We start from the raw sequence: 428162 nt of genomic DNA on the forward strand, positions 1-428162 counted from the left end.
GCTCATTGCTCTATTAAAGGTGGCAATATGAAAAAGTTATTCTAGTAAGAAGCCTGCTATCCGAAGAACAGCAGCTAAAAAATTAAGAGGTCCAAAATTTAGCAAGAATAGAATGATCACATTAACAAAAGACAGAAAACTAGAAACAGTTCACATTGGCTCGCTAGCCTCTTAAAATATTGTCTGCGGAATATATGTCCTCAACATCGGGCACGTTTTCCTGTTGCGCATGGTTCTTGACAATTCAAGAATTTCAAAAGGGAGAAAAAAATATAAAGAATGAGAGACATTTAAAAATTAAATTCTGGAGTTTTACGTGCCAAAACCTCGATACGATTATGATGCACGTCGTGGTGGGGGGTACCAGATTAATTTAGACCACTGGCGATCTGCAGGGCTTCAATAATGTTTTGCCATACCATACCATACCATGCCATACCATACCATACCTGGGGTTCTTTGACATGCACCCATTGCGCGGTACGCAGGTGTTAGTGCATTTCGCCCTCCATCCAAATGCGGCCGCCGCGGCTGGGATTTGATCCTGCGCCCTTGGGCTTAGCAGCGCAATGTCATAGCCACTAGTCCAACACGGTGTGTAGGGAGAGAGATTGAGAGTGCGGGGGGGAGGGGGCGACAGAGGTATAGCTTGCACGCTTTCACGTTGTGACAACAGCACGCAAAAAAAAAAAAAGTCAGCGTACGAATCAACGTACTTGTCAACGTATTTTATTGAAAGAATGTGCGCTCGAAAAGCGAAAACAATATTTCGGTGACAGTGAGCGGCAAGCAGCATCTGTGTTCTCAGGACCAGTCGCGAAGGTTAATGAATGGTTAGAATCTTCACTATTAACGACATTTTCAGGATCTATTAGATTCATTTCTGGGAATGTAAGGCTCAGATAAGACAGGCGTGCTTTTTCACACTGGCACAGCCCATCTATAAAGTACTATAAGAATCCCGATGCAAGAATAATCTCATACGGCGGGCACGTCTACCACAGCCCGAGTCCATACGAATAATAACGCAGAGAAAACAAGGAATATCGCATCTATTAGGCATCATAAACACGTGGAGAATATACTTCGCGCAAAACGGGAAATCGTTATTGTTGACAGTCTTTAGCTATGGGCGCTAGCCCCCGGTGTAGAAAATACCTATAATATCTAGAACCTCCCAATGTGAAAGGTTCTTGAAGCCTAAAAATATACTTATTCAGCGTATGACGATGTCCGGTTCTCAAAGTCTAACGCAGAGAAAAGTTCTATACTCTCTGTTCATTAGAATAAGTACAATATACTTAGAATAAGTACATTACACTAACAAAAATGTCATTAAGAATTTCCGACCACTGAAGCAATGCAGAAGCGGACTTTCGAAATAGTGAAAGTAGAATTTTGCACACTGCCGTCGACTCCCGTTGATTCAATATTTGCGGGATCGCAAGTTTTAGTCGAGTTATCCGCAAAGCGTAATTAACAAACGGTCGCAAAATGAATGAATTCGAATCTTTTTTATTGCTTGAAATAGTCTGTATGTGTTTTTGCTTCTTGGAGCGCGACCCAACCAACATGCGGTGAAGAGCGCAGACTGTCATGTTGCAGACAGCATCCTCCTCGGTGGATCACCCATAAACGTTAACAATGTCGTCGGCCGTGATAAAATCACCAAAACGGACAAAAATAGCAGCGCAGTCTGCTGAATTACTTGTTTTGATGGTTTTAGTAACCACTACGGCGCATGTAGGGACGCCGGTAGGGGTTGAACTAATGGTAACGGCACGTTATCGCATTCGAAATAAGCAAGTTTTCTTTCCATAGCAAGTATGGTTTCTCGCCCGGACTTTTCAGTATATTTGTTCGTAGCAAGAATTAGAATTCGGTGGCCAACCTCCCATTCGCGGCATGGATGAGTCCAGGGTAGGCTTGCAAAACAGCGAAGATGTATTGAGGAGGAGATTGTGGTTTGGATAGCGACTCCAGGCTGGTGTGCTTTTGCTTTATTTCCACTTCTACGGCGACGTCCGCTACTGGATGTGGGCCAAAATAAATGTGTGATGAAGTGCCCTTGCAGAATTTCACATATCCGCTGTTGTCTTCCTCGCTTTTTCAATGATGTTGTTGATGAAATGTAGAGCTAAAAGCTCCTTTACATATTCTCCGTGGTCGCTGCGGCGATCCCCTAGCGCAATCTTTATGGCACCTCAAGCGATACCTGTGCTGTGTGGGGTTCTTACTCGTGCTCTTGGGACAAAGGAACCAACACAGTAGTGCAAACAATCACAAGGGCATTTATTACACCTTTCATTGACTAATGCCTGCTATCCGAGTTGCTATCCACAAAACATGCCGATGGGGGCGCGACAAATCGCGGGAGTCCGACTCACCGCGACCGGATAATGAACGAATATGTTCGCCCCATGCTGGGCACCAACGCCTGGTCGTTCACGCAATCACGCGAACGGTGGCGCGTTCGAACGACCGTGTTCGTCCATTATGGGGTAGACCTCGGGAGACGGTTTCGCAGAAACATGGATCTGCGCACGCGCAGAACGTCTGCGCCGCTTGCCGAACCCGAGCCAAAGAGGAAGAGCCTTCTTCTCTTTGCGCCCAAGTAACGCCGCCAATAGGGGACGTTAGCCGAGCAACACTCGCGCCATCTATCGTACTACCCTGCAAGCATACCGACTGCCGCGGTAAAGCCACGCGGCCAAGCCAGATTACAGGAAACGGGAGCTATGCGAGAAAACAACATATCAGGGGACGCGTGAAAGTCGCGCATCCCCACAGTTGTTACGACAGCAAGAAAAGGAATTCCGAGAAAATGAAGGGGAGGCAATTCGGAACAAGATTCAAAAAGACATGCGACATTGAAAAGCGGAAGCAAACTGAGTCTAGTGGGGCAGAGGTTGAATTCGCAAACATCTACGAACGTTTGCATCATCGGTCGCCTCGTTCTCTTACTAATGACTTCATTTATGCTGGTGCTGTGCACGATAGGTTATTTGCTCTCGTCGTCAAATACCTGTCACCAGGTGCTTGTGAAGTACTCGTGAACCGCTGTTACAATCTTGTCACAGAGTCTCCACACCTTAGCTTAGGCTAACCGTCTTCACTGGCGCAAGAAGTGGGGAGAACTTCGTAACAATTTACACTCGTGCTACGGTGCACTGGTATTGTTAACTGCATTATGATGATTGTCAATACCAGTTTGCTTGTGACGGCACTTGAAGCATTTTCTGTATACATCATTTTGATTGTATGTTTCCGCGCAAAAAGTAACGCGGTGGCTATGAGAGATGCCGCAGTGGAGGGCTCCGGATTGATTTTGACCAGCTGCACATCTTTGCCGTGAATCTTATACCCCGACCTCGTGTTCAGCACCATAACGGCTCAGGGAGTGAGCAAAACTGACGGAATATTCTTCAATTATCTAATGGCAGAAAAACATCTTCTTAGAAAGGTATCATTCACATATATTTATCGTGTGGAAAGGATAACTGCTGAACTAACTTAGACTAATCGACACTACGCCTATCACAGAAAGGTACTGCTCCTTAAGGATGGGTGACTGCATGAAAAGGACGAAAATATCAAGTCAATGATGTCCGGGAAAATAAAGGGTGAAACAACGCCGTGGTTCTGAAGGGTACGTTCACGTTGTAACGAGGACCTGAAATCACATCACCGCCTTTGTCTTCTGAGGTGCTTCGCCACAATATAATAAGTTGTGCAAAGAAGCCTGTGTTAAAGGCAGGAAAGAAGTTGGCGTTAAAGATTGTTTTGTGCATTTTACCTGAAAGACAGCGAAATACAATGTTTACCAGGACAGATCACAGAAACACAGATCACAACGAACACAGAATTCAATCGATGATTGTCTGGGTACGTAAGTCAACCATGCTGAAAGATAACTATGATGGAACACTGTGCTGCGAAGCAATACTTTCGACACGGAATAACACGGACATTACAGACACATGCGTGCGCACACATGAAGTGCACTATGCGCTTCATGTTTGTGTCTGCACATCACCTCTACACATACTCAATTCATATATGTGACTCATAAACAGCTACAGAAACCACATATGTCGTACAAATACAGTCGCTTAACTACTGTTACGTCTCAAAACGGCAACGGACATTCCTTAGGTGCTTCCCACAAGGCAGCTCCTTCGTCAGCTCCTTCGTCAGCTCCCTATCAGACGGTGATGGGGCCCGACATAGACTGTGACGCACAAACAAAGGAGCTCACTTCGGGTCGACAACAGCCGCCGCCCTCCGTGGAAGCGGCAACTACCGCTGGCCCCGACAAGCTGACCATCATGGAGAGCCCACTAATTGATGCAAAGGACCAACGTTGTCGACTCCCGTTGAAACTGCATCGACTTCGATTTCCTAAATTGCCACGGGGTTGCCTCGCATGCGAGGCGATCGCTCAATTTTGGAGGCGGAGTCCGGCGGAACAGTGCGATGTAATGGGAGGGGTTTTGCGAACAATTCGACGATTATGATTGGCCGAGACACAATCATCAGATTCCCTAGTCTAGTCACCTAGTGAACACGACTGCTTTAAGAGCGGATACCTCTGGTGCAGTGAGTGTGCCCTGATGTGTCCTGACGTGCTCAGGACACATCATGTGTATGCTCAGACATGTAGTTAGCTCAAACATTTAAGGGGCTCCTGGGTGAGTGGGCTCCTATAGCCAGTGTAAATATGTGAAATAAGCCCTCTTCTTTCGCTCCTCCTCGTACTCCCATCCCTGTGCCTGGAGGATTTCTGACCTAAACGCTACCCCGAGCCGCAACAATGCAGAGGCGTGTTTCTCCTTAAGTTTGTTTCTTTGAGGTCTGTTTATTTTGAATACTTATTTTGTTTTTCGAGCATATTGATTTACGGACTGTTTGTGTTCCTTCGTAAGCGGCAGTGAAATCCACGACAGAGTACGGTGGTGCGGGGCTTCTCGACGCTGGCATCGTCGTCAGCGCCCAGCTCAGTACTACGCAACTCCTCTTACCACATTCTGCTAACCGCATCCTTATAGCGTACTTGATCTCGGAATGAACAACTACGGAGATCAGCCTTCCGTTATTTCCGGCGTCAACGCGGGAGGCATACCTTCGCCTTCTTCTGTGGACGTGCCCCGACTTACAAACGGCCCATCATCTGCACCACGTAGCTGTTCATTCGAAGAGGCCACCATTGTTGCTGCACTGAATCCATGTACCACATTACCACTTTGCTTGGGCTTTCTGCGAACAGGGCTTCGAAGTAACGCCTTACGAATTATTGACGCCGTAAGGCAAACTATCGTTTGCGATATTCCAGTTGAATGCAATGTAGGGATTGTGTCCTCTCTAACGACGACCACCTGCTGCTCATTGGGACTTAAACGCCCGGGCCTGTCGCGGTGAAAATCTCGGCATGTAATAACAACCGTGGTTAAAGCCTCTTGCAACGAAGATGCGAATCTAAAACAAACATATTAAAAGCACGTGTACTTAGGCCTCGCATACTATTGCTATTACTGCAGCACATTTTTTCCTCTGAACCTTTTCTTGACGCTTGACCAAGCGCGCGCAGCAGCACCGTCAATATTAAAGACGCGAGAAAATCGACTTTATTACGCCACAGTCTTTCGCGGCCGCTTTCCATTTTCCATTTCCACCGCGGATAGCGATGGAAATGGAAAATGCGCTGTGGTATATAGCGGATTCCCTCGACCCCCTTGCCCAGCCGTACTGCGAAACGCTGGCGCGCCTCGCTCACTCTATTGCGCGTTCTTTTCGGACGAAACGGCACACCGTGAGGACAGCAAAAGACTTCTGTTTGTAGGATGCCGTACGATAGAACTTAAAACAAACTGGGACTGACAGCTAGAGAGAGGGAAGCCGATCAGGCGGAGCAAGGGCATGCAAGATTCGCGATCTCATTTTCCCGCGGCAACACTGGTACATTTATCATGTTTCTGCGTTTCTAATTTTACTACTTTGCCGCATGCTCGCGCAAGGAACAGCGGTCGAGTCAGCACAATCTTCGACGTTGACACCTCCTCTCCCTCCGTTCTTATCCGAGAGCGCGCTGCACCGTGGCTCCTTGACGCGGAGGTGTAGTGGGCTGCCGGTGGTGGCGGTCTTTGTAGCGCGCGTGGTTGGAAGAAAGAAATAAAACACACGAAAGAGGAGGTGATTTCTCGGAGGGGCGAGGCAGTGGCCGGATACATTATGCATGCGAAAATGTGCTCTGTTCCTGCATATGAGTGCGCGCGCGGTAAGGAATCGAATGAGAGAGAGAGAGAGCGCGCGCGATGAAGAGAATGGAAGGAAGAGAGCGAAGAAAGAAAGCGTGACTTTGCAAAACTGGCCCCGAGCACGGTTGTCGTCGCTTGCCGCCTTTTGTGTTTCTGTGGGGCTTGGCCAGGCCGTGTGTCTTTCGTATGCTGTGGATGTTTTATGCATACACTTTCCGCCTATGAAAATCCATTTCTCCGACGTAGGAAGTTGCTCGTAGCGCTGTAATGGTCGCAGAAATAGAAGCTTTCGTTTATTGCACGTGTGTGTACGTGTGTGTGTGTGTGTGCTTAGCTTCGGAAAAAAAGAATAAGGAGAAAAGCAATGCGTCGAAACAAAGAATTCGCTGAGTTCTTAGGTGTTCACGTGTTACTCTCGTTCTTCTTTTTGCTAGGTGGCTCGCGCTGTGTACACAAATAAAAAACATCAAATGGAGCTTTAACTTTCGATTTTTCACGTTCCCGTTAAACTCACTGGCGCAAGTTTGGACAGAAGCCTTTGGAGATTCAGCACAGCGACCTTAAATATGAAATGTGCCCCTGCTCTTGGGAGGGGTGTGCCCGGTTTAATGAAATAGCCTCCTCTGTGAGCGAATAAAAGATGTATACGAAGGCATTCGGAGAGAGCTGATTTTGTACAATAATGCTCAGTTTCAGCAGGAATCAGAGTGAATAGGCAGAAAAGAAAAGCCATTCCGAAATCCTTTCGGGGCTTGAGTATACGAAAGATTAAGCAGCGCGTAGTGGAAGGCCAGCCAAAAAGGAGGTGTTGAGTTGAAACTCTGGCACTGTCGTTCGTAATGGCCGAGCTTACCTAAAGTACCTCTCAACAGATTTCTTAGCAGAATAACTCTCGTAAGCTCAGCTTGAGTTTCAGAGGTCATTTGAAGGGCAAGTAAAAGCGATCCTCTTATATCGATCCTCTCGATTTTCGTAGCCGTAGACAGTAGTGAGTTTTGAAGGCTGTTCAGACGTGTTGACGGATACGTCGAAGGCAACATTGCAGTGCCTGCACATCGTTTCCTATAGATTGTTCCTTGTGTATTACTCGCAAGAGAGAGAAGAGAGAAAAGGATGCATAGAAAGGCAGGGAGGTTAAGCAGAGGCAGTTCCGGTTGGCTACCCTGCACGGGGGAAGGCTGAAGGGGGATAAAAAGAGAAAGTGAGCGGAAGGGGGAGACAGACAGAAATAGAGACGAGCACGAACAAACCGCATACACTGCAGAGCGGTAGGGGGCGGCGTTCTTAAAGTCTTTTTGTACTATTGAAAGCAGCCAAGGAGCAAGGCCAACATAATAAGAAATCTTCGTTCAAAATTAACATTTCAGAAGCGCTATGATGACTCGTTAGTACATGATACTGAAGAATCTTTTGCTGTTTGTGTACAGACGCCAGACATGAATTTTACTTGAACTAACTTCTGATGACTACGCAAGAACGCCGGCATGTATTTTTACATGCTCTTATGTCCGTTGTGTACACGCGCAAGCACGCTCGTTGCCACTTTGAAACATCGCAAACACAGGCATATCACTGATTACTTCAATGCACTTGACAGGCATCTAAGAAAAACGAGCTTTAGTCTTGCCTGTCCTGTTAAACAAAGTATAATTGTCGTCGTCTTTTCTGTTCTCCGGAGAAAATGAATTTCAATCTGAAAAAGAAAGCTGCTCTACCATCTTTTAGATTATGTGTACCATTATGACAACGGAACGAATACTGTATTGTCTATTTAGCTGAAATCAGTCCGTCTATGAATCTTTCACGTCAAGCAATAACATCCCACGAATCACATAACATTACCACGTTGTCAAAAGCAAGCGTTCCATATACACATGCCTTTTGTACATGCGCATAGCACTTTTCTCACTACATTCTTGCCCCTCAACACTGCCTTCGTCTTCTGATGTTTCGAAGCGCTAACAAAAAAAAAAGCGTTATTACAATGCCCGTGCCATACTTAAGAGCCGGGCTGTCAAAGACGATAAGGGAGGTTCTCTTCACAAAGTCGCCTGCGCGCAGAATGCGTCGCGGCGTTCGTTTGTCCGCGAGGTTCACTAAAAGCACAACTTAAACAAAAGGAGGACGGGCCGCAAGGTGCATGAGAGGGGAAGGCAGATACCAGATTCTACCTTTCTCTTTTGCTTTGAGGGAAGTTTAACTTGAACGCCAGGTACCCTTGAGCCTAACTTCGCTCCGTCTCAGCCGACGCCTGTTTTTCTCGGGGCTGTCTAAACACGGCTGCAATATCCTTCGACGAGGCCTTAATATAATTCGGCGCATTAACGGTGTCGAACTACCGCAAGGCCGATGCCGACGACTGTAGACGACTCCTCCCCACGATAGCGCCTTCTGTTGAATGCCTGATATGGCTTGGCAGCAATATAAGCGAGAATGCGCTCTCCTATACGTTCGCCCTGTCAGGATGCTTTGGGCATCCGTGCCATCAGAGAAGCAGCGAAGTGCTTCGTTATCTGGCTTCCTAAACCGATTTCAGGAGCAGTTAACGTTTTTAGTTGTCTTTTTGCGTCTGTGGTGTATGACGAGCATTAAGAGTACGGTATTCCGTTTAAAGGAAAATAAGAAACTCGCATTTTTATGTTTTGCTAGCTGCATTCCACTGTGGCAAGCTATTTCCCCTTACCGTTCCCCCAGTGCAGGGTAGCAAACCTGCCTTTCCCATTCCGTTTATCTCTCTCTCTCTATCTCTCTCTCTCTCCCTTGCCGCTATTATCGTAGTCTTCCAATGAACGCTTCCTTTGAATTTGGCTTGCAGCTTTTAGGCTTAATGAGCCTAACTTTCTTTTTTTCTCATGAAATATGGTAATAAATTAAAAAAGAAGAAGAAAGCTACGGGAATAACGCTAGAGATATGAGCTTTTATTTTGTTATCCCTATTAGCAGTAGCGTTATAAAGAACACTGCTACCCATAGGAAACTTGCCGCGGTATACAACGAAGAGGTTATCATTAAGTTGAAGTTTGCGGTGATTGTTTCACTCAACTGTTACAGCAAAACAGAAAACGTCTAATCAATTGCTACATTCTTTTTGCTACACATAGCCACTCTACTAATGATCATTTTCTCGCTCTTTATGTCATATGCGTTCTGTCGTTTTATGCCCATGATAGCTTAGCATCACTGTCGGAGTGACATTGGAATGCCATTTACGTTGGCGTGAAGAGTTTAACAATGTATGCGCGAAACTGGCATCTGGATGTTTAATTCTATTGCATGCTCGAAATTGCTTTGATGTCGAGGTATCGCGCACTCTGAATTTTGCATTCATACACAATGTTGTTTCCCTACTGCGTCAACTCCTGCGGTTGGACGCACAAGGCATATCTCGATCCCGTAATAACATAGCAAAAACGAGCACTAAGAGTAATTACAAATTCTGACCACGACAATGCCAGTAAGACCCTCCTTGATAACTAACGGTACTGACATTTGGCTCCTTGCGCCAGTTGCGTCTCCTTGCCAGTTCCGTTTTTCTCCTTGCGCCAGTTGAAAACAGCTTGGTCGTAGCCTTTATTTTACATTACAACCATCCATTTCATGCGTCAATATTTGAGTCCTCAGATCACTCAGATCACCAGAAGTGTTACATCTCGAAACGTTAACTTACCTCCTAGCAAATAATGTGTTTGGAGGGCGCCTAATACAGTTTCTCGCAGCCAAGCTTTGGAATGAACTATCGCTTCATATGAAATAGGCTTCTCATTTTCAGTCTGCGATAAGGAGATATTTTGTGGATAATGTTTCAACAGATTGACTTTTATAATAAAATATTTATACTCGCGAGAGAGAGAGAGAGAGAGAGAGCGAGAGAGATAAAGAGAGTTTATTTACAGAAAGACAGAGAGTTTACACTCGCAGTGTTACAAAGAAGGTGTATCAGTGTTTGTCGGAAACATTAAAGTGTTAAGATAACCCGTTTGTATAGATGCATATTTTGCGTAGTTAATTATTTTACAGGCGTCTTTTTCTTCTCTTTCATATGCTGCTAAAGCACTTGTTAAATCTATGATATCATATATGTAATTGCGTTTCTTTATTGCGCCGATTCGCCTCGTAAACTATTTTTTCTCACTTGTACTAACACAACTTTCATGTACCTGATCCCCCACTAGCCACTGGCTATGCGTATAGTCTTACTGTGCATTTTTTTATCATGTAAAAAAAAATGATAAATTGAAATTGAGTTGAATTGAAACCATTACGGCGGCTTTTAGGTGTCTTAAGCGACTTCAAAGCATTAATTTTTCCGTTCTTCGACCTAATCCACCGAATAAAGTGCATTGACTTTGACTGATTCCATTAAGTCAAGTTGCCAGTGATACGTGTATAACCTCGCGTATCACTTAAAGTAGCGTTTTGACATTCAGTTTGTTTTGACACTTTATTAATGACGAACCAATACACAAATGGTCGATTTTCTGCGATTCGAAGCCGGCACCGCAGTGTTTGCTGTCAGCCTTACGGCGCGGTCCGCATGAACAGTTGGTATTCGAACTCACAGATGTCATACACGACCTGACAGAGAAAGGACATGACATAATTTTTGTGGCTACTAAGTCACTGTGGTGCCATCGGCAATGAATGTGACGATCAAGCTGCTCGTTCTGCCCATGTATACTACAACCGCCTATCAATCCCGCTGCCTTGGGCAGTTGCTGCATGGATGATCCGCCTACTTGCACGCCAGTGCACTGCATCAGAGTGGAATGAACCACATTTTATGCACGCCCATTAGTTCATCCTGGATCCAACTTTAAGCCTTCGACTTCCACCAGGACTTCTCCGAAGAGGCGTGATCCTTTTCTGTAGGCTGTGGTAGGGCGTGGCATTCACCAATGCCTAGTCGTTTCGCATAGGGATGGCCGACACCGCAGCATGTGGCGATTGCGGCGACGCGGAAACGATTCTTCATGTTCTTTGCCAGTGCCCGCAGTACAGTGTGCAAAGACAATCGCTTTCCGTTGTGCTGAACCATTTGGACGACCGGCCTGTGCCGGAAGAAAGCAAATTTACAACGTCGACGCGACTTAACATCGCATCAGGAGGCCGTGCGAGCGCTACTGCGCTTCTTGAGATCGACCGGTCTGTGTGAACGCCTGTGATTGGAACGGCTTTCCTGTTGCCTGTTCCTGTTCCTGTATTTTTTTCTCTCTCTCTTTCCCCTCTTTCCAACCCGTATATCCTCACCCCAGTGCAGGGTCGCAAATCGGAAACTCGCCTCCGGTTAACCTCCTTGCCTTTCCTCTCTCTCTCTTTCTCTCTTGACATTCTAGCTTTGACAAGCCCGCCGGATCAAATTCTGGCCGAGGTAAAATAAATAGGTTTGACTTTATTTGACGTTAAGCAAAACATGACACGTGCAAAATATGTGACCAAAACTTGGTCGAAGCCTCCTTAACAGCTGGAAATTCCGTTCAGCTTGGAGCAGCTTCCATCAACACACCACCCTAGCCAGTGTCACGTATACCTACAGCCTATACTCGCATTTTATGCCTGTATAGTGCGGCGTAAATTCACACATCCGTGAAGGATCTGCTTAGCGTGCTCTTTCAGCCTTCCGCCATACCCCGCCACTCCCTCTTTTCCCTTCCTCTCTGTTTTCACGCATGAATTCAGTGCGCGCGCACAGCAGCGATCCGTTCCCAGGGAAAATTAGGGAAACCCGTCGCGCGGTGCAATTTTTGAGCGGCCGAGAGCTTTTAGCGAGGAATTGCTGGTAGCGGAAGTACAGCAGGTAATTCAGTTGGGACCGCAAACTACCACGCATTTGCGAGCCATTAGGGGAACAGTTGGACGCATATGCATCGTCTCCCCAGCCACACACACCTCGCCCGGCTAATGATGCCGCCGCAGCTCAAAGCGCGCGCGCACTTGGCTTCGGCTTCCGTGGCAAATCGCTTGGCCGCACCGTCGGGTTGTGCGCGGCGCCGTGCTGCAGTCGACGAATGCGTGAATGAAGGCACCGAGTTCCGCCATGGACGCGGCCGTTCCCTCGGTCGGGAGTTATGGCTCGTGAGCTTCGCCAGTGGGCAAGCAAGCGCTCAACCCATGCAGCGGCGGCTTTCCCGCCGCACGGTGTTTTGTCACCGACGAGGGTTTTTCCCCCGCGGTTACGATCGCGCGGCGCCGTGTACTTGTAATCGGTTCGATGCGGAGTAAATCGACTTTGTGCAGGTAGGCGTAGTGTGAGCAACGTGGTCTGCTCGTCTGTCTGGAACCAATGTAGTACGAACTTGGTGGGGCCGATGAAAGTTGAGGCGTGCTACCGCCTTGCGGTGTCTTTGACATTTCAGAGCGTTGATACGATCGCAACCTGGTGAAGGTGGGCTTCACTGCAGAATTCAGGAGACGATGACGAAGGCGGGCTTCAAGAGGACGAAATACAAGAAAAGCAAAATATGTTCACACATTATTTACAGGGTAAGGGTCTCCGAGGTTCTAGAATCATTCTGTCTTAACAGTTCGACCATCCCGGTTTTAAATATGGCGAGTGAGTGAGTGAGTGAGTGAGTGAGTGAGTGAGTGAGTGAGTGAGTGAGTGAGTGAGTGAGTGAGTGAGTGAGTGAGTGAGTGAGTGAGTGAGTCACCATAAAAAACACACCCTGTAACTAGATAAGTAATGTCAGATATATTAACGCCAACAGTCACCTAAACCGAGTAGAACATGTAGAAACTGATGCGTTTTTCAGTCTAGTAAAGCGCTAATGCACCACATCTGTGCGACTTCGAGATAAACGGAAATTTAGAGAAGTAAATAAACATACGAAATACATTATGTCACCTGTTGCATCTGGAAACTGAGAGAACCGTACGCAATACACACACTGTTTTTCTCCCACAATATAATTAAAAAAAAAAACTCATTACGCTACCACAATTAAAACCCGTTGATATGTACTTTGTGTGTTCTTTAGTTTAAGTGAATGGTGCCTTCTTATTAAACTTACTAGTACTGCTGTTATTATTATTATTATTATTATTATTATTATTATTATTATTATTATTATTATTATTATTATTATTATTATTATTATTATTATTATTATTATTATTATTATTATTATAAGAACCATTTCCTGGCGACTCTTACACAGCGGAATGTAGAAGATTGTTCGAGTGCGTGATTCCGTCATGTTTTCCAACTATTCATCATAGATCGGCGATGCAGGGCCATGGAAATCATGTAGTTTGCCGACACTGTTAATTAACATGCAGTTCACTGTGAAAGCAGGATTTGTTGCGTTGCTGTCCACACACTTTCACCTGAGAGCGTGCCGAAATGTAACTGCAGTAATATCTTTTACTGCCATTAATAACAGTTTGAACACCAGTAATGATAAAAAGGCATGGACACGTTGAAGACGTTCAATGAATAAGGGCACATGACATCTAACTAATGACTGAAAAGAAAGAAATGAAGAAAGAAAGATAGAAGGAAAGAGAAAAAGAAAGAAAGAAGGAAACAAAGAAAGTAAAGAAAGAAACAAAAACGCATATATGCGTTTTAATTATTCCATTTTTGGGGATTTGTTCAACGGCACGCAATATTCTTTTTATAGCTATACCACGAGCTTCAAACTTGAGTCTATCCGCGTCGCATGGTATTGACGTGACAGCGTTCTTTCCTTTCACCTTAGTCTTCTTCCTTTCATAACTTCGTCACATTTCACCCGGAGAGTCGGAAACACGTGCGGGCGAGGAAATTTCGTTCCGTCTCTGTTCTTCCTTCCCGTTAACGCGCGTCGCGACAGCTGCATTAGGAAGTCATGGGAAATCGAACACGTATGCGCTGTGCCGAGTTCGCGATAGGCGGGAAACAAGGTCGCGAAAGAAAAAAAAGAATTGTGTTATTCGTACGCGATAAGGAACATTCGATCTGCATTCGCGAAACATGCAAACACGAGTTTCGTGCGGAGCACAGGAATAGGGTAAAACGTTGAACCACACGTGAAGCAGCCTAAAGAAGTCTGCACATTCAGATCGGCGACCCATAATAAGATACATGGAGCCGAGTAGGACGGAACCGATGGGAGAGGAAAGGGCAGGGAAGAGGACGAGAAAAAAAAAAGATACGCAGGTCTTTCGAAAGAAATGCCAATTTCGTTCAGCGACTGCCTGCAGGTTTGCGAGAAGTCAATTCTATATTGCGGGCGCAGCTCAGGCGCTAATTCGTTCAACGGGCGCCTGAGGGAGAATCGATTTCCTGCCGTATCCCAGCAAGGAAAATACATACTTTATTTCGTGCTTGCGTCCGCAGGTAAACTGCCATCCAGCGTGTCGCGTGTCACTATAAGCGGAATTCATCAACTCGTGTTAAATTTGCTTTGAGCCAGCGAGTTCTCCCCTGCGTCGGTCTTGGGGACAAGATATGAACTTTCTTTATTTTCTTACTATTTTTTTTCCTATAACCAGAACTTCAGAGGCGTGAACAACGCACCTCGGAGGAAACTTAAGCGGTTATCGACCTCTGTGCAGATGTATTTCGTGATGCCTCTGAAAACATGCGTTGACCTGTAAGGCTAAAACAATAAAAATAAAAAAGAGGTTGCAAAAAGAAAGAAAAAAGGAAAAACAAAACAAAAAGAAAACAAGGAAGGCATCGGAAATGCAAATATTGCGACAAAGTTTAAAAGCGTCCAACAGACGTTAACCCTTGCTGAAAATGTAAGAATTTACTAATATTTAAAAACACACATCGCATCGTCAGCGCTAACAAAGTGGAGGTCATTAAACCAGCAGGCTTGTGGAACCATCGAAGCTGAAACTACGAGAGAACCAAACCTATCAAGGCTTCAGACAGGGCCGCTTTTGTATCGCTTCTGGGACTTAGAAATACCGAAGTTACGTTTGGCTGTCGATCACCTGAAAGATAAAGCACCCGACCCATTTCTGTCTGTCACAAATCCTTTCATGGCAGCCCTCTTGTTGAAACCTCTATTGAAGCTGCCCACGGGGCGTAAAAAAATTAAGAGAAAAAGAATACTGATGTATAGGAATAAAACAATTCTTACAGTAAACGTAACGGACCATAAAGATGTGCGGCTCGGAGCAAAAGACACAGCCGCAGGGCTGCTTTTTTCGAAAGAGTGAAATCGCATTTCTAAAAGATTGAGTGGTCGTCCCGTCGCATCCACGGTACAAAAGAAGCGGCCAGTCAGTCTCGGGTCGCGGAGCTCCTTTCAGAGGTCGCCTGTGTGCTGACCCCCTCCTCGGTGTCTCTGGCCTCCCTTGCTTTTCATTGCGTTTGCAGCCCTGGTCCGCGCGTCTCTCCTTCTTTAGAGGTATACGACAGAGAGCACCTATACGCGTATATATAATCTTTATTATTGCCTCCTTTGCCGCATGTCTAAAGAGAAGAATGCTTGCTGTGTTGCAGTCGAGCCGTCAGTCCGGTGCTCTCCGACATATATGTATCCACCCTCAATAAATCCGTGCAGCGTAGTGTAAGGTAGTGGAAACATCTCGACTACGCATGCTGCAAGGGTGCTTGCTGATCAGACGTGTTAGTACAGCTCGCTCGGCGTAATTCTGGGCTTTGCGCAATCGCGGGCCTATAGCGTAACTGTGGGCATATTTAGACTAAGGATATGGGCAGCGCATGCGTAGAGCGTTAAACTCCACTTCGAGTCTCGCGCTGGATGTGCTTGCAGCCAAAGCCGCAAAACAGCTAGTGTCGTTTGCATGTTTGGGAAATGTGCTTTACTGCCGTACCGTTTTTTCATGTGACGTCATGTTATCGTCCTTTAATCATTGACCATTTTTGTTTTGTTTGCGGAGAAGCCCGCAATGCAACAGTTGTCAATAGTTTGAATTTACCACAAATCAATCAATCAATCAATCAATCAATCAATCAATCAATCAATCAATCAATCAATCAATCAATCAATGGTCAAACGAACGATTTTGTAAAGTGACATGCACTGACTCTTTCTTTTGTCAAACATGTTGGCAACAGCACCGTCAACTGTCGCGACTGGACAGCACACAAGAGCCGTTAGCCAATCTCACTCAGTTATTACTGTGCGAGTATCAGTTTTAGGAGATTCAGGCAGCCCATACGCCGATGCTTGTTCTAGCTTTCACAACAATGCACGGTTTTAGTGACTCGCAGCGTTCAGACTCGACTGCCGCAATCTATCCAGTGTCCGCGCGGCCTTGGTTGAAAATCACCGAGACTCGTCGACGACGTCAACGAACTCGAGAGCAAGAAAAAAACGCGCCGCCGCACTTTCGGTTCGCGAAGATCCTCCAGCAAAGCCGGCATTGTTCCTGGTTAGGCTTGCCTGAAGCTAACGACGCTAGAGAGAACAGAACGCGAGAAGTGATGAGAGGTTGGTCGGGAAGCGTACACTAAAATTGAAACGTCAGCGCCAACCGACGTTGAATGGTATGAAAGGAAGAGTATCGTTAGTACTGCAAGAATGGACTGAGTAAACAGGAAGGCGAACAAGCAGTGAACAAAGAGTTAGCATTGATGCGTAGAGGGAGCAGGAAAAAAGAAATGTTTACAGCGAAGCGGCAGAACCGTATAGAGAGAGAGTTAGCTTGCCAAAGGAGGACGAGAAAGACGAGAGTAAATATAGCCTGTCATGAGAAGAGTTGATTAAATTGAAAAGACGATCCTCGAACAGACATGAAACTGTCGGCAAGTTTCTCTCGGGGGCGTCTATTAGCGTTTTCGCTCAATGGCAACAACACAATGGACACTTGCTTTCGCGTTTCGAAAAAGCGCTCCGCTGACGATGGGCGCCTCCGGCATGTAAGCGCGTAGATTTGCGGCTCTTAAACGCGTATCACGTGCGATTTGACAGCTCTGGTTGATTTGAAAGCTTATCACCGGTGGGTATCGGGTCACCATACGCAATGCCGTTTTATTCTATTTTCGCCTTTGGCAATACCGTGGCTACGACATCGAATGAGAGAGGAAATATACATTACCTATTGAATGCAGCTTCCCATTTGCCGAAAATGCCTCGGCCTCTAAATTATACACACACAACACGGAGACGTAGAACGAATAAGGTGAACTACCTTGTGCGGCTGTGTGAATGAGTGAGTGAATCGCCCACGAGGTGCATGTATACCAAAAAAATTATACCCTTCCACGGAGCAGCTTCTATTCAACCGCGCCAATGAACATCCCGAAGCGCCAAGAATCTGCAGGGCGTACCGCGGAAGGCAGTACTGCTGCAAACACCGACACGGACGCATTACCGAAAACGTGAGATCAAAGCCAAAGAAAGCTCGGAGTGACCGCAGAACTATCCCCGGAGGCCACTCCGTTCTTCTTTGCCTGACATTGGAGCGAGACGCCGAGACACACAGAGCGAGAAAGCGCGGATAAGTGCTTCGATCGCGGTGGCACACCAAAAGTTTCTCTGTGTTGCTCTTGCCAGCTCTCAGGTGTACCACCCATCGGCGGGCAACCTTCGCGGTGTTCTTTCACCTCCTTATCTCTTCGGGATTCGGGATCGACGGCGGGAGCAACGGCTCGTTTGTGCCCATTCGCTTTCCGCTTCAGAAAAAAGACCAGGCCCGGGGCTTAGCCTGCTCGCTGGCGAACCGGGCCTGCGACTCGCGTCGGGAGCACCCTATCAATCCCCATATTACCCCTTCGGTGATAAGGGAGCTCTTTAAGGCTCCGCTCCTTCTTCTCCTTTCTGCCCAGGTCTGACCGCTCGCTTGGCCGCCGGGCCTGCAGGCTTCTCGCGCTAACTCGCGCCATGTTCTGTGAAAGGAAAGTAAACTCTTTCCTTTCTTCTCCTTCGCGTCTTTCCCCTCCCCCCCCCCCCCCCCCCCCCCACACACACACACTTTTTTTTCCGGTAGCGGACCATTTCTTTTCCTCCTGACGCTGAGCTATGTTGTTGGCGCAATGTCTGTATCCTGTAATCCTTCTTTTGTTCCCTTCCTTGTAGTTATTTTCAAACCTTTCTTACAGTCTATCCTGCGAACTCCGTTCGGTGGCCCGTTCGTTTCACTAACGGATTATCGGTTTCGGCTTGAGATACCGCTTTCCGCGCACCACTTTCTCGCATCTGCAGCGGCGTTCTCAGTTTTAAGACAAATGCGAGTGCCATTCTTCAACTCGAACTGCAACTAGAGTAACCAGAGAAAATGGAGTGTTCCCGTTGTATGAATGTCTTAAAGAGGTGACAAAATTTAAGAAGCGACAATGACAGGAAACGCTACCACTTGCAGTAAAGCTATGGAATACCTATTTCAAGTATTTTGTGTGACTTTCAAACAGAGACAGATGTTCTTAATAGAAACTGGAAATGTTTATCTTGGCGCAAGCCTGGCATGCTGCTTCGAGCGAAAGGTAAAACAGCCCGCCTATAGGAAGAACACGCAGACAAGGGAAACCAAGTCTTCCACAATCAGAAACTTACGAGATCTTATTAGGTCATGGTTACCTTAAAGTGGTTGGAAGTATCTTCATACACGCAGTGAGCAAATAGCACTTGCCATCGGGTATAACATATCTCTGAAAGCAAAGTCTAGGATTGCGTTGAAGGGCAGTTAACCACCATCGGAGCAAGGCGCGGGGAACTTATCACATCGACATGTGGTGTGAATAGTTTGCAGCAAATATGATAATGACGATTGTCATTAGCATTAGCTTCTAAGACCCAAAGCTGCACCTATGGTGTAGTGTGGATTTTTTTTAACCCTTTCTTCTCTGTCCTCTTTCTAATCCCTATCGCCCAACCTCCGTGTAGGGTAGCAAACCGGATACTAATATCTCGTTAACCTCCCTGCCCTCCCTCCCTCTCCCCCCCTCTCTCTCTCTCCTAGCCTGCATTTGGGAGATGAGAACTTATTTTAACCGCATGGAGTTATTTGTCACGTGAATGGCACATGATCTAGGTGCTAGAGAACTCCTGCGAGTTCCCCCCGCCGTAGTAATGCCGCAGCTGGCGTCGGGAGTTGAACCCACGACTGCCGTCCGACTGCCGTCCCGTTTAATACCTTGATTCACTATATTTGCTTTCATTCACGGGTTCTCACGAACTAGGCGCTTTAGTTAAACGTCGACACGTTTCTGACGATAAGAAAAATATCTTCATGATTGTTTTCGCAATTCGTTCACCGAATACGAAGTGGTACCTACGGGGCTCCACATTTGTAGTATCCTGCACGGCACTCTTGCCAGCACACTTTTGCTGCGACGCGCCGGCAAGATTCGTATTTAGGGTGCTTTAAAAGCGCTTAAGCAACACAGCGTTGCGGTTCCTCTCAAAGTCTCGCAACACTGTACCAAACACGCAGTAATTTGTCGTTTTAACGCTACTGCTACTACAGCCGACATTGCCGGAGTCAGAAAATATAGCCTAATATTTCACCAGCTTCCTTCGCTTGGCTTCGTTATCCTCCCCTTGTTTTTTCTTCCAGCAACGTCACTTGCATGCTACACTTGCAAGCCAGCATTTCCATTCGGCTTAGCGCGCGGCCATAACGAACGCTCGTTGAAGCCCCGGCTCTACCGCAATTGCGAGTCTCGCCATAAATCTCTTAGCACACTCGCTCGCAGTGCCACAGAGGTCGCCTGCTTATGCCAAGCCATTTGATAAATGGCGGCTTCCGGAAGGGCAAATTATTGTGGCCAAATTTCGTTCCTCTACGGCACCGCATGTACGGATGCCACCATCTGAACATATAGCAATTCAATAGGAGTTATACGAGTGGTGGAGTATGACCTCGTTATAAATTCCGTTCCTTCTCCCCCGTACCGTCGGACGTAACTTTCCCGCCGGCTCACTTGCCATATTATTTCATGCCTGACGGGCTCATTTGACTTACTTTAGCACTAGTCCGCGCTGGTATAATGGCCGGTGTGATGCCCTTTTCTGTTCATAACGTAAAAGCATCGCAGAGCGCGGAAGTGCGAGAAAAATAAATAAATGTGTAGTTAGAAGAAATAAATACATGCCGGAAATTTGTTTTATTTCCGCACTTCTATGCCTTGTGCGGCTTTTGCATCAAAGTCTTCGATAAACTCGCCCCAAATCACTATCCTAATTCCTTTTCTGTTCTACTTTTGTCACCTTCTGGCTGCAACTACCTTGGCTTTCTTGCCAGAGTGGCCAAGTACAGTCGCGATTACGACAGCACTTTCCATGTTATTCTAAACAAACATTGAATGAATGAATGTGTGCGAATTCGCTCCGCTTTCCATCTTCAACTGATGTGGTACCCTATGCTTGACTGCACAAGAAAATGACATGAAGAAAATTTTGCGGTGACTGTCTATAAAAGCTTTGCTTTCGCCCCGCTTTCCATCATGAAGTGATGTCGTTCCTTATGCTTGATTGCTCAAGAAAGTGACATGAAAAAAATTTTGCGGCGACTGTCTATGAAAGCATTCTATATTCAGCGCATCTTGTAAAGGACACCAAAGAGGAGCTTAAGTTAAGCTGTATTATCAAATTGCGTCAGTGCAACAGCAAACGGACTCTTAGCGTGGCCAGAGAGTCGGCAAACGAAGAAAGGCGCAAAAAAAAAGAAGAAAAAACACAGGGCGAAAGCACGAGTTTAGATTTTCCGCACGTGTTCGTCGGGAAGTCGTAGCTATTAAAAGCCTGTAGTCGAACCTTGCATAATTGATAATTGTTAAATTGTAAAGAATGTCTACATGGCATTAAAGATTAAAAACGTCTGTGCCGCAACCCTTCAAATACGAGGATATTATATATATATATATATATATATATATAAGTTCGTGGTGGTGACTTACCAGCAGATGGTCTGGCACAAATAAAGAGAATAGAACTTTGACCTTAACTTTCAATAATACCCACAAGCTTTTCCAGTAAAATGAATGAAAGTAAGTAAGGGCTTTGAAATAAATAAGTCGCCAAGTGTAAACTAATCTAGCGTTGCTTCTTTTTGTCTGTTTCAAAGAGGATTGGCGATGCATGTACTCCATGGAATGGAAGACTCAAGGTGCAGCATATTCAGCGTGCTTTAAATCGTGCGAATTCATACAGAGGAACAGGCTTGATGATGTAGGTTTAGGTTCTAAATGAATAAATAGGCCGCTGTCACATGCGCACTTTAGTGTAATAGTGGTAGCACACCCTTGCCTTTTCTTTCTTTCTTTTCTCTCTCTATCAGTCCCCTTTCTTTGGCTTGAGCACAAGCGCGCCCTACTTATTCTATAATGTGGAGCTCACACACAGCCAACATATGAAATTGTCAAACTTCACCACGATGTCAAACGAAAAGGCCACGAAATCATTTTCCAGTGGCTACTCGGCCATTGCGGGAGCAGTGGATATGATCAAGCAGACAAAGCTGCCTGAGAGGCACATCAAGAACACAGCGTACCCTCCCTCTTTCCAGGACAGACGCTGCAAGACAGCTTCGTCACCTGGCCCGCAAGCTCGCTTTAACATAGTGGAACACTACAAATATAGGACGCACCAGGTTGCATGAACTGAACCCTTCGCTCCAACTCTGACCTCCACCCGGGCTGCTCCGACGTGAGGAATCGCTTCTATACCGGCTGTGGTTGGGAGTGGCTTTCACGAAGGCGTACCCTACTTTGACTGGAATGGCCGACAGTGCTGCCATTGATTTCAGTCGGAAAGACAAACATTATCTATCGCATTGCGAGGACTGGACGATCTTGCCGTTGTCCGTGCAGGTTCTACTTGAAGGCCGTCCCCATCGCTCGTCGGCCCACAAAGCTGCAAAGGCACTTTTGTCTTTCCTGAGAGCGACTGGCATACCTGAACGCATTTGACTTGCCCGGGCCCTCCGCGTGCGTGCGCGAGCTCACCGCGACTTTTCTCCCCCTTCCCTACCTCTCTCTATCTCATCTTTCTATTTTCTATTTCCCGTCCCCCAGAGTAGAGCCGCCAACCAGACGCATTTCTGGTTAACATCCCTGCCTTCTCTCTTTATTTCCTCCTCCTCCTCCTCCTCCTCCTCCTCCTCCTCCTCCTCCTCCTCCTCCTGAGGCTCAACAAAAATACATTTCCGAGGACAACGCGAAGTGCAAAACGAAAGTTGGAGTTTTGAAATTTGAGAGGAAAGCGTTTTGAGAGGAAAGGTGAAGTAGAATGCGTGCTGCTTGTCAAATCCCTGCAGCATTGGCTCGGCCAGTCTTTGTGCAGGATTCAAAAACAGAACTCTATTAAGCGGATTTACGGTCTCATAAAAACACGCGGGAGCTATGAAAGATGCCGTGATGTAGGGATTAGGACTGGTTAACATCACCCGGATTTCATTAACGCCGCGCCGCGCCCAGAGCTTTCTACACAAGCATTTTTCGCTTGTGCATTTTTGCTTGCTCAGCGGTAAGCGGCGGCCGTGGTCAGAAACGAACCCGAAACCTTGTGCATATTCACCTTAATATCGGGACTATACTGGAGTAACGGGTTCCATCTTGGAAGGCCGCGTATTGATAGCGGCTGTTCTGCCTTAGAATCGTTCAAATGTCCGTGTGAAAACGCACGAAAAAAGACGCGTCTACCCACGTTGTCTACACCTACACTGTCGACCCTCAGGCACTCCACTCTGGTGAGAAGACGCGCCCAGAATCATAACACCGTGGCAAGAAACTACCCCCTCAAACCTAAGCAACTTCCCTTGCCCTCAACCATTTCTATCTCTATAGATGGCGCTAGTCTGCGTTTTGTATTTATCTTTATGTGAATCAAAATATTCTGTACGCCTTCCAGCTATGTGACAGTCCCTCATTAAGGCTGCATTCTTTTTGTCGCCACATTTCAGCACGCCGTCGTGAGTTTGATGAATTGGACCTACGGTACGGTGCTGTCAGGTGCCTCGACGTGAGAATTTAACTATAGTGTTTTTCTCTTTTTAAACACAAGCGCTCTAATTAGGGTTAATTTTCACTGAACACTTCGTAAGAAGAAGTACTGGTTGATAGTTTCAGAAAACGTTATTAATTATCGATGGCGGCCTTCCGGCGGCAAATAGTTCTTACGAAGGACAAGCCTTTTGTATTAGGCACCAAGTTTCCTATTTATTTAGGCTTTATTCATCGCAAGAAAACGCGCTTCGTATACTCGTCTAGTAACCCAAGGTTCTTCTCCCCACTGCGTCCCCGTTCTAAAACTACAAAGAAGAAAGAAAAAAAAAAGGGGGGGGGGGATATTGTGTGCGTCGTTTGCGAAGAGGTGACGCACAAGCCTTGCAGTATAAGCCAAAAAGTAAGAAGCTAGCATTCTCACTCGGACTTCACGCGGCAGCAACGAAGTTCACCTAAGTGCACGCTGTGCAAGAACAGAACTTGCTCGAGAAAGGTTGGGAACCTCCACGTCCGGTTGCTGGGGCAACCTAGAAAGCAGGTTGACATTTTAATCAGCTGCGCGTCACCTTGTGTTCAGAATAAAAAGAAAGAAACAAGCTGGTGAACCATGCGTTCAATAAACGACGTCAATGTCTAGCTTAAACGGCTTTAGAGACAGTATAGCCATCACGGCTTATTTGCATTTCCCCTGCCTAAGTGAGCGGCATTTCGCGGAACTGCCCTTTGAGGTGTTGATCCTGTTTTTCTTTTCTCTTTTTTGTTCTTGTTTGTTCTTCCAGCTCTAAGAAAGGGCTCGCAGGCGCAGTATTTATGCAAGCGCCACCGTAAGGGAAATGAGCACAATGTTTCGTGGTCGAAGCAAGAACGAAGATTGTTGCTGCATAGCTTAGGTTAGCTTTCTTTTTTTCATCGGCTTTCTTCTGTTCGTTCTCGGCAATTTAGTAACGGCGCTCTTGTTCAAAAATGAACAGTAATGGATGACCGGACCTTAATTTAGGCCCGGAGCTATTCCTTTCTTTTTCTTTTTCTTTTGTTGTCACCGACAGGCTGCAGCCGCTGCAGGAACTATAAGCGGAGACGAATTTCTCAGCCCTATACGAAAAACCCGTTCATTTTAGGCCTGGATTTACAGCTTTTGATAAACGACCCGAATGCATGCTCCGAAACCGCTTATGCGATGATTACGGGCTGCAAGCGGGAGCTGTAACGCGCGGCTCTTCGACACAGGTGAAAAGTGTAGAGCGGGCAGAGAGCACAGAGAGAAGAGAGAGAGAGAGTCCTGCATGCGCGAATCACGCGCGTGTGCCCGCACTCGCGATCTCTCTACTTAGCCGTCATTTGACGCGGAAGAGGGGGGAGGGAGGGATGACTGGGGGGGGGGGGGGGCTTTAGCGAAATTGCGACGATATCCGTGGCGAAAATTTTGATCGCGGCTACCAGAATGTAAAAGCGAACGGAGAGCGCGGTGCCGTAAAGCGATGTAGTCTAGCACGAACAAAAAAAAAAAAGAAGTTGTACGTATACGCAGAGCTCCGATGAGGAGGGCATGTGTGGGTGAGAAAACTTTCTTTAGCAGGCCTAAATGCTTTTCGTTAATAGCGCGAAAGATTTACCGGACACGATGTAAGAGTTATATGACAATCCTCTTGAAAAAAACATAGTAAGAAAGAACCGAGCACACTGTGCCTTCTTGGTTAATACAAGCTTGAGCTCTGCTTGCTCCCGTTAATACTCGGTAGTTCCAGGTATAATAAAATGTAAGGTATTAAAGTTAGTCAAGAATACTCCGTGCACAACTGCACAGGAATTGGGAAAAAAAATTATAGGCGCATTTATTGAACCTATACATGTAGTTCCAGGTCAGTCAAGGATTTGTTCTTAACTGCTTTCTTGAGACTGTGACCAGAAACAATGAACTTGACGATAGAAAAAAATAGAGATTGTTGTACGCATTCGACTAGCTGTAACTTCCCCTTTTATTGCATGCACTTTCTTGGAAAGGAAATTCGGCGAAAACTCCTCAGCTCATTAACGCCACACGCAGCACGCAACACTAAACTAATCCTGTCTCCATCAATTTTTCTAACGCGTGCATGCATTGCCATGACATTTGCACCGGATGACGGCAGTCACAGTCTACAACGCACACGGCACGCATATTCAGAGCCTTTTCCTATGCCTTCTCTGTAGAGACAAGCGACAGGGGCCTGTGGGCACTGCCACCGAGAAATCTAGACTTTACCGTCACCGCCTGTCGCTCCCACACATTCTGTTCTCATGCAACCTATTGACCCTGCAGTCGTCATTCGTCCATCAAACGTCGTGATGATACGTGGTCTACTTCTACATTTTAGCGACCGATTAATATTTGGAGAAGGAGCCGCAGTCTTGGCCTCACAGTTCGCAATTTGAAAGTATGAGCACTGTGACTAGTGAATGATGTGCTTGCCAATGGGAAGAAAGAAAAGTAACACGATAACTACATCTAGCATAACAAAAGCAAATATGTGGCGCTTATTTTTATTTTGTGATATCATGAAGGGACTGCAAAGTAGTTAGTGAAGAGAGCCGCGGGGAACCCCTATGTGCTCGCTCTTTGAGCGTTGGAGATGAAAGAACAGAGTTAAGCGTTAAGGATGCGGGTTGCCGGTGCTGAGAAACATTTAGGTTGCACCCAGGTGACGAGGACGGCATGAATGAAGAACCATTTCAAATAAAATTTTATAATCCATTCATTCATGCTTACACCTTTGCGCCTACCTTCTCTTTCTTTCATAAGCTACAAACCTGGAAAGTACAGGGATACCAAAGAATGTCAGAAACTTGCCTGTTTGTGGCGGAGTCGGTATTTGCTAAAGGGCATGCTTATTGCTAAAAATGATGAATACAATGGCAACTCAAAGGCGTGTCATCGTTCTTGATTATTTGCTTTTGTGTTGTTTTTGCAATGCCTTTGAAAGGACCAAAAAGGCGTGTCGTCCTCCTTGTTTAAAGGGAAGCTGAAATCTTTTCCAGAAAATATGAGTTAGGAGCAGTACGTCATGGTTTTCAACCCTCTGAATTTGAATATCGCATCGAAATTGAGCGAAAGAAAGCGAAAACAGATTTTATTTCGACGAAAAGTGCAGCAGCAGACTCGGGGCAGCTCGCGCGCCTCGTTTCCGCCTGTGATTGGTCGGGCGCCTCGTGACGTCAACAATGGTGTTCGTCCGGACCGACTGCTGCCGCTACACATGAAGCACCGTGCAAGGAAGTTTGGTGCTGTTTTGCTGAGATGGTCATGGAAAATTTCGATAGCTTGCGTTTCTCTGAGGAGTTCGGCGTTAAGTCCAAACCCCACGAGAGCGATTTTGGGCGCGATGGCGACGGGCGATGGCTTCGAGCGACAAAACAGGCCGTCGCTTGAATAGATCGCTCGGTGTTGTCGCTCGATCGCTCGTTTCTAGAAATCTAGAACTCGTCTCTCGTCGCCCGGAAGGACTATGAGCAACTAGCCAATAGTGAGAAGCCGGAACTGATGTACATAACTCAAATACGACTGTATGTAGCACGGAACGAGCAAACTATTGAATTTTACACGTGCAAGAATAAGAGCCTAGTGCAAGACCTTCAGAAATATTTTATGCTCCTTTTTACAGTAAAATACATCAAGTTAACTTGATAAAGCATGCGTCACGCTAGTTTCGGCGCGTATATTGCTGCCCACATACCGGGAAGTCGTCGCTCAAAGCCGTTGCTCGCGTGGAGTTCGGCTTGTTGGCGACGAGTGAACGCGACAGCCATCGCCTCGCTTGTTGCTGTCGCTGTCGCGTGCAAGATCACCTGTATGGGGTTTGTACTTTACTCCCTACTTGTACGAGCCTATTGCGAAAAAGCCGGCCTCTCCAAGAAGCAAAAAATTCTGGTGCAAGCAGTGCTTTCCACGCGAACGAAGGCGAAGTGTTAGCATCTCGTTGTGTTGGAAATGTTCTTTGGCGAGTATGTTTTTTGCTAAACTGCACTCAGCGATCCAGTGAGTACGTCTCCTGGCAAACAACTTTAGTGTTATGTTCGTGCATGCCTGATCGTAGAACGTACGCGGTGATGCGATCTTCGACATTTGTGCGCTGCCCCAAAGCTGCCGGCAATCTACATAGACGGTTTAAACGCGGGAAAAGTTTACCGGCACGTGTAGTATAGAACCTTCATCAGCGCGCCATCCGCACAATGCTCGTAACCGGCGAATTCCGTCGGCTACGTGATATGGTCGGTTTCTCTATGTGCGCGAGAGGAGGGGGAGCGCAGCATCCTGGCGTGAGCCGGCTTTCCAACTCATGCATACTGCGTTAAGGTAGCTGCATGTAGGCTGTTTCACAACACGCGTGCGAATAGAAAATGCGCGGTGCTTGGCGATGAAAACTGCGTCAAGGGTGGGAGATAAACATGCACCTTCCGTTCAGCGTGCTCACACGAATGAGAACCCAAAGCACGCATTATTGATAGACTCTGGTAGTAATCGTCGTCACGGAAGTGGTTAGAGCACATCACTGTTGTTCTTGAGCGCTTGAAGTTCTTTCGCTTCACAGCAGCCTCTCACTTAGCTGAAAGCTTCTTGTCTTGCGGGAACTAATGGAACGTCGGAACGTCGTCGCGGCCGCTGGTGTTCGTGCAACGGTAGGCTGCACAGAACGCCGGCAAGATTGGCCTACAAGTTCAATTGATGCTGCGCACGTCAACTACCACTCTACATACACACAAAGGAATGTAGGGTCGAGCGAAGCAGATTAGGACGGCACGCACGCAGACATAAGCACGGTCACGCACGGTCGCGGAGACTGCGAAGGAACGGAACACCAGTGCTGACGTCACTACGCCGCGGTTTCCGGTCTCCGCTCGCATCGTCAGCGTCAGCAACAGCGCGTGGCGCTCGACGGGGGGCGGAGCTACAGCGCAATTTTAACCGACGATTACGTCGCTCCTAAGTGAAAAATCCACCCCAAAATTTTACCTGCATCGTTTATAAGGTTCCCCCATCCGTATATGAGCGTCTTATGGAATTCGACAGACTCTTCAGCTTCCCTTTAAGGCTTTAGGTTTTCAGCCATCCTCGGGCAAATCGGAGGTAGGAAGCATGTGACGCTTCCAGTTTTCGCCGCACTTGAGTAAAGAAAAATGATAAGCTATATAGTACGTCACAAAAGCAACCAGCCTGTGATATGAGCTAAACGTATTATTCCCTGCTCCGCTTGAAATGGGCAGATGAAGTTGCTACACATTTTATCGGAGCGTTGTTTCTATCCTGTCCATACGCGTTTTTCTCTTTCTCTTTCGTTCATTTTCTTTTTCTACTATCGCATTACGATTGAAAATTTGCTATCCTGGTACTCGTAAGATGAAACGTAAGTCGAGCTTTATTATTTTTCATTAACTCGACTCCGTCACAGGACATATATTAAAAGAGTTTCAAAATGGTCGCCGTAAATCATGTCGGCGTTTTCTGCTAACGCAACTGTCGCAATATTGTGCACTACGCGAATTTATCGTTCTCTTGATATTTTGTTAGTCTATTTTTAAATGCGCAAGTTTTATTATATCCAGGCATCTGGAAGAGACGAAAGGATCTCAAACTAAAAGAACAACAACACTAACAAAATAAGAAGAAGAAGGAAATAAGTTTTTTTCCGACTCACTACACGCACTGCAAGTCGCTAGCAATCTTGCCGCGGCAGCATAATATGCGCATCGTGCCACCGTGGAACGAAAATTCTCAAGTCTTTCGTTGGTTAGGTTCATTGTCTTCTGGTGTTATTTATAAGAAGTAACTGTCCGGTTTTGTGGACACGATATTGCAACGACATGTCTTGCTCAGCCGTTCGGCTCCGGCGTGCTGCTGTGTTGGTGTTTCTTCTACAATAGCGGCACGACTCGGAGATATACGCTGCGTCGGCTCCCCCGCGACGCTGGTCGGTCATGGGGAAAAAACGCTTGTTGCGCGCGCACCGTGGCGTTTAAACGCTGTTCGAGCGTCGGTAAGACCTCTTGATTCCTGGCTGTCATGGACAAAGGTGACTCTTACTTTTTCTTTCTTTCTCCTTCCTTGCTGAGTGGAGAGGGATTTAGGTGCTACACTTGCGAAGGGTGAGATATAGTCATATATTGTTACGCTAAAGCGACAGCAAGGGCGGAAGAGGACGAGGGCGAAGTGCGCTTGTCTTTGGAGCGGCTCGTTGTCGGCGCGGCAACTCCTCTCCCCCTTTCATCAATTCATATTTAAATAAACGCACCCCATAGTGACAGTTTTAGTGGAGGTGCTGGGCAAAACCCCCCAAAAGAACGTCGACGAACCGCCCGCACAGGCGCAATCCGTGGAGCTTCGCCGAAGTCACCGAATTGCCGGTCTGCCACCAGAGATGGCTTCGGATGGCGACAATCCACCACCTCCTTTCAGCGTTAAAAGAGAGAGAGAGAGAGAGAAATAACGTAGGGAATGTAACTTAAAGAGTGCTTGGTTGGCTATCCTACAAAAGAGAAGTGGATGGAAGGGATAGAAAGAAGGGAGAGAGACAGATGATGTTTCTTAAACACATACGGACAAAAGGAAAGCATCGCATATTTTGTCCTGGCAAAACAGAGAGAAAAAAAAGAAAGGAAAAGAAAAACGAGGCTTGTTTTTATGCTGAAGAAGCACATTTCTGACTATCATTTATTTTTTAACCCCCAAAGCCCGCTGCGGTGGCTCAGTCACTATGGCGTGCTGCTGCCGAGCGCGAGCTCGAGGGTTGGATTCACGACTTCGGTGGCGCATTTCGACGGGAGTGAAACGCAGTATCACACGTGTACGTAGATTTAGGTGCATATTAGAGAATTCCAGGTGGTCACAATTAAGAGGAAGCTTTAGCTCGGGCCCAACTCCGACGCGGCCTATTCAAATACATGTAAAAACGAAAAACGTTTTTCTGAGATTACCCCTGGACCGATTTTAATGAAATTTGTTGCATTTGAGAGAGAAAGTTAAATTCTAGTGACTGTTGGAAGCGGAATTTTGATTTAGGGCTTGAATTTTGTTAAAAAGATTTTCAGAAATTCAGAAGTTTGAAAAAAATAGAAGCACGGAGTTTACAAACTAATAACTCTGCATCAAAAACAGATATCGCGATTCTGTAAACGTCACCCATTAGACCGTTCAAAGCGGACAAATCTGATATGTCATTTTACATCTTACGTGAATTTGTTACGTTATTTACGAGGGTTTTGCAAAAGTTGTAATAACACATTGACACATTTTTTGAGGTTCATGTGTAACATATCAATTTTGTCCGCTTTAGATGTGCTATCAGATACAATTCACAGAATTGCTATATCATTTTTTCTTGCTGGGTTACGGAGTTGTAAACTTGATAGTTTCGTTTTCTGAAAATTTGCGATTTTTGCCAATTTTTTATAAAGAAATGACAACCTAAATCGAAAATTCGAAACCAACAGTCATTAGATTTTAAGTTTTTCTTTTAAATGCAGCAAACCCCATCAAATTTGGTGCAGTGGTTGCCGAGAAAAACGAATTCTCCTTTTACATGTATTTAGATAGGAGCACCCGAGCTAAAGCTTCCTCTTAATCCGAAGGCCTTATAGGACAACTCACATTGCCCCAGTGGTGCTTCTGGACGTTAAACCTCGCGAATCAATCAAAGCATATATATTCCAAGAAATCTGCGACTCCCACGGCATAGGTCGTCTCCGCCCTGTTGAATGCTCCACTTTATACGGTGTATCTTGGAGACATATATACGTCTGCCAGGCCAATATGAGTATATAGCGGACCCAGCAAAGCCTAAGTCAACCTCTACGAGGGACGCCCCATCCACGTTTCACGAATTTGAACTAGCGCTTATTAGCAACCTACGGAAACGTTGTGCTGCGGGCCCGGATTTGATCAGCAATTAGATGCTGACAAATCTGCCCCAGGAGAGAAGACGCGCCCTTGTGGATATAGTCAATCACGTCTGGAGCACGATAGAGATTCCTGAAGTGTGTTTCGGGAAAGGATCCTGTGAACTTGGCCTCACATCGACCAATATCACTAGCATCGTGTGTGTCCAAGTTCATGGAAAGACGAGTATTTACACGGTTATAACTTGGCACATGGAGAAAAAGAAACTCTCACCATGTATGACTGGATTTCGACAGTGGTTGAACTCTTACGACACTGTCTTAGACTTGCTGAGCCACATCGAGCCCCACCGAGCCGATGGTCTTCCGACAATCCCTGTCATCATTGACGATGCCAAAACAGGTGATTGTGCGCTTCAGAAGACAGGCATCATCAACGGACTCCAAGCCATGGACATTTCAAGAACCATTCTTCGGTTCAGATATGAATTTCTCAGAAATCTCTGTGTCCGGGTTAAGCTAGAAAATGCAATTTCCCTCGGTCTTACCCCAAGGAAGTGTCCTATCTCTTTACCTTGCTAACGTTGCCATGACCAGACTTACTGAGACACTAAACAGAGGTAGGACGTCAGTTAAGATGTAAATTTACGATGACGACATTTGCATTTGGACCTCGGCGTACCAGCACAACCGTTCGGCACGGATAGCCCAGGGCGCAATCTCTATCATCGGACGTCTTTTATGGGCGCTCGAGAACTCTTTATCAGATAAAAAGTCAGCCTTCATACTTCTTTCAGGAGTCAGACGGAGGTCAACGCGCTTGGCCCTCATTATTAGAGGCCACCCAATTCGCCGTGCAACTAGTGTTTGGATTCTAGGCGTCACTAATGACGACAAACTATTCTGGCTACGTGCGGTTGAAGGTGCTGTGGCTGCATAAGTTCAACGGCTCAACGAACTTCGTCGCGTTGGTGTATGTTGGGGTAACCAACCGATGTCCATGCTGAAACTCAAAGCTGCGTCGGTAACAAGCCGTATTCTCTACCAGCTGCCGTTGATGTACCATTAAAGAGCCAATTCAAGTGCTTCGAGGCAGCACATAGAAAGAGACACCGTTTGGCGATAGGTGCGCCCCAGGCGACTTTAAACAACATGGTCACAAACGAAGCTGAGTCTTTCCCGCTCCGCCTGTTGGCATCCCAAGTCTTGTTGACGCAACTGTTAAGGCTTGATGAGTCATCCACAGACAAGGCTTTCAGGGCCACTTTCACGTGGCGCTGAACACCTTTCGACTGTTATGTTTTGAATGTCCTAAACGGAATCGTCTGAACGCGCCATGGAACACATTCTCGGGTTAACCTCCCTGTCTTTCTCTCTCTCTTTCTCACCTGCAGCGTCAGAGTACCCCAACTACCGCGAAACACGCCAGAACGACCAAAACAAACTTGTTTGTGCTGGACCACTTGAACACAGCGTACGGAAGCCACTTGTAAGCCTACGCAGACAGGTTGGGGCGCGCACATTCACAGAGCGGCGCAGCCGCATTCTGTATACCTACTCTTGGCGTGTCATGGTCAGGTCGGCCGGACCGCGTGGTTTCATCAACAACTGTAGCTAGTACTGCAGTCACCACCGCTAAGGGTCTTCACCATATTCTCCACGATACCCAGTGCAACTCATTCGCTATACTCGAAGTGAAGTGAAATACTTCACTAAATGCAGTGTGCCCCTTCGTTACACATGAAGCCCCGTACATACTTTAACAAACTAACCGAAATCCACTGAAAACATTGTAATCGCTTAATATAAGTGGGACAATTCCTTCGCTATATTCGGGTATCTTCAAACACTTCGCTATATCCGAGCATAGTACTTCTGTATTCTTCGCTACATCCGACGCATGTCCCTGTATGGTGCAAAGGCACTACTGCACCGACTCCGCTTTGTACAACGCGTGCGCCTTCTGGATACCAACTACGTCGCCACACGTTTCCGCCGTTGCTGTCGCACAAGAACCGTTGTGGAACTCCCCTGTACACGCAGCTTCGCGTTAACATACAGGTGGCTGTGTTCCAGGGCCTCCGTAAACGACTAAAATGTCAACGTCCTCCTGCAGCAGCTTGAACTACTGCACCGCAGAAGAAGTGGCGCCAGCTCTCAGCGTTCTGTGTTCTTCCCACGTGGTTCCTCCCAAGAACGGGCGATCCGATGACACCGGTGCCTATAATGACACTACGGCGTGCCTCATAATCAGGTCGCAGTTTGTGCTCGAAAAACCCTATAATTAAATTTAAATTGAATGAACACACACTCGCACACGCACACACAAATCATTACTACGCATAAAGCATTCAGCCGCATGTGGACCGTCATACACATCTACGCTTGTCATGGACAGTTCCCGTTTAACAAAGTCTCGCTTTTTTCTTCGATTTAATTCCAGTTATTAATTTATCATAAAGGAATTACGCAGGTTGCGTAAGGTTGCATTGTTAGCGCGTTCTAGCACATTATTTACAAACTAAAGAACTGTTCGCTGTAATTATCTTCTTTAAGAACCCGCATCTCAAAGTGCGTTTTGCACGATAAGATTTAGGTAGAGTCCCGCCATTGACTGTTTTTGCTGAAGCTCTTCTGTGCCGTAGCTAACCGAACGACACGTAATAAGTTACTGGTTTCCATAAACCATAGAGGAAGAAAAAAAAAAGTTAAGAGTGGACACTCCCATACACCCAGCGGCCCAATCGACCCTAGCACACCTGGCGGTTGGTGAGAGCAACTGGCCTGCACTTCCTGTTTCGGTTTCGCTGGCGCGAAATTTCGATTACCGCGCGTAACCGACGTTAGGCTGTAGTGGAAACTTGTCATTTCAGACCACTTTTCGTCACCCAAACGGCAACGCTCTTTGTCGTTTTGGTTTAGCGATTCCCTATTTTTGTCGAGTTCAATATTTGGTGTGAATTGAGGTCGTGACGCAATTTTTATTTCGATTAAGTTATAACAGATGGAGATAGAGGTAATCATAATTAACTACAGCTTTATCAATCGCGCTTCTCTTCTGTGTTTTAGTACAAGCGGTCATATGTATCAAAAAGACAGAGTTTCAGCAATGTTTTTATTCCAAGGCGAGATAGGCTTCTTCAGGGTTCTGCCGTTGTTAAAGCACCACGACACACAGCAGTAGCTGCCGTAGCTTGGACCGCCGGACGGCATGGCATCAGCACGGTCTGAAAATGTCAATAAGTGCACGCTTCGTTAATTACCAAAAGCATATGTACACGTCACAACTGAACCAGGAAACCGCTTTGACTGAATAGCGAACCGATGCACAATATAAAACCAACGACACATTCTGATCTCTGACCCATAAAACTCGGACTTACAAGGATAAATGTTAGGACCCCGTACAGAGGTGTTCAAAAGTTCCCAGGCCGCCATCCTATGTAATCCCATGGCATCGCGGCCTGTTAACTTTTGGACACCCATGCACGTACTCAGTATAAGGAGTACATTGGTAGGCAAAATAGCAGTTCACATAAGCGTGGTAAAGATGAATTCGAAACGTCCAAATACGAGGCCTTTGTTCAAATGCGCGCCACGCCACGCCTACGCGACAATACATTGTGCAATGCATTCTACCACGAAAATATGGTAAGGAACTGAAAGTTACTAGAATGCGCAGTACTTCCCAACACGGTCGCCGCAATAAGTACACGCAGTAGTCGTTGGGCACTTTCCCCCACCGTTACTTTTCTGTATCAACAAACCGCACGGACGTATACACCACCGTTTGTCCGTGCGCCGGTGATACACACCTCACTGCAGTACTAAAAGCAATAAGCTACACTCGCTGTTTATGTCACATGCCATTGTTTGCAAGCGATATTATTAAAATATTCAGAAGCCCTTTCTCTATAGAGGAAACGAGCAAGCAAAGCTTGGCTACAGCGTGCCTAATGTCCTGATTTTCGTTATTTAGGTAGCGCCCATCCCCGGAACGCCGTTTTCGGTCTGAATCGGCGTGGCGTCTTTTATTTTCTTTCCAGCGTTCTTCAGCCTCTAAAACGGGCCCACGAAAGGACCGTCAACAGTCACGCGATCATGCAAACGCAAACGCGGGTTAGGAATTCAATTTTCTCGAAACCGGAATTTTCCTGAAATGTGCAATTCCTGATATTGGCCTTAAGCGTTGTCCAGCAGATCGTTTTTAGTCCACCAACACGAACAATTTCAATGGAGCGGCGATACCGTGGTTATCGCAAACAGCGCTGGGCAAGAACAGTTTACCCTAGCAAACCGAGACACAGCGTCTCGATGGCGTCTGACAAGCTGCGAGTCGCAGTGCAGTGCACAGCCGTGAACCGGTCCAAGTTAATGGCAGCTTCGCGTTGTTTGATGATTTTCACGGAACGCAACCAACAAAGATTATTTCGTTCTCGGCTGGGGTAGCAAGAAAGCACATGGTACAGCCCTCTCGCTACGCGTTTCTTGAGGGGGCATGCTTGTCGCATTGTTCGCGTCTAGCCGCCTCATATCGAGCCGCAAACTGGTTCTTTAGCGAACCTCGTCTCCCTCACAAGTCAGTTACTCCAAGCTCCGCTTGAAAACGTCACTCACCTGTCTCACACACGAAAACACCGCCGCAGCCGACGTTCACGAAACCTTCCCGCTGGCACGCCGCTGGTACACGATTCGTTGATTTCTTCTCGATGGACGAATGGCGATTGGTGTTGATGGCAGTACGAATGAAGAACAAAAAGCACGGAAGGTGTCTTCGATAAATTCTGTTCTTATGTATAAGAGGAGGAGGAGGAATAAAGTTTTATTGTACAACCAGCACTTTATGATGGCCGGGCCTAAGCCTCCCATGAAGGGACTGTCGAGGGCGGAGCTCCGCAGAGCCTCATGCAACCTCGACGAGAGTCGTAGTGTTAGTCTGTGAGTACTGTGCTGGGCACTACCACAGCATATGCGGAAGCGTAGCCGGGTGAATGCCACAGCACCGGCAGTTGGGGGTGGTGTAGACGTCTGGAAATATAAGGTGGAGGCGGGCGGGTGAAGGGTACGTGTTTGTTTGTAGCAGACGCAGGGTGGTAGCCTGCGCCCAGCTGAACTTGGGGTGAGGCGGGGGATTTACGTATAAGAAACACGCCAAATTTGGGCGTATAATTATTATATTGTAACACGATCGAGCAGAATTCATTACAACATTTTCTTTTTTTGCACCTGCGTCCTCTGGGGTTTGGTGAGAGCACTAGTTCGTTCTTAGCCTTGACGTAGTTCCTGAGGCTAGATTTCTCGGATTGTTCGCTCCTTTCTCTATGCATAAACTTCCTTTTTGAAACGCGTGCATGTATTATTGTGCCACTGAGCGAAATTTTTAGAGTTCCGAGCTTGTTTCTACAAGGTTCTCAACCCATCGGTCTCGGATGAAGCGAAACTTGCCACGATCAAGCGGCCGTGTCTTTTGTCTCTATATCCCACCGGTTTTGGCATGGAAACTGCTGGGTTGGTCGGTATCTCTGAGAATATTAGGGGTGTACACATGGTAATTTTATTGCGACAGCAATTTAACCCAAGGAGCGTTCGCGCCGTTGGCGTCGACGCCATAGTTTAACGGTGCATCGACGCCGCATAAGCGGCCCGCTCGCGGAAGGCCCCAGAGCACGGCCGCGCTGGAACGCTATGCGCAACAGTGTCCAGTGACACGAGAGATGCGCAGTGCGTTTGGCTGCAAGAAAAAAAAAAAAAAAAGAACGACGACCTGAAGGCATCTTCACGCTGTACTCAATAATCTCTCCATTGCAGGGCAGCGATCTGCCTTCTCCTTTTGGCATGGGTGTCATGCGCATGAACGCTAGCAATCCTGCTGAGCATTCGTGGGTATATATATATATATATATATATATATATATATATATATATATATATATATATATATATATATATATATATATATATATATATATATATACCACTCCGTGGTGCGTATACGGTGGCCTGAGCGAAATGCTTATGCTTGGCCTATCCCCCTTAGTGGGTGCGAGCCATGACGGACGACAATAATAATAATAATAATAATAATAATAATAATAATAATAATAATAATAATAATCACCATCATGATTTATTCATTCATTCCTTCATTCATTCATTCATTTACTGCGCGTTATCAAAGAAATCAAAGGTTGTCAAAATTAATCCGTTTTCTTCCATGTCGGGTTTTGCCACGAAAGACCGCCACAATTAGATTTTTTTTTTCTTTTCCTGTTTATTTTAGGCGCACGAGCACCTCAAAAGCACTAGTGTTTGTATTTCGCCATAACTTGTGAGCGGCATAGTGAAAAGGGCATAAAGATTCACTACAATAAAGTTTTGACTTTTGTCGTGGATAAAGATAAACATTGCATGAAATGACACGTTGCACGGGATGAAAAAGAAATAAGAATAAGAAAAACACAGTTGTACGCATCGCCGTTAGTTGCGCAGCATTCACTAACTGCTTCACTAAATCACTGCTTCCCACAAATTCCAACATCTGCGTGTGATATGCATAACCTTTCCTCCTTTTTTTTTGAAATTTAAATTGTGGGCTTTAACGCCCCAAAGTTGCCTCTGTAGGCTACATGAGGGAGGCCGTAACGAAGGGCTTCGGGTTAATTTTGACTGCATGAGGTCCCTTAACGCGCACCCAAAGCACGGCAGAAGAGGGTTTTCGCATTCAGCCTCCATCGGAGTAAGGTCGGGAGTCGAACCCGCGGTTTCGCGCTCAGCAGCGCCGCGCCATAGCCACTATACACAAATTATGTAACCAAATACACAAATTATACAATCTATTCTTTACCTTAGCATAAATAGAAGCCCCAGTTCTTCCTCAGTGAAGAAGGACTTGTGCTAGCTCCGCCTCTTCTGTGTGATGAATGACTGCCCCAGGTAGTCGATTATGCTGCCAGTAGTTGGCGGGTCGACGGGAACGCTGTCGCGTTCCACTCTTGAAGGCGAAGCTCAAGCGTCCTCCAATTTTTTTTTTTGTGCAAGCTTTGCTGTTCTTTTTCTTCATTGGCTTTTTTTCTTCATTATTCTTGTTGGGGTAGTGTATTTGGGACTTGGGGCCATACCTTATCATTTTTCTAGATATATACAAAAAAAAAAGCTTTCGCCACCACAGTTTTCCAATGAATCTCATTATTCGCTATAGTACGTGACAAGAACAGAGACGTGTACGCTATAGGCGTCGGTTAGCGGATGCATGCTGGGTTAAATCGCACAGCACACTCAAAACGCAGCGACGAAAGCCCCGCGTGTAGCGTGCTCTTCTTCAATTCCCGAGAAGTGCTACTGAGATTAGCGCCTCTTAGTTGCTGCGCGTTCAATCTTCGCGCAGGCGCGAAGCGTGTACACCGAAAAGAAGCAGACGCAACCGATTAACGACGCGCGTTGCGCTCTGCATTTCTCGATAATTATCCGCTTGGGCGTCGAGTGTAGCAACGCCTCTGCTATAAAAGGCGTCCGCTCTGGGCGGCCGCCCTCCTTTTACGATCTTCCACTGAGCTCAAGGTTTCCGCCATGGCTCAGACCGCAGAAACCCAATTACTTCCTCCGCAGCGAAGGAGCAGCCCACGTGTTACGATCTCGAAGCAACCGAGCAAGACGCCCTATAGCTCCGAAAACTTTGGCGAACTATATTGCCGTGCCTTTCATTGTATAGTGTTAAAATTAAAATAAGTCCTCCTGTACGTATTTATGGTATACGCGTGCATCTTCCCGTTCGTTGAAGAATCGTTATAAAAAAATATCAGCTCTCAAGGTTGTGCGCGTGTGTGCGTGCGTGTGGGTACGGATATGCACACGCTGCAGGAACCGGCGAGCGGTATCTTTGCGTTTACTTAAGTTCGCTCCAATCTCAAACTTTCCAATCTCCTCGCTCGTGAGAAATTAATCGCCTCATTAGATTGCAACGGGGGAGCCCGAGCCAGCGCGCGGCTGCTCCTTATTATTTATTGGTAACGTTACACTTCGCGTCGTCTGCAAAGGTGCGGTGAGGGCCCTCCGAGACGCCGCTTTCGAGGGACGGGGCCCTCTTTCGTAACGTTGTCAGCGCGTGCGCGTAACTCGAGCGCTCGTGTAATCTCGTTGGGCGCAAACCTAAGGACTTACGGTATAGTCTTTCTCCTCGCTATAACGTAATTGTGTGTCGGAGTGCCGCGGCTAGGTGACAACAGAATGAACGTCGTGTAGCTGCGGAATAGCGACGCTGCGCTGAGCAAAAGAAAGGAACGGGACAGCGCTTGCGCTGTCCGGTTCTTTCCTTATGGTGTCTCGCTTTTCTGGGCTGTTGTTATCTCGTTAAGAACGCCACGCCAACTCGCAAAACATGTTGTTCATCTCTAAAAACGCTTTTCCAGCATATAATAGGAAGGTACCCTTGTCAAGCAAGCCTTGGCGAGTGCGTCTCGTCTTTTCAACGAAGTTGGTGCGGTATAGCCTTTTGCCGCTGCCGCTGCCGCCACCGCAGCCATGAGGAAGTGCTTGTCCAGAAAAAGGGAATGTGCATCGGTTCTTATTTAGCGCCCGTGCTCAGTGACCTCCTTTTGGAAAGTCTGGACAGGCGCCTTGAAGCTGAACTATCCAGGTCCAACCTGCATTCTGGTTTCCGGTATGTAGATGATTCTTTAATTGTGTTCAAGAAGACAGATGGTGACCTTGCTTCCCAGGTGAAGACCACCTTCGCCGTTTTTGCTAGCGTGCTCCCCGATTTTACCCTCACCAGTGAGTTCCCGAAGGATCTAGAGCTGATGTTTCTATAGACACTAACCTAACGTGTCTCGACGACCACGTTTGTTCGTAGTACGCACAACGCTCAGCAAAGGGTCTACTCCCCTTCATCTCCGCCTCACTCGAAACTCGTTAAACGAGCAATACGGACCGCCGCACTGAAAACCTCCATTCAAGGTTGTGCATCTACAAGATCGACTCAAGCTTCAAAACTCAAGTAGGAAGACTGACCGACGCGGGATTTCCTTTCCCGCTAATACGAGACCTAGCGGTGGCAATACTGAAATCCCTCTGAAAAAGTTCGGAACACGGTCGGATTGCCCGTGACTGGTCAGGAACGAGCGTAATTCCCTGCGATCACATCGTGTATCACGGCATCGAGAAAGTCGGTGAGTAAGTAGGAATTCTTGTCGTTTCTTTTTCAGCCCCAAACAAAGTAGGCCGGCTCTGCAGACGTGTTAACCATGAAGGACCCAAAAGGAGTGTATGCAATATCGGGCACACGAAACCGCCCGTAAAATGTAGCGTTAGAGTCATGTACGAGATTCCATTGTCCTGCAAGAAAACGCACATAGGGCCAACCTGACGGTGCCTGAATGTTCCCCTCGGAGAACACAAAAACAGGGTTTGTGTCCCGGACCAGGGCGAATTTTCACCCGCCGTGGTTGCTCAGTGGCTATGGTGTTGGGCTGCTGAGCACGAGGTCGCGGGATCGAATACCGGCCACGTTGGCCGCATTTCGATGGGGGCGAAATGCGAAGACACCCGTGTACTTAGATTTAGGTGCACGTTAAAGAACCCCAGGTGGTAAAAATTTCCCGAGTCCTCCACTACGGCGTGCCTCATAATCAGAAAGTGGTTTTGGCACGTAAAACCCCGTAATAAAAAAAAAAAAACACAAGAACAACCTTCGCCAGAAGCAAGGGAGCAATTTGGCGCTACATTGGGGCAAATGTGGCTGCAAACCAAACTTCCTTGCGTGTAGGGTTATCGGCAGATACCAACAGATTTACACGTGTTTGACAGCCGAAGCACACGCTATTCGCAAAGGAGGCAATGTATGCGCGAGCAGGGCTTCGATAGCGCTAAGCAAAAAAAAAAAAAAAAAAAAGACGAATGGCATTCCCATATCTCATCTTTGTTCGCTGTCTATTACCGTCATCGTGCCGTTGTCTTCGTTTTAGTTCCGCCAGCACCAACAGCGAGTGGACCTTAAAGGTTTTTTTTTTTGTACACGAAAAGGCAGCGCACGAAACGTCCGCTTTATGCAGGTTGTAATGGTAACCGCACCAGCTAGCGTATTATGCGCGGGGAAACGCTTTTGCGGTTCAAGATAGTTTGTATGCTCAGCTTTAGATAACCACGGCGAAAGTAGTGACGACTGTGAGACCCCAAATTGTATCTGGGCGATATCGACGTGCAAGCAGCTGGCACCGATATTTTCGCAAAGGCTGCATGATGTCAGCGACGTCAGATGCAGTAACTTCGTTTGGTAGCGCAGTTTCGTTTTGTGTCACAAGCCATGACCAAATCATAATGAGAAAAATGAGATTGTCACTAAACGAATGAATTGATCGTAAAATTACCGTCTTCATAGAAATCCAAATTCCCTCGTCCGCGTTATGCACGTTGTAATGGTAACCGCACCAGCTAGCGTATTATGCGCGGGGAAACGCTTTTGCGGTTCAAGATAGTTTGTATGCTCAGCTTTACATAACCACGGCGAAAGTAGTAAGGACTGTGAGACCACAAATTGTATCTTGGCGATATCGAAGTGCAAGCAGCTGGCACCGATATTTTCGCAAAGGCTGCATGATGTCAGCGACGTCAGATCCGGTAACTTCGTTTGGTAGCGCAGTTTCGTTTTGTGTCACAAGCGATGACCTAATCATAATTAGAAAAATGAGGTTGTCACTAAACGAATGAATTGATCGTAAAATTACCGTCTTCGTAGAAATCCAAATTCTCCTGTCTTCCCACTAAATTGGCTTTGGATGTTTAGGTAGTTGTTAGCTTACTTCATAAACAAGAAACTTATTCGTTTTTGAGGCGAAGCTTTCTTTGCCTACACTATATACCCTCCAGGTTTTAGCGTGGCCTCTATATGCGGTCTGTGGCTGGTTAATTTGGTATCTCGGCGGATAGTTTTGTGGATGTACTCTATATGAATATAAGAAGGTTATATGTGCGCCGAATGCAAGTGTATTGCGCAATTGTCTATGCGCCGAATGCAAGCGCACGCATGCAGACGCACACCTTGCAGAATGAGAGCCTAATTTCCAACGAATCTCTTTGTTGTGAGCAGTTGCGTTCAGAATCTCAGTTGCCTGTAAATAAACCTAGCACTTGAAAATGTTGCCCGCATATGACTCATCTAGTTTGAAACACCACGTACATGTAAGTTTTCGGTCACTTTCTTAAGGAAGGCTAAACATTGTTTTTGGGTGCAAGAAGAGACTCGCGAAGGGAAAAGCACACAGACACAAATCCCTTTGTATTCGAAGCTTCGTAGTGTGCGAAGGAAGGAGGTGGAGGAGGGGGGGCAGCCGTCTTCATTGACCTCAGTTACTAAAGAACCAAAGCGTCATGCAGCTAGAGCGGGTACGGTCCTTATCGCCCGTATGCTGTATTTGGTAGGTTTGTTACTCGGTGAAACGGCACAACGCAAACGGGGATCAGTCAGAAACCGGGTAGTATAGGAAGGTCTGTGAATATTAAAGAAATGGAGGAAAATAGGCTGAAACGAAATTATTAGCTGGAAACGGTGAAATTGGGAGTTGCAGACATGCAGCGTACTCTCACTTGATGCTCTGCCTCGTCTCCTGCCAGTTACACCTCACATTTACGTGGGACGGCTAATTTCTACAAGTTTACTATACTGCTCCCTACTGATGACACACTCCTGTATTTCCTACTTATCGTCGTTTGTGTTCAGATTTCTACTTATATTGCCTGCCCTACCGTTTCTTAAACCAGCCTCGTTTGCTCTTTGTTCCTTTGTCAATTGGCTATTTCCTTTTTCCCGACACAGTTGTAGATATTTTCTTATCACGTGCTCAAACCACGCCAGCATCTTGCGTCCTTGCTAGAATAACCACATCTCTAAACATTGAGCGAATGAAGGTTTCCAGAAATATTTGATTTTAAATAAATATTATTGTTTAAACGTAGGATATAAGTAAAACCTTGTGTGAGATATAAGTGGGATATAAAGTAGTATACCGCTGTACAGTTTTAAGCATTTCAGCTCTGTTATGCTTCTTCCTCCTGCGGTGATCGGTGGCCTTTGAACCTTAGGGTAAAACCAGCCCTCCCGTTCTGAAAAGCAGGCGAGTTGCAGTGTGGCCTATCGCAGTAGCCCTGTTATTTCGCTCTAACGTAACCTATCACCTTACCACACGTACAAAAAAAAAACGCAGAATTTTCATCGAGGGTCTGTCTATACTCTATACTGACCAGATGACCGATTCCATCGCACACACGTCAGGTCGTTTGTTTGCTTCCACAGCGCAGCCCCCGCCACTTACAGAGCAGCGAATGTCGGGTATGTACAGTACCACGCAGGGGTCTCGGCGAGAGTGCCAGGTCGGGTGATTGTTTTCCGTCGTCTTTATTAACCGCGTCGCTGGGCACGCGTCGCGCTGTCAGCGAAAGGGTTCCTCGAGTGCACCGGACCCGAGACGTGCGCGACCCTGGCGAGCGACTGCGCTAGCTGCTCACTTGTTGTGCTACGAAGCCCTTTCCTTGCCTCTGCACAGCAGCGGCGAATTGCTTCGCTGGCACCGTCCGCCTAACGAAAACACTCGCTACGAATATAGGGGGAAAAAAGGGGCTGTCGAGACAAAAGGGCGGCGGCATATGAGCAGACTGCAGCGGAGCGCGAGAGCGCACGGGGTCTCTCGCTGTTGGTCCCCGCATCTGGGCGATATCGTGCGCCCGCTCGACGCCCTCTCGCTCTAATGACGTGCCGACGCACGTTTCAGTCCCACGGGACTAATTAAGAGGCCTGCACGTGGCCTCTCTCGAGCACGCCAGCTCGCGCTTTTGCAGCACGCGCCTTTCTTTTGAGCGCCATTCTGGTATCTCACTTGTTATCGACGCACGCGATGCAGCAGGCATTAGAGGCATCCGGCTGCGACAACACTTTGAGAGCTTTCGTGCTGCCATGTATTGTCACGACACGTTCTTCTTCGTTGTTTTCTTTCCTATGTTGATCAATCGTCAACAACTCGAGACCGTATCTAGAGCGTTTGAACCAGTTGAGCGGCCGCGCTGTAGATTGTTTTGCCGGCACAAATACTCTCACACTCTGCGAATGTCTTGTTGACATACCAAAGCTCGGTCTCTTTCGGTTGAAAGTTTAGCAGGCTGTTTAACAGAATGCACTAGCGTAACAAAGGGCGCTTTGTCCCCGCTGAAAGTACCTTTCTGAGCTTGAATCGGAACAGTGGCTTGCCGCTGGTGATGTTGCTGCCGATGAACCAGGCACAAGTAACAAAGAAAGCCACGTTTTCAATTTCGTTTTGCCTGATTAACGAGGCGCATTTTCCCGACAAATAACGCGAAATGAAGGAACAGAACGACAATAAAGGAGGCATTAACTTTTTGCGTTCCTCTTCCAAATGCTGTCACATTCGACGAAGAACTCCGACCAATATACGGCTCAGGGCGGTGGCACTGTATGTGGGTTTCTCGCGTAATTGACATTTCCTTTGTCTTTCCCTCTTCATATCCCTCCGCCTCCTTCTGCTTCGATAGCGAGGGCGTGGTCCCGTCAGATACGCGGCGGTTGTGGCAGTGCGAATTGCTTGCGCATTCTTTCCTTTATTTAGTTCGAGCGGCGCTCTTCTTTTGTTTCATGCCTTCATCTCTCTTCTTAGCTCTTTGAAGGCTAATGACTCGGTCTCCTAGCAACCGGACTACCATTTTCACTGTTAAGCAAACACTCGAGGAAAATCAGCCTCGTTATATAGACGCTCTCGTCGGAGCACGTTTGTTCGGGAAAGAGCGAAAGGAGATAGAGGCTAAAGGCACGGGGATGAGGAAGGTACCGCATTTGCTCGAATAGAGGCCAGCCTCAATTTTAAGCGAACGGGCAAAGAAACGAAAACTGAGAAATAATCGAGAACAGGTTGAAAAGTCAATTTTTATTTAGGAATTATAACCTACCGATCAGGAATACTATTAATATTTGTAGGCAACCGCGAGAAAATTGTGGTTGGTGCTGGTATAGGGTCGGTAGCCGAGATTAACAAAGAATAAGTTACAGAGTGAGCAAGCGGTCTGTCTAAAACGATGCTGGAAACTGCTGGACGCTTGAAGGGTGTGCCTAGTGTATTTAATGGCACATTTACGGATAAACACGAATAACGAACGGCTAACTAAACGCGCTTTTCTTACCTGTAAGACTGGTCGCAAGTTCGCAGTTATAGATGCTTCTTCAAGCGACGTTCGATATCATTTGTCGCCATCATCTTTGTCGACATCACGTGATTCATTATCACTTTCTTTTTTTCTGCAGGTTGCTGTTCACGTCTCAGTGCAACACGTTTAAAATGCAAAGCGTCAGGAAAGTGCAATTTGCCACCTGACTTCACCAAGAACGTCTAAAAGCAGAGAGGGGAAAGGCAGGGAGGTTAACCAAGTTCCTCTTGGCTTGCTGCCCTACACTGGGGGAGTGGGAAACGGGAAGAGAAGAAAAGAGAAAAAGGATAAGAAGTAATGCTTATACACATGCAACAGCGTTCACTGTGCATTCAAAGGCGGTCGCACAGCCTCTTGAATATCTGCTGCTCGCTCTAATTAAACCAGCCGGTTGGTGTAGTACCTCATTAGCTTGTGTTAACTGGATTAGCCGTGTCGAGTGGGTGCAACAGACTCCTAGAACGTAGCTCATTGTTCGTAATGTCGACGGCGATGAGAAACGTTCTCGAGCGAAGTACAACGCCTGAAATACATCCTCACAGCTATATGTTTAATTGCCTTTCCTAGCTTATACAGGTTAGTTAACTCCCTGTAGTTTACTGTTTGGTATTTTGTTCAAAAACGTTGGTCTAGGTGCGAGTAAATGCGGTAGACAATGGCTTCATGGTGAAGAGGACGAAAAGAAGCGCTGCCTTTGGTGGAGTCACTGCCCTTGGCGGCTTCTTTGTGTCCCGTGCGGAATCGATTACGGGCCGCCCCATTACGCTCGCGCTCTTCGCGCAGCTGAAAAGAGCGCGACGCGGATTCTCACTTCACATATATACGCGAAGTGCGCAGAATGAAAGATTGATTGCCTGTGTGGGTAGCTAAAATTGGCCGCTGCGTTGTTACGCTGCGCGCCGTCGTTTGCTTCCAAAGCTGTCAGGCCCTGCGGGCTTCTTTACACTGCGGTAACGTTAGAGAGCGCTATTGTGCTCGGCGAGTATTCGGTTGCCCGAAGTACAGCCACACTCTGTGTGGATGTGGGACACACTGCCGACAGGGCCGAATTCCGGCTGCGTTCACCTTGCGAGGATTCAGGCTCTACTTGCGAGAAACTGCTGTGAAAAGAAAGAAAATGTTAAATTCTTGTTCTCTCTCTCTCTTCTTTTCTGTTGCCTTCTTTTCTGAGTAATCTAAGTCATTGACATTGCGTGGAAGTGATGCTTTGGCTGAATTTTGTAAATAGCAATGCATATTAAGAGCATGGAACATCTATTTGAAATAACCTTTTATTTCTGATGAATAACGTTGCAGCAATGCGTGGCAGTCTACTGGTGAGCGAAAAAATATGCCAATAAAAATGCACCGATTTGCCCGTTTCTCCTTGCTTAGCTTTCGGTGTCGGGTAGAAAATCACGGCCGAATGCGACGAAAGAGTTAAAAAAGAAATTGCCGACGGTTACGAGACTTCCTAATGCGAAATTTGAGCGCTGCTCTATACGTGTTTTCATTTCGAGATATATTGGCTGGCGCGGACAATCTGTCCCGTGCGGCACGTTGCAAACGGAGCGAAGTGTGGTGCGACGGCCTAGCTAACCGTGAGTTGACGAGAGGCAGCGCGGGGGTGACGCGCGGGCGCGATTCACAGCAGCCGCCGCAGACAGACCTCCGCTCATGAAGCGCTTTGTTTCCATACATGATATCGGCGGACGCGCCCGCCGTATGCCATCGGTGAACAGGCGACGGCGCGCTACTGTGGCGCCATCTTGTAGCGGTCGTCACCGGAGAGCCCGTCTTGTGCAGCACTACGCTTTTCTTCTCCCGCTTTCGCCGTACCTTCCTCCTCCGCCTTCCTTCTCGCTTTCTCTCCGCTATTGCCCTCTGTCACCCTCCCCCCCCCGCTTCGCTTCACGTTCGCTCTTTCATTTTTCGCTCTGTTCGTTAGCTAGGTTACGCTCAGGGATGCCGAAGTTCGCCGAGGGACGCTGACGTTCAACGCAGGAACGGGCGCCTGAGAGCTGCACTCTAAAATTGTTGCTCTTTAAACAAACGAGAAATGAAGATTTGCTTCTTAAGCTTACGTCTAGTCGCAAGAAGTGCACTTGTTTAGGCTCCACGCAATATATGCATCTCGCAACGTGATTTAATGTTCCACTGTTTCGAACCAAAAGGAAATCCTCCGTGTGTAGAATGCATTAGCAGAGAAAAAAAAAAAATGGTCGAAATAAGCACAGTTCCACCGATTCACGCTGTAAGTAGCAAATACATGACCGTTGCCAGTGCAAGAACGCTAAATGTGGCGCTACATGGTAAGAAAAAAAAAACAACAACTAAGAGACACATTCTCCCTCCAACGATGCGCTGCCTCCTATGACTACACGAGGTCATTCAACGTCTTTGCCGAAGGATATACCCCGCTGTCGCGTGCGTATCACTGGCGTCGCATTTACGGTTCGTCACACAAATGCGTCCATGCCACAGAGGTACATACGCGTCGTTTACAGCTCTCTTCTGTATACGCTTACGCAGCTCATCGCTCACACAGCTAGAAAAAGAAAATATAGGGCGACGTCCGAAGACAAGCATACTGCGTCCGCGTCTGCATGAGGGTGGAAACGATAGCAATCGCGGCAGGCACCGAATGACACATGAGCCAGCTAGTACTATGCAACACGTCCGACGCGCTATAGGCATGTGTATAGAGCAGAACCGTTGGCTACAGCTGAGCGATGGCAACTTGCAATGCACATGGAAGGGTCAGTTAATTCTCCGTTCTCACTGAGGTACGCAAACACTGATCACGCAGTTGGACGCAGTGCGCAGTGTTTTTCCATCTAAGCGTTTATGATAATTTTCACCCGATACTTGGAGTAGGACGCCAGGCCGTCAACCAGGCAAACATACCAATCTTTTCAACAAAGACAGCACCTCTCCCACTTCCTCCACTCAAGCGCTGGGTAGCCGACGTCAATCCGAAAGCCAAAACTGTAACACAGGCATCGTTTTGCTCTTCGCATGCTCGTAAGCCCGTCGTTTCGAAACACGCGACGGTGGAAAAGCCCACTCGCCAAGGTCTTGAGGTTCGCAAGATGTAAAAATTCATTAGTCGAATGTAATCAAGTCTTTATTAACCTTGAGAGTCCTTGAGAATGGCGACATTTTAATTGGTTAAGGATCAAACTTCAAGCGGTGCCAACGAGGGTAAATTATCCAGGGGTCATCATTTATTGTTTCTGGAAATGTGCCTCTATGTAAGCCGATTCATACGACGCACAGGGAGGCATCGACTAACCGCTACAAAGCGGTTGCTTAAAAACAGGGGTACGCGATTTGGAAGGAAGCTTATTTTGTTGCTGGAGAAATGAAATCTTTGTGTGTTCACCTTATTTATTCCTTATCCGTTTTGATGCTGTATGAAATAGTTGAATACTTGCTGTAAGGCGGGTCAAGTCGACCACGTCTGCAATCTAGTCCGCAGATTTTTGTATAGCTTGCTTGCCCATTCTGAGTAGCGTGCTTGCTCGAACGGTGCTCACGCAAGAACCGCAACAAAATTTTCAAAGCAAAGCCTCGTGTATAACAAATCGAAGGTGTCAAAAGCCGTTAAAGCGAGGGAGACACCGTGCTGTTTATTCCGTGCTTTTTTAATCGAAGGAGCACTTTAATATATTTTGGTTTCTAGCGTAATAAAAGTATAGTAAATGGTAATGCATCACTGGTAATGTTTTACGGAATTCAAAGGCCAAATCCTCCAGATACAAGCACATGGGGCTCTGTCAATTGAACTTCTGCGGTTGCTATAACTTCACTGGTAAGCATATCATACAAGCATGCCCCCCCCCCCCCCCCCCCACACACACACACTACCCATGGCTGCCATGCCATGTTCATTCGCTTGCCTTTCTCAATCCGGTATGCTTCTATCATACACGGACCACGCTGCCTCTCGCTACAAGCGTGACCCACTCCCTGGCAGTCGGGCGTTATGCCGATAACGTAGTATTTTTCGTACAATAAAAGACTATAGCTCTTTCCGCTTCGCTGCACAGAACTCGGCAAGACGCAAGCGCGCTGTGGGAGACCAACGGGAGGGGGTGGCCGTCGCCGCAGCTCGGTCTATTCGCGACACATGGCGGATGTCTCGCTCTTCTCCGCATCGCGCATCCCCGCGGCGGCTTCACTCGGACGTAGCAGAGTGAGAGCGGAAAAGCGACGACGGCTTTCACTACGCGGCCACCGATAAAGCGGCAAAGAAGCATTGACAAGGAACAATCAAAACGAATAAAATGAGGGAGGTGCAAAAAATGGAAAAGACACAGACACGAAAGCACAGGGCGAGACGCGTTTCTAGGCGGCGGGTGGCTTGTGATATATAGCTTGTCACCGCAGCCGCGAAGACATCCTCTTTAGGACTGCGGTAGCGAGAGAGTCGCACGCTGTGCGTGTTGTGGAGGAGGAGGAAGGGCGGGGGGAGGGGATTGATCCGTTTTGCGGCCGTGTACAGTGCCTGGCCGACGGCGGCGCATCGTGACACGGGCATCCAGCGCTCTTTCGCCGCGTCTGTATGCACCTCTGAGGCGAAGCGAGCAGCCATTGATTCCGACGGATGGCAGCGACCGCTGCTGTAGCGACGCGTGTAATACGCTGGCGCACGTATATCTCGGCTGGAAGGTTTCTTGAACTCAGTCCGCGAGTTACGCGTCCAAGGCTGAGCGAACGTATATACGGGGCGTCCAGACAGGGGCCAAGGCTGGGCCTCGGATGAGCAATGGGGATTCCGCCGCCGACGTGTAATCCCTCGCCGGCGGGTCTCGGTGCGCGCGCTCCGCGGAGCGCACGTAAGCGGCCTGTCAGTTGCGCGCTCCGGCCGCCTTTTCCCGTGTGCGCGCCACTCCGGTGCCCCCGTATACTTCCATTTCCTCCTCTCCACCTCCATACGTTTCATCCAGCCGGGATCGCGAACCGTGAGACGTTGTACGGTGGGATATAGATTGCGCCCTGTCTCCGCAGAGCCTTATCCGCTTCGGTGTGTGTGGCGCCCACGAGACGACCCTGGCCAGATTTAATCGCGGAAATGAGCAGGTGTGGACGTCTGTGTCACGTTTTGTTTCTTTCCTCTCCCTCTCTCTTTTTCTCTCCGGGCAATGGGCTCTGCGGGAATTGGCTCCAAAGTACCTCTAGTTTTCTTGAGGCATTAAATAGCAGCGAAGAAACGTTTCCCATTTCTTGCAATAAGCGAAATAGTGTTTGATTTATTATTTCAGACTTATAGTACGGCGCAAGAGCCGCGGTCGTCGAAAAACAAAATGAACAATCACCAGACGACTGAAAACGGGAATGTAAAAGACCATTTTTCAGGACTAGTCGATGCATAAAAAACTGAGGCCTGTTCGATGTGGGAACAGGAAGCATTTATTTGCGCACCGACATTTTTGAAGCTGTCGCTTGAAGCGCTTGGCAACCGCAATGCCGCGACGAAACAAAAGCCGTTAAATTGCTTCGGCCTAGGGACACGTGAATTCCTCGTTTGCTTTCGAAGAGGGTAAAACTGGATACAGCCATGAGCTAGAATCGGAAGAGGAAGTAAAAATTAAGTAAAAAATAAAATATACTCGTATTAAGACAGTGCAAAGAAAGTGAGGACGACCGAACCTGGCCCCCAATAACATTTCTTAAACTTATCCCTAGTATAGCCCGTTTACTCTATTTAAATGTCCCAATCACTATATTGCTGCATCGCCGGCGCAGAGACCTCAACCCACATTTTGAAAATTTGTTATGGCTCAACAGCACCTTCCCCTTTCCCCTTCCCACTTTCAATAAAGTTTACCACCACCAACAACAAAGCTGCCTTCCATCGACGGTTGGTCCGTCGGTCTGTCGCCATCAACTCTTCGGATACTGTTATCATCTTCCTTTTTGTCTCTCCCTCTTTGCCTTCTTTCCAACCTTTATATCCCTTACCTCAGTGCAGGTTAGCAAAGCGGAAACTCGTCTCTGGTTAACCTCCCTGCCTTTCCTCTCTCTTTTCCTCTCGGCCCTACTAGTCACAATCGAGTTCAAGGTGTGCCATATGACGAAGTCTACAGCAACAAAACTTGCCATATGCACCCGCCGCGGTGGCTTAGCAGCTATGGTGTTGCACTCCTAGGCACGAGGTTGCGGGATCGAATCCTGGCCACGGCGGCCGCATTGCGATAGGAGCGAAATACAAAAAGCACCCGTGTTTCGCGCATTGAAGGCACATTAAAGATGCCCTGGTGGTCAAAATTAATTTATTGTCGTCCACTACGGCGTACCTCATAATCAAATCGTGGTTTTGGAACGTAAAACTCCAGAATTAATTAATTAATTCATTCATTCATTCATTCATTCATTCATTCATTCATTCAGAATTTGTCATATTCTACGTTTTGTAATTAATTATATTGACACATGTACATTGCTCATGTTTTTCTGTTCACCGCTTTTTCCCGTCTTACCGCTGTTACGATGCAAGACGTGCGTTTTGTACCGAACCCTTGTTGAATGATGTCGCCAATTCCATCACGAAATGATATTTGTTTAATCAAATTGCATGCGTGAAGCGAATAGTGGTGTGCATTCCGGAACTTAGGCGAGCACCAGCAATTACACTCGGACGTACGATGAGTCCTGTATAGATATTCGAAGCGCTTGACCCGTGAAAAACAGATTTTGACGATTGACGATTGTGCTCGCCGTTGCAGATGTGCTTTGAGTGTCACATGTTTTCCTGGGCATAAGTTCGCCCAACAAATAGTTAGTTTTCATTACTCACAGTTTTGCAACTCTCTGGTTCTTCACCGTCACTACAACTTGACAATACCCTACAAGCACAGCCTCAAAAATCAGTATTGTCTTGCGACTCCAAGGCAGCTAGCCTTTCCAAGTTTGCCGTCAGCTTCACGACTCAGGACTCCTTAGCAATTCGTATTTGAGATAACAGCAGTACTCCATGAAGCCTTCGCTAATGGGCATGATATCATCTTCCAATGCACGACTTCCAGGTCATTGCAGCATCGTAGGCAGCGACCTTGCTGACGATACGTACCGCCCGGTCAGCCATAAAAACATCCAGACAGCTCTGAAGCCCTTGCCCAATCAGACACGGCGCGGAATCTTGCTCAAACCGAGACTCCAACTTCGTGGAACATCCAGAGTACATCGAACTCTCGCCTCCACAAACTGGAGCTTTCGCTGAAGCTGCAAACGGTATCGCAACTTTCCCACATTGACGCAATTTTACGGTGCCGCCTCTGACTAGGGGTAGCTTTTACGAAAGCCTCCACATTTCATGTTGGAATGGCAGACACACCTATGTGTCGCTCGTGCAACTATGAAAAGCAGTCGAACACTTATTATGTTTTTGTCGTCGTTATTACGTAGAACGCGACATACTTCGGACTTTGTTAAACGGGCTAAATCTGGGACCATCTACCAAGGCAAAAAATAGATAAATAAATAAATAAAGCAACGGGGCCATTACTTCACGTTATCAAACCGACTGGCCTTCGTGACCGACTGCACTCGTGATGGGAAGCCCCACGTCTTCGCACTGCTAATGCTAACCTCTATTTTCTTCCCACTTCTTTCTTTCTTTCCATTTTTTAATTCCCTCCCCCTGTGTAGGGTAGCAAACCGGACGTCTTTGTTACCTTAGATATTTACCAAGCTTAAATAAGCGAGAAAAGACTGCAATGTTTCCGAGCGGAAATTTCGCTTCGAATGCCTCTTTCAGACATAGTAGTTTAATGGATGGGTCATTAAAACACCAGACGTAAGCATCATTCAAGAGCTTGTGCTTAGAGTGCTTAGAATTCAAGTTAAAAGCTTAGTGCACGTAGCGTATGTCAGTACTGTATTCTTTTATTCATTTAATTTTCCTCCAATTTCTTCCCTGAAATTTCGTGCGCCCTTTCCTTTATATATAGCTCACAGAATGCAGCTAGTTCGGAACGAAGAAGAAAAATAATCTTAAACGGCACAATATAATGAGGAGCGCTAACACACTCCGCAGAGAAATCAAATCAGCCGCCGCCAAATTACTGGTATTCGACTTCAAACGCTTGACGTCGAAAACGAACCTACAAATGCACTAGCCAGCTGAGTGTTATAGCTCTGCCAGCGCTTGAAACAAGAAAGAAAGAAAGAAAGAAAGAATCCGGCATCCTCGCTCCGGTGTGTTTCTTGTTCGGGCCGAGGCCCACTGAAGCCCACGCACTTATATACGTAGCTGTCCAGATTATCGTTCGAAGATTTATACTTTTTTTTTCTTTCAGAGCCACCTGATTCGGCCGAAAGTACGACTTCTTATTTATTTGCCCGAGGAAACATCCTTCGAGCAACAATCAACAGTCAGAGCTTCGTATGTGTATACTTTTGGCTCGGACTCGACCTTTGCGCTGCGTTGACCATATCTTCGCGCCAAAGTGAATTACGGTGTGACCTCGTGACCTCTGCCTCGAGGGCGCACTCAACGTGAGCCAACGACCATTTATCAAGTTACGCTATAGTTTATTGATTCCATTCTCGTTTTATTTCTGCTCCGGGATACGAATACTGTTTCCTTTGCCTGGAAACCAGGGCGCTTGCGATTGTGGCTGCTCAGCGCACTGTTTACGTAATGTGGGTCGGCGCTCTAATGCGCTATATTGTCTGAAACGCGCTTGACGATGCTACACTATTTGTCTCTGCCGCCACAGCTAGATGGCTACACTTAACCCCAACCATGACGCTTACGTGGAGCAACTGTAGGCCTGAAACTTGCAGAATAACTCCGTCTTAAGCAACCCCATCACCTCAACCACCGTCATCACAGCGACTCTGACCAACCTCTGCAAAGACCTAAATCCCGGGGGGGGGGGGGGGGACCGCATGAGTTGGGCAGTAACCCCGTTCGGCCTTAAAGCGCCTTTAATAGCTGCGACACGACACTGAAACTCCCGCGAAATGAGGTTTCATGGCGAAATACGCGTAGTGACCGTTCAACTCCGTGTACATCCACTTGGGAGAGGAGTGCTAGGCGCTTGTGTACACATATATATTCCTGGGGAGTGCGCTGCGCCGGGCTTCGTCAGTCCGCCGCAACGACGGCACTCTTCTCCAAAGCGGACGAGATCAGCGAAAAGCCAGCAGCGGCGCCACGGACACGAGCCCCGAAGCGAGCCGCTGATGCGACACGGGCGCATTATAATTGGCGCCGCAGCTCCACCCGGGGACCCGTTAACGTTATTGCGGTGGCCGCGGCCTACGCACGCCGACACCGCTGTCGTACCGCTGCGAACGCGCGGAGACGCGTGCAACAACGGCCGCAGCGCGCGCGCGCGTACAGCGAGTTGACAGCGGTCGCAGTTGAGGCGCGGCGGAGATGGAGGGACGCCTGCGCGGTGATAGAAGGGAGTTGGGCGTCCTCATGGGAAATGCGCGCCTAACGAAACCGACGCCGCGCGTTGCGGCCACGCGGCGCACGCAAAATTGCTGCCCGACTCGCCGGTCGTTGCACTGCCTTGCTGGTGGCTGCCCGTAAAGCAGGGACAGAGCGAGAGAGATACAAAAAAGAGCAACTTTCATGTGCAGGCTCCACGCTGTCTGGTCGCATCCGTCGCTGTCGTACGCAACCAATGCGACTCTGCCTTCCCCTTCCCCCCTTCCCCAAACCTTCTTTCCTTTCCTTGGCCTGGCTCCGTATTTCTGCCTCTCTCGCTCTTCGACGCGCAGTATATGAACGCTTATGAATAATTCATGGTGACGCAACTTCTGCCCGAGTTGTCGCGCGCTGGTCAAATGCGAAGCGGAGGAGAGGACAGCGCCCCGCCAAACCAGTTTCTGATTTTTCCACCACGCTGCCTCTCCGGTGCCTGCTCCCGTTTCATCTTCTTTCTGTCGCTTCGCGCGGAGGCGCGTCGCGTCCGCCCTTTCAACTCGAGTGGTGCGCAAACACAGTCGCTGACATCTGCGGTGGTGGCCGCGCGTATATACAGTATAGTATAAAACTCGAGCTGTGCACCGTACCGACCTGCGTCGTCGCTCATTCCTTTTCGCTTCCCGCTTTTACTTATCTCTCGTTATTTCATCGCAGTACCTGTTGTTTTATTTTGTCTTGGCGTGAACGACGGTTTTATCGTGTGCCCTCGTGATTGCTGGCTTGCGCTCGCTCGCATCATAGAGTGAGAAACAGAAGGAGAGCAAGAGGAGCTGGAAGAGGCAAGTATTTGGGGGAGGAGAAGGGCAGAGATGAGGTGTGTACAGAGCGCGGCAGGCAGCGTATAGTATAATGCGCCAGCGCGTCCATTCTTGCATGCACACACACACACGCACGCGCACGCGCGAGCTAAATGCCGAGGGGAAAGCAGGGGCCACTGTTTCATCTTGCAGGAAAAGGAAATGAACCGCGAGCTGCCGCTGATTACTGACCATTTACTACGTTGCCTGCCGTGCTGCCCGCCGCGCTGCCCGACCATTTTGCACGTCTCTCTTTCCCTCTGCTGTTCCCTTCTCCTCTTTTCCCACTCTGCCTGTTCTACTTGGCCCTTTCCAACGCGAATCTATGTTTTCTCCGCACAAGGGACAGCCGCTTCCCACTCGTTGCCAAGCGGTGCAGTAGTTGCTTGAAGCGAGGCCAGCGCTCTATGCTAATGCTGCTATTTTCGCTCGCTTAGCTCACTCGCTCTAACTGTCGCTCGCGCTTTTCGTCATCGGGGCCGGCAGGGTGCGCTCCCTGCACGCTGGCTTCGTCTATATATCCGTACTTTCTTTATCGGAGTTTGGAGTTTAATTAGAGTCTGTAATTAAAAGGGATCTCTGCAGATGCCGCGCGTGCTCGTACATTTTCGTCTGTTTTATCATTTTTGCATCATTTTCTGTCTCTTTTCTATCTGTGCGATCTTAATTTCATTTGGTTTGGTTTAATTGTTGCGAGTAATGCCATCCTCTCACTCCCGATCGTTTCGGCTGCTGAATATTAAGTGCAGTTTTAATTACCCTGATATGAAATTTCGCACCTGCAGTTCCGTCGTCGCCATCCACGCGACTGCGCCCAAAGCTGAGTTAATGTGATCGTGTGTTGGAGTTTCGCAAAGTCAGGTATGTATCGATGTTTTCTGCCCACCTTCGGTGGCACAGATTATTAAAACAGAACGAAGCACGAACGCTGCAAAATGCAATAGTGTAGTAATTCAAATCAAGCTCTGAAAGAATATTCGTATGCTCAGAAACAATGTTAAACGTAGAACTTAATATACTACATATATGTACAATCTAAAAGTCGCCATTTAGTTAATTTAAAACGGAGACGTCTTCCTTAATTTTTATTTTATTATTTTTTTTCTCGTATCGAAGTTCCAACATGCAACGTCAAGACTGAAATCAGAACCTCGAGCAAGTGAATGCATTGTCAGAAGCAGAAGCGTTGCTCAAAATCTGACTGCTCTGGGTCTTAATGCTAAGAAATAATTGTGCTGCACTCCACAAGACTATGGTGATCTATTCATTCATTCAAATAACTTTATTCAGTGCCTTGCGATTTGGTGGGGTGGGCCTGGACCCCGCCTAGGTTTAGGCCAAGGGTTGTTGGCCCTTCGCGGCTTCCTCGGCTCGCTGGACGGCCCAGAGTTGGTACTGCAAGTCCGAGCTGAGCAACGCAGACTCTCAGCGCGCACGGAGGCTGTCGCTGTTTGAGACTGCATCACCTTTATCCTGTATTACAGCCGTACATTACCATAGGATATGCTCCAGGGTGGCTCTAGAGTCGCAATGTCTGCATTGTCCGTCGTGTATAAATATGTGTATTAGGTGCATAATAGCTGGACTCGGATAGGATCTTGTCTGTAACATCCACCATTCGACATAATGATTCTTGCTTAATTTTGGGTGCGGCGGCGGCGGGAATGTACGCCTCTGCAATCTATGCAGTCTACTTCGCAAAAAATTGCGAAGGGTGGCACTCTAGAGGCAGCTTCACTGCATACAATATCTGCATGTGGCAAAGCCAACTCAACACTGTGCCACCTGAACAACAGATGTGTATTCGCTTGCGGAAAAGATTACCCCAGGTACTGTTCGAATAAAATGAGTTGAAGAGCTAAAGCACCACATGAAAAGGCGGACTCGTAATTAACGAATGAATACAGCATGGTTGTATTCGCATTTGCATTCGCATCGATAATATTGAATTACGCAATATACATGGTCCGTTAAGTAGTACAAACCCCATGGCAAAGAAGTGCTTTGTTGAGTGGGAAGCTAATAATGCAAAACCGTAATATAGAGCAAGGGCCCTATAACGTAAAACTATTCCAATATGTTTTTATTCCTATCTCCTGACGTCAAATTTGCGTAACCGCCGACGCAAGCATCGGTCTGTCACCCGCAGGGTTGTCTGAACAAACCAATCAAACGCTCTCCTCGTTCATAGGAGGTCACTTTTGTTTGCTTGAAAACAAATAACATTTCCTGCACTGAGCGGCTTTTGTTATCTAATTGGCAGACAAGAGACGAGGAGCCCGCTCAAGTGGAGAGGGATTCGATGGGGCCGAGCCAGCGCACTGAAAATCGATAAGCGGACGAAGATGGTGTTGCCGGTGTCTGCGATTGGCACGCTTTCCCATACTTAGCTTGTGGTGGCTGGTCGAAAATTGCGGCGGCATGCAACGGAAGCTTAAGAATGACGCTAAAACATAACCGCAGCAAAGAAGAGTTGGCAGAACGAGATCGTAAACGTGTCGAAAGTGCCCGAAAACGTTACACGGTCACGGAAAAAGCTTTATTATACGCAAATAAGCCCATGCTCTCCGGCAGGTGTGAGTAGCCAGTGCCTGAGTGATCTGCGGCAGCCACCTTTTATTCCTTTCAGAAGGGGGCAGCCTGCGGCTATTCAGAAGAAAATTCAGTTTTGTTCGGCATATTAATACATCTTTAACGCGTACACGTCACTTTGACGCGGTGAGCTTTTACGGTTTTGTGACGTCGCGTGACAGGCAGATGAAGTGGGTGCAGCCGAAAAACTTTTGACCAGTAGCCGAGGGCTAATGGCGAAACGGCGTCGAATCACAAATAGCTATTTTTCTTCCGTTCGGTCAAATCATGCATAATCAGTGTGTACGCGTCATATCAGATGGGGAGCTATCGCGGTTTTCGTGACGTCGCATGACAGACGGGCAAAGTGACCCCCACTTTGCCTGTCTCCGCAGGTCCAAAAAAGTTTTTGACCAATCGCGGTGGGCTGATTGCAGAATTGGAATAGAAAAGTTTGGAATAGCTTTATGTTATAGCATCCTAAATCTGTAGAGAAATTTCCCAATTTCGTCGAAGACTAGGTGGTGCGACGAAATCAGGAAATTTGCGGGTGCCAGCTGGAATCGGTTGGCGTAGGACAGGGGTAATTGGAGAACGCAGGAGGAGGCCTTCGTCCTGCAGTGCACATAAATAGGCTGCTGCTGATGATTATTATTGCCGGTCAATATTTTTCACCAGATTCTCGCTGTAACAGATATATTGCTCAGCGCAAGATGCGCCTACTGTACAGAAATTTTTTTACATGTTGTCGCCGATTCTGCAGCGGATGAGTCTCGTCTGATTACATTGCTATCACAACGTGAACAGAGTTGTACATTTTCGAATGTACCCGAGCACCAGAGATTGCTCTAGAATGTACAGCGATATGAGGATAAATGGCGGACGAAGTTCACCGTGCGAGTTAGATTTCGACAAACAGCGACTGTCCTCTCCGCTAGAGCTATGCATAAAAGTAACCAGGCTTTCAGCGTTGGTTCTTTTTCTCGGACCAAGTTTTCTCAATAGAAAGTTAGACTCGTGACTCACCATTTTGACAGTGCTTGAGCCTTTACCCTTACTACAAAGGGACAATATTAGAAACAATGTATCTAGACTAGTGATATGTATGCCCCCTAAGTAAACACACAGGAAGAAAGTACGAAAAACAAAGAATAGTTGCAGCAATAAACGAAAACGTAAGACTTCGTGCTCTAATTTTGTTTCAAAAACTTACATAAGGTTATCTGTGATCGAGGGGGGGGGGGGGAGGAGAAGAAACGTCTCTGTTACTTTCCTTTGCCCGACTTTCTTAGTAACAACAAAAAGTTTAACAGATGCGAGCTTTTTTTTTCTTATTCTTTTTTTAGAAGACCACCCGTGCCGTTTCATATTTTTTTTTTTTTGACACCTTTCAAATCGAAAGGTGCTAATCTTGAGACATACGCTCGGTTTCTTTTTGGCGCCCCGGATGTTTAATAAAGGAAAATCTTATTTATGGTCGCACAGCGCGGAAATATTCTTGGCGGAAATTCATCCTCACTCGAACCTCGAGGCCAGGGGCTTCGCGGTACGCGCAGATGCGGGTTTCTATGCTTCGGCAGCCGGAGAAAATACGAGAGAAGTGCTGACGACTGGGATTCTCTTTTGTTTCCGTGGCCCAGAGGAGTGTTGACTTTTAATATCAAAGTTCGCAGCAACGAGGGCTCCGCGCTTCCGAGTATTCTCTCGCTATGAATGATGGAATACGAAAACTGGAGAAGCACACGGTGGCTAGAATGAAATAAATTACGGCGCAAGATGCCCTTCTCTTGTATTTTCATTCGCGCTTGCCGCCCCTTCGACACATTCGCACAAAGAAAAAAAGTTTAACTCGGATACTTCTCTCCCATTCGCTTTCTTTCTTTCTTTCTTTCTTTCTTTCTTTCTTTCTTTCTTTCTTTCTTTCTTTCTTTTTGTCTTTCTTTCTTTCTTTCTTTCTTGCCGCGCGCTCTCGCAGAAGGATTTGGGGGCTTAAGAAAAAAAGTGTTTTATTGCTCGGTTCCCGGAAATGCATTTCGGAGAAAGGTTTAATTACCTAACCGTTCTGTGTCGGTGTGAACGACTGCATTGTTCTTGAGTTTCGAGCAACTAAGACGTCAGTGAAAGTAAGGTTGTTAGTGTCGCTTCCGCTTTTGCTTTGTTGCCCGACGTCTCAACAGACATTCGTAGCGTTTCCGTTGTTTTGGGCTTCGCGCTTGACACGGAGGCTTACGCGCATTACATTTATCCAGGTAGTAATGCATTCACTTCCGACCTCGTGCACCTTGTAGTTTGTCTAGTACATTTGATTTCTTCGTGCTATCAAGGTGGGCCGTTTTTAAATGGTTAAAAGAGGCGGCGGGTAGGTTGTCAAAGCTACCGTTTGAATGCCACAAAGTTGTTTTCCTGCCGCAAGTCGCAAAGTCGGCGGTCGATGAACAGGTTGTTCTTTAAGGCAGCTCGCGTGCATTATTTTATAAATTGAATTAAATTGACTTTATTTCCCTTTCCCACTCGCCGAGAGCCGAACATGAGCAGCTCGGCGGGCCCGTCGAGCCCTCTATATGTAGTGAGTGGGCGCCGTAGGCAATTTTTTGTATTATGAAAACAATACAAAAAATTGTCTACATATTCGCCAGAACTAAATTAATTTGAACATGAGCAACATCACTAAAGTTACTAAATATAAGGTAACAAAGTACGTAGTAAAAAAAAAAAAAGGCGCAGCCCTATGGAATACTTCAACAACGAAGGAAGGAAGGAATTAAGGGAGGAAATCAACTTTATTCGAGGTCCTGCAGGCCACGAGAGCTTTGGGCTCTCATGGAGTGGGCGTCTCCCACGACGGATGCAAAAAAAAAAAAAAATCATACGGTTATATGAAAGACCTTACGCCAAGCATACTGGTGATTGCATTGCATACTGATGGTAGCTACAATGTAACAGACCAAGATGGTGCAACCTTGTAAGCAAACTCATTCCACAGAAAGAAATAAACACGAAGCGAGGACACATGAAGAACCATACAATTTACAGTTTTCCTAGAAAGGTCCCATTGATCGACATAATTAAGTTTCATTGAACTTCTTTATCAGAAGTGGTAGTGTCTATCACCTGAACTGTGAGGTCCGCAATTAGTTCGGAATTTTGGAACAAAGGCAAATTTCCGAGTGACTGCTGCGTGCGGTTGTAATTGTAGGAGGAAACGCCGGAGTGCGTTGGTTAGTGATATTACCTCTTAATTAATTCCCTCCTGTAACTATCAATAAGCTTAAAGCGGTAAATGTCGAGTTCTTATTTTATAAAATTGTACCTAGCGAATAATTCACAAGTCTGTGCGACAATACTTTCATTAGATGCATTTCAATTTTGTGATTTCTTTTTTAAATATGTCACGTAATATTAAATTGAATTTAAGCAAGACAACGTCATAGTTAAGATGGCTGAAACAGAAAGCGCTAAAGGAAACTTTCTTTTTATTCAGTATCTCATCTCAAAGTAAAAAAAAAAATTCTGCGTTAACGCTAACCGTTATGGTCATTTTTCTTGAGGTTCACACATTTTAGAACGTCCGTCTAAAGTATGATATGTACGTAACGTTGATCTTTCGCTTGTCGTCAAGAAAAAGAAAAGAAGAAGAAGATCTTAAGTTAAACATTCCTCGAACCTTTTCTTTTCGGGCCTCCATCGCCGAGTCTGGTCAGTCGTTCACTTTGTTCCTCCTTTCTCCTCCGGTTCCGACTTCCGTCCTCCATTCATTTCCGCTTCCTGCCGAGAATTCCCCAGAGTCACATCAATTCTAAGTGCAGGGCAGCCTTCATAAATTTTAATACCATCCTTAATGGCTGCGACCCAGCTCTAGTTCGAGGTGGTCGATGCGTTGTTCCTTTTGCGCTAAGACCTCGATTACCTCCCTTTTTTTTCTTCTTCTCTCGATTTGCTCTATTTTAGGGCACCACTTGTTGGTGTCCTCATGTCATAGTCTCCGGCTCTGGCGTGGGGGATCCCGCGCCGTAAAACAATGGCGATGGCGTTGCGCTGCGGAGATCGAAGTCGTGTGTTCGATCCCGGCCGCGGCGGCCGCATTTCGATCAGGGCTAAAAGCAAAAAAGTTTGTATGCGCTTACATAGGAGCGCGTTAAAGGGTAGTCAAAATTATACCGGAGTCTGTCACTGCACGGCGTGCCTCATAATCAGATCGTGACTGTGGCGCGTAAAACAGCAGAATTTAATTTTAATTTCGCACGTGATCGCTGCGTGACAAACGGCGCTAGGTGCTTTTTGCACCGTATTATAGATTATTGTTGTGAAAATGATGCTTACTGATAACTGTTGATGTCTTTTTATTGCGTGCTATTTTCTTCCTTTATCATGTTCGAACTCAATGGAAACCCAGTGAAACGTTTCCCGCCTGTACCGTAATTCGGAACTACAGGTTTCGTTCGTCTCATCATATCTGATACGAAAGCGTGCAGTGGACCTATAGATTCGAAGGTTCGGCTCGTAGATAAGGTTCGGGTCGTGTTCGGTAAGATGCAGGGGTCGTGCGACTCGCTCGGCTGTAACACCTCCGTGCACGTCACTAAGCCGGCATGAATAAAACGGGGAAAAAAGAAAGAAAATGACAAGCATATGAACTTTATACTGGGGTGAGGGGGGGGGGGGGGGCGAGTATTTTGTAGGAGTCCACCTAGTGGACTGTACATTTCGGCCGCTGCTGATGTGCTGATTGGGTGGAGTTGTGCGAGCGAGGAGGAGACGAGCGGCCCCAGCCAATCAGCGGCGGTTGAAATGTACAGTCCATTAAGTGGTCTCTTACAGAATACCTCCCTAGCTCAGGTAAACTCAGGGCCCTTTGCGCTAATTACGCGCTAAATAGTACTAACGAAGTACGTCAAGGTAGCACGTGCGTTGTAGGAAATAAGAAAAGGGACAAACAATAAACTTAAGCCGATAAACACAACGCCGAATTCACCGGTGAGCACAACACCATAATAAAAGATTTTCTTTTCTCTCTCACCTATCGCATCCCTTCGCCCCTCCCCCAGTACAGGGTAGCCAACCGGACATAATCTCTGGTTAACCTCCCTGTCTTTCCCTTGCCTTTCTCTCTCTCTCTCTCTCTGGACAATTGATGTGCCACGTGATCCAATAAATGGTTTGCTACTGCTACTGCAACTTGAGTATGTGCTTTTTTGTTATTGTTATTTTTTCATTACATTAAGAAACTCACTTACTTCTCGACCTTCCAGTTTTCAGCTGCGAGTATAGGATTGGGTGAACACGGCACATTTACAGAGGCGCGAGCATCAACAAAGAATGCACGCAGTGGTGGCACTGTGTGAGACGTTTCAAATCTTGTCTCCGATGCCCATATCTTCATAATTATCCATCTCAACACTGCCATTGGCCGAAGGGGAGACTTTTTTTCTCTTGGAAAGTTTGTTGCGTTTTTGAGTGTGCGTTAGTTGTTTTCTTTCTGAACTCAAACAAGTGGTTATGAGGCATATCATTGGGAATAAATGAAAAGGTACATTTCTTCCTTGTGTAAAAGCTGTAGCATTGGTTTATAGAATTTACGATTTATAATCTAATCCGTCTAACTCTCTAATTAGTCCATATATAGGTTGCTTTTTGTTGATATCCTCTCTCGTGTAGTTCCCATTCCTCGAGATAGCCAATTTATGTGGGGAACATTCATTGTCGATGCAGATTACTTTGGGAAACTGATGGGGTATTCAGGTGCGGGACCCAGGACCCACGTCACGGTAGATGTGGGATTTACAGGCACTATCTTTCCGGGAAAAGATTGCGAGAGAGAGAGAACAAAAACACGCGGGAAGATTAAAGTGGGTGTGTCGTGTGGGATAAATGTTCTTTTTGTTTGGGGGGGGGGGGGGGGATTACAAAAATACATGCTTTTTTGTTTAGATACAGCTTGTCTTCTCGTTTATTTTGCGTACCTCGACGTCCCTTCATGGGAGGCTTAGGCCCGGCCATCATAAAGTGCTGGTTGTAGAATAAAAGTTTATTCCTCCTCCTCTTTTGGTGTACACCTAATCTCAGGACCAACTACAAATGTTATGTCATGTACGTTGCCAGCAGCGTAGCGCCAATGTCGGCGCGTTGACCATGGCCCTAACTTGTCCTTATAGAAAATTAGAAATATAGCCGTATAAGGGAGGAGGAGGAGGTGGGGGGGGGGGGACGGCGCACGTCACAAAGCAATCGTGCACCACTTCTTGCCTCAGTTCAATTAAAGCACAGTGCTCGAGAACTCTAAAAGATCGAAGATAATTGCTTAACAAAAAGACGTGATTTATTTCTGAGCAGTAGCTTTTCTCATAATCAAGTACACCCCCAGAGTGCGCGACATATTGTGTGGCTGGAGCAATCAAGATCCCAGACACTCACCGTAATCAGCAGAACAGCGAACGCAATCCAGAGACTTCGGGACGACACTTCACTGGATCGTATTTCAAGTGGGCTATACGATTGCCCAAGCGAACGCTCAAATGCTTCGCTCTCTAGAATTCTGGGAGTCGCAGATTGCTCCGGCATCGGTGACGCACAAAGGAACGTCTCATTGGGGCTGCGCAAACGACGAAGACGCAAGAAAGAAAAAAAATACGTGACGGCGTGTCTTGTATGTTCTAGCAATACTGACTTGCCCAAATGTCGATACTTCTGCGATGCGTAAGTGTTTCGTGACAATATTGAATCGATCGCAGGGAGGACGCTCACTCTCCTGCAGTTCGCGGAAGAGCAGTTACGAAACACTCTGTATACCGAACAGCGTCAACGGAGTGACTGGAACGGCTGCTCTGCCTGTGAGCGCACTTTTGCTGACGTGCAGAGGAATGACCTCGAATGCCACTTCGAAGCACAAGGATAAAACAGTCATTGAAAAAAAGAATATCAACGAGACAGCGTTATTTCGGGGCCCTTTGGAAAGCTCCTACTGATTGTACATATACGTCAATGGGCTGCGGCGCGCCGTGTCGCAATCGGGTCCTTTAATCAGATAATGAAGGCGCAGGATTGCGTGGGAGGCTTCGATTTTGCCGAGACTTCGCAGGAACTGCCCAGCTCTTCCAAGTTCACTCTCCCACGCTCGCTCGCCGTTTCAGCTAAAGCAGCGACGCGTCCACCGTAGCCGATCGCGTTTCTCTCGTTATCTCGGCTCAGTCGACTCCGATAATGAGGTCTCGTTCAATACAAGCGCGTATGTCAGCTACCTTTCTGGTCTCCCTCTCTTTCAAAATTTCTCTCTCTTTTCTTTTCTTTGTTCTTTGTTTGCGTCGTACGCGACATCCATCTAGGGTTCTGTGTGTTAATTTGTTTCATCGCACGGCCTAAAATTGCAATTACGAAGGCTGCGCATCATCTGTTACTGTTAGCCGGTCTAACGAACTGAAAGTGTTGGTTAGGCACATTTTATTGCAGTTTACACATATGCTTGAGAAAAGACTAGTGGAAGCGGGGCTTTTTCATTGCGGGGCTTTCTCACCTGAAAAATATATTTTTTTTAAATTGAACAAAAATAAAATGAAGAAAGGAGACTGGAGCTAGGTTCGGTGGGGGCTGGTTGCAGAATTTGACATTGGCTAATTCTTACTCATTCGAAATTATTACAAGTATCTTAAGAAAAAAAATAAGAAAACATTTATTACGAAGTTATGTGAACGTTCCCAACAAGAGACAATTATTGACTCAATTATCAAGACAGAATTAGATTTCCTGGTCATCGCGGCTACGATACTTATATTTGGAACCTTGTAAAACACTTATGCAAATAGCACTCAAGTAGGGAAAAAACATTTGCAGCAGCTTCACAAGCTGCTGCGAATTGTTCTGAATGTGACGTTCGACCGGCGGTATGTCTGGGCTGTTTCTGCGCCGTATTGTTGGATAACAAAGAGAGTGTCAGGAAGGTGGATGCATGCGCGATCAGTTTCAAAGAAACTGCATGCATTCGCAACGGAAAGATGTTATGTGTTGTCGGTTGCTTACTTAAATATATGACTTAATAGGTCAATAATTATCTGGTTAGTTTCTGAGAAATTTTTTCACGATTATCATCGTCAAGGCATTATAATAAAGGGTTAAGCTATACATGAGTAATGAAAATGCAGATCACGGTAAATAATTTTACTTCGCAGAAATTAGGCGGTGAGTACAGAGCCGCAATGAATGATCTGCATAGTATATTATAGTAAACAGCCTTTCGTACTACAGCATCTTTATTAAACGGTTGGTAATGGCATATTGTAACAAATAGGAGATTTTTGTGAGGTGCACTCTTTTGAAGAGTTCAACTCTCAGTCGTATTATTCAATAATAAATTAATACCTTTGGAAGCACTCCTTCATGCAACCTGACGACTTCGCTGCTTGAACGTGGTCGATAAGTATACGACAGCCACAACGAACTGCATCTGAATGGAAGGAGGCCATATTGTAGCCGGAAAGTGTCGAACGTTGTATGTAGCTAAGAAAGACTATAGTTGGCTTCGCCGGCGTTGTGAACATGCACTTCACGAATAAGCTCTAAATGATGTACGTTATGAACTGTGAGCTAGGGATCACTCAATAGTGTTCCACCTGGAGCAAGTTTCCAATGGTATAATCGAAATGAACCGAATAGTTTTTGATGGATGAGAGATATAGGAAAACGTCTGTAAGGTTACCAAGATTTTAGCGAAGGTCCTCATCCACGAATGAAGTACGGAGCTTAATAAAGTGACCGAAGCAATTAGAAAAAATATAGCACGACCAATCGATTCTTCAAGTGCACGGCACAGTAGCCTCGCGATTCAGTTGTTGCGAGCTGTTCACTGGCTCTGCATAAATTTAACAAAGTGAAGGAATCGATTTGTGCTTCGTTGAGTGACGAATCGTTTCTTTCTAAGCAGCATGTCCATCTTGATCCCCCACCCTAAACGACAAAGTTCTGACGACACCCAAAGCCGCGACGATTCTGCGCCATGTTCTGATTCCAACGTCTGAAGTGAGCGATAGTCTGCCTTCTCCTCCGTTACGACAGCTTCAGAGTTTCCTCCGCATTGCTTGCCGCAAGCGTGCACTACTAGCATTGTACGACAATCTCTCATGGAAGTCCTTACGACCACTATATGCTCCCCCATGATTGGAGGGATTTGGCGCAGCGGTTGGCTTCAGTAGCAGCAGCAATAGCACAAGCAGCCTTCGCTTTCAATACAACGATTGCAGTCCTGCCAGACCACGAGATACGATATATATTTCGGCACAAGTACCTTTCTCCGCGTCCAGACGGGCAAGCAATACATACACACTGAAAAAAAGCAATAAAAAACGTTGATCATTTTGAAGTAAAGGGATACAGATGTCCTCGGGGTTGCACTTTTGCGCATTTCGAAAGGAAGAAAAGGAAGCCTGCAAGACATTCCCGTTTTCTTTTTCTTTTGCCTTTCTTAGATTGACAATATTCTTTTCGTTTTTTTTTGTTTATTTCAATGTCGACGACCTGTCGCTCGCCGGTCCTCGTGGAAGCCCATCGACCATGAAATTGCGATGTTAGCCATCGACCATGCTGCAGGCCCGAACGACAGTCGCGCCTGCCTGGCGATCGCAGGAGACATTGGTCAGTGCAAATTTAGATGGATAGACAGTGCAGGACGTCGCGAACAGGTCCCTCCTTCCCTTCTCATCGGTATAGTTCGCCCTGCAGATCGCCGCCTTCTTTCGGGACCGGAGGCTACGGCGTCGGCCCGTTGCTGCTTGTGAGCGTTCCTTCTGCGATTCGCGTTGACGCGCGCTTTCGGTATATGGCCTCCTCGCGACGCCTCTGTCTCTGTATCCCCGTGACAGTCGTACCCTGTGGATGTATAGCTCTCACACGTCAGGTCGCAGAAATGTGCGACAGGAGACCCTTGCGCCGCGCATGGACATGATAAATGAGTTTCGCCGCACGCGCGACGCACTGAACGGAGGGTGAGGGTCGGAGAAGGTGGAGAAGGGTGGTTCCTAAACGTGACCGGAATGCATCATCCTGTCCTCTTCCGTGTGAAGGATTTTTAGCCTATATCATGTAGCTTAGGCGTGTCGCATGCGGACGAACATTGGATGCGAGTTATTCTCTAATCTCGCTGTCACTCAAATGGTACAAATTGAAGTCTCTCTCGACGCCGACTCGGGCGTAAGGTCCAGCACTGTCCTCACTGTCCAGCATACTCTAGAAATCTGCTGCCGCCCGTTCCAATCGCGCCATGGGATGTCACCATACCCACATGAAGCTCCGCTCATTATTCTACGCCTATCTCCCTTCTTCCCACTTCCCTCTCCTCACATACACTGAGCCGAGCTCCCGTTAGGGTTGCCGAAATATGTGTTTCTTCCTCACCTCAACCACTCCGAAGGCCATGTGCAGGCTTTGCGGTGGCGGCGCTAGATGGCGCCGAGTGTACTTAAGGAAGCGCGAAAGAGGGGTCCGGCTGCAGCACGCCTCATACATAACTCGTTTCGAAGGTAGCAATAAGTTGTGTCGCTATATTGGTTCAATGCTAAACGCACTGTATATAATCGAAAGCCATCGTGAGATGGGTTCTGTCGAATTTCTTATATGAATTCAATAAAAACGTCTTCAGCCGGCGTGTCGGCCTCATGTGAACGTAAGTCACTCGGGCTGAGCCAGCGTCGTGTCAAGCAAGCTTGACATCGATTTCCAACGCTCGGCGAGCCCGACTCAACCAGAGCCGCTCGGCAAAGTGGGGGCAAGAGGTAACACGGCAACATTGGTGACATAGGAAAACCTATATACAAGCATAGATGATTGACGAACATTGTGCATGTGACAATATTCTTATATAAGTCAGCCGAACCAGCATGAGCTGTCTCCGCCCATTAATGTTAATGATGCATCATGGGAGATGCAGTTAATGGATGTACATGTAGAGAGTTGCACTTAATGGAAGCCAGAAAGGACAAGCGTGCTTGTCGCGTTAAACGAAGAAAAAGAAACGATCCTTGCTTTCCTTTTATACGACTTCTTTTCGTGCTCGTCATTGATGATGATTGCACATTATCAACTGGCTCACTAAAGTGCACCAATAAACATAACCATACTTCATCGTATACACTGTTCGTTTATTGTAATCGCATTAAGTACTTGGTACAGCAAATAACGCAAAAGTACACCACCCGACCAGGGACTTGAGAGGTGTACCTCTCTTAAATTACCGTTCGTTGTTAAAATCATTCTAGCCCAGCATTCAAGTGTATACATGCCGTTTTCATTTTCTGGAAGACGTCGCGAGATGACGCTGTCGATGCTTCCTTGGCCAGCATCTGGAAGTACTTTTCCGGACAGGTCCCCTATGTGTTCCCGGCCGCACTGATCTCTATGCTCACATGAACGAGTGCAGAACACCCGTTCTTCTGTCACTCCCTTTCCTGTCGCCGCGGTCGCCGAAGCACACGGTGGTAATTGATAGCAGAAGCAGGAGGGGTCCGGACACTCGCTGCTGACGGCTGCTAAGAGGAGTGCCGGACGCCTGCGTTCAATTACAGGAGGGCACTCTTGCTTTCTAGCGAAAGGCCATTGTACTAAGCGAACCCAAATGTGAGCGGGTGGTTTCCGGCGTTAACGGAAACTTCGAGGCGATAGCGCCTCTCCAAGGGCACTGACCTTCTTGAGTTGTGGTGTATGCGTGCGGTAATAACGCGCAAACGTGAGGTCAGCGAGACATGGCGTTCTTTTTTCGGAACAGCATGGAAGCTACATAAGAAAACGTTAAGGTTCAGTTTGGTTGCACACGATTTCGCATCATCATGGATTCTTCCCGATTTCGATGACAAAAGGACACATTAGCTTTATTTATAAGCTCTAGCCTGTCATAACGTGGACTTAAATTTATTGCACTTTCGTCCCTTGTGTTTGTTTTTTCTACACACCGGACTAGGTAGAGTTTGTATCGCTGTACTCTTCACTGTTATTTTCATGATCATCATTAATGCGCCACCATCACCGGAGCTTTCGATGGTAGCAAGAAGGTAAAAACGAGAGAAATTACTAAATATTAATCCGATTGTGACTTTCAAATTCCTTCTGTACAGCATCAATTTCGGTCATTGCCGTAGTGGGTATTTAGCCTCCCGAGTTGGCGCGTAATTTCCACCAGCAAATAGGCTCGTTTCTCTGCAGTGAGGAAGAGGAAGGCGGTCGCTGTCCACCTTGTCTCAACCCTTAGTGAAAGGCGGCAGGCGCTGTCAAGGATCAACAGCATGAGCCTCGCCTGCGGGCACGCCTTCATAGTGATCGCCTGAAGGCGAACCACCAGTGCGGGCAGGTCATCTCCTTTGACGCTCTCGCACCGACACAGCAAGTACCTGATTTGCTGAAGGTAGTGGAACTGCCAAGAGCCTCTGCAAGCGACCGCGCTACGCCGTAGCAAGGGCAAACACTCAGCCTTCCGAACGGCTATAGTCACCGCGCCGAGCAAGGTTCCGTTGGGAACAGCCATGGCGTACTACACAAGCTACATCCGGACGCCCTCGGGCGTGCTCAAGATGTTCCAGATTCTGGTAGGCCTTGTGATCGTCATCAGCCTGATGAAGTACAACTACGATCAGCAGGAGATGGCCTACACCTTCCGCCTGGACACGGTGCTCATGGCGATGACCGCCTTCACTTTCATCCTCGTCTCGGCAGTGCTCCTCCTGTGCGCACTGCTCGACGGCCCCATGCACGGCTTCAGCGTCACCTACCGACTGCTGAACGTGTTCGCAGTGTTCTGCTACCTCCTCTCCACCACAGGCTACCTGGCTTCCGAGTTCCGCTACGGCGTCGACTGGCACTTCGGCCTCTCCACGGGACTGCTCTGCATCGGCAATACTGTCGCGTACGGAGGCAACACGTTCCTCGCCTACAAGACGCTGCTGGAGTGAGCCCTGTCCAGCTACCGGTAGCGAAAACAAAGCCTGGTCCTTGCGATCGGGTAGCGCTACCGCTACACCCTACATCAACACCTCACTGTGGAAGCCGACTAGTGCTGCAACGTGTTCATCCATCTGCGTTCCTTCTTTCCTGCCCCCTACCCCCATTTTTTTTTCTTTTGAAATGTGAAGTCTTCATTAAATGTCAATGTCGACTTCCTGCTGTTCAATAGTGCATATGCGTCGCACAAGTTTCACGAATTAGTATTTGTTGCGTGGTATATGCAGAATAATTTTTTGTCTTTGTAGAGTTGTAGCATTCGAAAGCGACATAGCGGAAGACAGATGTCTCGGTGTAGCCGTTTGATAAGTGCAGTGAAGAATGCACGAGTTAACTAATCTGTTTGCTTCGTCAGCTCCTTGTCGTTCCAGGAGATTTATATAGTATAATTTGTGTTATATGTCTGAGTTCCGGCCACGCTGTTCTTGCAGCCAAATGATTCGCATACAGTGGATCTTTAATTAGGATATTCGAGCTCCCGTTCGACGTCGCAATTTGTCCTCAAGGCAACCGATTAGCAGGGTGCACCGAGTGGTGCTTAATGAGATCGTCAGTGTCCTAACGATTCCCAATTCTGGGAGCAGTAACGACGAGTTTTTGCAGAAACCATCGGCGTGACCGTTTCTCGGAAGTTCGTATCGGTGGCGCATGACCATTTCGCAACGATAGAAAGAGCACGCGTCAAATGTGGGTTTCTGTAAATTATTCATCTTTCTTCTTTCGGTTTCTTTTTGTATCAGACCAACGATTTCTCCGAGTATTTCAAGATACTCTTAAGAACACGTACAAGCGAGGAAGCTTTATGCACTACCCGCAGATCTCTAAACGATCTGGTTTCGTGTTGACTTGCCTTCCCCCCCCCCCCCCCTTTCGTTTCCAGGAATCCAGGCTCCATTCACCCATAGCAACTGCGGCCTCAATCGGGGGCCGCTTGTGCATTTGTGAATCCATGCGTCGCCGCTGCTACACAAAATAGCTGAGACTAACAGAACGAAAGCAAAACTCGGCCGTCCGCATTGCGAGTGACTGACGCGGCTCTGCCGCAGCCACGGCCGACGGAGCACTTGAGGGAAATTTCCTCGCGTATATACGGTCTCGGCGGTGGCCACAGTAAAAAGGATTTCCTCGTACTTGGCGCGACAATCCGTCGGCTACCACCGCCACCGCTTCGGCAGAAACGCGATGTGAGTGCCTGCTCGCTTTGCCAAAGAGAAACAAAAGATGCGAAAAAATATCAATGACGCTGTAATACCCCTCCTCCTCCTCTTCCTCCTCCTCCTCCTCCTCCTCCTCCTCCTCCTCGGTTTGCCCTTTCCCCACTACTTGTGCCACTTGCTCTCAAGACGTATACTCACGCCCACAGCGCGTCCTGAAGACGACGACATCGACGCTTACTGGTCCTTCTTCTTCTACTTCTTCGGCTTTCTCTTTGTCTTCTTCCCAGCGTTTCCTTTTGCAATAGCGCGTCCATTGCCATCCATGGATTTCCCTCTCCATCCCGCTTCTTGTTTCTACATGAACGCCGTGGATAGCGAGGAGTGCGCGGTGCAATTTTCGTCCAACGCTCGCTGTCCGCTCGGACGTCGACGCGGGGCCAGGGTTCACAGAAACACCGCTCCTTCTTCAGTCGTTGTCTTCTTTTCGCTTTATTTTGTCATTGATGTTTTGTAATCTTGCGTCTTACGAGCTCGGCTGCTTCCTCAGTCTCTCAATGCAACGTTCTCTCCCTCTCTCTGTGCGGACGTTTTTGTTCCTTCCTTCCGCCTCTGCCGGTTTTGGACAATCGATGGCGCCTGAGACTCGAAACAGCGAAGCGACCGCTTTGTTCTTCTCTTCCATTTTCTTGCTTCTTTATTGTTGTTATCATTCTTTTTTCCTTTTTTCATCCGCGGACGCCGCAACAAGCGGTGAAATGAAGCTAGGATATGAAGGGGGAGAGAATGAATGCGACCGTTACTAATTCTGCCTGAAACACCGAACCTGAGGAATTTCACGAATGCTGTCAAGGTTATTGCGTTTGGCGTCAGTCAAGCTGTGAGCCACGCCCTCAAGATTAGATAGATAGATAGATAGATAGATAGATAGATAGATAGATAGATAGATAGATAGATAGATAGATAGATAGATAGATAGATAGATAGATAGATAGATAGATAGATAGATAGATAGATAGATAGATAGATAGATAGATAGATAGATAGATAGATAGATAGATAGATAGATAGATAGATAGATAGATAGATAGATAGATAGATAGATAGATAGATAGATAGATAGATAGATAGATAGATAGATAGATACTGTGAAAGTGGAAAATGTTCACCAAGAAATACCTCGCATTTCAAAGCGAAAATGCAATTGTAAACTCGAAACAACGCACATCAGTTCTTAAAACTTGTTTTGCAATTCGTTTGTTCTTAAAAAAGGTTACTCGGAAAATTTTGCTGCTCAAAAATTGACACCGATCGGAACATCTAGAAGTATTGATGCAGATGACCGCTGAATTTTTCTCGGAGCATACCGTTTTGGACAACGATTAGTGAGAAATTCACGGAGGAAATGGTACTTGGCCAGAAATGTCCTGGCCTTAACATCAATTTTTGAAAAGCTCGAATTCACAACGAGCACAACGTGACAATAGATAGTCTTAAAAAATTAGATAGTCTTAAAAAAGTCATAATCACGGTACTCACGAGATATTTAGCCCTAGACTTATTTACTTGTAAACTGAAATGCTCATTAATTACACGAAACGTTATTTTACTTTGCTGATCCAAAAAATCAGAGCACATTGTTCCGTGAATCAAAGCGATAGCTTTAGTTTACTGCAGTGACGATTATTTGGGGACACAGACAAGTATTATTAAAAAGCTGTTATATCGATAATGATAGCGATGTTAACGTTCAACACATTTGGGTTTTATTATAATTACTTATGCAACCATTATACATTAAAGAAGTACAAAAAGCTTGCACACACCTTTCCGTATACATGTATAGACGGTGTCTACATATAACTTGCGTAGACCGTATGTATGTACAACTTCTTAAAGCGAACTTTTACGCAAATGTTAACATTTAGGCGGCTCAATGTCTTCGAACTAAAGAGTAACAAAATATTCGGTTCATAAAATGTTATGTAACACAGGTATATGCCATACGATGTCATGCCCAGGGAAAAGAAAAGCTATACCACAGATGGAACTTCGCTTGGGGATTACTAGATCGATACTAGGCTTGTCGCCTTTACAGGCTTGACAGATTCGACGGAAGCCACAACTTTGTCGGACCTACAAGCTCCACGTGTCTCTTCCTTGAGAACGCTCGACTGCACGTTCTCGTGCTAAATTATTTCGTTCACGTGCCTTCTCGAGTCTTCAAGAAAGCTCAGGTTCAATTTATACAGCTTTGTCTTTCTTTCTTTCTTTCTTTCTTTCTTTCTTTCTTTCTTTCTTTCTTTCTTTCTTTCTTTCTTTCTTTCTTTCTTTCTTTCTTTCTTTCTTTCTTTTGTTTCTTTCCCTTGATGCACGTAGCTTTTATTCGACAGGAGCCCTCAGGACGACGAGTACATGGCCCCCTGAACGAAAAGCCGGTCGATATTCCGTCATCGTCAAGAGGTGAACATGCAGATTCCGCCGAAGAAAATGATGTGCGCTCTATAAAATGTATAAGAAACAGAAGGTAAACAGCGGACCTCGATTGAGCGCCCAAGCTTTTATGGCACGAGGAAGAAACAGGCGAATAAAATAAAAAGAAGCAGCCAATTCATATAGCGTATCTGCAGGTCCGCAGGAGACAACTCAAAGCGTTTATATGAACCCGAAAAACTAGAAAGAAAAAGGAATGGACATAGAGAGCGAAGAATGAAGGAAAAGCTGGCAGAGAGCTTAACCTCTTTCGTTTTCTGTCGCGTTCTCTGCGCTGCGGAAACCGGTGTTTCTCGTGTCTATAATTTCGCACCCGCCGTGAAGGCAAAGCCGCACGGCGAACGCGTTGCCCTATGTGAGGGCTGATTTATGCGTCTAATATTTGCTCGCCGTTACCCGGTGAATTCGCCGCAGAAATTTCAAGTATTCGCTGTGTGCACAACTTTCTTTCGCTTACAATTTTTTTCCCCTCAGCTTCCCATGCGAAATCTCTATTTTGTTTCTTGTTCAAGGAGCCTCAAATTATGATATATACAGTTCATTAACACGCCGACTCTGCCCCGCGCCGGCGGACTGTCAGGTTCTTCGCGCTTGCGCATGAATTTTCGCTGCGCCCCGCATTGCCTGCCCGTCGCCTTAGGTGTCGTGTCTTTTGCGATGGCTGTGACTCGTTGTGAAACCGTTGCTCTCTCTCTCTCTCTCTTCATCTTCTTCTTCTTTTTTCACGCCGCACAGTCGGTTTCAAGCAAGGCTAGGTATTAACAGTGTGCATTACTCGAACGTTCCGAAGATGCACAGTTTGCTTGAAACCAAAGAATTGAGCCTCGTGCATGTTTCACAGCGTCGTGACATTGTACTAGATATGAGAAACTCCTATAGCAGGCATGACGTGATCGAGTCTTTATCCGCTGTAAAGGATAATTCCTTGGTTCTGCTTTATTTACTGCAAGTTTACCGTCCGCGTGCCCATAGAACGACATTCCCGGTATAAATATTATTTACTTGTTTTCAAGAGAAGCCGTTGAGTCAAACCACCTTCCAAAGCACATTGTTACTATCATCTGCTCAAGATCACTTGTTGACGCTTTAATTATTCACCTGAGCTTTTGGGTATATCTCTTTTTTTACTGCAGTATCACGTGTTCTGCACTTCACATTACTTATGCTCATAATTCAAGTTGATTATACGTACCTGTTCCACTTGTCCATATTTTACCTATGCTTTCGTATAACCTCTGTACCAATCTCTTACGTAACACTCCTCGTATTAGGGGTCTTTACGTTAATGAAATCAAATGTAATTCCTCAAAGCAATCTCGTTAATCTGTACAACAGCATTACTGATTTGACAGTGCGAGACGCTGTGTCAAATATTGCTTGTGAGCCGGACGTCTAAATCAAGCTCCACCAGACAAAAGTTTACATTAAGTTAAGCGATGTCAAGGACTCCCCCACCAACGTCCCACGACCTTATTACGAACGGATATTATGTAAAGTAAGGCAAGTTGATGGATCCGCGCGGTGACAAATCGATTATGGTTATTCGGAAAGCTGTTCGTATCTAAGAACATCAGGCATGCACGAATAATAACCAGCCAACCAGCAGATAATCCAGAGCACCGGCCAGCGGCAAGAAGTTTTGCTAACGAAAATTTTTGTTAGTTTGTGCACTACGTGGGCGTTGTTGTTCAGCTCATCTCCGCTAGCGCGAGATGAAGGAACGAGCGCACCTCCGAAATCACATTAGCAGCCAGCATTTCGGCTTCTCCGCACAGCCTTGCGTCCCTGCGGGGTCAGCGCCTCTCAGGAGACGCACTCCCCGCTGTGCTTGGCGAGAAGAGCTCGCTGCGTCTAACCACCCTGTTCATTGGTCACGTGGCTTCTCCTTCCACCCGCGCTCCTCTCCGCTCGTGCGCCGCTGCCGCTCCTCTCTCGGAGAGTCAAAGAGGGAAAGCCCAGCTTCCCGGCCGGCATCTCGCCTGCCTGCGTGCCTCCTCCATTTGCGAAGCAGAGTTCGTCTGCCTCGGTCGCATCGACGGGTTGGCGGTCCCTGCCGCCGCCGTTGCCGTGACTCTGTTCACAGTGCGAGGTACGCTAACCAGAACCTCCTGATCTGCTTGCCGTTGCTAGCGTCAGACACACCGTCGTCGCCTTTTGTGAGCCGGACGGCAGCTGCTGTCCGGAGTTTGTGAGGCAACGGGAAGTGCGTGAATCCCGCTGCGTGCACTGTTTCTGTCGCTCGGTTTCGAAGGGGCTGGCCCGTCGTCGCACCTCGTCCGGTAGTTCGTGAAACGCCGTTCAGAGGAGAAGGTGTGTGCGGTCTGTCGCGGATGATTCTTCTGCCGGTGTTTTTGGCGTGACGGTGGTGTGGGGTTCGGCAGTCCTGCCGGCGTCCGAAATTGCGTTCCGTCGCGTCGCCGTCCCTTGACCGCGTCGGAGGCACTTGCGACGACGTCCGCGAAACCGTGACCGGCGAAGCGCATTGACTTTGGATTTGACACCAGAGACTACGAGCCGAAACTCAAGAGCTACAGCGTCGGAGCGAACGCAGCATCGTTTACGAACCGACCCTCAAGGCTTTCCAAGAAGGTGACAGAGACGTTGACCGTCATCACAAGGTGAGAATAAGAAACGAAATTGATGCGGTCAGCTCAACGCGCTAAACGGGCACGCGGGTAAAGTAAGAAGAGTTCGGAATAACGCGCTTATTTTGGTCACTTTCGCGCGACGTGCGTCATAGTCTAGCGCAGCGTGAAGCCAGAGAGTTGCCAAGAGCAGCCGTTTTGCCAACGTTTATTTCAAAGGCGCTAAGCGCTTGCCATGCGAAGAGCTCGTGCATGCGTTAATGTGAAACCATCAACGCGGTAAGCGTTCCTGGATGCCGTACGCAGGGTGTCATATTCTGCATAGTTTCTTCGCAACGCGACTCCAGCTGGATTCATTGCTCAGGGGGTTTTATAGCTTACATGGCTAGAACAAAAGCGTGAACTGCGTTCAATATATGCTTGAGCGCATTGTCTAGTTCTTCTTGTGATTGAAATAAGCCACAAGTGTGCTGAGATAGACGAGAGAGGTTACAGCGTGACTTCTTGAAGCTTGGCCTTTTCCTTCTGCTTGTGTTACGTGCCTCATTTTCTCATCGCATTATTCTTCCATCCGCACGTGAAGGAGCAGAGGTACTAACTAAAACCCTGATGGCGTTCGAGTTATCATGTCGGCCGTTGAGAAACCCGTATAAACCGCTCTGCTTGTCTCCTCAAAGTTCTTTCGCATCGCCTTGGAGTAATTATCAGATTGCGTGCCAGTTTAACCGCCAGAAAAATATATTTGCGGAATTAACGGTAAATAATTTACTAAGACTACTGTTGTTCTCGTTTTTCTGAATGTTGTACAGACTGCGGACGTTAGAAACACAACAAATTATAAAATGAGCTCCCAGATTACCGCACTTAAGTGAGAAGTCGTACATAACTGACGCAAAAAATACTTTCGCAGTATAGAGTACACTCGCAAATCACCGAGTGAACAAAGGATGATCACGATAAAGGTGTAGTTTGCCCAACACTGTAGAGATTTCATATATACTTTCTAAGTTATTTCGATTACATTCCCGCAAATCTTCTTCATGACAACCGCTGAGGAGTTCTGCTGCGGAAAAAAAGAAGAAAAAAACGTAAATAAAGAATATCGTCGTCCCCAGGCCTGTATACTCGAGGTCTGTCACTGCATTAGACGACAAATGCAATTCCTGTATATACTATAACGAGCACTGTCTGCAGTTCACGTCGGCAGTTATTACTGATTCGCACAATTACTAAACACAGCTATAGCATATACGATGTGTCCCAGTTAACGTTAGCCAGGCTATTCAGCGAAAAATAAAATAATTAAATGAAAAAAAAAACACGGTGCGAGATACAATTATAAGACGTATACGGTGTTGGGTCGTCAGCGTTCCGACAAATAAACACCGTAGGTCTTAAAATTGTATCTTGCACAGCTTGGCTAACGTTAGCGGGACACCCTATATGTTCTCAAGCTGTTTTTCAGCAATGCCTTTACAGTGGATGCGACTGCACAGCGTCATGTGTTGAATTTTTTTTTTCACGTAACATAACTGCAGCACAGCAAAACTAATATTTTCTGTTTCGATGTCCTTGATCTCGCACATCAATCGCTGGAGTGTTCACGCGCTCTGTGACTGCGTCGCAAAAGTAAACAATAATAATAATAATAATAATTCCTTCCCTTGGCGCATTTCTAATGCACTTCAGCATAGTCCACGAGTAATGAATGGGGACAAGTCTACGCATCGCTATTACAACCACATCCGACGTATACTTATGCGCGCAGCAGGCAAGGTAGAACATCCTTCGTCACCACAGCCTCATCGACAGCGCGACAGCGTGACTTTCACCTGACAACAGCTCAGGTGAAGGTCAATCACTCCCCTAAACGCGCAATACCGCGATGCGCCAGTCAGCACACACATGGTTAGCGTGAACAGAAATCGGTCTTCATCTGTCGCCGAGGGAGAATTCATCGCCCGCAAACTGCGGGAAAGTTCAAGGCAACGCGCCACATTTCTTATTCCTATCTGACAACTGACCTCTATAGGCAGCGAATAAACGCCACCTGAAGGTCAGCCCTCTCCTCTGCCGTGCGCTTGCTCGAGACGTCGTCATCACTCTCCGCTTCGACGTTTATAAACGCCTCGATTATCCTGCGACGCGACAAGGATCACGCCTGTATTACAGGCCAAAAGTTGCGGTAAAAAAAGACACCCAGCGGGGCCTGCCCTTGGGTCGGTGAGCGCCCCACTTCTTTCGCTTTCTCTCTCGACTGGACAGAATGTGTTTGTTTCTCCGCAACGTCTTCGCTTTGTCCACGCAGGGTCGCCACCGCGGCTGATCGATGCGATCCACGACGGTGATTACCCGGGAGTCGCGTTTCCTAATTGTTGCCGGCGCCGTGCATTCGATTCTCTGCGGCAGAGGTCCACGACGGAAGCCGGCCTTCCGAGCCCTTATCGATTCGCTTCCAGGCGCGCGCACGGTCGCGCTAGCCGAGCAGGACGTGCGCGACCCCCTCCCTTCCCGCCGCCCTTCTCTCCGCGCTGCGCCGCGAACTTGGAAGCACGGAGAAGCCGCGGCGACGAGCGTATATACCGAACGAGTCGGCGGCGGATGGGTTCGGTCACCCAGGGCCCGGGTCGATGCACTGCCGGCCACCCTACACACACGCGATCCTCCTTGAAACACAGCTGGCTCGCTACAATGGATTGGCCTGTCGTCCCCGGTGGTCATTACCTTCCATACTCGTTTCCTTCGGGGCGGCTGTATACGTTCTTACTGACATGGCAACGTGTAGCGCGAGGAGACACGACACACGGGCGACGACGGTGCAGCTTGAGAATCACGACGTGCCTTGTCGTCGTTCGCGCGTTCTTCTTTTTTTTTCTTTTTTCCTGCGCTGTGTGCGCGTACTATACCGTAACACGGAACAAGAGATTATGGTGACTTCAGAAATATCTTATTTCGGCGGCGCGTCCGTATGGTGCTGTGCCGACGCGATCGCGGCAGATTCGCGCTCTATGATAGATGTCGAATCATGCATTTAGTATTGCAGTTTGGAAAGCATTTGCGATGGTCCAGATAGTCTGGCAGGAATTATTGCTGGGTCTCGTGCTGTGTCAGGTAAATCTATATTTTCCTCGTTATTATTATTATTTTATGAAGACGGATGGTGCAGTCCCTCTGGAAATGACACGGCGTAGCTCCGGCACCAGGTTTATACGCTCCGCGAAAATGGACTCACGCAAATTATATAATTAAACTAACGCGTATTTCTTCAAAGTACTTTTGGTGATCATTACTGCACACGGTGGTCGAATAGGTATGCTTTATAGTGAACGACGCCTCATCGTATTGTACAAAAAGAGGAGACCAAATAGAAGACACGTGGTTTCATTTCTTTCCCTGTATGCATCGTCCCCGGTAGCTTCCCCCTAGTATCTGCTAATTAACAACGCTGTAGGTGAAGCTGTCGTGACGAAGGATGTTCTGCCATGCCTGCTGCGTGCATAAATATGCGATTTGTCGTCGAGACCCGTTCGTCAATATGAAAACTCAGAACGGACAGAAAAACTTCCCGAAACAGTCGGCACACGTATAGGTAGAGGCCAGTGAGCTCGCCGAGAACGAAATTTCATTCTAGGTATTAAGAGTGTTGAAAGGTTCTGTTACTGCAATGGTCAGCAATATTTACCCGAGAAGAATAGTATCGGTGAAGAACAGGAGGCTGACAGTGCTACAAGAGCGGCATTCTTCTCCCTTTCTTTTAATTTTTTTAAAGAGAGGCTCGGATATGAGCGGCCAGACCTGTAGGGGATCTCTACTGTCTGTGTTCGACCTCCTCGCCGGCTGTAGACGTGCTTGTACTACAATGTCTTTGCTTTATCTTGGATTAGCGTCCTTGCTGGTCATGAAGTATCCACTATGCTATGTCCTTCAGCGAACCGGTCATTACACACAGAGGCGTGTCATACGTACTAATTGTTGCTGAAGGTTGTAGACAGCGCGGAGAACTCGGCGCGCATCACAGATATCGCATTCGGAGCGGTAGAAAGAAAGCGCTTTACGAAACCTCTTCTCCTGGACCTTTTTCTCTATTTTCGGAACGACTGTACGAGCAATGTATAGCATAATTGACGCCTGCAGTAGCCGCGAGCTAGAATGTGTCCCATTCTCTTTTTTTTTTTTTTTTCTGTGTGGGTAGCGCGCTGTTTTTAAACATTACGGAAGACCTCCAACTCGCCCAATCTGCCGTTCTTCTCCAACCGGCACGCCTTCCTCCACAACAGGGCCACCGTTACCGCATCCGTCGGGCATGAAAATCGCGTATCCCTCACGCGCCCATTCACGGTGCCCGCTAGTGTGGGTCTTCTTCCGTCCATGCTCGGCGCACATAGCACACGCCGCGTACGCACGCACGCGCGCACTGCTCACTCGGCTTGTCCTGCTCTCCCGTGTTTTGTTTGCAGCAGCGCCTGCGGCGGCAGCGCGCCCAGGAGCACAACAGACCTTTCGCTCTCCTCCCAACGACTGACGACGTATAGACCACCGCCGATTCCTCCAGCTCGGTTTTCCTTGTTCGTTCGAACGTAGAAGCGACGGGGCAACCCGTTATCTCGCCAGCAGCCTTTTATTCGCACCGACAAGTACATAGCAGTACGCGCGCGCACGAGGGAACGAACGTCCCGCGCTGTTCGCAGCTTGTTTTATTTTATTCGCTGCTTCCTTCCCTAGTTTACCATTCACACACACACAGAAAAAGCAATACCTAAAATAGTAGAAGTAGAAACGAAAATGGAAGACGGAGAGGAGAAGGAGGAGGATGGTTACGCGCGAGCAACGGGCGAATCTAAGTGCCGTTGTTCCCTGGGGAACAACGTGGCACGGTCGGCTTTCCCAAATCAGAAGCGCCGCGGGGGTAACGCTGTGCACGCGAGTCGAGCATCGGTGGGGGGAAAAAAAAGAACGCCATCTGCGTACAGGAGCGGTCCGACCGGCCTCACTCTTCGGTCTGTTCGCGTTACCGTGATGAGAGACTGCCCTCCAATGCGACCCTGCGGCGCACGTCTTCGAATATAGGGCCATCGGCGCCGCTCTCGCCGGCGAAGTCTCATCGGTGGCGTCGGCGCAGAAGTTCGCGCATACACGCACCTTTTGTTAGAAGAGTTGCCTGTCTGTCTGCCGATCGAGGTCACGTGGTCTAGCCACGCCGCACGTCTGCGCGCATTATGTGCTGGGGCGTCGGCGAGTGCGCGTTGTTGCAGCGATTAGCCTCGATTGCTCTTGCAGGTGACAAATGGAGGCAGTATCTCGCGACTCTGTACGGGGCGCGCCGTGTGGTCATTTCTTCTGCGTCTCAGACGTCGGTGCACATGCAGATAGGCGCAAGAGACGTGGTTGCCGCCTTGCCACGATTGTGGACGCATGCCAAATGACAGGCAAATGGGATAACGGGCGAAGTGGTAAAAGACCGTGATTTGCACGGACGCCATACTATGTAGAGCACCGCTGCGTGCTCCACGGAGCTTCGGAAGATAATCGAGTGAGATAAACGTACACTTTTTCACAGTGCTAATGGTGTTGCAACACGGCACCCGTAGATGGATCGCATCAGCCAGAGCGATCTATACGTTATGAACCGTAACAGCGTTAAGAAAGAGAAAACCCAGCGCGAAATGGAGAGGACGGGCACTGTGATAGCACGAAATCAGCACTCTGCTTGCGTTGCGCATTTTGCGTTTGCGTTTTGTCTTCCTTAGTGCTCTCGCGACGATTCACAATGCCGGTAACCAACTTTCCAGCCCAGTTTTCAGCAATAGTAGCAGTATACCATCTATGCCTACTGAGTCAATCAACAACTCGGTTGCCGTAAACATATAATTATTACGATAAACGCGTACATGTTATTAGTGTCTAGCAGGCGCTCCGCCTGTCATCACAGACAGTCTATAAATATTTCGCGCTACGTTTGTGTTGCGACGGTACAGCTGTTGACGCTCTCTCCTGGCACAAGGAATTCACCGATCGGTCGCGAGCGATGACGACATGTACCGGTTTGTGCACGCATTGTATATATGTATTCGCGGTGCGCGTATCGCTTCGGCTAACTAACCAGAACTCGAGCCCCTCGCGCATCCCCTCTGTAGCCTTCTCGTTCAGTTTAGATACAGTAATACACACTGTCGATAGGCTGTAACCGAAGGGCGCCATCTTTCCCGTTCTGCCGCATCCTCCTTTTGTGGGCATTCAATTTCGTGCCCAACCGCCGCACGGGCACGCACGAAAGCGAGGTGCCGCGGCGCGCATCCCAATTAGCTTCGGCCGTCCTTCAATTGTCCCGGCGACGCGGCGCGGCCAATAATTGGTCTGCCCGCCGTGTATAGGCCATGGTTCCGCAGTGCCAAAAAGAAAGAAAGACGGTTCGGCACAACCAAAAATAAAGAACCTGCGCGCAACGAATGCGCTCGAAGCGTTCGCGCTCGCTTCCGACGCACAGCCTGATCGTGCAGTCGGTGACCCTGACATCACCGCCATCGCCGCGCGCTCGCAGAGCAGCCAATGCGTGCGGTGTGTGGGCGCCGCGTTATGGTACAAACGCTCACGCGAATGCCGCAGTGACGACGTGCCACTGCATGCGGCAATGGCGAACCGAAAAAAAAAAAAAGCGCCGGCTTCGTTTCCTTTCTCGCTGCTGTTCGTGTTTTTTCGCCGCGTCCTTTCTATTTCCTGGGCATCACTGGCGTGCTCGCTGTACGTATTATAATAACCGTGATCAAATCCCGTCCGTGGTCGCGCGCGCGCGTTTGTCCGACGGGTACCCGTTGGCAGGTGTGTTGTCTACGCAGTGCAGTAATTGCTTAGATATTGGCTCGGGACGTACGTCGTTTGATTTTCTCTTCGACCCGCCGCGTTAGCCCCGTGGCTGTGTGTGGCGTTACGCTGCTGAGCTCGAGGTCCGGGGTTCAAACCCGGCCGTGGTGGCCACATTTAGATGGGGGGCGAACTGCGAAAACGCTCGTGAGCTCAGATTTAGGTGGACGTTAAATAATCCCAGGCGGGGTCATAATTAGTCCCGAGTCCCCCACTACGGCGTGCCTCATAATCAGATCGTGATTTTCGCTCGTAAGACCACAGAATGTAATTTTTATTTATGTAGCTTTTTTAGTTTTTTTTATGCGCTTTATACGCGCATGCTGGCCCTAGCGAAAACGCACTTGATGCATTAATTAGTTCACGTGGCCTGTTCATTTTCTTTTCGTGGTATTCCCCGTATGCCGAAAGCCAACGCAACGCAGCAATAACTTTGCTAGCTTGCGATGAGAGTATAGGAAAAATAAGCCACCGAAGATTGCTGTGATATATAAATCAAGACCACGAAGAATTAATAAAGTAAAACATAAAGCTTGAGTCAGAAAAAAGAAGCATAGTAATACAGCACACTCTTGCGTAAACAAGGCCGCATAAGTGCTGAAATATTGTCAGCATGTAATATGCAGCGGTCACTAATAAAAGAAAAAAAAATGTTTGCCTGCTTACGTAACAATATGAAACTGCGAGGTATACATTTGCGTTCGAACAGTTCCTATACGAAAAACAATTACCCGTATATACGTATGACAGGCAGACTTGCACAAACACCAAACAGTAGTATAATAAACGTAAGCACGTCACCACTGGATTCTTGTTGCTTTGAGGTAATTCCATAAAGCGAGGAATTCTAGGCGCACATGCTGAAGCCTGGAATCCGCGTCCTTTGGTAATTATTTTCGGTCCTGGCCTCTATTTTGATAAGCGAATGTCATCATGCGCGTAATTATATTTTGATTTGTTCTGCCTTTCCTGAGGGCAGACATTCTCCGATTTCGCCTGACTCCCAACTATCAGCAATCCGGCTTTTTCTTTTCTTTTGCTGAACCTTTGCGCTCACTAAAGATTCAAGTATAGCCTTGGCTGACAAAAGTATTTTCGGCAGCATTTGTTTCTTTTTCTTCGTGCCGAGATGGTAACTGAACGCGTCTATCGAAGCTCATATTCCACACATTAAGAGAGAGCGCAGGCGCAGTGAAAAAGGCACTGGAAAATAAACTTACGGTCCTCCTATTCCTTCACCGAGGTACGGGTTCGTAAGTTCTCACGTGTTCCTTTTCTCTTCTTCTGCGCTAATTGACGTAGAACGTTAGTCATTCTTGGTTCTCTTTATTTTAAAATTCTTATAGCATGTATGTGTGTTTCGAACAAAAGCTAGCGTTGGACGCGATCTCGGTTTTCGAGGTAACGTTAACAGCGAGAACGCTGCAGGGCCAGCGAGATGGGGAAAAAGAAAAGTAACCCGAGTGGGAAGGAAATTAGACTTTTGCGCTGACTAATGGCACGACATTTACACTGGACATGTATGGAAGCGACAGCTCTGGCAGTGAAGCGAAGGGAAAGAGAACAAGAACAAAATTAAACGAATAAAAGAAAGAAAGTGGCGCTGCGAGGGCGCGGACTTGTCTGAAGCAAAAAAGGCGACGTTCAAGCTGAGGTGGCAGCGGCACTTGCGACGTCGGATGTTTACCGGCGCGCGGGAAGGGAGCGCAGCTTGGCAACCGGTGGATCAGCGGATGGGCCCCGCCGTCGGGCATTTGCGTGACGTCTCCGTGGCATTCCTTTCGCCGTTTAAATGTCTTTTTTTTTTTTTTTTTCAGCAGCGCTCGCGGTCCTCTTTGACTGCGCCTGTGCTGCTCTATACAAGGGTTTACCCGCTTGGCAGTCGCAAGTGCTGGTGACGGCGATACCTATAGCACGCGCGCAATCGGACGACGTTTGAGGAACGCACACATACACAGAGAAAGAAAAAGAAAGAAAGGAAGAAACGTGAAATGGTCTCGATAAGCTTGCGGCTTTTTTTTTTTTTTTTCTTGCCTGGCACTTGCGTCGACGCATACAAAATCAGCGGCCAGCCCCGCATACCAAAACAGTTCTCTTTGGCAACGCTCAGGTTACAATGACGACAGCGGGAACCTGAATGGTTTCGCAACACCGCACACGCACGCACGTTGGAGGAAGAGAAGGTGGGGGGCAGTCGTCGGGTTTCGCACGTCGCCTGAAAGTTGTGACACCCAGTTGATTGTTTGTTTTCGTTTTACCGCGGCAATAAATAGAAAGCAACTGACGCATCGCTCAACTTAATAAAAACAAATTCTAATGCGGGCATGTGCATGCAGTTCTTTTTTTCTTCTTTTTACTTACCGCAAGCTGTGCCAATAGAGTGAATTTGCGATTATATTTTGAAACTAGTTACGCAGTGAGCATGGCAATGGTGTTGAAAAATTTTGAGTAAATTCGGTGGCCTTGAATACACAGAACGTAAGCAACATGCTTGGAATTTCACCTCCTATCCAGTGGCCTAAAGTTACGTTTTATCTGTTACTTTTTCTTGATGTCCTGAAGATGTAGTAGAAGCACTCTCTGCTCAATGAGCTCTTATAATCAAGCGATGAAAGCGTTGTAGCTGCCGGAACAGTTGCAGTCCTTGTTGCACTATTCCGCTAGATTTTAAGGAAAGGTCACCTGACACTGCACAACTAGATTACCTATTCATAGCCGTCCAGTGGAGCACCCGGTCAAGTTCAGATCAGTTCAACGTGAATTGGTCCCGAATTGAACCTTTGCGGAATTTGAACCCACGTGTGACAAACCTGATCGTTGTGGAAGACTTGTTCGTATTATCCAAGCTTTTTGTGTAACCGAGTTGTTAGCCCGTACACTTTCGATACATCCGAGACTAGGTGAATGCATAAAAACAATGACGGTCGTGCTGGCTTAGTTCGTAAAAGCCGAGCGTTCGCTATTAGCGAGACCTTCGGAAATTGGCTCAAGATATCTCTCATTGCACTCGATACTTTATTCGAATGCAATCACTATAGCGCATTTGAAGGATACCCGAGTTACGGCGGCAGCAGGTAGGACGGCATGTCCTTATTTCGCACCTCAACGCTGTTCGCTCTGTTGGCTCCACTGAAAGCAAGATCGCTTTCATGCAGCGCCTGAAAAACATGACACGTCGCGCGCGCTCCGTCGAGCCTCTACGGTCGCCGGGGGTGAGTCAGCGTGCGTGGTGCGCCGCATCACTACCGCGCACGCACGCACACACACGCACGCACGCACGCATGCGAGTGTGCGCACATACAAGCACACACACGCCACACACGGCCGAAGGGCTTGCGTGGGACGGCATCGGTCACGCGAGGCGACGCCGCGCTGGCCCCCGTCCGACGCAGTTAACGTCACGGGCAACCGCGCCCGGCCGGCTGACAGCGGCGCCCTTGCCCGAAGGAGGAGCCAGCTTTTTATAGCGCCTTCAACTGCCACTTCTTTACGAACGGTGCGTGCGTTCATGTGCCAGGGGGGGGGGGGGGGGGGCAACGCCGGCGGCGCGTCGACGACGTCGCTCTTCACCGGCGAACCGCGAAGAGCCAGAAGCCCGCGCTATATAGCTGCTTGCCCGCCTGCGTCGCCGTCTCGGCTCGCGTACCCCCTGCCGAGGTCAGCCGACGCTGTAGCCACCGCATTCCGCGAGTCCCCCTGCCCGGTCTTCAGGCTGCTGCTGCGCCGGCTGCGCTTCTGCCAGCGTCTCTTGAGCCGCGCACGACGAGAGGAAGCCCGCGTAAAAGAGGCTTCCACCGTAGAGTAGCAGCAGCTGTCCAACGCTGCGACCTGGCTCGTGTGAACGCGCTCTCGGAAGGTCCCGCGGCGATGATTTCGAGAATCGCTGGTCGATGACCCACTGCTGGGGAAAGTAAGTGAACTCGTGCGCTTGCGCGGTCGTCTCTCGTGAGGGAGTCGTCGGTGGGACGGGCCATCGAGTGTAGTTTTACCGTGTGGATGCAGGGCAGCATGGTTTAAAACAATACTCGGTTTTCTTTAAGCAGCTGATTATCGTTTGAGATACAAATGGAAATGGCGCGAGGTTTTACTGGGCTGCAAAGATAGGAGCAGAAAGAAAATCCCACGAGAGAGACGTGACGCCCTGTTCTATTACAAGAAAGCGCAGCTAATTTCTAGATAACAAAGATATAGAGGAAAGACGGAGAAGTAAATCAGAAACGAACCCGCTCGAGAGGCAACGTGAAAAGGGGGATGAAAAAAGACAGAGAAAAGAAGGAAAAGAGTGGGAGAAAGCCAGTAGCACGCACAAATCGGAGGTCGAACGGATTGATGTCACAGCATAATATTTTGAGCAGTTTCCGGGGTTAGCCTGTAAAAATCGACAGCTCTCCCAGTTATATTTCTTTTTCGCCAGTGTAGTCATACGTCGTCGACCGCCGAAGAAGGAAGTTAGCGTCTATTGCCTGTGGTTTCGTGTATCACATTCTGTGCTAGCGTTTTGCATCTGTGCTTAAGTGCACACGGGAAAACGCACTAACGGAAGGTATGCCATGTATAATCCACATCAAGTGACGGAGTATCGTGCTACACCGTGCAAGCTTTTCCGGTGTTCCCATTAAATAAAGTATCTCCTGGCTGAAAAAGGCGTGCAATCGACGTGTAAGTTTGCTTGACGTTTTACAAGAAAACCAGCCACAATTTGGCAAACGATATTCGTCGAAAGGATGTAAGAACGTGGTGTCCGTACTTCGAGTAAGCTCATGCATTTAGTTCACTGATCGTTTGTAGCAGCTCATTTCGGTACAGTTGCGTTCCTCGTAATTTTAACATTACTCCGAACCCGGACGTGATTCTTCACCACGCTGAACGTGTGCTAGGTATTCATGTTCAAAGTGTAGTGATAAATAGCCAGACGTCGTTTTCCACAGAAAGCTCGGTGCAGCCATCATTTCGGCAATTCTCTGTGACGAAGGCGCCTGGGTTCAGTAAGAAAAAGGTTTCGCGGTTCGCTTTTCGCTCACTCCAATAAGCGGATTCGCGGGAGCACTTAAATACACAAGTCTTTGAATAGGTTGTTACTGCAATATGAGCCAATCAAGTGTCGTATATTATCGAACTCGCACGCATGTGTACAACTCATAACGCAGTAGAGATTAGGATTCTTTGATTATTTCTCGTGTGTTTCGTCATTTCACTTTTTCCTCCTTAATATATAACCGTTACTTTGCCAATGCGAAAGGTCAAGTAGAGTCCTTCAAGAACGACATAAGCTGCTTAATTCGTCCTGCGTTTTAAAATGTCCGAAGTGATATATATGACTTTTTTGTTTTATTCTCGCTTTATAGTTGGCCCTCCCAATCAGGTGAAGGAGTACAACGGACCCCCGGCCGGAGCGCAATACTATGCGATACCGCTCCCCCTATATAGAGAAAACCCCGCGTGGAATCCGAAATATGTGTGCTACATTCTATAGTACATACAAGCGCACGATTGGGATTGTTCCTTTGTTCTATGTAGACTTGACATGCAGTAGGCGTGACTCTTGAGGTCGAGGTGTGTCGTCAAATGTCTCTCCTGTAACTGAAGCCAGCAGCGAAAAGCAAATAAAAAAGAAATGGTCAAGACCTCGCGAAAACGAGCAGGCCTGTGCACATTGCGCTTGACTGTGCAGAAAAAAAGATACATTGCTTGAGTAGTGCATGTGTACTACGCACCGTCAGGCCACGGAATCTCTTGAGGCGTACGCTGACGTGCGCGCGCCCTTATTATCTGCCTGGATCCCCTCCCGAGCTGCGCCGTTCTCTTCGCGTCTTCAGAAGCCCACTTTATTTTCCTTACTTTATATATATCTCTCTCTCCTCTCTCATCCTTTACCTCGTCTCTATCTTTCTCTCTCTCATCCCGCTTCCATACATCCTCGAGCCGCGTCTTTCTTCGCCCGCATACACGTTCTTCGCGTGAGAGACGTCAGTCGCCGTGATTCGCCTCCTTCGTACACGTACAATGTACGCGGGGAGGCCGCCGCTCCTGACCGATTTACCCCGTCATTTCGAGACGAGAACGCCCCCTCCCCCCCCCCCCCCCCCCCCGCCTGTCCACCCTCCCGTCGCTCACAGCGTGGCGGAGGAGCGAGGCGAGCGAGCCAGCGCGAGCGAGCGGCGTTCTTTTGCGCTCGGTGGCCGAGAACGGCAGCGCGACGACCCCGCGACAACTATACGACGACGACGACGACTTCTCTCCGCGCCGCCGCTGCGGCGACGGCGGGCGCCCGGCCGCCCGAATCCAACTACAGCGCACACACAACACACGCCAGAATGGCATCCGGGCGAAGCGCGGTGGCCTCTTCCCTTTTTGCCTCGCAATGGGGCTCAATCTCTCGCCGCCCGGTTTCGGAGTGGGTTGGCCTGCTGCTCCGCCTGCCTGCTGCTCGGTGCCCGTTTCCTCTGTCGTTCCTTCTTTCGTAAGAAAAGACGCCGGCCGAAAGGAACAGATGCGGGGGAGAAACGACGAGTTCTGGCGCACAGTTCTGGGTACGCGGGAATATTAATGTATTTTAATGTATTTAATGAACGCGTCAGCTTGGAGGAACCTTAATACCCGTCGTTTTCAGGCGCCTCTTAGTGACTCACTCGGAATTGCGCTGTTTGCTGCATTCTTTGGTACAGTGTACGGTCACGAACAAAAGTCTGGAGACCCCCCGAGGCATAGGCAAAAAACTTAGTTTCAGCTTCGCAACGTGAAGTTGTTTCAATACGTGACACTGGTCGAATACACCGCACGTATAGCCGTACCACTTCATTTCTGCCGCCATTCCCAGGCTTGGAATAAAAAAAAGAAAGAAAGAAATTACGGCATCTTAGGTCTCCGAGCATTTGCTCACGACTTTAGATCACATCACAGCGAACTTGTAGCAGGTAACGAGCACGTAGAAGTCGCTGCAGCTGCTTTTAAGAAAACAAAATGCTTGTCGCTCGAAAATGAGCCACGATTAGAGGACATGGGCAAGCTGTTGTATATTGACTTTGTTCACAAGCGCCTGGTGTCTAACACTGTGTGGTACAGCCGGAGTGATGGTAGAAGGCGGGCTTGCGAAACGGCCGGACCACTACTCTGAAGCGAGGGCGTGTCGCTTGAGGATGATCCACATCTACGTACAAATCAGCATAATTATAACTAATGTAGGTTTGCTTCCGAAACGTGCACTTGGACTAGAATAGACCGCGCATAATACAAGGTTCAGTATCCATTTTGACCACGGTTACAAGCAGCACAAAATTCACCAACTCACAAGGAAAAATCAGTGCTAGCGCTAACTGATATTAACTTCAAAAAGAATCATACAGATATATGTACATACATGTGGAGAAATCGCGCATATGTTATTCAACCGAGAGATGAAGAAACGCGTTTCAGTGCACGAAGCCAAGCAACAGACATTACTCGAGTATGCACCCTTCTAGAAATATTATTTCTTTATTTCGTAAAAATAACGGGCGATATTTTTGCATCACCACGCGAAACTTCCGTGCCTTTACAATGTTGAACACTATTTGGGTTGCTTGACGTGTGCCAATATCTCAGCAGATAGGCAATTCTGTATTCCTCAACCGTTGAAATGCGGCCGCTACTACATTTGGTAATCGAGCCCTCGGCTTCATGATCAGCAGCGGAATGTTACTCATAATTGGCGCGATGGGTGCACAAAAGTATGCTACACGTAGGCGAAGAGCCTGTTATCTCCAACCCCCAAGAGAATTCGCACGACAGGGCTTTTTTTTTTTTTTTTCATCCGTTTTAGCATGGTTCTCGTGACAATCTAGCAAGGCCAGATGGCCTCAGCAATACACCAGTCAAAAATTTCCAACTTACTCTTCATTCATCCTCCCCTCTCTCCCCTGGCCTCCCTTCTCCTCCTTCCCTGAAGCTCGCAAAAGTGCGCAAGATATGGCACCCCATATGAGCCAGCACAGAGGGACGCCCCACATATGATGTTAACGCAGCATAACACACGTTAACCATGCCGTTGCATTCGAACAATCGCTCACCAGTCCTTCTGACAACGCATAATAAGGCGGGACACGAGAGCACGGTCTGTGTGTAGTGTACGCCAAGGCTTACGCGAACGAGACAAACACGCATACGCGCACAAAAGTTTCAGATAGCGCGCCTTTCAAGAATGACTGCACTCGCTTCTTTTTCAGGGGAAGACCTAGTTTTAGATGACGCGCGCACCACGCTTGTATGCCAAGACCTCCGTACGCGTCTGTATACACTCGTTTGTAAACTGGTACTTCTACGTATGCGTTTTATTACTTTTTATTTCTTTTCTTGCAAGATGCTGTTCTTTATTGTTTCGCGAGCTACAAAAAAAAAAAAAGGCATGCGAATAGAGATGGAGATAGAGGGAGCCACCGCGATGGCACACGGATAAAGAGAGTTGAGAAGAAAAGAAAATTTAAAAAGAAAATGCACTCGTGGTCCGTATAGCCTAGCTCTTCTTAATATGTAGGTGACCCGGAGAGCCGGCAGTGGGGCTTGCTACTCGCCTTTGTGGACGCATATATTTATTCCTCCGCGAACTCAATGGTAATGGCGGGTACGCTGTACGTATACGTACCTACGTCGAATGACCTGAATATGCTGCGCGCTGTGTCGCGCTGCTTCTGGAAGACGAAGAAGCGGGCCGCGACCTCGCTTGCTACTCGCCGCGCACTGCCCAGTTCGCGTAGAGTTTTTGAAAAAAAAAAAAAAAAAGAACCTGGCCTGCGTGTTGAACATGTGTAGCTGCTGCGCGCAAGGCCATCACTTCTCTGATACGCACGCAATGCACGGAAACGTAGGCACTCGTCATAGCCTTCTATGTAATTATGCGTTGTCGCTATGTAGATCGGAAAAGCAAAAAGAAAGGTATGCTACGCGTACGGTTGCTACTGTAATTACGCCTCTGCTCTAGACGTGCCGCGCTCTGGTGAAGTCAGCAGCCTTCTTGATGTGGGAAGGATACGTATTCAACCCTGATAGATAGATGCCTTTGGATACTTCATCTCCATTTCAAACTTCTCTCAAAGGAAAACTAGACATATTGATGGCAATAAATGAATACAGCGAAATAAGGAAAAAAAGGAATAAAACAAGCGCTAACAGCTCGTTATGACAAGTGCTTATGGGTGTAACTTCATCGAGTTATGATATGAAAAGAAGAAAAAAGAAACTCGGGTACTTCTTCGAATGGTAACCGCAATGGATGCTGCAACCATCCGACGTGCTTCCAACCCAAGAGATGTAAAAGTGCGCTTGTCGGGAACTAATCAAAAGAACGCGCGACAGCACAGATGGCCGGCCGCCTGCAGTTCGTAACGTCGCGTACCCGGTTATGAGTCACACCGTCTTAGTCTGCTCGTCCTTCTTCTTCCTTAGCCGTCGCGGCAGACCATCCCTAGACGTGCGTGTATCATCGCCTCGCCGCATCTCTCGCGCTACATGTTAAGCAGCCCATCTCTCTCGCAGCGTTGGCGTGCGCGCCGGGTCGTCCGGTTGGGGGGTGCCTTGTTTCACGAGGAGTCAAGAGAGTCTTGGTTGTGGGCGATACTCGAGCCCGGCGCACGGCGGAGGGACGCCTCGGCGAAGCGACCTCGACCTTGATCCCACCCTCGCCTCAGGCGCAAAAACGATGCACGGAGAGAGAGAGAGAGAGAGAGAGAGGATGGATGGAGAACGAAGAAGGGAGGGTCAGCGAACGTGGGCCGCATTGTGCGCGCCGTAAAGAGCGTGCCTTTAGCGAACGGTTCCTCCTTGGTCATCGCGGTGCGGAAGCGACAGTCTCCTCGTGTCGGGAGCAGAGAGAGGGCCTCACGTCGCACCCATCTTTATGGCGGGTGGCTCCGTAACGTGGCCACGATTTATCGTCGCGCGTTTGCGGCGTGGGCACAGCGGCGGCGACGGTGTCTCCTGCTGCTGCTGCTCCTCCTCCTCCATGTGAGAGCAGATATACGGAAGGGACGGTTCGCCTTGCCCCGAGCGCGCAAGCTCGCGCGTTTTAAGACCTCCGTGCTCCGAATACGTGCGCGTGTGTGTGCGCCTGTGCGCGCGTGTGGGCCCGCAGGTGTGCGCGTGGGAAGAGGCGATGCGCCCGCGGTTTGCGCATCCGTGTGAGGAGCGGAGTGCCCGTGTACGGGTATCGCTCTCCGTGTGTATACGTGACACGTCGCGGATCCTTCAGGCGTCTGCGCCCGCGAGAAACCTTTTGGACTGTGTGTGTTAGTGTGTGTCGCAACGGGAAATAGGTGGGACTATCGGCGCCGGAGGTGGCGCGACAGACGGGATTATCCTGGCAGTGCGGGGCCTACCAGGGACTCGAGGTCGCGTCGTCGCCGCGTGTCGAACACACACACGCACGCACACACGCACACACATAAAAAATGACAGACCAGATGCCGGTCTTCTGAGTGTTACTGAACACGCGGTAGGCAGCAACGTCGAACTATGGGTGCATACGACGAGCTCATGATGGTGCCTTTCCGTTTCATTTGCCTCAGTCAAGCGGGCGTTTATGATGTTAACATATTCTTACCTCTTTATTTAGCTTTGATTTTTCTCCTGCGTAAGGCACCCGTAAACCCGTCTGTCCCACCATACATGCCCGAGGCAGTGTAGCGTATAGTGTTTTTTCTCCACTGAATGGGCAATACAGCTGGGCGATTTCAGCATAGTGTCGGTCAGCGCCCAGCACGCCTCGTTCCACATTGCTTCAAATTTGGGTACAACCCTACTGCGGGCAGTGGGTAATGGCTATTGCTTTTTTAATCATTGTGTTCTTGAAGAGGCGTTTTGTTCGTAATACAATGTTTGCTGTTTCTTTGATTCCGGGTCGTTCACCAGTCGCCTTGGCCTTTTTTTTTATTGTACTTGTACAGTTCTATATCCTTGTCTGCGACTACTAATGCCCGCATGCCTCTTTATCAAGGGCTATTCGTTATGTTTAAAATACAAAATTACATTCTCACGTAAGTTCATTTCGCTCTTTATTCGTTTGAGGGACACCAACATATTTTGCCCCTAATGATTTTTGCACGAAATACACCGGGTGTCTGATCTCCGTGCTAACTGACGCCCGCGCGCAATTACCAGTTAGGCTAACTAGTACACCGTTCGTTACAGAGAGAGAGAGAAAAAAAAAACTCGTTAATTTTTGTGGCTCTAGCAGCATAAAACAATTACCGTCTGTGTTCACAGCTTGCTTGCTGCATATAGAAACCTACGATCGCCGCTTCGAAGGGACAAGATAGGGGCGTACTTCTCTGCGCGGAGACGCAAAGTGGTTGTTAAAGTATACACTGCCCGAGATGAGGTGCGTCTGAGACACGAAAGCATTTAGCTGCTACACCTGAGTATGCGATTTTAATATCTCGTTTTAATTTAGAGAGCACAGTTCATAGCCACGTGCATTGAAGTTCTTGTCTTGGATATTTACGATCTTCTGAAGATGGGCGCTCTGCTTTTCACGCTCATATAACTGGCCTGCTCTTTTCTTGCCAATATAGTCTTCTGACGAGTAAAACGCCAAGGGACTTTGGGCATCGTCGCGTATACGCTTGGTCCACTTATTCCTGATACCAGTTAACAGCGTTGGTATAATCCTGTTACCGCGCTGAACATGCTTGCCATGGTGCAGTAAATCTAAAAAAAAGAAAGAAAGAGAAAGAATAGAAAGGGAAAGAAGGGACGCGTTTATGCATGCCAGAGAATTAATTGGTATACGTCGCGACTTTAGCAAATAGCAGTTTCGATTGAGATGGGCCCCTCGTATACAATGTTTTCGTGCATATAGCAACTTCTGGGTCCGAGTTTCTCAACGTTCCATTTCATTTATCTATTTTTTTTTTCTTACCTTATCACACGTTGTGTCATGTGGCCGATATCAGCGATAATGGCGCCGCGGTGACGTCCGAGCTACGTCCGTACCGATGACGAAAGCTGGAATGAGTGCAGAACGAAATGGATAATTAGGAGGTACGGGCCCTGAAGCTGTCACGAACGTGCCTGACGCCGTTGCCGCCGCTGTCGATTGCTTCGTTATAAGAGGGTGCAAGGTCGCCCAGAAAGCAGTCTGCCGCTGTCTGATCTCGAGTCTTCCTGTTTCTCCGCCTGGTCGCCTGCGCACCCACATGACAATATTGAAAAGTAGGGAGAAAAAAACAACAACATGGAGGACTCAGTTATTTTAAGGTTTAAGTTATGTCAGGAAAAATGTCATTTACGCGTCCGCTGTCATTATTATACCGTTACATAATGGGTGAAACACGCTGGCGCATGTAAGCGGCGCCGGCTTTTCGTATAGAATGGATAGATACATATTTATGTACAAAAAGTGAAATAACGAGGCGGCGCTGAACAGAAGAAAGGCAACAAAAGCAGGAAAGTTAGACTCCACATTTTCATCATCAGTGTTATTTTTTTTCTTCTTTTTCCTACCTGTGATGTTCGCCGCGGCCCTAACTGGGGCTAGACTTCCACTTATTCGCGTTTAATGAAGGAGATAGAAGAAGAATACTTGAAGTCAGACGGCATAAATTCACTAAAAAGGGCTCCCAGCATAGGTCACATTTCCCTCCCTCTCTTGTAGGCGGCTAAGGGAGTCTGCGTTGGCACTGGTGGTGGGGAGGGAGAAGCGAAGCTATGCTGTTAGAAGAACTGCACGGAGGTCGATGAAATTGGCGGTGACCGAAAGCCTGCTGCGAACGTATCTCTTATACTTTCGCTTGTGCCGACGGGAAGGAAAAGGCGCGTCACGTTATAGTCGGCAGTGCGTCAGAGTGCAACGAAGCGACGAAAAAGTGAGCGGAGAAAAAAAAAAAGAAAGAAAAACGAGGCTCGAAATAGCCCCGCGTGCTGTAGCGCAGAGAGAAGCCTTTCCAGCGAGCCGTTCACCTTCTTCGAACGGGGCAAAAAAATGCTGCGCGGAAGCCGCTTGCAGCAGGCGCGGCGCACCTCGTTGTCGCCAAATTGCCTCAGCGGGTTGACAACGACAGAAGAAGGCGATCTCGATGCAGACAGAAAAAAATAAATAAAACGAAATGAAAGGGATGAACAAGCAGCGCCGCAGACACGGCCGGGGACCAGAGACCTCGAAGGTTAAAAACCTCATGAACAAGGAACATTGCGACGAGATCGTCAACTTTGTTTTCATAGTAGAGTGTGTTTTCTCACCGGTTCTCTTCGGGGGGGGGGGGGGGGGGGGGAGGCACAAGCCGTCGGCAAAGAGTTTAGTCATGTTGTTTAGTTTTCTTTCCCTTCCTACCCCACTCCACCACCTCCCGTTGCTTTGCTTCATCTTTCCGGGCGTGGTGGACATGATCAAATTTGAAATTCGATCAACGATCAGCTCGCGAGAGAAGTTCGACGCCCTCTATTTAAAAAAAAAAAGGAAGCGGGAGACTTATACCTGACGCAACGCACGTCTTCAAGGTATACTATATATAGTCGGGACCTGTAGTTTCTCCATTTATTATACAGGGAGGACGAGTTTGGGGGAACTTGCGTTCGCGCTACAGTGGGTAAAACCATTACATAAAGAAAGGCCTGACTTAGGAAAAAATGAAGTTTCTGACCCTATGTCCTGCAGGAATGAATTGGAAGCAACCTACTGGCACATTTATTTTAAGGAGGAACAGGCGCAGTGAACGTTACACTCCGCAAAATAACGCGGCCTTGTCGAGCTTGCTTTGCCGTGAAATAGAAAAGCTTAGAGAGATAAATACATGTCATTCGCGTTGGCATAAGCAGCCAGGAGATTCATACAGCGACGTCGCGGCGTGAGGCTCATGCTTACTTGTAGGGTGGAATGCAAGGAGGCCCAACTGTTCCGTGCTACGACGAGGCTGCCGGCTGCGGCGATGCTTGCATCGTACAGTGCAAGTTTTCGTGTAGTGTAAATCGCTGTCATAATGTGTACGATTGCACTAACTTTTGACAGCATTTCTAACTCAAGAAGCAGCACATGTCATGCGATCCGTATTGATGCAGTAGTGATAGAAACGCCCGTAATTGCCCGCCATATCTTTTTTATTATTATCATTATTAAAGCAAGTTTCCCTACGCGAACCCTCCCGGATTTTGCTGACCGTGGGATGCTGCTGCTGCTTCTGTCTCGTCCAACAGCTCACGCAGAGAAAATAAAGTAAGTGCATGCCCGAAGGTGAAATCGAACCCCTGTTCTCTTACACATGAAGCCGACATTCAAGCATTAGGGCACAGCCGTAAGCACGCTTGTCTTGCTTGCTAATGCCGAGTAGCTCTTTTCCGCCTTCGTCACGTCGTGCGCAGCACGCGCGTGCTCGTGTGTCCATTTGACCACGGACGCTGGTATGAAAAGGGTGGATATAATAGTCAGCCTCGCCACTGCATCCCGTGTCGTGCTAGAGCCTTATAGTGCTTGCTGGTGTTAAAAATTGCATTAGGGCGAGATACCTTAGACATCATGACTTCATGACATCATTCAGCCTTAACGGCACTGCAGTGTTTATTACCGGTCGTACTCCTTATCCCGCTTTCTTTCTGAATCGGTACCACATGAGGTAGCAGAAAGGCAACGCCCAAGACAAGCCTGCATTGCGTAGTTGACAGCTAAACACTTGTCTCAACTGCGGACTATACCCGCGGAAGCAACTAGACGTCCCCACGTGTGGGGCCCGACGGCAGTAACAATGCAGATGGCACAACAAAGCAGCGTTATGCCGACAGCATAACAATCGAAGCTAACGGTCTCCGTCATTTTGCAAGAGCGCACCAACGCTCCTCAGCACGACCTGGTAGTGTCGGCAATAGAACCGCCGCGATAGGCATCTGCTAAGAGGACGTCGCTCGGGCAGCTGCCGGCAGCTATTAGCGACCAATCCAGCGGCAGACACTCGACCGAACAGGTATCCTGTTACCGCGTCAGGCGCGACGCCGTGGATTGGCTTTCGTCGCACGCATTGTTGGCACATTGCATGTCCCCCTCTGTACGGTTGGAATGTCGAGCCTGGTTGGCAGTGGCAGCCGATCCAGCGTGCTGCTGTCGAGCACAGGCGTCAGCTACTGCGGTGCAATCTGTGGTTATGCACCTTTTGTCGGTCTCTAGCGTATATCTACGTTGACGTGCCGGCGTCTAACGTAGCGTGTAACGGATCTTGTTGGGACGAGGGAGTGTATTAAGGGCGCAGCTCGTATTATCCCGTAGGCGGCCAATTGCTATATACTTGCTGGTATTGACCACGTTCGACGCGCTTTCTTGTTCGAATAGCACGCAGCGATTGACAAGCTGAAAGCTCGTATATCGAGGGTACCGTCACCAGATAGCGCACGCCTTAACAAGGCTTGCGAAAAGGCTAAGCGTAATCGTAGGCGGTTGAGGCGCGATAAATAACTGAAATAGGGAATGACTGAGCGAGCGTGTAGTTGTTAAACTTGTCCAGCAAAGAATAATACATTTAGGGAATGGCGTGTCGCACAGTGTGATGTCCATGCGGCGGCTGACAAATGTGATACACTTTTTAAGGTAGGTTGGGTTTCTCGTGTCTTCGTGTATTTTGCTTGATTAATTACTTGTCGTTTTTTTTTCTGCTTTTATTTCGCGCGTGTTGTAGTATGTTTCTTGTGTAAAGATTTATGTAAATGCAGTTAGAAGTCGACGCTTCGTGTACCCAGTTTATTTCTTTCGCGACTGTATTATTCAGCGCTTTATTGTGAAGGCTTGTTGTACCATTCCGCCCTAAGCACGTAGCCTACGATTAGGTTAGATTTTGTAGGTGCAACAGCAGGCTATATGTTTCGTTTCTTCTTGGCGTACGTATGCCTCTGTCACCGCTGATACCGTGCGCCAGCTAGAGAGAGCAATCTGTCTATTTCTCTGTGACGACTTATTTCTTTGACAACATGCTATCGACAAACACGGCTTTCTACTGCGATGTATTAGGCGCTTATGCAAAACGCCGTTCCTGTTTATACCAAATTACGGAAGCAGCTCCGTACTCATTGACTTTGAAGTTGCTTGATTAGACTTCGTTACCCATTACGTGCGTACAATTCGTGACGAATAATTTTTTTGTTAAACGCCGTTGGCTGTAGCGTCGTGCCCGCGATAATTCTTCGCGCGTGGAATCCAAGCGCGGCTGCTCACGTGGCCACGCACGTGGCTCGCGCTCAGCCGCGTTCGTGGAGCCGAGAAGTCCAGTCAAGCCTGGTTGGTCTTGACACCCCGTGGGCCGTGTAGTGTGCGTTCTTCTCGCGCGCACTCCAGCACAAACACTCTCGCTCGCTGCTCAGGGCACGACCCGCCCGCTGCTCGCAGAGGCATGCACCGTGGATGCTCGAGGCAATACACGCGTCACGCTCGCCGTCAGCGTGCGGCGACGCCCGGCACGCGCGCACACTAGCCTGCAGGCGCCCAGCTGCACGAGTCGGTGAGCGCGCACTTCACGTCCACGATGACGGCGGACGCCGGCAGGCTCGCTGGTCCGCGGTGGCCTCCTGCGCTTCCCGCCGCGTAGAGCTCGCGCCGGTTCCGAGCGACTTGTTTGTTCACGGGAGCAGTCATCTGTGCATCGGGGGCGCGCTCTCTCGCTCGCTCGTCTGCATAGAATGGGTCGACGGATGTGGCCGAGGAGGGTTCCAGGCGCGCACGCGGCCGCCGAGAGCCGCGCTTCCTGAATTAATAACGAGCTAATGAATGGATGACTAGCTCTGCTTCGTGGCGCGCGTTCGCTCTCCGGCTCCTCGCGCGGACCCGCTTGGCCGAGAAGATAAGCGCGGCTCTCGCCCTTCGTCTTGCACCGCGTGGCCCGCCGCCTATGTGCCGGTGTCGGTCGCACCGGAGACGGCGTCGGCCGCGGCAAGGCGTACGTACGGGCTTGACGGAACGTCAAGCCCGCGCTTCCTTCTTTCTTCGGCCATATCCTCGCACTCCATCGCCTCTTGGCCATATACCCACTTGCATTTGCTAATTGGTCTATATCAATTCGGCGCACTTTTATCTCGAATGTTCGGGCCGAAAGGAGTTCTTGTTCATTTGTCGTTGACTGCATGCATGCTTACTCACAATCATTTCAAATAGCAGATGCCAGAGATTGATTTCGAATATTCATTAAATAATAAAGAAATATCGCGCTTAATGATATTTTACAGGTGTTGGGTACCTCTCAGTGAACGACCTCCTGTAGCAATAAATGTGTGCTGCATTGTGCTCATGCTGGCGAACAATGTTGCCTTGTCTACAGCGGTGCGCGGCAGAAATTGCACTGCGGTATCCCACCGCGTAATTTTTACTTGCACAGATCTGATCGGAATCAGTACTGTGCTCGGTGATCAGTACGACAGTCCTCCTTTCTGGACGATGGCACGTGACATTGCATGAAATGTCTTAGCCGCCTGTCTCTTTATATCTCTAAAGAAATCTGATGACAAGCATACACGTAGGTTATATATGGAAGACAAAATAGTGCAAAATAATACGACCACGTAATCACGAAAACAAAGCCTAATGAGAAGTGCTACTCTCAGCTTGTTTATTCATCTGTACCGAAGCCTACGGCACGAGTATACATATAAGTAGTTTATCTGATCGTCTTTGTTTGCTCTATTATATCCTCCATACATGTGAACCAACTAGCACAGCCAATACTTCGTTTTACGCACGTAGGGATTCTTGATACGCGCGCACGTTCGCGCTAGGGCGGAATCAAAAGCCATATTTCATAGCAGCTATAGCGTTCGATGCTGTTCCCGTCTGGCCGGCCTTTCCAGTAATGTCTGAGGCCGTTCATTCCTGCTTTTTAAGCCATGCGTGCCCGTTGCGCGAGACGCGAGAGGTACGCGCGCTAATATTAGCCGCGCATTATATATAGAGTCGCGGCTCGGTCGTATTGAGGTACGAAAAATGGCGCGCTTTCTTCATATGAGAGCCCGGCGATATGCGAGTGGTCGTGAGAACGCAAATAAACGACCGCGTTTACCACACCGCAAGCGCGAGTGCCGACACAGCATCAACGCTGTTGTTGCTGTTGTTGTTTTTCTTTTAATTTTGGGGGGAACTCGCTCTCGAAGGTCCGCGATTTCGCTTTGAGAGGAAAGTTCGTTTCTTTCGCGCCTATTTCGCTTACGACGCGTGCACAACGACAACCAGGGTACATTTTTGGAACACTTTTGCTTGTGCCGAATTCGATCTCGACAGCCATGCCTTTCTGTATCCCGGCTTCACGGAAGGCTATACGATATAAAAGTTACGCAAGGGGAAAAAAGAAAAAAAAACTGACAAATGTCTGCTGAAAGGTGCCGAGGAAAAAAAAGAACCACGGTGAAATTTGGCTTCGAATCGCACTAATTTTGGTTGCCGTTGCGGCTGTGAATACACTGGCAACTTTTTCTGACGTTGTAGTTGCTTCCTACATGGCGTGACATAAAAAAAAAGGAGTAAGCTGCCGGATCTTGCCGTAATGTACGTATACCTGCTGTACTCTACGTTTTCGTTCACTTGCCTGTTGGTTCGTTTTCGCGTTTGTCTTCTCCAGCGTTTTGTGTAGATATAATCTCAGTATACTGGGCATAGGACCCTCCGGTGTAAGCACGTTTGTTTCTTGATTTAAGTTTACAGAGAGCAGTGCCGGGAGAACGGAATGAAAAAAAAGAAAGAAAAAGAAAGATCAAGGGGGATAACGGGGAGAGAGAGGCTGAGTTTGTTCCATGGCCTTATAAATTGATCCACCTCGACCATCAGTCAGTAAGCAAAAAAAGAAAAGAGAAAAAATTGAACGACTTTGAATTATCGGAAATAAGAGCTGGCTTTGAAGAAGGAAAAAAAAGAAAAGAACAGGATGACCGGGGCGGGGGGCGTCACTGGTGGTTCTTGTAGAAATATGAAGTGAAAGAAACGCAAATTGACACACACAAAAAAAGAAGGGCGAAGCACGCTGGGCGAGAATCGGTTGACAAATGAACAGCTTATATGGTGCCTCCATAAGCTGCGACTGCGCGATAGAAGGATCGGGGCTGTACTTTGCAGGTTGTTTTAGCGCGTGAACTTTTGTTGTCATCTCGATTTATACTGCATCGAGTGACAGCGGTACGGTTCCTCTTAACGTTTTCTTTTTGTTTTTCGTAATGGGCGCGTACCCTGCACGCTGTGCTCGATAAGGAACGCTGCTGCTAATGCCTTCTCTCCCTCTCTCTCTCTCTCTCCATCGAGATTACTGCTCCAGCTTTGCTAAATCTCATAATGCAGGGGGACTGCATTTGACAAGCGTTAAGCCACAACGACATTTAATTTTATTTCGTTAGCTGAGATTCAGGTTTTTCGGTGAAGACAGTAAACATAAAAAAAATTAACGAAGCCCATATTTCCAGAAAAGAAATATTCTGCGTAAAGAAAAGAGACCAGAAAAGAAAAAGAAAACCGACTGTAGCAATAGCATTTCGGAAGCGTCTGTGTCTTAATAGTTGCAAAGTGAAGCCGTCAAATCACCAGCATAGTATAGGTAGCCTGCGAACAAGCGTGAATTTGTAGCTGTTAGTGAAGTCGAGAGCGGACAACCGAAGAAATTAGCATCAGCAGCAGACGTGAATTTTGTGCGCCCTTTGTAACCAACAACACTGCCACTAGACGGCACAGCAATCCGTAGCTGTCCATGTAAGGTATTCGTTTTATACCGAGAAACCCTTCCAGCTCACACTTCACCGACCAAATGATGCACAGTTACGGTGACCATAGCGCTTAAGCGACGCGGACAAGAAGGACGGTGTGCTAACTTTCAAATGAATTTATATTTTGGCGCATTATACCTAAAACTAAAGATTCAGTTGAAAGTTAGCGCACCATCCTTGTCGTTCTTTCTTGTCCGCATCGCTTAAGCGCTATGATCACAGTAACTGCATGTGTCAAACCAACCAGCCCCAAAGTCTGTACTACTGCAATCATATACGGTTCCTCAGAGCCGAAGCTGTGCTAACTTGGCCGCTTCGATATCTTAGCTAGTGAAATCTGTGTTTGACATAACTAGACGTACTATGGACGTATCCAGAAACCACTTAACTAGTGCAAATATCATATTGGGGAAAAGGTTTAATGATAACTGAAGACGCCGAAACCATATTCGGACCACAATGCCTCAGAAATCGTCTACTAGTGGAGATAGCAGATATACAAAGATACCTGCGTGTTGACATTTACGCAAGCAGATAAGTGGAACACCGTCGGTCATTGCAACAAAAGTTCTGCGTATTTTCGTTGGAACTGAACCTTACCAGATGCCGTCAACAGTACAGCCATTCGCATCTAAATCTTCCAGTATTCTTACATACTTCTAGGTCAGTGCATCTACGCTGTGGGGTAAACCTCTCTTTTAAGTATGCTACCAGTCATATTCGCTTCGCTGTATCTGCAGCTCAAATGATAGCGTGTGCTCATAAAATAAATGATGGGCTCAACGTTCCACAGTCATGAGGGATGTCACATTAAAAGGCTTCGGATAAATTTCGACCACCTGTTTTAGCATTGGGCCACCATTGGAATGCGGCCGCTCCAGTAGGGAATGGAACCGGCGATTTCGTACTCAACAGCACTCCACCGTATCCACCGAAGCAGGTAAAGCGTGGTGAAAGCGCCTTAATGACACATAACACTGCCGATGCAGTTGCGTGTAAAATTTTTAACTTGCCTCGTTTAAAACTGTGTGTTATATGCTTAAGCTCCTTCGAGAGAATGTCTATTTTTGCGCAAGTCTTCGAAATCAGGGATAGCGCCAGTGAATGCGTAATCCGAAACAAACGAACTTGCTTTTACCCATTCCACCGTAACAAAAAAAAAGGGAATCAATAAGAAAAACGGGATGGGGATTACTTGACACTCTCACTGTGTACACACACAGCCTCTTGGAAGAAAAAGACAATAATATTGAAGAAAGTAAATACAGTGTTAGGAAGACTATGGGGAGACGGCCGGAGCATAGAGCATATAACGCCGGCAGCCGATCCTGTTTGCTGGCAGCTCAGCGGAGGAGCGCGAAGCGTTCGTCCCGTGGTATCTGCTCCGTAGCTCGCGAGGGACGAACGTCTTGAGGAAACGATATATAGGCTCCGGCGCGCTATATCGAATCCGCTGTCGCGCAACCGGCTTAGTGTCCGTTCTCGCTCTTGCTGCATATCGCCCGAGCTCCCGTCAGCCTTGTTCTATACTCCCGCGTCCTCTCATGCGGAGGTGCTAGCTCGGTCTTGGCACTTGCGTGCACTAACTCTGGAAGGCACAAGCTTTGATAGATCCGATCAGTAAAGCCCGATGCAATTGGCTGGTTGTTCCTTGTGCCATGAAGATGTCGTAATCTATGAGTGTTCGGTAATTCAATAGTGCCGTGTATAACCTGAATAACGAAAAAAAAAAAGAGAGAAATGAAGAGAGTGGTGGGAGCGAATTCACAAAGCATTTTGTTCGTAAGAACTGCATACCACTAGCCAACTATCTTGACTAATATTAGGGTGTCTGTTCTGATCGGCAGGCGCCTGTTCTCATACGGGCGGCTCTCTCTTACGGGTGCCTTTGAGAACACCGGACAAAACGTATTTAAGTACCCGCGCATCTTGTGCCACAATGCCTTCTGCAGGACTACGATTTCTACAAACATCAATGTCTGAAACAAGTTGCCCCATCGTTCTAACGACTCTAGTGCGTGTCGTGCACGACGTTGACGAATGTTCCAGGCAGTATAGCGTTCGTATCGACACGCAAAGCAAGTTTCCTGTCTTCGAACTGACAGTGTCCGCGTTGAACGCGTCGCCCTTCCTGCCTACTGCACGGCATTAACGTGAAACTGCTGCTGAGCGGGCCCAGACGTATCGAAAGGCCGTTGACGCCACTGGGCCCGCACCGGCGGCAGCTCGAAATTAAAAGCCTCTCTCTCGCTGCCGAGGCCTGCATGGGATGCGATGCGCGCGCCGATATCGGAGAGCCTGCTCCGCACCGGCAGTTCCCGTTTCTGCGGTGGCGTGGGTCGGTTGCCATGGCGACACCGCGCCGCACGCTGCATTTAGGAAGGACCACCGAGCCTCCGGCACGCTGCGGGCCGGGCGCCGCGGAGACGGCGTGCATACTTATAGGCGAGAAATTCGCGCCGCCGCCGTAACCACTCATTTGCATGAAAGAAAGTGGGCACGCTTCTTTTGCGACTCGGCTCGGTCGTCGCATAATGCTGAAAGTACGCCGATGAAGGCTCCCTACGCGCCGGAAGTCGCGAGCTTCACCACTGAGCTCGCGTGTAGTACTGTAGAAGCCATTTTCTGTATTTGCTTATTTGTTCTTGCACTTTATGTTTTTTTTTATTATTCACAATATTATTTTTTATTAACAACACTGTTGTTATGGAGGGAAAGGAAATGCGCTGAAACCATCGTGTCGTACACCATGTAGAACCACAGCTTGACTTTCACCCGTTCGTATATGACTGCCCTTAGACACTAATGAGCATTGCCTTCAGTTGCCTACTCATGAGTTGGCGTACTACTTGACACCCACAAAAGGATGTTCCGCATCCTGACTGTGAGTGGCACAGACTAACACTCTCAAAGTTAATCTTGCGCACACACGCAAGTACAAAAGGCAGCGCACGGGGAGATGACCTTAATCGTAATTTAATCGGCAAAGCGCACTGCAACGCGTAAACTGTGGAAGATGTGGGTTCGGCTTCCACCAGCGGCAAATTGTCTTTTAATCCACACTCTTTTGTCTTTATCTTATTATTTCCGCAGTTCAGGCGAACATACCTCCCTCTGTTTTCTGTGGCTCCTTTGTCTGTTTCTTAATTCGTATGGTTAATTGTGACTAAAAAAAAAGAAGAAAAGCAAAATCGAGTTTCTCGGGTCTCTTTATTGTTCGCGCTCATTACCTAGCTTAAGTTCCACGCTTCGAGGCTAGCAAATGACGAACCAGCTGTCGTCTTTAAGTCTGTCCGAAAACATCACGCGCAGCGAGCGCACTAAGTTATACGGAGCGATCGTGATCTCTCTTTACAACCCTTTTTTTTCCTTCGCACGGTCGTCTGCAATATTCGTAGAGGGTACTATAAATTGGCGATTACTCGTGTGCCACACCGGAGTAGTACTCCACTAGAGCGGAAACAAGAAAGAGCGATCATGAATTTCTGAACGAATTTACATATACACGAAATATCCGTTCAAGTTGAGCGTCACGAACCTGCGGTTTACTGAAATGACCGGGTGACCCTAAAACTAAACCCTTTGGGAAACGTGCTGTGGGTTTCGTACGGGCTCGTATTACATACTATATGTACCGTAGTACTATATACTATATATATATGCACTATGTACTTGCACTATGAAATTATATACAGGGCGCCTGAATCAATGGGGAATAATGGTTTTGCATTCAAGAGGAAAAATGTTTACAGTGCGTGTCATGTATCAAAGTTCATGAAAGAGTGAAACGTGACTCAAACGACACCGTTTCTGGTGGTTATAAACACGGTTACACATCCTGAAGAGAGAGTGAAAGAAACAGAAGGAAAAGAAGAGGTGGTGGCTAACTTTGTGAGAGCACCGAGACACACTACCGCGGAAAACTTTAGCAACTAGGGCAGGCAGAGGTAGTTGCCGAAATAATAAAATGACCGCCTGGTAATGAGAACTCTGTAAAGCTCAGCACGCGTGCTTAAAATACACAGCGAGAGTGAGAGAGAAGGAATACAGGCTTTAATCATATGCTGGAGATGTTAGCTTGACTGTTCGCTTGACATATGACACTCCTCGTGCTGGGTGATGATTAGGATATATACAGTGATAAACAGTTAACAGTTAACAGCACACACACACACACACACACACACACACACACAAACACACACACACACACACACACACACACACACGCACGCACGCACGCACGCACACGCACACACACACACACACACACACACACACACACACACACACACACACATATATATATATGTATATATATTATAGATATATTTACAACGTTTCGTTAAGCCTCCTGGCCCGCAAGAACGTCAGCAACGCTTTCGTGGCGCGTAACGCGCTGGAGGTGCTCTGCCATGGGCAGAGAATGTGCCGTGGTTCCAAGCTCGAGTCCCGTTGCAGGTGTAGTGCCGCCTTCAAAGACTGTCTCTCTGACGCGTAGCAGCAGCAGTGCCACATAGAGTGTTGCAGGTCACAAGGGGCGTTGCACTCAAAGCACACTGGTGTTGGAATCGCACCGCTGGCCCGAGTTGTTGGGGTCTCGGTGCTGACGCCCGTTATTGCCAATGGGTCGCAAGCCCCAAGGGTAGCGTTGGCCTGGCGGCCTGGGGCACTGGAAGCATCCGAAGGTCCCGGCAAAGCATGAGAAGACTGGTAACAGAACAACTTGTTTATTCTAACATAGCAAAAGAGCGGCCGGTCAGTTTGACCGAAGTGGAGAGACGGGAGAGCACGTAACTCAACAGTACAAATCGGAGCCTCTCCCCTGGCGTCCGGGGGCAGCTGCTCTTATACTCTCGGCGTCGCGGTCCAAAAGGGAAGGAGGAAAGGTCACGGGATGAAGGTCACGGGACGGCGCAGCAGGGGCCCACGACGGCGCGAGCGGTTGAGCCGAGAGACCTCCAGGCCCCTCATTCGGGGAACTCCGCTCCCCGGCTGCCGCGCTTTGACAAGCGAGGGCACACACACACACACGCACACACGAAGACACGTGGCACTGAAACACGCCTGGACACGCTTGGCGGGTAGGCGTTGCGGCGTCGTTGAACGGGCCAAAATGTCCGCCGCTTTGAACAAAGCCCCGGCGTCCGTTGCATCCGCGCCGGCATTACCGCGCGTTGTAGGCGAAACGTAACAGACCGCCCCGCCGGGGGAAGGAGATCCCGATGGTCAGGGGACTGCATCCGCTGTCCGGAGGGATGTCGCTCGATGATGCCCATAACCGAAGTCGGGCGTCCTTTGGCGTTTCTTGAGCGCAGTGCACAGAGAAGGCCTCGTTCTCACGTTCAGGTGCACACAGGACACTGCAAAGTGACTTCGGGAGAGTTGACATTTTGTTCTCGTTTCCGGCAAGCGTTAGAACTACGCCGAAAGTCAACCGCTCAGTCAGCAAGCACGGCACAACCCTCACTAAGCCCTGCCAGGCTCTTTCCCCTTTTATACTGCTGCCTAGTTCCTTACAGTAGTTTAGCAGCACTCAGAACGCGTCCACAAATCGGAAAATTGCACTAGAAAGCACATCATCACTTTGAAACACTATACAAAAGCAATAAGTTAAAAATCCTGCCTCAGGAAGAAAAACATCAGTAACAAGCAATTTTGAGGCTGATTCTCACGTTAGGGGCTTCGACTTAAGCCATCGGCGTTACCGTTGAGACTCCCCTTTTTGTAACGCACCTCAAAGGAATATTGTTGCAAAGCGAGGCTCCAGCGCAGGAGGCGGCCATTTTTGGGAGAGATGGTCTGCAGCCATTGGAGAGGGCAGTGATCCGTTTCAATGATAAACCTCGAGCCGGCTAGGTAACATGACAATTTCTGAACGGCCCACACGATACACGCACACTCTTTCTCGGTGGCGCTATACGCCTGCTCACGACTGGTCAGCTTACGACTAGCATACAGGACGGGGTGTTCTACTGCTCCATTTTCCCGTTGGCACAGTACAACGCCCATGCCTCGCTCACTAGCATCACACTGAACAACGAACCCTTTTGTGTAGTCGGGCGATCGTAGCACAGGCTGGCTTGTTAGGGCGCTCTTTAGGGCGCTAAAAGCTCTTTCCTTCGTCTCATCCCAGACGACTGTTTGCGGCTCTGTCTTTCTTAGAGCATCCGTCAAGGGAGCCGCGATATCAGAGTACCTGGGAATGTACCTCTGATAATAGCCGGCGACACCTAAGAACGACCGAATATCGGTCTTCGTACGCGGTTGCGGGAAGTCTCGCACAGCGGCCACCTTTATTTCAGAGGGGCGGCGTCGACCCCGACCAATCACGTGTCCGAGGTAGACAACCTCGGCCTGTGCTAACTGGCACTTGGGAGCCTTGACTGTCAAGCCCGCATCGCGCAGGCGGGTTAGCACTGCCCGCAAGTGCGCCATATGTTCCGGCCAGGATGCGGAGAATATCGCTACGTCGTCTAGATACGGTAAAGCGAATTCTTGCTGTCCCCGCAACACTTTATCCATGAGGCTTGAAAAGCAGTATGGCGCGTTCTTCAAACCAAAACTCAAAACTTTAGGACGGAATGTCCCCATTGGTGAAATGAACGCCGCATACCTACTAGCCTCTTCTGTAAGTGGAACCTGCCAATAACCCCTGACAAGATCTAGGGTGGAAATAAACTGAGCGCTACTCACTCTCTCAAGGCGCTCCTCGATGTTAGGGATCGGATAAATTTGATCCTTAGTGATGGAATTAAGCCTGCGGTAGTCGACGCAAGGACGAGGTTCCTTGCCCGGTACCTCAACTAAAATCAAAGGGGAAGTATAATCACTCTCACCCGCTTCAATAACACCGAGCTGTAGCATTTTCTTTACCTCAGCCTCCATAATATCGCTCTGGCGGGGTGACACCCGGTACGCCTTGGATCGTACTGGCTCTGGGGAGGTAAGTTCTATGTCATGAGTAAGGACAGAAGTCCTACCAGGCCTCTCAGAGAACAGACCTTGAAACTCTTGTAAGAGCTGGTGTAGTTCGGTTTTCTGCTCAGGCGACAGCGATGCTTTACTTACTAAGTCCCTAATGACTTGATCGGTGTCTTTCCTGTTTGTCACTGAGCCTAGTCCCGGAAGCTCGACCGGAAGCTCTTCGGGCACGTTTACCATCATGCACACCACTGCTTCCCGTTGCTTATAGGGTTTGAGCAGATTACAGTGGTAAACTTGCTGTGCTTTCCGCTTTCCTGGCAGACTCACCACGTAGTTAACGTCCGACAGTTTTTGAACAATCCGTGCTGGGCCCTCCCACTGCACGTCGAGTTTGTTCTTTAGCGATGTGCGCAATATCATGACCTCATCGCCCACCTCAAAACGACGGGCCCTGGCTGTCCGATCATAATAAACCTTGGCCCTCTGCTGGGCCTCTGCCATTGCTTCACCTGACAACTCCTGTGCCCTTCTTAAGCGTTCGAGGAGCTTAAGCACGTACTCTACCACGACTGGGTCGTCGCCCCTGCCTTCCCATGATTCTCGAAGCATGCGAAGCGGAGATCGCAGCGAGCGACCGTACACCAGCTCAGCTGGCGAGAACCCCGTAGCCGCATGCGGCGCGGTTCTTAAAGCAAACATCACTCCAGGCAGACACAGCTCCCAGTCAGTTTGATGTTCAAAACACAATGCTCTCAACACGCGCTTCATGACGGAGTGGAGCTTCTCAACGGAATTCGACTGGGGGTGGTGCACTGAGCTGTGTAACAGCCTTACCCCGCACCTTTCGAGAAAGGCTGTCGTCAAAGCGCTAGTAAACACTGTACCCTGATCTGACTGGATTTCTGCAGGAAAACCAACTCGCGCAAATATGGACAGTAGTGCATTGACTATCTCAACTGAGCTGAGTTCTTTAAGCGGCATTGCTTCAGGGAACTTTGTCGCTGGGCAGATCACAGTCAAAATGTGTCGGTACCCCGTGGCTGTTACCGGCAGAGGTCCCACTGTATCAATAACGAGCCGTCTAAAAGGCTCCGTGATGATAGGTACCAACTTCAACGGCGCCCTCGATTTGTCCCCTGGCTTGCCCACCCGCTGACAGGTGTCGCATGTCTTCACAAAGTGGTCTGCATCCCGAAAACACCCTGGCCAATAGTACTCTTGCAAGAGACGGTCCTTAGTTTTCTTAACTCCTAGGTGTCCGGACCACGAACCCCCATGCGACAAGCGCAACAGATCCTGACGATAGCATTGAGGCACGATCAGCTGATCGAACTCCACTCCCCTGCGGTCTAGATACTTCCGGTACAGGACCCCACCTCTTTCCACAAAGCGAGCATTTTTCTTGGCGATACCTTCCTTGACAATGCAGCGTATGTTTTCTAGGCTGCCATCCTTCTTTTGCTCGGCTATCAAAGCCGACCGGCTGACTTTTAGCAACCTGTTAAGTCCGTCTGACGTAGGCGCGATGAGCAAATCTGGAGACAGCTCTTCTAACTTTCCCGTGTCGGGAATTTCCTCTCCAGTATCTGCTGCCTTTAACGCTACAGGCTCAATTTTATTCAGTTCGGGCGTGCTCTGAATACCAGCTTGCTGCGCCTCTGACCCTTTTTCATCGTTCAACAACGTCGGCCCCGCAACTACCGCCTTTGCAGCGAGCTCCCGAACCTTCGATCTGGTTAAGGCCTGAACGCTAGCCTCACCAAACAAAAGCCCCTTCTCGCGCAGGAGGTGATCGGACCTGTTCGAAAATAGGTACGGGTACTGGGGGGGCAGCATAGATGACACTGCGGCCTCCGTCTCAAGTGCTCCGAAAGGTCCTTCAATAAGCACTTTTGCTACCGGCAGACACACGCTATGAGCTTCCACTGCTTGCTTGATCCATGCGCACTCGCCCGTGAACATATCGGGTTCTACGTAAGAGGGGTGAACTACATCCATTGTAGCTGCGGAATCGCGAAGCACTCGGCACTCTTTCCCGTTCACGAGGAGGTCTCGCATGTAAGGCTCGAGAAGCTTCATGTTCTCGTCAGTGCTGCATATAGACAAAAACACGACTTGTGTTTTTGTTTCTGGACACTGCGCCGAAAAGTGACCCGGCTTCTGGCACGTATAACAAACGCGCGCTTGCCTCGTCTCGAACCGCTTTCTGCGTTCGGCTTCGGTTGCCGCCGTCTCCTTACGTTCGGTCGGACTGCTTTCACTCGCATCCGCACTACGTGTATCCCCCTTTGCTCTCATGGGTGTGAACTTCGGCCTCTCCAACTTGGAGCCAAATTCACCCTTTTGACCGTCCTTAGCTCCGCGAGCCCGACGCGTCACAAACTCCTCGGCTAGCTCAGCGGCTCTAGCCACCGTACTAACGTCTGGCCTATCCAAGACCCAGTACCGCACGTTCTCAGGTAACCGACTATAAAACTGTTCTAGCCCGAAACACTGCAGAACTTTCTCATGGTCACCAAACGCTTTCTCTTCTTTGAGCCACTCCTGCATGTTTGACATAAGCCTGTACGCAAACTCTGTATATGACTCACTTCTGCCTTTCTCATTTTCCCGAAACTTCCGACGGAACGCCTCCGCTGACAGCCGGTACTTTTTTAGCAGACTCGATTTCACTTTGTCGAAATCCTCTGCCTCCTCTCTCTCCAAGCGAGCGACTACGTCGGCCGCCTCGCCGGGTAGCAAAGTGAGCAAGCGCTGTGGCCACGTTTCCCGAGAGAACCCCTGCTTCTCGCACGTTCGCTCAAAGTTAACCAGGAACAAACCAATGTCCTCTCCAAGCTTAAACGGCCGCATCAGGTCAGTCATTTTGAACAATACTCGTTCTCCTGCACCGTGTGCCTGACTTCCATTACGAGCGCGTTCCATCTCTAACTCGAGACGCTTCATTTCCAAAGCGTGTTGACGGTCGCGCTCTTCTTTTTCTTTCTCTTTTTGTTCTTTTAGTTCGCGCTCCTGTTTCTCTTTTTGCTCTTTAAGTTCACGCTCCCTCTCCTCAATGGTCTCAAGGCATTCCGACAGCTCGTCATCCTCAGCTTCTAACTCAAGAATAGCCCTTAGCAGTTCTGGTTTTCTTAGTTTGTCTGAGACATCCAGACCCAACTCTCTTGCAAGCTCCAGCAATATCGGTTTGCGCAACGACTTCAAATCCATGGCTGCTCTGAATGCTGCTTTCTCTACTGCCTACTATTGTCTTGCCGCAAACTAACCCGGTAGCAACGACAACCACAATTACCAGCTCTGTTTCTAACACTAACAAAAGCCTGGCAAAACTCAGAAGAAGAAAGTCCCGCACTCACCAAACCTCGCAGCCAAGAATTCAGCGCAGTCGTTCCGCTGCAGGCAACCAGTCATCACACAGGGCTCGTTGCGCTGCTCCCGGATGGTCGTTGTGCTGCTCAGCATACAGTCAACCGCATCTCTTCGCTGCTGGCCTCCGTTGTCGCGATCCCACCGCTGGCAACCAGATGTTGGAATCGCACCGCTGGCCCGAGTTGTTGGGGTCTCGGTGCTGACGCCCGTTATTGCCAATGGGTCGCAAGCCCCAAGGGTAGCGTTGGCCTGGCGGCCTGGGGCACTGGAAGCATCCGAAGGTCCCGGCAAAGCATGAGAAGACTGGTAACAGAACAACTTGTTTATTCTAACATAGCAAAAGAGCGGCCGGTCAGTTTGACCGAAGTGGAGAGACGGGAGAGCACGTAACTCAACAGTACAAATCGGAGCCTCTCCCCTGGCGTCCGGGGGCAGCTGCTCTTATACTCTCGGCGTCGCGGTCCAAAAGGGAAGGAGGGAAGGTCACGGGATGAAGGTCACGGGACGGCGCAGCAGGGGCCCACGACGGCGCGAGCGGTTGAGCCGAGAGACCTCCAGGCCCCTCATTCGGGGAACTCCGCTCCCCGGCTGCCGCGCTTTGACAAGCGAGGGCACACACACACACACGCACACACGAAGACACGTGGCACTGAAACACGCCTGGACACGCTTGGCGGGTAGGCGTTGCGGCGTCGTTGAACGGGCCAAAATGTCCGCCGCTTTGAACAAAGCCCCGGCGTCCGTTGCATCCGCGCCGGCATTACCGCGCGTTGTAGGCGAAACGTAACACTGGGGAGTTCGTCAGTTGCATCTTGCACTTGAATGAGTTTGTGTAAGCGACGTCGAGTCTGATGCGGTATAGGCATGAATGTTCTCGCTTATTGAGACCTCGCGGCATGTAAAAGTCACCCAATGGATCTGTATTGTATAGGGGTCCGTACAGGGCGGCTTGCATCTGCCCAGACGGATCTTTGGAGACACCAAGCGTGTGCTGATACGAGTGTCGCCGCGTCTTCTCTCTCGACAAGTATCGGGACTATTTGTCTCGAAGTGTTGCGTTCAGCTTCGGCGTCATGGTCAGCCTAGACGTTGCCTTGTATTCCGCAGTGGGGTGGTAACCACTGCAGTACAATACTGGGATGCATTTCACAGGCTTTATTGCGTAGGCGTTTGATGTCCGTTACGAGCTGTTCCAGCGTGCGTGGTGACTTCAGGGACTGCAGGGCCGCTCTTGAGTAAGTGACGATGGCCCAATACTGGTCTATGATGCAATTGACAGCTGCCCCCAGTGCAGCTATTACAGTAGCTGAAGTGCGGTAACTGAGAATGGCAGAGATGGTAACACTCGCATACGGAATCCACACACCAATGGCAGATGACGCAGGCGTAACGGGGCCATCAATGTAAATACGACGGTGAGCCCTGTAGCTGGTGTTAACAATTCTCTAAACCAAAATATGTTAGCGCTGGACTGGTAGTATTGCTCTTACTCTTGAACCCAGGCATGAAAGTGACAACTCACCATTAAGCAACGGTGACTTCGTCGGCGGGTTTTGCTAATTCGCCGGGAGCAAGCTCCGCACCACGGGACCGCTGTCAGAAGCAAGCGGATGACCCGGCACTCTGGCAGCAAAGCGCACATGGACTCGAAGAAACTCCTGCTGCAATACACCGGTCTATACCGTGCTCCAGTGGTCCGTTCGGGGCGCTTGTTTTCTGCGGTGTCCTGAAAAACAGAGAAGCAGAACCAAGCTTAGCGAGATCAAATTTATGTGAATGTTTTGCACTGCGACTGGGATGCGGCAATCTTGAGCCTTTCAGTTTGTGTGGTACGTCACATTTACGTACGGTACGTCCCTATCCAACGACTGGCAAAAATGAAATTTTCAACTCCTGCATTTGAATTTAAAAGAAACAAGACAGCTTCTGTTAGCTATTCCTTCTTTCTTCCTTCCTTTCTTCCTTCCTTTCTTTCTTTCTTTCTTGGGCTGATTATCCTGATGAATCTCAAGACACGCTCGGTTTTATAGGAAAGAAGCCACCATGGCTTGTGAAGCATATGCGGTGATGCCGATAAACACTCTGCTTCAATCGTGCGTCTTTCAGTATTGAATAAGGAGAACTTCTGCATATCGTTTAAACCTCGCATTAACCGGGATACACGGATAAACGGATACACGAGGCGTGGCAGTTTTAAAATAGAATGCCCCTTTAACGCTATTGGTACCACTACCGCCTAATATAACATCAAGCTGGCGTTTGCGTGTCGACGCCAATTTTTCTCGCGCAACAGCTTCGCGTGGGTAGCGGGAGACTTATGATGTAACTGTAACGCAACACAGTATAACCAGCGAGAACGTGATTTACGACGCGAGTCGACACTCGCGCGCGCACCCGAGACGAAAATTCATTTTTCTCGCGACTTGAGCCTCAGTTTTTCAGGGGTCACTCGTTCCGCCTGTTTCTTGTTTCTCTTAGCGTATTCTTTAGGACTCTAGAACATGACCTCTTTCCGTTCGTCGCTTCTGCTGCTGCTGCTTCGTCCCGTGTCAGAGTTCGCCGCGAACTCTTTTTCAGCTTTCATACATTGGCGAAAGAAAAAAAGAATCAGACAAAGAAATAGCGGACCGCACAGCAGAGCGAGATGCGCTGGGACGAGCGAACTCATTTGAGGCTAGGTAGGACGAACAGGGGAGGAGGAGGTAGGATTCACCTTGCTCGGCCGGTCTGCATGTGGGCGTCACAGGCGGGCACAGCAGGCCGCCATCCGTCCGGCCAAAGGAAGGGTGATGTCGAGAGAGAGAGAGAGAGAGAGAGAGAGATCACGAGCAGCGCTGGGAGCCTTTGTTCCGCTACCACATGCACGAACCGAACATCCAGGCGGTCAGAGGGGAAAAATAAAACAAAACGAAAATTTGATCCACGCGAGCGCATGCAGTCTCGGAAACAGCGCAGGATGATGCCCCTTTATCTACGGTCGCGGTCTGATTTTGTTCTTGTTACACTTGGCCTGCCCTGCGCGCTTTTTTTTTTTTTTGTGTGTGTGTGTGTCTTCTTTTCACGAAATGTAGCTGGTTTAGCTCTACGGCTTTAGTTTTATTCGGTCTACAGCGTGCTGCTGTTGACTCTTGCCACTGGTCCGTTCGGGGCGCTTGTATTCTGCGGTGTCCGCCAGCCCGGCCGTTCGCTGACTCGCCCGCCCGGCGCACCGGGAACCAGTCCGGGCGGAAACATGCACTTCGCGAGAGACGCCGCGGCCTCGCCGAGCCTAGCCGGGCCTAGCCGACCGTGGAGCGCCGGGATTTGGCCGTCGCCGCCGCTGTGCGAAACAAAATGCAAGCGCGGAGCGAGACAGGAACAAAAAAGCAAAAACGAAGCAGCAACAAAAAAATAATGACGAGGCATAGGATGCCACTATAGCTAGCACTGACGCGGAGGAAATAAAACAAACAGAGGCGCAGAGCAACCGACGAGCTTCCGCCGTTCGTCGTTGCACATGACACGCGACAAGGTCCACTGCGCGCGCAGCCGTCGGCGATGTTGCGCTGCAGTGTCGCTGGCTGGATGGCGAATGCAGATCGTGAATAATGGGCGCGGGACGCAAGGACCATCGCGAGCCACGTGCTCAGCGCGCTACGTGAATCATTCCTCTTGTATTCTTCTTTTGCGTGGAGACTGCGCGTGAGAGCGCGTGCGAAGGTGTCGGCTGAGTCATCCCATGAAGACACCTGGCGCTGCTTATATAGGCTGTCTGCGACGTATGAATCAGACGGACGCGGGTACCTTACCAAGGCGCTATAGTACGGCACCCACCGCAAAAAACAAATGGAGCTTGACGTTCTGGAGAGAATCAAGGGCAGTGATTTAGTAACTGGAGGGACGAGTGTTGCGAAAGCTACAATTATGATCCATTTAGACCTCATGCGGGTCTTGAACAGATGCCTTAGCAGTGTCTTTATTATAGCGTTGTTATAGCCATGTTAACTTAACGGCTCCGAACGTACCAAGGTCCACATTGAAATCAGAAAATCTGTCGCGGTAAGGAAATGCTCCGTGAAACGCGTGCATTACCGTAGCCAGATCTGTGCAGCGATTTCGCTAATGCAACCTGAAACATTTGACATAACCGTTATTTTAAATGATTGGGAGACGTCAGCTGCGGCCAAGCCTCAAGAAAGCTTAAAGTGGTATCCGGTGCTTCTTGGAATATTGCAGCTGAGGTTCTTAAGGAAGCGAAAATTTTTTATGTTGTTGTTGCCACTTGTAAGGTTGCTTGTAGAACAAATTATAGCTTCATGCACGTACTAGAATTTGTAAGTATAAATGACGCTGACGGAGTTATTCAGTCAAAGCAAGGCTACTTATACCGTCTGCTATACGCACAGACGTTTTAAACGGGATAAACGCCGGTATGCTGCCGCTTATCTAGGAAGTCCGGATCCACAACAAGAAAGCACACGTTTTAGACCATTAGAAATACAGCCGGCATGCTCTGCTGTCATTTATAATGGCGTTGGATCATGACGCTTGAGGTCTGAGCGAAAAGAAAGAAGATACACGTAGATTCCGCCGTCTGTTTCTTTCCCATTATATCGCACATGTGTTGCTGAGAAGCACGATTACAGCGATACTTGACACTTGCGGAAAGGATTTGCTCGTGAGATTAATGGATTCGTTGTTAACGAGCGTTCTGTCATAATCATGCCCGTGCTTTCGGGAGCATCGTTTCTGACAGCGGCGGCTGGCACAAGGCGCCAACGTTGTAGAAGGGTATCCATCAAAATGTCTTTGAGCGCTTTCCGGAAGTAAATTTAAGGAAAGAAAGGATTGAGAAGGCAGGTGCTGTTTTATCCAAACTATTGTAGATTTATTATATCCTCTCACGCGAGACATATTTCGTCTATGTTTGTGTTGCTTATTGAATGTTTTCTTAATTATTCGTTTGCCATTGAGCAAATGTGATTTTGGCTATGTGGTTTGCCTTAATTGTGTTATCGACTCGAGTGAGTACAAGACACTTGTTTAAAGCACACTAATTGAAACAAGTAATGGTTTAGGTGCGGCATCTGCATTCAAAGACAAGTCCTTATTATGGTCAGTTTCTCTTCCCGTAAACCGGTATCTATATGAATGTGTACTGCCTGAATGCGCTTGGTTAACTTTGCACTCCCTGCAATATAATGGAACTGTTACGTTTCGCTTGCATCTCATCAGCATTCGCTCAAAGACACCCATATTATCAGTTGAGCGCCTCTGGTAACGCCACTTCTTCTTACCGGATGCCCCCCACCAACGATGTCCGCGATAAGCTACTTCGAAAAAAAAAAAGAATAAAGAACCAAACATAGCAACTTGGGGGAGACTAAACTCAGCGGAGCCACGTTATTTCATCCATGAGAGCCTGGTTGTACCATCTCTTCCCTCACACAAGCCTCTCCCTCCAACCCACTTCACAACGGCCTCGAGGAAAGAAAAAAATTCTTCGTACCGGCAACCCGTGAAGACATTGGCCGCATCTGGGCGTTCACATCGAACATGCTCAGTTTAGGAAATATCGTTTGTTTGTTTGCTTAGCCGGTTGTGCGCCGTGGCTAGAAGCATAGGCTGGTCGGCTCGACAAGCACATGGTAGGTCAGCGCAGCTGAGATTTTTCTTCTCAACTTTCACTTCTTTTCGATGTGATCGCGCGGTGTTGGGGCCGAGAGAGGGAGAAGAGATCGGCCGTTACACCGCCACCTTCCGACGGCGAATGCGAGGGGTCTCGCTGCATGCGTGCGTTTTACATAATGCGTTCTTCGCGGAAGAAACCGCGCCGAGCGGCGCGGCTGTCGCGTTGTTCCGCGCACCATTATTCAAGCCGCCCACCCCCTCCTCGCGTGCATATCTCATCCATTTCTCTGGCGCGTCGCCGTTGCTGTTCATTTTATTTTATTTTTCTGTTTTGTTTTGATTACCCTGTTCGCACCACGTGCCCCGAGACACGAAAGAGGTGTTCGGAAAAGGAGAAGCAAGATTGTAGAAGACGTAAAGAAGTGCTCGCGAGACATTTGATTCTCATTTCTGACTCGGGTCACTCCTGCTTCCGATTCTTCTTAAACTCATTTTGCCATTTGTTTATTTTTTTTCTCTCGCCGTTGTTTTTTGTCCCCTGTCGAGAAAAATAAGAAGGGCCTGGGGGTCAGAAAGAGCGGGGTAATGTTGGTCGGTGTCCTTCAGGCGCTTACTTCATCCGTTTTCGCCGGTCTCTGGCCAACGCATTCGTTTGCTTATCAGCGCTTAGAAGGAAATGATGGGGGGGGGGGGGGGGGGGGGGGGCACGTTTTCGAACGAGCTGCAAAGAGAGGTGTACGCGTGGCGGTTACGGGTGGGATTCCCACTTAGAGGGTGTGTCTGACGTGTGTGTGCTGCTTAAGAAGAGCCCCGTGCATAGGGTCTTCGCGTCGACGGCGTCACTGCTTGTGTTGTTCAGAATTGTAAGTGGGACCTACGTTGGTGACAGAAAAAAACAAAAGAAAAATGAAAGCGCATGGCGTCGCTTCTGTGCTTATGGGAGTACCAGCAGGTGCTGGGTCCACGAAGAAAACGCCGCTGATGTCGGAAACAGAAACGTAGAAAAGACACGATTTGCACGGCAACATTCGTCTGTTCAAGGCGCCGTTCGCTGCCTGACAATGATACAGCGGCCGGTGGATCCGTTATCGTTACGTTCTTGTCTGGTGCCTAAATTTGTAATGGACGCTGTTCTATTTGTTTCGTTTTCTTTCAAGGGACATCGTTACTTCTTTTTTCGCGAGCATGCGATGGAAGCCCGCAAGCGTGTATGATAATGCCACATGGTAATGCCGTCCTTAGCGCGCCCAGCGCAGTGGCGAAGGCGACAGCTGAGCACGCTTACGAATAGGAAAAACGACAATACAAGAACAACGTTTAGTGGTCCGGTTCAGAGTTTCTGGGTCATGGCGGCGGCAGGGTTCTTAAGCAGCAATTCTACGCAACAGGAAAGCAGGCGTCCTGCTGACTTTGCACTCATTTTGGGCCGTCGTGCGCTTCGATCGTATATCATACCAAGTTTCTCAAATGCGTTTGGTAATAAGGACTAAATTCTTTGGTATTGTTCGTATAATCATTCACGAAAGCGCAGTCATGAAGCAAGCAAAACGCCCGGACCCCGCAGCTTTCCGTTTCCGTGCGAAAGCCGTCAAATGGCCCATTGCGCGAAAAAGCCGACGTCTATCGTCTGTAGCAGCAAAATGGCACTTAAATTGGCGCTGACATTGGCTGGGAGGCCACGTCACGAGGGCGCGTCGACGGAGCACAGCGGGCGAAAGGGAACACATGCTGCCACGATAGCGCGCCAGGTATTGCGTGAGGGGAGAGGGTACCACGACGACTACACCTCACTCTCGTTCTCGGAAGCCTGTGTTATTCGCGCATTCTTTGTCCCCGCAAGCTCTCGCCTGCGTTCTAACTGCGCCTCAGTGCTGGTAAGGTGTGCGTGCGTGCGTGCGTGTGTGTGTGTGTGTGTGTGTGTGTGTGTGTGTGTGTGTGTGTGAACAGACGATGTCGCCTTGAGTGGCACAATGTGTGTCTCCGATGTTGCACTTTGTTTGCAATGTTTTTCAGCAGTGCTAATGACTCAACCTTCGTTGAGATGAAAAGACTTTCAAAAGCATTTGAGTTCCGTTGCCCAGACGATGCTGTCGTCGCTGGAAATCGCTGACGGGCCAGTTTCCTACGTGGCAACGGATCATGAGTTGAAAGAAGCATTCGTGCTCAGTAATGCAACCCATTTATTAATCGGCGGCTCCATAAAAATTATGGGGTTTCACGTGCCAAAACCACTTTCTGATTATGGGGCACGCCGTAGTGGAGGACTCCGGAAATTTTGACCACCTGGGGTTCTTTAACGTGCACCTAAATCTAAGTACACGGGTGTTTTTCGCATTTCGCCCCCATCGAAATGCGGCCGCCGTGGCCGGGATTCGATCCCGCGACCTCGTGCTCAGCAGCCCAACACCATAGCCACTGAGCAACCACGGCGGGTCGGCGGCTCCATGATGGCAGCACCACTAGCTACGGCCACGGCCCTATCACGTCATTCCATTAGGGTACCGTTAGGTCACACATCAGACCATTATGAGCGAGGCCTAGTATATGAGACCATTATGGCAACTTCGTTGTCGGTCATGACCAAATTGAAGACCTGTGATGGCACGGCCATGCCCTTTTGTGGGGAGTAAGATTTATTGTCTAATGCAAAAAAAAAAGAAAGCATGGACACATACACACAGCTGCTTTGACAGACGTACGTTAAGGGCACAGTTTCACTTTCTTAATGAGAACGAGGTTGCGCCTTCGATCGAGTCGTTCACCTAAGTCGCCGTCCATGGTAATGTCGCGTACGGTGCCACAACCGCTACATGATTGGGCGGCAGTCGTGCTGGCATCAGGCAGCACTAAGAGCCAAGAGAGAGAGAGAGAGAGGGAAAGAGAGAGAGAAAGAAATGGTAGACGTAAAGATAAGAGTCGAACAGAAAGAGTTATGTCTGATGAGCCTACGCCTGCCCACAGGTTTCCGTGCTCTTTTTATTTCTATACCCCTCCTTCTTTTTTTTTTTTCTTCGTGTTCAGGCAGTCAGAGTGGCGGGCATTATCGGGGGCGCGAATGACGGTCGAAGTCCCCGAGGGGGAAACCGGCCCAACTGGTAAGACTAGCTGAAATCTTCGACCGAGGCGCGTAGCTAACGACCCGTGATTAACGTGGTTCGTGGCCAGATTCACGGCGCACTGTTCTGCGGAAGCGACAGCGCCCGTTGCCGTGTCCACCCCTTTTTCCCCTTTCCAACCTTCTTGTTTTTATTATTATCGTTATTCTTTTCTTCCGTGCTTCTCTGGCGGCTTCCTTTCGACGAACGGATTCGCACTGCCCGTTTCCTTTTGCTATCGCCTCTCTATTATTTCCCGGCTCCCGGACATGTCGTAATAACCTTGGAGCCCCGTCATTTTGGCTTTACATTTTTCTTTTTTCTCTCTCGCATTTTTTTAGTCAAGCGGCATGTAGCTTGTATGAGTGGCCTTTTTTTCATTTAGTGTTCTTATTAGCTCTTTATTCTTTTCTTTCCTTTTCTCGGTCCTTATATTCCGGGATATCAGAGAGTCGTCGCAAGAGGTATGATCGTATGATCTGACGCGATGACAAGAAAATGAGTTATTACGGAATACAGAGAGGCGCAAAGTATACGTGTATCCCTTACAAATAGGGCAGGAAGCGTTTTCAGCATGCGACCCGCTGCGACGATGTCCACCATTAATAAGTGCACGTGATCGTGCAGTGCGCCCTCACGTGACGCTTCTTCCATTCATTTCTTATTTGTTTTCATTTCTTGTTTTTATTTCCTTCTTTTTTTAATCATTACGTGGGCTGGCGTTGGTTTTGCAGACGGTGCCAGATATATCAGCAGCAGCAGCAATGGATAGGCTTTCGGACGTCACCTTGCTCTTGGAAGTCAATGGTTGAGTGACGCTAGGAGTTTATGCGAAGGCTTGTACTGGTCGCCGGGGAATTTTATAAAGACCGATGTCGTATAAAAACAAAAGGCACTAACTCTGAGGTGATAATTGGCTTACTGTGTTAACTAGATAGCAATTTGAGAAATTACACCTTTAGTTGGCTTCACTATGAAGTTATGGCAGTGAAGCTTCAGCCTTTCAGTTCGTTCTTATTTTTTATTTTTTTGGTTCTCCTTTTGCTCCGCAAGCAAGGCGTTCTCAGCGAAGTTGGGCTAACGTCCGAAATCAGACAACAAACTTGAAGCGCGGTCTGTCCAACTCAGAGACCGGCATTCTTCTTTATGCTTCGCTATTGTCACCCCAGTGCTTCTTTCACCGCAGCTGAGTACAGTATCAGTAAAACGATAAAACTTCATGGTAACCTTCACTTACCAATAAACTACCGATTAGCCGGCCTCGAGCAGACGTTGCCAGAAATCTGCGATGTCACAGGAAGCATGGTGCGGTGACATCAAGGTAAGGTCAGCCCCTGTCTTTCGTTGGTGCTTCTTTTCGGGTGTACTAAGTCTGCACACACGGTGTCATTAGCAATTCCAAACGTGATTGATTGATTGATCGATTAATTAATTAATTAATAATTGATTTTAATGTCCCAAAGCAAGTCTGGTGCTATGAGAGACCGCTTAATGGAGGGCTCTGGATTAATTTAGACCACCTGGAGTTCTTTAACATGTACCTAACTCTACGAGCGTTTTTGTATTTCGTTCTTATGCTAATGAGGCCGCCGCGAAACCGCTACTTCGGGCTGAACTGCCGAACGCCACAGCGACAGAAGCGAATTATTCCAGACGTGGAACCTGACCTCACATTTCGAACGATTATTCCTTCTCGCGGTTCCTTTAATTTTTTTTTTCGTTTCTTTACTTTTTCTCTCCGCCTGTTCTTTCCGTCTTTCATTTCCCCTTACTCTTCCCCCAGTGCAGGGTAGTAAACCAGAATACCATGCGGTTAACCTCCCTGCCTTTCCCATCCCGTTTATCTCTCTCTCTCTCTCTCTATCTTTAAATGAGAGAACGTTTGTAGCTGATAGGAATCGTACGCACCTAATGGCATCCACATATTGCCCACGCGAGACTGCCAGGCTTTCGAGTGCCACAGTTTCGCAGCTACGCGTGATTAAATACCGCACAGCTAGACCAGACGAGAGCCGACGCGCCTCGTCCAGCGGGTTGCACTGCTTACGCGAACGCGGCTTCCGAGGCCGCGCGAAAAAGGCTCGCGTGCGAGCCAAGGTCGTCGTCGTCGCCGCCACCGCTCCGGCGAGCAGAATCTGGCGAGCTCGCTTCGGGGCGTCGGGCGGCCCTTTTGTGACGCGAGAGCGGCACGCACCCTTTCAGCGACGCGTTGCGCGAGTCGTCGCTCCACGGGGCCACGTCAGATTAGGCGACCTCGTGCTTTTTGGTGGCGCCTAGTCTTCTACCCCCCAATTCTCCTCTCCGCCATTTTTTTTATTTCTATTTATTATTATTATTATTATCATTTTTTTTTTTTTTTTGCTCAGACGTCGTCGGTAACTCAGTCAGAGGCTGCTGGCCAGTCGAGCCCATTTTGTGTCGCAACGGAAGCGACCGCGTGTGTCCGCCAAGTACGTGCACTTGTGTGGCGTACACGACAGCGTCTGGTAGAGGCCAATTTGCAACCCACGAAGCTTTCTTTTAACGGCGGGGAAAAGACGGATGAGGCAGGGTGCTCGCTGTTTTAATTAGCCTGCAGAAAGAGTGGCACGCTGACTGCCGCTCGTGCGTTTATGTAATTTTTTTTTTTTTGTGTGTGTTAATGGGCCATTCAGCTTTGGCCACAAAGAGATGACGAGATTATAGAGGAAGAAATATCGCGCGCCACATTGGAGCGCATTTTCTTAAATGGCACGTTTACTGAATCCTTTGCCGCTTGGGCGAAACATAAATACCGAAACGGTCCTGCGACCTGTCGTATTTGGTTACCGCACCAATTTAGCGTTCCGGCCAGCTACATTCAGGTCAACGTGTCAGCATTTCTATACCGATGCATCTCTCTCTCTCTCTCTCTTTCTCTGTTGCACTATGAAGCCTTTCTAAATTTGTTACGACCATTCTTTATTGTGGCTTTTAGCACAGATTCGTTACCAGAAAAGGAGGGCGGCTTCGTGCTGTTGGAATCGCACCGCTGGCCCGAGTTGTTGGGGTCTCGGTGCTGACGCCCGTTATTGCCAATGGGTCGCAAGCCCCAAGGGTAGCGTTGGCCTGGCGGCCTGGGGCACTGGAAGCATCCGAAGGTCCCGGCAAAGCATGAGAAGACTGGTAACAGAACAACTGGTTTATTCTAACATAGCAAAAGAGCGGCCGGTCAGGTCGACCGGAGTGGAGAGACGGGAGAGCACGTAACTCAACAGTACAAATCGGAGCCTCTCCCCTGGCGTCCGGGGGCAGCTGCTCTTATACTCTCGGCGTCGCGGTCCAAAAGGGAAGGAGGGAAGGTCACGGGATGAAGGTCACGGGACGGCGCAGCAGGAGCCCACGACGGCGCGAACTGTCGGGCCGAGAGACCTGCTGAACCGAGTGTAGTGACGCATCGCCAACCCACACCCGCACGACGGCGCGAACAGTTGAGCCGAGAGACGTCCAGGCTCCTCATTCGGGGAACTCCGCTCCCCGGCTGCCGCGCTTTGACAAGCGAGGGCACACACACACACACGCACACACGAAGACACGTGGCACTGAAACACGCCTGGACACGCTTGGCGGGTAGGCGTTGCGGCGGCGTCGAACAGGCCAAAATGTCCGCCGTTTTGAACAAAGCCCCGGCGTCCGTTGCATCCGCGCCGGCATTACCGCGCGTTGTAGGCGAAACGTAACAGACCGCCCCGCCGGGGGAAGGAGATCCCGAAGGTCAGGGGACTGCATCCGCTGTCCGGAGGGATGTCGCTCGATGATGCTCATAACCGAAGTTGGGCGTCCTTGGGCGTTTCTTGAGCGCAGCGCACAGAGAAGGCCTCGTTCTCACGTTCAGGTGCACACAGGACACTGCAAAGTGACTTCGGGAGAGTTGACATTTTTGTTCTCGTTTCCGGCAAGCGTTAGAACCACGCCAAAAGTCAACCGCTCAGTCAGCAAGCACGGCACAACCCTCACTAAGCCTTGCCAGGCTCTTCCCCCTTTTATACTGCTGCCTAGTTCCTTACAGTAGTTTAGCAGCACTCAGAACGCGTCCACAAATCGGAAAATTGCACTAAAAAGCACATCATCACTTTGAAACACTACACAAAAGCAATAAGTTAAAAATCCTGCCTCAGGAAGAAAAACATCAGTAACAAACAATTTTGAGGCTGATTCCCACGTTAGGGGCTTCGACTTAAGCCATCGGCGTTACCGTTGAGACTCCCCTTTTTGTAACGCACCTCAAAGGAATATTGTTGCAAAGCGAGGCTCCAGCGCAGGAGGCGGCCATTTTTGGGAGAGATGGTCTGCAGCCATTGGAGAGGGCAGTGATCCGTTTCAATGATAAACCTCGAGCCAGCTAGGTAACATGACAATTTCTGAACGGCCCACACGATACACGCACACTCTTTCTCGGTGGCGCTATACGCCTGCTCACGACTGGTCAGCTTACGACTAGCATACAGGACGGGGTGTTCTACTTCTCCATTTTCCCGTTGGCACAGTACAACGCCCATGCCTCGCTCACTAGCATCACACTGAACAACGAACCCTTTTGTGTAGTCGGGCGATCGTAGCACAGGTTGGCTTGTTAGGGCGCTCTTTAGGGCGCTAAAAGCTCTTTCCTTCGTCTCATCCCAGACGACTGTTTGCGGCTCTGTCTTTCTTAGAGCATCCGTCAAGGGAGCCGCGATATCAGAGTACCTGGGGATGTACCTCTGATAGTAGCCGGCGACACCTAAGAACGACCGAATATCGGTCTTCGTACGCGGTTGCGGGAAGTCTCGCACAGCGGCCACCTTTATTTCAGAGGGGCGGCGACGACCCCGACCAATCACGTGTCCGAGGTAGACAACCTCGGCCTGTGCTAACTGGCACTTGGGAGCCTTGACTGTCAAGCCCGCATCGCGCAGGCGGGTTAGCACTGCCCGCAAGTGCGCCATATGCTCAGGCCAGGATGCGGAGAATATCGCTACGTCGTCTAGATACGGTAAAGCGAATTCTTGCTGTCCCCGCAACACTTTATCCATGAGGCTTGAAAAGCAGTATGGCGCGTTCTTCAAACCAAAACTCAAAACTTTAGGACGGAATGTCCCCATGGGTGAAATGAACGCCGCATACCTACTAGCCTCTTCTGTAAGTGGAACCTGCCAATAACCCCTGACAAGATCTAGGGTGGAAATAAACTGAGCGCTACTCACTCTCTCAAGGCGCTCCTCGATGTTAGGGATCGGATAAATTTGATCCTTAGTGATGGAATTAAGCCTGCGGTAGTCGACGCAAGGACGAGGTTCCTTGCCCGGTACCTCAACTAAAATCAAAGGGGAGGTATAATCACTCTCACCCGCTTCAATAACACCGAGCTGTAGCATTTTCTTTACCTCAGCCTCCATAATATCGCTCTGGCGGGGTGACACCCGGTACGCCTTGGATCGTACTGGCTCTGGGGAGGTAAGTTCTATGTCATGAGTAAGGACAGAAGTCCTACCAGGCCTCTCAGAGAACAGACCTTGAAACTCTTGTAAGAGCTGGTGTAGTTCGGTTTTCTGCTCAGGCGACAGCGATGCTTTACTTATTAAGTCACTAATGACTTGATCGGTGTCTTTCCTGTTTGTCACTGAGCCTAGTCCCGGAAGCTCGACCGGAAGCTCTTCTAACTTTCCCGCATCGGGAATTTCCTCTCCAGTATCTGGTGCCTTTAACGCTACAGGCTCAATTTTATCCCGTTCGGGCGTGCCCTGAATACTAGCTTGCTGCGCCTCTGACCCTTTTTCATCGTTCAACAACGTCGGCCCCGCAACTACCGCCTTTGCAGCGAGCTCCCGAACCTTCGATCTGGTTAAGGCCTGAACGCTAGCCTCACCAAACAAAAGCCCCTTCTCGCGCAGGAGGTGATCGGACCTGTTTGAAAATAAGTATGGGTACTGGGGGGGCAGCATAGATGACACTGCGGCCTCCGTCTCAAGTGCTCCGAAAGGTCCTTCAATAAGCACTTTTGCTACCGGCAGACACACGCTATGAGCTTCCACTGCTTGCTTGATCCATGCGCACTCGCCCGTGAACATATCGGGTTCTACGTAAGAGGGGTGAACTACATCCATTGTAGCTGCGGAATCGCGAAGCACTCGGCACTCTTTCCCGTTCACGAGGAGGTCTCGCATGTAAGGCTCGAGAAGCTTCATGTTCTCGTCAGTGCTGCCTAATGAAAAAAACACGACTTTTGGTTTTGTTTCTGGGCACTGCGCCGAAAAGTGACCCGGCTTCTGGCACGTATAACACAGGCGCGCTTGCCTCGCCTCGAACCGCTTTCTGCGTTCGGCTTCGGCTGCCGCCGTCTCCTTACGTTCGGTCGGACACTGCGCCGAAAAGTGACCCGGCTTCTGGCACGTATAACAAACGCGCGCTTGCCTCATCTCGAACCGCTTTCTGCGTTCGGCTTCGGTTGCCGCCGTCTCCGTACGTTCGGTCGGACTGCTTTCACTCGCATCCGAACTACGTGTGTCCCCCTTTGCTCTCATGGGCGTGAACTTTGGCCTCTCAAACTTGGAGCCAAATTCACCCTTTTGACCGTCCTTAGCTCCGCGAGCCCGACGCGTCACAAACTCCTCGGCTAACTCAGCGGCTCTAGCCACCGTACTAACGTCTGGCCTATCCAAGACCCAGTACCGCACGTTCTCAGGTAACCGACTATAAAACTGTTCTAGCCCGAAACACTGCAGAACTTTCTCGTGGTCACCAAACGCTTTCTCTTCTTTGAGCCACTCCTGCATGTTTGACATAAGCCTGTACGCAAACTCTGTATATGACTCACTTTTGCCTTTCTCATTTTCCCGAAACTTCCGACGGAACGCCTCCGCTGACAGCCGGTACTTTTTTAGCAGACTCGATTTCACTTTGTCGAAATCCTCTGCCTCCTCTCTCTCCAAGCGAGCGACTACGTCGGCCGCCTCGCCGGGTAGCAAAGTGAGCAAGCGCTGTGGCCACGTTTCCCGAGAGAACCCCTGCTTCTCGCACGTTCGCTCAAAGTTAACCAGGAACAAACCAATGTCCTCTCCAAGCTTAAACGGCCGCATCAGGTCAGTCATTTTGAACAATACTCGTTCTCCTGCACCGTGTGCCTGACTTCCATTACGAGCGCGTTCCATCTCTACCTCGAGACGCTTCATTTCCAAAGCGTGTTCGCGCTCTTCTTTTTCTTTCTGTTCTTTTCGTTCACGCTCATCTTTCTCTTTCTGTTCTTTAAGTTCGCGCTCCTGTTTCTCTTTTTGCTCTTTAAGTTCGCGCTCCTGTCTTTTTGCCGTCTCCCTCTCCTCAATGGTCTCAAGGCATTCCGACAGCTCGTCATCCTCAGCTTCTAACTCAAGAATAGCCCTTAGCAGTTCTGGTTTTCTGAGTTTGTCTGAGACATCCAGACCCAACTCTCTCGCAAGCTCCAACAATTTCGGTTTGCGCAACGACTTCAAATCCATGGCTGCTCTGAATGCTGCTTTCTCTACTGCCTACTATTGTCTTGCCGCAAACTAACCCGGTAGCAACGACAACCACAATTACCAGCTCTGTTTCTAACACTAACAAAAGCCTGGCAAAACTCAGAAGAAGAAAGTCCCGCACTCACCAAACCTCGCAGCCAAGACTTCAGCGCAGTCGTTCCGCTGCAGGCAACCAGTCATCACACAGGGCTCGTTGCACTGCTCCCGGATGGTCGTTGAGCTGCTCAGCATACAGTCAACCGCATCTCTTCGCTGCTGGCCTCCGTTGTCGCGATCCCACCGCTGCCACCAGATGTTGGAATCGCACCGCTGGCCCGAGTTGTTGGGGTCTCGGTGCTGACGCCCGTTATTGCCAATGGGTCGCAAGCCCCAAGGGTAGCGTTGGCCTGGCGGCCTGGGGCACTGGAAGCATCCGAAGGTCCCGGCAAAGCATGAGAAGACTGGTAACAGAACAACTGGTTTATTCTAACATAGCAAAAGAGCGGCCGGTCAGGTCGACCGGAGTGGAGAGACGGGAGAGCACGTAACTCAACAGTACAAATCGGAGCCTCTCCCCTGGCGTCCGGGGGCAGCTGCTCTTATACTCTCGGCGTCGCGGTCCAAAAGGGAAGGAGGGAAGGTCACGGGATGAAGGTCACGGGACGGCGCAGCAGGAGCCCACGACGGCGCGAACTGTCGGGCCGAGAGACCTGCTGAACCGAGTGTAGTGACGCATCGCCAACCCGCACCCGCACGACGGCGCGAACAGTTGAGCCGAGAGACGTCCAGGCTCCTCATTCGGGGAACTCCGCTCCCCGGCTGCCGCGCTTTGACAAGCGAGGGCACACACACACACACGCACACACGAAGACACGTGGCACTGAAACACGCCTGGACACGCTTGGCGGGTAGGCGTTGCGGCGGCGTCGAACAGGCCAAAATGTCCGCCGTTTTGAACAAAGCCCCGGCGTCCGTTGCATCCGCGCCGGCATTACCGCGCGTTGTAGGCGAAACGTAACAGTGCCGAGAACTGTTCTTGCATCTTTGGAAGTGAAAGGATAGCCCCCCATCGTAGTTCCTCGACTTGCATGCTCAACGGTATACTTTAACAGCTTAAATACTTTTCCAACCTTTCCTCCGTTAGCATTATTTAGATAAAGGTGTCCAGAGAACTGGTTCAGCTTACTAATTACGAGTATTTTTAACGTTGGTACCCGTAAGATTTATCTTCCCTGCGATTTCTCTGCAGGTACCCGCGAGGCCCTAAAAGGATTCCGTTAACCGCTGTACCGTCTTTATGGACTACGTTGATCGCGAGGTCTGCAAAACTCCCGTAAAACTCCTGAGTGCTGCAAAATGAAGGCGTACTGACAAGTCTTTATTAGCATTTATTAATCTTTATTAGCAGGCATAACATTTGGCAGCAAAAGACATGGCACCATTGTTTTCTGCATCCGCATAAGTCGACTGATCGGTGAGCATGCGAACAACCACATTTAGCGGCTTTTGCTCCATATACGCATCTTGGGAGTCTGCTGTGAGTCGTTAATTGCTGACCTTCTCCGACGGATGTAGAGAGGGCGCTGTGTTATTGAGGAAAAAAACTGAGGATAGTGTTTGTCATATATATATATATATAGCTTGTGCCCTCAAAAGCAGGCTACACTCAAGGAAGAACAATAGAGCGGCGAACACACTCGGCGATCGTCGAAATTCTGATCTGCCGGTCAGGCGGGTCGACACGAGCCATCGAACGTTCAAGGGTAATCGGTGGTGCCCGGGTGTCTTCCAGAAAGTTCTACACCATTCGCATCGCGCATACATGCAGTCAGATTACACAAGGTTCGGTGACAACAGACAACGGTAACATTCCAGAAACTTCCGATACATGCAGGCGCGTCCCGCGCTATATATATATATATATATATATATATATTTGATCGTTGTGCTTGCTTGATTTGTCGATTCGAAAAACAATAACGAATGCCTTGCTGCTTCTTTGGGAATCCCCACAGTGAGGATCTCGCGCATATTTGCTTTCATTGTCGCTCACGATCCACGCGTGTGCTCCGTGCGTCAAATCGTCAAATAAGTCAAATCGCTTGCCCGTATTCACACGAGAAGGGGTGAGCTAAATGCAATGCATAACACCGATAATACAGCAAGCTTATATATCAACCATGTGTATGCGATGTGCCCTAGCAAACATTCACGTACTTGTGCACACGTTGTAAAGATTTGTGGGCGGGGCTTTGTAAGTAGGACTTATTTCACTTCATTCATTTTTATCCTTATCGACGTGATAAACTGTCCAAAGCATCAGCTCCCTTGTCATGCTTAAAGCAGATTGCCGTTTACGGATTGTTTTAATATCTCGGCTCGATTGTCACGTCCACTGATATTGCGCTGTTCTCTAGCATTATGAAATCAAGCAAAATAATTCATGTTCTAAATTTATTCCTATATTTAGGATGCTGAGGGCGTTGGCTAAAAAAAAATCTAGTGCACGGGCTTGACTACGACCCGCGGAAGCAGTCCACGCCAGCTAGTAACAGTGGTATCACCCAATTCATCGCGGTCGTTCGACGTTAAACGCACTAAACAAACGAGACAGCTAGTGGAGTCGAGTTGGCTCTTTGCGCCAGCCACACCGTGCTGATAAAACAGGAACTCCTATGCACGGGCCACGTGTAACAGCTTCTGACATTCTATGCGCAGCGACGCGAGCGCGTATACACTAGCGCAGGCATACAAGAAACAACAGGAAAAAAAAAAGTGATACACGCGCCAGGAAGCGCACGGATTACAGTCACATGTTTGCGGTGCTACTGTCCGAGCCACTGTACCGCGTAGCCAGCACGCACGCTAGCCTAGTTAGTATACGCTTCGCGTACGGCTGTCGGGGGCCGTTAGCGACGCGTATCGTGATTATCGCCCGCATCTGCGCGCGTCCCTGCGTTGTCCCCAAGCACGGACGCGGCGTTTACTACAACACGTGCCGCACTCTGGGAGCTCTCTCATCCGTGGCGATAGATGCTGTACGAGCCAGACGTGTACGCACAGAGCGATCGTTAAACGAACGAAATAGATGGATAATACTGTATGCACGTTCTATTCGCGGGGACTTGTGACGGTGCAAGGCGTTGCACTCGCGTGCGTTTGTCACCGGTGATGCTTCGGCGAGATACCCTGCTCGCTGCACCGAACGCACGACCGCCCGCTCGCTCTCCGTCGTGATGAACGACGTGCCTTTAATACGCGAAGAGCAGAGCGCCATCGCGCCGCCGGTGGGACACGCGCACGATATCGGAGCTCCAGTCTCTTTACGTTGGCGCTTTCCGCGTTTTTATTCCCCGGCATACATAGAAAGATATTCACGTGAGACGAACTTACTAAACACACTCCGCGTGGTGTGCTCGCATCCAAGGAAGACTATAACGCTACCCGGCACTGGTATAGTGTTATACGGCAAGAAGGCGTTTATGAAATGCATCTGCTGGACACTCGCGGCGGGCGCGGCTTGCTTCATTGTGTGTGCGTTGATATTTACGGCGTCAGACGGGGAGGTTCCGTAGCGGCAGGAATTGAGGGTTAGGGAACGGAGGTGACGGGGAGAGGGAATTCGACTCGGGAGATATTAAGTGCAGACTCGGGCGGCGGGAGAGGCCTTTGGTGTCCCCATTGACAACGGCCGGTGAGTGTCGAGCTCGAAACATTCGCGCGCGCTGCCAGCGCGAGCTCCCAGCAGGGGACGCAGGCGGGCAGAAACACTCACGTGCCGAGGGACTCGTAGTGCGGGAGCAGGTCGTAAAACGGCTCCTTCTTTTCTTTTTCGGTCTCTTCCCCCTTCGTCACGTATGAGAAAGCCAACAAGGCTGTGGAAAGAAAGAAAGAATAAGCGAGCGGTTCCCTGCCTTTGTTTGCTCTTCGCAGCAGCAGTGGCAGCGGGCATTATACGGCTGACGTTTTACGCTCTTCGCAAAAGAAGGGAAGGTCGTTATACAGTGCAGCTGTCGCTGCTGTTGCCGCCTGAAGATCGCCCTAAGCAGCGGCGGCGGCGGCTGTACGAGGTTTCAGCCGGTTTGAGGGCTACTATACGCCCTCGAAGTGTCCGAGATTACTGGCGTTATACTGTACGCGGCGAATACGCCTTTCTTCGCTCGGGCCGCCCTCTCGGCCGTCTGTTCATCGTCTTTTCATTATCTCCGGGCGTGAGAGGTGAAATGGTGCTTCCCTGTGTATGCGCTTTCACGCTAATACCGTACAGCGCTGCGGAAGCTTGTCGAACTGTCGTCGGCCAACCAGCGGTGAAGTACGCGAAACGCTGTTCGTTCTTTCTACATGCGCACCTCGTGATTGGCGGCAGCCCCGGATACATACGGGCCATTATCGATATACAAGCGTAGGAGCACGCGCGCATCATATTGTCCTCGACATATGTTTTAAATAGGTTACTTTGTCCGTCTGCAGAAATGCTGTGGACAGTTAGCTATGAAGCACTGACTAGGTATAGACAACTATACTACATGCTGTCTACATCCATAGACTGTGTGTCCAGGGTCTTTAGACTGCAGAGTGCCTATAGTAATTGCGTAAAGTTTCTATAGTCTATAGGATATTCTTAGACGCTCCTTGGGTAGCAAGTACGCATGATGGCATATCACCACGAAGTTAGTAGAGAATGCAAATATTCTCTAGATTACTTCCTCTCGAAATTCTTCGTATTCTGGTCATTCATTTCTAATGACGAATTGTGTAAAGGATGTCCGCGTGGTCTCACATGGACGAAGGACAGAAATTACCTGCTAGCAAATATTTAAGATGCCCATGTAGGTAGTCTGCAAGCTATTTTTTTTTTTTTTTTTACGGTAAGGCGAATAGTTTCGGGAGTTCGCTCGCTTTGTTGGTTTCCAGGTGCACTGCGAGAACGAAATACTAAGCCTCTACGATGTTGCACAGTTCTAATAAGGCAATGTGTTTAGTACCACCGTTGACTTCAACGCGCCGTTCGTTCCGTTTATTAAATTCCGGTGGTGCTCTCGAGATACGGGCCGTTTCTTTCTTACGGAGCTTCACGCGCCAAGCAAGACGAACGCAAAAGAGAGTGCGCCAAGTATCACGCAGAGCCGTCGTAAAATGCGCTCTAAGGAAAACCCGTGCCCATATGTGCGTGTGTGCGTGTGTGTGTATGCGGACGTATATGGAACGGTCGGTTTGTTTTGAAAGGCGGCAGCGCGTTCGGCGAGTTGCCGCGTGCCAAAAAAGAAAAAGAAAGGAAGTGTAGTTCTCTTTTTCCAAAGCCGGCGGCTCGGCAGCGAAGTGTCGTTGCATTGATTATTAGCGCGCGTAAAGGCAAAGATTCGATCTCTGTTTTTTCTGGCGCGCTGCCGCGACCTCGCGTACCAGACTAAATAGCGCGGTTTCGCGTTTGACGGAACGAAGAAGTGAAGGGGAAACGGACACTGAAGGTTGTTTCGGGGGCTGGAAATTAACGTGCCGGCTATATGTTTCACGATTTCCACGCCGCGTCGCGTAGTGCATGCTAAGTAGCACAACACTGACACTGCTTTAGTGTATACTTCTGCTTCGACGTCCGCAGAGTGTCAAAAAGTCCGCACTGCCTCGGGGATTACCGTGTTTCGAGCCTACATGGAGACGCAGTGCGAGGTGCCCGTTGTACGTGCCGTCGGATATGCGTGTTCCATTGTTAAGTGTGTCGTTGTACGCGCGTTTGGATTGACGATTCCACCTGTGCTTCCCTGCAGCTGCGGCCGGCTTAGAGCGCGTTCTAATGTTCCAGTTTCTCGAATTCTGGCGCGCGTGGCCACGAGCAATGCCGAGCCTGTGGCACCAATTATTCATCTGTGACATCACGTGCTGTGTAGTCTGCCTGCACGCTGTGACAAAGCGGCGACGCCTGTGCGCGGTCTCCGTGCCACGCGAACAGTGGCGTGTGTGACGCTGCGTCTATCCCTGCCCCAAATCTAGATCATCTTGGTACTTTCAACGCACTATAGCATTGGTATCAGCTCAAAGCAGGCGCCCATAGTGTTCTGTTTCTCTATCCATGCCACGCAATGAAGGAACACAGGTGACGCTGGGCTGGTTAAAGAGCGTACCTGCCGGTGCATCAGCCGGCGACTTTCTCCATGGCGAGAAGTTCAAGAGTGAATAGGCCGTCAACCATCGGTTGAATATGTCCCTGAACTGTTACCCACTTTCTTCACTGGCTGCAGTTGGTGATTTCTTGTAATTGGATTCCCCCCCCCCCCCCCCTCCCCCTTGATTTCACACCAACGAATATATTGTCTTGAAGCGAATACATCTTCCTCGCACTGTGTTGGTGGCTCTTGCCAGTTATTCTTGTGTTGAAAACGTGACCAGGTCAGCAGCCTGCACGCAGGAACTACTGCGTTCGGTGCGTATTCCTGCAGTCGAGTTATATGCAGCTAAATGCGGTATCTCCGCTCTTATTAACATCGATGCGAGTTTCCTCACCTGACAGGGGAAGCTCTAATTTCCGCCTACGCGCAGCTACGCAGATCGTGCGATGCCGCCGTTGACAGGAATTAACGTCGTCCTGCCCTCGACGCTTCTTCCTGAACGGCGACATTTTCAGCCGTCGTTCTAAATTTTCCATTAGTCCCAAAGTTACCACCGTTCTTGAAAACGCGCCGCTCCAACGTCGCTCAGCTTGCCACGAGCGCAAGAGCACGTGCGCGTCTATGTACGCCTGCCGCGATGTATAATGTCTACGTCGTGGGACGACATCGTTGCTCCGTGCACTCCGTCAAACTAATACTGTGCAGCCTTACGGAAGTCGAGGCTGGTTGCAGTGAATCAAGAGCCTGAATCGCAAAGGCGATCGCGCTTCTTGATTGGTACTCCTATCGATTGCTGTAAATATAGGCAGCCCCACAAAACGCGTTCCGCGGACCCAATGCGTTGGACGTAATGTCCCTCGATCTTGGTTGTTTTAGGAAGCGTGACGGTGGATCTGCGATCCATGCCGAAATGCGTTCCATGTGGCTATGTTGCAGACAGGATAACCTACAATATACAACTGTCTATTCTCAACGCAAGTGCCTATAAGTAGTCACTTATATCGAATACTGTTATTCGGTTATCTAAACGGTATTCAAGAACTCAGCTACACAGAATTCTTAAAAGTTAACGGGATTCGGTTATCTTTCTCACTTCCGTTCTTCCGTCCCTCACTGTATAGGGTGGCAAACCGTGTTTTCTCTTCTGGTTAAATAATCTCTCTCTCTCTCTCTCTCTCAGTTATATCGGAACTTCCTTAAACATCATTTCAGCGGTGGTTAAAACGCGGGCGTTTTGCGGCGCGAATTATAGGCGCTTCGACGTAGCCCCGCAAATACGTCCGAAACGCGCGTTTTATGTGGTTACCGCTTGTCTGCCGCGTTGATTGTATATAGTGATTGATCGGTGCATATGCGCTATAACGAAACACGAACCAGAAGCAACTTTGCGAATTAGGCCTCTGCACTGATGGCGCTCGCTCCCAGTTTCCCTGCACTGCACGGTTTTCGTGAGAGTACGTTACACATAGACACGTCTTGCTTTCGCGCCGTTCTTCCGCTCGCGACTCCGGAAATGAAACACCTCAGCGGGCTGCGACCGTGGCACGCAGGCATATACGCCGCTACGAGAATGGTAGAAACCTGACATTCGTGCTTCTTCGCTATTCTCCCGCACCACTATCTCTCGCTCGCTCACTCTTTCACGATTCTTTTTTTACACTTGTTTCGCTTTTGGTTTCTGCTTCTTTCCCGACGTTTCGCTTTGTCTTGCACCTACATAGGACTGCGACGAAAGGAAGCCACACATACACAGCGTCGTGCACTTGAAACGAAAGCAAAGATGGTTCACGTCGGCCGTGCTTCCACTCTATATACCGAGTCCCCGCGGCGTCCGGTCCTCACCGCTTCTTTCTCCCCCACTCTCGTATTTCTCCGGAAAACTGCGTGTGATCTCAAAAAGCGCGTTTCTCTCGCGTGGGCAAACTTCGCCTCCACGTACGTAGTACGTTCGCCAGTGATGGAGGGCCGTCTGTATATTCTATGTATTACTGCGTGCCATTTAACTTATTTATTTATTATTATAGGCCATTTCCGTCCTTCTTTTTTTTTTCTTGCATAAGCGTTGGAGTCTCGCTCGCCCCCCGGCTGCCAGAGCGAATATTTCCCGAGCTCGCACCGGTGTCCGTCGAGGTGTTTTCCTTTGCGCGCTCTCACTGCGGCCGGACCCCGCCGCCTTGGGGAACGGTTATAAATATCCGCTGGGAGAAGATTGAAGAGGTCAATTTTTTACGCGGCGACGGATTAAAAGCGTGCAACCTCTTTTCATCTTTCGGCGACATCTCTCAGTTTCAAGTTTCGTGGCTTCCTCCTGCTTTATTTATTTATTTCGCTAGGCTGTTTCTCCGCTTACTAAGCCATATCTACGACATAATGCCTGCCGAAGCAGAAAGAGCGAGCGAATCGTTATTAGTGTGGCTAAATGGCTTGTGAGCTCCCATGAGCGGCGCTTTCGGTATATTCGAGAACAGAAAGCATTACGGATGATGGAATCTTATTCTTGTTTTACTTTCCTGTTCCGTCTGTATTTAGAGAAAACCGCATTCTACTATAATAAAATGGTTCTCACATTATTGTTTAACAAGGTCTTTCGGTTACTTGTTGCATCCAACTTAGCTAGACGTCAAACTTAGCTGTTGAGCAACTGGCATTTATACTCGATGTATTAGGTGACCTAAAGGTACGTATGCTCCGACGTGTGTGAAGTCATGTGTATTGATAATTTCAAGCCATTGAAAGGAACGCATCACAGTTAAAAAAATAAATTGTTTTGACGTTTTATTTTGGACACGTACGTGGTTTAAGCTTAATAATAGCCCGACTGTAGTGTGCTGTGTACTTCAGTAGTGCAGCATTCTGTCTTAAAGATGCGAGGCGCTATCGTTCCGGGAATTATATTTCTAACGCGACACGCACGGTGCTAAGATGTATTTGCCCTGAAGGCTAATTCGATTAAACTGTTAACATTAGCGGGACCTCGAGTCACATTTGCGTCATCTATCCGGTCTCTCGCGCAGGTGTGCGACACATCGTTGTCATCTCTTAGTTTTCAGCCGTTTCAGCCGTGTTAACGCTCGTGATCTGTAGTAGACGTACCCGCTTTTATAATGGCGCGTATACAAAAGCACGCCCCCGGCGATAAGCAAACAAATCCAAAGACGAAGGAAGGAAGGAAGGAAGGAATGAAGGAAGGAAAAAGTGGAGAATGAAAGGAAGGGAGGTTAACCAGTTTAGCTCAACCGGTTTGCTACCCTACACATGTGAGCGGGATGGGGGGATGAAAGATGGGGTGGAGAGAGAGAGAGAACATAGCACTACACGCACATCGTCTGTTACAGTCCGTCACTCTTGCGTGGTACGTGACGAAAGCTCCTGTAAGCTAATGAAGCGTAAGGTGCTTTCTCTTTTTCTTCCCAGAGGACCGAGTGTCCGAGCTCAAATTGGTCTCTCGTGCCCTGTTTTTAAACCGCACGCACATTTTCGCAGCCAGAGCGGCGGTCACCCCGAGCCACCTTTGTAAGCCACCCCACTTCTCTTCGAGACCAATGCTTGAGACGTTCATCAAAGCGTGAAGGGGTGATTATAAGGCCGCGGCCGACTGCGTTTTCTCAATACGTGAGTGGCCGTATAACTACAAGCAAAGATTTTCGATTTCGCGAAGCTTCTTTTTTCTTTCTTTTCTTGTTTTAGTTAGAAGTGGTTGTCTTTGACATCTCAACTTTCTTAGACGGACAGATATAGTTCGCCTGACCTACATTCCTTAGGCCTACATACTTTGGAACTAGAGGGAACGGATATATTTTAAAGTACAAATTGGCTTTACGTGAGACACGTGACCATGCGCTGTGAACACCATGTCAACCTTTCTCGTTCTTTGTATTTGCTTTGTCTTTACAGGAAATAGCTTATGCAGTGTAGTCTTAAATTTTCAAGCAAACTCAAGAAAAATGCGGAAAGAAAGAATGAATAACGATGAAAGAATGAATAAATGTGGATTGCAGCGATAACACGGGAACTTTGGATGTCAATGTCTTCGTTGCTGCGTTCCATGACCGTCTCGACTCTGGTCAGATCGCCTTCTCACTATCTCAGCTGGCAAAGTCTCTCCCGATTTTTCTTGCATTGGGATGTTTCAGTCCCGTCTATTTCGCCGGTCAGCGAGAAATGGAAGCCTAGAGCAACGCAACAGATTCTACTACGGCTGCGTTAAACCGACATGCCTCTTAATTTATTTTTATTGTGCATTCCTCCTTTCCACCGTTCGAACATCGAACCGACGTTTCTTTAATTTGACCTCGCTGACGCTCGCGGAATGAAATGTTGCCGATTCATGGCGTCTGCACCTCGCGTGTCGGCATCTCCTGCGTCGGCTCCGCGGTTTCGTTTTACCGAAAACATGCTGCGGCGTCCGAGAACGGGGTTCCAATGAAAAACAGCTTCGGGAGGCGTATATATACGTGTAGCAGATTGTTCGCATTCCATGATCTTTGCAGCTGCCGATGCCGTTTGTTGCATACGGCACCGTGTTATTGTGCGTGCCTGCTTCCAGGCCATCTCACTGCGGGCCTCTCCGCTGTGTTTCTATGGCGCAAAGCCTGCGGAATCTCTCGGCGTTATTTGTTATTGGCCGTGCGGCCACTTTGGTGTTTGTTGGGGGGGGCTGATCGAAGGGGAAACGATCGAGGGTCGTCCGTCCGGTCTTTGTTTGTGGCCACACATGGCGAGCTGCCCCGGCCGCCTTCCTTAGCCTCGTGGTCTGGAATGCGCGCAGCGGGCTCTTGGTATGGAAGCCAGCCAGCCCGCCGTCCGCCCGCCAGAGTTCTGACCCAGGCATCTCTGGTCCTCGTGCATGCGGCTTCGAGTTCCGCATTCCTCACGAGGGAAGAAAATAACTAAAAGAAAAATGGGCTGCGGCTTCCTTTATCGCATCCAGACTTTTCTTTCTTCTCTTTTGGTGCCTTGCTAATTAGAGTCTTTTAAGCGCTGTTCCGCCACCAGCCGGCATCTCGCTCGTCAAAGAAGGGTGAACATGAGCTTGAGAGGCCAAGGAGAAAGATAGAAGCCACGTTCGGGGCCTTTGAGTTCTCCGACGAGCCCTGTCTAAGCTGCCGGGTTCTTTCGTAGTGATAGCGCTTTTCTATATTTTTTTTTTTTTGCGTGGTAGCACAGTGGGAGCGCCCTCTCACTGAGTGCTTTAGTTAATTGAAAGTGTATCGGGCTAATGCGCGTATATCTCTGTCCCTGGCGCTCGCGCTCGTGTGTTCATTGCTTGAAGGAATGTAACATGGGGCTTAGGCTTGGAATGCAGGCATGCTGGGCCTTTGTCGCAAGGGCGACCCATTCGGAAGCTGCTGTAAATTTTTTTTTTCTCAGCTGTTCACGTTGCCCTGTAGTTGAGTTCCAGACTCCATGTGCACCGGTTTCAAGAATCGGGAAACGTCTTTCGGCCAGACTCCGCCACAGCGGTGCTATAGGGCAGAAACAGCTCATCTTACGTTATTTTATCGGACGTTTCTTAACTATTTCTCAGTGAGCACGTCGAACGTGTCCTACGTCCATCCATATTGTTTTCGTATTGTCTTCGGAATCATTCGTATACTTATACTTTAAATGGGAAGTCCACTGGTTGACCTCCCTGCCTTTCCTGTCCTTGCTCTCTCTCTCTCTCACTCCACTGGAAACAATTCGGCATGTTCATTGTGTGTGCTCGCAGCACAGTGTGCGGATACAATGGCTTTCTGTCGTGCTGAACCAGTTGGAGGACCAACTTCTGTTGGAAGAACGAATTTTGCAACGTCGACGCGACTTAACATCGCAGCAGAAGGCCGTGCAAGCGCTCCTGCACTTGTTGAGATCGACCGGCCTGTGTGAACGCCTGTGATTGGAACGGCTTTCCTGTTACCTGTTCTTGTTTTCTTTTTCTCTCACTCTCTTTGCCTCCTTTCCAACCCCTATATCCCCCACCCCAGTGCAGGGTAGCAAACCGGAAACTCGCCTTTCATTAACCTCCTTACCTCCCCCCTCTGTCTCCAATGGAGTGTTTAATGTGAACCGCACTTATTGGCTACTGCTGATGTCTTTCACTATACTTATAAAAGAGGCACACAGTGGAATTCTCAGGTGCTATACGTGCAGGCGTTCACTTTGCCGCGGAATCAAACGCATCATGTTGTATTGGCAGCGTTTGTTCGTGATTCTGTGCAAAATAACAAGCGCACTGTGTGGTACTCATTAAAATAACTTGCCGAGGAGAATATCAGAGAGTCAGGGCCTCGGTTGGTATATTTGGGATTTACAGCGGAGAAAAAAAGAAATTGAGTATGCTACAGCGACTGCAACAGAGCGCCACAAATTGCATAGAAAACATCAGTCCACAGTACAAGTAGAAGAGGTGCACTGTGCTGTAGTATACCTTTGGTGTTAGCGTTTTCCGTCTAATTAATCACTGTAAACGTAGTTGAGGATCAGTGTACAGTTCGTGCTCAAACCATACTGCTCATGTCAAACGTGCATCGCTAAACGCTAAGAGCTGCTTCCACCGACAACTAAATCACATACAATTATCAACGATCGTAAAGATAAAATATCGCCTATGCCAACTAAGAAACATCTCAACAGACCATTTGTCACTTACGGTAATAGGCTTGTTCGGTACAACATAGTGTTACTTCTTATTGCGCAGCTGGAGTTCTTGTGGGGTCACTTGTATATATGTTGGTCACTTATACTCATATGCTGCTGTGAATTTGTACAGGTTCGCGCTTAACGCAAATGCTGTGCATAGCTTGGTTCTTCTTCTGGCCCTGTGTCATCTATCTACCTAATCAATTGAACCCCAATTTGTTACTTGCACAGTGAAGTACAAACTTGTAGGAGTCCCCTAACTCTAGTGCACCCGCCGCGGTGGCTCAACGGCAATGGCGTTACGCTGAGGAGCATTTGCAAAACTGCTCGTGTATAGTTAGGTTTAACTGCATGTTAAAGATGGTCACGTAAGCGTAACTATCTTTTGACGGTCATGGAACACGTTGAAGGTTGTTTAAATTTGTTTGTGCCCTCCCTCCCTTCTCCCCGCCCCTACATATCTCATAGCTTGTGCGTTGCATTGCGACGATAAACTCCGCAGTTTGGTTTTGATTTGAGATATTGCGCATAGACCAACGCAAAGCGACACCACCGTACGTATTCAGTACTGTAAGAATGGGCGCTCTTGCATGAACCAATTGCCCGGTTCGTGCGGGTTGATTTATTTTCAGTCAGAATTTTTCCCCTCACACGTATAACGTATACCTGTTCTACACTGCGTGTCTAGTCCTCATTCTTCTTGCTTTTTATACCGTGTCTGGAATAACAATCTAGAACGTCAGTGCACTGCTGAAACGCCATCGCATACTCGAGCCGTGGAGTACGCCGATTATACGGGTGTTAACGTTGAGGAGCGAACGAAGCGGCACTCGCCGGCCTTCAGCTATGCAAAAGACGCGCTCAACTACGCGAGACACGGCGCGGACTACGGCACATCGGCTGCTCGCATGCCCCGTTTTCTCATATTCCGTCATTGTTCCCGGCGTCCTTGGCGGCGGCCTTCGCAATCAGGTGTAGTCGTTGAGAAACGGAACGCGGCCTATACACGTGTAGTACGCGTGTCTCTCTTTGTGAGCAAGGCGGAATGAAAAGTGAGATTCACGGGGACAGCTAGGCAGCCGACGTGGAACGTCGGCGAGTACGAAGATGGAGAAGGAAAAAGAAAAAAAGAAGCAGCATCACGAAGGTTCACGAAGAATGATTTGCATTTTAGCCCTCGCAGTCCTGGAATGTTCTATATATGGACAGGTTTCTCGCATGACATTTAATGTAAATTAGGTTTCTGAAACACAATACGTAATGAACATTGTTAAATATGTGCACATATTAGAAATGTTGTCGATGTGGCGTCAGATAATGTCATTGTAGGGAGCAATGGTTGGTTACTAACATCAAACTTAAGTCTGAATCATGAACTGTTCTTTGTTTCTTTGGAGAGAAACCAAAAATTCCTTGGAATCTCTGTCTGACATAATGTTTGCTTCTGTGACAGTTCAGCAAATGCATACACGACGTTGGGGACACAATACGACGAGATTTGCTTTCGCTTCCACATCGTGCGTTCAGCGTTCGATTTCGCTATAGCCAGATTAGGTCGACTTAAGATATATCCAGCTTCTATTTCTCCAACCAAGTGTGCTACACACGCATGTCCATTGAAATAGCGGGCAAAGGCCAGATGTAGTCACTTTTGTAAAGGTAAAGCTCAATATTTAATTTGCTCCATGAATACCTGCTGTATTGCAACAAGCTACCCTGCAGCAACGCATGCGCTCGACGTACTGACCATTGCAAGCGAGCTGCGCTTTCCTGTGAATCGCTTATTTAAGGAAGCTCATATATTTAGATTTATGTTGACATTCTTATAGCTCTGCAATGAGCAATTTGTTTCTCTTTTTTGCACATTTCCGTACTTGCATACATGAACATTAAGGTAACAGCGGCCTTATAAGCTGCTAATGTCTCCAGCTTCTCACTGAATCCAGCATTTCTCTCTGATATGCCGATGTTTCTAACGATCTTTCCTGCCGCTCGACGCAGAAGCAGGCATACACGAAGTATTGCCGGAAACATGAGGCTTCTTGTCCTTCGTCCCTACGCATCTGCCCCACCTCACCTCTCCTCTTGCAAACCAATCTTGCTTACAGAGCGCGATATGACCCGTAACAGATGCACCTCTGCAGGCCGTACATCGCCTTTTCTATGTTCGCTGCATATATTTCTTGTTTCCCGCTACGTACGCGTAGGTCACTGCATCTTTTCTTTCTTCTTTATTATTGCTTTACCGTACGGGGTGCGTCGCTAAACTAGATGACAAATAGATCCAACTTCCTTCCGCCTTGATATCCCCCATTTTTTTCTTTGGCAGTTTTTTTTTCTTTCTAGCTCTCTCTCACGCAACAAACCCACTCCGATCGCCCCACCGCGGAAGCGAGGCAGTGATGGAGCGGGGTCGACCGGAGCAAGACGGGAGGTGCTCTTAATCGCCGTCATGCGCCCCACGGTCGTACTCACCCTCTCGCCACCCCACGTACTCGTATGGCTCTTACACTACGGCAGCGGCTGTTTGCCCGGCGGCGAACGTCGGGCGCGTGCCTTGCGGACGTGTTTGTGTTCGCGTTACCTATATATACACACACACCTCCTGACGGCCCGGAGTTTCCGGCGCGCGACGCGTACAACGCATTTGGCTATGTGGGAAATCGGGGTACGAGGAGTAAGAGTGGCGGTTTGGGGGAAGGTGTGGTGGAGGAGGAGGAGGAGGAGAAGGAGGAGGAGGAGTGCTCGTATATGCTGCTCTCGGTGTCTGCGCCCTACGGACTGTGTGTGTACTTTTCATCGTCCAAGTAGTGCCACGCCGGTTTAGATCTGGTTTTATTTGAATTGCAGTGGAGGGAGGTGTAGGCCTTTCAGCCAACGCGTTTTCTCTCCAACTGCTCGGCACGCTGCAGAAGATGGCACTGCGTGCGGGAGGAAGAAAGAAAAGATAAAAGAAGTACGAGAGCAGGATGAGGCATGTGTAGGGGACGAAGAAGAGCATATATAGAGAAAATATAGCGAGGGCCGCGTGTAAACTCACGCGCCTTCTATGAAAGTGAAAGTTGTGGCATGGCAGACGGGTCCCAGAGAACCGCAGTACACACAAAAGAGCGCGGAGGTGGTTTGCGCAAGCAACAGCGGGATAAATTTGTTTGCGGGCGCGCCTACGCGTGGATTCACAGGAAAGCTTGCAAGCATCGCTACTGTGTGCAGTGTATGCAGGGAGGCTAACTTGTGGCGGTTGCGTACGCGAGCTAATATTGGCGTGCTGTGGCCGAGTCTGCGCATTTGTGTGTGCACGTTAGAGGTGGCTGTGTACTCTATTATGAGTTTGGCATGACGAAAATATCGGCTTGCTTCAGCTACCTTGCTTTTCTTAGGACGTTTTATTGTGCTATCGAATTACTAACTTGGTCCATAGCGTCGGATTACTCAATACCGTTTTAGTCACACCTAATCTAGGAAGGTAAGATGTGCAGTAGTGAGGTAACAATGAAGGAATGTATTAAAATACCGATTAAAAGTTAATAAGTATATCCGGACTAAAGAATCGTAATAAGTTGATATCGTAGCACTTTAGCACTGCCTTTACGTTAAAAGACGCGTGGGTATACCACGCATGGGACACATATCATTTCGATGGGCATTCATGCCATATTGTCTGCATTACTTATACTGCATTTGTTATCTTGATTACACCGCCGTAGTGCTGGGAATAGCTGCAACTTTCGAGCAAACCCAACTCACGACTTATATTTCGCAAAGTTATGAGTCCTCAACCCTGCACAGGACGGGCAAGAAATAAAGCGCTGACCAATTCGCTACTTTGTTAACCGTGCAGCCGCTGAAATTTCTCAAACTCGTTCTGAACGAATGGGTGCAACGCCTGTTGTCAGCAACGTCGAGAAAGTGGTTTGAATGGACTGATGCTTTTAGCATATATAGTACAACGAGCTATATGTAAGCGCTTGCCAACGCCATATATTTAGTTAACTTTGCCTTGCGTGAGTACGATCAGTCGAATAGTTCACCTATCTTCGTATAAGTAGACCTGAGCTCAGAAGTAGGTCTTCCGTGGCAGCTTTCAAGAAAATGTAAAGCGATGGACCGTGCTCGACAGTTTTACAGCGAAGCTGCTTACGAGATCACAGCTGTTCTCGGGCGGCGGGGAAGGCCTACGTGCGGCGTCATAGTGGGATGTCAAATGTCAATGAAAAAAACTTTTGTTCGGACTTTTGTCTTAAAGCGTATTTATCTACGATTATAAAATCAAAGTTGTCTTGCGTATACGTCATTCTAATAAACAGCAACTTATCTGTGCATGTTTCGTGTTTTTTTTTTTAGCACGTAACTCGTTATTTTTCTTTCTTACGCCGCATTTTACCGACTCGTGGATGGAGGTCAGCTATGCTGCGGCTTAGAAAAATGGTGGCGTTGTTGGCTTTGTCCCGCAATGCAACTGCGTGAGAAGAGCTGTCGCTAAGGGCTGCCCTATACATCCGAAAGATGTGAAAACTTGTTTATGCAGCTTCGCTGGTCTTTGATGCATCAGTCGCTCAAGTTGGCATACGTCAGCAAGTTTTTCTGCCTTTTTTTTTTTTTTTACAGCGATGCGGTTTATGGCTAGGTTACCGTGCATTTTTCTTCTGCGTCAACACAACCATACCGAACTACGTATCCTGAACCACGCAGGCCCTCCACGTGGCGCAGAGGCGTTAGTGAACTAATTGAATTTGTCAAAGTAAAATGCGTCAGGGAATTCGTTGAGTACAATTTACACAAAACTTTCAGAGATGATAGCGTCCGATTGTAATTTGAATATACGTGAAAACATAATTGTGCTGCGGGGGAACTCAAACACAAACCCCTTTCTTCGGCTGCCGTTTGCGGTCTATCTAAATGTAGGAGCGGCGCGGCCCGCTCGGTTCCTTGAAACGCCATCAAAGAAAACAAGAGAAAAACAAAGCTCACCTTTGTGCCCAGCGCTTGCCGCCGGTGTTTCCAGGAAAACATTACGGTTATGTCAACTGCAGTAAGGTATTTTTGTCTGCTGTCGCGTTCCACTCTTAAAGTCGAAGCTTAAGCGTCCTTTCACATGTAAAAGTGTGTGCGTACCTTCCGTCACGATGACCACCGATCAATACAATAGACGTCTTCGTACCTTTGTTCAACATTCTTTGTCACCTCTGTGTCGTGTGCTAAACAGCCTGGCTGGTCATCCAGCTTCAGAGAGTGGAATCGTTCATCATTTTTTTTTTTTTTGTAGGTCTTCACTATAGATCTCTCTGTATAGCACACGCATCTGTTATGCGCGTGTATGTTCTACATGAGCCGTAAAACGTAGCGCCTGAACAGACAGATATCGCTCTACGTATCACACTCATGCGAAACAGAATGAACGAGAATGGCGATGTGTTGCGAAAGGCCGATGGTGCAACGGCGACAGCCAGCGGAGCCGCCATGCAACCGCCCCCAGTCCCGAAGCCACGGTCGATCTCCAAGTCATTCTGCCTTGTCGAGACAGGTAGCTACGCGGAGCGGGACCCTTATCGATGTTTCATCAACCTCGATCCCTCGGCGTTTAGCTTCGGCGTGGCTGCGGGCGCTTTCTGCCGGTGGAAACGAAGTTACTCCTTAATCCTGGTAAATGAGAATTTTGAGTTAGTGTGGTTGTTCCCTTTTTATTTCACATTTGGTTGCTCGCGCGCGCTGTCTTTGCTTACAATGACAATGAGCGTAGTATTTTATTCGTTGTATTCTAACTACAGTAATTACGGTAGTCCTCTTTGTTGATTCGCCGAGAGCTGTGCTATGAGGTATATTAGAAAGGAAGGTTGTATCGCGCTATTTATAGGCAGTAAGAAACAATGGACAAAATCAATCTTTCTTTTTATATAGTCACTGTGTCCTATTTTGTACAGAACGGTACTTTTCGATTAGGAAGAACCAGAGCAAACAGCAATATAACACCCCTTACTGCCCGCCGAACAAGACATCGCCCCGCTGCCTCATTAACGCCTTATAATGGTAGAACCAACGTCTTTATGTATCCCTTTTTCTCTCGCACAGTAACGGAATGGAACAGCCTACCTTATAGCAAACTTGTCAGCACTGACTCAATAGCGTCTATTACTACCCAGAATTAGTACTTGTTGTTACGAAATATTGTTTCAATTTGTATCGTTATGCAATGTTTATTGATTTACGTGTTGTAATAATTTTGAATTATGCACTCCTCCTTTTCTTTATTATATTTCCAGTGCTTCGAAATTTTGCTTATGAAACAGTGTTTCAATTTCTATTTGCCACTCTTTATGCATTATTTAGGTGCTTTACTCATCATGCATTCCTACTTTCTATTACATTTTTCCGGAGCTTTTCTACCCCTTCGTCAATCTATTGTGTTTTCCTTTTTTGTATGTACCTTTCCCCTCCTGCCTGGGCCTTCTAAGGCCTGCAGTATTCCTAAATAAAATAAAATAAATAAAGAACAGTAACGGATTATTCTAGTCTTCTCCGTTTTTCGTGCTGAATCATCTTCGGCAGCATTCAAGTTCTTCTTAATTTCTCAAGTTTATTTTTATTCTCTTCCATCCTTTCAAGTGATATGCAGCGCCTAACGAACGACTTACCGAAAGTGGGCACGGCTATACTGGAGTCGCCCATATACCTCGAGGCTGTGCACTGCCCATCAGCTATAAGCTGAACGGGGGCAGGCCGAATCGCACGGACACTCCTACTTCTTCCTTCTCTCCCGTTTCGCCGCGCATTAGACTCACTATAGCCGCGGTCCATTCGGGTAACGACCCACACTCGCACACACCCACACAATGGTCGTCTTTGCGAAGCAGCTTGTTGACTGACATGGCCTATACATTGAGGCCACGTCTTCGGTTCACCTCTCTCCATTGTGTCCGGCGCTTTTACATCGGCGCACAGAGTCATTACCGTTGTAAAGAGACGATGGCGGTCGCGGGGAGGGATCCTTATATATATATATATATATATATATATATATATATATATATATATATATATACAAAGTGTATTAAAAAAAAGAAACAATCGTCGGGTCACCGCCGGCACCGTCGTCGTTCCCTCGATTCTCGAAACGACGCTCCCGGCGGTGGCTCTCACCTGCAGCCGCGCGTGCAGCCCGCACCTTCGAGATCAAAGAGCAGTTTCGGCACCGCAGGACGTAAGGGCACCGACTTGTGCGCACTGGAAATGCGAGGCCGCTGTACCGTGCTATAAGAGGTCCTGAATGAAGTCACTGCCCAGGCCGCTGCTCCGGCCTGGAGGGAACGACCCACGTCGTTGTAAAAGAGACCGGCTGCCGGCGATCGATATGGGCGAGCTTACACGGCCCCCGGTCTCTACAGTATACCGGCCTTCTGCCTTCTTTGGCTTTCTGCGCCACTCTCGTTTCCTGAGCCAGAAGTCACTCGAGCCTTTTCCCCTCCTCTTCTACGAGAAGAAGCCTGTGTCTAACAGCCCGAAGAGCCTCCTTCTTATTTTTTTTCTCTCTCTCTATCTCTCTGTTGTCCTTGATTTCGGCTTCGGTCGTCGTTTTCGGCAAGAAGAGAGCCATTGTCGTACTGCGGCGAAGCCATAATGGACGGGCGCCCGACTCGTCGACGAGGACAGGAAGCGCATGAATTTCTCGTAAGATAGTTCTATTAGATTAAGGTAATGGGCTTCCTCGGGTGTCATAACAACTAACGGTGCTTGGTAAGTTTGACATTTTTCGTTTGAAGGCCCGCTCGCTACTGTCCCTCTCCGTGGTTGATTGTGGTGAGATTGCGCCAGAATGATTGGAACAGATGCAAGTAAGTGCGCGCCGGAACAGCACCACATTCACAAGCTGCACTCGACTAAACAAGTTAATTCTTAGCTCTACTTAGCCGCCGTATATACTACGATAGACGAAAACACTGCGCTTACGTGATGCTCCATGGTGACAGTTACAATGAGTTGTTTTAGAAGTTCGTTGCTACTGCAGTGCGTGGAAGCTGATAGATAGTGAGAGCGCCCGCGTAGGAATTCTGGTTGTCATCCCCGAAGAGCATTTAGTGCGTGCTCTTACCACTTCAGTTATGAGGTGCCGTTGCCCTGCAGTATTTGTACATTAAAGTATTTAAACATACATCAGAAATGTTAAAATATCGAGCTTATAGGCATGTCACATCACTTAGTTAAGGGATGCTCATATTATCGTGATCATGGAGTCGATGTGTAGTGTCGAGTGGAAGATCACTAAAAAAAATGGGTTCAGTCTTTGGTCTACCAGGGCACCGAAGCACGAAGAACGCTTGATTAGGCATGCATCACGTGCCCGATGTGATTTGTCCGATTTGATATACTTCAGGCGCACCGACAGAGCATAAATGGGACCTAACGAAGAGCATTCCTTCGGGTCAAGCGGCAATCATATGAAGCATATTTGCGACGCCTGTGTGGCGTCACCGCACATGTAGCGAGCTGTATGATGCCCATGCTGTAATCACGAATGAAACGCGTTTTATATAAATTTTGCTATAGGTTACAGTCATGTGGAAGGCTATTCATTAACTTCTGTCAGGCTGACGTTTGCAAAGGTCAGCCTGACAGGTTTAGATTATATATAACAGAGGCGATGATACTTTTAATCATGCAAACTGGTTTTCTTGTATTGGCTATATTTCTTCTTGCCTGAAGGTAACTTCGACGGGCGTAAAATTTCAAGGACTCTTTAAAGGTAACCGTGATGGAAGGCTTCATGTTATATATTTAACACGACGCCTTGAGTAGCCAGTTACCTAGCAAATGCTTTTGTAGACCTTCGTTCAATGTTACGTTTAAATCCTAGAAAAAACTGACCAAGACATCAAAAGCAAATCGTACGTCACAATCATTAAATGAAGTTCACCAGCATGTGAATTTATTATAAAAAAATTGCTTTTATATAGATTCCATTGACGAAAGTTTATACTGTGAACATCGGGCAGCCTGAAATCCTGAAATACAAGCAGGAATAGACGGAAAGACAGGGAAGCCTGAAATACAGGTATATACACAGGATCGAGGCGACGCCCCCCCTACCCCGCCTCGCCTCGCCTCGCCCCTAGAACATACACCGAACGCATGCTCCGTTTTTATTGCCTCCTCGTTGCGCAGACGCCGGCATCGTACAAAACGTGAAGGAGGGGTCAAGATTGCTACCTGCGACAAGCAGGTAAGGTAAAGCATTCTTGCTCCCTGCATCTTCGCCCGTTTCAACGCGCCATTAATCGGCAGGCGAAGCGCCAAGTTAACGTCAGTTCGTTGCATACCGCTGATACGTGATGAAGAATGTTCGATTAATTCTCCGCGTAGGTTTGTTAGCGGGGCAGAAATCGGGCATAAGCACGCCACAATGAGCGGTCGCGTAATCCGTACGTTTCGCAAGGCTACGAAGAAGGAGAAAAAACAAGAGGAAAACTACACACAACGAAAGCAATGTTGGCGCCGTGCCCTGCACACAGCAGCAGGGATTGGCTCGGAAGAGCGATGGCCATTCGCGTCGGCATTCGAGGCCATCGATCCGGTCGCCTGCATCGCCGGTTATGCAATAGATCGGTCCGCGAGCTCCGCAAGACGCCTACGGGAAGTGTGCGCGCTGGCGGCCGAAGGAAGGCTGCGGGGAAGGGAGCGCCGCGCAGTGGAAAGACAGCGCGCCCGCCGTACGCGTACGAAGCAAAGGAATTTGTCACCGTAATACGACGTTGTCATAGAGGCCCAAGCCTGCGCAAGCGTCCCTTTACGCGCTCTCTCTCTCTCTCTCTCTCTCTCTCTCTCTCTCTCTCTCGATGTTTGTTTTAGGTCACAGCAGATTTCATTTAGCTCAACTTTCTGTTATGTAAGAATGAACTGAAGCGCAAGACCAGCATGGCCTTGTTCGCATCGAATAATCGGAGGCTCCGGTTTGAATAAAGCGTTGCGAATCGACTTTCTTTCTTTCTTTTTTTTTTGTTCTATGAACGTATATAGTCGGCGGGGCTAGGCGCATAATTATACACGCCTTGTCTGCGCGCGCCACTTGCCCAATGCTCTCGTCGTTTCTATTTAGGATTTGTTAATTTGCGAGTTATTTTTACCAGTGCTAGTATAGATGACTAACCAACAGAGCTATCTTGATGTCGAAAACGGCACCAGGTTGTGCAATTCGGAAAGAAAAAAGGCGTGCGATACGAGCTTGCGCTGTACAGCGGAGTATAGAAAGTAGATGGCTTTTTACGTACGAAATGTGAAGCTCTGGCAGCATTTAAGGTAAACAATGTGTTCCTTGTACTGTACATCGAGATCCTCAACATTTATCTTGTATATGCAGCGGGCTTGCAAAGCGTACAAAAATTCAGAATCTAAAGCCATCAGGGAGCCAGCCGTCAGCAGAGCTTTTCGCCGTAAGTTTTTACTGTAGAACCGAGTTTTGAGAGATTCTTGTTTGGAAGGGGAAAGGGGTGTAGCAGAAGAAGATGAGCGTCCATGAAACGCCGTGACTGTCTCTAGAGTGAGGACACCTGTACAGCACTAATTGAGTGTTCCAACAGTGAGCTCCAGCTTGGTGTCAGCGAAGGGGCATCTCGAACGCCACGTTTAAACATGATTTAAGATTTGCACAGCGCAGGTTCAAATAAACTAGACAATTATACTGTAAAACTCTGGAGTAATCGCGAAATTTTACTGGGGCGATGCTATGAACGACAGAAATAAGGCAGTGAGCCACGAAGATTACGAGAAGCGCAGTATAAATGACACGTTGTTTCTTTGAGACTGAATAAAAACGTATTACTACACACCTATAATTGTACTAGGTGGTGCAGCAAGACGACAGTCTAATGTGAAATATGGCTCGAAAAAAAAAGAGGAAAGGAAGGATGTGCGAGCCTCCTGGTTACATCGCGCTTGAAGATGGAATCCGACAAGTAGCGCGTTAAAGCGCAGGACTAAGCATGTCTAATACGTGCCAGCGAGAGAGCTCGTCGCATGCGACAAGTGGCTGCATAGAAAACGATGCGGGCTTCGCGACGAAATTGTATACCCTCCCGCTAGGAGAGGATCGGCGGTTGCGAAATCAGTGGGCTCGTCGACGTACCAGCCAGTCTTGCGGTCTGGTGGAAAGGAAGGCGTCAGTTAGTCCAGTGCGACGTGTGGCAGGCACATATCTCTCGTAGTAGCGATGGAACGCCTGTGTGCAGTAAAAGGGAGGTGGGAAGTAGGGGGGTTGAAGCGAACAGGGGGCTGTAAAATGGGGGGCGTGAGGCGGGGGAGCGGAAGAGGAACGCTCGCCGCAGTTCCAGTGGCCTTTCACCCCCGACTCCGACCGGCCGACCGAGGCGGCGCGCTGCCGGCCGGCCGGTCGGGCCGAACGCAGAGCGCGTGATCGAACGGCCCTGTCGTCGTTCAGTGTGTTCCTCCAAATTGGATCAATAATGTGCCGGGGCATTCGCACGGCAACAAATCTCCCGCTCCTGCTCCAGCAGCGGCCCGGAGGTGGTGTCCTCGTCTGCTCCGCGCTGTCCGTCCATCTAGCGCGTCCCTCACCCTTCCCCCAACCTCCCTCTCTTCCTTCTCCTTTCCTTTTCTTCACTACCCCGCCGGTTCCTGCCTTTGCTATTGCTTTCCGTCATTCTCCGGTTATTTCTTTGTTCTTTCGTACTGTCCTGAATTCTATTGTGACGTATATACAAGGCTCGTCTCTTTCTCTCTCCTTTCCGTTGTTCTTTGCCGTGTTTCCCTGACGTCCCCGTGAGTGCCATTAGAGGCATAATACGTCACAAACGTCGGCGGGCAACAATGGGTCGTCGTTCGCTGTCCCGCTAATTCGATATATCTCTGCCCTTATACAGCTCTCTGAAGCGCGTGACAAGCGGATGAGAGCGGATTTGTCAGCGCTTCTATACGGCGCGATCACCGTAACTCAGAAGAGGTTTTCGCTGTAAGCTGCCATTACTGCCGCATCCCTCTCGCAGAAGGGAAAGGCGACGAGTCGATTGCGTCTCATTCAGCTTCCCGTTAGAACGCAAGCCGAATCGTGAAACAAACTTATTTTCTTTTTGTTTGTTTGTGTGTGTTTCTAGAATCTTCTATCTCGCAGCGAGCTTCTAGAGAATCGAAGATGCGTTCTGCAACAACGCCGTTTCTTCTATAAAACTCATTCGCATAAGTATATCGTAAATTACAAGTTATTCGGCAGTGAGTATTGTGCAAAGAAAATTTATGTTAAAAACGTTGTGCCGTACGCGCGTTTATAGCATCTATGTCGTGCTTTCTTGTTCTTTTTTTTTTTTTTTTTTTTGAAGCACGTTAAGGCACTCTCACATGTTGTACTATTGGCCTGTCTTTGTCAAGGAGATCATAGCGCTTCTCCAGCTATTATGAAACGGCCTCTCCCTTGACATTCAATAAGAGTGTGAAATAAACAATTGAGTAAAGAAGGGAGCTCAGGGGCCTCTTGACGCAGTTTTCTTTTCTTGTACTTACGTTCGTTGAGACAAACATTGAGAAGAAGCTGTAGCCTTGCGCTTACTCTTCTTTAGCTGCCCAATAGTTCCTAAGGCTTCCTTTGACTTAGGTTAGCTTGTTTTTTATTGCCTGTACTGCGCCTGTAGCTCGATCCTCTGGAGACAGAGTCTGGTACTCGTCACGTCAGTCTTTACACAAACTGCGCGCGGCCCTGCGGCGGAATCTCCCTGCAAATCGACTCTCATTGATCGAGACTCTCGGCAGCACATAACCTATTGTTTTCCGCCGCGCGATCTATACAATTCCAGCGTGGGGAAGTAATCTGCAACCAGCCAGCTGTGCCTATAGGTGAGAGCAGTTCGCGGAATTTCGCTCGGCTCGAGACAGAAAAAGAAAACGAAGAATAAAAAGAAAGGAAGTCACTACGGCTTTCTAGGTTCTGTATGCACGCCTGTTTCCTCTGCCTCTCACCTTCGCAGAGCCGATAAGTTGCATCGATTTTTTTCCCCTTTTCTAAGAAGCCCCAGGCGGCAGCGCGTCCCAGCGCGAGCTTTTCGAGTTCACCGTGAAATGAGTCAAGCGTAAACTCAGCAAGCAAGTCAAGAAAGAAAAAGAAAACGAAGCCGTAATCAACGGTTGGAGCGAACGTTTGATCGATGCTGTATACGACGAGGTCGATTGCGTTGAGCACACAACCATAACAGTCCGAGGAGAGTGGTAAAGAACAAGAAATGGAATCGATAAAGAGTGCGTGAGCGTCGTGGCATGTACACGAAGAAGCGAGTTCTTTTTAGAATTACGTTATACCTTGCTTTCTCTCTTTCATTTCTGCTGCGCGCGATTCGAATGAATTTTTAAGATGTTTTTTTTTCAGTCTCGTTCGCACACTTCACTCGTTTCCTTGGCCGTTTCGATCGCCGCCACGTCTCCGCCATAAGGCGTCTCGAGATCCATTCAAAATCCAATCGCACGGCGTGTGCGTCCAGGAGGAACGCGAAAGCAAGGAACGAATTGAGGAGGTCTTGTTTTGTTGGACCACGCTGTGCTTCGTGAGTTTCCAGGTTCCCGCGAGAGATTGAGACGACGTGGAAAAACAAGGCAAGCTGAGAGGTGTGCGCCCCTGGCTGGCGCATACCTCTGACTGCGTCCGCACCGGTTTTGCTTGGGCGTCCGCAAGAAAACTACGTATGGTGAACAACCGCGAGACGCCAAGTTTCCGGATGACTCTGCAAAAAAGCAATTTTTTTTATCTCGACGCCGAGAGCTATGTACTGATATGGCGCGTTCGTTCCACCACGACTGCAAAGAAAACTGAAAGAGCAAAATCTGATTCAGCAAGAGTTATGAGTCTTGCGATGAAAGGAAGTAGGTCGGCTACATGCTTGATTACAATTATATAACACATATTCGCGTATTGCTGTCACGGCGCATCTTGCCGCTGCCCATTGCGCAAAACTAAGTCAGGACTATGTTCCCAGTGTCGAAGGTGACGGCTGCTTTGAATAGTGCAGCAGGAACCGGGGGGCATCGTAAGAGTAACGTTCGAAGGCAGAAAAAAAAATTAAATTATGGGGTTTTACGTGCCAAAACCACTTTCTGGTTATGAGGCACGCCGTAGTGGAGGACTCCGGAAATTTCGACCACCTGGGGTTCCTTAACGTGCACCTAAATCTAAGTACACGGGTGTTTTCGCATTTCGCCCCCATCGAAATGCGGCCGCCGTGGCCGGGATTCGATCCCGCGACCTCGTGCTCAGCAGCCCAACACCAGTTTGAATACAGCGGAAATAGCACTGTTGTGCTGATCGTTTTTGCGAAACTCAATACACAAATTAAAGAGCGAAGTGAAGGTGTACCTATTGCTGTTTAGAGCAGAAAATGCCCAAGGCAGTGTTTTTGTATTTTCTAATAATGCCATTCTACTCTGGTAGCATGACTAGACAATAAGCGAAGTGAGGTGAGGGAAGGAGGGCAAATGTGATGTTCAGCAGACCTTATATACTCCAGCTCAACCATTGATGCGGCCTCGTACATCCTGCTGCTAAAGTAACATCCTTCATTCAAGGTCAGCAACGGGGTGCCCCCTGCGCCCCAGTTTCCTGCAGCTAAATATGTCCAAGCGGAAACTCTGCGCGGCAGTTCCGCCCGTGTTCCGCGGTCTGTTCGTGCGGCCTCTATACGGTGCCAGCCGCAAACTCCGTGTTTAACGAGAACGCCAAGGATGCTGCTGCTACGCGAACGTGTTGAGAAAAGAGCCGTTTCGTTGCTTGACTTGACTAGGCCTGACGTGGCTGCACGCAGTCGCGCGTCGGACAAGCCGGGCGAGGGCCGCAGCCGCGAGATTAATGGGCCCCAATATGTTGCAGCGGGCTCTTTCCGCTTCGTTTCTGTCTGTAATGTGTAGCGGCGGCCCACCGGTTCTCGTGGTCGGTGCAGCAGGGTGAGGGTTATCGCTGGCCCTGGCCAGCCGCTTAATCTTCCGCGTGTCTTGAGCACTCCTTTGCGGCCGCTCATGGCGCAGTTCTGTTCTTGTCCCCCAAGCCGACCGCGTCCACTTGAAACTTTCTGATCAGACGGTCTCGTTAGCTGAGCGCGTCGAAAAAATCGCTCCTTGTACTGCACCTCTGAGACGAATGGCCAACACTGAGGGAATCATAGAAGAGTGATAAGCACGAGCGATGATAATGTTGTTGCCCAATAAAGCCATGAATTGACACGTTCTTCCACTTTTATGGAAAATACTTCCTTAGTATTCGTTAGTATCCAATAGCAACTGATATTTCGCGTGAATGCCAGCAGGCAAAATTTTTCGTTAATAGATGTGATCATATTGAGCGTCCTTCAACGCACATTCACCCGATGAAAGAGAAGAAATGCTGCAGTTATGCGGACTTACGTACTAATTAGGTCTTTCGTCTTAAGAAGGGAAACTCTGTCTATACTTAGACGCACGTTTCAAAATTCAGTACTGCATATTTGAAGCAACTGATATCTATATACAGGCAACGCCTCGCCGGCGCCGTATATCTGCAACGAGCCAAATTTCTGTCCGCGCACGAACGAAGGCTTGCTCATACTTCGCTAAATAGCGTCCGTGAAGGCTGGCCTCTCCGCAATAACAAGCTTTGTGTGAAGAAACATGCTTCCGTAATCCTCATCATTTCCTATTTGGGTATGCCTAACTCCATATGTGCCGAGAGTATCTAATGCATTGTGATATAGCGTCCAGAGGGTATGTCACATCCTATATGCGTTAACTACAGCTACAGTGTCTCATAGCCCATGTGACAGGTTGAACATACGAAACACAGTGCGGTGGCTAGTCTACGTTTTCAGAAGCATGTAGACGGGCCTCAGACATAGTGAAAACAAATTAAGCGTCATCAATTATGGGCCAAAGTCAGTCGGTATCCAATATACGTAAATACAGCGAAGGCACTGAAAGGCGGCGCTGCGGTAAGGCACACGGAGCTTGGAAAGCTCAAGGGTTGCGCATCTCGGAACAAGATATCAAGATGCTTTGTTCACTAGGACTTCCCTGAAAGAGGGTTGGCGCCTCGAACCGTAGAAAGGAAGCGGTCATTTCCTCCGCTGCTTCTTGCGCCATGTAAGGTGGGGCTTGCAGCAGAACGGGGTTGTACGCGCACAATGTCAAACAACTTCATGCCGTGGACACGACCTCTCTTTGCACCTTCTCTACTGTTTTTCATCTTTCATAATCAGCTGACGCGACGACTGCAACTCATTTTTAGTCTGTCTGGCGCCCCCATGCCGATATCCCGCAGTTTCAATATTCGACGAAACATGGAATACCTTCACTACTAAGGTTCATGTAGGGACGTTCTCGCGTCTCTGCGGCTTTGCAGCGAATTGGCCTGCTAGAAGGTCACATTCCCCGGGTGCGATGCGAGCGACGCGGCGCTCCCGCTGTAAATGGCACACTTCGAAGACTCTGTGAAAACACGGACCGCGCATTGCTTGACGGCGCGGGAACGCGCTTCGGCGGCTAACGACGGCGTGCTGGGATAGAATAGCGTGAAACGTGGCTGTCTGGAAGGCTCGCTCGGGATGATTGATCTGACGCGCCGTTCGTCGTCGTTTCCTCGTCAACGAGAAACCAGAATAGGGGATCCTCATGGGCTCACCGGGTCAATGCGGAGCTCGTAATGACCCCAATCGACGAGCACGCGCGCGGGCTGTGCGTCGTCTCCAAGAAAACAAAGGAGGCATATTTCCCGCGATGAGTGAACGCAGAGACGAAGGGGGGAGGTGTAGGAGGAAGAAGAAGAATGAAGGGCCTAGCAGGCATGCCACGATGCGTCTCTTCAGTAGAGTAGGAGCAGCAGCGGCTGCAGAGGACACTCGTCTTTTGTCTCCCACGGGAAAGAGCCTCGGCAGCGAGAACGTCAGAACCGGGGAGCGTATACTATTCTCGAACTCGCGGGCGCGTAATTCGGCGCGAGTCTCGAGCAGTGATCCAGGAAAAAGGTGTGGAACGCGCGACGTAGTGGCGCGAAAACAAGAACAAGCACAAGAACAAAAAAACAAGGACAGAAAGAGAGAGAGAGAGAGAAAGCGACAGACGAAGGCGGTTTGCGAGGAGAGAACTAACTGGCCAGAACCGAGACAAACAGGCTCGACAGCTTCGAGCTCGCGGGACGGCTCGCTGATTAGCGACAAAGCGCTGAACACGCGCGCGCAGGGTTTTCTTTCGCTGCCATGCGCGCGCTTCGCGGCGCAAGAGCCGTCGCCCTCATTACGAAATTACCGCAACGCAGTTCGCGAGTACGCGCTCGCACAGAGGACGAAATCTCGTCTCCACGCGCTACGGCCACTCTCGCTTGCCTCTGAGCAGCTGCTGACCAGTATACCTACTCGTGCCATGGTGGCAGTTTTCTTTCTTTCTTTCTTTCTTTCTTTCTTTCTTTCTTTCTTTTGCCTTGTTCTTTTGCAGACACTTTCGCCCTCTTTCCGAGGCAGATCCCATAACAGCGGCGGGGATCAAAGGCCTCTTTCTCTTCACACTACCTTCCGTTGCCCCTGCCGCTACTGTGAAGTCAGCTCGGCGGACACGTTCCTTCCGAGCGCGCTGGCAGCGCTGGCTCCGCAGCTGCCGCCGACGCCTCCGTGAGCCGCTACCGCCAACGCACGGACCGGCGCGCCGTGTTTGCACACGACCTTTGTTCTGGTATCCGCTCGTTTCTTTCTCTTCCTTCGCGCTACCCGAGTCGGCTGTCCTGACCTTGTTTCTGCACTCCGCGCCGACCCCGGAAGGTGTGAGAGCGAGGGAGAGAGCGAGCGGGATGACCCTACGCGCGAAGCGGTGCGCGCTCGGCTTTTGAGAGTACGCGAGGACTCTCTACTCGTCCGCCGCTGCAGCTGCTTACACAACGTTACCGAGTTGACCTCGCGCGTCTCCGCTATGCGGCTGCCGCGGAGGCGCACGTACGCACAGGCAACTCCGAGGACGTCGCCTTTTACTTTCAGCCGGGAGCCGGGGGACACGCAGAAGCGTATCGTCGTCGCTGTTTGCTCTGCCTGTGCTCCTTTTTGTCTTCTTCTCACTTTCCAGTGACTTAGTGCCACAGTTTCTACACCCACTTAGTCTTTCTTTCTTCATTTTAACTCCCTTTACCTGTTCTTTTCTTCGTTTTCTTTTACTGTCTGAATACACGGGCTGGGTGTAACACTGTCGCGTCATGCTCCGTCGTCCGACCTCATTGTTTCAATGTGCAGCCTGTAAGCTTTCTTTTCTTTTTCTTATTCTATGTGTCCACGCTGTTATCCTTTTTCCTGTTTTACACTTTTAGTTTTCGTGAAATTGAGCGCGCCACTTCTGGCTCAATCTCCTGGGTACACATAGCCAGACCGCCCTTGTTTGACCAGACGTCGAGAAACCTAGTTAGCCGAGAGCGCGAGCTGCGCATGCGGCGGAAGCGAGGGTGCATCGACGAGCGGGTGCGTGTGGCAGCTCTGTTTGTTTATTTGTTTCGTTTAAGTGTTACTGTATCTTTATATCTTTGTACAGAAGCCTAAATTCCTGACGTCGGAAAAAAAAAATAAGGTAGGCTGTGTTCACGGCATGTTCAACCTCATCTTCTTTATGACTATAATAAAGGCCTTACTAACTTAACTGAAGAAACCCCTTCGTACATACAGGGTGTTTAATAAATGGAAAATGATACACCCACCCAAGCGTAGCTAAGTGCCACAAAGGAAACGCATACGGATTCCTGGAATGAAGATGTTCACACTTGAATAAAAATTCGTCCTGGTCCAGGACTCGATCCTGTATTCACCGCCTTTCATAGCGGCAGCCGCTGTGCCATTTGAGCTAACCAGGCGGCTAGCAGCTGTCACGCGAAGTCAAATTTATCAACCACTCAGAAGGAAAAATTTTTCTTCAAGAACGGGCCAGGACGAATTTTTCTTCTACTGCGAAGATTTTCTTTCGAGGAACACGTATGGGTTTCCTTTGTATCACTTAGCTACGTTCGAGTGGATGTCTCATTTTCCCTTTATTAATTACTTCTCTCCACCTTGCGGGTTTCCGAGGAACTATTACGTCAAATATAGGGTGTTTCAGCGAACAATTCCAAAATTCTTAAAGGTTGCCTGTGGCAGATAGCACAATTCTTGTTCATGAGGTGGTCTGTTCGAAGCGGCGGACATGCATGAAAAATTGAAATGCCTAATGGACTAATTAACAAAAGATTCTCTAATTTACTTTAATCTAATTACCTTATGACCCGTATTGCAATTTACAAATTCTAGCCGTGCTGTTCGCAAGGCTGATCCACTTGGAACCAATTCTGAGGATGGCACCAGTTTCGAGATATCAATTGCCGAACTTTGCGCATAAATGCATTGGCGTTCCAGTTACTTTATTAACAAAATGTCGTTTCAGACATTCAAACACAAAAGTAACTGAAACGCCAATGCATTTCTCCGCAAAGTACGGAAATTGATATCTCGAAACTGGTGCAATCCTGAGAATTGGTTCCAAGTGAATCAGCCTTGTGAACTCCATGGCTAGAACTTGCAAATTGCAATATGACCCGTAAGTTAATTAGTGAATTTTCGTTAATTAGACTCTTATGTGTTTAAACTTTTTTTTCAAGTAATGTCTGCCTCTTCGAGTAGACCAGCTCATGAACTACTGCCTCTTCGAGTTGAACGTGTGTGAACGCGATAAATACACTTCTTTTTTTTTTTTTGCCTTAACGTGCAAGGTAGTCATTAGGCGCTATATTTATCGCCGTCTACGCTCGCCTCCACTTTCCTACAGAGCCGTAGGCCCAACTGGTCTTCCCAGCCGATTTTCGCCAGTGCCGCCTTCAAAACGACATCACCCGGCCTAGCGGTGGCATCATAATGCGTTTCAAAACAGTGTTCATCTGCGAGGAAGGAGCGAGCGAATGCCTCGCCTCTGAAACAATCCCGCGAACTGGCGCTAGCACGCGGCACTTACGTAATTGCGCTCCGCCACGTGTACCCGGCAGCCATTTGGACTCATTTGTTTGACCCACCTCTCTCTCCCTCTCTCAGCGCCCTCTCTTGCCGTATCGCACATCTCATTTCGGGGCTTCACGTCTCTGGCGCCTTTGCGTATCTGTCTGCTCCGGTCTGGGCTGTTCGATGCTGGCCTGCAGCACACTTCGTCCTCCCTTCGCACGAGGTGGCGCGTTCGTACGAAATGGATTGAATGCGGGCACCGCGGAGATGTAACTACGCGGCGCGGCGAATATACGGCGTGTGCCCTGCGGAAACAGCTGGCCGACCTGCCGCCTACGGCCTATTTGGAAACGAGCTACAAACGAGTCCTTCCGTTCAACCCCTCGCCCAGCGCGTTAACTTCCAGTTTCCCCGCCATCTCTGCCCCGGAACTGAAGACCAGCCAGATCTCTCGCTTTCTTTCTTTTTTTCCTTTTCCTTTTTGATGAACAATTCAGCCACGCCTTGACAGTGCAGGGATGTACGCTATAACGTTGCAACGGAGAGGCAGTGTTTGCCACGGTAGTGGCGTCAAAGAAAATTTTGGCGTCGCACGTTTGCGAAAAAGGCATAAACGTTGTAAGGCTGAACATATCGCAACTGAAAACGCGCCGGTAGCGGAGTATGGATATAATTTTTTGCAGCTTTTTCTAAAGGCAAGAACAGTTAATGTGATAAGGCCTGGTTGTCTGCCTGGTTGATTCCGAGCAGCGGAAACGGTCAACTCTCTCGTAAAACCGAAGCTCCCCGGAAACCGACACTTCCACCTCAACCGAGAATGCCACCCACAGAGCGGTGGTGTCTTTCGACGCCCTCGCTACGCCGTTACGTAAGAAATACCGGCTCGCGTTCCAGGCACGGCCAGCACTTCGGATAAGCCGGCGCGTGTGCAGACCGCCGCTCCAGTATTGCATTGTTCTCACTACCATTACAACGATCTGCGCCCTCGCAATGGAATCGCACGCTCACATCGACTCCGAAGAAGGAAGAGGTGGGTGGTTGGGGGGTGGGGGGTGCGGAAGGGCGCGAGCGGGGAGTGGGGACGACGTGTCAGCTCCTGCAACGCTGGTCGTTCGCGAGATGTAACGCGCTCCCCAGTCGTCTGGAACTAAATCGAATTATAATTTCTCCGAACCGCGCCATCCGCATCGGGGTAACGCTGACTGGGCGTGCCGCGCGCCTTTTCCGCATCGCCGACGGACAGAAGGTATCATTCTCGATTTATTTTTTTCCCCATTTTAATGTAACCATTCCCTTTCGTGTCCGTTTCGCTCTCCGAAGGGATCGGTCGTAGTTTTTATTGCCCGCTTCTGCAGCGCATGGACCTGTCACGGTATAGATGAGGGCCCTTTAATCAGTGCAAGTATGCGCTGCGGTACCTTTGTCTCGCCAAATAACCGCCTCGGTAAGTCAGATAAGTCGGACGTGGTTCGTTCCCGATGGGTATACGCGCGCGTGCATTTGAAAACAGGGCAAACATATACGTTGTCTGTAGGGTGCGGCCGAGAAGCGTGGATCGCGCGCTTGACTGGCATTGGCTGTTTCAGGCTCCGCCCCTGTTCCCTCTGTATATAGAGAAGTCCAAATGACACCTCTGTGTAATTTGGACCTGTGCCTGATGCTATGGTCGTTCACCATTCACATATATCAAACAGAACGGCGCTTGCTTATATGGCGGAGAGACTTGCCACATGTTATGCGAAGGAAACCTTTGCGGCACCAAGTGTTCGCCTTTTTCTTCGCTTCAGTGCTTTGTGAGATTTCGCTCTTGCGTCGTCCCGATGTTCACTCTCAGGTGCATTGAATAGGAAAACGGACATGTGCGGGTTTTTTATACGAAAGCATTCCTTGGCTCATTGTGTGAGCTCGCCATCGTCGGAAATCCGTGGCAGAAAAACGGCCCACAAATTACGTACGTGATCTTCACCTAACCAAAAAAAAAAGGAGAAGTGGCCACAGTGAGGATTTGATTTTGTGCCTCGCCGTCCCTGATACCACTCCGTAGCCGAGCGCGCTAACCACTGCGCCACCGCTGCATTGCGCCACTGTTGCAACAGGCGACAGGGTTGAATATCTTCGAGGCTGTGCCCGTGGTTGGGCTCTGCCTGGCGGGTCATTCACCCGATGGCGCATGATAGAAGTGGCGCCACTGTCGGCGCTGTGGAGTCTTCATCGTCCGAGTTTGAATCGCTCGCGTATACACCATCAGGCGACAGATCAAAGCGGGACCAGAGGCGCCAGTTCGCTGCCGACGAAGTACGAGACCATCGCAACACAGCGAAACGTGCGATGCGAGCGGCTCCAGCGAAACAACGTTCACCACCCAAGCCCCCGACAACGCGAAAGTTAAAGCGAGCGGCTGTGCAGCGAGCACGGCGACCTGCGACGGGAATATTGGGAATCTAAGCTAGAGCCAGCAAAATTTCGCCGCAAAACTAAACTTCGCGACATGCAACACACTCGGAGACAAGTAATGCTCTCACATCTACAAATCATACGAATTGCTTAGATGCCTTCATATCTACGAACGAGTGATCTGAGCAACATCATCATCTTATGGACAAAGTAATAAAAAAATAAAGATGAATGCCTCCCAATTCCTCGTGTCCGACAGGCCCCGGTGACACGTCGTATAGTTGAGCTGTCGAGTGTGGCTGAAGCGTCGTTGGACTTCGTTACTTTGTTTCTTCTTGATAGATTTTTGTATACTCACAGCAGATGTGGCACGCAGTATAGTATACAGTGTAAATGCTGAATGAAGTACCTGTAATTGACAGATCATCGCAGCCTTGGTATAACATGTCGCTTGCTTTCGATGTCGTCGAAGGCAGTCGCTTTCAGAAGCACCGTTCTCGCGTGGTGACTGACGGTGCCTGGTTGGAACGTTAATTGGCGCGAAGGGGCCATCATTCTCGAGCAGCCAAGCACGCCCGTGCATAAATTTCGCATCAGGCTCTCCTTACGTATAGCTATATCGCCAAGGCACGCTCGGTCGTGGTTTGGTGTACGTCCGTCAGGCGGCAATCGCGCAGTGCGCGCTTTTCGCGTATGCGGAGCGAAACGCGTCTCAAATTTGTCAGTCGAAAAGAGAGTGCATCACCCGACTGCTTCCAAGAGCGAGAAGAAGATGACGATGAAGAAGGACACGAAAAAGGGGACGCGCGATCAAAGCGAATTAGGCGTGATGGATATGTCCAGCTCGCGCGGTTTGCGCCCGAAAGACGTTCGCTCGCGCGCTCACTCTGCAGAGCCGGTATTTGAGAGAAGCTGGAAAGAATAATACGGGGCGGCAGCAGAGCGATCGTTCATGATTTATTCAGGGGGTTCTTTGTCAGCGGCTGCGAGCTTCGCACTCCGACCGTACATACCGGAGTGCAGCTCGGCGCGCGGAGGAGCGAGCCGTCGCTGCAGGAGTGGTGCGAGCGCTTTTCATCTTGCGTGTAAAGCCATATATATACTATAGCGTACTAAGCGCCTGCAGCGTCCGCGGTGTGATGCGCGTCCTGTACGCTTTCTCCGTGTTTCCTGTTGCCTCCACCGCCTCCACTTACACTGCATCCGCACGCAAACACGTACCCGCTTCTTCCGCGGATCACGTCTCTGAATTTCAAGGTGCGCGTCCGCGGCACGCCGTATCAACTGCGAGAGCTTATGCACTCGCTCCCGGCGCCGACCACATCGCTTTCTTTGACGTGCGGGGACGCGCGCCCGGGCCGGCGCTGAAAGCGCCAGACGCGGGAAGTTGCAAGGCGCGTGCGGCTTGAACGCGAAGCGCTAGCTCACGACTTGAGCATAGAGGGGGGGGGGGGGGGAGAGGAACAAAAGACGAAAATGAACCTTCTGTATTTCATATGCGATACGCGCGAAGCTTCCACACCGATCGAACTCGCGAATAACCCTTGAAAATAAAAGAAGGAAAAAAAAAAAGCGGAGGAGGTGCGGGGGGGGGAGGAAGCGGGGAGAGCGCAGACTCACGGTCTGGAAAGGCGTATACACCTACATATACAGAAGATAGGCGGGTGGGAAAGTGAAAGAGAACGCGCGAGGGATAAGGAGAGAATTGATGAGCGTCGTACACCTCTGGACCGCGCCAGTGTTTCCGTTTTTCTCGGCCGGAATAAGATATCCATTTGGCAATACATCGACGGTGCCGTTGTCGGCAGCCGCGCGGCTTTTGCGTGACTCTTTGCGCTGAAAAGTGTTTTATCTCCATCGGTGTTCAATATAAAGCCAGCGTTGCCCGGCGTGCCGCGACTGGGTTCATCGGCCCGCCCGCTGGAGCGCACGCGCGTGTACGACGAACAGCCCGTTTTCCACCCGCGTGCTTCTTCTTGTCGGCGGGAGATTCGACGACGCCGTGCAAAAAAAAGGCCTCACGCCTCGCCGATATTGCAGAAAGCGCGAACGGGCAACAAAAGAGACAATATCTCCTCTCGCCAATGGCCGTCGTCGCCGCGGCGACGTCGGCCGCATCATCATAACCGATATACGTTCTGGCTCGACGCCGACCTCGCCAGCGTAAATATAGGTGCCTTTTTGTGCGTACGTTCGTCCAGATAGATAGCTCCTCGCCAATGCCGGGAAGCCCCTAGCCCCTGCGCCTCCCGCACAAACAAAAAACGCCGAGAAAAGTCGCGTCGGCAAGCGCACCGGAGTTTTGCGCGCATCCATCTTTTCATTCATCTTTCCGTTATGTTTCTTTTTTCTTTCCTTCTTCTTTCCTTGCGCGTATACGCGTATACGATTGCTTCGAGGCTGTACGATGAATTGAACTGAAGAATTTTTCGATTTTCATCTCTCTCTCTCTCTCTCTTTCTGTCTCTTTACACCTGATGACGTCGTCGTCGTATAGGGTTGTTATTCCGGAGGAAAATTTGACGCTCAATCTTCAGCAGCCTGGCTCCGGCATCCTCAGCGGCGTCCTTTATATAGCCACTGTTCTTCTTGTATGTATAGTGCGTACTGACTTGCGCCTCAATATTCTTCGCGTTCTGACTACTCTTTCATTTCTTCATTTTCTTTTTTTCTTCATCTGGCACTCTTCCTACGGCAAAAGAAATCGGCTCGTGCGTTCGGAGATGTATGTATACAGGGAGACCGCAGAACGCCGAGTACATGGTACATGTGTAGTGCAGACGCCCTTTCTCTTCAGGTATCTCCCAGCCTGTTCTTTCATCCTCCCCTTTGTTCCAGTTTTCAACCTCTACTGGGATTTCGCTCGGCTCTGTGCTTGCTGTCCTTTGCGTAATATTTCCACTTTTTTTTTCGTTTTGTTTTTGTCCTTTCATTTTAGCTCACCTCTGGGGTCGCTATGGAGAGAGAGAGAGAGAGAGAGAGAGAAAGAGAGAGAGAGAGCAAAAATCGGCTACTAGATGGCAGGCGCTCGAGCGAGAGACGCGGTTGCGAACGACTCATTTATTCCCGTGTGTGCTCCGCTGCTACGCCTCGCTTAAAATCCGCCAAAGTAGGGGGTGGAAAATAACGAGAACGAGGGGAAAACGTCGAAATGATAGCGAACCCTCCTTTTTTCGGTCCCCCGGTGGCCTTCCTTTATTTCTTAGCGTTAAAGCTTGCCGTTGTGGCTTATTTTCGTTTTTTACTCGCTTTATACGCACTGTTATGTTTCGCCTACAACGCGCGGTAATGCCGGCGCGGATGCAACGGACGCCGGGGCTTTGTTCAAAGCGGCGGACATTTTGGCCCGTCCGACGCCGCCTCAACGCCTACCCGCCAAGCGTGTCCAGGCGTGTTTCAGTGCCACGTGTCTTCGTGTGTGCGTGTGTGTGTGTGTGCCCTCGCTTGTCAAAGCGCGGCAGCGGGGAGCGGAGTTCCCCGAATGAGGAGCCTGGACGTCTCTCGGCTCAACTGTTCACGCCGTCGTGGGGGTGAAGGTTGGCGATGCGTCACTACACTCGGTTCAGCGGGTCTCTCGGCCCGACAGTTCGCGCCGTCGTGGGCTCCTGCTGCGCCGTCCCGTGACCTTCATCCCGTGACCTCCCCCCTTCCCTTTTGGACCGCGACGCCGAGGGTATAAGAGCAGCTGCCCCGGACGCCAGGACAGAGGCTCCGATTTGTACTGTTGAGTTACGTGCTCTCCCGTCTCTCCACTTCGGTCGACCTGACCGGCCGCTCCTTTGCTATGTTAGAATAAACAAGTTGTTTTGTTACCAGTCTTCTCATGCTTTGCTGGGACCTTCGGATGCTTCCAGTGCCCCAGGCCGCCAGGCCAACGCTACCCTTGGGGCTTGCGACCCATTGGCAATAACGGGCGTCAGCACCGAGACCCCAACAGCTCGGGCCAGCGGTACGATTCCAACATCTGATTGCCAGCGGTGGGATCGCGACAACGGAGGCCAGCAGCGAAGAGATGCGGTTGACTGTATGCTGAGCAGCTCAACGACCATCCGGGAGCAGTGCAACGAGCCCTGTGTGATGACTGGTTGCCTGCAGCGGAACGACTGCGCTGAATTCTTGGCTGCGAGGTTTGGTGAGTGCGGGACTTTCTTCTTCTGAGTTTTGCCAGGCTTTTGTTAGTGTTAGAAACAGAGCTGGTAATTGTGGTTGTCGTTGCTACCGGGTTAGTTTGCGGCAAGACAATAGTAGGCAGTAGAGAAAGCAGCATTCAGAGCAGCCATGGATTTGAAGTCGTTGCGCAAACCGAAATTGTTGGAGCTTGCGAGAGAGTTGGGTCTGGATGTCTCAGACAAACTCAGAAAACCAGAACTGCTAAGGGCTATTCTTGAGTTAGAAGCTGAGGATGACGAGCTGTCGGAATGCCTTGAGACCATTGAGGAGAGGGAGGAGCAAAAAGAGAAACAGGAGCGCGAACGTAAAGAACAAAAAGAGAAACAGGAGCGCGAACTTAAAGAACAGAAAGAGAAAGATGAGCGCGAACGTAAAGAACAGAAAGAGAAAGATGAGCGTGAACGAAAAGAACAGAAAGAAAAAGAAGAGCGTCAACACGCGTTGGAAATGAAGCGTCTCGAGTTAGAGATGGAACGCGCTCGTAATGGAAGTCAGGCACACGGTGCAGGAGAACGAGTATTGTTCAAAATGACTGACCTGATGCGGCCGTTTAAGCTTGGAGAGGACATTGGTTTGTTCCTGGTTAACTTTGAGCGAACGTGCGAGAAGCAGGGGTTCTCTCGGGAAACGTGGCCACAGCGCTTGCTCACTTTGCTACCCGGCGAGGCGGCCGACGTAGTCGCTCGCTTGGAGAGAGAGGAGGCAGAGGATTTCGACAAAGTGAAATCGAGTCTGCTAAAAAAGTACCGGCTGTCAGCGGAGGCGTTCCGTCGGAAGTTTCGGGAAAATGAGAAAGGCAAAAGTGAGTCATATACAGAGTTTGCGTACAGGCTTATGTCAAACATGCAGGAGTGGCTCAAAGAAGAGAAAGCGTTTGGTGACCACGAGAAAGTTCTGCAGTGTTTCGGGCTAGAACAGTTTTATAGTCGGTTACCTGAGAACGTGCGGTACTGGGTCTTGGATAGGCCAGACGTTAGTACGGTGGCTCGAGCCGCTGAGCTAGCCGAGGAGTTTGTGACGCGTCGGGCTCGCGGAGCTAAGGACGGTCAAAAGGGTGAATTTGGCTCCAAGTTTGAGAGGCCGAAGTTCACACCCATGAGAGCAAAGGGGGATACACGTAGTGCGGATGCGAGTGAAAGCAGTCCGACCGAACGTACGGAGACGGCGGCAACCGAAGCCGAACGCAGAAAGCGGTTCGAGATGAGGCAAGCGCGCGTTTGTTATACGTGCCAGAAGCCGGGTCACTTTTCGGCGCAGTGCCCAGAAACAAAACCAAAAGTCGTGTTTTTTTCATTAGGCAGCACTGACGAGAACATGAAGCTTCTCGAGCCTTACATGCGAGACCTCCTCGTGAACGGGAAAGAGTGCCGAGTGCTTCGCGATACCGCAGCTACGATGGATGTCGTTCATCCCTCTTACGTAGAACCCGATATGTTCACGGGCGAGTGCGCATGGATCAAGCAAGCAGTGGAAGCTCATAGCGTGTGTCTGCCGGTAGCAAAAGTGCTTATTGAAGGACCTTTCGGAGCACTTGAGACGGAGGCCGCAGTGTCATCTATGCTGCCCCCCCCAGTACCCGTACCTATTTTCGAACAGGTCCGATCACCTCCTGCGCGAGAAGGGGCTTTTGTTTGGTGAGGCTAGCGTTCAGGCCTTAACCAGATCGAAGGTTCGGGAGCTCGCTGCAAAGGCGGTAGTTGCGGGGCCAACGTTGTTGAACGATGAGAAAGGGTCAGAGGCGCAGCAAGCTGGTATTCAGAGCACGCCCGAACGGGATAAAATTGAGCCTGTAGCGTTAAAGGCACCAGATACTGGAGAGGAAATTCCCGATGCGGGACAGTTAGAAGAGCTTCCGGTCGAGCTTCCGGGACTAGGCTCAGTGACGAACAGGAAAGACACCGATCAAGTCATTAGTGACTTAATAAGTAAAGCATCGCTGTCGCCTGAGCAGAAAACCGAACTACACCAGCTCTTACAAGAGTTTCAAGGTCTGTTCTCTGAGAGGCCTGGTAGGACTTCTGTCCTTACTCATGACATAGAACTTACCTCCCCAGAGCCAGTACGATCCAAGGCGTACCGGGTGTCACCCCGCCAGAACGATATTATGGAGGCTGAGGTAAAGAAAATGCTACAGCTCGGTGTTATTGAAGCGGGTGAGAGTGATTATACCTCCCCTTTGATTTTAGTTGAGGTACCGGGCAAGGAACCTCGTCCTTGCGTCGACTACCGCAGGCTTAATTCCATCACTAAGGATCAAATTTATCCGATCCCTAACATCGAGGAGCGCCTTGAGAGCGTGAGTAGCGCTCAGTTTATTTCCACCCTAGATCTTGTCAGGGGTTATTGGCAGGTTCCACTTACAGAAGAGGCTAGTAGGTATGCGGCGTTCATTTCACCCATGGGGACATTCCGTCCTAAAGTTTTGAGTTTTGGTTTGAAGAACGCGCCATACTGCTTTTCGAGCCTCATGGATAAAGTGTTGCGGGGACAGCAAGAATTCGCTTTACCGTATCTAGACGACGTAGCGATATTCTCCGCATCCTGGCCGGAACATATGGCGCACTTGCGGGCAGTGCTAACCCGCCTGCGCGATGCGGGCTTGACAGTCAAGGCTCCCAAGTGCCAGTTAGCACAGGCCGAGGTTGTCTACCTCGGACACGTGATTGGTCGGGGTCGTCGCCGCCCCTCTGAAATAAAAGTGGCCGCTGTGCGAGACTTCCCGCAACCGCGCACGAAGACCGATATTCGGTCGTTCTTAGGTGTCGCCGGCTACTATCAGAGGTACATCCCCAGGTACTCTGATATCGCGGCTCCCTTGACGGATGCTCTAAGAAAGACAGAGCCGCAAACAGTCGTCTGGGAGGAGACGAAGGAAAGGGCTTTTAGCGCCCTAAAGAGCGCCCTAACAAGCCAGCCTGTGCTACGATCGCCCGACTACACAAAAGGGTTCGTTGTTCAGTGTGATGCTAGTGAGCGAGGCATGGGCGTTGTACTGTGCCAACGGGAAAATGGAGAAGTAGAACACCCCGTCCTGTATGCTAGTCGTAAGCTGACCAGTCGTGAGCAGGCGTATAGCGCCACCGAGAAAGAGTGTGCGTGTATCGTGTGGGCCGTTCAGAAATTGTCATGTTACCTAGCCGGCTCGAGGTTTATCATTGAAACGGATCACTGCCCTCTCCAATGGCTGCAGACCATCTCTCCCAAAAATGGCCGCCTCCTGCGCTGGAGCCTCGCTTTGCAACAATATTCCTTTGAGGTGCGTTACAAAAAGGGGAGTCTCAACGGTAACGCCGATGGCTTAAGTCGAAGCCCCTAACGTGAGAATCAGCCTCAAAATTGCTTGTTACTGATGTTTTTCTTCCTGAGGCAGGATTTTTTTTAACTTATTGCTTTTGTGTAGTGTTTCAAAGTGATGATGTGCTTTCTAGTGCAATTTTCCGATTTGTGGACGCGTTCTGAGTGCTGCTAAACTACTGTAAGGAACTAGGCAGCAGTAAAAAAGGGGAAAGAGCCTGGCAGGGCTTAGTGAGGGTTGTGCCGTGCTTGCTGACTGAGCGGTTGACTTTTGGCGTGGTTCTATCGCTTGCCGAAAACGAGAACAAAAATGTCAACTCTCCCGAAGTCACTTTGCAGTGTCCTGTGTGCACCTGAACGTGAGAACGAGGCCTTCTCTGTGCGCTGCGCTCAAGAAACGCCCAGGGACGCCCAACTTCGGTTATGAGCATCATCGAGCGACATCCCTCCGGACAGCGGATGCAGTCCCCTGACCATCGGGATCTCCTTCCCCCGGCGGGGCGGTCTGTTATGTTTCGCCTACAACGCGCGGTAATGCCGGCGCGGATGCAACGGACGCCGGGGCTTTGTTCAAAGCGGCGGACATTTTGGCCCGTCCGACGCCGCCTCAACGCCTACCCGCCAAGCGTGTCCAGGCGTGTTTCAGTGCCACGTGTCTTCGTGTGTGCGTGTGTGTGTGTGTGCCCTCGCTTGTCAAAGCGCGGCAGCGGGGAGCGGAGTTCCCCGAATGAGGAGCCTGGACGTCTCTCGGCTCAACTGTTCACGCCGTCGTGGGGGTGAAGGTTGGCGATGCGTCACTACACTCGGTTCAGCGGGTCTCTCGGCCCGACAGTTCGCGCCGTCGTGGGCTCCTGCTGCGCCGTCCCGTGACCTTCATCCCGTGACCTCCCCCCTTCCCTTTTGGACCGCGACGCCGAGGGTATAAGAGCAGCTGCCCCGGACGCCAGGACAGAGGCTCCGATTTGTACTGTTGAGTTACGTGCTCTCCCGTCTCTCCACTTCGGTCGACCTGACCGGCCGCTCCTTTGCTATGTTAGAATAAACAAGTTGTTTTGTTACCAGTCTTCTCATGCTTTGCTGGGACCTTCGGATGCTTCCAGTGCCCCAGGCCGCCAGGCCAACGCTACCCTTGGGGCTTGCGACCCATTGGCAATAACGGGCGTCAGCACCGAGACCCCAACAGCTCGGGCCAGCGGTACGATTCCAACAGCACAGTCCTCTCTGATATCTAACCTGCTGTGTACAGTGCATGCATCTCTCTTTTCGATTAGTGTCCCCTCCCCAGATAGCTGCTATCGATTTCCATTTGTCTCTGGCTGTTTCTACAGCCGCGAGATGGTATCTGGCCCCGCGTGAGTTTCTTCTCTCCCAACGTGGTGTACGTGTGCGCGGTGGTTGCCGCTATAGGAGACGGGGGAAACTCCGTTTACGACAAGGACGCGCGTGCCCGAGTAAAACGCCGAGGGGTGCTCTTTGAAAAGCGGCTGTGCTTGGCTGCGGCTCCGCTGTAGCGCTTATGTGGAACGCAAGCCAGCTGTGCTTCCGTATGTAGTGCGCCTGTGCTTGTGGGCGGAGAGTATGTTTGAGTTTGTGTTGCTCATCTGACGCGTGATGGTGCCGAGTTGTTTACTTCAATACCTTATAATATTATCGCGCAATTGAGGGCGTTGTTATAAGACGAGTCTTTAGGACTCTTTGACCTTGACAGAGTTAAGCTATCAAAGTAACATTGGTAAGTTGCTCTGTCAAAACTACATATCGCATCTCTTCTTTTCTCCCCCCCCCCCTTGATCTTGTCCCCGTAAAAGTAAACCGACAGTGTTATAGCGGCGAAGAAAACGATGTCCAGGTTTCTGTCGCTAAATATCGTGCCCGAACCGCAGTACAAGTGAGCTCACCATGTAATGCCTTGAATATCGTGCTTATACGCATAACCTTAGACTAAAAATATTTCCAGAAAAATACAAAGTTGACTTTCTGCATATTGCTATAACCAACCTGATTACTTTTTTTTTTTAAATCAAATAGTTAGTTTGTAGACTGCACTTCCCATTCGCCAACGCGTGCTCAACGGGGAAAGTAATTATCTACCAGTCCAGAGGTGGCTTGCACGAACATTTAATAACGAAAATAATAACGAATTTAAAAACGCGTTCTTAAATTCATTATTCTTTTCGTTATTAAATGTTCGTCCACGCCGCCCCCAATTCACTTGATGTTCTTCCTATGTTGACCTCGCCATCAAAACCTCTTTCGGTACGGCCTAAAACAACGACTCGCTTCGTTCGATTCTATTGCATCTTTACTATCCGTCACGCCCATCTTGCCGTTATTATAATAGAGACAACGTCGGCAGTGCGCTATTATATACCTATCACTGTTCATGCAGCAGCAGTCGCTTTGGATTAAAAGTGACATGTTGCTCCGCGCACGTGCTTGCATTCTCTTCAAAGACGCAGAACAACCAGAAATTGTGATTTGAAGCACACCGAAAAACAAGCTACTTTGTGAGAGACAACTTTCTTGGTCACAGTATGTCTAAGAACAAGGCCCTTGACGGCGTGTGTATGACGGCGTGTGTACAGTATTTTCTTTTTTCCAAGAAGGCGCCTCCGCAGCGCCGACGCTACAGCGTTGTATATTGTTCAAGATGAAGACGAGTTGAGTGCTTCCGGCGCCTCGAACTCTCTTATCTGTGGCGGAAGAAGACAGAGAAACTCCTTGTAACACTGTGAAACGCTTGGATTTTCTCGCCTCAGTTCCGAGTCCACAACACTCCATAGGAAACGACCTTTCCGCCTGTACGTCTCGGGAAGTATAGTCATTTCCTGGCTGTCGTTGCAATTTTCTGCTCTTATTCTTCGGAGGTCACGGCTTTCAATATCTCTCTCTGTGTGTGTGTGTGTGTGTGTGTGTGTGTGTGTGTGTGTGTGTGTGTGTGTGTGTGTGTGTGTGTGTGTGTGTGTGTGTGTGTGTGTGTGTGTGTGTGTGTGTGTGTGTGTGTGTGTGTGTGTGTGTGTGTGTGTGTGTGTGTGTGTGTGTGTGTGTGTGTGTGTGTGTGTGTGTGTGTGTGTGTGTGTGTGTGTGTGTGTGTGTGTGTGTGTGTGTGTGTGTGTGTGTGTGTGTGTGTGTGTGTGTGTGTGTGTGTGTGTGTGTGTGTGTGTGTGTGTGTGTGTGTGTGTGTGTGTGTGTGTGTGTGTGTGTGTGTGTGTGTGTGTGTGTGTGTGTGTGTGTGTGTGTGTGTGTGTGTGTGTGTGTGTGTGTGTGTGTGTGTGTGTGTGTGTGTGTGTGTGTGTGTGTGTGTGTGTGTGTGTGTGTGTGTGTGTGTGTGTGTGTGTGTGTGTGTGTGTGTGTGTGTGTGTGTGTGTGTGTGTGTGTGTGTGTGTGTGTGTGTGTGTGTGTGTGTGTGTGTGTGTGTGTGTGTGTGTGTGTGTGTGTGTGTGTGTGTGTGTGTGTGTGTGTGTGTGTGTGTGTGTGTGTGTGTGTGTGTGTGTGTGTGTGTGTGTGTGTGTGTGTGTGTGTGTGTGTGTGTGTGTGTGTGTGTGTGTGTGTGTGTGTGTGTGTGTGTGTGTGTGTGTGTGTGTGTGTGTGTGTGTGTGTGTGTGTGTGTGTGTGTGTGTGTACGAATGGAATTGCTGTTTTTCTGTTCCGCAACACATCACTGATTACTTAAATTCAATTTCCATTTTGTTCATCTTGATACATTGCACGGCAAAGAGTGAAGCAATGCAGTACAATTGTCAGGATTGATACTCTGTGCGGTTCTCATAAACATGGGACAAAATGTAACCTTTTCTTTTTCTGCTGCTAGGCTGGATGTGTAAGAAATGCGTATCGGCTGTTACTTCCGCAAAACAAAAAATTGGACGCTGCATTTCATAGTGATTCTCTTATTACAACTTTCTTCTTCATGCCCTTCGCCTTTAGATAGCACATAGCCGATTCACCGCTATCACCGCGATAAGCGATTCGGAGGAACGGATGATAAGCGATTCAAACTAAAGCAGCTGAATTAATATGCGTAGCATTTTCTCTACTTATTCAGTTTTCCTTGTTCATTTTTTTGTTATTTTTTACATGCGGCTGGGAGAAATCATTTTGCTTAGAACTTAGCACTCCTTGAGCCTATTTCGATTTTCGTCTGTCTTGCTTAAAAATTGACGCTACGTTAATATCAGCTTACTGATTATGCCTGACCCCAGTAACCACGAAGAAAAAAAATGGCAGGCCACCCTAATCTTTGAATTAGGTGTCTCTCAGTGGCACTCGCACCTCGGCGTTGGTGTTCTTTAGGTTAACTTTAGGCAAACGCAGCGCACGAACCGTACTCGGAGGCAACTGTTTTCCACTAATAAGCCGGTTAAATATCACGCCACCTTCTTATGTGTGATGCCGTTAGTGACGTCATTACTCCGCTTTCTACTTCCGAGTTTCCAGGAATATCGCCAAAGTCATGCTCCATGTGGCGGGTCTCTAAAGTCTACGATTCTGTGCTTTGGTGTGCGGTAATCAGTGATTTCTAAATAATTCTAATTATTCCAGACACTTCAGTAATTCACCTTGTAACTATAAACTTATGCTATGATATCATATATATGAAGAAACCCATGAATTTTGTACTGTACTACTCCTTCTCTATTTTTTTTTTTCTGATTTATCTTGTATTTCTTCCCCGGTAGTCTCAGGAGGGTACCGGAAGCGATGCGCAAGAAACAAGAGTGTCACTCGATGTTGGTGCCACTAAAGAAAAAGTTACGCAGCGCACACGCTGTAATGCCTTGCGATTTGCATTCCGATGTTACAACTAGTTAATTGCACCTGTAACTTACCAGCGTACAAACGGCGAAAATAAATATTGTAACCGCAGGCATTAGTGGTGATGGCAACATGCGTAGTCCCGTTTGATGTGAACCCTGCTAATGGCACTACGGAAGCTTCAAGGGGAGCCGACTATGGGCTTCGTACTTTGTTATTACATTTCCATTGTTCTATCTCGGCAGCGTTCCAAGAAATCAGGCGCTATCTAGACCTAGGCGCAGCATATAGTGCTTTTTTTCTTCTCCTTTATTTTTTAAAATCAAGAAGCTTCTTCGAATCCGAAGCTATAGTGCTTTTTTTTCTTCTCCTTTTCTTTAAAATCAAGAAGCTTCTTCGAATCCGAAGCTAACTATACTTTTTCGAGGCCTTAATCTGTGTTTACGCTTTTGCGCTGCTCTTTCGAATGTGCAGGCCGGGCTGGCAGCCAAATTTTAATTGCCGCCATGGCACAGAGCTCCTCATACATATGCAGAAGACTTCTTATCCCAGCTTCTGTTGTGCTAGTGGTACGGCTTACTAATTAGATTTTTAATTATTAACTGCAGGCGGCGTACGCCCGTGTGGTCTGCGCTCAAAAACTGGCAGAGAGCAACACCGCCTTGTGCTTGGCGGCGAATTTTTCGGTCAGTGAACTCCTTAAGCCGCACTAATCGCTGCTAATGAAGGCAGTCCTAAGGACGTGGACGCGACATGTTTGCCTGCGGTTCCAGCGCTTTCTTGCAGAGAGCTTTGTGAGAAGTTCGATGCTCTTGAAGTGTGCTTCGTGAATGATGCGCCTCGCCTGCTCTCATTACCATTGAATTGACGCTGCCAGGGGCGCACGCATGTAGAGCGTTCTGTTAGCCCCGGATGTACCACAGACCGTCTCGACCCAAGGAAATAAAGCTAAGACCTTGACGGCCAGGACCATGTTTAGCAAACACGAACTGATTCTCATTGCGCAGTAATAACGTTGCGTCTCTTTTTCTTTTTTTCTGTCCGCAGGGGTGGAAGACTCAAGGAAACGAGACATCGTTGGTGAGTGAACGAGATATTTGGGGATGCTTCGGTACCAGTAGTGGTTACGGTTTCCTTCGGCTATCGAAGTATCCTTCCTTCCATATAGCTATAGCAATGCCACAGAACTAGCTATACGTATAGCGCAACCTCCGCAGCTGTTTCAGGTAACTGTGTGGGTGTTGTTTGGATCCTTCCTCAACACGCATTAACAGTCGCAAAGCATTCACTCTTGCAAAAAAGTATTATGATGCATGCGCATCAATAAGCTGTCGTTACTATAAAACTGGATTTTATATTAGCTGTTGTTAAGCAATGGCGGCACATCGAAAGCAATCTGAAATGTGCATCCAGAGACGACTAGTTTTAAGGGATGCAACTACAATTTTAACTGATGCGATCGAGCCTACGGATCCATCGCGTAAGCAATGCGACTATACTGCGGTGAACTGCGATGACGCGTTAACTATACCGCGCACGTTCATTGTTTGAAAGTCAGTTTAGAAAAATCAAAACCTATAAAGGGTCACCGAAACAGAATGCCCGTGCTTTCGTGAACAGCTGAAGCTGCTTTCTCGCAGGACTTCGAGCTACGCATACATTTACCGTAGCAACAAATTCTTAGCGACAAATCATAGCGATCTCCCTACAATATACGGCATATCCTACATTTTGATTTGTTGTAAATATATCAGCGCTCTCAGGCGGTACATGTAAGGACCTCGTGTGGGGGCTTCTGCCATATGACTTGTACGCATATAAAGGTCCACGGCAGCGCCCGCACGCTGGCGCTAAGACAGTGCTACGTCGTCTACTTGAACCACAAATTGCAAGTCCGAACGGCCGCCTCAAACAGACTACGTAGGCGAAATTCTCAGACGTCTCCACCGCACTTTTGTCGGGCCGCTTTTGAAAATACTCCAGGCAGACATGTGCTTGAGTAAAGCGACATGTACGCACACATAAACGCAAATTTGACTCGATCACTGCTACTGCTACTAAATCAGGTCATGCTTGTGGTGTCCTCCAATATGTATCCGTACGCGACGTGTACACACGACGTATGGCGTTGTTGCTTAACCATATTGAATATGTACCGGCGTATACCGGAATGCGAGGAGACGTATCCGGTAGTATAGCATTACCGTTGACGACATCTTGTCACATTCTTATTACTATTAGCTTTGAGAACATATATTCAATTGAATGAGAGGAAAGGAAGAAAGCAGGCAAACAACTGCCACCAAAATGTTCACATCTGCATACACTACGAGAAGAGGGACACATAATCATTAAAAAAGAATAAAATTAGGAAGAGGGGTAGAAAAGAAAAAAGATGACAAGTTACAATGACGAAACAAAACAATTGCGAGTATTGGAGTACGGCAATGGGAACAGAAAAAGAAGTGATATCAAGACTGCCAGACCAGGTCCCACAATGAGAAAAACAAAAACAAAGAAATTTCGATGTCTCATCCCCCGCAATAAAAGAAGTTAATAAATAAAATGAAGAGTAATAAGTGCAACACTGTCAGCTAATTAGCTATAACGCAATCAAAACTTTCCGTGTTTTCTTTCACCAAAACACCGCAAGGTATCGCCACAAGCGCTGCTCGCGTCAGCGCCCGCCATTATGTTCCGCGTGCCGGCCTAAAATGCTAGCATACACCTCCGCTACGCCAAACCTTCTAATGCCTCCGCCGAAGGCCTGCCTCGTCCGCCACTTCAATTTGAATCCGTCGCGTTGATCCGCTTGCATTAGGACGCGGAGAGCGTTCGAGGACGGCGGTCCGAAGACCGCGGCGACGGGGACCCCGCTTGCCTAATTGCGTCCTCGAAGATCCGGCTGGCCGCTCCTTGGCGGGTCTGTTTACGCGTGGACAGCGGTTGCCCGCGGGGCCCTGTCTCGTGAATGCGCCGCACTTTGTGGCGCGCTTACATGTGTTCGGAAGAGCGAGCGGACAGGCATATTCGTGTAATGAGCGCAGAAGACGACCTGCCGCGCCTTGAGGGCGCTCGCTGTGTAATCTTGGAAAATGAGACGCTCCGCGCGGTCCGCCGTTCGGCGAGCGCTCGGCGACCTGTGTCATCTGCCGCGACGTGGCGGAAGTTTTGACGTAGCTGTTGTTTGTTTGTTTGCTTTGGATTAGCTACTCGAGGATCGATAAATTTAATCTGCAGAAATTTTTCGGCGAAATGTAAATGTGGCTGCACCTGAAGGGTGCATTCGGCTTACTTCGTCTGCCCCCCCCCCCCCCCCATCCCCCCCAACTCCCCATCTCTTCTATATACGGTGTGATCATTCTTCGGTATTACGAACATTTTTTTAAAAAAAATCGCCTGTGGCAGGCAGCATATAATTCTTGTCCTTGAGCTGGTTTATTCTAGAGAGAGAGATAGAGAGAATGATGAATGGTTATTTGAAGAGGCGGACATTACTAGCACGTAATCGAAACACATGAACTAATTGTCAACAAATCACTAATAAACTTCTTAAGTAAATTGCTTTACGGCACATATTGTAGTCTACGAATTGTAGCCGGGGAGATTGCAAGTCTTATCAAATTGAAATGAATTTTCGGGAATCAAGACAAGGTGCAAAATAATTAATTAATAAGTTAATCAGTAGTCTTGTTAACTATATGTATTTCAATTTCTCGTGCAAGTAATGTCCGCATCTGTGAATAATCCCGCTAAAGGAGTAGAATTAGGTTATCTGCAACAAAGAACCCTTTCTTTTTTTAACATTCCGTAGAACTTAGAAATGATCCCCCCTAGAGCGTTTCTGAAAGGTAATTGCAATTCATATGCTGTACCGCTACTCAATTTTGCGCTCCCTTCTCATGTCTGTCGAATCATGCAAAAAAGCGATGAAGAGAGAAAAAAAAAGGGCTTTGTGAATTCGGCCCCACTGTATGTATAACATCAGTAAGACCTTATACTTTGGCATTAAACCGCGAGGTGCGAATATTAGAAATCTCGAGTACGAATCGAAGTAATTGCTATTATATTTACGTTTCATTGGAAAATTTATTATTAGAAATCGTCTAAAACGTGTTTCTTCCGAATATGTTAGGAATCACACGAGTTATTGAAGTATATCAAAGGAGAGATAATTACGGAAATGAGGACTATTTCGAATGACTCTGCCGCAACGGATATGCAGTTGCTGCGCAGGAATGCCAGTTCTTGAGCGAATGCATGGGTCAGTTAACTTCTCGTTACTTTTCATTAATAATCATTGACCCTTACGCAGCCATAATGAGAATTTCTCGCCTATAATTTCAGGCAGCGAAACTTATTATTTGGTCATTCGTATACCGTGTTTTCGTCCCTTTTGAAACAATATGCGATGCTGTAGTGTTACACTCCTCTCCTCTAACGAACTCAACACTCTAAACATGCATCTGGTCATGTGTTCCTTACTCTTTTGTTGTCGATGTTGATGATGATGATCTCTTATTGCCATTGTAAATCAGATAACTGAAAGTAGTTGTTCCGCATTTACAAGATCCTCAGTTAATCGGCTGTCCATTTCCGAACGGCATTACGTGCATTTAAATATGCCTAAGGTAATCCATGTAAACAATGTCAGTGAGCCCTCTCTCTCTCTCTTTCTCTCTCTTATTTCTTTCTTTTTGCCAAGAACAGTTTCATTGTGTTTAAAAGTACAATATTCGATTCGAGTATTCTAAAACATTTCTATTCGGATTGATTCGGGAATTTTGCTATTCGAACACTTCTGATAAATATTTGTGCAGCGGAACGCTATAGCGATGGTCTTGCAGGCTAGTTTAATTTCTTGCTCTGTATCGAGCTTTTTTTTTTCTTTCTTACTTGGCTTTTGTTTTTTTCTCCTGGTTGCACCGCAGCGAGCGTGGAAGTCCCATGACGCGGGAACGAGGAAGGAGTTAAGCCGCAATTAGCCACCTCAGCCGAACCACGCTAAAAAATGCGCCGACGTTAAAGCAGGAGCACGGAGCGAGAGACAGCAAAAAAGGAAAAGAGAAAAAAAAAATAAATATACGGAACCCAAAACACGATACTCTATTTTGCCCTTCACGCAACTTACCTGCGCGCCGTCCAGCTCCGAGCAAATATCGCCAGTCGAGCGCGCACCGTGCTGCTGGTTAAGGTGCGCTAATCATTCAGGCAAGGAGATTACATCGAAAAAAAAAAAGAAATATATATCTGCGCAGTAAGAAGGACGGGGGAGATCCCCGCTGCGCACGCTGCACACGTTGCTCGTGCGAAACTACACAGCAGGCCTCCCGCGTGTCTTTTTCCTTAATGAGCTCGATTAATTTGCTTTCTCTGTACAGAACCGTGCGCGCACGCCCGCGCTTTCCTTCCATTGCAAGGTCTTCTACGCCGTTCCTTCGATCCGAGCGGTCTGTTTTTGCCCCCCCCCCCCCCCCCCCCCCACCGCCCCGTCCCTTATTTCCAACACCCTTAGCACCCCTTTGCACTCTTCGTCCCGACGTCTTGTCCGTGGAGTCGTTCTCGCTTGATTCTGATCGTCCGCTCTTTCTGTTCTTCTCGTTTGCTTTTCTTTCGATGCTCCTCCTCGCGGGCCCTCTTGCGCATGCGCTAATGCCTTTGTTGGCGAGTCCGCGCTTTTTCCTTCGCTTATAGCGGGGGACTGCAGTGCTCGCGTTACACGCGACAACTGGGCTGGACTCCCGCTTGTCGTTTTTAGGGCGACCGCCGGCAGCTGGCCTCGCCTCGGCGCTGTCGCAATTAGATTTTCGGCCTGTCTTTGCCAGGCTTGCCTTGGCTGTGTGAGGGTCGTTGAGTCTCCTCGCCGCGCTCGTGGGATGCTCTGCCATCCCGTCTGTCTTCTCTTTTCTTTCCTGTCCTTTCTCTTTTTTTTTTCAAGCTCTCCGTGGCCCTCATAAAGCAGTAAAGCTGTCGTGAATTAAGCCAACGAATCCGCGCCCGTCGTCTTCTGCGGGCACTCCCAAGTCGGTGCGCGCGACTTCCCGGAGAGCTGGCTTCCCTTTGTGCCGTCTTCAGGAGACGGACGTTTCCGTTCGAAATGTAATTAAATAGGACTTACGAGTGGAGAAGGAAGACGTCAGGGAGTGGGGACGGGAGGAACGGAACGAAGAAAACGTTTTAATGCGGAACAGGGCTGAGGAAACGATTTAATGGAAAGTTTGCAAATTTGCCTGAACCGTTAGCGGACCCTCGCTGATGCATAAATTGGTGGATGGTGTGTTTTGGGTGTGCTTTGTGCATATGCGAGTATTCAGTCTGTACCGCGGACACTCAACGATACACTCGCGCAGCAGCTAAGTAAAGCAAAGCGTCGGCGCTACAATTTGCCAAGTGGTTGTATTTTCTTTAGTCTTGACTGTGTCGACACAGGGTACTTCTTATTTTGCTTTCTTTGAGAAGCTTTTTAGAAAGTTTAAGGTGAATATTTGTAAGGTAACTCCTCTCAACCTAAGCGACAGAATTTTCTCAGATGATGTTTGGTTACCTCGTCGTTGTTATTGGGAAAATATACCTCTTTTCTTTTTTTTTTAGTGCCGGATTTCATCGTCAGGTTTTCCTGTGTGCATTTGAACTTCGTAAAAAATTTTCACTTTGGGTTGGTTTCCGTTGGTTGCTGTATCTTTAACGTGTTTCCACTTCATAGCATGCATACATTCTAGTGACTTCGACTGTTTAGCAGCTGCTTCTGGAAATGCGACCTTTTCAAATGACTGCCATCGGATTCACTGTGAAAACCAAGCGCTCGCTTTACTCTGTCTCTCAGTTCTTTAAAGTACGGTTCCGAGAACATCGTTGAAATATACTTCAGTCATATATCAACGCCTTTCCTGCGGTCACAGCGGAGCCAGTTAGCGCTAGTCTGCGCTCACACACGGCAAATTTTGAATGAAAACATGAAGCTCACGGAACGCTGCTAATAAAATCTGATTACGCTCAACTGCGCGGAAAAGGCCTGAGGAAAAGCACCTGTCTAAAACCAACTGTGCCTTTATTTTCAGCACAGTGCATTGACCACCCGATAGTGATAACGCTGCGCTTCCCGATCCGCGCAAACATATATTACTTCTCCTATAAAAACCTCTCGGTACGTGCTGAAGGATGGCCGCCGATTCCTTAGTGGCTAGCTCCCCCGGGTCCCGGCTTGCCGGCGTTCTTATGACAGTTGCCAGAGCGAGTGTTGCGAACCTCCCGCTTCCAAGGCCATTTCGCTTTGTTTTCTTGAGTTTGCAATCACTGCGCTAATGGCGCCTGTTTCTCTTCTTTCCGACGGGCGGTCTTGCCTCTTAAGACGGAACATTGCGTTTCTTCTTTTCACCTCACCCCCGTTTCTTTTTCTTTTATTCTTGTGCTAGCTTCATGCTTGGTCCACGTACGTTTGTTTTCTCGTTAATTAGAACAGGCAGGAGCAGGGTAGAGAGCAGACAACGACACGCACGCGCGAGAACAATAGAAGACGGTGAGGCTGACCAGAGTCCTCTGTGGTTCTCAACCACGACCGTACTCCCGAAAATGTGATACAGGCGTAACAAGGCTCGAGAAGAACGGTAAGAGGAGCTTGACGCCGCGCGCGGTCGCGGGAGAAAATGGCGTGTCCCGCACGATTTCACGGAGGAGTTGTTGGTAGCGCTTAATATTTGGCGTTGCCAAACGCTATAAATCTGCGAGCGCTCACGATGTTACGACCAGCCGACGACGCGTACGTTATTCTTTCGAGGTCGGCGTGGCCGCGCTACGCAGAAAAGCAAGGTAAGGTAAAGAAAAGCGATTGTGGAAAGATGTTCGCTTGAACGGCATGTTTCTTGAATAACAAGGAGAGTGCCATCGAGACTGTATTTAGGGATGAAATGCTGGCCACTTCGCTGACCGAGCAATGCACCCTGTGAAAGAGGAGGAGGATGAGGAGGATGAAACCTTTATTCAGGTCCTGTACAAGGTGTTGCCACCTGCCCGCCTGGTCCCATGTTGGGACCGGGAGTACAAGCCTCCTAGCCCTATCACGGGCGTACTGGACAGCCAGGACTTGAGGGATGTGATCGTGGGATTTAATCATTCCTGAAAACCGATTCCGGGAAATGCAGAGCCGAGCGACCCACACTCCCAGAGCATAATTTTCAAGCGTGCATATCTCCTTTTTGCATGCTTTGCATACAATATTCACGTCTGCAATGTCATACCATTCCTTCATTTGTGCTGCACCCGCCGTGGTTGCTCAGTGGCTATGGTGTTGGGCTGCTGAGCACGAGGTCGCTGGATCGAATCCCGGCCACGGCGGCTGCATTTCGATGGAGGCGAAATGCGAAAACACCCGTATACATAGATTTAGGTGCACGTTAAAGAAACCCACGTGGTCGAAATTTCCGCAGTCCTCCACTACGGCGTGCCTGATAATCAGAAAGTGGTTTTAGCACGTAAAACATCACAATTTAATTTTTCATTTGTGCAGGTGAATAATAGGACTGTGTTTGTAATTGCCTAAGTATAACTGCTTGTGCTCTGTTTAGCCTATAGTTAGTGAAGAAGTGCAAACTCCCTCCTTTCCATGTAGTAATCTCTTGCACGGTTAGCTGCGGTAAAGAAGTACCTAGGAAGAAATCGTCTTTCCTGTCTGCCTAAATATATTGATGTTCTTCTTTTTTTTTGCCATTAAAAATCATGGCTCGTTACCTCTCAAAGCTGCATATTCAGATCGGAAATGGTCGCGTCCAGAAATGTCTTAACCCTGTACTGCTGTGGTGAAGGAATATGCATGTGACCCTGAAACGTTGATTTATAATTCACGTGACAGTCGTTGTTTCAAGTAACCTTTTTGCCGCCACTCATAAAAACAGCAATAAAGGCGAAATTGAATTGAATTGAACTCCAACGATGTTGCGGGAGATCAGGCAAAAAGCTCATCAATCAAAATTATTGCTAATTGAGTGCTTTCCTGTAACGGTGAAATCTCGTACCTTTCTCTTTCTATCACCCCAACAAAGAGGTGTATTCATATTGCTACGTCCATCGATGGCAGTTTGTTAAATGCTCAGCAGAAACACACGGCTTCAGCCCACGGTATTTCTGAACGTGTGTGTGTTTACAGAAGAATTATAATCTCCCCATCTAAAAATCCACCAGTCTTCTTTTTTTCCTTAGCAAGGGCGCAATTGGAGATCGTTGTTCAAAACGGGCGTTCTATTTCGCCTCACGTGACTGGCCTATGCCGTGCCGACGTCATCAGCCGCGCCCGTCGGCGCGGCCTAGGCCAATCGCGTGAGGCGAAACTGAACGGCAACTGAACGAGCATTTCGAACAACGATCTCAGATTGCGCCCCAATATTTCCTAAAGCCAAGTTTCTGACGCCTGGCGACAACAGTGATGTCAAGCGACCTTTGCAACTTTCACTGGCATGACGGATATTATCGAGCCAAGTGCTTGTATTTATCTACACAACTGTACGTGTTCATCTTCTGCAGCTTCCTATCTGACTTTCTTCCATGGCTTCCCGGACTCACGTGAGGAACTTTGTGTTCAAGCTGTCTGACTGTATTTATGACTGGGACTGTATCCGTAAATGTTTGCCACGCGACGAAGAGTGGACGATGCCATCATAAAAGCACCATTCTCTTCCGTGAAATCGTGTCATGAAAAAGAAAGAAAGTTTAGGACTTGCTTTAATGGTGTTAAATATCGCCACTACGAGTTTTTAAGTGTCACAAGTTGAGCCTCGATGCCGTGGGTATGACACCCTTCTGGTCTGCCACCAGCTTCCTTAATCTCCAGTTATTGCGTTGAGTCCGCGCTCCGTGAGCAATTTCTTGCGGCCCTTCGGTGGGCATCAACGTCCCTACTATTAGGCAGGTTCATTAGCTGCGAGGTACAATGGTAACTCGCAGCAAGTTAGTTAATGCAAGTATCCCGCGAGGTCTTCATTAGCGAACGCGCATGGCTCCTCATTCCCTGCTCCGGCGTCTATTTGCCTAATGATCGCTACCGTTTAACTAAGCGATCGCCGTGCTTCCAGAGCCGATTCGTTCGCACGTTCCCTCCTCTTTCTCCCTCCTTTCACTCTCTTTTCTCTTTAGCGAAGTATATCCTACTATCGTGCATCCTCGCATCGTAATCTCTTCTGGTTATAGAACAAGGACATGCTTTCCTTCGAAAATCGAGTTCTCGTGATGTAGCTCTACAAGTTAGTTTTTAAACGAAGTACTATACCATTACGCAATTTGTAGTAGCGGACTCGAGGAATTCCATGTATAGTTAATGAAGATTTTCCGGAACGGTGTGAAAGAGAACTGCGATAGTGTCCGAAATGGTGTTCGCACTCGGAAGGCGAGAACTGTAGATTATAATTACGTATGCTACCAGTTCTTTATTTCTTTAATTAGAAAAACCTGATTGAGGTAAGCAAGCCAACTGCACTTTATTAACTCCACAGGGCCACGGAGTTCTGAATAAAATCTTCCAGAAGTTACTCCGGAAGCGTTGACTTTTCACGGATAGCTTATTCTTCATAATTTTTAAAACCAACATCCTCGGGTCACTGTCATCTAGGTTCTTATTGATCTCAGCCACGTGTAGACTGCTGTATTGTATATGCTACTATACGTGCCCTCTGCGCATTCTCTGTTGGGAATGCGGTACTCTCTCACTCAACACAGCGGTTGATTGGCTGCACGACGTTGGTCTGGTGAGCGCGATAGATACTACTTAGAGTTACAGTATAACTCTAGAGCACAGGGTTGTCGATTGCCGGTCGCAGCGATCGCATTCCCGTAGAGGCAAAGTGCAAGAACGCCGTAGGTGCGCTTGCATTTAGGTCCAAGTTAACAAACCCTATGCGTAAGTCAAAATTAGTCTACAGAGATCTCCACTGTGGAATTTCTCATAGCACGGCTGTTGCCCGGGCAGTTAAATTGTGCCGATGAACGGATCGTTCTGCCTCCCCTAACTTTGCAACTGTCCCCTCACGTTCGTTCCAACTTTCTCCAGTGTGGGCTGTGTGTGGGTGCTCAGGATTGTTTGCTCATAAGGGCCTGCTCCTGGCATATACACTGTAAAATAATTCATACCCTTAAAAGTGAAAAATGGTGTAAATTATTTTACAGCGCAATAGCTATTTTTTAAAAAGGGGATGTAAATTCTGAGAATAATACGATACACAGAGCGGAACAAAAAACATGTTTCGACCGTTCCTTTCTTCTCTCGTATTTTACCTTTTCGGCGATAATTATATCCTTTAGTTTTCTCTCATATTTTTGTTCCTCCCCTCTTACATCGCTTTTCCCTCAGTGTGACGAATGTAGCACTTCTTTACTTTCTTTTATCGTGTTCTGTACGTCTGTCTCTCTATCACACACACACAAACAAAAGAAGGGGAGGAAGGGGGAGCACAACCGTCGTCACATAATCATTTACAGCAGCCCGTAGTGTCTTCGTGTGCCCCGCAGGACAAAGGCCAACCCCCAGAGATCGCGTCACTGCTTCGAATTACGAGAGGGCCTGTAATTTTTAATTATTATTATTGTGTGATGGTAGGCTGCGCTTTAAAAAAGGTATGGGGTTTTACGTGCCAAAACCACGATCTGATTATGAGGCATGTCGTAGCGGGGGACTCGGGAAATTTGGACCACCTGGGGTTCCTTAACATGCACCTAAATCTAAGTACACGAGTGTTTTCGCATTTCGATGGGATCGAAATGCGGTCGCAGTAGCCGGGATTCGATCCCGCAACCTCGTGCTTAACAGCCCAACGCCATAGCCACTAAGTAACCATGCAAGGCGGGTGGCGCTTTAAAGCGAATGCATATTCCGTGAAAAAACTTCAGTTGGTATATTTGGCGTATGTATGTTATTTGTGTTCCTGCCCGTCGTTTGGCGCCGCTAGTTCCCCTTCGATATGTCTCCTAAGGTTGCGCCCATCGTTATTCGTGAAATGGTTAGTTTTTCTTTCGAGGACAACGGCGAGCTGCCTGTCATAATTTGGGAGGGCCTGCCATGTGCTCTGCAACCCATTCTTTTTTATTATTCTCTGTATTTTCTTCTCATGATTTACATTCCCTGTGACTAACTGACGAAGATGAATGTACTGTCGCACAAATTATGTAGTAAGTTGTGGCTGACCACCATGTTACGAACTCTTGTTCTCTTGCATATTAATTCTCATACTCACACTTGGACTTTGCCGACCAGGCTGTATCAGTAAATCTGTTGAAAATCATATCAAGCATTTGTTGTAAATAATCTTCGGTTGCTAATGTCATCCGCAATTCACAGGTTACCAAGATGTTCCCCGTTAATCCTCACACCTAATCATTCGCACGTCAACGCCTTGAATACCCTTTCTAAGCGCGCATTGAATAGTATTGGAGTGATTGTGTCTCCTCGCCGGACCCCCTCTGCCCTGATTCGGTAATTTTCCGATTTTCCAACGGAACAAATATTAGCCAATACGTTTCATGTATGCCGCTCTAAGGCGTCGAATGGAAAAAACAGAGTAAAGAATATCATTTGAAGCGTATTTTGCTCACAGGGTTTCACGTCTGCAAACAACATCACGGTTATGAGACAGGCTCACAAAGGCCAGATATACGCAGAAAATCGCTTGCTCACCTCCATTCTTCGGCTGTTCTCCTCACGTGGCTGGTTACGCTGACTTATTGAACGAAACATTAAGCTTATAACATATGTGCATATAACATGCCGTGTGCGGCTAGTCATGACGCGGAATTTGGCGCTACAACCTTGTTATTATTTTACCTATATTGCTCTCTTCATATCCTTTCCGACGGCAGGCAACCGTCACCTCAAATTTTTTGTTGTTGTTTTTATTACTCTCGCCGACAGCACTCTCTCAAATCTTTCGTAGTTACGTACCCTCGCTTTTTTTTTTTTTTTTTGCGACACATGCCAAGCTTGTCTCTTGGCAGACGGCACACTTCAAACGCGGACAGTTTCGTAATGCCATCCCTTCATCCTGTTTTTCCAAAGTACACCGCGCTAGTGTGCTCATACCATCTGGGCGACACCGCCTTGCGTTGCTGTGGCACAGGCAGTTTGCGAGGAGGTCACTGAGGCTCAAAGAAGACGACCACCAAAGGCGTCTTCCGGCTCAAAGACGTGCCCTTTGATCCTCTCAGACGTCTTCGCTGTCACTCACTGTTCCCTCTCACTGTCCCCAAAAAGTTGGCGACGTGCCGCACAGGAAGTTGTCGTGGTGCTCAGGTGGTTCCTGCGTGTACCCCTTGTTAATGCCGCTTACGTTTTCTTTTTTTCCCGAGGGCATCGGGGCTGCGCACAACATGTGTTTCCTGTTTCTGCGATGAAAAAAAAAAGGAACTTAGATGGAGAGGGAAAGATAAAAAGCTGATTAACAGTGAGGAAACAGATGTGAGCTATCGCTCTGCGCATGCCGTCAGCGTCGTCCCATCATAACTGAACGATTCCTATCCGTGTGCACCTATGCGCCACCGCTTACACGCCTGCGCCTCGTTGCTTCGACGGCTCGCCTTCAGCGAGCTTTGATTAGCCTAATGGAACACTCAGATTCTAACCAGTGCCTCGAACAGAAATGAAGCAAAACTCGGCAGAGAGAAAGCATAATGTAATCGGGTTGGAACAAAGCAAGCAAAAGATTGCGATCTCTGTTGACAAGCATATAGTAAACGTACGAGGTTAGACGAGAGAGAAGTGCTGTCGTTCCTCTTTTAGTTTCGCCATAAACTGGCTTCTTTTTTTCTTTGTCTGTTACAGCTTTGCTTGGTTTCGGAAGTCATATCAATGCCGGCTGCCGGAAAATCGTCACACACGTGCGCGTTCTCCCTGTCAACACGGTGCATCGTTGCATACAACTGTGCAGCCCCTCTCCACACGTCCCTCACTCGCTTACTCTACAACTGAGCTTCGTCAGACTCCCCTAATTATGTGCCATAGTACTGCCCCGTCGGTCTGTGGACGGCTCCCCCTGTAGTGGAAAGGCTTCCTCTGCGGGGGGTAACGCTTTTCCTCGTTAAAACGAAAACCGCGTGTTCTCTGTCTGAAGGGGTGAGAGAAAGAGAGGGGGGGGGGGTAACACGTGTTTCCGGACGTCACACGTCTCGTCGGCGGGGACTTCCACTCGCGGAAGTCGCTCTCTGAAAGAACGGCCGTTCTCTTCGCCACACAGCAGTCGCGCGCCGCGCACACAGCTGTGAAGCCGTGCAGACTGCTCGTCGCCGGCATGGGTCGCGCGCGGGGGTAGATTTTCTCACGCGTCGTACACGCGACAGAACAAAAACACGTTGCGCTTCATTCAAAACTGGCGCGGGTCGCTTCGGCAAGTAATTGCATTAGCCCCGCACCGAGTTCCATAAATCATCTACAGCCTACTTCCTCTGCTTAGACCGTCTCATTTCTTTAGTCTATTTCTTGGTTTTCTCGGCACGCTTTCTTTCTTTCTGTCTTTCTTTCTTTCTTTCTTTCTTTCTTTCTTTTTTTTTTTGTCGTACGTCATTTTTTTTTTTTTTTGCGCAATTCCTCGTGCTTTTCGGCGTGCTAAGAAGCCACTCCTCAGAAGCATGCAAGCCTGTATATCGTAGCTAGAGAAAGAGCGAGAAAAAAAGATGCTGGAGAGCTGCAGTTCCGAGCCTTGATTTATAGCTGCCCCAAGGCGAGGATTTATACGCGGGATCGCCACTTTGCGCGGCGTCGTTCTGGGCCTGTACGATTAAGCCGGTAACGCCAGCTGATGGCTCGAGCTGGTGCTGCTTATTCCGTAGTTAGCGTTTTGCTATCACTGTCTGTGTGATTCATGAAGGCGGCTTTATTAAATCGGCCCCGAGCCAGTTGCCTTCATATATATAGCGATGCGTTCACAGTCCTGAAGCTACTGGTCTTGGATGAATTTGTGAGTTACGGTCACTGGATGCTTTGGCGCAGTTTCACGCTTGCGCGCTCAGGAACAGCTTCATTTGCTACATTTTATGAAACGCGGACGGACCACTGGCTGCCTAAATCTGGTGTAATGTAGCCAAGTGGCATCGGTGTATTGCTGCAACAATCCGTCCCACTCACTCGTATATAATTCGTGTCACGAATAACTACTACTCGATAACATCAGGTTGAAAAATCGGACTGACTTTTGGTTGAAACGTTTCCATTTTCCGTAGGCTAATTAATTCATTATGTATTCCTTCCATTTTCGGGGCGTTTTTACAGAATTGACGTGGATTTCCTGTGAAATCAATCAATCAATCAATCAATCAATCAATCAATCAATCAATCAATCAATCAATCAATCAATCAATCAATCAATCTTTTCTCTGAAATAAAGGAGATAGGACTAAAAGCTCGCAAGCTTGATAGACAGGACTAAAAACTCGCAAGCTTCACAGACGTCCTGCCTCGTTTTTCAACTTGGCAGTACAGTAGACCAGCAACAAAAGATGATTTATTCATACAAACAGACATCCGAGGGACAGGAGAATAGAAAACACTGGATAAAGAACAGCGCTATTAATTGCAGTACAAAAGAAAATAGCAACGTGCTGTGGGAAAGAAAGAAACAATATAATTATAAGGTGCATGCGGTATCATCACGTAAACTTGTTCAGAAAGAAAAAGTTTAATAACGATATTTGAATCCTTAAAAGGGTCAAAGATTTCTTGGTTTAACTTGGTTTAATTAGTGAAATGTAGGTCTATTTACAAGCATATGCAAGTTGCAGCGCCACTAAATGCACAAGATGGCTACCCGAACCAGCCGCACGCTTTTATCGACCAATCGTCGTCTTTGTTCATAGCCATACTATGACTATGTCCCGTGCTCCGTAACAATATAGAAATATTGGTAGTATAGAATTCGACCTTGTCTCTTCAAGGATATATGTGAAGACGTGTCAGATCATTGGACTAAATACGTAGCGTTTTAGTACAATTGGATGCAATATTGTTGTATACTTGATCACCGCACTATCTTTATGTTCTTTTAACACACACACACTCGCATTTTCTCTGCAATCTTCGTGACTTGCGCTGAGATGTCAGAATTAACACTGTTGCGGAGAGCGACGAAGGGACAAGACTTAAGCAAGAAAACAGTACACGACGCCTGAGCGCAAACTATCAACAGGTTTATTTTTCAGCAAACGAAGCGTACATATAGCCTAGACGCATGCGCAGGGGTGCTCTTCCCGGTCTACCTATGTCGAACCACTATACCCCCTGCGAAATTTTCCTGGGATGTCAGAACACGAACTTTACTGCATTCCGCGTAAGTTTTGTCGTTGCTTCATTTATTAATCCTGGATTTATGAATGAAGCAGCATTAATAACTGAACCTAACTCAGAGCGATAGCGCGCTGTCTCCCGCATGTTGACTGGAAGCGCAAAAAGAAAAAGAAAAAGAAAAGGGCACACTGTGGTGGTCTCGGCCACGAACAAGTTGTCCAAGCTCTGTCCGCGGATTCACGACGACAGCAAACGAGGTTGCCAAACGATGTTTCAATGTCCCTTCGTGAATTGCTCGTCAGGGATTGTATATTCTTCGCTCTTGACGTGTAGCAAAGTTTACATCGGTCAGACAGAACGACCGACTTAAGGAGCATGTTCAAAAAGATAGGAAGAAGGACGACAGGTATATGTGCATTTGGTTGCTCATATCACGGAGTGTGGACGGTGTGGATGCGAGGCATGGTTTCCTGAGACCAGGATTCTAAGTAGGTCTGCATGTAAAACGATACGGTTTGCTTTGGAAGCTTCCTTTAATGACAGGCATGCCATTATCTGTCAAAACGAGGCGTCAAATGCGTCGCGCAAGGCTGAGCTTGCGTTTTTGAATGATTGTATGTAACACACGCCATAGATAGTTCTTGATCATTTCGTTGCCTTCACTCTTTCATATGAAGTGGCGTGACGCATGCACTCAAACTAGCTTATAAATCGCTGGTGCGTTTACAGACATAAAGAGTTTGTAGCAGCGTGAATTCATGCTCGTCTGTGCGCTGTGTATGTGTCCAAATTTTTTCAGTCAGGATGATAAACAAACTAGCCCAACGGCTAGTCCTTCTGAGGTGGGTTTCTTGCATATATAGCGTAGCGAACATGGTCGCGACGTGAGCCTGTGTAGGCAAGCACTACAGATGCTGACAGACATTAACTGCGCGCACGATGAAAAAAATCAGCCGAGCCTATTATAGAACTGATTCGGGCTCATGCGAGAAATGCGTACGGAAGTGATTATTTTAACTGCTGCAGGTGCAGCTCGTGACATTTCGACGACATTCAAACGGTATACGGTTGCTACTCTGCTTGCGCCAGGTTCGGTCGGTATAGCGGAATGTCTCCAAACGAGCACGAAAAGAGAGGCAAGAGACAGAGAAGGCTGATGGAAATTCCTGACAAGTTGATGCAAACTGCGATATATATATATATATATATATATATATATATATATATATATATATATATATATATATATATATATATATATATATATATATATGTATGTATGTATGTCGGAAGCAGCACCAAACAGTCAGTTGCACCTGTCGTCGCGATCGCGTGAGTCAAGCTCCTCCCCTTTGCACGTGTGTGTGTGTGGTGTGCGTTCTTCACATCTCCGCCTTTCATTCTTTCCTCGCCGACTCACTGCAGGACCTTTTCAACCAATCTTCGGCGTCGTTCAACGCGGGCATTCAGTCGTCTACGCACAATCGAAGAGTTGGAGAACGGATCGCTAACAAGACGCGGAATGAAGGTTGGATCACATCAGAACATGCTGCATGCGCAGGGGCGCGCGTATTTCTGAATTCATTGTGTTCACCTCACCTCTTCCTTTCTGCACTTTTGAATTCGAAGTTCATTTTATTCTTTCTTTCCTTCTTTCATTCGAAGTTCATTTTATTCTTTCTTTCCTTCTTTCTCTCCTTCCTTCGCCGTTTCCTGCATCAGCGCCGAAGGTTATTTTTCTCTCGTCGTATGCCCGAGCGAACCCGCGTTGCCCGTGTGTGTGGGTGGCACGGAGACAGAGCCAGCCTCTCTCCTGAAATTGAGCTCGTTTCGGCCGGGAAGCAGGCGTCCTCAACGTTCTCGTTGGAAACGCTGGGCCCTGTAGCAGCGCGCGCGGAGCGCATTCAGGGCGCTCAGCTGCGCTCTGATCGCAACAAATCAGTCGACGTTGTCGAACGAGAACTGGAACGTTCGAAAAAAAAGATCAAAAGAACAAGAAACAAGAGAGGAGAAAGAGCGGGGAAGAAAGAAACGAAGGAGAAAGACATTGCTGTGGAGAGCGGGAACGGAGAAAGAAAAGCGTAGCGGGGGCTCGTACTCGTTTTCCGAGTCCCACGCTTGAACGTCTCTGCAGAGCCGAAACCGCTTGTTCGCGTACTTCGACCGCGTACTGTATGCGCAGGATATGGCAGCCATTTTCGTCTATTATATGTACGAATGGGCGCCCGTGTACGTGTTCGTTGTATGTGTGCGGTCTTCTCGAACATGTCGCGTGTCGAGAACGCGGAACGCTCTGGTGGGGAGAAGGGGGTGACTGGGCTGGGCTGTGTGTGTAGCAGCGAAGGCTAGAACACAGAATGAGAGGAAGCCTGATATTCCCCGGAGTGTATTTGTCTCGCTATTCCGCGGGGACGTTTGCTGCGCTGGATGTGGGTCTGCTGTGGAGAAGAACAAGAGAGCGGTCGCTGCAGTGTTCGGTGACACTGAGGTTGCGTAGAGCGCGAGTTCGTTTGTTCATTCATCAATCTGCTTTTTCTTTACGATTTTTTTCTTGTTCTTCAGTCTTCAGTCTTGAGTAAGACGAATGGTGTGGAGTGAATGATGGGGTGAGGCTGCAGACGATAAGCGAATAAAAGAAAAGAATGCAGGCGAGCTCAGAATAATATTGTTTGCTTGTTTTTGTTCGCAGAATTCCGTCTTTTCCGCTAATTTCCTTCTCTCGTCTGCTTCTCTTCGTTTTTCGCTGCGTCCGCCTCGATGTCTTCCACAGTCTCAGAACGCTACTTCCGATTTCTCGAGATCACCAAGCGGGAAACTGCTTTTGACATTCGAATAAGTGTGAGCTCACAAAGGCAGCTCCTCCTTTCTTCCCTCGCCCATCTCCAACTTCCACAATCATTTCTCTCTCCTTTATGTAATGTTCTTTTTGTTTTTAGCTGCGGCTTCTCTCGGAGCCCTATTACTTCATTTTGATGCACATGATGCCGAATGGCCGCATTGAACTACGCATGCAAGCACAGACGGATCTCCATCTTAGTCTTCTTAAATTTGCCCTCACACTTGTCTCCATCGCCTCGATTGAATCGGAATTTCTTCGCTTTCTTTCTTTATCTCTCGCAAGATAAATGTGGGTTCGAGTTTCTCGGATTCGCTGTCTCTCGAACAATAAGCTATAGTCTGCTCGTGAAACGGCAGGCGACATTTTCTCTGGAGAATTCAGGCTATGCGATTGCACTTTTCAAACAATTCGCTCCGAAACATTTAATTCGTTCTCTTTTTCATCAGGCACTGATTCCGCATTTTGGAGCGCTGTTTTTATCTCCGATATTTCCTCCTGACCGTCTTCTCCCTTTTTATTTAGTTTAGATTTGAGTTAGCGAAGAGAGGAAAGGGAACAACTAAACATCGCCGGATATCATCATCTTACTGTTCATCCATTATATTTACGCTCCGAGCGTACCAGCGTCGGTCTGGCATCCCCATATATTTTTTAACTTCTAATCTTCTGCCACGATTGCGCTGAAGCCAGAGATTTAAAGGAGATTTTCGGGCCGGGCCGTCCTAATGGCACTTGCCTTTATCTCCTGAGCACACGGCTTATCCGAATAACGGCTGCATTAGTGCATTACGGGGTAAGTGCACGCTTTCGGTAGCTCGAGATTAATGGGGCGATCGACATGCGTGCTCACTCTTTATAGCGCCCGGATGGCGGACTTTCCTCCTATCCCGTGCTTTGTATGCACGATGTTTGATTTCATTTTGTTTTGCCTGGCTAACATTGTCAACGAGTGATTTGTATCCGGTCAAGCGTCTATTTAAGTGCGATTTTGATTACCCGCGCTGCTTGGAGCAAGTGTGGCAACAAGAAACAAATGCAGCACGCCGAGCAAACTATTTTAAAAGTGGAGAGTTTTGTAACGGCGATGAAAAAAATATGTGAGCGCAAAATAATCTTATGAATACCACCACCACACCAGCGATTTCCTGGTGTGGTGGCATTTTATTGCGAGAGCAATTATATGGACACTGCAGCGCGCGTTCTGCCGTCGGCGTCGGCATCGCCGTGTTGTTCCGTATAAAGCTCAAGGGCGATGAAATCGTCGCCGCGTGCCGTATATGTTGTATGTGCGAGTGAGAGCGTGCGCTGGCTTGCCGGCGATCTCGGCTCAATTTCGCGCACGCGAGGGAGGAAAGTGGGTAGGAAGCGCGCCGTCTTCCGTCGCGCGCAAGGCTTCGGGCGGAGGGGAGGAAGGGAGGAGCGTGTTCTAATCTGGCGCGGCCGCCCAGGCCGCTGTATCCTGAAAACCATCTGCGACGGGGACAGAGTCCGCCGCGCACTATTTTCGCGGCTTAGTTCGCGTTGATGCGAGATGCAGCGCGAAGGTCAATTCGCTGGCTCTTGCTGCCGCGCTTCCTCACTCCAGCGTTTTGACAGCGAGTGTCCGCGGTTATCGAGTGATGTGTGTTCATATTTGCTTGTGCGCGTGTGACACCATGCGTGTTAATTTAGTTAGTAAGCCTAGGTTTACAAGTTCATACGGCCGATAGGGCTACTAATTTGCTATCGCAATCGATGCCTCGCCTTTCGTGCGAAGCTGCGACTTTTTTTCTCAAGCACGACAAGGAGAAAAGACAATAATTGTATAATTTGACATGTTGTATCGGTTGTCTATCCTAATGCTGCTCTCTTAACGTGGCACTACATGAACTTTCGCTGTAGGCATCTCTACGTTGGCGATAAACTCAAGGGATAAGCTTAATATGTGAAGTGAGCTCCAGTAGCTTTCGGCGGCAAAAGGAGCACCGATATAGCTGAGGCCAGTGTCAATAGACTGTACATCAGTAAAATAAGCTGATAACTGGGTGGAGTAAAACCATGTGTCACTGAAACCCTTTGAAAGGAATTGAAGAAAGAAATAACGCTATAGTTTGCAACATGTAAGCGTTCACTCTGTTTGTAACATATCCTGCTTAAGCTCTGTTACTATACTGATGTAATAAAGCAAAAGTTAATATGCCGGGATGCTTCTTCGTGATAAGCTATAACTTGCTATGTCTTACGCAAAAGGAATCAATTGGGGGCGCACAGGTAACTGGCATGCTGAGCTGGATGCATGCCGTGTCATCAATTCATTGCCGTCAAGAATGCATTCAATATGGATATTGTGATTACAGGAAGCGCACATGCTTTTCATTCCGCTTGCGCACCGAAGCCGTTTGGCTTCCAACACAACCCAAGCGCATTCTGGGTTCTCGCTTATACGGGAGCCGCTTGCGCTCCTTGCTCTCAAGGTCTCTAATTATTCCCATCCTGCATTTTAACGTAAGCCCCTCGGGGCTACTCGCAGTCCTTGCAACGACCGCAAAGAAAACTGCTTCAGCGCATTCCGACGAGATCAGCCACGTTGCGTGAGAAATCGCCCGAGGGAAAGCAAACCAGCGGCACAGCGGTTATGCATCATTATGCAACTGTCGCCCTGGATTGATAACGTCGTGCTGTCGCTGTTTATTAACTAAAGCTAACTTGAGCTACAAGGGTTGGCGAAAGGTTCCGACTTGAGGGGGTCAATAGTATACCCTCTGACTGACCCATAACATGGCGCACAGAGATGATCACTCTCCTATGCACTGTCACAATGGGGCTATCAGATTTTACGTGCAGTCAAGATCTTAGAACACAAAACTGGCCGTTCAAGGCTTCACAAGGCTCAGAAAGCGTTATTGCTCATTTTAAGGCCGACGAGACTGCGTGAACGCCTTTGAGCGCGTGTGATGTTCGCCGAAAGTGTAATGTTCAGGTAGCCTTCTCTCTCATCTCTCCTCGCTTTTCGCTTGCGTGTAGGTTAGTCAACCGCATGCTTGTCGGGTTAACCTTTCTACCTTTTTCTCTTCCTATTCTCACTCTCCCTAACTTGAGTAGAGTATTTCGAAGAGCACAACAAATCATTTTTGGTTGTGACTTAAGTGTGAATAACGGTGAGGGAGCGCTCGCATCGCCGCTTTCGTGTGCACTCGTGTACGATGGTGTGAAGGCTGGGCGCAGCGTGTGCAACAACCTACGGAACAGTCACGTGCCTCTCCTCGTGAACAGGCGGTCTGCACGGAAGCGCTACTGCGCCACAATCATGTCAACACGAGCGCCTTCAAACGAAAACGACTGAAACACGGTGTGTTAAGGGTAATTAAGGAGTTAAGGGTTAATGGTAGAGCTTTTCATTACCACGTTTGACTGGAAATAACCAGACGAAATATCAACAAGAGTATTATTTGTCAGTCCAGAAATTGCAGCTCGGGCGCCCGGGTTGCAAACGCCGTCCAGTACTTACAGGTTTCCAGCAGGAAAGGAAACGCCAATCCCAAAACACACAGACACACGCATCTACACACACACACACACACACACACACACACACACACACACACACACACACACACACACACACACACACACACACACACACACACACACACACACACACACACACACACACACACACACACACCACGCGAGACAGATGATACACAGAGACAGATACACACACGCGAGACAGATGATACACACACACACACACTCACACTCACTAACACACACTCTAACACAACACATCACACACAAACAGGCACACACAAACAGCGCCCGCAGCCTAGCACACACACACACACACACACACCCCACCACACACACACACACACACACACACACACACACACACACACACACACACACACACACACACACACACACACACACACACACACACACACACACACACACACACACACACACACACACACACACACACACACACACACACACACACACACACACACACACACACACACACACACACACACACACACACACACACACACACACACACACACACACACACACACACACACACACACACACACACACACACACACACACACACACACACACACACACACACACACACACACACACACACACACACACACACACACACACACACACACACACACACACACACACACACACACACACACACACACACACACACACACACACACACACACACACACACACACACACACACACACACACACACACACACACACACACACACACACACACACACACACACACACACACACACACACACACACACACACACACACACACACACACACACACACACACACACACACACACACACACACACACACACACACACACACACACACACACACACACACACACACACACACACACACACACACACACACACACACACACACACACACACACACACACACACACACACACACACACACACACACACACACACACACACACACACACACACACACACACACACACACACACACACACACACACACACACACACACACACACACACACACACACACACACACACACACACACACACACACACACACACACACACACACACACACACACACACACACACACACACACACACACACACACACACACACACACACACACACACACACACACACACACACACACACACACACACACACACACACACACACACACACACACACACACACACACACACACACACACACACACACACAGGCGCGCGACGATGTAAGCACATGCACACGCCCGCACGCTCACTTGTCCGCATACAGAACGAAGCAAGGACCACGGAAATACTCCACCGTTTCTCGGCAACTTTCTCAACCCAAGCGCATGCATAAGAGCGCGCACTCGCGGGCACACGCGTTCATCGCACCGCATTAAAGCGAGCACGCGACGCCCTTGCGAACTTGCCCCTTCGCACGACTGTGCCGGCTGCGACGACGCCTTCATAAACAAGCGCGCGTACAGTCGACACGACTCTGCAGTAAACACAAGAGGTACTCTTCCCGGGGCAGAGAAAGCAAAAATAATGATAATAAAAAAGACGCAACGAAAGAAGCAGTCGCGCGTCTAGTAGACACACACACGCACACACATGCGGAAGTCGGTAGTGCGCTCTTGGCTTGCGTAAGGGGGGCAGGGCCGCCGTGGCACCGTTTTCTAGGAAGTTTTTCGCGCCAACAACCGTGTTCATCAAGCCGCTCATGCACGACCTGCCGCGCTGCTGCTGCTGCTGGTCGCGCACGTCTAGGCGCAACTCGCCTAGCGCAGTGCGCGCTCCACATCGCACATATACGTATACGTGCACTGCGTCTTCGTTTCTGCGCGTATCCCGGTTCACCTTTCTTTCTTTCTTTTTCTATTTCTCCTAGACGGAAGAAACAACCGTGGGATCTTCTTTTCGGTGCTCTGCCCTCTAAAGCCTGCTCTAAAGCTTCCTGCAACTGTTTCCAGGTCCCTGGGCACTGGTTGTTCTTGTTTGATCACATCGCGCCTCTGTGTGCACGTGTACTTTTATATCGCGTGCCTTCAGACGCTTCGCTCTTCGGCGGGCACATATACGTCTCTGACTGTTTATCCGACTGTTGAAGAGGGCTGCCTCGCCGTCTTATCGCAGAGGTTTATTTTTCTCATTCCTTTTGTTGAGATGAATTTCTCGTTTTTTAAACAGCTGAACGCCTCTTGAATGATATTTCTTTTTATGTTGCCTTTCCCGGCAGGAAGAAGCAATTTAGTTGTCCACGACTGGGTTTCCGGGAGAAATAAGGGCTTATGCTGGAGCCGTCTATACCTGGCACAAAAACTGGCGTTGTTATGGCGGCACACCCCCAAGAACCCGCAGAACCAAGTAGCTTTTTTTTTACTTTTCTTCTTAGACAGCCTGTATACTGAGAACCTTTCGTTCTATAAGCCTACCAATACATGGCTTCTGCGGTTATTCTGACTAAAGTGAGCGTCTCTCGCAGTCTTTTCTTTTTTTCGACACTACCGCTGTTGTGGAACAGACTCGTTCGCCTTCATGCACCTTCTTTTTTCTGCCTTTTTCTTCATGTATCCTGAGGCTCTTCTTGCACTTCCAAAGTGTTCTATACACTGAGCAGAGTCATTGTACCATCTGGCATCTTGTGTGATCTGGAGTCCGTACACTCTCTCTGTTTCACTAGTCTTCTTCTTCTTTTAATTTTTTTTTTCAATATAGTACAAATATTGTCGTTGTGCAGCTTCTGAAAAACATCGTGCGTGGCATCTTCAACTCAGCACAGTGCCTGAGCTTAGAAGACCGACGCACGAAAACCTATTTCGACGTGTTGTTTCCCTATTTTTAATTTACTTTTGTGCCGTGCACTCCCCATGCGCTTTTCCAGAAGCCAAACTAGCCGCTTTCCTTTCCTTTGTTCGTTTGTATTCTTTTTTGCAAGTTCTGTTTTGTCGGCTGGAGGTTGTTCCTTCATGGCCACACAAAGCGTCGTAGTGTAGCCTTCGTGCTTTTTTTATTATTGCATTTGGTAAGACATAAGTGCTACTTGCGCAGGATTGAAGAACGTCTTGCTAGAAATGGCACAAGACGACAAGTAAACGTAGATGACAGGACAGACAGTTGCCCTGTACCTGTACCAAGTAGGCCACCAACAAATCGTACTCAATATTAAAGAAGGGGCAGTCATCACTCATTGATAGTCTTGTGTTACAGTCGTAATATACAGGTTGTTCCTCATAACTTGAGCCGAAGTTCTAAAAATGAAAGGCACTCTGTACGCGAGTTGAACCGAATCCATAATGTTGACACTTGCCTAGGGTTACTCAGCCTGTTCTTAATTTTCCACTGACCTAATGATTAGTTATGTTTAATTAATTAACTTTTGAAGTATTGGCTGCACACCCAAAGTGTGACACACAAAGTTGTAGAGCACCTTGAGAAACCTCTCAATAAATTGTTTCCAACACGATATATCTCACGTGGTCGTTTTTTCCGCGTTCCAAAGAAAACCACCGATATATGAAAGAATGCCACGTGACGGGGCGCTTGCGCACTGTTATTATGCTTCTCTCAAGCGTGCGATGGATGAACGAGGTCGGCTGCAGCGAAAGTTGTCCGCGACAGGGAATTTTCACCATCATGCAATAAGAGCCGCATGCCCAGATACCTATACCAGACATAACGCCCTGTCGCGACCCAGTATCGCTGCAGCCGACCTCGTTCATCCATCGCACGCTTGAGAGAAGCATAATAACAGTGCGCAAGCACCCCATCACGTGGTTTTTTGTTTGCTTTTTTCATATTTCGCGGGCTTTCTTTGGAAAGCGGAAAAAAGGACCACGTGAGGTATATCGTGTTGGAAACAATTTATTGAGAGGCTTCTCAAGGTGCTGTACACCTTTTCTATCGCACTTTGGGTCTGCAGTCAATACTTAAAAAGTTGATTAATTAAACATAACTAATCCGTTAGTGAAGGGGAAAATAAAGAAATAGCCTTATTAACTCTAGGCCCGTGCCAACATTAAGCATTCGGTCGAACTCGCGTCCGGAGTGCCTTTCCTTTTTAGAACTTTGGCTCAAGTTATGCGGGACGACCTGTATATATCTGCTCGATGCAAATTTTCCCCCGTTGTTTGTCACGGATTTGTAATACCTTTCCACTTATAACCTATACGGTAGGCTTTTTAAGTATATGGTATTATAGCTAAAGATTCCTCTAGTTTTTGGGCTTTCGCGAAATAGGTTTTTCTATATGCGGCCGAATTCGCAAAGTTGTTCATTCGTAAGTATTTCTCAGCATTTGGCAGGGTCCTTCGCCAATAATATGTGCAGCAGCATGATTGTCTATAGCATTTGGCTTAAGAAGCAATTCTATCGTAAGAGTTTTTTTCTCAATACGAGCCATGTTGTTGCAATCGTCTCTTCGATTAGCTCGCGCGTATGCGCTCGGACTTTTCTAAAGCAAGGTGTAAATGCAATCACGGTGACGGGCATAATGTGGTAGTATACCGCCTGCCAACGTCACATGCCATTCTTGTGGATGTGGCGAAACTATCGAGCACATTCTGTGCGTCTGTCCATCCTTCTATTTTTGCAGCGAAGCTGTATATGGCTAGCCGATTCGTTCATCCGTCAGCTGTCCGTCGCATGTACGCCGAAAACGCCTCTGGCGCAACCTCATGCGCATGCGCGAAAACAAAAAACAAGAGAAGAGAAAGAGAGGCGCGTGATATGGGCTGCACTAGTAGTAACATCGTTGCTCTCCTTTGCAGTCGAGCGCGCGCGCAGAAGTTTCTCTCCCGCGGGTAGGCCACGCGTTATACGTGCTCCTGAGGAGCAGGCAGCTTTCGATAAGCAACGCCGCGAGCATAACCTGGAACGAGCTTGTCTACGCCGTGCCGATGGTGCAGCCCGGGCTTGTGCAGCCGCGCGCAAGCAGCAACTGCGTACCGAGAATCCGGCAGGATACCACGCCGTTGTTGAATTAACCGTCGGGATTAACCCAGTGATAAACACCGGGGCCACACGTTTCTGCTTCGCTGGTCAACCATCTGTACGGAGTGCTTGGGCCGCGATTTCTTTAACGGTATGCTCGACATATTAGTATTAGCCGTTTAGACTACAGACTGTTCACAGAGCAAAGGTCTTGGGACCTTGGCCAAAGAACTCTGGTATGCGCATGGCCACCAAAGCGCTAATGCACTTATTGAAAGTAACTTGACTATACGAGCACGTGCGGCTATTCGTGAGTGAATGTTCATGTGTGGGCGTGCGCACACGGACTGTCCTTCTTACTTCTTTCCCACGTGCAGAGTAGCCAACTGGGCACGGCCATAGTTAACCCTCTTGCTTTACCTTCTCTCTCTCACACACACACACACTTACAAACGAAACACACTGTGAATTCCGCCCCCGATGTAAATATGGGGCGCAACTCAAGCAACGACAACAAGGAGAACATTTAGGCGCCGCGTGAGGCGATATCAATAGAGGCCGCCGCCTACGTGTAGCGTGCAGGTCTATTGAAATTCCGCATTGATCGCGCTCACGCGAAGCCTGAAAAGCGGATGCACTTTCGCGAAGCCGGCTACATACGTGAGGACGTATATATACCGGCGCAAAAGTTTATATAGATTTCCTTCGCGCGTCTCCTTCTTCGCCTGCCGCGTTTGTGCTCGCTCGTCGTTATACGGTCGACGCGCTCGGCGTATTGACGTCTCCCGCTGCGACGTGCCTAGCGGGCGGCGTAGCCTACTTTTCCAGAACCTCGCTGGCCGGACGGGGCACGGCCGTGTTTTGAATGCGTCTGGGCGTTTTGCGGGAACGGATCGTGACGGAACCCTTTCCGTGGACTCGAGAGCAAAGGTCGCAGCGAAGCACGAACGAGGAAGAAAAAGTTGGGCTGCAGACACGGTCGATGGTCATTTTACGGATCGTCCTTACTTCAGTTTACACCGTTCCACTTTATTTTGGGCCCTCGTGTTCGGCGCAGCCCGCGCCGCCTGTGACCTGGATTTCTCTTTTATGGATTTTCCTCTGTGGAAGAAAAGAGCGCAGATGTGATGATGTAATGACGCGGGGTGCCTTTGCTTTCTCTGGTGCAGTGCAAGCGGAGAAGCCTGAACAACGCATGTAAGTCAAATGATTCCAGTTTTAGGTGCGTGTGGTTTATTATTATTTTTTTTTTATGGTTGTGATTTGAAAACCACAACACGCGAGCGGACGAAGATAAAGAAAGGTACGATTAACGGACACAAGCACTAGCACAGTGCTTGTGTCCGTTAATCTGACACGATTTGCCGGACTTGTTCTTTAAAATGCTTTTAAAAAGGAATAAATTTCGGGGTCTTACGCGCAAACCCCCCATCTTATTATGAGACACACAGTGGAGGACTCCGGAATAATTTGGTCACCTGGTGCTTTTTAACCTGTTTGAACGTTACGTCTGAACCGCATGTAGCCGCACGAAGTCATTTTAGGGGGCTTTCACTTGTTAGCCTTTTGAAAAGTGTGAAATCTGGCCGCGACACTTTTTGTCCAGTTAAGCATCTAGACTGAAAGAGAAAAGATGCTGTTCAAGTTCGGCCTCACTCGATCAAAAGGATGCGAAAGTGTGTAATATAAATAGATGCAGAAAATTATTCAAGTTTGGGCTAGTATTTATTGCTCAAAATCGCAATAAGCTAATGCCCACCGTTTCGCGTTTTCCGAACTCTTCCAAATACGCCGCTGAAAAGAAAGAAAGGAAAAGTCCAAGCTCCATACGCAAGCTGCTGCCCATCCGATATCTGTTCGAAATCAGTCCGAATCGAATCGTTCGCGAAAATGCGCCATAGGAAGCTGTAAAAGGGAGCAGCAGTAAACCTACTTTTCTTGTCCCGTGCGCGAGCTCTGTATTTACGGGTGCGACAAAAATATGCGCGCGCACGCCCAAACGACCATTTGATCGCAAAACGACGACACCAACGGATACATTGACGACGCCAGACGTTATTATCTAAGAAGGTTTGTACGTTCCAGTCGTGGCTTTCCTTTGAGGCTTCCACGTTGGGCCACAATCAGCGGTTTGTTTACAATGCGATGATAGACTACGACTCGCATCGTCTGCCTTCACAAAATAATAATTTATTTTAACTATGTTAAGCAACTTTCTTATTCACTCCTCTATGACGAAGGTAGCATCACCGTTCAATAACGCGTCTTTTTCCAGTAAGGTAGTCTCTATTTTCGACACACTTTTACGCATCTTCAGCAAAGGGCCAAATTCTTGGCCGATCTCCCACGTTGCTTATGTGTCACTTGTGCATATGAGACATCAACAACAACGATATTTATGAAAGTCCTCGTGCTCCCCGCATCGACACATATTCGCCACGCATGCTAGTTGTGTCACTTGTGCATATGAGACCTCATCATCATCATCATCATCAGCAGCAGCAGCAGCAGCAGCAGCAGCAGCAGCAGCAGCAGCAGCAGCAGCAGCAGCAGCAGCAGCAGCAGCAACAACAACAACAACAACAACAACGACGACAACAAGTCGACAGATATTCGCCGCGAATGCTAGTTGTTCGCCCTGCGTTTGCTAAAGTAGCGGCGGCGGATGCAGCGGCGACGGCTTTCGTTTCGGCTCGTCTCGGCTGGCGTGCCGGGGTTTCCTCGACCTTTCGACACGCAGGAAGCGGCTGCGCTCGCGCGTGCTGTATTCTGCGCCGAGTGTCGCGCGCAATCTTTCCTTCCTTCCTTCGGCCGACCCGTCTGGCATCCTACGGCCTCCTTCTTCCTCGCACCACACAAACACACAATTTCTTCAAAGCCGCGCGATTACGTCCGGCGCTGGCCATCTTCTGAGACGACGAACGCCATCGCCTCGAGGTCGCGGCGCGTGCACGAGTTTTTCTGGCGAGGGCTTTGGGGCTTGGCGGCCAGACTCCATTCTCTTCGCTTTTCTTATCTCTTCCCTGCTCGGAGGAGCGCCTCGAGGCGCGTCTTTTTCCGGCCCTCACCGAGTTTTGCGCCGGAAGCGAGACATCGCCATAGCGCACGAGCCACATGCGGCGAAGGCAAACGCGCTGTCACGCGCATACGTTATCCGCGCGCCTTCGCGACGCTGCGTGCGTCGGAAGGAGCAGCTTGCGCCCACGAGTTTTTACGAAAACGTTCGTATGGCTGTATAGCTGGCATGGGCGCATGCTATAATACGCTGTTCTCTTCTCCGCGCGCGTTCTCCGTTCATTAACTTTATCTCTTCCTTTCATTGACCTAGTTGTCCTGCCGGCTTTGAACTTGCAGCGCTGCGGAGAAAGTTTTGTACGAGGTGCGAGTGGAGAGGTGCTTGGCGTTGTGTTTGGAGCACGCCGTTGCATTAATTCTATATAGCCTACGCGAGAAAAAGATGGAAATACGAAGAAGGAAAGGCAGGGAGTTTAACAAAGGCCGAGCCCGTTTGGCTACCATGCACTTTCGATTGGTAAAGAGTGAGACAGATAAGAAAACGCAGGTAAATATAATCAAGAGAAGACTCAGCGTGAACACATACGCAGAGAAATACCTGTGACTGTTCGCCGACAGTCAGAGGCCTTCGTACAGTTCAGTCGCCTTCAAGAAGCGCAATATAGGACTTTTGTGGCCTTTTTGCATGCAAGATTGCTTCGACCAGAGTCCCAGTATCTTCTCTGAAAGCGGTCTGCCTTCCAAGTGGCCGAGACAAGCTCTCAGAGCGCGTTGTTGAACGTGGAAGGATGGGCTTTCTGTAGGCAAGAATCGTCCTATGCTTTGGTGCTGAAATTATACTGGATTTCGACGGTGCTGAAATTATGCCTTATACTGGGGTCAACGATAGACAAGGTGTTCTTTGTCCATAAGGGCGCCGTTCTCGGCGAACATTATGCGTTTTGATGCAGCTCATAACGCTTACCGAGGAATCTATAGTCATAAGTATAGAATAATAAATGTGGCGTTCTTCACACAACGCTAACATGAAAGAACAAAACTACAGCTGAAGGCTCTTGTTTTTTTCTCGTTCTTTAGCGGCGCTAACTGCACAAACCGTGTAGCAGTTCAAGAGATTACTGACAATAATTACAAACAAGCAAATCTTCACTGGGCAAGTGAATGCTGAGAAAAGGGATATAGAGTATAGCGATGGATCAATTCGTAGCCAGGATCGTCACCTGTAAACATGTAGATGTGTATACGCTGAAACTTGATTTCTTGTGTTGGAATTCGACGCGCATAAACTTGTCTGTAGAATAAATTAACTGCATCGCGTTTGTTATAGCGTGCATCTAGTATACCGATTTTTTGGTTTCATCATTGATTGAGACTTGTCTTCGAACCCTCACGTCTCGTACTTGACAAAGCGTTTGGCCGCCATTGGGGACCATCTCGCGTTTTTCGGCGGGAAGTCCTGGGGCGCAACAGTACTATCAATGTTGCAACTATATAAAGCACTGCTTTTGGGCTTCTTGCAGTACAGCTTAGCTGTACTAGGAAATACTTGCACTACAAATATCTGCAGTCTGCAGAGTGTGCAAGTCCAAGCACTCAGAACTTGTCGTGGTCTCCCAAAAACTACTTTATCGATTGCGACAGTGGCCATCACCAGAGACGCTCTTTTGACAGTCTACATTGCTACAGATGTCCTGAGAGCACACATCCGACACTTTACTCGGATTTCCTCACACCATCATACTTGCTTAGTTGCCAGCAAAGAGGCCACGTTCTACATTTACCAAGAGAGAGAGAGAGAGAGATGAAGAGGAAAGGCAGGGAGGTTAACCAGATATCATGCTACCATGATACCGGTTTGCTACCCTACACGGGGGATGGGAGATAGGGGTTAGAAAAATTACAGGGAGTAAAACGCTACAAAAACAAAAACAATAAAACACGCACACATGGAGACACACACACACAAAAGGCGTTCCAATTAAAGACGTTCGCAAAGGCCGGTAGATCGCAGAAAGCGTAATAGCGCTTGCACGGCCTTCTGTGACGTTAGGTCCAAAAGTATTGTAAGACATAAATCCCACTTTCCCTCACAACTCACGCCTGCTACACGATTATCAGTGGTGTCTGCACCGGCCGTAAGTGCAATTGACAATTCCGGGCATCAGAAAGAAAGCTGGAGCGCCGTTGCAAGCTTTGAAGCAAGCAACTTTGGAAGACATCTACAACGTGCACAGGTTCCGGTTACATGTATACACAGATGGGTCTTGGTAAAACTCAACAGCCCTGCTGCTGCAGTGATCATCCCAGGAAAACTGAATAAATCAGGTTGAAGACTTCATGTGTTACCACCTCGACGGGTGCAGAACTTGCGGCACTCCATGCTACACTTGATTTCATTAATCACGAATAACTGTAACAATGGACAGTCTTTAGTGATTCCAAGGCAGCCCTTCAGTGCATACAAAGCCCAATGCGCCACGGACCCAATGAACAACTGGTCTCAGAAATTCGACAAATATATCATCGCAGCCATGACAAGAAACACAACATAATCTTTCAGTGGCTTCCAGGTCATTGCAACATGGACGCGAATAACTACTCGGACGAAGCCACCCGATCTGCACATGGAAATGGTCAAGTTGTCTTGGTTTCGCTTTCGAGAACAGACGCTGTGGCTGGGCTGCGGTTGATGTCCCGTGAATGTACTTTGTCCCTGTGGGATGCGAACGTTTTCACCATGTGTCGTTCGCGTTCGTTGTCTCCGGATATACGGATGCATCTACCGCCTTGGTTAACACGACGTGAACAGACCATGCTGTACCATTTGTGGCTAGACATTGCATTTGCAAACTCATATGCTTTCCTTATTGGAATAGCCAACAGCAACGCATGCAACACATGCAGCAGTGATGAGACGCTCGCACACATTATCTGTGTCTGTCCGTGATATAGTGCCCAGAGGGAAGTGATGTGCAAAGTGCTGGACCGATTGGACAATAGTCCACTATCAGAACTAAAAGCTTTAGGTCAGCGCTCCCAAAGAACATCCGCGCTGAAGGCCTTACTAGCGTTACTAAGGTTCCTGCGGTCTACGGGGCTTCAGGATAGACTTTGAGAACGCCGCCCCCTAGCGCTCCATATGCACGCGGTTTGTTCGTGATCGTCTCTCTTTCTCCCTCTCCATGTCCCCCTTCCACTATCTTTTTCTTTTTATCTCCCTTAACCCTTCCTCCCGTGCAGGGCAGCCAACCAGAACTACTTCTGGTTAACCTCCCTGCCTTTCTATGTGTCATTTCTCTCTCTCTCTCTCTCTCTCTCTCTCTCGTATACCTTCTTTTACGACCGCTTACGGTATCCGAACAAGGGGCGAGGTCCCCTTTGAGAAAACGTCTGTGTTGGCCACCTTACAAAATGAAACCGCCAGTTGCATGCGCTGAATAGAAAGATGCCAATTTACAACAATACCTGACCAGTAGCATCGTGGCCCGCATTCACAAAATGCTCTTAGGATAGAATTGTTCTGGAGAGAAATTTTCAGCCAATCTTGATGCGGCACATATCATTAGCAAGGGCAGCAGTCAATAGCATAGAACACGTATACGAACGAAAACATTTGCGAATACGCCCCCAGTTTCGTTGCTCCTGTGTCTGTGTCGCTGTGTCGAGGGTCCAAGAAAGCGGCGAGTTTTTCATGGAGTCATTTCGTCTTCTTGTTCTTTTCTTTTCTTTTTAATGAAGTTTTCACGTGCGTGACACATAGTTGAAGTACCATGGGTCTCTAGTGCTTATTGGAGATTCGTAGAAACGCTGAAAAAAAAAAATGCTGAATAAATGGCATTATCGATGTCTCTTTCCTAAGAAAGAGGAAGCGAGCCTCCGTGAACGATAGACTCCTTAGATATAATTGATATGATTTACTAACATAAAACATGCTCAGTAGCTTTCACTAACGGCGTTGACAAACACGTAGGCTGCGCACATAATAAGTTACTTATTTATGTGCCAGAAAATAAATCGCAGTCCACATAAATAATTTAGTATTGGATTTATTTTTAGTTAAACTTCTATGCCATTTGTGCTAGAGTGCACGGGTCAGTCTTTACGCTAAGTACCCTGTCACAACGTATTTCCTTACGAGCAACGAAGGCACTTAACAGCGCCCATTATACGCAATGTAGCCTGCTGCGACGCATTCCATGCTTGCGGCTAGTCTCGTAGACAAGATTCACGAACGGATTGCTTGCCCACGTGTGCCCTAGATGCAAAAGAAGCATTTGTAGGGCTCGAGCATACGCCGTAGCAGAGATTTACATACATTGGAGCAATCAGCTAGTCGGTGGCTCACATGAAGCTATATAGCCAGCATATTCCGAGCTCGCTTGCGGAGGTCTCGCTTGTATACACGAGAGTGTTGCAATGCTTTAGGTGTCTGCATGCCATACTACATCTGGCGGCTCCCAGCGAAAACAGGAAAAGAAAAGAGCCGGAGGAGATTGCGCTAAAAGCGTGTGCTCCTGTTGTCATCGTCGCAATAAAAGAAACGCGAGCGTATGCGCGGTGTCATTTGCGGCTGGTGCAGCTGTCGGCTGAGCTAACGAGGTTGCGAGTGTGCGTGCGTGTTCCTGAATGTGTGAGCAAACAGGAGAGTGCAGTACCAGTTCTTGTCGTTGTTCGCACTCATGGTCCCGTCGCTTGCTCCTCACTTATGACTTACTTAATCTTTTTTCTTTATGTGCGTGTGTGCGTGCGTGCGTGTGATGCACCCCTTCTTGCATTCGTCCCTTCACTGTGATTACCAGCAAAATTGTCCGCGTATAAGTGTGCCTGCGCGTCGGCACTTAGTGACCACAACGCTGCTTCCCTCTCGATTGTCTTGTTTTGTTTCTCGCTCGCCTGTTCTCTCACGTGTTTCAACCGTTTCGCTCGCAATTCTTTTTTCTGCGCCTCTCTCGAGAACTAAGTGCAGCTCTTCATCGGCGCTGTTATTTGATGTCACAACAATAACATAACGGCACGAGTAATAGAGCTTGGCCATAAGGTATAGAGCATGCTTCTGCATGTAACTATATTCAATAATTAATTTATGAATTAATTCATTCATTCATTCGATCGTTCGTGCATTTCTTTCGTAGTACTTTCTGTTTTCGTTGATTTCTTCCTATTCCCTCTAGCTCATCTATTCTTCATTTCACTCTCTCTGTCTCTTTCGTTTTACGTCCCTCTTTTATCTCTTTCGTTATTCATGTTCCGCTATCGAGGAACGCCGCACTGCGCAGCAATTCTTCGCACGCATGCGTGGTAGACTACCCCGTTCCTCGTCGACCTTATAGTAACGCCGGCCTAAGGTGCCCTCCGCCGCTCTATCCCACGTGCTTCACGAAAACCAGTGGGCAGCAGGTTCTTTCCGGTAAAGCCACTGCGCCGCCGCCGCCGCCGCCTGCCACCAGCGTAGTCTCGGCAGCTGCTACTGCGCCTTGCATTCGGAGTCGTCATTTTGTTTCGGCTAGCTGGGTGAGCCTGAGAGAGAGAGAGAGATGGTGGAGTTCGGAGGCGAGCGTTCAGAAACGGCAACTGCACCACGAGAGAGAGTAGTCGACTGGCAGCGTTGCAGCAGCGCCGGCGACGACAGCCTGGGAGCGCGGCTCCGGATAACGAGATTTGGGCCGTAATAAGGGCGCGCCGACGGGAGCGCAGGGAAAGCGGCGCAGCGTGTGGAACCTCGCTTATTACGCCAGATAACAAAGTTTCGCTGTAGGATAAAACGAAGAAAAAGAAGAGGAATTGGGGAATGGGAAAAACAAGGAAAGCAAGGCGTCGTGTAATCGCTTCTTTTCTAATTGTGTGAGAGCGCACAGAGCGATTGTCTTGCCTTTACCTTTCTTGTTTCCCCGTTAGTATGTTTGATTTTTTTTTTCGTTTCTCTATGCATAGTTGTTCCCGTAGCTCGTTTTACCCCACCTTGCCATGCAAGTTTAAATAATTGAGCTTTCTGTTAACACTGAGTGGCGCTTGGGATTAGAGGGAAAATGACGTTTCTCCTAATCCCATGCAATTACAGAAGGTGAGCTCGTCGTGCTAGCCTGTGGGTATTATTCTGCTATCACAGACGTCGGCGGGCGAGAAAAGCAGTGTAGCTTTGCTCTCCGAGAACCTTTGTCGACTGTTTGAAGTAACTATATAGGATAAGAATGAGGGCTTACGTTTTGAACTTCAGGTGGAAATTGTGTTTCGTCAGACGTATATTAGCTGCCGTGCCCCCTTACTGAGAAATTAGAACGCTATTGTTTCTGCAACTTCTTGTCGTGAACAGCTGCAGAATGAATTTCGGAATGAGGGTTAGGGAAAAACATAATAATAAGCCTAAGCGTCAAATCGAGGGTCGTTCTTTCAGCGACATTCCGTTCGCGTTTGAGCGCGAACGGAATGTCGCTTCGCAAGCTAACGTCACTTTTTTTTTTTCAAACCGAGCAACTTTGTCGCAAAAAGGAAGCTAATTGTGTGCCGTCGTAGCGCACGTTGACGAAAACGAACACGGCTTCAGCATGAAGTTGCGCACTACATGTGGCCTCAGGTGCGCCAACTCTAAAGCGCGTGTCTCCGACACTCTAAACCTCCGCGTTCCCACTCTCTTTCCGACTTTCGTTTCTGCCGCCAGTCTATAAGTCCCTTCCGTTCAAACGACCAACTCTGCGCTGTCTGTGGCTGACGCAACGCGATCTGGCGTTTCACAAAAGCGTATAGGGCGCGCCAGCAGGACACGCTTGCGATCCAAGCTGTCGCGGGCTTCCATTTAGGAGCGCGCGCTTTATAACGCGAACCGTATACGTGAATGGGAACGACGGCCTAGTCGTATACCTAGTCGCTCCCGAGCCCATGCAGCCAAAGGCGACGCACACGCAAAGCGGGCCACTATACAGCTCCTCGTCGCGTGCGGAGCTAGCTCCCGTCCCTTTCTGAACTCTCGACAATGGCGTATATACCGTACAGTTTCTTGCATCGACGCGTTCAGTGCAGGATCGTTTATGCGTGTTTCCCTCAGTATCGCATTTACTCGCATATAGCACGACCGAAATGTGCGTCGACGTCTCCGCGCCGTTTTCCATCACTCCCTCGTTTGTCGCATGGCACGATTACAGAGCAAGACAAACTTAAGCGCAAAGAGAGAGAGAGAGAGAGAGCACAAAAAGAAACAGGCAGGAGAGAACGTGAACTTCAGCTGACATATATTGATACTTGTGTGCATACGAAATGTGCAGTGGGATTAGAAGATGAACAAAATAATTATTCTGAGGCGTAAATACTGGTCCGTTATGTGGATGCAGGCGCCAATACTTTCGCCGACTGCAAGAGACACGGGTAATTCGGTTTGCCTGAAGAAGACAGTCGTCTTCTGTTGTAGTGTCATACGTATGATGAGGAAACACCTTGTGTTGTCCTCAAGAAACTGTCTTTGTCTGTTGACATGTGAGTTCCATGTTGGCCTGCAGATGTGCTTAGTGAAGACGGCAAGACTAGTTGGCGCATTTCCAAGGCTAAGGCAATCTTTACAGCCAATAAAAGACGATAGATAACATATGAGAAGGAACTGGACGAACAGGGAGATAACTTCAACTGGCGTTTACGGATGACACTGCACCGTGCTTATACATTGAAGTATAAGTAAACACCTACTGAAGTTTGTGCTCTGTTCTGCCTGTTCCTGCTCGTCCGTTGTCCTTTTGCGCTATGATGTGTGCCCTAACCTTCGAATAGGCCACTTTAGCGTGATTAAGTGCCTTTTCTTAATCTGATTTCAATTAAAGAACTCAAGGAGGAGGGAAAGAGATAAGTATAAGGCAGGGAGGTTAAGGACTCAATGCCTTAAATAAATTTTAGGAGGAAGATTAATGCAATAAATACTGCGAAGCATGATGTATGCACCTTCGTACTTGCAAGCATGCGTATTAATACCGATTTCTCACTCATATATTAAGGGGGCTATTAGGAGGAACAATTAATCAGTTTAGATTCGTAAAGTACTATTTTAATATCTACTCATGCGTTTCAAAAATTCACGCGTTTGCTTGATGTGCAGCATATAAGTGTGCGTGTATGTGTAAACTTCCGTAAGCAGTATGTTTTCCCTCCCTTTAATAACCATCAAGAGAGGGTTAACAGTATATCTAAATAAAATAAGTAAAATAAATAAAATAATTGTCGTTCACTTGACGCGAGAACGGTAAATATTACCGGAGGAAATGCAACCCACAAACAAAATTAAACCAAACCATTCCAACCATTAAACTAAACCAACGTCAGCACAGCAACTTTGCCGTTTCGAATTTCGCACCGGAACTTTAGCCCCCCTTGCGTCAGTTTAACGTCATGAATTTCAACTATTCTTTTCGCATTTGCATCGTTTTGACACCAGCAACTTCCCTTATATAGCCTTTAGATTGTTTATAATGCAGTGCGGTCCTCCTTTAAGAAAAGCAATCAGCTAGGCCCCGAGTAGACGCTGTGGAAATCCGTGAAGTCATGGCGAGCTTGTGCGGAAAATTCAAGGTGGCGTCGGCCACCGCGCTTGTGTTTTTGTCTCATTTTCTGGCTTACCAAGCCTCCGCGCGCTGCAAGAGTGACTGTGATTTTGTTTTCTTTTGTGAAAGCGTAATGCACTAATGCAGCTTAACTTAATTGTTCTCATCAGTGTCCCCCTAAACGGACGATATTGGAAAAGGGATCGAATTTTACGCAGGTAAACGCGGTATGTGCTATCTCGCTCTACAGGACATGAGCGTGCATCGAAGGGGTGGTTCCGGTAGTTTTGTCGACACCCCGCGTGCCGGGATTGAAAGAGAGAACGGATTGGGAAGAGCGAGGTCTTTTTTGGGAGGGGGAAACGGCTTATTATCTCGCCAGCAGAGGGTTGAGCTGGGTCCCCCTTCCCCTCCCACTTCCCCTTTCCCCGTCCTCCTGCTTTTCATCGGAGTGGGGACACGGCGGAGAACGGCACCGCCGGGTCGGGTGAATGCCCAATCAGTGGTGAACTTCGGGGGAATGAAACTGAAGGAATGTAAGATATAGAAAACAGGCGCGCGAACAATAGGGCCTTCGTCTGTGCGGTAGTGCGGGCAGCTTGAATGAAGCGAGCAGAAATGACGAGCACAGAAGAGAGCACGCCGGGTACCGCGCTTGCACTCAAGTCGTTCCAAACCTCGGCATTTTACGACTTTATATATATGCTGGCATTGGTTGGCATAGTGAATCTCCTCGTTGCTGGCCTTGTAGTTTGTGTTTTTTCCTTGTCTTGGGACTCGCCTCGTGGCCTGCCATCCTAGCCGTCTCGTAGCGTGTATCGTGACTTGTCTCGGGACCTATCTCGGGGTCTGTCGCGTGGTCTGACTCGCGGTCTCTCTCGTAGCTATACCCGTAGCTTAACTCTTATGTGACGCATTGGTATAAGTATTGTGGTCAGAAAAGTGGACCGTGACGCTATCTTTGCACGTTGCTCATATGGTTCGACCAACTGAATGTATCCTGAACTTATATGGCATAGATCATAACACTTGCTAGAAAACTGCGATCAAAATTAGACATATTACAGCTTCTTAGCGTAACACGCCGTCAGTTTAGAGCATTTAGAAGCGTTCGAAATCAAGAAGCAACATGACGCCATTGCTGCTTTTGAAAAACACGAATAGGCAGGTAATATCCCCTGTTTGTGCGCTCTAGATGAGAAGAGACAAAGAAATGGGAGCATCCACAAATCTCTACACTAGTGTAGCTGTTTATTTCTGCGTCGTTCATCTCTTCTGGAGCGTATCGAAAAAGGGAGGCGTTCCAGTCTCAAAATACACCCATAAAAATTTAACAGTCTTCATGAGGGCACATGTTAATGAACAAAAATGTGATTACGAGCGATCTGAAAACAGATATTTTTTTATCATACGCGTACTCTATCTAAATAACGTAATGTAAAAGATACTGTTTCATTAGATAGTAAACGTTGTCCATATATCTTGTCGCAAATAGGCATTATTTAATTAACCCTTGCACAGCTTCTTCGTCATTCGCAAATGAAAAGGCTCCCACTAGCGCTATGTTACGCACCAAAACAAGAGAAAGATCTTCTGTAAAAAAGGCCCGCTGTAATTTCGCGCGCAGTAATCTACTGGAAAAATAGCCAGATCTGTTGCCACTGGCGTGCGTTTGCCAGTTTCAGCGCGTGTTACCGGCTCGTATAGAGATTTGCCGTGCACAGTAATACATTTGCAGCCCTCGATGTTCGAGCATTTATTTATGATTTCTGTTTTCATGCAGTGACCCTGTTCTTGGAATACTCTGCAGTATGTTAGCACCACCACCACCAACACCACCACCACTATCATCATCATTATTATCATCCTCATTACTGCCACTAACACGTCCTCATCGTCTACATTTGCTCAGTTTCCTCCTCCGCCTCTTTCGTGATGTTATCTTTCGTGAGCTGTCCTTTTCCGTGGTAATTTATAGAGCAAAACTAATGAACGTATGCTGCCCTGCGTATGTGATCCAGGCAACTAGCGTTGCGAGAGTTCCTTCTACGTTAGGCGCGTTACTCGCAGATCAAAGTATTATTGCGCAGGATTTCATTTTAACAGCGTTTATCAAGCGTAAACACATTATAGTGAATGCTTGTCGTATTGCGTATTGCCATGGCCTCTCAACGCAATCGTCTCAGTGCTCTCCCAACGTTTATCCTGCATTCACTTTGCGCCTTAGGAAAACGCTAATGGAAGTTCAGACGTCGCACGGCTTTCGAAAATCCTGGTCCCCGGCCAGAAGAATCTAGATCGAACTGTAATGGCGCTAAGCTCGCTTTTCGCCACTCCGAATGCGTCGTCTCGTTAACACAAAAACGCGCCGACTTAAGTAGCGTCGCCATTAAGATCAAATCGCGTACCAATGAGCGCACTCCTTTTTTCCTGCTTCTAGCGTTCATATTCGTTGTGCATTCAAACATATGAAGACAACTCTTTAGAGGTCGCGCCTATCGAAAGCTGCGGCCCTCGTGGCCGATCTCTCCTTCCTTTCCCTTCGCAGCGTCGCCCCGTGCTCAGCGGGCCAGCGAAAGTCTTGTGGCGTCCAGAAAGTTTGTCCTCGGTCGTCGCCGTAAAGACGGGCCGTTTGTAAAAATGTCAGACTGCTGGCCCCCTTTTCCCTACTAACGTCCAACACCCTTCCCTTTATCCCCCACGAGCACGATTTAGATCGAAGCTCCCGAGCCGTATATTTCTCCTGGGGAGAGTGAGTCCAGACGAAGTGTACTGTGTCAGAGAGCCGGCGACCGCATACAAACCTTGGGTAAGAAAGAGAAAGAGTAGTCGAATAGGGACAGCCGAGGATGAGGGGGCTGTGAGGAGGGAAGTGAGGATCTCGCTCGAATCGCGCTAAGCATTCCCCAGGAACCCATGAGAGGCAAGAGGCCGCCACGCGATCAATGCTTCTGCGTGACCGGCATCCCCGAAGTTCTGTTTTGCTCTTTCGCCCACCCACCCACTACTCCCTGCCTCGTATTTTCTCACCGTTTGGTACGAGGGCGGGAGAGCTGAAAGTAGTGCTCGTGACGTGCTGTTCATTCAGCATTGGACAGCGTCGTCGTCCTGGTCCTCTGAATAAGGCTTCGGCTGCAAATGATTGCACAGTTTGCACGCTGCCGCAGTATCTTTTGTCGCTCCACGCACTGTTTGAAGGGAGTGCAGTCTGTCACCGCTTTGTCGAGAGGTGATTGCGTTCTGCCGAGATTTACGCTCGCGGTGGTGTAGTGTGCAGCGAACTGACAAACAGGAACGTCATGCGCACTCACTCGCGGGCAACAGGTTCTACGACCTGCATCACTTATAAAAACTTATCACCCTAAAACGGCACAGAGGTAAAGCGCAAAGCTTGTTCTGCCTCAACATATATAGCAGTCCCAGAGAGATGAGACAGAGCTTCAGAGCCATTTTTAATAAGGCCATGAGGGTAGCCAAAACTGCGCCACTCATAATAGGAGGGGATTTCAACGCCCCACACCAATCTTGCGGTTACCGCTGGAGTAGTAAGAAAGGGGATGGAATCTGGCATCTCGCCACAGATTTAGGCCTTTCTCTTATTACGGACCCAGCCTTTCCTACCAGGTGTGGCAGTTCCACGTGTAGGGACACTACCCCGGACTTATCCTTCACTTATAGCTTACCCAGGGCAGACTGGATCAACTCTGGCACGGACCTAGGAAGCGACCATTATATACAACACATAATGGTAGAAACGACGGGGGGGGGGATGTAAAGCATTTCACTTACATAGACTGGGATCACTTTAGAAAAATCAGAAAAGACAGAGCAGACACAGATAGAAAGGGGCGCATCAGACTACAAGAGTGGGTGGCTCAGCTTAGGGACGACTTGAATGCAGCAACTAAGGCTATAGAGACAGAGGAAGAGGTCGAACAAATCCATAGTAGATTGGCGCATTTGATCGAAGCCAAGCAATCGATTTTACAAAGATGGAAATCACAACGCTTAAACAGGAGACTTAGGAAGCGAATTGCTCAGCTCAATAAGAATATAGAGGAACACGCACGATATTTGCAGAAACAAAAATGGGACGAGGTGTGTAAATGTGTAGACGGAAGGATAAAACGTGGAGGCAATTGGAGTCTGCTCAGGCATCTGCTCAACGAAAAAGGCACTAAATCGAATAGACGTACGGCAGTGGCGAAACTGGTACACCAGGAAAGTCAGACTGCAAGCGCAGAGAGCATAATGGAGCGACTGGCTGCTAAATACTTGCCTCTCAGGAACGAAGATCAGAATGTGAGTTATCCCGATTACTTAGGGTTAGAGTGCAAATATATGGATCAGGAATTCACCGAAAGTGAGGTACGCATGGCACTGTATGATCTGAATAGTAGGTCAGCAGCTGGCCCGGATGGCATCTCTAACAGATTGCTTAAGAATTTGGACGACGAATCAATAAAATATGTGACCACATACATTAATGAGCTATGGAAAGATGGGGTATATCCAGAAGAATGGAGGACGGCCAGTACTATCTTAATACCAAAGCCGGGCAAGCAACTCAACTTGGATAACCTGAGGCCAATTTCGTTAACATCATGTCTAGGGAAGACAATGGAGCATGTCATATTGAACAGGTTAACGAAATATGTGGAGGACAATGACATCCTACCGTACAATCTGATTGGTTTCAGATCAGGCTTGTCCACACAAGATGCCATGTTGTTAATCAAACATCAACTGCTATTGGCTAAACCAAAAAACACTCGAGCTCTCTTGGGGTTGGATGTCGAAAAAGCTTTTGACAGAATTAAGCATAGAGCAATACTTGAAGTGATTTCCGAACTGGGATTGGGGAGAAAACTCTATCAAGTGGTCAAAGCCTTTCTTGGGAATCGTTCAGCTCACCTTAGATTCGGGGATATTAAATCAAAGAAGATTGATCTCGGTGACAGAGGGACACCACAAGGGTCGGTCTTGTCACCTATGCTTTTCAACCTGGCCATGTCAAAAGTGGCAAAGGGACTAAAAGGGATAGAGGGCATTCACTTTACCATTTATGCAGACGATGTGACTATATGGACCGCTGAAGGAAGTATGGGACATGCGGAAAGCAGACTTCAGAAGAGCATTTATGAGGTAGAGTCTATTTTAGAAGACATGGGACTCAAATGCTCTGCTAATAAGTCTGAACTCCTTGTACTCAAGAACAGAAGAAGGGGTAGAAAACCGAGGGGATACGTTCCCGAGGAAGAACCCAGGTTAGTACTAACCACGAAGGCAGGCGAATCTATTAAGCAAGTAAAATCCATAAGAGTCTTAGGGTTATTCCTGGAGGCAAACGGGGCAAATGGAAGAACAATACGACACATCACTAGCAAGACTGTGGAGGTAATAAGACTTCTAAGGAGAATCAGTAACAGACACAGAGGGCTGGGAGAGGAGAGCGCCATGAGATTGGTCCACGCTTTCGCCTTGTGCCACTTCTCATATGTAGCTGGGATGCTCAGTTGGACACAGACAGAGCTAAACAAGTTGAACAGATTAATTAAAAGGCTAGTCAAAACAACAGTAGGGTTACCGATTAACACCCCGGATAACAAATTAATGAAACTGGGGCTCCACAACACAATAGACGAGATAATAGAAGCTCAGCAAATTGCCCACAGAGAGAGGCTCTCTGGAACAAGGCCAGGTAGAGCAATACTAGAAGAGGTAGGATGGTGTCCAACCGAATCCAAAATGTCAGGTGAAGGCACAGTAGAACTAAAAGATAGCATAAGAGAGATAATCAAGACGACTCCTTTCCCCAGAAATATGCACCCGGTGCACAACCTGGAAAGACGAAAGGCAAGGGCCAAAGCTCTCCTGCAAGAGATAGAACACGACAGAGAACATGCGGCATTTGTAGATGCTGCGTGGGTCAGAGGAAAGAAAGCCTTTACGGCAGTAGTAGTAGATGCAGATGGTCTCACTCGGGATGCTATTACAATCATGACTAAAGACACGACAGTCGCGGAACAAGTAGCGATAGCATTGGCTTTAAGGAATAATAAGTGGACGAAGATTTACAGTGACTCTAAGATGGCTATTAGACACTTTACCAATGGCTTTGTAACCAAAAGGGCTGCCCAGCTGATCGGTGAGTTGGACAGCCAAGAGATCGAAATCCGCTGGTTTCCTGCGCACATGGGGTCTGTCGATCCATCTCGGAAGAATTTAAACGAGATGGCTAACGCAGCTGCACGAGGACTTACTATCCGTGCACTACGCGACCAGGACCTTAATAATATACAGGAGGAGAACAGGGACCAATTACTTACATATAATGAAATCACGAGGCATTACTACATGAACAGAAGGGAATTCCCAGTGCCACACGCTAAGCTCAATAGAGCTCAAGCGGTGACTCTGAGATTGTTGCAAACAAGAACTTATCCAAGTCCAAACTTTATTAACAAGATATATCCTGAAAGAGAGATACCAATCAATTGCGAGAAGTGTAATGGCATCATTACTCTGGATCACATGCTTTGGCAGTGTCCTGTGACTTTCACAGACTGTGTCAAGGAGAGAGACTGGTGGCGGCGAGTCCTACACAGTGGAGTTCTTTCCGATCAAGTACAGGCCGTCCAGAAGGCCCATGATACGGCGGTAAGGTTAAACCTTACTGTCCCGACGTGGGAGCCGCCTGCGTCAACCTAAGGGTTGATCTTCAGGACATTAAATAAAGTTCATCATACCATACCATACCATACCCTCGCTTCTTGCAGCGTACGCAAGTGTCTTGTGGACTGACGCTTATGTAGCGGCTCCAAGAAGCTAGCCCGATCTCAACGTTACCTTTTCAACCTCCTTCTCTTTAATGTACCGTGACGTAGCGATAATTGGCAGAGCTCATATATGTCCAAGCTTGTGCGTATACATTGTCGGACGTTAGAACGCTCTGTGTTCCATAGGAATGAATACTCTTTATATTATTACGCCGCACCAACTCGCACGAGCAACCTGTCGATTAGCTTTTTTTATTCACTACGTACAAGAGCAAAGAATACGCCTTTGTTTTACTTTCTGCCTTTTTTGTTTTGTTTTGTTTTTTATTAACGAACTGACAAATGTTATATTTTACAGCATGACGTTGCGCGCCACTGTGGCTTGGTTGCCGTTTCCGAAACTCTTTCCTCCGCTCCACCGATGTCACTTCCCACACATGCCGTTTGCAGCGTTTGTTGCCGTCAGGTACAGCCGCACGCTCAGCTCCGCAATGCTTCAACGAACAGAAATACGACGTGGCCGTCAGTTTCTGCCTCATCAAAGTAAGCCCCCTTATGTCCGCTTGCGCTCTGTACTTCCCGTAGTGCATACGTCAGCCAATTCCCAACCGACTTTCTTCCCTCCCTCTTCTAGAATTATAATGATAACAATAGTAATAATAGCCATAAAGTATTCACGATGTAACGAGATAAAGCGAGACATCAACGCTGCTGTTACCAATGTCATCTCCAGACGTTCCGCTGAACACACGCACACAAGTCGCACTCGGGAAGGGAACAAGCTTTCCCCAAATTGACGCTAGGTGAACCAAGCAGAAGAAGCGTTCTTGCTTGTAGAAGAAGCACGTACAAGGCAGCAAGCAACACCAGCAACAAACCCTCGCAAGGCAAGGGAAGGGACACATTAGGCGCGTATACGGGAAGAGAAAGGGGAGTCACGCGGGAAAGCTAGCTGCTGGAGCCGCATACACTGGCTCGCCCGTGCGTCGTCCCCTCGCTTGCTTCGGGGCGAGTTGTCTAATTAATAGAAAATGAGCGAAGGGGTCCGCACGGAGGCCTCGGGGAAATCAATAGAGGGAAGAAGGGAAGGCCGCGCTGGCTTGGAAGCCGTGGCGAGGCACCAAGAGGACACGTTCCACACGGCGCTCCACGGAGAAGAGCTGGTTGCCTTCGGCGGGCGCAGCTTTTCCGGTCCGCGGCGCATCGGATGACTTCGGGAGGTGGGGGACGGGTGAACAACCCGAGGGGGGAGCCGAGGGGTTTGATGTGTGGCCAAGCAGGTGGCTGGCGCTGGAATGTGCGCGTGCGTGAACACAAGCGGCACCCTGCTCTTGTTCTTGCATGCTTGCTTGTTTTGCTTCCTATCTTACTCGCTCGTTCAGCCTGCATTTTGAAAGGTATTGCGGGCCTGCGAGCCCGTTTGACAAGCCTGCGACCTCGGATTAGCGCGCGAGCTCGCTAAATTTCATTAAATAGTAAGCGCCCGTGTGCGCGTTCTGCCGCGCACCTCCTCGTCCCCGGCACCCCACTCTCCTCTTCGGAGTCTGCGCCCTTCTAAGCGCTTTCAAGAATTGCGTGTTAATCCGCGGGAATTAGTGGCTTCCCACGACTCAGCCTTCAGGATCTCTATGAGTTAGTGCCCGTGGAGAAGCTTTGTTGAGAGGCTTTATGAAAACTGCAAATTGAAGATGCTGGCTGCAGGCCCAAAAACTGGAAATGCGAGTTTATAAGCCAGGTGCTTAATTTTTCCTCTCCAAGCTTGGAAGTATCAAAAAAGAAACTACTAGAATGCACAGGAATGCTCTTTGGCAAACAAATAGTTGCATACAGTATGTTGCGTGGTTTACCTTTACGGACGTGTAAACAAAAGAACGTTGGACGCCTCACATTGAGGGGAGATAGCGTTATCACGCGTCGGTATAAAAAACACGCTCTTCCGACGCAGCTGAGCTTATTAAGGTTCAATATTTCTGATCAAAGAAATTTTGCTATCAAAACGCGTAGACCTCGTAAAAAGTATGCGTGTGGTGCAGCGCGTAGACTTCTAAGCCTTCTCCCAACAGTTGCAGGTTCGTTTGCACATGGTTATAAACAAGGAAATTTAATTCAGTCAGCGACGGAAGGCTTCTGAAGTTTGGCGAACCGCAACAGCTGCAACGCTGAATCGATTTTCCAGGATGGCGAAAAGTGAAGCTGGAAAAATTCACGGAGGCCTGTTTATTTCTCAGAATTGGGTTAATTAGCTAGCCAATAATGTATAGACATTTCTCTGGGTGTTGTCGAGCTGTAGGTGATCAATATGGGATTCTATTGCACATTGTGGCAGGACAGTAGAGAAGTAACGCAAGCCAGGGTGGTTAGCCAAGCGCATTGAACAGTTGGTTGCCCTAAGTAGAGGAAGGGAATGAGGTAACAAAAGACAAACAAATGTGGTGAGTCGCGAGGAATATATGCAAGTATACGCCGAAGTCACGGTGTGGCCGAAATATTGAACGACCCGTAGCCACCGGTTCGTACAAGCAACAGCAGGCAACAAAAAAGCACATGGGTCTGGCAGGCCTCGTATATAGGCGCTTAAAAGCCGGAATTACAGCCTGCCTGATAAATCGGCTGCTGCTCGACGCTCGATTTCGCACCCCCACTATATACGCGCGAGCCGCCCTTTGCATCCTTTCCAAACAAATTCGGTGCGAGTTTCTTATTAGCGCCGGGGCCCCCTTGCTGTTCGCGCTCCGGTCATTAGGCACGCGCCTGGCGTCGCGATTCCACCGGCCTCGTGCGGATAACCTTGGCCAGGCATGTGCGCACAGCTGCCAGAAGCGGCCCAAATAAACGAAAGGGGTGGTACGGCGCCTGGCGAGGCTTTTCGCGGCCGCGAAGCAGAAATAGCGCCAGCACGTGGCGGTGCGACGCGCTTCGGTAAAGAGGGGGAGGGAGACGCCGGGATGCAATGCCGAAGATGCGCATCGGTTCCGCCAGGATCAAGCGAAGAGATTGTGCTCGCGCCCGTCTGTGTATGTAATGTGTGTGCGTGTGTGTACGTGCGTCAGTGTGAATACTTGTGAGTGAACTGCTGAAGCGGGGCCGAGACTCCATCTGCTTTTATTTCCTACGAATCACTTTCAGTTTTGCTTTCTTCCGCCCGTTGGAGTCGGCTACAGAAGAAAGTGGGAAGATGCGGTTCAGTGGGAAAGCCGAACCTATACACTTGATGCTCGTAGAAGTAGTCTTGAGAGAGTTCGAATTGAGGCAGAACGTGCAAACAAAATAAATACTGGAGTTTCACATGCCAAAGCCACGATCTGACTATGAGGAACGCCGTAGTGAGGGAACCCGAATTAATTTTTATCACCTCGAGTTTTTTTTTTTTTTTTTACCGTGTACCCAATGCAAAGTACAAGGGCGTTTTTGCATTTAGCCCCATCGAAATGCGGCAGCCACGGCAGGGATTTGTTCTGGCGACCTTGTGCTTAGCAGCGCAACGCCAACGTTAATAAGCGTTATCATAAACGACCTTGTGCCGTCGTTGTGCATCGTCCTTGCTCTTTTTTTTTTTACGTTAAATGAAAGTTCTAGACCTCTAAACTACAGAAAAATTTGTGACAAGTCTCAGAACGCCGTTAGTAACTTAACATAATAGCTTTTCTACAACCAGTTTCGATTTCCTTTCACAGAAGGGTACTGCGTTGTGACGTCACGACACAGTATATGGGGTTCCGTGGGAGCAGGACACTGCCAAGACATTGTTACGTTTTGACGCTCACTCAGGCTCGCTTGGTCGCCTCGTGTGCTGCTACTCGTTATGAGGGCAGTTGTATAGCAGCATAGCGGATGCGGAAAAAAAAGGGGAAAAAGGGAACTTCAATATAAGGAATATGATATCTGAGATCTAATGACGACAATGGGCAGCAATATATACTTCTCTATGAGAAGTTGAATGTTTGAAATCTTGGAACCCTGCGGTTAAAAAAATAAAGAGAAACCACTGGCATTACATGACCGAGGTGGACTGCTATGTAAAAAAAAGAGAGAGAGATACACACAACAAAACCTTTCTTTCCTTCTTTCGTTCTTTTTTCTGAGTGCGTCGACGCGTAATTAGCGAGTCTCGCCTACTGCCAGGAACGGGTGAGCCTGAATAAAACAAGCCGTTAATGGAATCCCTCCTTTGTTACCCCGAGCTGAAACCGCGGTCTACGCCGCTAGCGTCAATATCGTCCAACGCGCATGCAAAGATCTCGATCGCCGAATGCTTGGGCTCCACTCTTGTCGGCCGCTCAACGCCACCATACTCTTTTGTCCGAAAATTAAGCCTCTTAAAACGACACCCGCTTTTTAAGCACTTAATCAACGCCTGTTCGGGGCACAAAAGAACTCGGAGCAAGAAGACATGTGACGCGCCGAGCCATTCATAACGGAGGACAATGCTCTCGTGTGTATTCTGATAAACTGCCCTCCTAAAGGAGGCCCCTTTTTTTCTGTCTCCTTTTCTTTTTTTCCCGGCGTCTTTGTCTTTTTTATGCGGGTGTTACTGACCGCGTCAGACTTGTAGGCGGAGCATCAGTTCCGCGAAGTGAGCGTCAATTCGGGGATTCCGGAAATGCCGCATCACCGAAGTGGCAAGGCTTACATCCGGGCTTAATCCAGCGCCGCGGTGCGCGCGGTGGTTTCCACTTGTGGTGGGCGTCATCGGTTACCTCTGAGCACGTGGAGTGGACGGGCTCTTATTCAAGTTGTCGTCCTCCGCACATAAATAAGCAGCCTCGACCAACAAGACGAGCGAAAATTGGCGGTGACTTCCACGGCGGTTGTTCCTATACTAGTACGTTGGTTTGTGAATGTTCGTTAACTGAAATGCAGCGCGCGTATCTGCTGGACACTGTGTACTGTTGCTTTTCGTTGCAGAGGCATTTAGGTCTGCCTGCTTCTTTTCCTAAAGTACACCGGCCTGTAATGTATAGAACGGTCATGACAGGGCGTGCGTTAGGTTATCTTCACTCCCCTTTTTCTTACCCGTCTTATCTTTCTCTCTAGTCTCAAAGTTTGATAACGGAAAGCAAATAAAAGGGCTTGGATACCCGAAGCATTAAAACTGTAGCTTCTCTTTTTTGTTTTACAAGATACTTGGCTCTCGATGAGACGCTATAATCGTGGCCTATATATATGAATATAAAGATGCAAATGATTTTAACGCTGTCCTCGAGCACGTCCGCGCGTGCGGTGTGCCTTCAGAACGTAATGTGGCAACAAAAACGCACAACATTTGATTATGCAAGGTTGTGCCCTTATCCACTGCATTGCTATGCCTTATCTTCTTACCTTTTGTTTATGTTATCTAAGTTTTCCCATCTACGTAAGCGTGCGCAAATGTGGTTAGCCGCGGGTGTCGACTCCCTGAATCCCTATCATCCTCTGCGGTTCGCTCATGAGTTCCCGGTTGTGTGAAGGGAAGCCCCATTGTCTCCCGAATCCCGAAACCCCGACGGTGCCCTCCCCGCTGCCTTTTGTCTAGCGCCGTTTTGCTCGACCGCTTCTATCTAGCAGCTTTGCATTCCCCTCCCACTTCCCTTTAGCGTCGTTTATTTCTCTCACTCCCTTTTCTTACTTGGCTACTTCCCCTGGTTAATATGGCTGCGCTGTCTCTCGTCTTTCTACCCTTTTCCTTTTCTTTCCCGTGCGCCTTCTCGGAACGTGCGGGTGTCGTGGATAAATAAAACGGGGTAGGACCCGTTTTCCTGCACCACCCTCACGCTTACGTGAACGGTGAATGCACGTATAACATGGCGTGGTGCTGCGAGCTCGTGTGCGTATATATATATATATATATATATATATATATATATATATATATATCGCGGGTTGTGCTTGAGCGAACCCTCGCGAACGCGCTGCCTCGGACTCGGCGTTGTCCTCGAACCGGAAAAACAGGAAAGCCCGGGTACAGAGCTCGTGGCTCAGGGTGCAATAGCCGCCTAGTGCTACAGGGGTTCCCTATCAGTGTATGGCTGCATAGTATCTTTTTCTTTTTGTGCTGCTTGATTCAATATTTTTTTATCTTTTTATTCGCTTCAGTCAATAAATATTTTTCTTTCGTATACTTTATTTTGTCTTTACTTACCAAGAACAGAGATTGATCAGCAAGCAACGATTCGGCTAATCTTAGCGCGTTGTTTCGCCTGTTGCTCTTTTTTTTTTCATCATTTGGCCTCGGTTTCGGAACTGTCGTTTTTGTTTATCCTTTTTCTCCCTGACATCGGTGGCACTCAGAGATAAGCAAAGCAGGGCCAAAGGGTGGCAGTGGGTGCTTGGATGTGTGCAGGCGTAATAGTAGTTCTAAGGAACAGTATGCATAGATTTGAGATCGAAGCCCAAGCACGAGCGTCAGATGTTAGTGGCGTATAAATTATAATGCGGTGACGCGGAATGCAAAGACAGTGGTGGAGGCGCGGAGATAGGCCGGAATGCCCGGCAGAAGTCCTGTAACTCCCCCTTCCTCTCTGCGAAGTCAAGCTTGGTGCTCTGTAGTGGGGTGCCGCAGTGCGAGGTACTCTACATGGTTCGCGGCTGATATTTAAAATAACAACAAAACAAATACTGAAGTTTGCAGTCGCACACGATCGTGCACTTTAATAGGTTCGATTTTTTTAGTCCCCTCCGTATAGTTCTCACGGTCTCATTCCCCCCTACCCTCTCCTACTTGACGCCGTGTACGGCGTTTCGATTACGGAAAGAGCACAGAAGGGCGGGGTCATTGGCCGTACAGTACGCGCTAGGCGCGCTTCTGAATACGGATCGATTGTTGTTCTTTATCAAATAACGAGAACTTGGAAGAACAAGCCACCGAAGGATTCGCTGTTTCTATCATCGAAAATAATCTCTACTGTCTAATTAACATAGTTTTAATGATATGCGAGTCCTCCTTAGGCTTGGTGATGAAGCCTTCTACCTTATGGGTTGTGATGACTATTGCGTTCCCCGAAGTTTGTTTCGCTTCTCCCGGCTTTACCGATTACTTCACCAAGAAATATAACTGATGCAAGGAAGAAGACGCTGAATCGTGATATTCCCTCGCACACCACGCCACGCCGAATAATTTCATATTTCTGTGCAAGTTCTACCTTAAGGCGACGTTGCCGTCGCGTTGTCGGTTGGCAGACGTTATACGTTCGATAAAGAAGGTGAAGCGGGTAGGAGATTGAGCCGGGGTGGGAATCGGGGGGCGTATCTCGGCTTCATATAAAAGTAGGAGAGTTGGGAGAGTAAAATATGGTCGCAGTAAAACGCCATAAACTGATAAACTGCATCCTGTCATCGACGACACAGCGTACGCCCGGGAGATTCCCTGTACTCAATTCCTCCCCCCCCCCCCCTTGCACCTTTTCTCGGCCGTACACTAAATCGCGCGGGATGAGGTAGGTTGGAGGGAATGCAGATTGACGGTTCAGTTGCGACCTGATAAGAGGAGAGGGAAGACGAGACGGCACACCGTAATCGAAGCCGTCGGCCGCGCTGCGTTTTCGTCGGTGTAACGCGCGCGGGGTGGAGGTGAGTCAGTTTGGTCGAGAGATCGAAACGGGTGAGCTTCGTTCGCTGCTCGATGCGCACGGGTCCCTGACCACAGTGCGCGAGCCCGGCTGGTCGATACTGTACGGGAAGCGTACGTATGCTGTTACTATAGAGCGTGTGACGCGTGCAGTTGGATAGGCGAAATTGTGAGATCGTACGAATATGCGGCCTACCTCCCAGTTGGCGAAACAAAACATGTTAGAGAAGAGGCGAAACGAATGCGATAAACCACACTGGATCGGGACACCATTTGCCGCTTGGCTGGAACTTTCATTAGCTTGGCGCACCGCAAAATTGACATATCGATTGTCTCGTGACTGGACTGCGTGGAACAACTACTTTGAATTTTCTGGTTTATTTCACACACGCACGCACGCACACAAGCACACCGTCTGCGGTCATTGTTCTGCGTCACAACGCACCTGTATAAGAAGGTACCAGAGATGGCTTGGGTAGATTTGTGGCTGAGTTCGTTTCTCCAAGAACCGAAACCTATGAGCTTGTTGCATTTAATTCCCGATTGGAGGTCGTCGAAATCGTATGCTGGAACCGGCAATAATATTACGTGTCATCTCTGCTAGCTGCAGAATGGCTTAGCCGCTGAGGCTCTACAGCGCAGTTGTACGCATTGACGCAGCTGATTTCCATTTGGTGTAAAATTTGATTTGAACGCGGTGCACATAGCAAAAAGGAAATGACGGTTCCAAGAACAACTCAGTCAAGTGTAATAGTTTAAGTCAATTTTGTCGGAGAGCATTTAAGTCCATCTGCAGACAATACTGTGTGTCCACTATAATTATCTCCAAGCACTCCAAATGATTCGCCAGGGACTTTGTAGGCAGCAACTGGCTATGGTTACAGCATAAAAAGAAGTCGGCAGACTTCGCGTTTCCTCCAGCCATGCACTCAATTTACAGCAACAGCAACAGGCCCTCACAACAGACAGCGCCATCTTCTAACGTCGAGCGACTTTTCTTTTTTTCAGAAGCGCACAATGTCTTCGTCAGCTATTGTCTTCGTCAGCTGTTGAGGCTTCTGAAACGCGTAGACTGGTGCCTTCGCTCTCAGAGTGTGCGTGGCCCACAGAACTCCGCACAAACTGCCAAGTTGCGAGAGCTCAGCAATTTGCTCATTAGGCTATACCAGCTGCACATTGCTACAAGAGCAGTGATGTGACCGTCTGTGACAATGATGGGGCCCAAAGGAGGAGGAGGAGGAAAGAACTTTATTGGGTCCTGAGGAACCCCTTCCCACCCACTCTTGGTTTAGTGGTCGGCAGGGGTCGCGGGCCGCACCCACGTTGGGACGGGAAGCCCGTGAGCCTCCGCCCTTTCGTGAGCCCTCTGGACGGCCTGAAGCTGGGTCTGGTGGTCGTCGCTTCGCAGGGCGTCCATCCAGTCTTCTTCTTTGCTGAACACGGTGCCGCTTAACGCGGAGCATTGCCAAAGCATGTGCGATAGCGAGCAGTACGATTCGCCGCAATCCGGACATTGCGGCTCTACGTCCGGTGAATAAAGGCTCATTCTGCCTCTCGAGGGGAACGACCTTGTTTGCAGCATTCTGAATATAGATGACTGTGGTCTAGTAAGTTTAGCGTGGGGGAGCGGGAAGGTCCTCCTCGACAGCTGATAATGTGTTGTTAGTTCGTTGAAGGTGAGCAGCGGGTCTCGGTGCTCCCCTCCCTCCCCGCCACTTCGCTCGCCACGATCGCCGCGGTGCGTGAGTCCTCGCGCGCGTCCGTGTGCCAGCTCGTTGGCGTTGGGAAAGTCGGGGTGCACGTCGGCCCCCATGTGGGCTGGAAACCATTTGAGGATGTGATGACCCGCGGCTCCCTCACTGCCGAGGACGGCCGCTGCTTTCCGCGATATCGAGCCCGAGGCGAATGCTCTGGCCGCCGATCGCGAATCTGTGTATACGTATGGACGTTCGGGGTCCCTCATTGCCATGGCTATTGCCACCTGTTCGGCCACCTCGGACGTTACCCCCTTGACCGATGCTGCGTTGATGATCGTACCATCCCAGCGTATCGAGACGGCCGCGTACCGGTCGCTGCGCCCGTACTGGGCCGCGTCTACAAATGCCGCCAGTCCCGGACAGCTGGCGGTCGATTTCAGCAGTGCTCGGGCCCTCGCCTTTCGGCGCCCCTCGTTGAATTGCGGGTGGACGTTTCTCGGAAGCGGTTCTACCTTGAAAGTGCCCCTGACCGCCGCGCTGAGCGCGACGCTGCGTGCGTTGCACTCTGCCTCGGCATTTATACCTGCTTCTTCTAGGATGCGTCTGCCGGCCCTGGTGGTCGACAGCCGCACGACCTGTGCCTTGGTCTGTGCTTCGATGATTTCTGCTAGCGTATTGTGGACCCCTAGCCGATCGAGCCGCTCCGTGCTTGTACTGATCGGAAGACCTAGAACCCTCTTGATGCTCTTGCGCATCAGTGTGTCTATCTTGGCCGCGTCTCTCTTGGTCCATTTTAGCGCCGAGGCTACGTAATTTACGTGACTCATGAGGAAGGCGTGGTAAAGTCTGATGAGATTGCTCTCGCTGAGCCCTCCCCTGCGGTTGGTCACCCTGAGGATCAGCCGGAGCATGTTCTCCGTTTTGGACGTGAGTCTCATGACCGTTTGCGTGTTACCGCCTTTAGCCTCAATTAGCAGCCCCAAGATTCTTATAGTGTCCACTCTGGGGATCGGCTGGCCGTCACTCGTGCGTAATTTGATTGGTATTTGATCGATCGGCGTCAAATTCCTCATGCCTTGTTTCGAGGGCCTGTAGAGCAACAGTTCCGATTTGCTGGGTGACAGACGGAGTCCCGTTTCCTTCAGGTACTCTTCCGTTGTGTCCAGCGCCTCTTGAAGAGCCCGCTCGACTTCTGCGTCGGACCCTCCCGGGCACCACACCGTAATATCGTCTGCGTACAGGGCGTGATTGACGTTGGTCACTCTCGTCAGCCGGTCCGAGAGCCCTTTCAATGCTAGATTGAATAATAGCGGGGAGAGCACCGCCCCTTGTGGGGTGCCCTTCGCGCCCAGCGTGTAACAATCGGACGTGGCCTGTCCTATTTTGATCGTGGCTTTCCTGTCTCTGAGGAAGGAGCCTATGTAAGAGTGGAATTTCCGGCCGAGCCCCATCACCGAGATCGTTTCCATTAGAAATCTGTGTTTCACCGTGTCGAACGCTTTCGTTAGGTCCAGGGCCAGTATGCCCCTGGTGTCTCTGGTTATGCCGTCGATTATGTGCTTTTTGAGTTGTAACATTACGTCCTGTGTGGAGAGGCCCGGTGTGAAGCCCACCATGTTATGTGGGAAGAGGCCCTCTCTCTCTATGTACCGCGATACTCGGTTATGTATGGCATGTTCCGCCGTCTTGCCTACGCACGAGGTCAGCGATATTGGCCGCATGTTCTCCGCCGCAAGTGGTTTACCGGGTTTCGGTATTAGTATGACCGAAGCCTCTTTCCAGGCCTCTGGTACTTGTCCCGTTTCCCACGCTCTGTTTATTTCTTCGGTGAGCTTGTCGACCGACTTTCCGTCTAGGTTTCTTAACAGTTTATTCGAGACCCCATCAGGGCCCGTCGCGGAGCGTCCGTTGAGGCCTTGTAAGGCATCCCAAATTTCCGATTCCGTGAAGGGCGCGTCGAGTTCTTCGACCTCTGTGCCGGCGTATTGTGGATAGTCGCCATCGCCTGACGGGCCCAGTGGTAGATACGTCTCGGCCAGCTCCTTTAGGAACTCGCTCTCCGTTTTGCCCTGCTCCTTTTGTTTGTGTAAAATCCTATCAATTGCCAATCTCTGATTGCCTTTGGATTGCTTGTCGTCTAACAGTTTCTTTAGGAGGTTCCATTTGCGCCCGGTTCTCATTTGTCCGTCTACCGACGCGCACACCTCGTTCCACTGTTGCTTGGAAAGCTCGATCGAGTGCGCTTCGATTTCCCGGTTTAGTGCCGCTACTTTCTTTCGCAGTCTGCGATTTAGTCTTTGCGTTTTCCACCTGGCCGTGATGGAATTCTTTGCCTCTAATAGGTGTGCCAATCTCGCGTCCATCCTTTCCACGTTCAGTTCAGTTTGGACAACCCTCGTCGCGGTGCCAACGTCCTCTTTGAGCCTTCTAAAAAGGCTGTCTAGGTCCGCATATTCGCTTTTGTCTTCCTTCCTTATTTTGCGGAAGGCGTCCCAGTCGGTGACCTTAAATTCTCTCGGTGGTGCCGCCTTGACGGGGATCGTCACTGCCAGTATGCAGTGGTCGCTGCCGAGGTTCTCGTGCAGGTTGCGCCACTCGGCCCCTCGCACGTTCTTGACGAAGGTCAGGTCGGGCGTCGTGTCCCGCGCCACCGACGTGCCTAGTCGAGTTGGATAGCGGGGGTCGGTCACCAGCTCTAGCGAGCACATAGTGACTGCCTCCAATAGGCGTTCTCCCTTAGGCATTGGCCTTGCATAACCCCAGGCTCCGTGGGGCGCGTTAAAATCTCCTGCCACTATTAGCGGGGCCCCCCTGGCCATTGAGGCCGCCTTCGTTATTATCGACGTGAACGATTGTTTGCGGTCAGACGGCGGGCTGTACACGTTCACTACGAATACGCTGTTTTTCAGCCAACTGTTCGGTATGATTTCGATCGCGGTTACCTCCGCTTTCGCGTTGCCTAATTTGAAATCTCGTTCCTGGAAAGAGCATTTGTTCGCGACAAGCGTTGCCACTCCGCGCTTACCCTGTTCGAATTTCGACGAGGCGACCCGGTAGCCGGGCAAGGTCACCTCGCTACCCAAAGTTTCTTGCAAGATTATGACGTGCGGTTTGTCCGCCTGCGAGGCAACGAACTGTAGCAGCGGAGCCTTGCGCTTTTTGATGCTAGCGCAATTCCACTGCCACACGACCAGCTCTCTAGTTGGATTGTTCGCCATGATTGATACATTGGATTTGTTTAGCACCTGCAGGCGCCATGTGTGCTTCGATGCGCGTCACTCTTGCCGCGAGCGCTACTATGCTTTCCGCTAGTTGCTGGACCATTAGCTGCAAAGAGCTAATCGACTGCTTAATTCCCAATAGGATGCTGCTGGACTCGTGTTCCGCCAGGTTTCCCTCCTCCGTCAGGGGAGGGGCCCTGCGTTTGACCGAGCGAACAGACTGCTCCCCTTGCGGGGTCGGTGTACTTTGCGCCACCTGCTGCTGCTGTTCGGCTGGCTGAGAAGTGGAACCTTGTTTCCGAAACGATTCGAAATCCGCCCTCATTTTCTTGATCTCCTCTTTGAGGCGCGCGTTTTCTTCCGCTAGCTGAGCTATTCTAGGGTCTTCCTTGTTATGCTTTGGCAATGCTACCTGCGTTACCTTTGATTGTGATTTCGGTTGCGGCTTTGGCCTGGCCCGGTCCGCCCAGGTCGGCCCCTCTTGAATGCGCACTTGGGAGCGGGAGCGCCCCCTGGAGAGGGAACGGCCTCTCGATCGGCTGCGCTGTCGTAGTGTCGGCGTTGTCGAACGTCCCCGTCTGGGGGCGCTTGTCACGCTGGAATCGCGTGATCTACCTTCCACCTGTTGCGGCTGGCTTTGCAGCCGCGATTTCTTGGCATTTCTGCGTCGGCGCCTCCTGCGCCGCACGACGTAAGGGATTTGGTATCGTTGCTTGCACTTGTTGTCCGCCGTCGGGTGTTGGCCCCCGCAAAGGGCGCACTTGGGCGAGCACTGGTGGTCTTCAGCCGGGTCGTTGACTCCGCAGCCGCGGCACCTTTTCTTGTGAGGATTTGGACACACGTCGACTCTGTGGCCCAAGTCACCGCACCCGTAGCACACGTCGTTTTGCCGCTTGTATAGCGTGCAGCGTATTAGGCTTACGCCACACATGATATAGTTCGGCACTTTCATGCCGTCGAAGAGCACTACCACCGTCGAGGTGTTTTTGATCCGCTTGGCTTCCAAGGCCTTGGGATTTCTTTGGTTGACGATCATGACCTGAAGCTGGGCCTCGTTGATTTCGGGGTCCACTCCTCTGATGACCCCCTTGCACGTGTTGTCCGGCGCCGCAATGTATGCGGCCACATTGTATGCGCCTTCTCTTAGGTGAAGCTTGTGAATTCCGGCGTATGCGTTGGCGTTCTTCTCAGTCGGCGTGGACACGACGAGAATGTTCTGGGTTGCGTTCGGACAAACGATGTCTTCCTCGGTCTCGTTCGGCGGGAGCGAGGCCGCCATTGCTAGTGCTTGCGCCAGGCGAATCTGACTCACTTTTTTCACGTCGAGGCCGTCTCTCGGCCTCACTATGATGCGAATGTGGTCCCTCGGTAGCCGGGGGAGCCTCGATGCGGCGACGAGGCGCTTGATCGCGCTCTGCGGGCCAGCCGTGCGGCGGCCGCCCTTCGTCTCTGCTCGTCCCTCGTTGCCTCGGTCCGGAACGGTCGGTCCCGGTTTGGCCTTCTTGTTTCTACCCATGGCCGTCGCCCAGCCTGGGCGATTCGCTTCTTCTTGGGAGATGTCCTCTCCCTCTACGACGGTCTCCATAGCGGGCATCCTGCCGCGCACTCGTACGAGCGAGGCCTGGGCCTGCTCGCTCCTCGACCCCGGCGATGGGCCTAGTCGGGTAGGGCTAGCTGAGCCGCAGCGTGGTTTGAACTAAAACGTCTCGGAAATTGAAAAGAGTTCACTGACCGGAAGAAAAATCGGACATCGGCGTGTTCCTTAGAAGAAAGTGCGTCGAATAGTGCACATTTCGTTGCTAGGAATCACACAAATCAGTCCGAAAACGTGTACAGAAGCGGGAGCCGAAAATTCCACATCCGCACAGGTCGACCGATGGGGCCCAAAGCTTTTCTTTTTTCGCCTTACGTTGAGGATGAGGGCTGCGGATGAGGAAGTCGCCTCTCGATGACGTCACGGCAACCACGTTGTGACGGAAAGTACGGGGCCGGACAGAGCAAACCCCGCTTCGTATTTTTCGTTAAATGCTTTCCGACACGTCTGCCGCAGGGGCCATACGCACGAGGGGTAATTGTGGCGCTGTTTCGGCCTTTCTGGACACTCAGAACAGAGTAATCTCTTGCGGGTTCGGGGAAAGTAAGTGGATGTGAGAGAAGAATCGTGGAAACGTGGAACGACATAAATTACGCGCTTTTACCATTGCTTCATACTGCTCTCTAATGTAACGCGCTGGGAAAGGACAGGGTGAATTAAAGCCTACACATCCTTCCATTGCTGTTCGTCCTGACTAAGGTCACTCGTTGAGTCATGTGTCGTCAGAGAGTGTTCCCCGCGGGGTCCTTTGCATAATATTTATTTTTCTAAACCCACGAGAAGGTTACTCAGACAGGTTCGCACAGTTGAACAGTTCGTTAAAATGGGCGACAGCCAATACTGACCTTGAGCGTATGCTTACGGAAGAGGCGTAATAGGCCAAAGGCACACGCTGTCCTGTTCTGTGATAGCCTGCAGTGATAGTGACCGGCTGTGATCGTTTATATCTGCTCCCTAACTATCTCTCTCTCTACTTTCTTATCTTTCTACCTCACCTTCTTTCCAGTGTAGGATAGTAAACCATATTTTCCGTCTTTTTTAACAACCCCACCTTTCCTCTTTCTTCTCTCTCTCTCTCTCTCTTACGAGAAGAGGGCTTTATAAATTCGGCCCCCGGGTGGCTGTGTGCGTGTATGTATGTATAGTGTATGCGTATGCGAGCTTCGTCGCGTTATACGTTACGAGCCATACCTCTGAACTGCACAGACAGATCAAACCTAGCTCTTCGCCCACGTATAGAAAGCGCAACATAAAGAAGAAAAACACGGATAAAAAACTATGCATGTCACCGCACCCTAATATAGAGTGGCCGCGCCTCAGGGGTAAAAAGGATCATATCGATACGGATAACGATCTCATTACGTAATCTCAGCCGCAGGGCACATCTGAAAATCCAGACGGGTCCCGCTAAGACAGCGGGAACACAGTCTGAGCAGAAACACAGTCTTGCAGAAGCGCAAACAGAGATAAACGCTGAAAAGAACTCCAGGAGGCTGCTCGGGGATATTACCTGGATGAACGAAAAAATTTAAGGACAAACTGCTCGGAGTTAGAAAACTCACGAACTGTGCAGCAGATTGGCTGAGAAGAAATCTGAATATCGCTTTTCGGAGCGCAAACACCGAGAGATTCGCGAAGCCATGCAGGGTGCGCCGTGCCTCTTCCAAAGCTCTGTGGTCAAGGGATCCCTTGACGCGAATTGCATGCACCGCGTCGCCGCGCTCTCATCTTGGTTGCCGGTGCCGCATATGGTGGGCTCACTGAACGAAACGAATAATGGAAAGACGGAACTTGATCTGTTTGAATATTATTTTCATTATTCTGCAAACAACGCGGCAGCTGGGGTTTTCGCAGAGCATTGACTGGTAGCCCTCGCTCAGCTCGTATATAATTTCTACGACGAGAAGAAAGCGAGCTGCGCAGCGTTTGCCCGTTCACTATAGCCCTGAAAATAATGCGGCATAACATAGTGGCCATTAAAGAATCTGGACGGATCGTTAATTTCCCCGAGAAACGACAAGCGGGCTGAATGAAGTTTTTCGAAGCGCATAATTAACGCGCGTGCAAGTCGTCAAGGACAATGGACTTTTCAAAAAACTTTTCGGTTGCGGAAACCGCTGCGCCTCTTTTGAAAGCATGTGGCGAAAGCTTTACGCGACCATTGTTTGCGGTGAGGTCCGAAATCGTCGCAGCGCTGTGCAGGTATAATTTCGTTACTGGGAAGGAATAGCGCGGAATTTTGCGCAATCACAAATTAAAGAAAGCACTATAGCGCCAATTACGCAGAGGACAGAGGAAAAAAGGAGTTTGTACAGAAAAGCGATGTGCACACGCTTTGGTTGCTTTGTAATGACTGTATTTTCGCGTACTTATTACGAGTTCACTGCACTTTTTAGCGACGCCTTCAACAAACGATTCAACAGGATTCACGTTGTCCCTTTACGCATACTTAAGACATACAAACATTGAGGTAGATGAATCAGTATTTTGAAGGTGGTGACTATATATTAACGTATCTCTCTCACACACGCACACGCACACGCACACACACACACACACACACACACACACACGCACACATACACACACACACGCACACACACACACACACACACGCACACACACGCACACACACACACACGCACACACACGCACGCACGCACGCACGCACGCACGCACGCACGCACGCACACAAGACAAGATAGGGGCCGACACTTGTAAAAACTTTTGCCATCTCCGGTTTCTCTGGTCTATGGATTACTTGTTAATGAACGTTACGTCTGTGTAGCTTACCTTTTTTTTTTGCCTGAGCAGGGAGTTGTCTATCCACCAGTTTCGATTAACCCCACCTGTTTTGCTTTCCTGTGTTCTTCAGCGGGCTCCAATACCCGACTCAACTGCGCGGACCATTTGTTCTTGTCTATTTAAATGCCGTGTCTATTTAATTACCTCGAGCGTACCGGAATCTTGGAAGAACGCCAACATAATCCTAATGCCTAAGAAAGGGGACGCCAAAGACTTGAAAAATTATAGACCGATCAGCTTACTGTCCGTTACCTACAAAGTATTTACTAAGGCAATCGCAAATAGAATCAGGAACACCTTAGACTTCTGTCAACCAAAGGACCAGGCAGGAAGGCTGCTCAACAATAGACCATATTCACACTATCAATGAGGTGATAGCGAAATGTGCGGAATATAACCAACCCTTATACATAGCTTTCATTGATTACGAGCGTTTGATTCAGTCGAAACCTCAGCAGTCATGGAGGCATTACGGAATCAGGGTGTAGACGAGCCGTATGTAAAAATACTGAAAGATATCTATAGTGGCTCCACAGCCACCGTAGTCCTCCATAAAGAAAGCAACAAAATCCCAATAAAGAAAGGCGTCAGGCAGGGAGATACGATCTCTCCAATGCCATTCACAGCGTGTTTACATGAGGTATTCAGAGACATCGATTGGGAAGAATTGGGGATAAAAGTTAATGGAGAATACGTTAGTAACTTGCGATTCGCTGATGATATTACCTTGATTAGTCACTCAGGGGACCAATTGCAATGCATGCTCACTGACCTGGAGAGGCAAAGCAGAAGAGTGGGTCTAAAAATTAATCATCAGAAAACTAAAGTAATGTTTAACAGTCTCGGAAGGGAGCAGCAGTTTACGATAGGTAGCGAGGCACCGGAAATGGTAAGAGAATACATCTACTTAGGGCAGGTAGCGCCCGCGGATCCGGATCATGAGACTGAAACAATCAGAAGAATAAGAATGGGCTGGGGTGCGTTTGGCAGGCATTCTCAGATCATTAACAGCAGGTTGCCATTATCCCTCAAGAGAAAAGTGTATAACAGCTGTGTCTTACCAGTACTCACGTACGGCACAGAAACATGGAGGCTTACGAAAAGGGTTCTACTTAAACTGAGGACGACGCAACGAGCTATGGAATGAAGAATGATGGGTGTAACGTTAAGGGATAAGAAAAGAGCAGATTGGGTGAGGGCACAAACGCGAGTTAATGACATCTTAGCTGAAATCAAGAAAAAGAAATGGGCATGGGCAGGACATGTAATGAGGAGGGAAGATAACCGATGGTCATTAAGGGCTACCGACTGGATTCCAAGGGAAGGGAAGCGTAGCAGGGGGCGGCAGAAAGTTAGGTGGGCGGATGAGATTAAGAAGTTTGCAGGGACAACATGGCCGCAATTAGTACATGACCGGGGTAGTTGGAGAAGTATGGGAGAGGCCTTTGCCCTGCAGTGGGGGTAACTAAGATGATGATGATGATGATGATGATGATTTATATGCCGTATCGTTCGCTTCACGCTCAAACTTTTCTTTCGTCTTTGAAAACCCCCTAAACTGTTAATGTTAACATTTTAGGAGGCTCTCATCAATGTTCAGAACAGAATAGATCAGAAGTGGTTCAATGAGCTGTTCAGTCGACAACATGTCATACAACACATACAGCACATTGCAGGCGTGTGGCAACGAAACAGAAGGACACACACACACATCAGCTGCCATCGCTTATGCTATATGACTCTGCGAGTGCATAAAAGCCACGCTGAGGACGGGTAACACGTCCCCACGGCGCGCTGCAGCGCGACCACTGCGGCATATCGCTCAGCGTGCCTGCCTCCTGGCTATACTGGTTCTCGAAAAAAAAAAAGAGGAAAAAAAAAACAGGCACATATCCGCGTCGTCGCTGTGTCGTCCTCTTAAGACGAAGCCGCGAAGCCACGACGTCTTTCTCCTTTGGTGGGCGTCGGCCCGTCTCACGGGATGCGTTCAAGGTACCGTCGTGCTGCCGCCTGTCGTAGGAAGACAAAAGACGGCCTGCCTGCCTTTCTGCCCGTCGCTGAAGCCCTGGCTGCACACAGGCATCTCGTACTCTCTCTTGTCCCTCCGTCTCTTTCGTCCGGCGTGGTCTCGAGAGTTATTGCGACGAGCTTCTTCGTGGTGTGGGCGTTACGGCTCTCGCGCGGCCTTGATGCGTATAGCGGTGGCCCCGACCGGAGAAGCATGGCCACAGCCGCGGCGCCTGCGTGAAGTGGGTGCACCACACGTTCGTTTGCCGTTCTTTTCTTGTTTTCTGTTTCTTCTTTCTTTCTTTTTTCGTTATCCGGCAGGATGTCCGTGAGTATGGGCAGCGTTTTAGCGAAAAGTCCTGGCAAGATGCTATCAGGTGCTAGGTCTCACCGCGCCAGGAGTCCGGAGAAACTCGTGAATGCTAATTGTACAACGAGAGGAGCCGTCGAAGTTTTCTTGTTGTAACCTTTAAGAACGAATTACAGAAACATGCCTGAAATAAAAACTGCCGAAGTCAGAGGTAGGTTAGGCGGATGCATATTGCGATTCGAGAATGCTAAACAACCCCTCCTTTCCACCGTACACAAAAAAGTGAAAAGAAAAATAAAAGGAGGAGGGAGAGAGAGACACATAAAATGCTTTGCTTTAAAATTTAGAAAAATGCTGAGCCTCTGACACGTATAGAGAAAGCCAGGATGCGAAGCATAAAAGGAAAACCTCCTTCGTGGCTCGTAAATCGTCACACGGCTTTATTTTTTGTAATCGTAGCAAGCAAACGATCAGAATCGAGCAAGGAAGTCTTCATAAAAATGTTGCTTGCTTTAAACGGAGTGTCGCGACGCACTGTTGTGTACAACAAGAAATAAAACAACGTGAAAGGAATAGATTGCAGTGCCACACCGCTTCATCGCTCTTTGCCACTTTGAGCAACAATCGGCGGCAAGTTGTATTTCCACTCTTACCGCTAAGTATTATTCTTCTGCGTCGAGGAAATTCAATTCAGTCATGGTTGTTCTAAATCTATTTCGCCTAGGCTCAAACAAACGGAAGCGTCGCCACATCTTTGTGGCGTCGAGTTCTGCAACCTGTTGCACTGTGTTCAATTCAATCATGGTTGTTTGCAAATCATTTGCGAAACCGCAAATCATTCCGGGATAAACTAAATGACCATTTCTCATAAGGGCAAAAGGTTCCTGTCATATTTAATTCGGCACTCTGAACAGCTGATTATTTTTTATTTTTACTTGTTTTCCGTGTGATGCCTTTTTCAGTGTATTTTTCTCGTGTATTAATTGAGTGTTTCATATATATATATATCTATAATTTTTTTTCTCGTGTTTCAATCCCGTGAATATTACTTTGCATTGTATACGCGTGACAAGAACATTTAACTGTTACATACTCTTTTTTTTTATTATTGTTCTCTTTTGTCAATTTATTCTTTCTCTTTGACCTTGATTTTGCTCCCCCCTTATGTAATGCCTTCGGGCCTTTAAGGGAAAAAATAAATGAAATGAAATGAAATGAAAATCCAGTTTGCCTTAATGTCTTACCCCCGCATTCAGAAATGCGCCCAAATTTGAAGCCACGGCTTTCACTTGGTCAAGTTCGGTGCAGGTTACCGCCTGAGGGGAACGTGCCCAAAATGCTTATTGCGTTTCCTTCGGCGCGTTCACATCAGACTTTATCTTGTGCTGGACATGACCAAGTCAAGTCGTGGTTTCAAGGTAAGACCCAATTCTTAATACGGAGGCATGAACATGGTTCCAGCCGTGATCTCGCAATGTCGCTGCTATATCACCAGGGACTAATTGTCACGCAATACAACAAAGCAAAAAAAGACCCCCAAAATTACTCTACGTGAAGCAAAATAAATTAGGCGAAAGATAATGCAAAGTGGTGAAGTAGGACAGAGCGGCATCAGTAGAGACGGTGATTATGGTAGCTATAAATAAGAAAATAAATAGCGCTCGCTGTGCAAGCTCCAGCATTTCTCCACAGTTCGTCTCGCCATTTCAGTGCAGTGCAGCGAAACCAGCGCGCCGCACAGGCCTTTCGGGACTAGAACAGGATCCATATCTCTAAAAAGGGGATACCTTTAGCACGCCTTCCTTAATCCATTCATTGGACGGGCGTCGTGCGCGGTGGGATTAGCGGCGGACAACGGGGCGACAAGCCGCAGAATTTAGTCCCGCGTTGAGTGACGCGATCTGCAGCTTTTCCTGCACTGAACGTAATTGATCAGGTGGAATTATATAAGCTCAGGCGCGGCCGAACTTGGGCTCACGAGCCCGCGTGCAGCTTTTCGTATAGCTTCTCACGATGCGCGCATGCAGCTGTTGCGTGGGGGGCAAGGCAGGTGTTCTGCGCTGCCGCATATCGTGCGGCGCAGAGTTTCATGCAATAATTACTTGAGGGAACTCCGGCAGTAGTGTCTATAGGGAGCTGCAATGGGAGCGGTTGACCGAGCATGGCAATTATGGGAAGTACGTGGATTTGCTTTAAGTTTCGTCGTTCTGGCTTCAAGCGGCATCTAACTGTGTGAACTAGTCATTTGCAACAAAGTGACGTGTATAGTAAATAATCAGATACACATTAATAAATTTGTCCGACGGCAGGATTCGAACATGAGAGTTTCTAGTACCGAATCCGGCCGAACCACTACGCCATGGACGCGCGCTTCGACAAGCGGCATAAAATGCCCTTGTGAATTTCTAGCAGGGAAGAGCGCGTTCGGACCCTTGGCGCGTTTAGATTTTTGACCACCTGGACATGCTGAACCGCTGCAATCAGTATAGCTATCGCGTTAGTTCGCAGAGCACTGTGCACTTAGAAAAGTATATATAGATTACTCTGAAATTTAGGATAACGGAGGCAGATAAAGCGTAATTAACAAAGTCGCAAGAACGTCTGAATCATCGAGCACGAAGATCAGACAAATCCATGTACTATACCCAGCGTTCCCATTGGGTCTCAACGGTCGCAGCGCCAGAGTTGCCTCTGGTAATTATTGTAGGAAACCCTATGTGTGGTACGCAGAATGTTGCATCATATCTTACCGATCGACGGAATTTTCGTGAATTTAGCTTTCGGCCATTCTCGGCTATACTGTGGGCCGGAGTGTGTCTCGACGAAGTGAAACGGCTGTCGGAGTAGGGCCAGCAATGATAAAAGCTGATCTGGGACGGCTGAGTTTATGGCGACTTTTCAAGAAAGCTTTGTTTCCCGTGACTCCTCGAATACGCCTGTCTGGCCGCACGGCGCAGGAAGATGAAAAGAAAGAAAGAAAGAAAGAAAGAAAGAAAGAAAGAAAGAAAGAAAGAAAGAAAGAAAGAAAGAAAGAAAGAACATCGTGAACGTATGGCCGCGTGTTTTGCGAAGTCCGCAGGTACTTCAAGGCCGTAGGAGGCAATACACTCGCTGGCGCCATTTTCCACTGGCATAAAAAATTGTCTTGTGCGCATTGTTGCTCACGTCTTCTCCTTTCAATGAAGCGGCACCCACGGCTAGGTTATCCCGATGCGTGAAGTATAATCTATGCCGTATACACCAAAGTGGCATTTTTTTTTTCTTTGTGAGCAGCCTTGCCTTCGTTTTTTTTTTTTCGTTTTTCTTTCTGCAGGAGAGAATTCTTTTCACCATCACAACAATCCGTTAACGAGAAAGTGGCATTGCGCAGGCTGATTTCCGCGCAACCTTCGTTCCTTCGTGTTTCACGTTTTATGCAGGATTCGGCGGCTGCTTGGCTTATCGTTTCCGCTCATCGCGTGAATTCGCGCAAGCTCCTTTTCTTCTGTGCCAGTAGGCCATGTGTTGGACGTGTACGCCATACGTTGTTGTAGTCACTGTAATGTCGTGTGCTGGATAAATTTGGGGCATGGAACAACTGCGACAATGACCATTAGTACAGTCAATGTGGACGTTTGGTGCCACATTTATTGTGCTTAACACCAGCGAGCGGTTAAACAAGGCAACTGGTAGAATAAACTGACTATAAGAGTTCGTGCGTTTCATGAAACAAAAAAAAGCGAAAAAAAAAACAAGGAAAAGCGCGTGCTGAATCAGTCCTCTGATCCGGAGCAGTACCGCGTACTGCGTCATTTGAACATATTTCTTTTTGTAACCAAAGTTGGTGTCACGGCACTTTCGTATTGACGATGGCAGCTTTGTTAATTATGGCCATGAATTGCAGTATGTTCTCGCATTTTAACCTCTTCCAAGTAGGAAAGCTCTCTTTCATGCTGCTCCCATGCACTGTGGTATTCCATAGCGTCTACAGCCTGGTAAGCAAGTAAGATGGGCTAATTAGTTACGATTACTATGACACATGATTTTAAGGGAGCATATCTAGACGGGACAGAGCGAGGTACTCAGGACAAACGCCGAAAATCGGCGGAACCTCGGACTCGTATTCTTCACCCTGCGTAACTCTCTCGGTCCCATCTAAACTTGCAGCGTAATATCACGTTCCATAATACGTGTGTATATAGCCCGCACATTTCAGAAGCAGTTGCAATGATCGCGTCCTTCCCACTCCTTCACGAAAAGCGAATTCTGCAAGGCCTTTTCACCAGTCGGCGGGGGTGGAACACGGTCCCCGCATCGCAGCAGCTCACACTCGAAGTGCCCGGGTCTCATCGAGTCTCCGTGTCCCCAAAGGACACCAGACTCACACACAAAAAAAAGAGTCTCTCACTCCCGTCTCTCTGTCTCACATTCGTATTCCTTCATCGACTGATATCCGCCTCCTCAGCCTCCAGCGCTCAGAGTCGCTCGCGTCCGCGATAACTTGGAAGGCTGTGCCACCGGCAGCGTCAGCGCGAGAGAGTATAGTATACGTTAAGTCCCGCGCTTCAACACGCCGTGGCCGTTCTCCGAGAGCCCAAATACCCCGCGGGCGTTATACCTGCCGCCCTCATCCGAGGGGACCGACCGCTCTTCATTCCGCCTCCCATAGGAACGATGAGAAGGGGGCGGCGCGGGCAGTGCCGCTTTCAGCGCTGCACAGTGTATGGCGTAGGCGCTTGGGGTCCGTGGAAGAAAACGCTCGCGCGACTCTGTCAACTCAATAAGCTGCGACGCGCTGCGATCGAGATGGATGAGGCGTGCCCGCCCCAGCTTCCTGCTCCCCTACCCTCGATCCGTTTGCTTGAATGGAGGGAAAAATTTCTTTCACTGCTATTTTTTTTTCTCTCTCTTCGGTGAGCAGCGTTCTGATGTCGACGATGAGGGGCCTCGCAATCGAGCGACCCCGCGGATTGGAAAAAACCGTGCCCTCTTTGATGCTCTTATAGCTCGTCTGCTTTTCGTATACGTTTCGCTCCATTACTTTTATCATTTTCGATTTTATTTTCCTATATCCGTCACGATGATTTTGTGTTTTTTGTCTTTAAGCACAGGATGACGTTTACCTGCGCTGGCGTTCTTCTTTTTTTCTTTTGGAATTCTGTTTACGTGCTCGTGATTGGTGCGGCAGCGCGCTTTGAAAAGCGATCCGCGACACGAGAGAGCGTCTGCTCTGATTCGATAAGAGGCGTGCGGCTGAAGGACTCTGGTGATCGAAGAGTAGGGACCGGTATCTTTCCGTCATTTATTGGTGATACGTGTACTTTGATTGAGTCGGAGAAACTGAGGTTGTCCTGCCCCCCGAAATTTGCTCCGCTGCTCTGCCTTGCCCTCCTTTCTCTTTCACGCACCTGATATCTTTCTTTCTTCTCTCCTCCCCCCCCCCCCTTTCTTTTTTAATTCCGGAACAATTACGGAGCTCTCGAACAGCCGCCGATTCTTTTCTTGGGGTCTTTCTTCTGTTCCTTTTCTTTCTATTTATGTTTTTTTACGACATAAAGCGCACCGTATGGCGAAGATAAATTGAAGCGTAATGATCTCCTTCTGTGGCGTGGGGCGACGCCAGTTATTGCGTACGGGCCATCGGATGCGTTGCACTAAGTTTCGCTTCGGTTCGCGCTATTAAAGTCTTGCTTGTAATCAAAACTCTAATATAGCTTTTCCAGCTCATTGGGTCCACTAGTGCGGTATGCCGGACTTCGTTTCAGGATTGAGTTACCCTATTGTTGCCATCACAATGTGTACTTGCGCAGCATGTGATGATATCGTAAGGACGTAGTTCGCTGTTTAAGATGTATTTAAATATTAGTGACGCATGCGACCCACTTAAGATAAGAAATAGTCTTGTATTCATGTCCTAGAGCAATTAGTAATCTTTGCCTCAAACTATAATTTACTCTTTGTTTAATCATCCTATTCTGCTTGATGCGACAGGCATTAGGTTCATCTCATACGTGTAGTTCAATTTACGCTCCGAGACTCCTATTCGCAACACTGCTTCTGTTCGTGCGTGTGCGTGTGCGTGCGTGCGTGCGTGCGTGCGTGCGTGCGTGCTTGCTTGCTTGCTTGCTTGCTTGCTTACTTGCTTGCTTGCATGTGTGTGTGGGGGTGGCTACTTCTGCACCATATTTAAGCACGTAATTCGGCACCATGACATAGGCGTAGCAATTAAGCTTTAAGTTAAAAGGAAAGATTATGTTGAGCTCCAGTGATATATACGTCCACAAAACCAACTAGTTCCGTTTTACTTGGAGCCGCGGCTTGGTATGCTCAAGAGTGACAGTAAACAGAAGAGCATGCGGAGGCGCTGTCTCCAAGCGCTCTAAGCAGCTACATGCGACGTCACAGATATTAGGAGAGTGTGAATATGGCTAGTTAAAGTGCGCCTAACTAAAGAAATGATAGTACGCTGTTCCCCAAAACGGAGCAAAATACAACCCGGCAGCTTTCGTAAAAGTAGCGATACTCTCGGTAACTAATTCCTGAAAATAATATGTTACAGGTCCCTGACATCAGGAGCGACTTGCTAATCTCCCCCTTGTCCTCCTTAACCCCGGGAATCCTTCATTATACAAATCCCTACTATGTGTTTCTCTTGTACCAACGCAATTCGCAATATACTCAAGGTGCCCGGAAATTTACCCAATCTTCGAGTCTCCGGAGGACATCAGACTCATAAAATGGCTCCCTGTCTCTCTCGTTCTCGGTGTCACACTCATTTGCGTTCGCAAATTGTCTCGCTGTCTCTCGCGTTCACGATAACTTGAAGCATGCGCCGGCGGACTTATTCGCGGTTAACCTCCCTGCCTTTCCTTTGCTTGTCTCTCTGCACGGCGGATGATTCTCACATAAAGAGACGCGGGCCGTGGCTTCGCCGTGAACCCGCACGCTATAACTTGAAGAGGTATACCGCGTATGCCCACTGTCCCGCACAGACCACCAGCTACGCCCTATCGCGAGCAGTATACTTCGCCGGCGGATCACGACAGGGACAGAATCTAATTGAAGGCGATATAAAGGAGGAGACGAATGGCGAAGCTCACGAGAAGACGAGCTCAGAGACTGTGACCGCGGATCCGAGTTAAGAACGGAGCCCTACGGTGTCACCCTGCCACCCTGTCCGGCTGAAAGGTGCGTGAGCCGGCCCGACACGGTGTTCCTATTAAGCGCGGAGCCGTGGGCGTGCTTCGCAGAGGAACAGGCGTCCCGCGCAGTCCGCCCCGCTTGAGCCCCCCCTGCGGCTACACCCAATGAAAAGTGGCTGATGCATCTTTAATGTCCCCGCCGCCTGCGCTGAGCGTCTCGGCGTAGTATGCGTACGCACGTGGGTTTCGCGATCTCCTGACGGCGCGCCTATACGCCGACACAAAGCGTCTCGCCGTGACCGGTGAAGGGCCCCGAGAATGGCGTAAGGTTGAAAAGTAGATAGAAAAAAGAAAGAAGTCTGAATAAAGGCAAAATAGAACAATGGACTGGAAGGCGGTCTATGCTGAAGCAGCCGTCTCTTACGGCTTGCCGCCGATATTGTATGAGGTGTCGCGTTGATGCAAGTACACCCTTCTTTCTTTTATTCTTTTTGATGCATTTCTTTTTTTTTTCCTGTGGCAGTAAAACGAAGAATAGAGTCAGCCAAATGTAGAAAGATAACAACTAGAAATAAGGCGAAAGAGCTCTCAAGGAAAGAGGCACGAAGAGGATACTGATCGATTACTTCCGGTGACAGTTTCAACTTTAGAGTGACGTAACATCGGAAACGATGCTTTAGCGCGTGCCTTGCCAGTGCCCTGCCGTGTCTTGTATTTCTTTTTTCCGTGATCCCGTCTATCACACCATTTACCTTTGTTAATACAAATCATAAGCTGACCCAAGCCTCCACACTTGTACGCGTTAGACGGTTAGCGGACAGCAGCATGACTCTGCTGACATCATGAAAGAGCAAGAGAGAGAGAGTTTATTGGAAGTTGAAAATGTCAGCCCCTGCTACGTGCAGGACTTGCCATTCCTACTGGTGCCACGACATTTCTGCTCTCCATTCTATGAATGGATTAGACAACTACGTGAAGTGAAAATAACGCTCGGGGAAGCTGGCCACCACATTTCTTTGATCGCCTCCGCCTTCAGTGTCACATCCAATGGGCGCTGACTGAAGGTCATGTCGGAGAAAGCGATCTATACATCAGTAGTATAAAGTTTCTAACTGTATGAAAGGCGATGGTGAAGTGCGACTGTGAAATGGTTGTCTTTGTGCTGAAAGTGGGTGGTCAATCAGGTGTATGTCGAACCGGCTGCCTCTCGCAATTTGATCACACTGCTTAAAACACGGCCACAGTCCAGTTAAATGTCAACGACCAATACAGAGCAATTAGATGTCAAACGTGTTTAGGCACACCTATAGTAAGGGAGATCTCTCCCTCCCTCCCTCTCTCCCTCCCTCCATCCCTCCCTCTCTCTCTCTTCTTTTTTTTTACCACTGCTTTTATCAGTTACTATATCTTGAGCTGCGCTATACTGTGTGCAGAGACAACAGCGATGTCGCACGTATGACTGAAGACAACGAGAAAAAAGAAAAATAGCTGCACCCTTCCTTAATAAGCAAGAGAAACAAGGTAGCACTGATATTCAGTGAAGGTAAAGGGACGCACACACAAGTGTACAGACAGTAACTTGTACAAGTGCGGGAATTGTATTGCGTGATAGAGTACGCGAGCGCCCGGTGAGCAGCAGCTCTTGGAATTTGCACGTGCAGTCACGATCTGCTTCTCGTGCGATGACCTAAGTGCTTTTAAGCTTCCACCCTTCATTGATCCGAGGTCTAGTGAGCGCATAAAAACAACGAAGCATCCTACTATCCTCTCGGCTGCCTTACACTTACCTCTGCAGGGAAGCCACGATTTTAAAGCGTTGCAAGAAGGCACTGGGGGTCTCTGCGTTAGAATGTGGTTTAACTTAACGAATATGGTGCAGAAAATGCAAGAAAGCCTGTCTTTAGGAAGCAGAGTCCAAAATATGAAGAAGAAAAAAGAAAGGGATGAGGGGATGGGGAGACAATGAAGCGGTCCGCTGGCTCTTATAAAAGCTAGCTTCATTAACGGCAGCTCTCTTCATACATTATTTATTGCGAAGTTCGTGCGAGGCGTTGACGTAAAGAACAAACCGACGTGGAGGCTGATAAAATTCTTTGTTGACGCGGACTGTCCTAAGCAGATTACGTAATCGCACGCGCGTGTAGTGCGCTGACTGGCATGTCAGCACAAATTGCGAGTAGCTCGGCGGCGGCGGCTGAGCACTCTATATGACGCAAACGCTAAAGGATTTTGAAGGGACGGTGTGCTGTGCCCGTGCTATACTACATGAGCGCAGCTCGGCTAATGGGCTCAGAGCCGTGATGCTCTCTCGTGAGGTTATTACTTCTCTGGCGAACGCTCATAACGCGGACAAGCTAGGGAACAGTTTTTCCTCTTGTTTCGTCTGTCCGATCTCGTATACGTTTTGAAAGCTATAACTTCCATAGCGAGGCTCTCTTATTAGCCCTGACGGAGGCACGAATAAAGAACACGTCCAGGTAAAACACATATTGGAATATAAAGCAGCTCTACGGATGAACGCGTTCGCAAAATTTTGGGGTAGTAGACGCTTATAGCGGAGTTATTTTGAACTTGCTTGGCTCGCATTTGTGTGTTTGGTGGCGCTTTTTAACGTATTTTCTATGCGCTGGTGGTATCATGGGACAAAAATAAGCGAATTTGCTAACGCGAAGTATAATTTGACTCGTCCCACGCACTTTGTGGGGGTTGATAGCTAGGTGTGTTCTTCTGTCGTGTCGTTTCGTGCCTTCTCAATAAAAAAAAATGAATTCCAGTGTCCAATGGTGGTGTCGAACCTGGTGAGATGTGGGATTTGAAGCACGGATTCAATTGCGCACCGTAAGCAGGGCGTACGTGGCGGTCGTTGTTAGGTAAGAATATTGGCGCACTGCGCTGAGGTTGCGCACGTGAATTAAGCTAGACGAGGGAGAAATATAAAAATTAGAAAAGACGGAAATGATGTCTTGATGCGAGTCAGTGATTTATTACCGCTTGCAGCGGTGAAGTTATTTCGCCACGTGTCGAATGGTTGCGCTGGGAGTGTTGACCTTGTATAGACAGAATTGTAAAATGAATTCACGTTGCCGTTAGCAATAATCATTTTTCTTTTTTTCTGTGTTTGTGTTCTTGCAGTGTCCGCAACACAGTTTCCATCAGCGCCTTCGCGTCGGCGTGCCTTGCTGGACAAGATTCTTGTGACGTGAAATTCAAGGTGAGCAGGGAAGCTTGTACCAGAATACAAACGTCCGCAAATAGCACGCACTAAACAACACGCACGCAACATTGCTTCCGTAAGCGCACAAGGGCGCATATCATGAAACATACTGGTGAACATAGTAACATCGAAGGTTCTGATAATTCAAATTATGCATGTCTACTTTGGACTTCCACCTTCCGGGGCTCCTATATTATCAGCGGAACACTTTTAGCTTGCGCCGCAATATGTATTTCTTAAAACTACTTTCGTCCCTAAATTTAAGCGAAAAGCAGTGGATAACCCTACGATATTTGCACGGAAAGTTCTGACTTGACCTGAAATGTATATTTTCCTTATTTTTTTTTTAAAGCCCTATTATGCGCAAACATAACTCCGCATGAAGGAAACTTAATTAGAACATATTGTTCACCTTTATTTCTTGCTATCGAGAGTACTTTTGTACAAAACGAATGAATAACTGAACCTTTTATTTGAACGGATGGTTCGTTAGCCTAACGTAGAAGTGCAAAATAACAATAAAATACATTTCACTTAATACCTAGTTAATGTAGTAATAATTGATTTGTAATTGATGTGACGTATGATCCACAATTGTAAACGCACTCCTGCGTGTCAGAAACGCCACTATGGGCTATGTGTTAAGTGCTCAAATCAATATTTTGAGCTATAAGACAGCGTCTAACATACATAATACGTTGGGCATTACAGGGCTAATACAATCAACAAGCGATAAGGAGCAGCTGTCGAAACTATACAGAGATGGAAGCTCCCATATTTACTTTCTATAAATATATGGTAAACGCGCGCTTCTAAAGTGTGACACCGACATACTATGCGCAAAATGGTTCTCTGACAGCGTCGTATGTGCCTCGCATCTGTTGTTGAGCGATTGATTTATAATAGCATGTGCTCACACGTAATTTTTTCCTACTTGCTTAGCTTATAAGCTGTCGCTAGGTCGCAGAGAAGAGTCAAATATAAAAAGAAGGAATATTTGTGCTTATAGAGTAGTAGCTGTGGTGCTGTCCGTAAGAACAAGCATGTTAAGTAGTTATGCCTTACAACAGCCTTGCAGCATCGCATAGTAGGTAGGTGCGCTGTTGAAACCGACCTATTTTGTGCAGATTAGAATCTCAGCAAGCTTGATGAACGGGTTAGTTTTGTTTTATGTATAATATACTTCGAAGCGAGCTTAAAATAAATATTTAAGAGTGAAATAGCAAAAAAATATATGCGAGACGTCAAAGATTTTACTAGTTTACCAGATTAAAGTTGCAAAAGCTATGTGTTCGGCACATTCGGCAAAGTAGATAGCAGACGCAGACGCTGGATCGATTTAGGGAAAACACGTGGTGCAATAACAATTTTCAACAAAATTTGCTTAAAGCGTCTTTTTTTTTTCGGTTGTTCACTAAATGTTTGTGGCAAACAGCGAAGAAAACGAATTCCGCGTATTCCGAAACCTTGCGTGCCTCCATAGTCCGTTCTTCGCTATGACTTTAATAAATGCCGTTGGAGCTAAGGAAATAAACGAGAGAGAGAGAGCGAGAGAGGGAGAAGCTTTAATGATATGTTAGTGCACAGCGATCAACTACGCTCATACGCTACTACGCTCATACGCTGATGACTGTGAGTGCATCATAAGCAAAAATATTCCTGAGCCTTCCCATAAGGCGTGCCCTTTGAGTAAAGAGAACTTCTATAGTACATTTTTGTTAAGCAGAATTTGACCACATACCAGTAGCTTCTATTTTTTTTACACGTATATGCATTCCTTTCCTAAAAAGCGGAAAAGGCCAGTGCTTTCCTAAAGCATGCATTTCTCGAAGAGCTTCTTAACAGACTCGCCATAAGCATTCAGTGACTCGCAGCGAAAGCTGCGCATCCCTATAGGCCGAAAACAGTGACGCAGTGTTGAAATACAGAAAGGAAAGAGTGAAAAAGAAGAGGAAAGCCGGGGAGTCGGGAAGAGCATCGAACACAGGCGAGGCGACACGTTCTCCAAGTGTCGAAGTGGTGGCATCGCTCCGCAGAAGAATCGTGACCACCACAGAGCGTGGTCCGGCGGCACCTGCTCGCTTTAGCTTGTGCGACCGTGCCGGGACTCTCGGGAGTTATTTATTGAACGCTCGAGAAGGGAGGACTCGTCCAAAGGAGTCGTCGTCGTCGCTCGGAACGACGGCTGTTGCCGCAGGGTGATGCTTGCTGTATTCGCTGTCGCTTCCTGTCTTTTTTTTTTTTTCTCTCTTTGGTTGCTTTTGTCTCTCCGCATTGCTCGGGCCGTGTTGAGAAGAAACCCGCTGCCACCGGCGGTGTTGCTCGATACGCTTTCGTCGTGTTGTTTTTCCACGTCTCAAAAGAGGGGGCCGAAGTAGCCGCCCAAGCCTGCTGTGCGATCGGCGGTGTTCTTCACATTTGGTGGCCTTTTCCTATAGCAGGCATCTGCCTCCTTTGTGCTCGCTATGCGACAAAGCCCGCAGGTACAATATAAAAACGGGACGCTATACGCTCTCTGTTTGTGCTTTTCCAGCGCACGCACTGCATGGCTAGAAGCATCACCGTTGGAAGCGGGGCTTCTTACAGACTTCCTTTACGACTTCGCTATCTTGGCCCCTGTTTTGGTAAAGAGTAGCTGGGAGATTCTCCCCCTCTATGTTTCTCTTTTCGTGCCCTCTCTAGCGCCATTTAAGCCTTTATTCCGTTGCCCGTTCCTTTACATAAGAAGCTCCCTTTTAGCACTGCAGAGATAACCTTTCTTTAACGGCTGCGCTCCCCACTTTTTTTTATTATTGTTATTTTCTTTTCGTCCGCTACCACGAATTGTACACGCTGGACACGGACCCTATACCGGCCAGCAGCGCTGCATTATCGGTTCTCTCGTGCCACACGCACGAAGAGCTCGAACTCGTTCGTCGCGCGCCGAATGCGAAGGGGGCGAGCGAAAGCGCCTCGCAGTACCGCGAAAGCCTGAGCGTGAGGTAAGCTACAATCGGAACTCCTGATTCGCCCGGGTCATTGCGAGTAGGAACGCCGTGCGAGCGGTTAGCGCCCGTTGGCTATAGGTAGTCATGATCGCCTTATGTGCGGTTGGTTAATCTTGAACCACTGCGACGCGTTCGGGAAGCTGCGTGGAGTTCGGTTCGTGGTCAGCTGAGACGGTCCCACACCTTTCACGACACTGCACGATTCTACCGGGGTGGAGCTCGCAAGGCCAGAGAGGATCGCGTTGCACGGGACACGAAAAAGCTCCTTTAACGCTCGCATTCGTTGCCAGGGATTTTTTTTTTTTCGGCTCCCGTCGTGCGCTGGCTGAACGCGCCGAGATTCGTTGCGTCGGCCGCTGCCCCTTTTCTGTGTGCCGTTCGTTCGCGTGCTGTTTGTTGGTCGCCAGTCTGTTGCTGCGCGCCAAACGAAGGTGTGCATTACACCTCGCCGGCAAACACACACGCAGAAGCGCGCAAAGAACACACGCGCATAGGTAGATACGCTCAGAGGCACACAGCGCACGAGCACGTAAACGTACGCAACGAACGGGCTGTAGCGTGCGTGCCATTGAAAACAACGTAGCCGCGGCTGTGCAGCCTCTCTCGGTTCCGAAGCCCCGTCTGCCCTCGTCTGTGTATGCAGAACAGATTTCGGGTTATTGCTCAGACGGCCCTGGCCCTTCCTCGATGATCTTTTGTATTCGTGTATTTCTTCTTGCTCTGGCGCGCTTCGCGCGAGTTCCGAGCTCTTGTCACGTTGCCTTCGGAAGCTGCGTTGCGTCTGAAACAGTGAGAGCGATGGAGCGTTCAGCTACCGTCTAGTTCTTCCATTGTTTCTTTTATTATTATTCTGGTATTTGCCTCTCTCTTACGCTGGCTTATGGCGAATTCCCGGGCCTCTTCGGGTTGTTTCCTTGTTTCTTACGGTTTTTCTCCGCTTTCCGGTCGCGCTCATGTTGCCTCTCGGAATTGGCGTCAACTTGACCGGCGATAGGGTTTGGCGCAGACGGCACCGGCTTTTTTTTTTTTTTTCGTTGGTGTCAATGTTTGTGAAATTGCAGAAACGAGAAAGTGATTGAGACGTGTTGCAATATCCCTGGCGCTGAAAGAAAGTCCGAAACAGTTTTCTGCTGATGCGAACAACACGATATGACTTTCACTTTGGCAATAACGGACGGGAAGAAAAATTACATGCGCGTACAGAAAGATTCGGGGCACGCACACAAAATTGGTGCATTGCACTTGCTCCGGAAATGCTTTTCTTTTTCTTGGTTCTCTACATCTCTCTTGGTCCAAAAAATAAAATCCTGCAAGTGTACCTCGCTGTCGTAATGCGTGCCCCTTACGCAAGACCGCTCAAATTTTCGACAGGGCGTGTGGGAACTCAAAACCAGCTATGCTTCACAAACTTAAGAGGGAAAGGAGCAACTATCGGCAAGAAAGGCGTAAATCTAATTATAGAGTTGGAGCCATATAGCAGCCGCGGAGTCTCTCTATCTCCCTCTCTCTCTCTCCTTCACTCTCTCTCTCTCCTTCTCTCTCTCTCTCTCTCTCTCTCTCTTCGCTTGCTTCTTGACCAGCAGATTGGTGACCAGGGGGCTTGCTTTGCTTGTTCCGTTTGCTTGAACGGAATCGCCTTAGAAGAGCCGGAAGCGATTCAGATGCATTCCAGATGTGTGCAAACGTCTCGCTTGATGGGAGACGCGAGCAGATGCAAGCGGGGTGAAGCGCAACGTAGCAGCATCTTGCCTGTACTGATTCCACATATTGATTCGAACCGCCTGCGCCTTTGTGTGCGTGCGTTCGTGCGCGCTTACGTTCGTGCACGCCGGCACGGATTGCTGGGCTTGTCACTCGGCGCACAAGGCTCGAAGGCTGAGCTTACTGTGTCCATCCACCCCGTTTCACCCGTCGCTTCCGCAGACGTGGAAGATAAAAGAGCTACATTAAGAGGGAATTCTCGTTCCCGGGTCATGCTAGCTTCTCGCGTGCGTACAATCCAAAGGCTCAAGCATTAACCACTTCCTTCTATAACCTTCACTATCATGATTACTCTGCGTATCAGCCTTCCATCGTTCTTCGCAGCTCAGTAAACCTGCGGGGGTGACCTCCCGAAAATGTTTTTTTATATGTGTTCAAGGAGATATTGGTCTCTCTTATGCAGCGCCGGCTGCTTCTCTTGATACATAGATGCGCCCGAAAATGTTTTAAACAAGCGAGAGAGAGAGAAATAAATGAGGCTTTAAGGGCAGGGAGGTCAACCGGAGGATAAATATCCAGTTTGCTACCCAGCACTGGGAAGGACCCAGTAAGGGAAGACAGGGGGAAAAAAGGGAAAAGAAAGAAAGACACGCACGGAAAAAGAGAGGGAGATAAAAAAAAGACAAGGAATATTCTCGTCGTCCTGTATTCTGAACTACGAAGAGGGAGTGTAAAAAAAAAGTAAATGCGTGGTGTGTAATGTATGAAAGTGTCTGCCTTGTAAACACACGCGACAGGCGCGACAGCACACCGTAAAAATGTTATCCTACTCTCACGCACACATTCGTACGTGAGTACATACATACATACATACATACATACATACATACATACATACATACATACATACATACATACATACATACATACATACATACATACATACATACATACATACATACATACATACATACATACATACATACATACATACATACATACATACATACATACATACATACATACATACATACATACATACATACATACATACATACATACATACATACATACATACATACATACATACATACATACATACATACATACATACATACATACATACATACATACATACATACATACATACATACATACATACATACATACATACATACATACATACATACATACATACATACATACATACATACATACATACATACATACATACATACATACATACATACATACATACATACATACATACATACATACATACATACATACATACATACATACATACATACATACATACATACATACATACATACATACATACATACATACATACATACATACATACATACATACATACATACATACATACATACATACATACATACATACATACATACATACATACATACATACATACATACATACATACATACATACATACATACATACATACATACATACATACATACATACATACATACATACATACATACATACATACATACATACATACATACATACATACATACATACATACATACATACATACATACATACATACATACATACATACATACATACATACATACATACATACATACATACATACATACATAGTCCCCAATTCTATGCCTTCGTCTGTCTTCTCGAGCAACGAACCAGCTTGTAATATAACTGGGAAACTTTCTCAGGGGTGGGAAAAGGCAGGAGTAACAAATGGTAAAGAAGAGCACATCAGCACTAAGCTACACTCGCACGGTGCCCAGAGATAGACGATTTTGTTGCGCAGCGAACTTCTCAAGGCATCATTAACCTGTTCGTCTGGGCGCGTAATAGAACGTCCTTCGCTTGAGCCTGTCTGCAGCCACCTGCTTCGGATTGTCTGCTTGCTTTATTCTTTCGGTTGCTGGGCGAGACGCGCAGACTCCTGTGCGCCCTCTCTCCTGCGTGGAGAACCGTGGCTACGCAGCCCAAAGAAAGAAGGCGTGTGGCGAGTGGAGGCACAAATCCTCGTAGAGAGGAAAGTGCTAAAGAAAAGCAGCGTCGACAGAAGACAAAAGGTATCTTGATCAGGGAGGTCTCGGCCGCCATTAGCCAGCGAAGCCGACCGGCACGAAAGGATTCGTGCCGAAGGTAGCTGTACGTCGCCATTACAGAAGACGAGGTTCGAAGCATGGGCTTTCTTCTTCCTCTAGTTTGTGAACTTCCAAGAAAGTTTTTCGTTGAACTCTCGTTACTCCTCACGTTAGGATAATAACTATACTGATCAATTTCGCATCGCTGCGTAAGTTCTAGGCGAGAAAGTTTTAGTCCGAGAAAAATTGTTTCTCAAGATACAGGCAGCTTAAGGAATCGATGTGGTGAGGTGCCTTCAAGACGAATTTGCGCTCAGTTTATTTATTGTTCAGAAGTTGAATAGAATGAAGAAACTTCATTTGAAATAAGGAGTTGAATGGCTTTAGGAAAATGCGTTTGGAACACAAGTGTAAAGACGTAAGATAAGTTTCGTCTGTCTTAGAGAAGAAACTTTTATTTCTCCTTAGCAGATACCGAAGTCTGAGGCGCAGATTGCAAACATTTTTTGGAGTAATATCTGCATTTATTTTCCGTTGCAGTAAATGACATTCGTGTGCCCTTATGGGTTGGTTTCGTATAGCCACTCCGAGAAATATTGCCAAGTGACGGCTCACATGGCTATTGACCTGCCAGAATGATTGCTTTAAGGACTTAGTTTTTGAACGCGGCCGGAACTTCTAGCCTAACTGAGGAGGCTTTACACTGTTCCGTTTGTAATACACGCTTTTCAGGTTTTCGGTTCCGACATTCTGCCGGGAGGCCGGCTAAGCGCTTTGGATGTATGCTATATTATTGTGCAGCCGACGTCAAGAGCTCACGGTACGTGGGTTTCGCGAAAAAGTTGAAATTTCTCAGCAACTTGTGCCCGCAGCCAGTGAAACCTAGCAACACTACGTTTTTCGCATACTGTATACTTATAGCACAGGTTGGAGACCCTTATAGCACACTGCATACTGTATACTTACAGCACAGGTTGGAGACCCTTATAGCACAGGTTGGCCTGTGTGGCCAGGCTACGGAAAATATTCAGCTTATTCCCAGTCTGTGCTGTTCGTCTGCTTTTGACAGTGAATGTAAGTTTCCTCGAAGCACCTTGTTTCATAACTTGACAATGTGCTTGTGCACAGACCACCTTCAGGATGCGCGTAAGTCCAATAACAGCCGTAATACCGACAGGCCGCGCGTACTTCCTTGCTCGTCTGAGTAGAGGACGGAATAACAAGAACAAGAGAGCGGGAAGTCGAAGGGATGTGCACGTGGAGAATCCGCCTATTAGTGAGCACCGGCGAGGCTGGAAGGATTCGGAAGCAAAGGAACGAGGCTTGTCATTAGTGCTGGACAGTCGCTTCGCGAGTTAAGATGGACTGGACGAATGCCCCCCCCCCCCCCCCCCAACTTCCCAATGATCTATGGTATGCCGAACTGTGTTTTGTGCTTCTCTGCACGAGGCAACGGAGTAAGGACCAGGCCTTCGTAGTATAGTGTCCGAAGCAGATGTTCCTTCCGAGAGACACTGATCATCCGGATCGACGCACAAAGCTGATGGTCGTCAGTGTATAGTGTGACGAACGAGAGCCAAGTAAGTAAGGAAACGAGCGAAATATATATAGGAGCGTAATGCTGGAGAATTGCGAAAGTCAGGCTAACAGAGCGACGATAACTCGGGTAGTTAAGGGGAACCACAATCGGGTGCTGCCTATTGGTTTACGAACGTAGGTGTAGCCAAAGAGACCGGGCCGGCATTAGCAAACACACAGGCACACAAAGAATCATTCCGCTATAACCGTTCGTAAGAGCAGATGCAAGCCATTCGCGATGCTGAACATAGTACTAGCCAAGGCGGCCGGCCAATAGCGAAGAAAACTTAGGAGCAAAAATCTTTGTGAATTCGGCTTCTGAAGAATATCCTCCAGAAGATAGCACTAAGCTTTCTCAGAAAACACATTGCACCGCAGAATTTCACTCTTTCTCTTCTTGCAATATTTGAGTTGATGTCACAGCATCTCATTTTTGAGCTCTTGTTTGTCGCTCGTGCTATAGCGACGACCCGTGTTTCAGGCAGGCACTGAATGCTTCCTAATCTCAGGCGTTCTCTTTTATTCTTCATACCCCCCGGCGCTTTTCCGAAACGCCGTTTTCTCCCCATCCCGTGCCGCGGCGTCTCTTGCCCAACGGTTCGTTTTATTCTTACCATCGCATTTCGCGACAGCCGTGGCGCTTGCAAACTCGACTATCGGTCAAGGCTTTTCCACCGGGCCCGTCAAGAGAGCGGTGGCGCGAAATAAGCGGCTTCCTCTGAAAGTGAAACCCAAGCAGAAACAAAAGAGCGAGTAGGGGAAAGCGACGCTCGGCGCCAAAGGAGACGCGAAGACGAGGAGGCGACGGTGACCCAGAGACACAGTGCGGTGCGCGAAAGACCCTTTTGGGCGAAGGACCCTCCCCGCGCCTTTCGCGCCTGCCGCTTATCGCTGCGCGACAGTGCAGAACGACGCTGGCTGTCGCCATTCCTCATCCGTCGGCGAAGGGGGTGGCAAGGAAGGCACCTCGCCTTGGCTCCTGAAGTATGCGCCCCCAGTTGTCCCCTTTTTCCTCACCCCGCGTTCCTTTCAACCCTTTCGCGCACTGGCGCTGCATCCGCTAAGCCTCGCGTTTCGCCTTCGGCCACTGCTATTTTGCCATTACCAGGGCGACAGAGCGAGCTCCTCTGCTGTTATTGCTTCTGAGTGAGCTTTAGTATTAGCCACTTAAATGTGAAACTCTTTTTTTTTTGTAGTAGGCTGTTTGCACTTTCGATCGTTATCTGACGTTAGTCGAGTGATCTTGACTTCCTATACGCAGCTGGTGCAGCGCGCGATAAACAAGGACAGAAAGAGAGAGAGGGAGAGAGAGATAGAGAAAAGAAGAAACAGACGGGGACACGGACAGCGCTGTGTCTGTCTTTGTCCTTGTTTATTGTGCGTTACGCATATGAAAACAAGTTGTGTGCCAGCTGGACCAAACCGCCGCACTTGTTAGTCACGTAGGCTATTCATGTTCAGATTTCAATGTTTGTTCCAGCACGGTAAACGGAGGAGTGTGAACAACGAACGTTAGATAAGCGTTAGTGCCCTGCGCTTTCTGCTTTTATTGTCTGTATAGCCCTGTATGTCTCAATGGCGCACTTATCTTTTTTTCGGCTTCCTATTCTCTTCACATTTCGTTTCAACCCTCATTAATAAGTTGGACAGCGAGATCCGGCTACTTTCGTTCTTTTGACCATGTGAAATATGAGACCTGAGAACTTTCTTTACACCGGCTTTCGTGTAGCTGCGCAGAGGCAAGAAAAGAAAAAGCTTGTGTAGGCTGGTCTGCTGCCAGCTATAGCTCGCACAAGAAGCCCAGGCTCCCGATTGTTGTGTCTTGTACGAACGTTTGCCGGAAGTGGCGAGCCCATAAGCAAGAAGGGAGCCGCGGAACCCAGGAAGCGGAAGTAGACGGGAGGGAACAAAGGCGAACATTTCACTTGCGTCGACTGTACCTTCGACCTACCGTTAATAGTCGTCCCATCATTCATCGTCACTAGCTTCCGATGCGTTGCTTGCCATCATCAATTAGCCGAATGCGTCGTGGTTGCTGTCGTCGCGAAAAGAGGTCTAAGTGGAGAGTCGCTTGAATGACGGCGAAGATTGAAGGAACGATGCCGGCATTATCCGTAACGTCGGCGCGACAGAAGCGTCCATTAGCAATGGTCATTACCCGCAACGTCTCAGTCCTACGACGAGGCGGAAGAAGTCGAAATTTCTTAATGACCGATAACAGCTCTAAGACGTTCTTTTTTTATTATTATTATTGCTTCGCTGTATAGAGACCAAATTCAAGAAGCTGTTCACTTGCAAGAGAATACTTGTTCCTTAAAGCGCCCACCTGCTGGCAAATTGCGATGGATAAGGTGCCTGAAAGTCGCGAACTCTTTCTGCACATGCGCACAACATCTCCTATTATACTTCCTCCCCTCCCCCCCCCCCCCCCCCTTAACCACCGCTCCCTCTCTTTCGCTATGAAGTGGCAGAAGCACATTGAGCGTACTTCGGATGTGTTTTGTGCGTCGCATCACCGCGTCTATTTCACGCTGCGCGGCGTCCGAGCTGTATTCACGGCTCAGTAGCGTTGCACGTAATTGATAACATCAAGAGATCAACCACATAGAACGCCGTTCAGCCTGAAAAGCGGGCATCAGCGTGAAAACGTACGCGTCGACCCCGCGCCCAATATACGTCGAAAAATACCGCGTTCAGTGGGGTTGCGCTCAACGTCGTTCATTATCACGGCTGGCCAGCGCCTATTCTCTCAATGCCCATTGCGTATATGCGAACGTTATTTTTGTGTGTGTGTGTGTGTGTGTGTGTGCGTGTGTGTGCGTGTGTGTGCGTGTGCGTGTGTGTGCGTGCGTGAATCTCTCCCTGGCATCTTGGCAACTAAAGTAGCCCGCGCGCTGTGCGCTCGCTAACCCTCTCGACACCCCCGTTTCCGTCTAACTGACGATGCGCTCCACGTAAGCACCGAGCCGGAGAAACCGGTGGGCGTTGCGATGCCTCTTGAATCGGGTTTGGTTCTTGTCGATGCTGCGGCCAAACACTACGCGCTGCTTGAACCGCTTGTGTGAGTCTTTCTTATAGATCTTGACCCCTGAGAAGCAAGCAGAAACCTTCATGAGCAAGGAAACTCGCAACGAAATAGCGTGAGGGCGTCTTTCTTTGTTCCGGATCAGCGATGGCACGCACGTAGGGTAGAGTTATGGAAGCCGGCGCAGTTCTCTCCACAGCTCGTCTGGCGGCGTCATTGTTGGAGCTGCACTTGTGTGTGACTTGGTGTGCGTGCGTGGGCTGTACGGTGGGCGCGTTTGTCTGCAAACTAGAGGTGCAAGGTCTCGGGCAACGACCTCGACAGCGACTGCTTGGCCACTCCACCAGAGGGCTGGAGGGTCTTTACTATAGGCGAGTATCCGGAACGTCAAGTCAAATCCTGTTATGACGGGCTCCTTGGATTCGTAGAACAAACTACGTACACGATAGTATAGGTTTCGTATACTCTTGCGAGACCACTCCAACCTACTGCGAGAGACCTCGATTTCCTTTCACATTCTCGAGAAGTAATATAAGGTTCAGGGCCGCTATTGACAGGTGTCACGTTGTTCGGAAGACTGTAAGAAGTCAACCCACTTTCAGTGGAAAGCTTACTGATATTGAAATAAGTCTCATCTGAAGGCTGCATTGGCTGTTCAAGAAGAACTTGGCCATGGTTTCAGTACGAAGTTCACTTCACTGCGATGCGCGCTGTAGCTGCACTAATTGCCATAGTGGAGGTCATAATTTTGCCCTTTACACATTTATAAAGCACATTAAAGTGCCTTAAGTGTCTCGAGAATTGTCGTCATCCGTCAGTTATTTATTTATTTATTTATTTATTTATTTATTTATTTATTTTACCCTCAGGGTTTGCACATTGCAGAGGGGGACATTGCAGGGTACATTACATATGTATAAATCCGCCATACATACAAAGAATCTTTCGGAGGTTCTCGTTTCTGCGGTCTTTGCTGTTGGCACATTTATGGCGACGATCTAGGGCCGTGTTCTGTAAGGATTGTTCTTTGTCCACATTTATTCATTATTTATCACTCCTCTAGGCGAGTGGCTGGTCTTGGCGATTGGGGGGGTGCGGCCTCGTGCGAGGAAATTACGACGGGCAAAACGGTTGGGAAATAGAAATAATCATTACAAAAAGCGGCTCCTCAATTCTACAGCGCATCACAGCAGCCCGAGAAGTAGCGAAGTACACACACAGTATGCTGCCTTGCGCGTTTCCTGCTCTTTTGTCGTGCAGTCTTGAGCTTTTTAATCACGTGATTGTGAACTAGCCTACCAAAATCAGTTGTGATGCAGTCATGCACTACTGATTTATTCACATTTTCTTTTCTTTCTTTCTTTTTCTTTTTTTAACATTTGCTCTTGTTATTATATCCTTGTGTTTCCGAGCCCAAGTGTGAAGGGAGTAGGTCCAGGAAAGAGACAGCTGTTCCTTTAAGTGTCGTGTTCAACGTCGCACGTCCTTGACGAAGGACGCCCGAGAATAGGACTTCCATAGTGGAGTCTCGAACTTCGAGGCACCTTGTTATCCCCTCCTCCTGCATCCGCTGTTGCGACGACGAACGAAACGACGACGCCTGCATCTGGTGCCGCTAAGTGCCCAGAAGAAAAGAGGCGCGCATATCTCATTACAGACGACGCGCAAAACCGGCTCGCTCCGCTCTGTCAGCCGTGATCCGCGTGTCTAGTCGTGTTTGCAACGTGAGCCGAGGAGCACTTCACGCGTTCACACCGACAGGGACGTCATTCATTTACGTCAGCTTTTGCCTGGAGAACTCCGAGTGGAAATGCCGGTAAGCTTGAGATCAAGGAGGCGAGACTGCCTCTCTCTCTCTCTCTCTCTCTCTCTGTATATATATATATATATATATATATATATATATATATATATATATATATATATATATATATATATATATATATATATATATATATACTTGCTGTAGATGCGCCGCCGCCCGAAAATACCTCACGCCCTTCCCAAGTTTCGGGCCACGCGACTTCGAGGCAAGATCCAATCCAATCTTCCGACTTTGCGCTACACGGGCAAAGCGTGCGAAACGCAGTATATAGATCTTTCCCTCGGCGAAGGGTGGCGTCGGTTGTACGGTGTAGCATTGGCCGCGGTGATGATGGTAGTTGCATGGATAGAGTTATCTGTAGATTGCTACTTTCCACGCCGTCTTGAGCGTCCCATAGCGGGAGCCCGCAGACGTGATCGCGCATCGGTGTGCGGGGATACGGAAAAAAAAAAATAAAGAAGACGCGTTTCGCAGCCGTACGTAACCTCGTTTGCTGCTGCCTCCCAGGACCCCACTTTTCTTTCTCCTATCGGTCTTCTTAAGACAGCCTCTCCCGCTTAGCCCGCAGTCTGCGTACGCTACCATCGTTCGAGTTCAGGCTTGCTCCGAGCAGCTCCCTGAGGTCTGCTATAGGGAGCACGAAGGAAGTAGTTTCTTGGGGAGAAAGGGGGGAGCCTGCGAACACGCCAGGGAAAAATAGCGCAGGTAGGTACGTGCGCGCTGGGAATGAGCGAAACGAGGATATGAAGCAAGCCAGCACTTCTAGAAGCGTTGCTAAGAGAGAGAGAGAGAGAGAGAGAGAGAGAGAGAAGAAGAAGAAGAAGAAGAAGAAAATAAAACTATATCCCGAGGCGATGTGAGGTCTCAAGCAAAGCGAGGAGAGAGTGTGTTGGAGGAAGGAGTGAGCGAGATTGGCAGGCAGCAATACATTTGACACAGCGGCGCTCGCGAGAGACGTGTGCTGGCGGGCTAAGAAGTTTTCATTCCTGCTCCCGACACGCCGCTTTATCGTAAATAACCAATGTAGCCAGGAACCCGCTTCTATTGACGCAGATTCGCTTTGGAGAATGCAGGGACCGTACTTCGGCAGGGGGGGCTCCGCGTTCTTTCCCAGCCATCCTCAGCTTCCGCCCTTGCTCCACTATCACCCCGTCTTTACAGCGTTCTCCACGGCCACATATAAAGAATCTTCCTCTGCGAGCTTTACAAAAGCAGCGTATGTCGGGCTCGCCGATGATTTCACACAATCCGCTCCTCCTCAGTTTTTTTTTTTCTTTGCCGGGGCTGCAGCGAAGACACGCTGGCGGGGAGACGTGCTTGAGCTCGTTGTCGCGCACTCGTCTTTGAGGATCCTCGTAAGGTTTTGCGCCGCTCTGATATCGTATGCATGATGCAGCCAGGCACCGCGAAGGAGCCTCATCGCGAGTGCGTGCCGAGGCTGCCGAACTCATTCTTAGTGGCCCGATCGGAGAAAGGCGCATGGCTGGAGCGTCTCTTCATATACCCGCCGGGTAATTTGTGCACGCGTTTCCTTTCACCCGTGAAGCTGTGCTATGCACTCCAAAAGAGAAAGGAAACAGAAAAAAAAGGCAATCATTGATCCTTTGTTTTGCAAAGGATGGATAACCTTCCTTGCGCTTCGCGTCTCAGACAGAGCGGAATACTCTCCTATGTTATTCGAAAGAGAATTATTTATTAAGATCTTAAGTTTTGTCTCCGAACAGGTATGAGCCTTGAGGGGAAGCACAGCACGTGTCGAGCATTTTGGGCGCGAGAGATGTGTGGAACTCCTGGTTGGACTTACGAACATGGATGCCCCGGGCGGTGATTTCTAACCGAGCACTTTCTCGTATTGTAAACAGGCCTCGCAGCTGTTAGCAGCAATGCGACGCGTGTCGTTAATAATTGTTTACACTGCTTTGCGAACTGTGCCGCTCTCTGTTAGTGAAAAATACTTTTTTTCAAACACAGATCAATTGCTATGAGTACAATACAAGAAACTTACAGTCCGCTGTAAAACTCGCAATAAGTAGGGGCGCGCGAATTTTCGAAACGTTACAAATACGGATCGAATATTGCCGTATTCGATTCTGGCTTCGTATCGAATGGTCACTGTTCGTCAATAAGAATGTTTTTCGAATAGTCTTCTAACACCTAAAATCGTCAACTATGCGATAACTTTCTTGCCGGGGGACATCGTAGACATAAAACACGAGTGGAGCATGCGTGTCACGAGTAACTCAGTGTGTCAGACGTTTCGTGCTAAACCACTATCATTCGCATTCGCCAATGAATCCTGAGTATGCGAATAAACATTCTTGCTTGCTCCTAATGCACAATTTGTGCGTTTAATAAACAACGCTTCACAACGTTCAGTGTAATGACGCAAACTTGCTAACGTCGTGAATATACTAGGATGTGAAAATCTATCGTGAGAACGGCTGTTAGCGATTCGACAATTATTCGAAAACTATTCGATTCGTCTTCAATTCGGTCGCGAAAATTAGTATTCGCACATCCATACTAATGATCGATAGGGCATGTTACTGCAGAGTATAGGTGCATGATGCGCCTATACTTCCCCAGTAAGTTCGTAGAATCTAGAGACTGCGGGAAGGCCAGAGTAGTTTTTCGCGGCTTCAGCGTCTAGTCAGGAGTCAAGGGGTGTCTGGCGTACACCCCACACTGAAGCGCAAAAATTTCTGTGAGTTTCAGGCCGCTCGCTTAGGCGGCGTACGTAGTTATTTGAGCTTTTTATTATTATATTTCTTGTTTTCTTCTGGGGGGGGGGGGGGGGGGGAGGTGCTTCCTAATTAACGCTTGTGTTAGCGGACGTATATGCCTCACGTGCACTTTCCAACGTCGGAACTCTTGTGCCTATTTGTTTCTGTGTTGCGACTTATAGACTAGGAATGAAGACTTACCATCTGGCAGACATCGTTCCCTACAGCGCTTAACAAATATTTTCTCCCGCCCTTGCCCACTTTGTAAGCCTTCATGGGAAGAAATACAACGGTAAATAGCACGTTATTTACCGACGATAGTGTTTGAAAGAAAAATAAAAAGAAATGATCCTGCACTTCTCTCATATATATCCGAATTGTTGCTTTGTTACTTCATTATGAACACGCATCAGGAATGAGGACAAAGTTAACAGCAATCACGCGAAGTTTAGGCCCCCATCTGCCGTGCGCCGTCGACGACGAAACAGTGCCAACTCATCTCATTCATCATTCTTCTGACTTGTGAGACTTTCGCTTGACTTTTACCAAAACCGAAAGCGCGAGTGCTTTGATGTACAAGGACACGGTGCCGTGTACCGTTTGCTTGTACTGTGTTCACCGTAGTCTTATTGATTTAGGAAGAATTCAGTGGCGTAAGTGGCTTTTGTGATAACTTATCGGACGCACGTTCATTTAGGCTGTACATGTATATTTAACCCTCTAACAACGCGTCCAATTGTTTCCCTTCTTTTCTTTTTTCATTTGTACACGTTTTCGCTCTTCCTTTGCGTCCATGTCCACCTTCATCGGCATCACAGCACCGAGCGATGTCACTGTCGACTCTGTAGAATCGTTTGCCAGAGCCTTTGCGCCCGAATAACCCAAGGTTCACCGAAAACTATGTCACAAACGCAGCACAGACGGTGAGTCCACGTCGCATCCGTCCTACTTGGTGCGTCGTCGGGAAGAAGGATTTTCGCGCGCTAATCTCTCCAACCGCCCGAAATCAGAGGCAACGCATAGGAAGGCTCCACGGGATGGGACTTCCTCGACAGACTCCTTTCTTTCGCTTGGAAGCTTAACCCCTTCCCTGGCAACCTCATTAATGGACTCTGACAGGGCGTCTTGTCTTCCGCGACAGGATTTTGCAGACTGTCCGAACCTAAAGAAGGAAGAACGCCCTTCCAGGTTTCGGGTAGCAAACACAAGGCCGTTTCTAAAAGGAAAGAAAACCAAGACCGACAGAGAAAGCACGTCGCGGTGTCGTTCGTGCTTACCGCGTTTTCCCTTTTCGTCCCGTATTTTCGTGTCGCACCGTCCTTCCGAACTCGTTCGTTCCTTCCAGGGCAACCGGCCCCTTCCTCTTCATAACGTCCGCAGCGAGCGTCGACAGGTCCGTTCTCATTATTATCGCGTCGTTTCGCGTACCCGCTCTCCTTCTGTTCTGCGCCTTACTGGGCTGGACCGGACAGAATAAACCCTTCAGAGGTACCGAGCCTTCCGAAGTGCCTTTCTTGTTCCGAGCAGGCAAACCTGTCCCGCGGGCGCTTGTATACCTTTTTTGTCTTTGCCGTGATGCGATGCCACTGTCCTCCGTTTTTATCAACCTCACCGGTGCTTGGTGCCACGCGGCGGCAGTGTTCTTTCTCACCCGGTTTCCTTTTTTCCTTCCTTCTTTCCCTCCATCTTTCCATAGATTCCTTCCTTCCTTGCTTTGCTTCATCGTGGCTTCTGCACCTTCCGAAGCTGCTGTCTCGGCGTCTGCTGTCGTCTTGTACTCTATCCTCCTCCTTATCCTTTCTTCGTCTCTCTCTCCCTCTCATTCATATCCCCCACTCCCCTTTTATCCCCAGATCCTCGAGCGGCCGTGTTTTTACCCCCCAGCTTGTCGGCCCGCTCACCGCTCTTCATCGTCGCTTCCAATGACGCCGGCGACATAAAAGATCGTTATTTTCTCGCCAGAGCGAGCGAGTGCGCGGTTGTCCTCTTCTTTCCCGCTCTTTTCTTTTTTTTCGGTAGGAGGACACTTCCTTGGGCTCCTTTATCCGCCTCGTCTTCCCCTTTCTTATTCCCCCGGTGTTTTCCTGCCGCACAACAGCCGCCGCCGATCCCTGACTCCTCCTCCTCCTGTTCATCGCGCTGTATCCTTGCCGCGAGCATCGAAGTGTCGCGAGCAGCTGTTTTGGAAACGAGGCAACTTTTATGGCGGGATGCGCAAAGGAAAAAAAAAAAAAAATGAAATAGGGGAGAGCAGAGGGAGCATAGGATGAAAACAGCGAGAAGGTTGCTCCCTTTCCTCGTCGGTGCTTCGAGGTCGCGGCGGCCATAAAGCTATAGCTGCTGGCAACTCTTCCGCGCGCTCAAGCTACATCAGAAAGAATGCAAGCGAGCCCAGGCGAGCGAGCACTCATCCGAGCCGGTGCGCAACTACACCTATAGGCAGTGGAGTGCGCTGCCGACACCCCTGGTTCGTGCAAGGGCTCGTTTCCTCCTGCCGAGGTCTTTGAGCCTTGCTCGGCCCGAACCAGCTGCCTCTCTGCTCACCCTCCGTTCTCTCGGCGCGGCCACAGCTTTAGTGGAGCGGGGCTCGGGCGTCTTGGCCATGCGCCGGTGTATACGTGGTCCGGCGCCGCAGGGTTTCTCGGGTGCACTTACCTCGAAGCGCGCGTTTGTTCTTCGTTCATTGTGCTGTGGGAAACGAGGAGGTGGGAGGAAAGGGAGCAACGGTGGCGTTAACGGCCTCGCGCTAGGGACCCCGGAGCCCGTGCCTGGCACCTTAATGTTAGGAGACGAGCGCGAGACCTGGCGTTTGTACCTGCGACGTTAGATCTTAGCACCGTCCTACTGCAGCTGTTCTACTTACGGCTTCGCTTGCATAATACCCGTGCCGCATGTGCGACCTCCTTGGCGTGCAGTCGTAACTTTACTGACACGCTTGTGTGCCCCTTTACTGCTACAAGAAAACGGGAAGGTCGAACGTATTCGTTTGCAAATGGCTTACCATAAATAAAGAACCAGTGCCCTCAAGATAGCCTGCTGTTTCGTCTAAGCCGTGTCACAGTGCTGCTATCTATTCATATACACGCGGTTTAAAAGGTGCCGGCTATCGCAGCGGCGGATATTTCACCGGCGATCAAGATGTTGATTGATTAAAATACCAATGGAACGGCTCCTTCATTTCCGAAGGAGGTTCGTTATGTATATAGCCGCTGAAAGCAGTTAACAAAGAAGGGCTGTCATTTGTTTGCATTTAATACGGACCCATTTGATCCTGAACTTCCAAATTTTCTGCTGCAACAGCAATTTGAAACCAAGACGCGAGTGCTACCGTGTGATCGTATATATGGCAGCTACACATGGGAATATTAGCAGCTCTTAATTTCACCTATGTCGTGTTTGTATAGTTCTGACGCAGGCGTTTAGCCTAGCAAATAATAATGAAATATGCTGCCTTGGTCATATTGGACGAATAAAATCACCTGTGTGCATTTTGCCAAACGTTTTTGGCAAAATGCTTGTTTAACCAAACGAACGAGTGCATATGTGCATATGACAGGGCTGTATTGTGCTTTATGCGCCGCCTTTTCACATCTGTGCTATCTCTCTACGGCTTGTCTTTCGAACACGTCGTATGACTGGAAACCTACTGCTTTCAACACATACCATTGCCTTCACCTCGGGCGAGAGTGCTTTGAAACAATTCTTTTAGCCTCTTGTTTGCCTTTCACGGCTAACATCCACATAAGAAAAGGAGCGCATTTGTTGTTTTTCCTGATAATAAACATTGAGCAGACAAGAAAGAAGGTGTCACTAACTTCGGGTTTTCGGAAGTCTCAGCCGGACTTTACAATATTAGTGAAACAAACGGGGCGGCTTAAGCCGGCTGGTAATTATGTTGACAGCGCGCACTGCGAAGCGGGAAGGAATTATTACGAGCAGCATGGACTTGCAGCTCAATTTTGAACACTGCGGTACCAGTTATTACCAGTTAGTTATAACTAAGCAAGTCCTTGCACTTGCTTAGTTCGGTGCCTTCAGAAGATTGACAATAGAAATTAAGTTTCTTGGGATTCATTATACAACACTGAAAATGAAACCATTTTCGGCGAACGATAATAAAGTTTGAAAGAGACAGCATTTCAAGTTGGCTGCACTTTCGCCGTAAAGCGCCAAATGGCGTGCTGCCATCACCTCGACGCTGCGAGCTAATTGCCGGCATTCTTCTGTGCTCTCGCACGTAGCAACGATAGCTGTCGCCATGCAGGTCACCACCGATCGTTCCGTTCATTGCCTTAGATGGCTCGCGTTTTTTCCACGGAGCAGCTACCAAGAACTCCCGCCCCACCTTTTCCTTGCGGTCGTAATTACGTCGACGACGCTCGACCAGGTTAAGGACACCGACGACTCACCTGCTCCCACGCTGTCTTCGCGCTCGCTCCTTTTTTCTTCCTCTCTCTCTCTCTCTCTCTCTCTCTGAGCGTCATTTTCCTCACTACCGGCTGCCGCACATTTCGCCGAGAGAGTGCCTCCTCGCTGTCTTTCCTCTGAGTACGAGCTCGACTTATGGGTCACCCGTGTTCTCGAAGCCCTGATTGGAATGTCTCGCCTTTCAGGATTCTGCAGAAAAGAGAGAGACGGGGACACACTTGTTGGGCGATCATGTATAGCGAGCGCAGCCGCAAGGCCTCCAGCAAGGCCACGCGCGATGAAAGTGAGCGCTGCTGGTGATTGCGCGCGATTTCGTGAAAGAATGGAGGAAAGGAGAACAGGCCCGTGAGGGAAGGCGGGATGGTTTTCGCGGGCAATGCCGTCGCGGAAAGTTTGGAGCTCGCTTACCCGTTCGGCTAATTGCTACGACTCGCGCGACGAGCATCCTATTTCGCCCGGTGGGGCGAGCCCGAGGCCGGCCACGTGACCGATATATCGCGTTTGGGTAACTTATAACGTAGCAAAAGAACATGATGGCCAAAACTCTGAGCCACATATACGATAGGCCGCTGCGTTGACTCGATCTTCGCTTGCAGAAGGTGCTTGATTCGAACCCGGTGCTACCCACCAGTTTTTCTAATGGGCACGGACATCCATCGGTCTGATGCTTGGCTGCTTGTGGGTGTTCGCATCACAAATTGTACCGTGTGGCGCGTCTTATATGTGCGCCTCATTTCCGCTCCCTTACTTGTCATATTCATTTCCCCATAAGTGCAAAACAGCAAGCCGTATTGGCTACTGGCTAAGCTTCCTGCCTGTCCTCAATACATCTTTATCTCTCCATGGAATCCTCGTGCCACACTGCCCCATGCTAGTTCTCCCGCGCTCTGAAACAAGCGGGTTGAGACAAGGCCGTCTTTCTAGACCGCGTTCTTCAGCGGTGAACTTTCCTGAGAGCAAACGTGAGCTTGTTGTAACTTATAATACTTTCTGGAGAAAGAAGGTGAGCGTTAAGGCTGGAAAGATGAAGTACCGGCTGTAGACACCCTAACTGTCTCGCCTATATGGCGGACACGTGCCATAATCTGACGCAGAGACTTTTCTGTCATGCTTGTAGGAAATGTTCTCGTTAAGCATAAATACTGTAAGCATTTGCACGCATTTTTCAGTTTTCACACGTGACCGAATGTCAAGAAAGGCTTTCTTTCTTCTTCTTCGGTGATAAAATTTTGGTTTGTTCGTATGTCATCATGAGGGCCTTCATTATAGCGCAACTTGTACATGGACGAAGATAAAGAACATGGCCCACAAACAGAGCTAACTTACGGTTTTTGTTTGCTCGCTTCCTTTTTTTTTTTCCTGACCTGTGCAAACTGTCTCAGGTGTGCTTGTATGACTCTCGACAAGAGACATTTTCGCCAATGTCACGGTATGCGCATCTGTCATGAAGTTCGCGTGCAACAGTGCTCGATGGCGTTTATTCTGTATCACATAAGCACGCCCGTACGGCTTTACGGACTGATGGGGACGCGACGGCTCTGTCCGTGCACAAGCAGTATACTTACGCAAGCCTCTGAGACTATAGTTTTACCCGACGTCTTTCAGGCAACGCACGTGCATTCTGCGAGAGTTGGCGGCTGCCTCGGAGAAAAAAAAAAGAAAAAAAAAACAGGGGCTCGTGTTCAAAGGGGCGCGCGAGAGAGGAGGACAGCAAGCCGCTCTCATCTCGACTGCGTATAATACATTCGCAGCAACCTCTGCTTACTCCCACCAGATTCTGTGCTCGTATCAGTGAAGGCATCACGAACTAGAGTGACGGCAATTTGCGTGCGGATGGCGCCTAAGTGCTCTAGCGGCTGTTGTCATTTCGCCCTTCGACCGGGGACATATCTCCGCGACGCGCTGCGCGCCCTTTCGAGACTAATTACAAATTTTTCCCGTCCCAGCGCTCTCGTTTGGCCATCTGAGTTTCTGATCATTACCTACCCGGTTAAAAAACGACAGACAAACAAAATGAAGAAAGCCTGGCTATTCGGCATAAAAGCATCCGCAACGTCAGCGCGCGTAGGGGTAACGTCGTTCCTCCGGGGAAAGCCTAACAACAAAACCCACTCCAGAGTTTGGCCAGAGCCTGGCGCACAGTCTCGCACCGCTCTGCCCTTTCACTCGGTTGGCGTTGTCGTCGCTCGGCCGAGTGACACTAGTGCACTCGAACGTTTGAAGCCCGCTGCCGTCGTTTCAGTCGAAACCTTTCAGCGCAGGAAAAAATTGTACAACGGTTTCCCTCGCGCGCCTCTACCGAACTGCGCTTCGCGGCACGAGCTTAGCGCTAAACCCGCACTAGCGCCTGCGCAAAGCACACGACGAGAGGGCGGCGGCAAGCTGCAGTGAGCAGCTCGCTAGCTAGCTAATCAGCCGGCGCGCGACGAACACCCTCGTGGGGGCGAAAGTGCCCGGCCGCTTTAATGACCGCGCGACCGACTGTTTGTTGATCTTTCCTCTCGCGTCTCGTGTTTCACTCGCTTCTTTCTCTCTCTCTCTCTCTCTCTCTCTGCCTCCATCTCCACAATCTTTCATTCACTCGCCCACTGCGCGCTCCATTGTCTCCCGCCACGAAACTTTTGCGTCATTGTTTCTTTTCTAACGACGTCGTCGGCTCGCTCGGACGGGCGGCGCGTCAGCGGCCGACGTAGCGGTGGTCGCGCCCTTCTGATGCGTTCGAGAGAATTAAGGGATGGAAAGGAGACGAAGAACGAGGAGGGATCTCGGCCGTACCAGTGTGTGCGCGCGCCTGTGTGTGTGGAGGGGGAGGAGGCAGAGAGAGAGAGAGAGAGTAATGATGGTGAAGCGCTGAAACGAGAGCCCTGGGAGGGCGTCAACCCGGTCGGCTTTGCGTGAGCGTAGTGGAAGTCAGTGTATGGGTTAAATTGCACCCCTTTCCATTGGTTCTGTTGGTTTGAGATTCTTGGGCCGTCTAGTGAGGATAGACACGGAACACTATATCGCTTCGGCGCATCGGCCGGTCAGTCTCCAAGTGCCCTGCCCAAATGATTCATATATTGTCACCAAATGCTTCTGAGAGTCTCACGGAGAGAAAGAATAAACCTTTATTCAATTTTTGGTTGTTGAGGTCGGAGCTCCTATTTCAGGATATCAGCTGGCCGCCGCCGGAAAACGCCTTGTGAAGAGTATCCCGGCATGCCTGGAAAACGAATTCTGAAATAACGTTGGGAAGTCAGCCCTCGTAGTTCTGAGAACGCCGCACTATTATGGTGCGCGTAACTGCTGGCGTGCACCTTCTTACATCGGCAGTACTTGCCGTGTTGTGCGAGATAAGTAAGATAGAGCGTGCACACAAGTTCGCACTGGTTTTCTCGTTAATATTTCTTTGTCGCGTGACCTGTAATTATTTTATTTTTTTACGCAGTCAAGCTCGTTGTGTTTACATAACGGTCGAACGAAAAAAATTACACATAAAGATATTTTTTTTATTCCAGAAAGTATACTGACTTTGATAAAGCGCCATATAGAAGAAACGGGCAAAGAAAAGAAAACGTGGAAGGAGATTTCCCGTTATTAGCCTGAACGTAATTTGAATTCGATAGCGCACTTTCTGGGCGCGGTGCGCAAGAGGAGGGGTGGGGACTGGTCCTAGATGCGCCGCGCACAACGATGGGCGAATTACGGCGAAAGAAAACGAGTTTTATCGATTTCCCAGAAGCGCGTATCGCAAAATCTATCACGATGTGTCCTCCCATTTCTGCAAAGCGCGCGATTTGGGAGGATTCGCTCGTCTTTCCTCAACATGTTGGACCTCATTACGTACGCTTATAGGGCAGCCGCTGAATGCACGGGAAGGGAAGTTGATGATGCTGAGCCGATGTTATCGCCACTCGCTTCCTTGCGCTTATGTACGACTCTGCTAGTTCTGCGCGGGAGAAAGGGCGGTACACATAGTTTGCGTTATTGCAGCAGCATAGGGCGTCAGCCGATGCGCACATGAGGTTTAGTTCATCCTATCGTACACCTAATCATGCGCTCGGCGAAGATTTATGCTTTATCTTGCGTTTTCTCCTCTCGCCATAGCTGCTCGCTCATCGTTGGGATGATAATGTGGAGGCACGATTTGCAGGTAGTCCGGAACGAGATCGGTACGCCCACGGCATGTAATTCAGGGCGCTCTGTGTGTAGCGCACTTCATTCGCAGTTACGAATTCATCCAATATCGATACGAGACGATGAGGAAGTGCTCTGTGCTTCTACGGAAATGGGGTGATTTAAAACTGCCGCGTAGGTTTGAAATGTTCTACGAAGCGCTTTATCGTATACGAATATATATATATAGCTCACCTACCGTATTGGCGGTTTAGGCATGGAGCCAGTGGACCTGCACTGCAATGGGTCACATTAATTATGACTTTTATTATATGCTTCAGAGGGAAATGACTAATGCTCAAGTGTATTAAAACGATTGATCTGGTCCATGCAGTCCTTTCGCACGAAGCAAATTAAATGCGTATATCACACTCGCTTTCCTTAAAAACCTGCGATAGAGCAAAATTACGCCGCCACATGACGTGCGGACAAAATGAAACACGGCGCTACCATAAATCGCTGTGATTAGATTTGTCGATAGTGTTCTATAAATGTGGACTACTTCAAAACAAAAACGTTAGCCGTAGTAAAACTCAAAAAACGTGCATATTTTGGAGGAAGTACGCTACGCACATAACACAATAACGTTTCCAAGTCTTCTTTTTTTTTATGCTCTTGCTTTGCTCTAGTTTCTTCTTCTTTTTTTTTTATAGCAGCTATTACCTATCTCTTACGTCCGCAATATTTCCAACATACGGTACTCCCAGTTTACACTAGCTAAGGTCACTGTATGCCGCGATGAAATTTATAGAACACGTATTGCAGCGAAAGCTTCCTGGAACAGCAGTTATCAGCTCTCGCATATGCGTTCGCGATATTCACAACATACGGAGCTTCCTATTCATGCTAGATAAGGTGAATGTCTCTGAGGATGAACGCTTATTTTAATCCTGCTGCGTACGGGCGAGAGGTGCCTCACTACTATCGTAATCCGCACACACGCTGAAATCTTCTATATTCAAATTTATGCAGACGACGTGAACAGCAAAGGGAAGAAGGGGTGAGAACGGGGAGGACGTTGAACGGCAACCACGTTCTCTTTCAAATCTCACGCTTGCAATCGTCATGTCCCGCAGATTCTGCAATGCGTACGGGAACGATATAGTTCTCCCCATTTTGCCGCTTCGAGCGCACACGCCGATTACGACAGCTTTTCTAATTCATTCAGCAGCGCAAATCCACATTATCCCCTTCGAGCCTCTAATCGCTGTCTCCCCCGCGTGCTTGGGCGACACTTGCGGCGGCGGCCGTGTTTGATTTCCGGAACTTTTTCACAGAACTGTTTGCCGAAGGTAAGCCTTAACTTTCCGTTTGCTCGACGGGTTTGTGCGACCATCTGTGACTAATAACGCGATTTCTATAAGACCACACGCGTCAGCGAACTCGCCGCAATTTCCTTCTTTCCTTCCCTCCTCTCTCTCCCTGTGATCTTTGTTTTCCCCTTTCCCATTCCCCCGGTGTAGGGTAGCCAACCGGACGTTATTCTGGTTAACCTCCCTGCCTTCTACTTTTCTCTTTCCTCCTCCCCCGTTTGCTCCCGATAGTGCAGCAACGTATGTGCACCTGCCTCTCGCGCTGTGGTTTCCCGCGAAGCTCTCCGATTTCAGACTGCTTACGGTTTACAGGCAATACGATGAAGTTCATAACAAGAAAAGGGTGTTAAGTATGGAGCGACAGGTTAGTCTTGGCTGGTGGTGTAAAATAAAGGGGTAAAAGCGAGCGCCTCCTTGAAGAAGGCAAAGCCGAAGTTATTGCATTCAAACTTGCTTGCCTGTACAAGAAGGGAGAAACGCGTCGTCGAAACCGTGGAAGAGAATTCGAGGAGACGGGCCGTGTGTCGGGGACCCTCCAGACAGGCTAGCCAGAAGAAAAAAAACAAGAAGGTATACGGGAACGTGGCTCAGAGCGGCCCTGGGCTTATCGCCGGCGAGGACTCGAATCCCTCGCTGACTCAGCTCTCACACCCGGCTGGCGCGCGTATATACTGTACAAACGGGCAAGGAGCGTCTTCAATGAGCCGAGCAAATCCCTGATAAAACACACGACGCGCAGCGTGAGGCGAGAGACGACGGCGGGTGAAGACGACGAAGGCAACTGTGTGTTCGAGTGCATCGCACACACGAGACCTTTCGGCCGTGAGCGACGTCTGCATCGAGGCGTCGCCTTCCGGAACGAATCCCTCAGCACGTTGTTGTTCTTTGTGCGCACTGTTCGAAAAGTTTCAGAATTTGCCGCCACGTGCAGATCTATATATATGATTCCTTTGCGCGAGTGCGAAAGCCGTCGCCGCATAATCTTAAGCGCAAGGCATTGGGGTACTAGTTGCACGTTTATACGGAAAGAAAATGTAATGTCTTAAGACGGGAGGGGAGGGGGGGGGGGATTAGTTTGGTTACGCGTGAAAAAAATAAGAAAGAAAAGATCACTTCATCACTGTATTCATGCTGTAGAGGGTGAGAGATTGAGATAGAGAAACGGGATGGGAAAGTCAAGGAGGTTAACCGGAAGAGCTTACCGTGTGCTAGCCTGCACTGGGGGAAGGTTAAGGGGAAGTGAGAAACTAATAATGCCGAGGGGCTGAAATTTCAGCTGTACGTATATTTCTATTAGTCCTAAACTTTCGCCTGTATATGTATGCGTCGATGACGTAAGCAGGATTTTGACCACTCGTAAATGGTAATGAGGAAGCAGCTTTCCCGATCCTCTTATGCCCCACGCATGTCTGCACTGCCGCAATTATGTCACATCCTTTCCTACTTAGTGATAAAGCGGAGATTACGGTGACGTGGGTTATTTGTGGGTAAACACGCACTCACGGTTGCCTATACCAGATGATTGAGCTTTTAAAAAGAAACAATAATAATTAAATAAACATGGAACACCTGAACACACGCGCACAGTGTGACTGCACTGCTGTTCTTTTTCTTTCTCCCTTTTTGTTGTTGAACCTCTGTTCTGCGTCATTTCTACTTCCGAACCTGCCTTACTTCCTCCTCTGGAACTTCTTTGTTCTCGATACCGAAACGGTACGAGCGCTGGTCTTCTTCAAGATGAGTAACGTACCACGCCACGGGAGAGCGCTGGATTCACTCGTTTCATTCTTATAATTTTTTTTTTTTTGTCTGCGTCTGCTCTTCGTTGTCGTACCCAACGTTACTTCGAAAGTCGTCGGTTGACCAATTCTCTCCTCTACAGTTTTGTTTGCGTGTGTTGGGTAGCGCTAGTACTAGCGGTGGTGCATTTCACATGCATGCTACAGCAGATTTTAGTCTGTCCATCAAGGCCGGCAGTTGCGCCCTCTGGTCGTCTCTTGCGCTTTCACCGAGGCCCGTTACCATACGTCCAGCAAGCTGTATATAGTGTCGATTAGGAATGCAAGAAATAGAGGAAGCTTCTTTGCGGGCTACAGTGGAGTATTCTGGGAGCACATGGCATAGCAGGCACGCATGTGAAAGGCCTCTTCAGTTTTAAACTGATAGCTTTCTACGGCGTCACACGCTTTAAGATCATTAATTGCTGTCCTTCGTTTGCTCCTATGCGCTAGAACTGGAGCCGCATTATCGATCAGTCGTCTCCGGGAATGACACTTTCTAGTACGCGTTGATTGGCTGATCCACTGGTCAGGATGCATGTCGTTCCAACGAGGCGTCGCGCTGCACATCTCTCCACGCAATCGTGAAAGGACTCCCGGAAGTAACCATTATTATAAAATGCAGCCAGTGTTGATCCCGTACGTGACGATCGATAGCCTACATCGACATCTTTGTTCTGAGCTAATGCGATAATTAATGCATTCTAACTTCGCTTCTTAGTCCTTATGACTGCAGGCACTACTGCGCGCAGTCTTTCTTTCTTTGCTTACCTCTCCGCGTGAGTGCTCGTACTGCTTTGCTTCCTCCCCTATATTACTATGGCCTTGAGGCACGCAATCAATCGATTCACCGTGTTTTTCGATCGCCTAATATTTCGGCCATGTGCTCAAAAATTGATAAACAAAAATCAGTCTTTGTTCGCTCAGCCCGCCCTCTCACGGAGAGCCGCCCGCCGTCCCGATCTGAGATTATGTTTGGACATCGCGTTTAGGGGTGCGGCGGCCCGCAGCGTAGTTTGCGCGCGAGTTTTACTTCGTCCTGTCGCTCCTTGTTTGCTGGCTGTCCACAAGAGCCATGTGCTGCTCGGCCAACTCTGCAGACTACCATCCCGGCCTCGCTTGTCGTCTTCTGTGACGTCATTACTTCCGTTATCTTTTTTTTCTTTTGCCATTATTTTCATTTTCCCTTTGTTTTCCTTTATGAAACACAGCGTCGAACCGAAAACCTGGCCAGTGTTTCTTGGGATCCGAATGAGCGAAAAACAGTCCTCTTTGAACAGGTTGGCGTGCACTGTCTGCACAGTTCTGTGCATTACAAGTCCACTTAGCTTGCCGCCCCGTACAGCGCTGGAACCTACAGCAACTACTACGCATTGCTTTGGTTTATCAACGCTAAGCCCTGAAAATGAAAAGCACGCGTTTTCCGATTTCATTTCTCTTTTTTATTTTATTTTATTGTATTTTTATAAATGCACAACTGTGGAATAACGACTGCACATCCTCGCCTAACGTTGAGAGAAAATAGGGTTAATGGAAACCGAACCTATCGAACTCCGCAGCCAAACCAATCGAAAAGCAAGAATAATAAGGTAGAGTCCTGAGAATACCAAGTGCACAAAGCGAAAAAATAAATGGGCACAAATGTTCTCAATAAGAAAACAAGACACGTCTTACCATCTAACTGCGTTTCCAGCTTTTGCAGTGATGCACAGAACTGTCGAGACTGGAATAGCTAACCCATTACGTAATATGGCCTCGTGCCGTCCTCTAAGGTTTCTGTCTGGCTTCGCGGCGGCTCTGGTTTCTATCGTGCTGTGCTGCTATCTTCCTCTTTACCTTGACGTGGCTCGGATACGAGCAAAGCTACGGCTTCTTGAAGAAAAACGAAAAAAAAAAATGAAACGCGAACGTGTAAACGGAACGCAGAGTCCTCGTAGGGGAAATTGATTTGGTCTTCGTCATTACGTGGTTCTCGTCCCGATGGCCATTCGTTTCTCGTTGTTTCAGCCAACGCGCACGCGTATTTATATTTGTTTATTCCAAGCAATTACTGGACTCGTAGAAGTTCGTCTTAGATCTCGTAAAATTTCATACGCGTGAACTTCGAGAAAAGAGGAAGTCGCGTTCTTTTCTTACTTCTTCTTCATATCATTTTTTACATTTTTCTTTACATACGAATTGCATATATATATCGTCCCATATTCTCTGCATCATTTCTTCTTTCCCGTGTGCTGTATTGTTTTCCACACGAAGAAAGAATGTGTCGATTAGCTCAAATTCGAACTTAATTGCTTCAACGATAAGGAGAGGCAAGTTGCCAATTTTTAGCCACGCGGCCTTTTAACCAAGTACGTACCTTATTAAGCTTTGTACATTCACCTGCGCCGGCAGGGCCAGCGAAGACCAAACTTTTTTTTTTCATTCATCTGAGAGAGAGAGAGAGAGAGTAAGAGAGAGTTCGATTAAGGTTAAACTGGACGTGCTATACATCTGCGCTGTAGTACGCGCATCCGCTGTCTAGTATGTGGTTTCTCGGGTATCCTGCGCAATCGTTCTCCTTCCACAGTGATTCTATCGGCGGCGAGCAGACCTATTTCTAGCACTAAATGTAGCGGGATTTTTTTTTTTTTTTTTTTGGTTCATCTGACGCCAGCGCAATGGCTTATTTCTATTTTATATAGCATATCTGATCAAGTGGTGTTTGCACATTAAACATGGATTAGGTGTACTCTAACGGAGTTCCAATGAAAAGTTTCAGTTGCAAAATGTCTGCTGCGCTGCCCACCCCTAGGAATATGTACAAAATGTTGTTTCATTCCTGATCACGACCGTAGACAAGGCTCATCTGAAGCTCCATCCACTGCATCATTTATAGTTTATATAAAGTTCCCTGGATTCTTACGGCTAGAGCTGCACGGGGGAGACACTTTGCGGCTTTTATGGCTTCCGTCGTAACCCGTGATCATGAGACGATTACAAGACGAGCGCTAGCTGCACTCAACACGGACACGTGAGACGTGATGTCAGCACAGCTGGCGCATATTGCCGCCTTTCGGCGCCATGGCCCGAGCCGGAGCTGTGTTTCGCACAAGCTTGCCAACCAGATTGCAATGACGCCACCGCAACACTGCCAACCTTTTTATTCTCCGCCGGGGAAACTTGAAGGGTAAATTGGTACTCTCCGAGGAGTGCGGGTTGAAGCAGCGGCAAGGGTTGCGAACGACGCCGCAACCAGACCGAGCACCAACGAGAAACCGCTTGCGCTGCGTTCATAATACCCCAAAAGGCAGGGCCTGAGGCCAGATGCTGCGGAGTGCCGGCTAACCGAAAACCACAAGGCATGCCAGCGAGCTTTCACTATCAATTTTTCGCTAATTGACAGAGAAACGTATGTGTTCATTTCGTCGCGTTAGCGTTGAAGGCCCCGCGTCGCAGAAAATCCGGGGTCGGCGTCCCGCGTCCGGCGTGTGGCGTCCAGCGTCGGGTGTTGCTACGGCAGAGCAGAATTTCGGACCACGCACACCCAACCACGCAGGCCCTCTTGGGGAGCAAGTTGCTGAACTAATTGAGATATTGAATTTCTCAAGGCAAAATACGTGGAAGAATCGTAAAGTACGACTTACACACAACCTACACACATGACAGCGTCGGATTGTAATTTGAATATACGAGAAGACATCATTATGTTACGCGGAAACTCAACCACAAACCCGTTTTAACGCGATAGCGTTTTCCAGCTGCCGTTTGAGGTCTGTCTGTCAGTAGGAGCGGCGCGGACCCCTCGGTTCCTTGCACGCCATCAAAAAACAGAAGCACAATATGAACATTACGGTTATACATAAGCTGCAGTTTCCGGGAAGTATGAGAAGCACTCGGGGATCTTTGAATGCTATCGCGTTCCACTCTTAAAGGCGAAGCTTAAGCGTCTTCCAAATTGTTTACTGCTATATGTGGACACGCTGCCCCGTCACCTCCTCACGAAAATGTAATGATACATGGCGGTGTAGCCCAAGCCCCTCAATGATTTCACGTGCGATCATTAGTATGCCCCATACTAATCACGTATAAACCGTCAAACAGTTTCGGGTTGCTACCCCGAACACGAAACAAAAATTGGAGGACGCTTAAGCTTCGCCTTTAAGAGTGGAACGCGATAGCATGCAAATATCCCTGACTGCTTCTCACGTTTCCCGGCAACAGCAGCGTATGTAACCGTTATGTTTATCGGGAAACGATCGCGACGAACGCTATGCACGAACGTGGGCTTTCTGGTCGAAACGCTGTCTCTTGCATGGGCCGCGGATGAATGGATGGATGTCATGAGCGTCCCCTTTGGGTTGCGCCACCAAGCTCTTGGTGTTATACTGCGTAATGTCCCACCTAGGTTAAGAAATAAAAAAAGCAAGAGAAAAAGACCCCCCCCCCCCCCCGATGAATTCCCATAATCAAATTTTCTGACCCCTTATTGTGCACTTTGTTTTTGTACGTATCCGTTGTTTGTCGTGTCCCTACTTCCGCCAATCTTCCAATCGATGCGGCGCAGGCGAGCGCCATATGGAAGGGTTTCAAGAAAGCGGGCGCACCGCTCCGTGGACTCTGAGATATTTACGCGCCGACCTGCGCGAATGGCGGACGCCGTCTCCAGTCTGTGCATTGTATAAACGCTGGAAAAGGGGTTTGCTTGAGTTTTCGCGTAAGAGAATTTTGTTTTCTCGTGTATTCAAATTACAATCTGAGAGCTATCATATCTGTAGGTCGTCTGTAAGTCGTAGTTTACTATTTATTCTCGTATTTTAACTTGAGAAATTCAATTAGTTCAGTTAATCCCTTGCGTCACATGGAAGACCTGGGTACTTGTGGCACGAAAATCTTTTTGCCGACGTCCGTCGCCGGACGCCGACGCCGGATCTTTTGCGACACGGGCTCCTTGAAGCTGTCGCTTTAAAACGCACGTCAGTTATAGCGCCTCCACTAATGTACCATCTCAAGCACCTCATTACTTCAATTACCCGACTTCATTCCATTCGCTATTTCTGTCATTTTAAAGAGAATATCTTTCTTTGGATCGTTCATCTGTTTTCATACTCGCGCCATTTTGTTGCCGAACACCAACCAGTCTCTTTGAGGCGCACGTACTGTCAAGCGAGAACTTCGCGGCGTCCAAAGGTTTAGATGACGCGGTTGATGGTGGCGCTGTGCCGGCGCTAACTATTGGGCTGCCTTCTGGTTCTCTCACGAAATGTATTCCTACATAAGTAAGACACATTTCGATGTCTTACACCTGAAACAACCTATTTGTGACTTCTTTCAGTGTTCCCGAGGCACTGCGTGGCAGAAGCCTCTAGGGTAACCTGCTTAGGGTCACAAATCACGAATAATCCTCAAATATTTTGACTATTTAGATTGCGATGTGCTGCCTCCAATCAACTTAGAGTTCCGCGGTTTCTCCTGTGAGGGGCAAAAATGCCTGAGCTCGCACGCGCAACCTCGCCTCATATCCGTAATCGCGAGGCGCTCTGCAAGACGCAAGCTGCTGCTGCCGCTGCAGTTTCGAAAAAGCTCCACCGCTCTTACCTCTACACTTGAACGCGCCCATTCCGGCCAGAAATCGTTTTTCTATAGTGCGTGCGTCGGCCAGAAACGTCGAAATAAGACGTTCTGCGCCTTTCGAGCCGCAGAACCGTGGAGAAAACGAAAAGAAGCAGGACAATGCGATAGCGAACGCGTATTGGAGAAGGCGGTCGGAAGCTGAGGAGATAGGAGCGAGATGCCGCGTAGGAGGGGCGGTACTCGAAGGAGCTATAGGCCCGTTTGTTTGTATCCAAAGCTGACTTCAAAATCGCGTCCTTTCACACGCGCGCGCGTCTCCGGTTTCCTCGGACGCAAGCATGGCCCGCGCTGAAGTGCGAGTGGGGCGGCGCCTCTCAGACGTGTTTCGCGCGCTATACGGCAAACAAGAGAATTTTATTGAAGAGCGACCGAAGTGGTTCTGCCGCTCGCTTTTGATTGATTCTTCTGGCCGCGCCTTCGAGAGTGCCTCTCGCGTGCTTGTTTATCTCTCTTTCGCGATTAATTCTTTTTTTTATTTCTTCTTTCTTACGTCGGGTTTCGTTTGCTCCGCTTCACTCTACGCCTCCGCGCTTCGCGCGAAAGGAAAGTACGTCGGAGTGTCTTCATTTGCGTCAATATTTATCGGTTCAGCATGGCGCGCGTTTCTACCCGGGCGCACTATTTTTTTTTTTCGCTGAAGGAAGAAGACAAGGGTTCTCGCATAACATCGCGGGCTTCGTCCTTTGTTTGGGTCTGCGCAGGCGCTAGTGCGTATCGCCGTTAATTTCACGCATGGTTGTCGTCGCACTCATAACGTCGTAAATGCATTGCTCTCGCGCTCGGGAGGCTGCTATACATCCTTTCTTTTTTTTTTTTTGCCGATGTCGTAACGGCTCGCGTGCTGCTTAAGCAACCATATAAAGTTAACCTTTGTAATGAGAGGTGGAGCAGCGCCGATTGATGCTCGCGTGTTGATTGTGAAGCATGCAAGCGGCGATCGATAGCGCTGTTTGTTAGTTTTGTCACTGTGTGGCAGTCTATGTCTTTGTCTCTGCCATCCGCTTTCTGTTTATTTTACATACGACGGACAGAATGCACGTTACTTACGACGCACCTAGGAGAAAGTTTCGCCTCAGTGCTCGAACGAGTGTCGGTTACTGACAAGTGGTCGTCAAGTGTGGCTTCTCCGCAGTAAGATACGTGTTAAGGGGAAGCCAGCAACATTTGCGATTTCTTTCTTTTTGCAGGGTTTGCATCATCAAGACATTGATTAGCTGGACGCTCTAAGAGGCTCAAATGACAAATGTTAATTATTATTTCAGGATTCCTTAGTATGGTAGTGCTGAGTGGGGATTTTTGCACTCATTTTAGGACTACACGTTGGCACCAGTACGTGAGCATGGCTTCCCACTGCGATTACTTTAAAAGCGAAGCTTTTCTTTGCGAATATCGCCGGGTTTTCGTGACCGTGGGTTTAAAGTGGCTGTTCTGTCGCCAAATAGGCCAACCAATCACACCGGAGGACGCGCGCGCGGCATCGCCGCTAGGTTCCTTGCACCACCACTATATGGCGCTCGCCTCCTCGCGTCCGTGCAGCGGCGGCGGAGGTATTGCAGCATCTCTACAATGCCTGAATAAAGCCTTTCGTGTCATTTTGTGTGGACATATCATAAGCACAAACTCGTGTTTCGATTCTTTATACGCTCACACGAGGCTTCGATGTATACAAATTCTGCGGGATCGGATCCCGGCTACGGCTGCCGCATTTCGATGGGGGCGAAATGCGAAAACACCCGTTTACTTAGATTTAGGTGCACGTCAAAGAACCCCAGGTGTTCTAAATCTCCAGAGTTCCCCACTACGGCGTGCCTCGTAATCAGAAAGTGGTTTTGGCACGTAAAACCCCATAATTTCTATTTTTGTTGTTGTATACACATTCTAACTCGTTGGATCTGCCTTTTCGTTTCTTTCCTTCTTCGTTACTTTTTTTTAATTGCGAGGACTCTTTTTAGCTCCCTGTTTAAATGTTTCAGATTGCATAGTCACAGAGTTGAATAATAACGCATCTCTAATTCTGTAGTGACACTCGCGCCAACATGCGACATGCATTGCGAGGCCTCCGCGACCTAAGACATTGGGGTAGTCGTCGTTGACATGCTCATGGCATCATGTGATGTGCGACACTTCCAGACAATAATTCTGCTCAGCTAATAATGAGCTGGGTACCCTATTTATTTATTCACGTTCCATCTGGTAAACCTGGAGTGTGCTGAATAATGCGTTTAAGACGTATAGCTGAAGCATAAGTGAACTTTTCAAACTCAAAGCCCGCGCACTCCGTCTTGCACTTTTTTTTATTTCTCGAAGGCCGTCCTATTATACGGCTCTAGCGTTGCTTTTTATAATCACCGTCCCGCATCTTACCCTTTTTAACAATCTGCATTCATGGTGGAGGTTGTCTTCCCAGCATTTTCTTCTTTTTTTTATTTCTACGCCATTTCTCTCTCTTTCTCTATTTCAAAGCCACGGACAAAAAAAAAGAAAAAGAAACAAAGTAGCAGGCAAGAAGTGCTTGCACCCACTCGAATTGCCCTTTCCTCCGAGGGCAACAACCTTCGAACGACGAGGCCTTCGCCGAGGGAGCTCGACAAACAGCCCCGATTTAAGTCTTCCACCTAAAAGCGACTCCAAGTTGTTCGGTTGCCCTTGCTGCACTTTCAAAGCCTACCGCTGAGCATCGGGCCGAGCGTAGTACGTGGCCAACCGACCGCCCCGCGCAGGCGAGCAAGAAAATGAACTGGAAAGTGCATGAGGCAATTGCGTCTCCCCGTATATATTTCCTATCTTTTTTTTTCTTTTTTGCCGATTCTTCCACAATGTTTCCGTTCCTTCGGGCTGTTGCCTTGCGCTTGTGCCGTCAACAGATCGCCTACAATGAATTGTACAGTCTCTCTTGTTTTCGTCTTCAGCGCCGCTCCCTCCCCCTTTTCTTTTTTGTGCTCGCTAGTAGCGTAAATTATTCCTCTCGTTTGTATTTGTTTATGTTGCAGTTCCGAAATAAAGACAGTATGTATAAAACCAGTGTTCTTGCGCCCTTAATGAAAACCTTCTTTTTTTAACAAAGCGAGCTTCTTTCGTTTTGTTCTCTTTCTTGCTTCGTTTCGTGCTTTCTTAACCTCCCGCAATTCCTTAATGTAGAGTGCGGATATGACTTATCTGAGCTCGTGTCTTCCTTATTCTTAGCGACGTTTGTGTTGTAGAACTCACTTTCGTTTTCGCCGCTTTGTCGGCGTGTACGTATAAACGCAACCAAAAATGAAATCAGTCTGTATCAGCACGCTAGAGGGAAGACACAAACAGTTGCTTCTGTTTAACGCACTAGAAGGAGCGGCCGTCTGCGTGCACGATCTTAAAAGGTACACTGCCATTGGATGAGTAGCTTCAGTTCAGGAGCGCACGTTTAAAATATTAAAATATGTACACACACGCACATTTGCCGTAACAAATGGCGACAGTAACCTAAGACACTTTGTCTTCGAACTTTTGCTTTACCGAATGTGCGTGCAACAGCCAGCCTGTTTTCTCCAGGATTTTCTTTTTTACTTTTTTTGCGCCTCGCTTTGTTGAAGGAATGTGGGAGCATTATGCTTTATTTCGTGTGTCTGTGCGGAATACTTTCGGAATCGGTGAACATTTCTTCAGTTTTTTTTTTTCTACCATTTTGCAGACGCAACGAACCTGGCGCCTCGTTGTGCAAGGAACCGATGCCTTGGAACAGAAAAGAGGAGCACCTTCGCTTCAGTAACAACGTCCTCATAAAAGGTTCGTACTGCGCAGGCCATCTGCGCGCGGCCGAGGTTGTCCACCGCGGCGTACTGAACGACTCTTTTGAGAAATTTGGGTGATGCTTTTCACTTGACCCATACCGGTACAAACAGCCCCGGTAAGCCAGAGATGACGTAGAAACAAAAAAAAAAAAAAGTGCAGGAGATGTGATAATGAAATCAGCGTGACGTCATGGATTCTGGCAGCGTCCGCAGCGTCTAATTGTCGAGCGTTGATTGTTGTTTGTAAAGAAGGACCACCGGTGCACTTGAAACCAGAAATACCCGACCACTGGCACTGGCAACGTTTTAGAACCTTAACTGCATCAAAGCGGCGCGAATAAGCGAAAATGCCTTGAAATCTGTGACGTAGCATCGACGACATCAGTGCTACGTTTTGGCGCGAAGCTGAAAAGGAGTTTTGCCTTAATTTTTGTGCTGCTAACAATCAACCCTTTCTTGTCACGAAAAACTCACGAAAAAGAAAGTTAACTCTAGCAATGTAAACTGCTCCGAATTTCTGTTTATTATCACTTTTAACACTGTGAAATATTGTAGGAAATTAGTCTATATCGCGCTTTATGCGACGACACTGGGTGCTTGTACCTCCTAGGCTTGTTCAGCTAACGTCAGGGAATAACAAGCGCGAATTCCAACTCGAGAATTCCAGCATGCGCGCGCCTTTTGTAAACCCCTTTGTTGGCCATCCGGCAACACTGAGCAAAAGCGGCCACCTCGAAAGTCATCTCTCTCTCTCTCTCTCTCTCTCTCGGTGCGCGCGCGATTGTGCCGTTCTCTACGCCCGCGAAGGCAACGTTTCCAACACTCAAGATTGCAACTGCGACGCGAAAGGGTTGTCCTTCTTTCTTCCGCTCCATACTTTCTCTTCTCGCTTCGTGGCGGTCGTCTAGGGAACTGCGATGGTAAGCCATAGAAATCCATGGCGCTTTACTACAGCGCCGACGCGAGAGTTTGATTGCTTTGTCCCTGCATTGCTCATTTCCCGCTTCTTTTTTTCGCCGCCGCTGTTCCGAGCACAGCACCGCAGTCGTGGGCAACTTATTCTGGCTACGACAACATTCCGGCGGACGACAGCTGACTCTCTCTCTCTCTCTCTCTTTGCGGGAGGCGTTCGCGTCTCGCGAGAACGTAGGCTGTTGCAGTTGTCGTTGCTGTTGTAGTTATTTTTTTCTCTCTAAACTTTAACGTTGCCGTCTATGCAGCATCACCGCGTCTCTTTCTGGGAACAAGAAATATGGTTGCAACGAACCCAATGGACAGAGAGAGTGCGAACGGAGGAAGTAAAGCCCAAAGCGTCTGAAAAGGGAACCAGAAAAAAAAAAAAAGATGAAATGCTCCAGTCTTCAGTGAGCGCCTTTCTTTTCGCTGTCGGCGCATGACGAAAACGTCACAGACCGCTGTGGAGGGACGCGTATAGGTTTTAGAGTATGCACGCCAGTCTTTTGAAAAGCAAAGAAAGAGCAAGAATAAAATCAGATAAAGAGCGAAAGAGGAAAACAAAGAAAACATGCACCCAGAATGCAGCGAGTCGCAAGTGAATCAGAAGACCACAGGCAGAATGTTGCAAGCAGGGGGCGTGTATTGCATAGCAACCTTATACGCAGGCAGTGGTGGGAACACCCGCGTATACATCTCCGAGGATGTCGGCACGCAATTTGGCATCCTGCAGCGGCATGACTCTTCCTCGGCCCCAACCTCGTGCGTACGTACACGCAGTCTATACGACGCGGAAATGACATCACTGCGCGGCAGCGACCGCATACGTCATTTCCGCTCGTTTGCGTCAGGCGGCGCATAGCCGCAGTGCGTGGCGGAAGAAAGTGCGCGTCTAGCCAGCAAGGCTCCAGCACTCTTGGCGGAGGAAGAATAAGAGGGTGGGGTAGGCCTTGTGCTGTATTTTTCGTGCGCGCGCATCGTGTAGCGAGTCGCCATTCTGATCGTGGCTTGGTTCAAAGACCTCTTTCAGCCCCACGCTGACCCCGAGAGCAATTTTGCGTGAACGCGCTTTTATGTTGCCAGGGGCCTGCCTTCCTTTGCCATTCGCGTTTCTTCGAGAACATTTATTTTGGTGTGTTCACAATGCACTCAGCTCCAAACAATCGAATAAACCTGACGGTAATATGGGAGGTTTATACATGAAACAACTGTTTGACTACGCACCAAGAATATTTGAGCTCCTGGGCTGAAGGCAATTGGCGAAGGACAACAACGGCACAGTGTGTGGAGCCTGTCTTTCTGCGCACGGCGCAATCGCTGTTTAGGCCACCGCGTGCGTGTAAACCGCGTTTCTCGGTATCACGCGAGGAATTATTAGTGGCGAAAACAGTTTGTGCACATCGCGTGACAAAGCGGTCATGTTTTTAACGTGTTAGCAATTCCTCCTGCGTGCGGGACGCCGCGTCGTGCTGCCGTATACTGTGACGTAAGCTGTTTCGTGAAAAATTCACAGGTCTGTGCTGATGCAAAGTGTGAGAGTCCGTGCCTGCGTAGAACTCTCTGGAGCGCAGCATACGTATCCAGAGCGAAACAAACAGCATGTTCAATTCTGTTCGCGCAAACTGCGAAAATTCCGTGTTGGTTGTGAACAGATATAGGCGAATAGTCGCTTGCGACACCCCGTTGGTCTGGAGCATTTCAGGGGCACGTCGCCGTCGACTAGGCGTAGCGCAATAATACGAACTTGACGGCAAATGACATTAGCTGCCCCGCATTCAAACGCAAACGCCAGTGTCGCTTCTACGTACTCCTGGCTAACGCTAATATAATGCTGCGACGTGGTAGTTAAAAGTATATTGCAATTATTCTAGCTTTTGTAAATATTTTCACTGTCCAAATGAACGACCAAATGAGGTTAGCGCTTTACGTTGCGGTATCAGGATTTGTTGTTTGATTGATTGATTGATTGATTGATTGATTGATTGATTGATTGATTGATTGATTGATTGATTGATTGATTGAGTAACTTTTATTTTACAGTCCTGCAGATTTGTTGTTCCAGCGAATAATGCAGTAGTGGGTCAAAGCCCCCCCCCCCCCCCTTTTTTTTTTTGATCAACGGTATTTTTCATTTGCAGTCATGACCAAATGAAATGCGACGGTATATCAGGCCGCTAATAGACATTGACATTACTCAAACGAAGCTGGGCTCAACTTAAACTGACGTCGAGCAATGGCCGGTGTCGTGACACTCAAGCAGAAATGAAATGAAAACGACGTTGGTTTTCGTGCTCAAAGTGCAGTGAGCCGCTAACACGTCACTTGCTAATACGCCAGCCTTATTAATACATCATTTATACCTGAAGCAGTGTCTTTTTCGCTTTGCTGCGTGCAACTTGCATTTTCTGCTTGACATTTTTTTTTCTATACCTATTGAGGCTCGCTATTCCTGCCTATCGCTTATTTGATCGAAGATGTCTTAACATAGCAACAGTATTGGAGCACCGACGAAAAATATAAACAGAGCACAAACAAGAATGTTTACTCCCTTTATAAGCCGACAACAAACAGCAACCAAAATAAAAATCTGCATCGCTACAGTCTACGTGTTCCGCTGTGTGTGCTGCTCGGCCAAGCGGGCCTCTCTGTCCAAGCGGGAGATGGATGGCCGTCTACGATCGCGGCGTCCACGCGTCTCGCGCAGCTGGAAGAGGCCCTGACGCCGCTAGGGCTCCTCCCTTTGCTACGTCTCCATCCGCGCGGACCCCATCTGTCTTGCGTGTATACGCGAAGCCAAATTAGACGTGGCTCCGCCCCACTTTTGCGACAGTGGAGTATTTTAATTTCAGCTCAACTATATCCGACCCTCGCGCGGTCACTTCGAATGGGCTACCACGCGACACGGAGTTTCGGGATGTACTCGGGTCGGCCAACGGCCCCTGCCCGCCTCGGTGACCCCACCCGTAGTTCCACTGCTGAATATGCGGTCACCGTTTCCGCTGAAGACGAATGTGAAGGAGCTCTGTGTATTCAGATTTAGGTTGAACTGCGAGTTATTAAAAGTTTATCCTGAAGCCGTATCATATAACGCTGTCTTGATTTGCGCCTGTGTTCGTCTTCCTTTCTGTTGTGCCGTGCTGTTGCGTTGTATTTCAATATAGTTCCCAACTCAAAATACCAACTAGCCCAACGTTCAGCTCTTTTAAAATATAACGCTGTTTTTTATCACGGCTAGCCTTATCCACTCGAGTTTACAGACCTTTGTTTGTAACGGCGCCACACTCACCCATTAGAAGATCAAATGCAATTCTGCATTCACCACGGTACAATATGAGTTCGGTGGAATTGCGTCTGCGTTGAATAGCGGGCTTCCAGCGCTTATGCGCAACGCGTTATGGGACATTTTATTGTGTTTTGCGCGCATAAATAGTTTTCAGAAGCCCCCGTTGTGGATTTGGCGGACTTGAAGTAGATAGCGCGAGCACATGGATGTGGCCTAAACTCTTGCGTCGCGAACATTTCCCGTTAGCGAAAGCGCTAAACAGAAGGCGCCCGAAAGCCGAAGTTTACCGTTCGGCTTCTCGCGGTTGGCTGGGGACACTTCAGCAAACCTTTAGCCGTTTCCTCGAGCACGCCGTATATGTACGGCACTGACGGATCGCTTCAGAGCAGACTGCACGCTTCCGGGCCCGCGTCCTTTCGCTCGTCGCTTACGTTAGTTGTGGTGACCGTCCCGCAGTATCTTAACGGGTGCTTTAAAGCCTCACCGCGAGAACCGTTTTAGGAACGCTGAGGTGTATACTTCGAACCTTTCTGTTCGTCTCCGCGCTTAACTTTTGAAGAGTGGTACGTAGCAAACGAGTTCTCTCGCGTCCGTAAATATACGCTTCCGAATCGGCGCGACGGGCGCGGAAGCTATACGTCCACGCGGTGTACGCGCGTATGCACGTCTGGTCTGGGAAATCGAGTTTCTCAGAAGTGGAGGCACCCCGGCGCGTCGGCTTCCGCGTCCTTCCAGTGATTGCCATTTTCCGGCCCGCGAAGATAACTCCAGCGCTGCTCACGCCGCTGTTTCGCGTCTCGCATCCAGGGAGCTGCGCGGCTTCCGTGTCGTTGACCCGCAACCCTATAGCTATAGTATACCAACCTTCAGTGAATGGGCGGAAGTATACCAAGACTTAGTCTTACACGGAAAGCGGCGTTTCTTCCGACTTACTTATTTTGGACAGTAAATTTTTACAGACAGTCCGGTCCTAGTAGTATGCTAGTGGACCATGCGAATGTCTGAAAGTTAAACAAGGAAATAAAAAATAAAGAAACACGAATTGCTTCCAGCTTTGAACTATGTACTACAGCGCTGTCTTAGGGCCGAAATTTCCTCGAAACCGCAGCTTCAACCCATTCTACGCAGAAGCCGCTAGACGTAGCACCTTTTCGAGCGTTTTCTCACGATGCAAATGTCTTCCAAATCCGTTGATTTCGATCCGTCTTGCGGCTCGTTTATCATTGCCTTAGGACTGCACGCAATTTGATTGTGCATGCCGCTTTTGTACGCAACAGGTGCCTCATCAGAACCGTAGGATTGTTGCGTCGCTCTAAAGCTATGTCGCAGCCAAAGTTAAATCCAGGCACACCTCTCTCTCTCTCTCTCTCTCTCTATATATATATATATATATATATATATATATATATATATGTGTGTGTGTGTGTGTGTGTGTGTGTGTGTGTGTGTGTGTGTGTGTGTACACCTATATAAGTAGACAAAGCCGTACTCTGCTAACAAGCAACGTCTTCATCGCCAGAGGCGTATGACGCAGCGTTACAGGGCACTAGTCACTCGGACCTTGAATTTATGTTTCCACAAAAGGAAACACGGAACTTGACGGCACAGCCGAAGATGACGGGCACCAAAGACAGTGCCAACGCGCGCCGCCTACTCTTCGCCTTCGCGCTCGGCGAAGCAGAGTACAGGCACTGGTCTGCGCAGAGGCGAGAAGGAGTCGAGAGGGGGGGGGGGGGGGGGGACGACGCGCTCCGGCGCCATCGGACACGACGAAGCTCATCAGCGCTGCGACAGTGCTGTGGGGGGACAACAATCGATCTCCACGACAACGGCATCGCAGGCTGTCCTGTGCTGGCCCGCGATTGCCGCTCTTGCTGCTACTGCTGTTGTCGCTTCTGCTGCCGCTGCTGCTGGTGTGTGGTTGCTATACACGAGAACGTGCCCCTTTCGCAGTGGCCCGGGGCGCACTCGCCTACGGGGAAGAAAGAGATAGCAATCAGGGGAGGCCGCGCGGGCGCGCTCAACAGCGGAAGCAGCCAGCCGCCAGCAGATCACACGACCGTCATTAATACGAGCGCGGCCGACGCCACCAGCAACGCCCGCTGCGGATGCTTCCAGAGAGGGGTTGCGCCGCACCGCTGTATACCCATCACAGGCCTTCACACGCCGGCGTTCCTTCTTTCTTTGTTGCGCTTTTTTTTTTTTTTTTTGCTGTTGCGCTCCATTTGTGCGATTGCGCGCCCTCGCAACAAGCAGTGCACCCTGTCAGGTCGAAGCGGCGTTAGTAGTTTGTGTTGCGATGAAGTTGAAGTTTTTTGGAGGTCACTGACCTTTCCGGACAGTGTTAAAGGGCGACAGAAGCGCAGAGTTGAGCTCGGGCTTGGCAGCAAATATTGTGAATACTTCCGCATTGTAAGAACTACCTCAGTCACCACCACCGCCACCACCACCACCACAACATGGCCATCATGATCGTCATAAGGGTCATCACAATTCTATCAATCGCAATAACGACGACGATAACAAAAGCCACAGCGATAACAAACCAACCAAGATGCAGTTTGAAGTGCCAAGAAATGACCATTGAAACAACGCGCTTCAGTCATGTTGTAGCTCAGGGTTTGTGGAAACTTGCCGCATGTGAATTGTGGGCTCACAGGGCCTCTTAACTCTGATGCCATGCTGCATGGATGTGAAATGCATAGCTCGTCCTTCACTATTTACAAAAGTGATGCGGAAGGCTTCATTATCGACCTGCAGTTCGCGCTAATAGGGTACGACGCAAACACGATTGCAAAATGGCATTCGGCAAAAGTTTGGTGTCAGTTCTACTGCGTTCGCATGTTCAAGGGAATGTGTGCGATAACATTGAATTGGAACATTTATATCACGCTGTCGAAACGCCATCGATCCTATCACTTTCGGTCACTTTTTTTGTAACCCTTTGCGAACATCCAAGTGCGCTCGACGCTGAAAGGAAGCATTGAACTGAAGATGCAGCCGACGATCTGAACTCATGTTCTCAGTGTCATCCATTTCGCTTCTTCAAACTTCCTTCTATCTTTTTTTTATTCTCCGAACAGGAAAATAGTATCTTAATTTAGGAAGTGCCGCGCCACAGTCAATGTATTCCTTTTCGCAAACTGCGAGTAGGGCACGTCGTGCCGTGACGCGAAAATAGCAGCGACAGCTTTGTCGCGCAAGAGCATTGCAGCTTGTATTTTGTTCTTCTTTTACCCAGAGGCATAACGACGGCGGCCTCCGCATCCACGCGGAAGCACGTAGCGTCCGCAACCGAGCACAATTCCGTCCGGTTATGATGTCATATAAAACCAGCAACAACCCCGCGGCCGCAGACCCCATCGCGGGCGTTGTCTCGGCGGCGGCAAGCAAGCCTGTCCGTCTCTGCAGCCACCGCGGAGTGGGAACAATCAACGCACACACAGAGATAAACACGCGCCATAGCATGGGCGCAACGGGAAAGGGCCGTCCAATTACGCCCCCGGACTGCCGTGCCTGCCTGTCTGTGCTGTCGTCCGGCGGCGCGCTTTTGCGCTGGTCATGTGGGTTGCAGGCAGGCACCCCGAGCTTGCGAAGGAAATGTTGTTGGCTCGACGGATGGACATGAGGGGGGGGGGGGAGGGAGGGAGGGCAGGGGGCTGTAGGGAGCGGGTTGTGTACTACACAGGCGGCATCTTGCGCAGCCGGGAAAGCACGCGCAGGAAACCAACACGCGCGCGAGCGCCGAATCGTGGAAAGCGTTCGGGAAAGAGCCGCGGCAGAAGAAGGAGAAACGGGGCGAGATAACCGCGGCCGACTCGTATCAGACCGCGCTGAGACGACGGGGGTGGTGATGACGATGTGCCTTGCCAGGCTCCCTCCACTCTCCTTTTGTGGAGAATGTCTCGCAGCATCTACAGCCGCCGCGCGAGAAATCCTGCGTGGCCCCCCTGTAACTGCCCTCCCGAATAACTTCTCCGCAGCGCTTGTTATACTGTACGCCCATCTCTGTCTTGCGGGTGATGCACCTAATAGCACATACATTCTCCGACCTCACCCCTCTGAACCTGTCATTTTTCTGCGGACTTTTCTGGCGGCATGGGGGAGGTGGAGCGCGACTGTTGATAAAAAGTAAAGGAAGTCAGTGGGACGCTTCGCGGCACCGGATGCGATTGCAAGCGCTTGTCGCGTATCCGGCGCGTGTCCGCATCGCTGTCCGCTGGGTCGCTGTGTTGGTTAAGACCGAGTCGCGCGTCCCGATACCGTCCCTTCTTCGGGCTTCTCAAGCCTGCCCTATGCGACTTGTGCCCTCTCCATTGAGCAGGGGCAGACGACACCCTCTGTGGGGATCGGTGGTCGTGTCTCTTTAGTATAATAGCTGGCTCCCTACGTAAAAACGCATTGCTGCGACTTCGTATGTACAGTATATCCTGTTTGGGGAGCCACTTTGTCTGCAGCAAAGTTAGAACTTATTTTAAGTTTGGCGCAAGGCATTGACCTAGGTTGAGAGTGCGAGTAATATAGGTCTAAAGCGTTGTTTTTGGCTCACGAATGAAAAAGGGGACCGATTTCAAATCAGTTTGAACTTCAGAGATACAGTGAGCCTGCTTTTAAACGTGCTTTTGTGTTCGCGGTCTGCTGCGTGCTATTATCCTGTTCAGTATAGATTATAACAAGTCTGATTCTAGGTGCTGCATTGCTTCGGACAGTGTCGCCGCTGTACTTTGAGCATTGTCGTCTCATTCATTCTGTGGAATTTCTGAGCCCCTTTAGCAACAGATGGATAGAATGGTACCGAACTGTAGCAGTGCCCCATAGTTGTTCAAGTTGTCGCAATAGTTCATCGCTTGTTTCCATTCAGTATCCCTGCTGTCAAGCGCAACTGCAAGAATTGCGGATAGCTTGCGTAAAAACGTGCAACCGAAGTAAGAAACAAATTTAACTAGCCGCCTTCACCTTCGTGTGCAGGTGAGCGCATGTGCCTATACGAGTTAGTGTTGAAAGAACGCGCCGCCTTTCTTCCAAATGGCATGCAAGTGATTCTTGCGCAACAAGTGTGGTTGCTAGCAACGCTGGCGAAGAAGCATTGAAAGTTCGTCGTGGCGCCCATTGTTCAACGATTTCGGCTTCGCCAGAAAATGCGTCTGAAAGTGCCTTTTTGTTTCCCCGTTGTTAGAAGCGCGCAATTCATCGCGGCATTTGTGAAAAGCGCCCTTGCGCAGTCCCGTCGAAGAACACATATAGTTTACCAGGCTTTCAATTGAAGGCGAGCGAAAACGCTTTAATGTCGTATCTATTCTTGCCAGATCTCCGAAAACAATTTTTTTGTTGAACGACTCTTTTCTTTTAATGCTGTTTCCCGCCTTCCTGAGAAAGAAGTGGTTATAATCTTCCACGCTCTTCAAAGCAGACGCGTTATAATTTTGCCCTTGAGCAGCTCTCACTCCTCTCGACCGCCGCAAACGTTCTAAGAGCGAACCACCGGCTCCATCGTGAAAACCGAACACTTCTCTGTAGCAAAAATAAATAAAATAAACATATAAAAATGAAGGAAATCACATTCTCCTCTCGTCTAGACGGCCCTTCGCTCACGCGAGGTTTTTACGAAGCGCCGTCTGGCGCTCGAATGCTTCTGCTGAACGAAGCGCCGCCCTCTTTTCCACGGGAATTGCCCCCGCGACGCCTCGTGGTCTCCCGTGCAAGCCGCTTTTCAAAGACGCGCTCCGCGTGCTCTTCATTCCGAAGCGAAATTCCCTGCCGCAGCCGCCACCAGCCAGCAAGCCACCCAGCCTTCTTCTGCTCCCTGAGAATCGTCTTGCATAATTACACGAGCGGCGCGTCGAAATCAACGCCGTCCGACGCCAACTGCGTCGGACGGCGTTCCTTCATTCATTCATTCATTCAACTCGGAGGCCCGTCCTCTCCGTTTCTCCCTGGCCCCCTCGTCCCACACGGCGCTGGTATGCGCTTTCACCAAGCTTTTTTTTTTTTTTTTCCTCCGCACGTCGTCACAGCTTCCGTCTCGTATGCGACTTTTTGTGTTCCACTCGAAAGCTCAAGGCGGGCGCGGGAACGGACGCGTCGAGAGCGGGCGATAAAGAGAGAAGCACAACGGCGAAAAAAAGCGAGAATAAAGAGAGAGAGGGAGAGAGCTGCACGCCGTGGCGGCTCGGGATCGCGGCAGATTCCGAGTAACGAACCGACTGTCTTTAATTTGCAGAGTTTCCCGCTCATTTGCTATCTCTTTTTTTTTCGGATGAAGAAAGAAATGGTGCCTCTACCAAAACCGCCAACCGTCTGTTTCTCTCTTTCTCTCTTCTCTCTCTATCTCTCTCCCTCTCTGTATCCCTGTTTCTTGCTTTCCCTGAAGTTTTCCTTCTTGCTCTATCTCTCTCTCTCTCTTTCTCTCTCTCTTTCTCTCTCTCTCTCTCTCACAAGCGCCGCAAAATGCGAACCAAAACGCCATCTGGCCTTGTGCGAGACGCAGTGCATTGCATAGTGAGGCGCAAGCACCCCGACGGAGTGGTGTGGCTGCACCGTGGGCTATACACCAATTTTGAAGCCTCCGTGGACTAAGCAACGCGCTTGCGCGGTTCTGACGGTTTCGTGCTGTATGTATGTATTCAGTGCGATCACTTGTTAAAGGAAACGCAAAGCTGGTATTGCGTCGTTGATTACAGCTATTATACTTCACGAAGGCCCGAGAGCAATATCTTGCTCGCAGACACCACCAACCTAATCTATAACTAGAGAAAAAAAATGGCAGCAGGGCGTGGGTTGGAACAGAGAAACACGTCCGCCTTTTCAGAAATGGAGGAGCTTGGAAGTGCCTGACATTTCTTGTACGTTACCTTGTGCACGCTACAACCGAGCGGTGCTGAAACCCAACCATGGGTTTGCACGTTGCAGTCCACCGTAAACGGGAACACTCCAACGTCCGCTTCTCGCTTTTATGACACTCCAGCTGGAAGTTCCGGTTGAAGTCTGTTGCCGTACTGCACAGGGGCGCTATAACGTAAAGCTATTCCAAACTCTTCTATTCCACTTCTGCAGTGAGCTTTCCGCAATTCGTCAAAACCTTTTTTTTAACCACCCCCCACTACGCCTGTCTGTCACGCAACGTAACTAAAACCGCGATAGCCAGCCATCTGATATGACGTAGACACACTGATTATGCATAATTGGACCGAACAAAAGAAAAGTAGCTATTTCTGATTTGAAGCCTTTCCGCCATTAGCCCACTGCTATTGGGTAAAAGGTTAAGGCTGCACCCACTTCACCTGTCTGTCACTCGAGGTCACAAAACCGCAAGAACTATCCTGTCAATGTGATGTGTACGCGTTGTAGTAGCATTAATATACCGAAAGAAAAAAATTGAATTTTTTTCTGAACACTCGCAGGCTGCCCCGTTCCGAAAGGAATAAAAGATGGCTGCCGCCTATCGCTCAGCCACTCGCTGCTCGCACCTGACGGAGAGCATGAGTTTATTTGCGTATAATGAAACGTTTTGCGTGGCCGTGTAACGTTGTCGAGCCCTTTCGGCACGTTTACGACCTCGCTCTGCCAACTCTCCTTTGCTGAGGATCCGTTTTAGCTGCATTCTTAACCTTGCGTTGCATGCGGCCGCGATTTTCGACCAGCCCCCACAAGCTAAGTAAGGGAAAGCGGACCAATGGCAGATGTCAGCACTACCCTCTTCATCCGGTTATCTATTTTCAGTACGCTGGCTCGGCCCCATCGAAACCATCTCCACTTGAGCGTGCTCCTCGCCTCCTGGCAGCCAATTGCAAACGAAAAACCTGTCAATGTATGCAATGTTATTCATTCAAACTAGGAGAGCGTTTGAGTGGGCTGTTCAGGCAACGCTGCGAGTCACCGCCCGATGCTTGCGTCAGCGGTTACGCAAGTTTGACGTCAGGAGTTTGGAATAAAAAGATGTTGGAATAGGTTTACGTTATAGGGCCCCATAAGTGCAAAAAGATGCCAGCGCCATCGAGCATAAGCCATCTGATGCGAAAGCCAGGTGATTCCACACCTTCCAGAGTTAAAAATTCGCGCGTGCTCTACATGCATGTGTTCCCTTAAAAGTGAATCACACTGCAAAATCCTGTGCAGCTCCGATATCTTGCATTACACTATGAATATTAGTTTTGCCCGGTTTTAGCAAAGGTGTTCAATTGACTGAGGCGGCGAGTGGGTATCATACGGAGAAGTAAAAAAATGTGGCTCTCCGTTCAGTTTTGCTGCTGTTTCATGCAGGGAAAGCAGATATTTAAACATTAAACCAGCGCAAATGTTCTGTGAATAACTGAAACGTTTAAGCGGCTCGGTGTCAAATGAGGTGAACGCAACGTCGCATCTCATAGCTTAGGCAGAACACTTCCAAAAGAAAATAGGACGAATCGCTAAGACATTAGTCACTTTGCTTGCGACAGTAAGAAAATATAGAATGTGCTTGAGCGAAATACCAGAGAATGACGACCGAAAAAATTGAAATTGCCTGGAACGTTGCTGATGACTTTCAAGCGTAGAGAAGTTAAGAAAAAAAATGAGGAGGTGGGAAAGAAAATGAGGCAACGATGACGAAGAAAGAATGAAAAAAGAAACGCTGGCGGGCAAATGAGAAGGGTTGAAACAGTCGTACGCGGCTGGCCGCACGAGATATACGGAACGGAAATATGCAGCCAAGCGGCTCCTGGCGTACGATGCGCCACGTCCCCGGCCTGTCCACGAAGAGGAGGAAAGGGAAGCGGTCGCACAATGCATACCGACGCCACGCGTCATTAAAACCTCTCACGCGCTCCGGGGCAAGGACCGCCACAGCGGCCGGCCTCAAAGAGCGCCCGAAATCGCGCGTTATCCCTTGCCTTCCAGCATGTGCTCTCCGCCAGCCACGCTCCCCAGGGAAGGCAATTACGGCCCCTGGAAAGCGGGATGTCTGCATGACTTAGCTGTCTAGCGGAAAAGCCCACCGCCGCCTGCGTTGGCTTTGTACGTTGCGGAGGGCAAAGGGATGTCGAAACTTTTACGCCGCCTAGAAGCTGGCGCTCAAGAAAAAGATAAGGTACGTCTGAGTAGCAGCTTTGGAATAATTTAGGTAGCGGGGGTCTCTTACACGGACATAAATATTCGGGTGCTCGGGCGTTAAGCTTATGCGTTATGCGGTATGCGAGAAATGCCGTCTTGGAACCTAGCAGCTTTAGGTCGGGATTAGTCATCTGCGCTTTGTCTTGACCGTGTATGTGGTTCAGCTGAATACAAACGCAAATACGACAGCAATGTTCTTCTGGTGTGCTTAGTGAGCGTCGTGTTTTTGATTATATTGTGATACGCTGAGGCTTAGTGTAGGAATTGGGCCCGACGCTGATACATTGGCACCCGGCGTATACATAGCCTACAGATATTACCTCTTGTAGAAAGCGTGTATAATATTTATCGTGTTTGTTAAGTAAAAAAAATCAAACATTTTCTGAACTTCCATGCGACATAACAACGAATTAACGCAATCGCATTTTTGTTCAATCTATAGTCGCGAACACATATGACTATAGTTGGATGTGTTCGCTACTTTGGTTGAGTGGACGTTAGGAAGATCGTGAAGGCTTCGCGGCGTCAGTAATAACGGCACAGCGCGAACGTTTTATAAGTATTAGTTTGCGCTAGGTTAGAGTATTGTACAATAACTTCGATAACTATACGTATGCGCTAGAGCAGGAGCCTCGAAATCTTCAATCTGTTACGGAACAGTGCACGCACTCGGAAGTCTGTCGTGGATACATCGCCGCGATCTTCTTGTTCGTAAGACGAAGAAGAAGAAATGGAAGTACGGTATTAAAGAAAAAGCATACTTTAAGCAGGAGCTTTCACCGAATTTTTTCTTCAGTCAAATAAATTATTTTCAGCTTAGAACGGAAAGCAACTGTCGCCTCGTTACCCGACCGTGTCGATTCTTTCTCACTATTCGGGTACTGGCCGATAAATACTTGCATGCAGCGTAACGACGTATAACTCTCGATAGGAGTTCAACTCGACCGCCGTCACTTGCGGGTCTCTTCTTGGAACGCCATGTGGTTCAGTATATCAGGCGCAACCGCTGACGCTTGTTGTCGGCATATTGATCGTGCGCCGGTTTCTCGATTCGGTAAGGTGTTTCCATTGGGTGGAGCGCAGTGACTGTTGACGCGAAGCAAAGTATTTGCAGCTCAGTCTGCGGGGCAGCGTGCGAGCAAAACGGCGTGAAAAGTGAAAGGCAACATGTTGTGTAAACAGTAACAGGAATCAACCGGCAAACTTCTGTCACGTGTTTGCAGACCGAAATAAATTAGCAAACATGGGAAACGCCTGCGGATAACCTACATTCGCTCAGCACACCTCACGTTCTCTAGGAGCCGTTCAGGGAAAACACGTGTCGGCAATGTGTTGCAAGTTGCAACGGTGATCCTTCCATGTTGCGCGCGTACTAGCTCAGACGTCACCACGCCCAACGTTGATTTCCCTCCCTCCCTCCTTTTCTCTCTCTCTCTCTCTATCCACTTCCTATGCCTGGAAAAGCAATCGTGGCATTGCGTCACCGCGTTTTGCAACACAAGCCCCGCCGCGTGTCTTTTATTTATTCTTTTTTTTGTGTGTGTGTGTTACTTACACATGTTCCCGGAACTGTCCTAATTGATTCAAACTTATTCACCCGCGCAAAGAGATTCGCGTTCTGTGTCAGCGCTGCCGCCGATGACGCGAGGTGAGCGCTCGCTCGTGACAAATAACGAGTGCTGCGGGCGCGTGTTTTCGGCGTGGCTCGCGATAAAGCCGAAAGGGGAAGAAAATAACGATCAAGAAACGCAGAATGGAAAAAAGGAAGAGTTGCCTGATTTATACGGCTTCCTCTCTCTCTCTCTCTTCTTTCTCTGTTTCTTCTCGGACGACGTCGCCGTGGTGATGAGAAATCGGCGTCGAAAAGTGCCGAAAGGTTTCTCCTCCGGTCAACCGTGTCGCTGCTGAATTTCATCGGCGCTTTTCAACACCCCCGTCTCCGTCGCTCGCAGCGCTCAAAAGTCTGCGCGCCTCCACGCGTTCACCGGCGCCAGCCGAGAGGCGAACGCGCGCATTGCTTGCTGCTGGCTGGCGTCGTCGGTGTTGTCGGCGGTGTTGCTCGGTGGCCGTGGGTGATATCCGTAGGAACCGGCGAACTGCATTTGTGATGTAAATGTCGACTCGCTCTCCTCTCCTGATGCCTGCCGGCGGCGATGCCGTATATAGGCAGTGTTTGCCATCGGCCCGACGGCCCGAAAAAAAAAGGAGAAATGGCACGCGAGCGGATTTGTTTGTTTGTTTGTTTGTTTGTTTGTTTGTTTGTTTGTTTGTTTGTCACAAAAATTGATGGCGGAAACGCCATCTGCCGCGTAAAGGGAGAACCGAAAAACAGAACGCGTTGGCTTTCAGACGGATTTCGATTCCCGCAGGCAGTGGAGCCGATCTCTCGAAACATTCGCATACAAGACCGGCGCCGCAACTGCGCGTGCATTGAAAGTCCGAGCGCAGACGTAGAATGCGCAAAGCGGGTGTATGCGCTACGAAGGGACAGCAAAGGAAACTTGATTTCGATAACGAAATATACAAGGACAGAGAATTACGCGAGAAAGGGGAAGCAGACGCAATCCTTGCGGGTAGAACAAATGCGCGGGGTATTGGTTGCTTTCCTAAATTTTTCATATGGCTCTTCCTGGCGTAGTGCTGTTTCGGGTCGCAGCAGCCGGGGGTTGTTTAAATTTTTGTCACTGGCGCGTCGTGGCGCGGCGCTCTCTCCTGCTTTCGAAGTGTTCTCGGTGTGGTGCCTTCGAGACCAGTTTTCTTCTCTCTTGCCTCTGTTGATGCGTGTTGACAAACTTGCGCTACGCGGTATCGTGGAGGCGCTCGTGCGAGCTGCCGACATGCCTCTGTATATATATATATATATATATATATATATATATATATATATATATATATATATATATATATATATATATATATATATATATATATATATATATATATATATTATGTGGCTGTTTCAATGCTAGTGCATAAAATATTCAAAGCGAGACAGCAGTCGCGGTGGAAGGATTTTTGCCATCATGTTCCTTGTAGCCGCAGCGTGCCTAAAATTGGCGCCTAGTCGCTTTGAGAAATATTTCGGAGTATAGAGCTGTCTGATCGACTAAGTGCACGAGCTTTTATCATTATTATTAGTAGTAGTATCTAGGCCATTCCCTATATTACGAATCCAATGAACATATTCTCATTGATCTGGTTTCAATAAAGAAGTTTGTTACAATCTGTGAATTTCGAAAAGCACCAATCACTAAGTTTTAGTGACAGCTATACCTTTACAGGGTGAGTGGTATGGCGTAGCGAACCCTACGGCGTTATGAAGCATTGAAGAATTACGTTGCCGCTTATTTACCAGAATTATGTGCTCAAAGTTCCAGTCGTGTTCCGAGCCTTACATGTCTGACAGCGTGACATTGCACAGCTTATGTTCAGTCTTTTACAAAAGTTATGCTTAACGGAATAAACTCGAGCAGAGTTTACGAAGCGTAGTAGATAAGTTCTTTCTTTTTATGGGGTTTCACGTGCCAAAACCACATTCTGATTATGAGGCACGCCGTAGTGGAAGTCTCCGGAAATTTTGACCACCTGGGGTTTTTTAACGTGCACCTAAGCCTAAGTACACGGGTGTTTTCGCATTTCGCCCCCATCGAAATGCGGCCGCCTTGGCCGGGATTCGATCCCGCGACCTCCTCCTCAGCAGCCCAACACCATAGCAACTGAGCAACCACGGCGGGTCGTAGTAGATAAGTTAAAATGCTAGTATTCTGTAAACGTCAGATCAGAAGAGTAACCGGTGTTTCAATCAGGTAACAAATTCTTGTTACGCAGATTTCATTTTAGAAAATAAAAAGCTTGCGAGAAAAAAAAAGAACACAGCGGTAAGCCATAAACTGCAGAAAGAACGGGATACGCGCACACCCTATCTCACAGGAAGAGGGAAGAAAAAGTGGAAAAACAAAGCTTGACTGGCATTTGTTGTTTTTGCGACATGGTGTGCTCGTCTATAGACCATCTTGATTAACCGATCGGCTTGGTCTAGCGTGAAAAAAGAAGCGAGTGTAATAGAGCACTCAACAGGTACAGGTCCGTTGCAGCTGCTGCCAATATCCCCGTTACGTCACAGTTTTTAACGCGCAAATGTTAGCAGGTAAAATACGACGATTAACTATCTACCCGTTCGGCCATGCTGTCCTACAACGCTGATTAGGCAGCGAAACAAAACACGTAAGACGAGTGAAAAGAAAAGAAAAGATGACGAGTATTCGAGGAATTATAAACGAACGAAGTAAGCCGCTGCATTTTCGCCACGTCGTCGATTCGAAACCATCGAAAGCGGCGACAGGGCTCGAGCACCTCGCACTTCGTATACCTATAAGTTGCGCGGTAGAGCGTGGTGGGTTGGAACTCGACGACCCGCTAATTTCTTGCACGCGTCGCCAACCAACTTCGGGCGGCTTTTAATAAGGCCACTCCAACAGCCGAACCCTTCTCCTCCGATCATATGACAGCGCGCAGCGAGGTCGGCGCAGAACAAACAAGGTGTGCCTCGCGCATGCCGACCGCAAGGGAGAAGCACCCGCGTACGTAGTCTGTACACAGCCCTGCACGGAGTGCCTATTAACGCGCGAGAGCACGCTTTACTCGTGCCGCTCGTGAACGGCGAGGCGGCGCGTAACGGCGACCGCCGGCGAACCGGGGAAGACGGATGGCCCGCGGTCTCGCGCGGTCGGAAATTGCGCCGACGGAAATTAAACGAAGAACGCCCCGCTGCGCGGTTGCGCGCCGTTCTGCGCAGCGGCAGCCCTGTATACACACCGCATATATATATATATATATATATCGCGCTGTGACGCAAGGTGCCCGGAGTCATGCGACGCCGGAGTATCTTTCGGAGGTCTTCCTTTTGCCGCGGGCAAATCCCTACCAGGATAAGCTATAGGAGCCGAAGCAATCGTTTCTCCCTCAACTCAATAACAATAATAATAATAATAATAATAATAATAATAATAATAATAAGAAGAAGAAGAAGAAGAAGAAGAAGAAGAAGGAAAGATAAAGAAGAAGTAGTAGTATATTGACACGTGTACTTGCGCTCTCTTCGATATCGCTGTCTTTCATCTGACGCTGCACTCCGCGTTGGCTATCATCCTTCGCTGTGTTCGTTCGCTCGGTTACGAGGGACAACTCGGGCGCTCGCCGCAGGAATTTGCGCCTAAGAGCTGCACCCTAAGAGTGTATGTGTATGTGTGTTTGTATATATAAATATATACACACGCACAAACACACTTCACTCTTCGAAGAAGAAACAGCACTGTAAAATAATTTACACCCTAAAGAGTGAAAAGGGTGTAAATGTGTCTATAACTCGCACCCTTAGGGTGTCCATTATATAAATAACACCCTAAGGATGTGAGTTATAGACACATTTACACCCTTTTTCACTTTTAAGGGTGTAAATTATTTTACAGCGAGGACGTGTGTTGAGTGAGCTCCAGGACAACCCTTTGCAATGTGGTGAACGCGGTTTACATCATCGACCTGGGGCCTTAAAGACTTGCGACGTAATGCTAACGCATTTCTCTAATTTACCGCTAAATCTCCACTGAATCTTTGTTCTAGAAGACTGTAGTTTTCGGTATTTCGCTTGCCGTCTCTCATTGTCTGGCATCTTCGGCTCGACTGAAACAGATATCGATAACTGAGATGCATTCTGGAGACCGGCGACTCCTTCTAAAGATTAGGACTGGCTGAGCGAGAGAGCATGTCCTTTGTTTTACCGCCCGCCCAAATGAGGCGCCCCGCATTCAGCGTATATTGATCCGAATGAAGGCAATGCGCATGTCTGCCCCAGTTAAGCTTAAGATTCATCAGTATTCTTTTTTCTTTAATTTATGCTCATTTTTATTTAATTTCTCAGCTTTTATACCATATTGCTCATGCTATAGCTAGAAGGATCAGAGTGCCTCCTTTGAAATCCCTTAGGCGCTTAAGGAAGGTGCGGCGCCGAAGCTTTTCGCGCCCCAGATCCATACAAAATGACCATTGGGAGGAAAAAGCCCGGAGAGCGATTATGTCGACGTGCGAAGAACTCTTGCGAATGCGCGAGGGCGACCCGTCGCGCGCACCGACTTCAAAGGAAGTTCATCAACCGGAATGTGTTGATTACCCGGATAATCCCCGAGCGTGGAAGGAAGTAGGCCGACGACTGCATAAACGGACAAGAGAGCGAAGATTGGTCTGACAGTTACGTTAGCGAAAAATAAAGAAACGGGAAAGCTCAAACGCTCGATTTGTTGCTCTGTCCGTAAGATGGTTCTTCCGAGTGCCTTTGCCTGTTCATTTTTTTTTCTTTAGTTTTTGCTTGCTGTTTAGTATGCGACTGGAGAGTGACGGGGATTCGAAGTGCCTCTTTGTCTGTGCGACGAATTTCGGCATACGATCAAAATCTCAATGTGGGAAATCCATTCACACGTAATTCTAAAGCGTCTGATATTTAAGTTCCAGCTTGCTCTTTTTTCTTTTTTTTACTCGATTCCTCTCTCACCCTGAGTTCACGATGGCTCTCCTGAATCTTGTCTTTGTGCACGGAAGGCAATCACGAGATGTGGCTCTGAATGATTCATGATTGCGACAGAAATTTCCTGTGAGGAGCTTATCTAGCGCGAATTCTCATTCTCTACTGCTATACCTTCTTGCAACACGTTTCTTTTTTTTTCTTTGAGTTTCGAATTCTGTTTTCGTGTATCGGCTTTAAGCGCTTCTTGTGAGGGCGGTGGCACGCTGTGTGTACGACCGAAGCTTATGTTAAGAGCGTCGAGCGAGATCTTGACGTTCTTACTTGAGCGCGAAAAGACGCTTATTGTAGTACAAAAGAAAAAAAATGCCGGAGACGGGGATATGGACGGATACATCCGGTCCAACATTATCTCGCTTCCCTGGCCCGAACGGATGCAGCGAGCGAAGAGAAGGAACGTACAAAGAAGGCTTACAAACTTACAGACGACGACACACTTACAGATGGCGTACATGCAATTGCAGACGACGGCAACAGAACAGAGAAAGGGTTAAACGTGTGCGATTCTGTGCTCGCGCTATGGGAGAGACGGAGTACCTAGACCCGGGGATTTATCGTTCTTGCGTCATAGGTACTAACGTCTTCACACGTCACCGAGAAATGACGCTATAAAGATTAGGAATTTAGAAAAAAGAAAGAGACGAAGGATTATAGGAAAGGAAAGCTGCTCGACAGACGACAGGGGAAAGCGCAGATGCTTTGTTTACTATATACACACTTTTTACGTGCAGTTCCTTTCGCTAGCTCGACTACTTAGACTTTACCAAGCCACATGTAGTATAAGGCCACGTTTGCTGCCTCGTGGCGCCTTTGTTCCAGGACGTAAATTCCCATCGAAGCGCGAGAACATTCGCTGGACCAGCAAGTCTGGCCGGTGAGCGATCTCTCTAGAGGCAACAGCCGCCGATCGGCAGGCTGCTACACGAAAGTTCGTTCTTGCTCGGCACTTTGCTCAGGCAAGCATGGCCGCTGTCCCCACATGGCTTCCCTTCTTACCTTTATTTTTCTGTTGTTTCTCTTCGGACCACTGAGTGGTTTCTTTCTTTCTTTTCCATGTTTACGTGGACGGTAACGCACTACGCAAGCGGTCGAGTTCGGTCCATTGTCGCACACTTCGGGGAACTGCAGAGTTGTCGAAACTGCTTGTGTGCCACGGGACAAAAAAAAAAAAAAATGTGTGTGTGTGGGGGGGGGGGGAGAGGGAGTGGAGTGCAGAAACGACAAAATGCGTAAGAGAAATTCCCAGGGAGAAAAGAAAATTTTCTCGCAAAACAAAGAGAGCCCAAGTCGGAGTGCCTGCTCTCTCTGACCGCGCGTGCTCCGCGAGTCGTTCTTCAGCGACGCAGCCTTGTTTTGTGTTCGTGTGGTACACTTTGCGACACTGAAAGAAGCCTGGCCGAGCGGCCGGGTCCTCAGGCGGCCTTGCTTCGGTCGCCGCCACGATGAAAGCTTCGAGAAGGACCCGCGAACAACGTGGTTATCGCAGAGGAAATGTGTCTCGAAAATGGTGGCGACGGAGGTGCGAGCGTGCGCGAACGCAGCGAGCGTGGAGGGAAGGCGCGTTCGCTTCTCTTTGTGGGGCCTCCGCAAGAGTTATGTGCCTTTTGTTTCTTCCGCTCCTCTTCCTTTTACGACGGCGAATACGAAGTTAAGCACTTGACTCGGCGCGTACGTGCTCTTCCCCTTGACACTTTCATTAGGGTCGCGGTAAAACGGCGCTCACTCCGTTCTGTTCCGTCATTTCGGAAAGTTTATATAGCGGGGTAACAGCGCTCATTATTCTGTCTTTGTTTTCTTCCTCGTTCTCCTTTCCCTGCTTTTCTGCTTTGCGTTCTTGATGCTGCGAACAATGAAGTTGTGAACTTTTAACTAGGTTGACGCCGTAATATTTCTGTCAGTTTCCCTTAGAAAAATCCTTTATCCCAAGTCCTTGTGTGGCTTTAGTACACGTGTACTTGTATATACGCTTGAACGCGACCATCTGCGCACATTTTTTTTAATGTGTAAGCATTTCTATGCCTACCCAACGAGGAAACCCATCCGTCTGTCACGCCAGACGAATCGCTATAAAGAAATTAAGGAATAAAACAAAACAGAATAAATAAGGGAGAAAAGAAACATTGGCGCGGGCGAGTTTCGAAACTACGACCCCACGCTCAGAAGCCGATGGCTTACCCACTAGGCTAAAAGCCTTCTCGTTTTTCTTCTTCTTTTATGCCAGTCACAGTGAAACACAGGTTAACAAAACAGGGAAATCGAAAATTGTACAACACAAAAAACTCAAATCACTTTGCAATTTGAACCGTCAGTAGAGCTCGGATGGCATTGTTTAAAATTCTCTGAGCACTGTCAATGGATCTACCCTCGGCAGCCACTCAGGAACACACTCTTGCGGTACTTGCATTTCTCCGGAGAGAGAGAGAGAGCGAGAGAGAGTGAGAGAGACAGACAGAGAGAGACAGAGAGAGAGAAGTCATAAGAGAAATGCAGGGCCGTTAATGAGGCTGAGCCCTTTAGGCTACCCTACACTGTATAAGGGGGAAAGGGGATTGAAAGAGCAGAAGGAAGAAATAAGTTCACAGTTTGCATTGTTACATACACAAGCGTTCATCACTGAGTCAGTCAAAAGCGGTCATACAGGCTGGTGCATTTCAAGAAACGCATCAGCGTCTTTGTGGTCTTACACATAGCAGACGCACGAGGCCACGGGACCAAGTTCTCCTCAGTGAAAGGACGGTCGTCTAAGTGCCCCAAAGCTGTACGAAGTGCACTCCTCTCGTCTTCCTATGTAGGGCAGTCACACAGGATATGTTTGGTCGTTTCTTCGACACCACATCTGCTGCAATTGGAACTGTTCGCCATTGCAATTGGGAATGAGTAGGAGTTTGTGAAAGAAACTCCTACTCGAAAGCGGCACAGTGGCGTTTCATCCCGTCGGTTATAACAAGGTAAAAGTTGCAACGACATATGCGGGTCCATGGCATATAGGCGCCGGTTGGTGAACTCCGGTGTGCTCCATTTTCTTACAGTGTTAATATGGGCAAGACCGCTGAGGTGCCGCGCTGCATCCGTTCTCGACAATGGTACCGAGGTGCTTTCACATACATCGTGTGCCTCACGGGCAGCATTGTCGGCACTTTCATTGCCAGTAACGTTGTAGTGCCCAGGTAGCCACTGAAATACAATGTCGCGGCCTCCGTCCACCGCTTGCTGGTAGCGTAATCGTATCTCTGCTGCCAGTTGTCCATGTGGGCTGCGGCGCAGAGCTGATGGGAGCGATTGCAGGGCTGCCTTTCAATCACAGAAACCGAACTTCTGCCCTCCGTAGTGCAGTGCTATATGTGCAGCAACAATCACCAAATCACTTCTATTTCTACGAAAAAGTATCATGCACTCGCGGAACACCAACCAGGCGGGTCACGCGCCCGGGTCACAGTGAAAACCCGCCGTGCGGGCACGCCATATACAGTGCAGGCATCTCAGCAATAGCAAGTCATATGGCACTCCCGTCGTCGCTGCTAACGTTCAGAAATATTATACGACAAGGATCTAGTGGAAAGTCTTTCTTCAGCGTTTGCTGAAGCTTCTCCCAAAAATATACTCCCTCCCAACAGTGACGAAAAACTTGATCAATAGTCTTGTTCAATATTCAATAGTCTTGATAGTCTTGATATTCAATAGTCTTCAATACATCAATAGTCTTGATAGATTGATCAATCAAAAGTGACAGCTACTCTTTTATTTATTTTTTCTGGTTAATAGTGTCCTGCTGAGTAGATGACGTAAGTCGGTGACACATGTCACCTACCCACTGTGGTTGCTCAGTGGCTATGGTGTTGGGCTGCTGAGTACGAGGTCGCGGGATCGAATCCCGGCCACGGCGGCTGCATTTCGATAGGGGCGAAATGCGAAAAACACCCGTGTACTTAGATTTAGGTGCACGTTAAAGATCCCCAGGTGGTCGAAATTTCCGGAGTCCTCCACTACGGCGTGCCTCATAATCAGAAAGTGGTTTTGGCACGTTAAACCCCATAATTAAATTATTAATTAATGTCACCTGAGATGTGGTGGCACATCTCATCAGTGTTAGACTTCATGGGTGATTCGTGCTGTGAAGGTAATGAACGCCGTCTGCACTGCAAGTTGGAGTCACGAATGTAGGTTTTGGTACAGTCGTTTCGGGGAATTTGCCGGTCTGGCGTTGCGAAGAGACTTCAGATAACACTTAAGATTTGTCATCGCCATCCAAAGTAGCAGGCCTGCACTTACGATGCACTTGCGATCACCGCGGCTGCCAGGGAAAGCGAACAAGTTTGGCGTGTTGTCGGCTTTGATTCACTACAACTTTATACCGACATTTACGACATTAGCGCATTTACAACACCGTTTGGTCTTAGGGGGTCGAGTTTTTCACGAGTAAACTGGACAACGCTGATTAAGTTCTACGAAATGCATGATTTGCCGGAGACTTGACAAGTTGAATGGGTAGGTACTCTACCATTAGGCTCTCTGTCTTCCTCTCCCTCTATTATGCTCATTCCAACTCATTAACTTACGGCATCCGGTACGGAAGAAACAAGAAATACCTGTAAGTACATGATAATTCAGCACATCTATTCGCGAGCCGCGATAATTGCCAATCGAAGGCGTCGCAGGAAAGCATGCAGTAACGTATAGTGAGCAGAAACGCACGCATCTCTGCTATTGTATGACTGTAACTATCGTATTTTATTTCACAGAGTTTGACGTCACGTTGCTAGTATGGTGTACGACACCTCGAATACGCCTACTGCATATTGCGCTAATGTTGGTATTTAGATACTATTTTGTGTTGGGTGAACTTGCGAAATAAAACTTCGAAAGCAATAGCGCATTCTCAAGGCGTCCATTTTCCAACTACCCACCCCCGCCCATTCATCCTTTATTTCATTTTGTTGTCTTTACAAGCACCAGTTCTTCATATTCTGGGTCTCTCTCTCTCTCTCTCTCTCTCTCTCTCTCTCTCTCTCTCTCTCTCTCTCTCTCTCTCTCTCTCTCTCTCTCTCTCTCTCTCTCTCTCTCTCATATTTTGGTATGTCTTTTCTGCTTTTTTTGGACCATACAATAGCTTGACATTGCATCCTCCAACTTTTTTTTCCTTTCTGCCACCGTCTGCCTTCGCGTTCTGGCGTAGAGGGCACACGAAAACCAAATAAAGGAAAGTGCCGAGAGTCCAAGGCGATAAGAGTTGTCACCATGGGACACCGGCGGTACTCAGGCACGTTTTCAGGGCGTTGAAGAACGAAAAAAAAAACATGAAAAAGAAGGATAGAAAGAAAAAGAAACTCCATTTATTGTTGTAACATGGACGTTGGTGGCCCTAGAGTAAACAGCGGCGCACTTGAAAAATAAACAGCTGTAAAACAAAATGACGGGTGCCGCAGAGGCAGCACGTTAACAAGCGTCGGCGTGCGAAGGAACGGCGCAGCTTGTTTTTCAGGCACGCTTAAAGAACGGCCCTGAAGCCAGAGCTCGGTCCTAAAAGGTTGTTTACTCGGCTCCTGAATAGGTTCCGCGGAGGCGAGGTAGCTACGTGTGCGATTGCACTGCTTCGTAGCTATTCTTATTTTCTCATTTCTTTATCGTTGCTGGCACTAGCTTTGTCTCTCTCTAAATTATGATGGCGGACAGTGCCAATCGCTACACATACGTGGCGTTGAAGAAACGTTAAAACACTTCCTCTGTGACTGCCCATCGTACGAAGACGAGAGGCTTGTTCTTCGGACAGCTTTGGGGAAATTCGATGGCAGGCCTTTTACGTAACAGAAGATCCTGGGGCCATGGCCTCTTGCGTATGCGATGTGCGAAACTCAAAAAGCGCTGCCGGGCTTCTTGGAGATGCGCTGGCCTGTGTGTCCGCTTGTGATGAACTGGACGATGAACTCTTGATTGCTTGTGTGCGTGTGGGCATACTCTCAACTTCTCTTCACATGTTTCAGTCCCCCTTTTTCCTTCCCTAGCTCAGGGTAGTGCACTTGGTTCAGCCTGATTAACCTTCCTGCCTTTACCTTATCACTTCTATATATATCTCTCTATCCCTCTGTCTCTATCTGTCTCACCACAAGTCTTTTGTGACTCCGCTGGCTTGCACCCTAGAATGTGTGTGATTTCGATTCAGTCTAGTGGAATGTAGTGAAACGTCCTTAACGCACGCGATCGGATAGGCCGTCTGACAAAATGCTGGAGCTCTCGCTGGTTTCGCGGAAAGAAAGGCTCATATACACACTATCAACTTTCGACTGTTAAAAAAAAAAAGAATAACCTTTTTTTACATTGTGTAGAAGTTCTCATGAAACCTAACCAGCGTTATACTGTATTTCAAAAGAACCGGCTGCTGCCAGCGTCAGTGTATAATTCAATGTACGAGTTCGTAAGTATTAAATAAGCATATTTATTAGCGGCCCGGCTATTACGATTGTGTTTTCTTTTCAGTTCATTCCCGAAACGTCGGTGCCTTTGGAAGGTATATCCTGCACCGTCGTCGTAAGCTTCAGTGTTCCCAACAACAGAGGCCATTATTTAAAGGCCAAATTTAGGAATAAACGGTATACTGCCCTCTGATCGTTCAAGTCCATGACTTCAAATATCTTTCAAGCACGCTTTCTATTTATTTCTTTTTTTTCTGTCTCTGACAGTTCAAGCCATGAGGTATACAGTAGTATTAGTAATTCATTAATAAATGACGTCCCTAAATTGTGAACTGCTTGTTTCGGTTTCTTTTTTAAGAAACAAAGAATAAAAAAAAGAAAGTCGGCTCCAGCATTCACGTTCTGTTTTCACTCTAGGCTACGAGTGTAAATTCAAACTATCTCAATCCGAAATGCGTGATGTGTTTCCTGCGTGCTGCATGCATGTATTTAGAGAAAAGAACTGCGTCCGGCGTGCGCTGTCCACGGCTTGTAAATTATGAATATCGGTTCACGTGTTGTTTCATATCGCTACCCATAGATAACGCTTATTGGCTGTAGTGTCTCAAAGTCTCGCTCTGTTCCGGTAACACACAAAACACGGCGGTTCCCAGTTCTCCTATAATGGTGTCGCTATAGCGAAAGAATTATTGCTTCATCACTTAAATATGCCCGCCATGATAGCTCAACTTAATTACTCGCTGTTGTTCCTTTTATTTCTTCTAGAAAATATGTAGCGGATTGGAAATTACCTTGCGCATTCCAGGAGATATTTTTCATCTTGCTTCAGCGGAATATACACGGAAAATTAAATTAAAATTCTGCGCACCAATGGTGTCTGGCAGCCTCAAATATCCGCTTGATGTCAAGAAGTCCAATTGGGCTGTAATTTTGTACCGCTTTCACATAATCTTTGGCCTTTGGCCCTAGAATGCATGGGGAAGGACCACGTTATGTATAGTGAATGTACTCACGCACATGAGCTTCGACAATGTACAGTCGGCGTCACCATTGTGTAGAGCGCGAGAACGGCTGTTTCCGCCGCGCTCAGGGGCCAATCAGCAACGTCTAACGGTAGTTGCTGGACGCAAACTTGCCAAGCAGCTATCGTTAGACAATATTCGCCGTTCCTGCGCTCTACGCAAAGGTGATGGCGACTGTACATACCTTCTTTAGTGTATATAGCTTCAGATCAATGAATAGCGCCAGGCTTAGCTCTTGATTCGCACATTATCATCGCATAACCTATTCTATTCTGAATCGCCTTCCGTTGCTTACCCGTCAACTTTCCTTCTTTATGTATTTCCCGCGAGTTTTAGTGACGCAAATCTTATTTACTTGCCCTTAATTTTATTTCTTTATCAGCATATGATAACATCGTCAGCGAAGGCATGAGAAGCGAAGCCCTCTGTTGCGGTTATCCGTATATACATTTCACCAACACTTGCCGACTGCGCAATTTTTCTCCCGCCAAGTATAATTATCCCAAGGTTGAAGTTTTAAAATGATCGTAAGCCAATTTCGCGTCCGTTCTTCCTGAATGTTCAGTTGAAAAACGGAAAGAAGCACGTGACCGCGCGCCTCCCTTCAAGCTCGCGTTCTGCTTGCGTGGCTGCAGCTGCACACACGTTCGATGCGTGTCCGTAAGCGAAAAAAAAAATTAAAAAATAACTGCAGCTGCGCTTAATTTTGTAGAGCCGGGACAAAACTTCCTTAACCCCATTTCCCCCCTCACACAGAACGCGCCCACATAATCGGATAACCCCAAGCCTTGGCTTTCCGCCCTCTCCATCCACCCTGTATATATATATATATACACACACTTCTTACAGGCCTCTTCCTTCCCAATTTGTCCTCGTCGGGAAAACGTCGATTCGGTTTCCGTGCATGCATAGCAGAAGTAAAGCGAAGTGCGCGCGTAGGAAGTGTGCCACTGCTCGAAATTGGTTTGCCCCGCACGCGCCGCGTACCACGCGGAGCGCGCGCGCGCGCCTTCGGTATAATATAGCGTATGCTCGCCGTGCAGTTAATTTCGTGACGACGAAATCCCTCTGGACCGAAAGCGGCGTTGTTTCGGGAGCTCGGCGCTTATTCCTGGCGGCCGTGCAAACATCGAAGCGTGCGTAATTTGTCCCTGGTATATATATGTGCGCGTTACGCCGGTTGTCGGCAGCCCTTTCCGTCAGGGGCTTATGAAAGCGTTGGCTTGCAACGCCGGATGGAGCCTTCCCAACCACATTAGGGTATGACTTTGTACTTATACACACGGAATGAGCCTTGTTCGTGCCACGGAGACAGAAGCGGCAGTTCTTCTCCACGGTATTCGTTCACGGAGCCAGTCCTTATACCTTTATTGCGATATCAACTATATGTGTACGCACTCGAGGCGCTCTAGCACCGCTGTCGTGCTATCCTGGTATCGACGGCGCATGCGCGCTTGCCGCGCGAGGAGAGTTATAGGCCCCTAGAGACGCGTAGTGCGTTTGGCTGCAAAAGCGGCGAAGCCAAATGAACGCACCGAAACGTTAAACCTAATCGACTCAGTATGCCGGCCATGAGCCAGGGCAGCGTTCAGACTTCCGCTGCCATGGCATGAGCGTTGTGCGCGCTCGCATTGAATGTTCCTGTTGCCCAGCTCTGCAAGTGTACTACAAAGTGGTGCGTTCATTGGTCTGAGTGGAACGCACTGTAAAACGTCGAGCTGAATCTATCTAGTCTTTTCATTGATGCGCTGACGAGCTCCGACTGGTTTTCCGTCGCTCTCGATCATCCTGCACATCATATACAGGTGTGACGCTTGTAATTACCACTGCTGCTGGCGTTTCTTTTTTTAATCGCGCCAGCGTTGTAACACGCCCGATAACTTTTTAATGGTGCTGTGCCTACTGAAAAAAACAGCAGTTATGTGACATTCGCGATATTTCGCCTTCGCGTATTGTTAGAAGACCGTGTCGTAGAGCGGGAATGCCGCGTTAAACAATGCTGTCGCTTTCAGTGCTTCGCCTTTGGGCGAAACTTACATTTTCTTATCACAAATAGTCACCTAGATATCTGAGGATAAAAGGAGTCAGCGCCTACGTTAAATAAATCCTTTCTCTTCTCTGTCTCTCTCTCTAGACAAAGTTTTGTGATGAAACTTGCTCGTCATGCAATTTGCATGGTCAGATTGCAATGACATTCCTTCAGATTCTCTGTCATCGTTGACGCTCGTTATTTTTTTTAACGTAGCAGCAAGCTAGTTTCCAATTTTTCCTTCTTTTTTCCCCGTTGAAAACCGACGTTACGGACAATTTGCACGCCAGCATCGCACACGACCGATCCCCCGACAAACAAAAATAACAGCAGCAACAGCAGAAACAAAGGTAAAACAAACTTCGTGACGGAGGGAAAGCGCTGCTAGCTGCCTCCGGCAGAAAGCCCGTTTCTCGATGTGACTGTCGCATCCTTGCCCGTCGTCGGCTGCTGAATCCTGTCGTTAGCGATTTCACACCGCCAGATTTTCAACAATTTTGACAGCGTACGGGCGAAAAAGAGGTAAATAAGAAAAAAGAAAAGTAAGGAGACACAGATCTGTCAAGAAACGTCGCTCGCACATAAGCTTAATGGGCGTGTTTTCTCTCTCTCTCTCTCTCTCTTTTTCTTCCGCGCTCGTATTTCATCGCGCCCTGCGGGTTGCGATGTGCCCTGAAATCCGACAGCAGGTGACACGTCTGCCGCGCCTTGCGCGCATACATACCGGCTTCGTGAAACCAAACAAATATGTCGTGCGTCGTGCCTGTTTTGCTTGCGTGTACAGAAAACCGCAATCGTATCGGAATTCCCGAAGGGAGCGTGTTTCCGTCTACCTTTCGATATATATATATATATATATATATATATATATATATATATATATATATATATATGTATATTTCTCTCTCCCTATTTGCTATAAGTATGTCCTCACAAATCCGCGAACGCCGCAAACAGAACGCAAATAGATCAAACCGAGACATGTGCCGCCGCCAGCAGCTGCAATATACGTGTATATAAAGCAGACTTCTTTCCTTGCGAAACCTTGCGTCGTTGCCTGTGTATCATAGGTACGCGGTCGCTGCCCCGTAAGCGGTGCGCTTTTTATTTACAATTCTAAAAGCAACACGAACAGGGGAGTTATGTTGAAGCGTATAGTTCACACGAGGAATACCAAGAAGATAGAGCGTTAAACTGGTATAAGTACGTTCGGCGCTGTTGCCGTCGTGAGGAAAAGAATGAGAGAGAAAAAAAAGGAAGCAATGCTGTGTATACGGTCAGGTTAGGCTATGCGAAAGTTGATGGAAGGAACATAGCTGATCTTTGGCTTGCAAAGTGTAAACGGAAAACAAGCAATATGTCACGGGACCGCGTCACCGCGTTTTCCTTTCATGTGCCACCTCTTCTTTCGTCTTGCTAAAAAAATAATGCAGCGTGGTTTGACAGCTGCGAATAGCTTGTTGCTTGCAGCTAGGTCTTGTACCAAGCGCACATGTACGCTCGGTAGCGGACCGTCGTTGACTGAATGCTATAGAAAAGCGAATGTCGAGAATAGTATACACAACCGATGACGGCAAGGCCGAAGCACCTCAAGCACCAGCTACTCGTGACCAGAGTTCACACACCGTCTGTCAAGAAAGTGCAGTTCGATGTTTGTCTCGCGCATCCGAGCGGTGTGCAACCTTGACAGCGAATGACGTCATAGTAAAGGCTGGTCAAGTGAATATAATGTCCTATGCTACTCGTGCTTATAAGAGGGACGGCCTTCTGGTGTTTTTCATTTCAGAAATAGGCCAATTAGGCCCAAGATTAGTGGGTTCCAACTCGGTTGTCTGTTTCGCCGCGCTGCGCATGATTTAGTGGCTGGTCAACTGAATATAACGTCCAGCTCTACTCATGCTTTTATAAGCATGTACTTTTATATGAGGTGTGCTATATGAAGGGGGGGGGGGGGGGGCAGGGTGCGAGGCTTGTATTCTAAAAAAAATACAAGCCTCGTTTTATGTGAAAGATGGCATACATGCCATTTGGCATTTCACTATTCGTTCTCGTTTGGTTGTTTGTTTGTTTGTTTTGCAGTCTGATTTCGAGCTGCCGTGTGGTTCGCGCGGCTTTTTATCGCCCTTGTTCCCCAATTTTACGAGTGGCCGCATGTGTGTGTTTGTGTCGCGTTGTTGGGACTTTACACCGTACATCGACCAAACCCACTTCGACGTACTCTTCGCGCCGTTCTCGATTTCTCGTCAGATGGGTGTAGAGAACCTCGCGCCAACGCGCTGGTCGCGAGGAGGCCGGGGGGGGTCAAGCTTCGAGTCGACAGCCGGCGACAGCTGCCATTTCTGCACCGGACGTCGAACCGTCGCGGAACGCGGCTTGCACCTCGAATGCCATATAGCTCCGATACAGAAAGATGAGACGGTTCAAGCGAAGTTGTTCCTTCTTCACTTCTCTCTACACGCGCGGATATCCTGCCGCGAGAAGACGACGAGCGTAGTATATATGTACACACACACAGAACCGCTAAGTGTGGGAACGGGGATAAGAGAGCGGCAAGGCCCTTCGAGTTTTCCGATAGAGCGCGGAACGCCCTGTTCCGCAGCGCGGAAATCCCGCTGCTGTCCGAACGTCGTCGTCGTTTTGACGTCGGGGTTTCTCTTTTATCTTGTTCCGCTGTCTCCACTGCTGCAGTTGTTTGGAATGTGTCACGTCTGCCTTGTGTCAAGGATTGCCGGCATTTAGCGGTGTACGGGCGCTGTAAGGAAGCAAGGAGCATTGGGCGCTGTCGATCGTCTTCGAATGTGCCGAACATAGAGGCCATCCCTTCCTCCACCCTGGAATGCGCAATAACACGGCCGTTCGAGGTGTGGAAGAGATAAGCTGCATCCTACTTGAAGCAGTTCGATAACATTGCGAGCCCACATCTTCTATTGCCCTTCCCTCATGAAACGATGGTACAATTTTTTTTTATAACACGTTCCCCGTCAGTTTGACCGCTGGTAAGCTTGTTATTTTCAGTTTCTGCTGTATCTGTTGCCATATCTTGCCCCCTTTTTTTTTTCTTTTTTTTTTTCTTGTCTAGGATGCCACACTTCGCTGGTTTAAGTTATCTTAACGGACATGGTCGCAAGGAGGAGACCGTAAATGATAAGCAAGACGGTAGTCAGACGCATCTACCGACATCGATGCCTTTTGGCGCGGCTATATAGTAGAGTCAAAATATCGGGTACGCGTAGATAACCACGAAACATGGTACTTCCAGCCCCTTTTGTGCTGGTGTGAGACCCGTGTAGGTGGTCCTTAGGGTATTATTTAATCAGAAAACGTAAAGGCGCCTCAGTTGCGTTCCTTTCGTTCGGTAATGGTGGACACATTCTGAACGCGGAAAGAACATTAACTGCTTAATTTGGCCACGATCAACAGGTTCGTGTTGAGGGTGAAAAACAACCACTGGGGAACGCGGAAGACAGACACGTACGCTAATCATGTTCAGGTCTTAATAAGTATTTGCTCTGTCACACACACAAAAGAAATTGAATTAGGAACAAGACGCTTGCACAGTTCTGAAGCATATGCGCAATAGAGACCAATGGGCTCTGTTTTTCTTTTTTTGGCAGCCAGCTCAGATATGCAGCCGGAATCGAGTTGTAGAATGCATTGGGTTTACAAAGAGGGGTGCATGAGAAGCGGATGTTGCGTGCTTTACTAGTGCTGTGCATATCGCAGTGCCACGCTGCAGGGTTGCGCGGGCAAACAGTTTGAATATTTGCAGGTTCCGTTTTTTTCCCTAACATCTTCTCGGGCTTTTAGGCATGCTGTGTACGCATTACACCCCATTTACGTGCACTATGCCCGATTCACTTCCGCCGGTATACCTAAGGCAAACTGTATCGACGAATGGGCCATTTCTGATGCCGATGAATGCGGACAAGTGTAGCAATGGGAGCTGAAATCCACACTCAAAGGAAAGTATAGAAACGAATGCGTATGCGCACAAACGCACGCCCACAACAACCCCCTCCCCTACCCAACACACAGAGAGAGAGACATGTGTAAGAGCATGTTCTCACTCGCGCCACTCTAATCATTCCCTCTCCTTTCTTTCATTTTGGTCTGTTTTGTTTTCCCTATTTTAAGCCGTAACCCGTACATTAAGCGCTCTAAAGTTCTACGCATTCTCCTACATCCTGATGGCCAGCCATTGGGAATAAAGGAGTGCTTAAATTTCTTTTCACACGGTACTTTGTCCCTCGCAGTGCTTCCAACATTTCAAACGGCGAAATAAAATGACCGTTCTATCTTTAAGTCGTGCCGATTGGCTTTACAGAAGCAACGGGTTTGTACGCCTTAGTGGACACTTTCTTAGAAGAAAATTGTGGATATAGACACATTTTTCTTTTTCTCGTTTGTCTCTTTCTCTATTTATTCAGCGAATGCCATCAAACGACCAGACTTCTGCATTCATTTAATTAAGCCTGTGCTACGCTAGCGCGTTCTTGTAACCTTTTTCTGCGTCTTTCTTCCGTCTACAGAAACGAAAAGAAAGTGAACAAGCAAAGGAAAAAAAAATAGCAGGAGTAATTGAATCGAAAACCCTCGAGAAAGCACTCCTCGCATTCTATACGAATTTCTTTCCCAACGGCATTTGCGCTTAGCCCGTCCGGTTCTACTGCAAAGGCCGCTTTCTCTCTCTCTCTCTCTCTCTATTCCTTCTTTTTTTTTACGAGCACACCGCGATATTGGGCACATTGTATCTTTAGTTCAGCCTGTTAAGCGCAGTTGGTTCGTCTTTTCCTCGCACTTGCTACTCCTTTTTTCTTTCTTACTTTTTTGTAAGGATCCGAGAACAACTCACCTCATCATTACTTGCTCCTATTTGAGTGCGCATTTTCTTTGTTTCATATTTCTTCACACTTTGGAACGGACCCAACCCATGACGCGTGATCATTTTTCAAAACCCCGAAGGTATATACTTAGTACGCCGCATATACCAGCATGCATCATTTTCGACCGTCGGCCCTGGTTTCCAGCATGCACCGACCGGGGTCTTGGTCGGAGTCACTATCTTCTTTCTTTCTTGTTGTCTTTAATCTACGTTTATAAGACGTTAGCTTCATTTTCGATATGCCAGCTGCGCTCTTTTTATGTTAGTCTCACGAAAATTCAGTTTTATTCGCGCCGCCGTAGTAAAGATTTAAAAGAAGATGAATAATTTGCTTCTTACGTTAAGACTCAACGCCTCTGTCCCGCCATGTTTCAAACACGGTGCTGACACGGAGTTCAACTCCGGTGTACTAAATAAATAAAAATGAAATCATCAGCAAAAGAAAAAGAACGTGATCGTTAGCGGTTGACAAATTATTACCGTGTTTATCCTGGTATCGTTCGGCATAATCAGACTTTCTTATTTTTATTTCGTTTTTACTCTTTTCTTCACGTTCTTCTCTGTTCTTCTCGCCCACCGTTCTTCTCACGTTCCTCCCTTCTTGTTTCACTGCCTCTCAAATTCTGTACACAATCACATGTTCTGTTCGCGAAAAGCTTTTACAACCTCTTTGGTATATCGTTTACTTTCAGCTGCATTCCTATACTGCGTATCAATCGTAAAGAACAATCGTAATGGCGCCCATTCCCGCCCTATTCCTCATTGCATTATCGTTTTAATCTGTTCCCACGTTTTCTCTTTGTTTTTCTTTCTTCATTTAAATCAGATGACGCGCTCGCGTTTACTTCGTGAACATTTGAAAAGTTATTTTTGTCTATACTGCCGCTTAGATGAATCAGATCGCAGAAGTGGTAGGAGAAAATGTAGGCGTAGATATTTTAACGCGAGCGAATATCTCAATTCAGAGAGCACGATCTCGTCAGTATACAGGTCAACAGAACGCGGGATTGAAAGCGCCCACTTTTCTCGTTTTCTCTTTCTGTCTTTTTTTTATTCAGCGTTTGACCTAGAGAGAGCTGGCGAGCGGACGATGATGATGATTATGATAATGAAAACGTTGCTATTCAAGTCCGGCTCGAAGGCCTATAAATAGGTGGACTTGGGAAAGGTCGGGCGCGCAATACCGAACCGTCCTCCAATCGCGGCTCGCCTGCTGAAAGCAAGAAAAGAGCGTTGTGAAAGCGTACAATTTAATGCTCGCAGCAGTCGAAGCCTCAGAAGCGCGCCTCTGCCACCTCTCTTTCTCTCTCGTTTACGCGAGACACTCGCCTTCGTGTACGTCATCGCCTATGCAAGGGGAGCTCAACGCCCTCCTGAGATTACGCACAAGGCTGGGAATTTGGAACACCGGGAGCGGAAGAATTGCGGAAAAAGAGCTAGAGCGAATAGTAATAATATTTTCTTTAAAAAAAAGAAACGCAGAGAGACATCGCGAAATGTGCGCGCGAAGGGCCGCGCCGAGGCAAGAGGAAGGTCCCTGGACGACCTCACTCGCGTGTGCCAGTGGCAAGCCGTCGCTATAGAGCGGCACAATATAACGCGTCGACGCTAACGTTTCTGGGAATTCGTACGAAGCCCGCGAGAAAGCGGTACTTTAAAGAGGGAGAGAGAGAGAAAAGACGGCCTAGGAAGTAAAGAGAAAATGCGCATTTTGACTTGAAGCGGGAATTAATAGTGCAGCACATTTGTGGGAAGGAGATGGGGGTAGGGAGCGGGCAGAAAAAGGGAAGCGAAATGCGTCTCTTCCGTTAGTTGTGCTATGTTTTTTTTTTTAGTTTATTTTCCTCCGGTTCTCATCTTCTAGTATGCTGTCCATCTGTGTTAGTATGTCCTGCTTCTTTTTTTTTCGATCATTCTATTTCTGGACGCAGGAGGACTCGGCTATAGCGAGCTTGGATTCGTAAAGTGTTTCCAATTGTAAAATCACTTTTGCTGAGGGAAAAAGAAATCTTTGTTCTTGCTGTTCGCGTTAAAAGCCCTTTGTGGCTAGTTGCGATGTGAAGACGAGTTATCCCGTGCTACTGATTGTTCTTTCTTTCGTTTATAGCGTTCGTATGTCTGTTTTTTGCGCCAGTTTCTGTCTTGAAGCAAGTGTGTGTGTGTGTGTGTGTGTGTGTGTGTGTGTGTGTGTGTGTGTGTGTGTGTGTGTGTGTGTGTGTGTGTGTGTGTGTGTGTGTGTGTGTGTGTGTGTGTGTGTGTGTGTGTGTGTGTGTGTGTGCGTGCGTGCGTGCGTGCGTGCGTGCGTGCGTGCGCGCGCGCGCAGTAGCGAAGTCATAAATACGGAGGAAGTTAGTCTAAGTTACGGAAAAACAAAGGAAGAAAGAACAGCCGAGAAGTGTCGTCAAAACAAGGCAACCAGCTGTATACCATATATATATATATATATATATATATATATATATATACGCTTTGGTGGGTAGTATGCCGTATTAGGCTAATCTATTCGTACGTGCTTGCGTATACACATGATGTTGGAGAAACAGCCTTCTTTAACACAAAGGTTCTTAGCATGTGTTTCGTCTTTAATAGTAATCGGATGAGTGGGCTCATTTATTCAGTATTAAATTCTAAGGAAAGCATCAGAGCTTCGCATGCGGGACGCCGGAGGCCGCATCAGACTGAAGCTGGCGGCCAGCGGTTGTTGAACAGGCACTGCAATACGAGTGCAAGGTCGCTGTTTCACTCAGCCTCCGCCGGAGTGTGGTCGCCACGGCTGGGAGATTAGACCGCAACTTCCAGGCTCGGCAACCGAACGTGACAGCCGCGGAGACAGCGCGGTTGATAGAGACCTCATCGCGTTGTCTTCTTAACAACCATCAAACTTCCCAGAGTTGTTTCCTTCCGGTCTCTTGCCATCGGAAAGACACGCTCGCTCTCGTGGTTTGGACCCGCGTGTCAATTAATCGGCTTCCTGTGCACGTTGAAGTTAAAAAAAAAATAATGTTAACGAGTCGGTCGGGCTTATCTCGAAATAACAATTGTTCGGTAAGAGGGACCGCTCGCCGAATCGCCCCGTGCGTTGCCTGCAAATAGCGAGCGCCGAGCAAATATCCGCCCATTTCCTATAACGAGCCTAAACGAGTAGGAACGGAACGGGTGTTGTAATGAGCCAATCAGACCTATATACACGCGATAGCGGATTATTCATGAAACCGGGGGGGAACAGTATATCGCGGCCCATTCTCCGCATAAGTATATAGCGCTGCATTGAAATGGAACGCGCTCATTTCCCGCTCAAACGAAGCGATGCTGAGCAGCAGCGATCTTTCTCTCGTGGCCTCAACTGCAAGGCTTTCTTGCTTTTTGCTTTCCGTAATTCGTTAACCTAGCAAATGGAATGCGAACTCTACAGACAGCAGCGAAAACAGCTGAAAAAAAAAAGAAAAGAAAACGCAGCAGATATTTCGTTGCTGCAAACCTTACAATGTACGTATGCAGCCAAGCAGCCGTGGAGAAGAGAGCTGCGCAGAAGTAAATACATTCTACAGCATCAGCGATCCATTTAGTTTTGCACGCTGCGCGAACGCGTACCGCGCGCGCTCTAATGAATAAAACATTTGGGACGGCGGTTATTCTCGAGTAAGAGTAAACGACTTGTTTGTTCAAATCTCATAAATTCGCTCAGACAAAAGCGTCGGACACCAGTTGGGAAAGGGGATAGAAAATTCGTGTGTATAATATAGTAGTTGAGAAAACATCGACTTGCTGACTGTCTATACCGAGGAGTTAACCTTCGAAACCAAACAAAAAGGAAGAAAAACGCAAAGGCGATAATCTCTTCTTTATTATTATATGCTTTCGATGAGCAAAAAAGGGTACGAAATTTACACGCGTTATATACGGCCGACTCTCAATAATGGGAACCATTCTTGGCGAGCATTTGAGAATGCGTTGCTACCGCGCCGATGATAAACGAGTCTCTGTCGACGACTGTCGTATAACCGGTGAAAACAGACTCGTCGGGCAGCGTCGAGAGTCGTGCGTAATTTTTTTTTTATTACCGTTATTATTATTCGCGTGACAGATGGCTTCGTTGCATACCGCGGCGAGCCGAGGCTGTTTTAACTCGTTTAGGCTGCGCGTCTTTCTCCTTCAGTTAAAAGCCTTGTTTTGTTGTTGTTGTTGTTGTTCTGCACTCCGCGTAGTGCCTGCGTTTAGTGCCGCGCTCGGTGATTAAATACGCAAGATGGAAAATGTCGACGACGCTTGAGTCAGCCTCCGAGTGTACTTCCGGGAAGGACATAAAGTGAGAGGCACTTCGCTGTGGCCCCACGGGCACAGCGCGCTTACATCTACTATGGAAGTGTTTCTTTTCTTTCTTTCTTTCTTTCTTTCTTTCTTTCTTTCTTTCTTTCTTATAAGCGAGTAAACTTTGGCTCGATTCCTTCTGTCGGCAGATTGTCGGCTTTCCAGATCTTCGCGTGCCGCCTAGCTTCGGATGAAGAGAGCATACTTCTTCGACTAGCTACACTAAACGCGCGCTGTCGTTCAGCATAGGCCAGATTAATTTCTAGGCTTCGACAAGCTTTTCTATCAAATGCGCGAGATGAACGCGGAATAACGCGAAATGTGACATTTAGGCGCAAGACTTGCTGGAAATGTGCTCCATTTCGACTGCGTCGTCGCCAGACTAGAACCGAGTGTACTTGTACAACAACAACAGCAATAACAACAACAGTAATAATAACAACGACAAGAATAGCTTGAAGACCGACAGGAATGTGTGATTGCAAGCAACTGTACAAATTAACCTGCCTTCGCAACATCGATGTCAACAAGTCGTATAATTACTTCATCGCTCTTGCACGACAGCGGTTGATACGAGAGCAGTGAATTAAGCTACAGCTTGCGCGATGCGCTTAAACAACGCTTTTATCGTTGTCGTATGTGAGCTCAAGTACTGCCGGCCTCCGCCGTGTTTTCAACTCTTTCGTTCTGACGGGTTTCGTTATTTTTTTTTATCTCGATGGCGCTAATTCGACCTGTTTTTTTAGCTTGTAATTATGTTTTGAGTTTGCATCGAGGGCTAAGCTGGCGAGCCAAACAACTGCAACGGCTGAGCTCGCTTGGCGTGATCACTTGGCATGCACGCATTCGGGTCGTAACGCTTGGTCGCTTGTCTAGTCAGCTTGTTCTAGCTACCACAAATACGCAAGGACGCTACTGTAACGTCGACCGCGTGCTTCTATTCTGAGCTCCGCGCGCCGTACAAACAAACAGGAACAGAAGCGGAAACATTCCGTCGGTGCTCTGGCGCCCAGCACACCTGCTCGAGCGCTCCTGGTAGCACTGGTTGTGCAGTACTGCTTCTGCGTAGGTCACGGAGCACTATGAGCCTACAACTTCGACGGGTTGATTTCAAGGCAGGCATATATAAGCCCCTGATTCGTATACGCTGTGTAAATACCCTGTATCTCATTGTCTCACTCTGTAGAGACAGTGTTTTCACATTCCGAGTCATTGAGCGCTCGCTCGCTCGCTCACTCACTCGCTCACTCACTCACTAACTCACTCACTCACTCACTCACTCACTCGCTCGCTCGCTCGCTCGCTCACTCACTCACTCACTCGCTCACTCACTCACTCACTCACTCACTCACTCACTCACTCACTCCCTCGCTCGCTCGCTCGCTCGCTCACTCACTCACTCACTCACTCACTCACTCACTCACTCACTCCCTCGCTCGCTCGCTCGCTCACTCACTCGCTCACTCACTCACTCACTCACTCACTCGCTCACTCACTCACTCACTCACTCACTCACTCACTCACTCACTCGCTCACTCACTCACTCACTCACTCACTCACTCACTCACTCACTCCCTCGCTCGCTCGCTCACTCACTCACTCACTCACTCACTCACTCATTCACTCACTCACTCTCTCGCTCACTCACTCACTCACTCACTCACTCATTTGTTCTCTTGTTCACTTCATTCATTCATTCATTCTCATATCCTGCGAAGAAAGAAAAAAGATGCTGAGCGCTAAACTTTATTCCGTAACTGCGCAAAGAACGAAATGACAGACCCCCAAGGGTCTGCACGCCATACCACCATCCTCACTACTGACGGCAACTGTTTTAGGAAAACATAGGGTATCTAGTAAGGCCTCCGAGAAGCAGAGTTTGTGCTGTGTCTCGGATAACGGAGGCCACTGGTGCCATCCTTTCATTTTTGAATTCTTTACTTTCGCAACACGCGCCACGTCGCTGCAGCGCATCGCGCGCAGCAGCTGCGTGTCGTTCGCGCCACAGCGGCGCCATCAGCTGCGTTCCCCACGGGGGCGTACGCCATTTTACTTCGAATCAGTTCCACGTGTAGTCGTTAGCGCGGCAAAAACACTTCTCCGACATCAGCGATGCTGCGGCCAGAGTAGCCGCCGCTTTGATCGAAAGAGTTGGCAATGTGAGTCTTTTGCAATCGTGTAGTTTCCAAACAGGCTTTCTTTTTTCACTAGATTTGTTGAATTTTTTTACGTATGGATCGTAGAAACAACCGCCAAAATGTGTCAATGTGTAAAGCTTTTTTGTTTTTGTTTTTTACTCTGTTCTACAGCGCTGTCGGAACTTGTGTCGGCTTGCACAGTGGATTTCGACCTCTTTCGGATTCTTCGTTGCTCGCTTTGCGGTCAAGCCACTATGTGCTCGCCTTGATGCGGGTATAGCTACAAAGATACGGGCGTGTCCCTCGCATCGTTAAAAGCAGACGGCTCCGTTCAGTAGCGTACCTTTAGGTTCAGTAAGAGAATTGAATTGAATTGAATTATGGGGTTTTACGTGCCAAAACCACTTTCTGATTATGAGGCACGCCGTAGTGGAGGACTCCGGAAATTTCGACCACCTGGGGTTCTTTAACGTGCACCTAAATCTAAGCACACGGGTGTTTTCGCATTTCGCCCCCATCGAAATGCGGCCGCCGTGGCCGGAATTCGATCCCGCGACCTCGTGCTCAGCAGCCCAACACCATAGCCACTGAGCAGTTCAGTAAGAGAGCCTATAGATATATTCTATCTATGTAGGCTCTGTTTGTTGTTCCATCTATGTAGGCTCTGTTTGTTGTTTTGTTATGTACCTTGCCTTCACTGACATTAGCAACACAGTTTAGTAAAGAGCGAGGAGTGTGGAAGCGCCTGTGGACGATCAGATTCACCCGGCTATCGCAGTACATTCGTGCAGATCACCGAGAACACCAATGGTTAACATGGAGCTGGCGCTGCAAATTCCGAGATTTGACGCTATAGCCGGACCGTGTCTGTTGAGTGGTTGCACAGCTTGTCTCGTGCCGAGAGTCCACATGCTTCGTTACCTAGGGTATTACTTGCAGCATATGGCATTTCTTGCGTAGCACTTTAAGGTAATATAAGCTGTTAACCTGAGAGGTTGAGTGATCAGCCCAAGCGTACGTGCTGTGCTTTCCAGAGAGGTGTCAGCAATGGGCGGTAAGAAAGTGATGATGGAATTATTGTTTTTTTTTATTACGCTGATTCTTCTTAGTGAGCGCTCTTTAAGTTTTTCGTGCCGATTTAGGCTTTACGCTCGTGTTTTTTAATGGTTTAGCTTGTTGTCATTTTGTATTGCAGTGAGTGCGGTGACTCTATTGCACTGTATTTGTCACACTCATCACCTAGCACCTGGAGTAGCATGTCAGGCGAACAGCCAGGCTAGCACCTCTAGCATATCATTAAATCTTTTATCTCTCTCTCTCTCTCTATTGTAGTGACTTTTTTTTAGTTCGTTACATACGTAGTTATAGCACCTGCTCGACCGGGAAAACATGCAGATTTTACTTACGCAGCTTAGATTGTGACTTTTTACCGCTCACTATGGATTAAGGTTGTAGTCCGTATGTGCAGTAGTTCTGCACAGCCCTCTGCCAACTGATGTTCTAAACTTGTTCGATTGAAACGCACAAATTTACAGCCCGCAAGGCGAGACGTAAGCTTGTCTTTCGCCCGATGGAGTATCGTCTATAGTCTCCTCTATATTTTCTTTTCTGTTGAACCCATGCCTCGCTGTGGTCACGAGATTAAAAGCAAGGTAACTAACGAATTATTTCTGAATTGATAGTTGCAAATCGTATACAGCGGGACGAACGCGCGCAGCTCTTTCTTCGTAAGACCTGTCTCTGATTGGTCGGCTGCCTTCGCTAATATGTTCCCCCGTCACTATTGGTTGTGTTTTCGCCTTAAAAACATATCTAGCGTAAAAAAATGTTTCCTGACTACGGACCGGGATCCTCCTATTGCGTGCGGTAAGTGCGGAATGCATGTCCGCGTACGTGGCTCCTCTATTGAAACAACCCGACTTTAGGGAGCTCTGTTAAGAATGCGGAGGGTGCGGCACCCCGTGCAGTGCGCACCCATAGGGCGTGACGGTGGTTCGCAGCTGTTTTCGCTCTGTGCGCGCCACTGCAGTCATACCCCGGAAAAACAATTGAATACAAAAAGGTATGGCGCACTCACGCGAAATTACTTTGAGTGGGTAAGCCGTATTTTGGGCGTCAGTTTCCTACTCGGTTTGGAAACTGTTTACGTGTAAGTGCGCCTAACACAGGCAGCGTAACACGCCCGCTTAGTATGACAAATTGACAAATTTGAAGCACGGCATTTCTTTCTTGACTCGTTTGCACGGGCATGCTGCGTGCGTGCGTGCGTGCGTGTGTGCGTGTGTAAGCACAGTGCGCAGGTTTGTTATGTCTTGTAACTACGTACCGTGGTCGTTCACGCGATCGCAGCCACATGTGAGCTTGAAGTAAAAAAGGCTGCAGATATATGCACTTTCTGTTGTGCCACTTGAGTGACACGAGTCACCTGACTTGTCGTGTCGTAACACCTCAGTGAATTATGGCAGGCAAGTTATGTAAGCTGCGTTATCTCGCGACGGGCTATATTCAGAATAGGGTCACGCAGGACTCGTTGTAAGAAAAAAACAAGTGTTTGTTCGCCTGGCAAAATCTGTTTTACTAGTTCATACTGACCAGCAACCTCTGTGACGTCACTTATTACGGAAGTTACGGCAGCGAAGTAACCAATATAGCTCGAGCAGTCAGGTTGCAGGAGTCTGTAACAACAGCTCCCCAAACGATAGTTGGGGAGCTGTTGTTACAGACATGTTATGGGACATATAATGCGAAATCATTATATGTCCCATGAGGCAGAAAAGGCGGCGTTGTAGGCAAGGAGTGGTACCAAAAATCATAATCCGTGACGTCATCGTCATCTTGTATGAAGTCAGTTGTAATGAACAATTAAAGTTAGAGCAAGTTACAGTATAAGGTGAGTTAAGGTGGAGTAAACAAAATTAGGTGAAGTAAAGGGAATGGAGGGGAATAAAAGGGGATTAAGGTGGATTAAAGTAAATTACAGTGGATTGAGGTTGGCGCAAACTAGAGCAAGGTGGAATAAGGTGGACTAAGGCAGATTAAAGTAGATTATGATGGATTACGGCTGGTATAAGTTAGAGCAACGTAGATTAAGCTGCGTTAAGGTCAAGTTGGGAAGGACACGGGACAGTGTACGACGTTATGTATCATGGACGCAACCAATTAATTAGAAAAGTCATAATGCTTCCGTATTCAAATCACGTAAGGATACTTAAGTGACTGTCAATTTTTTTCCCTTTGCTGCAAGTGCAGACCTGTAGAAGATGTAATGAAAGAGCTCAATCAGACTACACTTGAATACATAAAAAAATAGATTGTGGCGTTTGAAGTGCCGCAACCGCACTGTAGGTTATGAGTGACGCCGTAGTGGAGGTTCTTCACCTCGGTTTCTTTAACGTGCACGGTACGCGAGTGTCTTTACATTCTGCTCCCATTGGAACGGCATGGCATGGCACGGAATCGAAGAAAATACAGAGCACAAAGTAATCATTTGTACGTTACGTTACGTTTGTTTGTTTGTTTGTTTGTTTGTTTGTTTGTTTGTTTGTTTGTTTGTTTGCTTGTTTGTTTGTTTGTTTGAAGCACAGCGCCCACCATGTGCACGATGCGCGCTGGCCCAGTTTAGTTTCACGGCGGGCCATAACGCGCTGTGCATAGCGTTTCAATCGCGTGCTTTGGCTGACACGCGGAGGACACGCAAGCGCGAAGGCCTATTTTTACTGCCGCGGGCCCATAATTTTACCGTTTCGACTTGCGGCAATGTTCACTATAGCATTTCCCGCTTCCTCACTATACTACGGCCTCCGCGAAAGCCTGTCTGTGACTAGCCGTTAAACGTTACAGCATACAGCATTTTGTATCGTACAGCGTCGTACGATAATACAGCCTCGCGAGGAGTATATAGGCTTTACCACCACACGGGGGAGGAAAAAAAAGGTAAATCGTGGCACAATCGACGCGGAAAGTGTAACGGCTCCTTTATCTGCGCAATCGTTGAACGTAACGCGCGCGCACGTATTGTAGTCACCGATACGCGCGTTGAGATGTAAGCTGTTCGTGCATCAAGCGCGAAGCTCCTTTTACGACGCGTTTCCTTTTTTTTATATATATTTTGATTTTTCACGACAGGCAGAGTGAAGAAAAAGAAAATAGTGGCGATAGTAAAGCGGCACTTTCCGGCGTTGCGTCGTCTTACGTTTACGGTCGCCTCCTAGAATACGATCGCGGAAGCAATGGGTTGACCGTTGGTCCCGATTTGCCGTGGTAACTCACTCGTTTCCCTGTACTCGACGCACCATTTTGTCGCTACTAAGACGTCCACTGAGGGATGACCTACGTAAAATCAGAGTCAATTAAAGATAAATAAATTGCGTGGTTTAACGTCCGCAAACTGCGCAATGGGTTACGAAGGCACGCCGGATTAGTTTTGAGAGCTGTACACAAAGCATGCTATGCACGGGTATACACGATCGTCTCTGTATAACGCCTCCATTGAATTGTGGCTGCCGCGACCTGGAGAATTACACCCTACCTCGTTAGATAATATACGCCTTAACATAACTGATAATAATATAACAGTAATGTAACTTAAAGAATCTTTTACCTCTTTCTCTCTCTCTTTCTTCTTTTTTCTTCTTATTTCTTTGCATGTTTTATGGCATATTAATTCCCTCAGCACAGTAAGACTAACCTATAAGCAATTCCACAAGTGTAATGTCAAACATTTCTTAACTTGAAACTTCGTTATCATTGTCCAGTTAAGGCGGAAGAACAAAGTACGTAGTCGTGTGGGTCCACGAGCGCAGTGTCGCCACGGGGGCAGCAATTTCCTCATTTATGGCTGACACTCGACCGCGGTTCATGCGCAAGAATGTGTGATGCTACTTCAACCTGTGTCCTGTCTATTTGAATAGTGATTATAACCTTCCTGCGGAACGTTCTTTAAATGCTCACTCCTCCCATCGTGAAACCTTTGCTCTCATCAATGTCTTCTTTGTCGATGACGCTCACTCACCTCCCCCCCCCCCCCCCCCCGCACACGCACACTCCATTCCTCGGCTTTAAATTTAGACACTCCATTTCCGTTTAACGTCGTCTATACGGTAAATCTGTGCCCCTCTCTGCGTTATTTCCAAAAGACAATTTATAAAATTTGAATTCGCTGCGTGGGAACGCAAGGAAGCCTCTTCTTACACTGACGCATTTTCGGAGTGCGGCTCTCGAAAGAGCCCTGCACTCCTTTAATACACATAGCGACTGCGTAGCTGCGGCAGAGAGTACTGTAAGTATAAATCGCATTTAAGGTATTGAAATGTCAAGTCTCGGACCTGGTATCGGTCTCTTGCACATAGTCGGCGTTCCTGCTTTCGGTTAAATCTCGTCGCCACGAGAGCTTTTCTTTCTTCAATCTTTTTCCCATCTTCTCCATCTAATATTAAGAACTACGTGAGTGACTCATGCGATATGTGCGGAATGTGGAATGTTTCGCACGTATCTCTTTCAAGTCGGCTGCTATGGCAGCACGCTTCATGCTGCAATTGGCTTCCTAATGTCTCTTAGCGAGTTTGAAACCTATCGTCATCGCTCAAGTGACCTGCGTTATAGCATTGCACCACATTGCGTAAACTGCACTGGCCGAGTAAATATAAAAGCACTAGCTTTTTTCTCTTCTTTTTTTTAATTGCTCGGAAAGGCAGCACCGTAATAATTCCTTCCCACTTAGCATATTACTCATGTACACAGGAGGATAATGGGACACTAAAGAGAAAAATTATTTCGTCTTTATCAGTAAATTATGCTTCTACAATATCAAAAAGACCTCTCTTGCCAAGATAAGATGTTTAGTAAGCCAGAAAAAAGCGCAATAACAAAATACGGGTGGCGTTCCCGCGCCATGGCTGGCTAGTTGTGACGTCATTGATTTTGACAGCGTCTTGTATGGCCTAGTTAATTATTTTGCGGTAGAGATAGATTACAGTGTGTTGTAAAGGAAGCAAAGATTTAACGTGGCAAGTTTCAGGAACATTTGCTGAGCCAACGCGGAGTGACGTGCCGGCGTTGGGGTTTCAGCGCGAAGTTCAAGAAACTGAAACCATCACCTTCATTTTCTCTTGTAATAATCTACCTATTATTTCAAAATTAACGACAACAGAGGTTTAAAGGAACGCTTTATCTTGGTAAACTAATTTACTGTTTTTCTCATTAATTAGGTTAGGTTGTCAAGTTTCGCTGAATAGTTAACAGATGCTATTACTCCCGCAAGTCCCTTTCCTACTCAATACCTCTGCCCTACTGTCATTCTTGAGGATCTGTCCGATATTCACAAGGCTGTTTCTGTTGCTGTTGTTGCTGTTGTTGCTGTCGTTGCTGTTGTTGGTGGTGGTGGCAGTGTTCTCTTTTTCCCTCCTTTCTTTTTCTTTTTCCTTTGTCGCACTGATTTGGCTGGAGAAGGTACATATGTACGTCTATATTGCGGGGTGGAAAAATAAATAATCTAATATCTTTTCAGCGACCTCCTTTTCAACTTCTAATTTGCTCGCTGCAGCTTTGAAATATTACTCGTAGTAAGTTGATACAACGGTCTGAACGCGCGACCTGCGAAGAACTTGTTGCTTGTGTATATCACACTGCTCGGGGCTCAGTCATAAAAGGTCAGGGTGCCGACACGGATTCCTAGCGCGTCAATGCTACGAACTTGTGACGTTAATCTTGGGTTCTCGTTTTTTTTACATTGTTTCGAGGCGTATCGGGAAAGTATTTCAGCTCTCTCTCTCTCTTACTATATATATATATATATATATATATATATATATATACGCAAGTTGCACTTATTCATCTTCATCTGTTCATCTGTTGTATTGCTCGTCTAATACATTCTTTGCAATAACCCTTTTGTCGGCAGCTCCCCTTTATTGCAAATCGCACGACACTATCCACAAAACACTAACGCCTAATAAATACCAGGAGCCGTGTAGATACGCGGTTTACATTTTAATGCATTAGCATTAGGAATTTCAAAGTAGAAAAGCAGTGTATATATAATTCAAATTTCAAATTGCTTCGGAACTTATTTAAATGTCTGCACTCGTGTTTATTGATTAAGATTTTTTGTAACATACCTCTGGATGTTGACGTACAAACCGAATTACCTGCCGTGTAAATTCGTGTTCTGACGTTCTTTTTTCTTTCCCGTGTTCTTAAATTGGTTTCGCAGTTCACTTCAGACAGATAAAGCAAAAACAAACGTACCAATAGATTATTCGCTTGCGAATTATCTTGCGAGCTAAAGAGTTTTCACTGCTCACAATATGTCTGGCAAACCATCGTCATCATTTCTCGAAGGCCCACTTCGCCGGCATGCGCACTTTCAAGTTGCCGACAAATCTTGCGTACGGTAAGTATGTAGGGGTCCGTTCGATTATCTATAACTATAAGGGGGTTATCTCTAATTAAGCGATTATCTCTAGTTAAGCAGTGGTAGGAGGTATTACGGTTCCATGATTTGTGAAATGCAACTCGTCACTACTTGCCGTTACTTAGCGCTCTGCGCTCACCGCTACGGCTACATCGCTGGTGTAGTACGCATACTGTCGTTATAGCAAGTGGCTTGATTTAGCCTGTGATAGTTGACCACTTCGGCGCCACCAATTGGGTTGTTTTGACTGATTTCCCTACAGAAAATGGCACATGCCTACTGCGTGAGATATTGGCCAAGAATCGGGTGGTCTTAGATAACTTTAAATGCATGGTGTTTCGTAAGCAACGAAATGATGAATGGGGAAAGTATGAGAGGAAATGGAAAATAGAAATATTATAGAGTGAAGAATTTAGCAAAGGAAATCATAGAGAAGCTCCTCAGCGGCAATGAAAACGTCCTTAATGCAGGCGTGTGCACTGATGAAGTGTCTTGCTTGTCGTCTTTTTTTTTTTCGACATGCTCTGTTCGCGTCCTGTGCTCTACTGCCCAAGAAAAGCTTCTGGTGACGGCTTACATTCTTCAGTGAGGCAATATCGAGCATGCTGGCACGAACGGGTTCGTGGAAGATTAGGAAATCGTATAAGCAAAGCTGACCCATTGGTTTTGTATACATTTCGTCGAAAGTACGCCCATTACACATAGAGTAATTTTTAAGCTGACCTTATGTGACGAAAATTTAATGAACGGTATACGGTGTTTTTACGACAGGGACAAAGATGAAAATATCCTCCTGTACAACCGCTGAGCAGCATCCACGCAATGGTTATTGGACGCTTAGACTTTGTTCTTGGTGCATTTTGGGAGCAGGTTTCCCCGCAGAACTCGCAGTCGCCTCTGAGCGAGATGGGCGATTTCGGGTGGCAGCACAGTCGGAATTGCGAATTTGCGAGAATTTCGAATGTCCTCTGTTTGAACGTGGCGAATCGTTCTCCTTTACAGCGACGCGAATCGCTCGCACGGGCTCCACCGAATGCAAGCGGTATTGCGCTTGCTTAAGATTGCCGCGAGTTTTTTCAACCACTGAGCCTGTTCACTTTTTTTAGATGAGGGGTGAGTGCATCGCCAGAGAGTCAAATAGTGCTTTCGATGTCTCAATGGATCGAATAAGTCAGACTTGCAAATTCGTGCAATCAGGCGTGACAGTATAGGTGTCGAAAGTCGTCTGGTGTAGGCTGTCCGGGCGTGTTAACCTCTCCGGCTTTCTTTACAGAATATTCCTCGTAAACACTAGCTTAGATTACTACGCATGCGCGTACACTTGTATGTCTGAACGATATATGCTATGGCCGTTCATTGCTTGGCTACGTTGAGTAAACAACACTAAGACGCGATCCACGCCGTAAAGATCGGCGGGATACCGCGTCGTCTTGTGGACATTTTCTCGCTCCTGTTCTGATGCCGTTTATCGTTATGTACAGCCAGGAACCGACCGGCTCAAGTAACATCACCGTTCAGACGTGCAAAATATGTGCTTGCATATCCATGAAACATCCTCCCAAAACTGGCCTGGGAATCTGCATTGCGCTAATCCACGAGCCTCCATAGAACCCTTTATTTACCTGTACGTGCCTACGCCTGATCATCTAAGGCTTACCCATGAGTATGGTGGCCACAAGCATAACCTACCTGCCTTTCCTTTTCTTTCTCTACCTCTCTTTCGCTCTCTGAGAGTGTCACAGCGTCCCTGCCCATTATGCACGAGTATCACGCTGCTTAAGCACGCTAAGAAGCTCGCCATTAACGCACGCAGGCCAGCACTATTTAGGGGCGCAGGGTGGGGTTGCGGGTGAGAGGGGGGAAGCAGGGAGAGCAACAGGAGAAAGAAGTCCCGCCTTTTCTTTTATCTTCGATCCCTTATGGGTATTGTCCTTCCCTCCCTGCACCTCGGACACTTGGCGTATTTACGACAGCCTATCCTCTGTCTCCCATCCCTCGTCGGCCGTTACGATGACGCCAGGCCAGGCAACGAACGCTCGGCCACTGCCCTTTCCTTTCCCTAACGTGCAGCTTTCTTTTTCGGTCAGTTTACAGGCGCGCATTATACCTGGACGAAGGAGAGCCGTAAAGAGCGACCGCGTGGTCGCGATGGGCTTCGGCTCGCGGCGTTTGCTTTGCCTCGTTTTGTGATCGCTCCAAATGGAATCACCCCGCCCTAGAGCTATTCACGCAATCCACCCCCCCCCTCCCCCTTTCTTTCGCCCCACCGTCTCACTCTTTAACGCGTGCACGCTTATTGCATCATCGCAGAGCAACCGCGTAAAACGGCCTTGTGCAAGAACGACAAAAAGAAAAAAAAAAAGGCAGCGCGAGGAGGAGAACCCAATAGCCATTGGCCCGGTCGCATTTATTCGTGCCTGTCGCGGTCGGTATAGCTTGTGTCCGTGCGACGGTGGGAAAACTGTCTTATAGGTCCCGGATGTTACCAGTAAATAACTCTTACTGGATTCGAAAAAAAATAATAAGACAACAAACAACATCTCTCCCGCCTAAAAATCGAAAGAAATATTTTATCTTCTGGATGCGCTCTCTGGACACCTTTCTTGTTTGTTTGTTTTTTAGGGGGGGGGGGGGGGGGGCATTTTGTCTTATGACGTTTCCTTCTGTTTCTTCTCCTGTACGTGGCATAATATTTTTTTTTCTTCCGGCGTGTACACTTGAATCCAGCTGAATGTGCGAACTCAGCGAGCCTTGTCCAAGTGCGTCCCGCAGTTCTCCCTCGCGGCATACAACGGGTCTGAGTGCTTTGGTTTGTGCATTTCTGGTTCTGATTTACACGCGTGGGGTTAAACAGCACGACAAATAAGTGTCTTCAAGAGCCCATTATGTGTTTCGATAATTATAAAAATGTCTCTCTTTTTTTTATTTTATTGAGCGTACGCGCATACATTTACGAGTTTTCTGGAGCCGTTAGTGCAGGAGCATTCGATTTAATACTGTTCACAGCAAAATAACAAAAAATAAAAGCAAGTGTAGCGCTTTCGCGCTTCGCGATGAGTTTTCACTGAACGAAGCCCGCAGTGTAACTTTTTGAATGCCTCCAGTGTTTGATTACTCCTGCTACAACTTTTCCGGCGCCAACATGCAGCCGTACAATTTTCTCAATGACAAGAGGGCTGCACCATTGCATTATTATGTGCGTGCGTGTACACATGGGCTTCACTGAGCGATCGATGTCCCAGCCGTTGTTTTAATACAATGAAGAGAAGAAAATAAATAGAAAACTTGAATTTAGTGTGTTCACGTCTCACATGATGGAAAACAGCCAGTTGGGCGAGTTGGATGAGCATTTCGAGTGTGTGAACGCGCAACGTGGACGAAAGATGCAATACGTGTTTCTCGTCCTTTCTCTCTCTCTCTCTCTCTCTCGTCTAGGTCTGTTTAGCGCATTTGCATGCTCACAATGGCGCTGTCTCAATTTTCTTTTTTTTTCCATTTTTTTTCCTCTTCTTCTTCTTTCTCCTTTTATTCCCTTTACCCCTTTCCCCAGCACAGGGTAGCCAGCCGGGACTTACACTGGCTAACCTCCCTGTCTTTCCTCTCCTTTGTCTCTCTCTCTCTCTCTTCAACATGCTCCCACACCAACTCGCCCATGTCTCCCTACTTTTGCAAATGCGTCTGCATGTCTCACCGAAACAACACTTCGAATTCTTGCTACACCTCATTCTCTGCCAGCCTCCACTACCCGCGTTCTGCTGCAACCTCGACATCTGCCCGCCTGCAAGCTATCCAATTACCGGATCTTCCCCTCTGGGTAACCTGCCTTTCCCCTTTCCTCTGTCTCTCTCTCGCTCAGTGAGGGCGTCAGGTTACAACATTTCTAATGTCCCAACACCCGTGTCGTCGCCTATTTGACCGGTCAAACTTCTACTCGTTCTTCGGCAATTCAGCAGACGAGCAGGCGCATCTTGCAACGCACACCTTTCCCCTTTTCGACAGATAACTGAGCGTTTCTCGCTCCACAGCCTATACTCCCTTCCCCCGATCCTTCGTTCGCTCCCAACCCGTCTTCAACGGTTAACAAGCGAGTGGTCGTGGCGTTAAGGACAAATAGGAACAAATGCCGTGTGCTCACGCGCAGCTTTATGAGGGCGTTACACATGGCACACGCAAGTGGCTACTGTCGGTGCTGGAAAGCACGGGCCAAGGCCCCGCATTATCGCTGCTCCCCTGCGCGTCTTCCCTATGTGTACGGCTGATTCCCCACGTTGCTAGCTTTTCCTGTACGGGTCAAGGAGGCTGGCGGGATGTTGCAAGGCGGCGCCGTTCGGCTCCCGGGCAATTGCGCCAGCCAGCGCGCCTTTCTGTTCTCCCTGAGGACGCTCATTTGGCCAGCTCCATTTAGAGCGTTCCTCGCCTCTTCCTCCTCCTCCTCTCCCCCTCCACCTCCTTCTCCTCCTATTATCTGTCGATGCGCGCAACGCGGCTGCTAGCTTTCCGAAACCTTGGCCGCTCCCGCAGCCTCTTTTGAGTCAGCTGCCCATATTGCCGTTCTAGGAAAGGCAAGAAAGGATTGCCGACACCTAAGTGGGCCTCGGGAGCTAACGCGTTCGACGTGCCGCCCGCACGTTTGCTCTCCAGTCTGCGTGCAACGTGTCGACACGTGTACCGACGCATCGGTTGCTCCGAAGTGTTTCGCTCTAAGGATCGAGGGTTGCGTCTTCAGGCGGCGCCAATAGCCGACTTAATGACGGCAGATCTGGCTTCGGCGCCGCGGTGGCTAAACGCGGTTGACGTGCAAATCTGCTTCGCAGTTCACGCGTTCGCGTCGACGTGCCTGTTGCCGCGAAGGTTGCGTTGGAATGCTGGCTAGAGTGCGCGCACAATTGATTCTGCAGGTGCAGCAAATGTCTGATTTGACGATGGCAAAGTGGCTTTAATCAGTGCCTCTGTAGCAAGCGCACATCGAGGTGCGCGTTTGCGCAAGAGTCTAGACCGGTCGTCTGTCGAAATAAGTTGATGCGGAGTTGCAGCAACAGATTTGGCTCAAATGCAAGCGGTTGCTTCGTCAGATGGCGTAAGCAGACAGCATTAAATGGAACATTACACAGGCGTACCAGCAAGTAACTAAGTTTCACCGTGAATGAAGAGGCGCTATGCAAGAAATGACGCAGAATTGAAATTTGGAAGACGATGTCAGTTTGTCTTGCGCGCCAGGCCTCCGTGATGTCGTAAGCTCTCGAAATCTTTGAGACTTCTTACTTTTTTGAAAGAGAGAGAAGCTATTGTACTCCATATGAACATTGCGCCACGCTATGAAAACAAAATAACGATAAGGACACACCAACCTAGGAGCTATAGTATGACGACATATCTAAAAGAAAGAAAAAAATCCAAATACTCCAATGTGTCACGAAGTTTGTGAACGCCAACATAACGTCATCGGCCTCAGTTTCAACGCAAATTCAGAAAGATAATTTGGGCTTTAGTTTTCTCTGACACCTTTAAAAAATAATGTAGCTGCACAAAGTGATTTGGAGTCCTTCATTTGAGTTCCTTTAATGGCGGCTTGTCCAGCTTTGCGCAGCGGTCGTGCGTGCCATGTTAGGTTTCGTGTGTGCATAGCGGTCTTATCGAATAACCTAACCAGGCACGCTTATCGGTCATTGCTCCTCGCTCGGACTAAGGCACGGGTTTTATCTGGCGCCCGCACGGCTCCGCATCGTATATTTAGGCTAGCATTGCGTCACACACGTATCAATCAGTGTGCGTGGAGCGATAAACTGCGCGCTGACACGACTAGGCCTTTGCTCGCCCTCAAAAGCAGCAATGGCCGCCTCGCATGCGCGAGTTAGCGAGAGGCTTTTGCGGAGCTCCCTATACACTCAGTGTAGCGCAAACCATTTACACAATCCCCGCGTCTACGCAGCCAGCGCCGCGAGCGTCTATCAGCGGAACTGCAGCGCCGGCGAGCGACTCAGTACATCCCTATTCTTCTCAGCCGTGGAGGAATCCTTAAGCCTGTAAAAACTGCGCAGCTATGTGTGTATGGCTTTGATTGCGCCCTCGCGTTCTCCCAGCGCCACCGGCACACCCTATACACCCCCCTCCCCCCCAAGATAATTTGTTTTCCTTGGGGATCACAGGGATGACTGGCGATGCCAGCTGCCGTATATGTGCGTAGATATATCTGCGAGGCCTCATGAACTCCCGGCGTTCTCAGCGCGGCCCAGTCCTCCCCACCCTTCTGTTTCATCTCTCTTTGTTTCGGCCCGGAGGCGCGAACACTCCGCCGAGGGGGATTCGGGATTTGAAGCCGGTAATCCCGTCACCGTTTTCAAGCCTCGCCGCGTGATTGGGCAGAGCGCGTCGCAGCGAGCCTGCGGCGGCAGAGCCGGACGTAATCATTCGGATTTCCCGGCAAACAGTCGTCGTGTTGTCGAAATGAATGCAGCCGTGGCGTCCCGTTCCATTGTTGTGGTGCACACTCTTCGGATATACCGTTTTAAGGCTTAAAGCTAGCTGCCTCAAACTCGCAAAAGACGCAGTGCCTGCCGCCTCTCTTAAAAGGTGCGGGGTTGTTCCGAGTCCACCATTACGCTAAGAGGCGTACCATGTGAAGCTGTTGCGCACCACTATAGCTGAAAGCAGAGGGGATGTAAGCGTGAAGGATGGTAGATATTTAACTATCTCATATTACAAATGAAGATTCATTTCATTGTGTTTAATGGAAGGACTGGCGAGGATGAACGAACCTTCTGATGGTGATGAATGAGGAACCGGCACTTGTAAGAGCTCGTGCAGTCGTTCTCTTTCTTCAAAACCTGGTTCAGTTGACTGTGCGATAGCCGTAGCGTCGTCGCTGCTGCAAAGATATAAAAAGACAAAAAAAAAAAAAACGCTCTACGTATCTCTGGGGAATTAATGCGTCCCCGTGAAGTGTCGTCTGAAGCGAGGTGTAACGCTGTAAACGACTAGGCTTTCCCCATATTGCCGATGAAAGCCTCCAAGTTTCTAGACTGGCGTTCCGTCAGGTGAATGACGAATACTCCTTTCGGGAATAATTGGCACAGAGATAATGCGGTCAGTGCAAGCAAAGCGTGGCGGAGTCGTGACTTGATATTCTTGAAAATATAACTGTACGGGCTATCAAAAGTGTAGTTAAGTATACCATAGCGAACTCTTCCTTCAGAGCGCCGCTTTTTAAGGACTCCGTAACACTTATTTATCTTTCATTCTTTTACATTTCCTTAGTTGTGCGCAGAAGGCAGACTGTGCTCGAACCTTTCACGTCAACAGTCACACGTGAAATTGAGAGCGCCCAGATGTGCAGCAAGTTTGAAAACCGCAACCTTTCGCAAAAACAGGCAGAGAGAGATAAAAAGAAGGTACAGGGATGCTAACCAGTCAAGAGTCCGGTTGGCTACCCTGCGCAGGGGGAAGGGAGAAGGGGAATAGAAGGAAGAGAGAGAGAGAGGGGGTAGAGAGGCGTGCACGGATAACATTACAGAGTCAAAGGCGCTCGCACAAGCCTGCTTTCTCAGAAAGCACAGAAGTGGCTTCATTGCCTTCTAAGCCGATGATCGGTGGGAATTCACGTAACCTCCCCTCCGCCCCATTCGTTGAATTCACATTCCGCTCCTTCCGACCTTGGAGTGCCGTGTTAGCCGCACAAGAGGCCGCGCCACTTTGCAGCACCAGTGTCTTGTGTCAGCACGCGCCAATTGGTCGACCGAGATCAAACGCGCGCGCAGTTCCGGACCGAGGATTCGGAAAACCAGATTGCGCTAACCAGAGTCTCGGTTCGCTGCCGCGGTATGCTACGCACGCCGCCCCCTGGCCGAGGCGCCCTTGGGAAGTCTGTGCGCTGGTCTGTAAGCTCGCCGACTCGAATATTGCGCTGAAGTTGCGTTCAGCTTGCACCTTGTGGTACGTCGCAGTTCACGTGTTGAGAAACCAGGATAACACTCAGTGACCTGGCCACTTCGACCGCTTTACTTTCTCTCTCTCTCTCTCTCTCTCTTGCTTTCTTTCTTTTCTTTTTCTCGCGACATCAATATATGTTTTCTTCCTCGCAATATTTCACCCCCTTGGGTAGAAGGCGCGCTGCGGGATGAAATAAGGTACAGAATACGGCCAGCAACATTAACGTGCATCACTCGCTGGCTGGGAAATTCTCGTTCTGGCTATGCATTCGCATGGAAATGAGAGCGCGAACAATTTGAAGCACTTTGTGCTGAATGTTCCAGGCTGCGTTGGTGCAATCTAATAAAGACGCTGTGTGTGGAAGCACGACTGTATATGTCATGAATGAAGTAGGTAATGGCAAGGCGCAGAAGACCAGGACTTAGGAAGAAGAACACAAACGACAAGACGGGCGCCTTGTGTTCTTGTGTTGTGTTCTTCTTCCTAAGTCCTGGTCTTCTGCGCCTTGCCTTTACCTACTTCAAGCATGAACCAACTAGCCCAAGCAAGAGTTTTACTTGTATATGTCAGCTTAGAGCCCCACGCACCTCTCATCACCGCCGTCGTTGCTTACTTTATGTAGTGCTGAGAAAGTTACGTCATTTTACTTACGCTAGTATTTTGAGTTTTCTTTTTCGTCTTTCACCTCGTTTATAAATATAATAACCACGTTTTCCGCATTTCCGAAGCCGTTGTTTGTACGCTTGCGCAGTCGCAATTGAACAGTGAATCACTGCATGCCTTCGTCGATGTCATCCACCTTTTCTCGTAGATTAGAAGGCTCACAACGCGGATATCGCCGTTTTATACCTACGTGCGTAACTGCAATGATAAACTACCAGTACACACGATATACCTCCCACGTTCGATGAATGACGTCTAAGGAGTAAAAAGTTGTCCTAAATAACATATGTGTTTATTTTCTTATTTGAAACGTTGCATATTTCTTTCTTTCTTTGGACTACATGTAAACGCTATTCCATACCCTGAGATAACAAAATTAAATTCTTGGGTTTTACGTTCCAAAAGCACAATCCGATTATGAGGCACGTCGCAGGGGGAGGGGGGGGGGGGGGCTCAATGCGGCCACCGCGACCGAGGATCGAACTTGCGACCTCGTGCTTAGCAGCGCAACGCCATAGCCACTATAGCTGGCGGCATGTTTTACTTTTGCTTGTTCTGGCCAGTTTTCTGCATGGTTCAAATTTAAAAAATTCAAGAAGGCAGTTCCTAAACTATTCCGTATTCCTATTTATACAAAGGTAAATTAAGTATCCGTGTCCAGACCAATAACCGAGGTTCTACCAGGCCTTTCTCCAAAGCGCAAATCGCAGTCCTCACGGCGTGCGCGTGTGAAACTGGGATGTGAATGTCCAACGCGCACAATCACGGCTCTCCGAAAATCCCTCCGCTCGAAAGCATTTTTATTTCTTTTTTTTCTGCGCCGTAGGCAGCCTTTATATAGGACACGTTGCACGCAACTAAACTCCGAGCATCGCTGGGCACCGCAGTTGCTCGCAATGGATTCGGCGCACGCGTCGACGCGGCCTCCTTCCGCGCGTGGCGCCATCGGTGTGTGGTCGATGCTGCGGCGGCAAGCGCCGAAAATCGGCGGGCCTGGCGGAAATTGCTTCTCCCGGATGACTTCCTGGCTTTGGCTGGGCACCCAAGGGTGCACACCTGCGTCTCTGTCGGCAGCGAAGCAGGCAACGTTTTTTTCTCTCCGGTCGGTAGCCACGCCACTGCCGTGCTCGTTTGCCGTGCAGGTACCGCCGCAGTGCAGCGACAGAAAGCTTTGCCGAAACTGCTTGCTCGTTGCGGGAAGGCGTTCTGGCGCTCGAGTGCGGTGGCTCTGCTGTGGTGCTTGTACTGTGTGGTCATGCGTGTCCACCAGCTCCGAGTGCTAATGGCAGGTTTGGCTGTGCCGCCTCTACACCCCCCGCTCCCCAACACGCGTTGTCAAAGGGGTGGTTATAGCCACCGCAGTTGGGGAACCTCGGCTCTGTCTTTGATCGCTAGTAGTTTCGTCTTGGGGGGCGGCGAAGCAGGGTGCTTGTCGTTTTCGCACGCGAGTAGGCACAATGTTTTGAGAACGGAGAAGAAATGTGCTGTTAAAAGCTCTGGGGCCGGAATTCGCAAGCCTGTAGCGTTCGTGAATGTTCTTTTTTTTTGGCCATTAGTTGGTTAGCTTTCGCTAATAAAATAAATGCAACACCATGATTGGCTGGAAATTACTCTTACGAACAATTATATGACGGAGAGAGATATAGATGAAAAGGAAAGCATTCTATAGCGGAAGAGCTTTCTGTGAATGCGAGACCTGAATTCTGCGTGCTAATAACAAACGTCACAGTGAAAAGTTCCTGAAGAATTAATGACTAAAAGAGAAGGCAGGGAGGTCAACCAGACGCGCGTCCGGCTTTCTTCCCTACACTGGGGATAAGAGAAATGAGAACAGAAAGATCGAGCTCCTGATTTACACAATCGAGTATATTTAGCAGTATTGATCCATGAAGGTTTCTTTCGGTCTTAGTATAGGCCATTTACAAAAGCAAAAGACTTGGAAGCGTGGCCTCACAGCTCATCAGCCCAGAAAGCCATTCGAGCTCTTCTACAATACGTGAAGGCGACAGACTTGGGTGCCCGACTTTAGATATATGCTGCACCTTGCTTAGTGCATGTGAAAGTGCGATCAAGACTCGTGTCTTCTCTCTCTTTCTTTTACTCCCCCTCCCCACGTGTGGGGTAGTAAACAAGACAAAGTCTGGTTAACCTCCCGTGCCTTTCCTCCCTCCTTTCTCTCTCTGTCTCTGTCTGTCTGTCTCTCTGTCTCTCTCTCTCTCTTTCTCTCTCTTGATTTTAGGTACTATCAGGGCCGAATGCTTCTAAAAACCAGCTCAGACACTCATGTGTTTCGAATCCTTGCCACGATTACTCATTTCATCAAGCAGGTGGATAAACTGCGCTGAGCACTGGTATGTGTATGCAAAAGCACTAACGTGGGTTTTCCTTTCTTTTTTGCGCCGCTGCGTTCCCTAACGTACCGAATTCACCATGTTCATGCATGTGCTGCGCCATGGCGAACATATGCATTTTACATTGCAAGCACACTATCTTTAAACAGATTATATGCGATCGACCGCACTTGCCACACGAAAATATATACGTGTGCATGGTTGTAGCTGGCTGTTGCACACATATGGAGCGCCAGGTATACGTGACTCTTCTTGCTAAACCGTTGGGTTGTTGACGCTCAGATTTCGCATAGACGCAGTAATTTGTAGTGAGTTTGATTTAATAACACCTTTTCGGGCACTGCTTGCCGCCCTGTTTCGCCTACAATAAGTCGGGATATCGTCTGTGACAACGCCACTCAAAAAGTTTCGATTTCGCTGCAACGGAACGGTGGCGCCGTCTGTCACTACTATGGCGAAAAAACGGTGATCACCGTCACCGTGACAGATGCTGCCACCATTCCGCTGCAGTCGAATCGACATGCTTGGAGCGGCGTCGCCGCTGACGGCACCCCCTTTGCCGTTTTCCTGGACGAAACTGGTCAGTATTTCGCTAAAACTTGTAATAAACCAAACACACTACAAAATGCTATCTCTTTGAGAAAGTTGAGCGGAAATAAGCAAGTGGTTTAGCTGGAACTGTCAACCAATGATATACGCCATGGCGCTCCCACTTTTGCAATGCGCAGTATCTAGGCTGGTGCCATACTTGTTGCTTTTATGGCTTATCTCTCTCGCACAGATTCTTTATTTCCGCTTAGGAGATTCACTAACGATGATGATAGTGATGAAGCTGGCTGTTATGTTTTTTTTAGCTCCACAAGGTGAAGCAGGTGAAGCGGAAGTGATCCTGATGACGCTTGTCGTCCAGATAATTCGCTCTTCATTAGTCAGCCTACATAGTACATGTTGGGGGAAAAACTTATTCAAGAGCCGCGGGCAGACAGCGGGTGAAAACAATCTTCGCGCGCACTGCGGAAATTGGCGGTTTGCGAGAGTGACTTCTCGGAATTGGGCGACCGGACCACTTAGCGTGCCGTCTCGGAGAGGAAGCAAGTATAAGAGGAATTAACCTTCTTTCTGCACAAGTCGACGTCGCTCGCGCTTCGTTACAGAGGCGTTCGCGCAATTAGGGCGCCGGAAATTTGTGTTGCACTGCGATTGTCGATTTTATTACTGTTTTGTCTGGGTGAGAATTAGCGTGCGCACAGGGAAACCGTGGACTGATGTGATGCGAGTGGACCTGGACTAACAAATCTGGTGGAAGACCAGAGCTTGTGATGACTGCGAAGCGATAATTACTTGTTGTTAATGAACTCGCGGTCCGGAAATTGGCGTAACTCCGGCGAAAGTTGGCGCGGGTATAGCGACAGTCAGAAATGAGCGATACATAGAACGTTTATGTTCAAGAAATGGCAGAGATGTGAGTTTATAGCATTCTGCCATTATAGTTATGATAGTGTATCACTATGGTTTCATGGTATTCAGCCATTACAGCTGGGTTTCGCGTTTCAGACATGGGGGGGGGGGGGGCGAAGAGTGGCGGTATACGATGGAAACAACAACACTGCACTACAACCTACAACACTCCAATGAATGTATCTCGATCACTTCCTCTCTTCCCCGCATCATAAAGCCGCAAGAACGAAATACCATGTATCTCTTATATGTTGTAGCGATGTCAGGAGATCCGAGCCTTGAAGTCCGAAAACGAACTAATAATCGCCAACTGCAAGGGCCGGTTGTTGGGGATTCTTCAGCCTCATAGAAGCCGGCCAGCCGCTCTAGGTATTCTGTCCCAGTGGACAAAATCGCTAATGAAGGAAAATCACTTTGTCGTCGTCTTTCTGGACCAACAAGGTTCGCAGCCGTGCATTCTCATTACGGGCGCTAGTGCGAACGTGCGTAAGGAGAGCGTCATTTGCAATAAGCTTAATTTTAATCTATGCTTATCGCCCTGGCGTTTGCTGCGGTTTTTAATTGGGCCGTGGTCGCACGCTGAACGACGCCGCACGGGAACTCGTGGGTAATGAGTCGTCATTTAACACTATGTATTAGAGGCAGCGTATAATTAAACTTAATAAGTGTGCTTTGTGATTGTAGTATACGCAATCCCGCGGTCAGTCCTCAGATAGCCACGATAGTGTGTGTACTGATGGCGTTCAGTATGTTTGACTCTCAGCGGTGCAACGTAGAATTTAATGACACGCCGTAAATGTTGTTACTCAGAGATGTGATTAAGCCAGCTCTCGCCTGACTAAACTAGAGGACAATCTTGGGCTGACCTGGGTGCGCGCATATTTGGTCAGCTATCTTTACTATATCTGCTACATGGCTGGTAAATATATCGCGTATATATTTCTTGCATAACCGTTACAATATCGTGAGCGGAGTCCGCACGTAACGCTCCCTGTTGCATTTCATACGCCCAAAAGCTTAGCCGGCTGACGCATTCGCAATGCCACATATTACCTGTGCACGGTAAGTATTCAAAACGAACGCTTGTAGCTGGTACTACTAACGACGAATTCTTACAGCTTAAATTTACTGACATGTCACATGCAGGTAACCACACGTACGCATTCTCAGAAGTGTTTGGATAACTGCGCAGTGATTCTTCTGCAAACGCTAAGAAACATTGCGATTTTTTCACTTCAATCTGTAAAGTACAAACTCTTGTTTAATCGTCTCGATATAACGGGGCGTGTTTTGATTTATGGTTTTGGTCGTTCTGGTCAGACGCATTATACCGATGCCAGTAATGACAGTGTTCGACTACCAATGCCGAAAAGTACAGAGAGCGGCTGTGCAATGCCATATGGAAGCATCACTTCAGAGGTCCGCAATGAAGTTTCAAAGTTTTGTGAAGCTGAATACGCCGCTTTTCTCAGTATGCATGCAGCTTAGCGAAGCTAAACAGCAGCTGTGCTCTGGGCTGGTGCTACAGAAGCAGACTTGACCTGAGGAAGCCGATAGCCGATCTCTCATTTTACCGCGGAATGCGTTGATTGTCCCTTTTGTTTGGTCTAATTGCCCCCTTGTACATCTTACCGTTGCCAGCGGTAAGATGTTACCTCTCCTAACCCCCACCCCCCTTTTCGTGCCCCCGACTCCCCGTTATATAGCACTAAATATGTATGTGTATTTTTTTTTCTTCATTCTGCCAAGCACTTCCTTGATTATTCTTTAGCTTTTCAACGACGTGATGTCTGCTTCAGCAAAAAAAAAAAAAAAGAAGAAGCGCAGAATTTGCCCACACGACTTGCTCTTCGCGGGTCGCGGCGAAACATCGTCGACTGCTGCAACGTTTTGCAGTCCCTATATAGTTGGTTCGCAGATCTTGTCGTCACCGGTTAACCTTAATCGGGCAGACCTTGTGACCCGTGCGTCACGACGGCAGTATAAGGACCGGCCTTTATCCAGTGCGGCGTCATGATTGCGCCTCGCACGGGACCGCGGAGTCGCGCGCTCTGCAGCAGAAACAATGAAGTTCTTCCGAAATGGCAGGGGAGGGGCGGGGCGAAATCGCAGCAGGCTGCGGGCTTTCCGAAGCTGCGGCGTAGGAGGCAAATGTGTGTGTTGAATGTAAGGGGCGAGGGTTACTACGAGAACAAAGGGAGCCAGACCAGCAATGGCCCTTAAAGCCAGAGGTTGGCCATCTCTCTTGCGTGAAATCGCTCTAGGCCTCCTCCTCCTCCGTCACCAGCAAACTGAAATCGAGGAGAAAGGACGCGGGTGAAAAAGAAATAATACGCCGGGAAACATAATGGCCGATCAGCTCCGTCTTCATCTCAGAAGTTTAAGGCCGGGGTTTGGACGCCGTATCCGTACCCTGCTAGTCCGAGACGGGATCCCTAGTCTGTCTCTTGGAGTGGAAGTCCTGCTGTTCGGGTAACGCTAGGGATGAGCATGTAGCGTGTCGACAGACAGACTGCTTTCAGTCTAGCCGCTGTGATTTTCTTTATGCAAGTGAGCTTCGTTTGTCTAATTAATTAAATAAAAGGTATAATAATACTATAAACTACTTCAAGGCACTATAGGTATTCTAGGAAGTTTTGAAATAAAGAATGTTGTTGAGCCTCAAGGTGATCATCAAGATGCTCCAAGGAAAAAGTCTATTTGTGCTGTGAAGCGATGTGTCCAGTTTGAAGCTTTTTGCAGGGCCTGGCAGACTTTAGAAAACCACCGTAGAAGGTTATACGCGGTTTTGTAGACATTGTTACATCGTGTGTTGCTCTGGCATTATATTGCATGAAATACGCTTTGGTGTGGTGTGTCCCAGAAACAATTGCTGCCGGCGTTGCAAGCAGATTCGTAATGCGCATTTCTCTCGGTAGCACGGTGACCACTCTTAGCAGCCGAGTTGCTTTAACCTTGCAGATATGGTCCCTGCCAGTTTCTTGCAGTTAGTGAGATCCCGCTGACATGTCTACTGCAAGTCTTCTCCATCTTAAGCTACGCAGCAACATCTATGCCTTTTGCGCGATAGTGGGCAGTCTTCAGTGAAAGAAAAACAAACGTTTCCCACAGTGGTAGACACTTCCACGAGGAACTTTTCCTCTCAGAAGAACTGTAATAGAATAAAGGAAAATCATTAACAGGCCTGCTTCTCGAGTTTCTCCTCCTTTTTTTTCCTTCTTTTCGGCATCTTTCATTGATTCCTTGCAAGCACTTGCATTAGCAAGGAGAAAGGCTTGTGCCTGCTTATTTACTAATGAGTCACACCCACGACAGTCGGCCTGAGCGTCTTTTAGTCGTGGGAGTATTAACTTCGTTACGAATAGGACATACACGACATAACATCTTGTCGCTCGAAATTTGTTGTTCAAGACATTCGTAACGTTCAGATTGTGATGGAGCAGGTAGTGCAAGCAAAGAAAAAGAAAAAGAACTAGTGAGTTTCTGGCACCACGAAGGGACATTGCCCGCTTTGATTGTTTCCTTTGTTGAAGGTATCTGCTTGAATTGAACCGCGCAGGGATTGTTCGAGCTTCGCCGAAATGAAGTTCCCGAGAATAGACTGCCGGGCTAGCTGTTTATGAACAGTTGATCAGTTCAGCTGGTTCAGGATGACAGTTGATGAGAAAGCCTTGTCATTGTAGTACAAAAGACCGATTCTTCGAATCATGGTCACCTTCAAAGTCAGTGCTGTATATACAGGCAATGTAAGAAAAAATTACGGGATGTGGTATGCGAGAAGAAAATATATTTTTTGCACCTTAGCCTGCCAGCCTGGATTTCGAATGTTGCATGTATACTATCGTGTATGCGACCAACATGTAGTGTTGTGCTGTTATCGCAGCTCAAAGCTAAACACACGTCTTACATTCGACTTATGCGCGGAACCTGCATCCTGTAAACATTTGGGCTTGCTCGTTCGGGTGCATCTCACTTTGTCCCGTTCTCGCTCGTCACAATTTATTGATCTTTGCCGAAACTCTACTTGGCGGGACGTGTTCGTTTTTTCAACGCCATCAATTGGTCTTTGTGGCTATCGGGAATAGAAGCGACGGTATACTTCCATGGAGACTACACCGGCGGAATTGCGCATCCGCTCGGCAGTTCGCGCCAATCGAGTGCGCGGATAATGTGTAGTCCCACTACCTCCTATAGTCGACGCGCACAATGGAGATCCTCGCAGACGGCACTTTTCATTACCAGAGGTTGTGGGATAGCAGGGCACAGTCGCCCGCTCGAGGCCGCTTCCCGGGGGTCTCGTTAAGGAAAAGGATCGAAGCCACGCACAGTGACCTTAGCCACCCATTCGATGGCCTCTGCACGCTCTGCCTGCGTCGAACGTTGTGCCTCCCCGAAAGGGTATACACTGTAGGCTCTTCGGACACAGTCGAACACTCCTGAAGGTATGCGCGCCTGCGAAAGAAATGTGTCGGTAATCTGCGCTGTGATTGCACGTTCAAGTGTCGCGGATGTATCGTGCAGAGTATGCGGAATGCGTGTGCTTGATTTATGTGTGATGCTGTATTACTTCGAGCATTCTTTTCTTCTTTAGCTTGTTTAGTTTGTTCGCTTGGCTAGTTGCTCGGTTTCTTTGTTTTCTTCACATGTTTAATCACTAAGGTTTGCTTTTGATGTCTGTGGCGTAACCGGCCCTTATGTGTCCTATTTTCCCAGGCCGGCATCGTTTAATAAACAACTGTCAGAGGTTCGCGAGTGCAGTTAAGCCACTTTGAAGGTGTGCTATCGTGGAGAGATTAAACCGGAAAATTCTAATCCGACCACTTAATTTGGGAGATGCTGTTTTAGGCAGATGACGTATTAAAACTTGTACCATACCCGGTCCTTCATATAGGGTAAAATGAATTGCACCCTTATATGATGAATGTAATCCGTCAACTTTATTTTTTCATTTGCCTCTCGTGTTATAATTGCTATTTTCTAGTTTAGTTTGTTCACGATAGTACGCGTGAGCTACACGTGTTATGTGTTAGCACTTAACTGTCGAAGCACTGACATGCGCCGGTGGCACATCTCGAGTATATGACGAATTTGCACTCCACAGACGCGATCGGCTCCCTTGCATGCGCCAGCAAAGCGTTTGTGGTCATAGCGCATACGATCGTCAGCATATACAAAACCCTCAAAAAATTTCCCGTAAATTATAGCTATAGCTGCTACACGCTACATGCTACATGCTTGTTTGCTACATGCGAAACAAGAGGCATAAAGCTCATCATGATAGAAAAAGTTAATAGTAATAGTTACATCATTTTGAACATCAAGATGATGTAAGAAGATTTATGCGGAATGAACAGTCCATGCGCCCGCTGAGCGCATGCTGTGCAGGACATGCGTGCCCCAACATTTTTCTCTTCGTTATGTTGTTTGTAGTGATATCGAAAACGCAGCGTTCGAAATGAGTCGTAACGCCCGGAAAACGCACGCCCTTATCTTGGATGATCAAGCGATATACTTCTTCTACTCAACGACGAGGGGAAGCTTCGCCGCGCTACACGTACGGCCTTTGTGACAACGGTGGTACCTCCGTTCCGTCAAGGACATGCCTCCGCGGGGTCGTCTGCAGTAGATGAATGAGCGTCATTCGAGCCAAGCCGCCCCGTGCGGCTATAGCTGCCACCTTCAGGAGCTGTGCGCCGGCCGTAATTGTGTCGAGTGGGGAAAGCCCAGCACGGCCGCTCGCCCATTATTATCCAAGCCGGGTCTCTGAACCTAGGGCGGGGAAGCCCCTAGCTATGGCCATCCCCAACGCGGCGCGGGGTGTCTCCGCCGCCATCCATCGGTTTGACCCGCATCCCCGTGGTGAACTGGTGGTGTCTCGAAGTTCGGGGCTGGGGCGAGAGAGAGAGAGAGAGAGAGAGAGAGAGAGAGAGAGATCCCCTACGCGTGCCCGTCAGATGGTGCCGTTTGGAGCCAGGGTGTGAACGGCGTCTAGTTTCCAAGATAAATGACGCCAGGGTCTCAATATGATGGCGACGCGGTCTCTCAGCGGAGCAAAGTATGTGTGGCTGCGCGCTCTTCTCTGCGGGCCATCCAAGCAGACCTAGACTGATCTTTGTTTCTTCCATTTCGCACAGTTCCTAATAGTCACGTTAGGATAAACTTGTTCGCAGCGAGAACACGTTTTCTCTAGAAAAAGCGGGCCAAAAATACAAGAAACTTCGTTCGATATGTCGCATAGACACACTGTCGCAAATAATAGTGAAGCAAGTTACGTAATAAGTAGAGAATACGTAATTGCGAATTACGAAAGCGCAGTCTTTTTTCTCAGAAATATATAAACAAATGGCCGAGTAGAAGTAAAATAAATAGGTATAAAAGTGTATGGGATAACAGCGATAGAGTTAAATACCTCAAGAAGAAATACTGCTAAGTTATAATTCTCATCACGAAATGGCAAGCGTTTGTTGTTAAGGCTAAAAAAGCTGTAGTGCTGACGTTTTTGGCACAGTTAACGTTCATCTCATCAGAAGCAGGAGCAGCTGCTGTTAAACGACCTGCACTGGCTGGCAAGCTGACTACGCGCGTAAAAACGAATGGTGCATGGTTCAAGAACAGACAGGAATCCGTTTAACGGTGGCTTCAGAGCTCCTGAACTATCAATGCCGTTTCAAGAAATCTAAATAAAAGTCATGCGCGAAGCGCAGGGATCAAGAAAGACCACAGGATAATTTAATTCGTTGTGCGGAGAGAGGTATAGTTATAGGAGAGGCCGAGAATTTGGCCTGAGACACAGTGTGATCTAGCCTGACACTCTGCACCCGTGATGAGGATGCCATCAGTGTATACCTTCTAGGCAAAAAATATGTCCTTTCCCCCACATTGCTGCAATCTGGCGTGTATTTACGGTGATCGGACAAGAGCGCGTTATCCTTCCGCCATTGCCCATTAGATGCTTTAAACTACATGTATTTGGTTCCCGAGACTTCTATCGGTGGTATCTGCGTCTAAACTGAGGTTCGCAAGTGACCGCGCTTGTGCCTTGCTCTGATTTAACCTTTACTATTAATCGCAAGCGCAGTTGAGACATCTTCCCGAGCATACAGCACTAAAATAGGCGCCGTCACCACGGTATACTCAGTTTCCCAGCAACAACACCAAAACATTGACTTTAAATTGCAATATTCCGAACGCCCACCGCGGGATGGGAACTCATAATGAAAACGATCCCGCGCTGAAACCAAGGAAACGACAAGAATTTTAAGGTCGGTCTTGCGATACGCCATAAATCTGGCTCCTGGGAAGATATGTATGCCAAGCAATAACCTTTCGAGTGTGCGCAGCCCACATGAGGAGCCCTTGGTTCAAAACTCGTCCCAACAAAGACGGGACGACGTGAAAGATCTTATAGAACGAGAAAACCGCTCGAGCGAATGAATTCCTCGTCTTGTCCGCGCAATAACGTACACCGCATGGACCGTATAACGGTTCTGACTTCAGCCTTCTCGCAGATTACTTAAATTTTGCCGTCTTGCGCTCTTCCGTTGAATGAAAACTGGACTGAAGAATACGCTCAAGTGCACTTTCTCAAAGCGACTTCTCGGCGCACTCAGAGGCTGATGAGCAAACACAATGGCATGCGGGCGTTCAACTGATGCTTTGCCGAACGCTCGATCGAGCTGCTGGCACGCAAGGAAGCACGCACGTGCGCGGGGAGTCGAAAGTGGTTTCGCCATTTCCGAGTAATTGAAATGCGCGCCGAACGGGAAAGCGGGCTCGTAATGAAGGGGGCGGCAGTTAAAGAGCCCGCTCATGTCCGCGCACACAAGGCGCAACGGGTTCTCCGCGCTGACCGCATGCATTGACATTAGCGCGAGGCGAGGTTGCCCTGTCTCCACTGTGGCTTTCTCTCTCATCGGCTACTTACGGCTACCGCTGGGCAATGTATGCACACTGCCCGCAGCATTTCTTTTTTTTATTGGCCGCTGAAATGTACTTTTCGCGGGAGGAACGTCTTTAATCGGCAGCTAAATGCTTGTTTAATGCAGCTTGCATCGGTGAAAAGAAAACTGGAACACATTGAGCATTGGCTTTGAAGCACGAGAAACAAATGTGGGTCTGGATGAGAGCGTTTCATCTAATAGGTTATATCGTCTGGAGTGTACTTCATCTAATGCTGATGGTATACGCATAACAGGCCACGTCGGCTCTACGCATGGCTGCGGCGTTCACCTTCCGAGCACGAGGTCGCACGTTATAATCTTGAATACGGCGGCTGCATTCCAATGAGGGCAGAAGTCCTCTGCCATGCTGTGTCTTTGATAGCCTTTGGATAGTTTTTTTTTTCTTCGGAAAGTTAAGCCCCACGAACCAATCCACCTACCACACTTGATCTCGGCAATGAGTGTGTCTCACATCACGTCGGTAATTCACGCACGGTGACGCTACTCCATAACAATGAAAACATCGGTGTAAAAAAAGGAGGAAATGAAATTAAACTAAAAGGAAAGATTAACAACGGAAGGAGATGCGATATGCTTACAAAATACATACGCCCACTTCTACACAAGACAAATGTTACAACTATGCTCAGCGACAAGTGCGAGCACTGACTTTGTATAGTTTTACGATTGCGCGCGGTTCGGTTTGAAGAATAGCAGCGAATGTTCCAGGGAGCAGCTAGAAGGTATATACCGCGCAGCGCCCCTTCGAAATCTGCGTCCGTCGCTGAGAGAGGGCGGTCATCAGCGGAAGACTCGCGGCCAGAATTGCGGAAGCCCGCCTGCCCAGCGCGGCGATTCTGAGAGAAAGAGAAACAAAAAAAGATGCAGATTGCTTGGCGTATGGCTTTCTATACAGACACGCAAGCACAAGGGGCGCGCCCCTAGTACGTGATGACCCTTCCGGACTCGGCGAAGACATAAAAACGAACTCCGAAGGCTAATAAAAGCGAAACAGAAACTATACAAGCAGATGAGCTACGGCACGCACGCCCAACTGGCTGCGGTCGTACGGTTTGCGTAATATAAGTGCGCGAACCGAAAGCACTCGAACGTCACGATTCTAAACTTTAAATTTCTGCCGCCCCCCCCCCTTCTCTCTCTCTCAGTCGACTGTTTGTTTTCTCTTCTTTCCAGCGCGAAATTGACGAGAAACGAACATTCACGTATACACATACAGAGTGGGATGCGGAAGACGTCTTCTTTGGCATTGCATATAGTGCTCCCTGAAAGTGGTGGCGATGGAGAGATATCGTGCACGTACCAAATTTGTTGCCGCGGCCAGAAAAGAGACGAGATGCGCCGTGCGTGGCGTCGAATCTGCAGCCTGGCGAGGAAAAAAAACAACAGCGCGCACTAAAGAAAAGAAACGACCATCGGTGCAAAAAACACGCTGCAAGAGAGTTTGGGAGAACAACATAAAGAAGGCGAGTTTCTTCGTTAAGCCTTTCCTGGGGGTGGAGCCGAGGGACGCGCGTGTACAGTGTGCATGGGCAAAGGGAGGGGGAAAAAAAACTTTCCGGCCATCAAGGAAGGCTATAACGGAAAGTCGTGCTCTTCACTTTTGACTCGCTCTCTTCGGAAATTGCGATGGGCGTTACGTCCGCGTGATCGTAGAAGTCCTTTTTTTTTTTTCTTCTCTGTCCACGTTCCTTGCGAGTACGCTTTAGATGAACGATCGGTTGTGTAGCGAAAGATGAGCGAAGAGAATATGAATACCGGATAAGCGCAAGTTTTACGTCTCCGCATGAAATAATGATTCTTGCGCCATATAGCGATGTGCGTCTCAGACTTAAGCGCGTGCAACATATGGCTGCGCAGCGTCGTTTTGGTCGTAATGTGCGCGCTGGTTTAGGTAGTAAACGGTAACGCGGATGCATCGTATAATCTGTTTATGTACACTGCGTCATGCATCTGTCTGCGGCGCTTTACTATTCGACTTAGATCGGCATTGCTATACGTGGGAAGAGCGTAACTATCAAGAACTCTGACTCGTCACGCGCTTCGTAAATATGGTGCTGCAGTGGCTTTGTTGGAACCGAGGTGGTACCGTCAGTGAACGGCCTCACATCTAAAATGGCCCAAAGTTATTGTCATCGTATGATTGTTGCCTCGCCAAGAGGACGCACGTTTAGTGGTTGAGAGCTCAAGATAGCCAGTTGGATATAGCTTTTGTTGATGCGATCTCATTTTACAGAAAGTTAGGCTCTGTGATGCTTGTTGACTTACATTTCATATTTTTTTCACCTCCTTTAACGAATAAGAAGTCTTTTATCACTCTATTCAATCAGAAGAGTCGTGTTTTCTGACGGACATGCCGTCTGCGTCGTCTGTTTTACGTTCATCCGAAGAGTCAACCATGCTGCAGGTTAGTCTAAACACGTACTAGGACAAGCCTCAGAATTGTGCAATTGTGACTCCTTTCGCCTCATTGACGATGTTTCATCTAATTTTTCTACTTTAACTGCCTAGTTACACGACACGTGGTTTCTCACGTAACAGGGTAGCAGTTTGACGTGACAGATTAAGCTGATTAATGCTTGACTGAGTTTTTGCGACAAACTAAGTTGGCTAAGCTACACTTGTCTAAGTATTGCAACAGGCCAGCTAATCATGCTGACATTCGGAATAACCCATGCTTTCCGACTGTTAAGGTTAAGAGTTATCTATGTCGGGTATTCTCTTTATTAATATTATTTAAAGGCTTGTGCAAGAGACGTAGGTGTTGTGAATTATGCGGGCAACTTGTCTTAGAGCAAACGAAATGAAAATGTATTAAGAGAGACTTTTCCCTTTTCTGTAATATAAACTGTAGTGCATTGAGCTGTTTCGAGAATGTTCCTGCTTCCAAACAAAATAGACTGCCAAGTGTTCAACTACCTTAAAAGGCTCCTCACCAGGTCTGACCATTTTGAACTGACAAGCACAGTGCATACAACAAAAAGCCTACAAACCGAATGTCTGCGTGTATTGCTACCATAGCAACTATATGGATACTCCAGGCGCATTTCTGTCGTCTCCGTCGGCGTCGCCGTGATGTTCTACATAAATTCCAAGGGCGATAACACCGTCGCCGCGAGCCCTACGCTATATGTGCGAGTGAAAGTCTGCGAGGGGAGCCGACGATCCCAGGTCAATCTCGCTCGCGCGAAAGGGACGAGAGCGGGCACGAAGCGGCTTCTATCGCGCGCGAGGCACTCAACATTTCGAGGCACAGGGGGAAGGGGATGGTGAAGAGGCGGCGTTCTACTCCGGTTGCAACTGCGCATGTGGCGGCTGCGCGCGGTCGCGCGGCCGTATCTTGAGAGCGATCTGCGTTAGGGGTTATAGCCTATATGCCGATGACCGCGGACAGTGAGTGTCCGCGTTCATCGAGTGTGGTGTGTTCATGTTTGCTGTACGCGCTGACACCATGCTTGTTAACTTAGTTAGCAAACGAATGTTTACAAGTTGATACGGCCGATAAAAGTACTATCCTTACTTCGTGTGGCTGTCTGCTACTTTGCTGTCTCAATCGATGCTTTGCCTTTCGGGCGAAACTGCGATTTTTTTTGTTTTGCTTCGTACGGTAGCAAGAGAGATGTACTTCCGTTTCGTCTGCTTGTTCCCATGTCGGGCAGCCGCGCGCGCGGAGAACGAAACTACCGAATTTTTGGCCGTGCTCCAGTGTGCGGTCATGCTGTGTTACTCGCTTGTGTCTGCCTCGGTGTTCGTGTAGCACATACCACTAGTCAGGTGTTCTCGTGCACAGCTCGCAAGATTGTGCGCTGCACGAAACGAGACAGACGCAACAGCTCGCGCGCAAGACCGTCAGCGGAACTGCACCGCGCATAAAAAATGCAAAATAAATAAATAACTAAATAAATAAATAAATAAATAAAAAGGGGGACCCATGACGTATGCGTCTCGCGATCCTCCAGGTCCAGGTACGGGAGAACGCAGGGAACTAATTTTGCTTACGGAGGCTAGACGAGGGCAAGGGGAGAGAGTGTCTTTTGGTGGTGACGCCCGCCTCCTGACATCAGGAGTTCACGGCACTTCAAGTATTTCTATCTTGGCTATTAAAGAACCAATTTGAAAAATGCTTGCGATAGAATGCTCCCTAGAGGGCACGTAACAGGTTCCAGCGTATAGCCAAAATATTCTATGAGGCCTGTTGAGGGGCCTGCTAAAGGGAGCAAGTTTTCTGCTCATCGCTTGGACCAGCAGCATAGCTTAATTTCAAAAAAGGGGGCTAAATTATGAGGTTATCTGGCGCGTAACGCAGGTCTGCACTGATAAAAAATCTTACGCTAAGGCTGTTCGTAAGAGCAAGCTCCGGCCAATCGTTATGTTGTACAGTTAATAGCGAAGCCAGCCGGCTAATGGGATGCAAGAATTAGGGAACGGAAAGCTTTGCGTATACGGTCCCTGTCGTTCGTTGTTCTCAGGGTGATTAACGAAATTTCTGGGACTGCTTTGACACCGATGACCTCCTACCTAGCTACGCCATTATAGTCCGGACCATAATCTCCAGCACCTACCTGTCGTGACATTTACGAATGCATACTCATTTTTTTTTTTTACTAGCATGGCTCATAGCCTATAGTGTTTGACGTCTGTGGAAGTAACTAAACGACCACGCACCTTCCTTGCGACTGTCTTCATTCTATGGTGCAAAGAAGGGTGCTTGCTCCACGGCGCTAGCCAAAGGGGAATGTTGTTCCCTATAGGAACAGAAGCTTTCTAAGGCGCTGTTCCGTACCACTGTCAGCGCGAATGGGTTCAAAGTCTCTCTGCTGCATTTTTTTAGAGCGCCAAGGTTGCATGATACGCCGTGACGTTTGACGTCTGTCGCCCACTTTGTGGCGGGTATGTGCAATTTTTTTTCTCCGTGTCCTTTCTCAGTCGTCCTTATTTTTCCTTCCCGCCTTCTGTTTGATTTCATTCTTTTTCATGCCTTCATTGTGTTCCCTCGACTCGGCGTCGCCAACTGTGCTGCCCTTCTTTTATTATTTCGTCTGCAGGCATCGAGCCGCGGTCTCAGTCGTTTTCGCGACGTGCTTCTGTAATAAAATATGAGAGAAAACGCGTTTTCGAGAAATCCAAATGCGACGCTGACCAGTCGCAGTGACGTGCTCGCGAAACGGCACGGGAATGGGTCTCCGTCAAACGCGGCACGCATTTTTCTTGGCTCACCGGCAGTAGTCGCAATTCGCTTTCGCAAACTTGCGGATCACGTCCACTATTGGTCCGAAAATAACGCTCTCGATTTCTTGCAGAGTATTTCTTGTTTTGTTCCGTTTCGCCCTTGCGTCTTGCTTGATTTCTAGTTTTTTTTTTTTTTTTTCATGACTGATTGATTGTTTGTTTTGTGCTTGGAAAGACTTGGGGAATGTCAGTACATGTCATGTTGAAATTGCACAGGGCTGTTTTTCTGGGCTTTTTCAAGTACAGTTTGTCCGTACTGACCGACACTTGCAGGACAAATATTCGTGCTCTACAGGCTATTCAAGCTCAGGCTCTCGGAGTTTGTCTTGATTTGCTTTTCTTCTGTCTCTCTCTTCCTCTCTCTCTTGTGCGTCAGCTTTCTTGCTATATACTCTTCTCGTTTTAACATTGTCAGAGCTGGCTCAATATCGGCTCCAAATAAAATATATCGCGCTCGAGTAAGCATAAACGTCATTCATTCGTTTTCTAGAAAGAAAAATCGCGTGAACCGGGAGCAAAGTTGGTATTTATGTCTCACCAATATCAGTAGATTCAAGAGCACGTGGTCCGCTTAACATGCGGCATAAATCATGGTACAGAGCGCGTTGTCGAATTGTATTTGAGGCAGACTTTACCGGGCTTAGGCTTCCTCGTAAAACGAGATTCATAAACGAGGGCACGTTTTCAAAGGCATGTTTCCCAAGGTTATTTAAAGCGGCGAATAGCGAAGCAGAAGAAGCAAGTAGTCAGTGAATTCATCTACATTTAAATGCGAGGGCATTTCTTTGGACACGCTTCGTACCCCACTTTGGTCTGTCTACTTCGCCTCGATACGATGATCGCGTAAGAGAGAATAACGAAAATCTATCCCCTACGAGGAATCGCATAACTTAACTTAAAGGCATAACTTAGGCGATCATCGTAGATGTGTTCTGCCGGAAAATTCCTCAGCCTCCATTGTGCGTCACTATATACGCCCCTTTGTTTACAAACATGAAGCTTCCTGGGCCCTCTCTCCGTGGCAGACAACATTCGTGGGCTTTCACACGAGATTCCGCTCCACTGATGGGCCTTTAGCGATTGGAAGAGAGGCACGCACGTTCCGGTCTTCCTTTCCCGACTGCTCGTGTATATACGTCATCCCTCCGGTGTAACGACAACGCAGGGGCTTCGTGGCTGGGGACGCGCAGCTTCAATCATCTTTCCGTGACGTGCTGCGAGTACCGACGCCGTCGCGTCTCCTTGGCGTGCACTGCTGCGAACGAAAGCTCTTCAACCCGCGCGCGAACTGTGTGCCTGGTGCACGCGAATGGGCGGGGCTCTCGTGCTGCCCTAACGAAGCGCGCGCGTTCGTCGTAATCTCCATCCTACCCTCCCATCGTATACTGTTCCGTCCTTTTGCCGTCAAAGAAATGCGTGGGCTGCGTTATTTCGTTCCGTTTGTTTCTCCCCTTGGTCGCCTCCTCTGCATTGTTCTTCAGTGTCTCAGCAGCCGTGTATACTGACGTTTGTTGGTGCGTTCATATAAGCGCACCCGCCAATTGCGCGCAGCGCCGGCTAAGTCTGAATGGCTGAGAAAGCTGATGCGCGCATCTTGGGGCGACCGCGTTGCCTGTGCCGGGGCGAGCCACACCTCACGCCTCCGCGGAGATGAACGCAACTAGTATATCGCCAGGCGCAACCGTCTATGGACATATTCGCTGACGTTTATGCAAGCACATACACATACAGAAAAAGGATGCACGTGCTAAGGCACATACACTACAAAGACACGGCGCTGAAGAAGGCAGCCAGCCGCTGGATCTAGTGAGACCAGACTGTTTGTGGCGGGGAGGGCAGTTAGGAAGACAGGCAGGCAGTGCCTGTCGGTTCTGCAGGCACGGCAGACAGCCGAAGCGGCAGGCAGGCGGGAAGGTGGTCGACGCCCGCGCCAGCCATCCCTTGGCGATTGCGGCGAACAGCGCCGGACCCCCCTCCGCTAATGGCGCGCACAAAGGCTATAAGCTGGCTGGCTGGCAGCGTGTCGTCGTGCAATGTGTGCGCGCGCGCCGTGTTCGTTTCCTTTGTTCTCCGGTGCTCGCCCGCGGATGGGTGGGCGTTGCTGCTTCCCGACTTCCAGGGAAAATGACTCGCGCCGGTCTCTCGCTCTGTCGTTGCATCCCCCCTCTTCCCCCGCCGTTACGTCTATGCCGCTTCACTATAGGTAAGAGCGAGAGAGCGGTGTGCGAGCCTCGCGTGCCTCCGTTGCCATGCCGCTGCCCTAGCCACCCCCCCCCCCCCACCTCTTCCCACCCGCGCTGCCGAATCCGTTGCCTACGTACATCGACGCCGGTGCTTGTGCGCGCCCCTCGACAGAAAAGCCATTCCTTTCGTAATTCAGAAAAACGAGTGCACAGCAAGGAAAACCGGGACTTGGCTGCCGATTGAAGACGTAGAAATGGAGTAGGAGGGCCGGGGCCAAGCCTCGGTGAAAAGGAGAGGGAGGCGTGAGCAATTGAGTGGCGTAGTCGCGTTTTACTTTTCTCTCCACTTTGAATATCTGTTTCTCTCGTTTATCGCATTCGCCTTTTTTTTTTTTTTTTCTTGTCTTCGTACTTCTCGTACCCTATACGTCGTGTCGGTGTCCCCAATCGATTCGGCTTATGCAGGTAGTACGAGGCGATTCTAACAGCCGGCGCAGTTTCAACGTCGCGCCGTTACGGTGCGTGCGGCCTCTCGACGCAGGTGCGCGCACGTTACATATCCGCGACTCGCTCGCGTGCGACGACGGGCCTCGCACGCGCGGTGCCGGTCGTTAGATTCGAGAAAGCGCTCGCAGGCTTCGACAGTGCGGCCGTTAAGTGCGTTGCGAAGCCCGGCAGCTACGCGGCCCCGTGAAGTGGTACGCGGTTAAGTAGCTAGCGCGCCGAGTGGGCAATAATCGCCGCCGTATAACCTGTTGCAGCAGCCTGTTTTGATCGTGAGCGCGTTCGCCCATATCACGACCGCGATTCATCTCGTTCATTTCGATTTTGTACACGCGTATCTGCGCTCACAAACTCTTGCGTCGAACGAGGTGGCGTGTTTCTTGGTCTATTCACTTTGCAACTGATTATTTCTCTGATCGTTACGGCGTAATAAATGTTACCTTTATTTCTCAGCTGATTAAAAATAATCGACGAACACTTCTGCTTGCGCTGAAGTCGTTATGCTTAGACTTGCACCATGGACAAGATATAATAATAATAATACTAATAATAATAATAATAATAATAATAATAATACATTCATTCATTCATTTCGGTGGGTGCGTTTCTTGATCGTAATACTCGAGGAGGGCGTATGAGAGCACAAGAAGAATACGAGGCGAGATAGCACAATGTTTTGTTATATTCTCTTTACGTACTTTAACTTGTCATTTCTTGAATACTGATAATAATAATGACCGCTCGGAACGCGTTAGTTACAACAGAAAGCTTTTCGGGTCGAATAAAAACAGAATTATTATTACTATTGGCGCGCATATCTAGTAACAAGGATAGTATGCATGTGCGGTCACCTTACAGTCGCACTCGTGCCAAGTAACCATGTACTCACTCACGTTCGCGCTCACGCCCATTCACATTCACCGGTACTCATCCACGTTCATACTCACGGACGCCCGTTCACGCTCAACAGTACTCTCTCATGCTCATACCGAGGTCTACTCACGTTCACCAGTGCTCATTCACGTTCACTCTCGCGCCCACTGACACCCACCGCTACTCACTCACGTTCATACTGACATCTATTCACGCCTCACCAGTACTCACTCACGTCCGCTCACACACACCGCTACTGACTTACGTCTACTCACGTCTGCTCACAATAAATAATCCTCACTCACGTTCGCATTCAAGTCTGCTCACACCCTTCGTCACTTACCCACACACACTCACGCCTTTGACATGACTATTAGTCTACATTAGTGTGTATTCCGACCTATGAAAGTAACTTACTGCCTTCCACAGACAGCAAAGTATCAAAATTAGGATGTTCAGGCATATGTTGACGAAACAGGCGATGTTCTTGCCGTACATGCGACGCCCTTCCCTCGGGTCAACGACCGTCCCTCCGTGGGTCACCCGAGGGAACCCGAGCCATAACCCGAGGTGCTCGCCCCCATCTCCGCTCCGGGGACGCGGTGGCCGCGGCCTCCCCACTACGCCTGCTTTGTCCCCGCGAATCTCACTGAGACGGCTCCGATCATGTTCCGTCCCATTCTTCTTCCTTTCTCTCGTGACTGCGCACCATAAACGCACACACGTACCGGCAGCGGGCGCTGCGGGCGGTACAAATAGAGAAGGAGTGGCGTCATTCACTCACACGCGCGTCCACTCACGCGACCCATACACAAGAAAGCACGGTGGACGCAGGAAGTATATACCGATAGCGGTTGAAGAAGTGCACAGAGCAAATATCACACGCGGAGACGCAGTGTGTGTGTGTGTGTGTGTGTGTGTGTGTGTGTGTGTGTGTGTGTGTGTGTGTGTGTGCGTGCGTGCGTGTGTGCGTGTGTGTGTGCGTGTGTGCGTGTGTGTGTGTGTGTGTGTGTGTGTGTGTGTGTGTGTGTGTGTGTGTGTGTGTGTGTGTGTGTGTGTGTGTGTGTGTGTGTGTGTGTGTGTGTGTGTGTGTGTGTGTGTGTGTGTGTGTGTGTGTGTGTGAGGGAGGGAGGGAGGGGTGTGGCAATGCCGACCATCCAGGGAAAATGGACCGGCCTGCGCCGTCGACGACAGCAGAACCTGCGGCACGCAGACCGTGTTACACGTGTCCGTGCCGCCCGCCGTTTCATGTACGATACACGCCCCGTCCTGATGTGTACCTATACTGTGCCACACACTCCGTGTGCCCGGCACTCCGAGAGCGCGCTGGGTGTCGTCCAACCATTGTGTAGCGGCGCACTGTGCAGTTGCCCGGTTGTTCTGCTTCGTATTTTGGTTTGCTTTGTCTTCTTCTTTCTCGCGCCGCCATTTCTCCTCGTCTTCCTTTTTTCTTCTTTTTTTTCGTTGTCCCCGTAGCAGCCTCTCAACGCGTCGTATCGGATCGCCGTCGCCAGATATTTCCCGTGTCAATATTTGATCCCGAAACAAGGTTACGTCCTGTTGTCTGACGCGCACGCGTTATACGACGGCGGCACAGCTGCCAGAAAGAAGAAGCAAAAGACAGAAAAAAAAAAAAAAAGAATAGAGACACCGGAGTACGCTACCACCCGGAGTCTCAGATTCGAGACAAAAGGCGCCACTATAGGGAGGAATGCGAGAGGTGGACAAAGAGAGGACGTGGAAAGGAAATACGGTGACAAAATAAAGCAGCGGAAAATGCGGGGGAGGAGGGGCCGGGGGAGGGGGGAGGGGCGTGCCTGCGAGTGTGGAGTCAATAGTCACGCGCCTAAGTACAGAAACGGCACCGCGGGAACACTTCCGACCGGAAATCCACGGATGGCCTGGATTCGATCGTGTCATGGGGCACGCAGTAATTAAACAGACGCCTCTTAGCAGTTCGCTCCAAGAAATGAACGCGCTCGGTGGCTGTCACGTCTCGTCTTCTGACTTTGGCTGCGTTGCATTTCTCGACACTCTTTATTTTGTTTTGTTTTGAGAAAGACATGTTTGTTGTTTAGTACGAATGACTTAAGCCAGAAGCCCGAATCTGGTGCTCTCTTCGTTTCTTCCTTTCTTACTTTTAATCTCTTTTTCTTTTCTTTTTTTCACGTAATGAGGAAGGTGAGGCCCGCCGCTTCTCGCGAATAAAAACTCCCCAGTGCAGTCGACACATTCAGCGAAAAACCGTTTTTAATTTGCCCAGGGTGATTAATTCCAAAGAAACGCTCGTAGGAAAGTGTGGCCCCGTACATAATGTAGCCGGCCTTGGCTGGTTCATTGCATTCTTTCATTCTTGTTTCTTTCTTCTTTTCTTTCGCATGAGACTGTGATTAAAACTGACGACAACACTGGTAAATAACTTTTGAATTAAAGGACAGGATTCAATTCTTTTTTCGCACGAAAAAGAAAGTAAAGGATGCTAGAGTAGGAACAAAATATAAACCAAAAATAAACCCATGCAGAACATGGATGCTCGAACATTCACCTAGTACCCAAGGTCTATAAAAACGTTTAATATGGTTAAGTACACGACTAGTAGTCGAGAAAGCTTCTTGTTAACTAATTTGCGGCGTAATCGTAACACCGAATCTTAGTTTAGTTTAGCTACAATGTCAGAGTGCACCTAATTTTTTTTGTTATACGCTCCGAGTGCAGTCACCAGACCCCCCCCCCCCTCCCTCCCCCGGTTTGTGCTGTCTCTGTTTACGCTGTCTTCCCCGAGATGAAGTTACACCGACTCGCCGAAATGTCGATTCTGTTAGTTTCGTTTAGTTATCTAACCAGTGTTTTTTTTTTTCTTTTTGCATTATCTTAAGCAACACCAGCTGGCCGGCGTGACATTCTTGACCCGAACTGCGCCCCGCAATATCACTTGTAAGATTCGTGTACGATACAGGTATCAATTAGTCTGTAAATGACTTATGTGTTAGTGCACATAGCGAGTGTCGATGTGTTAATGTCTGTACATGTGTAGTTTGTTTTTTGTTTCTATGGCAGTCCCTTTATTTCATCTCTCATCATCGCGCGTGGAGTAGCATGCCAGACCGGGTCGCCATGAGCGAACCTCTCCAGTCCAGATATCATTATGATCTCTCTCTCTCTTTCTCTCTCTCTCTCCCAGCCATGGTCGCTCAGTGGCTATGCAGTTGCGCTGCTCAGCTCGATGTCACCGGTTCGATTCCAGTCGCGGCGGCGGCGTTCTGATGAGGGCGGAATGCAACAACGTTCGTGTACCGTGCTTCGGATGCACACAAAGAACCTCAAGGGGTCAAAATTAATCCGTAGTCGCTCACTACGGCCAGCTTCATAATCAAATAGTGGTTATGGCGCATAAAACCCTCAACACTACTGTACCCGTAGTTACACACAGAGAAAAGAACAATAATTCTTATTCTAAAGCTATTGCTAACAGCAGTCAATCGTAATGTTGGGCACACTGCTAGCGAAGGTGGCCGGCCAATGGCCAACACCGTTTGTGGACGAAAAGCTTTGTTAATTCGGCCCCCCGAAGGGCTGCGTGCTCCGTTCAGTTGATAATCGGCGATCGTGTTGTCCACTTCTCTTGTGTCCTGTCTGCACGCCTCACATTTTTGCATAATCAATCCGGAACTCATTCATGCCCTTTCTTCTCTCTATAACATCGACGCTAAATTGGCCACTTCTATCTGTTTGCTGCGCGCAGGCGAGGCCTCGGCATCGGCATTGGTGGCGGCAGCTTCCGCGGCTTCCTGCTGCGGCGGCGGCGATCGGCCAAGGAAGGCGAAGCGGCGGCGGCGGCCGGTCCCGGCGGTGCGCTGGCTTCCTCGCGCCACCACGCGCAGCAGCCGCCCGTAAGATGCGCCACCATGAGCAGCATCGGCAGCGTGGGCCGCAGCGGCGGCCCGCTGGCCAACGGCGTGCCCTCCGCCACCGTGGGCAACGGAGGCGTCAAGAAGGACAACTCCGCGCCGGCCGTGGCCGCAGCGGCCGCCAACGGCGGCACGGCCAACGGGCCCCTGCTCGAGACCACCACGGTCAAGAAGGGCCTGCTGTGGCAGCAGTGGGACAAGTTTTTCAGTCGCTGGAAGGAGCGCTACTTTGTGCTCACCAAGGACTACTTGGCGTGCTTTAAGAAGGAATCCAAGGTCGGAACCTCCGAGATGGGAGGATTCCTTTACAAGGCGAGTCTCGAACCCTTCTTCCCGCCTCTCTCCTTTGTATTGCCGTTCGCGTCCGTTACACCGACACAATGTGCGGACCATGAATCAAATTAACATCTTCAACCCTTTTATAGGTTGCAGAAAAACCACTACATGTCTTTCAGTAGAACGAGATCATCATAAACAATAAACTCACTCAGATGGTTCAGGCAGTGTGCGGTACAGCTGCGTCACACATGCGGCACGCTTTCTGTAATATCCTCCCGAACTCTGCGCGCGTGCCGTACTGGCACCCGTGTTTTCCTCTAGCTGTGTTGGCACAGAATCATTATTAGATCGTATACGGCACTCGGCCTGCGTTCTCGATAGGCAGGGATCGATAGGAGACCCTTTATTCGATTGTAGGCCGTATGCGACGTCCCGGTGGAATATCGAGTCCCAGCAGTCTATAAAAACGCCTTTGAGTCTTTCAGGATTTCCTTCTATGCAGCAGGCAATTTGTCGCCCGCGGTACAAATATTCCTCTCCTTGGAGTTCGGTTTCGATGGGAAGAGTGCTGGTGTCTCTTTGTCTCCCCTTCCACTCCCTTTCTCTCTTCATCCCCCTTAACCCTTCCTCCGTGCAGGGTAGCCAACCGAAACTAATTTTTTTTTACAATACGCCTTTATTTCCATAAATATACAATTTATGGGGGATTTAAGGAAAAAGTTGCTCGCAGCAACTTTACTTCTGGTTTAGATCTGAGGTTAAAGCGCTGTGGTATTTGTTTCCTCGTGTCCTTGTTTTATTCGCGCTGTTTAACCTCAGTTCTGAATATGAACCAACTAGCCCTCATCAAGATCCTACTAATACCTCTGGTTAACCTCCCTGCCTTTCTGTGCATGCTTTTCTTTCTTTCTCTCTCTCTCTCTCTCTCTCTCTGGTGTCTTGATCTTCCGATCGCGGCCGTGCTCGGAAGACGAGGCTATATGTCTGTCTGTGTGTCCGCGTTGTGAGTGTATATGTGTGGGTCGCGCTGGCGCAGGTGAACTTGGCAGACGTGGAGGGGCTGCAGTGGGCCGACAAAAAGCGGACGGGAGTTATCGCCCTTCGGGTGGGCACCGAGGGCCAGCTCCTGCTCTGGACCAACTGCGGCCTGGACGACTGGATGTTCGCCCTTAGAGACGCCATCGGTCGGAGCAAGGGGCGCAGAGAGGCCCTCCGCAAGGCGCACACGCTCGGCCCGCAGTTCTACGACGCGGGACTCACCAAGAGGTCAGTGTGTGTGCGCCGCTCGCCGGCCACACGTCGTCGCGCGCGTGCCAGTGTGAGAGAAAAGAAAGGAGGAACGCAGGGAGCCTAACTATGGCGCACGTGTGATTTGCTACCCTGCACCAGGAATGGTAATTAAGGGAGGAAAAGAACGAAGGGTGGGAGAGGAAGACCATGAGCCGCGAACGAGCGCATCAGGCTTCCGTATAGGCTGTCGCGCAGGTATACTGTCGAGTGGAGGGAACTGCAGCAGTGCTCGTACTATTATTGCTTTTCTGCGCGCGTGACGCATGTGGGCATTGCCCATGGTTTCTTTTTTTCTTGACTCTTCGAATAGAAGCTGTCGTTGCGGAGTGTTTCATGTAATGAAATAGTGGGGCTTAACATCCCAAAACTATGCACAGCGGGCCTTTCATTAACCTGAACCCAACGCACGGCAAAGGAGCACTCTTGTATTCCACCCCATAGGACTGAAGCCGCGAATCGGACCCGCGACCTCGTGCTCTGCAACGCAACGCCATAGCCATAGTGCGGGCGTGCGTGCGTTTTTTTTCCCACAAATTCTTACTTTTGCGCAAACATCTATATCTATAACAAGCATCAAATATTGAGCAACGGCTCTACGAAGCAATCTGAATTTATTTCCTCTGCGCGAGATTTCAGCTCGAGCCCAGGTTGCACCACAGCCTCGAAGATGCCTATCCATATTGCGACATCTTTCCTATGGCTCAAAAGTAAGAAAGCCGCGACAACTGTTGTCCCGAGAAGCAATATGCTTGATCCATGCCTCGGTGAATGCGAAATAGATTGTTCGTCGAGCTGGTGTACGTCGCGTGCTCTGCATTATATTGCGCCTAAAGTTTGTTTGTTTTTTCTTTTTTCTTAATATGCAATTCCGCACGCAGCCTGAGCCGCCATCTATACCGTCGCAGCGAGGGCTTTAGAAGGCTACGGATTGCCCCAGACGCCTAATCCACCCTGGCGCTCGGTCGATGACACAGGGTCAAGAAAATATATGCGCCCAAAGTGTTCTTCACCGCAACGCCGTCTTGGAATAACGTTGCAACATCGCGGCATGGTATGCCTTACAGGGCGGTTGCTGCTGCGAAAGGACCGGGATTGCATGGAGAGACGAACGAGCTCGAACGGTGGGCGGGAGGAAAAATGAAGTTTAAAAAAAGAGCGAAAACGCGTCGGAGCAGTTTGCCAACAAGTCTTGCGCAGTATGTCGCCATCGCGCCGCGACGTCTTTTGATCCTCCTGCCAAAACCGCGAACTTCCAAACTTCACATCGTTGCAACACCACGGCTTTGGAAAGAAAGAAATAAATAAAGAAAGAAAGTGAATGCATGTTAAGTTAGCGCTCAAGTTGCACCAAGAGCTCGACGCGCGCTGCGTTTGCATCGTTTGTTTTCGAGTTCAAAATGCGATCTGAGTTCAACCTCTCGTTCAAAAATTCAATGAAAGCTTCGAAAAATGCTCCAGGGATCATTGCACGATGTGTAATAATTTCGCTTCGACGAAAGATTGCTGAACGAGACGTGGCGCCTTGGCCAACGAGATTTATGACGTTCTCAAACCCGCGTCGAGTCGCGGCAAGAGCATTTTGACAGTGAACACGTGTGAAATACATTACTTATTTAGTTAAGAGACTGGATTATTTTTCACGCTTGACAGCCTAACTGCCTTTGCCATGCAATATTTATACACTATGAATACGAAAACTGCGTAGAGAAAGCGAAAAATCTTTTTGATACTGCAATTACTTGTAGACGCAAAATTTACACCCGCAGCCGGATGTGACAGATGAAAAAGAGGACGCGGACAGAAATTCAGCGAGCCAGAGGCTAAGGCCGGCGATATGACTTTGCTGCAATAATGCATGTGGCCGCGATCAACTGCAGCGACATCTACGTTTTAATGTACTGTTGCAGGCTAAGGAATAAAAAATAAAGGATGAACTAATTGCAAGTGAACTATAATACAATAAAGTCAAGCAAAATATGGAGCAGTTACCAAATACCCACAAAAGGACGTGCGATTGTTCATTTATGTGATGGTTATGGAACTTACAATACAACTTGTCACACTCGGTGGGATGGGGAAGAGCACTCGTATCTTCGGCATCATAGGCAACGTTCTACGCATGTCGTTTTATTTGCCAATATATCGCAGTGCTCTTCTTGGACTGTTTTCAGCGTGCAAAGCAAAACTTATATCTTGAAATTGCTTGGAAGCGCACCCTAAAGTGCCTAGATATTTTTTACTTATTGAGAAGATCTAGGGACTTTAGCGCATCCTAAACCGTATACCGCGGACGGTACTCTTTCGAAAGTAAGCTACGAGTCGAATAAGAAACAACTGGGAACGCTTCGTTAACCACGTGGTATACGTTGCTCACTGCTGGCTTAAACGTATACGCGTGTCTCGCAACTTGGCAGATGACAGGGCTTTTTGGCCGATGCGCAAATTTCCGAGGAGGAGCTGCCTAATGGGCTCGCGGGCCTCTACAGCAGTTAGTTGTTTTGGGCGTTGCGACATTCTAACCAATGTGGGCGGGCAGTAGTCTAGCGAAAACAAGAGCCTCCTTATATGATTAATCGCTTGCTTTGCTTGGTAGTACATTGTCCAGAGGAATACGCAGCGGTGCACTTGACGCAACTATCATTCCCATAGGCGCATGCTTGAGTCCTCTAGGGAGAAGTGCGTAAGTGAGTTTGTATGCATAGTACTCTCTCGATGTACCACGTCCGTTTTACGCTTTTTATACGTTTCAGGCTCGGGGATGCTTCATGCTTTTCAGTTTCGGCAGCGAAAAGTTCACCGAAACAGAAGTGCATGCTTGAATATGCATGCTGCCGAACACGTCTGACAAAGACTCCGCCAGTAAAAACAAGTAACACAAATATCATAATGTAATTTGCGCCTCGAATGTGCCCGACGGGAGCGCGAATATTGAGAGATAAGGTATCTAAAATGTGGCGCGATTTATCGATTATCTGTGTACCTGACAAGCAGTAACTTTGTCGTTGCTTGTCCTTACCCTCCAAGCGTGCTCGTCTGAAAGCAATGCACAAAGCTGGTAGTCGCATCGTTGGCCGCCGGCAGGTTCCGCTTTCCCGACACCTCCCAGGCAAGCCAAGCAACGTATGTGGTAGGAAAGAGAACACCAGGGTGATAAGGTTATCAGCTTCACTTATAGGCGCGTTGGGCGTGGTTTACTTGTCTGCACCGTTATAACTTACTCTTCTTTTGGTGTGATGTACACGCGTGTACAGCTGTTGCTGATGCGATTGTCGGTCTGCGCTAACGTGCTCATTCTCAAACGTCTGGCTCAGACGTCTGACATCTAACCACAAGCTCGATTCAGGGCCACAGAAGCCGCATCTTCACCATGAACCGAAACGCAGAAACACAGAGGAGTGCTTGCCTGCAATAAGAATTCCGAGGTACGGTGTAACGATTGCAGCTGCCATAAAGTAGCGCATAACCCTTCAATACGTATGCTGAACGTAACGTTCCACAGAGCTGCATCGGAGGTGATAAACATGATAAAATACCCTCACATACCGCAGTACGTTAGCCAATGTCCAGCGCACGCTCAATCCACGGCGCTTACAACTTGCACGCCGGCGGGCCTGTTGCGTGACGCGGCCACTCGTGTAAGTCAAACGTTACTTTGGTTTTGTTCCTTTGTACGCGATGACGTGCGTGCCAGGGTCCGTGCTTGCGCATCACCACGCCACCCTCGACTCGCCGCACGTCATAACCAGGTCATAACAGCCGCTTCCACACCCCTTTGTTCGACAGCCTCCCCCCCCCCCCCCCCCTGCGTGCCGTCCACCGCTCGAGCGGGGACTATAACGGAATGCGGTGCTATACACTGCAGCACTCCGCACGCCATGGATGTGCCAGCTCTGGCAAGCCGTATACAGTGGCGTGACACACGTGCTGCCTTCGTCCCGGAATGAATGGCGCGCGTTAGCGAGAAACTTTGGCTAACCGACCGACTGACCCACAGTTTAAACAAGGCAGGCCCACACCTGGTTTTCCTGTATTTCCAAGCACTAACCAACGCGCGAATGTATAGCAAGCCTTCGGCAGTAAACCTGCAGGTGCCAGCTCCCACACCCAGCGCACACAACCTATTTGGGCGCGCAGTGAAGGCGGGATAAAGGACACCGAGCGATGCCATAGGGGAGCGTAATGATCAGTTAGAGAAGGAGGTAGGCAAGGAAATGGCAGGGAACTCGTCAAAAATACACGCTTTTGTTTACTGTGCTACACCGGAGACGATAAATAAAGGAACATTACGCGAAGAAATAAGAGAAGCGGCCAGGTTAGAACTCCGCGCACACATGACGGTGCGCATTCAGTGCGGCTGTGAACGGTCTCTGGGACCCTTTGTCATGCACAAGAAGAGTGGTGCGCAGCAATTGGTAATGCCGCAGATGATGCAGTAGGAATGTTTTATGTATCGGTCTCCTGTGAATATCCCGCCATAGAATAACTATATCTGAACTGTTGCCTCGGCTGACACACGCTTCGCTCACTGAACAAGTTGGTTAAAAGAAGTCTACCGATGATCACAGCTCAGACCGCAAAACCCTCGTTGGCCGTTATAGCACCATGCAGCCGGCCAGAGTTAACTCTTCTTTCTTCGTTCATTCGTCTCTCTTACGACTGGTGCCCCGCCCACACCTAGACATTGTGGTCTCCTAATGCCTGTTATTGTTGCTTGTCTTCGTTTAAACGTAGAGGCGTTTTGAGCCAATAGGCCTCCTGCGACTTTTAGGCGAACAACCATGAGGGGACCAACGACTCCACTGCTGCGCGTTCAAGACTTCTTCCTCTTAAGTTTGCACACTCTGCTACGTCGATACCTCTCATAGAAACGTTCGTTTAATCGCTTCTCCTTCGCTCACATTATACACTGAGTAAGAAAACCGCCAGACGTGAGCTTATCATATTAAAAAAAAAATACTTCGAGCCACCACCTGAGGCCACCACAACAAAAACCGCCGGACCATTCTTCAATAAAGTTTCTTCTTCTTCTTCGCGTAGATGAAAGTTTGGCAGTTCTCTGAGATTTCGCTTTGGTTGTCGATGGGTCCCGCTCGTTTGCGATGACGTTCGCAGACTTTTCTCGAGCTCATCAAGATCGTATCAACACCCAGACTGCAGCGGCCAGCATCAATGCGGCGCTTATCAGACACGAAAAGGGGCCGTGGCGCGCGTTTCCACGTGTTACCCTTTTTGGTCTGAGCGGGCAACACGCGAGGGGAACAACACCGAATTTAGGCATGTCCCGGCTCGAGTCCTCGCGTGCCGCCATCGACGTTATACCCGTACCCTTAAGGTGTGCTCGGCGAAATTTTCTATAAAGGGCGTGGGAAGGTCCTTGCCGTGCGCACGCTGACGGGGCGGGGATGAGTTCTCGTGCGCAGCTGGCGGCTCTCCCGTGCCGGCTGCACGCACAGCTCGGGCGTCGCGTTGCGTGAAAGGCAGGGTGTGAACGTCCTCCGAGCGACCTCGCCGAGATTTAAATAAAGATCGTTGGCAGGCGCGCGCCCTTTCGCGTTGTCCGGAAGAGAATTTCGTGGAACCGCTGAGGAATGTGCGCGACCTATAAATAGTCGTTCTTGGTGAAGTACTCGGCCGGACTGAATCGGGTCAAAGTTTTGCTAGGGGGTTCGCGTGACGCGTTGGCGCGAGATGCCGTTGCAGGCTTGACGGGATTCAGTTAGCTTTCCTTCCTGTTTGTTGCTGCATATTCTTTGTTTTGTAGAACTGACAAAACGAACAACGTGACACGGCCTTCTTCTATGGACGAGTCTTCTTTCTTGTCTAGTTGATAATTTTGCGCTTACGTTAAGGGGGGCGGAGGGGGGAGGGGTTGCATTTATACTTCGTGCTTTTCGGCAAGTGCGGAGAGGACATTCCTTAGCATGACAACACACGCTCTGTATTTTCTCTTCTTAAGTCGGTTGGGTTCTTTAGTTGTGTTTCTTTGGAACAAACAAGAAATCTTTTAAGAAAATGAAATTGGAAATGACGTCGTCAGATTCTATGGGTTTGTGTACGTTTCCTATGCTACGTTCGTGCTTAGTGCATGATTCGCAGCATCGTGTCTACGACCATTTGCCAAGAGGAAGGTCTCAAAATTGAATCGTGCATTCTACATACGGTTCCCAGTCCGTACTCTCTTTTCCCGTCTAGACACATGCAGAACATTTATCTCCTTGCCCGTAATTTCTGTGATCGCCGCACATTGTTCGGGGCAGTTCCATAAAAGAAGGGGGGGGGGGGGGGGGGGAGGGCTGGGAAGAAAGCGTTTCTACAGCTTGTCGCAAGAACAGATGCATGTTGCTTACAAAAAATCCTTGCTCGCAATCAGAAGCGTCGTATAGGTATCAGAGAGGAAACGATGAAGATTTCGCCTGTTCATCCGCCTTTTTTTCTTTCAGACGATTTCGCCTCAAGGCGCTGAGGCGAAATTGATTTGATTTGAAAAGAATCAGATTTTTTATTCTCACTCGCGCTCGCTATTTCGCGTGTCCTGCAATACAGCCTCCTATTAAACATGTTAGTTCAGGAGTGCCGATATATTTCAGTGGTCTTCCAGTTGAAAAGAACAGAGAGAAAACAAAAGAAAGAGAGAACAAGAACATATCAGAATACTCGGAGACCGCGATCACTCACTTATACCCGGCTACACGCGCTGGCAAACGACGTTCCGCTGCTGAAAACGAGGTTGCTCGTTCGATTCCCGGCCACGGCAGCATCGTTCCTATGGGGGCTGGAATGGCTAAAACTAGCGGTGCGCTAAGATTCACAAATTTTGAAATACGAATCAAATTGTCTTTGCCATTCTGTTCGTATTCGCTTCGAGCACTCGCTATTCTAAACTGTCGAGTACTCGTTTCTTTCGGATATGTAGGGGATAATGACGCTCATGGAGTCGCAATAAAGGAGAGAGAGCGAGCAATGGAAGTGGGGAGTGTTATTCCGAATGACTCGGCTGCACAGGAGCTGCGATTGCTGGACAGGGGGCACCAGTTTCTGAGCGTACGCAAGGGAAAGAGAGCTTCTGCTCAATAACTTTCAGTCAATCATTTACAATCCTTCACTCTTAGGCTGCCTACATACGGGTTTGTCGTCTCAATTTAGGCAAATCAGTTTATTATTTGACCTTTCTCCCGATATTTTCATCCTTATAATACAACGCGCGGTGTTGTAGTATCTTGCTTCTATCGTTAAACGAACTCGACACTCTATATACGTGCATCTGGCGACGCGCTGTTCTTCGTTTTCTTTTTTTTTTCATTAATGTCATCGTCATACTGAGCAAGATAAGTGAAAACAGTTGTTTATCCTTTACAAGCTCCTCAGTTGGCCATACATTCATTTGCGAATGGCATTACATGCATTTATTTATTCCCAAAAGGAAAGCCATGTAAATAATGTCAATAGGCATCTTTTTTACCAAGGGCTTGGACGACCCGCAAGCTTTACATTTCACTCTGTTTAGAAAACATATTCAATATTATAGTCGATATTCGGAGGGCGTATTTCACAACTATTCGTATTCAATTCGATTAAGACATTTCACTGTTCGCACCAAGGTGGAGATGATGCCTTAAAAAAAAAACGAAACCGGTCGTCGCCATTTTGTTAGAGAAATGAATTAACGCTAGCATATGGCGGAGAATACGAAGCGTCTTTTTTTCTTACATCTAGCGAATTCAACACGGCCAATTCTGCATAGTTGCTTCTCGATATTTCTGTTTGTGTGACTTGTTTTAGCGTGAAACTTGAACGTCTTGGCAACATCTATGGGATATTATGATATCACTACTCAGCCTATGCCAATATATTAGCCCGAAACAATATATTTCTTTTTTTCTTTTATTTCTCCAATTAGCCTAGAATGTACATTAAAAGATCAAGAACATTTGAAATGTGACCGGCTTCCAGCTAGTTTCGCATGCTTTCAAGGGTGAAGTCCCCTTGAAATGCTTACCCAACGAGGAAACCTGTCCGTCACGTAAGACGAATCGCTATAAAATATAATGTATAAAAGAACAGTTTCTATCAAGGCGTTGTTGAAATATTTGGGATGACGGAATAAAAGCCATCTCTAGAACCACATGTAGAGCCGGCTTGGTACATTGCAGATATCAAGAAAATTCCGATTTGCGAAAATTTAATGCCAAACACGCTACATTCCCGATACGTTTCAGTGATCGCGGAATGCGCCTTCCGTTGGGGCATTCCTTCACCGACCGAAACGCCACCGATCTATGAGGGCTCATGCGCTTTACGTCGTGCAACACAGACAGATAAGCAGCCAATGGTTTGATAAGGATGATAAAGAATGATAGGGGGTTATATGGGTCTCAGCGTGGTTGATGAGGGTTCAACATGGATGGATAAAGTGCTAAAGAGCGATAAAGGCTTATAATGGTCGGATCAATTCTGATGTTAAGCGCTGGTAACGGTTTCTAAAGGTTGGACCAAGTTCGATTAGGACAGATAAGGCTTCATAATGATCGGATTGTGTCTGATAAGGTGGATAACCGATAAGGGTGGATAAGGGTCGTTTCTAGTCTGATAAGGTTGATAACAACTGCTAAGGGTCGATAAGCCTCATAAAGGTCACATAAAGTTGCATAACATATATATGACACCCGGCGGCATGGCAAGTGGCACAAAGCTGGACCACACTTAACTCCCAGAGGATTTTCTGCGTGTATATTTAACGCGACAGCGTTGAGGGCTCCGTGTCGCAAAAAATCCGGTGTCGGCGGCGGACGTCGTTTCGCGAAAAATCATTCCGAACCACAACCACACAGGCCCTCCGCGTGGCGCACAGGCGTTACAAAACTAATTGAATTAATAAAAGTAAAATACGTTAATAAAATTGTGAAGTACAACTTAAACACAACCTACAGTCATGATAGCGTCGAAATGTAATTTGAATATATCAGAAAACATCATTCCGTTACCTGGAACTCAAACACAAACCCCTTTTCCAGAGTTTCTGCCATCCATAGAGCGGTGCGGCCCGCTGGGTCCCTTACAACAACCCCATCCAGATGGCGCTCGCCTCCGCGCATCCGCAAGAAAGCTGCGGCTGCCGGGAAGCGTGACAAACAGTTGGGGAGCCTAAGCGTCCTCCAAAGTTTTTTTCTTTAAAGGTGTTTTCGATTCGAACACATTTAGCTAAAATGCCAAAGTACCGAGCTTTTGAATGCAAGTTAATAATCCCCGAGCGTTCAAAATTAATACCGAGCCGTCCTCTCTACAAGATGTTTCTGACTGCACCCTGTGTTGCTTTAGTGCGCCACAATCAATCAGTTAACCAGCCAATGTCCACACTTTGCCGACACAGTGTTGTCTATACCGGACCGCGTCCCTCTCGCATCCCTCTGGGCGCTGTGCAGGCAGGCGTTGCTGCTGCAGCACACGCTGACCTCGTCGGAGGCGCAGTCCCCATCGTCGTCGGTGCGCACGTCCACCTCGTGCGAGCTGCGGTCCCTGGGCGAGCGCACCCCTACGCCCAGCCTGACGCGCCGGGCGCAGAGGATGTCGGTGGCCACCGAGGCCAGCGACAGCGGCTGCAGCATGGCGCAGCCGCCGGGCTCCGCCAGCGTGGACTACGACACGCGCTCGGTGCCCTGGTCGGCCCCGCTCGGACCACGGCCCACGGGCTCCTACAGCTCGCTCATCTCGCTCGGCCAGCGCTCCCTGGGAGCGCACCGGCCGTCGCCTCGGTCCCTGCAGGTACGTTAGCTGAACCGCGTCTTGGTGGCTCTTGCTCAGGTACGAGCAAGATCACTTTCGCAAGGTCAGTTTAGCGGGCTTTGCCCGGAGTAAAGGTTTACTTGACCTCGTGAGTAGTGCGTTATCGTCGCTTGTCACAGGGATAAGGGAGTCTTGAAGTGATAAGCAGCGGTCGAACAAGGGAAGCCTCAACGTAGAACCAATGTTTCGACAAGTGTCCATGACGAAGATCAGTCCTCTTGTCGGAGCTTTGCCTCCATGCTGCGGCTTCCCTCGTTCATCCACTGTTGGTCGACTCATACCAAAACAGCCCGTCGAAAAGCGTTTTCAGGACCAGATATATACAGCTGCCTTCATCACGAAAAGCACGTGCTTGAGTAGTGAGGACAGTGTAGAGGTCCAAGTGACAAGCGATCACACTGGTCCCCGTATTAGCCTAATTATTCGTAACCCATTAATGAAATATAGTTCCAGAAAGATTGGAAATGTTCACTCAAGAGGCGTGCGTGGGTGTCGTGTCCGATAAGGTTGACTGCGCTTCTCGGTTTTCTCTTTTTCTTCTGTTCTTCGCACAGGTGTCCCCGGCCCTGGCGCAGCGTTCCCTATACGCGCAGCACGTGCTCAACTCGCCCGAAGTGGCCAACGGCCGCAACGGCGGGGTCCGGTGCGGCGGCGTGGGCGGGGCCACGGCCTCCGCGACGCTGGAGTTCGCCTACATCCGTCCCGACTCGCCGGTCACCCTGACGGGGCCCCGGCGCAGCACGCTCGACAGCGGCCACTGCCAGCGATCCCAGTCGTCCTGCTTCGGCGGCGCCAGCCCGTTCCTGCAGCTGGGTGAGCCGCAGCAGCAGCAGCAGTATCACAAGCTCCTCCAGCAGCAGCAGCAGCGGCACCACCGAAACCACAAGCACCATCAGAACCACCACCCCGCCGCTCCTCCGTTCGCCCTACACGACCTGCGGGCCGCGCTGCCGGGCCAGGACGACGAACCGCGGCCGTCGTCCATCTACGGCCAGCCCTCTCTGACGGTGGTGGGCGACCGCGCCGCGTACTCGGTGCAGCCGCCCGACGTGGTGCCCAACAACCACGCGCCGCGGCCGTCGGCCTCCAAGCTCATGAAGCGGGCCGTCAGGGCGTACACGCACTCCAAGTCGGACTCGTCGTTCGTGCTCAAGCAGAGCCCGTCGCAGCTGCAGGGACACTTGGCCGTGACCTGATACGACGGCGCGCGCCCCTCGAACCATGTCCCCCGACGTGCTCCATCTTCCGCGCTCCTGGTCGGCAGCCGCCATCATCGCCTTCTCCTGTCCGACCGTTCGGCGACCACGCTGAGCTCGAAGCCGCCAAAGGACGACGACGGAGCTCGCCCTTTTTAAAGTCTCGAGCGGCTCGGCGTGTTGGGTCGGGTTTCGCGGCGTGGAGCGCCGTGGTGGCGACGCTGAGCTGGTGCGACGCCTATGTTGGCGACGGCGCCAACCGCACGGCGAGTGATGGGTGACCAGTTCTATGCGGCACGTGTCTCCGAGACGCCCCCGTCGGTTCTGCCTCGCTTTGTCTTTCTCTCGGTTCCCTTCTGTACACGCCGATCATCCGTGACGAACTTTTTTGCCTTAATGTTGCGCCGGTTTTGACTATTAGTTGCCACAGTGCGCCTGGAGGAACTCTCGCCCTAAAAAAACTTGGTACGGTGGTTATGATGAGTACGAATTGTGTTTTGTATTTGGCAGTCCAGCTGCCATCCGCCAGTTTTGCAAGTGTGTTTTTCCTTGATCGCCGCTTGATGACTCACGAGAGTCGCAAGAAGTGTACAAGCAAATTAACTTACTGAAACCTGAACCTGGACGCCGCTGTGCGGTGCAATCATATATAACGACATGTTTCTATCGGCCCACATTTCTTCTCAGCCCGTTATTCTGCCTATATTTTTTTTCTCTAGCGAATTGAAATTCGTGAACTGACCTTACATGAGAGTCCTTGTGATAAGAACTCCAGGCATCAAGATGCCCCTCGCAAAATAAACTCTCTTTTTGCGCACCTTCGAAGGTTACGTTTCGCGAAATAGCGAGCTAAGACGCTGGACGACGCGGTGTAAGACATAAACCCCATGCAGCAGCAAACGAGTCAGCAGCGAAACGCAAGTAGGTTGAACGGAGTCGGGTAGACGAGGTGAATTTGCGTGATGATGCCGTTGTCTTTGTGCGAGCCGTTTAGTCCTCTACCTTAGCCTCTTCTGGGGTTTCTTTACTGTCTTGCGTACGCATTTTTGTGGTGTTAGCGTGATTTTCAGTGAGTTAACGACGGGTTCGGTCAAAGGACGCTGTGAATACTTGGAGATAAGAGAGTGGTCCCCGTCTTGGCGCCTTTGGTCAAGCAGCCGCTGCCGTATATGCATGTCCTGCCCTCGCTTTCGATCGCCGCAAGCGCGTTCGCTCTCTGCGGGCCTCTCAGAGCAGTTCGATTGTTATCCTAGACGAATCTCATCGAGCGCATGAGACGAAAACACGTAGCTGCTTCTCTGCATCTTTATCTTTATTTTTTTCTCGGCGGTCGCGAGTGTACGCGAACGAAATGCACAACCCAAGGAAAAGCGTGTACCGAAGAAAGAAAAAAGAAAGAAATCGAGAACAACTAAGCGCGTGGTTTTGGGCGTCTGCATGCCCTTGCGTATATTGCGCGGAGTGCGCGACATCGTTCGGTGTCGGTTCCAAGCGGCGCGCGCCCAGTGTTGATAGAATCCCAGTCGAAGAAGGCTTAATGGAATGACTCTCGAAGCGGCTTGCACCGTCGCTTTCCGCAGTTATTTTCGTTGCACCCCGGCCCACTCCCGCATTCGCCGCAGTTCCCGCGACCTTCTCAATCGTATATACTACGCCGTCACTATACCCTGTATAGTAGGCCCCACTGTAATTCACACGCCCGTTCCCGTCTCGTTTTTCAACCTTTCCTGTAGAAGTCAACCACCACCAACCTGTGCGAGTCCACTGTGATATATATTTTCTATTGTACGCGTGTGCGTGTGTGCGTTCCGTGCGTGTAACTCGTCTGTGAGAGCCGGCTGTAAAACAGAGCGTCGTGCGAAGTTCTACTCGTATACGCATTTGCCTTTCTTTTATTTTTTTCTGACAACATTATCCAGTTAAAATTTAACCGCCCGGTTAGGCGTCCATTGGACGGTCACCGCTGTCAGACAGTACACACACGATCACACACACACACAAGCGCTTGCCAGAAGTGTACACGACAAGGTGTGGAGTGACGAAGCACGACACTGCGCGTAGACTTGACTGCCACATTCGAATCTTGTTGAGATATATGTGTGTATCTCTCTCGCGGTGTGTACTCCAGAACAAGTGTGAATGTACAAAGTATAGTAGGTGCGGGGGCACCTTGTGTACCGTTTAGTCACGACGCCGTTCAATTAGCGAGGCGCAGCAGCACTTAATTAGGTGCACTGCACGTCATGCGGCCAACGCGATCGAATCTCCGTTCCGTGCGGTATAGGCACATCTAAATCTACAACCACTGCGCGCGCTCCGTCTTAGCGGCTACGTACAGAAACAGAGCTGTCACGCCCGAGCAGTTCAAAGGTCGTTCGAGTTGCAGACGCGGCAAAGGTCACCTGCGACTCCTGTCATCTGTGTACACACTGCATTTGGAAGATGATGGTTAGCTAAGCGAAGCTAAAAGCTGTTTACCAACTTAACAACGACAAAAATTAGGCTGGCTAAATATCTCGAGTATGCTCTTTCAAACTGTTTTCACGGAGTTGCTGAGACGGAGCGCAAACTATATACAGAGCGTCGGCCTTCATTCCGTGTCCTTCCAAGAGGCTTGCACTGTTGCCCGCTATAGCTTCTACGGACAGTCCTTTGAATGGCCGTAGGTAGTCGTCTGTGCGTCAACGACTATAGCGAGGTGCAGTCATTTGGCGAAAGTCTGGTGCGCACGGACAGCACATGGTAGTGCAGCCCGTTTCTCACTGCCAAGACCTGAAAGGTGCACCTGCGAACAGGCAGATGGTGTCGGCGTGTACTGTAACTTTTTCTAAGCTCGACTGCCAGCAATGCTTTCTTTTCCCCTGGGAGCCTCCAAAGCTCGGAGTGTCGTTGAACATAATATTCCCTAGCAAGAGCATCGCGTTTCTGGCGCGTCTATTGCGAGAAACTGCGGCCAAACGTCTTTTTGGTTGTCAGTTCTTTCCGAAAGCTTCTTCTTCTCCGTGGCTGTCATAGGCAACATCTTGATGTGAGCGAACGTGTGATAGGTTGTGAGTTGTCGCTGCAAAGGTGCGGAGTCCGTTCCGCCAGTGTGTATGTCGCGGCCTGCTCTTGTAACGTTATCGTGTCAGCGAGTTCGTTCTTCGTAGATGTCGGTAACGTGTGACGCTTGGTGAGGGGGGACATGATTTAACCGTGCTTGGAAATTTTTGTGCTCGTATGGCATTTCCCAGAGGATCCGATTCCTCGTTAGGTTCAAGGTCCTGTCGTCTCCTTCGGCAACTGTGTCACCATATACGGAAAATCGGAAAAGGTGTCACTACATCTTCAAGTGCATTAGCTTTTCGTAACGCTACCAATCTGATCAGTGCTTTATAAAAAAGACATTGAAAACAAGGAATAGGTTTACACAATTATTGCCTTCGCTAGCGCACTGCCTCAGTTGCGCAGTGCATGAACTGCTGATGGGAGCACAACCCTGGGCTTCTTGGCACAGTGTACTTGCCTACGTCTGGCTGTTCAAGTCACCCCAATAGTGCACAAAGTGCTGTGATTGCGAAGAGATGCAGATCTGAGAAAAGTGTGCTTCAGTCAATGGTCATCTTTTTGTCTGATGTGATGTGTTGGCAAAGCATTGCTCAATTCCATTCAGCGTGGGCGCGTTGTAAAACTATGGGCCCTTACATTTTCTTTTACGTGCATTTCTTTCAACGCTGAGTAACCTTTGATGCTCATCGCTTCGTGCATTCGCTACGGATTTCGTTACAAACGTATTGTTCCTGCGTAGGTACTATACGGTCAAATGAACTTTCTTTTTCTTCTCCGTTAGAACTGTTTAATCGCGGTGACCACTGGCCTCGCGCTCAAGACTGGTGCTTGCTGCGTACGCAGCAAGCACGTCGGTGATGATCAGTTTCTTCTAAACTTGACATCAAGTTCACCTTGTAAAAGTGGAATCTAACTTGTCCTTATAATAGCATACAATGTTTTTTTTTCACGGGCGCAACCGAAGCGATTGCACAAAGCAACCGGTTCTGGGTCTCCGCACTGTTTGAACACGGACATGTTCACTATTTGAGATTATGACGGTACCCGTCTGCCTTTTTCTGAGATATGAGTGCCAGCAAAAACTGCACAGCCTGTGTGCAAAGAGAGTCTATCGAATGCCAACGCATCTTTTTTTCCCCTTGAACGTTCAGTCTGAACATGTTTCAAGGCGAGACTATATATATGCTGACACCAAAAACGCATGCTATACCGACGAAAACTAACGCGGCAATAAATTACGCTTTCCCACACGAGTCCGTACATCGAATCGTATGATTCCTCCGTTATATCTCCCTATCTTTCCTTGCTCGGTTGATATTAGTGGCACGAACGAATTGCACGCCCTGCTGCTAATGACGAGATACAATTAAGAAAGTGGAGGATAAAAACTGTGAAAAGTTCGACATGTCTGCGAACGTGGTAAAAAGAGGTGTACACGTCTGGCTGATAAGCTTGTACCGCCAGGTTGGTAAGAGGCGCTGCCGTCACGTGTGGTCTTGGCGCGTGAGTGTAAGTACACTTATGCATTTGTCGAGTGGGGTGTCGCAAGACCCAGCACGGCTTGAAGAGAAATGCAATATACAAAGTACAATATGAATTCAGATATTTTGGCCACGCATATAAACGGCATAAATCTTATCGAAGAAATAAAAGACACCTAAGGAGTGCGAAGATTTACTGTTGAAGCAGCACCGTGACATCCGCCGCCAAGATTTATCTGTGGATGTGACAAAAACATGTATTTGCCTAATGAACGCGTACGTATTTAATAGCTCCCAAATTTGTGAAATCTACCTTAAGACATTATGTTACCCCCGTCGTCGACACGAAACGAAGAACCGAATGTGTTAGTTGTTGTTTTTCTGCTTTCTAATTGCCACTTGCGCTTAGCGGACGTTCTTCTTCGATTCATTCAGTTCTTTCTGTCTTGCCTCTTTCTTTTTTTTTTCTACTGATGTCTTCGCAGGAGGAGAAAACCGCGGAGGTCTGTAGTTCTAGTCATTCAACAGTGTGTGCTTGCGTGGGTGCGCTTGTGCCCGTGATGATTTTTTTTCCTTTTCCTCTAGTTCCTAAACAACCTCCGGGGATGTGCATCCAGCTGGTATAGTTTAACCGATCAAAGGATATAAGAAGGGATATTTGGAGACGCGAACCAGAAAAGAACTCTTTGTCTGTGAAAATATTTATAACCCGTGTCGAACGAATCTCCTCCACTGTTTCTTTCTCTCTCACTTTTCTATTTCTTTTGAGATAAAAAAAAAGACAGGTCAATTTGACGCACACGTGTTATTGCCTGCATTACTGTGATGATGATGCGCGTCTGGTAACATCATTGCTGGTAGCGACAACTTGCGGAGTTCTTTTCAACTACAGTATCCGAAAAGCCACGGATACACGATCGTATTGCCAGAATTTATTTGGCCGATAAACAGCTGAGTTAAGACTACGCTGCTACAGGAACTTTTGCTCTAGCACACACACACACACACACAAAAAGAAAAAAAAACGCAGTGGCACACTGGTTATAGCCGTTCTTCGCATCTTGGCTTAAGAACAGTTTCAGGAGACTACGAAGTTTGACTTGTTGGTTTCGTGGCCAAAGTCGAAAAACAGCGCAGATAGCAAAAAAAAAGAGGCGGACAGCGCACACGCTCTGTTATCACATGTTAGTTGCGCTGTGGCTCCCCGTGCCATGTACGACTCCGTTTGACGGTAATAGGCTATTGGTAACGCGCGTGCGTCAAGTTGAAACACTTCACTGGCGTCTCTCCATCTTTTTCACTGTTATGACATTGATGTGTCACTGTTTGTTTCTCTCCTGGGTGGTGAGAGTGGAGCACACAGTGCCTCTCCACTAATCTGAGTCTCTCTGTTCTCTAATAACTGCGTGTCACTCTTACTCTCTTCAACTGGATATTTTTTTTTTCAGACTGAATTGTGCGCAGCCACATAGTATCTGTCTTTTCTTTACATTTTTTTCTTCGGATATATTTACAAGACCTCGAATAAAAACTTGTATACTGTGAACCAAGTTGCTTCTGCCTGGCTGAATTCATGACGCCGAGTGTCACATGTCCGATAACCAGACCACGCCGTTTACTTTTGAAAACGCCTTCTTAGCTGACTTCACACAGGGTTGGCGTATCTGGGATCTCATTATCTTGTAACCACTTTCAGTAAAAAAAACACGGTCGGTTAGGTGACTTGCAGATGTCGTATGAACATGCAAATTGTGTTAAGTGAACTGGAGTTGGCCAAGTAGCATGTTGCGTGGGCTGGATCACGTTTTGGCACGTCAGACGTTCGAACTTTTCCTCCACGGTTTGTCTCAGGGAAAATGTAATCCGCCGTGCACGTAAGAGCTTAGGACAATCTGAATCGTGCAGCTCGAGCTTGGCAGTCAGTCCCTTGTACCCGCTAATGTTGCCAATCAAGAACGGTATCGTGCTTGGTGAGTACAGTAGTCACACTTCTGTCGCAGTGGACGTGAACAATGCCTTTTAGTGGGATGCCAAGTGACTGGAACCAGCTGCGGCCGAGTGGATTACAACCTGGTGCCTCCATTACAACTAGCGGCAATGTCCGCAACGCAATGTTGCTTTTGGGGGAAGTGAGAGGGTGGTTGGGCCATGCGTTTCGGAACGTCTCTTCACTGAAGAGTGACTAGGCAGCTTCTGAAACAACCTGGAATTCGAGCGTTGCTCCTTTAACTTCTGGTCTTGGGTGGGCGTCACGACATTCAAGTCATGCAATTTCGTTTCTTGCTACGCTTCAGGCTGGTCCGCAGCACGCAGCTTGTGATATGGAGCGTGCGACTACTTAGAAGCGAGTTGCTTGCTTCGTTCTTTGCGCTTTTACTTCAAGCATGTTTTGTCAATGTGGCCTACTTTTTTGTAGTAGCGGTATCTGGATGTGCGGAATGGTCAGTTGTACTGGTTGTGCTGTTCGTCACAGCGGAAGCAGAGCCCGCTATGCCTTGGCTTTTATGTGCTGCTAATGGACCTTGACGTGCTTTGCTCGAAATGCGATGTCGAGAACCTCCTGGAAAGCGAGGTCCTTCTCAACAAGCAGTACCTCCTAGACGCTGGTGTCTTGTACGTCGCAGACAAGCCGATCATGCAGCATGATGTCAAGCGGTAGCATCGTTCCTGGTGATGGAGTTGAGCTTGACAATGCTTTGTATGATTGTAACTGTTGTGGCACCCGGTGTTGTATTGCTGAAACTACACTCGGTTGCGAGTTTATTTTGCGCTGCTACGCAAGTTGCAATGGACTTGCCTGGCACCTAGTACCAAAGCTGGAAGCAGCATCTGCTGTAGATCTCGAAGCGCTGTGCGTCTAGATGCTGGCGGTCGGAGGAAGGAGACGAGATCCGTAAAAGGGACGGTGCTCAAAGTTTTGGGTGCCATCTTCATTATGTCATAGCAAAGTGGCACGTTTTCGAACGTCCTCCTTGATGCCGTTGGCCTCCAAGTAAATTTTGAGGCGCTCTGACCGCGATGTCCAGCCGGTCCCGAAAAAAAATTATTCAATAGAGCCGTGCGTCGCCATGGAGGTCGCAGTCGCAGGGATAAGCTACGTGCGGTGTGTGGAACTTCTTTGCATCGTCGCCAATGTTATGTCTTTAAAGACAGTTTGTTTAGTTACGATGCGCGCTGCATAGTGGTTGGCAGGTTGTCTAGCTTGCTTGTGTGCTGAGTGGTTATCAGCGGCTCGGCTTCGGTTCAGTCATTGTTCAGGTGAGCGGATATGGCCATTTGAGAACTGAGGCGGCCGGATGGGGTGAGGATTGGGCATACGGCGCCTTCGGCGATTGTATAAATAGCAACCGATGCGGTTGCCGAGGCACAGGACATAGCAGAATGAAAGACAGATGGCGACGTCACCATGCTATTCCCACGCACCTGCTTTCCACAACGTCAGAAATTTTGACAGCGCCTTCCCTAGACTTGTTAACACCTGAACAGAGATAGATATAGAAACTTTATTTCTTAATGACTCTTAGTTCGAGCCATGTTGGAGTCCAGCTGAGTCACTAGTCACGATGGTGAGTCCATTTGTCTGGATCTATTGATGTGTTTGATGCGGACTGCCAGCAGTGGCCATGATGTGTACGAGTTGATTCGGTGCGTCGCCGCCAGTCCTAACATGAAGCCCGTGCAACCGTCTCAACTGGTGTTAGTTGAACTTGCATTGGCGATTACCAAACGTGTCACTTCTAAACATGCCTATTGTGAAGAAACTATCTTCTGAACGGTGGTAGATGATGTTCAGCGCAAAAGAACAACAGGCACGCAAGTTGTGTCTATTAAATGTAATGTGCATTTGTGCCGAATTGAAATGGAAGGCGCACCTATATACATCCAAGCAATTGCCTCATTAGCATTTCATTTGCGTAAACAATGTATACTGCATTTGCGTCAATTTGCACAAACATTTGAATCATTAGTTACGTTCGCATGGTATTTGCTTTAATATCTGCGCAGTGCTTTCCCGACCAAGGGCCGGAATTCTCCTCCCCTCCCTTTCCTACTGATGGTTCTGAAACCGTCATTTACCAATCGCTAGCCTAATTTAGCTGCTCGAATATGCGTTCTTCACAAGAGCATACGCTACTAAGCGAGCTAGCCATGACTTTAGATTTGGGCCCATTGTCAAGAGCGATTGAACATGAAAGCAATCAGCAGCACGAAATAACTACAGAGATGCTATGTTGCTTTGGGACCGCTTGTCCTTTCGAATCTACTGCATGCACATAATTAAAGCGACCGGTAAGAAGTGTCTTATCATTGTCGCTATGACGCACTCAGTCGATGTTGGCGCAAGAAACGCAAAAAATACGAGCTATGAGAGTCACTCAAGCCCGGGATAGAGCTGCGGCTGCTGCGGCTGCGGATAGAACCCGGCTGCTTCAATCCGGTGGCCCTGTCAGTGGGTTCGCCGGGCGATAGCGTTCCAGCGGCATTTTTCACCGACAGATAGCAGTACGGGCGTCCTTCACCAGGCGTCAGTCACAGCGGCAGATTGTCGCCGCTTATCTCGTCCCGCTGAAGCGATCGCTTGCCATGCCGTCCGCTTTCTCGAACCAGCGAAAGGAACTGAGGATTTAACCTGTGAGTATTCCTTTCGTTCTGCCTTGCCTCAGGTCTTCGAGTACACCCTCTTGACAACCGCCAGAATTACAATCGAGGATCGTTATGGGTGCGTACGAAGGCGAGCTGGCCCTTGAGAACGTTCTCGAACAAGACTTGCTCGTGCACACCACTGGTTGTTTTCGCGCCCCCTTCGGATGGGGAGGTTCCGTTGCATCGGCGCCGCTCGTTGTTTCAACGCGTTTGAGTCACGCGGGCGCTTTGCCGTTTCTGTCACCTTAGGTTAGCAAGATGTACTTTCGGATAAATAATTTACTTGCTTACTTTTTCTCGAACTGCATGCTGCCGCAGTGAACGCGCGAGTATTCTGCTGATTGTTGTTCGCCGTCTTCGAACTAGCCGTTTCGGATCACAGCACTTCGGGTTGTTGTCTTGAGGCGAAGTTGAGTTTCTAGGCCTCGGCACACGAGACAAGTCTAGAAGGCGAAGCACGAAACGGGAATGGCAGGATCAAAGAATGAAACCCGTGGAATCTTGTGCTTAGTGCCAATTTTGTTGCGTATGACTTAGTTCCCATTATATGACAGTGCCATAAGTCGCCTAAATTTATCATTCCACGCTTATCGACCTTTATGATTGCAGGTCTACATTTTTGTTCTCTTGTGCGACTTCAGTGGCCGCGTTCCCTTTGAAACGGAATTCAAGAACATCATTACGGTGTGTTATCTGACCACGTTAAAGAACGTCACGAGGTCGAAATTATTGCGCAGCCAGTCACCCAGTGCGGCACAACCTGATAGACCAGGCGTAACAATGGGCCATCAAGCACCATCATTGAAATCAATGAAGCACCATTCTTTCTTCCACCACTTTAACACACCGCACTTCGTTGACTTTTGGGCGAGTGTTTTAAACCTGACAGAAACTCATTTCATGCCACGCCTGAAATTGTGCTCGGCTTTTTTTTTTACCTGACGTTACATTGCACAATATAGGATCAACTGCAATAATAAACTACTCTGAAAGATTCATGCACTGCAGTGCAAAGTGCAGTGTGATCTCCATTGTCTGATTTTGCCCGGACTCTGCAGCATATATCCTGTTGCAATAATTAAAGATCGTGGTATGTGCTTAGGATTTCTGTGCAAAAGCATTTAGCTGTCGACCACTGTTGTGGTTAGGTTCTCATGTGGGTCTGTGCTTGAAACGCGTCTGTTTTCTCTTCGCACGTTGTGCGATACAGACTTTTAACGAATCCCGCCGCTGGATCAAAAATGTGCATTCCTTATTCAGGTGCGTCCCCGTTCTTTGAACGCTGATGATGATAGCTTTACTCTATTGTCGTACCTGTGGGGTAAATATTTCGGACGTAGTCTTGCTATATAGGCTCAACAAGTCCCATACGTCGTTAGTCAACTGCAACAAAGTAGTCGCACGCCCTTGATTCGCGGTGACTATAAAAGTGCGGTGTCATCGTCATGGCGCTTCGATGAAGTAGCACTGTCGCAATCCCCTTTTGAAGCAGCAGGACAATGTGTATTTCATCCGCAATCGGGGTGAAAGTGCAGTCACAGCAACATGCGCGCTTGTGATGGTCGCGACGTAGATTACGAAGGTATGGTTCTCCTCAACTACTCACAATCAGCAATCGTGAAATTGGAAGTTCAACACCCTACTTACTGCGTGCATAATTTACTATATATAAGTGTGTCCGAGATCACACGTGGCCTGTGAAGGTGAACTCGGGCTATTGTCGAACTCATCCGCCGCTGCAGCCCTGTGGCTATAGATGGCGTTGCGCTGCTGAGCTCGAGGTCGCGGGTTCGATCCCGGCTTCGGCAGACGCCATTCGATAGGGGCGAAATGCAAAAACACGCTCGTCTACTTAGAAAACCCAAAGTGGTCGCAGTTGATCCGGAGTCCATCACTACGGCATCCCTCATAACTTACTGTGCAGTTTCAGGACGTTCAATTCTAATATAATACTGTAAAATTTTTATTCGAAGCGCAGCGGCGGTAAACCAGCTTCTAAAAGAAGCCCCCTGTGACCATGCCAAAATATATCTGCTAATGACAACTGCGCTTGTAGTACTCAAGTACGAGGTGTTCTCATGCACTTGTCAAATAATGTTATCTCCTCCATGTTCTTTTGTTTATACGTTACAAGGCTCAATAAGCACAGATTGCTGTAGAGGCCGAGAGGTTAGACATGTTGAACATGTATTCGCATACGCACGTGTTACAAGTGTACCGTCAGCATCATTTGAAACGCGAACATAAAAACATAAATCAGAACACGTTTAACAATCAGCTAGACTTGAAATGCGTTCTGAAAAATTTAACAGCAAGAGTTTACTCCACAGGAAAAGTAAGGTAACTCCACACATGTTAGCGAGCTATGGATCCATATATAAACAACACACTCTAGTCCCTTGTGAATTATTTTATACTTTATTTATTTCGATAATCGTGGAATGAATGAATGAAACCACGTTTATTCCACATTAAAATGCGCCGAAGACGCTGCGGTGGAAGTATAATCGTGGAAATATTCATATTATTGTCGCATCGCCTTGAGCATTTGAAGGCTCAGCCCTGTGTACATTTAACGCAGTTCCGATTTTGAAATTTCACAATCTGTCTTCCCAATTCACGCTTGCTTCGAGTTATGGGCAGGAGATTTATTTATTTATTTATTTATTTATTTATTTATTTATTTATTTATTTATTTATTTATTGTGCTTCCAGTTTATTTAAGAAGCAGCTGCAGGAAATGAGATCAGCCGAATCAGCTGCTCTCAACAACAAACTTGGACATAGTTCATAAAATTGCAGAATTCATTTGTGTAACTCCTTCACGCAGTAGGGGACCGCTTCACTTTGACTCGATGCACGTTTTCTGACCTTAAGATAGGCACAGCCGTCCGAAAATCTGGTCCTGCATAGCAATGCTTTCGTATCCGACGTATGCTACCTACCATGCACTCATCCATTGAATTGGCACGTAATTAACGGGAACTCCCCGAAGCAGCTTGGTCCCTTTCATCATTATCATCATCATCATCAGCCTGGTTATGCCCACTGCAGGGCAAAGGCCTCTCCCATACTTCTCCAACTACTCCGGTCATGTACTACTAATTGTGGCCATGTTGTCCCTGCAAACTTCTTAATCTCATCCGCCCACCTAACTTTCTGCCGCCCTCTGCTACGCTTTCCTTCCCTTGGAATCCATTCCGTAACTCTTAATGACCATCGGTTATCTTCCCTCCTCATTACGTGCCCTGCCCATGCCCATTTCTTTTTCTTGATTTCAACTAAGATATCATTAACTCGCGTTTGTTCCCACACCCAATCTGCTCTTTTCTTATCCCTTAACGTTACACCTATCATTCTTCTTTCCATAGCTCGTTGCGTCGTCCTCAATTTAAGTAGAACCCTTTTCGTAAGCCTCCAGGTTTCTGCCCCGTACGTGAGTACAGCTGTTATACACTTTTCTCTTGAGGGATAATGGCAAGCTGCTTTTCATGATCTGAGAATGTCTGCCAAACGCACCCCAGCCCATTCTTATTTTTCTGATTATTTCAGTCTCATGATCCGGATCCGCAGTCACTACCTGTCCTAAGTAGATGTATTCCCTTACCACTTCCAGTGCCTCACTACCTATTGTAAACTGCTGTTCCCTTCCGAGACTGTTAAACATTACTTTAGTTTTCTGCAGATTAATTTTTAGACCCACCCTTCGGCTTTGCCTCTCCAGGTCAGTGAGCATGCATTGCAGTTGGTCCCCTGAGTTACTAAGCAAGGCAATATCATCAGCGAATCGCAAGTTACTAAGGTATTCTCCATTAACTCTTATCCCCAATTCTTCCCAATCCAGGTCTCTGAATACCTCCTGTACACACGCTGTGAATAGCACTGGAGAGATCGTATCTCCCTGCCTGACGCCTTTCTTTATTGGGATTTTGTTGCTTTATGGAGGACTACGGTGGCTGTGGAGCCGCTATAGATATCTTTCAGTATTTTTACACACGGCTCGTCTACACCCTGATTCCGCAATGCCTCCATGACTGCTGAGGTTTCGACTGAATCAAACGCTTTCTCGTAATCAATGAAAGCTATATATAAAGGTTGGTTATATTCCGCACATTTTTCTATCACCTGATTGATAGTGTGAATATGGTCTATTGTTGAGTAGCCTTTACGGAATCCTGCCTGGTCCTTTGGTTGACGGAAGTCTAAGGTGTTCCTGATTCTATTTGCAATTACTTTAGTAAATACTTTGTAGGCAACGGACAGTAAACTGATCGGTCTATAATTTTTCAAGTCTTTGGCGTCCCCTTTCTTATGGATTAGGATTATGTTAGCGGTTTTCCAAGATTCCGGTACACTCGAAGTCATGAGGCATTGCGTATACAGGGTGGCCAGTTTCTCTAGAACAATCTGCCCACCATCCTTCAACAAATCTGCTGTTACCTGATCCTCCCCAGCTGCCTTCCCCCTTTGCATAGCTCCCAAGGCGTTCTTTACCTCTTCCGGTGTTACTTGTGGGATTTCAAGTTCTTCTAGACTATTCTCTCTCACCTTATCATCGTGGGTGTTACTGGTACTGTATAAATCTCTATAAAACTCTTCAGCCATTTGAACTATCTCATCCATATTAGTAACGATATTGCCGGCTTTGTCTCTTAACGCATACTTTAGAAGCAATTAAGTGTCCTTCTAGTGACGCTGTCCTTGTGTTGCATTAAAAACGCTGCGCCTTCTTTACTGCCCCGACCGTTAGCGACGGGAATTTCGTTGCAATTGACCATCGATAAACCCTGGACGTCACTTTTCCATGCAGTTTTTTGTTCTGAGCTCCCCCTCCTTAGCGAGCGCCGACATTTTAAAGCTACACCGAGATAACACGAGTCTGACAGTGAGATACACCGGCTGATAATGGATAAGAACGGCTACAGAACAATAGAAAACCGCAAGGGCAACTGGAATGTGATAAAGTCGCGGCTGACGTTGCCGTTAAGCGTTAAGAATTTTCTGGCTAACGTAGTACGTTCCTTCATAGAAATTTGTCATCAACGCAATTCACAGCGAATTACCTTCAATGTTTACCAGTCTTGTGGTTTGTATCAGTATTCCCTCTATTTCAAAGAAATGAGCGCTATAGCTACGTCCCTATAGTACAGTCGGCGTCAGAATTTTACGGGCGCCAGTTCTATACAGGAAATATAAACTTACGCACAAGCTACTGCAAACTATAGCCAGACTTCGCGAGAAATCAGCATTTTTTTAAAATCCTCTGTACCGTTTATCGTCTGGCGCCGATAATAGCCAGTAGGCGTGCAGATTAAAATTTTGCCATGAAAGCGTAACTGGCAAAATCATAGCAGTCTTTTTTTTTTTTTTTCTGATAACTCACCGCATTCATGCGGGACACAGGCCTCAGCGAGACTCTATAAGTAACTATTGTGGTAGTGCGATTTACACTTGTGTATGTTATGTGTTTTGTTTTATTTTTTATTTCATCGCTCACCACCTCATCGGGAGTATCTTGTTAAGCCTGTCGCTATAGATCTCCAGATATCATTAAACTTTTCTATATATCTCTCTCTTTCATGTACAAATGGTAATCTTATATTAAACATGAACGAAACAGCAAATTCGAAGCTATAATATTCATGAAATATTCGGCGGATGTACCACAAGCACCAAACCAAGGAAGAAAACGAAAATTACCAACATATAAGGCCTTGCAGATAACGTTGTGGAAGTGAGGGAGAAATGTAACACTAGACCTAAATTGGCTGTACAGTCAGCAACGAATAGAACGCTTCTGCAATAGAGTCGTCAACGAGCATCTAACTGGGATTGATACGCCAACTGGCTCCGTAGTATGAGACACAGACGAATACAATCATGTGGCTTCATAGTAAAGGTATTAGATACTTTTTTGGTATAGTAGCTTTGCTCTTCAGTAAGAAAGTTGTGTATTATGAACTGTCTTATTAAGTAACGGTGTAAAGAACTGCAGTGTTATGTTTTTTTTTATATTATTATTCAAAAAAGAGAGAGGGGGTAGATTGGGGGGGGGGGTAGTTCGATGGCTAGATGTATGACATACCTGGCGATTCCCTTCCTGACGAAGTTTTGCTGACTGCGCGGTGTATTAAAACGAAACGCTAGATGAATTGAAAGTTTTAACTTTCAAGCCGTGAGTACCTCGAACTGCGTGGGTGTGGTTAAATAGAAGCGCGCTTTAGATTGACATATTGATAAACCATTATTTTCCGTCGTATAATCGCCCTAATTTGTGTGTGTGTGTGTGTTGCTAGATATCAGTGAATGGGTACAATCGCTTTGATTCGATCCTTATGAATATTACATCATTTGCTTCCCTTTTAAATGTATTTAAAGCGAGTTAGGCAAACTTATCGTATCAGAGAAGTAGCCGGCGCCGCTAACAGGCGCGAACGTTTCTTTAAAGAGACTAAAAAGCAACACCTAACTAAGTTGCTCTAGTTAAATCGTCAAAAACTATATTTTAATTGATTTGACGAAATTATATTGGTTACCACTAGAGGAAATGAGAGCAAAACTTCCCTTTCTTGAAGCTTGCGCAGAAATCTCAACGCTGGTGTACGCCATTGTGACGTCACGGATTCCTATATGTTTTCTCAGTCATGTGCCGTATTATAAAAAAATTACTATAAATTGTGTCTTTTGTCCACACAGAATGCAATATAATGCTTTCTTTTTCGATAAATTATTGATGGGGGCGAAATGCGAGAACGCTCGTGTACTTAGGCGCGCGTTAAAGAACCCCAGGTGATCGAAATTACTCCGAAGCCCACCGTACACTCCGGCGTGCCTCATAATGAGATCGTGGTTCTGGCACGTAAAATCCCAGAATTTCATTTAAATACATTTCTATAAACTAAACTAAGATAAGCACAGGGGAGCTGGTGCAGGATGGATGGATGGATGCTATGAGCGTCCCCTTTGGGACCGGGCGGCGGGTTGCGCCACCAAGCCTTTGTTATTATATTCTCTAATTCCCTATCTATCTTCCAAAAAAGAAACAAAAAAACGAAGAATTCTCATCACCAAACCTTCTGAACCCTGTTCGGGAACTTTGCTTTTGTCCACCTCCGTCGTTTGTAGTTTCCATACTTCCACCAACCTTCCAATCGCCTCTTACTAACCGCTATTGCGGACATGTTTGCTTTCCCCCTGCTCTCGCTGAACCCAAGTGCTTCAAAGAGCTCACAGGTGCCTAAATGGACCACTGGGCAGCTATCTTCACATTCTAATGAAACATGCTCCATCGTTTCCCTAGCTTTATCGCAGCAAGCACATGCTTCTTCCTTGTATCTCGCTTTATAAGTGCGTGTTCTAAAGCATCCTGATCTCGCTTGGAAAAGTAAAGAGCTTCCCTTTGGTTTATCATAAATTGTTTCTTTCCTGATTTCGCTTCTTTTTCCCTTTTATGTAGTTACTCATAGCATGTTTCTGTTCCATTGCCGTCACTCATGAGATTGTCTCAGCCTCTCTGACTTTCCGCTTGATGTTCTTTGTTGCCATGTTTTTCAACACACCGGTCGCATACTTGTTTGTAAGCTTCCTAGTTCTTTTCCTCCATTGCGAATAAATGTTCTTCCTGTACAAATACCTGAGCACTCTCCCAGACCATTTGCTTGCTTCCGTATTCCTCAGTCGTTTTTAATAATCAATATTACTCTGAACTTCCCTCACTTCAAAACTTCTCCAGCCCATATAACCCTGCACAGTTTCATTTGTAGTCTCCCCGCGAGCACCGAATGGGAGACGTCCCACTGACCTTCGGTCAGCCGCTTGCAGCGCGCTCATCTCATCGCCGTCATTCTCGCAACTCACTTCCCTATACGTCTCACACAAACATTTTTAAACACAAATTTTTTTTTCCATGCACAATTCAGGAGGGGAATGCCTTTCGCTGCTAGTGTTTTTTTTTTTTTTTTTCAGATACGGTCACCGCATTTGAGCATTCTGTGTCCGCCTTTTAAATACGGTCTCGCGTCTGTTCTACCTTGTTATAATAATGCTTATGCATTGTTATTGTAATGTGTTCATGCGTTCTTGTTTTATATGGGTGTCATTTTTGTTTTGATATGTTTGGACAGTGAAAAACTAATATCGTTTGTAAAGAATCCTACTTGCTCGGTCTTATTTAATACCGCAGTATACCTGTTAATAAACAAAGTAAGATGGAGTCATGCTTGTACCCCTGACTTCAAGCAAACAACAGCATTTAGGAAGTTCAGGTTGCGGTCGCCGCCTATATAACTTTCTTTTATTGCGAGCTTTCCAGTTTGCCAAGTCTCCTCACGTATTTTCTATAGCGGAAACACGCTTTTCTAATACAGCCCGACTTTACATTCATACTCATTGTCTTAAGCACTGACAATTCTGCGTAAATTTTGGTATTTTTCGGCACTTCATCATACATTTCACAGCTCCATTGCACTCAAGAAAAATGAGAGGTTGTTCGTCCTTCGAAAAGACAGCAGCTGGCGCATGTTCGGACGAAGCAGGTCAATAGGGCTTCGTTCCGCGACAGTGTTTTGCCATATGACGCAGATCGCACGCATAGCACCCGACGCGTGGCTATCTGCTGTAAGCGCTTTTTATCCGGGTGGTTGTTTGTATTTGACACGCGTTCTGACCGCGTGCCCTATATCCGCACTGACATTGTTCTCGCAGGTACACTATGAGAGAAAGAGAGAGAGAGAAAGAGAGAGAGAGATCAAAGGAAAGACAGGAAGGTTAATCAGAGGTTATCTCCGGGTGGCTACCCTGTACTGGGGGAGGGGCAAAGGGATGCGTGTCAAAAGCAGGTGCGCGCTTGTCAGATCAAAGCACTTTCACGCGTTCGCCGGGATATCAGACGCGCTGGGCTTACTCGTGGGTCTAACTCTGCTGCATGCGGTATAGCGAGTGAGTGCATCGTCTCCTAATTCTGAGCGATGTCGCGCTCTAAGGAACATTGCTCCATTCGCATTGAGTGCGTGCAAGGTGCTTCCATGAACACTGAGAAGAAAAAGAAAGCAGTTTAACTTACAGTTGCTTTAACTATTGCGCGGGTGCGATATGCACATTTTCATTGTGATATAGCTTCAACAATTAGTGACCTCTCTGTATCATTCGACGGTGTTCTTAATTTAGTGTTAAAACTCGACAGTAGGGAGTCCTATGGTTCTGACGGCATTTGCAATGCTTTCCTTGTTCGTTACTCCCTCTGGACTAGTCGTTATCTTAGTTATTTTTAACAAATGATTAGCAACTGCATGTGTTCCTTCTTCGTGGCGACGTGCTAAAATTCTACTTTTGGAAAAATCTGGTAATAAGCAGATGTTAACTAACTACCAACCGATTTCCCTAACTTGTCACTCATGCAAACTACTCGAACATATAATTTACAAACATATTATGGATTGCCTAGAATTCAGTAATATACTAAGTGATTGCCAACATGGTTTTCGTCGCGGTGTTAGCACCGTAACTCAGCTGGTTGAATTCACGCATGACATTGACTAGACCTTGGTACACAGGTTGACAGAATTTTCATAGATCACTGTCCAAATCGTTCGATACTGCGGTTCACCATGAACTACTATTTAAACTCAACCTCAGCCTAAATAATCCTAAACTCGTAGACTGGATTGCCAGTTATGTGTGACGGTTTCCAATGTGTGCGCTATAATGCATCTGACTCCCCTATTACTAATGTTTCCTCTGGCGTGCATGCCACTGGGTACAGTCCACGGCCCACTTCTCTTTCTACTTTACATTTATGACTTGCCAAAAAATGTAATTACTATCGTAGTCTCTGTTTTAACTCCCCTGAAGATCATACTGTTCATAACGACGTATCCTCACACTTCTGCTCATGGTGTAACACCTGACAGGGGAGTATAAACCTCACCAAAACCGTTTAAATTACATTCACTAGGCGTTTGACCCCTTCCGTTCTCTCGTACGCTTTCAGTGACTCCTTTCTACCAAATGTACCTGAATATAAGTACTGCGGGCTCTTATTCACTCACAACTTATCTTGGAGCAAGTATGTTGAAGTAATGTACACTAAATAATTTTTTAGCGAGCACATATATTCAATATGCTCGGCTATCTCCAACGCACCCATTGTGTGACTCCCCAATAAACTAAACTGCTAACATACAAAACACTAATCCGCCCAGTCCTTGTATATGCACCTATAGTTTGGAACACCTTTCTTAAAAGCGATATCAACGAGATTGAGCCCGTGCAAAAGAAAAGTGTTCGTTTTATCTACCGTCGCCACGACGGGGACTTTTCACCTTCGTCTAACATCCCTATGCTCAACTTAACCGTCCTGGCAACACGTCGCCACAACGAAAGCATAAAGTTCCTGCACACCTTACCTCTACACGCTGTACCTGCTTAGGTAAATACTTAGGTTTGCTGGACCTTCCCGCACCCGTAGCTCTCCCAGCCTAAATCTTTCGCCACTGCAGTCCAGAACTGACATTGTTAAGAATGGCGAGCTGCAAGGAAAAATTGCCACCCAATTACGACTGGGGGACAAGGCGCGCATCCCCCACTCTCCGTCGCTGCAGCTAGACTGCGTTCGAAGAAGCGGGCTTTGTGCTGAAAACCACCTCCATCCACGAGCCCCATCTCCGTTGTGACGAAACGGGTTCGACGGACGAACTATTGTGCCCGAGGTCCCCAGCGCGAACCTGATTTTGCTACGCATGAGCAAGCCGCGGCGGGACAACAAGCTACCCAGAATGTCTCCGAGCTTCCCGGAACGACTCCCCTCTGTCGTCGGCTCCAGTCCTTCGCACCTGTGTGTTTGCGTGTGTGTGTGCGTCACCTTGTCGCGGGAGGCGGCTAGTTTTGCGATGACGAAACGAACATTCGCTGCCTTGTATCGCCGAAGGACCGAGCGTTTAAAAACGGCTGTTGGGCGGAGGCTCGACACACTTCTCTCGTGCAGTCAGGTTGGACTGACACACTTTCTCTTGAGCAGTCATGTTGGACTGACACTCTTTTTCTTAAGCAGTCATGTTAGACTGATTTAATTTCTGTAAATAAACCCATTTTCCTCGTTCTCGATGAGAAGCAGTTCTTCCCTTCATCAACGTCCTCAGCGTGTTTAAGTTGGACGATGGCATGGGCCAGCTACCTTCGAATTCATGTCGGTCTCCAATCTTGGCAACGGATCTCGAGCGATGGGATTGAGCCCCCAATCCTGACATGTATAAACATAGGGAAAACACGGGGAGGGCGGGAGATGGAAATTCAAGACGAGGAGCAAAACGAGAACAAGGTGAAAATAGGAGCCAACGTTTCGACAAGTGGACTTGCCTTCTTAAAGGCGACATATGCTTTCCTTGCCACAATATATACTGTGGCGAGGAAAGCGTATGTCGCCTTGAAGAAGACAGATCCACTTGTGGAAACGTTGGCTCCTGCTTTCACCTTGTTCTCGTTTTGCTCATCGTCATGTTTAAACATAGTTGTTTTTTTTTTCCTCAACAATTGAACGTTGGAATGCATTGCCCGGAAGTGTTCGTTCATTGACCCTGGCGGACTTTTTGTCTGCAATTGACATATGGTGTTATCGCCACTCCTGCTATAGCCCAAGATGGGCTGCAGTATGTAAATAAATAAATAAATAAATATCTAGCGCGTAGCTGCGCGCAAAGCAACTGCTGTTGGGCAGGAAGAACAGCGCCATGGCAGTCATGTACCAGGCGTCCCACAACGCTGGCGTGATCATGAGCGCCCACCAGCTACCGCTGGAGGCGTATAGCACCTCGTTTGTGCACATTGACACCGACATGGAAACCGTCAGCGCCCAGTGAAGTATTAGATATAGCTTTAGCTTCTTGACTTTTACTGTTCGTTCCAGTCACGACCAGTGCATTTACACGCGGCAGATTTGCGGTAGCGCTATATACGCTGTCTACATATTGCGCGGAACACGCAACGCTCTTGCCAGCAGCGGCAGGCGGAACGCTGCCCTTGTTCCTGCAGAGCCTATTGAGCGGTCTGCTGACGCTGATACTCCTGATACTCCGCAGTGGCCAGGAACACACCATACCCTAGTTTCTACTGTGTGCGCCGTGCACAGTCTCCTGCTTGCCTCTGCTATCTTCCTCGCGATGGGGTCACTGTGGGGGGGTGCGTACTACGCGCACCGCCACCTGACTGTCGGTATATATGTTGTCATTTGTGAAGTACCTGGAAGTTCTTCCGCGATAAAATCAAGCTTAGAGAGCGAGTGCGAAGAACGGGCCTTTAAGGAACGCGCTTTCTGTGGCAAATCTCAACAGCTTGCGGTTTGCGTCGTGTTATCTGCTTGCACTCCAACGATATCGCCGTGTCGGCAGAAACTGGCGAGACGACGTTCTTAGACGTCGGCAAGGGACACACGTACGGCGCGGAGTCGTTTTGGGCACGATATAAACATTCGGTTTGCTTCGTGGTGCGAAGTGAACATATAGTTCGTTTGTTTGACATCTTGAAAGGAGACAAAAGCGCGCGAGGGGGCGGGACAAAGGGAAAAACGCAAGGCACAAGCGCTGACTAACAGCCGCAGATAGTTACTGACCTGTTGTAATAAATACAAAAGGACGACACGGAAAACAAAATAAGGAAGATTGTGATAACAAGAATAAGAAATGATTATATAAGAAACTAGCTGCTTCGCCAACCAGGGCAATTCAATGGTGCCTTCCCGGTGAATGTTTCGAAGATCTCATGCGTGCTCGCATCCACGTATCGCCTCAGGAATTCAGATTTGTTTATTTCTTTGCTTTAAGGCTAATAAGCAACGCTCTCAGATTTCCGCGACCAGCCCGGTGGGGATAGTGTTCATGTCGAGCGATCACACAAATTACCTGCGAGTGGCATCGCTTGAGAAGACAGTCAAGTTCATTTTTGTTCTTGACGCTTTCTTTCTTCTGTTTTTTTTTAATCCCCGGTCGTCTTACCCTAGACGAAAACTTCGATTTTCCTTTAATTACTCCGTCTTTTTCCTGCGAGGAAAAGGCCCAGAGTAATTGCAGGTAACTACTCTCTGGTCGAAGTCTAGTTTAGATTCTCGCGCTTTACCTTGCGCTGATTGTCTTGCATAAATGAGACACTCCTGACACGTAAGAACTGTCAACTTGTCGGTGATTGTCATTCTTCCCGTAACGCGTGTACGTATTCCATATTCCCAGTGGAGAACATAGAAAGGTTCAGAAATATCACATCACCCGACGCGGTATAGGTTAGTGGCTATGCCGTTGTGGTGCTGAGGTCGAGGTCGCGGGTTCGATCCCCGGTCGCGACGGCCGCGTTTCGTTGGGCGCGAAATGCAAAAAACAAGAACACTCTTGTACTTGGATTTAGGTGCACGGTAACGAACCGCAAGAGGTCAAAATTAATCTAGAGTCCCCTACCACGGCGTGCTTCACAATGAGATTGCGGTTCTGGCGCGTAAATCCCTAGAGTTTCATGACTGAGTTTTGATACCACATTGGTTAGGTTACCTCAGAAAGTTCAAAGACGAATTCGACGCGCACGCACACGCGCATGAGTCAGAGAAAATCAGCATAAGAAATAAACAGAGAGAGAGAGAGTAAGCGGAAACTTTGTGGATGAAACCAACTGTGTAGTTAGCAACCTCCTGGAGGAGCCTCCAGTATTTCTTGCGTTGTTCTTATTCAGTGTCTAGTACTAATTAATGAACAAAGTAATTAATTAATTAATTGCCGCAATGTTAATACTACGTTTGTAGAGCACATTCGAAAAAATAAAAATGACTAACAATTGTTTGCAATGCACCCGCCGCTTCGTGCGGCCCAGCGGCTTTCTTTTGAATGCCGAAAAAGAAATATGGGTACGCAAAAGACAGCGCGTCGCAAACGACCGAGTGATGTCTTTAAATGTACAAGAATACCCAGCATGTTTCATCCTTACTGCAGATTCCCCCCCCCCCCCCCCCCCGCTTCACTTTCCCCTATTGATTTTTAAGACGAAAGCCCTTCTATAGGCTCATGGTAAAGTTTGTGTCAGCAGACCTGACCGCTGGAGTGTCTGCCGAAGCGTCATCACGCCATACGGAGACAGATTAAAGTATGAAAAATGATTGTTAGTGACGGTTAGTGAATGATAACGTTATAATAGAGATTGGTGGATGTTTATAAAGACTAGTAATGATTAATAATGATTACTAATAACTTGTAATGACTACTAATGACTTGTATACCTACTAATGACTCCGAAATTATCAATATGTCTAACGACGGCTTGTAATGACGACAATTGATCAGAAATGACTATAAATGTCGAGTAATGAGTAGTAGTGACTAAAATGACTACTAATGACTACGAAATGACCAATATGCCTAACGACGGCTTGTAGTGACCACAATTGATTATAAATGACTAAAATGTTTAGTAGTGAGCAGTAATGACTAAAGGAAAGAAGAGAAAGAGGAGAGGCAAAGAGAAAGAGGCGAATAAGAGGAGAAAGAGTAGGCTTTCCCCGTTCACCTCTTACGAGAGATCGTAAGCGACCCTGTAATTTTTCCTTTAGTTACTCCGTGTTCGCTGGGGCACTTAATTCTCCTCGAGTTACGCCACTTTTCTTTTTTTTTTTTTTGCGGGCAAACCAGCGCTGATTGTTGGCGCGGCTCACGCAGGTCACGATGAAGGAACCTCAGCGCGAACACCTGTATAAGATCCTGGTCATTGGTGAGCTGGGCACCGGCAAGACCAGCATCATCAAGCGCTACGTGCACCAGTTCTTTTCACATCACTACAGGGCTACCGTATCCTGTTCCTATATATGCATACACCGCATGTTGACCGTACCAATTCAAAGTTGTGTTGCGATACCTTATGTCAGGATTTGAAGAAGCAATGCAGTTCAGCCGAGTTGGATCCTGCTGACCTTCAATTGAAGACAAGAGAGAGCGAAAACAGCGGAGGAAGACGAGACGAACCGTCTTTCTAGACTCCGTATTTTTTTTATTTTTTTGCGCTCTTTCCATTGAAAGAACGGATCATGATTTAAGCTCTGCTACCTTAGGTTATTCGCTGTACATGCATTGCACTAACGCTACCCCCCCCCCCAGCCTCCCATCCCACCTTTTCCTCTTTTTTCGTTTCTTTCTAACTTTCTTAGCCCCCCGCCCCCTTTCAAGTGTAGGGTAGCAAACTAGAAGCATCTCTTCCGGTGAAACTTTTTTTCCCATCTCATTTTCTATGTCTCTTTGATATGGTACGTCGTCAAATTCCGTACCTTGCAATGTCATTTCGCGCTATCTTTTGATATGTCGTAGATGTTCAGCACTGTGCTTACATAAAAATGTCTATTACTTAACGGGTGAAAGTTCCGCTATCTACATTACATTAATTAGTCGTTTCTTTGGTGCTTGTGTGATACCATTGTAGGATACGCAGGCATTGCCTTCGCGTAGCATTGACCTTTCCGCAATAGTTTGGTTATCAGAAGGTTACTTGTGCGTCTTAACAATAAGTGATAACAAAATGCGTTCCTGACCGCTGTCTTCAATCCTTGACTCGAGAGATGTTCAGATCGGCGTCGACTTCGCTCTCAAGGTTGTAGAATGGGATGAAAATACTCTCATTCGTCTTCAGTTATGGGATATAGCAGGTAAGTGTTGTTTATATTATATGTGCAACGTAAATTTGAAGTCGATGAGGGTAGCTATAGGGGCTTGTTGGTACGGCATATCTTATTTTGTTGTAGCGCAAGCTCAACAAGGACAACAGAAAGGCACATCTGACCCACACAGCGCTATCTTTCAACAACAGATTTATTTGCCGTTCTCGTCGCTATATATACACCCTTGCAACGTCATACAGCATGTGCAAAATTTCGGCAAAAATGAACAACAAAGACAATAAACTGGGAACCACACGTAAGCAGTTTTTTTTACTTTCGTATTCACAAACATGTACTCATTCAGCGCGAACAAAGATAATTGAGCTCTTTTGAGGATAATGGAATGGAAGGTTTACAAGTGCATGCGTCGCCGAATGTTGATATGTGTCTAGCTTCTATTATCAAGCACGTCAAGCGTATATATGTAACTCAAGAAACTGCTTACGTGTAGTTCCCAGTTTATTGTCTTTGTTGTTCATGAGTGAAGCAGATGTGAGATAACGCGTTTGATATAGAAGCTAGACACATATCTACATTCGGCGACGCAAGCATCAGTAAAGCTTCCATTTCATTATCCTCAATAGAGCTCAATTATCTTTGTTCGCGCCGAACGTGTACATGTCTGTGAATATGTAAGTCAAAAAACTGCTTACGTGTGGTTCCCAGTTTCATGTCTTTGTTGTTCACTTTTGCCGAAATTTTGCACATGCTGTATGACGTTGCAAGGGTGTATATATAGCGACGAGAACGGGAAATAAATCTGTTGTTGAAAGTTAGCGCTGTGTGTGTGTCAGATGTGCCTTTCTGTTGTCCTTATTCAGCTTGCGCTACAACAAAATAAGGTAAGTTTGAAAGCACAAAACAACAAATATTTCGTTTCGATTCAGTGTAAGTTCAACTGCCTTCAACAGTGAAGTTTCGCGCAACGCAACATGCATCGCATATTACTGAATGAACGACGGATGTAACGTTCTCGTAGCCAATCTATCTTCCCGCTTGTAATTGCAGGTGACAATGACGTTACTTTGGCAAGCGAGTTTAAATACCTAGGCGCGTTCTGAATCGCAAATTTATTATTTTACCACCATATCTGTTACGTCACAGCCACAGCCGGTAACGGTTTTATGTTTCTTGCTGCGAAAAGCGGAACATTTTCTTACAGTGACTAGAAATTTCTATATCAATCATATGCCCCGTCTATACTTGAGTGTGCCTGCAAGAGATCCGTGGTTAAGAAAGTATCAAAAAATCGGAAAGGTCGCAGAGTTTAGCCATAAAGCTCGTTTTTAATAATTACAGAAGGCATTTTAGCGTGTCCTTTGCGAATGGGAACCTCGGATGAGAAACACTCGACAATCACAGAAAAAAAAATTTATTTAAAATGTTTCACAATATATTTTTTCTAGAACAGGCATATAGAACGTCAGAACAGCATATTGCAACAATACTACGTCTCTCGAGGAGTAGATCACATTAAAAATGTTAGGAAATACAAGTGCAGAACTGACACGCTTTTTTTTTTTTTTTTTAACGCACAGTTTCAGAATAGAATCACTTACCGGTCAAAGTTGCAACCGCTACTTCTAGTGATGTCCTCTCCTCCCTGCTCCGATATTTTTTTAAAATCCAGTATTTGATGAGCACTTATGATGAGCACTTATTTGATGTGATATTTTTTTTCGAATCAAGTATTGATACTTGCTTTTCAAGGGAATGTGCTACCTGTGCATTTCATACAATTTTATATTTTGCAATGTGTAACACATTGCAAAATTTGTTGCTCTCTCCCCCCCTCCGCCCTTTCTTTTGTAAGGCTTTTTAGCGCTGAGGGTACTGTAGTAAACAAAATTTATCTGTGAAATGCAGACTAAATCACGCATATCTGAGAAAAGTTGGGAAACGATGGAAAGCTTGTTAATAAGGTGTTCGAACTGGAAACAAAATGAGGCACATATATTACAGCTGCAATAGCGAACAAAATTTACATAAAACAGCCACTTTAGCACATTTGACACATGCTGATCATGCGGTCACAGGTTTGACTTCCGGTTGCGAGGCCCAATCTGATTGCGATGGAATGCAAAAACTCCTATGCAGTTAAGGTTAAGTGCATGTCAGAAAAAAAAAAAAGTGGCCAGAATTGATTGAGAGGCCTCTATCAAATGGCAGACCAGATGTCACTTTGAAACGTACCTTTTGACAACATAAATGCATTCACAGTAATTTGCGGCATCCATAAAGAATATGCAAGTTAGCGACTTATGTAAAGAAGGAACTATCCTTACAATTTAAATTAAATTACATCTTAAGTGGGTTTCCCAACAATTACATTTATATTTATATTATGCATTATGGCACGTAGAATAGTGATACTACATTATGATCACATGACGAAATACATAAAGTCACCTCCAAATCAGTTTATAAGTTTCGCGATCTTCGAACGAGTATAGTTAGGAATTCGACTCTTCCGTGAAACTTCCGACCCTTTCCCGCGCTGCATGTTCTACGAATGTAACAACAAAAGTATACATGAGCAATTCTGTCCCGAAGCTTTACAACCTCAACGTAATTTCTCACTCAATATTCAATACGTGAAAATAACCTTAAAAGTATAAGGTTATTCTCGGACGTTCACTTCCGGCGATATCACTTTCGCGTGACGTAGTTGCACGGCGCGTTGAATGATTCTAGTGGTTTAGCTCAACCACCCAATCAGATCGAACGGTCTAGCTCAACCAGCCAATCAGATCGAGTGGTTTTGCTCGAACAGCCAATAAACTCAACCAGTTTTGCTCAACCAGAAAAGCTGCACACACTGAAAGTGACTTATCCGAAAGTGATCGCCCGAGACTACGTCTCCAGTGTGAACAAACGATAGAACGGTAGATCCTGTGGAAACACTTGCCTTTCTGCTACGGCTGATCCATTTCACTTCTTAACAGATTAAGATGCAATGAAAAATAAAAAACTTAACGTAGCAATAAAAATATATTAGCAAATTACGATTCTGCAACGGTAAAACAGCCACTACGGCTGTTAGAAGAGTTACTGTAAGCCAAAGAAAAGGCAGAAATGAAAGTGACGCCACCCCGAAGTTACCGAACAGCTCGCCGTGACGGCGTAGATTATAACAGCGTCTACTACGGTGTACTTTAGTGTTTGTCGAGTAAAGAAAAATACATAATCAGCATCATCATCATCAGCCTGGCTACGCCACTGCAGGGCAAAGGCCTCTCCCATACTTCTCCAACTACCCCGGTTGAAAAATACATTGCTTTCAAAAGAAACTAAGAATTCAACCTGTTTCCTTTTCATCTGCCAAAACGGTTTAAATACAATACGTGACGTCATGCTGACGATACCGTGCTGAGATTTCGGCGCGAAATTCGAGAAATGGAAATGTGGCTTTCATTTTGTGCATCAGTACTTGCCATTTTCCAGCCAAATGAACAAAAAATGGAGTTCTTAAGCAATATTTTACCAATTTGAAGTAATTTAGTCTTGCCCGTCCCTTAAATCGCTGCTTCCTTTTCGTGCGACACGATCGCTGTACTACTCTGCGTGGCTTGCAGGCCAGGAGCGCTTCGGCAACATGACGCGCGTCTACTACAAGGAGGCCGTCGGCGCCTTCATCGTGTTCGACGTGACGCGGTCGCAGACCTTCGAGGCGGTACGGAAGTGGAAGGCCGACCTGGACAGCAAAGTGCAACTGCCCGAAGGCAGCGCCGTACCCTGCGTACTTCTCGCAAACAAGGTGCGTGAGGACTAAGTTTAGAAGTTTAGCGCGAAGCAGACGATCACCGCACACACACACACACACACACACACACACACACACACACACACAAAAATAAAAAAAAAGACACCGCGGAGTGAACAGGACGACCGCTCGTCCTGTCCACTCCTTCGTGTTACGTCCAGTCTGAAGTCGCGGTTCTTTTCTTTTTTAAACATGTCGGACCAACCGGCCCAAAGTACCCCCCTCTTGAGCCTTAAAAAAGAAACAGACACCGGTCGAGCGCTAACCTGCGGCTGATCATTCTTTACAATAGGCAGTGTGGTTGCTATACTTGCGAGGCCTGCGCTTTGAAGACAAACGATTGTCAGTTAGGGCTCGATCGTCAAGTGTCTCAATTCGTCTGTGTCATGATCGCGTGCTTTGCGCTAAACTTAATGAATAGTGTGCAGACACGCACCCATATGTATTGTGGTCCTAATGCGCGCGCTATGTGATAGTGCCCGTTCTGGAAGCTGTCTGCGATAAACGGCAAAACTCTACCAGTCGCGACTCGATAGAGAAAGGAATTATGCCAAAATGGAGATTTACGCAATTAACTGCACTACATGGACTGGTATGTGTGGATTTCGCCTTGCGCAATGAAAGCCATGTGAAATCATACAAGCGCTGACTACTGCCGTAGTGGCTCAAATAGATGTAGCGTCCTGCTTTTGAGCAAGAGGTCGCGGATTCGGTTCCCAGTCGCCACTGCCGCATTCCGAAAAAGCTGGGATGCGTAAGCAAGACAGCTCATGTCCTTTCTGCTCTTCCGCAAATCATCTTCCCCCTCTTTGGTACCTAAAGCGCCAGCAAATATAATACACTTACGATTAGTGTAGTGATAATTAGCTGAAATATTATGTTTAAACGACATAACATATTGTTTCTGCTTCCCTTCGCGAAAACGCTGCGAGTAGCTTCCAGTCGCTCCTTCGCGTTACAGGTAGCTGAAATTTCATGTTCAGGGCGCACATCACCAATTTCCTTCGAGGTGGCGGCATCGAAAGGTCTCTGCATTTTTTTTTTACGTTCTAGCTTTAACCCCATAACTATTGCCCTTGCTTTGTGCAGCTTTATTTTACTTCTCAGTGAAACGTATAAGAATGTGCCCTGATTTACTACACTATGCAGACGACGAAATAACGCGAAGACAATCGACAAGGTAGCAGTCATTCGCATAACAACGCTCTTTTGTGAATGTAGCCTAATCTAACCTAATCTAGCATGAATCTAACATGAAGTACTTCCACATCGGCCCCGTTCCAACATATCTATAGCATCCGAGCTACCTGCATTTATGCCAGGAATTTAATACAACCCGAGTCTCACGTAATTGATCAAAAGCGTTTGCTGCACTTCGTTCGTCTGCATTTCACCTTGAAATGTTGCTTTGCCGCAAAAATAGTAGTCACAGGGCGAAGCTCGCACACTGCAAAGGGTTGTTGAGATCGGTTTATTCCAACGTTCCCCTTCAGGCGTCCTGCCCGCATTTGTGTGCGCGACTTGTTTTTTGCCAGTTCTGTAAACTGGTGGCAAGGAAAAAGGCCACGCATATTGGGACCTTGGAAAATTGAAATCACTGCGTACTCAATGATGCATTTCGCTTCACCATGTGTCGAGTACGCCTACGCCCGACCCCATTCCCAAGGCACTACAAGTGTTACATGACTCTGGCACTACCATGCGTGTCAGAACCAGAGTCAACAAGGGTTAAAAAATAGCTTTTTTTTTCCTTTTTGTCTCACAACCCTTGCAATCAATATTTAACTTCTTCGTGTGCTCCAAACTAGTATTTCATTTTTTTCTTGTGAAAGGACGCAACACAACTGTACAATAAAGCCGACATTTATTTACTCCGTAATTGTGAACCCTCGCTAGAAAAGGCAGAGAGCATAATTCTATACCACCCTGACTTTCTTTCAATAGAGTCAACAGCACCTTGGAATAAAATTAGGTGTCTTCGGCAAATTCATCGACACTCCACCAAAATTTGTGACCGAGCTGGATAAGGGAAGAGCTGATAGCTCTAGCTGAACTATCCGGCTACTCAGCTTTCGGGGTAATTAAAGGGAGAGAAAACAAACGGGGAGAAAACGACGACGATTGTTTTGATAGAGATGCTTATGTACGGGAAGACTTTTTTTATATATTACGGACGCCACACACTATCGGAATCGATTAAAACTAAGCTTTCGTTGGCGTTTGGGAAGCACGCCGTTGATGTATTGGAACAATTTGCAAGTAGAGTACACGACGAAAGTGAGCGCGTTTTCACCGGGAAGTGCCTCGCTCAGCGTAAACGTGAGGCGCTCGCACTTGACCCGAGATGGCGGCAGACGGGTGTTGTCGTATGCGAGGTATCCTGGTACATAAAAATTTGGGGAAGGGGAACGCGGGTGACGGGGCTATCTTCTCCGGTCGAAATCCAAGCAGGATACCTACACGGGAATCGGGATGCTGGATCCAACTTTGCAAGGGCGGCCATGTCACCGTGGACGTTTAGGAACTTTCACCCGATCCCAGTAGGTATGTGGTTGGTTCTCCACCAGTATTGCTGCCAGCGGCATCCGTCGTTGTTGTTGCGATAGCAATTATATGAACACTCTAGGCAAATTATTGCCGTCGCCGTGATGTTCCGTATGAAATCCAAGTGCGATAAGAACGCGCCCCGCTACTGTGGGTGCGAGGGAAAGCATTTGAGGTTCAGACGAAAATGATGGTGGCTTGATGCGCGCCGTTTTCCCGCGCACTCAGTGTCGGAGGTCGCGTCATTAAGCGCTCGTATTCAATGAGATCTCTTTATGTTTGCCTGCGTGCGCGTAACACCATGCTCGTTAACTGAATTCGAAAGTTGGTTCTTACTGCCATTTACACGGCCGACAAAACTACACATCTTGTTTACTGCGTGTAGTTGTCTAATACATTGCTGTTGCTTTAAGTATGCTTTGCCTATCGGGAGAAACTGCGACTTTTTTGTTTTTAGAAGAAGTGGAGGCAATAAACCTTCGCTTTAATAATTGAAATCACTCCTTCAATTCCGCTCTCTCAAAAAATTCACAATAACCTTCATTGCCTGATGAGCACAGCATCAGCCACAGACCCAAGTTAACTCTTTCAGAATATGGAGATTCTACTCACGCAGAAGATACAGGAGGCACACACACAACACGTAATCAGTTGCCTCCGGCATGGTGCACAGCTCACAGTGCAATGATACATGTTGCTACGACTCCTTTAATCTTGTCAAGATAGCGTTAAGGGTCCAACCTCGAAAATGCGACCAAGATCGAACTATAGCATCGCAGAGAATCAACTATGCTTCTGTGTTGGCAAGCTCTCAGTCATCAGTGCCACTACTATGGGCAGGAACCCACTGAAATATGACATAGTGCCCTTTCTGCAAGGTGGGCTCATACAAATCAAAAGGTTTTTGAAGAATTAGTTCAAGATCTTTATCATCAGTGGATGTCGGTTGCACAGTGAAAGAAACAATTAAGCATCAATCTCCAAATTTGCCCAAATCTCGTCACGATGAAAATAGATAGAGAAAATAAGCAAAGAACATTGATGGCAGAAAACTTAAGCTTGCTCTCTCTCTGTGTCACCCCTTCTAACAGACACAGACTATTTCTACTTCTTACCTGCTGAAATGATTCAGAGACCGTCATAAAGCTATCTCCCATCTTCTCCTTGTTGCATTTTTTCTGCATGCATGTGGTACGTCTACAAGCATTTCTCTTTTCATGTGGATTTCACTTGCAGTGCGACATGTCCAAAGAAGGCATGGTGAACAACCCAGCCGCCATGAATGAATTCTGCAGGGAGAACAACTTTGGCGGATGGTTTCTCACGTCGGCCAAGGAAAACCTCAACATTGAGGAGGCAGCCAGGTTCCTAATAACACAGGTAGGTGCTCTTTGATTACTTGACAATGATTTGTGTGGTTAATAGAGGGAGAGATACATGCGCACACACTGACCAGAGCAACTTGCGTATGAGCAGCCTGTGCTTAAAGGGCCCCTCACCACGTCTGGCCATTTTGAGCTGACAAGCGCAGAGCATACAGTGCGCGCTAACGATCGTGTCTGCTAAATGTTACTTCGCTACGCGCAGCGAGAAGATCTGAACTTTCAAACCGAACGCCGTTTGGCCTTCTCCTCGCGGCCGCCGTGCTACAAACCGGAGGGTGATGTACAAGTGCTAGTGCGTCTACGTACACGTGTTTGCACTGCGACGTCGTTCGTAGTGACACGTGACCTCGAGAATTATTCGAGGCATCTGTTATTTGTGTAATATTTGTGTTGCTTGAACAGACGAAGTTTATAGAAATAATAAAACACACAAACCGAATGTCTGCGTGTTCTTGTTTTACTTCGCACCGCAGCAAGAGAGATGAACTTCCGTTTCGTCTGCTTGTTCCCACGTCGTGCAGTAGTGCGCGCGCAGACACCGAAACTGTCATTTTCTACCGCGTTCCAGGGCGCGATCATGCTCTATGAACCGCTTGTGTCTGCCTCAGTATTCGTGTGGCACTGAAGTACACCGCTAGTCATGTGTCCTTGTGCACAGCGAGCAAAATCGTGCATTGCGCGAAACGAGACAATCGGAACAGCTCGCGCGCGACGCCGTCAGCGGAAGTGCGTCGCGCCGCAAAAAAAGCGAGGAGAAAGAAAAATGAAGACGGGGCCCGTGACGTGTACGACACGCGTTTCTCGAGCCCCGGTATGGGAGTGGAGAGTGTGTCTCTCTTGGCAGTGGCGCTATTGGGGCTCCCAATTCGAACCAGCACTGCAAAATTGCTCAAGTTAGGAATACACAACACGACCATGGAGATCGCGGAGGCTCAAGAAACATCACAAATAGCGAGACTATCTACAACCAGCACGGGAAGATCAATCCTGGACAAGATTATGATCAACCCGATTACGGATCCAGCACAGTACACTAAAGTTAATCAAGAATTCGCAGACAACATAATTGTCGCACCGCTACCCAGGAATATGCACCCAAAACATAACATCAACAGGAGAGTTGCGCGAGCCAGGGCGTTAATCAAGAAAATGGATAAAGGGGGCAGAGGAGCCTGCTTTGTTGATTCGGCTGCTTACAACGATCGAACTAAGTTCGCGGCGGCAGTAGTGGATCATCAGGGCAATTGCACCAACTGCGCCACGGTCTACACTAGCAAACCTGAAGTCGCTGAACAAGTTGCCATTGCATTGGCACTAACAGACGATAGATTTACAGAAATTTATAGCGACTCGAAAACAGCTATTAGAGCTTTCAATAGGGGAAAAATTGCCCCACAGGCTGCGAAAATAATTAACAAAAGGCAAACAAATGTTACGCGTTTCATTTATTGGTTCCCGGCGCACCTTGGTTCACTTGATGGTATTCCTGTCAATCCAAATGAATCGGCCAACAGCGTCGCCCGCGACCTTACAGACCGGGCCGCTTCTACATATGGTTTTGATTCTGCTGGATTGGAGAACTTAGAGAGATGCCCTCATTACATACAATGAAATTACAAAACATTACTACATGGGAAGGAGGGAGTTTCCACCCCCTCACTATAGACTAAACAGAGCACAAGCAGTTACACTTAGGCAATTACAAACAGAGTCTTATTATTCACCTGCACAAATAAAGGAATGGTATGACATTGCAGACATGAATATTATATGCAAAGCATGCAAAAAGGAGATATGCACGCTTGAACATATGCTCTGGGAGTGTGGGTCGCTCGGCCCTGGCATTTCCCGGAATCGGTTTTTAGGAATGATAAGATCTCCAGATCATATCCCTCAAGTCCTGGCTGTCCAGTACGCCCGTGAGATAGGGCTAGGAGGCTTGACCTCCCGGTCCCAACATGGGACTAGCCAGGCGGGTGGCAACACCTTGTACAGGACAAGAATAAAGTTTTTTCCTCCTCCTCCTCCTCCTCCTCCTCGCCGCGTGAAATCATGGGTTCACGCGTCACTGAAATATTTCTATCTCGGCTATGAATGAACAGATTGGAAAAACTTTTGCGGCAGAACGCTCTCTAGAGGACACGTAACAACTTCCAGCATATAACCGAGATTTGCTTTGTGGCCTGGTGACGGGTCTTTTAAGAAACAATATTTTTACGCTTTAAAGCCAGGATGGGGGTGGGCAGATGAAGACACTGTGGGATAAAAGTTGTATAATCAGGAATAAAGTGCCCCAGACAGACTGGCCGACGTTTCAGTAGGTGGAGTTATCTTCATGTTCTTTTTGTAAGCTTTCTAATAGCAGGGTACTTAAAGGATGGCAGTCGATTCATATATATGCCTGCTCATCCCATTGTGCGGCCGTTAATTAGAAGTGCGAAATATCAGCTTCAGGTCACTAGAAAGAGGCTAGATGTACTCCCCTGAGCAAATGTATACAGACCAGGGGTTCCATGGTAAAGCCGACGTTTTTTTTTTTTTCGCCTATGAAATTAACTTGAAACTGAGGACTGCATTCCAAACTTAGCACTGCGGTCTTTTCCCCTTCCAGTATACTTGTCAAATTTGGTTTGTGCATCTGAATTACAAAGAAATTCAGCTTTTTCGGCGAGTCAGTGGTTTATACATTTTTGCTCAAGGGTTGCAACTCTGTACGAAATCATGAGAACATGTAGATGACTGTGATTATGCAAAAAAAAAATCGCAGTTTCGCCCGAAAGGCGGAGCATCGATTGCGATAGCAAATTATTAGACGACTATACGAAGTAAGGGTAGCAGATTTATCTGCCGTGAAAACTTATAAACATTCGCTTACTAACTTAAATTAACAAGCATGGTGAAACGCGTGCACAGGCAAGCATGAAGAGATCTCACTGCGATAGCAAACTATTAGACGACTATACGAAGTAACGGTAGCAGATTTATCTGCCGTGTAAACTTGTAAACATTCGCTTACTAACTTATATTAACAAGCATGGTGACAAGCGCGCACAGGCGAGCATGAACAGATTTCACTCGATGATCGCGTTGACTCGCTGTCAAAACGTTGGCATGAGGAAGCGCCGCAGCAGCAGCGAACAAATTGACCTTCGTGCTGCTTCGCTTCAACTCGAACTATATTCTGTTACAGACATCAGATGAAACGCTGTGGAAGCTACGCAAGAGGTTCGGTGACGAATATGTATCACTCCGCGCGTTCCATCTATGCTTCGCTGCGCGCTAACGGCGTTCGCTCGCGCGAGCGTGAACGTGAGGCTGCCGCCATGGGTTGCCAATAAAAAAAAAAAAAACCGAAAAGAAACGCAATGAAAAAGAAATCGATCTAATACAACGCATTAGACAGTCGTATGTCACAGTTTGTTTGTTTCTAAGAATTAACACTTTTTTCATTCAATACTGAGCCTATAAAACAACCGTTTCGCACAATTTCGATCAAGAACATCAAACTATTTGTACGGCTGGACGCAGCCATTGCAAAAAAGTATCTCTAGCCTCCACAGCGTTGCACCTGATGTCTGAAACGGAGTATAAGCGGCAAGAATACAGCGCACACGAAGCTATCAGCCCTCGGCTTACCTAGAATCTAGATCTTGAAATAGCAGCGCGCTCAGCAGCGCATACGCAGCCGCCGCCGGAGTAGAACCCCCCACCCCCTTTCCTAACACCCGCGGTGCCTTGCGCGCGATAGAAGACAGCGCGCTTCCTTCCCGCCTTCCTACCTTGCGCGTGCGAGATCGAGTCACCGTCCTCGGCGCGCACCCTCGCAAGCTCTCACTCGCACATACAGCATACGGCGCGCAGCCACGATGTTATCGCACCAGGGCTTTATACGAAACATAACGGCGATGACTGTCGGAAATGCGCCTAGAGCGTCCATTTGCTATCGCAATAAAACTAAAGAAGTTTGGGGCTTGGTGTTGAGCGAAGATGAGTGCCAGCCAGTGCTGGCAAAGGTTGGCTGGGCTTTACTTTCTTGTGCTAGCGTATGCACGCTTTGATACTGCTGAAGCCTTCTTGTGAATGATAACCCAGTTCACAGTGCAAAATTTTAACTTGAAAAAGTAGTGTACAACTTTATATTAGATAAGCAGCAAAAGCCTGCAAAGAATTCCTCAGGGTGAATATCTCTTCTTTAACCATTGTTGCCTGCTGCTATGTTTAAGACTGCAATGTCTTCGATGAATAAAAAAAAAAATCCTAGAGCTTGTTTATTTAATTTAGCAACTTTTAGCTGCTGTTACCCATAAAGGATAGACTAAGATTTTCATCTATGGTTAAAAATCCAAAACGTGCTTAGATGGCTAGAAAAATTAGCTCCGACTGACGTGTCAAGACTAAAGCAGCACTTTCCGTTTCTGTGGCATATACAGCCTCAACCTCCAGAAAATAACATTGCCTATAACTACGACCTGTTTCGACAGGATCAATTATTGCAGTGTAGTATTCTTCGAATCACATACGTGTACTGGTAATGGAGCCACTTAATTGTGGGTATAACTATGAAACATTTATCATACTGTACAAATGATTAGTGGGTCCCTTAATTGAAACTGAGATAACCCAGGCTTTATATATTGGCTGTGTGGTGCTTGCTTGACATGGTACCATTATTTATGAACATGCCTTGATTTGATTGATTTATGACTTGATTGTGTGGTTTTTCACTCTGCAGTAAAGAAAAACGAGAATATTGTTGCTGGCAGCAGAGAACTGGAAGAAATGATGAAATCCACAAATATATAGATAGAAGGGAACAAGGAGAAGCAGCTCAACATCAGTTATTGTAGGATAGGCATAACTGGAGAGCATCGCATAACTCTATTGGGTTAATGATGATGACGCAACTAGTTGTGTGCACATCTCCCTCAGTTGGCGAGCAAACTTCATGGCAATCCATTTTTTTGCAGATACTCCACAACCAAAAGGCGCTAAACTTGGATGAATCCGGGCAAGCATCAGTCCCATTGTCAGGGTCCACTCCAATGGGGCAGTCTGTGCCACGAAGAACGTGCTGCTGACTTTATATGTCTATAGTCTTAATAAGCTTTTACAGCTAGATGGAAGTGTTGTTTATATTGAGCAAAGAAGGTGCATGCCCCTCTCCAAAGGCCTTTTCTGCTCGCTTGTACAGGTATGGCCAACACAATGCTAGATTTAAGTTCATTGAATGTCACTTCTACACTCAAACTTTTTCAGCTTCCTGATGTGACATGCTCAGTGGACTCAAATGTCAGTGTGCCAAGTATTGCCGAAAATTTACAATGCTCACAGTACCCTTTTAAAGCTAGTGCTTTTTATTTAGCCCGGTATATGTCAATAATGCTTATCACAGATTTTTCGTATGCTCTGGACACACCTTTTAGGAGTGAAGAGCATTTTGTATTAAGTAGCTGTTACTCATGTATAAAACAAAGCAGCGCTGTGACACTCAACTAGCACATATCCATCACATTTTTTGTGTTTGTAGTTCAATCAAGACAAAAAAACATAAAATGCTCAATTTTTAAGCAGCGTTGACATGATACTCATGCAGTTAGGTCACAGCAAAAGGTTTCTCCCATCTGCTGAATGTTTATTAAAAGGGTGGTGCAAATTTGTATTTGATTTGAGAAAATCACTGCAAAAAGCACTTTTACAAGTGTACTTCTTAATCAACAGCTAGCTGTCTTAAGTTCAGTACAACAAAACTGCACGATTGTTTACAGTTTCTACAGTTCGAATTTGCTTCTTGCAATGCAAAATTTTTATGTGAATGATACTGTAATGAAAAAGCCCATGACAGAATGAAAAGTAAAACCTGAATTTTAAAAGTCTGAAATTTGAGCACTCTCTGTATGCTCACTGCTGTGGATAAATTAAAATAGATTATTTCACAAGTGAAATCACTACACCTGCATTTGACATACATGTTAAGCCATATGTGTGATTAATAAAGATCTTGTTCAAGTGAAAACTTGAGGTCATCGCTGGATCCACAACGGAAGTGTTAGCACTGACGCAACTAGACAGCATCACATACAAACAGCTGACAGCTGACAGCTATCACCTGCACCATTGCTCGTCAGTCATCCATGAATGACACTCACATAGAGCCAACTAGTGTCTATGTATATTAAGGTCACCATGTTCACATCAGTGATAAAACTGGTATTTCTGCATGCACTACCAACATTTATTACATGCTTTACCATAGCACTAACTCTAACCCGACCAGTTACCAGCCTTTACTGCTAGCTAATATTGTTCAGTATCAAAAATGTCGCCAGGAGCCAAAGGTTCATGTGGATTGCTGATACCTACAAGTGTGTTCAGTGCTGCGTTAATGTTTAATCCAGTCAAGTTGCAGCAGCAATAACAGCAGTTTTCTGTTGCTGTTAGCCCTGTTTCTCAACAAAGAGTGAGATGCAACATATGCACGTGCTGTTGTTGGGCATGCTGACCCAGTACATACTACTGCTGCAGATTATACTTAGTGCAGTCCTTGTAGCTCTTGTACAATGGCATACATAGAGTGCAGAGTTGCAGTTCAGGGTTTTATCTAGCTACAGCATGAATCACGATTGCCTGTGCAGTAGTTGCAATATCGTGTAGGCACCACCAGAAAGCATGTCGCATAATGGCAATGCATTTAAGCCTAGTGACAGATCATTATCAGCACCAATTGCATCATCAGCAGCAGCAGTTGGCAAGACAGCTCACCAGTATCTTAGATGTCAGTCATCACAGAGTCCGCAGTAATATTCAAAATTTACGTTAAATTGTGTCTGTGGAAAGCTCTCGAACGACAGTGTAAAAGTGAATTGCCAGCATTTTCAATGTACATGAAAGATAAGTATCCACATCTGCAAATGCTAGCTGAAAAGTAGCAAATTAAATTGGTTTCCTTCACTTTAGAATACACTACCTCGATGCACGCATTCGTACTGGCAAGTGCAGAAAAACTGCTTGGAGCACTGCAGCAGTGGATGAGTGGCTACAGCATTCTGTTGCCGAGCACGAGATTGTGGTATTCCTGGCCACAGTGGCTGTATTACAATGGGGGCAGAATGCAAAAACACTCTAGTACTCTAAACACTCTAGTTGCACATTAAAGAACCACGGGTCGTCAACATAAACCTAGACACTCACCCTACAGTGTCTCTCGTATCCTGTGTATTGCTTTAGACTATTAAATGCTGTAATTCAATTCTTAAGAACACATTTAGCAGCAATGCAAAACCTGAAGAGGACAGCACGGCAGCCACAGCTCATCAGCGCACAAATTTCCAGTGCATCTCCATTTCTGTCTGCCTTTTTTTATTGCCGTGCTCATGTCATGGTCTCATTTAAAAGAGAAACTGCTGACAGTCTTCCTCCAATCTGTGGTCACACCTTCACAAGCATTACGCCATTTGCTAACATGTTTCAAATGGACAATTTGCAAAGATCTGCAAATTTGCTGCCCTACAGAGCTTTATTCCAGAGATGAAGAAATCGGGTTTGACCGTAACGCAAAGCAACGACGTGATATCTGGTGAAATATAATGTGCAGTAGGCCTTAGACTGTTTCATGCAGTGTGTGTTGGAGTGAACATTCGCAGGTGGGAGCAGGCAATCTCATTTTGAGGAGTAAAAGAAGTGAGTCTATTTGTTAGTGGACATTGCGCCTGCCCGTGATGAACTGGACTCTGGCTTTTCTTCCTCCTCTTGATCTATCCAGACATAGCTACTGGTCTCTACTAGAGCAACCCTTTACCTTCTTACTACTGGATTCGTTCAGCTTTTCTCAAACTTATATTTGGGCTACACCATTAGTAGGCCTCGCGCTATCCTTGAAAAAATTAAACAGACTCCAGTGCCATCCAGAAAAATGAGAAGCCAAGCACTAGAAGACGACTAATGACGATGCACCAGACACGCTCGATCATGTCATGACAAGTAGAAGAAAAAAGTTTAGGACAGCCTCCACAACTGGGAAGGTGATGTGCTACAACACGAAGTGCGGATGGCAGCTCTATCCAGTACACAGATGTTGAGCGGGCGTTAGCCAACGATGGCAGCTGCTGGCGCGATCGCTTTCTCCCTGCAGGATCAGTATTCTCCACTGCTGTAGCATCAGCTGAGTGATTGATAAATAGAATTGGTAGAATCCTGGACAGTGTTGGTTGTAAGTTCGAATCCTTGTGGCACAATGAGAATTTGTCTTTGTAATTTTCTGACCAAGGATTTTGGGAATCCAGTGAAGAAAACCAGCAAACATCAAAATGGCCAGGGAAGTGAGCAAATAAAAGATATCTCTGTAAAAAAAAAAAAATCCAGTAGTGATACAACTAAACTGTTCAACACTAAGGGGTAACATGCAGCATGGGTGTGGTGGCCAGCATTGCTTTGATTCATGCTTTCCATTGTTTCCCTTTTTTTCTAATCTCCAAATTTGTTGCAGACGAAACTATTTTCCTTTTGAAAGAGGTGCATCTTTGCTCCTTACTAAACATCCATGCTTCATGCAATCCTCAAAACAGGCAGCAATCGCATTCAGGGCTCAAACTCCTGAGAAGTGAAGTCTTGCTTTTGAAAACCACAGCCCATTTGCATCAAGCATTTTATCTGCGAGTAAAACAACCTAGGGCCATTAAACACATGGCGTCAGTGACTTGTTTCAAGGTACCTCAACAGCATTAAGTCGTGTAAGACAACCAAGCTTTGCAAGATTACGAGAAAGCTCTAGCACAAGATTGAGTTCTTTTTCTAAATACCTGGTCAATGAAGAAATTGAACAGATGTTGATGAGGTTTGTTGCTCAAGTCAATGTCTAGTGACTGTAGCAAGGATATATTTTTATTTAGGCTGTAATTTTAACGTGAAACATCTTTAAAATTGGTCAGGGGGATCGCTTGCTACAAGTAATAACCACAAGTAATGAAAACATATCGTGGCGTTTTCGCTTATATCATTGCAGCTTTACCACCCAGACTGCTTACTTTCACATCGTTGTGTAGAGGAAAAATGCCATTACTTAATCATGCAAGTCTCTCGCACACGAATGGCCCCGTTTTCATGCCATGCATTACGCAATCTGAGCTAAATCTAGCCCGACGTAGAGGGACACTGCTCGGCAATACTTTCATCAATCCAAGCAGGAGTGTTCAAGTTTGAAAGGGCTCATTATGCCATTGTAAGTATAATTTATCAAACTCAAACTGGTGCAGAGCATGAGTTATAAGGCCTACAAGTATACAACTTGTTGCAGCAATTTCACGCTTGCTTGGCTATGGCTCCTTCCGTTCCGACACATAGGGCTCAAAACTGGCGCAAAGAGACTTGGGCAGCAAGACAGAGGGAACACAAGTCCTCTGACCACGGCAGAACCTGCCAATCTCTAATGAGCACAAGCGCAGGAGCCCCAACCATCTGCCTGCCCAACGAGTGTGGCAGGCTCGAGTGGCGCAGTGCAGTCTCGGGCACCATTTCTCTACTTCAGTGTCCAAACACCCTCCGCAAAACAAGCAGGCCCATTATGACTAGAAAGCGAGCACAACAGCAAAATTAGAGCATAGGACCCCCCACTAGCTGTAACTTAAGTTAGGCATGTAACCTTTCTTATGTGTGAATAAGGGTAACTTGTGTATTTGATTACATCATTTCTGCACCCTTGTGCTCGTACATTACCTGCAACATGCACAAGTCATTCCATGTACCCCACTGTGGTTGCGTCATGATACAGCCTACCAAATTAAAGAAATTGTTCAGAACTGCAAGATCGAAAAAAAAAAAGTGCTAAAGTATAAAGTTTACAACTCTGCAACTAAGAAATAAAAACCTATATCCCAATTCTGTAAACTGCAATCAATAATACATATAAAGTGAAAAAGAAAATCAATGTACAATACACTGCTCTACAGAATACCACTGATTTGCAAGCAAGACTTGTGCAAAATCCTCGAAAACATTGTAACAATTTTACAAAGCTCTAAACTCGTATACCGTAGACCGGTTAATTCGATTTTTCTGCTACTCGGATTCCGGAAGAAGGTCCTGTGCAGCGCAGCACCTGCATTTACATGAGCCCAAAATATTCTCATATCAATTCCAAAATTTACCTTTGCCGGACGACTCGAACTCGACTAGTCAGCACGCATGCATCTGACCCATATGGTAATCTCAATAGCAACTCCTGTCTCGATGGAGCCTAGAAGACTGTGAATGTGCTGCACAATTAAAAGAAGAAAAAAAAAACATCGAAAACAACTATTTTCGGCATGCCATAGGAGGATATTGAAGCAACAACCATAGCGCACAATGCCTGGTTACGGCATATACCAGATCCTAAAGCGGTATTCACAAGAGGAAGAAGTCCACCTCCTTGTGCCATGCATGGCAAGCGCACCACGTGACCACTACATCAAGCTTTTGTCAGGTGGCGCGGCCCCTTGGAGCTCACCAAGGGGACCGGAGAGGAAGGTTTGCTCGAGAGCTGCAAATGCTCTCCCATCCCCCCCCCCCCCGAGTACAGGATGCCTTCGCACTTGCATCTGTTTGGCGGTGGCGTGTGCGACCTTGGTGCTCGCAAGGGAGGAGGCTCACCGGAAACGGCGGAGATGGCCCCACCTATTTTCCCCCAGAGGAAAGCGAACACCACTTAACACATACCTTTGCTTTTTCAGCAAGGAAAATTGGGCCGTAAATTGCCTGCACTTTGCAATCAGATACCAAACCAAAACAGACTTCGAGGCCTTGCGACACAGTTGTGCTGCAACAAAGCCTACTTTAGGAAACCGGGCACCACTTTGCGAAATTTGCATTTAGCATCTGCACCACTTGCATTTTCCTTGCTAAAAAATTGGGTATGCGTTAAGTTTTGTTTACGAGCTTTAATGTCATTTTTATAGTTTTTAAGCATGAAATGCTTTTGTCTGCCATTGTTGGCGACCTTCAAGTGACCTTGAGGCAAAAACCAGAGCTGTTACATCCGGGCAAGTTGCGACAACAAAACAAGATCATCCAGGCAACCAGTCCAAACTTCATAAAATGTGGTCTCCAGCTCCCAGCCCTTTGTACAGGACTGCATTACATATGCTAGTTAGTGCCCAAGCAAGTTACAAAAAAATATTGCTTCAGAGTTCTTCCCAATGTTTGTTCACAATATCACTCAAGCTCTAACGCTGAAATTTTATTTGTCCCTTCCAATAGAGATGGTCAAAACGCAGGTACAGGGCACCATACACTTGATTATCATCTTTTGGCGCTGTGACAGACAGGATTGCCTGTTCAGCGCCAGCAGTCCGCGAGTTCTGCGGCGCAAGAAATGGCGCCACGCTGCATGACCAAGCTGGCAGCATCCAACGCGCTGCGGATGCCTGTTTGGCCGAGACTCTTGCATTGAGGTTCAGTTCAAAACAGGTTCGTGTGCTGTGGTGGGGTCTGCCATTGCCAATATGCACTGTACCTATTTTAAGATTGTGGCTAGTATCTCCAACCAATCTGCTTTGTCGGTAGCCATATCATGCTTACGTCTACTCTCGATTAAGGGAGAGCCATAATTTTTTACTTTGGACGCACAGAATGAACCAAATAAATCAGCAGTGTGTTTTACATCTTTTTCTGCATCTTGTTTAATTTGACCTGCCAGATAATTCAATCAGTTTGGTCGGTCTCGTCAGGGTCAAATTAAAGGAACTGAACAAATCTCTGCTTTACATTCTGCAACAGGTGCAGCTGCGATGTCTGTTTTTGCTACAGAGCTACGCATTTGTAAACTATGTACTTCCAATATTTTTTTAGCTTATTAGTTGTGGGTAATCCTTGCAAAAAATTTCGGGCCTTAGATTACTATTGCTATGTCTGTAAACGGCAACGAATACCATTCAAATTGGCCCTGCAGCTGTCTCATAACAGCATTTCCACATTTTAAAGATGGTACAGTAGAAGTGACATTGGAGAGATGCACCTACATCAAATAATCGTTGCAATAAATAAGTGGAGCGGCGCTCTGCATTCCAGCTAAGCTTACCACAAGTACCATCAGCCAAATTTTTAACATCACACGAGCAGGACAAAGGCAGGACATGTGCACTTCTAAAGGGAAGAGCACAGCAGATAA

At 48.2% G+C, this 428162-nt stretch overlaps 3 protein-coding genes across 4 annotated transcripts; all 3 read left to right on the plus strand.

Annotated features, from left to right (window-relative positions):
- The first annotated feature begins 69991 nt into the window (after positions 1-69991).
- LOC126536742 (uncharacterized) lies at positions 69992-71080 on the plus strand. The gene has a single exon (XM_050183756.3). It carries the CDS (start codon positions 70452-70454, stop codon positions 70875-70877), a length of 426 nt encoding a protein of 141 aa, XP_050039713.1. The 5' UTR covers positions 69992-70451; the 3' UTR covers positions 70878-71080.
- A 5398-nt stretch (positions 71081-76478) lies between these two features.
- LOC126536276 (uncharacterized) lies at positions 76479-389563 on the plus strand. The gene is made up of 8 exons (XM_055073899.2): positions 76479-77191; positions 178480-178512; positions 252728-252806; positions 289696-289790; positions 370778-371255; positions 372259-372488; positions 381932-382271; positions 382847-389563. The coding sequence occupies exons 5-8, from the start codon at positions 370941-370943 to the stop codon at positions 383486-383488; spliced, it is 1527 nt and encodes a 508-aa protein (XP_054929874.2). The 5' UTR covers positions 76479-77191; positions 178480-178512; positions 252728-252806; positions 289696-289790; positions 370778-370940; the 3' UTR covers positions 383489-389563.
- A 2905-nt stretch (positions 389564-392468) lies between these two features.
- Positions 392469-422036, plus strand: Rab32 (RAS oncogene family member Rab32). Of its 2 annotated transcripts, none has more exons than XM_050183182.3 (6): positions 392469-392649; positions 407343-407471; positions 408241-408319; positions 411907-412088; positions 415875-416018; positions 420991-422036. In XM_050183182.3, exons 2-6 carry the CDS (start codon positions 407349-407351, stop codon positions 421099-421101), a joined length of 639 nt encoding a protein of 212 aa, XP_050039139.1. In that variant the 5' UTR covers positions 392469-392649; positions 407343-407348; the 3' UTR covers positions 421102-422036. The 2 variants fall into 2 exon arrangements, with proteins under 2 accessions (XP_050039139.1, XP_072143956.1); XM_072287855.1 differs by lacking the exon at positions 392469-392649 and adding an exon at positions 392672-392737.
- The last annotated feature ends 6126 nt before the right edge of the window (positions 422037-428162 follow it).

This window comes from Dermacentor andersoni, chromosome 4 (assembly GCF_023375885.2).
Source record: "Dermacentor andersoni chromosome 4, qqDerAnde1_hic_scaffold, whole genome shotgun sequence".
NCBI lineage: Eukaryota > Metazoa > Arthropoda > Arachnida > Ixodida > Ixodidae > Dermacentor > Dermacentor andersoni.

Bases quoted from the DNA above. Each gene is read 5' to 3' on its own strand.
- LOC126536742 (XM_050183756.3), top strand. From the start codon at position 70,452: ATGGCGTACTACACAAGCTACATCCGGACGCCCTCGGGCGTGCTCAAG.
- LOC126536276 (XM_055073899.2), top strand. From the start codon at position 370,941: ATGAGCAGCATCGGCAGCGTGGGCCGCAGCGGCGGCCCGCTGGCCAAC. The intron at 371,256-372,258 runs GCGAGTCTCGAA...GCGCTGGCGCAG, and splicing joins TGGGAGGATTCCTTTACAAG to GTGAACTTGGCAGACGTGGA. The intron at 382,272-382,846 runs GTACGTTAGCTG...TTCTTCGCACAG, and splicing joins CGTCGCCTCGGTCCCTGCAG to GTGTCCCCGGCCCTGGCGCA.
- Rab32 (XM_050183182.3), top strand. From the start codon at position 407,349: ATGAAGGAACCTCAGCGCGAACACCTGTATAAGATCCTGGTCATTGGT. The intron at 407,472-408,240 runs GTATCCTGTTCC...AGAGATGTTCAG, and splicing joins CACATCACTACAGGGCTACC to ATCGGCGTCGACTTCGCTCT. The intron at 416,019-420,990 runs GTAGGTGCTCTT...ATTTTTTTGCAG, and splicing joins CCAGGTTCCTAATAACACAG to ATACTCCACAACCAAAAGGC.